This window comes from Chionomys nivalis, chromosome 15 (genome assembly GCF_950005125.1).
Source record: "Chionomys nivalis chromosome 15, mChiNiv1.1, whole genome shotgun sequence".
Classification (NCBI taxonomy): domain Eukaryota; kingdom Metazoa; phylum Chordata; class Mammalia; order Rodentia; family Cricetidae; genus Chionomys; species Chionomys nivalis.
This window is the reverse complement of record NC_080100.1, coordinates 21262306-21839021: the sequence shown is the minus strand read 5'-3', so window position 1 is coordinate 21839021 and position 576716 is coordinate 21262306. Positions and strand designations below refer to the sequence as shown.

At 41.7% G+C, this 576716-nt stretch overlaps 7 protein-coding genes and 1 long non-coding RNA gene across 9 annotated transcripts; 4 read left to right on the top strand and 4 right to left on the bottom strand.

The window, feature by feature from the left end:
* Nucleotides 1-38487: 38487 nt before the first annotated feature.
* C1qtnf3 (C1q and TNF related 3) lies at nucleotides 38488-60781 on the top strand. Of its 2 annotated transcripts, none has more exons than XM_057789821.1 (6): nucleotides 38488-38640; nucleotides 43578-43689; nucleotides 46174-46328; nucleotides 49996-50125; nucleotides 55920-56019; nucleotides 59302-60781. In XM_057789821.1, the coding sequence occupies exons 1-6, from the start codon at nucleotides 38557-38559 to the stop codon at nucleotides 59459-59461; spliced, it is 741 nt and encodes a 246-aa protein (XP_057645804.1). In that variant the 5' UTR covers nucleotides 38488-38556; the 3' UTR covers nucleotides 59462-60781. The 2 variants fall into 2 exon arrangements, with proteins under 2 accessions (XP_057645804.1, XP_057645803.1); XM_057789820.1 differs by having other exon boundaries at nucleotides 38488-38859.
* On the bottom strand, nucleotides 55810-58600 carry LOC130887396 (uncharacterized). The gene is made up of 3 exons (XR_009058373.1): nucleotides 58511-58600; nucleotides 56503-56552; nucleotides 55810-56112 (listed from the first exon to the last, which is right to left on the bottom strand). It is a non-coding gene; the product is annotated as an uncharacterized LOC130887396 (long non-coding RNA).
* Nucleotides 60782-64953: 4172 nt separating the features above from the next.
* LOC130887430 (vacuolar protein-sorting-associated protein 25) lies at nucleotides 64954-65995 on the bottom strand. The gene has a single exon (XM_057789884.1). It carries the CDS (start codon nucleotides 65967-65969, stop codon nucleotides 65439-65441), a length of 531 nt encoding a protein of 176 aa, XP_057645867.1. The 5' UTR covers nucleotides 65970-65995; the 3' UTR covers nucleotides 64954-65438.
* A 363-nt stretch (nucleotides 65996-66358) lies between these two features.
* Nucleotides 66359-77846, top strand: Amacr (alpha-methylacyl-CoA racemase). The gene is made up of 5 exons (XM_057790138.1): nucleotides 66359-66643; nucleotides 67521-67664; nucleotides 68953-69113; nucleotides 72442-72628; nucleotides 77108-77846. Exons 1-5 carry the CDS (start codon nucleotides 66397-66399, stop codon nucleotides 77515-77517), a joined length of 1149 nt encoding a protein of 382 aa, XP_057646121.1. The 5' UTR covers nucleotides 66359-66396; the 3' UTR covers nucleotides 77518-77846.
* A 3803-nt stretch (nucleotides 77847-81649) lies between these two features.
* Nucleotides 81650-111860, top strand: Slc45a2 (solute carrier family 45 member 2). The gene is made up of 7 exons (XM_057790164.1): nucleotides 81650-82034; nucleotides 83755-83931; nucleotides 95177-95499; nucleotides 105755-105898; nucleotides 106906-107029; nucleotides 109101-109312; nucleotides 111636-111860. The coding sequence occupies exons 1-7, from the start codon at nucleotides 81650-81652 to the stop codon at nucleotides 111858-111860; spliced, it is 1590 nt and encodes a 529-aa protein (XP_057646147.1).
* Nucleotides 111861-115632: 3772 nt separating this feature from the next.
* Nucleotides 115633-118490, bottom strand: Rxfp3 (relaxin family peptide receptor 3). Its single transcript, XM_057790011.1, has one exon. It carries the CDS (start codon nucleotides 118488-118490, stop codon nucleotides 117054-117056), a length of 1437 nt encoding a protein of 478 aa, XP_057645994.1. The 3' UTR covers nucleotides 115633-117053.
* A 23380-nt stretch (nucleotides 118491-141870) lies between these two features.
* On the top strand, nucleotides 141871-371613 carry Adamts12 (ADAM metallopeptidase with thrombospondin type 1 motif 12). The gene is made up of 24 exons (XM_057789662.1): nucleotides 141871-142178; nucleotides 149517-149878; nucleotides 223687-223822; nucleotides 265914-266110; nucleotides 266942-267025; nucleotides 278332-278456; nucleotides 281698-281847; nucleotides 290615-290758; nucleotides 291342-291486; nucleotides 292490-292582; nucleotides 293504-293649; nucleotides 295065-295234; nucleotides 302035-302168; nucleotides 310911-311031; nucleotides 313979-314223; nucleotides 316258-316396; nucleotides 322066-322192; nucleotides 327291-327501; nucleotides 340574-341677; nucleotides 348049-348201; nucleotides 356986-357165; nucleotides 360614-360757; nucleotides 365723-365879; nucleotides 371045-371613. Exons 1-24 carry the CDS (start codon nucleotides 142052-142054, stop codon nucleotides 371221-371223), a joined length of 4773 nt encoding a protein of 1590 aa, XP_057645645.1. The 5' UTR covers nucleotides 141871-142051; the 3' UTR covers nucleotides 371224-371613.
* A 31461-nt stretch (nucleotides 371614-403074) lies between these two features.
* Tars1 (threonyl-tRNA synthetase 1) lies at nucleotides 403075-419716 on the bottom strand. Its single transcript, XM_057790012.1, has 19 exons — nucleotides 419561-419716; nucleotides 417630-417710; nucleotides 416181-416371; nucleotides 414963-415086; nucleotides 414657-414778; nucleotides 414109-414226; nucleotides 413863-413927; nucleotides 413706-413784; nucleotides 412856-413002; nucleotides 411883-411981; nucleotides 410375-410541; nucleotides 408778-408940; nucleotides 408556-408693; nucleotides 408161-408238; nucleotides 407941-408041; nucleotides 407750-407854; nucleotides 406604-406676; nucleotides 404555-404669; nucleotides 403075-403674 (listed from the first exon to the last, which is right to left on the bottom strand). The coding sequence occupies exons 1-19, from the start codon at nucleotides 419612-419614 to the stop codon at nucleotides 403526-403528; spliced, it is 2169 nt and encodes a 722-aa protein (XP_057645995.1). The 5' UTR covers nucleotides 419615-419716; the 3' UTR covers nucleotides 403075-403525.
* Between the last annotated feature and the right edge of the window lie 157000 nt (nucleotides 419717-576716).

Genomic DNA, 576716 nt, shown 5'->3' with positions numbered 1-576716 from the left:
TGGGGGTACTGAGAAATTCCACCACACCCAGCTCTAAAATAGTGTCTCCCCCAGTCTAGCTCCCTGAGTTGTGCTCCCCAACAATCCTAGCACCAGAGGTACTGGTCACACTATTGTGTTCATTTGCAGAGAGAGTCTGGGCCAAGGCACAAGAGCGAACCTGGGGTAAGGAGCAGCCAAGTCATCTCACTGGCATGACAAGGAGTCCAAGAAGAAAACAGAGAGAGATGCCCGCCAGTCTGCAGGAACTTCAGGACCTAGGGGACTGAAAAGTGAGGGGTGGAGATGTCATTGGCAAGGCCAGAGCAGGGAGATGGGACATCATGCAAATGTGCCAAGACCCCGAATTAATCTTAATAAGGACAGAAGCTGACTGGGTGAGGGGCAAGGGAGGCCAGCTCTGCTCTGTCGTCAGCAATAGCACAGACACTTTTACCCAAGAATTCTACAACATCAGGCTTCTAACCCATACACAGGGGCCAGGGACTCATGACAGTGTGAGGCCCCATGAAGCCCGAGGCCAAGGTGCTGGTGCCCTTTCTCCTCCTCCTGTGATAAACTCAGGACATGGGAAAGGCCAGCTCTGCAGGACGAGTTCAGCAACGGCAGAGCCATGGGGAGCAGGTGGCTCAGGTCGGGAAACAGAGAAGGACAGAGATAGGCATTGAAGCCTTTGGTCCGAAGTCACTGAGGTGACTCTGCAGGAAGTCCTCTTGGGGGTTCCACTATTAAAAAATGTGTGTGTGTGTGTGTGTGTGGTGGGGCGGGGGGACTGGGAGGAAGGAAATCCTGTGTCTGGGATGGTTCAAGAAAATAAAACCTCCTTAGCCACAGAAGGGTGGCGGGCATGTCAACAGTGAAGAGCTGCGCAAGTGATCATGAAGTAAGACTTCTTAAAGCAATAGCAACTCTGTGTGTGTGTGAGCATGTGCGCATGTGCGTGTGTTTAAGTCAGAGGTCACAGTATCAGCTGTTCTTCTCTATTACCCTTCACCTTATTTTTTGAGATCGGGACTTTTGTTTAGCCTGGAGCTCAGCTTTCGGGAGGGGGCACAGTGAGCCCAGTACCCTCCCATCTCCCCAGCCCCCCATTCCCGAATGCTGAAGCTCACTGTCATGCCCAGCTCTTTTCCGAGAGTACTGGATGTAGAGCTCAGGTCCACACGCCTCGAGCACTGCACCAACTGGGTCAGCTGCTTACCTGCGTATATGGCTTTCTTATTCAAAAAGAAATATCTGGCAGTTAAAAAAGTAGGTCTTTCTTTCTGTCTGTCTTTCTTTCTTTCTTTCTTTCTTTCTTTCTTTCTTTCTTTCTTTTCTTAGCAAGAATAACATGTTCTGAGAAACACACCACTGTGCCATTTCTTGGTGTGACCATCAGAGTGTATTTATACAGGCTAAGATGATGTCCCTGGGAGTGCAGTCATAGGTACAATCATGCGGTCTCACATGCAGCCCCTGTTGAGGAAAGCATCACTTGTGTTGTGTGGTTGAACTTAAGGACGTCAATAACATCACCCAACTCAGTAAAAGAGAAGCTGCAGTTCTTAGCTTAGTGCTTGTCTTTTGGTTTGTCTTGTTAACAACAAACAGACCAAAAAAAAAAAAAAAAAAAAAAAAAAACTTCATTGAGAGTGCTTAAATGTTCACTAAACTAATATTACATAATATGTATTTTATCATATCTTGGAGGATTTTTGATTTTTATTGTTGTTTTGTTTTTTGAGAAATGGTTTCACACAGCTCGGGCTAACTTCAAACTGTTTACACAGCCAAGAATGACCCTGAACCTCAGATTCTCCTGCCACTACCTCTGGAGTGTTGGGATTACCGGTGGGTGCTGGGCCTTGTTAATTTTTTGTGATGTCCCTGCGTAGTAGGGAAATAACTATCATGCTCTCCTGAAAACTCCAGTTTACAAGCAAAATTAAACTTCACTAAATCAGTAAATTAAAAAAATATTGATCTATATTTCTGCTATAATGGGAAATGGAATCAAAATCCTTATGATTGAGGTCATGAGTGAGGAGACCATCTCGGTTTTTAGTCACCGGACCACACGGCTGAAGCGAAGATGAAAGATATGTAGCGAGAGCTTTCCCGACTCTTACGATGCTTATCTGAGTTCTCTGAGACATCTCAAAAGAGCAAGTCAGAGCCTGTTTCTGTAACTGGCAATGGCAAGAAAGAGTCACCGCCAGCACACTGCCAGGATCGCTGCAACCACCATGGTGTTTACTCTGGAGGGGCAAAGACAGAGCGCATGAGAGACAGGCGCAGATACCGGAAGAACCGGCTACGAAGAAGCCAGTTCAGACTTGCCCCAAGAGCCTTCAGAGGACAGAGTAATAAAGGCCCTGACTCCACTGAGTCTCCCCAAAGGTGGAAAGGGCTGATTTGAGAAAGGCAGAGTTCTGGATCACCTGGGAGTGCACACTACACACACTTGTGCAGGCTCAGGGTAGGAGTTCGGTAGAGTGGGCCAATCATTAACCGCTTCGATCTTCCATGTCCATCCCTCAATGGTAGGTCCTAGACACAGGCATCCGCAGTACATACTTTCTAAAGTTTCTCTATTTTAGACCTCAGTTTGAACGGAAGGTTATCAAAGAATTTCAACCATTTTTTATTCCTTTTGCTCTCAGTGCTTTGAGTATGAGCTTAGGGTCTGGTGTAAGACTAGACAAGTTTCTAACCCTGGAGATGCAGCCTGAGCTGAACTCACTCTGTAGACCAGGGTGGCCTCGAACTCACAGAGATCAACTTGTCTCTGCCTCCCAGATGCTGGAATTAAAGGCATGGACACCACCATCTGGCTAATGTCACTTATTTTTGCTTCCAGAAAATCAGTCAAATGGTTTTGTGACTTTTGGCACGGTGAAACAGCGCCACCTGCTGGGCTGGGCAAAGACTCTCAATCTTATTTATTTATTTGTTTGTTTGTTTGTTTGTTTTTCCAGTTCTTGGCGTTTCTTTTTTTCAGAAGGCAAATCACAGAAGGCAAAAGACATAATGTGAACCCCATTGGCATTTTTTAGCAATAAAAAGTATTAATTACAAGGTGGCTTCAAAGGGTTGTTTCTGAAAAGACAATAAGCTTAAAATAAGAAAGAAAGAAAGAAAGAGAGAGAGAGAGAGAGAGAGAGAGAGAGAGAGAGAGAGAGAGAGAGAGAGAGAGAAAGAAAGAAAGAAAACCAGGCCCCATCCAACAACATTTATAACACCCCCCCCCAACCCCCGCTGATGGTTCGATCTTTGGGGGCATTTGGGGAAGACTCCTGAATGGGCCATCGTAATTTTAAAAAATGTCCAACTTTATTTAAAGCCATACAAAATACTAATCAAAGACAAAGCAGACCAACTGTTAATGGCTAAAGTAATCTGTCTTCTGAAACTACCGGAAGTGGGACCTAGCAAAGCAGGGACTTTGCTTAACCAAAGGCTTCTCCTCTCAGCCAGCCAGGGAGAGCCCGCAGACTGACCAGCAGCACTTCTTAGCAGCTTCCTGCACTGTCTGCTCTTTCTGTCTTCTGTTTATGCCCAGCGACCAGCAGCTGAGGGGGAAACTCGGGATCCCAGAAAGAACTGGGCTGTATCCATACAGTCAACCATAACTAACCTCAGAGCTGTAAATTATACACTCTCAAGTCCTAGAACAAGGTGACTGTGTCCTGTGTGTGTTGCGGGGCGGGGGTGTGGGTAGGTAATGGGTGTGTGGGCATGCGCTTGGGGCTCACTGAAGTGTCTCAAGAGCCTAGCCAGACCTGGCTCACAGTAGGGTTTAATAAATATTTGTCTAGTTCAAGAGTGGGGATTGGGTCAGGGTGGCCCAGGCAGGGACCAAAGGCACTCAGACCATAAAGGTAGCCTTCTGGGAACTGTGCTAATCCCAGGGGTCTTCTGCAGGTGGGGGTTGAAATGTTTCTTCCTCTTTTTTTTGTCTGTTTGCATATTTGTTTTTTGAGGGTGTCAAAATTAAACCTGCTCTATTCTAGTTAATAAGTACCCCAAGTTCATAAAGCCATCATGGACCCAGTGGGAAAAAAAAGAAAGGCGATCAATATTTGCGAATGCTTTTTTATACTGATCAGGACTTTTTTTTGTGATACTAAGCAATCACATTGAGATACAAAAAAATAGGATTGTTTTATTGATTTGTAGTAATCTATATACATATGAAGTTGTTTATATATGCAAACTTATATTAGTTTTTTTAATATGAAAGTTTTGGGGAAGTTGTATGTGGCTAACAAATAAAATTATAAGCCTTTAGTATGCTTCTTTAAAAGTAGTTTTCTTTTATTTTTACTTTTTGGGGGTTGGGAGAGGTCATAGAACAATTTGTGGGAACTGGTTCTCTCCCTCCACCATGTGGATTCTGGGTGTGAACTTGGGTCCCCAAGTGGTATATAGCTTTACCTGCTAAGCCATCACTCTGGCCCTGCACCCTCACTCTCGTTTGTGAAGAGGAAATGCAGTCTAGGAGTAGCAACGCCCACCCCATCTCCTCCACAGGGTTAGTAGTAAAGTACAGACTATGAATACTGATTTCAGACCCACATCTCAATACAGAGTGTCACATCTCCATACAGAGTGTCCTGGCTCCTCCCTGCCTCTCCCCACTCCCAAGGTTTGGTGACATTTTCTTTGTGCTCTAACAAATAAAGCTTGCCTGAAGATCAGAGGGTGCAGCTAGCCACTAGTTAATCATAGAGGCCAGGTAGTGGGGGCACAAGCCCTTAATCCCAGCACTTGGGAGGAGGAAGCAGGAAGATCGGGAGTTCAAGGCCACTCTTGGCTAGTAAGACTGAACAAGTCTAAAAGAGAAACCGAGCAGGCATCATGGCTTACACCTTTGATCCCAGTACTTGGGAGGAGGAGATAGGACTCTAAAGTGGGTGGAGACAGAATCTTAGCCATGTAGTCTGAGGATCTGTAGAGCCAGGATCTTGCCCTTTCAGCTTTGCTTCTCCCATCTTCCAGCTTTCATCCCCTAATATCTGACTCTGGGTTTTTATTATTAAGACCTATTAGAATTCACGCTACACCTAGGTAGAAGCTCCCCACCCCCCATGAGACAGCAGGTGACTTTAAATAGGTAATGTGAATCTCCTCTTATTTGGAAGCAGGTTAAACGTTAGTGAACACCCTCCATGTAACATTAAATGTGTTCTGAATGAGCTTCTCAGCTCTCAAAGGACAATGACCGAAGCCCAAACCGCTGAGTCAGGCCTGCAGAGAAGGGGTCGGAGCTGCCTCGGGATCCCAGGTCTGTGGTCTTACCTCTGAGGCCCCGGGTTTGGCACCTTGGTGCTGTCAGTTCACTCATGTTAGTTTGTGTTTCTTATTGACAGTGTGATTTTCAAGATTGTCCAAAAATAAACAAACAAACAAAAGCCTGCCTACTCAGCATGTGTAATCTCTTCTCCATTTTTCGTTGGCAGTCACACTTTGCCTGCAAGGACAGATGTGGAAGCTGAGGGAGAGAGAACAGGTGATCTCAGCAGCTCATCCAAGCAGTGACTAAGTAGGAGAGCTCGGAGCTATTGAAGACTCCCAGTAGGCCTTCTATTCTAAGATGGAACCATAACAGGGCTAATGCGGTCTGAAAAAGCTTTTCAGAAATCAAATCAAGTGTCCTCAACAGCCTGCGGGAAGTCCTTGTAGAAACACAAAGCGTGCTCCTGATTAGAAGGTGGGCAAAAAGTGGACCTCCCTTGAATGCTGTCCCCACTTATTCAATAGCTTGTCGCTGCAGGTGGGAGCTAAGGGCTGAGCTTTGACACCCTCACCCAATCACGTGCTAAAATCCTAACAAGCAAGGTGATAACATTAGAGGCAGGGTGGGGCCCCTCCTTAATAGGATTAGTGCCCTGACTAAGGTTCTCCAGCTGGATGTAGTGGTTGCCTTTGGAAGACAGAGGTAGGTGAGTCTCTGTGAATGCCCAGTCATTTAAGGAAAGATTAACTAGAGAGGAATTTTATGAAGCAGCTTTGGGAGGGCGTTGCTCATGCTGGGGTGCAAGTTTTCAGTGATGAGATTGTTTGGGGTCATCCATGTTCCTGTAAGTGACCCCTTACCTGTGATGGTTGATGATGGCATCTAGTCCTCAGTGCTCTGCTCTTCACTGCTATTAACAGTGTAATTCCTGTGTCAAAAGTTGGGTTTCGGTATCAAATTATATATATATATATATATATTTGATATATAAAATCAGATACATATTTATATAATTTGATAATATATTTATATATTTATATATATAATATATTTATATAATATATCAAATTATATAAATATGTGTATATTTGTTATTATTAATTTTATATTTATTACATATGTTTATTTATAATTTTTTATATCTCATGTAAAGTAACTCTAATGCTCTCTCATGTAAAGCCAACCTGGAGATTAAGCCTAGTGTTGGCATAGGCAACTATCAGGTATGAAGGACCCAAGAAATTTCTGTCTCAATGTTCTGCAAGCTATGACAAAGTCTTCCACCCCCGAAGTAAGTTCTTGATCTCTAGCCACCATGGTCACATTCCAAATTGAGCTGCCCAAGAGGAAACCTCTGAGCCAGAGGAGTGTTATAAATCAACCCAATAAATTTACCGGTTCCTCAAGCTGGACTTGGATGGAATTATTAGCTGTGTCATTGGGACTCTCTCTGGAGTGAACAGACATTAATAGAACAGTAGACTGGCCCTCAAAGCCATGCCATGCCCACCCCCAGCTGTGCACCTGCCAGGAGGGAGGTGAGCTCTTTGGAGAAGATAGCATCAGCTGGGTCTAGAATACAGGGGGAGCTTGACAACAGGGATGAAACAGACAGGTTTTTAAACCAAAGGAATGGTCTGAAGTGAAGACCCGAAGGTGGGAAGAGCGTGGTTTGTTACAACCATGTTTAGTGGGGAACCCAGTGAGATGGAACACTAAGTGTAGAGAGTCAAATCTAGGTGGTGGCCACCTACACCTTTAATCCCAGTACTAGGGAGTCATAAGCCTTAAATCCCAGCACTAGAGGGAATATAAAATGGGAGGAGAGTGAGGCTTAGTCTGCTTAGTGCGGTTGCCCAGCCTTAGTAGAGGTAAGACTTCTCTAGAGTCTTGTTTCAATGTCCACCCGGCATGGTGTCCTCTGTTGAAGGACAGCTGCAAATCTAGCAAGGCAGGGCCTGAGGAATCTTCAAATCAAAGGGAAATTTACAAACAGGTGTTTAGTCTTAATGCTTCACTGTCAATTTAAAGAAAGTATTTCATTACCTTATCTGGAATTTAGCTGAGACACGAGTTGCAGAATGTTTTTCCTGAATGAATGGATGGAGGGAGACCAGGGATTTTTTGTTTTTGTTTTTTCTTTTTCAGTTCCTAAAGTGAAAACTGGGGTCATGGTAACATCTCTAACTTCAGTGACCTCTTCCAGAACAGTACTATGGATGTTTTACCCAAGAAAACTCTGACCCTTAATATACATCTTTCTCCTTTTCTCCCTAAAAGCATCCATGGTCTCTCCTGGTAAAGTAAGGCTTGCTACTCATTTGAATTGAAGGAAACATTCTTGAAGCTTTCCCCCTTTTTTGGTCTGAAATGTCTTATGGCCTCCCTTCTCTCCATATCCTCCAATTCTCCTCTTAAAAAAATTCATTCGTCTGTTTTGTGTGTATGTGGGAGTCTGTGTGTACTGCACGCTGCAGTTACTCACAGAGACCAGAAAACGACCTTTTAGTGGGAGTTATAGGTAGTTGGGAGCTGCCTGATGTAGGTGCTGGGAACTGAGTCCAGGTTCTCTGCAAGAGCAGCAAATGATCTGAGCCACGAAGTCATCTCTCCGGCTGTACAAACTCCCTTTTTATGTAGTCGGTTTAGCCAGGCGGCCAGAGCTAGGATACCATCTGACACCATTAACTTTCGTGGAGGGATGCTGAGATTTAAGGAAGGCTGCGTGTATCCATTATCCTCGGCAGAGAGTGCTGTCTTGTCACCGCCAGATCTCAAGGACTTAGGCCACAGTTTTGAAAGAATGAAGGGCAAGAAGGAAAGGGAAGTAATGTGGGCATGAGCAGGAGGGCATAGCTTCTGAAAGTTACCCTGCTGCGGGAGGGAGCGAAGCCAGTGGTTCAGAGCAGCATAAGGCTTTCAGGCTGGGGAAATCAGGCTCGGAGAGTCAGGGGAGCTAATGCCTCAAGCTTCGCTGATATTGACTCTCCTGACAGTATGGCTCTCCCATAGCCAGTTCTCATGTAAAAACTCTGTCGTTCCCACAGAGGGCGCTGTTGCCCCAACACAAGCTACACTCAAATCCAAAACCGGTTCTCATTCGGGTAAAAAATTTTCCCTTCGCATCCCAAGCTATGGAAATTCATCTTTTGAACAGATTGATTTTCCCAGCTTCCTGGTGAGCTGTGAATGAGAGGTCTGTTTACCACAGAATCTCTGCTGAGCACAGCCTGCTGCAGAGTGGATGTAGCTACTGGCTGAGACCAAAGACACCTAGGAGGACAGTTTGCACGGCACTATTTTACTGAACACAGGATGCACGTGAGACTCGTATACAGGATGCGCGTGAGTCTTGTGTACAGCATGAGCATGAGTCTGGTGTACAGGCTGTACCTGAGTCTTGTACACAGGCTGTACTTGAGTCTTGTTTTAGGAGACCCAATATGCAAACACCTCCACACATGTGAAAGAAATTTGAGAAGATGGACCGGAAATGAAAAGCAAAGGTTCTGCATCCCAGAATAACAGAGATTTCATGAAAGCGCAAGACACCTCTAAATAAAAAGTCCTAAGGGGGTCACCTTCACAGTGCCTGTTTCTTTGATTCTAACCAAAACCCTTCTGGATAAAAGTGGCTGCGCATGCCCCAACTGAGTTATCTACTGTCTTGTATATCACAGCTGGGTATGCTCATCAGTCTTTTATATCACAGCCGGGTATACGCATGAGTGTTCGCATTCTATTTTAACCTTCAAACATCTTCTCCATGAGTTTGGGCTCAGCGTGCCCAGGCACGTGTTTGGCACCTCTCCTCTGAGCCAGGGACCCACACCAAGCTTGTTCCGCACTGTGAACTCTAGACTGAGTATACGCTAGACTTTACCTGCTCCATGTGAGAAACCCCTCTCCATGCTCTTGTTCTCTGGTGATGCGTATTGCCTTTGCACTCACTGACACATTCCGTTATCCCCTGCCCAGGTCTTGATTGGGCAAACCTTGATTTATCCCAGATGATTCAGAAGATTCCACCAATCACTGGCACTTATGCTTGCCATATTCTAGGTATCTACAAATGTTGATTCATAACTACAGTATTTAACATCGAGATTTATTAAGAAATGATCGAGTTCTATAGCAGGTTATCCAGGCAGCACTAAATGAGATTTAACTGTTTTTACTTCTTAAACAGAAACTCACGCCAATGGGCTTTTTGTGGCAGAAGCTAAGTGATGGTGGAGGCAGTGTCACAGGAGGGGAGGCCATCTAGGCTGGGGCAAGGGGGCACAACAGGTGCCAACGTCCAGGGAGATGCTAACTCAGATTTCCCCCAGAGAGAGCAGCAGTGGCCACCCCCCTCCCCGCTCCTGCTGGTTCCAGACTGGATTAACAACGGAGCTGGAGAACAGCATGCTGTGCAGAAGTTTGAAGAAAGAGTTCAAACTCTAATAACCCAAAGGTAAAGACAGAGAAACTTGGGGGCTAGGCGGAACTTAACGGCTCTGCGCTGGTCACCGCTCTATTGCCATGAAGAGACAACGAGACAAGACCATGGCAACTCTCAGGAAAGGAAGCGTTTGACTGGGTGCTTGCTTGTGGTTTCAGAGGCTTGGTCCATCATCAGGATGGGGAACATGGCTGCATACATGATGCTGGAGGAGTAGCTGAGAACTACAGCCTGATCCCAAGGCAGGGGGCAAAAGAGAGGGAGACTGGGCCTGGCATGGGCTTTATAACCTTAAAGCTCACCCCCGGTGACACACTTCCTTAAACAAAACCATACTTCCTAATCCTCCTAATTCTAAACTGCAAGCCACCCCTATTACATGGTTTCCTTTATAAAAGTTCCCACAGTCATAGTTGCCTTCACAGCAACAGAAACTCTAGCACAAAGACCAATCAGAAATACACCCAATATTGACCTCTGGCCTCCACAGACATGTGTGTATACTTGCCAGGGCACCCTTGGGCAAAACCTCATACACATACAAACATGTCCTCATACACTACACATACATACACACAAGTAATTTTTTTTAATTGAAAAAGGAAAAAATAGGTGATTTATCAGTTTCTTTAGAGCTCCTAAAACAACTAATCACATGCTGGGTGGCTTGGAACAACAAAAATTATTCTATAACAGTGTAATTTTGGAGACTAGGAGTCCAAGGTCAGGATGGCAGCAATGCCATGCTCCATCTGAGGCCCTGGATGGAATTCTCACTTCTGCTGTGGCTTCCATGAGTCCGTCGACTTCTCAGCTTGGGGCTGCATCATTCCAATCATAGCTTCTGTCACCAGGTGAGTTTCTTTATGTGCGTATTGCGTCTAAATCTCTCCTCTTGCAAGGTCAACCCCAGACACTGTATTATCACCTCTCTTTCAGAAAGACTGCCTCAGTTATATCTTCAGTGATCATATCCAAATCAGGTTACACTCATAGCCACGGGGAGGAGAGACCTCATTGTGTTAGCTAAAGGTTACTGGAAGGCATTCTTCTGAATAAACACCGATGTGGGTCCCAACAGACCAATGCAGATGGAGTCACTGCTGTTATTAAGGAGTGTAATCAAGCAGCTTTGACTGTTCTCTAAAGCATTTGCAATGAGAATCTCGGATAGATTCTGCAAATACTACTAAACAGAGTGTTCTACTAAACAGGACTTATTTTACAAACAAGTGTATTTCTATTTAAATATACTAGAAATTAGTATAGCCAAAATATCATATTTCTTGGTTATCAACTACTAAAAATTTGATATGTTTCTGTTTTTGTTGTGTATTTATTTATTTTCCTCAAAACTCCATAAATATTGCCTCTCAAAATTCCTCAGGATTACAACTATTATTATTATTATTATTGAGCTATATATTTTTCTCCACTCCCCTCCCTTTCTCCCCCCTCCCCTTCTACCCTCTCCAATGATCCCCATGCTCCCAATTTACTCAGGAGATCTTGTCTTTTTCCACTTCCCATGTAGATTAGATCCATGTGTGTCTCTCTTAGAGTCCTCATTATTGTCTAGGTTCTCTAGGATTGTGGATTGTAGGCTGGTTTTTCTTTGTTTTATGTCTAAAAGCAACTTATGAGTGAGTACATATGATATTTACCTTTCTGGGTCTGGGTTACCTCACTCAATATGATGTTTTCTAGATTCATCCATTTGTCTGTAAATTTCAATATGTTATTATTTTCTGCGGTATAGCACTCCCTTGTTTAAATATTCCACATTTTCCTTATCCATTTTTCAGTTTAGTAGTATTTAGGTTGTTTCCAGATTCTGGCTATAACAAACAATGCTGCTTTGAACATTGTTGAGCACATGTCCTCGTGGTATGCTTGAGCACCCTTTGGGTATATACCCAAAAGTGGTATTACTGGGTCTTGAGGTAGGTTGCTTCCTAATTTTCTGAGAAGTCACCATACTGATATCCAAAGGTACTGTATCAGCTTGCAATCCCACCAGCAATGCAGAAGTGTTACCTTTCCCCACAACATCCCCAGCATAAGTTGTCATCAGTGTTTTTGATCTTGGCCATTCTTACAGGTGTAAGATGGAATCTCAGAGTTGTTTTAATTTGCATTTCTCTCATGGTTCAGGATGTTGAGCATTTCCTTAAGTGTCTTTCAGCCATTTTAGATTCCTCTGTTGAGAGTTCTCTGTTTAGGTATGTACCTCATTTTTTATTGGATTATTTTTTCTTTTGATTACCAATTTCTTGAATTATTTTTATATTTTGGAGATCAGCCCTCTGTCTGGTGTGGAGCTGATGAAGATCTTTTCTCATCCTTTAGGCCACCATTTTGTCTTGTTGACTGTGTCCTTTGCTTTACAGAAGCTCGTTAGTTTCAGGAGGTCCCATTTATTGTTTCTCTCAGTGTCTGTGCTACTGGAGTTATATTTAGAAAGTGGTTTCCTGTGCCAATGCATTCAAGTGTACTTCCCACTTTCTCTTCCATGAAATTCAGTGTGGTTGGTTTTATGTTGAGGTCTTTGATCCATTTGGACTTGAGTTTTATGCATGGTGATAGATATGGATCTATTTTCATTCTTCTAAATGTTGATATCCAGTTATGGCAGCACCATTTGTTGAGTATGTTTTCTTTTTTCCATTTTATATTTTTTCCTTTGTCAAAAATCAGGTGTTCATATGTGTTTGGATTGATATCTGGGTCTTTGATTTGGTTCCATTGGTCCTCCTGTCTGTTTTTATGCCAGTACCAGGCTGTTTTCAGTAATGTAGCTATGTAGTAGAGTTTGAAGTCAGGGATTGTGATGCCTCCAGAAGTTCTTTTATTGTATAGGATTGTTTTGGCTATCCTGAGATTTTTGCTTTTCCATATGAACTTGAGTATTTTTTTTTTTTGAGGTCTGTGAAGAATTTTGTTGGGCATTGCATTAAATCTATAGATTGCTTTTGGTAAGACTGCCATTTTTACTATGTTAATTCTACCTACCTAAGAGCATGGGAGATCTTCCCATTTTCTGGTGTCTTTTTCAATTTCTTTTTTCAAAGATTTAAAGTTCTTTTTATTCAGGTCTTTCACTTGTTTGGTTAGAGTTACTGCAAGATATTTTATGCTATTTGTGGGTATTGTGAAGGGTAATATTTCTCTGATTTATTTCTCAGTCCATTTATCATCTATGTAATGGAAGGATACTGATTTTTGAGTTAATCTTGTGTCCTGCTACATCACTAAAGGTGTTTATAAGTTGTAGAAGTTCCTTGGTAGAGTTTTTGAGGTCGTTTATGAAAACTATCATATCATCAGCAAATAGTGAGAGTTTGACTTCTTCTTTTCCAATTTGTTTCCCCTTGATCTTCTTTTGTTGTCTTATTGCTCTAGCTAGGACCTCAGGGACTATATTGCATAGATATGGAGAGAGTAGACAACCTTGTCTTGTTCCTGATTTCAGTGGGATCGTGTTGAGTTTCTCTTTGTTAAGTTTGATGTTGGCTGTTTGTTTGTTGTATATTGCCTTTATTATGTTTAAGTATGTTCCTTGTATCCCTGGTGCTCTCTCCAAGACATTACTAAGAAAGAGAATTACAGACCAATCTCACTCGTGAACACTGATGTAAAAGCACTCAGTAAAATACTAGCAAACGAAATCCAAGAACACATCAGAAAAATCATCCACTACGATCAAGTCAGCTTCATCCCAGAGATGCAGGGATGGTTCAACATATGAAATTCTGTTAATGTAATCCACCATATAAACAAAGTGAAAAAAAACACATGATCATCTCATTAGATGCTGAAAAAACCTTCAACAAAAAAAGCCTTCAGGATTACAATTCTTAACAAAGTAATTTGGCTCAGTACTCAAGGATGCTAGTCATTCTCTAGAAAAAATTAAACTAATGAAAGATAGGATTAAAACTAACAAAAGCTCCAAGGAAGCTCAGCCTAAGAACCACTTCTAAATCTCTTTGCTGCTGAAATGTGGCCAAAAGATTTTAACACTGACTCCTTGTCATATGTCACTTTCTCTTGGACCTGGGACCAGGACAGGTTCTGGTTCACTTCATCTGCAATGGTCATTCAAACCAAGCCACATGAACATTGATTGGGAATGTCTACAGAGGAAGTTATTCAAAGACAAGTCTGAAATGTTGTCAAAATCAAAATGGAGCCACATGTGTCAGCCCGCCAAGAAGGAAAGAAATTCAAATGGATTTAACTGAAATACTATTATGCATGATTTCCTGGTGAAAAGCTGACAACCCGAGACCCTAAAATGCTTTCAAATGAATACAGACTTGCCCCAAGACTTTTGCCGAGATTGACGTCATGAAAGAGCAGTATATCAGCTAGACTGTCAACATCCTAATCATTTCAAGATTAAGAAATGAACAAAAACTAGGGCAGAGCTGTGACAGGCACCTCAAGTCTGCTTTTGGCAAAAGTACTGTGTCTTCCTGTAGATGATCTCCTGATACCTAGAGTCAACAGAAAGTTTGGCACCTCTGCCTTCATATTACACATCTCTTTGGGAAAATCCTATTTAACTCTGGAGATAGGCATGAATATTGTTTAAGGAGTATCTGCCAGAGTGTGGTAGCACAAGGCCTGTAATGCCAGCTCTTGGGATTATACAATCAAGACCTGTCCTTTCTCAAAACAAACAAACAGTAGCAATAACAAAAAACCCAATTACCTAATTTCTCTCATTCACCTTCAGAAGACATTCAAGATATAGGCAAATAAAATATTTTCAACATTCACAGGGATATATATTATAACCAAGAGACTTTTAACCATCTTGTTGTTGTATGATGTCTGCTTCAGAGCACAAAAGCGCCTACATGTGTCTACTCATTGCCTATACCCACAAGAGGACCAGGCATAATTCCAAGTCCCTCTGCTGTGCTCATCTGACTCACGCTCTGAGCCATCTCTCCCCAGCGCTTCTCACGATTAGGAACACTAGGCCTTATAGGCAACTGTCTTCCCTGCTGCCAACAGGACACCACAGAGCCGAGGCAATGCTCAACCAAAGCGCATTGTGAAGAAGACAGCATGACTACACATGCCAGCACCTCAAAGCCAGTGCTCAAGTCGCTAGCCCTTCCAACATCACCAATGACCTCTTCTGCAACACTTGCTATCTAAGTTCCTAAAGCAGTGAGTGGAAGAATCTGATTTTGGGAGCCCCAGATTTGAGCATTTGTATTTGAACCATGGTAACAGAAGCCACCCCATCTCCCAACTGTAATCTGTACAAGCAAAGCGAGCTGTTGTTAATCAAGTTGCTTTGCACCCTATGTGGTTTTCCGTGGTTTTGCTCATCTATCTTACAAAACACCCAATGGAGAGTCTTCCGTTCTGATGATGGGATATGACTCCTTTTATGAACAGTTAAGAAGAGCTATTTAGATCTTTGCAATTTAGTGTTTTGAAATTTTGTTATTTCATATAACTACCCTTTAGAGAATCAGTCCACATGCATTTGTAATTAAATGTGAACACGATTCAGTTTTTACCTGGGGCTGCCTGTGATCTTTGATAATGCTTGTGTAGAACTGAATCCCTCACTAGAGTTCTCTCCACCTGATACATGAAAGGATTTTCCCATAAAAAATTCTCACTTTCTAAGCCTGGATTATTGTGGGCATCAGAGTTTTTCTGAAGACGGAATTTCAAAATACGTAACAATAAAATTCAGATTTCCAAAACAAAAAAATTCAGAGAAAGAGCAAAGAAGAAATCTCAGATGTAGAAATGAATGTCTTGGGTGGGCTGGTGTTACCTCTTCATGGATGGTGAAAACGGGGCCTTTGCTCCTGAAGGTAAACCGTGCAAAATCCCATTCCCCGAAGAGTGTCTCTTCATACTGAAGACTACACAGGACTGACTAACTGATTAGGACCACATTGTGGAGAATGGGGATGTTGCAAATCCAGAACCAAAATTATCTCTGGCTATATTTAGTCCCTTTAACAACCCTCTTTCTGTATAGGATCCAAAGTAAAAACTTTGGAATATATTAATATAACAGGCCTCTAGTTTCTACCAATCCAAAAGTTAAGAGTGTCACCAGCATTTGAGATCTACAGCAGAAATGTCCCCACATTTCTGTATCCTGTCTGTGTGATGTTCTCAGCCATGTGGTTGGTAAGTTCTCTAGCTTATAACTTCCTTTTTTTCCCTGTGATAATAAAACAGTTCATGTAACCACTTTCGCATTGGAACTTATCAGTGACAAGCGTGACCTGAATTTCTGATCCTGGGCCATGGTTGCTCATATTTGACTTAGAATAAAGTATTCTTTTATTTTGATTGTGTGGACAGTATTTTATGACAGTCTTCCTAACCCTATGCCTATTTCAGAGCAGTACAGTGTGTTCAGCCTAGGAGTATCCATAGTCCTGTCTGTCTTGCTTTCTTATGGCTGAGGGTCTTAGAGGAGACAACGACTCAGTATGCTCACCCTTAAATCTTCTACCCACCAAGATGAGACCTGACAGAGACAGCCCCATCTCTAAGCCCGAGGGTCTGTGAAGGCTGAGACCCCAACTGCAGAGTAACCCCATCCACATCGCTCTTCAGAAGCAAAGGGTCCAGCTCAATGGAAAATCTCTCATTTTTAACAAGTAAGCCAGCATGTGCATTTTCCTTCGCCTTATTCCAGGGGATAAAATGAATCTTGCAGATGTTTCTCTAATTCTAGGAGAGGAGGATTCACAGATGAGCTGCTGAGAGTGGCTTGGCGGCACTAGCCAGAGCAGAGCTATGCGGCTTGTGGTCAAGTTTGGCTTCACTAGCCAGAGCAGAGCTATGCGGCTTGTGGTCAAGTTAGAGCCAGAAGCTGTGAGTTGCATTTAGGAACTGAAGTCACAATGATGGCCAGCGTCCAGAAGGTCCGTTTGTGTGAAGCTATCCTTTTCAGACTGTAATGGCTGCCTTCCCTGGTAGAAAGTCCTGGAACAAAAGGGCCTAGGTCATCAGAACTGCCTTAACTTCATAAAGTTGCATATAATCCAGTTGTTCTGATCCTTGTGGGTGGTTTGGGGAAATACTAGTCAAAGGACAGCAATCTGTGAAAGAAGTCACTTCTGAGAGACCACAAAGCAGGGTCCCTCCCCTTAAGAACTCAACAGGGGGAACCGCACAAATCAAAAGACTTCATTTTCCTATATGTTTGGGCCCATCATGAGGCAGACTAACCCTTAATTACTATGTAAGCCAACATTTAGTCAGTGCGCAGTCTACATATTTGAGGGCAGTAGCTGCCACTTTCAAATGTTAGAAAGACTCTAAGAAAATCATTCTGCAGATAACCGTCATATCCCTGCTGTAGTAGTCAGGGTTTTGTAGAGGAACAGAACTGATATGCTGTCTATCCCTCCAACCGTCTGTCAGTCCGTCCATCCATCCATCCATCCATCCATCCATCCATCCATCCATCCATGCATCCATCCATGCATCCATCCATCCATCCATGCATCCATCCATGCATCCATGCATCCATCCATCCATCCATCCATCCATACATACATACATACATACATACATACATACATACATATATACACACACATTAAGTATATTAAAAGGGTATGTATTAGCTTGGCTTATAGGATATGGTCTGGCACTATAGTAATAACTGTCTCCACATTGAAAAGACTGAGAACCCACAGCTGGATGCCTCAGCCATCCCAATATGATGCAAAGCTTCTCAACATGTTGTTCGAGACCCCTTTGGGGGTCAAACAACTCTTTCACAGGGGTCACCTAAGACCATTGAAAACATTAGCTATTTTACATTTTGATTTATACCAGTAGGAAAATTACAGTTATGAAGTAGCAACAAAAATAATTTTATGGTTGGGGTCACCACAACCTGAGGAAGTGTATTAAAATTTGCAGCATTAGGGAGGATGAGAACTGCTGGTCTGGAGGGTTCTTGGAGAGCCACTGGTTTTCAGTCCAGGTTGGAGGGTCTGTGAAGGATATTAGATACAGCTGGAAGACAATTCAGTACTTGAAAAATCAAGAGACCTGGGCCAGCAAGATGACTCCGAGGGTAGAGGTGCTTTCTTTTAGACCTGATGAACCTACCCCTGAGGGTCTAACATAGAGAGTTCTGCCAGAAGGTGCTATCCATATTTAGAGTGTATCTTACCAGTTCAGTTAATATATAACAATAATAAATCCCTTACACGTGTGCTCAGAACTTGTCTCTTAGCTGATTCCACACCCAGTCAAGTTGAAAACCGAGACAAACCATCATGCCTATCAAGCAAAACTCTGTCTTCTTCTGGGTAATGGTAAGTTACTTGTTCATTAACTATTAATGCTTGTGGAGATGTGGTCTTTTGGAGACCTACCTTACCCTTAGTCCTTCCTCATTCTTGCTGATTTTTGCCAGCATGGGAGAGCTGCCCCCATTACTCATTTGTCTTGAAGCAGCATGGGCTGGGGAAAGACACCCTCCCCATCTCTGCCCATCAATGTCTGATGCGTGAGGACTCTTAGTTCCTTCTCTGTGTCTGCCTGCATGCTACCATGTCTCACCATGATGATAAGGGGCTAGACTACTCTGAAAATGTAAGCCACTATACCTAAATGTTTTTCCTTTATAAGAGTTGTCAAGGTCATGGTGTCTCTTTACAGCAAAAGAAACCCTAAGACACCCTCTAACTTCCATATCCTGTATTGTGGCATGTGTGTGTGTGCATGCATACACACACACACAAACAAACAAGCACACACACATAGCACTAAATATGTAAATAGTGATTTTAAAGTTTTTATATTTTTAAATATGTAACTTTTAAAAGAAAGTTAATGCCCCAGTCCCTTGTTTATCAGCAAACACAACTGTTTTTTTGCTCTCAAGAGAATGAAGCTACTTAGAAACTAGACATAGTTTAAAATAGGGAGGATGCGGACTCTCTGGTAATATGAGGGATCACAAAGGCCACAATAAATGAGGGCTAGCCTGAAAGCCAGACAGTGAAGACTTTTAAATGAGGAAATATTTATACAAGAGCCTCTGTAGGAAAACTAACATAGAGAATTAAGCTCTGTTCCAGATCTCTCTTTAGAACTATGGCCGCTTGCTGTCGTGTTATAAACCTCAGAGTCTGTCTTGTTCTAAGGGAGATAGAGGGTCCACACCCAGTGTCTGTGGTAGTTATAGTGGATGTAGCACATGTTGGAACTCAGGTTGTCTGGACTTTAGGAATGTTCTGTCTTGGCACAATCGGCCTTTGGGCAAGGAACTGCCCATACATCAAGCAGTGACAAAATGCATGGTATCCAGAAATGGATAAGCAGGACACAAGGAAAAAGACTGTCAAATCTTGCTGTGGAATGTGCTCCCACAGCAGTTCTGGGTTATTCATGGGTCATAATTATTGAGCCAAGTTGTGTCCCTTCAGAATAAATGTGTTGAAGTCCATTTGTCACCCCAGGACCTCAGGGTGACTGTATCCAGAGGTCGGTTCCTTACAGAGGAGGTATGGACTGAAGGCTTTTATGTTCCCAAAGCTTTTAAGTTTAGATCTTAGCCACCAAAGTGATGATACCAGGATATAGTTCCCTTTGGAGGGTATTATGCCGTGAGAGTGGAACTCTCATAAGACTCATGACCTCTTAAGAGTGAGCTTCCTGGACCCTTTGGATATATGGAGACACAGGGAAATGGCTGCTGTGAACTAGAAAGGGGGCCCTGACCATACATGAATCTGTTGGGACCTCGGCTGGCTCAACTTCAGAACATTAGAAATAAAACTACCTCATCTCTAGGATTTCTTACAATCTTCAAACAGACTAAAACATGAGGTAGTAGATTAGTGTGGACCTAATCCCATATGACTGTGTCCTTATAAGAAAGCCCTACAGCATCTTCAGCTGTTGGGAGCTTCGGATCCCTGGCCCCTTGACTTTCTTTGCTTGCTTTAGACCTTTTGCCTGCTGGAGTGAACTGAGCAAAACACCTGTGCCTGCAGCTGCTCTGAGCACGAAACCTTGCTTGCAGCTGCTCTGAGCCTGATGAATCTGTGGCTGAAAGATCCTGAGAGCTGGGTGTGGCTAAGGATCCCTATATCAGCTGCCCCTGAGCACAATAAAGTTTGGCATTCTTGTATCAAGGATGACCCGTGTCCGTGTCTCTCTATGTCTGTCTGTGTGTGCATGTATTTTTAAGGACTCACAGTTTCTGCCCCAGTATCATGTCTGCCTGCACGCCACCATGTTTCACCATGATAATAATGGACTAAACCTCTGAAAATATAAGCCACCCAATGAAATGTTTTTCCTCTCATGGTGTTTCTTCACAGCAACAGAAATCCTAATTAAGACACCACCATTCAGAGTTTATCCTGCAAAATCCAGTATTATGATATCTTCCAGGCAAACAAAATCATAGAATGAGCTTTAGGCCTAAAGGGATTTATGGATTCATATGTCTACACTTGCAGTATAATATACCAGTGTACAATATATACAATAAATGTACAATATAATATAATTGTATATACAAATATTGCAAATAGAACAAAGTATAGTTCCCACTAAGGGAAATAGAGTGGAACATGCCCACAGTCCAACCCAAGGACAAGAGAAGAGAAGAGGAGAGAAGAGAGGAGAGGAGAGGAGAGGAGAGGAGAGGAGAGGAGAGGAGAGGAGAGGAGAGGAGAGGAGAGACGAGACTAGGACCCAGCATATGCTTGAGATGACTTCCTCCCCACAGCTAACGCTAGCAATGGGCAGTTGACTACAGCACATGCCAACAGCATTTACTTGCAAGTCTATGTTCTGCAACTTAGCACATTGCCTAAGCTTTAAACCACCTCCTAAAGAGAGCAGGGAAACATAGTGCTTGCTTGCTGTTTGACATTTCTATCCTCTCCCTGCTCCAGCACACACCAAGAGTCAGCCAAACCCCACTCAACAGCGCATCATTTGTCTTACTCAGGCGTCCCTGTCTGGGCTTGAGGCTATCATATTCTGATGAGAATGACATTTCTCTGGGATCTTTTTGTATTCAAGTGTACTGAGTGGCAGCCCAGTGCACTGTGGAAACAAGGTGTGGTTAAACAATGTTAATCTTGGCAGGAACTTGAGTGGGAGGTCGCTAAGCGGCTCTCAGCTTGCCCCTTGCCCCTTTTGCTCCTTCCCGACACAGTTCTCTCCACATCCCTTTGTCTGATTTCCCATCTGTCCACAACCCTGAAATCAAAGGCTTTGAGATAACGAGGACAAAAATCCAAGTTTGAGAAGAGCACACGATTTTCAGAGAGCTTCAGAGAAGATGAACAAAGGTAATGGGTAAGAATCACACCTCCAATGAGAAGTAGCCTCAACCGGCATCTATAACAGAGAGAAAAAGGAAGAGATATGACAGAGAATCCCGCTGTGGCACTCAGAGCACTCGCCGATGCTATTCAGGCTGCAGCAGGGTCTGCTAACCTGCACACATGCCCTTGACCAGACTGAACACTCATTCATTGCCAGTGGGATCCTACCCCTCACATCGATACTGTCCAGTGGAGGGCTCAGGAAGCCAAGGAACTGTAGCATGAATAACTTCTGTCCACTGAGCCTAGGCACCCCTTCCAAATGCCTCTTTTCTGTGGCGCTGAGGTTTTAGAGTTGAAAGGGAAGTGCTTCATCTCTGTGAGGAGGTGCTAGATCTAGGGATTTGAGGTCCCTCCTGGCTCTGGTTATCTCTGAATAAAGCCGGGCACCTTTGTTTTCTCCTGGTGCTGTGGCTGGAACCCTGGGTCTGTGCATGACATTTCCTGCCGAACCATACCCCAGTCCAGGTTGGCTAACTTTTAGTGCATGCTCCTAACCTCCAGCCTTCCTGCTACTACAAGACCAGGTCTCATGGACTCTGAGAAACTTGCCCTAGTTATAAAAATGACTATCTAATAAAGGCACTTTTGTTTGTTTTTCCAAAAATACTTAGCAAACACATTTAGAGTCTAGAGTTGTTGAAGGGTATATCTTTTTGGAGTGTGGATTATAAATAAGGACTACAGGCTATGTGCTAGAAAGAATGAGCAGTGAAGAAATGCCTTGCGTTTATCCCAGGTAGACACACAGCAGGAAGGAGAAAGAATGTTCCTGAGTATCATTTGTCCCCATGCAAATTATTTCCTGGAAAACAAGATCCCACATCTTAAAATCCTAATTTACAAGCTCAGTCGCCTTTTTTCTTTGCTCACTGACTTACTCTCATCTGTCCTTCGCGACTCTGAGTCCCACTGCCAACAACTGTCAGTGTTGTTTTAGGTAATCCTTTAGTTCCTTTGACCGAACTGTCAATGATTCTAGCCCCAACCATCCCATGCCGCCTGTTCTACTGACTGTTTCACATGGCGTGGAGCCTGGCTATTTCGCGGCGTGTGATTCAGGGCCGCCATTTATCCCATGTGAATTGAATGGCTAGAAGGTGGCTTGGCAGTTTCAGAGGAAATATGTTAGTAGGTATAAAATTGAGAAGTTTTAAGTTTAAGATCAAGTGTATCCCCAGAAATTCCAGAATATTTCTGAAAGTTTTGTGCTTTAAAAGAAAATACCGTTTTTTATTATTAGTTATATGTAAGTATGTGTATCTGCTTGTGGGCTCTTGGAGACCAGGAGCATGGCATCCCCTGGATCTGCTGTTACATCCGTGAGTCATCCAGTGTGGGTGCTGGGAACAGAACTCAGTTCCTCTGCAGGAGCAGTAAATTCTCTTCCCCTCTGAGGCACCGCTCCAGCCTCATATAAGTTTTATACTTTTTAATGAACCAAAGGCCTACAATTGTCATCTTGACTCTATTAATGTTCACTAAAGGGAGAATTAAAGTATAACATTAATAGTTACTGTTGTTCTCATTAAACCTTCATTTCCATTGTTAATTTTTCTATCTGAATATCTCTAATATAAAAAATTATCTGGCCGGGCGGTGGTGGCACACCCCTTTAATCCCAGCACTCGGGAGACAGAGGCAGGCAGATCTCTGTGAGTTCAAGGCCAGCCTGGTCTACAAGAGCTAGTTCCGGGACAGGCACCAAAGCTACAGAGAAACCCTGTCTCGAAAAACCAAAAAAAAAAAAAAAAAAAAATTATCTGATAGCTGGAATACAAAAGTCATAATAAAATTAAGAAATTATATTGTACTGTCAATGGCATTATACAACTTCAAATAATGTTTTGAAATTATCCAAAAACCAAAAACTAAGACTCCAGTGCCCGTGTGATATTACCCAGAGGCTGTCCAAGCCAAGAATGAGAAACGAATACAAGCAAATATAAGCGGAAGTTCAACGACGGGGCCATGACGGCACTTGGTTTCTGTGCGTCCTCCTTTCCTCGATGTGAGTTCTGTTGTGAGCCCACACACAATGTCCTGCAATCCATCATAACTGCACAACTTTATATTAAAGTGGAGGAGCAAATCAAATTTTGATTTCTTGGAAACTTATCAAATTTTTCTGAACCATAGTAAAAAAAAAGAATCACACATTTCTCCCCATGGAGCATTGTGGAGGTGGAGGCTTGGGTGCCTACACAGTTTCGCTTCCTCCTAACTTACAGCCACGGCTGAGGATGACACTGCTGTTGGGTATGTAATGGATGCTAATACTGCTTTACAGAGGTGCCAAAGACGGCCCTCAGCCCTGATGGCCTGGCGCATGGAACTTACAAAGCTGTGAAAGGCTTGCACAAGCACTAGACCCATCTCTGTGATTGTTGCCAGTTGTGATGAGCCCGTGTAGGTCAAGTGGGTGGAAGCCCTTTGTGTTGAACACCAAACCGATCTAGTTAAGGATGCTGACAGTAAGACATTGGGAGAGTGGACAGGGGTCTGCAAAATGATTGACAAAGGGAACAGGGAAGGTGGTTGATTGCAGTTGTGAACTGGTTAAAGACTATGGCAAAGAGCCTTAAGCTAAGGATGTCATCGAAGAGTAAATCAATTGTAATAAATGAACAAATACTAAGAATTCAGCTTATCATAAAATGTAAAATCACATATTTAATGGTCAAGGTGATGGAGGCTGCTCCTGCAAAGTGAAGTTTTGAAATTCTAGTGACGGTGACTAAGTTAGGTGACACACACACCCTGTAGTAGCTTTCTCCTGTGAAAGCTGTCAGGATCAAAATAGAGTTTCTTATCTCAAGTCATAACCACAAATAAGTGAATGAACCTGGGATGTTGTGAAGGAGGGCATCTTGTGCTTATTGGTGTAGAATGTTATTTTAAGGTGAGTTACTTTTGTTTGTGCTGTGGAGCATTTGCTTAACGACGTAAAGATGTGCTGCTTTTGTTTATGCTGCATTTGTTTGACTCTGTGAAGTTGTGATTCTTTGCCTGTCTAGAACACCTGATGGCACTAATGAAGAGCTGAACGGCCAATAGCGAGGCAGGAGTAAGGATAGGTGGGGCTGGCAGGCAGAGAGAATAAATAAAAGGTGAAACCAGGAAGAAAAGAAGAGAACAAGGAGAAGAAGACATCAGGGGCCAGGTCCCCAGGACCCCCAGCTCCCCAGCCAGCCATGGAATAAGAATGAAAGTAACATATATAGAAGTAAGAAAAGGAAAAAGGCCAGAGGCGAAATGTAGACGGCTTAATTTCAGTTAGGAAAAACTGGCTAGAAACCAGCCAAACTAAGGCTGGGCATCCATTACTAAGAATAAGTTTCCATGTATGATTTATTTGGGAGCTGGGTGGTGGAAATCCAAAAAGTCTAAAGAGTGAAACAATCACACAACAGCTTATGTGTCATATAAACACCTGGCACTAAAGACTTAGATATAACCACAATTCCACCATCTCACAGTAGCCTTACACAGAAAACCTTTCCGTGAGGTCTGCTCAGCAATCATCTGCTTGGTTAGCTGCACCTGCCCGTGGTATTAACCCTTATAATGGCCATTCATTATTCCTCTGTATCAACCTCTGTAGTCCCCACCCCCTCTTTATAAATTTCCCATTGTCCCATCCTCCCTATGTTCTTAATTTACTATGACCCACAGATTCCCATTTTAATATTTTGAACAAATGTAGTAATCTTTGGAGAGTCTCTCTGCGTTTGAGTCTATAATGTCTGGAACTGTAGCGGTTTGAACAAAAGGACCAGATTTTGAGCGGTGTATACCCGGGGACAATAAACCTATCTTCCCAAGGCTGAACAGCTGCCCCACAGCTGCTGTGTGCTTCAGAGCTGAAGACAGATGTATGCAGATTTCCCACTGCATCTTGGAAAATATGAGACATTGATTTACATAACTGCCAGAGAATTGTATCTGTCTCTGGAGCTTTAACTTATTAGTAAAGCCTTAGGCTTAAACAACAGATGTGGGCTTCTTAGCACCAAGGGGTCACGGTCGGGAATCTATGTCAGTGATAAGTCAGAAGTCTCACAGTTTCCTTTGCATTTTGAAAATCCATGTACAGCAATGCGAATCTCCTTAGGGTGACAATATATACCTCTTACTCTTGTCCAAACTCATAGGCAAAACACAAGTAAAAAGACCATGGTCAGTTTATATTTTCCCTGGTATGCTGGCCTCAGATGTGAGTTGGGCGTTGTTCACAGACCCTGAATTCTTCGTATATGCTCATTGCCTTTTGTTACCATGTTGGTTATCAAATGTCGCATCCCTCCTATGTGAAAATTCCTCCTTATATGTATATAGCATGAGCAGAATACTCAAGCCTACCTTCTGTCATGGAGCATGGTGAGTTCTTACCATTAGCAATGATGGATTGGGCATGTTATTTAAAATTAGTCAACCAAGGCACATATTAGTCCTGACAGCCTTCCGAGTGTACAGGGAGATGCAGGCCTCACTCCATTGATATAACATTTCATGCTCCTGTGCAAAAAACCAACAAACAAAAACACACAAAAAAACCCCAGCTTCTTGTGTGGTACTCTTTAAACCATTTCTGACTTATGTTTTAAAGTCTGAGGTTTAGCTCCTGATCGTTCTGTGATCTCTACAACTTTCCAGGCAAGTCTTTTCTCCTGAAGACATGCTGTGAGGGTTTCAGTTGTTTATCTCGAAATCCCTAAATAATGCACATGACTTTGGTCAACATATGTTGACCAGCAGTGATGGTGGCAATCAAAACAGAAAAGAAAAAAAATAGGAAGAAGAAATAGAAAATGTGAAAAAAAAGATTAAAACAATAGAAGGTTAAAAACACAAGGGTTTTCTGCCACAAGACAGTGTAATAGCCATTAATATAGTATTTGCATTGTTTTAGAGATCATAAGTAATCTAGGTATGGTTTAAAACATTTGGGCAATAGTTACAAGTGATATTAAAACACTGTGCATTGTCTATAAAGCATTTGACTATCTGGGAGACAGCTGTATGAAAGAGCAATATTTCATTGTGCTATATACAGAACCCATCAAACATTATAAACCACAAAGACACTCATCTAGCCGTCAACAGATCTATGTTTTAGTGCTGGTGCTGCTACTGGAGAGCTGTATTATCCTTGGCATGCTTGTTCTCCTGTTTATGCCATTGTTTGTTCAAACCAATAAGGTGGCAGAATTCAATTAAGTGGGCTGCAGCTTTTCCTAAAATTCCCGAGTGCCCTGACTGCTTATAAAACACATGCCCTCTCAGCCAATACACTTTTCCACCAAGTGCATAAAAATCACCTGATTTTTGCATCAAAGTCCATCCTCAATGGGGCCAGCCAAGAAGGCTGCCTTGGAAGGTGGGTATTGACTGTGTCTGTGGAAAAGTAGGCAGACAAATGAGGCGAATGGCGGTGAGAGATGAGAGCACTGTGTCTGTCACACCAGCAGACAGGAACCAAGGGGACATGGTTGGAGATGCTCCAGGGTTGCCGTCCAAGAGCCGTTCCTTTATTGCTTAGTTTAAGGCTGGGAATAAAGAAATGTATCTGGGCCGCCAGCCCCAGATCTGCTCCCCTTGTGGTTCGGGTGGAGTGTCTAGCGTCAGCATTACTCATGTGGAAACATTCCACTCCTTAATGCTTGCAAAGTCCTGGAACAGACTGTGGCAAACCATGAAAGCAGGCAAGATGGAGCTGCGTCGCTATTGGCAGAATCAGATGATTAATTCTGAAGGCAGACTCAAAGTTTCGTCTGGATTTTTCATAAACTTAGCTTTATTTCTTCAGGATGTTTGTCTTTGTTTCTCTCCGGAGCTCTATCCTGATTTTTTTCAGATACACCTTTGGGGAATAAAATGGATACAGGCATACTTGCAAAATGCATTAGGCTCCCAAACGCAAAAGAACACCAACGCCCTGTAATACTTAAAACTGATTTTGACAAGCAGAAATTTCTCACTGTCAATTAAAATAAACAGGAAGAGGTTGTTTTAGTCTATAAACGAAGCACAATTTTTTTTTCTGTTTGGTTCATTGATTCACATTACATTTGCCGAATCATTTGCGTGAAGTAGAGTGAGCAGAGCATTGCCTTGACATTGTCTTCCTAATAAATTCTAATTATCAATGGCCAGTATTGACAGTGGATCTTAGGAGTGATGCTCTAGAGACTGTTAGGATGTCCGTCTAAATCTTCCTAGCAATTCTATAAGCTATACACTTTATTTTACTAACGAGGAAACCGAGGCTTCCAAAGGTTAAGATAACCAGTCTAGAACACTGAAAAAACTGGTATTTAAACTCAGGTGGATCTGAAACTAAAATCAATTCACATCTGTCCATAAGCCCATTTATTCATTAACAAATGCTAGATTTATCATATCCAACACTATGTTAGCCATTAAAAATACAGCAGTAAAAGTGTGATATCTAATGACTCTAGCAATAATGTGGTAGAACAGAAGGAGCAGGGGTTCAAGGGCAGCCTACGTTATATAACCAGTTTGGCATCAGGGTGGGCTATATGTGACCCTGTCTCAAAAAAAAGTAAAATAATGAGAACAAGTTTTCATTATGGTGTATACATGCCGGTAAGGAAAAAATGGCAAAAGAATACAGTAAATACATACAAATTTTGATTTGGAAATATCACAAAAAAAGTTTAGTACCCTGAAAGCATTCAAGAGAGAAAACAGTTAAGGGTGTAAATTAGCTGCTGCCTATAGTGATTAATTCTGAAGGCAACGGCTGAGCACAATGAAGTTCATTACCAGCTTAGAGCACACGTCTTGAGGGTCAGCAGACAGCCATCTCCACACACTTTCCCTGGAACCGAGGGTGGCAGAAGCCATGCCATCACACGAGGGTGGCAGAAGCCATGCCGCCACAGCTCCACCATGTGGAATATGCGGCTTCCGAAGTCAGTGTTTGAAGAAAGGGGCAGTCAGATGGTCTTCCTGTTTGTTGAAGGTCAAACTTAGAAGTGGCTTGTCTCTTATGTCTACTGGCCAGAACCCAGTCACGTGGCCCCAGTGTAACTGTAGAGGAGGCTGGGAGGGGTGCAGGAAGCACATTATTGACTAAATACAGAACTTTGTTTCTGTGGAGAGAGACTTTGGCAGGATTCCAGGAAGAAGGGGTGACTGGCCATATTGAGAAATTACTCAGCTTCTGCCAGAAATATATTTGGGGTATGAAAATGGGGGAAAGATTTCCCTCACCTCCATTGTATACATTTTACCTTAGACAGTCTTTAATTAATCAGTTCATTATGAATCTATGAGCTTACTTTCTATTTTCAATTTATTCTCTTGATGCGAAGTTAGGAAATGTTTCTGATGTGTCGGCTGGAGAACAAGGCTCTAAATCATGATAACTGGGGTATTTCTATTCCTATCAGCATCTCAGCTGAAAGACAGGTTCTCTATGTGGAGAACATCCAGGAGCATCATGCTGAAGACAGTGTTGAAACATCTCAAGTTATGAACACAGCACCCATAGGTCACACACAGAAGATGGCTGAGTGGGTTTGAGGCTGGCTAGATCAATGGTTAATAGAGGTTAAGAGAAAAAGCATCTTCCATCATTTTGTTCTGGAATCCTATAGGTTTCTGTAGTGCCCCACTTTACAAGTAAACACAATAGTATTTATGGAGAAAGAGACAGAAAAAGTACATTTCTTTCTCTATCTCCAATTTTAGACATGGAGTATCTCAGACCACAGCATGTCACACACATCATGACTTACTTCTGAAAGACAGAAGAACAAGAGTGAGATTTGTTTTTACATGAAAGTAAGAGAATAATAGTTGCCAGGCCAAAAATAAATTTCATCTATCATATAAATGATGCTAAGTGGTAAATGAACAGCTTGGAAATACATTTTAACATTAGGAAAATACATTGGAAAATGTGAAGGAACATGATTGAATGTGAAGTTTCTTGGCCAAAGAGACAATGGCCAAAACCAAGAGATAGGAATGTATTAGGATTGATGGAGCATAGAAGGAACAGCCAGACTGGGGTGGGAATGTATTTGCAACCCTGAGGATGTGTGAGCTTGTGCAGCTAAGCCATCTCCCAAGCCTCAGCAGCATAGACACTGAGAGAAATAAATAAATGGGACCTCCTGAAACTGAGAAGCTTCTGTAAAGAAAAAGACACAGTCAATAAGACAAAAAGGCAGCCTGCTGAATGGGAAAAGATCTTCACTAACCCCACATCAGACAGAGTATTGATCTCCAAAGCATATAAAGAACTCAAAAAATTAGACATCAAAATTCCAAACAATCCAGTTTAAAATTGGGGTACAGAACTAAGTAGAGAATTCTCAACAGAAAAATCTCAAATGGCCAAAAGACACTTAAGGAAATGTTCAACATCCTTAGCCATCAGGGAAATGCAAATCAAAATGACTCTCAGATATCATCTTACACCAGTCAGAATAACTAAACTCTAAAACACCAGTGATAACTTATGCTGGAGAGGATCTGGAATAAGGGGAACACTCCTCCATTGCTGGTGGGAATGCAAACTTGTACAACCACTCTGGAAATAAGTATTATGTTTTTTCAGAAAATTGAGAATCAATTTACCTCAGGACCCAATAATATCACTCGTGGGCATATACTCAAGAGATACCCAATCACACCACGAGGACATTTGTTCAACTATGTTCATGGCAGCATTATTTGTAATAGCCAGAACCTGGAAACAACCTAGATGCTCCTCAACTGAAGAATGGATAAAGAAAATGTGGTACATTTACACATTAGAGTACTACTTAGTGGTAAAAAACCAAGGACATCTTGAAATTTGCATGCAAATGGATGGAACTAGAAAAAAAACATCCTGAGTGAGGTAACCCAGACCCAGAAAGATGAACACAGTATGTACTCACTCATAAGGGGATACTATTGTAAAGCAAAGGATATTGAGCCTCTAGTTCGTGATCCTAGAGAAGCTAAGTAACAAGGTGAACCCTAAGAAAAACATACATAGATCCACATGGAAAGGAGAAATAGACAAGATGGCATAACAAAATTGGGAGCATGGGGGTGGGGGAGAAGGGAGGGTGGAAGGGGAAGAGGAGGAGAGAAAGGGATGGGAGAAGAGAACTTGAGGGAATAGGATAGTTGAGATGGAGGAAGGACAGAGATGAGAGCAAGGAAAGAGATGTCTTGATTGAGGGAGCCATTATATGGCTAGCAAGAAACCTGGCACTAGAAAAATTCCCTGGAATCCACAAGTACCTGAACTAGCTTTGCCCTGTAGTCAGACTGATGACTATCTTAAATGTTACCATAGAACCTTCATCCAACAACTGAGGGAAACAGAGGCAGAGACCCACGTCGGAGCACTGGACTGAGCTCCCAAAGTCCAGTTGAAGAGTGGAAGGAATGAGAATATGAGCAAAGAGGTCAAGACCATGATGGGGTCACCCACTGAAACAGTTTACCTGAGCTCACCAATTCCAGCTAGACAGAGAAGGAAACAGCATAGGTCCAAACTAGTCCCTCTGAATGTGGGTGAAAGTCGTATGGCTGGGGCAGAATGAGGGGCCACTAGCGTAGCACCAGAATTTATCCCTACTGCATACATTGGCTTTTAAGGAACCTATTTTCTTTGGATAGATACCTTGCTTAGCCTAGATATAGTAGGGAGGGTCATGTACCTTCCCCAAATCCTTACACTCTCTGAGGTTTGGATTGGGGGTGGGGTGGAGGTGTAAGTGAAGGGTAAGGGAGGAGGAGAGGGAGTAGGAACTGGGATTGGTATGTAAAATAAAAAAGATAGCTTTCTTTTTTAAAAAATTAATTGAAATTATTAAGAAATGTGAATTTTGAGCCAAATTGGCCCACTATAGTGCCGAGCTGTTCAGTCACACACCAATGTAAATGTTTTTGTGAAGGTATTTTTCAATGTGACTGATGTAAATTATTAGCCTTTGGATAAATTACAATATCCTTCTGTGATGGTATGATTGAGAATGGCTTCCATAGGCTCATAAGACATGAGCAGAATATTTGGTCCCCAGTTGGTGGTACTGTTTGGGAACGATTAGGAGGTATGGTCTTGTTCAAGGAGGTGTGTCACTAGGGATGGGCTTTGCGGATCTAAAATACTTGTGTTTTTCCTAGTGTGTTCTCTGCCTCCTGCTTGTAGAAGGTGTGAACTCTCAGCAGCTGCTCTAGCCACCAACTATCACACATTTGCTCTGCCACCATAAACTCTAATGTAATCATAAGCCCAGATAAACGTCCTTTGTAAGTTGCTGTGGTCACAGTGTTTACCATAAGATTAGAAAAGAAACTAAGTTATCTTCATAATGTAGTAAGCCTACAAGTCTACACGATGTTTCGTTTTGAAATTCCATTTTTCATGACCTAGAATAACTTAGAAAAAGAAATGGGAACTTGCCTAGATCGGATTGGCAAGTTTTACAGGTCTGTGGGAGATTGTTTTGACTGTTGATTGATGTAGAAGGACCCAGACCATTGTGGGAGGCATCATGTCTTGGTTTGGGGCCCTGGTCTATAAAGAATTGATATGGCCTCGCTGCAGAGCAGCTTGCTTGCAGCAGGGGAGCATTCGTTTGTCTTTACTCTTGACTCTGGGGCTTCCATCAGGACATTTTATCACGGGAACAAATGAAAGTAGGGCAGCTTCATTTAATCCATTTTAAACCTCAGGAAAAACGCAGAGGTCCCCAACCAGCAAGCAGTTCAGCTTGAAGACTCCAATGGACTCAAAACTACAACACCAATTCATGCTTTCCAGCCTTTTAGCTTGTCCCAAACCATCAGACTGACAGCCTTTTTGATCATGTTAGGCCTGTGGTCATTAGCATCATTAACTTAATGAACTCTGTAATCAACTAATACCTCTCGGCAGGTCCATGAGATCATTTCCAGCAAGGATTGACAGGGAGAGAAGACTCTTCTCCATAGCGGGTGTCACTCTCCAATGGGCAGGTCAGATACAAAGAGGTCTAAAGAAGCAATGTTGCTTGCCTGCCTAACTCTGGTTCTTGTTGGTGGATACCTATCCTTGTTGCTACTGCTGTTGCTGTCCTCTGCAACAGACCCCAGCTTATCAGCCTTTTAATGCTGACTGAAGAACAAAGACTTCCCAGAAATCTTCTCAGCTCCTGGTTGAGATTGCTGGGTGCGTTGTGGACTGAACAACTACAAAGTTCCAGTGTGTAGGTGCCAATTCAAATCAATATAGTGAATTCCCAAGTGTGTGTGTGTATGTGTGTATGTGTCCATGCATATTGTGTGTAAGTACATATAAACATATGTGTATTGCATAATGAAGCCAGAGGTCAAATTCTGGGGTCTATCCCTAGGGATCCACCTGTTTGTCTCCTCATTGCTGGGCTTATAAGCAAACACCACTACACTTGGGCTTTTTTTTTTTACATGGGTTTGGGGGCCTAAATTCAGGTCCTCATGCTTTATGGCAAGCATTGAGCCATTTCTCTAACTCATGAAACCATTTTTATAATACACAAACGCACGCGCGCACACACACACAGACACATACAGACACACACACACGCACACACACACACACATTTGTTTTCTAGTAGTTCTATCCCTCTATAGAAGCCTGCCCAAATCCTCAAAATTAGTCAATCTGTCTCTTTCTGTCTCTTTTTGTCTGTCTTTCTCTCTCTTTTTCTTTCCTCCTTTCCTTTCTCTTTCTTTCTTTCTTTCTTTCTTTCTTTCTTTCTTTCTTTCTTTCTTTCTTCCTTCCTTCCTTCCTTCCTTCCTTCCTTCCTTTCCTTCCTTCCTTTCCTTCCTTCCTTTCCTTCCTTCCTTCCCTTCCTTACTTCATTCTTTTCTTCTTTCTTTCTCTTTCTGTCTCTCTCTCTTGACACACACAGAGGAACAAATATATTTACACATGTATAGTGTATATATTGCATATATACATCTGTATGACATGTGTATGTATCTTATGTCTGTTTTTCTGGAGAATCCTGATTAATACAAGGGTTCTGATGACAGTAGTCTACCATTTTGAGGAATAAGCTTGAATCTTTCTGGATCTTGCCATAGAATAGGAAGATCTTTGAGAAAACTCTTGTCTCCTGTTTATTGTGAATACCGTTTGCTTTTCAATGACTAGGAAGCTGATGTAGCAGAGTCCTGCTGGGAAATAAGACCCTAAGTGTCAAAGGTCATAGAAACAGGTCCATTACTTGGATTCTGAAGCTGGGCTTCCTGCATGTGCCAGATGAGGGTCCCTCCCTGAACCATGTAATTCAGCCAAGGCAATGGCACCTTTGACTTGCTGACCACCATGCTTCCGTGCTCCTCTCCTGCTTTGGTCCCATAGTAGCAAACAGAGACATCTTGAGCAAGCAGGGATTACCTTTTCTGCAGGTGTAAATACATCCTATCTAGAGACAATGTCAACTCTTTGATCCCATTTGGTCTTTAAATTTTTCTCTAAATAAAACTTTCCCGAAAAGATTTGGAGAGGGCTTAAATGTTTAGATATAAATGACCACACAGTTAACTTAGCTCTTTTGCGGGGAATACTTTTAATTTCACTTGTAGTTTAACACATCTGTCTTTTAAACAAAGGGATAAAGCCTTGATTGTGGAATCTCTGAATTCACCCAAGTGCATATAAGGAGTATTTATTTTTACCCAAAAAGACTAGGGAAATGTGGGTTACTCATCAAGTATTTCTGAAAATTTCCCAGATAGTCTCCTTCATTAGCTTCTCTTTAAGTTGGCCCTGAAATAAAGAGACCTTGAATCCAGCATAACTCCTGACTGTCTACCGCCAGACCATAACTGATCTCTTTGGACCCAAGCCATGTTGAAGCATAGCAGGGGAGGCCACAGGACACCTACACACCTCACAACAGCCTCCTTTGTAAGGCTAAACAAATATTTGCCTCCAACATGCAAAGCTAAGCTAGGGGACTGGGTTTTTATGCATATATTCCTATGCACCTACATCTTTGCTGCTTGTACTACAAGCTGTGCCAACATCCCGGGCTGGGGCTGGAGGAAAAGCAGGAAGGATGTAGGGGGCAGTGCTGGATATTTTGGGAGCCCAATGTCCTCATACATCCTCTGGGAGCTTTCAGAGCCCAAGCCAGCTATACAGAACTGGAACTCTATCATCTCCAGGGAGGTGGAAAATTCCAGATGTTGATACTTAACCCATAGGCAATCATCATAGTTATGTCTTCACCTTTGAACACCAGGTAGAAGAGACATCCTGAAAGACGTATGGATGACAATCACATGTAACGTTTAACCATAAGCTAAGGTTTAAGCAATTGAATGGGAAATTCGTGTGTAAAGGAGAAAGAACCTGAGTTGAAATACCAGGGACTTGGCGAATCAGATTTGCCATCCGTCATCCTTGAACTTGTGCTGTTGGCTAAACATCAAACTACCGTCTCCTCAGGAATAAGATGGCAGTCTTCAGGGTTTTTTTTTTACACTGCTATTGAAAATAGATTTTTCTCACGTATCCTGATTATGGTTTCCTTTCTTCCTACTCCTTCCAGTTCCTCCCCACCTCCCCTCCCATTCAGGTCAGATAAAAGGCACAAGAAACAGAGAGAAACCCACTCATTTGCACACTCAGGATTCCCATAAAACATGAAATTGGAAGCCATAATATATACCCAAAAAACCTGCAGGATAAAAAGAGGGAAAAATAAATAAATAAAAACAAACAACCTGACAAGACATTATGAGATAAGGAACCTCCAAAGGCGTTGTTGAGTTCATTTCCTATTGGCCATCTACTTCTGGGCATACAGCCTCCCCTTAAGAGAAATTTGTTTCTCCATTGAGACTTCTGTGAGAAAACCAATTTTTTTCAGGAGGTTATCCGCTGGAGATAGCTTCTGCGTTAGGGATGGGGACATGCATCCACATCTCTGTCCTTCCTTCCTTCTTTTCTTCCCTCCTCCTTCTCCTCCTCCTCCTTCTTCTTCTTTCTCCTCCTCTTTCTCCTCCTCCTCTCTCTCTCCCCTTACCTTCTTCCCTCCCTTCCTACCTTACTTTCTTTTCTTTCTTTCTTTTTTGTGAGACAGGATCTTAGTAAATAGTCCTGGCTGTCCGAGATCTCACTCTGTAGACCATACTGACCTCGAACTCACAGAGATCTGCCTGCCTCTCCCTTCTGAATGCTGGGATTAAAGGAGTGTGCCACGGTACCCAGTAAAGCTCAAGGTCATTCAGGGCCTGCAGTTAGGTACAGCATCTTCTCAGGAGTCTGCAGGTTCTTGAAAGTAATTGCTAATTGACACATAGTAATTGTATATACTTAGGAATGGATAATAAAATGTAATACATGCACACTGTATATAAATACTCAGTCTGGATAACAGACATATCACCTCAAACATTTATAGTTACTTTATGCTAGAAACATTAGAATATTTTCTACTAACTATTCTAGAACAGACTATTAATTTTGTCAGCCATAGCTAGCCTGCTATGCCACACATCAGAGAACTGTTGTTCTGTCTGGAGCCTTATTTTTTCCCTTAACTTTCCACAGTGCCATCTTTATTCACTTGAAGATTGCCACAGAGAAAGAATCATCATGCCACATTCTGAAATTAGGAGTCAGAGATCAAGGTGTCAGTGAAGTTGCTTCTGCTGAGGGCTCTGAAGGGATGGAGGGCCTGTCCTGTGCCTCTTTCTCCACTCTGGATGGTTTGCTGGCAATCACGGGTGTCATCTGGCTTTTAAAGCATTGCCCTGATCCCCACCTTCCCTTTCACATGGCGCTCTGCCTATGTGCATGTCTGTCCCTGTGTCCGAATTTCTTCTTTTTAATTTGAACATCATCATATTTGATTAAGACCCACTCCAATGATCTTATTAAGATCATCTATGAAAATAAATTCATACTCAAAGTATAAAGGATTTTACAGCACCCCTTTATGTTTGGGATATATACAATTGACTCCTTACACTGTGGGGCCTCTGACTAGTGGCTTCCTGGAAGGTACAGGGTAGGTAGTCTATGCCCACCTCCCTGCTCTGCTGTGGAAGAAAGCAGAGGGTATAGGCTAGGAGGCTGATGGGGTGACTTCCCAATCACCCCTCTCCCACTGTGTGACAGCAAACAAGCCACTGTACCTCTGTGAGCATCTAAGGTTTGCTCTGCAAAATGGAGAAGTTTGCTGAGAGAAGTCAGTGAGCTAATCTAAAGAAGCATTTGGCTGGCATATGGTATCAACACATTACAATATTGTTATCTATTCTCCTTAAGTCCAGGAGAACATGGATCAGTCACTCCTAGCCCTCACTCATCCTGGGGGAAAACGGCTGGAATCGCCTGGTGTTCCTGTGTCCAGGAGATTCTGACGGGAAAGTCTGAAGCAGGACCACGGCGCTGGTATTTTTAGAAGTCCCTGGGTTTATGTTAATGTGCAGCTAGGATTGAGAACCACCAGGATGGACGGCAGGAATGAAACTCTAATGAGGGGTTTGCTGTGCCGAGAAGGCAAGAGAAGACGATTTGTTGTTATAGAGAGGAGAGCGCATGCCTGACGGAGAAAGCCCGGGCAGCTTTTGGAGCGCCAGTGAATCAGGTGACCTAGTTTTCACAGCTGTTTCTCACTTTGTCATTTTTTTCCAGGCCTCTCTGAAATTGAAGCACCCCACTGAGACACTGTCCTCACCCACAGTTGAGTCTGCACCACTGATGTGTGCTCACACAGGCTGTGATCCTGCCGGATTGCATCCAGGTCTGGGAGGGGGTTCCCTGAGAGAATCCAAGCTGGACTGTAGTCTGATGTGTTGCTTACATTTGCACCATGTTTGTGTGTGCTCAAAGAAGACAGAAGACATCTGAGACGCAGCTAGCACACTGGTAGACTGGGGTATCTCTGCCCAGAAGATGAGAACTGCCGGCCCTGACTAATCATGACACCCAACCCCCGTTGTGATCTAGGGAGCTTGATTTCATCAGAAACTCTATCACTGGCTCCCAGCACTTTCTTTGGATTCATGTGGGTTCTGGGAGATAGTTGGATAGGAGTGAGTGACAAGATTGACCATGGTAGCATTTGCCAGTTTGTCAGTTCAGAGGCAGCATTTATTTCTCAAGTCCCTTTGCTGAAACAGGGCAGCTGTGGCAGCTCCTTCCTCGCTTTCTCTGGCTGCTCAGTAAGTAACCCTGGTTTCTCTATAGAAAACTCTCTTGGCTAAGACCCAGACCAGACACTAGCCCATTCATCCCCTTTAAGAGTTCAGGATGGCAGCAAGCCTCAAGGGGGTGGGCCAACAACCTTCTGATCAGTGAGTAATAGATGGAATGATCTGTAAATAAAAGCACTTTTTAGCTGGGTGGTGGTGGTATCCGCCTTCCATCCCAGCACTCAGGAGGCAGAGGCAGACAGATCTCTGTGAGTTCAAGGCCAGCCTGGTCTACAGAGCAAGTTCCAGCACAGTCAGGACTACACAGAGAAACCCTGTCTCAACAAAACAGAAAACAAAAACAAAAGAAGAATCAATTTTTAAAGGCAATACTATCTATCAGTTCTCTAAATATATTATCACTAAAGAGGTTAGGCGTGTCCATTTGTTCTTTAGTTTAATCAATACAAGCACAGGAGCTTTAAGAGGTGGTAGTTCTCTTGATTTTGAGCCCTTAGAATCTTATGTTTAGTTGGGTGCTTTCCACCTTTCTTGGTACTGCTCGTCAGCATTCCATAGGTTCAGAGAAGCCAGAGAAGGATGTCTTTAACAAGGAAGTAGGTTGTGTTTCCACCTAGCAAGAACTTAGACCATCTGTTGCTTAAGGTTGGCTTTTAGAGATCCAAAGGAGAAGAAAATAATGTTTAGCATGGGGGAAACATCTCAGCCAAACTCAGCCTTTGCCCCTGGATTCTGATCAGTCTTTCCTAGTCCACAGGCTGCTGGCTCCTGCTGGTATCTGGGAGGGAGAACCCACGGTTTGCAGTGGCCCAAAGTGGAAACGAGCAAACTGTACTGCTCAGAGCGAGACCTCTCTCCGTTGACCTGAACCGGTTCCTGCTGTAATTGCAGGAACTGATACAGCTGAGCTGGATTCGCTGGCAAGCTCAGGGGGAGGTTTTTCCAAAAGTTGTTTTAGACCACAAAGGCTCAGCCTTTCCGTGTCTAATCACGAAAGCGAACCACTGGATATACAGTCTCTGTTTCCAGCTGGTTGTGTACATTTTCTTCGCTCTTACACAAAACAACATGCCAAGGTGTGACATTTATGAACCCCACCAACTGGACGCCGCGCGCACACACTGTCTTGCCTGTGGTGCAGGAATGTGATGAATGGGGGCTGTTCTGTCTGGGGGGAGGGCCGCCGTCACTCTGGCATGACTGCAGCCTTATTTATTACACACCGAAAGTATAAAACCACCCAGCAGGCTGCAGCTCTCATCTCCAGACCTGGCATTTGCCTGAGGCGACCACGGCACCTACAGCCCCCACCAGCTGCCCAGGAAGACTCCGTGACTCTGTTGTGAGCCATGCTCGGGAGGCAGATTGTCTGGTGGCACCTGCTGGCTTTGCTTTCCCTCCCATTTTGCCTGTGTCAAGATGAATACATGGAGGTGAGCGGAAGAGCTAATAAGGCGGTGGCCAGGATAGTGCAGAGCCACCAGCAGACTGGCCGTAGCGGCTCCAGGAGGGACAAAGTGAGAGAGCGGAGCCATCCTAAAACTGGGACTGTGGATAATAACACTTCTACAGACCTAAAACCCCTGAGACCAGATGAGCTTCCGCACCCTGAGGTAGAGGACCTAGCCCAGATCAACCCATTCTGGGGCCAGGTACTCGGAATTCTCTTCTAAGGATTTCTTTGCAGACGTAAATAACTATGCTGCTGTTGTTTTAACTATGATTCTTAGGGTCAGCGCTTGTGAGCAGTTTGCTGAGATGCTTATGGGTGTCTGTGGGGTGTTCTGGGATCTAACAGGGACTCCTAGTTGCTGGCATAATGTGCTGGGTGAGAACAGGGACTAGGAGGAGTCAGCTTCCTTTTGTGTTGGGACCTCATTATTATTGTTATTTTATTGCTCTGTTGATGCAGAAAGAAGGGCTGACCCATGTGGATAGATGCATTGCTGTAGATAATTATTTTGCTGATCCCAAAAGTAAATGGATTATTTTTAATCCTCCCCAGCAGGGAGAAGCTGCCCTTTGCCTCTGCCAAAAGCCAGTTTAGATTGCTTTACTTTGATTTGGGGATTTTCTGTAATGTTTTCCCTCTAATTTTGTTTATTTGTTTTGTAGCAGTCTAGGTTGCTAAGCCTTCTTGTTTAAACAATTTTTTTTAAAAAAATAAACAGATTAGCTCATTAAAAGAAAAAGAAATAAATAACAAAAAAGATTACATGTTTAAATTACAAGGTATTGAATTACTCAGTCTCCTAATGACAGAACTTGATTGATTTCTTGGGATAAAAACCCAGCATCTGAGGACATTTCTTTAAGTCGTTTAGGTAACATAGGAATGAGTAAAGGTTTCTGATGTAGTAAATTGCAAACTTCAATTTAATCAAAAGCAGCAAAAACGGGAAGAAACTTATTTGTACTTAGAATCTAACACACAAAATGCTAAAGTTAGATGGAGTGGAGAGAAGGGCACCTGGACTACACGATCTTTGAAGCAGGACATATGAGCACAGGAACCAGGGACTGGATACTTTGTAGAGACCCTGGAACTTCTTTTCTAGTGGCTGCAATCCAACCCCCAGCCCAGACTGAGAAGTCTTGGTTGATTATCCGATTCTGTGGTCAGCCTAGGATCCCACACAGACTCAGCAGCTGAACTGGAATAAGCCTGAGACATGTAACTGGACCACACGGTGCAGTTTCTTAGTCGCCCTGTGGGGTTTTGTCAAGGGTGTGTGTGCGCGTGTGTGTGTATGTGTGTGTGTGTGTGTGTGTATATGAACAGAATGACTCTTTCAGAGACTTCTATTTAAAGACATTTGCTTCAGTGATCTTCATCTAACTTTTTTACCTTCATTTACTTTGTGTCCTATCCCCGATCTGGCTTTCCATCTTGATGGATAGTGTGTTTCCTAGGTGTTCAATGGGGCGCTATAGGTTGTCTTAGGTTATTTCCCGATAACCAACACCAACTATAGTTTTGCTCCCCTCCACATTCTAGTTTTCTAGCCCTGCATTCCGGAAGCATCCTCAGATAAAGACCCTGTGGAGCTGCCCAGAAGATTCAGAGCCAGTAACATCCCGGAAGTTTTCGGTGCCATTTCTTTACAAGTGAATACCAAATTTAGGATCATGTGACGCTCTTCCCTCTCTCCTTACATCCCCCATCCTCTTCTTTATGCTATTCTCCTTTCCCCCATCAATTCCTCCACAAGCATTTCCCAGCTTTGACTTCTTCCATGCTATAGGATGGAAACTGAGACCATAAACACACCCAAGCCAGCCTCTATCTCCACCCACTCTAAAGTGCTCTATTAGGAACAAAATTTTGTCAGTATTTATTTGTTCATTCATTCATTCATTCATTCATTCATTCATGCATGTATTCACTCACTCATTTTTCAACCTTTTTATTTCTTTTGAATTTTTATTAAGTTTTAATATTAGCTCTAAAGGAATGGGTTTCATTACTCATATTCAACCAGTCTTTTTGTTAACTTATCAATTATGTTTGATTAAATTCTGTGTGGTAAACAAGGTCAATGCACAAAGAAAACTTGGGAAAAGGAATAGTGTTGGTCACTGGGCCTTACAAAATAGTAAAGAGAAGAAATGAACAGATGGCTGTTCAAAGCAGAGGTGTAAGGAGTACTAGACAGAGACCTGTGCCACACTGAGGACATGAGCAGCCATGTTCAGTGATTCTGTCTTGTAAAAGGATGGTGAGGAAGAATGTTCACACTCATCTCTGGTCCCCACCATGCCCACCCATGAGCACACACTTACACTAACAAATATGTACAGCAAGCATATCCTCTCTCTCTCTGTCTCTTCTCTCCCTGCCTCTCTCCTTGCTGCACTATCATTGTTCCTCTGAACTAGACCTTGAAAGACAAGGCCAGATGGAAGAGCACGTGATGAAGCATCGTAGGCGTGTTTCTGGGAGGCATCCAACTAGGAGAACCAGGAGCCTGCCTGTTGCACTGGTGGCAGCTCTGTGCTCCTGGCGTTACTCCAGAGAGCTCGCATGCGCACCACTCATCCTTGTTAGCTGGGATACTAAGAAACACCACCTCCCTGTATTCAGATACTAGACATTTACAAATGGGAGAGGAGCCAGGACTCTCTTGTATGTGAGCTGACTCTGCAGGCAGAGGTGCTTGTTGGCAAGCCTGACGACATAAACTTGATTCCCCAGGATCCACACTTTTGTCCTCTAACAGCCACATGCGTGTCACATCATGTGTCCTATGCATATAAGAAAGAAATACATGGCTCCAAAACCACAGAGAAACCCTGTCTCGAAAAACCAAAAAAAAAAAAAAAAAAAAAAAAGAAAGAAATACATGTAATAAAATTGTTAAAAAAATCAAAAAATTAAAGGTCTTTCAAAATTATTATCAAAAGTTAAACACAATAGTATCCTGGCTTGCATCTTAGCACTAGAAAAGAAATTCAGGGCCAACTCAGATTGATGTCTGGGAATGGTAACTTTCGAAGGCCACACAGAACTGAGCAGGGAGCCTGGTCCAGTGCAGTGATTACTCTAACAGTCCTAAGCATCTCAGAGTTTCCATTCTGTTCTTACAACGCCACCCCCCCACCCCTCTATCCATGAAACCTATCATTGGCCAAACTCTGGGTCCTGGGGTTTAGAAGCTGCATTTCACATTAACAAAGCATCCCAGGAGATGACGAACACACTTCTCAGATGTGTGGTAGGTGGGGTTGCCTGTGGAGTTTGATACCAAGTGTCTTCATCTCTAACCAGAGTTAGCTCACACACGAGAGTGTATTAGTTGATTTTTTTTCCTTAGCCAATATGAATTTATACTTGTCTGCGGTTAGGCTTGGGAGACTTAAGACTAAGAGTTATCTCCAGCATTTAGCTCTTGATTCCTCAACACTGGGTTCTGAGCTGTGGCAACAGAGACTTGGTCCAGGGCATGCTACTTCCTTAATGGTTTAATGGAAAACTTCAGGGAAAGGGAGGACAATGACCAAGTCTCTAAGACCAACCAATCAAAGGAAGGTGTAGTTGTGTGGTGATGTGAGGCCTTCTTCACCCAGTTTTCTCCTTGGAGGACATCTAGTGGCAAAGAAAAGCGGAATGGTAAATTCCTCCCTCCTCTTCTTTCCCTGCCTTGTGCCCCATCTTTGTCCTCTGTTCTATCCACGCATTTCGGATCCTTTTTTTTTTTTTCACAATGAATCCCTTAGCAACAACGTGCTGTTTTCAAAACTGTTGAATTGTAAATGGTATCTAGGAAGGTTTCCACAAGTATTTTGCATGACACAATTAAAAGGCAGGTTGCCAGTGCAGATGAGAATCCAGATTTTACACGTTCTGACTCTCCAGCCAGTCAGTCGACTAGGTCCTTGGTTCCTTCACAGCAAGAGTACACTTTAGAATTTTATCTTTGTATAAATAAGAATTTTTTATTCCTATATTTTTTTATATTCTTCTTGTATGGGAGTCACAGTTGAGCATATAGTGTCCATTTGTGCTTACTAAATATTAGTTTGCATAGTGAGATAATCACTTTAAATTTAGAAGAGGAATGTATAAAATATTAAATACTTATAATGAAGTTAGAGTTGCTCCAGGTGTACATAATAAGAATCAATTGGATGAGCGCAGTTAGCAGCAGTGTATTGAACTCCTGAAAACTGCCAAGAAGAAGGGTTTGAACGGACCCATCAGAGGAAAGCCAGCGAGGTAATGCATATGATCTGGTCACTCAGCAAGGGCATACATGCGTGTCTCAGAACAGCTGTTGTATATGATAACTATATTTCTACTTTTCAATCTAAAAATAAATAAGCTAATGTACAGACTAAGGAATATTTTGTTTCCTCAGCAGTTTGTGTGCTTTAGAGGTTTGGGAAGGTGGAGTCGCAGAGGTCCTAAGACCTCTAAGCCAATGTCAGGAGTGTGGTGTTTAGTAGCTACCTTGGAAGTTGTTGCTCGCTTGCTTTGAGGCTTACCATAGTCTAATTGTACCTGAGACTTCTGGGTATCGAGGGAGAAGGGGCTTCCATGGCCTCTTCCTCTTGGGAACAAGATTCTGCCTTTGCTGTCATGGGCTTGTCCAAGACCACCCCTGTTCACTGCACAACCCTGCCCTCACACCACCGCACGGCACATCTCCGTGGAATCCCTGTATCCTTAACCTCTGATCACCCATTCACCTTACCCACTCCCTAGCCCCCAGGTCACAGATATTCCCCATGTCCCACACCATCTATTCTGATGTGACCCTGAGTTGAACGAAGTGAAATTTATCTAAGGGTGAAGGCCAGAGGAAGTTAAAAAGCTCTTAAGTGCTTGCAAATATCTTTACCTGAAGTTTCTTTTCCCATTGTTTTCAAGTCTCCACAAACCGGAGGACTGCCCCCAGACTGCAGCAAGTGTTGTCATGGAGATTATGGATTCCGTGGTTACCAAGGCCCCCCTGGGCCTCCAGGCCCTCCTGGCATTCCAGGTAAGGACCCACAGTTTGAACAGCAATTTCAATGACAGTATTAGAAACAGAAGCCAAGAGCAAACGCAAACCCTTTGGGTTGACATACTGGGTATGCATGGGAATGGCAAAGATAAAGAACTGGCAAGGAGCTGGGTTCATTAGGTCAGGTCAAGTGGAACACTGCCCTGTGGTGTTTATTCTCCACACTACTTCCAGAATCCAAGAGGCTTCAGGCATGCAAGCTGAGACTCAAAAGAGAGAAGGTTTATCACCAGCCCATGGACAGAGCCACTTACTGAGAACCAAGACTCACCTTAGCACCAGGACCCAGCTTAGAACCCATACCCACCTTGGCACCGACACCCACCTTAGCACTGACACCCACCTTAGCACCTAGGTACCAGTCACCTTCCATTACTGTTGCCAATTCCTGAGCTAATCCACTTACGTAGAGAAGGAGTTTATTTTGCTCATGATTCTGGAGGCTTCTCCCATGGCTGGCTGAGACTACTTTGTAGTAAATGGGAGTTGTGGGGAGCAAAGGCACTCACATCATAAGTGAGGGAGCATAAAGGACTGTGTCCCTATAACCTCCTTCAAGCCACATGTCCTCAGTGACCTCTAACCTCCACCTAGACCACACCCTTGAACACATGGGCTTTGGGCAGCCATTTATCTAAACCCCAGCGGTCAGTATTTCTGCCATAGTGTACTTTGTACAACATGCCATAACTTTCTTAAAACATACCAAATGGAGGCCGGTAGAAAAGGTAGAAAGGAAAGCTTGCTGGATTTTGCTCTAACATTCTCTGAGGGGTATGACTTTCTGTGTCAGTTTAGGCTTTTTTTTTTTTTTTTTTTTTTTTTTTTTTTTTTTTTTTTTTTTTTTTTCAGATCCTTGTTGTTTCTAGTTGATTTCCAAGCCTCACTTGGACTCATGAGTATGTTTTTGGCTCTAGAAGCAGCAACAACAAAGGAAATGCTCTTGAGCTCATCAGACCACTTAGAACAGTGGTTCTCAGCCTTCTTAATACTGTGACCCTTTAATACAGTTCCTCATGCTGTAAATACCCCAGCCATCAAACTATTTTCATTGCTACGTCATAACTAATTTTGCTACTTTTATGAATTGCAATGTAAATATTTGATATCTTAGGTGACCCCTGTGGAAGGGCTGTTCAACCCACAGAGGGGTCACGGCCCACAAGTTGAGAGCCACTGCTCTAGATCCATGGTTAACTTGTGTTGTATTGTTCCAGCTGATTAAGCTCGGGTCATTCTGTTAGAGCGTTACCATGGTGAACAGAGTGAGCAAAGGACAGACCTTTATCCTTGCCCCACCCCAGAGGAGTTCCTTCTACAAGAAATTTACTTGTGTTCTCTGACTTTCCCCCACTGATGTTTATACTTATCAAAACTGGATTAACTCCTTGTACCTCTCATGTGAAACCAAACTTATAATGAAAGAAAAAAAAAACCTAACAATTCCCCCCCACCCCCATACCCTGTCCTATACTTAAGCCTCTGTCATTGTCAACCAAAGCCATTCATTCACAGGGTCAGTGATGTGAAGCAAGGCTCTTTGATCTCCTCTCAAGTGACAGGACAAGTTGGCTTTGGTTAAAGGTTTCCCATGGGAAACACCTTTGAGACAGAACACTGGGGTCCAACAAAGTTCATTAATCTGAGAGCATTGCAAGCCTGATTTACTGCATGACAAAGATAACACACAAAGTATAACACAAAAGAGACGGAAGGTCAGCAAACATGACAATAAGAAATAGGTGCAGAACTGGTCTGAGCAGCAGAGTGAACCTTTGGATTTACTGCCTGACTCTTGATTGGAAAAATTATTATGCTATTATATGAGTTTTTCCTCCCAATTATAAAATTGCTTTTGTATAAGACTTGAAGGAGATGGAAAAACATATAGAACAACACAAAAATCACCCTTGTTTCATCTATTCATGTAAAACTAAAATAACTGTGGATAATAACTAGAATTAGTTTTTATCTATGCATTATAATATATAAATATATAATGATTCAAACTGAAATAGTACCATGCCATCCCTACTTGTTACAACCTTAACTAAAATAATCACTTTTGTTTATTGTAACATTGATCATTTAAAATATTTTTATAAATATGTAATGTAATAAAATGCACCATTACTAAAATTGAGTCGTTCGAACACTGGTGGGTATTGTGTTTGTTAATCTTCACTGTTTCCAATGGCAATGTGATGGTCTTTACACAGTCTTCCACTCAATCCTTGCTTGTAGAAGAGCATGCTTTGTGGTCTAGGTCTCTAATGGCATCCCAGAGCCCAGTACAAGAGCACTCGTCTGGTGCCCTTTAAAGGGCTGTGGTCAGGGTTCTTTAGTGGTCTCCCTTTACAACTGAGTTTGACTAGTTCTGAAGGAAGAAACTGTGTTTGTCTAAAAGCACATGGTGGTCGGAGTGAATCAGTTTTCTCATATGATCTCTGACTTTTAAAGGAAACCATGGAAACAATGGAAATAATGGAGCCACTGGCCACGAAGGGGCTAAAGGCGAGAAAGGAGACAAAGGAGACCTGGGGCCTCGGGGGGAACGGGGGCAGCATGGCCCCAAAGGAGAGAAGGGCTACCCAGGAGTGCCACCAGAACTGCAGGTAAGCCGCCCTCCGCACATCCCCAGGTGACTTCCAACGCTGCGTGCATATTCGGAACCAGGGACCAAATGGCTCTAGTAAACAAATCGTCAGTCATCCTGAAAAAAATCTCAGTTTCAATTTGCTCAGCTACATGGCAGGCCTGTTCTCAAATACGGCTTTAAGAAAGGGTATTTATCAAGTGTGAGATCCAGCTCCCTCATAGGACCAAACAGCCATAAATATAAACGCATATCCTATTTTCCAGATGAGACAATGGGTTAAATAAGAGGGCTATAACCAAGTTGCACTAAAACATTTAAACATACAAATGGAATGGCTAAGCATCTAGTTATATTTTATTTGCTAATTTGCCACATTATGTAGTTAAATTTCATATTTGTATATAAACATTCTGTTAAATTAGATTTTATAGTTCAATTTTATATAAACGTTTCACATCAGAGTCTTCTTTTCAATAGGGACATTTTACTTTTTGAGTTATTCAATTTGGTAGGTCAGGCTATGTTCATCTCTACATGAAGTTTTAAAATCTGTTTATAGGGCCATAACCCCTTTATAGTTGGATGCATTCTTTAGCTCTCTTTGAACTCATCTTTATAATTCTTATTGCAACATCTAAAATTTGTAAATATTGAAGTTAGGTCACCAAGAAAAATGATTAACTCTATGTTAGTTTTTGTTAATATTTAAAAAAGGATTTTTTGTTGTTGTTGTTGTTCAGGTTGTGTCTGGCTAATTTGTCTTCCTCAAAGAGCAATTTGTGGTTAGAATTAAGTATTTGAGAGAAAATTCTGGAACAAGAGAGACTTTCTGAGAACAGGTATACAAAGCCGTTCTTGTTTGCAAGAGAGGAAATTGCTGCTCATTTGGGCAGCAGTCATGCTGTTTACTCTTGGGTACACTGCACCATTCTCTAAAATAAGATGTCCTTTGTGTTACCAGAACTGACTTTTGAGGGGCTTGGCGGCAACTTCTTAATTCTGTTTAATACTTTCAGTATGATGGGATTCACATGTCAATATAAATTAATGAGTGGGCTGGGAGGCCATCTAGCTAGGCTAAGGTAATTTCTATTATGGTCTAGAGATGTATGAAAACTAGCAAAAAAGAATTGAGAGATGGTCTTTTCATGGGACAGGTATTGTAATGGGGACATCTGAGCAACCACTAAATGTCATCTGTTTTCCCAACTGTTACAAATATGCTCATTTGGGATGACGCTTTCACACATTCATGGAAGACTTAAGTTTGTGGAAACAACTGCTCAAAATGCAGAGAGATTGTGAGGTGGCCAGCAGTAGTTGATACATCTACAACCCAACCCCACAGCTGAGCCTCAGGGAACATCAAAGCAGAGGAGGCAGAACGACATCATTAGAGCTGGAGGAACAGGAAGTCAGCTGTGAGATTGTGTCTCCTAGCAATAACAGGAATCATACATTCATGAAACGTCAACCACATGGCTCTCTGAACAATGACATTATCAACAGACATGCTAACATGGATGGAAGGAATCTCTTAGGCCCCATTTCTAAACAAAAAGATACAGGCAATTAAGCACTGAGAGAGGGCAGTTTAGTTTTCTTCAGGGATGAGTCTCCTAATGGTTACTCAACACCAAGTATTCAGTCCTGAAAATGTGTGTGTGTTTATATTTATATATGCACACATATATGCATATATGTGCAACACTAAATGGACTCAGGAGGTTATATCTATGTTTTTGTGCATTTATATATATATATAACAATACTAATTTTTTACAAAGAGGCCACAGGCTGGGCTTGGTGGTGTACATCTCTAATCCCAGAACTTAGAAGGAAAAATCAGGCTGATATCTGTGAGTTCAAAGCCAACTCATTACAAAGCTGAGTTCCAGAAAAGCTAGAACTGTTACATAGAGAAACCTTGTCTCAAAAATCAAACAAACAAACAAACAAAAATAATAAAATAATAGAAAAGATGCCATGAATTTTAAAGGGAAGTGGGAAGTTTTAAATTCATATTTTAATTTTAAAATTTTAAAATTAAAAAATTACAAAAACTTATGAAGAAGGGGAATTAACATCCATTACATGTTAAAGAATTTATTATTCTTACCTCTGCTTATTTTTAAGGGATTGTAATTGACTTTCAAATCTCCTCCAACAGTGTTATCAAGTGAAATCATTTCTTGATAGAGACAGTTGTCTTAATGCTTTTTTAATTATTTAAATTCTAGTTTAGAACACTAATAGCAGTAACAACGGCAGTATCCATAAAAGAGCAATAATGGTGCCTCATTCTCAACTTAAGGGACATGGATATTTGAGGTTCAGAATGAAGCTGATACTCAATCATGTATCTTCAGACCTGTGGTAGTTTGAATGTAACTAGCACCCATAAGCTCACAGGGTGTGGCACTATTAGAAAGTGTGGCTTTGTTGGAGTAGGTATGGCCTTGTGGGAGGAAGTGTGTCACTGTGGGGTGAACTCATATATGCCTGAGCCAAGCCCTGTGCAACAGTCCACTTCCTGTTGCCTTCTGATCATGATGTAGCCAGGACCATGTCTGTCAGCATCCTGCCAGGATGATAATGGACCGAACCTCTGAAACTGTTAGCCGCCCTAATCAAATATTTTCCTTTATAAGAGTTTCCATGGTCATGGCGTCTCTTCATAGCAGTAGAAACCCTAAGACAGGACCCAAAGAGACAGATTATTCCCCAATCCATAGGATCTCGTGGTTGGATCATGGAACCGGTTTCTCAGAGTAACTGTCACTACTCAGCTTCCATGAATTAAGCTGAGGCCCTCAAGGTTTCCTAAACATAAGGGATTAGTCTTAAGTTACAGGTGGGGCTGCTCACAATAACCAATTCTCTGGCCTCAATTTGCTTGATATTTATTTTATGCAGAATTATGCTCAGAAAATTTGCTTTTCCAATAGTCAAATAGATTTCTGATTTTCTTTAACCACTTTTGCTATGTTTTGGATAACTGCAAACCTCTCTTTTGCCTGTTAAAGGTAATTCATACAACACCCTTTCATTGTAAAATAAATAGGACAGGACAACTTTTGGGGAGTTGGTTCTCTTTGCCCACAGTGTAGGTCCTGGGGATCAAACTCAGGTCTCTGAACCCAACAGTAAGTACCTTTACCTGCTCAACCACCTTGCTATCAACTTATAGATATTCTTGAAGATTTTTTTTTCAGTTTGACTACAGAACAGCTCCACTTAAATAGAACACTTAATGAAGTCTGATATTAAGTCAAAATAATCTTGTTTTGTCTTTTTAATTAATGCATTTAAAGACAATTCCCTAGGGTTAACAAAAGTAAGAAGTTGTTCAATTGTAAGTTTCTCTCATCATTTAATATACAAATATGCATCTAATACTACAGCCTGAGAATTTATCCAAAATTTTCCAGTTTTACTTGATAACAGAATCTTAATGTTTAAAGGACTAGTAGTTTTTGAAATACATTCAGAATTGTTAATGTAGACTATATCTATATGGAATAAAATACATTAAATTATTATCATTTATTTACTTCTTTGTTTATTGTTTGGTACTTATTGTATTCAAGCTTTCCATTACAAATAACACTGCAAGAAAATTACCTGTACAAGGATGTTTTTCTTTAAGACAAATTTGCATTGACTACCAGCTTTCTCCTTAGATCGCATTCATGGCTTCTCTAGCAACTCACTTCAGCAATCAGAACAGTGGCATCATCTTCAGCAGTGTTGAGACCAACATCGGAAACTTCTTTGATGTTATGACTGGTAGATTTGGGGCTCCTGTATCAGGTGAGATTTACACATCCATGGATGAAGCCATTAAGGAAAGAGGGAGGAGGGAGGAGGAAGAGAAAGAAGAAATGATGGGAAGATGGAAGGGAAAGGAAAGGTTGGAAGGAAAAGAAGGAAGGAAGAAGAAGACACACGGGAAGGAAAAGGAAATGGATGAAAGGCAGAGAGAGGAAGGGAAGATGGAAGGAGAGGAGGATTGCTGAGAACAGAGAAGGAAGGGAGAGAGGGAAGCTGGAAGGGGAGGTGGGAAGGAGGATTGCTGAGAACAGAGAAGGAAGGAATGGAAGGAGGGAAGAACCGGAGTGGTCTGATGTCCCTGAGGTGGTACAGACACCTCCAATATTCAGAGTCCCTGGAACATTATTCTCACAGTTTCACTGTGTGATAACTGTGTTTCTTTGTCATTGCCCCCAAGATATACCTGTTCTATTTTTAATACTGAAAATTGAGTAAAAATACAATTGAAGTTAAGAAAACATATTTAATCTTATATAAAAGTTAGCTAGTCTATATTTTGAATATAGTTTGTGTTTTTAAAGAAAGACTTAGCATAATGTTTAAAAATATTTCCATGTAATGACTCTTTTTTATAAACAACATATGAAAATGTACCTACTGATTTCCTTGTTATTGGCCCTTTGGGCTGTTTCCACATTTTGTTATTAAAATAAGCCTGCTATCAGTAGTTTTCCTATGCCAATTTATAATTGATGCATACAGGTATATCTGTAGGCTCAACTACCAGAAACAGAATCACGGAAGCAAAGACAAACTCTTGCAGGCTGAGGCTGTTCGCTCGTTCCCGGCTGCTCAGACCCGGAATAATTACACAAAACTGTATTAATTAAAACACTGCATAGCCAATCACTTAAGCATATTTCTAAGTAGCTCTTACATCCTAAACTAACCTATCTCCATTAATCTGTGCATCACCACGAGGTCGTGGCCTACTGGCAAAGTTTCCAGTTTATGGCTTGTGTTTTTCTTCTCTGGTGGCTACATGACTTCTCCCTGACTTTGCCTACTCTCTCTCTATATCTCTTTCAGCCTGGCTTTACTTTGTTAAGCCATTGGCTGAAAGCAGCTTCTTCATTAACTAATAAAAGCAACACATAGACAGAAGGACTTCTTTATGAGTTTGACCAGCTCTGCAAGGTTGTAAGTCTTGTAGCCATCTCTTCCTCTTACTAGGATAGGGGAACAGTCATTTATCTATAATGCCATCAACAAAATCTTTGAAATGTCTGGACAGTTGGCCAACTAAAAACTAAACACAAAGCTCTATTGTTTTAATATTTTTTTAACTTTAAAGTGATTTAGACTGACAGAAGAGTTACAAAAATATTGTTAAATTTTGTGCTCACTTTAGTGTGTTTCCTCTAAAGTTTGCATTTACTAGAACTAAAATCTGATTACCAAAATGAAGAAATCCACTGGGCACAACACTGCCACTGATTTTGGAATTTATTCAGAATTCAATAGTGTTGTGGTTTGAATGTGAAATGTCCACCATAGGCTTGTATGTTTGAGCACTTGGCCCCCACTGGTGACCCTGTTTTGGAAGGTGGTGGGACCTTTAGAAGACGGGTCTTGATGAAGGAAGAGGGTCACTGAAGACAGGTCTTGAGCCTTTAGTCTGGCTTCACTTATCTGTGATGCATGCTTCCTGACTTCAGTGGTAATGGGATCTCTGCGTCACACTGCTGATGCCAAGCTTCCCCAGCAGTAATGGACAGTGTCCTTTCCTAACTTGCAAGACAAAGTAAATCCTCCTCCTTTAACTTGATTCTTTACAAGCAGTAGGTCAGAGCAATGAGAAAAGTGATACAGAAAACCGGTATGGGACAGTAGGGCCATTGTTGTCGTCTGCCTGACCATGTGGTTCTCAAATACTTGGAGTTGGTTTGCAGGAGGAATGTGGAAGTGTTTGGAACTTCAGACTAGAAAAGTCCTAGGATGCTGCGAGCCGATTTTAGTGGAAGCTTCTGATGGCAACTTGGAAGCCAGAGAGCTCACAGGAATGCAGAGTATACAGGGAGGTTAAAGGCCACCCAGGGAAGTGTTTTTCCAGGGTGGGGCAGGCACATAGAGGCTTTTGAAGCTTTGGTGCAAGGTGGGCCAGACTACATTTTGAGCTGGCATTAGAAGTTGGCAGCATCATTCTCATGGTATTGATTTTGGAGACATTAATGATGTAAGATGCACGGGGTTGTGGAGTCTTTTGCAGTCTGGTACCAAGGGTTCAGAGAGCCTCTGGGGCCATCTGATGGGTGCAGGGTCAGAGCCCCTGCAAAGAGGTCTTATGAGGCTGCTTCATGAAGCTATGAAGGTGAAGAAGTCAAGGTACAGCGGGGACCCTAGAATGCTGGAGATGCTCGACTTTGAAGGAAAGTTGGGATTTTCCAGGGAGGCAATCTGCAGTCATAGAGTGGATCTGCCCTGAGAGAGAAGCTATATATGCTACAGGTAGCTGACTTGGATGGGTAGGCCAGACAAAGTCCTTCAGAGCCAAATAATTCTGCCACAGACCCCAGATCCCAGACTGTAAGTTTTGGTTTTGCTCCCATTCCTTCCTCTTAGAATGGGAATATTTACTCTGCGTCACTATGGTGGAAGTATACAGTATGGTTTTGACCTGTGCAGAGACCCACAGTCAAGAGAATACCTTGATTCCAGAAGAGCCAGTCTTGCCCTTGTGATCACAGTTGCGGATATTAAGAACATTTCTTAATATTATCCTTTCTTCCATTGAATTGCTTCTTGTCAGGCATTTGGTCACAACTATTGGGAAAATAATTACTACAACCAGGTTTTCCCAGTGTCTCAGCTTTTAGTTCCTTCTCGTCTGGCTATTTTCTTGAATTCTGTTTTAGAACAGCGCCATTTGCTTTATTGGTATATTTACAACCAGAGGTGTACATATTCAGCAATATCATCCATCGGGTATATGACAACATGTCCTTTGAGACTAATCATCCATTGTATAATTTTTGCTGGTTTTTTTTTTTCTGCTTTTAAAAGGCAGCTGATGGCTGAATGACTGGCTCACCTTGACCAGCTGTTTGTTAAAGATTGCTGGGAATGGACCCAGGCAACCTTGATCATGTGGCATTTCAATGCCTCTCCTTGTTGCCAGGGATCTCATACAATACATTCCACCTGCAGTTTCCCTACCTCCACTCCTCCAAGTCCCACCTCCCCCACCTCCCCCAGTCCACTGCTCTTCTATTTCCCTGCAGAAAGAGCAGGCCTACCAGGGATGCCAACAGCACAAGGTTCTTAAGCAGAGCTTCTCCATGTTTTCATCCCATGTGGCCGCAATTCCTCCCCATACTTCCTGAGAAAGACTTCTGAAGCAACGTTGAAACTCCCTGATTTTCAGGAATTTTGTCATTGCTGGCAAATCCTGGTAATGGCTACTAAAGAAACATTTTTGCAGTCTGTGTTTTTTCCTAGCAAACTGCTGTCTTAGGCCTGATCCCAGAACTGTCTTTCAACACTTGAGAGTGGCCTTTCTTCATCAGGGAGAATATTTTTTTCCTGGCAGGGCTGAGATCTGCTGCTCCTAGAAGCCCTGTCCAGCTTCCTGCTGTGTTGGGCAGCACCTTTACATACTTGAAGTGTATCGATTTCCACCAGTGTCCTAGTTTTACATAGATCTGACAGTTTTTCAATTTCTGCTTTTCGGTTTTCTTTCCTTGTTCCCCTCCATGGTATATACAGGGAAAAAATATTCTAAGAATGTGCTGGCTGCGTTAAACTTGCACATATGCTTTTAATGTGTGTTTTGGCTTCTTTCACCCTGTTAAAGTAAGAATGGCCTAACTCATGCAACCACAGAGACAGTCTTTCCATCACACTTCACTCCATGTCAGTTTTGTGATCTTTTTGCTCTGAGGGCTTTAAGTTTTATGTAAAAAATTTTTTGCAAATCATGACCAGTGTCACAGATAAGAGTCTAGGTATCTTGGACCAATGGTCCCATTGAGTTCAATGACTCTATAATTAAATTTTTGTGCTCCCTTGGTTGGACACCATTCTAATAATAGTAATTTAAATCATTTACTTACTGCTTATCTTTTAACCTTCCCAGTGGTTTCAAACTAATGATCATCTTTCCCACCTTTAAAGTTGATAAGCCAGAGAACGTTGATGTTTGCAGTTACAGCTCAAAGACCTGAAAACCAGGGCACAAGTGTGTCATCACACGTTCTTGTAGAGAGAGCCCCGTGTGCGTATGATACAGGCTTGTTTCTGCAATTCTAATCCTAAGAGTTCCAGTATTTACCATCTGGTTTCGTAGCCTGCTCTTTCTAAAGTGTTTCTTTCTTTCTTTTATTTAAAGATTATTTATTTATTTATATCCTGCCTGTAGACCAGAAGAGGTCACCAGATCTCAAATATAGGCGGTTGTGAGCCACCACGTGGTTGCTGGGAATTGAACTCAGGACTTCTGGAAGAACAGTCGGTGCTCTTAACCACTGAGCCATCTCTCCAGCCCAAGTGTTTCTGCATCTATTTTTATTTATAGTACATTTTTTAAAAAAGGCTAAGGTACTTTCCTGCCATTTTGATTATAAATTTATTTTCTGCAGGCATTGATAATTATTATGTGTGTATAAAATGATATCCTATAAAATGTAAAATACTAGATACATACAAACTGCTTCTTGAAGAACTTTAATTTTCATCTGTCCTTACTTTTCCTCTCTGAACCAATCTCTTGGTATCTGAATGGGCATCACAGATTGCCATCAAATATGCATCCCTAACATTTAACAAAGCATAATTTTCCCCTGTAAGTTGGCTCAACATCAGAGGGATCCTTATAGCTGATATCCTCATAGGAAAGAAATAGGTGTTTGAAAAGAAATATGACTGGTCCATTGCTTTAGTTTTTTCTTGTAGATATTTCTGGACTTTTCTCTTGTATAGCTAGTAGATCAAAAATTGTAACAAATGGAAATCAGCAAGAATATACTTTCAGTAACAAGGTGTTGTGGCAGAGTTAAAGTTGAATGAAGACGGACGCTCAAAAGAAATCCCACACTAGCTCAGAATTGAAAATAATAGAGGGTTCTTTATTTAGGGGCAGACTCCCAGATCACAATCCTCTGCTGGAATAGGGAACAACAACCGAATCCTGCAGCAGGAAAAGAGGCCAGAAGCACTTTACATCGGCATAAATAGTAAAAGAGGCCACGCCCAAGTGCGCGAGTAACTTAAACACTACTGGCAGTAGGAATTCCTACAGCACTTGAGTATTTTTATTAAAACATTATTTTACTGATTTACAGTGGGTCACGAAAGAAATGACCCAAATCGTTTTTTTAGAACTAGGAAACATTTACTTGTGTTCTAATATTTCACTGCCTTGGCTACATTTGGGGAATGTAGCTGTACATTTAAATTTCGTGTTTGACTAATTTTATTAATTATTTTGTAATCTTACTAAGTATAAACATGAAGCACATTGAGTTAAAAAGAATCAAAGTATAAGGCAGTGTTGGTGTAATCCCAGCACTTGGGAGGCAGAGGCAGGTTGATCTCAATGAGTTAGAGAGGCCAGCCTGGTCTACAAAGTGGGTTCCATGACAACCGAGACTGTTACACAGAACCCTTCCCCCCCCCCCAAAAAAAAAACCTAAGTACTTTTTAGGTAGCAAGCAAAAGTATATTCATATGAACAGACCATGAAACTACACAATACACAAATACAACAAAATCATGTGTGCAATCGCTTGACTCATCTTCTACGGATGAGTAAATGAGTAAATCCTTGTCCTTACAGGTGTGTATTTCTTCACCTTCAGCATGATGAAGCACGAGGACGTGGAGGAAGTGTACGTGTACCTTATGCACAATGGCAATACTGTCTTCAGCATGTACAGGTACGTGCGGTCTTTGATCACAGGAAGAGCTTAGGCATTCACAGAGCCTACTATGGCAGGTTTGTTCTCCTCTATTTGGTCAGGTTATCACTCCTGTTTGGGAAGAGCAGTAATGAACTTATCAAGTAAAGGGACCTTGGGCAAATGGCCAGCAGCGCTCCTCACCATCACCACTCAGATCCTTTCTTTAACTCCTCACTTCCCTATGGTTTCTTCTGTTTCCCTACTCCCGCTTTGCCTGAAGCTGGGCACTATTAGTGGTCTTCACAGCCTTCACTGCTGATGAGGAAGGCAGAATAGGTCCTTATAGACAATGATGTGCATTACCTTGATACTTATCACCTTGGCCCTGGAGTTCCTTGGGGTATAATGCTTTAGAAAGCACCATATTGTGCTCTGCTGCTAGGACATACAGACAGCCAGCACGCACCAACCCCCACCCCGTAATTAAGTGAAACACTTTTGGTCTCTTATTTTTTTCACCTGTATTTTTTCCTCACTTGTGATTTCTGTGCTCTTCTACAGTCTGGCATCTGCAAGAAAGGGAAAGGAGGAGTTAAAACTGGTAACAGAGCTGTTAGCCATCCAGCACACACTGTCATATCAGAACCTTGAGCAACCAGGGCAGGGGTTCCAGAATGAATGTAGGCTGCTAGGTAGGGAAGAAGAGAGCATTGTAAAGCAGTGTGGGTGGGGGCTGTTCTTCCTGTTTTGCGTTTGTTTTTATTTTCAGGGATGTTGGCTGATGAAGCAACTTAGACATCTATAAAACTGACTCCTAAATTCTCACTGATCATGGTTCTTTCCAGAGTCAGAAGGAGGAAAGAACAGTCAGTGAACACATTTGTTTATCATTCTATTCAGAGAATTTAATCCCCCTGATCCCAGCTCTACTTAACCAACCCGAGGACAGCATGAACGAGTACAGTTCTTGTGTAGGAGGGCGTGCACTGTTTTCTCATCTCTGTGATCATCACCTAAAGAAGCAACTTAAGGAGGGTTTATTGAGGGGACTCAGCTCATCACAGCAAAGACAGCATGGGAGAGTTCTGCAGAAGCCTGGTGTGGCAGGGCCCCTCACACCTCAGTGGACAAGGAACAAGGAAAGCTCAGGGTTCTCATGTCTCAGACAGTGTGTTCTGAATGTCTTAACAATGCTGTTACCTGTTAACTCATCCTTCCCCTTTCTTACTGATGCCAGACTGTAGAAGAACACAGCAATCATACCAAGTGGCAAAAACACCTACTCAAGAAAGCATTGTTACAACCTACTTTCTCCAGCCAGCCTCCACCTTCCAAGGGTTCCACAACCTTCAAAAGCATTCTACTGGCTGGGGACCAAGTGTTCAAACACATGAGCTGGTGCGGGACATTTTCTATCAAATCCATAACAAGGAGACAATGAATTCTGGTAAAAAGCCAGCCCTTTTCAGGCTCCTCATTCCCAAACATCCACCCAGCTCTTCCTCCTTCTGTAGGACACACTTCTCTGGCTTGGTCTTCGTGGGAAATAGCCTAAACTAGTTCAAATGCAGAACTCAGAGATGAACAATGCTTTTCTTAAGAAAGTCCTCAGCTGATTTTCTCTTTGGCTTCTGATTCTACCCTTTGAAGGGTCTTCTTTGTCTACTTTTATCCAAGGTCACATCTAAAGGGTAAGTCATTATGTCTTAGAAATATTTCATGTTCCACTTCCTGCCAGTGGAAACCTGATAACTAAGCCAGATATCCCAAGTCTTTCTAACCCAGGCTGGGTCTTCAGCAAGGATTTCTATAGAACATCAGGTCTTTGCTCTGTTTGCTCACAGTCAGTTACGTGTTAGTGAATGATAGCCAATACACCTTCTAGACAGCCGGTTACTCTTGTGGCTCTTCATTGTTTTGCCCTTTTCTAAATGCAGTCACTATTGCCATGAGAAAACAAGTGGCATGTGACTCTGAGTGTAAGTTCCTAATGGGGAACATATCAGCTTTGTCCTGGCTCTTCAGGTATACAAGCACCTTGTTTTATTTGTTTGTTTTTTTCCAACCTTGTTAGAGCCTTGATTGTCTAGACTCTATTTATCTTTCAAGCATGTCTGCTCTTCTCCAAACTCATCTTTTTAAAGAAACATCATAAATATGCAAAGAATATTTACCTCTTTGGAATCCTTTATCTAAAGTGATGACTGTGCCGGGCGGTGGTGGCGCACGCCTTTAATCCCAGCACTCGGGAGGCAGAGGCAGGCGGATCTCTGTGAGTTCGAGACCAGCCTGGTCTACAAGAGCTAGTTCCAGGACAGGCTCCAAAGCCATAGAGAAAAACCAAAAAAAATAAAATAAAATAAATTAAAAAAAAAAAGTGATGACTGTATACCAGGTCTGTTACCCTTCTTTTTTCAAATATCTCCCAAGCATAACATGGTGTCTCAGTTATTGTTCTACTGCTGTGAAGAGACACCAGGACCAAGGCAACTTATAAAATAAAGTATTTAGCTGGGGGCTTGCTTACAGCTTCAGAGGCTGAATTCTTGAAGATCATGGTGGTGAGAACGGCAGTAGACATGGCCACTGGAGCAGTATCTGAGAGCTAACATCCTCATCCACACTTTGGCAGGAAAGAGAGAGAGAAACAGAGAAACACAGAGAGAATATATATGAATATGAGAATATAAGACTGACTGGGCATGCCATGAGCTTTAGAAACCTCAAAGACAGCCCCCCAAGGACACACCTCTTCCAACGAGGCCATACCCCCTAATCCTTCCTAGACAGTCCACCAACTGGGGACTAGGTATTCAGACACATAAACCTAAAGGGGCCATTCCCATTCAAACCACCACACACCTGCCTTTATCTTTTCAGTTCACAGAATTTATTTCTACATTGCCTCCTGTCTGGCTGTTAGCAAGTGCATTTTCATTTTGGTGGTTGAAAGTACCTTCCTTGAATACCAAATTCCAGATTGGCAAGAAAAATATAAATCATTGTAAAAAAAAGATTATATGTAAATATTCAAAGATAGTAGAACTGTTCTTTTTCCTCACCTAACAGTCCAGGGAGGTTTGGTAAGATAACGCTGGGTATAAGTTTCTAGTCTGATAGGGATAAGGAACTCTCTTCTATATAGTAATCCTACTGGACAGGTCTAGAAGTGATTTATGCTATTCCCTTTTGCATGCCACTTAGAGAACTTAACACACGACTCTACCTAAAGCGTAGGAGAAGGTAGAGACAGAATGGGCTCAAAAGCTGGGTTTGCATGGTGAAGACTAAGTAGTGTATCCCTCTCTTTCTTTCCAGCTATGAAACAAAGGGGAAGTCAGACACATCCAGCAACCACGCAGTGCTCAAACTGGCCAAAGGGGATGAAGTCTGGCTGAGAATGGGCAACGGTGCCCTCCATGGGGACCACCAGCGCTTCTCTACCTTTGCAGGCTTCCTGCTCTTTGAGACCAAGTGACGGGAAGGATAGGGTAGCTCCACTTTGGGGGAGACGTGCAGCTGAGCTTGGAGTGTTATGAGTGCAAAGGAGTTTAATTGGGGGATCTATATGGAATATTTAACCGTTGTATTGGTCACATTGCTACTTGTTCTACTGGTATACCAATAATGTTGGATGCTTCAGAGACTCAGAAGAATAGACCACAAGGTAACCTTCCCAGATGATCTTGGGAGACACTCAGCATCTTTATCACTCTTCCCCACACGTCTGAAGGAATTGTCACCTGATGCAGGTTGGGAATAAGTGTTCCCCTCAAAGAAAGCATCTGCAAAGAGTTTTGGTGCTCTGTTTAAATGTAGTATCAGCTTTGGAGCCAACCAAGTTCTAGTTCACTGTTCTTCACATTCCAGAGAACAGCCTGATTACAGCAGGGCTACGGCGAGAATTAGAGCCTATCTTACCAGAGCCTATCTGGAGAAATTCTTGCAAAGTCTACACTGCGAAATAGCATTTGGTTTTATGGATTTGTGTTCTTACGCTCATGAATAAATTATATGAAAGCTTTAGTTATTTCAGATAACTTTTAAATAGTAAAATTATTTCCAATGTCTACAAATAATTGGCTCCTTGTTAAGAACATAAACAAACATGCAAATTAATATTGAGTTATAATGGTTTAGATTTCCAGATATAAAATTTTCTTATAATCCAGAAGTGAGCTTATCACATCTGGCTAGCCAGATCTCCTCTTTGCTATGGCATTACTTGGACCACAGTAGAGCTCTCTGGACTCTGTACAACCAGCTGAGGTAAGATTAAGCTGATATAGTGCAGATCTTATCACATTTTTTAAATTTGAGAATTATCCCAAAATATTTATATTTTATGTATGCCATGTTATGTTGAAGGACTTATTAACTTAATTATATACAGGCAGACTAATGGATGCAAAATATAAGTGTATTCCATTTAAGAGACACAAAATAACACATCTTAAATGTTTGCAATAAAAGTAATATTTTCTTTATTATCATACTTGACTAACGTTCACAAAGCAGTAATATGTTACAGATGGTGCTTGTTGGCTTTTGACTAACTTTCACCACCCCAGAATCTATCAGAAAAGGGTTAAATTTGTCATCAAAACACCTTCGTAGAATGTGCCATAAGTTGGAACTCACACATAGTACCATATATACATAAATATACATACATACGTGTGTGTTTGTGTGTGTGTATTGTTGAGGCCTTGCACATGCTAGGCATGTGCTCTTCTACTGAGGTACATCTTCAGTACCCAAGTTTGTTTCCTTGAAGCATAGCACTTCAAAGTGTTTACCCTGGTGTTAAATCGTATATAAAATGCACTAATGAGATTCTTATATGAAAAATACCATATCATCAATTCTCTTTAAAGTAATGAACCATGAATTTATTTTCTACAATAATTTAAACTTATGCAAAGGCATTTAAACCACAGATTTCCTTCAAGTTATCACCCTACAGCTAGAGATAATGGAAGTCAAGTGAGGCTGTCCTATTGGCTAACTCATTGGTGGCCAGGTTCAGTCCAACCTTTGACCCTATACTTTTCACCCACAAACTTGTTTAAGCTCTTTGTGAATCTGCATATAACACTCTTTTAAAGTGAAAGGCTATTTGTCATTATTTGCCTTCTCAGACAGTATTTTTGTGATTTAGTGTGTAGTTCTATGCCCAGAGCACATAGGGTCACAAGGTTAAGCTTTACTGCGATTAAATGCCACAAACATTTCACAGAAGTGCATAAGATATTGGACTGTTACATAATGACCAAAGGAATTTCATATCTGAAGAGTATCCACTACCTACTACTTCCTGTCTTGCAGGAAGATTCGGGCATAGTTTTAGATGAAACTGTAGCAAGAAAAATTGCACAAGCATATATGGAAATAAACACACTTTTGGTGATCATGTTTGTTTTGTAATTGTTCTTAATAAGCACAGTTGTGATATAATTGTAACTCATGTGGCAAATATAAAGCAATATTTTCCTGTCATTGTTACCAGTCATGCAACTCAGAGATGTGCAAACGGCAAGGTCACTTGTCTCCACAAGACTCCACTTCCAGTTACTCCATATCGTTACCCCTTTAAGACATCTGTGGGTACCAGTTCCCTTTTAAGAACCGAGTATCTCTGAGTGGATGGGTCCTCATCATACACCTACAATCTTTTTATGCTCATGTCACAGTTTAATCTTAATTTTCATCCTAGCAGAGCTGTATATGGATTTGGTTGTGGAGGATGAAATGACCTCGCTTGCAAAAGAGTACCAGTGGGTAAATGAAAGGGATTAGTGAGGGAACCGGAAGATTAAAGTACTTATCAATAATGGTTCTACAGCTCATGGCCTAATTACACAGTAGTCACTTCCCTGAGGTGATGTCTTCTGCAAGTTTCAAATACATGTGGTTAACTGAGGTCTGAAGATTCTAAGTAGGACACCCTAGACATTCATAATAAATCTGTTTTGTAAGCCATTCCAAGTAGACTATTGGGATCTCATGTTCTCCTACTCCTTTACCACAAGATAGGAACATCTGCTGTGCATATCCACACTATGTATGTTGTCAGCCTGTTTGTCACTTAGTGTCTGCCGTGGTTATCATCTCACACCTCAGCACCTGGGTTCAAGAAACACCTGTTTTGCTCAACGATGGCAATAAACACAAAGCCGTGCTCTTGACAAGCTGAACACGCCACAGAGAAGCCATGAAGCGCTCCCCTTGAGTGAAAAGGGGAAAGCTCTGTGTTTAAAAAGGAAAGAGAACAAAATCACATAGCGAGGCTGCTAAGACGACAGTAACATCCGCCTGCGGCAGTGTGAAGGAGGAAGAAGCTGGGGTCAGTTTTGATGCTTGACTTCAAACTGCGTAAGTTAAAGCCACGACCGTATAATGGGGAAAAACACACTCATGAATGTGTTTATAAGAAAAATTCCATCAACATACATACTACTAAGTGTCTGAAGGAAGAAGAGTACCCACTAACCTAGTAAGTGTTTTGGAAGAAGATTTGAGCTATCCTTAGGTAAAACTGCTGCAAGAAAAACTTCATAAGCATATATGGAAATAAATATTCACACTCAATGCACACTTGTGCACACAGGCAGTCTTCTAGGATTTGAGCTTATGTATTAAGAACATTCTCAGATGCTATCTGCATTATTTGAAATACCAAAAAAAAAATAAGGGAGTGCATTATGAAAAAAAGTTGAAGTCTAAATAAAAAAGCAATACTGGATTGTGTAAGTCTGTAATCCCAGTTACATGTGAGCCTGAGGCAGGAGGATCACAAGTTCCATACTGCTTGGGCAACTTGGCAAGATCCTGAATCAATCTAGAAAAAAAACAGGGCTGGAGCCCTGGTAAAGTGCTTGCCTAGCATAGACAAGGCACTAGGCTCAATCCCATTACCGGAAAAAACAAAACAAAACAAACAAACAAAAAAAAAACCGTAAAGTTAAACCAAAATAAATGTGTATTCCAATGAGAATGTAAATCCCAAAGGACAAAGCTACAGTTGGTAAAGTCTGCCCATTGCAAGATACAAGCTACTCAGCCATTCAGTCTGCCTTCTCTGAGTTTTCAACAGAGGACGGTAGGCTAGAAGTAAGTGGGAACATGGTGTGAGGCAGATTCCAACAGCCACAGACCGCAAGGGGCCAGATCCTTTTCTGTATGATTTGTGGCTTTATTATTGCTTCGTTGCTTAGGGTTTCAAGCCCATCACCTTAAGCACGAACACTCTATGACTGACCGGCAACCGTAGACTTACACTTTTATTTTCAAACACAGTAATAAGACACATCATTTGGCAAGTTTTCTACATATTTCCCTATCTTGACCCAACAGAGAACTCCCATTTGCTATTGAGACCCAATTGTGAATATAAATTCTAGGGGTGGTCAGCACTTCCAGAACAATTCCAGAGATTGGTCAGCACTTCAAAACACTGGCTGATTTTTTTTAGAGGGTTTTTTTTAGAGGCTTGATACCTCGTGCTTACGTGACACCTTACAGCCACTAGTAACTCCAGTTCTCTCAGGGAACTGTTGTATCCTCAGATACAGCACCCTCTTCTGGTTCTGCAGGTACCAGGCTTGCCCATGGTGCACAGACATACATGCAGGCAAAACATCCATACCAATAAAAAAGTATAATATAATGCTTCTTAAATATTTAATATTTTTGATTTAGGAGGTTTTTTATTTGCATCTATATTTTATTTGTTTATTGTTGTTTTGGTTGATTTAAAACAGGGTCTCATGTAGCTCAGGCTGGCTTTGAACTTGCTATATATAATCAGGGATGACTTTGAATTTCTGATAGTTCTGCTTCTACTTCCCAAGTGCTGGGATGGCAGCTGTTTGACACCATACCAAAAATTTTAGATTATTGTTTCCTCTGATTAACTTTGTGGAGACAGTTTGTGCCAGAGGAAAGATCTGGAGTGTTGAGATTTCTTAGTACATTGTCTGGGCCTCTGGATAACTCAGTACTTTGAAATGATTTGTAAAGTATGGTACTGGTTAAGACCTTCAATTCATGTGACTATGATCCTGTATGTAAGCTCAAGTCACATCTGTACTAGGTTTTTCAGAGAAACAGAAAAGAAGCAATTCCAATAAAATGCTAATATCTCGGTGTGGAAGCCAGCCATACCAGGCTTTGCAATTTTCTCTTTCCTTTCCAGTTTTTCAAAATGCACAGAAAGTAAGAGGCGATAATAGGAAACTTTAGGCTGGAACAAGGGTGGACACGCGAAACAGCAACTGACCAGAGGGGAACATTGGAGATCATGCAGAGGATGCCTGCCCTAGGCAGGAGGCAGCTCACTCTGGGAGAGCACAGATTCCCCCTGCCCAGAAGTATCTTAAAATTCAGCAGCTGGCTAAAAGAGTTTTGGCTTCAACTATGTAGCATTTCGCCTTTGCTTTTCTTACCTGCCTCACTTGTTAAGAATAGGTGCCAGAGTTTTATAGAATTTGTGTCTCTCTCGCTTTATTCAGTTTCCTAGAACTCTTAAAAACTGCATTTGGCCACCTACACGCAGTCTCCACCACTACTGGTAATACGACCCGTAAATGTGGGTAGGGTATTTGATTGTTTGCCGTACTTTTTCAAAGGTTGAAAAAAGAGTTTCTAACTCGAACTTGTAGTTGTCCATAAAACCGACAGCTGACAAACCAAAACCATTTTTAAGGCTCTCTTACTCAACCCCGGTTGAACAATACTTCTGATATCCCAGACTCCTAAATGCTGGGGTTATAGGAGTCCACACCACGGTATTTTAAGCGGCGCTGGTCTTCATGCATGCTAGGCACTCAGTCTACCAACTGAGCTACATCCCCAGGCCTTCCCTTTAAATCTTAGGGTGTCTAGGAGGGGTTTTCAAACTGTTATTGGAAGGAAACAGTTTTTTTTTTTTTTGGGAGTTGAGATTTTAATATCTTAAATCAGAGTGGGCCCACCTTTCACTGCCAGGCCCCTTCTGGGGCTTCCTATCTTCATATTGCCTGGAAGGCTGCCTGCAGCCAGGGCTTCCCCCATTCCCTAAGAAGGATCCAGCACCAGCCTGAGAAAGGAGGCAATAGCAGCTAAAGGAGTGGGAGGGGGAGGAGAAAGAAGCGTGTGCAGGCGCATGTAGGTGTGTACTTATGTGTGAGAACACATGTAAAGTGTCAGGTTTATACACCCTGGCCCAGAGACAGTCTAGGATGGGAAAGGAGGTAGGGCAAGAAACATCCTTTCTCCCTGGCACCGTGGGCTCATCCTGTCCCAGGGGTAGGTAGAATGGATTATGTGGGAAGTATTCCTAAGTCCGAGCTTTCAGGACTTGAGCCCTTTGAGTCTGGTGGAGTGAGTGATCCAGTCTGTGGGACACTTGGTCTGTCTCCTTTTGAAAGCCCTGGAAAGGTGGGAGGTAAGAAGTGGAGGGAGACAGGTCTCTGCTAGAAGAACTTGACTCCTCGGCCATCACTGACAGTGATAATCTCAGCCTTGTGCTCCTGCTGTAGGGCCTGCAGAGCACGAAGTAGGGTCGCCTCATCCAGCCCATGGAACTCTTCGTCCTCTGTGTCTTCCCCACTGGTCAGTTCATACAGGGTAAACACAGAGTTGTTCTGGCCGCTCCTGGAAACCCATTGATAAATGAGTTTCCCCCATTCTTCTGGCCTCCGCCACATGATCAGGAAGCTAGACTTATTCTTATCCAACCATTCGAGGTTCCCTTTCTTTCTTAGCTCCTCTAATACAATCTGGATTGACTCCACAGGAAGTTTTCGCTGTAGCTTGACGTTGTTGAAGAGCGGGCTCTCCTGGGCTTCCATCACCGTCATGCTGGACTGTTTGTGCAAGCGGCAGAAGGACAGAACCAGAGAGCACCAGGCGGCCAGCTGCTTCTGCCGAGTGTCCACGTTCGGCTGTAACGTAAAGAAGGGCGGGAAGCGGTACTGCCACGGCCACTCGAAACTCATCGCCATCGTAGTAGCCCAGAAAACCCGGAACCGACGAGGGGCCAAGGAAACAGTTTTTAGGATGGCGAGGGAGACACCCTGTGGCGTACGGAAGGATATGTGCTTGCCTCCTTATATTGCTCTAAATAGTAAAGGGCTTAAAGTACCTTTAGTCACTTATGGGGGATGGGAGCAGGGACTCCAGAGAGGTTCGGCAGAAGCCAGAGTTCAAGGTCAAGGACTTAACGTTGGCACCCGAATTATACCATTAAGTGAAACAGGCTAAACTTTAGCCTAGGTCTACCGCAGGTAGGCGGGAAGTGCGCAAGCGCACAGCCTCCCGGGCGCTCTCGCGCAGGCGCGTGAGGGAGGTGGGGGTGCGGGGGTGGGGGGTCAGAGATGATGCAGGGCGGGTGGGACTCCGGGCCGCTCGGCTGTCGCCGCGGGACTGGCCATGGTGCTGCGTGGCGTCAGGGTTTTGGAGCTGGCGGGCCTGGCCCCCGGGCCGTTCTGCGGGATGATCCTGGCGGACTTCGGCGCTCAGGTGGTGCGCGTCGATCGGCCGGGCTCCTCGGGGGACGTGAGCTTCCTGGCCCGGGGCAAGCGCTCGCTCGTGCTGGACCTGAAGCAGCGGCGCGGAGCCGCCGTGTTGCGGCGCATGTGCGCAAGCGCGGACGTGCTGCTGGAGCCCTTCCGCTGCGGTGAGCCGCGCCGCGAGTTCGCCCTCCCCTCCTGGCTCCTTACTCTGAGCCTCTCTGGTTCCTTAGGCTTTTAATTTGCTTAAATTTTTTTTTTTTTTTTTGGACCCTAAAAGCTCTTCTACATCTGCCCTTATTCTTTGGGGGCCTTGCACCGTTTGAGACTCTAACTCGTTGGAATATTGCCACTGACCCTTTGACATGTTAGTATGCCTGTGTGCTCTAAAGCTATCCACAGTCCATGCTAACCTTTCCCTAAATGATGATATTCCTAAACTCCGGCTTCAAGATCACTTCATTTACTTTGGGCCTTGCAAAGACACTGTTTTAATGCTCGACAGACACCATTTTCAAGCTGTAGACTTGCATACTTGGTGACGTACACCCCCATCTGGCTGTCCACAGGCATTTGCAACTGTCACACACCCTGAGTCAAGTCTTTCTCCATCCGTTTAAAAATGGGTCTTTCCTCCTGTATTATTATCCAGAGTATCCCATGTACCTGTGTTTCCATCCATCCCTGATTTAGCCACTCTTGTTAAGCACTCTTACTGACACTGCCTGGTGGAAGATGGACAATAAACAGATTGGGGATGGGACACCAGGTGTATTTATATGTAACTTTTAGTCTTCACAGGCATATCTGAGGACAGTAACGGTAACATTTAGGATGATATCATAGCGTTAAAGTGCCCCATTTGAAGATGAGGGTGGTCCAAACGACTCTTAATTGTGACAGCTTTAATCAAAATCAAAGCAACTCTTGTTGGTGTTACTTGCATGAGCACACTTTTAGTTTGCCCTGTAGAAAGGATTATCCCCAATCTCGTGCTCTCTTTAAAAATAAAACCCCCAAACAATTGATGACTTTTCTCTAAAGGTGTCATGGAGAAGCTTCAGCTTGGGCCAGAAACCCTATTGAAGGACAATCCAAAGCTCATCTATGCCAGGCTGAGTGGATTTGGTCAGTCGGGAAGTTTCTCCAAGGCAGCTGGCCATGACATCAACTATTTGGCTTTGTCAGGTATGTGGGAACTGCTTTTTGAAAATCCTTGGGATTGACTTCAACATCAGGAAGTGCAGTTCCGTGGATTGACAAAGGTTTAAAAACTAGTAGTTATTTGTTCATTGTGTGTATGCATGTGGATATATGAGTGTGAGCGTACATGCCTCTGGACGCCAGAAGAGGGTCCTGGACCACCTGGACCTAGGTCACAGGTCTGTTGTGAGCCCTTCTGTGTGGGCGCTGGGAACTGAACTGGGGTCCTCTCCTAGAGCAGCACACACTCTGAATGACTGAGTCGTCTCTCTAGCCCCCAGCCCTAATTAGCAAGAACTTTAAAGTGTAAAGATAGAAATACTTGTTGGAACTGGCAAAGAGAACGTGGTTGTTGAAAACAGGTTGATTTGAGTTCCTAGAACTGTCATTTTAAAGCTCTACCTGTGCCCCTCCCCAACTCACTTGATGGGTGATAATCACTAGTAACACCTGTTTTCTACAATTGGGAGATCAGTTTTCAGAAAGGCCCCTACTAGGGGTGAGGAACAAGGTAATAAGATGGATGGTTATTCTACATTTTGAGAAAGATGGTTCAGCTTGATTCTTACATTCCCTCACCAAGAATCCTTTTGAGCCACCATTTCAGACTTCTGTGAAAAGCCCGCAGTTTTCAGGTCTCTGCATCACTCCGTTGGAATTCGTGCCTGTGAGAACATGTGTTAGAATGGCCCGACTCTATTACGTCTAAGGGTGGTATATTTGTGATGAAAATAAATTTGCTTTCTGTGAGAAGGTATTCAAAGGTTGAGAGGGAAGTGAGTATAATACTGGCTTTTCACATCTTTTCAAAACTTAATTCCTGTTCTTTTTGTGTGTGATTACTTTCTTACATCTCCTTTTGATAAAACGTGAAAGTGTATTGTACTGCTTTAAATCCAGGAAACAAACTGACAGTATTTTTTTCTCTTAAACTTAGTGAGAACTTTAATAAAATATTAAAAATGTCAGTTGGAATGATTTTCTTGTTTTTACCCTTTTATGTATTTTTCTGGGAGAGTTCACTCAATAGCCCCAGGCTAAAAATCTAGATCTGCTTGCCTTAGTCACCTGAGTGCGGGGATTACAGGGCTCTGCCACCCCGCCTGACTCTAGGAGAGTTTAGCGGAGGAAAAGTTAAACTAAATGGGTTCAGAGTTTGAAGAGCACCATGTACCATTTTCGCTTAGGTCAACGATTATAAAAATCGGTTATCCCTCGAAGATGCTCATGTGTTTATTTAAAGGAGGCATTCAATTTGTTGTTCATGGCGCAGGTGTTCTGTCAAAGATTGGCCAAAGTGGGGAGAACCCATACCCACCGTTGAATCTCCTGGCTGACTTTGGTGGTGGTGGCCTCATGTGCACACTGGGCATTGTGCTCGCTCTCTTGGAACGCACACGTTCTGGCCAGGGTCAGGTCATTGATGCGAACATGGTGAGTATTAACTGGGTGGTGGGCTGGGGATGGTAGGGCTGCCGTGTGATGTATGATTGCCTCAGAAACTCTCCGAGTAAGATAAGGAATAAATAAAGTTTAATATTCAAGGGACCAAAGTGGGTTTTTTTTTCCCCTTTTTGAGACATGATTTCTCTATATATCCCTGGCTGTCTTGGAACTCATGGGGTTCCACCTACCTCTGTCTTCTGCATGCAGGAATTAAAGGTGTGTGCCACCATGCTTAACAAGGTATCTTTTTCTTTCAAATAGCTCTCCCCCTCCCTGCCGTATGCTTTAGAGTGCCATCTCGAAGCCGCCTATGGTGCCAGCCCTTTAAACCTATTCGTTCATTTAATTGTTTTGTGTGAGTGTGTCAGAGTACATCTGGAGGTCAGAGGGCAGCTTGGGAGACCCTGTGCCCTCCTTTGTTGTGCCCTCTGATGGCACGAAGCAGCAGAGCCCAGGCTGGCAGCTGACTTCTTTCCTCCTAGCTCTGCAGACCTCTTGGATGGTCACTTTCCAACCGTGTCAAAGAATAACTTGTCAACTTGTCAGAGTTGCTAGGGGGGCTTAGTTCATCGCTGTGTGGTGTGTCAGCGGTGCCCCCAGTTGACTCTCTAAGGATCTGTGATTGTCTCTTCCCACCCCTACTGGAAAATGAATTTAGTTTTGTGCATTTAAAGCTTGAAGGAGCTTTTTGGTGTCCAGGGGAAATACCCAAGTAGGAACTAGTGACAGATTTGCAGTCATTTGGGAATGAAGTGGGAGAGTCCGTGGTCCCCGGGGGAGGGGACAAACTGCCGTTCTGTCTGCAGTGTGTAGGCAGAAGAGGCAATGGTGGAGGAAGCCTAGAACAAGAAGGGACCATCATCATGGAGACCAAAGTCAGACAGTGCCCAGAGAACACTAATGGCCTGAGAGTCAAAGGAAGGCCTGTGAGCACCTCAGGTTTTAATGATTGAACAATGTAAATTGGATTGGGTCACTGGGTGACCTTTACAGAGTCCATATCCACTGCACCTCCTCACCTTGAAGCCTCGGCGGACTGCTTTCTTCTCCCCGTGGGTGTATCATATCCAGCCCTGCATTATGCCTGTTTTCTGTGATTCTGTCATGGGCACAGCTCATCTTGTCCTTTTGGTCCCTCTGTTGTGTATTTTGGGAGGCACAATGTAGGGTTTACCATTTAACCCTGGCTCCTGGCCTCGTCATTACACAGCCTCAACATGAGCTAGCAACAGTGGCAAACAGTTCATATTGAATCACCAAGTGCCCTGTGGCTACCTCTCTGTGAGCCGCACAGCCCAAGGGTGATAGGCTCATTCCCATTGGCTACTGAAAATTTGAAGGCTCCAGATACTCTTCTTTGAAGGGTGGCTAGAGAGATTCAGAGACAGAACCATAGCACAATTTAACCCAAGCCAGGCTTTCAAAAGCTTTCCTCTACCGCCCGCCGCGGGCACAGTGTGTGCCATCCAAAAGGAATGGACCAAGAACAAACATGTGACCTTAGGTGTTATAGGGGATCCATAGTTTGTTGCATGTAATTGACTTTTTATAGTTAAATGTAAGTAGAAGATGCTTTCGCTTTTCATCAGAATGTATCTAATTAGACTTCCCTAATTATTAGACAATGGTGCGGTCCAAGTGTGTGTGAAAGTACGAACTTCCCTTGGGATTCGTACTTACATTAGGCAATCATAATTGTTGGTTAATGACTCAAGGCAACGGGTTGAGTAAACCTCATTTATCATGTCCTCAGCCCTGTAAGGCTTTGTAGACACTGACTAAGGTGAGCCAGATATCTTCTCCCGACAGGATACTTGCTTCCAGAAGACTTGAAGTGAAATGGGGCCTGTTTTCTTTCCACGGTACTTTGCCCTAAAACCCGTGGGGTTGAGATAACTGTGGCAAAGGTCTGTAGGGAGTGCACCTGACCTTGGCACTGTGCACTGCCTGTGGACTGGTGGTAGGCAGGTCTGCCCTTTTCCTTTGCCCTAGGCTCTTGTCTGAGCAGCTTGTGTGGCATGTGAGAAGGCGAGTAGGAGACACGTGCTGGGATAGCCACTGCTGGGCCTCGCCGTGTGATGAGGATCACTGGTCCTGGTTCTCTTCCTGCGGCTTCCTGTGATGCTAAGTATGTGCCACTTACAAGGAAGCCCAGTGGAAAGACTTTGTTACAAGGTTGGTTCAGTCCGGAACCTGAAAACTTTTCGTCCTCTTTGGCCTGAATATGAAAGTCAGATGATCAGTATTCTGAACTTCCCACGAGAGCTGCTAGTGCCACCGCTCGGACAGCCCAGCTTGTTCAGTATTTGCTCCACTAACCGTCTAAGGTGTGGGGCCTGAGGAGAAAGCCAGCCCTTTTTGTAGTGGGCACTAGCTTGTTGGGTTTGGAATGAGCAAGCCCAAATTAAGATCTGTGTAGAACAATAGTTTTCCTTTAGAGTGTTTTAATAACGAGCTCAAATTTATGCAAAAGGAGAGGGAAAAGCTTTCATAATGAGTGTGACTAGATCTCTGATTTCTTGGGATTAAAGCATTTAATATTAAATATAAAGTTCAGTTAAAGCAGTGGCATACTTATGTGCATGTGTATATCTATGTGTGATTCATTAATGTCCTCATACAAATATGAGAATGCTGACCTAACCCCACAGAAGCGTCACCTGTGGCTAGGCCAGTCACATGAGCATAAGTAGCCCTCATCATTTGGCTATAGGAGGACTGTGTTTGGCAATGACAAATGCCACTACCATGATTCGGTGCATCTGAGAGTTTAAGCTGGAAGGGAAAACTGGACTGTATCCAGAGACTGTTTTGCATTTGTTTCACGGCCAGCAGATGAGGAATTCCATGCTCACTATTGGAAAGGAACCCTCTGCGGGCAACCTCAGGGTAAGAGGTTCTTCCTGGGCCACTGGCGTCATGAGCACTCTAAAACTTTTAGACTATAGGGCCAGATAGCACAGGTAACCCAGCTGCTCAGGGAGGTGAGGCAGGAGAATAGCGGCTGTGACTGGGCTGCAATCATGTCAACCTGAGCAACTTAGTGAGACCTTGTCCAAAGTTAAAAATGAAAAGAGAGCTGAGGGCATAGGGTAGAGTAATTGCTGAGCTTGTGCAAGGCCCTAGGTCCACTCCAGAACTGCCCTCAAGCCCCAATAGCACAAAGAAACCTCCAGAAATATCAGTGAAATCGTATGGTTAGATATAATTGCCGTGCCTTGTAAAATAGGCAGATACAGAAATATTCAAAATTAAATCACCCTTCCTTTATACTAACCTAAGCATCTGCAACATAAAGTGCCTTGCTTCTTCAAAGGTGGAAGGAACGGCCTACTTAAGTTCTTTCCTGTGGAAGACTCAGCACACGATGCTGTGGGGACAGCCTCGAGGACAAAACCTGTTAGATGGTGGGTCCCCTTTCTACACAACGTACAGGACAGCAGACGGGGAGTTCATGGCTGTTGGTGCAATAGAGCCTCAGTTCTATCAGCTGCTGGTCAAAGGTAAGGAGCCTCCTGTTCCCCCTGTACTGTGAGTTCCTTAGTCTTGATTGTGAGACCTTTTGAATTCCATGATGTCTTTTTGTTGTTGTTTTTTACATCCAACTTTCTAGTTAATGTAACCATAGCCATCAATGTATTGTGGGGGCATTTTCCCTGTCAATTTCTTAAATTGATAGATAATTTTACTACTCTATAAAATAACTCAGGACTTAAGAAGCATTAACAATCCGTTTAATGGGAGAGCTGATGCCTCAGTTGCTCATGACACTGGATGGGTGTGTATCCTCCTCACGTACCCAGACCTTCCTTACCCTTCCTGGAAGAGGTATGTTGGCTCTCTTGGCTTCTGTTCCTTGATGGATATCTCGTACAGTACTAAGACATAGTAAAGTCACCTGAGCACAGAGAGATTTTGGTGAGTGAGATTCAGCTGAACAATGTCACTGTCCCTTGATATCTTGGAAATTTCCCTTTATTGTGAGTTCCTATCTTTGTGGCATGTCACCACTATTTGGGGGAATTTGGGATTGCTTCTTCCCCTGTGAAATAATTGAACTGGAATTATTCCGTTATGTGAACTGTTTCAGTTTAAAGTTCCAACTACAGCTCATTAAGTGGTTTTAGATAAACTCTGAAGTAAAACTGACCATGATGGCAGATGCCTGTGATCCCAGCAACTCAGGAAGTAGAGACAAGGCATGTGAAGGTATGGAAACAGGAGGCCAGACGTGGTACCATAGGTAAATGCATGCGGAGACTTAGAGGCTCGGATTCAGCACTTTCTTCATTTGCGCTCCCTTTATTTTGTATGTCTTTTTTATTACTTAAAAATTACTATTTAAAAATTTTTATACAGCATATTTATATTTTGATCATATTCTTTCCCCTCTCAAGTCTTCTCAGTTTCTCCCCACCATCTCTCCCAACGACCTTTTTGTTCTTTTTTTGTTTCAAAAACAAAACAAAACTAACAAAAATCAGCACACACACATGCTCACACACACAGACACACACACACAACACCGAGTTTGTTTTGTGTGGACAACTACCCACCTGGACATGGGACTTGCCCTGTAGTGCCCTTAATAAACCCAGTGCCACTTCATTAGAGAAAACTGCTTTTCCCTCTCCCGGCAGGTATCAGTCACAGGTTTACCTTCTTGGTTCAGGGCGGTGGGACCTGTGTTGGCTTCCCCTTCGCAGTGCTGGAATTTTGTCCAGTTCGAATTTTGCAGGTCCTGTGCCTGCTGTCACAGTCTCTGTGAGTTCACATGTGCGTCACCTTGTCATATCTGGAAGACGCCATCTTCGCTGGACCACCAGTCCCCTCCGGCTCTTACAGTCTTTCTGCCTCACCTTTAGCATTGCCCCCTGAGCTTTGAGGGGAGAAATTTGATAAGGACTTCCATCCCATGCAGGGCTGAGAGACAGTGAGGTCACTGTCTACTGTCTGTCCACCATCCAGTTGTGGGTCTCCATGTTAATTACCATCTACTGCAAGAAGGTGGCTCTCGGATGAGGGCTGAGTGACGCACCCCCCACAGTCCCATGTGTGGAGTTAGTCACAGAAAAGAATTTAAACATGCTGTTCTTTCCATCCTTGAAGAACAACACTTTATGGGTGCCAGTCCTTTAAAATCGGGATTAATGTCTGTTTGGGGATTTTTCAGTTGTGTAAAAAGCCGATGCAGTACCATTATTTCATTGTTAGTGACTTTCTAAATGCAGTACACTGCTACATATGATTTGTATATACCTGTCCTGATTGCTTTTATAGACATCCCAACGCATTTTATGATCATATGTATTAACTTACACTCAAGTATAGTCGATAAAACTATAGAGCAGAAATTGAAACTATGTTTAAAGGCTTACTTCAGAATTTCGGACTGAGTAATGCTAAATGAAGGGTCAGTGGTCAGTACATAATGTCTTGGCCACAGAGCCCTGAGAAAGCAGCAAGGATACAGCATAGAGGCCTTTACATCACATAACAGCCATGTGTACATATGTATTGTCTACAGAAAATACCTTTAAATGGTTAAGTAAATTTTAGTTTGTTGTTTCTCGTCAACATCCACATTTCAGAGTGAAAATATTTTCCGTGAAAAAGCTTACGACCTGAACTCTTAAACAATCACAGCTTCTCTTGAGCACCTAGTAACTTCACTGAAAGCCATCTTGGTACATTTCCCCTTATCCTCTGGTAAACATTGCACAGAAATTAGAACAGAAAACTCCCAATTATTCAGTCTCATCCAGTGGTTTCTTATGAAGGCTGCGTTGGTGGATGGTTCTCACATTTCACCTTTGTACATTTTGAATTAATGTCTACGGTCAAGGTGAGTTAGGATTTAACTCCTTTTTTTTTTTTTTTTTTATTGGGATCTCTAGTTTCCCCAGTAGTGTTGATTGAAAAGACAGTTCTTTCTGCATAGAATAATATTTGCATCCTTAAAGTCAGGTGACCATACATGTAAGGGTTTATTTCTCCTTCCCACGCGGTAGGAGAGCACTCTACTGCTAACTTCAGTTCTGTTGCATTGTCTTTATGTCACTGTGTCTTGATTATTGTAGTAAGTTCGCAACTGAGAGGTGTGTGTTCTTCAGCATTGTCTTGGCTGTTGGGATTTCCGTGTAAATTTTAGGATCAGTTTATCAATTTCAGCAAACAAGGTATTTGATTTTTTTTTTAATGTGCTTGTGTGTATGATATGTGTGTGCACGTGCATTTGTGTGGGGTAGTGTGGGCATTGGCACTTGTGAGGAGTTCAAAGGACAGCCTTGGGGGCCAATCTTGGCCTTAGACTTGCTTGAGACAGGGTCTCTCTCATTGTTCGCTGCTGCAAATGCCAGACTGGCTGACACAGCTAGGGATCCTCTGGCCTCTCATCTCACTGTAGGAGCTCTGGGATTGGCCAGATATCACTACTCCGTGCTTTTATGTGGGTCCCAGGGATTTGAAATCAGGTCTTCCTGCTTCTGTGCAACACTTGACCAGTGAGACATCTCTCCAACCCATAACTGAGATTTTGACTGGGGTTCTGTTGAGTGTAAGCCCTGATGTGAGGATATTACTGTCTTTAGCCACATTAAGCTTCCCAGTCTGTCTATCTGGGCTACTTGCCTTGTAATTTCAGTGATGCTCTGTAGTTTGAATTCCTTCTTTGATGAGTAGTTTCTTACACATGTGGGTTAGGGGTTTTCATCAAATTTTGAAACTTTTAAGATATTTATTCAATTGTTTTCTTCTGACCTTTCTCTCCTGTCTTTTTATGGCCCTATTAATGCCTTTGTAAATATATTTGGTGGCATCTTAGAAGTCTGTTCATTTCTCTTTATTAATATGGCATTCTGTTCCTCGGATTAGATATTTGAGTTCTCTGCAGGTTTGTTGTTTCTAAGGAATTTCATTAACTTAATCTCTGTTACTTGTATGTGTGACCACTGAAGTCTGCTCAGTTAGCTTAGTGCTCAGCTAAGCTAGGTAATATCTCACTTTTTTTTTTTTTATTGAGACAGGGCTTCTCTATATCTTTTTTGGTTCCTGTCCTAGAACTAGCTCTTGTAGACCAGGTTGGCCTTGAACTCACAGAGATCTGCCTGCCTCTGTTTCCCCGAGTGCTGGGATTAAAGGCGTGTGCCACCACTGCCCAGCCATAAAATCTCACTTTTAAGAGGGAAAGTGAGATTTATACCCATCCCCTGTAAAGTGACTCTTCCTTCACTTGGGACAGTGTTATAGACAAACTCATGAAGATGCATCGGATGCGTCTGCTGAACAGCGAAGCTTAATGGGCTCGGAACACTTACGTGAGACTATACAGTTGGGAAACTCCTCGAACCCATGGCTTTTTAAAAATAATAAGCTGTTGAATATCCCATAGAATTTATTGAACACTGACAATGAGAAATAATAGTTGTTTGGCAAATTTTCACACCAATGTGAGGTCTAAAAAATCTCCACCTAGACTTTGGCTACCTTAAAAACCTTTGAGCTTTTAGTTTAAGGTGAAGAGAAAGGAATATTACTTACAAAGCTACAGCCCTGTGCTTACCACTTATCCTGAGCCTCCTTTCTTGTTAGCAGTGATAGTCAGGTATAATATTTAAAATTTTATTTTTATATAAAGTATTGTGTTACCTTAATTCAACTAGACAGATAATGCTATCCTGAGGAAATTTCTTTAAAAAAATAAATCCACTCAGGAAAGATGTCAGTTTCTGGAAACTAGATCATTGAAAACAGACTGCCTTTCTGAAACTGTCAGTTAAAATCTCTTGACAATGACAGGCTTGTTCTGAGCTGTCACTGCTCCCATCCCTGCCTATTGCAGCCGATGGCTCCAGCTTCAAACTGGTTAGTTTTTTCCTTGCCACTCCTTTGAGAAACTCTGATTTAGGTTGTTATGGTGGACTCTTCGCTGATCATTGCTGCGCCCAGAGCCTAATAACCTAAGACGTTGCATTTCCCTTCAGGACTTGGACTGCGATCTGATGAACTCCCCACCCAGATGAGCATGGCTGATTGGCCGGAAATGAAGAAGAAATTTGCAGATGTGTTTGCAAAGAAGACCAGGGCCGAGTGGTGCCAGATCTTTGATGGGACAGACGCCTGTGTGACCCCGGTGCTGTCGGTTAAGGAGGCCGCCCACCACAGTCACAACAGGGAGCGCGCCTCTTTTGTCACAGATGAGGAGCAGCACACAAGCCCCCGCCCTGCACCTCTCCTGTCCAGAACCCCAGGTGTCCCTTCTGTTAAAAGAGACTCTTTTGTAGGAGAGCACACCGAAGAGGTTCTTAGAGAGTTTGGGTTCAGTCCAGATGAGATCAAGCAGCTGTGCTCAGATGGAGTCACTGGGAATACGAAGCCAAAAGCCCACCTCTGACTTGCATGGCTCCCGGGAATCTGAACGCTGTTACACTGGAGGATGACACCCATGGTGTATGTGGAAATGCGGATGAATAGCAGTGAAGTGATCCGAGTATTCCAATCAAGACACAGCTGAAGGCTGATTACAGAGTAATGATTGCACTCTGAAGCCGTGCTCCAGAGCCTCTGATTGAGGAATATTTTTGTGTGTGTACCAATATTAACTTGTCATGGCTTTCCTGCCTTTCAATTTACTTGATAACATGATTCACTGGTATTAATGCTCTTATAGAAATATAACTGGTATATTTTAAATGGATTAATATAATTTTAATAAATAAAGCTTTTTTTTCACCTGGAAGTGAACGTGTTTTTAAGTTGTAAAAGCGTTCTAGGAAGCCCTTTAAATGTCATTAAATAGAATTTTTTGATGCATTGAAATATTGGGACCCTATTGTTAAAAAAATACATACCCCTTAAAAGCCTTTTCATTCCCTCCTTGTCTTTAAACTCAGATGTTAGCAAATGATCTTAAGTTTTCTTCATAAAACCCTGCTTCAGATCAGTGTGCTGGATGCTGGGCTGTGTGGGGGTAGCCTGGTGACCTTCTCCATCACCTGGCTATTAACTGCCCTGTATCCAATGAAAGTCTGCTAAGCTCCTCCCACCAATGTCTGCCTCTGAACTGATCATGTCTCTGTCTGCCCCAGAAGTCCTTCTGCTTATCCTCCTGAAAATCACAATAAGCAGCTTTAATTAAGCAGGTACATCAGGAGGTATTCCACAGACAACATGGAAACCAATCAGTGTGAAGAAAGCATCCTAACGCTGACCAGCCCCTCAGTGAGAGCCATGACTAAGATAAACTTCAGGAGCAAAGTGGGCACCTCATCTTTGGACATCTCTATTACAATTGTAAAAGACGCTAATGGCTTTGTCAGCCGTGGTCTTGAGTCAGAGAGTCGTGGTTTTCCTTACTCAGTGCTAGAGTTCACATTTCTATAGTGGCTTAATGCCCCCCCCATCACTTAATGGCATCCCAACTCCTTTGAAATGCTCTTTTTCTTTAAAAAAAATGTATTTATCCTTTGAAATTTTCATTTGCATGAAGTGTATCTTGAGCATATCTACCCCTCATTCCCCCTGCAACCCCCACCTCAACAGAACTCCCTCCCGACAGGTGACTGCTATTTCTCTATTTGTCTCCACTTCCGATACCACTACTTGGCTTTTATTTCTGCCATATCACCTTATTGGTAATTTTTTTGATGCAAGACTAGCCTTTTAGGCATGCAAAATTTTGCAATAATGCATTTTTCTCCCATGGGGTAAAATATAATCTTAATAGCAAGAATAACAGTAATCAACAACAAGAGCTGCCTAGATCACCAACCCATCCTCAGCTCCTGCTCTGCAGCCCTTTATATGGACCAACTTAAATGTCTATATGCTATGGTATCTCTTGCTTCCATTGCTTCCATGCACTGCATCATATTCTGGGACAAACAATATACCTTTTGTTCCTGCCACTTGGTCATCAAACTCATGTTGACTCAGGTGCAGCCTTCTTTGTCAAACTTCCTGCCCTTCTCAACCCTAGGATGGTTTTGCACAATGAATATGAGCTATAATGTCAGAAAGGTCATGTGTTCAGATTTTACTCTCCCATGTGATGTCTGATTCAATACTTTGGAAGTACTTGACATATTGAAAAAGCTCAGAAGTTGTTCGTTCTTTCTGTTAAGGCCCTTTCTCTGTTCCCAATATACTCTGTTTATGTGTCCAAGCATAGAAATTACTTTTTATTATGGCTTACAAGTTGTTCACTAAGCCATGATCGCCTGGGGTAATGACTGTAGTATTTATATCTAGTTCAAAGACACCATTTATGGAATCTGCTAACACAGAATCTGAGCCCTGCTCCCAGAAAGTCGATACAGTGGGCCAAGGGTGATACCTACACATTTGCATTCCTATAAAGCATTCAAGCAATTGTATATAATGTACAACTCAAAGGCTTCACCTTGCTTAATTTCTGTTGCTTTTGCTTACTATTGTGACCACAATACTTGAGACAGGTAATACTGGAGAGGGTTTACTTTTGCTAAGTTTCAGACCATCAAGGCAAGGCAAGGATTATGGCATGCAGGGGCAGATGGAGCAACAATAGGAGGGGCCAAGGCATGAAGTAACCCCCCCCCCCCCCGCCAAGGAGTCCTTCCTACACCAGCAACCAAACATCTCCAATCAGGCTCCATTTCCACAGCTTCACTGCCTCCCAAGAGGCTATCCATATTATCAGTCCATTAGGGGGTTAAACCATTCAGGTGAAAGTCCTCATGATCTAATCCCGTATGCAAATGCACTCACCAGCATACCCAGAAATATGCTTCACTAGTCTCCTGGGGACTTCTAATCTCAGTCCTGTTGGCAGTCATGATTAACAATTGCTAGGCTGGAGAGATGGCTCAGAGGAACCAGCACCCACATGGCAGCTCTCAACAGTCTGTATTTCCAGTTCAAGAGGCTCCACCACCCTCTTTTGGCTTCCATCATTACCAGGCATGCATGGGGTGCGCAGACAGACATGCAGGAAAAACACCCACATACATAAAAAGACGGAGTAACCATTACAAGTGGCATTGTTCTAAGAGATATAAACCAAGCAAGTCTTTTTAAAACCATCGTTATTGTTAGAATATGTTCTCAGAAAAAAAAAATCTGTTCAGTGGAGTGGTTAGAAAAAAGATAAATGCAAATTGGTTAAGATCTATGGCTAATCAGATGAGCTGACTTTGACACTGATTTCTGAGTGTAGGTGATTACACAAAGTAAAAGAGAAGTTGTTTTTGGTAGGTTGTGAATTTAAAGAATAAATGTATATAAGTAATGTTAGTAGCATGTTAGTGATGTGTGCTTCCCTTTTTCTGGGGATCAGGGACTTCTAAGATACTTTTCCTACCAAGGATTTTTATTAGGGTCCAGTAAGGAAAATGTGACCTACTTGAAGTCAGTCTTTAAAACAGTAAATTTAATTAGAGGATTACATTGGCGATAAAGAGCAGAGATAGTGAGGCCACCCCAATATGAGCAGAATTAAGGAGCCAGGGTCACATCTAGGGCTGTGGGAACATGGCTTTGGGGAGTTAAGGAAATCCAGCAGTCCAATGTGGCTGATAGAAAGTAGGTTCACGGTGGGTGTACTGTCAATGCCAAAAATACCTTGGGATGAAGAAAACTGGATTGTACATGTTTTCCCTTCCTCCCTAGCTTTTCACCAAAGCTTGCTGTTGGGCAAATATACCCAGAAGCCAAAGAACAAAGGAACCTGGGAAATGTAGTCCCAAGATCTAAGCAAAGTAGGCAGTGAAGGGCACAAAACAGACTTATTATACTCTGTTCATTCAAATTCATTGTATTTATTAGCAAATATTTTGGGAGACCTAAGAGGTGCCAGGCTACATGCTGGGGATACTATAAATCAACCTGCTCTCTGTCCTGAAGATCAAGGCTAATCAAAGGATATATTAAGGAAATAACAAAGGATACAACACACTGTCTGAATTATCTCATTTGAAAATGTATTAAGTGCAGTGAGAAAACCGTTCAGGGACTTAGGTGACAATGAGCTGGGTGAAGGGTGACACCCCCACCCACCATTTTAAGCCTAGTTAATTTATCTTTTAAGCTGTCTGTAGAAAATGTGAATTCAGGGAAAGAGAATATCCAACTCGATAGAAAGAAGTTTATAGAAATTATTAGATTTATTTACATTTTATTAGTTTCTGTTTAGGAGCCTTTATGATTTGAAAACTATGGAAGCAATTGTGTACAATTGTGTGTGTGTGTGTGTGTGTTGTGTGTGGTATGTGTGTAGAGAGAGAGAGAGAGAGAGAGAGAGAGAGAGAGAGACTTTAGAGAAAAACCAGCATTCTAAGGAGCCAGAGGGCTCACAACAGCTAATCTTTGTCACGCTTCCAAGTGCCAGCACCCTCTTTGCTTCTCATCATAACTTGTGATCTTGGAGGAATGAAAGAATTCCAGCCCCTCCTCCAGCCTGCCCATCTCTGCTCAGACAGGCTCCATGTCAGAGCCAGTTTGGAGTCCAAACCTGAGGAGCACGCAGGAAAGTTATTATCTCTGCGGTCATGAGTGGCAGCCATGGACAGACTGACACCCACACCTATCAATCCCTTTCGGAGGACTGCCCGTTTGGATCTGTGGAGCAGCCCAAGAGATCCACAGGGAGACTCATCATGCACAGCATGGCCATGTTTGGCCGAGAATTTTGCTACGCCGTGGAAGCCGCTTATGTGACTCCCGTTCTGCTCAGCGTGGGCCTGCCTAAGAGTTTGTACAGCATGGTGTGGCTCCTCAGTCCCATCTTGGGATTCCTTCTGCAGCCTGTGGTGGGATCCATCAGTGATCACTGTAGGGCCAGGTGGGGCCGCCGGAGACCCTACATCCTGACCCTGGCCATCATGATGCTCTTGGGGATGGCCCTATACCTCAATGGAGATGCTGTTGTATCAGGTAAGTGGTGTGCATGGACCTAATAGTTAACTGTTAAGGTAAAATCCTTTTTAGTGCCTGCCAGAAACTGGTTACAATTAGTGGTCTCTCCTATCATGTGGTAAACTTCCTTCTACAGTTGAATGACTTCCAAACCTGTGGCTGAGGAGCCTTTACTTCTAGATACATTACAACAATGTTTTTTATTATTATAAGGTTTTCAAATGGATTGAAAATTTATCCATTTCTCCAAAATAAATATTCTTGCTTTTTTTCAGTTAATTATGATAGAAGATAAGTAGGTAATATTTACATATATTTATAGCAGTGGTTCCCAACCTTCCTAATGCTGTGATCCTTAAATACATTTCCTCATGTCGGGGTGAACCGCAACCATACAATTATTTCCTTGCTATTTTAGTAACTGTAATTTTGTTATGGTTATGAATTGTAAATATCCGACATGCAGGATATCTGATATGTGACCCTCCCCCCCCCCCAAGGAGTCGTGACCCACAGGTTGCGAACCACTGATTTAGAAGGCTGTATAGATAAGGAAACTTAGGATATAGCTAGGGAATTTGAGGTAAGAAACAGAAGGTTGACTCATTTTCACTTACTTTTCTACTGGAATGTTTCAAATACGTTTCTATATTGCACACTGTCTTTAGGTTAACAAACCATAAGCAAAGGACACAACAGTTTATGGCTCTCGGCAGATCTGGCGGATGAGCAGAATGTGTGGCATGGACTCTCCTCAAGTGCTAAAAGCATACAGTGGCTTTTTAAATATGGAAGGATGGGGGAGTTGGTTGAGGATAGACATGTTTATATTCCATGATCGCATTTGCCTGGGTTGCCCAAAATTGTGTATCAAGGGGCTGTAGAGTTACAAGCTGTCATACTCACCCCCTTACACCTGCCCAGTCAGAGCCTTGGGAAATGGCGCCAGCAATCTGTGCTTCTACAAAGTGGTTCCGATGGCAGTCAGGCTCTCCAGAGTCTGAGAAGTCCTGTGTTTGGCCCCTCTGTAGAACTGCGTGTCTGCATGTGCAAAAAGGGAAGCCCCATATTGTAGCTGTTACTGGACAGCTAGGATTTAAGAGATTTTCTTTGGGTTATTTCATATCATTATTATTTTTTGATGTAAAGAGATGCCATTAAAATCCCAGAGTATTGCCAGGCTGTGGTGGCGCACGCCTTTAATCCCAGCACTCGGGAGGCAGAGGCAGGCAGATCTCTGTGAGTTCGAGACCAGCCTGGTCTACAAGAGCTAGTTCCAGGACAGGCTCCAAAACCACAGAGAAACCCTGTCTCGAAAACCAAAAAAAAAAAAAAAAAAAAAAAAAAAAAAAAAAAAATCCCAGAGTATTCAGATAAAGGATATAACCCAGTGCTTTTTAGAATAGTCATGAGATTGAGCAGCCATCACCACTGTGCCCATATGGGATAGTTTCATATTCCTCCCCAAAGAAAGCCACTCCCCAGTGGCAGTCACTCTCTGTTTTCTTCCAGGCACCAGGGACCAGGCAATCACCAATTTACTTCCTGTCTATAGATCTGTCTTTCCTGGTCATTCAGTTGCACACTTTCTTAAACATGAAAAAAAAAAGTCATTTTTAGATGTAAAAATAAAACTACATAACTGAAAAGGGATGACTTGACGGCAGTTTAACTGAAATAAAAATATATGGGTTGTTATAGACATACTGTAGAAGACCGATGCTTGTTTCTGTTTTAGCTTTGGTTGCTAACCCAAGGAGGAAGCTGGTTTGGGCCGTAAGCATCACCATGACAGGTGTGGTTCTCTTCGATTTTTCTGCTGACTTCATTGACGGGCCTATCAAAGCCTACTTGTTCGACGTCTGCTCCCACCAGGACAAGGAGAAGGGTCTCCACTATCACGCCCTCTTTACAGGTAGGGACTTTTCCAGAAAGGTTCTCCTTCAGCTTTGCAGATGGGGAGAAACTTCAATGGAAGGCAGCCAGGGTCTCTGCACTTGGCATCTTTTAAATGAATGGATCAGTTGACAGGAAGCGCCTATCACGCGCTCCGCCCTGTCTCCGTTGGTTTCCCTGAACAAAGTAAGCTCATGACTGGGGCTTCAAAAGGATGTTCACGCAAGAGGTTTCTTCAGAATGCTGTGGAAACACGTGCAGCGGAAGTGAAAGGAAGCCCGTGTGCTGACCCCTCTCTTTAAAGCAGAGAGTCTCAGGGGTTCATCATGCTGCATCAGGCTTGCCTAGGGATGTGCTGAGACTGCAGGTTTCTGGGTTCTTTCTCCAGTTATGCTGATTCAATGCATTCCAGGTGGGGCTCAGGCATTTGCCTTTTATTTGAATAAGGACCCCAGAGAGTGTGGCGGGTGTCGTAAGAAATACATTGAAATCTCAAACTAGAATTGAGAAAGCAAGTGATCCCTCAACACCTTCAAGAATTCTTAATTATATAAACAAATTAACCTGCTCACTTTAAATGTCCGTGTTGGGTGGGCAGGGAGGGCTCTCGCCATTCCTAGGGTCCTGTTGCCGGCCTCCCTCCATTGCCACTGGGCCGTTTCCCAAACAGTTCTTGGTAGTACACCAGGCATCCTTGAGCCTGTCAAGTGAAGGCAGGATCCTGAGCCAGGGGGATTTCTATATTTATCAGGGAAACTATCAGGGCACTTTATTATATACTGTCTTCATAGTCAAGCCAAATGCACGTTAATTTTTGAAGCACGGTGTCTTCTTCCCTGGCCATGTAGTGTCCTACCTCCAGAGCCAAGACTAGTTCCTGCATGTGGAATCCTTGAAGTCTAGTTTTGTTGTTTTGGCAAATATTTGAGTAGTGAATCTATGGAGGGGTGAGGAGACCCCAGTACAGTCAGCTGTTCCTGCCACACTGGGTGAAAGTGCAAGGCCAGAGGTGCAGTCCTGGGTGTCAGTGGCGTCTGACCTCCACTTCTCTGGAGGTCTAAATGCTGCAGAACACAGCTGGAGTTTGGGAAAACTCCTGTGTCATCTTTCCTTTTATTGCTCAGCATCCTCACTCTCTCACCTGGATGTCCGATCCCATCAAATTTTCCCTTTGTTGTTAAGAGCAACAAGCACTCTTAGCTAAGTCATCCCTCCACCCTGCCACCGAGACCACATGCTATTTTCATTCTGCACCCCAAGCTTTATGTCTTACGGGTCCCTCCATATTCTCTGTGCACTGAATAATTCTCAGCATGTTTCCAGCACAGACATCAAGTCTGTTTCATTTGCACTTCCCCTGGCTCTTCGGCCACCAGCAGTCAAATTGCTGATGCTCAAAATAAATACCAACCTAACACTTCTTCCTTTTTTATTTTAATAATGCCTTTATGTATTCTTGAGAATTTCAAACAATATATTTTCATCATATTTATTTCCCTCCCCCAACTCCTCCCAGACCCTCTCTCTTTTCTTCTCTGGATTCAAGGTCTTGGCTCTCAGAAAATCCCTTTAGAAATCAAAAATGGTCTGGAATTCTCACCTCTTCCTCTCTTCTAAATTGTAATTAGACTTAATATCTGACTTGTTTTTAATCCAGTAAATAATCAAAGCACAGAGTTTATCGAGTGGATACAAAGGGGATCTGGTGGCTGGCTCCAGCGTGGAGAGAGGAGCCAACTTCAGCATTCAGGCATCCGTCAGTGCAGCACCCCAGGGGGGTTCTCTGGTCAGCCTGACTGCTGTGCCCCAGGACTGCTGCCTGACTGGTTTGAACAGCAGGAAGGCTATTCTCACAGTTTTATAGAGGCTGCAATCTAAGGTCATGTTGGCGGAGGTGGGTTCTGCCAAAGCCTCTTCCTGGCTTGCAGACATCTGTCTTCTTGTGACCTCGCTGCTGTTCATGTGCCTCCCACCTCACTCTCACTGCCCCCAGGGATGTTTCTTATACAGGAAAATCAGTCTGCTAGACTAGGGTGATTCCAGGTCTCTTTTAACTGTCGGTACCTCTTAAAGACCCCATGCAAACACAGTCACACTAGAGTTTAAGACATCAGCACATGAACTTGAGAACAGGTGCGCTCTAGGCCATTCAGTGGCTGTTGACCCTGAGCCCAGCTTCCCTTCTAAGAAAAGATGGCATATTGATTGAGCATACCCGTTTTTCTCACTCCCTTCCCCAATCCCTTTCATTTTCCTTTTCAGCATACTGGAGATAATCTCTCTCTCTCTCTCTTTTTTGTTTTTGAATAACCATAAGAGCACAAAAGTTCTTTATAAAGAGATTTTTTTTAATGTTCTACATTTTTATGCTCGTGGCCTAAAGACCACGACTACTAGGTCTCATCCCAGCAGTTCTCAGGTCCCTCCACACGATGCTTCTTTTAAAGTCTCCTAACGGACCTGCAGCCCCTGGTGCTGGTGAAAGAGCAGTTGTTGACAAGGGAAAGTTGGGTCCACCTGTGAGGAAACAGTCCAGTACTTCTCAGTGTAAAAGACCAGGCTGTCCTCAACGGGAGATGTTCATGCAATCCTCATGGCTGTTGCTATTGTTCTACCTTCTATTTTAGGACATTTCTAGTCACCCCAGTTGTACCACACATTTTGCCAAAGAAGGAACTATCCACAGAAGAAGTGTGTGTTAATGAGCGAGAAGGTGAGGAAGATGTGGCCTTCTGTGCAGATGAGTGAGCCACTTCCAGTCCTGCTGGAGTCACTATGCTTTACTGATGCCTCCCACCCTCCCATGGCAGGTGCATCGCTTAGCGAAGGACTTGATCTTTTTTTTTTTCTCATTTTTTGTATTCTTTTTTAATTAAAATTTCCAACTGCTCCCCGTTTCCCATTTCCCTCCCCCTCCTCCCACATATTACCCCCTCCCCCTGCTCCCCTCCCCCTATCCCCACTCCTCTTCTCCTCCCCCCAGTCCATTCCCCCTCCCTCTCGATACTGAAGAGCAGCCCAAATTCCCTGCCCTACAGGAAGACCAAGGTCCTCCCACTTCTATCTAGGTCCAGGAAGGTGAGCATCCAAACAGGCTAAGCTCCCACAAAGCCAGTTCATGTATTAGGATGGAAACCTAGTGCCATTGTCCTTGGCTTCTCATCAGCCTTCATTGTCCGCCATGTTCAGAGAGTCCAGTTTCAACCCATGCTTATTCAGTCCCAGTCCAGCTGGCCTTGGAGAGCTCCCAATAGATCAGTTCCACTGTCACAGTGGGTGGGTGCATGCCTCGTGGTCCTGATTTCCTTGCTCATGTTCTCCCTCCTTCTGCTCCTCATTTGGACCTTAAGAGCTCAGACCGTTGCTCCAAATTGGGTCTCTGTCTCTCTCTCGATCCATCGCCAGATGAAAGTTCCCGTGCCATTCTCCTTGGCCTCTCGTCAGCTCTCATTGTCCGCCACATTCAGAGAGACCGGTTTTATCCCATGTTTTTTCAATAGCAGTCCAGCTGGCCTTGGTGAGCTCCCAATAGATCGGCCCCACTGTCTCAGTGGTTGGGTGCACCCCTCATGGTCCTGACTTCCTTGTTCATGTTCTCTCTCCTTCTGCTCCTCATTATAACCTTGGGAGCTCAGTCCGGTGCTCCAGTGTGGGTCTCTGTCTCTATCTCCATCCATTGCTAGATGAAGGTTCTATGGCGATATGCAAGATATTCATCAGTATGATTATAGGATAGGTTCATTTCAGGTTCCCTATCCTCAGGTGCCCCAATGAACTAACTGGGGACATTGCCCTGGGCATCTGGTAGCCATTCCAAGTTCAAGTCTCTTGCCAACCCTTAGGTGGCTCCCTTAACTAAAGTATGAGTTTCCCTGCTCCCCTATCCAACCTTCCTTTATCCCCAATCACCCCGATTCCCCCAGTTCCCCTCATCCTCTCCTTCACACTTTTCTCTCCCCATCACCCCTCATCCCCATCCCACCCCACCCCCAAGATTCCAATTTTTTGCCCATCAATCTTGTCTATTTCCCATAGCTGGGAGGATATCTATATGTTTTTCCTTGGGTTTACCCTCTTGTTTAGCTTCTTTAGGATCACAAATTATAGACTCAGTGGCCCCTATCCATGGCTAGAAACCAATTATGAGTGAGTACATCCCATGATCTTCTTTTTGGGTCTGGGTTACCTCACTCAGGATCGTATTTTCTATTTCCATCCATTTGCATGCAAAATTCGAGAAGTCATTGTTTTTTACCGCAGAGTAGTACTCTAATGTGTATATATTCCACACTTTCTTCATCCATTCTTCCATTGAAGGGCATCTAGGTTGCTTCCAGGTTCTGGCTATTACAAATAATGCTGCTATGAACATAGTTGGACAAATGCTTTTGTCATATGATAGGGCATCTCTTGGGTATATTCCCAAGAGTGCTATTGCTGGGTCCAGGGGTAGGCTGATCCCAATTTTTCTGAGAAACCGCCACACTGATTTCCAAAGTGGTTGCACAAGTTTGCAGTCCCACCAGCAATGGATGAGGGTACCCCTTTCTCCACAACCTCTCCAGCAAAGGCTATCCTTGGTGTTTTTGATTTTAGCCATTCTGACAGGTGTAAGATGATATCTCAAAGTTGTTTTGATTTGCATTTCTCTGATCGCTAAGGAGGTTGAGCATGACCTTAAGTATCTTTTGGCCATTTTAACTTCTTCTGTTGAGAATTCTCTGTTCAGTTCAGTGCCCCATTTTTTAATTGGGTTAATTATCCTTTTAAAGTCTAGTTTCTTGAGTTCTTTATATATTTTGGAGATCAGACCTTTGTTTGTTGCGGGGTTGGTGAAGATCTTCTCCCAGTCAGTAGGCTGCCTTTTTGTCTTAATGACAGTGTCCTTTGCTTTACAGAAGCTTCTCAGTTTCAGGAGGTCCCATTTATTCAATGTTGCCCTTAATGTCTGTGCTGCTGGGGTTATACATAGGAAGCGATCTCCTGTGCCCATATGTTGTAGGGTACTTCCCATTTTCTCTTCTATCAGGTTCAGTGTGTTCAGATTGATATTGAGGTCTTTGATCCATTTGGACTTGAGTTTTGTGCATGGTGATAGATATGGGTCTATTTTCATTCTTCTACAGGTTGACATCCAATTGTGCCAGCACCATTTGTTGAAGATGCTTTCTTTCTTCCATTGTATACTTTTAGCTCCTTTATCGAAAATCAGTTGTTCATAGGTTTGTGGGTTAAAATCCGGGTCTTCTATATGATTCCATTGGTCGACTTCTCTGTTTTTATGCCAGTACCACGCTGTTTTCATTACTGTAGCTCTGTAATAGAGTTTGAAGTCAGGGATGGTAATGCCTCCAGAAGTTCCTTTATTGTATAAGATTGTTTTGGCTATCCTGGGTTTTTTGTTTCTCCATATAAAGTTGATTATTGTCCTTTCAAGATCTGTGAAGAATTTTGATGGGATTTTAATGGGGATTGCATTGAATCTATAAATTGCCCTTGGTAGAATTGCCATTTTTACTATGTTGATCCTCCCAATCCAAGAGCAAGGGAGATCCTTCCATTTTCTGGTAGAAGGACTTGATCTTAACAACACTCACACAACAGTGGCTTAAACGCCTATATTGGTGTACTTTTTTTTTTAAATAACAAGAAGCCCGGGAGTGAATACATAGTGGCTTTTGGTCAGCCGTCCACGTCAGCACCAACTGAACTTTCATTGGTGACTCTTGGATACAGATGGTTGCTATAGTGCCATCATGCTTCTCTCTAGACAGGACAGATGGAGAGCAGAGTCAGGGAGGAAGCTGAGGAAAGAACCTGCATCATCTGTTTAAACGAGGAAAGCAAGAGCTTTCTACTCCCCCAGACATTTATTTGTTTCTCACTGAACACAATTAGATCATTTACTAGGCACTTGAAGTTAAAAAGTGAAAGTTTGCTTAGCTTTTAATTTTTAGGGACAGTGGCATTACTTCCCTGGAGCAAACTGGGATCCATTACCACGGAAGAAGGGGCATATTTTACTAACTAGAAGAAATCCAATAGTTAAAAAAATATAGACCTAACTGCACTTATGAAACATTTGATTTCTAGGGTTTTCTTTGTTTGATCTCATGGTAAGCACCAAGCTGTAGATGACAGTTAGTGTCTCCAGGGCCTGTGGGAGGTCACTGTGTGTGGCAGCTTCTAGCAAGTCCATTCCTCAAGAGAAGAGCAGGATCAAGCTCCTCCCCTTCCAGAGTAGTAGTCTGGAGCCCCACCCAATTTAGAGCTTCGTTTCGAAGGTCTCGGACTACTTGATGATGGCACTCTGCATTATTATCCATGACAGTGACAGCTGGGTCATTCGTAAATTGCAGCATTCCTTGTTCTGTGTATGTAAACTGGCACATACAGTGTGTGTGCACGCATGCGTGCGTACGTGTGTGTATACATGAGTATGTGAATGTGTGGGGGATGTGTTAGAGGAATTTTTCTACTCTTCCCTAGAAAGCTATTTTATTTGACCTTTTGTCTCTCCCACTAAAAAGTAGCCATCATCTCTCCGGCCCCGGCTCAGCAGGAGCTGTGATGGGTTTGGTGGACCAACTCTCAGCCTCTCTGCATGCATATCAGTCACTGTGGAGATCAGCCCAGTGAGCCATCAAACCCATGCTTAGTGGGAGGAAGTGGCTTTGTGTTGAGAGTTCCTAACCCAGTGTATCTGTGTTAAACTGAACTGCAGACTGTGCTGTCCTGGGCAGTGAGATCTATCTGTGGGTGGCAAACTTGCAGCTGGAAAGGCTCAGGAGGTCTGAACTTTGTGTCCCCTGTCCCCAAGACTGTGAGCCTATGATGTTAGTTGCAAACAAACTGGCAAAAGGACCCATGCACAGAATAAAGAGACGTGCCAAGGGGCAAAGGCCAGAGCTGTTGCTCACTTGGCTTCTCTATGCTTCCATCTGAAAAAGTCGTATTTGTAAAGGAATCAATGCTGCAGGGGAAACTGACCCTGTGTGTTCCTGCAGAAGAAAAGGAGGAAACTCGGTGGGCTTGGCTTCTCCTAACCTCAAAAAAGTACTTCAAAGTGGGCACAAAATACTAACATGTAAAAATAAGATGCTCTGCTTAGAAAATAAAAGACCAAGAGGAGAGCTAAAAATAAATTTCAGATAGAGCCCCATTTAACCAAACTTTTGATTCGGTTTGGAAGAACTGTCTTTCATGTTTGGGGCTATCTTCACTTTTTCTCACTCGTGGATAATTGTGGGATGAGTGGTTTTGTTTAATCGACTGGATTGCTTTTGAAGTTCGTGCCTGTGGGGAACTTTCACATCTCCTTCCTCAGGCACCCTCGCAGGGATACAGCCATATCAGAAACCACAGACATCTCCCCACCTCGCTTTAATTAGTTTAGTTTCAAACTCAGCACGTGCCATCTCTATTTACAGGGTTCGGTGTGATAATGTCGTCAATGCCTGTGTACAGTGCACAGCGGTCAGGGCCATCACCATTCTTGTCCCTTTCACCGTTGTTGTTTCCATGAGCTGACTACTCTTTTATGTTCTACTGCTATGCTCTGCCTCTGTTCTGTCCCTGTGCTCTGTCCCTGTGCTCTGACCCTGTGCTCTGACCCTGTACTCTGCCTCTATTCTCTGACCCTGTGCTCTTCTTCTGTGCTCTGCCTCTGTGCTCTGCCCCTGTGCTCTGCCCCTGTGCTCTTCCTCTGTGCTCTGCCTCTGTGCTCTTCCTCTGTGCTCTGCCCCTGTGCTCTTCCTCTGTGCTCTGCCTCTGTGCTCTGCCTCTGTGCTCTTCCTCTGTGCTCTGCCCCTGTGCTCTGCCCCTGTGCTCTTCCTCTGTGCTCTGCCTCTATGCTCTTCCTCTGTGCTCTTCCTCTGTGCTCTGCCTCTGTGCTCTGCCTCTATGCTCTTCCTCTGTGCTCTGCCTCTGTGCTCTGCCTCTATGCTCTTCCTCTGTGCTCTTCCTCTGTGCTCTTCCTCTGTGCTCTGCCTCTGTGCTCTGCCACTATGCTCTTCCTCTGTGCTCTGCCTCTGTGCTCTGCCTCTATGCTCTTCCTCTGTGCTCTTCCTCTGTGCTCTGCCTCTGTGCTCTGCCTCTATGCTCTTCCTCTGTGCTCTTCCTCTGTGCTCTGCCTCTATGCTCTTCCTCTGTGCTCTGCCTCTGTGCTCTGCCTCTGTGCTCTGCCTCTATGCTCTGACCCTGTGCTCTGCCCCTGTGCTCTTCCTCTGTGCTCTGCCTCTATGCTCTTCCTCTGTGCTCTTCCTCTGTGCTCTTCCTCTGTGCTCTGCCTCTGTGCTCTGCCACTATGCTCTTCCTCTGTGCTCTGCCTCTGTGCTCTGCCTCTATGCTCTTTCTCTGTGCTCTTCCTCTGTGCTCTGCCTCTGTGCTCTGCCTCTATGCTCTTCCTCTGTGCTCTTCCTCTGTGCTCTTCCTCTGTGCTCTGCCTCTATGCTCTTCCTCTGTGCTCTGCCTCTGTGCTCTGCCTCTGTGCTCTGCCTCTGTGCTCTGCCTCTATGCTCTGACCCTGTGCTCTGCCCCTGTGCTCTTCCTCTGTGCTCTGCCTCTATGCTCTTCCTCTGTGCTCTGCCTCTGTGCTCTGCCTCTGTGCTCTGCCTCTGTGCTCTGCCTCTGTGCTCTGCCTCTGTGCTCTAACTCTGTGCTCTGCCCCTGTGCTCTGCCCCTGTGCTCTGACTCTATGCTCTTCTACCGCTCAAGCTCTTTCTGCTTCCACCCACTATGTACACTTTCCCGCTTGCCTTTGTCATTTAACACGATGTCCCTGGGAGAGCTTTGCCACTTAGCACAATGCCCCTTGATACCAACAGCCCTCTTTGCCTCCTTGTTCTCCTTCCAGATCCTGTGCTCACATGTGATCTCTTAGTATTCATTCATTCATTTGTGGTTTGTCTGCTTCCTCACCCCCCCTCCCACCACCAGGAACTGTCTTTTCATTGCTTTATGACCAGCGCTTTCAACAGTGCATAGAATACGGAAGGGCCTCAGAAACTGTTGGCGTGCTCACTGTTCTATTTTAACATCCTCAGTTTTCACAATGGTTGCGTTGTGTTGTTGGATGTTAAAGTGACTAACCCAAGCCACCTGGCTGGGTGTTGGGGGGGGGCTGTAAAATCCAGCAAGCCAACACCTAACTGAAGATGTAGTATCTGTTTTCATTTGGATTACAGTACAAGTCGAGCCCCGGGAATATGGACACACAGTTTATTTGGGGATTAATTCCATAGGGAAGGAGGGACTTGTTATCGAATGTGCCGACCAGGCATTATGGAGTTGGCTTCTACCTTCCATCTCTCCATGCTCCCTGACAAGCCTAGTAAAGTGTATCTCAGAACTCTTTATCTCGGAGGATGAAGGATGGAAGGATCACTCCGCTAACCCAAGGTGGTTCCAGGATGTGTGTGGTTTTGTCCAGATGCACCTGATTGGCTTTGCAAAACTCACCACAGCCGCTGCTAAAGCAAGAGGGATTTAGGCTGAGATTTACAGCGTGGTTCAAAAGGGTTTTTCCCTCTGCGCATTATCTCTAACATCTGTACTCCGTTCTTCTTAGTCACCACTAGATGGCGCTAGTGCATTTTCAAAGGCCTTCACCTCGTTGATGCATAAACACGCAAGAGTTATAAATACCAGTTCTGTAGACTTGAAAAATTAACTGTAGGTAGTGACAAATGGCTCAAGAACCAGATCAAATAACGAGCTGAAAATATACTCATTTCTAATCCTTAGTCACGAAAAGAAACAGAAGTCAGATTTTATGAGTCCAATCAGAAAATGGGAAGTTTCTGAACTAGGCTGGTGAGCCATTTTCTGTGCTGAAACTGAGAAATTCATTTCTAGAAAAATGGTGAGGTAATTACAGTTAATGTTTTTGCATGAACCATTATTGTATTAGGTACGTTAGCAAAAATTAGAAACTTCCAGTATGAAAAAAAAATTCTGATCTCAGAGAATACGCAATTTGGGGCAAATGCAGTTGGCACGCTATCAGCTTTTATTTGGTTGAATAAGAACATTGTGATTTTGACAATGGTTTGCTGAAATTTTTCTAGCCTGGGTATAGATATCATCCAGCAAAGGGTGACATTGAATGAAAACATGTCTAAAATGGTTGTGAATCTGCAAAGGCCAACAGTTCAGTTGCTTCTACAATAAGGGCATTGCCACAGGAAAGGGGAACGTGGCCTCAGTCAGATTGGAATGGTTTCCATTTCTTTCCTCAGAGGTTGCATCCAAGCTTTAGTGGTATAGAAAGCAAAGGTGTGGGAGGGGAAGCACTTAGGTTGAGCGACATCTGCCCCCAGCAGCATTTACAAAGGTGCTCACTGCCCCACCACGTCATAGTGGTCAGGTCGAACAGGCACCACTGAATCATCTGCCACTCCCCTTACTAGGCTCCCTCAGACCACGGACACAGATGCTCAGCTTCCCCCAGGCCATCTGCTCTTCTTCAGTGATGGTAGGATAAGCTCTGAGCCGCTAACTCTCCAAACCTGGGCTTCCTTGCATCCTAACCGAAAGATAAAATACAATCGAGACGCATATTATCGTTGCAGTCCACACACACACACACACACACACACACACACACACACACGTGCACGCGCGTTTGTTCACACCAGAATTTTATGTGTGATACCAAAGCCGGTATCTGCATGGAGGACCGCGACAGAGTTGAGGATATTTCAGTCAGGAAGTTCACACATTGCCATTTGAGTAATAAACAGAATGTAGTAAGAATAGTGTCTTTAAATAAGGTGAAATTCTGCATTCTTGTTTTGATTCTCATGTTTTATAAATAGACATCTTTGAATGGTATATCTGGCACCTTGTACGTCACACTTGTGTGCCCCCTATGGGAGAGTTTGTTATCTAAAGGGACCCAGAGTAGCTAAGCATGGTACTTCAGGTCTATGGTATCTGTAGTGGTAATTTACCAAGCACCTGCTGTATATCTGGTGCTGTGCCGAGCACCCCTCATTTTCAAATCATGACCTTCAGTTATTGCTGCATAACTGATGAGCAAGACCACATCACAGCAAGTAAATACCAAAGCTGGGGCTTAAACCCACACCACTCCACCATGGTTGTCTTAGCTTCTTGCTACATTGTCTCTTCATAATTACCAGGCTGTCTCTGGTCTCCTCAGGGAGTTTTTCCCCAGAAGCGGAGGGCCTGTGCATGGTGAGGAACCAGCATGATTAGCTGACTATGACAACTCATCTCTCGCTCTTTCCTTTGCTTTCCAGGTTTTGGTGGCGCTCTTGGCTACCTTTTGGGTGCCATAGACTGGATGCATCTGGAACTGGGAAGGCTGCTGGGCACCGAGTTCCAGGTCATGTTCTTCTTCTCTGGCCTGGTGCTCACTTTGTGCTTTCTCGTCCACCTGTGCAGTATCCCTGAAGCCCCACTCAGAGACACTGCCGAAGACCCTCTCTCTCGCCAGGTCCCTCAGGGCTCGTTGTTGTCAGCAAATGTGATTCACGAGTATGGTTCTATTGAGAAAGTTAAACCCGATGGTGCAGACGCAGAGCTGGTACAGGGAGGGACAAACAAAAAAGCCTCTGAACAGGTAGAGATGTGTAATCTTTTTTTCTTTTTCTTCAATGGGGGAAATAGTCTTCATGGTCTTCTTTGTGAGAACTTGTTTTGTTTGCTGGTCTGATGTGAAGATTTTTGTGAATGCTATTTGAATCAAAACCTCAATCAGCCATTAGACTTCACAATGAGAATTTTGTGCCTCTGTGTTTCTCTTGCCACTTACTCCTTCCAAAACATCAGACCAGGGAAGGTGATGGCACTGTCAAAGGTTAGAGCATATGAGAGCTCTCCAGCCATCCTCTGGCCTCAGAAAACAGTCTCTTCTATAAGAATTATCATCTATAACTTTGTTTCTCTGAGTGAGAATGTCATTGAGTTGATGATTGGATTGAACACACAAAATTTGCATAGGATGATTTGGTTGGGCAACAGGTTCATTAGCTTCAACTTTAAAACAAAAACAAGCAATAACAACAACAACCCCAACAACCACAACAGCAGCAGCAAACCCCTCAATTGCACGCCAGAGAACTGGATCAAGTTTCAGAGGAAATGGACAGATCAGAGAAGAAATTAGAATCATGTTGACCAATATAGAAGCCACTAACCCCACATAACTACTTAAATTACAATTAATTAATGCGTTAACCATGTTTTGAAGGCTCAACCGCTGACCCAAGCATGGCAAGTGTAGAGCTTCTTTATTATTATAAAGAGTCGGATTGGACAACATTGTGCAGGAACCACATTCTCCCATCAGCTGTCCTTAAATAGCCATTCCTTGGGGCTCTAGTACAAAGGATCTTCTTATTAGCACAGACATCAAAGCCTTATACATGACTGACCTGTATTATTTATTGGCAGGCAGGGTGGCCTTGAGGTTTAGTGCATGGCCAAATTCTGGCACTGCCAACTTTGAAAATGTGTGACCTTGGGCATTTCCATTTCTATGAAATGGGAAAGCAATTCTATCTACCAGCAAGGGCGTTGTGCAGCTCACATGGAATGATCTGTGTAGGTCACTCAGGATGGTCCCCACTGGAGAGCTAGGTGACAGCTTTAGGCACTGTTCTAATGAATCTGTGAGACTGCTGAGTGCTCTGAGCACAATCAGGGAATGTTATCTAAGTGAACGATATATAACCAGCCCAGTGAGTCACCGCTCTCTGTGAGGTTGGCTTCTGTTGACTTAGCCAATTTGCCAGAATTATTATATTTTGCAACTAATATAGAGATATAAAGGTGTTTCTTAGACTTGACGTTAAGTATATAAGCATATTGTTTATCATCATTATTCATTTAACAAACTGCTTTGGAAACTGAGCGTGTGCACAGCACTGTACTAGGTATTTGGAGACTATTACATTGACTGATGCCCAGACCCTGTGCTGAGGAATCTATAAGCCAGCCTCTATGCCTGGAAAATTATAAATGAGCATGAGCCATTTATGCCTTCACAATAAGGCACAAAGTGAAAAATGCTATAAAAGCAATGTATCCTCTAAGATTTTCTAAACAGCAGGTGTTTGGGTAGAATTACCTATTCAAGAGATTCTCAGGGGTGATGCCACAAAGACAAAGAGAAGAAGAAGCAGGAAGTGGTATCTTCCTGTCAAGATAAAAGGCAAACACCTGTGAAAGGGAAGGGACGTAGGCAGCAGCGCAGGACACGGGCGGAGCAGGAAGTCTCTCCCACGTGCTGTACTTCTGAGGGCTCCCCTCACCCCCAGCCAAACCCAAAAGAGGCTGGCACTAGAACCTTACATCTTGCTTGGCCATTGTCGAAAATGTGTGGTAAACCTAGAGAGACGGCACTTTGACTGTCACTCATCCATGCGTTCAAATATAATTGATTTTGTAAAATGTTGAAATTGTTGTTAAGTAAATAGAGTAAGGCATCATGGATGGAGAAAATAAGACCACCCCAGAGTGGTGCTTTGCATGATGGTCAGGATTTGAGGTAGAGATTTGGGGAGCATGCTCATGGTAGAGAAAAAAGGAGCTATAGAGTTCAAACAAATCAAAAAAAAAAAATCAAAAATCCCCTTAGTGCATACGGGGAAAGGAATGCAGTAAAAATTTCACACTGTCCAGTCTTAGATAAAACAGAGTTTCAGTCAAATCCATAAAACCAGAGCCAAGGGTAGGACTTCCTGGTAGAGAATGTGTCTAGCATGTGCAAGACTCGGGTTGGTCCCCAGCTCCACAAAAACGAATTTTAAAAGATGTCGAAGGGTATTAGTGATAAACAGATCAATTTACAGAAAAATAAACTTTATAAATATGCAGGACTCCATCAGCTTTAGCATCTATGACGGACAGATCTGGAGGGAGGTGCAATGCCGTAGAGATCACGGGCAACACCCACAGAGGTAGGTTGTAGGCAGGGTTTTCATGTCCTGACCTCCTGCTCCCAAATAACCAAACGGAGACTTAAGGTTACTTATTAGTGCTTGATCGATAGCTCAGGCTTGTTATTAAATGAACTGACTACTTAATCCATTTCTATTCATCTGTGTGCTGCCCCAAGGCTCATTGCTCTTCTTACCTCTATCCCACTTGGCGTGTCTCACTCATTCTCCGTCTGGCTGCTGACTCCAGAGTCCACCCTTCCTTCTCCCACTGTTCTAGTCTGACTGTCCTGCGTAACCTTATCCTGTCCAGCTATTGACCAGTCAGCTTCTTTATTAAACCATCCCAGCAACATCTAGCCACACAGTGTAAATTCCGCAGCAGTAGACAGATCATCCAGACAAAATCAGCCAGGACACATGGGCTTAGAACCACACTTTGTACCATGTGAACCTAACCAGTAGCATTAGAATATACGTTTTTCTCAATTGAACAGAACAGAGAATATTCCCTAGGAATTTAAGAAGATTAAAATTATACTGAGGGACGAGGGTGAGCCAGGTATGTGGGCCGAGCCCCACAGGCTGGTGGGAGTGCAAATTTGTCCAGCCACTTAGCCAATCAGTATGACAATTTCTCAGAAAATTAGGAATCGATATATCTCAAGACCCAGAAATACCACTTTTGGGCATATACTCAAAGGATGCTCAATCATATCACAAGGACATGTGCTCAACTATGTTCATAGCAGCATTATTCATAATAACCAGAATCTGGAAACAACTTAGATGCTCCTCAACCAAACAATAGATAAGGAAAATGTGGTACATTTACGCAATGGAATACTACTTAGTGGTAAAAAAAAAAAATGACATCTTGAAATAGACAAGTAAATGGACGGAACTAGAAAAAAAAAACATACTGAGTGAGGTAACCCAGACCCAGAAAGATAAATATAGTATGTACTCACTCAGAAGCGGATTTAAAGACCTAAAGCAAAGGATAACCAGCCTACAGTCTACAACAAAAAGGACCCTAAGAGAGACATACATGAATCCACTTAGGAAAGAGAGAAAGACAAGATCTCCTGGGTAAAGCATGGGGGGTGGGTGCAGAGGGAAGCTAGAATGGGAGATGGAAGGAAGGAGAGTAGGAAAAAAGTATAGCTCAATAAAAACAATAAAAAAAAGAAAGACAAAAAGAGGAAAATTAAAATTTTTATTACAAATTTAAATAAAACATATAATTAAAAAATAATTAGAAGTCCTCCCCCAGACTGAGGGCCTTTCACAACTATAGTAGTGTAAAACCAGGAGTGAATAACACAAGGAAGTTCAGATTATTCACAGACAAATGGAAATGAAACCATATGCTCGTAAGCACCCGTGGGTCCCAGGAGAGGTTACAAGAGAAATGTGACAGTATCCAGTGCTGTGTTTACAGCTGAATGAGCTCCTGCTGGAGTCTGCCAAGCATGTAAACAGCTAGTGCCAATTCTTCTCAGAGTCTTTTAAAGGAATCCAAAAGAGCAGACACTTCTGAACGCTTCTGTGAAATCATTACTATGCTGATACCAAAGACACTGGCAGGGAGAAAAGCGAGAGAAGATTCACAGGCCGATGTTCTTAATAAACTCAAATGTAGAGACCTCAACAAAATACTAGCACACCCAAATACAGCAACACACCCAAATGGTTATTTGCCATGATCAAGCAGAATTTTCTCCTTATAAATGTGGCATAGTGTATCACATTAATATAACAAAGGGCTAACACTGTGATTAGACAACATTTAACATCGTTTAATGATTAAAAACTCTTAATAAATTGTGCTAAGGATACCCACCATCAGTTCTATGTAATATAGTAGTGGGGCAAGCAGTAAAGAGAAGGAAATAGAAAGGGTCAAAAAAAGAAAGTGTCCACGTGGAAACAAAGAACATAAATTGTCTCTGTTTGTGGAGGATAGATTGTTATATTTATAAGACTCGTAACACAACTCAAAATCTGTTAGAACCAGACCGTGAATTAAGTAGAGGTGAGGATATAAAAAAGTCAGTACATTGGCAAATATTTTCAGTGGCTATCTGTGCGACTTCTCCCAAGCTAGGGTCATCTGGGAAGAGGAAGCAGAACTGAGGAAATGCTTCCATCACATTGGCCTGTGAGCAAGTCTGTGGGGGGGACATTTTCTGGAGTAACCGTTAATGTGGGACAGCCCAACCCACTTTGGGGGGTACCACCCCAAGTAGGCGGGCCTGGATTGTATAAGAAAGTAGGGGAACAAGCCAGTAAGAGGCCTTGTTCCATTGTTTCGACTTCATTCTTTCCTCTAGGTTTGGCCTTGAGTGCCTGCCCTGACTTCCCTTCTTGATGGTGACTGGAATGTGAAAGTCAAGTAAACCCTCTCCTCCACAAGTGTTTCTAGTGAGGGTACTATTGCCATGATGAAACACCATGACCAAAAGCAAGTTGGGCAAGAAAGGGTTTTTTTGACTTACACTTTCATTTCATAATCTATCACTGAAGGAAGTCAGGACCAGAACTCAAATAGGGCAGGAACCTGGAGGCAGGAGCTGATGCAGAGACCATGGAGGGGTGCTGCTTATTGACTTGCTCGTCATAGCTTACTCAGCCTCTTTTCTTATAGGACCCAGGCCCATACTAGCCCAAGGATAGCACCACCCATTACGGGTTGAGTCCTCCTGCATCAACCACTAATCAAGAAAATGTCCTATAGCTGGATCTTAAAGAGTCATTTTCTCACTGAGGTTACCTCCTTTTGGATGACTCAAGCTTGTGTCAACTTGACACAAAAGTCACCAACACACCTAGTAGCTTTTGGTCATGGTGTTTTATCACGACAATAGAAAGTCAACCAGGATACTATCTAGAACTAAAATCAATATACAGCAGCTACAGAAATACTTAGGAATATCTGTAAATAAAAACTATGAAGCAATGATGAAAAATATTGAAAACAATTAATTGGAAATGAGGATAATTAACATTATTAAATATCCATATTACTCAAAGCAATCTACATATTTAATATCCTCACTATCAAAATTCTAATAACTTTTTTCACAGAAATAGAAAAAAATCTCTAGTGCTATATAAAATCATGAAGACCACAGATAGCCAAAGCTTGAACAAAAAGAACAAAGCTAGCAGCATTAAGTACTTGACTGTGAAGTGAAGCATATAATTAACAAAGCATGGTAAGGCATGAAAACAATGCGTAGGTCAATGGAATAGAGCAGACAACCAAGAATTAATCCTCATATTTATCTATGACAAAAAATAGCCAAAATACCCAATAGAAAAAAAAGATAGTTTTCAATAAAAAGTGTTGGAAAATCTGTGTATGCACACATGAAAGAATGAAGTGAGATCACAATAACATCCTACATCGAAATCCAACGAGAATGGATCAAAGACTTAAACATAAGCCCCAAACTGTAAAACAATTAGAAGAAGGCAGCAGGGATAACTATGGGACCTTAATCTGGGAACAGAGACTCTTCATTAGTTATCATCCCAAAGTACAAAGTTAGGAGAGAACCATGGGCCTACATGATGCTAAAAGATCTCTGCGCAGCAAAGGATACAGTCAACAGCGTGAACAGGCAAGGTGCCAGATGAGAAAAAAATTGTAAACTATATACTCTGGCAATCGGTTACCATCCAAAAGGAACCCATCAAATGAGGGACTCCGTGGTTTTTGTTGTTGTTTTGGTTGGGGTTAGTGTGTGTGTGAGGTTTTTTTCATTTTGTTTTGCTATGTTATTTTTTTATCCTATTGTTTGATTTGTTGGTTTTGATTTTCATTTTTTGTTTTGTTTTCATTCTGAGACAGAGAGAGAGAGAGAGAGAGAGAGAGAGAGAGAGAGAGAGAGAGAGAGGCAGAAACATGGAAGGGGGAGGAAGCAAGAGGGAGAAAGAAAACAAAAGATAAATGCAATCAACGAGGCATGGTCACTTAATCCTCTCCAGTTATTCCATGGTGTATTCATATTTCCAATCATCGTGCAGCACACGTCAAACAGTGTTTTTCAGTTGAATAACAAGAAGAAAACTGAGGCAAACAACAGCAGTGTGTTTACATACAAGCTTCAGAATCTGAATGGTTTTTGTTGTTTGGCTTACAAGACAAGCTAGACCAGGTGTGGTGATCCACGCCTTTAACCCCAGCGCTCAGGAGGCAGAGGAAGCTGAATTGCTGTGAGATTGGATCTGCACAGGTCTATGTATCCATTCCAGGCTAGGCAGTGCTTCTGTAAATAAGATCCGTTCCAAGACAAATAAAAAAATACACCAAAGTGGGCAAAGCTAAAAAGGAGAGAGAGGAGAGAGGAGAGAGGAGAGAGGAGAGAGAGAGAGAGAGAGAGAGAGAGAGAGAGAGAGAGAGAGAGAGAGAGAGAGAGAGAGAGAGAGAGAAAGTATTGTCAAAGAAACTAACGAAGTAGTAGCAGAGAAGGCATCGTGGGCTCCTAGCGAAGCCTTCCTTCTCCATGCCCTTCCCTTCGCCATGCTCTTCTAGGGATGCTCTGGCTGTGCGCGTCAGGGCCTGGATCAAACCCAAGGTCAAAGTTAGCGAGCTTTCTCACAGTTCTTGATTCCAAATCGAGGGTGGCTGTGCAATTTAGAACTATAATTCTGAATAGAAAGAGTCCTGACCTGTTTTGGAGTTCAAACAAGATCCTATAAAAACCCATCTCCCATCCCTGCATGCCAAAACAGTTTATCTTCTCAACATTTGCGTTTCCTCCATCAGGGAAGGCTTTGGTGTGTCTTCCTCCTGAGGACCCTGAAGCGTGTTCACTCGCAAATCCACCACTCTCCAGTCACCAGCCAATGGATGGTGTAGAGTCTGCGCAATAAAACTGTTAGGATCCGCGAGAGGTTCCACAAAAGACCGCCAGTCACGTATACATTCAGCAAAAACATTTATTAATAATAATAACCTGCCAGCATGTTGGGGTGGCAAACAGCGACAGCTGGAGAGGCTTGCGGGGGGCCCCTTTTAAGATGGGTTGGGGTTTCCAGAGAGGAGAGATTCGTCTTGGGGTTGATTTTTGGGCGGCCCTGATGGTTAGGAACTTTGCAGCAGCAGGGAAGGGAAAGCTACCTTGAGCTAGCAGGAGGCTATAGTTCTCTGCTGAGCTAGCAGAAGGCTATGGGTTGCCTGCTGATTGGTTGCCCTGATGTGGTTTACCCAGAGAACTGCTTTCTTAGCTCCAGCTGGTTCCAGTAAACTGAAACTAAGGCCTGGCCTTGGAGGGCTACTAGCAGGGCCTGTCGTGGCCCTTGCCTGGCTCCCTGGCCCTCTCAAAGACAACGTCTAGGGCCTCCAAGCCATTGAAGGGCTTTTCTCGGGGAACCGATGGGTCAGGGGTAAGATGCCAGTTAGATTTTTTTTTTATTCTGAGTTAAATAACTGAATATTTATATTTCCAGCTTTAACAGAAATTTGAAGGCTCACATTTATTTTTGGAAAAAAGGAGAAATTAGGTTAACAATGGAGAAGGCTGAAAATTATGTGGAAAGAAGAAAGATCCATTAATATTTGGACTGAGGCAGAATGCTTGCTTGCCAGACTGATTTTCCCGAGCATGTGCTTTTTGGGTGAAAGGAGAAACAAAATGAAGAGAAAGTGCTTGGTTAAAAGCGCGACGGTCAGCTGCCATTCCCTGGACAATAGCCTCCTTTCCCTAGGAAGAAGAATAAGTAATTCTACACCTTTGTTACAGTAACTTTTTATTTTAGGTTCTATATTCTTGTGTGTAAGAGAGTGCTGTGTGTGTGTGTATGTGTGTGTGTGTGTGTGTGTGTATAAGAAAATTAGCATAGTCCCCACCAGTGGGTTAAATACTACAAGATTAGCGGAGTTAGCTGGGTGTGATGGTGCACATCTGTAATCCCAGCACTTAGGAGGGGAAGTTAAGACTGGGAGTTCAAGGTCATTCTCCCTCCCTCAGAAACCGGAAAATTCAAGGCCAGCCTGAGCTACACGAGATCCTGTCTCAACACACAAAATGCAAACAAGGGTGATGAAACTGAAAGTATCAACCATATGATGAGCCTAGAATTGTTAAATCTAATATTTTCAACATAGAAATAAAAAGAGATATCAGATAAGTTTAAAAGTTATAAAACAGGGGGGCTGAAGAGATGGCTCAGTGGTTAAGAGCACTGTCTGCTCTTCCAGAGGACATGGGTTCAATTCCCAGCACTGACTCAGCAGCTCACAACTCTCAGTAACTCCATTTCTCGGGAATCAGACAACTTCACATAGACATGCATACAGGCCGAATACCAATATTTATGCACATAAAATTAAAAATAATAAATTATTTTTTCAAAGTGTTCTAGAACATAACAAGGACAAGAAAGCAGTCTCATGTGCAGAAAATAACAAAGAATGTGACATTTAATATAACAGAGCGAATGGTTATCTTATCATAAATTGATACTTTCCTCACATTTCCAATTACGTAAAAAACATATTCCATAATACAGTACTATATGACAATAGATGATAAAAGGAGCTTTAGGACAATATGTTATTATAAAGAAAATAGACAATCTCAGGAGACTGATAACTGTACTAATTAGGTCTCAATTTCATTATGTCAAGACCCAGAATTTTAAAAAACTCAAGAAGAAAGAGCCACCAACCCACCTCACTTGACGTCCTCAGGGAGGCTGACAGCTGAATTCTTTCTTCTCTTATATGACAAGATGTTAAAGACAAATGGTGTCATCAATGGTGTCAATTCTAGCTCTCTCAAGCTTGTGGGAACCAAATAATAATAATAATTGCAGCCCCTGCTGTTAATGCATAAATCTAAAGTGAAGAATCTGGGGCATGAGTATCCATCTTTTATATACCGTTCACATTTTAAGGCACCGTAAAGTTCACTAACACCTGCCCATCATTGGCAAGAGGCAGAGAAGTGTCCTGAGAGCGGGAACCTACCTAGTGAAGGGAACTGACTGGCTCTCTGTTAATTTTCTAGAGCATCACTGCAAATGTAGCAGCTTAGAACAGCTTTCACCAATCATCTCACAGTTTCGTAGGTCAGAAGTGTTGGTGGGCTCCCGCGAGTTTCTGCTCAGTGTCCTGCCTCCCTGCAGTCATGATGTCAACAGTGCAGTATTCTCATCTGGAGCTTCAGCTGCACAGAACCTGTCTTTGGGCTAATTCAGGTCATTGGCAGAGCCCTGTTCCTTGTTGTGTGAGAGTAAGGCCCCTATTTTCTTCTGGATTATTGGCCAGGAACTTCTCTAAGCTTTGAAGGACTTCTCTCAAGCTCCTTTCCATGTGACCCTTTCTGTTTTCAACCCTCATGCTTGAAGTTGCTCAGAATTCTGCTTCTGTTCCCAACTGGGACAAAAACAACCCTCTGCTTTCTAAGGACTTGTATGGTCCAGCTAGTATTAACCAGGTAACCTTCTGTTAATACTCTCAGGGTCCACTAGCTAGTAACCTTAAGCGTATTTTCCAGATCTATTTTTACATTAACAAAACATAATTATGGCTACCATCCAAACAAGAGATCGTGAACTTCATCTTGAATTAGCCTACCATGCTCTAATAACAATAATTATCTAAGGGACGGTTTAGGCTCGTGGGCTTTGTCCTCTTGCAGGAATACCATTTAAAGACAGAGTGTCAGCTGTCACTTATGCCTTGCACTGAGTGTAGTTTCATCTTTGAACTCTCCAGCCATAGGTTATAAAAGTTATTTATGGACCTGGAACTGCTAAGCAGTCATTCATTTTTAAACAGCACATTATCAATAAGTTTCTTCTGTGGAAACCTACGTGTGATGTCATATGATAGACAAGTGACAGAGATGTCACATGGTTCTTGCTCTGACTCCTTCTGCTGCCTGGGCACCTGTGCTGAAGACCCATGCTTTTTTCCAGAGTCAGAGGGCAATGTCGATGAAGTCACTTCTGAGGACGTTAGTGAACATGCCTTCCCATTATCGCTGCCTTTGCATCAGCCATCTCATTGGATGGACGGCCTTCTTGTCAAACATGCTCTTCTTCACAGATTTCATGGGACAGGTAAACTTGTGCCTTATGTTCACACACTCATTGGGAGCTTCTTCTGTCAGGCCTTTGGAGTAGATACAGCCAAGGGTGCCTTCGAGGAACTGGTTTACAGATAGGTTCTAGAAGTAGGTTTCTACACTGTAACTAAATACCCTGAGATCTACCATTGTGTGATCAAATACAACAACTAGACAAGAGTAAGTATGATATTCAGAGTTCATGTCAAGCTTCATAAAAGAGATATATGGCATGATCCTGGCCTTGAGGGATGGCTCAGAGTTTTGGAGATAAAACAGGACAAGAAAGAATTCTAAGTGGGAATAGGAAAGGTGTGAGCAGATGTTGTGGGAGGTTCTTCTGTATATGTGTTGCTTTTATTGGTTAATGAATAAAGAATCTGGCTTGACCTGTGATAGGACAGAGGAGAGCTAGGTGGGGAAAACTAAAGTGAATGTTAGGAGAAAGAAGGCAGAGTCAGGAGATGCCATGTAGCCACCAGAGGGGAAAGATGCGAGCTGCTAGCTGGAAGCTTGCTGGTAGGCCTTGAGCCTTCTGGTAAAATATACAATAATAGAAATGGGTTAATTAAAGATATAAGAGTGAGTTATAAATATGCATAAGCTAATAGGCCAAGCAGTGATTTAACTGATACCGTTTCTGTGTGGTTATTTCGGGTCTGAGCAGCCGGGAACAAACAAGTGGCCTCCCTACTACAGGCAGAGGTGAGTAGGAAGTCTGTTAGCCATACTAGAGAATGGGATTAAATCAGGTGGGGCCAGGAGTTAGGATGAGAGGGAGGACCATTAAAGATCACCCCAGAGAAATATTATTTGTATTTGATGCATAGCTATATATCGTGAAGGTCCTTGGAGGAGGCATACTAGATGAATACAGTGACCTGGTGATGTCTGATTGGACTCTGCACCTGATGAAGGGCCCCTTTCCCCAAGGGTTGAGAAGCAAGAGAAGAGCTGGGCCACTCTGCACTCGATACTCAACCGCTGGCCCCTCTCTTTCAGATTGTGTACCATGGGGATCCCTACAGTTCCCACAACTCCACAGAGTTCCTCATCTATGAGAGAGGAGTTGAAGTTGGATGCTGGGGCTTGTGCATCAACTCCCTGTTCTCTTCACTTTATTCGTGTAAGTGTTCTTTTCCTAAGAAAGCCTTCCACAGGCTGGCAGCAGGACCCAGACTTTATACTTCAGAATCTATTTTCTTCTCTTTATTAGACTCTTGATAATGTTTAGGAAATGTGGAAAAGCTATTCCTGTAGAGGGGATCATATACAGTGTCATTTTCCATAGTCAGTTCTAGGAGTCATTGCCCTTGAATTGTGCTTGTAATTAGTGGGTTACTAGGGAATATTTTTTTAGAAAACAAAGGGAATTCTGTGAGTAAGATGGCGAGATATTGGATGGATGAGATGCGAATTCCAGCAGCTCCGTGTTCTGCTGGAGCAAGATCCCTCATGGTTAATAGGTTGTTTGTGGACTTCATAAGTAATTTAGCAATTCTGTAGCTCTCCAGCCTCTCCAGCTCCACAGAGCTTCACAGGTAAACCTGGATCCCTGGGTGGGGTGGTGACAGAGAACAGGACTTGTTCTCATCTCCATCCACACAGCCAAGAGACAGCCTTCTAGCAGTTACTGCAAGAACTGAGTGTAGAGACATAGCTGCCTGCCTTATCCTATACTAGTGCTCACAGCTAATGTTAAACTTAGTCATTTCTTCCCACTACAAACACAGTACTGTTGAGGATGTGGTGCACCCTGATATAATAGGCAGCAGAGGCAAGGGAATTTTGTTCCTGAGATGTATTGGCTTCTTTTCATGAATAAAGCACTTTAAGCCAGGCTTTCAACCTTTATGCTGTTATTATATGTTCAAGTATTTCTTTATCTTTCTTTGCTTTTCTTTGACTTGCTGTACATACCTAGAAAAGAGCCATGCATTGCTGATATCTTCTAAGCACCAAGGCACCTTAGACTACATTTTCTGCATAAATATAAACCATTAAGCAAACAGGCTTGTCAGGGGTTACTCTAAAATTGACCTAGCTTTGCACTGCTTCCAGTCTCAAGCCTTAGCAACAGTGCTTCAGACATGGAATGCATCTGATAGGGGAAGTGATGTTGTCTGCTTGCCATTTCTGCAGCTTGTCTTTCATTCAGTGACCCAAGACAGTGTTTTGTTTTGTAATTGATTCAAATATGATACAGATTTGTTTCCTGTCTATGAAGTGTAAGTTCAATAATAATTCCAGTGGCTGAGCAACATTTTATTTTTAATAGGCACATCTCAAGCATCTATGGCCAATGGGGATCAATAGACTAAAGTAGAAGAGGGATAGCCTAGCCTCTGTATTTTTTTATATTTGTATGTGCAAAGTGTATGCTAAGAGAAGAACCAAGTCCAAAGTTAGCTATCTTTGGTCCACCCTGCAGTTGGTCACATGAATTGAATATCTTCTATGTGTCCTATAGTGGACTGGGTGATTTTTTCATATATTTCACCTCATTTGATCCCAACTAACATTTTACTTCCATTGTTTAGGTAAGAAAGATGAGATGATGAGCAAATAAGAAACTTGTCTCCCTCATGGGGGAGCTGTAGGAACCCTTTCTCAGCCTTTGTGTGATTGACAAGGCGGGGGAAATGTCTGCAGAGCACCTCACAGCTTTCTTATCCATGCAGACTACCTTCAGGTTGGGATTAAGAAACTAAGAATGATTTGAATGGTTTTGCAAAACCTGATTGTTTTAATATTCCCAACCTGACTTTGGGCAGTAGGGTCAGAATAGGTACACATGGTCCATTGGATCCACTGGGGCCAGAACCCTCTCATCAGAATGGACATGACTCTTCCTCTGTCTTTCGTCTTCTGGGTCCCATCACCAAGGTCTGCTTTTGTGCCTCTTCTTTTTCATATTCTTTTGATATTTGGCTGACTGCTAAAAAGTACCTGGTTCTCCTCTATGAACAATAAACCAGCAAGGCAATTTTATGCTGCCTTTTATGCAAAGGCTTTAAAATTGATCCCCAAATTCAGCTGTTTCTTGCACACAGATAAGGAAGTGTTTTGTTCCTGACTTAGTATCAAAGGAAGCTGTCTTTAAAAAAATGCATCTTTAAAAGAAAGGATTATCTGAAATTATTAGATATTGTGAGGCACCTGCCAGCAGTAATTTTTCCTATTTATTCTCTCAACAGACTTTCATAAAGCTTTGGTTTCCTACATTGGATTAAAGGGCCTCTATTTCATTGGATATTTGCTCTTTGGGCTGGGAACAGGATTCATAGGACTCTTCCCGAATGTCTACTCTACCCTGGTCCTCTGTTCTATGTTTGGTGTGATGTCCAGCACATTGTACACTGTGCCCTTTAACCTCATTGCCGAGTACCACCGTGAGGAGGAGAAGGAGGTGGGTAGCAAAGGGAATTTACCTGAGGAATGGGGCGGGGGAGGGGAGAATTTGGAAGAAGACTGCATAAACTATTATCATCACGCAGACATGACGACCAGCTTAGGTGAGTTCTTCCTCCTCCTTGCTGTGAACTGTGGAGCACTTTTTGAGTTTTAGGACCATGATTGTGACTCCTAACTAACTATCTGATTAAAGACGGGAGTCTTAGCGATGCTGAGAAACCAGTCCATGATCAGACTAAGAAAGGAATGGGGACCAAACTCTTCTAAAACTACCCTATAGAGATTCCCTGTTCATTTTAGTATTTCTAGATGCCCACAATGATGTCTCCCCAGTTCCAAGCACTGCGGAAGAGCATGTTGGTATTTCTTGCAGTTATGGGTTGGAGCCATGACTTGGTCCTTACCATGCTTCCTGGAGAGATGCCATCCACCTAGGGTTTGGAATTTAGACTGCAAGGCAGTCTTAAGTTGTCCTCCTGATTGTATTCAAGGAGTGCAGTCAAGATACTACTGTAATGGCTGCTCCATCATCAAGGGGTTTCTTAATGAGGATGAGGGAGAGAAATATCCACAGGCATATGGAAGAGTTCAGACTAGAGAGGAAATAAAAGACAGGACATAAACAAGGACAGAGAGAGGGGGCTGAAATACCAGTGTAGCTGGCAGGAGGGAAGTCCATGACCTGGAGGAGTTTAGGGTGGGGGAGGAGGTGAGAAGAGCTAGCATGTTAGCATGTTAGCATGAACTCTGAAATGTGTAACAGGTTCTTGTGATCCCGAGGGAGCCCGGAGGTCAGCATTTTGGTGTGCCAATAGCGATCATAGCTGTTCATTGCTTTATTCTGCCAGTGAGAAGGAAAATGACTCCTTTTGGAAGAGGAGAACCGGCTTCACAAGTTATTTGGAAATGCTGACTTTGTTCTAACCACTAGAATCTGGGGGAAATGGAGTTTCCTTTGTATCTAACTCAAGGCAAAGAAAAAACAAGCTTTGGAGTCACAGAAAACTAAGTTGAAATTCTGTCCCCTTTGAAGCTGTGTGACACTGACTATATTTTTAATTTAGTTGTTAAGTCACACTTAAAATGACCTCAAAGGTTATAGTCTCACAAGGTTCAATAATAACAATATACAAAAGTATTTTAATGAAGTCACTCCCTCCCTAATTTTTCTCTCTGCACCCCCAACCCACACATACTATGTTACTCCTCTTGCTAGAGTTCTTAAAGTTTATCTTTTCAATACTTTTAAATGAAAATCAAGCAAACATGAATGTGTTTTCTTATTTACCCATTTTTATTGAAAAGATAATTTCCATTTTTTTTCTGTACCAAGGATTATTTTGCTCACAAGTAGAGGGAATGATCATTCAGACACCAGATACCTTTATCAGTCAAGAGAGATTAGTAACATTCACTAACTAAAGCGAGTGGGAAACTAAAGATGTGTGTGTGTGTGTACTGTGCTCAGCATAATACCTAGTTAATACCTCACAGAACTCCAAAAATGACAGCTAGAGTTATTGTTGTCCTGGAGACAGTAACAGCAACATCTGCCCTAGGTGAATGCTAATAACAAAATAAGGCCCCAACTGCAGGACAGCTCTTGCATGTAAGAGACACCAAATGGCAATGCGAATGGACAGGGGCCAAATATCAAATATCTACCAAGTGTTAACATATTAACCAAATAACCATGTTAAGAAGTGGTTGAAACTTGCTTCTCCTATGTTTAAAAGTAATTTAGCATTCTTTTGAAACCGTTTGCCTTTTCAACAGCAAGGGAGACAGAAAGATTTGAAGGGACACATTGTTGAGTTTCTGCAACATTGTATTCATGTGCTCCTCACAAAGAGAATCCTGACCATGTTCATGTTTAAGCCATATGCTCGTTAAAGTTGGAGGAAAAGGCTTCCTTGTAAATAAGGAAGACAGCAACAATGGAGTTCCCTGGAGTCCCTCAATCAGAAATTAGAAAACTATGGCCCCGGCTGGTCAAACGCAGCCTAATGTTCGTTTTCAAATAGTTTATAAGATGATAATCCCTTTTAAGTTTTTAAAAGATTGAAATAAATTCAAAGAAGGATGCTGTTTTGTGATGTATAAAAATGGCATGGAATCTAATAAGGTTGCATTGGAATGTAGTTTGTTCTTACGTGAACTTGTTCTTGATTTGTGAGCTCAGAGTCAGTTCCAACCAAGATCCCATGAAACACAAAGGTACTTACCACTGGACTCTTCCCAGGAAAAGTAAGCTGACCCTTGAGCCCCCTGTGACAGTGCCTTGTAGATCAACATCTGTCCCTGTGTTTCTCTTGCAGAAGCAGCGGGGAGCCCCAGGAGTCCCTGACAACAGTGGCAGAGGCAAAGGTGTGGACTGTGCTGCCCTCACCTCCATGGTGCAGCTGGCTCAGATCTTGGTTGGAGTTGGTCTGGGCTTCCTGGTCAACATGGCTGGGAGTGTCATCGTGGTGGTGATCACAGCCTCTGCAGTGGCACTGATAGGCTGTTGCTTTGTGGCACTCTTTGTTAGATATGTAGATTAGGTTTATAAAGAGAGATGGGCTCGTACCTCGGACAAATGAGGAGGTGAGGCTGGTGGCAAGAAACTAGTACGTTCTTGGACTCTTCGGCTTGGGGAACTGTATGTCCCATGCTGGAATCTCACTTTGCATGCACACGTGGGAAAGGTGAGTGTGGTAGCATTGCCTGCCTCACTGCATCTTCCTTACTACCTGCTCCTAGATGCAGGGATGGGGAAAGTCAGCTTGGGCTTCTCAAGGTCATTTCCGGCCTGGATAACATCTGAGGAGCAAATCAATCCCTACCTGTGGTGTTATAATCTGATTTTTAAAAAGCAGTCCATAGATCACTGGAAACCACATATTTCAACAAATTCAAAAATACTTAAATATTGCTGATGTTTTATGGTGTTGATTTATTTACATTTAATTTGCTCATAATTAGTTCCTGTTAATGTATGGCACTCTTAACAGATCTGCTTGGAGTGTTTCCTTCTGGAAGCTGTGCAACATAAGAGCGTTCATCTGTTTCATTGATGCAGTAAACATATTTTTCTTGAGTCTTTTATTGTCATTTCATCCTCTGGAATTGACACTTTCAAGAAATAATTTCTGGGCTGCTCCTAAGATATTCTGTCCCACCCCAACTAAGCACCTTTTCTTTAGTTAAATGCCTCAGTGGGCTCCCATGTGGGGAATTTTTAGCAGCCTGAAGAGATTGCATTGATACCATGCTGAGAGACCACATTATTTAATAGGGAAACTAATCATGAACTTTAGAGCCTGCCTAGTTTTGATCCTTTCTTTCATACTCAGTGGTAACGTAGTTAACATCCCCAAACCACACATGCTCATGCATGCATTTGGTATGATGAATTCCATTCTCAAAACCTTGTAACAATTGGCGCCTAAGACTTGGGGAGTCCTTCCCACGGTTGCAAAGATTTAAACTTTGTTGATCCAGCACTTTTGACCATGGGTACTATGGCTGTTCTTCACTTTTAGATGAGGAAACAGAGGCAAAAAGCCATGAGGTAGCTCATCTGAAGCCCCCCACCCCCCCTCCAACTCACAAGTGCCGGAGCTGGGCTTTGAATCCAGGGCCTTGACTCTCCTGTTTCCTGGGAAGAGCAAGTGCAGGCAAATGGCTGGCATGTGATCAGTGCTCAATGAATACCCTGGCCGTTGCTGGCAAGTCCTCGTCACCAAGCCCCTTCTCCTTAGGTTTCCTGTGGCCTTTGTTAGGTATCATCTGTACAACTCCAAATGTGCCTGGCCTGTGTAGAAATCATCTCATCTTCTTAGGGGGCATACATAAAGTCACCCCAACTGTCCTAGTTTTTATCCCAACCACCATGATCTATGCTGGAGGACTAAAAACCTCCTCTGAACTCTAGCGTGAGGCGGTGACGAGCAGCTTCTACGAGGTCCTGTGTCCGTTCCCCTGATAAAAGAAGCAGGCCAAGCTACTTCTACCACTCTTCCTACTTATACCTGCTGTGGAATAATCCTCCTGTACACCGTGTAAATATATGTCGCTGTGATTAGCTTAATAAACAAGCTGACTGGTCAATAGCTGAACAGGATAAAGTTAGGCAAGAAAGCCAAACTGAGAATGTTGGGATAAGGAAGTGCAGAGTCAGAGGGGACCCCAGACAGCCACCGAGGAAGCCAGATGTATAGAAAGTGAGGTAGTAAGCCATGAGCCACGTGGCAAAACATAGTTAAGAATTATTGGTTAATTTAAATATAGACGTTAGGTAGCAACTAGCATGAGTTATCAACCGAGCATTTATAAATTATATTAAGTCTCTGAGTCAGTTATTTGAAAAGTGGCTGCTGGTTGTTTGGGAACAGGGGGTTGAGACAGGAAAACTCAGTATACATATGCTCACCTATACAAGGTTTATATGGAAGCTGGAGAGTTCCATGTCATCCTTAAGTGTAATTTCAAGGACATGTTTTTGTCTTTGAAGGCTTGGGAATGAATGAATGGGTCAGCTGGGAATGTCCTTTATCTGAGGACATGCTACTTGGACCTTAAAGAAGTCAAACACGGTCACCACTGATCAGTCACAAGACATGGACTTTATTACAAGTGACCAAACATCAGTGGATCATTGTTTGGAGAAAAAAAGGCTAACACAAGAAGCAATAACTATTACTATATCAATGTACAATGTTGATTTTGCAACATTTGATAGAGTACTGAGCTGGAGTAAGGACTTAGAGCAATCAGCAATCTCTCTCTCTCTCTCTCTCTCTCTCTCCATACACACACACACACACACACACACCTATACATACATATAAATACTTTACCCGTCAAACTCAGTTCCATTAAGTTTGCATGAGTGGACATAATCCAGTTTTTAAAAGCCTTTAACCACCTCTGAAAACTCCGATTTTTATTTTCTTTGACAAATGAAATTCGTTCTGACCAAAAAGCATCTTAACTTTAGACAAAATTAATGTAGGAGTGTAACCATTTTCAGTAGTAATCCAGGGAACTCCTAACAGATAAAGGGAGGGTACACTGTTTGCTTCCTGCTTCCCCTTCCCCCACCACCCTCAGCATCTTTGTCAACATTGCATCCATCCTAGACCCAGCTCAAATATTATTTTGAGCAAAATCTGTCTTTTCTTCCTGGATTCTTGTACTCCTTTCTTTTATTGTAGCCTCAATGTAATGTCCAAATCATTGTTCTAAGCATTGTCTTGCTTGACTCTCTGGCTGTTTGTTCTAACTGTGAAGTCTGAACTGTGCTGGTTTTTGCCCTAACCACAGGCACACAGAGGGGCTGCCCAGCCACCTCCTGCTGTTCTGTCTTTGAGTGGAAGGAATTCATAGTCTTTCACTCTCCCTGTGGTGTTCTCTGAAGCCCTCCGCCTTGGGTTTGGACAGAGTGGCTCCTTTTACAGAGATTTACATAAAGTCCTAGCCCCAGCTCTGTATCTTCTCTTTCTGTAATGCCCACAGCAGAAACAAACACATCAGTACTTTTGCTTAAGAATTCTGAGCTATCCACAAACAATAGCACTCTCAAAATTAGAACAGCAAGTGACATTAACCTTCCAGGAACAGTCTAATACGGATGCTGTACATGGACGTGGTATTGTCTGTTTCCTCTTATGTTGGCCCTTTTATTTATTTTGCAAATTGGAACATGTGTTAGTTAGGGTTTCTATTGCCACAACGGAACACTCCAAAAAGCAAGTTGGAGAGAAAAGGGTTTATCTGCCATTGTAGTTCATCATTAAAGGAAGCCAAAGTAGGAACTCAAAGAGGGCAGAATCCTGGAGGCAGGGGCTGATGTAGAGGCCATGGAGTGGTGCAGTGTCCTGGCTGCTCCACATGGTTTCCTCAGCCTACTTTCTTAAAGAACCCAGGACCACCAGTATAGGGATAGCATCAGTCAACAATGGGCTGGGACCTCCCCTATCAATGACTAATTAAGAAGATGTCTTACAGCTGGATCTTACAGCATCATTTTTCTCAAGAGAAATCCTCCCCTTTCAGTTAGCTTTAATTTGTGTCAAACTGACATAAAATTAGCCAGCACAGAGCACTGGGGGCTTGCATTCCAACAGGTGCTAGCCTGGCTGCTAGTCAATGCCAGCATTAATAATGCCACCGAGCAAAGGAGGACTGGTGTGACTGCTTCAGGACAAGGCCTCAAGGCTTGCTTTGCTTTTGTTCTTTTTGTGGGAAGGTATCTGAGTGCCTGGAGCTGTGTTGCAGAAAATGTGGTTTTGATGGCAGGCACGTAGATCCCATAGACTAAGCTTTAAGTCTCACATATAAGAGTACAATGTTGACAAAATTATCAAGCAGTCCTGTGGTTCAGGAGGCCATTTAAGCAGCTGTGCTTTTCTAGTGAGACATCATAAAGTGACCACACCCCAGTGTGAGGTGCCTGCTCTACCAGCCCCTTAACCCCAGACCAAGGCAAATAGAAAAGGAGCCTCTCTATTGACCCTGGTTGAGGAAGGGCTTTATCTCAGTTCTCAGAGCAGACTCTTACCCTGTGACTAGAACTCACTCCTTCGAGACAGCCCTCTGGCTGGCCTGCATGCACAATGAAGAAACACAAGAGTACCTGGAACTTGGTTAGCCAGTCTTCTACTCAAATTCCAAGTCTTTCCTTCTTTCAGCTACATAGCTTTCACTTGTACATTTGGCTGTTGGAAATGGTCCCTCTTTCTCTTTAGGATAGATTTTACTTGAATCCTCCCTCCCCATTGGAAAGATCAAACCCCAACTTCTAGAAGACAACTGGACAGCATTTCCTGCTCTTCTAAGACCCAAACAGCACCGAGCCATCTCTCTATCTGCTACTTCAGTTTTGCATCTGTCAGTCCATTCCCAAAGAGTGAGGGGGTTGCTAAAGCACCCCGACTCTCAGGAGAGCTTTCAGGGTGCGTGCTGCCTCATCTGCAGCAATAGACCAAAGCGCCAGGTATCCATACTGTTCTCAACAGATTCTGGATACCCAGGCTTTCAGAGGAGACACTACACTTTCCACTCTGTATCTAGTCCCCCCTTTTCTTTAGGGGCTGCATCATTAAAAGGCTTCTCTATCATTCCTTCTAACCACAGCACTCTCTCTTGTACCTCATGTTCCTTCACAGGTGACATTTGTGCTCAGAGGCACAGCAGAGAGATCAGGGTCAGCTTTTGCATGTTAGTCCTGTCCAGGATGATAAAGGATAAAAGATTCTAATTCTCATTTTCCTTTTTCCAGACAGTCATGACAAGTTAGATCTTTGCTTGGGACAGTCTAGCAGATCAAAGGGCATTTAGGCGGGCTTTATGGGCAACTTATCCTGTGGGATTTTGCTTGAGGCCCCATAAAGTTCTTCATAAAAGTCTCTAGGCCAAATGATCCCTGGTCTGGACATAATTTAGCTAAGCCCAGCTCCTAAGCAACCCAGTTTCTCTGCTTCCCAGTGCTGTTCCCACTTCCCATGGCTCCTAGGTGTCCCACAGCGTTCAACAGGCCGAGTAGGGGAGTGGGGAGCCTGAGCCAAGGCTACCAGGTGAGGATGTTTCTCCCTTAACCTGATTTCTGCTGAGAACGCCCTCTGGCCTTTTCACAGTCTGCTCTTCCCAGCAACATTCCTTTCCTACTTTTTTCTTCAATCCCGCTCTTCCAGCCCCCAAACTGCTCTCCCCTCTCCTTGTCGGTGGAAGGCCCCCTTAAGCCTTGGCAGGTCTCAGTAGGCCGAACTGCTAGGCAGCAGGTCGTAGCGTCCCCCACTGTAGACCACTACACCGGGCGGATAGTAGAGCAGGTCAGGTTCTGCAGCGGCGTTAAGCGGCGCCAGGGCCTGCAGCCCGTGGTCCTCCGGCTCTGGCTTGGTGGTGGCGGTGAAGGGGCGCATGCTGGTAAGCGAAGGCGACGCGAGGCGCCACAGCAGGTTCTTGAGCGCCTTTCGGAACTCGCGGCGCACTAAGCAGTAGAGGATCGGGTTGAGGCAGCTGTTGGAGTGCGCTAGACACACGCTGACTGGGAACGCGTACACCTGGCACAGAAAGTACTCCTGGCTGAAGGGTACTGCGTTGAACTTGATGAGGATACTCCAGGTGGTGAGCGCCTGGTTGGGCAGCCAACACAGGAAAAAGGACAGGACTACAATGGTGACTGACTTGGTGACCTTGGACCGCCTCCGAGCGCTGGCTGCACTCAGGCCTCCCCCAGCCGCTGCGACTTCGGCTCCATCCGTTGTCCCCACTATGCGGCGGTCCGAGATGAAGCGCACTAGCAACAGGTAACACAGACTGATGATACTCAGCGGCAGCAGGAAGCCCAGCAACACCTTCTGCAGGTGGTACAAACCCAGCCAGAACTGCCTGTCCCAGCCTAGCAGCTTGTCCGGGAAATGCATGAGGCACAGCTCCTCACCCATCACCCTGATGGTGGTAGAAAAGATGACATTGGGCAGCGAGGCTAACATGGCAGAAGCCCATATCAATCCACACAACACCTTGGCTGAGAAACAGCAGCTGTCCCTTAAGCTCTGGCCGCAGCAGTCGCCACGGCCAAACCTTCGGGTCCGATGACTCTTCAGAGCAGAGGCCACAGAGTGGTAGCGCGCCACGCTCATAGCAGTGAGAAAGAAGACGCTAGCGTACATGTTCATGGACGTCACCATGGACACTATCTTACACATGGCCTTGCCGAAGGGCCACTTGAAGTCTAGAGCGTTCTCCACTGCCCAGAAGGGCAAAGTGAGCACGAATTGAAAGTCAGTGAGCGCCAGGTTAGTGACAAAGAGGTTGATGGAAGATTTGCGCCAGCCCTGCTTGCTCTTCATCAGGTAGAGAACCAGCAGGTTGCCGGCCAGTCCCAGAGCACAAACTACCCAGTAAACCGCACTGATGAGAATCCGTACCCGGGCCTCAGTGTCTGCGCTCTCTGCCCCGCCGCTGCCCGGAGGATGTCCGGGCGCCGCACCATCCGGTAACTCCAGCCCCAGCTCCCACCACAAGTCGGGAAGCTGCGGCGACGCGTTACTGCTCGTGTTGGCAACCTCCAGCGAGTCTGGGATGAGGCTGAAGAATTCTGAGAGCTCATCACCCTCAGCCGCCTTACTCATGGTGGCGGCTGTGGTTGCAGAAGGCACCTGCGCGCGCAGGTGCCTCTGGGTCATGTTCAACTATCCGAGAGGCACCGCTCGCTCCGGGTGTTGTACCCAAGGGGTCCAAGGAGTTTTCTAAGAAGCCACTGAAGACTACACCTGGAAAGAGGATGCTGAGCCGAATCCTCGCACCCAGAACCGCCTTTGACTCAAGGGTTGGCTGAGCTCAGGGTCAGGTCTTAACGGGTTTAGAGCAGAGGAGGGCAGTTCCAGCAAAGTGGCCCGGATCAAGGGTCCTTCTTTTCCCCTCCGTTGTCACTTAGACACACCCCCCTGCTAAAGAGCACAGGTCTCCTGCCGCTTCTCTTCCCAGTACCTTTGTTGGTTTCTGCTGTTGCCCGGACGAAATTCTCTCCTTTTAGAGGAAAACAGAGATCGGGAACATCCGTGTCTCACCCTGACTGCCTGGAGGTTGATTCACGCCGTCACTGCCTGGAGCTCCGTTGGTGTTTTCTATTTGTCCGATTTTGTCACCCCCAAGTGACTTAACAGAGTTACTGGAGTTGCGTTCGCACCCACAAAGCCTCTGCGGAGAGCCCCAAAGAGCATGCGTAATCCCCGTGTAGAAGGGGGTGCTTTCCGAGGTGCTGAACCCCGCGCGCCACCCAGGGGGGCGGCAGCTTCCAAGGGTAACTCCCTCTTTTCTTCTCCCTAGTTGCAGAAGGAGCGGTCTTGACCTTTTATTTTCTCTTATGGCTGGAGTGAGTATGCTTTCTTCCGTTCTTACTCTGGCTCCCCTGTCCCCCGCCCCCCGCCAATCTCCCTTTCACTTTGATATTGAACATATTCAGTCAACACAATAGTGACACCTTTTTTTCTTTAAACTAAATGACAATCAATCCTTTCCGAATACTCAAAGCTGAGCTCCATATCCCCTTAAATTAGCAGATTGGTAGAATTCCAAGGGTTGGCGTTTGCCTGTGACAGAATTTCAAGGGTTGGTGTTTGCCTGGAATTGGGTGTATTTTGAAAACCGAAACTGTGGGGGTACTGTGGGAGTTACATCTCAGAATTTCAGTATATTTAAATGCCAGACTAGCCGCTCTGGTGTAAACTACACTTTTAAAGAAGGACCTAATGAATTTGGAGTGGTTTTTTTTTTTTTTTTTTAACTGAAGAATTAAGCTGAAATCCGAGTATGCTAAGTATGCAGAAACTGGCCTAATTTCTGGGATAATAAAGGGTTCCTGACTTTAAAAACAGCAATTAAGGGATGGAATGGAAGAGGTAAAGACATTTAACCAAACAAAGAAACAACAAGAAAGGCAAGGGATACGCAACAGCCTTACGAAGTTTAACGTCTTAATTCCAAAGCGCATCTGAAAAGGGCACTTCGCTGCAGACACTGCAATTCTCTATTTTACCCATAGAGGCCGCCAGAGCTTTAGTAAAAATCAAATCGAACAGCAGTTGTTGCGTTCTCATTTGAAGAAGCTTTGGTAATTGTGTGCGACTGTGGACACTCGTGTCTCTTGGCATCCCTGCTTTATAGCCATCTTCAAGATCACTTTTTCATTTTCAAAAAGCTTTTCCCTTCTCTATCAATTTTTTTCTTTTGCTTTGTTCATATTCCAAAAGCTATTGAAAAACAAGAAAGCCTGTGGCAATACCATAAGCCCTCTGCAGTTAAGTTTTTAGTGTGTTCATATCAATACTCCCTAAGCCACACAAATACCTTCGTTGTCTTCATGCTTTCAGTCTCATCCATGAATTTTTGATATGCCCCAAGTACCATAAAGCGTTCACACGCCTGATGAAGCTTATGCAGGAGATTCCTGCCATGTCACATCCAATGACCAGTCACTTTCAGCCGGGCTCTGAGCTACCATGACGTAAGTCCTTTATTTTTGGTCTCCTCTGGAACTCAGTCTAAATGAATGTGTAGTTTGGGGGCACTGTGGCTGAAGTTTTTGTTTAGGCTTACGTGTGATTAAGTTATCCGGGATACAATTGACTTGCAACAGATGCCTGGACAATAATTTCAACTCTTTCCCGTACTTTAGGAAGTGGGTGGGTAATAAGTAGCTTACTGTACTATTATGGGTAGTTGCTTAGATTTCGGCTGGAGGTTATTTGGGGGTTTAAATTTGGATAAACCACATAAGGGAAAGCCTACAGAGAAACACGTTAGCATCAAGAAGCTCATTTTCCTCCAGAGAGGCTGGATATGGGATCTTGATACTTTTTTTTTATTGAGCTGGGTTGTATATCTGAACTTATGTGGGCCACGCAACATCCTGAGTGAGGACAGAGGCACCACACATGCTGGAGTATGTAGCTCTGCACACCTAGAATCGTGGAGTGTAGCCCTGACGCTGTGAAAGGGAGGCCTGAAGAGGTGAAGGGATTTACTACGAGCTCACTTTCACAAGTCGCTCTGCCAGGGTTAAGCTGTAACTCTCCTGACTTTCATGCGATGCACTTTTGTATCATTCTTTTCTTCCAAAGTTGAATCTAACTGTCCCAGACAAAGTAGATAATATCTTCTCCAAAATATACGCATCTTAAACTACTCTGGGCCCTCAGGATCACACGGATGTGACTGAAGGTCGTGAGATGAAAGAGATGTTCCTTGGCTATCAAGACAGACCTGAGACACTCACAAAAGCCCTTGTGAAGGGCATCACGAGATGTGGAGATCAGAGAAGTCAGCGTGACAGTGAAGCAGAAGCAAGATGCTCCACTTTGAGGTAGAAAAGGGGCACAAGCTGAGCCACTGAAAGGTGAAAAGAGGCAGGTGGTGGACCCTCTCCTGGGGCCTCCAGAATGCAGTAGCACCCCCAGTGCCTTGATTGTCTCTGGACCGATTTGGGAATTCTGAGTCCCAGGAGAGACTGGGTTTGCTTTGTTTTAAGGCACAACATTTGTGACAGTTTGTTGCAGCACAATTGCTAGGACAATTCTGGATTAAGCATATCATTTCCTTTCATTATTTTATTTTACTATTATTTTAATAATGTTCCATAATTAATATTTTTCACTCATTCAGCAAATACTTATTTAATATTGCTTTGTGTCAGGTATTAGTCCAGGGCTAGAAGACTTTGTGGTAAATACAGTCTGTTAGAGTGCATATTCAGAGAGCTGATACATATATTCAGAAGTTATGTGATTGCAATTTCAGGAAGGAAAACAAAGTAAAATGAATTGTAAACCATCTACAAGGAATTTTGAACTTTCTGAGCCTATTTAGCAACTCTTCAATTAGATGTTTTAAAATCAATAATAATTCCAATCACTGTATGATTATCTAATGAGATAAGGGTTTTCCTCTCTAGAAAACTATTAATAAATGGCATGCATTGGAAACTGTGTCTTAAGGAAAGAAAATTCAGATACTATGAAAAGGGCTGCTCCCTTTCCATAGGAAAAGAAAGATCATTTGTACAGAAGGGATGTTGTGGGTGAAGACAGCAGCAGGTGGTGAATAGGTGGCTTTTGTTGGCCAGAAGGGGGACTAAACTCCTGAGACACAAGCCCAGCAAGTGGGACTGGCAAGGCAGGATGAGTCAGATAATGTCTAGCCCAAGAACTGTGATTCTCAACAACAGAACAATGAGAGGAAAAATTCAGAAAAGTAAGCAGCAACATCAGCTTTGCATATCCAAACCATCCCTTTAGCTGTGTGGTGGGTTGGATGGAAGGAACATTTAACCAATCAAAAAGCTAAAGCAAGATGCCTGACAGAGGTGGCTGAGTTCAACCTGTGATGGAAAAGAACCAAATGAAGTTTACAGAGATTCTTTGAAAACTGACTTCTGGGCCCTTGATGGGCGGCCTGCAAGGGACAAGTGAGCAAGAAACAAAAGCCCGTGGGAATCTACTCTGTTCCTGGGTAGGGAGGGATACTGAGGAGAAGAATTGATGGGAAAATGACAAATTCACATTGGACAAATGAGACTGCAGATGCTTATAACACTATCAATGAGAAACTGGGAAATAGTTGGGGATATGAGTCCGTAACTCTGAACTCTAGATCTAAGATAAAACTTTGTGAGTTAATAGCAGAGTTGAAAATCACAGGTTTCACATTGTCTGCTGGAATCTTAAGAATCAAAATAAGCAGAAGACAGTAGGTCTGGATTTGATGGTAATGGGTGGAATAATGGGCAGGAGAAGGTTGAGACCACATGAGGTGGAAGGCAAGAAACATAAATGTAAGTTTCGAAAGAAGAGGCTGTGTCTAATGACGCAGATGCTGGCCAAAGGGGCTGCTAATATTACTAAGAAGAGAGTCTCATTGACTTCTGGCCACTAAAGAAGTGGAGCCAAGGGAACTAGAGAGAATTCAGAGATGCTGATTAGTATTTCGCTCTTTGGAGATCTATGGTATAGACTGAAAGATTCACCTAAACAACTGCCAAAAAGAAAGAATGAAGTCATGAGTTTGGGCTCCTGGGTCCTTAGTTTGTGTCACGCAATTACAGTGTCTCAACTCTGGTAAATGGGGACATTCTGAGACTGGTAATTCTTTGTTGTGGGAGGGTGACCAGTACTCCTGACCTGTCCCCACTAGATAGCAGTGACATCTCTTCCTCCTGAAATGCCTGTGTACATGGCCAGATGTTACCTGGAGCAAGCATCCCTTCTCCTCTATTTTTAAGAAACTGTGAATCTCAGGACAGATTATGGTAGAAGAGTGGTGTACAGGGTACAGAAAAGTCCTTGGGACCCCATTCCCATTGCTAGGAAAAAATTCACAAGGCCTTGCCTTCAGGTGAAAGTTAAGAGTGTATACAGAAAAATACCATGGTATACTCTCCTAGGCTACATACGTACCAATCTCAGTGTTGATGGAATATATCCTTTCCAATCAGAGCGCCTTGTCTCTCTTCTTAATGCTCCTCAATTTAACTAAATGGAGTTGATAATCCTATTAAAGGCATTCTATCAGATTGTTGATTAAACTGGGAGATTTTTTCCCAGGAAGCCAGAAGCTCTGGTTCATACATGATAGCTGAGACTCCGGGCCTTGTCTGAATACAAGAAAAGTTTGGGAAAACTGGGAGCCATCTGTAGTGAGGCAGTTGATTCTCCTGATTCTATTTCCATTATTGTTGAGCTGAGAGCTCTTTCAGGTCACCCAGGGGTTTAAACAAGGCCGGGGATACCCTGCTGCTAGATATGCACAGCCCATTTTGGAAGCAAAGGAAAGAACAAAAGGCAAGTGTTTGTCTCTGCAATCTTATTCTTAGATGCCTCCCAATGAAGTTTTAGATTAGACTCCTCCTTGGAACGGGCATTCCAAGTTAGTAGATATTTGAATATGGAAGAGAAGTCTACAGCTCTGCCGCTTTTGCTTGGAAATGAGTGATCTTGGGGCTGACCCCCAGCAATCAGCTAATGATTCTATTCTACAGTCAAGGGATGTTTCTAGTCTCAAACTCCCATGTAAGGAAGTAACTGGCACTCCGGAATAGCCTGAGGTGGATGCTGGGCATGCAACATGAAAGTTACTGGGGAGCTTGTTAAAAATTCAGATTACAGACCTTTCCACATCCCATGTCAACCTCAGAGATTCGGACTCTCAAAGGGGTTGGAAAAGAGCCCAGAGGTTTACAATTTGACATTCTGTCAGGCAACTCTAATTTTTCCCAAGTTTGAACCTCTCTACTAACTTGGAGGCAAGCTCTAAACCTCGAGGCAGATCATGCCACTTTATTGCACACTTGGCTTGGTGGAAGGTGACAGAGATATGGAAAAGGCTTTGTCACATTCTCTTAATGTCACAGTTAAGCCCCTGTCGGTCTGAAAGGGTCTTGTGCTGCAGAGTAGCTAGGAGAACTAGTTAACACAGGACTCAGCCTGAACCCTCAGAGATGGCTGTCCCCACGTGCACTTCCACAGAGTGTTGCCAAAGTGCCAGCATGCCTAGAAAGCTCTTCATTTCTTAGTCTATTTTCCCAAATGAATCACAGATAATGTGCACACACTTGCAGTTGTGTTTGACTAGGTTTGAATTAGGGAAGGGCAAATTCCCTTTTCAAAGAAATTCACGATCAGAGAAAAATAAACTTTCGACCATTTCTCTGAATAGTGCTGAGCTTATTTTGCTCAGCCAGCACATACAGACTTGGGTGAAAAAAGCCTGTCAGGGTGAAATGTCTTTAGGTGTGCTGCTAAAAACAACACCAATCATATGATTTGCCCTTTGAATCCCTCCCTTGAAAATGAAAACCTCCCAATGAACATTGAACAATATATAATTTGTTGATATTGTTCAAGAACATAAACCTTGCAGAAAAATGAAAAGAGGCTGCTTTTTTCAGCAGTTTGATTTTGAGCCAGCCATGGCCCCTTCTTCACTTCTAGTCCATTATTTTGATTATCAAGTTCTGCCACCGTGGGCGTTCACATGTCAAATTGTTTTCCTTGGCTGGCACTGCCTTTGTTAAAGAAGGCCTTGCAAATGTTTCTTCTCTTTTTCCAGGTCAAAATATTTCAGTCTCACATAAGCTTCAAGCGCAGACAAAAATGCTACCATTTTGAGAAAGGTTCCCTAACTCACTGAAAAGCAGGCATCTTTCCGACCTTGTCAGTACTTCTTTTCGGGCACACATCCCACATAACAGATTCTGTGGCTTTCTATACAGTTTTTTTTCCTGCAGGGAAGATGTATGTGACCATTCCTGAAGTTCATAAGCACAAAATGTGTTTTAAAAAGAATGGTTTAACATTAATGATCTAAGCTTCCAACTCAAGATAATGGAAGAAGATCAATAAATTATATTCAGAAGGTTGGACCAGAGAAACACAGGCAGAGCCTCAGTTGTATTAGGGATCAACTTCCTTACTTCTATGTCATAGATGTCTTCATAGAGAGGTCTCAGGAGGAGGCCAGAACATCTGGGAATAGAGTTGCTCGGGTCCTGGGAAAGAGGATAGTTGATAGGTAGGTAGGAATATGTGTGCTTCTTGGAAGCCTCTGATGTCCATCATGGCACACCTCAATTCGTCACAAACATGGATCTTCACAGTGTCGTGCATTATGTTGTCATTCGAGCTCCCAGGCCCTGGCCTACAGGAATGTCAGCTCAGCAGCCATTCACATGTCACAGTAACCTCGCTCCTTTGCTTTGTCTACCACATACATTCTCTTCACTCAGATGGGGATTTCTAGTTCGTTTCTGTTGTCCTAACCGTAAGTTCTCTTTCTTAGAGATATTGTTGTCACCGTCAGCTTTAAATTTCTTTTGAAAACGATATACACATGTATAAGGATTTTTTTTGTCTTTTCTATCCCCATTCCCTTCTTTCATCCCTGTCTCTCTCCTTCCCTTGCTCCTACTTCCAGCTCCCCCACCCCCCACTGAGTTTAGCTGCAGTTACTTGTGTGAGCATGACTTGGGTGCTATTTCCCAGAACACTGGCAACTTATCAGTGCCTCTTCTACTGAAGAGGGACTGTGAGACTAGTAACCATTAGCTGCCCAAAGTCCCTCAGTGGGTATTGGAGAATGTTTTGAATTCCTTCCCTATGCAAAATGAAATGGTGATTGGCCCAGTCTTACGCAGGTAACCACAGCTGAGACCACTACATCTGGTGTTTCCCAACACTATTACGCATATGATATGGCTTTTGCGTTCTTTCTGCCCATCTTCCTTGATGTTCCCCGAGCCAGGGTTGGGGGTGGGGAATTGATAGAGATGTCCCATGTAGGACTGAGCAATCCATAGTAGATATTCTCAACACTTTAACTTTGAACTTATAATTTGTCTTGAAGATTCAACTCCCACATTATTTCTTCTTTGGAGGATGTTGTAATTCTCAGTGCTCCCAAAAGAGAAGCGATCACTCTTTCTATGTTCCCATAGGACTTTTTGTGAACATCTGCTAGTGTGCTTATTCTCACTAAACCACAACAATACAGTCCTCTGATGTGAATGCATCTTGAGCACTGTAGTCATGTCTCATCCATTTTTGTATCCTCAGCTCTTGACAAGGGGTCTGGAAAGCTGTATGGAGCTTGAACCCAAGGATGAGTCATGAATTCCAGTTCTTTCCTTACCACCAACATCCATTTAACAATAAAAAAAAAAGGAAGGACTTATTAGAGTCTATTACAGAAGCATGTTTAAAACTGATGTAGTCGACACTTATGGCATCAGAATCTAACACATCCAAAAGCTTCCTCTCATCCCCTTTGTAAATGATCCCTTTTTTGAATTGCTCACTTTGTTGTGCCTCTGTCACTACAGAGTAGTTTCTTTTCCCTAGAAGTGTTTATCAGTGCGAGCTCATACTTCATCATAAGAAGGAGCGGGTCTGGCTTCTTAGCTCTGAATGGTTTTATTTGCACTTCCAAATGTAGTTTACTCTTTTTATTGCTGAGTATTATTCTACAAGATGTGTATAAAGTTTACTTATGACAGATTTGGATTATTGCCAGTTGGGGCTTTCATGGGAATCACTGCTGTAGATGATTGTGGTAGTTCAAATATAATGACTCCCATAAGCTCATAGGGAGTGACTCTATTGACTCATATTTCCTCACTATGAACCCTTCCCTATGTTTTGGGATGGTAATGTATATGCTGTGGCATTATCTGTTGGAAATATGTGATCTGTTTTTTGATTTTAATTTTATGGGAGATTATAGTTAAGAGATTGCATGAATCTCAAAAGAGTCTTTGAACTTTGTACTTTTAAAATTGTTGAGACTGTGATAGACTATGGGGATTGTTGAAGTTGGACTAAATACATTTTACATTATGATACTGTTACAAGCTTTTGGGGGCCAGGGAGTGGAATCTGGTGGTTTGAAAGAAAGTGGTCCCCAAAGGGAGTGGGACTATTAGGAGGTGTAGTCTTGTTGGAGGAAGTGTGTCACTGTGGAGGCGGACTTTGAAAGCTCATATATGCTCAAGCCATGCCTAATGTCTAAGATTACTTCCTGTTGCCCGTAGTCAAGACAAAGAATACTTGACTACTTCTCCAACACCATGTCTGCCTGCATGCCACCATGTCCCACCATGATGACACACCATGATGATATGGATTAAACCTCTGAAACTATAAGCCACCCCAATTAAAAGTTTTCCTTTCTAAAAGTTACTGCGATCATGGTGTCTCTTTACAGCATTTGAAATCCTAACTAAGACAATGATGGTGCTTATATCTTTGGGTGGATATGTAATTGCTTTCATTTTTATTGGGCTAGTGCCAAAGAATGGAATGGATTAAGTCTTGGTAGAGTAGTTATAATTTTAAGAAACTGGTAAGCTGTTTTCAAGATATTTAAATGTTTCTATCCTTCTACATTATAAATTGAAATTCTAAATGGATGTTGTCAGTAGATGAAGCCTTTGGAATCTCAATCTTCTCAAAGTGTATGGAGACCCTAGAGCCTGACTCACTATGTGAGGAAACAGAATAACACTGTTCAAATAGAGTAGAAAGCAGATACTCAGCAGACAGTGGATCTTCTGAGGCCCTGATTTCACACTCCTCAGCCTGCAGGATGCTGAGGGTGCTTTCTGTTGATTGGTAGTTTTCCCCTTGTCTTTCAGGATTTTAAAGATGTTGCTCAATGTCTTCTGTCTTGCTTTGCTTTGGATGAAAATTTGTCTCATTCTCCTTTGTGTTCACATGTGGAATGCCTTACCTTATTTTTCTACAAACTAGATTTCATATTTTGTATTTGTTTTCAGCATATGGGGCTTGATCTGCAGTGTCTAATTAACTAACAATACCATGTAATGTAAGTGGAAACTGCTCGTTCATTTCCCGACTGCCCATTCCCAAATAATCACACAGAAACTATATTAATTATAATACTGTTTGGCCAACAACTTAGATGTATTCCTAGCTAGCTCTTACATCTTAAATTAACCCATTTTTATTAATCTATATATCACCATGAGACTCTGACCTACCGGTGAGGTTCTGGTGTCTTTCTGCTTTGACAACTACATGGTGTCTTTCTGATTCTACCTTCTTTCTTCCTCTATCTCTGCTTGGATTTCCTGCCTTGCTATATTCTGCCCTTCCATAAAACATATCCACAGCATACAGATATACATCAATGTAATACAGACATTGTTTTCTTAATCTCTAGAAGTTTGACTTGCTCTTTTCATCTCTCAAGTCTTTATCATACCTATACTTTCTTTGCCTTTTTCCTAAATAATCTAGTCACTTAAAATTCAAAATTATCCTTCTTTACTAATAATTATCAACAATATCATTTCTGGGTCTGTTTCTCCTCATTTCTTTGAAGTAAATGCTGTTGTTATTGTTTTGTCTCTTTTTTTCAGAGCTGAGGACCGAACCCAGGTCCTTAATTGCTTCTCTGAAGTAATTTTTGGTGTTATTGTTTTGTCTGCTTTTTTTTTTTTTTTTTTTTTTTCCAGAGCTGAGGACCAAACCCAGCAAAGCTGAGGCCTTGTGCTTGCTAGGCAAGTGCTCTAGCACTGAACTTCTGAAATAATATTTTTAATTGAATAATACATAAAATAAACTTTACCTTATTGGATAATGGCTCCTTTGATATTCCTTTGAATATTCTTTTTTTATTCTTTGACACACACACACATACACACACATATATAATAAATTTTAGTCATTTCACTCCCATTATCCTCTCATCCTTCTCCCTCTCCTTCCCCTCAGGGCAGTAATACTTAGAATTCTCAGCTACATGAAATTGCTGGCACTGTTAGTGTGAACATTTTCTTTCTCGTCTTGCTTTAGGTAATTTTATTACATACATGAGATGATTAGAATTTGATAAAGGGGGTGAGGATGAATTTTCTATTAATTTCTAGAGCTTTCTATCTTACCTCTCTTTCCTCCTAGTAGGTCCTTCCTCTCCTGCAGCCTTTCCTCTAAACTCCTTGCCTTTTTGGCCAGCTCTGGTTCTTGACTCTCACCCCAGTAACACATCAGTGAACTGTCAGAAGCCCATCCAGTCATCTGCATGGTATCCAGAAAGTCTCTTGACCTTAAGATGACCACAGTATCTCTCCATTCATTTATTTTCTTAATGTCGCCATCTCCTTAAAAAAACACAGGGTTGTACTTCTGGTAACTCTGTCGGTGTTCAAGATGCACATCCCTTTTGCTAGATATTTATACTATGTCTGTATAAGGTTGGCGAGTGCCTTCACAATATCTTCATCAAGCCACGTGTCACCAGCCATCTAAATAAGAAACATCTGGTGTTGCCAGAGAGAAAGGTTGCTGAGGTACTTCAAGTTGCTGCCGCAGTGTGAGATTTTGACAGCGTGTTATCCAGTCTATTCAAGATTAGTGCTCACTTTTAAGAGTGTAAATAATATATACCACTACCTACAATTAAATATTGGGAAACATATAGTAAACACCACCCCAGCCCCCCAAGAAAACTTCGGTGGACATATGATGGGCCTCAGTTTCCAAACCTCACCAGCAAAATAACTCCTGGTTCCTCTTTCTTGCGTGTGCCCCAAGATTAGAGGTTAGACCATGTGTAGAAATGACACTATGGTGGCCCTTTGAACAGACCAATGCTCCATCTGCTGCTAGAGTACATACTATGTATCCTGTAGAAATGTACATGTATGTGTATGTGAACACGGAGGTAGCTACTTCCGCTTTCAGTGGATCTCCGAAGGAGAATACTTATTTCTGTGAGGAAAGGAAGGTGGGAAGAGTGGAATACTTAAGCCAGGGTTTGTCTTCCAAGGTCAGGTGGGAGTTTGGAGAAAAATCCAAATCTTTTCAGCAAGAGAGTGTGTCTATCAGTCTCAATAATTTCTCATACTGTTACTCACTAAGTTATTCATCCATATATCCATCCTCTGATCAAATATTTAGCAGGTTCATCTTTGAGAGCTCTGCAGAAATGAATAAAACATGGTCCCCACGCCCACTGCTCAGAATCAAGTGAGAAGCCAATCCAAACCACCCTATTAACACGAGTCTTTCTGCATGATTCGTGGTTCAGTTGCCCACATCCCAACTCACTACCAAGTGAGTCATCACCTCTCTGTGTTCGCAGACTTCCCCTGCTCTTCCATATCAGTCTGTGTGTTCAGTTCGCATAGCCTGCGTTTCTGATTTTCTCACACTCGGTTTCAAAGACACGCCCAGTCTAATCACAGGCAGATCAACGCTCTCACCTTTAAAGATGAATCACGGCACATTCATCTGATCACAGATACAGCTTTACTCTAGGAAACAGTGGCTGAATCAACACCATTCTTTGATCTGGAGGCCTCTCAGGTGGTCCGGTCGGGATTTTGTGTGACAGCCAAACAAACAACGGAGAGTGTGGGTCAGTGTTATCTGCCACGGACGGGGATTATAAAGCAACAATGGAGTCCCCCGCTGCCATGGAGGCCATTGGGTTTCAAGATGGATCTTAGCCTTCCACAGCTGTCTCATGGGCCTCAGGAAAGGATGCTGAAGAACACAGTCTGACTTTCCGTGCTGTGAAAAATCAGGGTGACACAATGCTTGTCTCATGGCCATGGAGATGACTCACATGTCCCTCCAGCAATGTGGGCGAGCAATGTCGAAATTCAGCAAAAATTATAAAGAAATCTTTAGTCTTAATCTAGAACTAATTTCAAGGTCAATTTTTTTTTTTTTTGCTATATTATTCTGAGAAGAAACATACTGTTTGTGGAAACTCATCATCTCAGTATGTGGGACAGTGGTCTCCTCAGTTCCAGAGAAAGATCTCTGACCTGCATCAGCAGCACGAATGTCTCCACCTGGTTTTGGGCCCCATTTTCTATCATTTCTATATTTAGTGATGAGGAGACTCATTTGACTAATCGTGATACAGCCATATAGTGGAATACAACTTGAGAATCAGAAAGAACAATCGAAACACACAACATTCACACCTCTCAAAAATAATGCCCAATGAGAAAAGACAAATGGAAATTAGAAAATCTGAGTAACCCATTTGTAGTGGCATTTCAATTGTATTTTAATAAATAAAGATGGCCTGAAGATCCGAGAGTAATACAGTCCTGCTGGTTAGCCTTACAGACCAGGTTATGGTAACATAACCATTTAATCCCTGTAGCCACACTAATTGCCATAGAAACTGGGCAGTGCATGCCTTTAATGACGGTGGTACACACCTTGAATCCCAGCCCTAGGGAGGATTATAAAATAGGAGAACACAGCTCTCAACACACAGTCTCATCCTGAGATTCCTGGAGGCAGGATTGCCATTTCATACTGAGGTTGAGGTAAGAGCCACTGGCTGGCTGTTTTGCTTTTTGAATCTTCAGGTTGAACCCCAATTTCTGACTCTGAGTTTTTATTAATTGTGCCTCACTCATTCATACAAAATTCTACAGATAGGCCCCAAACAATCCCCAAATATTAGTGTCAGGAAGCAGGGCAGTAGCTATGTGTAGTTAGGGATTATTTAAATCGACCTAAGAGGAGAAATCTTTCAAAGCAGTTATATAGGAAATAGCTGGTTTGATGCATATATGTTTATTGTTATGTGAATTAGATTAATGTTGTAGTGATGGTCTCACAGGTCTATACGTGTATTTTCAACGTATATAAAGTTGTGTACTTTAAGATTTAGTGTTTCTTATGCTGAAATTATACTCTAACCATAACTATTTACAAACTGCCTTAACTGATCTCATCTTTTCATTTCTGATTTTCTTGGGGACACCACGAACATTCTGTTTTCAGTAGTCCTGGGGGTGGAGGATACCCAAATCCTGTAATGCCAGGGAGTGTTTCTCCAGGACCAGAACAAGGTGTGCTGATGCTCAGCTGGTCCCTGTTCTGAGGATGAGAGCCCTCTGCACACTCGCATGCTACCGCTAGGCTTCTGGTTCAGTGTATTGTGTTAAGTGAGCGGAAATCATGCTGTAAATCAAGACTTAGACATTCTGTGGCATTTCCCTCTCTTCCGGATACCCCCTATGGTGGGGTTTCTTGTCTTTATGGATTTCAAGGACACTGAGTATACCACCTTTACTGGTCGGTGGACTTGCCATTTCTTAACTGGACAAAGATCTGTGTTGTCATCTCCATTTTTGTCTGCCTTGTTTCTGAGTCTGGAGGGGCAGGTTTCTTCTATACTGACCGACTGTTGGAGCCATTGAGGGGGTCGACATTCTCAGACTCTTCTCTTTTACTTTTGATGAGTACATTTTTTTGTAATTATCCCATGATCTCGTCAGCCAATCTGCAGTCTTGAGTGTTCTTCCATTTTTCTCAATACTTCAAACAAGAACAAATTGCAGGAAAATGGATGCTACTGGAAAGAATCACGTTAAGCAAACTAAACCAATTGCAGAATGACTACTGTATGCTTTTTCTCATTTGTGCTTCCTAGGTTGTATATAGATATGTGAAATTATATATAGAAAGTATGATGGGAAACATGTTCATCATATAGCATATACACATATAAAAGCTTGAAAAAAACAAATAATTTAAGAGTACGGGAGTACCTCAGGGTTCATGTATCTTTATTATCTGCTAACTCCACTCAGTTGGAAATTTCACTAATGTTCATGGATATCAATATAACCCATGTACCCATGATGGTTTTCAAGTATATTCCTCAAATCCAGAACTTACTGAAAAGTCTGTTATGAATATCCACCAGCCTACTGATGTTTCTTTTCAGATAGCTGAGACTCTTATTGAGCTTCCTCTGTTTCCCACTATATCAAACACCTCACATCTCCTGTCTTCCCTGCCGCTGTAACTGAGAACTCGAAACCTTACAATCACCCATGATTTCTTTGTTTCCCTTCTACCACACATGCCAATTTATTAAAAATCTTAATGGCTATGTCTTTAAACACAGTCTAGAATCTGTCCAGCTCTCACTATGCCTTTTCAAAAAACCCTTGTCTAACACAACATTGTTTCCTACCTAGGTTACTTTAATTATCTGTCAAATGTGTTGTTTGTTTTTAATGGCTTTGCTTCCCTCAGCCATTCCCAACCCAGCAGCCAAAGAGATTCCTCTACATTTGAAGTCAGTCCTTGTCAACCATCTGTTACAAATCCCCAGTGGTCTTCAGACTTGTTCAAGGTAAAACCTAAAGCCTCTGGAATCTCCTTGATGCCCTCTTCCCTTGCTTCCCTGCCCAGACTCTCCAGACACATCACCTTGCTTTACTTCCTTACACTATCCGGACTTTTTTTCTACTTGGATGTTACTGTTTCTTCAGCCTAGGAAATCTGCTTTACCCAGATTCTTATTTCCTCTAGGTTTTGGGTAATATCTTATTAGAGTGGACATTCTTGGCCCTCTTAAATGAAATAAGATCCTATGCTTCCAAACATTCTTTGTTCTATAATATTTAGCCTACTTATTGGTATCCATTGGCTGTTAACCAATGCATTACACAGTACATACTTTGATCTGCTTATTTTCTATCCTCAGTCTCCCACATCTCCAAACTAGAGCATATACAAGCATAATTAAAAAGTTTCTGTTTTGCCGGGCGGTGGTGGCGCACGCCTTTAATCCCAGCACTCGGGAGGCAGAGGCAGGCGGATCTCTGTGAGTTCGAGACCAGCCTGGTCTACAGAGCTAGTTCCAGGACAGGCTCCAAAGCCACAGAGAAACCCTGTCTCGAAAAACCAAAAAAAAAAAAAAAAAAAGTTTCTGTTTTATTTATTGCTGTATTCTTGATGTCTGGACACAGTAAGTAGTCAATACAGTGCATTGAATGAATAACTGATTGCTATGAAAATAACACTCAAAAGCTCTCTGACACATTTCATCCCTTATTTCTTTCTCTCTTTGCAATAGTGTGTGTGTGTGTGTGTGTATTCTTTTCTTAATGCTTAGTGCTTGTGACAGGATAAAAGACAGGGGATCATTTCTATTAGGTTCAAGACCAGCATAGGAGCAGTCTGGTAAGTTCATGGTTACCAGCCTTTCTCTTACTTGTCAAGAGACCACCATGCATTGACCTGCATTTGGCAACTGCCTTCCAGAACATACACATCACATTCATAGTTTTCTCTAATTTTGCTGTGCCATCCCTATCCAGTGTTAAATAGTTATAGAGAATGAGAAGTCTGGTGCCTTCTAGTTTAGAAACTGTTTCCAGATTGTAGGAAGTTGAAGATGGCATTGCTCAGTCACAAGTCAGTCCTAAGTGTAAGCTGTCAACTACACACTTCATCATTTCTCAAATGCCTTAGTGCAGGTTAGAAATGAACACGGCTATCCCCCCATGATCCCCATTGTCACAAACATGAAATTAATGGCAATAAAACCATCATGCAGACCTCGGCGCCTCAGTCCCCTTACGAGTTTCTCCAACTGTTCCAACAATAGTCTTTTTGACAGGAGCACATACTTCAGAGTTATGTGGGATATTAGGTTGTCGAATCTCTTCTATCTACTTCCACCTGGAAAATTCCCTTTGACTTTTCCATTTCTCTTTGACTTTTATGGCCTGTAAAGTAAAAGGCCAGTGATTTTGTGCAATCTCCTGCAATTTTGGCACATTTAGTGTTTCTGCCTTGTTAGATTTCGGTCATGTATCTTTGGCAGTGATGCTATGTAAGCAATGCTGATCACTGCAACCCAGCGGATAGCACATAGCTTCAGCTGCCTGCATTACCGCTTGTGTTATTAATATGCTTGAGGTGATGTCTGCTAGATTTACCTCACATTATGCTCTTGGCTTTTGTAAGTAATAAATGTCTGAGAGGATATGTTTAATATTATATGAAGTTTCTAATCTTCAACAGCTCTCCTATTTACTTATGTACTTGGATCAGTATAGACTGTGAGTTACCTTTTTATGATACGGTTAACTCTTAATTGCTGTGAGAAGTTTTTGGCTGGTACTTGACAAATGGCATCCCTTTCACACTGGTCCCTCTGCCCTAATGACATCATCACATCTTCAAGTTTCGTTGGGCTTTTTGAGCAGGCTTGTCCATTTCCTATGGTTTTGTGTTAGAAATCTCTCTAAAGAGCACAGGCCCTTTTTAATAAGAGAATGGTGGTTAGGATCTTTGGTCAGGAGTGCTCATTGTTTGTAGGGGTCGTTGGTCTAATGACCTTAAGTAGATGGACTTAGGAATTACACATAATCACACAAACATGCTTGCACTACTATGCATGCTCCTGACTTCTTGTCTGCATGCATCTATACCTACAAATACTTACCAGCCCATATCAGCACCTTAATTTCCGTTTCAGGGCTCGTTTTCCTTTTATCTTTCTTCATAGTCTACTTCTCTGAACGGTCAGTGAGGAAATTGCTTCCTGTTGTTCCTGTTATAGCTCCTTACCTCATCAGTCCCTCTCAGTTGCCACCATCACCCCATCTATCTCACCATACTCGGGGGACATTCCCTCAGATGGATGCACTCCTCATGCACCTTACCCTCTGCTAGCTTGCATTGAGCTGGAACAGCTTCCTCATATACATTGCCTAGACACTGACACCTTGCCACAGCCTTCTCCTTGTCTTCCTCTTGCCTCGCTTGACCTGCCTCTGGCTGATCTCTGTGCTGGCAGGTTTGGTGTCAGCTCGACACAAGCTCGAGCTGTTGGAGAAGAGGGAGCCCTAGTTGAGAAAACAGCTCCAAGAGATAGCGCTGTAGGCAAATCTGTAGGTCATTTTCTTAATTAGTGTTTGGTGGGGAAGGACCCTGCCCATTGTGCTTGAGTTGTGCCCCACTTGAGTTCCAGCCCTGACTTCCTTCAATGATGAACAGTGTTTTTGGGAGCATAATCCAAATAAGCGGTTCCCTCCCCAAGTTGCTGTGGGGCATGGTGTTTCATCACAGTAACAATAACCTTGATTAAATCAGTTTTCCCTGTGTGTTATCATCTGGCCAGCCTGGCTACATTTCCTTTTTTTAAGGCTTAACTAATGTGCAAGAAGACACAGGTTTCAGTATATGACAGCATTGTTACCTAGTGCTACACATTCCGCTTGAGGTATGCTGTTTCCCGAACCCAACAGTATGTTTTATTAATCGAGGTTCCAAAGACGTTTTAGCCGTGGATTTTGAAGGCATTGCTATGACATTGCTTCAGTAACTAAGCTGTTTAATTATAGTGTCAGAAGAATGATTGGCCAGAGTGACACCACTTAACTACAAATCCAGGAAGCTTTAAATAACCTGTAACAGATAGAAAACAGGCTCTTTAAGCTGGTTTGGGAAGAGAAAATCTTTGCGACTGGGAATGTGCAAAGGGGTTTCTGTTGGTTATTGACCCACCAACTCATTTAAAACAATTGGTTGGAAGAATGAAAGTGAATTGACATTCCTGAAGGCCACACAGATCAATCTCTATCTTGTTCCAAGGGCTATAGAGATGTTAAAAAGAAAATAGTTATTGAGATAGTGTTTGTGGTATTTAAACAGAGACGGCAAATGGGAAATGTCTTTTTGTGGCAGTAATCATTTTCAGTTCTTGGGGCTAAGTCATGGTGTGCGTGCGTGTGTGTATGTGTGTGTTTGTGTGTGTGCCTATGTCTGCATATCAGTTCCTTTATCTTACCAATGTCAAGGACAATAACAAATATGAAAGATACAGTGAGCTAATTTTTCTTGCCCTTCAGTCTTATCTTGTACTATTAGAAAATTGTGAACAGAGGGGATTTTTGAAAGGTATCCTAAATCTTTAGTCATAATTTATGTGTTTATGTGGAAACCGCTTTAATGTGATGACTTAAACTACTACACGTGTGGTTGGCTTTTGTCAACTTGACTCGGCTGGAGTCACCTGTGAAGAGTGACTCTCAATGGAGAGGATGGCCCGTTGATAAGCGTATGGGGCATTTTATTAGTTAATGATGCATGTGAGAGGGCCCAGATCACTGCAGGTGGTGCTGCTCCTCAGGACATAATCCTGGGTGTGTTAGAAAAAAAAAAAGTAAGCCACGAGATAAAGTCAGTAAGCATCCACTGGCTCTATTTTAGTTCTTCTTTCCAGGTTCCTCATTGTTGTATTCCTGCTCAACTGTGGTCAGGATGTGTAAGAGAGAGAGAGAGAGAGAGAGAGAGAGAGAGAGAGAGAGAGAGAGAGAGAGAGAGAGATTGAGTTTTTTTCCCCAGATTGATTTTATAATGGTCTTTGTCATAGCAACAGAAAGCAAGCTAGGACACCACCCAAGGCACTCTGACGATATCAAAGCATATCATTACTAGTCTTAACCTCTCTGCCTTTTGAGTGGGGACATTCCAAGAGGCCATTTCCCTTGGTAAAAATGGAGCTGCCTTTGGATCCATGTAGCGACATGATTAAGTCTCTAAATGTCTTGACTGCACTGTTTCAGCCTCCATATTCTTTTCCTGGTCATCGAGGCAAGGTGCTTAACGTTTCAGTGTCTGCTCCCCTGTGGCGTGAGGATACTAATAGTACCCACCTAGTAGGGCTTTTTGTTTCCCTGTGGCGTGAGGATACAAATAGTACCCACCTAGTAGGTCTTTTTGTTTCCCTGCAGCATGAGGATACCAATAGTACCCACCTAGTAGGGCTTCTTGTAGTGACTGAAGGAAGCGATGTATATAGAGTTGTCAGCACAATAATACCAAGTATGGTCAGCATCAGTGGGGGCTCTCCACTCTTAGCGGTCCTTTCATTCTGGGGCTATGCATGTTTTTGTAGTTTGCCCTCAAGGTCAAACACTTACATCATGTCAGTTATGCTTTAGAGATTATGCAGTGATCCACAGCTCTGTTCCCTCTAGTGGCTGTGAAAGACAGTTGGCTTCTGAAAGCATTGTATGGCAAAAAAAAAAAAAGTCTTTGTCATAGCAACAGAAACTTGAATACAACAGATAGTGGTGCACACCTTTGATCCCAGCACTTGGGAGGCAGAGGCAGGTGGATCTCTATGAATTTGAGACGAGCCTGGTTTGCAGTGTGAGTTCCAGGACAGTCAGAGCTACACAGAAAGATCCTGTCTGTAAAAACAAACAAATAAACACATAAAGAAACTTGAACACAAGTCACCACTGAGCAGAGGAGAAGTTGAGAAGGATTACGTTTTCTCTGAGAAAACTTGAAATGTCAGAGGAATTTTATAAATTCTGAAAGAGTGGAAGGAACTTGCTGATAGAAAACTAACAGAATCCATGCTTGTTCTGAGCCACGTCGAGAGGGCTGGAGGAATAAACTGCGGATTGCACCATGGCGGGCATTGATGAGGGTCTTTTCAACAAAGGGCAGAGGAAATCAGAGTTGGTGAAACAAGGGTGCATTTTGATTAAAAAAATGTGAACTCTTAAAGGTAATTGTTTAAAGAAATAGGTCATAGAGTTGTCAATGGGCAAAAGGGAAATGAGCCAGACATTGCTTACAAATGTTGGAAAACTTAGGATGGAGAGACCAAGATGAGTCTTATATGGTCTTAAGGACCAGGGCACCAACTACACAGGGTTGAATGGACTGACGGAATAAAAGGCTTTAGTGGGATTTTGTGTTTGAAGTTTTTAGTCTTGGATGGCTTCTAAATGTTCCTAGTTAGGGTCTGCATTTGTTGTCTTGCTTCAGTGAACTCCCTGGGGTAATTAAAATTATCAAGAGAAAGGTATATTTGAGATTTCAGTCCAAGCCTTCACGCTATGGACCACAGTTCGTGGCTCTAGACCTGTGGTGAGGTCGCCAGGTGACAGAGTAAAAAGCAGATGTCTGAACAAAGGCGTCATGTTACAAGTTAGGACACAGAGACTCAGAGAGTAGGAGGGTCACGTGATTTTCTTTGATACCCTACCCCCAGTGACTGAAGATCTTACACAAGGCTCCATCTCATGAATGTTCACAGTACCTTCCAAGACTACGACACTAGAAATTGAGGAGAAGGTTTATTTTAACCCATGGGCCTTTGGGAGGACACTGTCCACACTCAAACCTAGCATGAAAGTAGATGGGGAGAAGATCAAGAAGTTAGTATCAGAGTTGAGGAAATTATCAGCGCCTCATCCCTGACGAAAAAAAAAAAGCACCACAGAGTTCTTTGACTTCTTGTTTAAGAAACAGATCTCCTTCCAGGGCATGGGAGCCAGAGGAGATCTGGGTCTTCAAAAAACATCTGCTTGCTCTTAAAAGAAGGAGGAAGAGAAGGAGGAATACAAGGCCAGGGGTGGGGAGTAAAGAATTAAAAGAATATGCATAAAAGTTCAGCTCAAAGTATTTTTTTAGAGCTCTTGTAAATGCTTATCTGACAGGCCTGGGTGCCTTCTAAATTCCATCTATTTTGACTCAGGATGTGAACTTGTTGCCTCCTGCATACATGATAGGGGCAGAGACCCGGCCACACCGTTCCCTTGCTCCCTTATCATGCCATAGCATGCTATACTACATGGCAAGGGGAACCTGAGGTTGCAGGTGGAATTAGCACACTAGTCAGCTCAAGGAGATGATGATGAGGGTGATACCCAATGTATACTCAGAAAGGGTAATGAGTGGGAAAACAGAAGAGAGTCAGAGAAACACTGCATGGGTAAGACTCAGACTGCCATTGCGGATGAAGATGGGGGAGGAAAGCTAGGCGCTAGAGAATTCCAGAAGCTGGAAGCTGAAGGAGGTCAGAAAATAGACTCCCTCTAAGACTTCCAGACAGGAATGTTACACCTTGGTTTTAGCCCTGTGAATTCTGTTTCAGAGCTCCAGAAATGAAGACAAGAAATCTGTGTTGTTTTAAGACAATGCATTTAAAAATTTGCATGAGCGAAAAAGAGGAAGCTGACTTCCTCAGAAAGTCTCTGTAGCTCTACTTCCCAGAATGAGATCCTTTGGACCTCCCAGCTCAGGCCTTGCATTCTGGGCCCTTAAGGACCTCTTGGCTGTCCTGTCCCAGTGCAAGGCCAGGGGTGAACTGACATCCCAGACATCTTGCTGAAGGCATGTGATTGGCTGTCAGCCAAAGAGACCTCCATATAGGAGGCCAAATTCCTTCTGAATGGAGTAAGGAGGTCTGTTTTAACCCAGAGGTAAAGAATTTTGGCTGGGTTATCCTAGTAAATTCTCAAGATGCCTGGCAGCTCCTGCTTTGTGGCATTCTCTCACTGATGAGAAAGTCTGAGTATCTGAATGGACACCACCCCTACACACACACACACACACCACACCACACACATACACCACACCACACACACAGAGATACACATGTTACATATACCACACACACACACAACACAGCATTCACGCATGCACATCATATACATACCACACACACATACACCACACACAGCATACACACATGCACATCACACACACACACCACACACACAGAGAGACACAGATTCACCACACACACACCACACCACACACATATTACCACACCACAACACAGACACACATGCCACATACACCATACACGGACACCACACACACATGCACACCACACACATACCACACACACACACACCACACAGACCCCTCACATATCACACACACTTACCACACACAACACCACCACATGTACCCACAGACCATACACTCCACACCACACACACACCACATATCACACATTATACCACCACACGTACCCACAGACCGTATACTCCACACTACACCACACCACACACACACAGACACACACACATACACACACTGGGGAGCCTTTGTTGGTAAACTGCATAATCGCTCAAGGTCTGCTAGGGCTGCCTCCTCTTTCTGTGCATGGTTGTCTGCTGGTGCAGGTTATGAAGGAAGAGGGATGGGTTTTGGAAATGGAAAAGCAGGCACTGCCCTGAAGCCTCAGACCACCTCCCAGGAGTTTGCTCCAGTCACCCCATCCTGCAGATGAACAGAGTTGTCCAGGGTCAAGGTAGCAGATTTGCCTGGATCATTTCCTGTGTGACTTGGCAAAGAGAAAAATTGCCTATTAATTGTTAAGTGGAAAACTTAGCCTGTACTGGAAGAAAAATCCCATAGGGTTGGTAGTGGGTGGGAGTCTTGACAGAATGGGGTAAATTCAGGGTCTGGAAAGTGGGGTCCCCTCTGGCCCATAACTCATTATTTATGCATACATTCCACATTCTCTCTCTCCTCTCATCTCCTCTCCTCTCCTCTCCTCCCCTCCCCTCCCCTCCCCTCCCCTCCTCTTTCTCTCTCTTTCTCCCCCTCCCTCCCTCCCTCCCTCCCTCCCTCCCTCCCTCCCTCCCTCCCTCTCTCTGGGGGGTGTTTCCTAGGAGCCTCTGGCTGGCTCTTATTCTAGGGCCTTCCTGGCCAGCTGTCTGGGGTCTCCCCTATTTGGCCCGAGGGCCCAGGCTCTGAGCCTGGAGGGAGGAGCTTGAGGGAGGAGGGCGTCCCTAAGGAAGATGTGTGAGCTGGCTGAAGGCCGGGCGGGTGGGGAAAGCAGAGGGGTGGGGACCTGCGGTGGGCTGCGCCCCTTGGCTCTGACCCAGTCCACGCTCTGGCCTGCGGAAAGCAGAAGCTCCCAGCTCATTCACTGCCCTTCAGGAAAGGCAGAGAATAAAAACTCTCTGACCCCCTTCTGCTTCAAAAAAGCCCCTAGAGCTCGCGGGCAGCCTGCTGGCCGCTCCCTTCCCACGCCTGGACCATGCCCCGCTGCGTCCTCCGGCGCGGCCACAGGCGAGGACTCGCTATCTGCAGCTGAGAGCTAAAATTTTTTGACTTTTCTTCTCCCCAACAACTGAACCATGCCATGTGCTCAGAGGAGCTGGCTGGCAAAGCTCTCGATGGTGGCTCAGCTTCTTAACTTTGGGGCTTTTGGCCATGGGAGACAAGCTCTGCCAGGCCCGGTTCGCTTCCCAGACCCGAGGCAAGGTTAGTGGCTTTTCTTTATTTGCTTTTCAAGCTGATAGGACAGTGGAACTTGGTCTGTCCTCTACCCCTTCCCCTGCCAGGCAGAGCTGAACTCTGTCTAATGTCCCATCTAAGGAAAACTGGGCTGTAGATTCACTCTCCGACTTTCTTCTGACCTAGGACTTATGGATATTTGGATATTTCCCTACCCACTGAGGGGTGACAGACACCCTTGCTACGAAAGACCCGAGAGCAAGCGAGCTCCCCGACCAGACCCCCCCCCCACGCCCGACCCATCCCCTCTCCCACTTTCAGCTTCCCCCTTGCAGATTCTGACATGGAAATTTATTTTTATTAAAAAGATCCAGCTGGTCACAGGCAGTCATGGCAGTGTTTCCTCAATTTAAAACTCCGGATCTGGAAGGTAGAAATTTTATTCCGGTCCCCTGCTGAGCGAGCACACTTGGCTGTGTTTGGGTTTCCTGGAAAGATTTAGGGTTTTGTTTTTTTAAATGACACCTCTATTGGGGAAAAAATTATGTCCTGGGGCCTCGCGGTTCTCTGTCCTGCTTTGAAAGCTTTTCTCTTTCTAAATTTTGTGATCACTCTTAAGATAATTTGCAGATTATTGTTATTATTATTATTGTCGTTGCTGTTATTTTAAGCCTAATGCCCAGGGAAAAGTGGTGCTTTGCTTCTGTTTTTATTGAACTTAGAAGAGTTTGCTATCGAGAGAGGGCTTCTGCGGTGAGTTCTGCGGAACGGCAGGGAATTGGGGGGGGCGGGCAGTGTCCAAGCACAGAGATTGCCTGTAAGCCCCTCCTATTACTCAAGATGCTCTTCTGGAGTTCAGGTGCTACCATGCCTGGTTTACAAATGGGGAAACTGGAACTTGAAGACTTTATGAGCTTCGTAACAGTGGAACACGGTTTTGAAGCAGGTATCCTGACTTAAAGTCATGTAACCATGATGACGGCAATAGCAGGGATAACAGGCACACGCACGCACGCACGCACACACGCACGCATGCACGCACACGCGCACGCACTTGTCCGTGTTTAAGGAATTGCTAGCCAGTGTTTTCTGCCCACGTTGCAAAGTCAAATGCTGCTGGAGAATTCCTCTGTGGCGGCTTAGAGAGCGGCCAGATGCAAATCACTCCCTCCCTTTGCTTTACTTGGAAGCCGGAATGGGCAAACACTGGGGTTAGATGTCAATCAGCCCACACTTGCTTGTGTAAACCGTCCAGATACCATCTCAAGCCCCCAAGTTTAAAATAGCAGCTTTTGTTGTTCTTTGAAAACCAGGGCCTTTGTGAAAGGTCCCTGTTCTGGAGGAGCCCAAACACAGCCCGCCAAGGCATGCGGAGATGATTTTCTTCAAAGACATTCTCCTGGGTTAGCGGTCCAACTCTGCTTGTTTCGCATGTTAGTAAGGGAAAATTCATCTTGGTGTAGAGCAGACACTGCTGGGCCCGTCTTGTTCTCTGGCAAGTGGGATATGACTCTTTTGCTGGTGACCTTTGGGGTATGCTGAGAATATTTGATATTCGGAAGTAGCTCTAAAGTTCACTATGTGTATTAATGATGCAAATATATTTAGATTTTTAAGAATGCTTTCAGTTTTTAAGAGCGTTGATCTTTTCATCAGTCTTCATTAATGCACTGACAAGTAATTAATTCTTTGTGCTAAGAAGAAATTTCCTAGTGGATTTTTATTAGAACAGAGGGGGAGAGGGAGGAGAGCAAGAGAGAAGAGGAGAAAGAGGAGGGGAGAGGAGAGAGGGGAAGGGGAGGAGAGAGGAGAGCAATAAATAAGAGAAAAGGAGGGGAGGGGAAGGGAGGAGAGCAATAGAGGAGAGGAGAAAGAGGGAAGAGGAGAGGAGGTGAGAGCAGAGGGAAAGAGGAGGGGAGAGGAGAGAGAAATGGGGAGAAGAAAAGAGATGAGTGGAGAAAAGGGAGGAGAGATGAAGGGAGGGGAGGAGAGTAACATAGGAGGGCAAAAAGAGGAGAGGAGAGGAGGGGAAGGGAGAGGCAGGGAAGAGGAGAGAAAGGAGAAAAGAAGAGAAGAGAGAGAGGAGGGGTGAGAGCAAGAGAGGAGAGGAGTAAGGACAAGACATTCTAAAGCTTCCTGGGACTAGACCTATTTCTACTCTGACAGGATTTTTGAGTTGCACCCAAATTCCAAATATTCAAAGCTGCAAACTCAGAGATCATCCCACCCATCCTTATTTTTACAAACTGATTGTGTTTGCATGTAGGTATTGAACACTTATGAAATACTCTTTAGCCAGGGCGTTGAAGAGAGTCATGGAGCAGCTGGAAAGGGGTCTACACACTAGTTAACCTTGCTCGTTCTTTCTAGTTCTCAGGTTTGCACAGAATCACAGTTTAAGTTCTGGTTTGGGCTATAGTTGGGTCCCAGGGCACTTGCTTAGCGCCAGACCCTAAGTCGCATCTCCAGCATCACAAAGATGTAAATATATGAAGGTTTTGGTCCGCAGAAAAAGTATGGTGATGAATCTAATCCTTTCCAGGACAGATCTGGCTAATTCTGCAGAATCCCCTTCCTACATCAGGTAGTTGGTGAAAGGATGTGTTACACCTCTCCAGACTTTCTTGATTTACAACCAAATATCAAAAGAATAAGATTCCTGGCTTTGCATACAACATGCTTCCTCTCTTCTATATCCAGCATTGGTCTCTGGATTTAGTTTTCTCTGTATAGACGCTTCCTGACAAGTGATGTGGTCACTTACTAAAAGCCCATCAGCAGTTGCAAACACTGTTGTTGGAGATACCCACCACCACACTCAGCTTACACCACACCACATCTTAGTGCCCTGTTCTGCAGAGCCCGGTGGTCACTTTTGTGACTGTGTGGCTGAATGCCTTCTTCATCTCACTCCTGCTTCCCAGCATTGCAAGAGTAACACACCCAGCTTCTCTAACCCAAGAAAAGAGCAAAATGCAAAGTTAATTGCTGCTCTTGGGACATTATAAAGTGAGAAGACCAGAACTCAGGCCACCGTAGTTCCAAAGCCACCTATGCTGTCTACAAGGCACTGGTAACTTCTGCGTTCCATTTTGCACTTGGTGACTCTGTGACAGCGATGGGGCAAGTACTTTGTCTCATTTCACAGATAGGCTCTGGCTACACAGGCTCATAGAAGATCACGGGGGAAGTCTAATCTTTCATTTCTCTAATTGGAAACAAATCTATTAGAAGAAAATTATTCTAGCATTTTTTATTGTAGGAAGAGATTTCACAATTATGTCATTTTGTGGTATTTATAATAAATTATCTGGTCAGTAGATAATTATTATATGGTTAGGAAACAAAACCAAACTTTTTTTTTATTTTAAAAAGCCAATCAATTTTATTGACTTCTATAATAAAACAGTTGCACAGTGAGAACAACCTGTGGAAGATTATCATGGATAAACCTCTATGTTAGTAACAACTCTTTAAATAAAGAGTCTACGAAATTCAACTACTACTACTAGAAATAATTAATAACAAATATAGATGCTCCCTCTTTGGCAGAAGTCACACCAAAATTAGAGTTAGCCAGAAAAGGTGAGCATAGCCGCTGAGCAGAGTCAATGAACTGACTCATGGTTTAGTCCTGCAACCATAACATATAGATCTAACCCGAGCATGGGAACAGATCCTCAGTCTCTCATCCTCTGCTCTTCTTCTTAAGATGAAGGCCAATGATGGCCTGGTGTTTTGTCTTTTCAAACAAAAACCAACAGTTGCTCCTAGAACTTCTCATGAAGTTTCTTTTCTACAGGTTTCAAGTAATTAAAACCTGTGGTTTAGGTTTTCAAATATAGTTTCCATCCAGGCTGCTCATTTGTTTCCACAAATGCGGATGTAGCCTTTTGTATAGTTTTCCTGTCTCAGCCCCTTCTCCTTCTCCCAGGCTTAAAGATGCCAAGTGGACATTTGGTTGTCTGTAGTGGAATCTCCAGAGGCAGTCAGGACAGAACACAGAAGTGACTCTGAATTCAGCTTACACAGGTGTGACTCCAAACCTCTCTTTCTGTCTGAGATCAGAATAGAAGCCAAGAAAAATGCATTAGTTTATTTTCTGTTTCTACATGTGAGGCTGCTGACATATGCGGAAAAGAGTTTATCTAACTCTAGCAAAGTCACTTAAGGTTTCCAGAGAAACCAACAGGATGATCTTCAGGTCTCTTCCTCCCCAGTGTTAGGATTGGTAGGGGACACCCTCACCCCTGCGGTTTTACTCGATGATGGAGTCTTTTTTTTTATTATTCTTTTTTAATTAAAATTTCCACCTGCTCCCCGTTTCCCATTTCCCTCCCCTCCTCCCAAATATTGCCCCCTCCCCCCACTCCCCTCCCCCTATCCCCACTCCTCTTCTCCTCCCCCCACACCATTCCCCCTCCCTCTCGATACTGAAGAGCAGTCCAAATTCCCTGCCCTGCGGGAAGACAAAGGTCTTCTATCTAGGTCCAGGAAGGTGAGCGTCCAAACAGGCTAAGCTCCCACAAAGCCAGTTCATGTATTAGGATCGAAACCTAGTGCCATTGTCCTTGGCTTCTCATCAGCCTTCATTGTCCGCCATGCTCAGAGAGTCCAGTTTCAACCCTTGTTTATTCAGTCCCAGACCCGCTGGCCTTGGTCGGATCTTCACACACTTTACTGAGCTATCTCCCTAGTGCCCCTCCCCAAGAGAAATTCTCTCGAGAAAAGTGGTCAAAGTCTTTAGAGTAACCGTATCTGAACACTCACCCCGCAGAGTAAGACTTTTTTTTTTTTTTTTTTTTGCCCGTGTTGTTCCTCCGGTGCTCCAGCCTCTGTTGAAGTAACAATTAAGGTCAGGGAGGGAAGGCTGCAGAAGGAAACTATGTCTCCACTGCTGTAGCTGACTGCTCTGCTCTTAACTCGGGTCTGAGTGTGGAGGGGCAGGAAGTGCCCATCCTGGGGTTGGTCCAGACTTTTCTGGAGGAGTGAATGGGAAGTAAATGTGTGAGGGGCTAGTTGGTTATACTCCTCAGTTCACAGAACACCATTGTCTTCAGTTCATGGATAACTTTTGTTTTTTTAGTTATTGATGCTTTTTTTTGTCATAATTCCCCATGGAAACCCTTTCAAATGAGTTCCATATGTAGTATTTTGTTTGCATGTGTTTTGGAAAACTTTGTGTGTGTGTGTGTGTGTGTTTTCCAGTCTCAGCCAGTTTGGATTTTACCAGTTAAACATACCAGTAGCCCTGTTTGGATTTTTCTTGCTTCTTATTTTTTCATTAAACATTGCTTATTAGATTAGTATTAAATTCTTCTTATTAAACACTCTTTAAAAGATTTATCCCTATGTGGTTTGTGCATAAAAGTTGCAGTTATAACAGGCATGGATATTTTATGTTTAATAAGATTCTTTGTTAGTGCCTGAAAGTGGACACTGTCCTCTGCCCCATATTTCATTGAAGCCTGAGAAGAATGGGTCAAAAAAATTAGGATTGAAGGAATTTGCTTATGAGGAAAAGCACCTTCTTGTCTTCCCTTAAGTCCAGTTCCTTCAAAGACCATCATCATGAATTTTTACTGATTTATGACATATATATGACATACAGCCTGTGACTACATACAACCCATGACAACGTATAGCCTGTGATGACATACAGCCCATGACGACATACATCTTGTGACAACATAACTCCTATGATGACATACAGTCATGATGACATACAACGTATGAGAACATACAACCCAGGATGACATACAGCCCATGATGGCATACAGCCAATGATTATATACAGCCTGTAATGACATACAGCCTGTGATAACATACAACCCATGATGATATACAGCCAATGATGACATACATTCTGTGACAACATAAAGCCTATGAATGACATATAGTCACGATGACATACAGCCTGTAATGATACACAACCTATGAGAACATACAACCCAGGATGGCATACAGCCCATGATGGCATATAGCCCGTGATGACATACAGCCTGTGATGACATTCAGCCTGTGGTGATGACACACAGCCTGTGATGCTGAGATTCTGCCTCTGAAAGTATCAGGAATATGTAATATCGTACATAAAAGGCAGTGCGAAGTAAAGCCATTCTGGGAAGTACAAACATGAGCCCTCAGTAGAAAGAGCTAGAACTTCAGCTGTCTGGTGATGTTAGGAGAATGGAACCCTGGTTTTCTTCTGTCTTTTGAGGGGAGGTCTCACTGTTTAGTTCAGATTGGACTCAAATTCTTTATCTTCTATTTTAGCCTCTGCAGTGTCACTATGCCTAGTACTTTGAATTCCACCCTTTTATCTTAAAGCATAGATGAGATTCTGACACAATGCAAAGACTATAATTGTGAGAATTCTGTGAGCAATGTAGTGCATACTAGACAGTATTTGGTAGAATCTTCCCCCCCTTCTTTCCCCTTTCCCTCCCCTTCCTTTCTTTCCATGATTCCCTGGTTCCTATTTTCTTGCCCTCTCCATATCCTCTCTTTCTTATCCACCTTTTACAAAAGATCAAATTTGGGTGAGTCAAAATGAGTATTCTGGTGACTTGCAGGACCACCTGTTCCCATTAGAATCCCTGTACATCTTGGTACTTTATGTTCTTAACTAACAATGGATCTAATTAGTAACAAATTGTCCTTCTGGGTTTTAGAGTAAGTAAACCAAACCTCCAATGACTCAACAAAATGCATTTCCAGAACGGCAGTTTTCATCGTTTGAGCCAATGAAATAGATTCAAGGATGTGTCCTCATCATTTTTATTGGGTGTATTTCAAATCCTAAGTCCACTTAAGTACCCTGCTGCATCGTGGGTCACTCTGATGCTGTCATAGGTGTGAGGTTTTGTTGAGGTAAAAATGGACCATGTATGATGAGTTTGTCGTGTGGTTAGACTTTTTTCCCCTATAGTCTGATATAGAAAGAAATTCTTGAGGACTGAAGCACCATGCTGTAAACTGGAGATCTGTAGTTTATATTAGTGGATCCTAACCTGGCAATGTCCTCTTTGGCATACTGATCCTGCTTCTTTCCTTGCAGTATTCCTCATGAATTAAATCTCATCTTCAGTGTGATAGAATAGCTGGTACCCAGAGGTCTATTGTAGGTCAGCTTGGACGGACTGCTGAACACCATTGAAGACAGATGCTGTGCACATGTTAATTGCTCAGAGAGTTTCACGGGGACAGTGTTAATGTGGGGGAAACATTCTCTGAGCTTTAAGTCAGTGGTAGTTTTGCAATCAGCAGGCAACAGCAATCTCAGTCCCAAATGGGAGTGGGTTTGTCTTGCTTGTTGTACTCAGTTTGGATCTCTGAATTTTATTCTGTTTTCGTTTCCTACAGAACATTTTATCAAGGCCCTGCCAGAATACCATGTGGTGGGACCAGTTCAAGTCGACGCCAGCGGACATTTTCTGTCTTACGGATTGCATCATCCTGTCACCAGCGGCAGGAGAAAGAGAGCGGTGGGTAGCTCTGAGGACCAGGTGTACTATAGAATTTCACATGAAGAAAAGGATCTGTTTTTCAATTTGACAGTCAACAGGGAGTTTATGTCCAATGGCTACGTTGTGGAGAGGCGATACGGGAACCTTTCCCAGGTTACGATGGTGACTTCCTCAGGATCACCCTGCCATCTCAGGGGCACAGTTCTGCAGCAGGGCACCACAATCGGGACAGCAGCCCTCAGTGCCTGCCAAGGACTGGTAAGTATCCCCCCCCCCATTATGCCCCCTTTCTGCTCTATATCTTTGCTTGTAAACCCTATATTAACAGGTTCACAGGGGAATGGTCAAACGCCAATTGTGCCCTGTGGTCGGGGCAATCCTGACTTCCAAAGAAATTGAAAAAAAATATAGATACTAATTAAATTGCAATCGGTTTTGAGGAGCAAAGAATACGGATAGGAAGGATAGTGATTCCAAGAAGGCAGAGAGAGAACAGCTTGGAAGAAAGCTGGAAAAACTGCAGGGGAGTTTGAGTCTCTTTACTCCCTGGGGCAGCCCTAAGGGCCACCTGCTGATTGACTCTCTGTCTTGTCTTGAATTAGGAAACTCTGATTTGGACTGAGGAAGAATGTTGCCAATACTGACTGTGGCTGTTAGGTTGTAACAGTTGAGGATTTGCACTTGGTTCTCAGACTTCCTGGAGGACTGAACTGTCAGGAGATTTTGTTGGTCTTGTGTTTCTTTTGTTTCCTTTTCTTTTTCCATCTGTAAAACAGAGGCAATGAGAAAACAGGCTCAGAGAAGGGTTGAAAGCAATGTGGCCATCTGTTGTTTGAATAAAGTTTTACTGAAACACATTTGTATTCAGACATTTACATGGAACGTCCCAGCAGAACTGAGCAGCTCGGATGGAGTCTGCTTATGGCTCTGAAGGCTGGAAATGCTCTCAGGCTTCCATGGAAGTCCCCTGACTGTTGCTGTGATGTGTTCTAGGGATTAAGGGCATTAATCCACAGCTAAGCCTCAGGGGGTGTTTACTACATAACCATATTTAATGAAGGTCATCTCCGTCCCCTCTTCTTTTAACATTTCTAAAATGCATGGCCCTTGATGTGGCTTGTGTAAAGTCCCTCTCCCTCCCACCTTTCTTTTCTTTTCTTTTCTTTTCTTTTCTTTCTTTTCTTCTCTTCTCTTTTCTTTTCTCTCTTCTCTTCTCTTTTCTTTTTTCTTTTTCAGCGAACACATGAGGAAGCTTAGACGTGACTAGGTTTCTTGTACTGGTTAATGTCAGTGTACATTTCCACTACTATACACCGCCTCTCAAAGTGTAACAACATTTGTTTTTCAAAGTTTGCACCCATGTTTATGCATCGGTGAAGCTGTGGGTTACATAGTGGAATACTTGACTAGTGTCTTTGAAGCCCTGAATTCAGTCTATAACCGTAGTAGACAAATGCGAGAATGTAAAAGATTGATTCGTGCACCCTTTACTTCTAGCTGCCTCCACGGTGACAGCTCTCCAGCTACTGCATGGGGGAAACGGCTTAGGAGCTAGGCTGAGGTTTGCTGAGGTTCCCCTCAGTAGCCTGGCTGACTACCTGTGCTGGTGATCAGAACCTGGGCTGTCTGTAGATCCTCCTGCCCCTCCTCTACCCCCTCTTTCCCCCTCCTCTTGTTTTGGTGAGGATGATAAACCAGGTTCAGAGCAGAGAATGGCACACTGTGGTGACCTGCTATTTCCTGAAGCTTCTTCATAAAGGAAGATGTTTCAGAAACCTGAGGGTTACGGTTGCTCTGAGGTTTGCCAAACAAAGTCACTCGGACATCACCATTCTTGCAGAAAGCGTTTGTACTGTCTTTCCTCACTGTCCTTCCCTGAGAATTCCCAATCTGCATGGCTTCTCTATCTGCATGGTTTGGCCAAGCAACATGCCAACTAACCAATACACCACAGATGTGCTTGCTTGAAATGTATCACAAACCTGTTCTCTGGGACTCACGTTCATGGATGTCCCAGAAGCCTGGCCTGGAACATTTGTTCTGAGCTCTGGATCAGTATTAGGATCGCCCTAGAGGTCTTATGATCTGAATGAAAATGTCACAACACACCCCATTTCTTTGTGTGCTAACCAAATATTAATGAAATGTGTGTCCATTGCCTGGTATCTTATGTCTGAGGTGCAGAGATTTAATTGGTCTGAGAGTGGAGCCAGGCACCTGTCTTTCCTTAAACTTCCCAGGTGAGCAACCAATCAATGTTACCAGGAAGAGGGGTCTAATTAGCGACTGGCCAGCAACACAGCAGCTGTTCTCCCTGGGGATCCTAACAGGCAGCCGGGGGCAGGAAGTTCTCTTTTCAAGGAAAATTGCTTAGGAGCCTTACTTTTGCCTTAGGGATAGAATGCTAGGATCTCTTCACCTTCCAAGTGTTCAAGGAGCAGCGAATAAATACTACCACGCGGGCATTTTCAGAATCAGATTTCAGATTCATACTAAATACAGGAAGCCACAGGAGTAGTCAAGATAACAAAAATTTTAACTCTTAGAGCCAAATCATCTGGATAATTTTGTTAGAAATACTTCAATGGCATTGTGTGTGTGTGTGTTCTCACATATGATTTAGAAATTCCAGGTGACATAAAATGGTACCAGAAGCCAAATAAGTTTTTCAGTTTGGTAAGCTCATAGCTGACTGCTGTTAAGTTTGTTAGCTAATGTACCAAAATGGTCAATGCCCACTTAGAGTGGTCCTAGTCAGAAGTTGGTGGATGGACTTGCCTGTGACTTTGTTTGACCACATGCCTGGAATCTGACCTTTGGAACGTTCATGCTCTCTTTCACCCAGGCATGACCTAATCCCGAGAGCATTTTGGAGGAATGGCACACACACTTTCATGGTGTGCCAGTTAGTTTTCTTCAACTTGACACAAACTAAGGATCCAAAGGAAGGCAGAACCTCAATGACAGAATTGCTCCCATCAGACTGGCCTATGGGGATTTCTGTGAGGGCAGTTTTTTGATTGTTGATTACTGGGGGCCGGGCCCAGTTCACTGCTGGTGATGTCACCTCTGGATAGGAAGTCAGAGCAATCCTTTAAGCATTGTTTTACCATGGTCTCTGTGTCTGTTACTGAAGCATGCCTCTAGGATCCTGACTCCTGTCCTGGCTTCCCCTGATGACAGCCCGTGATGTGGGAAACCATATCTTCTCCAAGTTGATTTCCGTCATTGTTTTATCAGAAACTGAATGCAGGTACTGGAACATCTAATTCTCACTTCAGGGGCTTAGCAATCATGTATTCTTTGCTCAGGTGTGGCTTTTGTGGTCTTTTTCTTCTTCTTAAAGTTTTCTAATCTGCTCTGGAGCAGGGCTAAATTAGGGTTTCAAGGTGAAGATCTGTGGGAAATGGCTCCGACAAAGCTGTGGAACAGCTTTCTTCATTTAACACCCTCTCGCATAGCTCAGGTCCCCATCACCCTGGAAGCTCCTTCCTGACTGGGTAACCCCATCCTCGGCTGCGTAGTACATGTCTAGCATGTTCATCATCCCATCTCCCCAAAATGTTCATACATTTGAAATGGTGGAGTTTGTTTCGCTTGATAAGCCTCGTGGGTTTGTTCTCGTCTAAGCTGTTTGACAGAGACAGCGAAGCCTTCAATGAGTTATGTTCTGGTTGCAGCCTCAGAAAGAGTAAGAATCCCAGTGGGTATGGTCTGGGGTTTGCTGCTGGTAGGGGCCTCAAGGGATTGGTTCCAAGTGAGTCTGTTGTATTTCATTCATATTTATGCACTGGAGGGGTAGTGCAAATGTTAGACTCCGTACTCCCACCCCACACAGAGCCAGGCTTGTGATTTTATGGGTACTCTACTTCTACCAATACCTTTGTTTAGTCACCTTCCTTACTGGGTATCCTGGTCAGTAAACACTTTTTTTTCTTGGTCCCAGCCTTTCTTACACACTGTCTTTTTAAAATGAATGCTGTTCTTGGCTTGCAAACTCTTGCCTGGATTCCAGCCCTTGCTGAGGAGGAGATGATTGTGGGTCTTCTTAGGGCCACCCAGCCATGACTTTTGTTCAGTTCTGGCCTTCTGCTTTCTTTTCTCGTTAGGAACGCTGAGAGTTGCTTTCTCGTTTAGATTCAAATGTGTACTAAACTTGGAAGCCATTATTTTTTTTTTAAGTCAAAATTTTAATTTTGAGTTCATTGTGGATTCATATGTAGTTGCAAGAATCCAGAAAAAAAACGCCGTGGACCCTTTTTCCATTTTCCTCTAATGGCCATAGTCTTGCAAAATCACTGTATGATAACAGCCAGAATTTTGACATTGATGCAGTCAACATGTCAAGCATGCCCATCATATGAATTCCCTCAGTCCCTTGTAGCTGCAACCATTTTTCCTGCCTTATTAAGTCGGTCCCCTTAGCCCTCCTCCTCCCAACCCTCCCGTGTGCCCTTTTATGTTTACATTAAGTCCAGTATCCCCTCCAATTCCTTTTAGTGTGATATATGATACTTAAGCAGAGATTCCTTCCTCTTCCTTCTCTCTCCCTTCCTGTCCACCTCTCCTCCTTTTTCTTCCCCCTTTCCTCTCCCCCAGTCTTTCCCTTCCCCCACCACCTAACTCTTCCCTTCTTTATTTGCTTAATTTCTCCAGAGCCATTTATTGAAAGTCTGTATTTCCTCTCTTAAATTGCTTTCATGCTTTTATAAAAATGCCCCGGTCAAGTTTTTGAATCTAGTTCTAAGTTTCGGTTCAGCTCTAATAGCCTACACCTTTCATTACCCCGGCTGTGTAATTAGCTTTGAAGTCAGTAGACTGATCGCTCCGCTTTAGTCTCCTTTCTCTGAACTGTTTTAGCAATTCTAGTTCTCCCGACTTCCCATAGAAATTTTTAAATAATCTTGTCAACCAAAACTTGATGAAATCTTGATAGGAATTATTCTGAACCTATATATGAAATTATCTTGGGGAGAAATTATATCCAGGCTGTGTTGACTTTTTCTGGAATTGAATGGTATTTTCAAACCTATTAAGATTATCCATTTTTTCTAGCAGCTTTGTGTAGTTTTCGACATTTTAGTCATAGTTATGTATTTAGTTTATTTATTTATTTATTTATTTTTGGATTTTTCGAGACAGGGTTTCTCCGTACCTTTTGGTTCCTGTCCCGGAACTAGCTCTTGTAGACCAGGTTGGCCTCGAACTCACAGAGATCTGCCTGCCTCTGCCTCCCGAGTGCTGGGATTAAAGGCGTGCGCCACCACCGCCCAGCTTTAGTTTATATAGTAATTGTATGTAATAGAGCAGGGCATCATATTCTTGTGATCTCTGAGTGCCCGGAGGGGGTTCTTGTATACCAAGGGATGACTGATGTGTTACCCATGTTTGGGCATTTGGGTTGTCTCTTTATAGTGAATGTTCTGAATTGTGATTTCAATTCCTCAGTTACATACTCAGGTACAGGACTGGTGAATCACAGAGTAATTATACTTCAGTTTTTGAAAAATCTCCATACCATTCTCATGGCGACTGTTCAAAGTTACACTCCCATCAGCAGATTAACCAGGTACAAGGCTACTTTTTCCACATACTCACCACCACTTGGTGTCATCCTCCCAGCATGGTAGGGAATAGAGGACCAAAGATTGCAGAGTCTTTGGTTCAACTAGAAAATCTAGAAAGATTTCATGGACAGACAGAAGTAGAAGTCCTCGAGCCTCTGCGGATCAAACATATAAGAGAGAGAGGGAGGAGAAAACAACTCACTCAGTGTATTACCTCAGAGACTTCAAGTGGTAGCATTGAAACCCGACGTTCCTTTCGGGCATCGATCTGCATAGTAATGTTATTTGATTATTTATGTACAGCACTAAAATCACAGGCAACAAAAGAGCTACCAAGACTATAAAACCAAAAGGTTCCAACAAAAGAAAAAGACCAGCAGATTACAAAAGATATATATATATATTCATATTCATTATATATAAATATTCATATTCATTATATATAATATTCATATTCATTATATAAATAAATATTCAGTACTCTGGTTCATTCATTGGCTTATGAACAGTAGTTGGGTGTCTTTATCCAGATTATTGGCACACTACACTAAGTCTGCTTTTGAAAAGTTTCTAATGAGCTTTGTCTTGCTAGTGGGCTCTCCTTTGTTCTCGTCAAACAGGAGATCTCTCTGCTCCAATCACAGTTAATTATTGTTTATTGAAATAATTTTCCCTTTGTTTAAAAGTGCTGGCTCCTCATTATTTGTCTCCAGTTGTGTCTGTGTACTTTGCTTCTTTCCGTACACTTTGCTGAAGAAGCGCCCTCTCTGTTCCTCTGTTATTACTATTTTCTAGTCTTATATGCTCAGATGACCTCCATCTGTCATCCACATATGCATCATATTTATATATTTATCTATTTCTATATGAATGTATGCATAGTTTTGAAGTCTAGCATGCAACCCTGTTACCTCCTTGGAACTTCAACTGTTAATTTCCCTTGGTGCATAGAAGCCTTATAGGGACCCCAAACCCCACACACTCTTAGCTCCAGTTGATCTCCTCTCCTCCAGTTTTCTCATTCCTATGCTTGTCACCTCCACTCTTCAGTGGCCCAGCATCAAGCCCCCTGGGATATCTTATCACTAACATCTCTCTTTCTCTCATACTCCGCATCTGTTCTTGTCAGCGGATCCCATTGGCTATCTTTAAAATATGTTCAGAATCTGCATTCCTGTCACCAGTGTGGCTAACACATCAGGCCATTTCTTCTCAGCGGGGACAGTTTGACTCTCCAGGGTATGTTTGGGAATATCTGGAGAACTTTTTTGATTGCTGTGACTGGGGAGGAGGGAATGGTTTCTGCCATCTGGTGAGAAGAGGCCAAGTGTGATGCTTTCACACTAGGAAACCGGTGGTCCAAGATCTCAGTAATCTTGAGGCTGAGAAACCCTGCCTTGTCCTCATCGCCTTCTGCCATCTGGACGCTGTTTTGACCTTCCCAGTAGTTCCCCCACCTCTTCTCCTAATTCCTCGAAGCCATTGCTCATGGCGGCCAGCCTGGTCTTCATGTCTGCATACAGTAACACTCGTCTGTTAAAGTCCGCTGCTCGCTTTACATCAAAGAGGAGTGAAAGCTGAGTCTTTTGTTCGGGTTTCCAGGGTGTTCTCTAGCTTGGCACTGCCCACCGCTAGCTTTCTGTCCAATATACTCTCCTTCAGAACTATGCCTTTTCTCTGCTTCTCAAATGACTAGTCTCGTGACCTTTGGGTCTGCTCTTCTTTCTACCTAGAGCCCCCGCCACTCCCAAGCTCTGATTTCTATTTGGTTTATTTCCTTATCTTTAGATCTTTAGCTTAAAGCCTTTTTTTCTAACCCAAACTACAGAGGACTCTCCAGTATTCAAGCACACTGCTTATTCCATTTTTTCTATTCACTCTTTCTTTCTTACAAATTTGTCATTTTTACTTATTTATTTATTTACTTCATGTGTGTACATGTGTTTGTACTTGTGTGTGTGTGTGTATGTACATGGTGTTCTTAATGTCAGAGGAGAACTCTCAGAAATCCATTCTCTCCTACCTCTTTTTTGATCTAAACATTAAACCCAGAATATCATGAGTAAGACTATATCCATCAAGTCATCTCCCTGGCCCTAAAAACCCTTATGGAACCTGATATTTTATTTCATTCTACTTCACTTTTTCCTTTACCTTGTCTTGTTCACATTATGTTCCATGATAGATGTTCTGTAATTTATGGTTAGATGGATTAGCCTTTCTATGACAGACCTTCCCTGGCGTTGTTTCCAAATCAGATCACAGTACCTGCCTATGTAAATAGTGGCTTGGTGTCCACAGTTCACTCTCATAGTGCAGACTAGTCCCTGAGCCACATCTGGTAGCCATGGTAGCATCAGGCTGTTGCAGCTGCTCTCTGGTCTTAGTTCATGGCTCTAAGAGCACCGTGCATCCAGTCTACCATCGTGTTGGCCTTGATGACTTCAGGAAAGAATACTTAGTACCTTTGCAGTTCTGAGATCAGTCCAACCCTTACCTGCAAAGAGCCTCAGAGTCTTAACTACAAACTTCAGAAAGAATTTTAAAGAGGTTTTCACATAAACAGAAGGAAAATACAACACATACACCGCACACTCATCCTGCCTGTGCTGAGCTTTCAGGCTGTGCTTTGAGTCTAGCTCTGAGAGGGTTGCTGGCCAGATCTCTCCCTGTTAAAGGATGCATGCAGCGCACGTTTCTCTCTTGTGTCCTAAACCCAACCATGAAGCCTTTGAGAATGGAGGAAATATCAGTTTGTCTCCCATCTATTGACGTCAGGCCATCTTTGCTTTTAGTTCTTTCTGGTGTTATGTTTTTTCCCAAGGGACCTTTGCTTCAAGGGAACCCCCAAGATCAGGCTCCGGGTCTCGCTATGCAATGTGGACAATGTGTACCTGCAGAGATGCTTCCTCAGAGAGTAGAGGGGGCTGAACCCTAGCTCTAGGTCAGCTAACTGACACAAGCCATGCCTGCGCTTGAAATCAAGTTCTGCCTCTAATCAAACACCTTTGATTAAAGTGATTGTCATCCTAGATGTGGGGCTTTATAAAGTTCACTTGCTTGGAGGGGAATCTTTAAATTGTCCTCTACCTGTCCCCCACCCCCAATGCCTTCTTGTCAAATGAATCCTTACTGTCACACCCCCTGAGCCCTTTTGTCTACAGTGTTTGTCCCAGCTTTGTGGATCTGGGGTGATAATCACCTGATGACATAATAGTCCATTGTTATCATGTTGTCCAAAGCCTGAGTCATTCACTTTTAAATACCAGTGTGAGGAGGAAGAGGAGATGCGTATGTAGTGTGTGTGTGTGTATGTATGTGTGTGTGCATGCATGTGCGTGCATGTACATTAATCAAATAGACCTTTCCCCGTGTGCTGACAAAAAGTCCTCACCAGGTTGTCCTCCCAATAGCTCAATTACTTTGAGGTAAAGAGGAAGTCTGTTTATTTCCTGAAGTGTCGAGCTCTTTATTTCCTAGCCTTCTTAAATAACGACTTGGAGCAGTTACATAAAGGATCCCATTGTGTGAGCTTCTGGAGCAAAGTCCTTTGTGGATCGTCCCAAGCTTCTGAGGCAGTGACACATTCCTGCTGAAATACGTGCTCGAGAGTCACTTAGGAAAATAGCCCTTGTCTCCTGGTCTGCCAAGTCCATCTGAGATAAAGAAAGACTTCTGTTTTTGTCATGGAAACAAATGAAATGTGTGCTCTGAAAAGAAATGTAGCCCCCCTTTCCCTGTGACACCAGAGGCCCTGGAGCTGTGGAACAGTCTAGCAGGTTCTAATGGACAAGCTTTCAATTAGGGAGGCTATGCTGTTACATTTTGAACGCCTTAAACTTGTTAGATTCTAATTTCCCAGACAGCAAGGATTAAGTATTCTCTTGCTGTGCTCGTGATACGAGCGAGGATTAGTGGCATTTAAATGTGTCCTGTGATAGATGGCGTCGCTAGGGGAGGTATGTTTCAGGCTGCGAACAACCTCAGAGGCGGTCCAGTACCGGGCCAGTTGGAAAGCCCTGCTGGTTCCTTTACCACACACAGAAAGAATGCAACTGTTTCTGAGCTCTTACTCTGGAACTCCAGATGAAGTCTGCTGTTGTAGCTGAGAAATCCAACCCACTGGCCAGCTATGTGGGAAAACTCGCCTGCCCCTCGGGCTTCCTGCCTGCTTCCCAATCACGAATGTGGGGCTCATTTGTAGGAAGGACTCATCTGCATGGCGGTTGGTTGCCTGAGATCAGGGGTCATTCTTCCTTTCCAGGGGAAGGAAAACAAATGCTCTGTTTATCCCCTGCCTCTGTTTCAAGATGAGGAATTTCCCCTGACTTCTGACCTTTGGGGTGGCCTGTTCAAACCCACACTGACTCAGACATGAGACATTGGAGGGAACCTCTGACTGGTAGATAGACCTCTCGTCTCTGTGCATGCTTAACGGGGGGGGGCAGGCTCTTAAACACAGTAGGCCCCCACTTCCCTTTTGTCATTTTAATACCTTTCTTTAGGTTTTTCTTTTTTATTTAAAAGTTCTTTTTTTTTTCAATTTGCATGCCACCAACCACAATTTCTCCTCCTTCACCCCTTCTCCTGCCCTCTCTCCCAACCTTCCTTCCATCACCCCCCCCCATCATTTCTCAGAAAGAATAAGGCCTTCCAGGGGGAGTCAACAAAGTCTGCCATATCAAATTGATTGTTTCAATCTGATAGTTTCCCATAATGATGGATTGGAAGTGGCACGGAGAGACCCACAATACCTGTACTTGGAGATGCAGCGTTATTTTATCCACTGCCTGGGTCCTGGGGTCAGGAGCCCTCCCCGAACGGTATACTTTGCTGTGACCTGAGATGAACAGTCTAAGGAGGAATAGAAATTTCAATCTCTGATCATTTTTGTTGTTTTGGGCCTCTGGCTAAGCAGAATATCATGGTGGGGGAAAAAATTACTTATGCTATGCTAACTAACTGGGAAGCAGAGAGAGGAAGGGATATTTTCAAAAAGCTTCTGGGAGTATGATACTGGTAACCTAGCTTCCTCCACAAGGCTCTGTTTTCTAAATGTGCCTCCAGTGTGCCATTGCCCGAAAATCAAGCCTATTATTCTGGAAATGAAATGCACCCTCCCAGGAACACCTACCTCAGCAGGGGACTAGATCTTCAGCACATGGGCCTGTGGGAGGTATCAGACTAAGAGGGTCAGCACCTCAGCAGGGGACCAGATCTTCAGCACATGGGCTTGTGGGAGGTTTCGGACCATGAGGATCAGCACCTCGTTCATGGATGAATTCATTGACGGTTCCATACATGAGTGGGCTCTTAGAAGGTGGGGCCTAACTTCCTGGCCAGCGTGAACAGAGAAAGCTCTTCCACTTCGTGTTTCTACCACCTAGTCTACTTTGCCTCAGACCCAAAGCTGGCCTTGAACTGAAAGAGTAGCTAAAATGACAAGTCCTTCCTTTAAATGGATTGTCTCAGGTGTTTTTGTTGGGGTGAATGGACAGCAAAGGCTTTAGCACTTGAGTCTTCAAGAGAGATTTAAAATGCAAACCATAACAGAAGAATCTCAGTGATTTAGCGAGATTCAGATAAAGATCCAAGGGGCTGAGGAGACAGCTCAACTGATAAAGAACTTGCCGTGCAGGCAGGAGGACTGGAGTTTGGATCCCCGGCACCCATGTAGAATATGGATATGGGGTAGTATACCCTTTAATCGTGGCGCTGGGGAGGTAGAGACATAATGATCACGGGTCTTGATGGCAAGAGATGCTACCTGAATTGGAAAGCCACAGGCTCAATGAAAGACATAGTCCCCCCCAAAATAAGTTAGAGAGTAAACCATGAAGATACGCAGCATTGATCTCTGACTTCTATATGCATGTGCATGCGTTTGTACACACATGTGCACATGCACAGGAACACGATGAGCTCATGTGTGATATATATTCAGACTGAGAAGACCTATGGGACCTTGTACACCAAAATAGGAGTGGTTATAGTGACCAAATATATCTCATCACAGTCCTTTTCTGCTCACCATGCCGTTTTGTTATGTGCACAAACTTGAACAGAACAGCTGCTGGCCCTTCTTAGATTCTTTTATTCTCAACTATCTGGTGGGTGTGCCAAGCTATGATGCTGTTTTTGGTGTCTTCATCTAACTGTTAAGAAGAGACAGGCTTTCTGGGGCACACAATGACAGTTGGCACTGTTTCCATTTTCGTTCCCACCCCCACGGATGGTCTTGATGTTAAACTTGGGTTGAGGATGGGGAGATGCTGGTGCTGCAAATACCATCTTAAGAGTGCAAGTGTGGGGCTGTCCAAGGTGATAATCAAAGTCTGGGTATAATAGGGGTGACAAACCGAGAGTCAGACTTCCTTTTAGACAGACTCCCCTTGTAGACTGGACTACCAATCACAGCACAGCTGACAGGCACTGAGGGCCACGGTCACGCGCTCTGCTCCTGAGTGTGGCTGTCTCACGTCACTTTAGCTATATCCCTCACTAAATGGGTGGAGGATCAAGGGAAGGCAAGACTCTGTCTCCCTTTCCATGTCTCCATAAATCACGTGTTATTTCCACAGCTGTCTTGTCTGTCTTCTCTCAGTTAGCTTGTCTGGTTATTTTCTTTTAAGACTTTTCAGAAAGGCACAAAAAATTCCTGTGAAATAGCACAGAATAAGGCATGATTTTATCTGACTTTTCTGAATGGTATGTATTGCTGGGCTTTGTCATTTTCCATCCTTAGATATTCCAAGCATTTAATTAATATATTAACAGTTCCGGCCAGACTTAGTTCTCTCAGCTATCAGATTGTATATTCCCGTTTTTACATTCCTTCATAATTCTGTAGCTATATTGGCCAAGAAAACAATATTTTGAGAAACAATGTTATCAGTGATGAAAGGATTTAATACTGAATGGTCCCACTTAACAGTATTCATCATCTCTTCCTGGGTCATGAGGCATCCCTGTCTTTCTTCTAAGTAATCGCTCTTCCTTTCCTTTCTCCTAGAATGCTCTTTCAATTTGACTCTTCACTTGGCGTTTCCTCTTCTGAGCCCCCACTCCCACCATGATGTATCTTCTAGTCTTTAAGGACAGGATCACCCCTCTCTCCAGTTGTGATTTTCCTAGCTTTCTAGTTTCTTGTTCTCTTGCTTTCCTTTGCTTTAATTTTTACCCCTTTTCCTTCATCTTAAAGATTTGTAAAAGAAGCATAGGTGGTTGAGAGGTTACAAGAAATCTTAGAACTAGTCAGTCATTTCTCATTTTTTCCCTCCAGCCTCTGCATAGCTCGATTAGAAGGGGGTCATTTAAGGCAGACTGTCCACTCTAGCTGCGACTCAGTACAAGTCTTTCTCATGACTGTGGACACAGTGGTTATTTCCCATTGAGCTGCTTCTGTGATGTGTACTGGGAGCAGAGGGAGGGCTAAACTGGTCTAGACAAAGCCTACAGGAAGAGCTTTGCCTCGCTCTATGACACATCTATTTGTAATTGTTTTGGAGCAAAGTGTTCATCTGAACTTGAGGGATGGACAAAGGCGGAGGGGGAATGGGCAATGGTCCAGCTTCCTTTCTGGGATATTATCTCCTCTGTCTCTCATCTCCCTCCCTCTGTCCCTTCCTCTCTCCCTCCCTCCCTTCCTCCCTCCCTCCCTCCCTCCCTCCCTCCCTCCCTCCCTCCCTCCCTCCCTCTCTCCCTCCCTCCCCCCTCCCTCCCTCCCTTTCTCTGTAGACAGTCTTTTCTGTTTGAAAGGCTGTCATGACTGAATGATTGTAGCCTTGGTGGGGAAAACTTGAGATGTGTTGGTTCACGTTTGCATGTTTTCTCTGGCAAGGATTTTCTCTATTTTAAGTTAATTCTATTCATTAAATTGTTTTAATAAAAAATTCAATTTTAAAAGTAAACTTTTGTTCGTTATTTCTATATTGGCTTGCTGTGGTTTAGGTTTAGGATACAAATCCCTGGCTATTTTGCAATTTTCTTGGAATTGTGAATGTTCCCAGCTAGATGAGAGTTCTGAAGGAAATGTCTGAACACTCACGGTTCCAGCAGCCGTGTCTGTGAAGTCAAGGCTGAGTGATTTCTAAGATCTCATAGAACTCAGCAACTGGGATGCTGGCCTCTCTTCTCACGTGAGGATGAGTGTAAAAACGGCTACATGGTTGTCATGGTTTTATTGGTGTGTGGGGTAAAAGCTCTCTGAAAATTGAGAGTGCAGATGCATAGTGTGATGTAATAGCCCATCTCACACATAGGCATGGGTGCCTGCCTTCACTGTGACATTTCCTTCGTTGTGCACAGGAGTGGGTGGCAGGATGCTGATGTCAGCATGCAGATTTTTCCCGTGATGAAATGGCAGCTTTGATAGAAGGGACATACCGTGTAAAGAGTCTGCTGCATAGGCTTTAGTCATTAGCAATATGACCTTGGGCAAATTATCCTAGAATTGGAGAGTGAGCTAATAATGCCTGTCACATGTTCGTTGTGTGTGGGATTCGTGCGTGCCACAGCAAGGTACTGCACTAACTCTGATGAAAAACAACAGCACTGTTCCCAGGAGTCTTGGTAGGTAGCTCTTCCTTTGTAAGTAGCTCTTCCTGAGCTCTGATTACCCCTCCTCCCCATCCTGGTAAAACTCACAGCTTGGCACTGTCTGAAATTTTGAGGCATCTGTCAGGATGAGGCATCCTGGCTCAGGAAGTCTCCCTTCCCTGGCTCTTGCCAGTCTGCAGGTGGTTCCTGAGAGAGTGGGAACTGCTCTTTTCTTGGACACCTTGGCCTTCACGGTGACGATGAGTCACAGTTTTGTAGCAAACTCTGTGACAGACAAGAGTCAGAAGCAATCGTTTTGTCCAACAGCTAAAAGTGAGCACTGCTCTGGGACTGGACTGGAATTCAGTTTTCAGCACCCAGGTTGAGTGGCTCATGTGTACTTGTAAGAGCAGCTTAAGAAGATCTGATGTTCTTTCTGGGCCATGCAGGTATTGTACTCATGGGCGCGCACGCACACACACACACACACACACACACACAATTTAAATTAACATGTTAAAATACATAGAGAAAAGGAGAAGCACAGAAAGGAGATGTGATTATAGAGTTTAAAAACCTTAGTGTCAGTAGGCTGGAGAGATAACTCAGGGGGCAAGAGTACTAACTACTCTTCCAGAGGACCTGGGTTCGATTCCCAGCACCCACGTGACAGTTCACAGCTGTCTGTAACTCCAAGAGCTGACATTCTCACACAGACACACATCCAAGCAAAACACCAGTGCTCATAAAACAACAACAACAATACCTTAGTGTCTCTAGGAATTGTAGAAATTGCTTAAGAAACAAGGCACCTTGAAATCTGGTCACATTGTAGGGCCAGTCCGTGAACTTGGAACCAGAAGACTTACATTTTAAGTCCTCCTGTGACTATATCTTGCTTTAGGGGACTAATATCAACAGCCAGACACAATGAAAGAACCCTTGGGGCATCATTTACAGGTGCCCTGTGTGTTTCCTAAACGTCTGCTCCTCTGCACTCATGCCAACATGAAGTGCACCTTGGTGTTACCACTAACAAACATCTATGTTATAACGACGTCATTGTATCTAGCTGTTAGTATTACATCACCACAGACATACAGTTTGGGATAGTAGCGAGTGTAACGATTAGGACCTTGAGATTATTCCAGCCTAGCAGCTGTCTTGCCTTTGAGAACAGGTGTCACTACTAACCTAGAAAAGTCACCCACCATCTTAGATCTACAGTCGGGATGAAGGCTGGCCAGGCTTCTGAGTTCTTTGGGGGAACTTGCAAAAGGGTTTTCAGCTCTGCCTTTGGAGATTGTGACTGAAGGATTCTAGAGAGATGCTGGGAAGAATATGTGATGATCTAGTTTTTAGCACAAGCTTTTTTGTTTGCTGCTCCAAGACCTGCCCCTCCAGATCTATATTTCGGTCTGTAGCTTTGCAGGTACTCTGGGTGACAGATGTTGCAAACACTCCTAAGAGTAGAACCTGGGCTGACTCTCCCCTAGCATCTCATCAGCACATGGCTCGGAGCATATATTAACAAGCCCAACAGCTGCAGAAAGTCTATGAAATGTGGGATACCCAAGCTTTCAATTTTGCAATCAATCCCCATGAGGGGAAATACAAACTTGACTTTCTAAGATTTTAAAGCACTGTTACTCTGATATGAACATTCACCTCCTAATAAACTTCAGGCAGAAAATGTTCTCAAAGTCCATAGAATATATTCTTTTCTTAAATCCCATAGACCCTTTTGGAATCCCTTCACTTGGTGCCTCACATTGCGTCACCCTTTCTCGCCGTACGTGCATCCTACGTCCTCATTCTGACTGCTTGTGAGTGGCGGCCTCTACTCCAGCTACAGGTGTCGAGCTCAGTGGAGACACTCTAGGTGTATCTAAGTATTCTCTGCTCTATGCTTCATAGAAGAGGGGAGACAGCCTACCAAGAGACAGTGATTTTCTCTGGAAGGTCTAGGAAAACAGTTTTCTGTGCTGTTCATCTTGGACTCTACCTGTCCATTCCAGGCAACTGGTTTCCTTCTGACATCTCTCCTAGGTTATGAGTGAATCTCATCTCATACACCACTCGTATCTTCTCCTAGCTTCTGAGTCATCCGTAACTGGCTTTTGATTATAATCATGCTAATTTTGATCTAATCCTCAAAAGTTTCAGTTATTTTGTACAAGCTTAGAACATGTGGCTTTACCAGACTCCAAGAGAAGGCAGCCATGAATTCAGACGTAAGTGGAAAATCTTTATAGAAGTTTGAAGACCCACATCTGTATGAGATGAGCACTATGTAGTTTCCCTCTTCTTGGGTCTCTTTGTGTGGGATGAAGCCTCCACTACTAGTGACCCACAGAGCCAGGATGGAAGTCTAGTTGTGGAACAGAACTCCTCTGAAGAGATGTTTGTTTTCAGTCTCTGGAACATGATCAGACACAGCTGTTGGCTGGTATCCTTCCTGGGAGAGTAGCACATGGGGACAGAAAAGAGCAAGGCAACCCTGGTAGCCAAGAGAGGCTACTGTTGGTAATGAAGTTCCTCAGAATAAAAGAGGAATGTTGGCTCGGCTTTGCAAAGGGTAAGAGTGTGGCCTCTGGATTCCAAATGAGCAGAGTGGAGTAAATTTTATTTTATTATTTTTGTAGAACTCACCATTCCATGACTCTGTCCAAAAGCCTTTTAACTTCGGTATTCAGACAGTTCCTTAATCAGACTGTAGCTCTTGGAACCTGTCAAGAAGTAGTTATTGGGTTCTCCTGCATATTCTGAATGGCATTAGCTGCTATTAGAGGCACACAGAGATATCACTAACATGTAGCTTCCTAGCTTCCCTACCTCTGTCAAGATAACCTAGCTTTGTCCGCAAAGTCTTTCTGTGGCAATCTTCTGAATGGCTGGATTTAGTGATGTTACTAATTGTTCGTTTCTTTTTTCTTTCTTCTTTTCTTTATTTTGTTTTTTGAGACAGGATTTCTCTGTAATTTTGGAGCCTGTCCTGGAACTAGGTCTTGTAGACTAGGCACGCTGGCCTCGAATTTACAGAGATCCACCAGCATCTGCCTTTTGAGCGCTGGGATTAAAGGCGTGAGCCACCACCCAGCTCTAATTGTTCTTTAGATGTTGGGGGGGGGTGGTAAATGTGAGGTCTGGAGCATTAAGAAAGGGTATTTTTTTCTTAGCAGATATAATTTGAGCCATACTTAGAAAAATGAGCAGAAAGATGAAAGAAAACAACAGGCATTCAAACTCAATTGTTTTACTAGCTGTGGGGCTAGGACACATTTCAATGTTTGGTTTCATTTTGAGAATGGAGAGACAGAGGGAAGGATGAGTCATGGTTGAAGCTTGGTGTTTAGTGGTTGTTTATTTTAGGTCTCGATGAATCCAGTTCAACAAATCCACAGAACATCTTGTAAGCATTGGAAATTGTGCATGGTAACTGGGAATCAAAGTCAGTAATTGAGCATGTATTTCATACAAACAAGGGAAGTCTCCCATAAAAAAAAATGTCAACTGTCAGACCAGAAAGTTACAAGTGATGTGTTTCCAGTATCTAATATTTAGGTCCCATCAAAATTTGCTGTTTTATCATGTTATTTATAGAAAAAAAAGGAATCCAGACTTATTAGATGCAGTTGGTTGTCAGACCAGCAGGCTCTTAAATCTACCCCAAGTCCTCGGTATTTTGCTCCTACTTCTTTGATCCTTCTGAGGATTATGGGACAGTCTTTTAAACATGAAATTTGCTCTTTTGACAATTTCAAACACGTGTATAAAGCACGCTGGGTCCTCTTGCCTCCCTCCCACATCCCACATTTATACAAATAGGAAGTTCTGGGTTTACCTTTAATTCTAATCCACCAGAGGATCCCCTTCCTCTCTTTCCATAGGGATGAAAGTGTTTCCTCTGACACCAAGGACGCTCATTCATCCTAGATTTTGATTGGTTCTCCTGTTTAAAGCTAGTATCCCGTTACCGCCATTGCATCGCTGCCATGACCTCCTCGCAATATAGATGGGTTCCTGCGTTTAGTGCAGACCGTCCCAGGACCTCTTTCTGGTTCCCCTCCTTACCCAGTTTGGGCTCTATTCCAGTTCAAGACCATGGGAATTTGATTCCTCGGCTACACTGTTTCCTTGTGGGAGTTTTCAATCCCTCCCTAAACGCTCTGAAACTCAAGATGACACTACTTCCCCATGTGTGTCCCGAGGCGCTGCTGAATTCTGCCTTAGCTCCCCTCCCATTTCATTTCCCGATCCCAACTCAAACACCTGCGTTCTTCCTCTTGTTCTACTTAGGAAGACTGAGCTGTTTAGAATGGGAGGTTAGGGTCAGAGAGGACACCGTGTTTGTCCAGGCCATCACCAGAGGCTCCTCCAGTGCACACAGCCTATGACCCCTTCCTTCTATAACTAGATGCTTAGCTGGGTCTGGCTTACTGTAGCTACCACTGCATTAATTTTCTGTCTCTGTGCCTACAGGCTGCTGTGGCCCTGGCTTTGGTGTGATGCCCACTTTTCTGGTGTCCTGGGGCCTCCTTCTGTGAGTTACTTTTAGGGTCCTTTCTCTAACTGTTAGCAGGCAGAGATGGAAAGGCTGCCCGGGTACCTGGAGCAGTGCCTGCCTCCCCTTGACTTCCCTGTGTTTTACAGCTGCCCCTGGTATTTTCTCAACAGTGCTTTCTGCGGCACTATAGATATTAAATAAACGCTTGCTAATCTCGGCACAAAAAGTTGCAGCGTGGACAACTCTTGCTTAAAATTTCTTTGGTTTTAAAGAGCTTTGTGCCAGGGGGGATTTATGCTGTCGTTAATTCACCCTTGCTGGGTTGCTGTAACCTGGTAAGCTTGCTTCCAGCAGTGCCATCCCTATAGCAAGTTCTATCTTGTCACGTACTCAGCTGTAATTTGACTTGAAAGATGTCCCCACGCAAAGTTTCATTTTTGGATTTGTATAAAAGTTAGGAAGGAAAAATGGCTTTAGCTCCATCTATAGCATGATGCCTAAAAAGCTCAAGATCTTGTATGATCTCCACGTTTTCTTTCTCCTGTGAGCCACAGGTGAACGTTTTTCCGTCTCCTATTGTTCCTTTCTGCCTAGGTAGTCTCATAAAATATCATCGCAGTGCTTTTGTTCCAGAGGTCAGGGAAGAACTGGCAAGAGCTAGGTAAGGAGAACACTGACATATTACTGCCATTTGTCTGAGTCAGAATGGAAGGGTGCATGCAAGGGGACAACGAAGAGGCCCCAGAAGGAAGTGTCACGCTTAGCAGGGAGAACAAAGCGAGTAGGAGACAGCTCTGTAACATATACCTCACGTCATCCTGGCCCAGACAGCCAGGGAGAAGAGCATGCATCCCATTCTCACAGAGTCCTCTGCCCAACTAGCTTTAAATACCTTTTATTATGAATAGTTGAAGTTGACAATATGATGTTACAGGTATAACTGTAAATACATCTATGTCTGTCTACCTATCCAAATAGGAAGCAAATTAAAATATCCAGCGTCTCATGTAGCTACTTTTTATGTGCCTGACAGCAGCTAAAGTTTATGCATTTGAACAAAACTTCTAATACAACAGTTTTGTGTGTATGTGTGTGTGTGTGTAGGTCAGAGGTCAATCTTAATTGTCATTCCACAGGTGCTTTTTTTTTTGAGATAGGACCTTACACTAGATTTAAGACTTTGCCTTAGGAAGACTTAGGAACTCCACACGAAGAATAATGATGAAATGAACATGGTTTGTTGTAGAAAATCATGAACATGGCAGTAGAGAGGTAGATGAAGCTCCCGTCATGCTTTGCTTGTTTAGAATGTGGACATCGTGCCCTGACTGAGTAGACTAGAGCACAAAGAAAGAACTCAGCAGTGTTTTTATATGAACCCAGAGACTCTGCTGAGCTGGGGCTGAGGGTAGCTCAGGTGGGTAAGCATGGAAGGGTCTATATTCATATGTCAATGCCTTGGACACGACCACTACTGGAGAGGTTTGAGGGTGAGAGATTGACTGATTCCACACTGAATGGGAGCTGAGGTATATGCCGAAGATTATCCTGGCTCCTCCAGCTTGACCTTGGAAATCCAGGATCTCATACAGTGGCAAACAAGGCTGCAATAAGGTCTTGGACATAGCATTGTATACTTCCAGTCTTACACCTATCAGTGTTATTAGCATGAGTATTTGTCTTCATGCCCAAGGAAAGCATAGGTGTTCTTTTATTTTGTAAAACCTTCATGATAAGCCTGTGAGGGAGTGGTGCCTTGGAAGTCAGAAGAAGAAACAGGGCACAGAGAAACCAAGTGAACCGATGAAGGTTAGACTTATGCTGAGACTCAATGCAATCCAAGGTCATGGGCCTTGACTTGTTCTTCACCAAGATGCTAACTCTAGCCTTTGCTAGTTCAAGAGTGGGATGGAGGCGAGGGAGGTGCACAGGTCTCAGAACCTTGCTTGACTCTTGGCTGGTGAAGAGAAACTTTAGATATACACAGTGTAGTGGGTCCCGAAAAACACAGTTATGTCACTCCTTAGGCTGTTATAAAAGGGAGATGAAGGATTTTATAAAAGGAATAAAACACACCATCTAATCTTTGAGTCCTAGCCCTAGACTGGGTTGCATTTACAGAGTCAGAGGGGGGAAAGCATTTGATTGTGAACATGCCTCTAGAGCACTTACTTCTTCCTTGAAGTTTAGCATCTTTCTGCAGATTGAGCCCAGCTAGGCTTTGTCAAGGAATGGCAGGGAATGAAAATCAGAGGGTGTGCTTAGAATTACCTTTTCAGCCAAACACATTTGGGAGAATAGCCTTAGCTTCTTAAATGGCCTGAGCCATCTTCTTTGTGTCGTATCTTTTTCTTCCAGCTAGTCATTTGATTCCACTCCCTGAAAACACAGAACGGCCCTTTTTTATTTCATGAAATTATGAAGCAACACACTGTAATAAGACAGCTTAGATAAAAACAGGGGAAAGAGGCTGAGGTGTTTGAGTAAAGAAGTATGCTGTGTTTTTGTTTCAGTGGGCATGGGATGGGGAAGGTGGCAGACGGGACGCAAGGCTAGAGACAGCACAATGTTTTCCAAAGGAACTTTGAAGTGGCCAGTCAAACCTAGAAGGCAAGATACTTGAATTTGGTGGGGACAATGGCTTTGACACTTTAGTCTGCTTCCTTCGACTGGAGAGCAGACCTCCTTCTCTGTTCAGACTGCAGCCAGATCAGAGAGACCATCATACAGCCAACAGGAAGGGAGGTTAACTTGGAAGCCTGGATAAACACGTTGGCTCAGTGTGATTCAATAATATAGAGGTGAAGAAAAAGCACATGCATGCCAATTAGTATGATTACAAAATGCTGGGTGATAGCATACAGTAAAATTCTGATACCAAATGTGGTTATCCCATTATTCCATATGGCAGTTAACCTATGGAGTTGGGGACAAATATCTCTGCTGAGAATAGTTCAGGCTACTCCCATCACTTCGGTCTTCTGATTCACTCAGTCTCTGTTCAAACTCAATGGCAGATATTCTTACCTCCCTCCCACGTAGAGATCAGGGAGTTGAGGCACCACGTGGAATACAGTGTCTGGAGAGGAAAAGGGAGTGAAGGAAGATGCTACTCTGTGTTTCTAGACTCATAATCTCAATGCTGGTTTTTCTCGTTTTCAATTTCTACAGACTCCAACTAGATTTGCTCTAGGAGCTTTGCTTTACAGATGAGGAACTGTGGTAGAGGGAGGTTGGACACAGACGTGAGTGACATCTCAGATTAGTGCTGCAGGTGGAACATTCCTATCCAGTGGATTTTTACCCAAGGGATGTTTCTAAGTAATACAATACATTGCTTAGGCTAAGGCACATGCACTGTTATTAATGACAGGACTTATTCTCCAGGGAGACTGCTCGTCTCTCCGGCTCCCCATCCTACGTTCTCCTGCCTGGTCTCTCACCTTGCCAGGTTCTTTCCATCCACACTGGGTTTTCTTCCTCTTTTCTCCCTTCCTTTCTTCTCTTTCTCTTTCTCTTCATCTTCTCACTTGAAACTTTCTTGCCTTGGCCTTCCAAGGACTGGTGTTATGGACATGTGCCACCAACCTTGACCTACAGTTCCTTCATCTGGGCTCTTCTTTATTTCTCTCACACGATACTTTTTGACTGTGATTATTTCGGTGCTGTGGTTCTGAGAAACTAATTGAGTACTATGGTTCTTACAATTGAATATTTTTAAAAAATTTCCCCAGTGCTTCATGTTCACAAAGTTTGCATAGCATTGCTCTTTATGGAAGCTGGCTGTCCATATAGGTCTATATGAGGAAATATTAAAGTTCCTTGGTAAGGATTTTTGTGGGACTATGTGTCCCTACTTAGAAAAACTGTGAATTGCTAAGATGAACCACAAAAAAGATTTAATTTAATTATGACATTTTACTATCCCTAGGAAATGATAGTTTTCTATGTTGGGCTCTCTATTGTCCACATCTTTTAAATTCCTCACAATCAGGTATTCATTAAGGTTGGCCTTGCCTACTCTTTACAATACACTGCAGGACTCGAGAGGTGGCCAGCTGTTAAAGGCGAGGCTCACAATCAAAAATATAATATGCTACAAATAAGATTTTTTCACATAATTATTTTTCACCAGTATTCCAATTGTCAGAAATATTTACTAGTAACTAACGCAACCATTGGACTTGTCTCACTGATTTGATTCCTTGGTTTTGTTCAGGATTTAACCCACACAGACTTCCAAACATTCACACACAAGAAGTACCAGCCAGAAAAGCTGCTGCACATGCCAGGGAGGAATCAGGAAGTGAAAAGGGGAGCTAAGAAACCCAATTCAGTGGGAGGCCAAGGCATTCCTGCCCTAGGGGATCTGATTCCAATAAGACATGGATGCTTTTCTAGAATCTCTTTGTGGGCTTAAGTCACTGAATATCAAAGAAAATTATTTGTGCAGATGTGTCTAGCAGCAATTTGACAATGGCCTTCTTCTAATATGTGACGGAAACAGGCTATGGAAAGACATAATACACACAAGACGGGCCTAATGTAGGAGAAGCAATACATGCTTCTTTCTCTGTCAGAGCTTAGTCTATCTGTCCTCATACTGATTCTGTCTCCAAATTCCAAATTCTTTTCCACCTACCACCCCTATCTGTCCACTCCCCAGCTCTAGCCCATGACACTCTCTCTGACCTGGTCTCATTCTTCCTACTCAGAACAGGCAGAGAGAGACCTTTTTGAAGATGCATCAGTGGGCATAGCTGGTGTGCTTAGCCGTCCCATTCACTGTTTTCCTTTACAGCCTTCTTTCAGGAGGTAGACATCGTCCTCTCTATACACTTTGACATTCCTGTGCTGCAGGCTAGTTCTACTTCACAGCCCAGCATCTCCTGGCCAGGCTCGTTTCCACTCCAGCTTCATTGTCCAGAACATTCTTGTCCCTCAGTTCTTAGCTTACTCATTACCCTTTCTGAGCTTCTGAGGAAAGAAGCTCATACCCATAAGAAAAGACCCATAAGAAAAAGAAACTTGGGCACAGGCAAAGGGGAATATAATATAAGGCATAAGAAAGCTAATAATACACCAAGGGGCTTATATACACTCTGATCTCAGACTTGCAGCCTCCAGAACTATAAAAAATAAAAATAAATTTCTATCGGTGGCAATATGGTATGGCAGTACTAGCAGGCTAATATGCTCCCGTTTCTTCCCAGCTCATGTAACCATATCATTCTGTGTGTATGGTTTTGAAGTCTATTCTTATTTATTATTTTTTTCTAAGATTTTCCCATGCTGTCAATTTTATTTTTACAAATGAATTTTTCTGGTTTCCAAAAGCTTGACTAAATGGCTTTGTCACCATCTATGTGACTATTTATCTAAGCTTGACTCCCTGAAGGGGAGTCCTCACCCATGAGGAATATTGTAGAGAGATTTTTCTTTTGTCTTAGTTTATTCTCTGGTGCTTTTGACTGACACCATGATCAAGGAAACTTACAGACATAAAAGCTTATTGGGGGATGAAGGTTACAGAGGGTTAGTGACCATGGTCCTGTGACAGGGAGCATGACAACAAGAAGGTGGGCATGATGGTGGAGAAGTAGCTGAGAGCTTACATCATTGACTCCAAGTAAAAGAGAGAGAGAGAGAGAGAGCAAGAGAGGGAGGGAACAGAGAACTGGGATTGGTATAGGCCTTTTGAAAGCTCTAAGTCTATCCCAGTGAACCGCCTTCTCCAACAAGGCCACACCTACTAATCCTTCTCAAGCAGTTCTACTAACTGGGAACCAAGCATTCAAATACATGAGCCTATGGGGGCCATTCTCATCCAAACTGCCCATCTTCCTAGGTTGAATCTGCTTTCCACGCTAAGACACCCAGTTTCCACACAGAGTCAAATGCAATTTAAACATTTGAGCAATGAACCCTCTTTGTTTCTGAAAGAAAACAGAGATAAAGCAGATGGCAAGAATCCTGGAGCTCTTCTGTGGAGACTGAGAATTCACATTGCTGTGAGTGTGACCTTGACCTTGTGTGTTTTTGTGTGACCTTGTGTGGTCTTGCCTTGTGTGTTCTTGCCTTGTGGCTAGCTACAAATCAGAAATGCTTGTCAGATTATAATCTTTGATTTTAAATCCAAAGAAGTCAGTTTGTACAGAACTAAGAAAGCAAGTGATCTTATGCAGCCTGAAGTAGACTTGGAATTTACTGAAACCTGAATGCAAATTTTCTCTCTGCCTGTCTTCTACCATGCTAGTCATTCATTGCTGCTATCACATGCTAATTCCATGTGTCTTTATGAAAGGGTGAGGATGGCCAGTCACATCTTTTGCTTTTATTTCATGGTACTTACTCATTTGTTCTTCTGATCAATTGTTAGAGAGAGAGACAAGGGTCCTCTTAGAATGTGCACTGGTAAGAGGGACTGTGTTGACTGCACTATAAGAATTAAATTCAGAAGATGAAAGACAACCCAGTGTTTACTCTCCCCTTGTTTTATGACGTCAGGCCAATTTTTCAGTCTGATCTCTGTCTCCTGTGGTTGTCTGGTGTGCATGTATGAGAATTAGAATTAGCCTTCTATGTATATGATAGAGTGGAGGCCAAGTACAGGCTACAGTTAAAAAGCAGAAAAATCCATCTTTTTTTGTAAGCATCATTCCAATGTTGTGCTGTTGTCCTTAAACCAAACTATCACAAAGGAAAACCCTGCCACTCCTCCAAGGCTGAATGGGAATTTTTTCTGAGTGCGGGCCATAACAATGGCTGGAAATTGGACATATAAATTGCACTGCAGGGTTATAAGGCTCACCATATTGGCTCAAAGATCAAATTCTATTTTATATGCTTGAGGAAATTCTAGCTATATTAATTGTTTTGGGTTTAGTTTGGTCATGTTGAATGTATGTATGGCATCCATACTTGAAGTCATTATTGTTTGTCTCAGAAAATGTTCTTTGATTTACTGTGTTATCATCTTTCCAAGGCGAATAGTGAGATAGGAAATGCTCATATAGTGTAGCCAAGGTACTGAAACTGAGGCCTGGTAGGTAGGGAGACTTCAATAAAAACACACTGAGTCAGGACCACACTTGAAAATGGATATCTAAGTCTTCCACTAACTAACCTATATGTCCCTCCCACAAAGTCTCTGGGTTTGCCTTTGTATATCTAGTTTCAGATACGATTTTTATTTCCTCCATTTAAATCTTCTGAGTCGATTAAACAACTATCAGGAATGACAGTGATCCATGTGACGTTGAAACCTCAAGAAAATATCACTCCCTTCAAGATCTTAGCACCCATGGGTGGGTCCTAGTGGTAACTCCTGTTTCACCATTCCAAGCAAGATGCTCCACAGGGATCAGGAATGCCTGTGCACCTCTAGCTCCATGGCCTTGGCCACAGAGCAAGGCTTTCATGACTCCTGCTCCATTGGAGGAGTTTTAACAGCAGAGAGACAACTAGTTGCCTTGTCAATATATTTTCTTTTCTTTGAGATCAGGAAGGATAGTAAGTACAGAAGTATCTAGAAAAAGAAGAGAAAACTAAGAGGCCAGCTGAATTCAGTAATTAGCAGTACAGTCAATGTGGATTGCACCAAGTCTTTGCTTCGGAGGGTTGTGTGGTTGTGTGGCTTTCTGGTTTTCAGAGTAAGAATATTCTCGGATGGGACTCAACTGAAAGATAAAAGCAATGCCCTTCGATGGAAGCAGCATGTACCTCATGCTTTGTAGTTCTTGAAATACAGAAGGTGAAGCCAAGTTTTGCCTTTGGTAGCCACATTGATGTTTGAGTTAGTGAGGAACCTTTCACAGGAAAGCTAGACTTCAGGTTACTGTATCTTTTTTTTTTTTATTTTCCAGGCAGGTAATCACCATAACTTGTAAGGCAGCATTGCAGGGTTCTGTGTTGATGGACAACTTTTAAACACCAGACACTTTTAGACTTCATTATGAGTTTTGCCCTTTTTTTCATTGTGTGACTTTGGATGTGATCTTTAATCTGGACATGCCTCGGTGACTACATTTCTATGGATCCAAATGGTAGTAGCTATTTTATAGGGTATGGGCTCGGTGAGTACATTATATATTGTTCAGAAGAATGTCTGGTGCATAGTAATTATTTGCTATTATTCTTTCTTATTGTTACATTTTCCTATTTCTTCCTCAATGCGCCATATTGATTTAAATGTGTATTCATATGTGAGGATATACTTCATGAATTAAGAGTCTGTCTTTAACACAGGCACAATGAAAATCATTTCTAAAATTGAATTATTAAACCAGTCAACAGCTCTATAGCTATGGGGTCTCTTTTGCAGAAGCCAAAAAGAAAATCAGAGTCCTATAACAAGTGGTTTTCATGTGTTTAGGATTCTCTGCCCTGTTTTTAGGTTGCATAGCAACCAGACACTTTCTTGGAAAGGTCACTGTTTTCTCAACATCTCTGTTGACTATATGCCTAAGTATTCATTCAAATCTGCATCTCAGTTGTCTTTGTCCCTTTCTACAATTAATCCTTCATATCTTCATGTTTTCCTGGGGGATCTGGCTGCATGAATCTTAGGAGCTTTCGCTGGGTAATTTAACCACCCTTATATACACCACATATTCTTCCAAAGCCGTCCTGATCTTTGTTCTTTAATCAATGAGAGCCTCAATCCTGCAGGGTAACTGGACATGGTTATCCCATTTCTGACCTGGATTTGAGTAATGTCTAATGACTCTGCCCTGCCTTCTACTCTGACTTTTCTTGTGCCTCAGTTTGGGTTTCTACTGTTGCAATGAAACACCATGACCAGAAAGCAAGTTGAAGAGGAAAGGATTTATTTGACTTATGCTTCCACATCTTAATCCGCCACTGAAGGACTCAGGAGAGGAACTCAAACAGGGCCAGAACCTGTGTGTGGGAACAAATACAAATGCCATGGAAGGGTGCTGCTTACTGGCTTGCTTCTCTTGACTTTTTCAGCCTTCTTCCTGATAGAACCCAGGATCACCAGCCCAGGGATGGCACCACACACCATGGCCTGGACCTTCCCCCATCAATCACTAATTAAGAAAATGCCCTACAGACCTGCCTATAGCCCAATGTTATTGAGGCATTTTCTCTTTTAAGGCTCCCTCCTCTTCAGCGACTCTAGCTTGTGTCAAGCTGACATAAAACTATTCAGCACATCTTTCCCACTTCACTTTATACACTGAGGTTGTGTTGTGTACGTGTGTGTGTGCATGTGCATGTGTGTGCATGTACATGAACATGTCACTGGATGCCTGTCAAGAGAAGTTGGTTCTTTCCTTCTACCACATGGATCTAAAGGATCTGAGTATCAAACTCGTGTTGTCAGCCTTGGTGACAAGCATGCTCAGTAGTTGAGCTATCTCACTGGGACTGAATTCTAACATTTTTATAGAAGAAGACATATGTGTTGACTAAGACTATTTATCCTTGCTACAAGGGCTAGGGTTTTCCATCACTGATGCCAAAAGGATGAGCCTTAGTAATGAGAGCTTGAATGTTTTGAAAATTGAAAAAAAAAAGTAGATTGTCATTAGTAGAAGCAAGTCTTTGTTCTTTCTGACCACAGCTACTCAGTTCAGCAGAATCTATTCTTAGATGTAAAGGGAAATTACTTATAGTGAATGAGTTCAAGAGAATAGAGTCCAGTGAAGCAATGTTCCTCTAGTAGAATTATTTATTAAGACCCACAGGGGTTAAACTAGTCAGGGGCAGTGCCAAGGCTGGCAGCCTGATGCTCCTCTCATGCACTTCCTGGGAAACCATCTGGGGATCCTTAGAAGCTGAAGGGTGCAGTCATAGGAAGCAGATAGATTGTGCTGCTTTGGCGGGGGGTGGGGGGGGGGAGAAACATCCTGCCCTAGAGAAGACGACTGAAGAACCTACCCTCAAGCCTTCATAAAAGTAATGAGTTCAAGTATATACAGTTTCAGCCTCAAACCTAGGCCCTGGCTTGTGACTCAGTAATACTAACCCCTACTGAAGTCCCACTGTCTTTCCTCCTGTTCTGCTCCTGAAGGAGAAGGCACAGCTGATGAGTGAATCCTTTAGTAACTTCTTTCCCCATCCTTATAGCATGAGAGATAATGTGCTGTAATGTTTCTCTCATTAACGCAATCAAGTTTGAGATGGAAAAGAACTTAAAGAGATCATGTGGTACAGTGAAACTCACCCACAGCAGCGAGTTAACACCGGCGGCAGAAACCCCTCTCACTTGCCAGGTTTCCAGGGATTGTTGTCTTTGAGAGAACACACAGTTTAGGCTAATGATGGCAATAAAGGAGCCAAAGAAGACATTGATAACAGTATCGACCAAGACAGAGCCTTTCTTTTCCTCCTTTCGTTGAATGAGCTCTTGAGTCATTGTTGTTGGCAGTGTCTAGTCTCAATTCATACCTGCCATTCTCACAGTGGTTGGTTGAGACAGAAGTGTTTAGGCATTTACAACATGGAGAAGATTAAAACTGGGCAATTATACAAATGTGGCCCCAGACATATTTATGATGAAATGTGAAAGGTGCAAAAAAAAAAACCCACTGTAAGAAGATAGTTGTTAAAAACTGTATCTGTGTGTAAAAACATTCCATTTGTGGGACCACACTATTTATGAGACTTCATTCACACAAAGCAAGAGCAAACACACACATTTCCAAGGTCACATCCGAATTCAATGACAAGAACAGTTTGGTAAAGGTGTATGACAGGAGAGTGAAGATGAGAGAAAATTTGCTTTGATAATTGTTTTCCATTGCTGTGCAATAGATCATTGCCAACTTAAGCAACTTTGAACCTACAAAGTTGGTCATAGTTCTGGAGATTATAAATCTGGTAAAATATGAATAGCTCAGGAAAGGAAGCTCTAACTTAGCTGGACTGGGTCCTCTGGAAACTCTAGAGTTATATCTGCATCTGAGTTCAGATCCTTGAGGTTGTAGTAATGAGTTTCCTATTTCCTTGAAAAAGCAAGCCAAGAACAATATCGGCCTCCAGAAAGCGACCTGAAATCCAATCCTTGTTGCATGATTCCAGTCTACCTCCTGGTGTGCACTCATGTTTCAGACCTTGGCCTGCTTCTGACTGCTGATATCTTCCTCTGTGGCCAACGGTAGGAAGGGCACACAGGAATAGGTCATAACCTTTTTGATCACTTACTTTAAAGTCAGCTGATTTGGAACTTTAATTAGATTAAATCCCTGCATAGCACCACCTAGACTAGAGTTCCCATGACTAAGAAAGCAGATGTGCAAGTGTTAGGACTAAAATTTTGTGAACTTTATTGGAAGTCCTTGTACTCTATGACCTCATGGAAAAAATAATTGTCTGTCTCAGTTTCCATGAGCTATAGGCAAGAGTTTCAGATACATTTGTTTTGTTGTGCTCATGCCAAAACTCCAATCCTGCAGAGAACTCATACCCCTTTTCATCTTGACTTGGTCTGTGAGTAAATATAACATAGTATGAGTCATGACAAGCCTGACATTGGCACGGATGTAATGAGCAGCCAGCAATTCTTGCTAAAGAAGAAGCAATTTAGGCTTATCTAGCTGAAGCCAGTGTTCCAAACGCCACAAAAAAACACATCATGTTCTTGTGGATGTCTTGACTGTGTCGGGCTGTCTCATCCTTTCCCCATAGCCTGTCAAGTGTAGCAAGTGCATTTTTCTTTTCAGGATAGAGTTAATGTCCTTCACCACTGGCTTTAAGAATATCTGTTACTCTGTGTTTCCTTAGTCCTGTTGGCCGAGGGCTGTTTTCCTCAACTTCAGGGCACCCAGTGTTGTCCTGCATGGTATCATACTGGTGTTGTCCTTGGCTCACAATCAACAATGCATCTACCTAACTGTGTGGAAGATAGATCCTGCTGGAGATGCTGCAATTTTCTCTCCAAGTCCACCATCAAGAACTGTCAAACAAGTGTTCCATCTGCCCATCGCTGTTTCTGCAAAGCAGTCCCTTTAAACGTGAATGCAATCCATAAGGCAAGGAAAAGAAAAGACTACCAAGAAGTGAGACTTAACTTGAGGAGCCATCTGGGAATTTCTTTTTATGTACGAGGAAATATTAGGAATTTAGTTGCCTTATGCTATTGCTATCAGTTGCCTTTGTGTGTGAGCAACCAATCAAAAGTCATCTCTCATTTAGACTTTAGACCATTTTCTATTGATTTGTAAACAGCTTTAGGAGTAACTACAGGTTTGTATACACAAGGTAGTCTAGTGTTTCCCTAATTTTTTTGCCATGCATTCAATCAAAACAACTATATTTTTTATTACAAAGTGTGTGTGGTTTGTATGTATGTCTGGTATGATGCATGCCATACATGTGCACATGTGTGGAAAAGTATGCACACCTATGTGTACACGGGTAGAAGGCAGAGTTTGATGATGGGCATCCTTCTGTCTACCCTCTACCTCTTATTTTTGAGACAGGATCTCTTACTGAACTTGGAGCTCGCCATTCAGCTAGATTGGCTGGCCGACAAATGCCAGCTATCCGTCTTCCTGCATTCTCTTAGATCTGGGATGACGGATGCGTGCCACCATGCCTTGCTTCTGCATGAATGTTGGAGACCCGCACTGGGGTCCCCATGCTTTCACAATAAGCACTTTATCCATCAAGCGACCTTCCAGGTTCTTTTGTTTTTTTTTTTTATTGACAGGAATTCATGCCCACAAAGAGAACCCCATAGATAGAAACTATTATCGTCCCACTTTTAAAGATGAGTAATCTAATGTCTAATAGTCTTATGTAATTTATCCAAGCAGAAAACCTAGCATTAACTTTTCCAGTAGACCCTTAGAGCCCAGTTCTTACTGGCAGTTTGTAGCTCTAGTTTTGGAGCCATGGCATATTTCTTTCACTGGCCCTGGTTCCAGGGCTAAAGTCTGTTTCTTCGGCTCTGGTTTGAGAGTCGGGGTGTGTTTCTTAGGTTCTGGGTTCAGAGGTAAAGCTTTTCTTCCACTGACTCAAATTTAAAACACGGGGTGTGTTTCTTTCACTGACTCTGGGTTCAGGGCCCAGGTGGGTTTCTTTGGCTGTCCCTTTCACCCACACTGACATTTCTTCCTGTCCTATCTCCCCAAAACATCTGACCCTGCTCAATGATGCTCCAGATTGTGGTGTGATCAGGGCTGAATCTTAAAGTACTATTCCAGGTCCCCTTGTCAGCCTTAAGTAGTCCTGTCCTGGGCCAAGAAAGAGGCTAGGTCATTATGAGACAAATCCGGCAAATGATTCTATAAATTGTTCTTTCTGAATATGAATCAGAATTATTTGATAGCAACTTATGTGAGTTAAGGATCATTAATCCTTTCTGTCTCTAAACTACAATTAGTGCATTACTAGAACTTATTACAGATGCTAATTTGGTATTTTCCTTAGATGTTTAGATGCCCTGTAATGTCTGGCATCATCACTGAGGTTCCACCAGTCATCCAAACCCATGGTTGATGCCCTTCTACAATGTGTTCTCAAAAGCATCCCACTAATTTGTCCTCACTACTTTATGGTTTCAAGCTGTTCCTTTTTATCTGTTGCTATTACTATTTTATTAATTACAAATTACTTATGTAGACTCATTAATTTAGTTTGTCATTTATTGTATAGTTAATCACCTAATGTGTTGTGGTTCACCTTTTGATCAGGATAGTCTTAAATATATTTTCAAATAATTAGATTTTTATATATATGTACAAATATACTCATATGAACATATGAAGCATGAATGTATTTGTATATTAATTGAGGTACTCTTGTGTTATTGCTCAGAGCTTTGTGTACCACAAGTATATACTAAGTCTGATTCCAGTTTGGAGTCACTTTTTTTTCTGGCTACATGACAACAGTCATTCAAATCTGCCAGTACTATTGGTACCATGTTTCCCATGAAGATAAACAAAAGAAAATAGATTGGCAAGCTGTAAGCCTTTGGCTATTTTGCTTCATCATTAGTCTGCCTTAAAAAAAAATGCTTAAGCCGAGAATAGTGGTGCACACCTTTAATCCTAGCCCTCAGGAGGAAAAGGCAGGTAGATATCTATGAATTCAAGGGTAGCCTAGTCTACATGTTAAATTCCAGGGCAGCCAGGGCTACAAAGTGAGACCCTGTTTTGAAAAAAAAAACAACAACAAACAAACAAAAATACCCCAAATAAAAAGCTCTATGACTGAAGAGGGCAGTTCATTTATTTTTGTAAGCATACTGTTGTAGCTTCATCAAAAGACAGAAACTGAATATAAACTTTTAAAACAGAGAAGTAGAAAACCAATTTATTTCTTGACTTCCCTTGGAGATGGTTCCAACTCTTACCACCAACAAATCATGTAGGAGCGTCGAGGTGCGGACATGGTGCACTTTCATCTGCCTTGTTTACCCAACCTCTTCTGTTTTGATTTTTAGCACCTAGCTGCAGTTCAGACAACAGAGTCAAATGATATATATGTCTAGCCCATTCGACTATGTCAAGGGAGGGACCGTCCCAGTGTGTTTTCTAAATCCAATTTACTGAAGTGACCTGGCACTTCCTCAAGTCTATGCTAAGTCTGATTTTAGTTTGGAGTCACTTTTTTCTGGCTATGAAATTGAGCACCTACATGAGAACAGTGTTGCTGGCGAGATATCTGTGGAAGAAAGGAGAAAAGGCTTGTGCGGGAAGGAATGGCTTCCAGTTTGCTGGTAACTTTTCTACTTCCAAGAAATCTATACATAATTGAGCGTTATACCTTCCTCAGTAAGTAGAGCAAAACCCATCTGTGGTAGAATTATTCAAGGCAAATTATTTGATCCCTTCTTAGCAGAAAATAACTTCAAGTCTCTCATACCAATATAATTATTTTGTGTTTTAGCTTAGAGTCTTGAATGAGCTCAGAGTTCCTTTTGGGTTTGTGTGGCATCTGAAAGACAAATCCCACCTTTGCTCTAGGCAGGAGTTTTGGCAGCAGGTGTCCTTCTGGTTGTTCACGGCTTACAATATAAAGGTTTGACGGTTGCCCTAAGTTCTAGTCCAGTGAAATGATGTTTGCAGCTAATGAGGTTGAGTCCCCAGTGCACCCAGTGGTATCAACAGAATCCTGGATGCTTATTGGTTACATTCACTAGTCTGTAACTGTGTGGCCAGGAGTGCTTCTCTATTATTTCAGGAAGTGACCTGATTTGTTATACAGAGGGAATTTTCAGAAAGTTTTGTGGAGTCTAAGCTGGGGCTTCTTAGTAATAAGCTTGGTGACCATTTGGAGAACAGGAAAGAACAGGATGGCATGGAAGAAACCTCCAGTTTCCTGGGAAATTCACAACATTTGCCTATAAACTAGCATCTGTCTCTCTGTCTCTCCTTCTTCCCTCTCTCCCTCCTTCTCTCCTTCCCTCCCTCCCTCCCTCCTTCCCTTTCTTCATTCATCTCTCCCTCTCTCCCTTCCTGCCCTTCTGTCTTTCTGTCTTTATTTCCAATATATCCCCCTCTGGCCTCAATCCACCATCTTCTTCCCTCAGCCTCTTCAGTGTGAGCATTATAACGGTGAGCTACCGAGCCTAGGTTAGCTGACAAATCTTAGCAGCTAATCAATAGAATTTACTGTCCACTTACATCATGCCCAGATCTCTTGTTCACGTCCTAAAATTGGGTCTCTTCATTATGATCACTTAGACATCCAGGCTACTTCTTCATGTGTTTTCTTTTTCACGATCATTTCTTTACTCGTTCATTATTTTAAATGATGTATTTTAGTACTGTTTGAATTTATTTTATGTGTATGAGTATGTTTTTTTGCATGAGTATTTGCTTTCATGAATGTCTGAATGCTGTGTATGTGCCTGGTGTCCACAGAGTTCAGAAGAGAGCATCAGATCCCCTGGAACTGCACTTACAGATGGTTGTGATCCACACATGGGTGCTGGAAATTGAACCTGGGTCCTTTAGAAGAGCAGCAAATGCTGCTAAGAGACCTCTAAGCAGTCTTTCTAGCCTATATACTTTTCAAATTGTGTGTGTGTGTGTGTGTGTGTGTGTGTGTGTGTATTCAAATTTGTGGGTGTATGTGGAGGCCAGAAGAGAATGTTGCATTCCCTAGAGCTGAAGTTATAGGTGGTTGTGAGTCATTTATACTTGGGCCCTCTACAACAGCCCAAAGGTTCTTAATTGCTAAGCCATCCTCCAGCTCTCATAGTTATTTATTACTTCAGATGATACCAATAGTATATGTGCTGTGGGACAATGGTCTGTACCCTCCAATTGTATTTTAATAAAATGCTGATTGGCCGCAGGAAGTATAGGTGGAGTGACCATGCAAGAAGTGGAGGCAGGGCAATGAGAACAGGAGAATTCTGGGAAAAGGAAAGGTCAGTAGGTAATCTTTACCAGTAGCAGAGGAAGCAAGATGAGAATCCCTCTCTGACAAAGGTACCAAGCCATGTGGCTAACACAGACAAGAATAATGGATTCATGTAAGATGTAAGAATTAATTAATAAGAAGCATGAGCTACTAGGCCAACCAGTTTATGATTAATATAGACCTCTGTGTGTTTATTTGGGACTAAATGGCTGTGGGACAGAAACCTTTGTCAACCCTATAGTCATTCTCCATTTAGTATTTTTGTATAAATGTTAACCAAAACAGTTTCTAGACACCTGAAAGCCCCAGTATTAATATGAATTATGGTAATTAAAATGTTTAACTTATTCAATGTGTAATATTTTTGTCATGAAACCAATGCTACAATATACAGTGATAAAGTATAAAAACACAGTGATAAAGTATAAAAACAGTTTTAAAAGTCATGGTGTTATTGTTTTATGAAGGATATGCTAATTATCAAAACTGTATATAAAATTAAAATATAGCAGAGCTTTCTGTTACAAAAGAATAATCTGCATTGCAGTCATTACTTGCTTCTAATTTACATCAACATCTGCTAGGACTGATATCTGATCTTCTTTTTTTTCAAGAAATGGGTAGATAAACAATATTTCCGACATTAATTTACTGGTGGACAGAAAAAACAAAAACAAAACTGTACTTAAATTAATACTGTTCACAAGCCTTTTTCCTACAGAAAAATGTCCCACGAGCAGAGTACCATGAGGGACCCACTTCAGAAAGAGCCCAGGACAAACCATAAATCTTTCTCTCCTTCAACAAAGAGAAGTCTATTTTGCCACCATTAACAATGACAGAAGCAAATGAGAGACACCAGGTGAACAATCAAATTTTGCAAAGTCCTAAGACGAGGCAGAGGTGGCCGGAAGAAGGAACAATTCATATATAATTTGAACTATATGCAGCATATGTGGACTGCAGTTGATCCCAACCTGGCTTTGTGAACAACTGGACCTCTGTGAGGTTTCCTTGTGTTGGATTCTTCACCTTCTAGGCTGCTGAGATGTAGCACAAGTTCTAATTGGTCTTAATAATAAAACCTGGAGTCATATATCAGGGTCAATGCTGAAAGATCAAAGAGACAAAGGAGCAAGCCACAGCCACCTCTTCTCTCCCTGAGATCCTCAATTGAAAATAGCTTGAGCTCCTGCCTCCTGCCGCCTCGTATTCCTCTCTCCACCCAGCCGTATCACTTCTTTTCTGTCTGTACAAATCTCTAGATCTCTATGGTTAAGTAGTGGCTATCTCTGCCCTCTGATCTTTATAAAGGAAAGCTTTATTTGTTAGAGTACAGACAAGATATAACCACACTGACTGGCTTCGATTTTGCTAGCTGAGACTCTCCTAATAGATTTCAGGGACTGAGTCTGAAGGACAGTCCTAGTTATGTCTGTATCCTTTCACAGAGCAGGCGTGTTGGGACTGAACTTGTCCTCTGAGACTGGAGAGAGGAGATGGAACTCCGTAAACATCTAGGCAGTCTTAGCCACAGAGCCTTTGTTCTGCAGCAATGCTCATGAGTGGACTTCCTGTCCCAGTTGGCCATTCAAAGTTAATGACCAGCTCTTCTCTCTCTCCTGCTGTCTCATCCTTGCTTAACCTCTGATCTGATTTTTAAAGGCATTGTTACATTTGCTTATTTTGGTTTTGGTGGAATTGCCCCATTACAGCTTGCAAAGATGTAAAACCTGGGGACAGTTTCTTTGAAAAGTAAGTGGTCAAGCAGTCTGCCTTCAAGGACGATTTGGGGCTGCTATGTACCCACAAATCACTCCATTTTGCCACTTCCTTATCAAGTGACTTCATGGGAGTATAGCAATAATGTTTTGAGTTTAAGTCAGGATATGCTATGTGATTGTAGGTAAAGGGAAATAAACTACATTAACTTTATCTAATCTATGCGATACAATTCTTGGTCCCTACTGGTCCTTCTCCTTATCTGCAGTTGAGGAGAGACTATCCTCAGGGAGAGAACTGGCTTATAAATATGATGAGCCTAAAGATACCTAATAATTTCAAGCTATTTTCTTCAGTTTTATTAAAGTGTAACTGAAAAGAAAATTTGTGTGTATTTAAAATATACAGGATGATTTGATATATATGCACATGATAACCGCCATAATCAAATTATTCAGTGATATTCATTGCTTTGTTATTGTTAAGATCTTTATCCTCCTTCTCAATCCACTCTTACTTTTTGATTCTAAGATATGGCCACTGCCCCAGGCACATGAATCATTCTCATTCTTGACTTTATCTCAAGATTCTTTCCCCAAACTGTCCCATAAGAGCTCTAACATACCTTATCAGTATTGCATGAAAATAAGCCAGGTGGTAAAGAATCCAGACTATCAATCTAAAAGTGTTAGCATCTGTACTGGCCTGCCCTTGGGGGCCTTTACAGTACTGTCCTCAGCTGCAACCACTAAGAGCACCTCCTGTGCACATTTGCTATGTTTCCCTTCAAAAGGTGGGCCTTGCTCGCCTCCTCTCTCTCCCTCTCTCTCCCCCCCTCATTCTTCCCCTCTTCCCTCCTCCTCTCTCCTCTTCTATCCCCCTCCCTTCCTCTCTTCCCACCTTTGTCCTCCTCTCCCTCTTTTTCTCACCCCTCTCCCCACCTCCTGCTACTCATATCCCCAGGGACTGGTCTCTGCCCACCTGCCTCCCTGGCCCTTCTTTGTGCCCTTCTCTGTCCCCTTTTCTGCCCCTTCTCTCTCTTCTTCAAATAAACCTCCTATGTGAACCCTGCTGTATGGTGTGACTCTCTCTTTCAGTGTTTTTAAATTATAACATTGGTGCCGTGAGATTCAGCAGGCCCTCCCGAATCCCTGAAGCACGCTGTGACCCTGGAACCTGGTCCACGTGTGACAGCCTTGTTTCTCCAACGAATGGATCACTGGGTCCCTCCATCCCACACCTTTTTCATGATTGGTGAGCCCCCCTTCTTCACCTCTGTCCATTTTCCATGATTGAGGATTATCTCTTGAGCATGATTTCTTCCCCTTTACCTTGTTAAATCCTAGTACCAGGCAACCTTGGCTCTCTCGGGATCATAGCCGTTGGCCCCTGTTCTTTGTGTGATGATGTACAGGGTGATCTGTGCCTACTAATCTGATCCACTCTGAACTCCTGAGACACTATGAATTATAGACCCGTGGGTCTTACTTTTCTGCCTCACTCATGGGAACTGCGCCCACCTTTAAAATCAGACCTGGTCTCAGTACTCATTAGATATCAATCCAAATGGCTACTTCCTGGAGCTCTATATCCCAATATTTCAAAAGACTTTCGCAACATTCTGCCAGAGTTCCAATATATGGAAGAAGGTATCACCCTTTCGCTCTTCCCCTCTTCCTTTTCCCCCTTCCCCCAATAGACCTTTTACACTAACTCTGTTATGTGTGGCTTGTTTCATTAGTGGCAGAGCCCATTGAAAGGTAATCACTTTATGCTGGGACACTATCCTCCTGTTCTGCCCTCAACAGATCTGCTGTCTTCCACTTGCAACAAATCTGCTTTCTAGTTCTCTGGGCAGCTGGGTCTCTGGCGGGGCTACACCTCTGACCACTTCCCTGGATATGGTGCTTCATTTCTTGAGCACAGTTTTCTCCTTGTCTTATGACTTTCCTTGAAGACACAGCCTCTCTCAGCCTCAGAGCGCTTGGCCCCTGTTCTTGTATGACAACACACAGGACAGCCTTTGCCTACTTAATTTGATCCTCTTTGAATTCCTGGGACTCTAGGAATTGCAGACCCTTGGGTCTTATTTCTCTGACTCACTCATGGGAGTGAGTCTATATATATGTCTATATAGCTATAGACTATAACACTGGGATGTATTTTGGAAAACCTCAGACTTTTGTGCTCAGTGCCCATGGCCTTTACATTTAGATCTGGCCCAAATACCCATTAGGTATTGCTTTCTGATCTGCTGTCTTCCACATGCAACAAATCTGCTTTCTCGTTCACTGGTGGCTTTTATCTTCCATTCAATACTGGCAATTGAGTCTCTGGTGGGGCTGCCCACCTCTGACCCTTCCCCTGGGTGTGAGGCTTCTTTTTCTAGCGCAGCCCTTTTAAATTAAATCCAACCTCAATATTCTCTGGACCAGACAGTCGGGGAAATGAGAAAGAAATCCCCATTTTTCTTTCCTTTTTTGTGGCTACAATACATGTCTGTGCTTGTCTGCTCTCCCCCTCTAAGGGTCTCATCTCTTTGCTGCAATGTGCAGGTCAGGTGGAGGAGCCAGCTTCCTCTTGTTCAGCGCACACTGGTTCTTCCTTTCTTTTCACTTACTTGACTCCTGTTCCCATTTGGTTCTGGTGATCTTTCCCCTGTCACTTTTTTTTCTCTTCTCAGGAGACAGCCTTACCAGTTTGGTATAAATTTGTTCTGTTTCACCCTTTCCCATGACTGCACTTGGTAATCAAGCCCCTGTGTCTCCTGGTAAATAAGCGAGAGGTGTCCAGGTGCTGCCGTGGTGTTGGGCAAAGAACGGGTGTTTAAACTTCTCATGAGCTCCAGGCCGTCGACCTGGATCCACCTTGAACAGAGTTTTGCCAGGTCAGAGTGGCGCCTGACAGGTCTTGACTGTTTCACTTCACTGTCCAGTCTCTGTGGGTCCCCCAAAGATGGTTGACACCCTCAGGTCAGCAGGAAGTGGTCTTGAGAACATGACATCCTCATTCTTGCCTTATCTGCTGCCCCTTTCTAGCTCCTCACCTTTTTATGATAAGCAAAAAGAAAGAAGGTTAGTATTCAGGCATCTGTGCTGGCCTGCTCTTGGGTTTTTATAGGATACATCCTCAACTGCAGCCACTAAGAGCACCTCCTGTGCACATTTGCTATGTTCACTTTTAAAAGGTGGGCCTTGTCTCAAAACAAAACAAAACAAAACAGAAACAAAAACAAAAAAAAAAACAAGATAAAACAAAAAACAAGATAAAAGGTGGGCCTTTCCTACCTGTGTCTCTTCTTTTTTCTCTTTCCCACACTTTCTCTCTTTTTATCTCTCATTCTCTCTCTCTCTCCTGCTATTCTTATCCTCAAGGATCAGTCTCTGCCCCTCTTTCTGCCCCTCTTTCTGCTCCCTTCTCTGTCCCCTCTTCTGTCCCTTCTCTCTCCTCTTCCAATAAGCCTCTCCTGTGAGCCCTGTTTTATGGTGTGATTCTCTCCCCAGCTGTTTTCTTAAATAAACAACAACACTGATTATTCTTACCAGTAACAAACCAGAAATCTTCATTTCACAGACTTGCATGTCTATGAGGTCAACATCAATGTGGCCCAAATGTCCCCCAGTCGCAGTGCCAGCTCCTGTCCAGTGCGTGGCGCTCTTTGTCACTTCATGAACTGTATCTCTGATGGGTACTACATAGGCGGTCAGCACTTTCCACATTTGTACCTTTGGTTTCTAATCATTGGAGAATTTCTTTTGTACTGTAGCTCCTTCTATAAACAGGAGAGAGGACAAGAGGATTCACTCGTGGTGTTAAATATCTTGTGAAAATGGGAAGGGGTGAAATTCTTCGTGAAGGTGAAGAACATGCACATGTCTAAGTATAAAGAATGTTCCAGCTTTGAAAGAGTGTGAGTGAGCACGCTTCATTCATTTAGGCTTCCAGTTTTACTCTGAAGGCAATTGAACTTGACACCAGGCCAGCATATGTTTATAATCAAGAAAGACAGTTTGGTCAATAATTTGGACAGTCTGAAGGAGGACTTGGGCTTTTTCTCTGTTATATTTGGTGGTTGCACATTGGCATCTTTTTATTTTTGTTTTAAATCTCTGATTTATTGCTATTGATTTAAATATTACCAAGAAGACTCCTCCTTTCAAGGATCAGCTAATTTTGCAGGACCCTTGCATGATAACAGCAAGAGTTCCAATGTCTTGATTCATGGGCCAAGGAAATGTATATGTACACAAGAACTTGCAAAAAAAATTAAATTCAGCCACACAGGTTCAGTGACAAGCAGGAGAATACGTGATGTGTTGAAATTCCCTTCTCATGGGGAATTTGGAAGCTTCGGAAGAAGGCTATAGAGATGAAAGAGGTTTTGTAGAGAACATAATTCCATTTCCCCATTTGCAGCTGAGACTCATTTAAATAGTGAGTACAGAACTAGAGCTGGGACTCAGATTGCCCTCTGCGGCAGGGCCTGCGTGCTCTGACTACTCACCCAGACGATGTATTTCCCCAGGATGAGATCTGCCCCCTGCACCACTGTATGTCCAGGATGAGGTTTGCCAAATTACAGTGCTTTAGAAAGTGAATTTACCACCCAGGTAATAAACTCTATTGAGACATGTGCCTCTTCACTTTCCAAGTATTAGGGTGAGGACAGTTGCAGGGTACATCTCAAGCACATCATAGAAGAATCAGAAACTCATGGGAGACAGGGTATTCTACAATCAAAGGAAACCAAGGGAAGGGGCTATGAAGTAAAACCAATATTCTCCATAAAAATGTTGCAGAGAATAATTGTAAACTTATTATTTTACAATATAAAACAACATGACTTGCCGGGCGGTGGTGGCACACGCCTTTAATCCCAGCACTCGGGAGGCAGAGGCAGGAGGATCTCTGTGAGTTCGAGGCCAGCCTGGCCTACAAGAGCTACTTCCAGGACAGGCACCAAAATCTACAGAGAAACCCTGCCTTCAAAATCCAAAACAAAACAAAACAAACAAACAAACAAAAAAAACAACATGACTTAAGAACTCCTACATCAGCTGGACGGTAGTGGCGCATGCCTTTAATCTCAGCACTCGGGCAGAGGCAGGCGGATCTCTGTGAGTTCGAGGCCAGCCTGGTCTACAAGAGTTAGTTCCAGGACAAACTCCAAAGCTACAGGGAAACCCCCTCTTGAAAAGCAAAAAACAAACAAACAAACAAAAAAAAGGAACTTTTACATCTTGCCTACACAGTTTCAGAGAAGTGAGTTTTGCCATCTTAGCCTACATAGAGTGTGGACAGTTTCAGTAAATATATTATAATTCAACAATCCTTAAGAGCTCAGTGGCAGAGAAACGCTGTGATAGCTGAAGCTCCTCTTAAAGGGGTTGAAACAATATATGTGGGTGATGAGGATCTGCAAGTCAAGTTCAGATGAGGGGATGGAAGAAAGCACTTTCGTGCATTTGAGGAAGATGTGATTTTTGTGTTTAAAATGTTGCGTACCGTATGTCCTTTGTAGTCATATTTCATTAACATAAACTTGATGATGAACCTTGATAGTGGTGGGGACAGAACTTCCCCTACCCCTTCTTTCTCACACACACACATGCACACACACGCACACACATGCACACACACACACACTGGTCACAATGGATTGTGGTGCATATATGCAGAGGGATGCCTGTTAATATAGATCGAAACATAATATAAAAGTGTGTATGCCCCAAGGTGTAACAGCTCCATTCCTAGTGTTTGCTTTAAGATTCAGCTCTTGGCATGTTTACAACGTTGCTAATCATAAAGAAAAACATGAAGTGGAAACGACCTCTATGCAGTTTCCCTGTGTGGGGCATAATGATGTCGCCATTCTTAGTGTTTTGGAAGATTTTTTTTGTTGATAAAGGAAGGAATTAGTTTTGCTGTCAAAAGTGAAAAAATGTTATTATTCAAAATTTAAAAGCATTATAAGTATAAATGTACTATAATTTTAAGTATAAACTTCATAGGATTTCTATTAATGCTCATTACAAGCTGTGAACATGTATCATTGTTTGCTTAATCCATGTTTTCTGAATTTTCTTTATGCTTTACTATTAGAAATTTATAATCTAATACCTAAAAAAAACCCTGAAATTTCTCAGCCCCTCAATCAATCTGAAATTAACTTTCTGATTTGAAATTATCTTCACTTCAACTGTTTGTGGGTCACTTCGTCATGTATCTTACCAATTAAGGAATTTATTCTAAGATCTCAGAATAATAATTTAATAAACATATTTTTAAAAAACTACATATAAAGTCTTTAAGAAGCCAGACAGCCCTTATATGGAATAGTCTTAAGAGTAAACAACCCATGCATTCATGATTGGCATATTGTAATATAGCACGGCAGCTCAAGTATCACGAGCAATTTGCTTATTTTCAATTCAAATCCACTTCTCTTGGTTTTGAAGGTAATGAAATTCCCCAAAGCACTGAAACATCAGACACTCGCACGTAATTCTGTCCACTCCAGCTCTTTTTGGCAAAAGCATCAAAATATGTAAGTACCCTTAGAGTTTGAAGGATTATTTGAGAGTGTACATCCCAGACTTTATTTACAGATGTTACAATCAAAACCCAGAGAAATAAAGTGATTTCTCTAAGACCACAGTTAATCATGCCTGAAACTATTACTGATGAGATTCACATCTGGAGCACCTAGTAACTAGAAGGGAAGGGAATCGTACCTAGAGAATTACAAATATGGCACATATAGAAATACAAAATATGGCATATATAAAAACACAAAATATGGCATATATAGAAATACAAAAACGGCATCCAGGGAATGGTAATGCTGAATGCTGCCTTTCCTTCCAGCCTTGCTTCCAGCTGTAGGTGGGTACCGAGAGCAGCTACCTCCCCTGGTCTCTCTCCCTCGCCTTTCTCACTGCCCTTCCTGTCTGTGTTGAGCAGAAGACTTCCCTAGCAACTTTGGCATGAGAGGAGATAGTTCTTCTGTCTTTGGTGCGCCTAGGGCCTCTCTTTTTTGTTCATCGGAGTAGATTCTCTGTGGGGCAAATCAACTACACCTTGCTGTAACATGTGAAACCCTCAATAATTAACTTATATTAGAATGTTCTTTAAAATTTCTCCATATGCTATTATGAAATAATTTCCATGGCACAATGTGTCAAAAGCAAAGCAGAGAAGACATTATATATTTAGAACACAAAGAGACAACTCTACGGGTATCTGAACACTGAATATTTCTCATAATCCTTTAAAAATTTGGTCAGTTTTATAAGGTACGAAGATAATGTTGTAGTTGTATTTTAAAAATAATTTGCGTTTTTGGAGGTGCATTCCAAAATATTATCTGATGAAATTATTTGTGATTTGACACAAGTTCATCCCAGGACATGGCTTAAGGGATGTTGCAGAGCTTCTATTTATGTTGCTGGTCTGCAGTTCAATTGAAAAGAGGTGGCGTGTTCATTCATTTGACCAGAATGCACCAGAGTCTTGGAGAACTGAGAAGAGAAAGCGTGACCTGAGGGGAGAGGCAGCCAGAGAGGTCCCGTAGCTTTTCGAGCCAGGAAGCTGCTGTGGCGGGGTTTTTCTGTGGTAACTTGGGACTCACCTCAGGTTTTTATCTTATATTCTGTTCTTTAGTTTTATAATATATAATAAAATATTATATATACATATATAACATATATAAAATAATATCCAGTAACAGAGGGATGTGTTTGGGCTTAGTTTAAATGGAATTATCTAAGAATTGATAATCCTGGAAGGAAGGTATGCATAGAGAGTTCTAGATGCTGTTCTACTCTGTAACACTTGACATTTTTCAGAATAAAGGCTTCTATCAGAATACTTACTGGAAAAATAGGAACTCCAACTCCTCAGGAGTCTAGAGATTAGAGACGGAAGCCCCACCCAGCATAATATTTCTTGATTTGAGAGGTGGCTCAAAGGACAGTCATTGCTCTCATGGAGGACCTAAGTTTGGTTCCTGGCATATTCACTGGGCTCACAAATGCCTGTAACTCCAGCTCCACGGGCTCCAACACCTTCTGGTTTCCACAGGCACACATGTGCATATACAAAGATAAGTAAGAAAGTAAAAGTATGCTTCTCAACTGACTGATTGATAAATTGCTTATTTGCCTGAATTAACAATTCTGCCTACTTGTTTTGATTCTAGCAAAGAGCACGGGGAATCTGGAGGGGTGGGTACTTTCATCTGTGTCTCTTGCTTTAGTTAAGATGAAAAGGCTTGTTAGGATGAAGACATCAAGGCAGGACTAGGAGGGCTGGTAGCTGGGTGTTAAGTGGCAGCCAAGCTGACCAGGTAAGAGGCAAGACAGGAAAATCAGGCTACAACTGGCTCCCGTGAAGCCCCCACCTGCAACATATGCAAGGCATGTTGTCCTTACCACTCATTCTTGTATCTGACTACCACAGACCCTGCTGTGGGCAAGCATAACTTTTGAAAAGCCTCCATCTGTTCCAGAAGGAAACTACTGAGACCCGCCCCACTGACAAAGAGTGGGCAGGATATGAGGTAACCAAGGAAACGTGAGCGAAGTTCTCGCCATCCTACTTAAAAGCATCTTTCCCTTGTTCTCCTGTCATGCTTTGAAATTCAGTAACTGTTACTGCCTTGTGACAATCTACATCATTTTCTTGTTTTTTTTTATGATTATCAATCTTTCTCTTTTGCAGAGAGTTTCTGAAATTGTTTAAGGCTTGAGAAACTCAAGGTGGGCTGGTCTCAGATTCAACTTCCCATCTCTGAGCTCAGTTTAACCTCGGGAGTTATTGGAGTAGATGCTATGATGATGAGTGGCTAAAGTGTAGCAACAAGCTCAGGACAGCACCAAGAATCCTGCTTTGCAGTTTCAAGCTGATGGCTCCCAGTACTAAGAGGGGGAAATGCACACAGGTCCCACCCCTTGCCAAGAAGCTCTTGGCAATTGCTAACTGCTGGCAAAGGGGAAAAATCAGCTTTTCCAGTGGGTTTTCATTGAGTATACAAGCCACACTCCATGACAAGTCCCAGGCCCAAGAATAGTTGGCTAACATAAAACTAACTCCATGTTTGTGTGTAGATTTTTTGTTTCAGTTTGTTTTGCTTTGGCATTTTTTAATCTTACTGGTGTTTTGTTGTTTGTTTGTTTTGATTTTCATTTTGTGTGTGTCTGTGTTTGAGAAAGGGAAAGAGAGAACATAAAGTTGATTGAGTAGGAAGGTAGGGAAGATCTGGGAGGAGTTGGAGGAGGAAAAGCATAATTAAATATATTGTATGAAAACCCTATTTTTAATAACAAGAAAGAATTGTGCCTTGGTTTTTAAGAGTTGATTCTGAGGCCAACCAGTGCTGGTTTTGCTGCAATGTATCACCCCATTTGGCAGTTGATAAGATCTGGAAGGGGTTCAGCAAAGAAAGAGGCCAAAGAGCGAAAGGGGTGGCCGGAACTTAATTGAGTCAGGAAGGAAAATGGAGCAAGTGAGCAAACAGACATAGAATGTCAGAACTGGCTAGGAATAAGCAGCCTGCTGTCCCAAGGGACTGTGAGGAAGTCAAGCAAGGACAGCCCTGGTTTATCCATGTCCTAAGACCCAAAGTTAGGTCTGTTAGGTCTTCATGTTTGTGCATCAGACATTTGATGTTCCCAGCCTTATATGTAGATATTTTACCGAGTTAATTCTTAGGTCATGTTCGTGATAGAAGGTATATTAAGGTATGACATTGATCAGTTTGTTTTGTTGGAAATTAGGGAGGAATCACCTACTTATCAAGGTCAAGCCGTGTTAAGTGAAGTATCTGAAATTCAGAAGTGAGCCTGGTTTCCTGATGCTAGGCAGCTTTCCTTCCACCAATGACAAAGTCGCAAGATTCTGTCAGCTGCCATTGCTTGGGGGAAATGCAGAGTTTACACCGGGGTATGACTTGACCAAGGCCACACACCAGGGTATGACTTGACCAAGGTCACAACTCAGCTTCCGTATGTAGGTAGGATCCAGATTAGTACATAATGGAGGTGGGCAAGGTAAGAGTGTCAATTTAAAAAAAATGCATGGATTTCTTCTTTTTTAATTCTATGGCTATTAGCATATTCAGAAGCTATAAATCCAGATGTTACATATTTTAAAAAACTGAACTTTCTTCTTTACTTCCCTTTCCCCATCCTTCCTTCCATCTGCCCGTTCCTCTTTCTCTGCCTCTCTTCCTCTTTCCCATTCTCCTCTCCTCTCCCCCCCCATTTCTTTAGAGTTTCACGTAGCCCAGGTTGGCCTTTAGTTCACTATGTAGCTGAAGATGATCCAGAAGTCCTGATCTTCATTTTTCACCCTAAAGTGCTAGGATCATTGGTGTACACCACTGTTCCTGGTTTATAGCCTTCGGGGGATCAAATTCAGGTCTTCATCCTTGCCCTCTACAAACTGAGTTCTAGCCCAGCCCAAACTTTTCTTTCTGTTGTTTGATTTCAAGACAGTGTCTCACCATATAGCTCTGTCTGGCCTGGAACTCTCTATGTAGATCAGGCTGGCTTTGAACCCACAGAGATCTGTCTGTCTCTGCCTCCCAGGTACTGGAATTAAAGGCACACACCACCACACCCACCCTGAGTTTCTTTTTAAAAATAGTTAGAATGAACCCTGACTGCTCTTCAGACTGATAAGGGAGGGGGACTTGACTGGGGGAGGGGGAGGGAAATGGGAGGCAGTGGCGGGGAGGAGGCAGAAATCTTTAATAAATAAATAAATAAAATAGTTAGAATGTGAAAGTCCTGAACTTTTGCCAAAACATCTGTGATGTGCTCTTGGCAAGAAGGATGCAGAAAATAAACGTTTACATGTTACATCACTAGACCACATTTCCAAGACTTAGATTCCAGCAAACAAATCAGCTATAGTTGCTAACAGTATACCTGACAACCATTTCCGCTGTAACAGGCCAGCACCATCCCACTGTATAGAATAGTGTTAGTAGACCGCTAACTGAGCAGATGCCCCTTCTGGATGATGTTGCTATCCTTTGGGCTGTGCTTCCAGTGGTTGTGTACAGACTGAATGCTTCTCTAGGCTCATGAGGGATGTGTGCACATGGAAAACAAGAAGAGAAAGGATGGAAGGAAGGAAACTAATGTTTACTGAAAATACAGTGCTGAGCTGAAGAGATGGCTCAGTGGTTAAGAGCACTCTAGAGGACCAAAGTTCCATGCCCAGGACCCACACAGTGACTCACAACTGTTTGTAACTTCAGTTCCAGAGGATTGTTACCTTCTTCTGGCCTCTGTGAGCTCCAGGCTTAAACATAGTGTACAGACATAAATCCAGCTAAAACACTCGCAGCTGCAAATAATAATTTAAGAAAAAGAAATGGTAGAGATTTTTTTCCTGTTTTCATAAAATTTTGCATCCTCCTGTTGAGTAAGCTGAAATTCACAAAATGTCTCTAAATGGTGGATAGAAGGAATAGAATGTATGTAGTTCTAAAGCATGAGTTCTTTTAATATTAGTTAATCATATTTAAAATGATCAAAATTGCCCAATGCAGGGGCTTATACTTATTTACCTCCCAGTTTGCAGCAGACTACAATTCAAGTTACTTTTCCTCTTTACATTAGAAAAAGACTCTTAAGAGCTTGAGCACAGCCTCTTTTGTCTGCCACTCATGCGGTATTAGTACACAAGCATTCATTAGCAAGGCAGGCACCAAGCAGTGTATAGCTCGCTGCTCCAGTTAGCAAGGCAGGCACCAAGCAGTGCAGAGCTCGCCGCTCCGGGAGCCCCCGGTGAACCCTCTTCTGTCTCTCCTCCTTGGTGTTCTGACCCTGCTCTGTACAAAACTGCTTACTTGCTGCTGACAAAGCCACATCAGAAGGCAGGATGTAGTGCAGTCAATGTTCTTCCTAATCCAAACCACTATGAGCTATAGATCCAAAGGCGGATAGAGCCGCAGGTGCTCCGCACAGGTCTCGCTTTGCTACACTCTTAACTTTTGTTCTTGACATGTGGAGAGTTGTCCCATCAACTTGGCAGCCAATGTACCTTGAACATCCTTGATTTTGTCCGTGAGATAGAATTTCTGATATTCATTTGATTGACTAACAAGACCCTACTTGTTTTAATCCATTATGCTAATTGGCAAAGTGTGTGCTATTGCTATTGACTCCAATAGTTGTATAATTCACGGAAGCCATGCCCGAGTGTGGCTCTTTTTCATTTAGTGCTTGTGGTGCACCTAACATTGCGTCATCAGCTTGGCTGATGTTAGAATCCGAACTTACCCTGCTGTTGCATATATAATATCATACTGACTAGCCTGAAATATTTTACAGCGTAATTCCAATGTCCTTGATTGCCTGAGAGATCTGCTGATTATCATTCTTCCAGGCTTTAAGCAGCCCATGATTTGATCTCGAAACTCTCCAGCTCTGAGTTTGCTAACCTTAAAAGCTTTCTGTCCCCATCTTTACCAGCTATTTCTTGGGTGTTTCGTGTTCTCTACCTTGGTACATCTGATAGGGATACACTTTTTATTTTGCTCCTACTGTGATTGCTAGTAGACTCGATGGACTTTCATCTTCTGAGACATTTCCAGTAGATGACCTTGCTGGCCAGTGAGCTCCACCCATTTAGTGCCAAGGTGATGCCATGTGCAAGTAACCCAGGTGTGAGAGCAGATGTTTTCAGATTCCATCAACTGCACCCTTAGCCAGTTAGTCCTATGCTGGAGACCCTCAACTCTGTACGGAATTCTGTGCAATTTTAGATTCCAAATAAAATCCTAGCTTCGCTGCACACTCAAGTCTCTTCTCGTCACCAGCTGTTTGAAATTAAGCTTTTCTAGTGTCTTAAGAAGGCATTTATAACTTTGTAATTGTTTTTTTAAAAGATGTAAATTATCATGCCTCTTTAAAGAAAAGGACATGGCTAAATAGCAGCCCTTCGAAGATTTATGTCCAGCTGCTGATAGAGTATTTTTTTTTTCTTGAAATGTGACTCGGTGCTGGAAATTGCCTTGCTTCTTCCCTCTTCCCTTGAGAACTGAAGCCTGTCTCTCACCAGCCTGACTCTTGCAGATACAGAAGGAGGCAAATGCTCAGGTGTGTGCCCAGATGCCTGCCTACCCAGAGGCTACCAACACCGGCATACCAGTAATGATAGCTGTGTGGGGTTGGTTAACCATGTGCCCGGGGCAGGGTGGTGGTGGCAGCTGGTATATTTGTACAAGTTCTTTTGTTAACCCAGGACAGAAACATGGCTATCCTAAGTCAAAAAGGAAAGGAATTTATTGGAAGGACCAACTGGAGCATCCCAGGAGAGCAGAGACATAACAAATCATGATAGAGAAATTCTGGGGGCTAAGACAGTGGTGCTTGTGGACATTTTCTCCAGGTAATTTTCACTAAAGTGGCCCAGCTGCTCTGGGCTTAGTCATTGTGCACAGAAGTGCAGATGTCTAATTCCCAGAAGAAGAAAATCCAAGTTGCTGAGGTGGACATTCCTTGTGGTTGCTTCATTCAGAAGTACTTGTGGTTTTCTCTTCTGTTGGTTTGGAGTTTTGAAACATTTATTTTTAAGGTGTCTAGACATAACAAGGTTGTATGTATAAAGGCTTAGTATAAAGCTACATGGGGTTAGCACTGGAAGAAGTCAGAATGACTTTCTTATTTTAGAGTTGGAGATTAAAATCATTTGGTTACTTGGCTAAGGCTACTGGTGTGTGTGTGTGTGTGTGTGTGTTTTGGTTGTGTGTGTGGTGTGGTAGCATGTGTGTTGTGGTAGTGTGTTATGTGTATGTGTGGTGTGGTAGTGTGTGTATGGTGTGGTAGCATGTGTGTTGTGGTAGTCTGCGTACGTGTATGTGTGGTGTGGTGTGGTAGTGTATGTATGGTGTATGGTAGTGTGTGCATGTGTGTGCTTCTGTGTGTATTTATGCATGTATGTGTGTGTGTTGTCATAGTATATGTGTTGTGATAGTCTGTGTGGTGTATAGTATTGTATGCATGTGTGTATGTGCATGTGTGTGGTGTATGGTAGTGTGTATGTGGTGTATAGTGTTGTGTGCATGTGTGTGCACGTGTGTGTGTGGTGTGGTAGTGTGTGTGTGTGTGGTCTAGTGGTCTATAGTAGTGTACGTGTGTGTGTGTGTGTGCATGTGTGTGTGTATGTGTGTGGTACTGAGGTTTAGAATTTCTGACTTTGCAAGCTTTCCAATGTTGTTCATGTTGTCTTATTTGGATACTTTTTCACTCTGAGCCTGATCCTAATCTGTGGATTATTTTAATGCAATAACTACCAGAAACTGGTTCTTGCTGAGAGCTAGAAGTTAGGGTAGGTTGTGCCTGTGAGAAACTGTGACCCAGGTGTAAGAAATTAGGACAGAACCATCACAGTAGCACAATAAGTAAAGCTACTTGCTGCCAAGCCTGATGACCTGAGTTCAATCCTCAAGACCTCCATGGTGAAGCAGAAACCCTAATCCTACATACTGTCATTGTCCTGCCACTCATGTTGATTTACTAAGCCAGTGGTAGTGGAAGAAAGATGTCTGCTGCAGGAGAAAGGAAGCAGAAGAGAAAATATACCTAAAGACCATGTGAGGTTCTTGGTTTCATCTACTTCAAATAAACGAACATAAAGAGAAGTTTATGAAAAGGAAACCCTGAAACTCTATTATTTACTGTATTCTATAACCACTAGGTATAACAGTAACATTGTGGTTATGTTTTAAAACTGCTCACAATGTGAAGAGATCGTTTTGCAGTAGAGGGTACAATGACAATGGCATGATGGTTGGAATTTATTAAAGAGTCTGAGCCCACGGGAAGGCATGGCATGGGTGTTCGAACTAACTGTGGTATCTGGTGAGAAGGGAGAAGCCACACTCCAGTCGTCTTTCCCTCCGATGACAGACTAGACAGTCCTGTGGGTGAGACACCCTTTCATTTGTCTCTGTCTCGATCAACTGGGAAATCAAGTCATTTCTACATTAGGACACCAAGCCACAGAGAGCTCTGAAGTGACTGAGCAACCTGCCGTCAGCATTGTCTGTGCAGCTATGAAAACAGAGTTGCTGCTACTCAGCCCTCTGTTCTCCAATCTGCTGGGAGCACCACCAATAGACTCTTCTTAGCCGCCGGCAAATTCCCTCCTGCCTGGCCAGAGTTATTCATTTTCACTTTCTGCCTTTAGACTGCAGGGAGGGAGGCTCCCAACTCCTCCCCTGGTTTTTCCCTTATAAAATCAAGGCCCCAGGAGTGTGCTGCTTATGAATCTGTGGGGCAAAGGAGGTTAATACATTTCTATCCACTCCTTCATTAGGGCTGCTTCTGGGCTCTCAGGAACCAAATGTTTGAGCAGTGTTGCTGCATCCTGAACACTCCCCTCAAACAAGATAGATGAACAGCACATATTCAACGTAAATAGAAGAAAATTGCTCTGTAGACCAGGCTGGCCTCAAATTCAGAGATCCTCCTGCCTCTGCCTCCCAAGTGCTGGGATTAAAGGCCTGCACCACCACTGCCTGGTGATCCATCTCTCTCAGTGTATGTGCTAAAGCCAGCCACACTTAACCTCATAGAAGAGAAAGTGGGAAGTACACTTGAAAGCATTGGCACAGATGACCACTTCCTAAATATAACCTCAGTAGTGCAGACACTGAGAAAACAATTAATAAATGGGACCTCCTGAAACTGAAAGGCTTCTGTAAAGCAAAGGACATGGTCAACAAGACAAAACGGCAGTCTACAGCATGGGAAAATATCTTTAACAACCCCACATCAGACAGAGGACTGATCTCCAAAATATACAAAGAACTCAAGAAGCTGGCAATCAAAAAAACAAATAATCTAATAAAAAATGAGGTACAGACCTAAACAGAGAGCTCTCAACAAAGGAACCTAAAATGGTTGAAAGACACTTAAGGAAATGCTCACCATCCTTAACCACCAGAGAAATGCAAATCAAAACAACTCTGAGATTCCATCTTACACCTGTAAGAATGGCCAAGATCAAAAACACTAATGACAACTTGTGCTGGAGAGGTTGTGGGGAAAAGAGGACACTCCTGCAAGCTGGTACAGCCCCTTTGGATGTCAGTGTGGTGATTTCTTAGAAAATTAGGAAACAACCTTCTTCAAGACCCAGCAATACTACTTTTGGGTATATATCCAAAGGATACTCAATCGTACTACAAGGACATGTGCTCAACTATGTTCATAACAACACTGTCATAGCCATAACCTGGAAACAACCTAAATGCCTCTCAACCGAAGAATGGATAAGGAAAATGTGGTACATTTACACAATGGAGTACTACAGCAGAAAAAATAATGACATCTTGAAATTTCAGGCAAATGGATAGAGCTATAAAACATCCTATTAAGTGACGTAACCCAGACCCAGAAAGACAATTATTACATGTACTCACTCATAGGTGGTTTTTAGACATAAAGCAAAGAAAATCAATTTACAAATCACAATCCCGGAGAACCTAGACAACAATGAGGACCCTAAAAGAGACATACATATATCTAATCTACATGGGAAGTAGAAAAAGACAAGATCTCCTGAGTAAAATGGGAGCCTGGGGACCATTGGAGAGGGTTGGAGAAGAAGGGAGAGGGATGGGGAGCAGAGAAAAATGCATAGCTCAATTCAATCAATAAAAGAAGAAGAAAATTGCTCTTTTTTATCCTCTTTGCTTGACCTTTTTAAAATGCTGGGGGTTGGGGAGGTCACTTTTTTTTCCACTTGGGAACCTCGTCTGTAATGATGAACACCTGAGGTCCTCCAGGGTCTAAGATGTGATGGTGAGACATGGACAGCTAATGCGGAAACCAGAAATAGTTTCTGGACTACAGTGGTTTCAGAGTCTGCCCACTGGATGATCCTACAACATTTGTGCCTGCATGTGGCTCTCTTCCAGTCTTCTTCCCGCCCCTCAATGGTCCCTCCTTCTGCTTTAATACCATTTATATTCTGCCAATATTTTTCTTTCCCAGCTCCCTTAAGATCCATGTGTTCTTAATGTCTCATGTAGTTTTTGTTTCCCACCTATTTTTTATTATCTTATTTATTAAAATGTGTGTGGTGTGTGTGTGACCTGAGACCACAGGAGGACACTGGATATCCTACACTATGACTCCCTTCTTTTCTTTCTCAAGGGTGTATTTAACTGAACCAGCCTGGTGACCACCAAAGCCCAGGGACCCCCCTGTCCCCATCTACAACCCTGGAGTTATGGGTACAGCTATACCCAGTTTTTATGTAGGTGCTAGGGATTCGAATTCAGGGCTCAATGCTTGGATAGCAAGCACTTTTAACCCACGGAGTCTTCGCTCCCACACCAGAAACAATTCTTAATCTGTGACTTAATTTTCTGTGTTGATGTAAAGCCATATTTTCAAATTAGTTTTGCATATGACTGTTCAGTACATACCTTTGCCTCAGTGTGATTCCATTTCTTCTCTCCGCATCTGTACACCGGCTTCTTACATATGCTATGTGCGGCGTGTTTAAAAGCATTTGGAAGGCAGAAATGCAAACTATCTTTTCTGTTGATCAATTCACATTTTTATTTCTTGCTATGGATTCAAGCAGAGATAATCCAAACAAATTTAGCAGTATCGATTGGAAGCCTTTGTTTAGCAAGTCTCTGATCGTTGTGTAGGAGTTTACCAGCAGACAAGGGAGAAGGCGAAAGCAACCAGGATGGAGCTCTTGGGTTAGCCTCCTACTGCAGTCTCTGGCCCCCAGTGTCCCCTCAGAGTTTGTTCTCAGACACGTGGCTGCTGCAGCTGCCCTTGTTTTCACTGGAGGATTGGCAGCTAGTCCCCTTCCTCTACTCTGGGTCTTCCTTCAGCTTATACTGATTGTGCTACTCCGTGTGGTCCGAAGTTTGTCATGTGACATTCCCTGGGGGATTGCTGGAAATGCAGACTTCCAGGCCTACCCAGATATTTAGGATCAGTGAGTTTATTATGAGTGTGTGTATATTATGAGTATATATATATTTTGTGTAGATGTATAAATGTGTGTGTGTGTGTGTGTGTGTGCAATAAGACTTCCCTTCTGACCTCAGGGGTCAAATCCCCCAAATTCATACCTGTGGCTATTCATATAATCCAAGGAAACAATGCTATTCTTAATGCATTATTTCAGATGGAAATTTTAGCTAGAGACAAAGAGTAGATTTTTTGTTGTTGTTGTTGTTACGACATCTCTTTCCCTCCTCTCCAGTGTTTTTCACTGACAGAGAGTGTTTTCAAAAATTGGAAAACATGATTCTCTTGAAAAAAGAAAGGAAAATTAGCCAACCCATTAAAGAGTGAATGGCCAGCAAAGTGATGCCTGTTTAAAATAGAAGAACATCAGCGTAGTGAGTGCAGGACAACTAGAAAATGCCCGGAGAGCATGCCAAGGGCAAGCGTGTAACCCCGCGCAAAGCCAGTTTCCTTTGCTCTTGAACAGTAACCGTTTGCTTTTCTACTTAATTAGAAATATTTCACCTTCCATTTTCTGTTAATTATCTGTAACTCCACGGTCTGGTGTCTCCTTAAGAGTAAGTTGTAACTCAGACAGGAGAACCTAGGGAGTCCGACAGCCTCTCATTGGGTATGCTAGACACTGTTCTAGAGTGACATCCAAAGAGTGGGATTTCATTCTTCTGCCTTATCCCAACATTCTGGAACTGCTTTCACAGTGCTAGGTGTAACCATACTCAGAAAAGTGAGTATACTTTACATGCAGAAGAAAAGAAAAACCCCAATATGATTCTGATATCAAATTAGCTTAGATATCAGTTCCACTTGGGACCCTTCATAGCATCCCAGGACTTTGATAGAAAGAGTAATATTGATATTTTTATATTTTATTTATATTTATTTTTATATGAGTGTTCTGTCTGCATGTATGTTTATGTACTGTGTGCATGAAGCACCTTCAGAGGCCAAAAGATGTTGGATCCCCTGTGATTGTAGCTACAGGCAGCTATGAACTACCATGTGGGTGCTGGGAATTGAACTCAGGGCAGCCAGAGTTCTTAACCACTGAGCCATCTCTCCAGTCCCCAATGCTGATATGTTAATTTTTTGTTTAAGTCTCTGTTTCTGCTAAGACTGTAAGCCTCATGAGAGCAGAAGTGGTGGGACTTTTCACCTCTGTGTTTTCAGAGTGGTGGAGAGAACCTGGCACATGGGAAGCACCCATAGTTAGTATTTCTTTGTGAGTGAATGACAGAGATCTCAGAGCAGGTGAGTCTGCAGGGAAATACAAGTCCAAGTGGTAGATTGAGAGCAAGGGGCAGCTGCTGCTGGAAATGCTTGGTGCTCAGCTTGTCCATGCTTCTTGCAGTGAATGGCCAGCTCAGCTTTGCTCTTTGCAAAGCTGGGAGGATTGAAGGTCATTGTAATGCCATTGTTAGAGTAGGCATCTAGAGGGAAATCTTTGAGTATCATCAAGACCTGCTTGGGTATAGACAGGACAAAAAGGGAAGGGAAACAAAGGAGAGTGGCTCATGCCACTTCCCTTCTTCCAATTCTAGGCACACGTTTAGAACTATGCTGTCATGTGAGTCACTGTAATATTCTTTCTACTGACTATGAATCCATAAGGGCAGAAGAAACCTGACTGCCAGGATTTTGAAGCCGTAGTAAGCTGTGGAAGAGGCTCTAGAGAAAACTCATGTGCACCTAGAACACATGTCCGTCCATAGGCTGTTGGACAGTCGGTTTCCATTTCATAAAAACACTGTTTACCTACCAGGCAAGGTTATTTATTATTATTATTATTAAGTTAATCTTCTCACTTTAAATTTCTTGAGTGGGGAGAATGAAAATTAAAGAACCATGATTCTTAAAGCTGAAAATGAAAACCATGCTTTACTAAAATGTCAAAAATATAGTCTATGGTAGTGTCAAGTAGAGCAGTTACTGAGGAGTAGCCAAGGGTTCCTGTGCTGTATTCAGGAAGGGACAAGTGCTCAATCCTGAAAAGTTATCACGTAAAAATGCAAGTCGCAAACACTGCCCTTAGAAGAAAAAGGAAGACTAGTTGGTGAAGATTTAACCAAGACCAACTCTTGTGTCCAGGAATCTCAGATGTGCTTTCTCTTTAAACGTCTTTCAATCTATTCTATTGGAAGCTGTAGAGCATTTCCTTAATTGGTGATTGATGGGGGAGAGCCCCATCATTTGTGGGTGGTTCCATCCCTGTGCTGGTGGTCCTGGGTTCTAAAAGAAAACAGTCCCACCGAGTGATGGTGGTGCACGCCTTTAATCCCAGCACTCAGTAGGCAGAGGCAGATGGATCTCTGTGAGATAGAGGCCAGCCTGGTCTACAAAAGCGAGTTCTAGGACAAGCTCCAAAGCTATAGAGAAACCCTGTCTTGAAAAACAAAACAAAACAAAGAAAGAAAGAAAGCAGACTGAGCAAGCCAGTAGGTAACATACCTTTGTGGCTTATGCATTTCCTGCCTCCAGGTTTCTGTCCTGTGTGAGTTCTTTTCCTAACTTCCTTTAAAGATGAACGGCAATATGAAAGTGTAAGCCAAACAAACCCCATCTTCCCCAACTTGCCTTTTGGTTATGGTGTTTCATCGAAGCAATAGAAACTCTAGCTAGGACGCCTACCTGGATAGAACTGAAATCTGTCTCCTAGAATATCCTCAGCAAGGGCTCTACTCCTCAGTGTCCGTTTTGCTTTAGGGTTATTCATTAGTGCATGTAAAAAGCAGAACTCAAGCCTTTCATGTGGCGGGGCTTATCTTTAATGTGCTGTAAGTAGCTGGTGCTCAAAATGAATTAAATCCAATGAAAATTTTAACAGGTTGAGCTCTGTTCTTCGCAGTGGGGCAGACCTGACATTGACACAAAACTCATACTACCCCGAGGGCCTCCAGTCACAGTTTGGGGATTCCCAGAATAGAATGATCTCATTTTTCAGTCAGGAATGTGTTTTGTCGTGTGCACAAAAAGGCCCTTTTAATAAAACTGTCTCTATCTCTTTTTATCTCACCATTTGAAAAAGAAAATCTCAATTGTGTCGATGAATGAGACACAGTGTAATATATATATATATATATTACATATATACATACATATATGTATAGTCTGTGGTGATGAAATAAAGAGAACATTTTTGTCTCCTTAAGCATTGGAGACTGTTTTCACTAGCACACAGCTGGAGGTATTTGTGGACTCTGCTTCAGTGTTTTAATACACAAATACAGTATGTACTAGCCAAATTAGGATAATTAACATTTTTATCTCATTATTACTTTATGTTGAGAGCATTTGAGATCTCTCTTTTATTTTTTTTATAAAATGTATTACAGGTTAGTCTAAACTGTATACCCTAATGTTCTGTAGAATATTAGAACATTTTTGTTTTCTTTAATGAGGTTTGGGTATCAATGTATTTAACTCCCCTCTCTCCCAACCTTTCCCAGACTCTAGTAATTACTATTGTGTTCTCTTACAGACTTTACAAAACACCCTCATATGAGAGGGACCACATAACATTTCTCTTTCCGCAGCTGTCATTTCACTTAGTAATACTCCCACTGATTTTGCTGTAAGTCTCAGTGTTTTATGTTGAAGGCTGAATGGTATCCATATATTCATCACATTTTACTTTGGACCACCATGTGTTATTGTGAGTCCAGGTTGATTCTATAACTTATATTATTGCTCAGTCTTTGCACTCTGTACTGTCTGGTTTTGTCTGTCAACTTGACCCAAGCTAGAGTCAGCAGAGAGGAAGGAGCTTCAGATGAAGAAATGCCTCCATGAGATTCAGCTGTAAGGCATTTTCTCTATTAGTGATAAGTGGGGGAGGGCCCAGTCCCTGGTGGGTGGCGCCATCCCTGGACTAGAGGTCCTGGGTGCTGTAAGAAAGCAGGCTGAGCAAGTCACCTGAAGGAAGCCAGTAAGCAGCTCGCCTCTATAGTCTCTGCATCAACTCCTGCCTCCAGGATCCTGCCCTGTTGGAGTTCCTGTCCTGGCTTCCTTCAATGATGGGTTATGATGTGGGAGAGCCAATCAAATGAACAAACAAACAAACAAACAACCCCTTCCTTCCCCAACATGCTAAGGATAGGGAAACTTGAAACATGAGATCCCATTCAGGTCAAATCAGAGATACGGAAGTGTAAGCCAAACAAACCCATTCCTCTCCAGCTTGCTTTTTGGTCATGGTGCTTCCTCACAGCAATTCCTAAGACAGGCTCCCAGCTCATGTGTAGCTGACATGCTAAGAAGCTATGTCTGGATCGCACATGGCCAATTTGGGGGAAGTAGAGGAGGCTGCTCAGTCTTCTTGTAGAGATGGACTGTGAGGTGGGCAGAGATGTGGGGTGAACATGTGGAGTAAAAAATGTGGGGTGATGCCAGTAACGCATAACCTCACTTTCCACAATGCAGTAGGTGCGGTGGCAATGGGGCAGGTGGCTGTGAGGGCCACACCTTTTCCATCTTTGGTCTGTGTTAGCTGATCACTTGTCTGTGCTTCTGTGATCTCTACCCACCTCCATGCCCTTCATCTTTCACAACTGAAGCATTGTACCTGTTAAACCATGTCCCTGTTTTCACCAGGTGAATATTTCTTTTTTACACTAAATTCTTGGATAATGCAAACTAATTATTTTAGGATATTTAGAATTTTAAAGAAAATAAAAAAGAAGGAAATCTTTGGTCTGATTGGAGAGATTAATTTCCTTGGGGACCCTTCCCTACTTGGTCACTGAGGCCCCGATCTCCTTTTCCTCTGGTTCATCAAGGTGTGCCGGCAGGCAGTGGCCAGGATCTACCCATTCCCTCATATTGAATACCATAGTGTGATACTGTCCCAAGGCCTTAGTTTCAAATTCCTTATTTCCTTTAAGACCGGGGATTAAATTATAATCAGGATTTTAAGTGTCATTTAGTCAGCATCAGTGTGTACTGAGGACCTACAATGTGTTGGGACGGTTGCTAAGCAATGCAGAGATAACACTGAGCAAATAGATGAAAACATCCGCCATGGCACTGAAATTCTGCCCTGAGAGCAGCATCAACCGAGATTGTTCTGGCAAACACACGCACTCTATACACTGTAGTAAGTGCTCCGATGGAAAGGAAAAGAGGCCATGACAGAAGGGGTCCCCAGGTGGGACCACTGTCTCCTTTTTAAGGTAACATCAAATGTGTACACATGTGCAGGGAGACGATGGGAGAATGTGCGTAGGAACTTGAAATGCCATTTTCCTCACCATCTCCTGGCCCAGCAGAAGGAGGATTCTTTGCAGAGACCGGATAGTTTTGAAAAGGATGTTTTACACACATCTCTCTATATATGTCTAAAGCTCCAGAAAGCTGTGGGCACATAATCATGAGGGTTGGAGTTCTCTATGTGCCCTCAGACAAAGCAAATCACAGGTTCTGAGGAATCCTCCCTGCCCAGAGAGCAAAGAAGTTACTCCTAAATGTCTAGGAAAGATTGCGCACAGCTTCCCACCCCCACCCCATGGTCTCCTGGGAGGCTCAAGGAAGGCTCTGACTTGATCTGAATGGGATCTCATGTTTCCCAAAGGATTTCAAGTTTTCCTGTCCTTAGTTCAAACTTGGAAACAATCAAGGCAAGGCCTGTCACACAAGGCATTTCCTCTTAATGCCCTTGAGGCCAGCCAGAATGTTCTGGAAAGGTCCCTCTGGAATCTTTGGAATGATGATCATGCTGTCCATGATGAGAATTTGTCAGATGGTTGTCATTGTGTAAAAAAAGCGATTGTCTGCCACTCCCAGTAGATGCTATTATTTGAGGGGAAACTATTACTGGAGCATAATGTGACTTGTGGGAAATACATTGTTGTGACTGTCGAGCTGAAAGGAAGGGGGATACACAGATACATTACTTGTAGATGAATTGTCCAATGCATGTTTGTATTGCCTGATGCATGTATGTATTGCCTGATGCGTGTATGTATTACCCGATGCATATATGTATTGCCCAGACTGCTTGTTGTGACGGGGGGGGGATGACTGTGAGATGGGTAGATGTGGGTAAGGGTGTTAGATGTTGGTAAGAGAGTCCAGGATACATCGCAGAGAGTGCAATGCCCCAATATAGGGTCATGTGAGGAGAGCAAGGTAAATACCCTACAGTAAAAGAGGTTTTCCCATTTGCAGAGTTCAGTTACAAGCCTAGGACCCATGGGGACTGATAACATGTGTAAGGCCCATACTAGAACAGGCCTCTGCATACCCAGATTGCCCAACCTCTCTGTCCCTTCTTTCCATCCCTCAGGTCCACTAATGATACGGAATCAACTATCCCAGGGCTTCCTATCTTTACTCTGCTTCCCAGAAGATTAAGAACTGTTCTTCAGTATTGGCTATCTTGGTAATTTCCTCTTAGTTACTGTAATGATTTTGGCAAAAATCTTGGGTTTGACATGAATTCTGTGTTGGCTAGTTTTATGTCAACTTGACATTTTGGAAGAGGGAACCTCAACTGAGGAGAAAGCCCCAACCAGTTGTGGGTAAGTCTGTGGTTTATTTTCATAATTGATGATTGGTCTGGGAGGTCCCAGCTCACTGTATACAGTCCTACTTCTGGGACGCTGCTCTTCAGTGCTATAAGAAAGCAAATGGGCAGTCCATAAGGAAAATGTCAGTAAGCAGAACTCTCCATGGCCTCTGCACCGGTTCCTGCCTCCAGGGTCCTGCCCTAAGTTCCTGCTCAGACTTTCTTAGATGATGAACTACCATCTGTAAGATGGAACAAACCCTTTCCTCCCCGAGTTGCTTTTGGTCATGATTTAAGCCCAGCAATAGAAGCCCTTACTAAGACAAACTCAAAATGTCATTGTTCCTGGTTGTTATGGGGAAACACATGGCTTCATCTTCAGTTCTTTCAAACATTTGGACTAGTTCACGTAGCTAAAATTTTCAGGGGACAAAGTTGGCCTGTTCCATTAGTTCCAAGGCTGGATACTAGCTTTATCTAGGTTTAGGTAATCTAAAAAAATGTCTTCCATCAACAGTTTATTCATTTATATGACTTTTAGTCTTTTCTACTCCCATTCCCCTCTTACCCTGCTTCTCACAAGTCCCGTCTGCTTTCATGTCTTATTTTTGTATCGACCTCAGAGTTTAGTAAGGGTTTCTCGCTAGAACATGGATAGAAGGTTGTTTACTGGAATGAGGACAACATCAGTGGCTACAATACTGAAGAAAACATCCTTCCTCCAACAACCACTAACTCAACAGTACCTCAGGGAGGGGTGGTTCCTTATGGGCCTTCCCCTATCTATGATGTAGCCAATCTTGGGTAAGTCTCATGAAGAAAACCACAACTGATGATGCCCTAATTCTGGGTGGCCTCATTCCTCCTTTTGCATTCAGTGTATCTACCCATATTCATTAATGTCCTATCCCTCATTTAACTACTTAGACAGGTTGTACCACCCAAACAACCCAGGTTAAGTATGTTATAGTTCTTCAGTTCAGTAACTGGAAAAGGATCTCGGTGCACCAAAATCAAAGTGCTGCTTCTGGAGACACCTAGCAAGAATCCTGGCCTGTTCCAGCTCTGGGGGGTCATTTGCATTCCACGGCGTATGGCCTCAATTTACTTTCATAAAGCCAACACACTGGAGCAGCTTTTCTCAGTATAGCATTTGTTTTGGTCCCTCTGGTCTTCTGGTCACCTTCATTTGCAGTAATCCTAAGCATGAGCATCCTCAATAGACACGAGAGGAGGAAGGACATTTGACTGCACACATATTGTCTACATTTCAGCTGTCTCTTAATTATGTGAACTTTACTGAATAACAATTTGTACACCTGTTTATCGTGGCATTAAATGTTTCTGAGCACTGTTATGAATGGAATCTTATTTCCCCACAGAGATCATTTGTAGCCAATAAATTATGGTTAAAACTTAAATATACTATAAAAAGGTATGAACATGTAAAACTAAGTAACCAGGAATAATGAGCTTAAATGATGAGTCTTATAAAATGGGCATAACCGTGTTCTGTACAGCAAGTACAGCTTGTGTTTTAATGCATTTAAAATCATAAAGGATGTGAAATACAGTCCTGCAGCATGTTTGAAATGTGAATGAAAACCCTCATGCTTCCAAAAGCTTAATGCTATTATTACTTCCTCTGTAGCTAGCAATTGTATTTTAAAAAAAAAATCATCCTTCTTGCTTAGACATGGACTTAAAAAATGAAAAGTCTGGGCTTCCTCATCCTTCATGGATCAGAAGAGCGATGGTTAAAGGGAGGAAGGGAATTGGAGCAGGAAGCCTGGAGCAATGACAGTACGGTGCACACTGGCAGAGTACAGGCCACCAGCTCTGCCTTCCTGCAGGACACCTGCTTGCTCTTGAACAATTGTCCTGTGCATGGGGTAACTGCCTCCCAGGGCATTTATTTTACTGTGGCTGAAAAGATGGCTTTTTTTTTTTTGTTTTATAAGAAGCCCAATCTCTCTTTGCTCATTATCTATGGGTTAAGAACTTGTTTCTTGAACCTATCATTTTATGGAATTAATACACCATAATAAATCTCAAAAGAAAATCTGGTCCATCTTTACATCTCTTACCTTTCTCATTATTTGTGTTAACTTCCTTTTCCCTTCCTCTCTTTTCCAGAGGAATTTCTTCCTTCTCATCTATTATAATCCCCTCTCTCCTTGCTTGACCTCAGTTTCTTCATCTGGGAAACTCTAGTAAATGATATCATTGGACAAACTGGTGACTAGATATTAGAGATGAACTGAGTGTGTGTGTGTTAAAACTTGGTATTTAAGATAAGTTTTATAGTAAAATATGATTATATCGCTTTATCCCTTTCTTTTCCTCCCTCTAGCCCCTCTTAGCCCCTTTCCCTCAACTCCTTCCATGCCCCCTCAAATTGACATATGTGGCGCTCAGACCCTGCTTGCAGAGAGACGTAACTGCTGTGCTGTGGGCTATCCTGGGGTACTTGCTCATAATCCAAATGGTTCTGCTGTCACTGTTCACATGGTGTCCCCACTTCGACGCTGACAGGACACGAAGAATAGCGTGATTAACAATGGATGTTAATCAATTTGCAATCTTAAGGGAAAAAATCATTAAGCTTCAGGGAGTGTGAAACTTTTCACCCTGAATGCTGCCAGCGTCTCCTTTCTCCAATCCTGATGCTCATTTCCTGGATCCCAGGTTGTATGGTGAAGAAAACAGATGATAGATCAGTGTTGGTCGTTGTTAGGGTATGAAGTAAATCCTCCTGACTAAATCAAATTGTTTTTATCTCAGATTCTTCCCTGAAGAATTTTATTTCTGTGAAGGAAACACACACACACACACACACACACATACATTCTCCACAATTTAATTTACTGATGGCTTTGGTATGCCGGCCCCCCCATCTCCAAACCGGTGCTATTTTGAAAGAGTTATTGACAAGCTGTGATATGTTCTGTAGATGTTCTGCAGAGAAGAACAAGGCTGCTAAAGAATTAACACCATGACCAATGACAAAGTGTCAAAGGAAATGGAGGCCTTGAGACCAAAGAGAGAACACTCAGAGGCACACACAATGCATCAATGAATTTAAATTGATGTTACGGATAAAATAATGGGCACATTCTGGTGTCATTCCAGAGGGCAGGACTAAGATGATGAGTGGAAGTCACAGGGCAACAGAATCTCATACCATAATAGACAGAGGCAGCCAGGCCATGGTGGCGCACGCCTTTAATCCCAGCACTTGGGAGGCAGAGGCAGGCGGATCTCTGGGAGTTCGAGACCAGCCTGGTCTACAAGAGCTAGTTCCAGGACAGGCTCCAAAACCACAAAGAAACCCTGTCTCGAAAAAACAAACAAACAAACAAACAAAAACATAATAGACAGAGGCTTCTAGCAATTAGGACAATTTAGCAGGAATGGATGACTTCAGATTGTGTGGGTCTTCATTGGATGTGCCCTCAGGGGTGTGGGTGAATGGAGGTGAGGAGAGAGGTCCCTAACAGCCGGCAGATGGAGTCTTTGAAATTCAAGCAGTGCTAACTAAGCTTTCTGACTTCATAAGAACTAGGTATTGTTTCTGAATCTATGCTAAGTGTCAGGCACTGACATACGTGATTCTTTTTAATGCGCAATTCACTCTTAACAGTTGCTCCAGCTCGCTTCCACCCTGTCCCCTGGTGTGACCAAGGACATGCAGCAAGATTTCACAGCAGCACGATAAGAATGTAAATGTAATTTAATTCTAAAACACAAGCTCTCAGCACTCACTATATCGGCGATTTTGAATCTGTAGGTTGGAGTCCATTACTTGGTCATGGCAATAATTTAGTGTGTTGGAATCAGAATTTCAAATAGACGGGGTGTGGACTGAAATTGTAGCTCGGTGGTAGAGTTCTTAGCTAGCACAAGTAAGGCCCTGCCTTCTATCCTCAGTGCTGCTACAGAAAGAGAGGAGAGAGAGAGAGAGAGAGAGGAGAACAAGTGATGGAGAATAACATAGGAAAACTTTAATATATTACCCTAGAACACTTTCTTTATTTTATTTTATTCTTTTTAATTAAAATTTCCGCCTCCTCCCCGTTTCCCATTTCCCTCCCCCTCCTCCCACATATTGCCCCCTCCCCCCACTCCCCTCCCCCTCTCCCCACTCCTCCTCCCCCCACTCCATTCCCCCTCCCTCTCGATACTGAAGAGCAGTCCAAATTCCCTGCCCTGCGGGAAGACCAAGGTCCTCCCACTTCCATCTAGGTCCAGGAAGGTGAGCGTCCAAACAGGCTAAGCTCCCACAAAGCCAGTTCATGTATTAGGATGGAAACCTAGTGCCATTGTCCTTGGCTTCTCATCAGCCTTCATTGTCCGCCATGTTCAGAGAGTCCAGTTTCAACCCATGCTTATTCAGTCCCAGTCCAGCTGGCCTTGGTGGGCAATTTCTCTGTCGCGGATGGGTGCTTATTTAATTATACCAGCCAACTACTCCCTAATGCTGTGTAAAGTAATATTTGCAAGTTTGGGGGAATAGGATGTCACATCTTAGGGGAACTGCATTCATCCTAAACACCAGACTTGCGTTGCAAATTCTGTAAAGTTTGTAAACTTAGCACAGTGGATGGCATCATAGTCTAGATAGGGGAACTGTGAACCATGTAAGAGTGGATCTCAAGCATGCATGCATTAATTCACTGCTCTCTGCTTTTCACCACGGATTAAACACTGTTAGGATTTAATCTGAAATTCTCTCCACAGATTCATTTTTAGCATGTGTTCCCTACTGCTGAGGTTATTTTTGAAGGCTGTGGATCCTTTAAGAGGCTGGGCCTGTGAAGGCTATAAACTGGTCCTTGGTTCCCACTTCCTTGTGAGCATTATGTGAACGGCCTCTGTCATGTGATTCCACCACCGTGAACTGAGATTCTCAACAGTGTCTTCCCTGCAGTGATTACCTGAATTCCTCTGAGACAGTGGAGTAGAGGAAATCTTTCCTCCATTTCATTCGGGTCACTAATGTCAATCCTAATATTCCAATTCCCAACCACCACTTGCTCTGAATTTGCTCTTCATCCTCCCCATCGGCTTGCTTTGTCTTAGCTAAGCCTTTAGTCCAGCTCCATGAAAAGCTGGGCTCCTTCTTCCTGAGCTCAGGACACTCTTCCAGATGTGGTTAGCTTTAATTGATAATGACACAGTCTTGAAACACCTAGGAAGAGAATCTCAGTGCGGGATTATCTAGATCAGGTTGGAATTTCTGTGCACGCATGCGGGGGGGGGGGGGTATCTTCTTTGCTTAATTGAGGGGAGTAAACTTACCACTGTGGGTGGCGCCAATCTCTAGTCAGGATCTCAAGCATGTATGCAACAATTCACTGTTCTCTTTACCATGGATGTAATGTGACTTATTGTTTCATGTTCCTGCTGTCTGGATTTAACCTCAGTGGTGGATTGTAACATGGAAGTGTGAGCCAGTTAAAGCCTGTCTTCCTTCTGTTGCTTTTGCTGGGGTAATTTATCACAACAATGGGAAGCAAAAAGTTAAGACACAGAGGCGATTGTTAGATCAAGAAGATAATCGTACCTTCTCAAAGAGAGAAAGGTTCTTATTGTGTGACCTCTGTTTACTATCATTGTATTCTTGACTTAAGATCGGGTACCACCAACCCAGTATCAAGAAAGCAATATGCACTTCACTGAAGACTCTATGAGTGAACAAATAAAGGGTTTATACTGCACATCTTAAACCATCCCCCAAAGGAAAGATCTTGGGTCTTTTATTTTGGCCTTAGTGAGTGTCTTCTACCTTCTACCTTCTACCTCTTCTCCAATGTCTTTATCGCCAGCTGCTGGATTGACTGCACCTGGATTGGTTTGGAGCCCCTTAGCAATTCAAGATCTCCCCAGTTGCTGTTTACCTTACCTTCAGTACGTTAATCTTCTCTTCACGGGCTTACAAATATAAGACCCAAGTGGAATGAGTTCATTTGTGCTTATTGAGAAAAAAAGAGAACAGTATAATTACTTAAATCTATCTCTCCTTAAGGTCATGGAAGGTGGCGTCTACCTAGCCACACTTTTTCTTCCACAGCCATGAAGGAGCAGGCTCTGGAAACTGTATATGTGATTTTCCTCTAAACAAAGAACTCTTCAAAGGACTTTTCCTGTCTTTTGTTTTTTCAGCTATTATATGGATATACATATTTGTTAACGAGCGAATTCAGGACTTTAATATTGTACATTAGACTCCTTTATTATCGTCACTCTTCACCTCTGTGATGGTGAAGTTGAATGTGCCACCGGAGCCCCTCAGGGTTAGTTTGTGCCCATCACTAGGCCATCAGAGGCCATCCCCTTTGCCAGGGCCATCATTAAATCTCCTGGAATGCGGTGTCTCTGGTGTCACCGTGAGCGAGGGGGTGCCCCTCTGTCACAGTCACTGCCTTTCATGGCTGTTGTGTTCTTCTGGGCAGGGGTGGGAGCCTTCCACGCCGAGATAGGGGATGACAGAGCAGGGATATTTTCTTCATATCTCAGGGAGAACTTTGTGTTCTCACAAAAAGGGTGGCTTCTGGTTGGAAAATGATGACCTGCTGTGTCATGAGGCTGAAATCACCTAGTGGCTTTCTGATCCCCGCAGGAGAGAAAGTGCTTTTAGTTCGCGATTTCTTCTCATTGTTCTCTAATAACCCTTTCCCTCGCTTCCGGTGTGCCAGCAATTTTTCCGCTTTTGCTTTTGTTGAGCTCCTCATTTTTCTGGGGAGCTATGGCAAACAGATGACTAATTGAGATTGTTTAAAAATAAAATTTGACACGGAGAAATTCGTAGATGCAGAAGCCTTTTTGTTGGATTATTTATTGGGAGAAGAGGGTGTGTCTGGGTGACTCTAACTCTCTGACATCATCTTTTGTTCAGAACAAGGAAGATTGTTTGGTAAGGGGGGAGCCACCTGTGAGGGTCCCACCTCCGCCGGAGGACGGTGTTGGGAGCAGTTCTATAGAGATTTTAGCCATTTCTACAGTGACTTTTGGCTAATAATCCTTTTCTTGGCTTACCTAGGAATGCAGTTTGCAATCTAAAAAAAGTCCTTTAAAAAATGTAAGGGTGACTTCAGAGGGGCACTTCCGCATTTATGTGCAGGGTTCCTTCAGAATTCTTTTTCTTCTCTAAACAAAATGGTTTCATATTTCAAATCCACAATGCTTAGTTGGCTAGTACATCTATTTGCCAGAATATTTTCAGACTTTTGGGGAAGACCTTTGCACTATCTTCTGATATGGGATTTCCCTCTGTATGCTGTGAATATGTTTTATTATCATTGGTTAATAAACCAAGCTGTTTTAGTCAATGGCTTAGCAGAGCAAAGGCAGGTGGGAAATACAAAGAGAGATATAGAGAGAGGGTAGACAGAGTAAGGGGCTACCATGTAGCTGCCGAAGGAGATAGATGCCAGATCCTTACTGGTAGGTAGGCTGCAGCTCCATGCCAATACACAAATTAATAGAAATGGGTTAATATAAGATGTAAGAGTTATCTAGAAATATGCCTAAGTTATTGGCCAAACAGTGTTGTAATTAATATAGTTTCCATGTTATTATTCGCGTCTTGGTGGCCCGGAAACAAACAAGTGGTCTCCATCAACCGTCTTCACTTACAGAGACGCTGTGGCTCTCTGCTTTGTGGTCTTGCAGTCATGGAGTGATTTTTATAACTTGTATTTAACCACTGTCATACTTGACATTTCTTGCGATTGAGGTAAACAAAGGTTTTAATTGAGCTATTACTACGGCATTTGTTAATTTCATGTTACTGTGACAGAATGCCTAGTACAACCAGCTTAATGGAGGAAACACACACACAAATACATGAACACAGTCCTAGTTTTGTTTCTGTTGACTGTGCTAAGTATCATGAGCAAAGGCAACATAGTGCAGAAATAGGTTTATGGTTTTACCAAAGTCAACACAGAAACTGGAATACAGAAACTGATGGAGAATCCATGGAGGAATTCTGTTAATGTCCCTCTCCCAGACTCATGTTCAGCTACCTTCTTAGACCCATCTGCCTAGGGATCGTCCTGCCCCCAGTAGCATGGGCCAGTCTGATGGAGGCAATGCAGATCTTCAGTTGAGATTTCCTCTTCCCTTATGTGTGAAGTTGATAACCAAGGTTAGTCACCACACATACACACACACACACACACACACAGATTCCAGAGGTTTCTGTCTATCATGGCAGAGAAGTCATAGTGAGAAGTCAGTTTATCTTGGTGGAAGTTTGTACAGAGGCTATGCATACCATGATGGACCAACAAGCAAAGAGATAGTGACAGTAATCAAGGTTGGATATAGTCACCAAAGACCTACCCTAGTGATTTACGATTTACTTCCACTAGCTATGTCCCAACTCCCAAAGTTCCATGCCCTACCTAGGTAGTACCTCTAGCTGGGGAACAGGTATTCAAAAACACAAGCCTGGGGTTGAGGATGGATTTCAGGTATTTTTGATTGAAAGCACAAGAAACTAGATTTTACACACATCTTTGGTTTTTGTTTTTTGTTTGTTTGTTTGTTTTTTTTGTTTTTTGTTTTTTGTTTTTTCGAGACAGGGTTTCTCTGTAGCTTTGGTGCCTGTCCCGGAACTAGCTCTTGTAGACCAGGCTGGCCTCGAACTCCCAGAGATCTGCCTGCCTCTGCCTCCCGAGTGCTGGGATTAAAGGCGTGCGCCACCACCGCCCGGCACACATCTTTGGTTTTGTGCCAGATGGAAGTAAAGAAGATAAAAAGCAATAAAACACCACATAACGGAAGAGTGCAGTGTTTTCCAAACCGTGATACATGTTTTTTTTTGTTGTTGTTGTTGCTTTTGTTTTTTTTCGAGACAGGTTCTCACATATGCCAGGATGAGGACATGAATGACTTAGTCATGGAGGAGGTGCTATTGTGTGAGAAAATCTGCAGAGAGACATTTACTGAAGGCCAGACATTATTTAGAGAAACTTTTCCTGCATAACCTCATTAGTTCCCTAGTGTAACTGCTCAGCAGAAAGTATGCCACCATCCCAACTTGACAAATGAGGTCAGAGACTCAGAAGTACCCAAATTACTTGTAAAAAGATGTATTACTTCTTCCTGTTGGAGCTGAATGGTGAACTCAAATCTATTTGTCCCCAAAGTATGGCCTTTTTAAGTGGGGAAAAAACCCAGAATGTATATTTAATAGCAAAGAAGAGGAGGCTGTGGCTTGGTGGACCTGGAGCCTGGAAAGCTAACTGATAATGTCAGTCTTTTTTGAAGAAATCTCAGCTTAGAAACTGCTCTTGTTTGTTCCTAAAATATGGCCTAAAAGTCTGCCTCCTGCCCTGTGCTGAAGACTAGAGAGGAGCTCCTGTGGGAAGGCCCTAGCAGAGAGGAATACTCAGGCTTGTATCATTTCTGCTCCTCTGGGACTTTTCGGCCATTCTGTTGTGTGTCCAGTCTGCAGGGATGATCCACCAGTCAGTGTGGTGTCTCTGGTCCTGCCTTGTCTTAGTCTTCTGGGAAGGTTTTTTTGTTTTGTTTTGTTTTTTTGTTTTTTTTTTTTCATGGAGAACAAAGAAGATCAGAAAAATGTCGCTTCCAGATGTGTGGAGAGAGTTATTTAGATTTGACAATGCTGTACATTAGGTGTGTGGATTATAAGGGCCATTACATTATCCCTGTCTCGCCGATGTCTGATTCTGAGCTGTAGTTTGAAATTAAATGTAGACTTAAATCTGATTGATTAATTAGTGTCAGATATGATAATAGGGTCTTTTGAGGATTCTGTTGATGACAAAGGGGGACAGGGAACTTCTTGGCTGAGGATAATCATCTTTTCCTTCATGTGATTGCTCCCTTTAGGAAAGATATACGGTGCCTTGTCAGTTATGGTTTGTGCATATCTTTCCATATTTGCAATACTATAAAAATTATTTAAATCTTACTTTAAATTATTTTGAAAGGGTCTTGGTGTTTGGAAGCATCCACAGATATTTCTAAGTTAGCTAAAGCAGATGAGTTCATTTCCACAAGTGAGTTAGCAGTGTTCCAAGGCTGGTAGACAAAGAAGGAAGAGGAAAACATGACAGAGAAGGGAAGGAGAATTAATCTGCTGTGGGCTGCAGCCAGGACGTTGTTCTGCATAGATTCCTCTGAATAGTGATTCATGTGTCTTGTCACTTGTTCCCACAATCCCCTTGAAATGTAGGAGAAGGGAATGAACTGTAGGGGGACCGGGATGCAGGTGGCTTTGTTCATTCAGAGACAGCTGAAAATAGATGATTTTCAGAGATAGCCTGCTTCAGGCAGAGTGTGAAGCCAGCCCTCTCACTGGGAGAAAACTGTAGTTTCCTCCACTGTGGCCTGACTTCTACTAAGAAGAGACGAATACACTGGGGGCACTGGACTCCCTGGACATTACAGACACATGTGTGTATTTGTGATTTGAAAGACACAGTGCACAACCTAGCCTGAGAACATCCCCACTCTACTCCATGTACCACAGATGTGTCTTCGTACTCTCTCCTGCCTGTCCCTTCTCCACAACCCTGTTCAATGGGTCTTGTAGCTAGCAGCCCAACTTACACACTCACAAGTTCTTTACTCCCTTCCCCTGGGGAATTAGTGACTCTCCAGAGGCTCCTTCCAGCCTCTGTGAACTATTGAGACAGATGAGATGATGATGATGATGTGTGTATGCCTGTGTGTGTCTCTCTGTGTGTATGTGTATGCCTGTGTGTGTATCTGTGTGTATGTGTATGCCTGTGTGTGTATCTGTGTGTGTGTCTGTGTCTGTGTGTGTGTCTGTGTCTGTGTTTCTGTGTGTGTCTGTTTGTGTCTGTGTCTGTGTGTGTGTCTGTGTGCGTGTGTGTGTCTCTGTGTGTATGTGTATGCCTGTGTGTGTGTGTGTGTGTGTGTGTCTGCGTGCTTGCAGGGATGATCCCCTGGAGGGATGCAAATGTAAGGCCGCTTTTAGGAAAATATGTGCCCATCAGGCATTCTTGGTCCTATTGCTCTTAGAACAGTCAGGCTATCAGGTGGAGTTCTGTTTGTTTCTTCTCCACTATTTGATCTAAAGTCAGAGTCTGAAGAATTCTCGATTAGCCTTCCTTGGTGGTTCTGTAATTGTTTCCTTCAGGGACATTAGTATTAGGTTGATAACAGTGCACAAATGACCACAGGGTCCAGGCTCCCTGAAGAGCCCTGGATTCTGCTGTGTTTCTATGACACAAATGAGCCTCATTAGCAAGAGGCAGGCTCTCCTCTCTCTTGCTGGTCTCAGACTCACGGCAATAATGGAGCCAAATCTCCGTAATGCATGGAACCTGTTGCCACTATCTTATCACAATTACTTGCTGCTGTTCTCTGGGCCTTGTCAGTCATTTCTGTCACACAAGTTCTTCTCAGACAAAGCTACATAGAAAAAAAAATCGTCATATCTCTTAGAAGATGTCATACTGAAAACAAACCCGAGGTTAGAGGTAAATCATCTTGTAGGCTATTTCCGCAATGTCATTCTTCATACTAAGAATATTTTGAGGTTAGCATCAAAATAGAAAACCAATTGCAAGATTAGTGTTGAGGTCTGTCTATATTCCTGTCTACACTGATATGTAGTAGAAGAGAAAGAGGAACTTAGAGGGACACCCAAACGGAGAAGAGCCTACCTTGTCTCCTGTTTGCCTGGGCTGGTCAACTAACTAGTCTTGTCTGTCGAGTTGAGTGGCATGAGGCTGAGATGAGTGAGGAGCTGGAACCTGGAGGCCTTTCCCAGTGTCCCTAAGTCCCCAGGTTTTTAACCCTAATACTACAGTAAAAACACATTGTCAGAGTCTGGAAAGAGCACAACGCAAGGCAAGACCCTGCACGCCCCGCCCCCCCCCCCCAGAAGTCCTGTAGAGACAAACTCCTTTGCTTTTTACAATAATCTGTAATCATCCCCATGTTTCAGCTGAGATCTCAGAAACTGAGAATATCATTTACCTAAGATCATAAGTGGAGAACCAGTTCGGCTTGAGCCCAGCTTCACTCCATGGTCTACTGTCCTGATAATTTTGGTATAAAACTTTAAAACAGATCACTCAGGGGTGAACTCTTTGTTTCACGCATGATGGGATTGGAATCCTGAGTGTTTTGTAGCCCAGATGACAAACTCAGGCATATGAGTATATGCTAAGTATAACTGGCATGTTTCACCACACCTGACTGGCAAGGACTTTGCTAAGGACCTCAAATGGGTGCGAAGAAGTTTTCCTGAGGGAAAGTGACTAGAAAGAACTGCACTTCCAGATCAATTGAATTTCTCATGGGCCAGCATTCTGAGCTATAGAACTGAGCCCCATATCCATGAATAAGAACAGCCTCATTGCTTGGAACATGGCAGAGGGCTATCTGCTGGAGCAAACACTCAACAGTAAGTTTGTTTGCCTGAGTAAGGAATTAGACACATCCAGGAAAGCAACTGGGTGACTGTATGGTCATATTATCGCCCATGGAAAAATGTTCTGTTATCAAGGGGTTGAGGGCATGGGTATGGACTCTTTGGGGGCGTGCAGCAGCACTGGCTGGCTCATAGATGTCCAGCAGTTGTTCTAAGGAAGATCCAGGAGCCTGAACAACTGCATGTGACATTGTGGATTCATGTGGACACGTGGACATATTCATTAGCATCTCACAGGCATCCATGACCAACCATTTAACACTTATGATTAAAAAGACATTTGATCCAATTATTTGTGTGAATCGGAGTCTGAGAACACTGGTTTGGGGATTTCCAGAGATTACCAATGGCTACGTAATGTTTCATTTTAGTAATTTTCTTTGCTGAGTTGATTCAAATAATACCCTCTTATTGAATATATTTGCAGACTGGAGTTTTCCACCTACCACATGGAGACTTTTTCATTGAGCCTGTTAAAAAGCATCCGCTGACTGAGGAAGGGTACCACCCTCACGTCGTGTACAGGAGTCCAGAGACAAAGGAGCCCACCTGCGGATTAAAGGGTATTGTGACTTCAGCATCTTCACAGATAAAGAGTGTTCTGCTATGTTATTTTTTTTTTAAGCATGACCTCTTCAGCCAGCTCTGATAGGTATGACTGTAAAACCCAAAGATTTAGAAGGCTGAAGCATGAAGATCCCTAAAGTCAAAGTCAGCTTCGTATCAGACCTATCCTGCATTAAAAAACAAAACAAAAAAGTCTCTCCAGAATATCCTAGAAAGAAATAGCATGGAGAACTAATGCTTTTAAACATTAACAGTATGATATTACATCAGTGTTTGTGTAACCTATTAGCAAACAGCTGGCAGCTCTTCAAGCTTGCATATGGAAGGCAGATTCAAATGCTTGATAATGATGTGTGAAGATTAACCGAAAAGCTCATCAACACATTGTTAGATGATGAATTTAGCAATGTTTCTGGCTGCACTGTTTTGTGTCTGATGTTGGCTGAGCCATATTCTCTGCTCCCTAGGACTGCTCCCCTCTACCTGACACCTGTCCCCTTTATCCCCTGCTACCTGTTCCCCCGTCCTCCTGTACCCTGCCTTTCTGTCCTCTGTCCCTCTGCCCCCTGCCCTCGTGGCCCTTGTCCTCCTGCCCCCTGCCTCCCTGTCTCTCTGCTTTTTTTGCTCCTCTGCTCCCTTGTCCACTTCCCCCATTCTCAGGCATGATCTGAGCTGCTCCTTTCCTTCTTGCCTTGGGTAGTTAGGATCTTGGAGGAGTTAGGAGAAGAAAAAAACATGGTCAAAATATATTGCATGGAAAAAATTTAATGGAAAAGGATGAATTTATCCTTCCCACTTTCAAACAATAAACAATAAAATGTTTTTCACAGATAAACTGACCCAACTAATTTCACTGCAACCTCACATTTTCTCTAATGTGTAGGGAATAAAAACTATGTCTAAAGGGCTACTCAAAATCAGAATATTTCCTTAGATATTCTATTGTCCATTTCTTCAGAGAGAAGCTAACAGTGTCAGAAGGACCAAAAGAAACAGTATTATTTTGTGTCCTTAGCATCTGGCAGTCTCACAGAAGAAAGGAATGAGGAAGGAGTTAAAGCAGTGGCTTCTGGGCAGAACCACTGAGGACAGCTGCTTTGCAGTCAGAGTAGAAGGCTGAGGGGGCACGTGAGCATGCTCGATAGAAACATTCCCGGGACTTCACTCCATATAGTCTCAGCAGTGATTGTAAGCAATAGGAAACTCTCAAATGTGCAATGGTTTATGTGCATAAAATCAAACGACTGCTTTAATTCTTTAACCCTAGTAAGTGATTGCAACTGGGTTCTACATTATATAATTTGCTGTGTAAAGCTTGTAGCAAGCGTGACAAGAAAGGAAGACACCAATCATCTGGCTGATTGGATTGCCAAAAGAGCCAATCCACATAATCTCGATGAAAATCTAGGGTGCTGTTTGTCAGAAACCCAATCACTGGGTAATTACCCCGTTCCTATTATGCTTCGGGTAATGGAGACTGTGTGGTGTGTGTGACTTTGCGGCTTTAAGGTAGACTCCCAGGTTTAGGTTGCCAGCCTAGCTAGAACTACTAGGGCAATAAGTGAATGTGTCTGGATGGTTGTTTCATGGAAAGAGTTAAGACTGTTTCTCACCAACCCCCCTCGAACACTTGGACTCCCTGTTGAGAACTGGACTGATAACAAAGGCACAGAGGGGCTGGAGAGATGGCTCAGCATGTAGGGTATTTGATGCTCCTGTAGAGCTTCCAGATTCAACCCCCAGCACTCACATGGCAGCTTAGAACTGTCCAAACCTCTGACGCCAGGGATGCTATGTCCTCATCTGGCCTTTACATGTGATATACATATATACAGGCAAAACACTCATACACATAAAATAAAAAAGATAAATGAATCTTTTAAACAGTGAGTTGATTATAGCAAATGATTAGTCATGCAGGCAGAAGAAAAGATAGGAAAAATGGGGTTTACAATATCATAGTCACGATTATATCATACAATAGTATAATTATAATACTCGTCAAATGATTTTATATTGTGTTTCTAGAAAGACCTTAAAACTTGGCACTTATCAGTCCTCCCTTGGCTACTCCTTCATTAGAATGATCTTCCTAGTGCGGCTTTCTCTAAGGATATTCTAAAGGTCTATAAAGGATACTTTTGTTTCCGCCTTTGAACTCTAATCGATCAACCATGCGATCAACCATGCTCTTGGGGACGTCGACCGTGCCCAGCGAAGCTTCTTCCAGCAAGGCAGCAGCTGTGGCTTGGAGAAGGGAGGCAGTGCTCAAAAGCATGAGACTGGTGAGAATCGGCACACAGCCAAGTTCACAAGTCAGAATGTTATACACCCTGGGCTTGAGGCTACTTTGGTACTTCTTATGTCTTCTTTCAGTATTGATCATGTTTCATCAAATATTCCCCGCAGTCCTCTTAGAATGCATACAGGCAAGTGTGTATGAACTAATAGATCAGTCAATCACTGAAATGAAACTGATACAGACAGCACTTTGTAGCCAAGAAAAAGCCAGAGTGTATCAGTTTACGCTCTAAGTAACACTGATAGAAAGAAGAAAACAAGCGAGCCTTCCTAGATATTGAAGAAGTATCAGTTGTTTGAACCATCTCTTTCCCTGAAACCATACTGTTTAAATGATAGCTAAAGAGATTCGAGAATCTCTAATGAGCTCATGAATATTCTCAAACTATGGATACATGAGGACTTTTATGACCTTGGAAGAGTGAAACGTACTTGGTGTTGCTGAATAGTGTTCTTATTCTATGCCACCCTGAAAGAGTTAACTGTGGGCAGTGGTGTCCTCGGCTGATGTTAAAACACACTTTACACTTAGGTCAACAGATACGGCAAGGCTGAATTAGTGCTATGAGCACTGAGCACCCTGACCCTGTGCAGAGCCTTCTGGCTTTCTAATATGCATAATTAGAAAAATGAATGAATCCCTCTCCCCTAAAGTCTGAGCCTTCACTTATTCTTATTTCCCACACATAAAAGTATAGGGGATTTTGCAGCTGTCTCAATATTTTAATGTGACAGTGGCCTGCTTTGACTTAATCACTTTAACTGTTTCCTTAATCTGCTGTGCCAGAGTTGTCTGATATCCTGATTGCTTGCTGTGTCACTCTGGTTTCTTATTTTCTCTAAGATCAACTTTCTGGAATCAATGCTAAATTATGGGAAATATACAAGATTTATGCTTTTTTTTTCAGTCAGTCAAGATGAGCTTCTTTGTCTTCAAGTTATTGACGAGATGTGGTCACAATGAGTGCCTGTTGGGTGGAGATGTCTGGAAGCTGGAGAAGCTGTATTAGGCAGATGGGGCAGATGGCAGTGGCTACAGGGTTGCAAGCGGCAGGAAGGCATCCTAGCAGATAAGATCAGAGTCTGAGATTTCACTCATCAGGATTCCAGGCTGGCAACACCTAAGCTTGTCCCTGGCATGCAAGCTTGTTTTCCAGTTCATCCGCTCATCCAACAAATGTCTGCTGGGTATCTCCATTACGCCAAATGCTTCCCTGGGCTGTGTGGATACAGTTGTGAATAGTATATGGCTCCTGGTATAAAGCTGAAAACTTGGATAAAAGACATGAATTAGCAGGCATCCAGTCCTGGCCTTGATTTATAATGTATGGCAAGATCATGAAGAGATGTGGGATATTAGGATGTGGACTATCTATCTATCTATCTATCTATCTATCTATCTATCTATCATCTATCTATCTATCATCTATCTATCTATCTATTATCTATCTATCTATCATCTATCTATCTAGTTATTTATTTATTCTGCTGCTGAGTCCTCCATCTACACCTGATCTGGCCTTCAGTGTTTGCAAACTGCTTCCAGGTTCTGACATTCTATATCAATGTGTGGCACAGACCATTATTGTCCCTGTTTCCTAGTGTAGGTTTGTGGGGATTTCACCTCACCTACAGGTGTTCTGTGAGTTTATTATACTACTAAGGAGAATGAAATCGAACACACAGAATATCCAGATCTAAGGCTTCACCAGATGGTCCATAATTGTGTTCCATGGCTGATGCTTGAGAGCATGGCTGAGACAGTCTCTTGTCCTGCAGCCTGTCTGATTCATGGTACTATGTCTTTTGGATTTTGTCAGTCTGCTGGACAGGAAGTGCTTCAGTAGCTCATGAGTTTGCTCTGAAAGGCATCGCTATCATGGGTGAAGGAGAGTTGCTGTGTTATATTTATTTTTTATTTTTTATTATTTTTAGTCTGTACAATGGCAGGTGCATGTACATTCACACGATCTAGTTTTATGAACTAGTAGGAGTTTGCGGGAAAACACTTTGGGTTTGTATTAACAAAAGGAATGAGAACACTAAGAGAAATATTTAATTAATGGGCTCATAATAATAATATTATTGACTTTACTTCATAATAAGTAGATTGAATGGTAACTCTGGTGGTTTTGTTAGGATAATAAAGTCCAAGGTCATGACTTTAAAAACTCAGAAAGCCAGAGTCTACACCACACTTGCTCCAGGCCACGAAGATTTCTCAACTTCTAGCTTGAAAACAGTTCTTATCAAATAGAAAATGGACTGACTTGAGGACCTTATGGCTGAGCAGTTGATCACAATCTTATAGAATGGTAATGACCTCTGAACCTAGAATACTCACAGCCGTCGATTTCCCGTGAACCACAGAAGGACAAAGTCTCATCTCCATCTGCCACTGCGATTATCTTTGTGGCATGCTTCTAGTCCCGTTCAGATATTGTCCCCTGTGATTTCCCTTTACCCTAGATTACCTGGGGGGAACGCTGCTGGCCCTGCATCAACATCTTCTGCATTATGATGAGACCTCTGGTTGCCTTCTACCTTGGCTCCGTTTGCTTCCCCCTTTCCTTCCTTGCCCCCGTAGTGTTCATCGTGCAAGAGAACATTGGTTCTAAGGAAGTCATTTTGACCAGGATCATATCTGCAGAATTTTTCAGCATTTGGAGAATTTTCCTTTTTTATAGCTCAAATAATAGTTTGCCATACACCTAGAGAGTCAACCTGCTATGCCCCACTCATGCCTCCCCGTCGCTGTCCCAGGCCAGAGTCTCAAGCACTTTCTCCCTGACCCTTTTGCTCCTTGGTTCCTCCTGGCTTCTTCCTCTCTGCTTTGATCTGAATAGCTCTCTGGGACAATGGTAAGGTCTCACCGATAGGGCAGTCTGTCATGTATCATGGCTCTTCAGTGCTCCCAGGGCACATGTGTGCAGAGGGTCAATATTGAATACATGCCCTTCAGTGTCTTAGAGCATGGCATAGCAGGTATGTTCAGAGATCCCAGGCTTGATGTCTCAGATTATTAAGTACGCCTCTCTCCTATGTTCTGTTAAGATATGTTCCGGGTCAAAATAAGAATAAATCTCCTCTGTTGGCTGGAGAGTGGTGGCTTGTGGCAAGAAAGAATAGTTGACTTCTCAGTCATGGCCAGGCCTCATGCTTTTGTTTTGTACTGTTTTGAGTACTGTATGCTGGCTTTGGACCATAATGCTATTCTTGAAAAAAAAACACAAGTATATTTAATACATAGTAAAAATATGTCTGAGACGACTATGTAATTAGCTTTAGATAACAACTCTTATTATATAGTCATAGGTATAATCAGATATAGTCTTTTATCTCTAGAGAGACGCGCATTTAGATTTTCCTCTTTTAGACAAATGAACTGGAAATTGTGAGCACTAAGCCTGGTGCCACCTCTGCCATTCTCTGGGTAAGGCGAGTGATATAAAGCTTGGCCTCCATTTCCTCATCAATAGTATGAAAGGGTGGGTTGGAGAGATGGCTCAGTGGTTAAGAGCACTGCCTGCTCTTCCAAAGGTCCTGAGTTCAATTTCCAGCAACCACATGGAGGCCCACAACCATCTGTGATGAGATCTGGCACCCTTCTGAGGAAGAGACCTGGTCAGTCATCCTCATCAACTTAGACCATGAAACCTAAAATGGTCAAGTTCAACATACCTCCATATACGAGGTGTCCATACCTGCTTCAGCATTGCCTGGGCATAAATTTCATTTATCATTTTCAATATAAAAGGGTAGAAAGGTAGATCGTCTTGAGTGTGCTAAATCATGACTTTCTGGTTTTACTCTGCAGTGACTAGAAACAAAGTCTTGATATTCTTTGCTCATTCTAGCGCGACATGTGTGTTTGTGTATTTATATGTGGTGTGTACATCCATGCATGTTGTATGTATTTATATGTTTAAATTTAAATATCTGTGGTGTATGTGCATGCCTGTCTGCATTCTGATGTGGAGGGTGTGTCTGTGTTTAAAAGCATATCATATCCCGCACCAGTGGCTCCCGCAGGCCAAGGAGGCTTGCTCAGCTGTGATGATTCTGGGTTTTCTGGGATTTCTTTCCATTCTGTTTAAACGCATCATGTTGAGAGCCTCATGTGTTCTCCCAGTTGACACAGGAGTTCTTTGTTTAATCTCACAGGGCAGAGAGAGTCCAAATCTCTCAAAAAGAAAGGCTTTCCCTGGCTGAAGAATTGTGTTACAAGTGCCAATGTCAACCTACCCAGCAGCGTCAGGCCTGGCCTGCAGCTGTTGAAGATTCGCTGCTGCTGAACAGACAAGAGGAAGGAGCAGAGGCTCTATTGTCAGGGAGCTCCCTCCTCCCCACTCTGTTCCTTGTTGCCAGCTCCTCCTAAACCTTAACTCTTGCTTTTGAGTAACTCTTCCTAACTGGATCGGCAGCCTTTAGCTCCCCAGGATTTGGCTTCATGTTTCTTGATCCAGGTGCATGCCGTGAAGTAAAACTGACCGCCTAGCAGGTTTCCTTGATGCTAATTAGTGGGTGGGTGACAGGCAGCCACGAATGCAGGATTTTGATGGATACATCTGGAATCCAGGACCATCCAGAACTAAAAGGCAGGGCAGACCACCGAGGACTTGAGAGGTGAGAAGCAAAAGTTCTCTTCTGTGCTCTCGCAAGCTTTAGCTCTCTTTAGTCCCAAGTCCAGGTCATGTACAACAGGCACGCAAGTACCTTTTCAGTTACACACTGGGCTCTGTGGAAACAGCTCAAATGGAAAGCCACTATCTGCTTCAAAGAGAAGGGAGGCTAAAGCTTGCCCCAGCCCCTGGGCTGAAGAGATTTTCATCTTTAACTTTAGTACCAAAGACATCAAAGAATAGAGTCTGCTAGACACAGATCAGAAGTTTGTTTTTTTGTTTTGTTTTGTTTTGGTTTTTTGTTTTTCCTCATGATTCAGGCTTTGAGGACACTGCTTAAGGGTAGCACAACAGAATTTGCATCTTCCAAAGGGGAAAGACCATTTTCAAAACCAAAAGGGACCCATTCTACACAACTTCTGCTGGCTCTCAGACTGAGATATAACTTCTGGGATGCTCTCTTCAGATCTTAAAGGACCTCTAATTGCGTGAGTGTACCCAAGTCCACTGTAGCTTGACCCAATGGCTTAGCAGTGGAACCAAACAGCTTCAAATTCATACTAGCTTGATGACCTTGGAAAGAGACTACCTTCCTACTCCTGTTTCTGTGGTGCACATTTTATAATTTCATTTTTCTTTATAGCCAAGTTAAATTCTGTTGTATTTATGTGACATAGCTCCTTTACCCTTTCGTTAGTTGACTGACATCTACGCAGATTCTATTTCTACATCTATTGTGTATATAGGATGTTCCCTCCCTCTACCCTCTCCCATGCCAACTTCTCCCAACTCCTTCTCAAATTGGTGGACTCTTTTTCTTATATGTTTCTTCTCTGTGTTCAGATCTGTGAACCAGATTTTGATTGAGTTCCTGTTTTACTTGATGTATTGGTTTTTTAGAAGAATATTCTTTATGAATTTATGAATCTAGATATTAATCTTATACAAAGATTTTCTCTTATTCTGTGGGCTTCCTTTTCACTCAATTAACTGTTTAATTTAAAGAACAGGTGCTTTTTAGTTTTATGACATCTTATTTGTCACTTGTTGACCTTGTTACTTCATGATTTTTATTCTTTTATGATAATAATTGCTATGGATATGTGATATTTTGACTCTATTATATTGAGGTATATTCCCTTCAATCCCATTTTTGCTAGGACTTTTTCATGAAGGGATATTGTATTCTGTCAAAGGCCTTTTCTTGTATCTACAAGGTGACCATGTGATTTCTGTCTATATTCATATGATTTATTATACTGATGGATTTGCATATGTGAGCCATTCCTACATTTCTGAGATAATGCCAACTTGCATGGTGGGCTATGTGTTTTTTATGTTCCTGTATTTGGTTCGCTAGAAACTTGTTGAGAAATTTTGTATCTGTGTTCATCGGATGTTGGTCTACTGTTTTCTTTTCCTGTTGTACCTTCATCTGACTTTGGTATTGAAGTGAAGCTGGCTTGGTAGAAGGACTTTGAGCTAAGCTGATAACGTTTAATGTTCCTGAATGTAAAAAACCAACAGTTTCCAACATCACCAAACTGTGTGGAACACTTGAAATTCATAGTGGCAAAGATGCCGCTGGATTTCTGAAGTACAGGGTGTGCTTTTGAGGAGCTCCCCTTCTCCTGGCAGCATCCCCACCACTCTTCTTGTGTTCTACAGCCTGTACTTGATACAGGATGACCTCCTAATAGCAGGCAGCTCTGGTGAGTAGGCTGGTAGGTAAGTAAATCCTTCAGAGGAACAGAAAATAGGCTTTCGTTTGGGACCAAGACTGAAAGTATCTAGAGCCTGAATCAGGAGTCAGCTGAATTCTGCTGGGTATTTGTTTTATACTGTCTTATAGCTAAGAGTGAATTTTATATTTTTAAGTGGATCCTGTGGTGGTTTGAATAAGAATGGCACCCATAGGCTAGGAAATGTGACCTTATTGGAAGAACTGCATCACTGCGGGTTGATTTTGGAGTTTCAAATGCTCAAGTCAGGTCCAGTGTCTCACTCTGCCTGTGCCTGTGGATCCAGATGTAGAACTCTCAGCTCTCTCTCCTGCACCATGTCTGTCTGCATGCCACCATGCTTCCCACCATGATAATAATAGATTAAAGCTCTGAACATTTAAGCCATCCCTAATTAAACGTTTTCCTTTGTAAGAGTTGCTATGGTCATGGTGTTTCTTCACAGCACTAGAACGGTGACTAAGACAGCTTCCCTTTAACTTGTTGCATGAGGACATATATCATCAATTTTGCCACTCAGTCTGCAGAGCCTAAAGATAGAAAAAATAAATGTTTACTACTTATTAACAACAAGCTTTCTGAGCCCTAGACTAAACCATTGGTTGTTCAGATGTGGTCCCTTGTCCAAAGACGCCAGCAGCCACTTGAGAACAGATCCTCAAGACACATCCGTCCCCAGTACACCCAATCAAAAACCCTGGAAGTGGCTCCTAGAACTTTGTTTTAAGTAATTCTCTCAACATTTGCATTGCATGCTGAAGTTTTAAGAGCCAATGAACTAGACATAGTCTAATCATTTCATCCATTATTCATTAACAAAAATAGGCCTGGGGAAAGGCACTTCCCTCTCTGTGTTTGAGTTTCTTATCACTAAAGGTTTGTGAGAATTAAAGAACTAAAATAGTAAAAACACATTAAATAAATCTGCAATGTACAGGAGCTATTGTTATTTCGGATTTGTTATTGTTATTAAAAAGCAGTTTGGGAAGCCATATAAAAAGAACATTGGCTAGATGCTACAAAAATACAGTTAGGAAGGAAGAGTGCATTCTATATACTATGACTTTTATAGAACAGTAAGGGTCACTCTAGTTAGTATTTTGTATGTTTAAACCTAACTATCAGAGTGGATTGCAACTGTCCCACACAAGTGGAAGTATAGATTATGCTGATTTGTTAACTGCACACTGTATACATATGTTGAAATAGAACCTACAAATATTTAACATTACCATGTGTTAATTAAAAAATTTCAAGTGAAGTTTACAGTCAGCTAGAACTTAGAAAAACCACAAGAAATGGGTCTTAGGAGGAACAGAGACATTTTACAGCAAGGTTGCAAGCTCAGACATGCTGCTGTAGAAACTGGGCTTGGTTCACTAGGTAGCCCTGGGTCCTCCTTCAGCCAGACTCCTCCAGGATATTTCTCAAGCCTGGACTTACTCACAAGGATGCTAGCTGCCAATGGCAAAGCCAATTAGACTTCTACAGTGCACGGCCATGTTGGTTTTTGTCTGGAGTGTAAAGACCCAAGGGTGCCACAGCCATGCCCACTGGTTGAGTTGAGTCTATTCTAGGTCAATTGTAAGGGTTTTTTTTTTTTTGTTTGTTTGTTTTGTTTGTTTGTTTGTTTTTGTTTTGGTTTTGCTTTTTTTTGTCTAGGTACTTATCAGTCTTTGAATTTCTCCTCTCTCCTCTGTACCAGCTTGCTACATCCACTAAATCTCTTAATTAGGATGCATAGCTACCGTATGGGTAGACACTATTATTATCACCATATTACAGCTAAGAAAACCAAGGCTTAGAGAAGTTAAATAAATTGCCCAAATTTACACTATAAAAAAATGACAAAGGGCTGAGTCGCTACAAACTCTATGTTCCAGCCTACAGCATTCTAGTATTTTCTTTCCTGTGGTGGGCCGTCCTGCTTCAGTATCATGCATATCTTTCTGAGGCACTTGAGAAGGACCATGTCTAAACACATCTGGATGAAGGTCGGGATTGTGGGATGAGGCAGGGGAAGGACCATGTCTAAACACATCTGGATGAAGGTCGGGATTGTGGGATGAGGGAGGGGAAGGACCATGTCTAAACACATATGGCTGAAGATTGGGATTATGGGATAAAATAGGAGTAGCCTCTGTGCTTTGTACATGACCATGGCTTTTATCATCTACTTTACTGTGAAGGAAAAGGATGGCAGCAGGAACATTAGGCAGCTCGTCTCCTTGTGGCCACCATCAAGAAGCAGGGAACAATGAACACTTGAGTTTTGCCTACTTTCTCCTTCTTCAGTCTAGGATGTCCACCCATAGAATATTGTTACCCACTTTCAGAGTTAGTTTTCTCACCTCAAAGGAATCTAGAAACTCGCAGACTTGCCCAGAGGTTGGCCTCCCATGAGACACTGGGTCCTATGAAGATAACAATCAAAATTAACTAATACATTTGAATATTTAAATGTATTATCAAAGACCTACTTTCTTTCCCTGGGGCTCATAATCCATACACTCATATTGGCCTTGATCTTTATTGCTCTAAGGCCTGAAACATTACCAGTTTTTATTTTATTTTATTTTTTTAATTATTTTATTAAAGATTTCTGCCTTCTCCCCGCCACCACCTCCCATTTCCCTCCCCCTCCACCATCAAGTCCCCCTCCCTCATCATCCCTAAGAGTAATCCGGGTTCCCTGCCCTGTGGGAAGTCCAAGGACCACCCACCTCCATCCAGGTCTAGTAAGGTGAGCATCCAAACTACCTAGGCTCCCACAAAGCCAGTACGTGCAGTAGGATCAAAAACCCATTGCCATTGTTCTTGAGTTCTCAGTAGTCCTCATTGTCCATTATGTTCAGCAAGTCCGGTTTTATCCCATGCTTTTTCAGACCCAGGCCAGCTGGCCTTGGTGAGTTCCTGATAGAACATCCCCATTGTCTCAGTTTGCGGCTACCTCTCCATGCTCCAATAGGCACCATCTTCCTGTCTTGTTCCCTGATGCCCCAGACATTCCTACTTCTGAGTCTTCGCACCACACATGACTCTGATTCCCACTGGGCATTTTCTCTACCCTCTGTTGTCCATGGCTGAAAGTGATTTTTCTCTTCAACTCTTCTCCTGACTGTTATGATTTGAACGTGTTGACCCAAAAGCATAGGCTGGAAATCTAATCCCTAAGCAGCAGTTCCGGGAGGCGGAACTTATTGGAAGGAAGTGTTTAAAGTCAGCAGGGATCGACTCTCACGTGTGCACTGATTGGGATAGGGCACGAGGCTGCAAGCCTCACCTCTTTCTTGTTTGCCTTTTAATCTGGGGGTGTTGGGGTGGTGGTACAGCAGAGAGGACCTTTCCAGTGTTCCCCCCTTGTGCTCTAGTCTTGTAGATTCTAGAACAGTAAGAAATAAATATATAATTTTTACAAATTGCCAACTCTCAGGAGTCTGCTACATCGCGCAAACCAGATTAGGGCCTGTTCTAGTTAAAGCAAATAGAAAAAGCCAGATAGGCCTTGGAAAGAAAATCTATATTCCTTAGACTGAGTGCCAGGTGGTGGTGGTGCATGCCTTTAATCCCAGCACTCAAGAGGCAGAGGCAGGCAGATCACTGTGAATTCAAGGCAAACCTGGTCTACAAGAGCTAGTTCCAGGACAAGCTCCAAAAGCTACAGAGAAACCCTGTCTCGAAAAACCAAGAGAGAGAGAGAGAGAGAGAGAGAGAGAGAGAGAGAGAGAGAGAGAGAGAAAGTTACTTACATTGAAAACAGAAGTGAAATTTAATGGGAGTCACTTCTCATAGATACTTGTATTAGAGCAAAACAGAACCTAGGCTCAACCAACCAGATTTAAATAACAAAATATAACTATCAACTTTCTAGTAGGGCAGATCAAATAAGACAAGTAATTTCTCTGTGTGGCTTATTGGTTCACTTAATCAAAGCCGATTCCTGTGTTTCTCGAATAAAGTTCCCAAATCTCTCTGGCTAGGTCCTGCCTGGATCATGGTTTGCTGTCTGTGTAAACCAATGCTTTAACAATTGTACTGTTTGCATGACATAACATTTGGAAATGCCATACACGTACAAAGAATATGAATTACTCGTATAACCTTTCACACAGAACTGAGGCTGTCCGCATCTATACTCGGTGCTCACCTGTTTTCTGCATAACGTACACATAAGGTATGTTCACTTATGTATGTAAGTTTGTATGCATGCATAGAGGCATAGCATAATGCTACCTTGTAGTATAATATGTTATAAGTGATATCACCACGAAGGTCTTAAACAATATTTTCAGTCACAGCTGGTGCAAAAATCTTTCCAGTTCCTGTTCTGACTGGCCTTTTCCTCTTGTATCCTGTTGAAGCCCTCTACAGGGAAGAACTGGCCTTTTACAGCCTGGGGTGACAGCAGGTTTTATGAGAGACTTCAGAGCTGAATCTAACAGCGGGGGCACCATCTCCCTCTGTGGGAAGGCAGGACTTAAAGAGCAACCGGACTTGACAGAGAAATTCTCGGACACGTTTACTGGCCACACACTGTGACAAGAGAACTGACATGGAGGTGATAAAGACCGCCAGTCAGAAGCTTTGTGAACGTGTGAGAATCACGCAGACGGGTCAGGGCAGAAGTCAGGACTGACAGACAGAAGGGGTTCATAACTGTCCCTGAAGTCTAGGGTCTCCGGTCTTATCCCAAGGCACACAGTACAGCAGGGGCCTCTTTTCCAGGCTACTGCTAGGTGCCCTTTCTATAGCCAGCACTTTGCTCTGCTCTTGCTCTTCCCTGCCTTCTGCTTCTCTCGCAGCCTGTGGGTTTTCAGCTGGACTCTGCTGTGTAGGAAACATGTCTGTTCGGGGGTGGGGGGAGTAAGTTCTCCTGCCATAGAGGATCTGCAGCAGCGAAGACATCCAGTCATTTTGGGGGGATGGCACCATCTCAGGACTGTCCTGAGAGGGAAATGAAATGTCCGGGACTCATTTAATTGCCACCTGTGCACTTCAGGGACACACTAGAACTTGGAGCCATTTTTTGTTCGGCATAGTTTTCTTTCTATAGAAAGTATAAGGGAATCATCAGTTGTGAAGCTGTGTCTTTGTCTGCAGACATTTGTTGGGTAGCTTCACTCAAGGTCAAGGGTTGAGTGTGAACCTGATGGACACCATTCATTCAGAGACCCACTTGTCTCATCAGAAGACTGGAATAAACACAGATACTTGTTTTTGTTCATAGATATTCAGTTTACAAGACATTCTGTCTTTGACTCTGGATTATAGGGTAGTGGGTCAGCCTCGAAGGAGCCCATATCTTTAGTCCTCTGCCCTCGTCTCCCCCAGAATGTCTGTGATGTGAATGGAATGGCAAGCTCATGAAGTATGGGTGCCCGGAAGTTCCAGGCATACTTACTTCCCCTTCCTACCTACTCCTGCCCACAGGTGCTTGATTCTGGATGCTTCCCATTGACTCCTGTGCACTCCAGGCTGCTTCCCAGTCATGTCTTGGGTCACAGAATTGAACGTCACCTATATTATGACACAGGATTCATGTTCAAAGCTTCTCCCTGACACTTATGAGCTGTGTGGTCTAAGCAAGCGGACCAAGCTGTCTGTGCTTGTGTTGTTTCCTCATCTGCAGAATAAGAGAGTGAAGGGTGTGTTTTCTAAAGCAGCAGTGGTCCTTGAACTTGCGCCTGTATCAGCGTCCCGCAGAGAGCTTGTTAAAACATGCACTGCCAGGCATTCTCCCCCATCACCAGCACCGCAGTGTCTGGCTCAGTAGGTCTGGAGAGGAACACAGGAATTTGTATTTCTAATAAGGTCCCAGGGGAAGCTGCTGCCATTGCTCCTCAAGCCCACTCTCAGAAAGGCTGTTCCTAAGGGTGTGCTCAAAGTGAGCTGTAACAGTTTTGGCAAATTTGACAAAGCCGGGCTTGTTCAGAGACCCATCTGGCAAAATCATTCATAGCTGCAGCTGTGGGCCTTCTTCCTTGGGGACTCTAACTTGCACCTGTCCTTGACTCTGTTGTTTGGTTGATATGTGTACATTTAGATGCTTTTTAATGGCTCTCCTCAGCCCACCTCTTTTTCTTCCTCTCATTTGGCAAGCTTATAAAGCAAAGCTATATGCATTTCAGAGAGTTTCTCAGCTCTGGGGAGGCAGACATTTGACATTGTACATGACATTTCCATATAATGAGAGAATCTCTTTGGAGATAAGTCAGAGGAAAAAGGGATAAGTCTTGCATGAACAGCTTTTAATAAATATTTGGCCTTAAACCACCGGAGAACAAGAAACTGTGTCTAAAAGAGTCAGGCCACAGAGAGGATGAATTAGAAAGACCCGAGGGTGGATTTGAAGATTGAATGGTAAAGTGAACGAAGCTTTAGAGCCATGATTCTCAGTCTTCCCAGTGCTTTGACTTTTTATACAGTTCCTCGTGTTATTTTCGTTGCTACCTCATAACTGTAATTTTGCTACTGTTGTGAATCATAATGCAAATATCTGATGTGCAGGATCTCTGGTATGTGACCCCTGTGGAAGGGTCATAACCCACAGGTTGAGAGCCACTGCTTTAGAGGCTTCTGACTCTGGGTGTTAAAGGCAGGGTTTCCATAGGAACACAACCATAACTGTTTCTGGGGTACCAGTCATTAGCCCCTCTAAAGGATAGCAAGAATGCACACTGACCAAATAAAGTTGAGCTGATAAGATGTGCTGCAATGAGAGAGAATATGGCGGTCAGTGGATCTCAGAAGCATCCCATAATAGAGTTGGAAGGTAGTGATGGGGCTTTAGCCTGGGCTGGGTGATGTCAAGGTTGTAAGTGTGGAAACGGTTTGGGTCGCAAAGAGTTTTTGATACTATGGTGGCTCTGTTTTGGTGGGCTCAGCAAAGTGAAAAGTTAAAAATAAGTTTCGATAAACAAGTGCCCAGCTGTGATAACTAAACTCTTTATGAGGTCCCCAAGCATGGCGTCCAGTGACACATGGAAGAAAGTTCAGCTGTTGCACTCCTGCTTGGTCGAAATATTTAAATTAGCAATAGAAAAGCATACTTATTCCCAGTTTTATCTGGTATAAAGAAATTATGGAGGCTTATTGACTTCTGTTTGCAGCAGCTGAAGGGGAAAATTGGCCATGAGCCCCTGCCCTCCTCAGCCTCCCCAGTAGCTGGAGCGTCCTCAGGTTTCTCTACTTCCTACTTCAGGTTTTGTGGTATGAATGGGCCTCATATTTTAAAACAGTCTCGATGGCACTATGGTGAAATAGTGTTTCCTGCTCTGACAGGGCTGTTGGATGCGCAAACTTTCTAGGACTCCGTACAGAAGACCTGACAATAATCAAACCGGTCAAAATCCCAGGGTGAACGGGGAGGGGCTTGTGAGGGCTCAACCCTAAAGGAAGAGTTTCTGGCACCTGAGGACTCCTGGGAGAGGGAGAACACCAGCTTCTTCAGGGATACGGTCCTGATAGACTGCCCATGCCCCAGTGGCTCTCTCTGCAGATACTGGCAGCATTAAGTAGACCTTAATGGGTTTAAAAAGAGTATGTGAGGTTTGGAGGGAAAATGGTGTGTGTGGGGGCATATGGGATGTGTTGGAGGATTCAGGATAGGGGTGAACTTGATTAAAATTCTATATGTGCATTATGAAATTCCTAAATAGTATATTTAAGACATTGAAACCTTAACTCTGAGAAAGAATAGAGTAAAAACGATCTTAAAATCCATTAACTACAGGGAAATCCAGCCATCTGCTTATGCATTTAGTTGGGAGGGCTCGATCAGCTTAACATCAATAAGAGCTACACCTGCTTTAACTACCCTCATTATTTCAGTTCTCTTAGCCATTCTCGAACTTGTCGTAGCTTTAATTGAGGCATATGTACTTACACTGTGAGTCAGCCTCTACTTATGTGATAACATTGATTGTCCCACCAAACATACACATACCATAGCGTTAACATATGACACTGACAATTAATAGGAGAATTACCAGTTACACCCACAGCTCGGGCTTAGTAATGGGAGTTCCTGCAACTAGATAGCTTTGTGATGCTCAGGCCTAATATCTGATTCACCAACAAGGTACTTTCCAAAGTCTCTGTGCATTCATTGTTCAAAAAAGTTCATGTGTGGTAGAACGTTATTCGGTGTTGTAAGATTTCTTCTTTGCAAAGTTTGCCTGCATCTTATCACTCGCCTTTAGTCCCTACCTCTGAATTCAGAAGGCACTGATAACCTCCAGGCTTGCACACTGGAGTTCAACAAAGCAGCCCACACTCTGACTGTTGGTCATTAAAAAGGAAGGGTGTTTTAGGAATGCTGAATCCAGCTTCATGTCTCAGGCTCTGGGGGAGGCAGAGGAAAGACAGCCATAGATCACCACCAAAAATCCCAGCAACTCTGGCCAGTAAAGGTGTCTGTCTTTCTCATATCACATCTGAAGGAGCCAGGCAGTGTTCCTCTGTCTTTACCATTTAAAACGTAATCTTCATATGAGGGGGAAAGTAGGAAAGAAGGAGGTGGAGAGACTGATGAACACGCGGTTCCATCAGTCCCCTGGGCCTCACAAAGCTGTAGCTCATGAAACATTGGCAGGTGCTAATTATTTCCCCCCTGCCCCAGGATTCAGGGTCTCATGGATTTTACACTTCTTGTGCTACTTTGAACTCCCAGTCCAAGAGGAGAGAATTCCAGGCCAGGGATGAAGAGACCTACACAGTTCATAGGGGTTTAAACAGATAAGGCCAGTGTGAATACCAAAGATCAATTGACTTAAAAATAGCTGCTTTTATCTCTGTTCTGTCCTGTTAGGTTAAGAACAAAAGGGCCATAAAGCTAATATGGGTAATTATTGGATGTATCAGAGAGAGTTGCACACTCTTCTTGATTATAATAAAACTTCTTTAGGTTCATACATAAAAAAATGTGTTATCTAGGCCTGGTGGAAATCTGGTTGCAGGGTTAGCCATGTTACAGCTTTGTGTTCTTCCCCAGGGGAAGCACTGTGGCCAGGAAAAGGCTTTCATCTCATAAGGGAAAGTTTTACCGAAGCCAGGACACAGGAGAAATCTTGTCCTACTGCCAGCAGAATGAAAAGAACACTATTCACCCACTGATCCTGTCGCTTGTTTATGCAATGAAATCTCAGGCTCGGATCTCTGTGAACGGAGACCACAGCTCTTGGTTTTGGACCTTTGGAGACTCCAAAGACCACTGAGAGAAAACTAGTTTAATTTATGTCAGGGGCAGGCTGAGCTGCCAGAGTTTACTCTCAGGAGAAGCTATTCTTTTAAAATAAATAAAGGAAGAGGCAGGTGGTAAAGGGGAAGGCTGTGGAATGGAAGTGGAAGGCATCTTCTCAGGGAAGTGAGATGCACCCTGAACAGAATGCCCGGCAGCAATTCTCCACCTGCTTTGGACAGGAGTGACTGGGGGAAAGGTGTTCTTCCAACAGTACTGTCAAGTACTGTCACCTAGTCCTCTATGCTAAAAACCTGGGAAGTGACAACTTTTGTAATTTTGTTGGTGGTTATCCAGATGTAGGAAAAATGAACCTACTAAGTTAAAATACCTCCGAGTGCCTTTCTGTAGCCACATAGGAACAGCAGGGAAGGAAAAGGCAGGGTCCTCACCTATCATTTTTCCTGACTCTTCCTTTCATCGCACATTTCAGTTCATTGAGTTGATGTGGGTGTTTGCTTGGATGGGTAGTTGGGTAGCTAGTTGGCTGGCTGGTTGGTTAGTAGGTTGGTGGGTGTTTTAGTTACTTTTCCACAGCTGTGATAAAATACTTTGACTAACAGCAACTTGAAGAACTTCTTTTGGCTTGCAATTTCAGAGTGCTAGATATCCTTAATTGCAGGGAAGATGTGAGAAGAAAGACATCACATCTTGATCACACACGGGAGGCAGAGAGTGAACTGCACGTGGGGCAAGGTTGTAAATTCTCAAAGCCTACCCTCAGTGCCACACTTGTTCCAACAAGTCTCCACATCACAAAAGTCTCATAACCTTCCCAAACAGCTGCACCAACCAGAGGCCGTGTGTTCAAACACACGAGTCCATTTGGGGGCATTTCTTATTTAAACTACCAAAGTTGGTTTATTGTTTTTACTTTTCATTCAGCTTAAGCGCATAGTGTATAAATTTTGAAGACTGAACACACTCATATAGCTAATACCCATGGTACAGACTGTCTCACAAAACTCCTGCAACAGTCATAAGGAACTCCCTCTCAAATTGTTGGTCAGGGAAGTCTAAGGTGCTGTAGGAGGAGCTGCGGGCTGTGTTCCTGCCACCCCAGCTCCTGGTCGCCTGGCTAGCTTATGCCCCGAAATAGCAACACACAAACTGTATTCTTTTAAACACTGCTTGGCCCATTATATCTAGCCTCTTCTCGGCTAACTCTCGCACCTGGACTAGCCCATTTCTATTAATGAGTGTAGCACCCCAAGGTGCGCTTACCGGGAAGATTCTAGCCTATGTCCATCCTGGCTCGGAGCTTTATCGCATCTGCCCCAGAGAGGAGAGCTATCGAGTCTGAGCTCACTTCCTCTTCCTCCCAGCATTCTGTTCTGTTTACTCCACCCACCTATGGTCTAACCTATGAGGGCCAAGCAGTTTCTTTATTTTTTAACCAATGACCTTCCTCCATCATAAGGTGCCCTTGGTTGATTCCCAGAAATTGAAGGTAAATCCCTATTGCCAAAATCACCACATAATTTATAAGCAGGGCTCACAGGAATTGAGTGGGATCTGCCCAGAAAGACCTCCCCCCAAGGACTAGCTTTCATTATATCCAAAGTATCTATGCAGGTTGCCAAGCAAGAGAAGCAACCAATAGTCTTACCCAACTGTGATGCCCATGAACCACAAAAATGACAAGGATACCAAGACATTCTTGAAGGTGTAATAGTGATGCTTATATCCTGGAGGTAGCCAACAGTTGTACAATTAGACTTAAGATCTCTCACCAGGAGGGAAATCATACCTGGGACCATAAACCTAGCGAACACCTGGGGCTAGTGAGATCATGTATCTTAGAAGATAACCTACTGCAGGCACTTTACCAAACCAGTGTAATTACTAACTATTCTAACTGCATTCTAAACACTTATCTTTATACTCATAGATGGTGTAGCTCTCACTCCCCCCCATCAAAGAAACTTTTTTTTTTGATAGCAGACAGAGATCTTTGCAGAAAGCCACAACCAGTCAACATATGATGACAAACAACTGATGGTTGGGTGCTCAACACCAGTTGACATGTCTACACAAAACCCTACACTAAGGCTCAGGGAACATCAGAGAAGGTGGGCTGTAAGATTGCAAGAGCCAGAGGACCAAGAATATACCACAAGACTATGTCTTCTGTATATGTCAGGGAACCTACACTCATGAAATCTCAACAATATGACTGCCTAAACAAGACTTGAACTATAGCCCCACCAGTTGATATACTAATGTGCATAGGAAAAATTTTAAAGGACCACACCCCAAGACAAAGAATTACAACAGACAATGGTGGCTGAGAGAGAAAAAAATATGCTTCCTAGGAGATATACCCCTAAATGACTATCCAATACAAGTTGTCAACCCTAAACACACACCACACACACACACACACACACACACACACATATATATATGTAACACCGAACTAGATCATCATGTTTTGTTTAGTCATATGTATCTATAACAACTATAGTTAAAGAAAAAGAGGCCATGAATTTGAAAAGAAGTGGGGATTGGAGGGCTTTGGAGAGGAGGGGCCAGTGTAATTATATTTGGATTAAAAAAAGGAATAGAGCTTGACCAAATCAATCCTCAAGGTCTTCCAATGCATCTTTAATCTGGACATCCTCCTCCCTAAAGCTAACCACCATCCTGACTTTTAACAGAATAGATTAGCTTTATCCAAACTAAGTGGAATAATTCAAAACAAGTTTTCTGAATCTAAAAGTTTTATATCTGTATTGGGGACACAGTTTCATATTATTCTTTCTTACTGAAAATTTTACTGGATGAGTCCTCCATGTTTGACTTCTCTCTCCAAAGGATGGTGAACACTGAGTAGTTTGGGCAACGTGGCTAATGTTGTCTGTGTTCTATTATACGACTTTATGAGGACACACACACACATTTGGAAGATAAACACATGTATCTCTTGCAGTAGCGTATGTTCAGCTTTAATTGACTTTGGTTTGTCTGCAAAATGGTTGCATCTGTCTGCACTCTTACCAGCACTGCATTAGCGTTCTACTTGTTCTCCATGTAAACCTTTCTCCCTTGATTCTAGGACCAGCATGAGAGGACTACACATAGAATGTTCACACACAGTAAGACCATCCAAACGCACTGCAAAGACATGATATAAGATGATTTCAAAGCAGAGGTAATATTGTTATGGTCCATACCGCAACTGACCGATAAAACATACCTCAGTTTTCTTTTTCCTTGAGATATCCCATTTTCACTGATATAAACAGATGACTCCCGAGAAGCATGTTCACACTGTGCTGTTTCTGGCACTGAAAAAAGCTAATAACAAAAATCCTGTTCCACATGCTCTGTTGATAGTGGCCGATAAGAGCCAAATTATGATGACCTACTTTTCGATGAACTTGGAAGATATTTTGAAAACATAATTCTGATTCCAGAAGGAAACACTTAGTGGAGTTGGAAAGTAGTAAAATCTATTTAGAACTGAGAGTCTATTTGTTTATTTTTGATTATGGTAAGGAATAGAAGCTTCGAAGAGCCTGTTCAAAAGTCTCTATATATTGATGCCAGAAAAATCATTTCTGCTTTCATCTGCACATTAAAATCTCTTCAAATCTCACCTGTGAGGATTATTTATAATTGTAGAAGCCTCTGGCTAGCTTCCACTATGGATGTTTGTTTGCATATTTTTATAGGCAGCATATTTTATTGTGAAATGTTTGGTAACTGTGTTTAATGAAGGTATTGGGTTTGAGGTTACAGACACAGATGACCAAGGTCACTATATAAGCAGTGAACAAATAGTATTTTGACATTTAAAGTAGACACACATCAGGACTTAATTTGACCCTCCTTTTTTCAGCTCTCCACAAGTATTCCTTTGACTTTCAATTTTCAATGATTTTAGTAATTATTTTTATATGTTTATGAATAAAAGCCTTTAAAATACCCATTTTATGTGTGTAAGTGCTTCCCCTCCATGTAAATTTGTGTGCCACTTGAGTGTTTTGTGCCCTTAGAAATGAAAAGGACTTTAGATCCAGAAAGAATCATCACATGTGTTCTAGAAACTGAGCCCAAACTCTTTATAAGAACAGCAAGTGTTCTTACCTGCTAAGCCATCTCTCCAGCCCCTGTAGGAATTTCTTTTAAGTTAACTGGCAATATTTCCTCTTTTCATACTGTCTAAAAGATCATCTGGATCATCTGACTTTCAGTCAGTAAAAATAACATAACTCAGTTGAGGGAGGTTTATCTTATGCACACACAGATGGCTGACCAGTGGCTGTATTGTTGGTATCAAATGAAACTAATTATCTATACAGTGATTTTAAAAGCAAATTTCTAGAAAAGTAGTTACTATGCCAAAGGCCATGTCCATGTCAACATCTGCAAGACACTGAGTTCTGAAAAGGCTGTTCACTCTTCACTTTCTTCATGGTGAGAGTTCATGTGAATTCTCCTCTCCTTAGGGACAGGAAATTCTCTTCTTTATTGACTCTAACTCTGGAGTCCTGTAAGCCATGGACTAGATGCCTGTTTGCCATCATGGGTGTGCAAACATTGCTTCATAACCTTTGCCAACCTTTGTTCTTTAACAAATTTAATAACATCATACTGAATAAAAAGTGATTTAACTAAGTGATAATATTTCATGTTTGCCTAGGGCTTGAAATCAATTTATCTAATTGTAATTTCTTAAAAAAGTTGGAACTTTGAGCAAATGTAGGTTAGCTATTGTGCAATACAAAGTAAGAATAATATGCACGAAACTAGTTATTTTAGAATTCTGGCGGGGAGGAGGCAAAAATCTTTAATAAATAAATAAATAAAATAGAATTCTGAGCTATCGGAACAAATTGCCACTTAATAATGCATCATTTCAGTGTGCAAAAGCCTGGATTACCAACATGGATCAAGGAAAAAGATAAGAGGATTTTTAGAAGCTAATCACAAAATATAATATTTTAGTAAGCTTTATTCTCAAAGTATATACTTTCAAATAACCAGGTTCGTTTGATTTCCTGATTCCATTTGTTCCCACATAGTTCATTTCTGTCCTGCTGAAGTCTAAGTCAGTCAACTTTCTAAAACAGTTCTTCTTCTGATATAAGAATGGTCCATCTGGTCCTGGCCCAGTCTGAGTTCTGCCCAATCAATGCCATATGTGACCATTTGTCTAGCTAAAGTGGTCAAGTATACATAGTAGAGTTGTTGCTATTCAAACTCTTAGATCTTTCCTGTCTAAAGATGCAGTTTTGTGTCCCCATACATCTAGCAGAAGCTTTGACCAAGCCTGAAAGAAAATCAGAAACGACTGTAGAGGAAAATCAGAAACCAACCAGATATAATGTCCATCATTGTAAGAGTGGGAATAAAACACTCCCCTGGTATATTATAATAACTTCACAAAACTAAACTGGATAGTGGAGCCATAGCAAATCCCAGGGCCATGTATAATGCAGTGTGAACCATCGTCAAAGCATTTGTATTGATAACAATAACTAACATCCTACAGGATTACTAATGTTAATATATGACAATGACATCAACATATTGAGACTACTGTAACGTTTATGCTAAAATCACCTTTACAAATGTACTAGCAACTGCTATTACTAGGAACTTACTTGTGCAAAAGATGGGTGATTTCTTTCCACAGTTTGACCATTTGACCCATAATGAGAGAAACTCCAACAACACTGTTAGCTCAGTTAACTAACACAGAACATGCAGAACAGAGCCTAGACATCCCAGCATCTTTCCTGCATGACAGCATACAAAAACACCATCAAGATAAAGAAGTAATTTGACTTGTTGGTATTTTGGCTACATATAGTAAGTACCAAAGAAATGTTATACTTTTGAATGCCCTGTCAATGACATTTTTTTCTAAACTTAGGCTCTTATCTTGAAAAGGCAACATCATGAACATGAATAAACACTCATTTTAGATGCCATAACAGCTCTTTTCCACTCTTCAGACATAACATATAGTTGGCTGTAGGCTGTTATTTTGACCCCTGCCTGTGGTCTTCATTTGTGAAGCTGTTTGCAGGAAATCAAAACACCCAGGAGACTAATGATTTAATCATTTGAAATGTATATATAGCCATGCCATTTTGGCAACCCTTGTTCATGTTTTCTCTTCCTGGGGAACAGGTGGTTAGTAGAGCCTACCATATTCTCATCTGAAGGAGAGATAGTGACCAGACTAGATTATTCAGATACATACTTTAAATGCTAATTGCCCAAGATAGCTAACGCTTGTCTTCCCCACCCCCTGTCTTATGGGTGCATGGCCTAGCTCACATCCAGAAGACAGTGTTCTGCAGCTCTCCTTCCTGTCTGCTAGCCTCACATTCTTCCTGCCCCATACTCCAGAGGAGGTGGTAGAGATGCCATGTAGTACCGGGCACTCACGGGTCATATTTTATCAGCAGATTAATCAGGTATGAGTTTTCACACTCACAGTTTCTTCCCCCAAGAAGAGCAAGACAGAGTTGCAGCTGGGTCACATTCCTCACCTTAGGACGGAGTAGTGCTTCAGGAAACATATATCACTCTGAAGATATCTTAAGTTGAAAAGACTTTGAATGTACCAAACCTGTTGACGACCGTAGCTTAGCCTTTCTGCCATAAACATGGTCTACATATTTGTGCTAGCAAAGTTATCTAACAGGACACGGTGTTGACTTGCTCATTTAATTTATTGAATACTGTTCCAAACACAAAATGAAAGGGTCCTGTGGGTGTGCTTTTCAACAATGTGAATTGGAAACTTGTCATGGTGGGGATAGTGTGTATTTTTAAAATCTCTCGTTCAAACTTGAGAACTAATGAAGACCTCAGTGACTTTCTGTTTACTGAGTTCTGCTTTTGTTTCTCTGGAGTTTGAGTTCCCCAGCAAGCAGCTAATAGTGCTCACAGCTATTGCTGACTGGACACCTATATACAATCAATCTTGATAAGACAATATGCGCTAAAGGGTGTAATCATAGCTCATGATTGGCTCTTTTGGTATGCTGATTGTTCCCTTTGCTGCGATTCCCATTATGAAGCAAACTGAGGAAACGAGGAACCCGCTCCCTAGTTTGAGAAGCATCAGTTCGGAGCTTACAGCTTCAGATTCTGAGCCTTTGTCTACAGCTCCATTTTGGAGTTTGTTGGTTTGTTTGTTTGGTTAGTTTTTGCTAGAAGTTGTTTAAAACTAAGATACAAGTCATTACCAAGCCTTGAGTTTATATTAAAAGTGAGACTGAGCCCACTAGTAGAGGTGTATGCCTTTAATTCCAGCACCTGGGAGACCAGTCTGGGCTACAAAGCGAGTTCCAGGACAGCCAGGGCTACACAAAGAAACCCTGTCTTGAAACCCTCTTACTCACTCCCCACAAAAAGCTAGACTGAGCTGTGTGAAGTCTAGAAATCCCTCTCAGGCTCCATGCTCAAGGTAGCTGACAAACACAAAATGAACTTGATTACCTTTTAGTGTACTTTTTTGTTGTTATTGTTGTTTTTGTCTTATTGTGGTTTTGCTTGTTGCAGTTTTCTTTTTTGATGTTGTTGAGAGGGACAGAGAGAGCTAGTGACAGACACAGAGACAGAGAGATACACAAAGAGGAAATGAAGTTGGTTGGCTAAGATCTGGGAGGAGTTGGTAAAGGGGAAAATATGATTAAAATATATTGTTTGAAGAAATTTTAAATTAAAAAACTGAACTTGAAAAGATTCCAGAAAAATGAATCCTGATACATTGTCCAGATACATGAAGAGACTGAGACAGGGCAAAATAATAGTTCAAGAAAATATCCACAGCCAATTTAGTATTTACTAGGTAATGCTAATCAACAAAACAGAGATGAAGATTGCGGTCTCCCTGCTGCATGCATCCTTGTGGTCACTTTAGCCCTCTAGGACCCTTTGCATTCTCCGTATTGAGCAGCAATTGCATCTTTGAGGGTAATGATGATGGGGCAGCAAAGCTAAGGCTGCAGACATGTTCAGAAGAGATGCCGGACGAGGGAGGCCCTGGTTGTATTGCTGGCTTCTGTCGTACACTTTTCATGTGGAAGGGTGTGCTTTTGTATTTGTGGACACTGTCCTGTTCACACTGTCCTGTTCACACTGTCCTGTTCTTCAGGAGAGCAGCAGTAGGGAGTGGTGTTTGGAGCCTGCAGTGGACTTGGAAAGCTGATACACAGACCCTAGAGTCTAAGGTCCCGGATGGGCCAGCTGCAGCTCACCAAGGACTTTAATTTAGAGCATCCTGAGCCATCTGTAGCTTTAAAATAGTTCCCATGTGTTTGAAAAGGAAGCAAAACTGGCTAGTCAGCTATAAAAACGTCTATGCTATCTAGCAGCAGGGCCGGGTCACCGAAGGCTGTTACCCCTGGGAGAAGTCAGTAACATAATATCTTGGAAAGTTCCGTGTTCATTTGGACGGGGAAATTAGGGTGTGCTTGGAAAGGGGTCAATCTCAATGTTCTGGGGACACATTAAATGGAGCCAATCAGTTACTCTCCAGGCTAGGATGTGGGTGTGCAAGTTTCCATCTGGGTCCCATCACTGGGGGCAGGAGACAGCAGTTGAAAGTGGGGGAGATAACAGTTGTAGCTAGAAAGAAGAGGAAGAAATGGCTGCACCATTTCTAACATACTGTTCTCTTTTGTGTTTGCTCTAGCTGAGTCTTATGACTCTGCTCGTCGATTTTAGCTAGGCTCTTAGTCTACTTGCCTACATGCCCTACATGCAGGGCAATCTTCCCAATAGTTTCTAGGACAGACGAAGCTGTATTCTATGCTAGATGTTCTCCCTGCTGTAGGAGGATTCTCTGGTTTACACATGGGGCCATCATCTCGATCTCAGCTTAAATACCACTCACTCAACAGTGTTTTTCCTATCCACTGTTGAAGATGCATTTCCCCCTTATAGTTATTCATTCAAGCAATTAAATTTTTGTCTTTTATAGTGCATATACCAGCCTCTAATTTATTACTGACTGTTCTCAGTTGTTTTTAAATGACTATTCTGTGCATTTGTGTGTATGTGTGATATATGTGCACATGTGTATGCATACATGTGTAGGCCAGATGTCAATGTCAGGTACCTTTTCAGTCACCCCCTACCTTACTTTTTTGATATAAGGTCTCTCAATAAACATGTTTCTCACTGATTCAGCTATACTGGCTGACGAACATACTCCAGAGATCTTGTCTCTATACTTTTAGTGAAGGAATTTCAGGCATGCACTGGCAAGACTGACTTTTTATGTGATGGCTGGGGATAGGAATGCAGATCCTCAGGTTTGCAAAGCAAGCATTTTGCTAACTGAACCATCTCATTAACCTAAATCTTTCCATTTAGGGTCAAGGTCATGGTCAAAGGACCATGTCATTATTTGTTTGCTGCGGTCCTTCCATCACCAGCAGGATGACTAGCTCATAATGAAAACTTAATAAGATATTTGTGTTAATAAATATTGAATCTTATTCATAAGGTGTTTATAACTATCTTAAAGTTAATAAAAAGATTTATTTATTTGGGAATAGAAAATGGAGGCATGATGCTCTTCTAAAATGGCTTGTAAAAGAGGCCTTTTTATGACCTGGACCCCTTCATCAGCGACTCCAGTTACAGTAATGACATTTAGTGTCAACTGAACACACAGGACAGTACATATTTCTTTCGCTGTTAGAGAGACTTCATGTGAGCATTGACTCAACTGGCTGTTTGGGATATCAGTGGTTTCTATTCTCCCCCACAAACCATCAAGGATCCATCTGATTCTGTGTCTAAATTCTCCACGTGTACATGAAGCTTTTCATGATGTAGTCATATCTGTTAGAAAGAGAAGAGCACAAAATTTAACTCCATTTCGGAGTTAGAAACTGTCTTCAGAGAGGTTAGAGGATTTTCTCAGCATCAATGGCAAGGATTAGATTCTAAGTCTTGATTTGTGTGACTCTCTCACTCTATCCTTTCTTATCCTTCAGAAAAAAACTTGTCTTATATATTGTTTTCATGGTAGTTTAATTGCAATAGAGCTTAAGTTTCTACACAGACGTCTTGCTAAATTACTGTATAATCCTCTTCCTCTTTTGAGTATAATTCAATGTTTATGGATAAGTTTTAGTTCAATACCATACAGTTATTTTTTAAATTCTCAAGCAATTAAAACACATCAAGATACAGTTTGATTGAAAACAGGAGCAGATACATCTAATTGCACCGCAAATAAATCACATTAACACACAGCAGTAACAAATTCACCTAGGTTCATACGGCGGTTCTGACCACGTTGTGAAGCTAACAGGAAGGTTGTATAGAAATAGTGTTCTCCAGTTAGTGAACTTGATCTTGTTCAGAGGTGTCAGATGTCAGTAATTGTCAAACCTAATGTGCTGAAGGACTAAGGAAAAAAAGTAAATATATTGTAGGCTGCAGAAATAAGGTTTGCAAAAGCTGAGAAAAGAAATACAAAGAAATGAGGAAGTATTACATAAACTGTTTGGTGATGGATTAGAATCAGGGATGTCTAATTAGTATATTTGCACACACACTCATTTGAGGCAGGGCTGGGGAGTTGAAAAGGCAGGAGACAGAGATAGTTTAAAGAAGAATGTAGGCTTTGGAGTAGCAAGGAGTTGACATTTATTTAGTATTTATTATTATGTGCTGGGTTCTTCATGCACCAAGGTGTGTTTGCTAGATATACCATGTCAATATCACATGAAACTGCTGTTTCCAGATCGCTTTGTGGTACACACACACACACGCGCGCGCATGTATGTATTCATGTATGTATGTATGTATGTATGTATGTATGTATGTATATTACCTAGATTTCTACTGGAAGAGTAAAAAAGAATTGTCATCCAGTAATATGAGCATACCCACCACACAGATCTCAGTTTCTTATGCTCTTCTTGCCAATTGTGGTGGTGCAGAGCAGTGGGATATGTTGAAGGGGCAGAGACAGGAGAATAACAATTCCTTTCTCTAGGAAAGGAAACAGACTCTGTGAGATAAGTGTATGAATTCATGGATGGCTCAGGAAATACAAAATGAACTTGGAACCAGGCAGTAAAAGTGTTGTCCATGTTGACAGATTTTAGGGCCAAATTAAGTAAGTCCTCAGTAGCCAAACCTCAGCCACTTGAACCATGAAATACAGAGTGATAACACAGGGTTATAATCTATCCAATAAAATTAATATAGAAATAAATATCCATATTTTACAAACTCATCATTTAAAGAATGATGACGAAGACACAATTATTCCTCCCAGTGGGATTCCTATTAAAATTTGAATAAAATAATAGAAATAAAAAAATCACTATTTGGCAAAGCTGTAATTTTGAAAGCAAGAACCAACCATGTTTACTGAGATAAATGTATAAGATAAATAATGAGAAACAAGAGCTTCCAATAATTTAATAATGTCAGTGTCTTCCCATGAAGTGTCTACTAATTATAATTTGACTATGGCAACTTCACAGGAGAGAAATCTGCCAAGCATTGATCAGGCAAGTGATAAGAGACCAGAAATTAATAAAATGAATGGGAAGGAGGGGAATTTCATGCAGAATGAACAGCATATAGAAATAGTCAAGAAATAAAAATAGATAGACAAGGGACTGAGGAAGAGAGAGAGGAGGTAGGGCTGGGACATTGGGTAGGTAGAAGGCAGGGTTAGTTTAAAGGAGCATTAGGCTTTGGGGATGTTATAGATTGACATTTATTTGGTATTTATTCTATACAGGGCTCTATTTTAGACATAGACATATCTTACTAACCTCAGTTTACAGACAGAAAACTTAAGTCACATTTTAACATCATCTGAAATGGCTGATTCCAGCTCTCTTTGTGCTAGATGGATACTGATGTCATGGCTTACTAACTGTAGAGTTCCATGAGATAGTCCTTGATGAACTCTGTGCTTAAAAATACATGATATTCAGACTCTGCATCCTCTCCAGCATAAGCTGTCCTTCGTAATTTTGATCTTAGTCATCCTGACAGGTGTAAGATGGTATCTCAGTATCTCAGTGTCATTTTGATTTGCATTTCCCTTATGATTAAGGATGCTAAGCAATTCCTTAAATGTCTTTCGACCATTTGAGTTTCTTCTGTTGAGAATTCTCTGCTTAGTTCTCCACCCCATTCTTAATTAGATTATTTGTTATTTTGTTGTCTAATTTCATGTGCGTGTGTGTGTATGTGTGTGTGCATGTATATTGGAGATTAGCTTTCTGCCAGATGTGAGGTTGGTGAAGCTCTTTTCCCATTCTGTAGGCTGTCATTTTATGTTATTTTCCATGTCTTTTGCCTTACAGAAGCTTCTCAGTTTCGGGAGGTTCCATTTATTGATGGCTGTTCTCAGTGTCTGTGCTACTGGTGTTCTGTTTAGGAAGTAGTCTCCTGTGCTGATTTGTTCAAGGCTACTTCCCACTTTCTCTCCTATCAGGTTCAGTGTAACTGGCTTTATGTTGAGGACCTTGATCCACTTGGACTTGAGTTTTGTGCAAGGCAATAATAGTTATGGATCTATTTGCAGTCTTCTACATGTTAACATCCAGTTATATCAGGATCATTTGTTGAAGATGTTTTTCTTTTTCCATTGTACCTTTTTGACTTATTTGTCAAGAAACAGGTGTCCATATGTACATAGATTAATGTCAAGATCTTCAATTTTATTCCATTGATCTACGTGTCTGTTTTAATGCCAATATCAAGCTGTTTTTATTGCTATAGCTCTATAGTAGAGCTTGAGGTAAGGGATGGTGATGCCTCCAGTAGTTTCTTTGTTGTACAGGATTGTTTTAGCTATTCTGGATTTTTTGTTTTCCATATGAAGTTGAGTAATGTTTTTTTAAGGTCTGTGAAACATTGTGTTGGGATTTTGATGGGGATTGCTTTGAAACTATAGATTGTTTTTGGTAAGGTTACCACTTTTATTATGTTAATCCTACCTATTCAAGAGCATGAGAGATCTTTCCATTTTCTGATGTCTTCTTCAGTTTCTTTCTTTGGAGACTTAAAGTTCTTGTCATAGAGGTCTTTCCCTTGTTTGGTTACCCCAAGATATTTTATATATGTGGTCATTGTAAAGGGTGATGTTTCTCTGATTTATTTCTAAGTCCATTTATCATTTGTGTATAGGAGGACTACTAATTTTTTCAGTTAATTTTTTTATCCTGCCACATTACTGAAGGTGTTTATCAGTTGTAGGAGTTCCCGGATAGAGGTTTGGGGGTTACTTACGTATACTATCACATCACCTGCACAAAGTGATAGTTTAATTTACACTCATGTTTAATTTACACTCTTCCTTGTCCATGCCATCCTATATCCTCGGCATTTAAAACCCAGACGATGATGGGAAATATCCCATATGACAGCTTAGAAAGATGTACAGGTTTCTTTGGTGGTTGAGATGACATTTGTCAGTCTTTGCATCCTTAGAACCATGATCAACACCAGAAAATCCTATGGCAAACTGTAGAAGCTGGACTGATTCTAGAAGCTCAACATTGTTTCATGTAAATAAATACCTTTCCCATTTGGTCAGTTTTCTTTCTCTCCTAAGAAGTAAAGGGACAGATGCTTCTGGTTGTGTCCTGCTAGAACGGCATGCTTTTTAAGGCTCTACTTGTTGTCATCTAGTGTCCTGTTAACAGTGCTTCCTCTGTGAAATAGGTAGAGGAGACTTGAGGTTTTTAGCCATCTGTGAGGGCTCAGAAAATCCACTGGAGCCGATGCAGGCATGAGAGTTCCTGAAGGTTGCTGTCAGTTGTTTTCTTCAAGTTGACATTTATCGGAAACCTGGGAAAGGCAAGGTGACAGGGATTTTTAGGATTTGTGGCTGAGGAGATTTCTCCATCTTTATTTCAGATGGCTTAAGGTAGGTGGCAGGGAACTGTGCTGCCAGTTACATGTGCTTTGTGTCTTCCACCTGAGTCCCCACAAGTTCATTTCTAGTTTGCAAAGGGCCTGCGTGAGGAGGTCCACCTCTGACTGTGGTTATCTGAAACGTCTTGTCATGTATGGTATATGGCAATCTTAACATGCCTTTACCTTGGCCTGGGTGAGCTTTATTTTCTTTGGTTTTAAGTTATATTTTCAATATTTAAGGTCCAAGGAGAGCCTTCCAGTAACTCTAAATATTAAGAATTGAATGGCGTATCAGAACTGATCCTGGAATTAGGCTAGACTGTGGGGGTCAGTTGTCAGTGCCCAGAGGACGTGACCTGTGATCTACTCTTTATGTAGAGATGTGGAGGTCATCAAATCGCATTTACTGAAAAAAAGTTGCAGTCAGCCACAGCTCAAACTGGATGGAAGGAAGACAGAGATTTTGGAAAGGAGTTGTAGCCTCCTCCCACTGTAGTATTCAGAAGAGGATGTAAGTTCTAAGACCCAGATGTTGGGAAATAGATCCTGGGGAAAATTGCCTCACAGATGAAAATACAGCCAGGACATGTTGTAACCAAACAGTATTAGTTAAACTTATCTTGTTTCAAATGATCAGTGCATTATATAAATGTTTTTCCAGACCTGGGATTATATTTTGTATGGTGATCCTATCATGCTACTTGGTGCACCACATCTTCAGTCCTGAGGCTGATGTTCTTGGTTCTCAGCCTACTCAAATAAGAAAGACAAATCCATGGTCAGGACTCTGCAGGTCTCAGCGGTAGTGCTGAGAGCCATTAGGACAGTTAGATATAGTGTTTATATGAGCTTGGACATTGCTTAATGAAAATGCTATTTAACTAATTATAGATTCATAAACAGTAGTAAATATAATAAAGAAATCTCATGAATCTTCCACTCAGTTTATCCCACTGCAGGCATCTTATGAAACGATAGTACAGTCTCAAGTCATCGGGACACTGACCCTAACAGAAGCCACCAAGAACATGTGCAGTCTTCTAGTTTGGTCCTATAGTGTTTGTCAACTAGCCTTCTGTAGTTTGGTCCAATGAGTAGTTTTGTGCATACAACAGTCCATATTCTGAACTCTACCCTGATGAGGCTGCTATTGAAAGTCATATGAGCCTTCTTGCTATGGCTTTCTATTTCTATGTCCTAACTTCTGGGAACCACTCATTTTAATGTAACCCTTCAAGGAGTGACTTGCTTCAGTAATAATAATTTTCTGAAGGGTAGTTCTACTTTCTGTTGCTGAGTCTTCCTTGCACTGTAATGGTTTAAACCACACCACAGGTTGTGATTGTCATGCTGGAAGCTGCTATAGTCACCAACTATATTCTTTTACATTAATGCACATGCCTATTTCTCTGGGAGAAATGCCCACTAGTCTCTGGCCCATATGGCAATTGAATGTGGAGTTTTATAAGGTGTTGTCAAATTGTTTTCCAGAATAACTGTGCCGTTTTGTAGTTGAAGCATGTGAGAGACCCCAGCTCCCACATCCTCAACAGTACTGATGTTGGGTCTTTCTCTTTGTCTCTAGCCTTTCTGGTAAATGTGTAGTAATACCTCATTGTGTTTTTTCCCCTTGTATATGCTTTAGTTGAATACAGTTACTTCATCTTCCCTTCTCTTTCTTTCCTCCAATCTCTCCCATGGTCCTTTTCCCACTCTCAAGTTGATAGCCTGTGTTTCTTTGATATTAATGTTCCCTGTGCACATGCACAACACACACACACACACACACACTCACTCTCTCCTGATAGCTAATAATGACAAAATATCTTTCTGCATGCTTTTCTGGTGTGTCATATGTCCTCTTCATATCTTTTGATTATTTTCCTCTGGAGAGTTCCTTGTTTGTTTTTTGGAGATTCTTTACATAGTTTTGATACCAGTTTGCTCATCTAGTTCTAATTACTTCCAAAGTTACTCTTGTCCAGAAACATATCTTATGGAATATCATCTGCTTTAGGACACAGAATTTGCCTGACTTTGACCTGGGGTTTTGTGGACTTTTAATGTTTATTATCAGCACTCTCTTGTGGAACTGGGGCTTGGAGGGAGTAGATGGTCATGTAAAACCTAGTTTGAGGAAGGAGCAACAGATGAATCACTATGAGAACACTTAGAGCATCAAATTCATATGTTGAATTAATTAATATTTCTGAGTGAGCGAGGCATCTTCCAGGACAGTTGAAGATGGGTCAGTTCAGTGTCTGTGGGATCCAGATTCCCATCATAGCCAACCCCTGACTGTTAGCTTGAGACAGTGTGGTGATTTCTCAGAAAATTAGGAAACAACCTTCCTCAAGACCCAATAATATCACTTTTAGGTATATAGCCAAAGGATGCTCAATCGTGTCACAAGGACATGTGCTCAACTATGTTCATAGCAGCTTTGTTTGTCATAGCCAGAACCTGGAAACAACCTAAATGCCCTTCGAACAAAGAATGAATTTTAAAAAAAAAAAAGTGGTACATTTACACAATGAAGTACTACACAGCAGAAAAAATAATGACAGCTTGAATTTTGCAGGAAAATGGATGGAACTAGAAAACATTATTTTGAGTAAGGTAACCCAGGTACAGAAAGACAATTATCACATGTACTCACTCATAGGTGGTTTTTAAACATAAAGCAAAGAAAGCCAGCCTACAAACCACAATCCCAGAGAATTTAGACAACAATACAGACACTAAGAGAGACTTACATAGATATAATGTACATGGGAAGTAGAAAGTAGAAAGAGACAAGATCTCCTGAGTAAATTGGGAACATGGGGACCTTGGGAGGGGGTTGAAGGAGGGAGGGGAGAAGCAGGGAGGGGAGCAGAGAAAAATGTAGAGTTCAATAAATATCATGGGAAAAAAAAGTGCCCATGAGCTCAAAACTCTTCTGGAAACAATTCTAAGATATCATTTAGGGGTGACTTTGTTATATCTTTTAATAAATTTGATCAATGAAACAAAAAAAGGAAATTACCCATATAGTAGATTAAAAACTTACCATCTTTAAAAAAAAAGAAGACATTTAGGGAGGATTGCCCAGATTACTGCTTCTCTTCTGCTCATTGACAGGGAGATATGCTCTCTTATCTTGGCAGTAACTCCTCCACAGACAGAGGTGGAGAGACAAGGAGAAGGAAGTCTCAGGGCATGCCCAGTGCTGACATGTATCATGTGACACTATTCCTGGGGCCACATGAACAATTATTCACCCCAATAGGGAACGGATGACAGGACAAAGTAAGGATGCCATCAAAGTCCTGCTTGGTGAGCCAATGAGTTTCTTTGGATTACTTAGAGAACAAGAATTAATTCAAAGGCTGCTGCATTTCCAAAAGTTCACGCCTGCGTGGATGACAGCTCATGAAAGCTGCAAAGCCAGAGGTCACTGCATAGCTGTCAGGCTGCTAGACACGTTGCAGAGCACCTCTTCGGGTATCTCAGATGCTCTGAGAGTATCTTCCTGCTGTCCTTACTGTTACATAACCTTGGGCACAGAAAGGCCTCAGGAACATCTTGAAGCTTTTGAGTTGCTTACTTCCTGAGGTTTTTGTTTTTTGAGACAGTTTGTCTGTAGCTTTGGAGCCTGTTCTGAACTAGCTCTTGTAGACCAGGCTGGCCTCGAACTCACCGAGATCCTCCTGCCTCTGCCTCTGGAGTGCTGGGATTCAAGGCATGTGCCACCACTGCTCAGCCTACTTCCTGAGTTTTAAGGAACTTTGCTGAGGGATGGAGCACTTCTCCTCCCTTCTGAACACCATGAGTCGTGAGTGTCTTCCCTCTAAGGTGGAATGTTTTCACTCAGAGGAAATTGCTAGGCAACAGCCATAGCTCTGCATCAGCCTCTGGTCCCCAGGCTGATCTGGTCTTTGTGAGGGATACTTGGTGTCTCTTTGAAACCAGCCATGAGAACTCTGCTGGGTCTAATGTCCTGTCACCCCCGATGTTATTGTCTGAGCACAGCTGTTTAACTGACTTGGGATTTACAAATTAATGAGTGTGCTGTGGCACTCAAAAGCGTCCAGGTTCTGTGCTGAGTCTTGAGTTGCACAAGTCCCTGAGACACGATCTAGTTCTTGGGTGAAGTCTTTCCTCAAAGGAGGTTGCTGAATCTACACCAGTAGGCTGATCCAAGCCGAAGAGCAATATGTGAACCACAGAGTATTGAAGTAAAGAAGTTAACAGTGGCAAAGCAACCATATTTACTGTGTTTAGTAGTAGAGAAAAGCCTGCCTTTGCTTTGTAAAAAGAGTCGTATAGTTTTGGGTTATAGCATCATTTTGACCTTTACTTCATGGAAACCAACTGCAGAATTTCTTTTCTTCTGAGGGACAAAGAGGCTCTTATATTCCCAAATAAAAATAACCCATAAATGCTGAGAACATAAAGTCCCTGAGTATTATTATTTGAACCCTCTCTGTTCCCCTTGCTCTGACTTCCCTTGTCAGGTCTGTGGTATTCCAGAGGGCTTAAACAGCTATGCTCAGGACCTCTAGACTGCTTAGAAAATATGCCAACAAATTATATTGTACTCTCTACCCTTTCTTTCTTTCTTTCTTTCTTTCTTTCTTTCTTTCTTTCTTTTTTCTTTTCTTTTTTTTGTTTTTTTTTGTTTTTTTTTTTTGTTTTTTTGAGACAGGGTTTCTCTTTGTAGCATTGGAACCTGTCCTGGAACAAGCTCTTGTAGATCAGGCTGGCCTTTAACTCACAGAGATCCGCCTGCCTTTGCCTTCTGAGTCCTGGGATTAAAGGCATGCAACCACCACCACCTGGCTCTCTCTCTCATATCTGATGTCACAAAAGTGTTTTGTAAAGTAAACATACAATTTTGTAAACATAGTAAAACATTGTGAAAAATGACACAAAATATTGCAGACTAAATATTTTGTAGTATCTAACAACTACTTTAGTATGGGAAATGTAAGAATTCTGGGCAAAGAACATTTTAAAAAATGAAGTACTTGATTATGATGAGGTAGCCGAGCAGGTAAAGGTGCTTTTTGACAAGACTATCAACCTGAGTTTGATAATTAGTCCACATGGAAAGAGAGACCCTTTCTCTGATCTCCATATGATTACCATGTCATACACAGACATATGCAAAATACTTAAGTCAATAATATAAAATATTAAAATAAACCTCTTATGATACAGATAGTAAAATAGTGATGAGGTGCTGAGGAAGGGGGGAGGAGGAAGGGAAGAGAGAGAGGGATAGATAAGGTCAAATGCTCTAACAAAGTTGAAGGCAGCCTGGCCTCATAGGCTTCTGGATGGTACTCACGACATAGAAAATAAGTCACAGAGCTGACACTTCAGCTGATCCGTAGTGAGTTCCATTTTCTTTCTGGCCTGGAGATGAGAATGGAATTAACAGTGCATCACCTCTCCTCAAATTACAGTGTAAAGAGTTAAAATAATTGGTTCACAATTGCCCAAGGAAGGAACGGGAGTAAGAAACAACCATGTCTCAGCCCGCTTGATCCACGCCAGCCCACGCATGCTTGTAGGTCATCTGGCTGGGGCAGCTCAATAAGTAACTAATGTTCCTTTAATGGTAAATCTGTAGGGAGAACATCCTGGTCTTCTTGTAGAGCCAAGACAAGTACTACTCAAGAAGTTGCCCTGGTCCCATGTTTGGGAGTGAGCTCTTGGGAGAAGAGGGCTCTATATTCTTAGGGGAAAAGAATAAAAGAAGGGTGTCTAGGGTTGGTGGGAGCTGATGTCACATTTCTATCCCTGCTATTAATCACTCTCCATTCCTGTAGGCATAGCCTGCAGCATTGGTGAATCCTGACCCCTAGAAGACTCTCAACCTTGGTTGTTTTCTCATTGCTTTCTCTGTGTAATAAGGACATGAGATTTAATTTCTCCTTTAAATGTTTGCTTTAGCCCTCCCTTTAAAAGGAAGGATCATCAAAAGATCTCCAAAGCTGTCATGATCAGGAGATGGTGGATAGAATCCAAGGGGACTCCACAGACGAGCATAGGGATGATTAACTACATGACAGCATCCATGGTCATGAGATGGTGGGTAGCATCAGGGGGACTCCACAGAGGAGCACAGTTTTAAATCACTACATAACACCATTCTTGAGGCTGCTACCAGCTCTAGTCTTCTCTGAGCTGAGCAAAGGTTTCCTCTGCCTATGTGCAATTGTCAGTTTTATGCTGTGGCACACGCCTGCCAACCATCTTCCTGGCAGGAAGTAGACCATGGCCTTTTGTAGCAGAGTTCCAGTGGTGCTAGTGTGTGCATCCGCTACCCAGCCAGTGGTATTGATCTCTTCAAACTGGCTCGGGCCATACTTTCAGGTGCCTCCTCTAGGATGCTCATTTTCATTCCAGAGAAAGTTTGCTTCCCTCGCTATGGCTCAAAAATGTTTTTAGCCTTAGGTAATTTGCTCTCTGGCCCTCTGAACCGCTCATCTTTGAAGTGAACACAGCTGTCTGAAGATAAACAAGAGAGGCAGCCTAAGCCTAAACATTGGTAGTTCATAGACATCCTAAATAAATACCCTCCCTCCAGGCTGAGGTGGGAGCAGAACGTAAAAGCACTAGAAAAAAATCCAATGAAATATCCATCTCCAGAGTCCAGATTGCCACTGTCCTTCACTGAGAATACATCAGAGAAGGAGATCATGAACATTATAAAGTTTCATAAATACCATCTTTAAATAGAACACAAACAAAGGAGACATTTTAAGATCCCTTCAGATAGTCAATGATCAGAATGAGATGAGAATATGGGACAATTGGATACATTATTGTTTGATAAATTGCCCATCTCATTCATTGCCAACTCTGGTCAGGAAAAGCAATCCAAATGATGTGATATCTAGCACCAAATGTGTTTTCCCCTCTTCTACCCTCTCCCTCTTATAGAAATGTGCTGACGCATTTCTTGCAATGAAGACCAGATGCGGAGAAGGCAGCTGGGGGCAGCAGAAAGACAAAAAGCTAAATAGTCAACAGAGTGGGTAATGAATCCCACATGCTTTACCATGGACCGAACACTGTTGACAGTCTGCCTGTAGCTCCATCACTGGAGAATTGTTGAGTAATGAAGACATTCACACCTCACCCAAAACAATATGAGAAGCTTCCTATGGTCTCTTGGTTCTCACCAGTGAGTTTCTTCTGCTGAACGTGTTCACAGAAAGGGCTTAATTCTGCAAATTACCTTTCATATGGAATGCAGAGTTGTCAGTATGTGAAAGACACCCATGTTGGTACCTGAGTGCACTGTTCTCTTGACACTGAGACTTGCTTTGGTTTTAGAGCAATCAACACTGTGCTGCATGGTGCTTCATTAGGGGAAATGCAACTTTCCCGACATAACAGCCCAAGAAGGGGAGTGTTCTAAGTCACTGCTGCTGTCTCTTCAGATTACAGATGCCTGGTCTCAATGAGAGAGCTATTTGGAAATGGAGGTGATGCCTTATTTATGGACAGGAAAGAGACATCTATGACCTGTTTCTCAAGGAGCTCGTGCTTTCTCCTCAGGGATTTTTCTTCTCTTTGTGGAGTTTCCTATTGGGGAAAAAAAAAAAAAAAAACCTGTTATTAAGGAAATCCATCAAGGAAGTGGAAGAGCGAAAATAGACTCCCAGAGTTTAGAGGTGGCATAGTCCCCAGAAGACCATGTGTTAATTCTTATTCCCTAGAAGGATGAGAATAATGAAAGGAGGGGGGGGGTCTGATAAAGAAAAAAGAAGAAAAGAAAAAAAAGAGGATGAGGGACCAGTTAGGAAGCAGAAGTGGACCAGTAGGGGTGATAGAAACAAGACATTTTGAGGGTAAATGGGATCAAAATAATTATATACATGCATGAAAAGTTCCTAATTAAGCTCACTGTATATAACTAATTAATTCCAATAAAAATGCTAACTAAAAGAATCTCCTGTATTGGTCACCCAATACTTGAACTCGGTGGAAAGCACTGTGCATTCTTGCAATTTTGAGGAGCACAGCTTCAAGGCGGAGAATCAAGAGAACGGGGGGGGGGGGCTACATCTAATAAAGTGGGTAAGATTCCTGTACTTAACCGAGTCCCCTAAAGCCTCTTCCAAAACCTGGGAGCTTGTGTGGCGGACTGCCTGGCTTCCACAGACTTGACAACAGCAGTTTGAACAGTCCCATGAGAAGGGGCAAGAAGGTTAGGAGTCATGATTATACAGAGGTTTCTTTGGAAATTCATACTTCACCATGTAAAGTAATTGGAGAAGGAAAGTAGAAAATTATTCTACCACAGATGAGAATTTACCCATCTCCCTGTTTCTAAATTCCCACAGGACTTCCTTCAATGTTTACATAACCAGAGATTGTTTTTCCAAGAGTACAACTTCAGTATTTTTAATCAAAACCCAAAATTACAGAATTTGACTTGACCCAGACCTATGTGGTCTTCATTTCTTTCGTCACTATTGTTTAATATTTGCCACTTTCACATAGACAGTAAAACCAAGGGGTTTACTCCAGCGTCCTGGGCACTGGCAAGAAAACAGAGGAGTAAGGTTGAAGTGGCTAAAGCTGTCTCTATTAAAGGTCTTAGGCAGAGCCTCAGGGGACGGCTTATGCTAGATGCTTTTAAGTACCAATGAGTAGAAATTTAAGAGAAGAAGCTTTTAGTTCAGGACAGGACAGAATCTTCTAGAAGAACAGGATACCCTGAGCCTGTGAGCACCTTCTCATACTCTGAGAGTGCTCCAGTCAAGGCTGAATGGATAAGATGAAGTTTGCCTCTTAACCCTCATGTTCAGCTACTTCAAGGGCTGTAGGGTATTGGTAAGGGACAGGCAAGAGATGGATAATACTGGATTCCTCAAAGGAATCACCCAAGGCTGGTGTGCTAGATAGCTTTATATCAACGTGATATCTAAGTCATCTAAGAGGAGGGAACCTCTATAAGATTAGTCTGTATACAAGCCTGTAGGGCAATTTTTAATTAGTGATTGATAGGGAAGGGCCCAGCCCATTGTAGGCGATGGTGTCCCTGATGTGGTGGTCTTGAGTTCTATAAGAAAGCAGGCTGAGCAAGCCATGTTGATCAATCCAGTGAGCAGCACTCCTCCATGGCCTCGGCATCAGCTCCTACCTCCAGGCCCCTGTCCAGTTTGAGTTCCTGCCCTCACTTCCTCCATGATGGACTACAGTGTGGAAGTATAAACCCTTTTCCTTCCCAGGTTGCTTTGGACGTGGTGCTTCATCACAACAGAAGCCCTGACTAAGACACCCGGATGTTAGCTCTCCTTTGGCCCAGTCCCTTTTGCTCACTTCCTCTATCAAGCCCTCTCCTCAATTGCCTCCACAAGCTGGAGTCCACTGCAGCTCTTAGACTTGACTGTCTCGGGCTGAGCATCCACTTCCTAGTGGGTGAAGCAGTGATTTTATTCCATTCTGATTTTCTGTAGACCTCTCTCAAGTTATGTGATCCTTGGTTATGTTACAGAATCCTGGCATTCAAGAGTGAGTGCACACAGCTTCTTTCCAATTAACCTTGTTACTCTACAGCGTCATTCCTCAAGTACCAAATGTTTCTCATATGGAGGCCAATCACCTTGATAACTTGACTGTCATCCTTTGGGTCATTTCCAGTTTCTTGAGTCAGGATGCCCTGAGCCTTCTGCATTTTTTTCTAGTTTGCATCTTCTCTAATCTTATGTGTTTTTCAATGTTCACAGGATTTGCCTATGGTAGGCGATGAATAATTTAGAGAAAAAGAACACAAAAGAGAAAGCTCCCGAGAGAGAGAGAGAGGGGGGGGGGGATATTCACACACCCAACTCAGAGCATCACACATTAGGACAGTATTGATCACTGAGTATACGCCTGGCCTTTTAACACTTTATATTGAAATAGGTACTCCCTTTGATAGCCCAAGATATCCTTGAATTTGCCATTCTTCTACTTTAACTTCTGTGTTTAACTTTAACTTTACAGATGTGCCCACCACAAATCCCTGTAATATGTTTTTATTAGTGAAAGACATATTCACTGAAATGAACCATGACATTTTAAAAGAAGCACTTCTTGAATATCCCTATAAGATTCCAATTTGAATAATTTTGTTCGAGTTCATTTAAATTGATCTTCTTTTCACACATACATAAGAACATTGCACTCACATGTCATTAGGCAGACATTAAACACACAGCTTTGTGTTCTGGCAAATATAAGTGAATAATGTTTTTACATACAATACACATTAGATTTACATAATTTGGTTCCTAACTATGCCTTCTGTTTTAATGTTCAGACAGTCTAGGTAACTCTGAGAAGCTAGAGCTACAGCGAGAGAAGTGGGAGAGAAAAAACTGGCCAAGAAGAAGCCTCTCCCGGCGCTCCATAAGCAAGGACAGATGGGTGGAGACACTCGTGGTGGCTGACACGAAGATGATTGAGTACCATGGAAGTGAGAACGTGGAGTCCTACATCCTCACCATCATGAATATGGTATGTCAGCCTGCACGAGGGGACAGTGCCTGACAAAGGAGATGTCCTTAGAAATGCTCTTTCGTCATCAAGGAATAATATTGTCAGGCATGGTGATACAAACCTGCAGTCTCCAAATCTGGTAGGCCAAGGTTGGAGGATTGCAAGTCTGAGGGTAACTTAGGCTAGGTAGTGATAAACTGTCTCAAAATGATATAAAAAAGAAGAGCTTTTGTTGTTGCTTCTTATAATATACCACTCACACAAACACATACATACACACGCACATGCACACACACACGTGTTGGCGTGCATACACTTGAACAAAGCTATTCCTTGCCCCATTATATAGTAATGGACTTTCATACAATTAGTCTGATCCTTAAAAATGTGCTTGGGAAAATTTCCCTGGGAAAACTTATAATTCATCACTTGCATATATATGATTACTGGTATTTGCCAAGTGACTTGATATTTTTAGGATGGCTTTGCATCATCCATTTCTGCTAGTCTTAGTCTATGAGAAAACTCGGGCAAAGAAACTGACCATGGCTTCCTCAAGGTAGTGAGAGCTAGAACCGGAATAAGTTTCTACTGCAGCCCCAAGTGCCACGCTCCCTTTTTTCATTACTGCTGTGCTTTACTTCCTGGGCAGGTGGCCTGTCCTTCTGAGACACTTGTGGTAGGGAGGTTTTAAGTATCAGCCATGAAGAGCAATAGACAAATTACAGTTGCTGAAAGAGGGAAATTAATCTTACCAAGGATTAGACCCCCACCTTAGCTATCAGACACCAATGACCAGCCCTGGAAACATACATGCAGGCGACACTAAATGGCTGTTTCTGACTCCAGGTGACGGGGTTGTTTCATAACCCAAGCATTGGCAATGCAGTTCACATTGTCGTGGTTCGTCTCATTCTGCTCGAAGAAGAGGAGGTAAGGATTGACTTCTTTCTACTCTTCTTCCTGGAGCCATCTCATTTCCACCCTCTCTTTTAGGACAGTTCTTGGTAAGCACATAGTAGTTTTGCAATCTGAAGGGAAGGAAAACAGTATTTCTGAGTTCTTTTCCTGGGACTTTAGCAATCCTGAACGGGAGGTTTAAGTTCTTCTCATCTGTGGGGTAGTTATCATTACTGCTAATGGGTTTTTCTTGTCTTTTTTTTTATTTTCTGTCTTACAATTTAAGATATAATTACATTATTTCTCTCCTCCTCATCTCTCTTCCCTCCTGCCTTTCCATTCCCCACTTCCTACCCCCATATTCATAATCCCCTATCTTTTAACTGTTGTTGCTATATGTACATATAAACATACACGTACATAGAAACCTGTGTGTCTGACTCTTAAGTGTGTGTGCCTCGTTTCTGACCTTGCTATCTATCTATCTATCTATCTATCTATCTATCTATCTATCTATCTATCTATCTATCTATCTATTTGTTTATTGTATTATTGAAATCCAACAACAAAGCCCACAGTGGTCCCACCTCCAAAGCAGAATTCAAAAAAATATCCAGTGCTCACCATTTCTGCAATCATTAAGTTGATTCAAGTCTTATTTTATGTTGCCTGGATCACTACTGTGAATTCTCAAATGGTTTTCCTATTTCCAACATTGCCCATAATATATTCTCTGGGAAGATCGTTTTGTATATAACTATAATGGATGATTTTAAATACAAGTTCAAACAATAACTTCAACCCCCAAGACTTCATTTTTTAAAAGCATCAATTCTGATTTCTTTGGTCTATGGAGTTCTTTTATGGTCTTAATCCATCCATCTTTTCAGTTTTTCCAGTTTTTCCAGTTTTTCCTTATGCCATTCACTCTCTTGTTTCCATGCCTTCAATCCTAATACTTATGGAGGAAGAAGGATTGCCATGGGTTCAAAGCCTAGGCAAGATCTTGTCTCAGCAAGCAAACAGAATTCTGCTTTTAACTCCTTGAAATTTATGGTTTGATATTTTGGAGTACCAGTGTTCACTCCTTCACAGTGGTTGAGTTGTTGGGCATACTTGGATACAGTTGTACAGGGTGGCCAAGGATTTTCAAATCAATACGAGGAAGGTTTGTCTAGGTGTGAGAAGGGAAAATGTTAACCTCCATAGTGCCAACAACACTGCAGGCAGCACTTTAAAATATGACGACGAGGATCAAGGATCCAGGCACAGGCAGGAAAGAGCATCATCAGAACAGCCGAATGCTGGCTGCTTGACGCCAGTGACATTGTTCAGGGGAATCTTATTGATCATTACATCGTTGTATTAGTTACAATTGCATTGTTTTCCCTTTCTAATTCTGATTTTGTGAATGTACAACAAATGGTTTGCTGCAGACAGCGTGGCCCTCTACCCTTGTCACTGCCAAGTGTCCTTATGCAAGCTTTTGTTGTTGTTGTTAATCTAATCATTTTAATACAATGCATCGATCATATTTATTCCCCTCCCTCAGCTCCTCCCAGATCATCTCCATGTTCTCTTTCTCTAGCTCTCCCTCTCTCTCAAAAGAAGAAGCTCAAGAAAACAACAAAAAGTGAAAATTGGAAATCTAAATAGACAAACATACTAAAAAGAAAGAAAACCAAGAATACAAAAATAATAACAACACACACACACACACCATGAAGTCTGTTTTATATTGACCAACTCCTCCTGGCCATGGGGCCTGCCACTGGAATATGGTTGATATACCAGTGACATTCCATTGAAGAAAACTGATTTTCCTTTCCCTGATATGTATCAATTGCAAATAGCTTCTTGGTTCAGTATGAAACTTGGTTAGGAATGTTGACTTCCTTTACCCCCGCTGGGATTTTGTCTGGTTTGAACCTGTACAGGTTCCCTATATACTGTCAATAATCTCTGTGAGTTCATATATGTTTCAGTTCTGTGGTGTGTGTAAGAAACCATTTCTTTGGAGTCATCCACCATCTCTGGCTCCTGCAATCTTCCTGCCTCCTCTTCCACATAGATGTGTTGGCCTTGAGAGGAGGTGGTTGATGCAGACATCCCATTTAGGACTGAGTCTTCCAGTGTCTCTTACTCTATGCCCATGGTCCAGTTATGGATCTGTTGGTTACTGGCTGTCTATTACAACAATTCTCTCTGGTGATACCTGTGCAAGGTTTTATAAAATCTCTAAGTGGTACAAAGTTCAAAACTTAACACCAAATTTCAATTCACTAGTCTCATTTTTCCCGATTCACAGAAAATTGTTCAAATTATTCTTCACATCTTTGACTAAGAAGCAACCTAAAAAGCATTGACAGTCATGGATTTCAATACCTACCTAAAATCAGGGTGGCAGGCAGACTTGGGAGAAAAGACAGAGTGAGTGACTGGGCTGTGCTAGCTTTCAGCACACAGTCCTTAAAACGTCACATCATTTTGCCATGCTCCATCAGCCATATGAAAAGTGCTGTGTTACTCACTGATGAGATAAATATGAATACAAATTCCATTTCCTGATCCCGAGGAATTCAGAGTCTCCTGTCAAAAGAACAAACATAAAAATTTCCAATTGAAATTACCAAAAGGTTAAATATGTATGGATCAGTGGTGTGGCGGGGATATTTGGATTTCTAAATGGGGTTTTAGAGGGCACAAAGGGATTAGGCATTCGGAGAGGATATTCCACATGAAAGGACCCAGATGAGCACTTCCTTTAGTGTTTAACCTGTTACTATACATATGAGAGTAATGAACACATCCCTGATACTGGACCACAAATGAAGAAGATCAAACATCTTACTGTAATGGAACACAAACCATTATAATGAAGGTGAGAAAGAAGGTAGCAAATGAAAACCTGCTCATAGGAGACCTCTATTCTCTAAAACTTGTACATATACGCATATACTCAAACATATATATCACACTAAATCAAACAACAAATCAATTAACAAAAGAAAACCCACCCACTTCCACTCACATGGGCTTGCTCTACTGCTGCCGATCTCTGTCGATGACATCATGGCTCTCCAGGTAAAAAAGTTAGAGATGAAGAAGCCACCATGACACATGCATCTCTCCCTCCCATAGCCAGTTAGCCCACCATCAGGTGATGCTGTCTTAGCTTGGCTGCCACCATCTCTGCCTGGCTCTCTGCTCCTGGGTTTAAGGTTGTAGGAATGTACTTATGGCCCACTTAGAAGCAGTGGCATTCCTTTTAATTCTGTTTTCTTATTGCAGCTCAGATGGCTTTGGCGCAGGTATCCATCTGCTGAGAGAACCTTCCATTAATGACTCTCACAGCACTGCAGTTTTTCTCAGCAGAAACTACCATAGCTGTAATCTTGTGTGTTTATTTAATGCAAATTCTTCTACAAGTACATAAGACTTTCATTAGTACCTAAGGGTATCTGCTAGACTTCTCCAGGAAAGAGAATTTTCTCTTGATCTCCTGGGTGACTTAGTGTTGGGCTCAGTGTGGCACTAACAGCTTGTTGACTCTTAAAATTTTCAGTTAGTGGTTGTGTGGATTTATAATAATCTATAATGTTTTCATTTTAAATGTCAGTGATATTGGCAAATAATTTTAGAGCCGTTTCTTTTAGAGCAGTAGTTTTTCTCTGATAGTAATGTGATTTATTTCTTACGCACATGAGGTATTCCAGTTTTACTTTCTATCCACTTGTCTCTTCTTTTTCTGTTATCTGTTTGCTCAGCCTAAGTGTCATTAGCAGAGTGTGACCTGACTGCAGCACATAAAAAGCTGCTACCAGGCATCCCCAGGGAGATTAATGGAAGATTGTTTAGCTCAGAAAGGAAGAGAACAATTGGTAACAAAAGCCATGCTCTTGCAAAACAATTTCCTGTCTCCCACTTGGAGCCATCTTTGTGAGCTGTGACTGACTTCTTCCAGGTGGAGAGTGATCCAGGGCAAGCATCAAGTCTTCACACAGATGCACACATATGTGCACACATCCTGACATACATGTGGACATTCATAAACATGTACACACATGACCAGGCAAAATGCCCCAATGAAATCAGAACAGCACAGCTTCATGTAATCTCCTTGAGAAGAACAAAGCTTTTATTGCCCTTGCTCAAATGATTGATGGAAACATGAAATGGCCACAGAGAATCATATCCCAGTAATTCCTAGTCCCTGAGAGAAGTTGTTGTTACAGATTTTCTGCTTTGTTTTCAAATGCCAGCGCCTTGCTCCTTCCTCTCCCCTCCTCAGCGGAGCTAGTCTCTCCCTTGCTTTACCACAACCCTCTAGCCAACAAGTTGCTTGCCTTACCACAAACCTTTCACCAATAAGCCTGCATTTGCCTCTGACTCTACCTTTTCTTCATTACTTAATAGAGATGATACATATTCCTGGTTTTTACAATCCAGCTGATGTGTATTAGGGTACACAAAATAGCCGAGAAATGCGAGGCGCAAATCCCCAATCCCAGACACATGCGGAGGAAAACAGGCGCAGAATCTGCTGCGCTTCACCTGACACAGCAGGTAAATGGCACCATGGGTAACTGAGTCCTATGGCCAGGAACCGCTTCTCAAAAGGGGAACGGAAGACCTTCTGGAAATGTCCTATTAAAGGATGATTGGAGATAGGATAGGTTCAAGCACAGGAAAAGAGCAGCGAAAAGCATCTTAGGAAGAGGAAACATTTTAAAGAAAGGGAAATGTAACATTTAAAAGTGTGTGTTGTGAGAACGCTGAAGCAAGCCACTTAATGTTACTGGAATGTAAGCTTCCAGGTCACAGATATAAAGGAACAGCTTCCTGCAGGCCTCCAAGATTTTCTCCTGCCATTTTGTTCTGTGTTTTGTTTGAGATAGGATCTCACTGGGTAGACATGGCTGGCCTCAAACTAACAGTAATAAAACCCCCTGCTTTTGTCTCCTCGGTGCTGAGGTTAAAGGTATATGTTACCATGCCTGATCCTGTTCACCAAGTTTAATAATTTCAAATTTTCCATTTAACTGTAGGATTTTTGCAATAGATTGAAGTTAAAAGAGAAAGGTACTTTTTGCCCTTGGGTTTTGTGTTTTGTTTTGCTTATGTCTATACAGCTGTTTCTGTACTCTTTCTTTACCATTTCCTAAGTACAAATATTGGTCTAACAATGAGTTATAAATTTTTACTATTTCTTTTAAGTTACTATTCTTATTCATTCCTTGAGAATTAAACACAATATGTTTTGATCACACTTAGCTCCACAACTCCTTCCAGATTCATCCTTTCTGCCCTCACTTTCCTACCCAGACAGCTTTGAATTTTCCCCTTTTTAAAAAGAAGGACCTATCAAGTCAGTTTTTATGGCTCAGCTACTCCTGAAAGTGGGGCCAGCTCCTGGATAGTGCTTGATCTATCAGGGGCCACAAAATTATCTGCCACTTTTTGTTCTTAACAGTCTTTTCACCCCTTCTTCAGTGAAAATCCCGAGCTTTGTGGTGAGGGGTGTGATATGTAGATTCCATCTGGAGCTGAATAGTCCACAACCTCTCGTTCTCTGCACAGAACCAGGTGAAGGTCTACGTATCAGTTGCCATCTACAGCAAGAAGGAGCATCTCTGATGAGAGTTGAGAAATGCATCATCTACAAATATAGCAATAAGTCATTTGGAGTCATTTTAATACTATGTCCATCTGGCAAACTAATAGTAACATGTTCTCCCCTAGGGCCCATAATCTACCTGGTCACAGGTTCTAGGCACCATTAACAGTGCAAAGTATGCATTCCATCTCATGGAGAAGGCCTTAGATCCAATCAGAAGATGATTACTCCCGTTATAATTATGTCACTATCGCACCCATGGGCATATTTTGTCAGGTTGTAGCTCACAGGGCTCCATATTGGGTGATATTGGTGGTTGCTTTTCTCCCTCAGTAGCTTGGAAAACACCTTTCAGCATTAGGAAAGCTAAGCAGTAGAAATTAAGCTTCTAGGTCAGTAGTTAGTATCAGCTTGGCATTCCATGTTCTATGATTCAAGTTATGTGGTGTCTTCAGAAGGAAGGTCTTAGGATCAAGTTCTGGATGGTGACTGAGAAAGCTAGCAATAGCTTGCAATGCTTGGTGGACTATGGGGCCCCACTGGCAAACCACTCACAAAGAAAGAAGCACTGCTCCTTCCTTCCTTCCTTCCTTCCTTCCTTCCTTCCTTCCTTCCTTCCTTCTTTCCTTTCTTCCTTCTTTCCTTTCTTCCTTCTCTCTCTCTTTCTTTCTTTTGCTAGCATGCAGTGTCTAATTGGGGTATCATTCCTCCATTGTAGGATAATTTCATTAAAACTATATATGTGTGTGTGTATGTATATATATGGATTCTTATTTCATATGTGTTTTTGTGTGTGTGTGTGTATATATGCTTCCACAGTAACAGGCTTCCATCTATATATCTTCTTCAAAAGAGCTTTACTATTAGTTTTCCATCCCCATATTCCATCATCAATTCCACTGTCTTACCTTCTGACCTTCAGTTGTTTGTTTAATAAATGTAACATTATTTTGACCAGCAAAGCTCAAACGCTCTATGATGACAAGGACAAAGCAGAGCACTACACAAATGGAATGTCTCCTCACATTGAGGCATTGACCATAGCGTATATAATAGAGTTGCATATCCCTAGTGATGCTGGGACTTGACCCTGTGGCACATGGCTGACCAGAAAGTGTCCCTGGTTGAATTTGGCTGGGTGAGAGCTGTCCGTTGGCAATGCCAAATGTTGTCAGAAGATTTCTTGAAATTAGATAATGTGGTTTCTACGACTAATAAAGAAAATGTTGTAGATGGATGGAACCAAGTGTGGTGACACACACCTATAATCCTAGCATTCTAGAGGCTAAGGCAAGAGGATCATGGATCAGGCCACCCTGGGCTACAAAATGTGAACTAATGTCAAATGAGCAAGAACTGAACAGTAGAGATGGGAAGAGGAAAGATTTTTGAGTTAGCTGAGTCTCTATCTCTTAAAATAACAACAAAAAAGAAACCTGGAGAACTTGGATTATTGCTGAATTGAACTATTTAGCCTTGGGCTCCCTTGCGTAATCAATGGCAAAGTCACAAGTCTGATGACTAGAGATTGATCTATGGGGCAAGAAAGCTGAGCAAACCTTATAGTTACTTTGTTAGAACCCTCCAGGGCTCCTATAACTGTGAAACAAATCATGGTCACCATGACAAAAAGCTCTAAGCTGAAACAGATGTCAGGCCTCTTCCAGACATCACGACACAGCTCACTAAATCTCCAAACACATGTTTTGTTTATCTCATGGTCCCGCAATTGAGAATTTGTCATTCTGGCTTCACTTCCAAGCATCCCAAGTGCAATAGAACAAATGCTAGCAGGGAAAGATATTTGAGACCGGAGCAACAGTATAGTGTTGCTATGTTGAGAACTTCTGCAAAGGCCTTCTGCGAACTTAAAAGCTATCTGAAGACTTCCATTTGAACCCCCTCTCTTGCCCTAACTGATTGAGTTTGACTTTTCTACAATTGTTGACTGCCACTCCTATTTAAATGACAGCTGCTAGGAGAATATGGTCTTGAGCTGGTGAGACTTTTAGTCCTCTGTCTTTAGAAGATAATGCCAAGGTTTAGCGTGAGCTCTGGTTCTTAGGGAGCACAGGAGTTCACACCTAAGCATCCTTGGACAGTCAAAGAGACCTTGGTAAGTTTTCAATCTGTTTACTCAGTAGCAAGGTTTGGCTATTTATCTGCCCACTAAGGCAAACAAGGAGTTACTGAGAAAATAGAGTTCTCAATGGGATTATAAACTACTGGAAGCTCCATGAGAAGCCAAAGCATCCAAAACAAAACTGTACCTACAACCACTATTGTAATCAGTTATAATCAGTAACACAGAATTATTGGATTCACCTAGAAAAAAATATTAGAGTGAGGTAACCCAGACCCAGAAAGACAAATATAATATACACTCATTCACAAGTAGCTTTTAGACATAAAACAAAGAAAAAACAGCCTACTGTCCACAACCCCAGAGAACCTATAAAACAAAGAGGACCTTAAGAGAGACATACATGGATCTAAGTAGGAAGGAGAAAAAGACAAGATCTCCTGAGAAAATTGAGAGCATGTGGATCACAGGAGAGGGTAGAAGGGGAAAGGGAGGAAGGAGGGGGAGAAGAGAAAAATGTATAGCACAATAAAAACAAGAAAAAAGAAATATTCACAATAATATCATTTGAATGCTATTTCTAGTGTGAGCATTGGGAAGCAAGGAAATCTTCAGATCAATCTGTGGCTTTGCCATTTGAAAACTACTGCTACCAACTCCAATTGCTACAGTGAAATTCTTTTCAGTTGTAGATGAGTCATTGAACTCCTAACTACCTCACATTAGTTTACAAAAGCAAGTTGAGTGAAGTATCGAGATGTAATATATGATCCTGAATATGCTCTAATGTGGCTGGATTGTCTTATTTTATTTTTAATTAGGAATGCGTGTCTCTGTGTGAGCATGTATGTGCACAGAAGTGCTGGTGCAGCAGAGACTAGAGTGGGTGTTAGTTTCACCTGGAGTTACAGTTACAGACAGTTGTGGGCTGTCTGACCCAGGAGCTGGTAACCATCTCTGAACACTCTTAAGAGAAGTATGAGCTTTTGGCCACTGAACCATCTCTCCAGCCCAAGGATGGATTTTTAAAATTCAGTATCTCAGTGGAACTCAGAGAAAGCTGGAAACTCTGGATCTAGCACCTGGAATATGCCTCTCGAATTTGGTGTGCTTTCTTATTGGTTTTTGACTATACGTTTTCTTTCTCTCCCCTTCCTCCTTCCCTCCCTCCCTCCTTTCACCCCACAGTCTCCCCCTCACTCCCTCTCTCTCCCATGCAATTTTACTTATTAAGCTGACAACCATTGTATATATGCATTATGCACAATATAATATTTTAAAACATATAAGCACATGGAATGGATAAATCAGGCGAATTAAGATGCGCTTCACCTCATATTTTACCCATCGTGAGGACACTTAACATCTATCTGTTCTTCTTGTGATTCTCACATATAATAAATAATGTATTATTATTGACCATGGTCACCATGTCATTCAGTAGAGCTCTAGAACTTATTCCTCTTACCTAAATTGAGATATGACTCCTTTCACCAACCTATTCATATACCCCTACCTATGTCCCTTTTTGTCTATTTCTAAGTTCTATGTTTTCAGAGTCCTCATGTAAATGAGATCATGTGTTTTTTGTCTTTCTGTGCCTGGCTTAGTCCACTTGACATGATGTCTTTCAGGTTTTTCCATGCTCTCAAAAATAGCAGAATATCCTTCATTTGTTAGTCTGAAAAGTATTTCATTATTTTCAGAAAGCAAAAAAATATTCAAAATTATTGTATCCGTACATATTAAGTTGATTTCGTATCTTGGCTGTTTTGAAAAATCCAGCAGTGTGAATGGGGATGTGTATCTCCTGAGCATACAGAATTCATAACTTTGTATATATCCTCACTAGATCAATGGTACTTTTATTTTTATTTATTGAGAAACTTACATGCTGTTTTTAGTGGAGATTATACTAGCTTGCATTTCTACAAACTGTTCAGGAGTTTCTGCCTTACATTTTGACCAATGCCTGTTTTCATTTGTCTTTTTGTCAGTAACTGTTCTAACTGGTACATGGCAATAGGGTGTTATAGTTTTAATTAGATTCCACTTTCTCCTTTTGAAATTCTTCTTTCCCTATCTCAGTATGTAGCCCAGGTTGGTCTGAAACTCACCTATGTAGCACAGGTTGGCCTCATTTCAAGACCTTCTTTCTGCCTCAGTTGCCCAACTCTGAAATTATAACTGTGTGTCAATATACCCAACCTTGAGTATTTTTAGTATGCTTATTGGCCATTGTGTGTCATTTTTTGAGAAATGCCTATTCATGGTTTCTTCTTTCCCATTTTTAATTGAGTTCTCTTTTTGCTATCTAGCACGGCTAATTGAAAAGTTTATCTTCCCTTCAATGAATTGCATTTTTACCTTTGCCTCCTCCCCCAAAAAAACCACTCAAGCGTGTTTTTGTGGGTCTACTTTCGGATCTCTATCTATTGACCCACACAAGCACCCCATCACACTGCCATGGCTGTGAACCGACGTAGTAAACCTTAGAATTGGATTCAATTAATTGTCAGATTTTATGTTTCTTTTCTGAGACTTATTTTAACCAATATATGGGCCGTGATTAAGCATGCATATTTTATGATGAGCTTGAATATGTCTAGAAAAGTTCCAGCCAAGCATTTAACATGAATTACAATAGAGCTACAAATCAATTTGAGGGGTAGAATCCTCACTAGGTTGAACCTTTGAACCCATAAATGTAGTGTCAGTTCTCTTCTTTACGTCCCTAATTTCTTTTATCAGCACTTGGACATTTCCAAAATACAGATTCTGTACATGGCTGTTAGTTTTATTTCTGAACACTTGACTATTTTTAAATAATCATAAATTTTAATGTGAATTTTTTAAATGTAATAGGTATTCTCTTAGAGATACCCTCCCCCCCAAGAAATAGAAGCATATAGTTAAAACTAGGCCTGAAAGCAACCTGGTCACAGTTGGTATTTTGTCTGATAATCAGGCTTTCTGTATAAAGGAAGCAGAGACAAGTTGACTTCCCAGTTAGGGTGATGACTAATATCTAGCACATCTTTACCAGGAACCTCGAAGCTTCTGAGCTGAGACACCTTCATCTAGTTCTTCCCATCTCTCAGATTTAATTTCCTTTAATTATAAAATGAACATAATGATGTTTCGTTGCCAGCAATGCTGAGTAGATGCGAGGAAATTAGATGACGCAATGTGCAAGGACCCAGCAGCCAACATCACAGCTACCTTCTCAGCAAAGGAAGCTTCTTGTGGAAGATGTATTCGTTTCTCATGAGAAATGAAAAAAATAAAACAAAACACTGCTTGGAACTGTACTGTCTTAGAATGCATCAGCCCACTAGAAATAAAACTTCAAGTAATGTGAGTCTTTGTTATAGTTCCAATTTATTTTTAAGGGCTACTTGATGTGGTGACAGTTTCTATCCTGAGGTTCCTCCTTTAGGTCTTTTTAATAATGTCACGGCATGGCTGGGTGACTCTCGGAGCAGAGAGTCAGTCCAAAGGGAGTACATTTGCCTCTGCCAAATATCTTCTAAACGCCTGGAACACCATCTCTGAAGTGCTCCTGAGGACTACTGTCTAATACAGTAAACTGGATCACAGAGAGCCTACTCATGCATATCTTTTCTCTCCTTTTTCCAGCAAGGATTGAAGATAGTTCATCATGCAGAGAAGACACTGTCCAGCTTCTGCAAGTGGCAGAAAAGCATCAATCCCAAGAGCGACCTCAACCCTGTCCATCACGATGTGGCTGTTCTTATTACCAGGTACCTCAAGTGGATGTGCAAAGGAGGGTACCCAGCCGAGAAAGGCTAGTGGCTGAAAGTCTTGTCATATGCACACCCCCCTGGGATTCTCACTGCCCTTTTCATTTCTTGGTCATTTGTGACAGCAAGAGCTGTGATCTGTGAGCCCCTTGCTGGCTCATACCACGGGCAGGGCGTGTTAGCAAATTTGTTGATATGGTAAAACTCTCCTTTCTTATAAACTACGTCTGTTGGCAAACAAGTCTCTTTTCCTATAATAACAAAGATTTTGCCTTTAAAGTTGTCTTTTTTGCTCCAAGAAATACATTTTCAAACCCTTGATTGAAGACTTCTATAACCCTCAGCTGGTGGACTTTCTGAACTTTTTATTTCTAATTAGTCTCCCCTTTTCAATTTATAAGACACAATTATCTAGAGACTTAGCTGTTCTAACCCACTCTAGGCTGATGCCTAGGATACAGTGCACACATCCTTCCCTGAGTAAACAAGGTGATGTAAATGTACCTTCCTCCTTTTCACCTTCATGTTTAACATGAGGTATAGTGTAGATGTAGGTCACTTGCCTAGAATTGGTTAGGTTCTGGGTTCAGTTCACATCATTGCAAAGATATGATTTTGGGGGGCTGGAGAGATGGCTCAGAGGCTAAGAGCACTGACTGCTTTTCCAGAGGTCCCGAGTTCAATTTCCAGCAACCACATGGTGGCTCACAACCATCTGTAATGAGATCTGGTGCCCTCTTCTGGTTTGGAGTCATACATGCAGACAGAACACTGTATACATAATAAATAAATAAATAAATAAACAAATAAATCTTTTTTTTTAAAAAAAAAGATATGATTTTGTTGTAAGAACAGATGAATCCTATGGTGCTATTTTAAAAAAAACACATCAAAACTTTCAGGATCTAGACTATGAAAAGATAATGAGCTTTCCTAATCAATCCAAGGCTCTTTGAAATCTGATTTTTTCCCACTGGCTGAGTAAATATGTATTAACTTCCTACTATGTTCTTTATAATAAGGGCTCATATAATAAAAGGGTGGGGTTAGTTGATACAAAGTTACAGATATCCAGACATCGAAGGATGTGTATGAAAAGAGGCCTCTTCTGTTAGGGAGAACCAGAGCCTTTGTGCTTAATGTTCCACATCTGTACAAACCTACTCCACGGGGACTCCTGGTCTACCTAAGGTATGGTACATCCTAGGAACCCACTCCGTTAGGGTTATACCAGAAGCTTCTCTTGGAACAGATTTCCATATAACCAGGTCTTAGTACTTTCACTCAAAAGCAGACTCTGATGACTGAAATTTCAGATGCAGGTAGGACAGACGTATGCATCACATGGGATTCATTATCATCCTTTACATTAGGTTAATGCTATCAAAATGATACGGCTGCTCTGGTTTTAATGGCCTGTTTTTTCACAGGACAACATGTACCCAGGACCTTAAGTTTTTGACCTTAGGACTCGTCATTTAGGGCTTGATAATTCTTTGTTTCGGAAGCTGTTCCTATAGATAGAGGTAGCTACCTACCTTCTAATCTTCACTTATGAGACCAGTACCCCACACGACTTGTAAAACCCCAAACTATTTCCAGACATTATTAAAAGTCCCTTAGGAAAGAAGTAAGGTCAAGATCAATTTCCACTCCTCACCCTCCTCCAACCCATCCTGGAAAATGTTGGTGTGAAATAAAGAAGAGATGAAGAGGAAATGAATGTAAAACTAAACACTGCTACTGAGGAACTTTTCCCAGACCCACACTGGCGGTGCCCGATGGAATTGCTCTTGTGGGGCACAGATGTGTGAGATGGAATTGCTCTTGTGGGGCACAGATGTGTGAAAACAAACTAACACTCGTGTCCCCTTATGCGGTCTCCTGAGGCATAGTTTCTTGTGTGTGTCTTCAGTATCTGAGAGAGATAAAGCCAGCCTCCTTTTGAAATTCAAAATTCCTTGTCTCAGAGAATTATATTCCTACGATTCCTTTGCTGTCTCCCCTTTCCTGCTCTTTGATGCTAAGCTGTTAGTAGGTACCTTCTTGTGTATCTGACCATTTGTTAATAAAGAAATCAGATACATGTAAATGCTATAATCAAACTGAAAGGGTTAATAAATTAGCAATGGGTGTCATACCTTTTCCCCAGCAAGTCCCTGAAGAACTGTACTTTTAGATTAAGTATTAAAACATGCATCCTGCAGTCAAGGCTGGGATGTATCTGGCTCGAGACTGTATGATCTAACTATCAGCCCTCCAACAGCTGCCAACAGTCAACATATGATTCATGTCTACATTGCTTATGGAAGGGGGCTGTTTCTCTCACTCCCCAGCCCTACCCACTGCCTCTAAGAGAACTGAAAGCTCTCACAGTTTCTCCACGTGTGGTTCCTTTCCATTTCCCAAAGGATACAGAAAGCAAGCAACCATTTGTTGCTGCAGATGAGGCCCACACAAACCTTTGCAGCTGAAGTCTGGAAACATCACCAGCGCTTGCACTAACCAAAAGTGCTTCTTGTGCTTGAAGAAAGTCTAGGGACTAATTAACGACTCTGAAAACTCTTGTCAACGATTGAAATAATCTCTCAGGATATGAAGGCATGCTTTTGTTTGAAAAGCTGCAGTGTTTCCTGAGATTCTCTGAGGCTTTCCTTCCCTTTTTTCTAGCTAATTTCTGATGAAAAGGGGAGATGAGGTGTCACAGTGTGCATGGGTTATGCACACACACAGTGTAAGTTTTATTATTGTAGTCTGACTAGATAGATAATTGATTTCTTCTCTTTGTGGGATAGTGAGAGAAACTGCATTTTTTATAAAACAAAACAAACAAGCCTCAGCTGAGTTTTGAAAATAGACCTCAGAAAACCCAAAAGGGGGTTTCATGTCTGAAAAGAAAATTGCTAATCACCTCTTCCTTATTCAATGTTCAGAATAACTTTTATTTCCAGTGCACTATTTTGTTAGCCTAATCATACTCGTCCCCTGAGATGATGTGCAAAAATCACTCAAAATAAAATGCTTTAAATTCTACCAACATTGTAAAGTTTGGGAAATTCAATTAATTAAGAGATAAGATCAGAATGGGTCCAATGGATTCAAAGTCCTGTTCTCATGTGAGCTTTATTGTAAAACATGCTTTGAAGATACCAACCATAGTAGTGTATACTGATGTAGTTTTGCAGGAAGCTTGCTCAAGCATTTCTTTGGGTGTTTAAGCGTCTCTGGTCTCTCCTTTCAGAAAGGACATCTGTGCTGGTGTCAATCGCCCTTGTGAGACTCTGGGGCTGTCTCAACTGTCAGGAATGTGCCAGCCTCACAGGAGCTGCAACATCAATGAAGATTCTGGCCTACCCCTGGCTTTCACCATTGCCCACGAGCTCGGGCACAGGTAAAGAGTTCAAGCAGCAGAGATGCGCTTGCCATGGTCATGTATCCCTAACACTGAAGGGCATGGAAAGCAGTTCAAACTGAGTAGCACAAGATTCGGTTTGCACGTGGTACAGGTTCACTCCCTGACCTCTGTAACTTCTTCTGAGAAGCAGAGAGAATACTGTATTTCCCAACCTTCATCTACTCTGTCCTCACCACTTATAACAATTATATATTAGAGTCAGTGAGACTTGCTTCAAAAGGCAATGTTTGTTTGTTTCTTTGTTTGGGTTTTGTTTAAGACACAATCTCCCATGCTGGCCTGAAACTCATAATGTAGCTCAGGCCAGCCTTTAATTGACTACAATTCTCCCACCTCAGCCTCCCAACTGCTAGAATTATAGGCATGAGTGTCTATGTTCATCTCGAAATAGCAATATTTTTTAAGTTTAGTAATATCACTTCCCTTTATTGGTTAAAGACCCTTTGACAACAAATGAAGATCCAAATTATCTCCAGTCCCTCTATAATTCCACACTAACAGCCACATCCAATTACAAAGGATTAAACAATATTCCGGGATGATATGCTGTGATGTTAATCTTCATTGGCAACATGACTGGATTTAGAATCGCCATGGTAACATATCTCTGGGTGTGTCAGTGAGATGTTTCCAGAAGTTTCATTCAAGAGGGAAGACCACTTAGTCTTACAATCCCATAGTCTTTGTGACTGAATGAGAAGGATAAAGTGAGATGAGTCCCAACATCCATTTATCTCCATGTCGTGGATGCGGATGTAAGTGACCAGATGCCTGATCCTCCAGCGACCATGTCTTGCCCACCATGATAGTCAAGCTATGACTCAAAGTAAACCCCTTGCCTTCCAAGTCTTCCTCTCAGGTATCTTGCCATGGTAATGATGCACAAACTTTCCTAATCACCTTACCCACAATGGAGCGGGGGAGGGTAATCATACAATGATGCCCCTGCCTCAGACTCCTGTCACGTTGATCTCCCTGGCAAGATGAACTGTACCCTCATGAACCAAGGTAAATCCCCTTTTCTTTTGCTTGTTTCTGTCAGGGCATTTTATTACAGCAACAGAAAAGAAAGTAAGACAGGCAGGCAGGTCCTAAGGAGGGTTTATTGGTAATGTTTTCTTCCAGGTACGATGAAACATTTTAATGGACAACTTCAGAATCTGATCTGTAGTAGGCTTTCTTTTAGGCCACTAACTGGCTCCCAAATCGTGACACAGAGACTTATTATTAGTTATGAGTGCTTGGCCTTACCTTATGCTTATTTCTTGCTAGCTCTTACCACTTAACCTGTCTTTCTCCATCTATGTTTTTCCTCAGGACTTTTTATCTTTCTTTCCTTCTGTGTGTCCTACTCCTGGCTGGCCCAGAGCATTTCCCTGTATTTCTCCCTTGTTCTCTTCTCCTTCTTCTTCCTCAAGCCTGGATTTCTCCTCCCACTTGTTCTCTCTGCCTGCCAGCCCTGCTTATCCCTCTCCCGCCAGTCAGCTTTTTATTAGACCAATCAGGTGCCTTAGGCAGGCAAGGTAAAACAAATGTAACACATCTTTACTTCTTTAACAAAGAGAGCAATAAGAAATGTAACACATCTTTACTTTCTTAACAAAGAGAGCAATAAGAATAACACATCTTTACATCTTTAACAAAGTTAACAAAGGCAGCAGAAACAAACATAACACACTTTCACATAGCTAAAGTAATATTCTGCAGCATAAACAAATGTAATGCATTTTTGCATAGTTAAAATAATATTTCACAACACTGATCAACACACCCCATCTTTCCAGAGGGTGGAGGTCTGAAAGCAATGAGTAAAATAAATGATTTCCAGAGATTTAGCTCCAGTATTATCTGAAAAATAAATGGCTACTGTAGTTGTGAAGAGGTCTTGGGAGATCATTTTGAGGACTAACTTTAGTGGCCAGTAGTAGGATCTATTACAGGGTAACTGGCAGGAAGCTTTAAGGCCTCTACTAAGCAGTTTACTGACTAGAGACTGAATTTCTGCCTGGACTTTAAGCCAGAGAAAATATTGCTCCTGGTTAGGAAAAGCATGAAAGTCTTTTAATCTGATTTTAGTTGGTATGGCTGTGGAATGACAAAATTAAGGTCACTAAAGATATACAAAATTAACACTCCTGACCTTCTACTTATGCCATTAGACTTTTCATTGTGTAATGACTGATCTCAACAGTCTATGTTAAACAACAACATTAAGAAAGAAATCGAAAACTTCTATGAGCTTTCAGAAACCATTTACACACCAATTAGTAGAGCATTCAAGTTATTTAAATATATACTTTAGCTAGATGTATTACTTGAAGTCAGATGTCAGAATGTTTGAGTGAAGGTTTGATAAAGATTCTGGATTTGCCAGACATCAAAGGTTCCCCTCGGTAAAGATCTTAGCCTATTGTGGCTTTGCTTGTCAGTGTAACCACAAATGAAAGAACTTTTTCTAACAGGAGATTCAGAGTGAGGAGTCCATGAACAATTAAACTACCCATACTGCATCACGGTAGCCTGCCCCCACCACTGTTTCTACAGGGATCTCCTCTCTATAAAGAACAAACCCCAGGCACACTCAGTAAAGCACTAGAGAAAAGAAAGAGTTGAGAAGAACCCTGGAGACTATTGTGTGAGAACCTCTTCAGTCCGGCTCACTCACCATAAAGCTTGCAACTGTGCAAGGTGATTTTACCTATATGACAAGGCTGGAACATTGCCCCGTGACTGGGTAAAGTAAACACTTGCTCTGACTTTTCCATCAGTCAGTAGTATGTTCCTAGATGGTTCTGTTGATCTTGCTATACTTAATTTCATCTGTTAAATGAGTGGGCGGCACCAAGCACATTCTTAGATGCTGTGATTTATTGAATCCTCACAACACAGCCCCGATGACAAGTGTAATATCTTTTAATATCTTTGGTTGTCAAAAATTCAGAGATAGAGAACATAGGTGACTTTTTGTAATTAAACCATGATTGGCAATCTGGATGAGCTACACCAAAATGTTAGTCTTGGCAAAAAACAAGCAGTAATTGTTAGTCTTAGCAAAATGAAAGTTATTCTCATGTACAAACATATAGACCTCCTCAGTTCTGCTATGTAGGGGGATGAGGCTCATAAAGTCTCCCACTGAACCAGTGGTGTCAAGAGCACCTTCTAACAAGTCAAGCTAAACTACTGTTGCTTAAAACCTCTTTCGCAACCATATGTGAAGAGAAGTTGAGAAGAAATATCTTGATAATAGGCATGTGTAAATGTTATTTATGCTTAGCAAATAGATCCTTCGTATTCCCAAGTTCACTCTGGCGTGTGCATAGAAGTGTAAATCAGTCTCCCAACAGCAACTGGTTCTGAGGCAACTATTAGTATGACCATCTGGGCATATTCTATCATCTTGGTGGCAAAGGTTGCACTTGTTTACTGCTTACCGGAATGGGCAGACTGTTTAGCAGACTGGCTGTGTGTACTCTCTGAATGAGCTTGTTATTGGACTGCCTAGGGTTAAACTAATCACTAAGTTCGGAGCTAGTCAGTGTAGATGGAAATTCTGTATCAGGTGTTTGTATTGTTGATGATGCTCCATTTCATATTCTACAGAGAAATTAAGGATCCGTCTCTACAAACAAATCTTTGTAAATAAAAATCCCATTCTGATATAAAAGAACACTTGGGTAAACCAGGTAGTGTTTCAGTTCAGTTGGAAGCTGACTAAAGATGTGGATTTGAAAGCAAGTGTTTAGAAAGCAAATACCAATAGGGAAAAGGGTGAAGAGGGAGGAGGGCAGAAAAGATCAATCTCCTTAGTATTTTCTGCGCCTTAATTTCCCTGGGACACTCTCAGAAATTATGCGCCAGAGTTATTTCTCACAAAGAGGATAAACCTGAGTTATTTTACATAAAATATCCTCAAATCATTTGTCGAAGATTGTTCCCAGGGACCTGTATTCCACCCACATTCTCATGCAGCCCTGAGGAAAGCGCCCAGGCAAAAGATAAAAATCCAGCCATTTGGAAGTCAGCTGACAGCAAATGTGCTGGCGGTTACCAATAGCATCTGCTTACTCGGGAGGCAAATGCTGGCCCTCACGTAATTCAGAGTCAAGGAAAATGGATTCAATGTCTTTTCCCCATTCCTCCTTTTATGTACGGTATAAAACCTTGAGCATTATATGAAAACCCCATGAAGATTCTGAGAGACAGAGACTAAAACAAAGCGAGGATTGGAACCGTGTAAACCAAAGGATGACACAGTAAATTCCCTTTCCTTTTTTCTCACATTTCAGACTTGAGGATGAAGAACAGATATAAAAATCCTCTGAAAAAAAAAAAAGAAAAAAAACCTCTTTTCCCAAAGGACCACAAAAGGCCTGTTACAGTGAAACAGAAAAAGCGTTAGGTAGTAATTCTTTTGCGGCAGTCACATACCATGGGGGAGGGGAACTGCTGCCATGGCCTCCTGTGCTAGCAGAGTTTACCCAGGAAGCCCGACTCCCACTCACTTGATAGCATGAAGAAGCAGTTAGTACCCAGCACGTGGGTGGTGCCGCAAAGGCCTCATGGACTCCTGGAGATTTTGATCCGTGAAAGTTTACTGTTAGGAATAAAGCTTCCAGGTTAGGACCAGGTTGAGTTCTTTATGTCCCATGATTCCAGTGTGTGGTGTCTTCAGCAGGAGGGTTTTACCATCCCGTTCTGGAGGGTATTCAAGAACAGGGGTAACAGCCCATAATTTAGGGTGATCTAAGAGACTCCACTGACCAATGACTTGTCAAGAGGTAGCCCATACTCAGCACTGGGCTTTTTATTTGATGGTTATAACTGTCTGAGAGAGGTGTTGTTCCTCTGTTATAGAATAACCATGTCTCATTTCTTTTTATATATGTGCATATTTCTGAAAGGTCCTACAATAATACATTTCCACATAGAATTTTCAAAGGTGTTTGGTGTTCCTCATCCCTCTTCATACTCCCGCCTCATCCCTGCCCTCCCACCTTGCCCCATTAAAGCTTTCCTGTTTCTTCATTCCTCTTTTTGCCCCCATTACACTGGTATTCTCTCTACCTTCCCTTGAAATCAACCATAACTTCTTACTAGTTCATTGACTTCTATGGGTATTCAAACTAAATATTCATGAACTACTGAATAGTAATGAAAATATATATGCACACAACATAATATTATTTAGCTGCAAAGAAGAAATGAAATTTAGAGGTAAATAGATGAAGCTAGTAATACTAACTCAGAGTGAGGCCACCCAGACACAGACAGAGAAATGCAGACTGCTCGCTCTCACCTGTAGATACAAGATTTGAAACTTGGCTATGTATATGTAAATTAGAATATATAAAATTACTTTGCTCTTAGTAATGAAGCACCATGGTTATATTGAGTATATATACTGGCTCAGTATCATCACCCCAGCTTCCAGATTGTGCTGCTTCATTTATTGAGCTTTTCTCTCTGTGTGTTCAAACCTGGTATTTTCTGAAAGACTTGGAAAAGCTCATATTCCCATTTTCATGGTTCTTGTTCTCTGCAAGTTTCACGGAACCATAAGATGAATAAACACTATGAAATAAAGAGCAGATAAACCTCCACAAAGTATTACTGAAGGCAAGGTATTTACTTAAGCTACTACTTCAGCTTGTAATTTAGTAAACCCACTTTAAAGGAATTGAAACAACGAAGACCCAGAAAACCGGCTGGCCAAGAAACCCCTGGAATTGTTACAGCAATACAAGGTGCCTACTCCAAACTACTGCTTGGATTCTCCCCAAGGGGTAGAAGACATCTTTTGGAGACAGACCCTTTGCCACTCCGGCCCCATGTGTTCTCATCCCTCACTGTTATTGACTCCTCCTCCCATGTGACTCCTCCAACAGCTTAGAGCAAGCAGAAGTGCCTTGTTTCATAGCACCTTTTCCTTCTTAAAACAAGAGTAGAGTTTGCTGGGCGGTGGTGGCGCACACCTTTAATCCCAGCACTCGGGAGGCAGAGGCAGGCGGATCTCTGTGAGTTCGAGGCCAGCCTGGTCTACAAGAGACAAGAGCTAGTTCCAGGACAGGAACCAAAAGCTACGGAGAAACCCTGTCTCGAAAATAAAAAATAAAAAAAAAATAGAGCTTGAGGAAACGATTCTGTAATGCACTAAAAATGTAGGAAAACAAAAATGAGATCTTGGTGAGCTTCTATATTTTGAGTATAGAATGACCTGTAACTAGGAGCATCGTGATACACACGGTTGTCTCACGGGGATAGAAGCAGGTGGATCATACATTCCAGTTACACCGGGCTGCAATAGCAAGATTCTATTTCAAAAGACTAAAGACTTAAGATGTAGTTTCATGGTTGAGTGCTTTCCTACCAAGCACAAGAACCTAGATTCAGTTCTCGATACTAAGAAAACATGAAAAAGTCAACCTCAAGCACACAGATGTGTATATTAGAATACCCTCCATTGAAAAGATCATCGTTTGGGACTGGGGTTGTTGCTCACTTGATAGAATGCTTCATCAGCATGCACGAAGCCTGGAATTTGACCCTAGTACTTTATGAACCAAACATGGGACACACACCTGGAATTCCAGCACCTGGGTGTACATGAATCACAATTTCAAGGTTATCCTCAGCTACATAACAAGTTAGGGGTCAACCTGAGCTTCATAAGACCCTGTCTCAGAAATATCTTCTTTGTGAATTTTTTTGAGACTTGCTCCCAGTGCAAGACCTTTTTCTAGCTACTGAATATATGACATTGTGCAGAAAACACTTAATGAACTGGGTGGAACTGATCAGCAGCAGCCTGGGGAAGCCTTACAAGAGGTTTCTACTCTATCGCTTTCTTTGTAAGTAGATGATTAAATCTGCAGACTTATTCTTGATGTTTCTTTGTGAGTTTTATATTCATGGACTGTGATTAAAGTTTGCAAGTAAGTTGCTAATACTGTGATACATAAAACACAAGAAAATCTCTAAATTCCAGTCTATTCTGTGCATGAGCTGCTAACACTGACCAGATTCCATTAAAGTGAAATGTGAGTTTCTTACTCAGAGGAGTGGGAAAAAAATTAAAAAAAAAATCATACTTTACTGTATTCTGACCTGGAAAACTAAGCCAACATCTCTAGGATCTAAGTGACCCAGATCGCCATGGGAACAGATTTTTGTAGGAACCTCAGTATCTTTGGAGAATCCTAAGGATATTAGTTGTAGAACGACAACTCTGGGTCAGTTTATTTCCTAAGCACCTCTGGCTTGACAGGCAGTTAAATATTATAGTCCTTCAGAAATGCCTTCTTGACCTGCCATAACAGAGAAAGACCAGGGGACAGACACACAAATGTTCAAAACACAAGATCTCTGCTGAAAACCACATTTGCCTACAACAGGATGGATGGCTTTTGACCTGTAAAATTATTTTCTAAAAGAAGGAAATTAATCTTGACAATTAATATCTGTTGTGTATGCACATGTGTACACATATGTATGCAAATGTGTATAAATGTATGTGGGTACTTGTATGCACACATGCACAGAAGCTAGAGGGCAGCATTGGGTTTACGGTGTCTTCCTCGTCTGTTCTGCACTGTATTATCTGGGACAGGGTCTCTCACTGGTCTTGAACTCACCCAGAAGGCCAGGCTTGTCAGTCGGCAGGCACCAACCGTCTTCTCCACACTGCAATCATAGATGCTGGCTTTTTACATGGCTTCTAGAGGACAGAACTCATGTCTTCATGCTTGAGCTTGCTGAATTTGATTTGCTGAGTCATCATCCAAGGGAAATTTTATTTTGATTTTATTTTTTGTTTTTTGAGGCAGAATTTCTCTGTAGCTTTGGAGCCTGTCCTGGAACTAGCTCTTGTAGACCAGGTTGTCCTCGAACTCATAGAGATTCGCTTGCCTCTACCTCCTGAGTGCTGGGATTAAAGGCGCTCACCGCCACTGCCCGGTTAAATTTCTGTTGTTTATAATACTTTTGATCTAGACCGGGCCTTGCTCAGTGGCTTTCGGGTCTTTCTTCCTTCAGATCTCTTTCTAGCACTATGGTGGCTGCCCATTTTCTAGAAGAGAAAGAAAATGAGGCAACTTGCAGTAACTCAAATTTCATCAAACCACAGAGCTCAAATTCAACTTGATTGTCTATCTTCATAACCTCTGCTCTCAGCCACTGAACCGTGAGGCCTTCCCACTGTGTGGGCATTGAAGATCTGTTGAACTGTGAGGTCTCCCCACCGTGTGGGCATTGAAGATCTGTTGGAATAGGGTAAAGAAATCCGTTTGTCAGTGCCTGGGCCTCTACGAGAGACTCCCTTAGACTGCTTTCTTGGTTCTCTTGGATTTGCTTATACTGGACTTGCTTCAAAGAGAAGGCAGGTGTACTGGGACATGGTTTGCTCTTCTGACTTTAGAATACAGGAAGCCAGGTTGAGCACTCTTGGCTTTCTGCCAAACAGGGAACCAGGCTGAGCACACTTGGCTTTCTGCCAAGCAGAGGTTTGTTTAAATTCTCCATATGGCTGCCGTGGTTATGTAGCTGAGGTTAAGGGCATGTCTATAGTCGTCCCTGAACTTCTGAGTCCAAAATTAGCTATGTCCTTCCAACTTCAAAGTCTCACTTCATAAATAGCACCCTTTGGAGCAAAAGTGGCTTCCTGTCGGTTTAAATCACGGTGGCGAACCTGTGAGTCTCTCCCGTTTAATGCCTGTCTGCTTTCTGTTCTTGTGTTTTGTGTCAGCTTTGGCATCCAGCATGATGGAAAAGAAAATGACTGTGAGCCTGTGGGCAGGCACCCATACATCATGTCCCAGCAAATTCAGTACGATCCCACCCCACTGACATGGTCAAAATGCAGCAAAGACTACATCACCCGCTTCCTGGAGTAAGTGCAGCTCCGTTCTGGGCAGCCTCACCGGGCTCTCTTAAGTTGGAAGTCGTAATGAGTCTTCCATAGAGGAGTTAATGCCTGGGAAAGACTTGGTTTCATTTTCCAGTCCTCCATATCACAGTGGCACCACAGGAGTGGATGTCCCATCTGCTTTCTGACTAAGTCCCCAATCTACAGGCAAGTGAGCAACCTGCTTCTTCCTTGTTGATACTTTTCCAAGCTCTCTGTGTGTGTGTGTGTGTGTGTGTGTGTGTGTGTGTGTGTGTGTGTGTGTGGTGTATACGTATAAAGAAGGAAAGGGCCAAAAGGAAGAAGGAGGTTGCTTTCGGTCATAGTCTTTAGCCCCTAACTAGGACAAATACAATTTGTATTTCTTAGATAACAACTAAAAATATTTTGTCAGATGGGATGTGCACTTCCTTTGATTAACTTTCTTCTAAGGCCCACGGGGTGCTCTTGCTTATAAGAATAAGGCTGTCAGGAAGGACAAGGGATGAATCATTGTGATGAAAATGTCTATTGGATGACTGGAAAGAGTTGCAAGCAGTTGCTCTGGTGTTTACTGACTTGTTTGCAGCCGGGGCAGGGGATTCTGTCTTGATGATGTTCCCAAGAAAAAAGGCTTGAAGTCCAACATCATCGCTCCTGGAGTGATCTATGATGTCCACCACCAGTGCCAGCTCCAATATGGCCCAAATGCTACATTCTGCCAGGAAGTGGAAGTAAGTGCTCTGGTGGGAGGGGGCAGAATTTGAGATCCGCAGCTTTGTGAAGGAGGTACCAGAAAAACCTTGGAAACGTCAGGCCTGAGCCCAGAAATGAAAGCTTGCTTTTAAATATACTCATGTGTATATAAACCAGACACTTAGAATGTGGGTCACTGACCTTCTCAGACCCAACTTTCTTGGAGTTCTGTGGAACCCAGAGTCCTATGCAACTTGAAGGCAGTTCCATGATGATTTCCAGAGTTCACAGCATTTAACCCAATACTCTATAGCTGTCAGCCTAATCCTTAAAATGGCTCCTTTCTTAAATGTCACCTTGGTTGAAGAATGTCATAAGGTCACAGCATAGGAAGAAGACACATCACCTGCCACTCTGCTTTTTCGTTATTTTCAAGTCTTGATGTTGTGCTCTTAAATAATTAACATCTCAGTCCTGCCTTCTCCATTACCACTGCTGTCTCAATTCTGCTGCTCTCCTCTTGATACTGTAACTACCTACCCGTCTATCTACTATTCAAAGTGCTATTGCCATTATTTTAAAAGCACAAATCTAACCATGCATCTATTTTGTTCTTAGAGTCACCACTAACCACTGGGTACAATCCCAACTCCTTGTGTAACAATCTTTTATAATTTGGACTCAGCCAACCCTACAGTTTTGAAATACTTTATTTATATTAAATAGATGATAGATAGATAGATAGATAGATAGATAGATAGATAGATAGATAGATAATAGATAGATGACAGACAGACAGACAGACAGACAGATAGATAAATAGGAACCTCCTGTCTGAAGTATAGCTGGCAAAAATTTTCTCCCGTTCTGCATGTTTCTTCTTCACTTTGCTCATAGCTTCGTTTTCCATAGAGAAACTTTTTAACTTCATGTAATCCTATTTGTCAATCCTTGATACCTGTTAGTTTCTTACCTTCTAAGTTAGTCGCCCCCCCCCCCCAGATATGCTTCCATGCAGTAATTTTCACATTTGTTTTCCAGAATGTTTGCCAGACACTGTGGTGCTCTGTGAAAGGCTTCTGCCGCTCGAAGCTGGATGCGGCTGCAGACGGGACGCGCTGTGGTGAAAAGAAGGTGATGTGTCATTGGCCTGAGAAAGAAAGGTGGGAGGGGAACTGTCCTGGAGTTCTTGGAAAGAGGTGGAAAGAAGGCCCTGGAGGGCGTTGAGGGGCACCCAGTGTCTCTCACAGAGTCAGAACAGACACAGAAGCCTCTAGAGGGCGTGAGGTGCACCCAGTGTCTCTCACAGAGTCAGAACAGACACAGAAGGCTCTAGAAGGCGTGAGGGCACCCAGAGTCTCTCATAGAGACAGAACAGACATGGGAAAGGATTCCACTTCTGCTGCTCTTTCCAGCCTTTGCTGGGACCCAGTGGTCTGTGAGAAAGGGCTGAGCACAGTTCTAAAATTGACTTTCAGAGCATTGGCCCCATCTTCCCCTGATGAACATCTGTGGAGTTTCTGGTCTCTTCTGAGCTTGCTACTAACTTTAATTTTTGAGATTTTTCCCTCAGTATTGAAGACTGGAACACATAGGGGAGTTGCTTCTTCTTTTCATAAACATCAGAGTGGGGCCATTAACAATCTTGCTTCTCATTGTCTGGCATGACTGATTGTCCTAGAGTTCTGGCCCCTTTCTGAAGCAGAAAGGTCTTACAGCCACAACTCAGACAGTAGACTCCTCCAGACTGCCCAAGGGGATGGTGAACTACTAAGCAAGTTGGGTTATTGTGGATCTATGGCTTAGGAGTTTAGTGGGTGTCTTGATATAACTTGAGTTTGATATCCTCCATCTCTGAGTTTATAGATACAGTACTATCTATAACTGATACTAGAAGTGAAGCTTATTTGAGGAAGCTCTGTGAGCCCTTTTCTGTGTGACTCCTGATGTCTTTTGGCATGGAAAGAATTGGGTTTAGACTTACAAATGCTTTAGCCTGCTTGCTATGGAATCTTCCTGACATATGTGTCCCCACCCCCTCACATCTCTTTGCAGTGGTGTATGGCTGGAAAGTGTATCACGGTGGGGAAGAAACCAGAGAGCATCCCTGGAGGCTGGGGACGCTGGTCATCCTGGTCCCACTGCTCCAGGACCTGCGGGGCAGGAGCACAGAGTGCAGAGAGGCTCTGCAACAACCCCGAGTAAGGCCTGATGTGAACACTTGCTCTCCTCACTTCTGGATGGTGCTGGGAGGCTATTCTCGAATGGCACGACACCATTCTTGAAGGTGTCTGGAGAATACCAAAGACAGAAAGACCCAGATAATTCCCAAAGACAGAAAGACCCAGAGATTCACACACGTAAAACAAAGCACTTCTGCTTTGCAGAATAAGAGCCATGTATTTTTTAAAGCAAGTGATAAAAGTGGTTACAAAACCTCTCAGTATCTAATTTCCAAATCTTAATCTTCCCCTTTTCTTAATTAACACAATACTGTTTATAAACTGTATATGCACATGTGCTACATAAACATACAATTTGTTATATATAAAGTGTGGGTTTTTTGCAAATGACAAATAAGTATTTTATTTTTCCATTCAAAAATTTACATTTCCTCCACTCCTCCCATTCCCCTCCTGTTTCCCCATTCCCTCCTCCCTCCCCCTCCCTCCTTACGAGAGGGCAGGGAACCCTCTGAGATTTGTATGGATTCAGCCACCACATCTTCCTTGGGAAGATGTTTAGCAACACATCTCTTCAGAGAAGGTATATGGCCTAGCTGAGGCACCGCAAAATGATCCCCAGCCCAGAGTTAGAGGTCAGTGTTTTCTCACGCCCATCACCAAGGCTGCAATTTTGAAGACATCTGACCCTATAACTCATTTTCTTGATTTTCTTGAGACCTCTGTCAATGGGAACAGGTTGTATTGTATAAAGGCCTCTGCGATTCCTGTCACAGAGTGTATGAGCCAACTAGACCCACTTATGCTGTAAGGCTGTAGCTGTCTTTGATCACAAATGATATGCAATGGTCTAAAAACTTTATTTTTCCCTGGGTTCTTTTCCTGACCTTATCTTCATCACTGGTCAAGTGAGACCATTACAGGGACAGTGAAATACTGGCACAGTTTGGCTCCTAAGGGGTTCTTCTTGGTAATACCTGTCAGTTGGAAATGAGAAAGGCAGATGCCAAGTCACAGAGTCCCTGTTAATAAATGGAGACTTGCATGACCTCAGAACTTAAGGACAATTCGTGTTACCTCCTCAAGGAAGAGAAGAAGGAAGAGTCTGCCTTGTGAGCTACCTGAGCTCAGCTTGCACTAAGAAAGATGGGGAAGGGGAGTAGACTGAGTCTCATGGCTGTCACAGAGAACAAGAACACAACTAGACTTGCGGGATTGTTTCTCGGGGCTGAAAATCGGCTGAGAGAGCAGATGGCTAAGAACTCGGGCTGCAGCTCATAACACATGTAATTGGAAGGCTTTATCTGTTTCTTCAAGTCAGAAACTGACATGGCTTGAAAAGGAACAGTCATGGCTAGGTGGCAAAGGATTTTAACAGGAAATTGTGGGCTTCTCAGGAAACTTAAAGAACAGCTTGTCTGTTTTATCTGTAGACCAAAGTTTGGCGGGAAATACTGCACTGGAGAAAGAAAACGCTATCGTTTATGCAACATCCGTCCCTGCCGCTCAGATACTCCGACTTTCCGGCAGATGCAGTGCAGTGAATTTGACACTGTTCCCTACAAAAACGCATTCTATCGCTGGTTCCCAGTGTTTAATCAAGGTAAGGGGCCTTCAACATGAATCTCAGGTCTGGAGTTTCTCAGAAGCTCTACAACGGTCATCTGGGGTTCTCAATTGTAGAAGACAATTATACTAACTGGCTCAAGCTGACCTCTAAGTGTTGAAGGCTGAATATGCCCTATTCTTCCCGTAGGAGATGAAAGTGATGTCCTTCAAACATGGGGCCTTGCTTGCAATAAATGAGACATGAAACAATTAAGATACTCATTGCTTGTTGGTGGTCCCTTGGAACGGAATGTGATTTCGGTAGATATTCAGGACAGATGGGGCAGGAATAATTTAAATGCAGTTGATGATTTTAGGTATAATAGGTCTTTCTGTGAAGGAAAGAAAAAGTAAGGCATTGAAAAAAGTCATTTCATATGGAGAACAGTTCAAAAAAGTCAAGATAGTAAAAATGACTTCATCAGAAATGAATGCTGGGCCTGAGATCAACATTCCATGTGTGAAGCATAGCACAAGAAGATTCAAAAGTAAAATCAAAGATCTCAAGGATGAAGGTCAAGGGATGGAAAATTGGCTAAGATGAAGAATGTAACTACCGGTTGACCACACTGTCAGATATAGCTCTACATTCTTTCCTGAGCATGAAGTTAGCAATCCATTGTCTATGTTAATCATTATTACTTGAACAAGGAATAAAACGAGAAAGATCTCCCTAACTTAAGGCTATTTGAGGCAAGGGAGTAAAAAGAATAGCTAATCTAACTTTCATATGATGATTAGATTCCTGAAATTCCAATGTGCTGAGAGTCATGAGGAGCCACAGATGCAAGAATCTCCCAGTTGGCTTCTAACACAATTCTACTCAACAGCTCTAGTCAAAAGCTCTTCAGAGATTTGCCCATATTGAGCCTCCAAAGCATCTTGTTAGCTATCATTTTTCCTTGTCCCCAGTTCTTGCTTTATGGGAGTGAAGCAATCAGGTATTGGTGCAATCAAAACATTCGCTTTTAGGGAAACAAATGTGTATCCTCACGGGCTCCCAAAAAAGTAATGAGAAAGGAACATTTAGTCAGTTCCATCTGTGTCTATGTCCTGCATATTTTGTTGAAAGTGTTGGGGCCACTGAATTTATGCACTGAATGAGTAGCCTTCTAGGACTAACAAACGAAAACAGGTCCCTTGGTCTTATGGGTGCTCAATTTGTATCCCATACCCTTCCCAAGGGTGCAGAATTGGACTTGAGTGTATTGAATGCTGATAGTTCAAATAGCTTGAGTTGACATAAAAAGGGTTGATTCAATTTGGCTTTTCATTGATTTATAAGCAATTATTATGTACCTACTTTTTGCTTAGTATGGCTGTGGGTACTAAAGAAATAAGGGTCATAAGAGTGGGCAAAGCTTTTGTAGGCTTTGGAGTGACTGGTTTGCATTTATCACTGGAATTGAATATGATGGCTGAGCTGTTTATCTGTGATGGAAGCATCAATCCTCCAGCCTAGTGTTTTCTCCACATCGGAACAGCTGCTCTTTCCCCCAAGCCACACAAAATGCATCAAAACTTTTTCTCGTCTTAAATATTTTTATCCTTCATTTCAAATTTGATGTTTCTACTTCTAATGGTCACTTCTTAAGATTATTAACCCCGAAGGCCGAACCATCCTGTTTTAGCAGGATCAAAACCGCAACCTTTCATTCAGTAATTACATCCAGTTACATGAGCTTTCTTGGGAGAGCAGATGAATCACACAGTGCGAGGGTAAGATTCATCTATTAAAAACAAGTTTTATTTAATTTTTGTATTTTTGTACCTAACGCTCACTTTTAGGGTCACTGACAAAAAGTATTTAGTGACTGCATTTCTGCAGAACTGAAAGCGCAAACTCTGACTTGGTAAATTCCCTCAGCCACACAAGCTTGCTGGAAAGGTTAATCAGGCAGTTTGAGGGCAAGAGTTCACCTGCAAATTGATTTTAGTGTTTTTGCTTAGCCAAATTACAAACGCTATTGAAAGCTAGAGGGAAAACATCACATGACCGAGACGAAAGGATACAGCAGGGCAGGGGAATAGATGTGAGACAATGAATTCAGCACGAGAGGTTTTAGACTCCGTGGCCCACATCTGAGTCAGTGAATCTCTGGTCCACATGAGGACGGGAGAGAATGAAAACCATCTACTGCCACCCTTGCCTCCTTATGTAGAACCCCTTGTGACAAGATCGATACCTACAGACTCACTCACAGTACCATGAAAGAGAGGCTGGAGAAGTGGGGCTAGGACACATGCAAGACTTTTGACTCAGCATTATAAACTGTTTAAGGGACACTAACCTTCCGTTTTCATTGCCTTCTTCAATCAGGGTTCTCCCTGGTCTAAAGCAAAGATAAACTCTGAAGGGATAAAAGCAGTTGGTCTAGTGGACGTAGAAGTGGGCGGTTACAGTCGGGGTATAGTAGGGGTAAGAGGGTAGTTGAGGCAAGAGGAGAGGGCAATCTACTAAGATAAGACACACTTTGAAATGACTTCAAAAATGTCATAATGTTATGTAATGTATTATATGCTAATTTTATAGATAAATTAAAAACAGTGGTTGATCTACATACTGCCTGCTATTGTTTTTGCCATAGTTATCTAAGGATATTTGAAGCATTTATCTAATTGTTCTTTACCAATAAAATAATCAGGAGTCAGATATTGAGATAAGAACCTGAAAGATCAGAGAAGCAGGAGAGTAGCCACCAGTGACTTCCTACCTCTTCTGATCTCCCTTCAAAAAGGCTGAGATTCTCTCTCAGACCCGCCTTATTCCTTTCTGTCTCCTATCTGTCCACAGTCCTCCATACCCCTAAGTCAATTTTGCTCAACTAGTGGCTAGCTCCACCCTCTGACTCAAAGCAAGCTTTATTTTCAGAATAAACTCAAACTATCACTCAACAGATATTTCTGAGGCTAGCAAACCACACACTTACATTCAACAGATATTTGTGTTTTGTGTGTGCAGCATACTTCATGTATGTTTGCATGCTCTAACATTAAAGGGTGTGTCAATCCTATACTGGGAAGACAGAGCGGAGGGGAGTTTTGAAATAAAGACGTCTCATCATGGAAATATATTGTGATAACCATGAAATAAAGGAGAGTATTCAATTTCTATTGTTTCAGAGCCAAGGCATTGCTGTGGAAAGGATTATATGTGTTTTATAAACTGTAAACGTTCCCAATCGAATGGAAGAAAAATGCACTCTTTGCATTCAATCTGTTCCCAGGAAGTAATCATGGTTAATAGCACATTCTTTGTTTGCACAAGAATAGATTGTCCTTGTCGATTTTGAAGCTTTCTTGATTCCCTAAGTGTAGATCGTGGAATGAAAAAAGTTCACATATTCCTCTCAGTTAATTGCACAGCTTCCCATTACAGAAATTGAACTTAGTTGATGTATGTGTTTGTCTCTGGATAAGCATTCCACTGCTGTGCAAATCCTCTTTACTTCTCTCACTAAGGATAATAGTTATTTTTATAACAGCCTGAGCTAATATTGTCTCATGATTAAAATGACATTCCATGTTGATCCAAAAAGAATATTTTCACTAATAATATTGATAATGCCACAGCATTTATTTGGCAAAGATAAATCAGAAGTCCTTTGCAATAGTCATGTTCAATAGTAATCACTCTGAGAGAGGTTAATGTGTCAATGCTTACAACACTGTCTTTGAAAGAATCCCCTCTGTGCAGCCTAAACTCTTAAAACTTTGATCTGAGAATAAAATTTGGGCCCCAATATCTCAAACTCGGTGCTGGGTGAAGGAGAATCTTCAATCCTGAACTTCTTTCTGCATCTTATTGAGTGTATATTCCTTCCCAGCCTCTACTGGCTGTCAGTAGCTAATCAACATATACTAGACCTGAATGTCCCTAAGAACATGGCTGTTGAGCACACTTCAAATCCACAGCCTTAGAACTGTAGTCAGGAAGGCCTCTGTAGAATAGCACTGATGATGTCCACAGTTACAGTAAAGAAAGTCTGGAGATACCCGTCTGTCTGAACAAGATTTATATTCTTTACACTAAATGGGCAAGTCACCAGTCATTTAGAAAATATGCAAATGAAGTATGAACTTAATGCAAGCTTGGTTAATAATTAATAATCTGCAGAGATAATTTGTGTTTGTTTTGTTGTTGTTCGTCATGAGAACTGAGCAGCAGTTACTAATCTCTTCACTAGTTGAAGAAATTGGAAGGAAGTCACAAGATGTCAATGCCACTTTTAATGAGCTTTTGAAAACCTTAAGTTAATAGTGAGGATATAGAAATAATGACCATCATTAGCTGAGCCCTTATTGTGTGTCTATAGCACAGGACCGAGTACTTAGCATACAGCTGAAGCACAGAAAGAATAAGTCATTTTCTCATGATGATATTAGGTTTTCATGAACTGAAACTATTTCAGCTGTTCTCTGTAGAAATTATTATTCCAGGATCTAGCACTTTCTCCATATATGTGCACTATGAGATAATGTATATTAAATTAAAATGGAGTCCAGTTGGTGTGTCACTGAGTTTGTGTAATGGTGCAAAATGTGGACTCATTAAAGATCTCATCAAAGACATTCTTGTGGGGTTGAGACATTTAAATGACACATCGTAGGGGGTAGTACTTTGGACCCTGAACTCAATCGATTTGGTGGATTAGCTTTGCCATTCATACTGGAAGACCACAGTATTTATGTCTCTTATATCTACATTTACTAAATCTTGATATAGGTGATAAAAGTACTAACTGCATAGGAATTATGAAAGGAGATAACCTGTATAAATGAAAACGAAGTCCAGAAATAATGTTTAATAAAGTATTACCTGCTAATTTCAGCAAGTCAACTTTCTTTTAATTTACTGTGTAAACAAGACTAACAAAAATCTCTTTGTGTAGTTTTATCGTTCAGGAGGGAAGTCACACAGCGCAGACCCACAAACAGATAACAAGCGTCAGGACTAGCATCGGGACTTCACCACTCAGAACTTGGTGTAATGCTTAACATGGATGGGGGCTTATTCACTATAAAAACACAGTTATGTGATGGAAGACTAAGTACCTCCTTTAATATCCGCCCTACTTCATACCTGACTCTTCTTAACAGCTTTGAAGTACTTAAGCATCTTATTTTGTTTGAGATAGAGTCTCACCAGGTAGCCTTTTCTGCCCTGGAATTCCTTATGTAGACTAGGCTGGCCTCTAACTCACAGAGACCCATCTGCTTTTGCTTCCTGGGTGTTGTGGTTAAAGGTGTATACCAGCACACCTGGCCACTGTGTAATTGTTTTTAAAGGAAATCTCTGTAATTTTTTGAGGAATACTTTCCTTTCTCTACCTGTGTCCAAATACAAAATTATGAGTCTGTTTTCTCAAACTCAGATCAATGTCTTAGGAAGTGGTTCCCTAGCTTGAACAGACAAATGGATGTTCTCATCCCTGAGAAAGCATGATCACTCCTGGGTGGCTGCCCCTAAGCGCTTCTACTCCAGGTTGGTCAGCTGTAGTGTTAATCTGACTGCCAGGAGAGGAAGTTGGCAGTAATCCCAGTTTCTGTTTCACCCTCCGTTCTATGGTCCTGTCCATGGCCCTTTGCAGAAAAATCTCTTTGACATATTCTGACTTTGTCTGACTTCTCAGGCAACTATGAAATCATTTCGCATTCTCTATTTCCATATTCCCTTCCTTTGGGTTTATAATGATGTAACTGACCTCTGTCTCCAGTTTGTCCAGAAAACTTAGTATTTAGTGGGCAGACTCTTAGCTTTTGGCTGTGCTTGCTCGAGTTTTAGACTTTCACTTTTGTGACATGGATCATCACATCCTTACACCAACATAGTGCTGGCACCTTAGTTTTGCCTCTGATGTTTATCCATGCAGGGTAAGGCTTGTCTCCGCATCAAGAGGCCACCAGCTCTGCCCATAACACACAGATCTAGGGGAGCTTCCCATAGGGATTTCTGAAGAAGACATCCTCAAATTCTCACCCAAAGTAAAGTGTGGGCTTGGGGTATAGCTCCATGGTAGAGTGTTTACCTAGTGTGTGGGTGGCATCAAATTCAATTTTTAGCACTGCAATGAAACATAACACCCAAAATATAGCATTCAAAAGAAAAATACTACTTCACATATTATCCATTAAAAAATTTGAGGAACTTATGCTTTAAGTCTTCTATTTTTCTGAGTATTGTGTGTGCAGATATAGGTAGGTGTGTTTCATTTGATGTTCCTGTCTTCATTCCCAAGGCAGTGAAAAGCTGAATCTTAGAATGAATTCCAAGTGGGATCCACAGTAAAGTGATGGGCTTCTGTGATAATTATATTGGGTTCCAGTTTGCAGGATATCATATTCTTTGCTTCTATATTTTTGTGAAATATGACTACTCATTGGAGGTGTTAAGATGGTGGTGCTGATGTTGGTGCTACAGGAAGGGACTGCCTTCCCCCTAGAACTTCGCTCGCCTTGCTACAAGTGTCAGACTTGTCTAGATCCTGCATTACCTGTTATGATTACTGATCTCCTAGGTTAACACTAAATGCCCCAGGCTTTCTTATTTTTAGGTATACAGTTCAGTGTAGGATTGATCATTTACAAAAAAAAAAGGCATACAGAATTTCCAACTAGTCCTACAAATACAATTCATTATAAGGTTTTTATTGACAAAAAGAGGAACAAAAGTGCCTACGTTTTAGTATGTGTCTTAGGAAGGCAAAAGATGGGTTCTTAAATGGTACACAGGCATCTCGGGGAAGGGTCTGAGCTGCAGAGTTACCTCACAGGTTTGTCTTTTTCTCACTTCAGCACATCCTTGTGAGCTGTACTGCAGACCCATAGATGAGCAGTTTTCCGAGAAAATGCTGGATGCTGTCATCGACGGCACCCCTTGCTTTGAAGGTGGCAGCAGCAGAGATGTCTGTATTAATGGCATGTGTAAGGTATTGGGTATGTTTCCTTCATCTACAACTTTACAAAATGGTGGCTTTTAAATTTATGAAGTCAGAAGTTGTAAGCTTATTCTTTTATGACATTTGCATGTATCTTATTTCTTTATTAATAAATGGTCAGCTACACAAGAAGGTAAGACCTCTCAACACTCATTGAAGACAGTTTTGTTTTGGATAATTTTTTTAAGCTGATATTTTATGTCTTGATTTTCTATTGGCCACAAGGATATTATTTCAGACTTCAAGCAGAACCAAATTGAAGAGCCCAATTAAAGGCACATTATAGGAAAAGGCAACCTTGACTCTTTCAAGAATATTAAATTTGAAAAACAAACTCATCTCTAAAGCGTCTCCGTTGTCAACATAAGTGTCTCAGAAGGAGGGCGCATGATGGGAAGCAATAACACAGGCTTTTGATTTTTAAGTGTTTTCTAGACTCATCCTGGTAATCAATCCAAACTTTGCCTGCTTACACCTGTTTGTTAATGCTAAGAGTAAACTCATTAAAAATTACTTCTTTTTGCCTGTATTTAACTTTTCAAGAAATGGAAGAATACTCCTTGTGATCCAAAGTCTAGCCATAAATCTGTTTAAAGAGAAGGCACTTTTAGTTAGTGAAAGGGAAAAGGCACCATGACACCTAATGTACTGTTAATAAAGCAAATTTTAGCTGTCATGCTCAAGACTGGGAACTCATTCCACACCATCATTTACCGACTATACCATCTTGGACATCTTTCTGCAAAAATCAGTTTTCTGTCATAATATGAGTATATTATTTTTTCTCGTTTTTATTTGCAATTTTCATACAATGTATTTTAGTCAACTCATCTTTCTCCCCAATCCAACTCCCAGTTCCTACATGCCCAGCTGTGTATCTCTTTTTCTTCCCATCAAGTATAATTTCTGTTGCCCTTGTACTCTTAAATAAGTGGCTTTCCTCCAAAGTGTGCCAGCCTGCCAGAGGCCCTTAAGAAAATCTGATTCTCCTTCTTCTACCAGCTATCAGTTGCCAATAGCTCTATGATGAGATAATTTTTTTTGTTTGGCTTGAATTGTTCAGGTCTTCTGTGTGCTATCACAACTTCTGCCTGGTCATGGATGCAATGGCCTTGCTGTGTCTGGAAATTACCTTTTCCTTGAAGTCATCTGCTGCCTCAGGCTCTTACAACCTTTATGCCCCCTCTTCTGCAGTGATTCCTGAATCCCGGGAGGACAGACTATGATATAGATGGCCCATGTAAGGCTTAGCACCCTGCAATCTCTTATTCTCTGCATGATAACCAGCTGTGAGCATCTCCGTTATTAATCTTCTTTAAAAATAAGTTTCTCTGATAAGGGTTGGAAGATACACCACTCCATGGGTATAATTAGGAGGATTTTCAATACTATGGTAGCAGCTTCTCCCCCAGGGTCTATGGCCTGTCTAGCCACGCATTCTTGACCCTAATAACAGTGTTAGGAATGAAGTTAAACTTGTGGAGCAAGCCTCATATCCAATCAGAAAGTGGTTACTTTCAAGACATCCATGTCACTATTGCCCCCAGTGCCCCAGTCTTTCAGGTCAGTCAAACCTCACAGCTTTCACATCTGGGTAAGAGTGATGTTCACTTTTCTCCTCTAGAGGTGTGGTTGCACCTTTAAACACTCTGAAAGCTAGCCATTAGAGATGAAGCTTTTGAGTGAGCACCAGCTTTACTTCTCTAAACTCTACGATCCAAGTATGTGGTATCTTCAGCAACGTGAGGTTGCCAAGAGAACTGATAATAGTTTGTAATGTTTGCAGGATCTATGGGAATTTCCTGACCAACAACTCTAAGAGAGATAAGCCATTGCTGGTACGGGGCTTTTATTTGTTGGCCTCTGGTAACTAGTAGAGGCATCGTTGCCCTGTTATAGGGTAGCTTCCTTTTAACTCTTTTTATATAAGTATACATTTATGTTTGGAGGAATATATAGTAGTAGTTTCCATATGATTTATTCAAAAATGTCTTTAAGGTTAGTTATTGCTCCTTCTGTTCCCTACTTTACCCTTCTGTTTCCCCCACCCACTTAACCCTCTTGTATTCATTAGTACACTTTAGCTTCACACCACTGCCGTCTGTCCTCTGTTTCCCTTCTTTTGAACTTCTCATGGCTTCTTACCAATTTTCTGATATCTATGGGGATTCCAAACAGAATACACATATCCAAACGAGAGGAAACCAGGCACTGTTTGCCGTTCTGAGTCTGTGTTGCCTGTAATGATTATTTCCTGTTCCATCCATTTACTGGAAAATTTTATAATTTTGTTTTCCTTCACAGTTCAATAATATTCCATTGCATAAACGTACTACACTTTAGAGAATTCTCAAAGGATGAAATACAAAAGTCAAGAACCATTTTTAAAATGTCAACATCCTTAGCTATCAGAGACATACACATGAAAAGCACTTTGATACTTCATCTTATCCCAGTCAGGTCTAAGATCAAAAACAAGTGAACAAGTTTGTTTAAAGAAATAAAAGTGAAATACAGTGGTGCTAAATGCTGGCTGGCTGGCATGGGTGTGGTAAAAGGGAAGGCTTGCTCACTGTTGGTGGGGATGCGAACTGATGCATCCCCTATGGAAATCACTGCAGAGGGTCCTCAAAAAGCTAGAAGTAGATCTACCACATGATGCAGCTAATAGACATAATTGATCATTGATGTTCATTATTGCTCTATGGGCAATAAGCAGGAAATGGCAACAGCCTGGGTATTGAACGACTAATAATAAAACTGAGGCTGTTATATTGTATGCATGTAGGAACTTCTCAAAGAATAAATAAAAATGTGATTTTAAAATTAGGATTTTAATAGGTCTACTTAATGGGGATTGTCAAATATTTTTATAAGATCATATTCCCTAAGCTGTTACAAAACTAGTGCAGATTGAAATACACAATAAGCTCAATGCATTTTGCTTTGTAAAAATTTATGGCAATGTTTTCAACTGAGAAAATTGAAAAATTATTGCATAAATGTTTAGTGTCCCTGGATGGTGTATTTTCCCTCTTGAAACTGCTTTTGTCTTTATCTGAATGGAGACCAAAACACAAGAAGCAAGATAGTTATTTCCAGGTTCCAGGGAGCTAATAACAAGCCATGATTAGATTTTAATTTTAAAATCATTCAACCAAAATTTTCTGTTAAGTCAATTAATTCTTATGGCAGCTACAAAAAGCCCGAAACATGAATTTTGGATTAGGTGAGTTTACATATTTCAGGACCAAACAGCTCCAGCTTACTCTAAAGAAGTAATTCTGGCTAACGTGGATATCCTAGCTATATTTTAGAGCATGAGGACAGCTTTTAAAAATCACTGATTTCTGGGCCATGTCTCAAACTTGTTAATTCCGAATCCTGTGACAGGGACACTGATATTTTACAAGCTCCCAACACGATTAGTATGCAGTCAGAGCTGAGAACTGAAGTTACCAGAAAGGTAATGCTAAAATTGACTTTTAGACCTGAGTAAATTTGCATGTATAAAGATACTATTTTATTTTGCATATGAAAACCAGTGTTTTGAGCAAAATTTGAGGAATCCTAGTTGTCTACTGAAATCCATTAAACGAACTTAATAGAATAAACCAATTTCTCTAGGTTGGCTTTCTCCTCTTTTCTAGTTGTCAGTTAAGATCTTTTTTTAGGAGCGACAACTGGCTACTTTCTATAGATCCACACTAATTTTTTAAGTTCAAAAACTTATGTCAAAAAATATACGCAATAGCCTAGATATAAGTTATCCTCCCAAGATCTAGGTTGTAGGAATTTTCTAGCATCTCTAGCCTCCTTATTTTATTGCTATATTCTCTTAATTAGTTATCAACCAAGTTTCAGATACAAAAAATAAGCCCTGACTCCTCCTTAGCAGGAAACAACAAACCACCATTTCAAAACAAGTTCTGCCACCAAAAAGTCTGTCTTCAAATTTAAGCTCTGGGAACACAGATAATGTTAGCCACTCAGTAACAGGTGGTTACAATGTAGCTGGAGACTCTGGCAAAGAGCCAGAGAGATTGTTCTGGAAGCTTTCAATCCAGGTGGTCTGAGAATGCCTTTCCCAGTGACAGTTTGGTGCAAGTTCCCTAGAAGTACCCCTCAGAGTGTCTTCAGTGAGAGGATAAAGTAACCGGAGGAGAGGGTGTTGGAGGCAGTGTGAGGAGCAGAAGGGAGAGACGCGCAGTGAGCCTGGAGGAACAGCCATGCGTGTGGTGGGGTCATGGACCCCACAGTAAGGGTTTGGGCTCCACATTTACAGCAATGGTGAGCTATCAAAGAGTCAAGATGCAAGGTGCCGTAAGAGCTTCAAATGTGACTGGGGAAACGACTTAGCCACAATGAACAAGTTTCTACAGCTTAAATAGGAAAAATAAAACTATAGCAGGGCCATCATAAGCTGCTTCCTATAAGCCTGGTGACTTAAAACCAAAGAAACATATTGTCTTAGAATTCTTCAAGCTAGAACTCTGAAATGAAGTGTGGGAGTAGCCACATTCCCTCTGAAGGCTTAGTGAAGACTTTGACACCCCATGTCAGTTCTAACCTTTAGCTACCTCACATTCTGTCTCCATCTGTCTTTATTAGGGCTGTCTTCACTCCATGTGTCTGTGTCTGCAGAACTGTTCATCTGGGCACCGGTTATTGAGTTTAGAGCCACTGTAATCCTGTGTGACCTCTTCCTCTTTTGATTATATCTGCAATGATCCTCTCTCCTCCATAAGATCACATCCACAGCAGCACAGCCGCCTCTCATCCCACTGACGGCAGAAAGGCCATACGAAAGGTCCCTGTAGCCAAAGCACATGCTGTCAGATTCAAATGCATTTCTTTCTTTTCAGAGTCCTCCCATCCCCTCACCCTTGCCTTATCCACAGCAGGGAGGATTGACCTATTAGTTACTTTGTTTAGTTTTTAACTCTTGGAGGAGCGTTCTTGTTTGCTTTCTGTTCCTATGATAAACACCACGACTAAACACAACCTGGGGAGGAAATTATTTCAACTTACAGGTTACAGTCCAACATTTTTCTACACCTCAGTAGCACAAAAACTAATGGGTGCAGTCCCCAACTGAGACTACCTCAAATGACTCTGGGCTGTGTCAAGTTGATATCTGTAACTAACTAAGAAAGGAAGGTCTCCTCAGTAATCTAGAGTACCATGACAAAATATGCTAGGAAAATATTCGGGTCTCTTGTCTCCAACTCTTGCCCCTAGATAGGTGTGCTGGTGTTCCTGGAGAAACACGATCACCCACTCGGGTAGAAAGGCATGGACTTGAGAGATTTGTGTTTAACTTTTGGTTTGTCTTACTGTCCACATTAAAAGCATTCCTCTGCTGGTAGAGATTAAGGAAAATACTTTAAAATCAACAAGTCTCAGAATATGCTTCTCTGCCTTATTCCAAGTCAGTGGACAATTGAAGGTCACTGAGAATATGATTTATAAAGGACAGCCTATTAGAGAGTGCTCAAGGTTGGCATACGCGGGGCACTTGTGTGAGGGCTGGCATTTTATTTCTAGCTAGTGCAGACATCTATTTCACACATTCTTCTTTCCATTGTAACTTGTATAATTGAGTTTTGATTTTCAGAAAAATCTCTTAGTGTTTTTTGTTCACCAACGAAATCAGGTAGCAGATAGTTTTTGCACCTACAAGGTAACTGGAAATGACTAACCTGAGAATTTGATGTCAGTGGGTTTTCATAAGGCTCTGCTGGCCAAGAGGATAAAGCTTCAAACCTTTTTCCCCTCCTATGGTAAGATTTGAGGTGGATTTAAAATTTGAAGAAAACTGTCCGTGAGAAGAAGAATAATCTATCTGGACACAATTCTTTTTTTTTTTTTTTTTTTTTTTTTGGACACAATTCTTATACCCAACATGAAAGGAAATTAAGGACTATGGTGGTTTCCCACACATTCTCATGCAGCCTGAACCAGAGAAGCTTATTTGAAATTCATCTGTTTCATAAATTTTCAGATTGATAGCCTGATTTCAGGGGTTTTGAGCTATGGAAAACTTGAAGTTTCATCATATCCTCTTTCCATTCTGGGGATTTTAGAATGAAAAAGATTTGTTAACAAATATTTTGTTAACCATGTTAACAAAAATAAATTAGAAGTAAAGCAAAGTTGATTCAGAAGGACCACTGTGCAGAACACAGAATGGACTGGATCCAGAACACAGAATGGACTGAATCCAGAGCATGGAATGGCCTGCATCTAGAACACAAGATGGACTAGATCTAGAACGTGGAATGGACTGCATCCAGAACATGGGAGTGGGCTGGATCCAGAACATGGCATGGACTGCATCCAGAACAAAGAATGGACTGGCTCCAGAACACAGAATAGACTGGATCCAGAACACAGAGTAGACTATATCTAGAACACAGAATGGACTTGATCCAGAACACAGAATGAACTGAATCCAGAACATGGGATGGGCTGCATCCAGAACACAGAATGAGCTAGATCCAGAGCACAGGAACAAACTTGGGTTTAGTAAAGAGGGGGAACAGCTAATTCTCTCTCCAAAGGTTGGGGAGGGAAGGACACAGGATAGGTGGATACTGCCAAGGATGATGTGCACTGGAACAGTGGTCATGGGGGGCTCTGAAGGGCCTGATGATGGTGCCCAAGATTAAAGATTTTATCGATTCTTGCTCTGGTATCATCTCAGCAACAGCCTAGAGTCCTCCAACATTTGCTGGTTTGCCTGCTACCCCCAGTCAAGAACCAAAAAGACTAACTCTAGTGAGAAAATTAAGGGATTGAGCAGCTGCATCATCCCTGGGGTGAGAAGGAGGACTACACAGGTGTCTATCTACACAGACTTGCTGCTCCACCAACTCCAGTTCCAAATGGTTGTTGCAGTTGGGTGTTTCATACTGTGTTCAGTTCTAACTCTGACAAGGGGAACTTGAAGCTGAAGTAACTGTCTGTTTGTCCCCTTCCTTAGCAAAGTCAGTCACCCTTTGTCTCCATGGTGCTTTAGTCAAGGAGTCAAGGACTCTTAGATCAAAAACATTTGAGGAAAAATGCCTGAAATAATCATGTAGAGACCTTTTTTCTTGTTCCTTGGAAAATATAGCTTACAGTATAGCACATATATGTTATAACATATATAACGTAGTAGAACAACTGACTATATGGTACTTACATTGTATTGGGTATTTTTAATTGTCTGTTATTGAAAATAGATTCTTTTCTCAAACAAAATATCCTGATTATAGTTCCCCCCCCCCCTTTTTTTGGTTTTTCGAGACAGGGTTTCTCTGTAGCTTTGGAGCCTGCCCTGGAACTTCCTTTGTAGACCAGGCTGGCCTTGAACTCACAGAGATCCGCCTGCCTCTGCCTCCCGAGTGCTGGGATTAAAGGCGTGCGCCACCACCGCCCAGCTAGTTTCCCCTTTCTTGACTGATCCCAGCTTCTCTTCTCTTCCCCTCCCCTCATTTCCAGAATTTCCTCACTTTGGGTTTTCTTTACTGATTCTATTTTCAATTTCAGGTCTTGAACATTTTTATTTCTTCCTTACTGTTTATTTATTCCTCACTGTTTGTGTTTTCTTGTATTCCTTCAGGGGATCTATTCATTTCTTCTTTAAGAACCTCGATCATATTCATAAAGGCTGTTTTAAGGTCTTTGTATTATGCTTCATCCATGTTAGAATATTCAGGGCCTTCTGTGCTAGGATAGCTGGGCTCTGGTGGAGATATACTGCCCTGACTGGTTTTGATTGTGTTGTGACACTGGCATCTCAGCATCTAGATTTGAGATGATTATAGGTCTAGTTGCTGATTTCTAGATTTGTCTCTGTTGGGTGAGTGTTTTGCTCCTTGGTTTCTGTTTCGTCTCTGGATTTTTGGAGATCAGAATGGCTGTGTGTTACCTGCTCTCCTGGCATGTTCTGCTGGTGTATTCACAGGGATTGCTTGCTACTGTTGGGGGCTGAGTAACTGGGATGAGTTTGGGGAAGGAAGATTGGAGGAGAATGCCTTTGTGATTTTTAGGGGATGGGGTCATAGAGAAAAGGGAGACCCCAGCAGTTTCCTACTCAGAACTAGAGACGAGACTTGGAGGATTGGATTTCAGGAACAGTAGGAGAGGTGTGGATCTGCCTTCAGGCTACGTATTGTCCTGGGAGAAGCTGTGCTTGGGTTAACAGATGTTGCCTGCTCGAGTTGGGATCTAGAAAGTGGGGAGAGATAGGTTAGGAGGGGATGGCTTGTGGGATCTACAGGATATGTGGGCAGGGGTAAGGGAAGGCTATAGTTGGTGTTCTGTTGCAGCACTAGGAACTAGACTTGGAGATTTGATCTGAGGGAACAGAGAGAGAGAAGGTCTGCAGTCTACTTGGTTTTCTGGTAGGTGTGGCCTCTGTATTGACTGTTATGATTAGTCTACAGATGATTTAAAGAATATGTTATATGCAAACATCATGCCCTTTGTATAAGGGATTCGAGCATCTGAAATGTTGATTGTCTTGAAGCCAATCCCCCCCATGACTGTTAAGGGATAATTCTTTTGCTTTTTTTTTTTTTTTTTTGTCAATAGTAGGGCACTTTGGATATTCCTGTGCCTGCCACCAGGAAAAGAAAACAAGCACCCCAGTTTATGATTAATAATGTGGGAGATGAGAAGTTAAGGTAGAGTTAGGTATAACGTCTCCTAGTCACGTCATTCATGCCAACCTTTTCTTCCCCACAGAGGGTCGGCTGTGACTATGAGATTGATTCTAATGCTACTGAAGATCGCTGTGGTGTGTGCCTTGGAGACGGATCTGCCTGCCAGACTGTGAAGAAGCTGTTTAGACAGAAGGAAGGATCAGGTAATACACAAACCCAGCCAACTGAAGTATCAAGGGACTTTGGAAAACCAAAAAGAAGAAAATTAATTTCCTTGTTTTTATTTTAAAGATAGCTTGTAAAAACTTCAACATAGAATATATTTCTCACCACTAAGGAATCAGCTCCCTTCGGCAGTCACAGGAAAAACATTGGTTGCTAAGAAAATACAGGAAGTGTCACACTGACCTGAAAGGGCTCGTGGCTGCTCAAGGGAATAGATAACAGTGTGGTCTCTAGGAGGGCATCCTTCTTCAAAATATGCATCATTAAGAGTAGCAGGATAAAGACAATGACATTGGATTAAACCAAAAACCAGGGGAGAGATGAGGTCAAAAGCTGTCCGTGAAGAACATACTCAGAAGATGGGTTTTATATTTGAGGATGGGGAAGCCAGGATGGAACAGGTGGGAAGGCAGCAGTACTGAAATGTAGCTTCATGGTCAAAGGGGAGGAAAGACAGCAATACTTCGGATCCCCAGCCTGTGAATAGTTGTACCTTATGAGTCTCAGGGGAGCTCTCCTACCTAATATAACTGTTAACATAGACTGCTCATTTGTTTTTTTTTTATTTTTTTATTGACCTCTACATTTTTCTCTGCTCCCCTCCCTGCCTCTCCCCTCCCCTCTTTTTAGAACATTAATTTTTATATAGTTCTTCCTCATTCTGTGACTTGTGTTAAACACAGAGCTGTATCTGAGCCAGACACCTACAGGCCACTGCGCTCCTGTGAGAAACCAGAAGATGGATTTAATAAATTGAACGTTTTCTCAGGAAGTTCCTCACATACATTGTGAGCATTAGGCCACTAGTGAACATTGTTTGGGTTGCCACTAGCAGACATCATTGGAGGAAATTTATGCAGACTTAGTCATGTGACTGCTTTCTGAGCACCTGCTTCTTAGAAGTGACAATGACCAGGAACCCAGTAACCCAGTGTGCCAGTGAATCAAATACTTCTTTTTCCCACTGCGGACAAAAAAAAAAAAAAAAAAAAAAAAAAAAAAAAAAAAACAGTTTCATAAGGTGACGTGTGAGATAGCCATGTCTTCGGAAGTCAGACTGACTTTTTTTGCCCTATCCTCAAGGACCTCGAGTGTTGTAGACTTGGATGTGATAGGCAGGTTCTCCGGGTGGTCTCCATGGACCCAGAGACTTCTTTTTTGAGGTCAGATTGTAATTTCCATTTTTCTCTAAGTGGAGGTTGTTAACTATGGGGAAAATTTCACTCCTACCAGTACCTTTTCTCTTTCCAAGCATTCAGAAGAGGTACAGATAATCACTAAGAATTTCTATTTTACATTTAGTATTTTTCCATTTTTAGTCTGTCTGAAATTAAATGGCTTTAATGAGCTAAAGCAGACAAGTTCAGGAAAGCTAAATGGAGTTGAACAGACTCTTGCAAGACTCACCTGAAATTTGACTAGCAAGATAAAGCGGCCCAGGCATGTTCAGGTCCCGGAGAAAAGAGTTGTGTTAGTCACACCTTTGCGTCGTCATTACATTTTGCCTATGAGGAAACCACTTAAGGGAGGAGAACATGGTTTTGACACAAGGTTTTAGGAATTTCGATCCATTCTTGGCAGACTCCACTGTTTCTGGGTCCCAAATGGCAGAATGCCATGGCAACAGAAGCATGTGGGAAAAACTATCAATCACATGACAATCAAATTTCCAGAGGACACCCACTGTGGTCTCCTGGCTCTAGCTAGCCCCTACCTCCTACTTTTTACTGCAGCCTGACAATGCCATCAGATTAGGTTAGAGCTCTTAGGATCCAAACGCTTCCCTGACCCTATCAGCTAGTACATCAACCTATACACACACACACACACACACACACACACACACACACACGCACGCACACAAGCTCTCACGGAGAATTAACAGGATGACTAGTGCCTTAAAACCATTTAAAGAAAACGTAATCTTTGAATGGTAAATCTGAGAGAATCCTTACCCATCATCCTTCAGTTCCTATTGTTTGTACAGATGAATTCAAAAGAGTTAAATGAACTGAAAAGAGGTAGATGAACTGATTCAATTCATAGAGATAATGTATAAACTGGACCACAAGGCCATCTTAAAACCCATGCACCTTCCGTCCTGTGAAGTTAGGGCTCCTGGGAAGCACAAACATGGGAGTGTAGCGAGCAAGTGAACAGAGGCAACCACTACGTGTCCATTTCTTCTCTCCCCAGTGTGCCTCCTACCATGGCAACCATTGAACAGAGGATTGCCACTGGAGTTGACCTATGCTTTAAAATAGATATGTGGCTTTTTTCCCAGAAACCCAGATGAGAGCACCGGAAATAAGTTATAAATCTGTAATTTTGCAGAACATAGGAGGAAATGAGAAGGAAAGGCTTCCTGATGAACAGGATTGTACAATGGCATAGAAAGCAAGGCTCAGAACTTAGGTATTCATCATGGGCTGATTGAAGCAAACCAGATGGCAATCAATTCAAGGTTCCTTCCGGAAGTTCTTAATGAATGGCAGCTTGGGTTAAATTATATCTAAGAATCTATTTTTGACATGATGGTGATGGTGAAGAAGGAAAGTATGTAGCCAGTAAATTGCTTGTGGGAGCTGATCTGATGGCAACAATAAAAGGGGGAGGGAGGGATGCCAGTAGGAAACTAACATGGAGCTCAGACATTTTGAAACATTCATATAAAGTCACAGAAAAATAAATGTTGGGTCAACCATAAATTCTCAGAGTCCCATCTGTCTTGCTCACCTACGGTTACTGAGTTGTTGACTTGCTAAGTCATGAAGCGCCTGAGAATTCTGCTCCTGCGAAGTTTCTTTCCAATTCAACACAGTCGGTGCTTCTGCCCATCTCAGTGGCCATGCAGCATGGACACCGAAGGCTGGAGCTGCTGAGAAGCCAGTACGCCTCCTTCATTATTGTCTCCTTTGTCCTTAGGTTATGTCGACATCGGACTAATTCCCAAAGGGGCGAGGGATATAAGGGTAATGGAAATCAAAGCAGCTGGAAATTTCCTGGCCATTAGGAGTGAAGACCCAGAAAAGTATTATCTCAATGGAGGGTTTATTATCCAGTGGAATGGGAACTATAAACTGGCAGGGACCGTCTTCCAGTATGACAGGAAAGGTGATCTGGAGAAGCTGATGGCTCCAGGCCCCACCAACGAGTCAGTGTGGATCCAGGTAACTCTGAAGAAAAAGGGGCTACTGACCAGTGTGTTTGCTGGTATCCTTCTCATTTCCTTCCCAAGCTGTTTAATAGAGGACATTAGCAGTGAATCATTAGTTTCCTTACCAAAGAACAGGGAGGAAGAAAGATATTTGTGCTGTTTCTTCTTTGTTCTTTTTTTTAAAAAAAAAAAAAGATTTATTTATTATGTATACAATGTTCCTCCTGCATGTACACCTCTATATGCTAGAAGAGGGCACCAGACCTCTTGGTTATGAGCCATCATGTGGTTGCTGGGAATTGAACTCAGGACCTCTGGAAGAACAGCCAGTGTTCTTAAACTTTGAGCTATCTCTCCAGCCCCAAGTGTAGCTCAGGCTGGCCTCGAACTTGTGATCCTGCCTCTGCCTTCTTCAGCAAATCCTACTGGTGTGCTCCACCACAACTGGCTTCTTTGTTCTTTAGAACTGCTGAAACCTCAGGAACAAAATTCAAGATCTTAAAACCATCCATTGGGAGGTTTGAACTTAGTTCTCAGGCTGATCTCTTCCTCATGTGTCTAAAGTGTCGCAGGATGGCTTCCCATCAGTGGTGATGAACTGAGGTGCCACAAGGAGGGCTTGCATTATAGTATTGCATCAAAGGTTTTGTCTTTGTTAGGCAGAGAGCTGTAGAAAATGGGATCGCTGTGTTGGGTAGGTGAAGGTAGCTCAGGACTGAAAGATGGTCCAACTGAGTCAGATTTAGTCACATCCTAAAACCAGAAGGAGGTCAATTCAGAGCCAGAAGGCAGAAGACTCTTGGAAGATGGAGGACATCTATCATGTCAAAAAATATGTTTCTATCAACATATTTTGCCCTAAAACTACTATACATTAAAGTTAGTCCTCCACCAAGAGCTAGAGAAGGAACTTCATTAAAGACAACAACTGTAATACAAGTTAATATCTGAGTGCTAACTTCATGTCATATAATAATCTGTTTGCACAGATGGGTTTGCTTTAACCCTTATGAAAACTCCATCACAGATACTTTGTAGGTTTGTTTTGAAGATAGTTAGTACATGGGGCATAGGGTGACATATTGGCTGAATCCCACAGTGAAATGTCCATATGATTAAAATGCCCTATTTACATGGATAGAAGTTTCTATATTTCAGTCAATAAACAATTGCATAAATATAGACGACAGCAAAAGTAGATTGATAGACAAATACAGAGAGACATAGGGGGAAAACCACCCACAGTAACACATACTTCTATAGTTACTTCTAAATGAGAGACAGTCTGTAAGGTTTTATGTGAATGTATTCATGCATGTATATGTGTTATCATTCATGACGCGGGTGATCCGAGGCAGGTCCTGTGAGGGGCAGTGATGGGTGACCCGAGGCTGCAGGGGTCCCTTGGCAGGTTGGAGGCAGATGGATATGCCATGCCAAGAGAGCTTGGGTATAGAGTTTATTTAGTGGGTATTTGGGAACTGCATAAGAGTAAGGGTTATTGTGTGGGGAGAAGGGGGGTCAGAAGAGAAGAAAGTGGAAGGGACGGGAGAGAGGCAGATGCTGCCTCTTCAGACAGAAAGAGTACAAGAGCTAGACAGGAGACTGGAGATCCCCCTTGCCTTGGCGGGAAGGAAGAGATTGGGAGTGGGTGGGGCTTGTCTCTTAAAGGGACAGTGTACCCAGGTGACAGGCCAGGTAAGCAGATTTACAACAATATGTATGTGCAGGGGTGCAAATATCCCAGAGATCAGTGTCAGTTTGGCTATGCTTCTCAATGATCTGCCTCATTGTATTTGACTTTTTTGAGACAAGTCTCTTACTAAACCTGGAACTTGCTGATTCAATTAGACTGGCTGGCCTACAAACCCTAAAGTCTGCTCCTGTGGTGCTGGGATTATTGGTGCATGCCTGGATTTTTACATGGGTACACAATAAGCACTTTACCTGCGTCTCCATCTCCCTAACTTCTGGGTAGCATTTTAAAATGACCTCTTTACAGTCTGTACTCATGACGGTTTAACATGACTCTTCTCTTGCATTTTAGCTCCTCTTCCAGGTGACTAACCCCGGTATCAAGTATGAGTACACAGTCCGGAAAGATGGCCTTGACAATGACGTGGAGAAGTTTCTGTACTTTTGGCAGTTTGGCCGCTGGACAGAATGCAGTGTGACGTGTGGGACAGGTGAGGAACAACTGCTGTCTCTTGCAAACCCCACCAGCTTCCGAGTAGGCCAAAGAGATGATCTGAGTCTGTGGTTTCCGTTCTTTGCCTGCCCATCTTCAGACTCTCGCAGACGCATCCCAGAGATCCCTTTGAGCAGTGACTGTGAGAGGTGTGGCTTAAAGAAATGGGTATTCTGCTTACATCTCATTGGTCTGCTTCCGTCACGTGGGTACCACCCCACCACAAAGTGGGACTCGGAAATATGAAGACGCAGGAGGATACGTGCAAAGCCTAGACATGATGTGAATGATAGATGAACTTTGCTCAGGCCCGTGAAGGCAGAGCCAGGCCTGTTGGTGTGTGGGCTCTCACTCATTTCAGGAACTTTAAAATAATGTCCTATGTGGGAGCTTCATTTCCGTGACTGTCTTTGACCAAACTGGAGTCTGTTGGGGAACTTCTTACTTCCTTTTGGATCTAATGCCTATAAGACCAGAGCACCTGTGTAGCAGACATTCAGGGTGTGCGATGTAGCAGGAGAAATCCAAGTGAGGGACAGAATGCTCCAGGAAGCTGTTCTTCTCTCCTCCCTAGTCTCCCTCACGACTCTACTTGGCCTCTTTCCTTGCTTCCCTACCCTGAAGAAGCAGTCACAGAATAAGGTCCAGACTCAGAAAACTGGGTCATGCTTAATCTAGCTCATAAGCAATTCTTCCTTTCCCCAATTTAGTGTGGTAAACTAGGTATAGCTTTTAGAGTCATAAGAATAAAATGTCTACTTTAAAAATATCTTTGTTTTTAATTGTGTATGTGTGTAAATGGTATGTATGCATTTTTGTGCAAGCGCCTACAGAAGCCACAGGTGTTGGATCTCAGAGACTGGAGTCGTAGGGCAGTTGTGAGCCACCTGATGCAGGTGCAGAAAGCTGAACTTGGCTTGTCTGCAAGAGCCGTACACGCAGGGCTGAGCCATCTCTCTAGCCTCTGAAACATTCATTTTTACTATATTTTATTTACTCCTTGAGAACTCCATGCATGTATATGATGTATTTTGATCATGCATGTATACATATATAAGGTTTGGAAACTGTTAAACTAGAAATCAGTTTAGGCCAATGGCAGAACCTAGCAACTGTTACATGGGCGTTCGTAGACAATCCATCCTTGATTCCCGAGGCTGCCTCTAGCATCGCCCTGGCCTGTGGCCCAGGATGGGCCAGGCTCCCAAAGAAACAAAGGCAATTTTATTTTATTTTTTAATTTTTTTTAATTTTTTATTTTTTTTTTTTGGTTTTTCGAGACAGGGTTTCTCTGTGGCTTTGGAGGCAAAGGCAATTTTAGCAGGAAATAAATGGGGGTAGAAAACTCATTCCCGGAGGATCATTCATGAGAAAAATGAAGTCACTGTGAATATAGTTCCAAGTATGTGTTGAACCTGTGATTCTACCTTATTCTCAGCTCTCAGGGAAGCTCATGTTCAAACTTTACACAGAGAAGCAGAGCCTCCACCACTCTCTTCTGTTTCAAGATATAACCAGCTCAGGCACAGGATTTCAGAGCATCAGGGACAAAGAACTAAGTGGCTGGATTTTACTGTGAACATAAAACTACATGTGAAGTTAGGTAGGGACTAGAATGGGCTTCGCCAATGTCCCTGAGTCATTTGGTCTCGTTCATCCTTCATCACCACCCCTTCCTGAATGGGTAAACGTCATTCTGATTATAAAATCTCAGTGGGATTTTCACAGTGACCGTGTAGATTCACCATATGGCCTATTGCAGTTCCAGAGCTCTCTACTGTAGTGTCTGAGAGATGCAGAGGATGAGACACTGACATTCACACATTTCACACATTGTAAAATACAAAGACAGGAGACAGGACTCTGAATCATCCAGTGGCCGCTTGTTATTATCTTTAAGTTCAAACTTTCCACGTTATAAAAATAGAGAATGAAACAGGAAGAGAACGGAACGCACAAGGGACCAAAAGGTGACAGTGGAGCCGCCAAGACAGGGTGGCGTGGGTACCACACTAACAATGTAATCTAGCAGCCTCTCCGAGGTCTCTTAGGGTGGCGTCTCCCAAGTAGAACCAGTGGTTAGTTAAAATTGGAGAATGTGTTGTTGCATCCTGTTCAAACAAAACCTTTAAGACACTTTTTAATGTAAGACTTCATACAAATAATAAAACTATTCATCAGGGCGGGTTTAGCATATGCTAGCCAGTGATGATGAGCTATGGTTTACCACACGCATAAAGTGTGTGGAAAGTGCAGACCTAGTAGCTTTCAGCTGTACATCACCGCCCCGGTGGCTAAGCTACTGGTCTCTTATCCTCCTAAGAGCCATTTTAACCCTCTGTAACCTGCAGTGATTAGGCCCTCTCTTATTTGCAAGTCTCCGGTTTTCTTCTCTAATATTACAGCTGTGTGCAGTTTCTCAGGTGGTGCCATGCTTGGTCAGTGCGTTCTGTGAGATGCTGAAGGGCTGCTCTACCTGGTGGTTGTTAAGAGTTGTGAGACTTTTTTTTTTTTTTTTTTTTTTGAGACAAGGTTTCTCTGTAGCTTTGGTGCCTGTCCCGGAACTAGCTCTTGTAGACCAGGCTGGCCTTGAACTCCCAGAGATCTGCCTGCCTCTGCCTCCCAAGTTCTGGGATTAAAGGCGTGTGCCACCACCACCCGGCGAGTTGTGGGACCTTTTAGGCGTTTCTGGTTTTCTTTGACTGTGCGCTTCACCTGACTTACACGTACTGGCTACAGGAAGGGAGCCACAGTTGAGTTAGAAAAACGACTTTGCTAATTTTGTGAATGGTTCCTCACAGGGCAAAAACACCCGTTTCTATTATTCAACACTATTATTAAACATTCTTCAAGCATAGTCAATTCTTTCACTTGAACAAATTTTCACACTTTTTCCCCCAAAGCTTCCTCTAACATAACAATTAGTTTATAATATTGTGTAACCATGTTCCTGGATTCCAGTGGGGAAAGTGGTATTGGCTTTGAGACTCACTGATGGAATATGTAAGTGTGTTAGCAATAACTAAGGATAAAATCAAGCATATTCATTTATGTCTAATCAATAGTTGAAGTCAGTAATAAGTCAGTGAAGTTTCTGAGCTGGAAAAGATGAATTGTGGAATTGAGGCTTCAATCATCTAAAGGAAGAAAATTGAATTATGGGGGATGGAAGCAGGTTTGAGCGGACTGGATAAATTAAAACCTCTCTTTATCCCCAATCTCAGAGTGTGTGTTCAACCTTGGTCTTAAAACCTGCAGTAAGCAGAGTGTCTTCACAGGGAATTGATACCCCATGAATATATGTTATATATAGCACATATAATATATAGTTATATATAGCACATATAATGAATACTGTCATATGTATATACATACATATATATTATAATAGAGAGTGCTGTGGGAATAATCACACACACACATACACACATACACACACACTATTAGTAGTGGCATACAATTTTTCTTTGACTGAGTTTAGTAAAACATTGGTCAAAGAAACAGAACCAAAGGAGCTAAGGGAGTCAAGAAAATAAATGAGACCAATATTCCATGGGAATTGAAGTTGAAGGTTGGCAGACTAAATTGTACTTATGAATAATATAAATGGTTATCCAATCTTCACCTATTCCTTCTTCCTGTGGAGTTAGTATTATTTCTGTGTGCTGATATTTATGAAGTACTTTTTAGTGATAAATCTATTGATTCTCAAAATTGTTAGAATTTCACCTCATTAACATTATTTTATATAGTCCTAGGATTATAATTTATGTGACAATGTGAACTTTACCTTATACTGATATTATCATCACCAGTTGGTGTGAATAAAGAGATCATATTTAGTACTTCAAAGGCTGAGTTGGTACAACTTCGAGTCACTCAGATGATGTTCTGAGTCACTGTCTGAAGCCTCTTTGATCATTTAAGTTTTGACACTTTGGAAATATTGCACTCTTGTTTGCAAAGCTAAGTTGTTCAGTTGCAGAATTCAGTTGTTTTATCTCAGTCATCCTAGACTGAATTTTGGACTGAAAACATCGTGAATAAACTAACTGAATCACAGACTCTATTTTAAAAATCCCAATGTCACGTCGAGACTGTAACAAACTGTGCTGCCTTTTTGTTCATGAGTCACTTCACATTTCCTGCTTTCGGGGTACATTTCCTTCCAAGAGAATCAGTTGTAAAATGTGGGTTACAGGTTTAAAGTCAAGGCACAAGACACTTAATTGGCATTATACCACTAATATCCAGTATGATTAGGATTTGCGAAGGGATTTGCAGTCTTCTGGAAACAGCAGTGTGTGTGTGTGTGTGTGTGTGTGTGTGTGTGTGTGTGTGTGTGTGTGTGCAGGCACACAGATGCCATTGTGGATAATTGGTGGTCAGAGAACACCCGACAGGAGTCAGTTCTCTCGTTACTTGCTCTGGGCTCAGAAATCAGGCTCAAGTTGTCGGACTTAGCTGTAAGCGCCCCCAGCCTGGTGAACCATCACACAGAGCTGAATTCCACCTTAGAAGTTTCAAGTAAAGTCTTCAGATTAGAAATAATGTAGCATTATGGCATCACACAGGTTAATTGGCATCCTTACTTAGTAAAATTTCTTTGGGGGCAGTGTCCAGTTTAAAAAAAAAAAAAGAATAAACGACAAGCCATGGATTTTATTTTCATAGAAAAAATCACGGTCATTTAGCTACAGTCTAAGCTCATGCTCTCTGAATTTACAATGTTACATAATAGTAATTACTTTTAAAAGCATGACCCGATTCTAACCTCTTCACTAGAGCTTTTACAATCCCCATGTTAAAGAGAGCCGCCGCTGTTCCAAAATTGGATTCCAGACTGATGAGCACATCACTGAAGAGTAACAGTCTAAGGGTTTAGTTTTCTCTAAACTGCCAAGTTCATTATTGGAGAGAAGATAATGTCACTCAGAGACCGTTGTCACACTGGAGCTCAGTGCCGTGGCTACTTTCACAGGTCTGGGTTGGGTTTAGAGAAATCAAAGAAGGTAAATGATGCCCATGAACACTTGGAAGGGGAGGGGAGCAAGGCTACTATCTCTAGACCAGAAGAATTAGGAGGAGCAGTTAGACAAAAGATAACACCCCAATTTCTAGACCTCCAATAAAAATTACAGTCGTCCATAGGACCACTTCCACCAGTTCAGCGCAGGGACCTTGGAGGAACAGCGCAGGTCCAGAAGGAAGAAAGGAGTGCAAGACAGAAAGATGAAAGAAATCAGCAGAGCCCGTGCTCTGTAAACTCAGGAAGCTAAGCTGAATTGCTCTTGATGGGAGAAGGGAAGAGAGCTGGCACTCATTCAGTCCGTATAGATATCACTTTAATATGAGAAGCTACTCTCCATTTAATGTAGTGAGCCCCAGTACTTCATCATGGTAACAGATTGGTGAGACAGACATTTGTACAAGGCACACAAAGGATGGAAAACTCTGTGTGGCCTCTCCGCTAGGAAGACTCAAGTGATTGCAGTGATTCAGTAGAGGCCAGTTCAAATGTCTGGAAGCTGGAACCATCTGGAAGCTCAATTTGGGCTGGAAGTATCAAGGTTATTCTCTCTCCAGGGCCTCTCCAAAGGACATGGGCTTCTTGTACAATAACATTAGCATGGGTTCAGAATTCAACATGTGTGCTTCTTTCTCCAGGTATCCGCCGCCAGACTGCCCACTGTGTTAAGAAGGGCCATGGGATAGTAAAAGTGACTTTCTGTAACCCAGAAACACAGCCCAGTGGCAGACAGAAGAAGTGCTATGAGAAGGATTGTCCACCCAGGTAACCCTTGATACCAGGCAGCTGAACCTCTGTGCGTCACCTGCCCAGACAGCTGATTTAACAGGGCTCCCACGCTCCGTGGTAATTGTGGGCTGTGTTGCTAAAGCAAAGCTGTGAACGGTTTTGTGACTGTGCTGTCAGCCTGTGGCAAGCTGTGGAAATGTTTTCTTTCCAGCGAGCAATTCTTCTTACAAAGTTGATGCATTGTATGTTTTTCTTTGCTAAGATTTAATCTCAAACTGTTGAAAATAATGTACACAGCATTCACCCAGAAGTTGATTAACTATCGGGCTTAGTTTCCAAAGGGCATGTCCCCATTGAATCTAGAATGTTCTCATACATGAACTGACCATGTCCACTCTTCAGGCTTCCCCAAAGAGGGGACTTAGAAAACAGGCTGTTGTCTGGGCTGGGGCTATGGTCAAGCGCTTTGTCCAGGCCTTGTTCTCCCAGCTACCGTCCACAAATCCCCTCCTATTCCTGAGGCTTTATCATGGACTAGTATTTCATCATCTTGGATCTGAGACAAGCATGCCAGAATACAGTAAAGGATATTCTTTTCTCCTGCTGTGCTTCTTAAGCTGAGATTACAGGTGGAACTTTTGATCCTCAGCAAAAGTTAGAAATGGTCCAGCTGCACAGCTTCCTCTCATGCAGACGGTCATGCAGCCATGACAGTTAGAGGGGCAAGGATGATGTACTCACATGGTCGCCGGGTGCCAGACAGCTACTGTGCAATCCCAGCCAGAGAAAATGTGCCCTCCAGAGTCAGGTTTTCTCGGGACATGAAGTGCTCGTGCATCTTCCTCCGTCATCTGATTGCCATGATGTTTGAGAAGCTCATATTCATCACCCAGAACTTCCCTTTCTCTCTCCAAAGGGGTTTCACTCTCTTTTTCTTGAGACAGTTTTTCTTCAGCAATGTCTCAGGCTTTAAATCCAAATTCAGCATTTGTTGATCTTCCCCCCAAGGAGTGTCCAAGACAGACGTTTTAAGAAAGATCTGATAAAAGTGTCAAATTATCCAAACCTTAGAATAAATACATGATGCAGCCAACGATTCAAGACCAGAGCTGCCAAGAAAGCAATTCTTTGGAAGATCTGACTGCAGGGAGAGGTCATTTGTGTTCCTTCTGCCCAGCTGACTTCTCTTGATTCTGTTTTGTTGGCAAAGCAAAGTTCTGCAAGGTTATGGCTATGACCATGCCTATCCAGAGTATTCAATAAACATCACAGCTACTCATTCAACTCAGGCAGCTGTGTGGTTTTGCTGCATGAAAGAGCAGCGTGGGACTTTCATCCCAGTTTCCCTCCATCAGCGCTTTTGAGTTTTCAGGCTGGGTTACTCTGTTGTGTAGAATTTTCGCTTGCGTGGTTATAGGTAATTTCCTGGAAGTTCTGATCTCAGTTGTCTGAGTGCTGGTGAGGTAACCTAGCTCATAGCAGTGAGAGCTACCCTAGTGAGCACTGGAAATAGGTTGAATAAATAATTAATTAAATAAATAAGCTCCAGGTAAGAGAGGGGCTCAGAGGTACCCTATCAAAGTGGGACCCCATCCAAACCATAGATAAGTATTCCAGGAAAACTAAAGGCTCTTTAAGTCACACACAGCCTCTCTGTGTCTGTCTGTGGCTTTGTCTATCTCTATCTTTTTCTATCTCTCTCGTACACACTTTGACATAAACGTCTACATTATTTGTAACTCATACAAAAACAATAGAGTCCATTATTTCAGGCAAAATTTACAGATGAGAATTTATATCTATTTATTTGGCATCAAGAACACCAGTCGTTTCTAGTCCTGATGAGATAATTCACTGGGTATTTACTACAAGGCCTTGATTTCTTGGTCCTCCTTACAAGTGATTCAGACAGGGATAGTAACACTTTCCTAATGCTCCCCAAATGTTGATAGAGTAATAATTTGTGATATAGACCCAGTCCTTAGAATTTTTGCATCATAAAGGTAAGGGATCAACTAACATTTTGTGATTAAAGAACACTATATACAATGCTTGTTCATTGACCAGTTGTGAGTCAGTTATTATTAAAAAATCAGTCAATAGTACTTGTTAAAGGAAAGTAACACACCCTTTCTTTATTCAACAACGTGACAAGCATGGGGACCACTATAATAGGAATTTACTAAGGAGAAGATATTTGTCTCAGCACCAAACGTAATATTGACAAGTGGGAGTCTGTATCCGAGTATCAGGGTGAGGTCAATGGACGGGGAGATACTAACAGAAAAAAGTAGGAGTAAAAAACTCTGGGGCTAAGCTGACCTGGCAGTATTCTTTCTCAAGAAATGTCGGGATGAACAGACAACACCTGGGGGACCATGGAGGCCCCAGAACCCAATCAGATATCAACAATAATTGCTAATTTGGGTGGACTTTCTTAAACAGACTTTACAGACTTCTCTGTTAAAAACGGATGGCACAAGGAGGTGCCCAGCATTGAGTCAAGCAGAGTCTTGTCCTTGTCGGTGCCATTGAGAAGGAAGGATTTATTTCCTTTTACATTTTCATGTCATGGTGCATCATTCAAGAAGCCAAGGCAGGAAACTGGAGGCAGGAACTGAAGCAGAGACCACGGAGGAGGGATTCTTACTGGATTCCACACCATGGTTCACTTGATCATCTTGCTTTATCATATGGCTTGGGACCCCTTGCCCGAGGATGGGGAACACTATATTTGGGACCCTCCCACAGCAATTGTCAATCAAGAAAATTCCCCCCACACTTGCCCACAGGCCAATATGATGGAGGTCCCTCTCCCAGGTGACTATAGTTTATGTCATGCTAACAAGAACTAACCATCATCAGGGGATTAAGATCCAGGGGGAAAGCTTGAGCCTGGAAGACCTTGGCAGGAAAACCAAAACGTAGACAGTTCTCATTTCAAGCTGACAAGATACGTTAGTCTCGCTTGCCCTGCTGCCACAGAATACCACAGGCCTGGCAACTTATAAAGAACAGAATCGCATTTCTAGTTATTTTAGAAACTGAAATTCAGGATCAAGGCATCAGCACTTGTTGCAGCTTCCCACACCAGCTGAGAGGATAAGAGAGAGGCCATGTACCCCACACAGTAGAACAGTGAGGGAGAGCAAGCCTCCTCCCACAGGCACAGTGTGTAGTAGCGTTCATCCATGCATGAGCACTCTCCTGTCCACGTGACCCGAACACTCCCATTAGGCCTGACCTCCCAATACTGGTGCACTGGAGACTTAGTTTCTAACTCGTGAACTTTAGGCAACAGATTTTATTCAGAGCACCAGCCCACGGTCACTCCTTGAAGACTATGGAGGATGCTCCAGAAAAGGAGTACACAAAGGGCCATTATCACTCTGTTATAATACAACTGAAAGCCCTGTAGCGAGTAATTAAATAAATTAGGCTTTCAGTCAGCTCAGATTAGGGCCTTTCCAGAATGACATTTTATATATTCAGCAATCTGCCTTGCCTCCCTTGGCAATGTCAGAGGTAGGGTAAAGTAATTAGATTAATACAGTGAGCATTAATTTGCTTTCACATCACACTGTCAAGTATTAGCTCTGTATTCATACGAGGCAACCAGAAGTAAAGCCCAAAGAATAAATCGGTGATCTTAATTACATGCTAAGTGAAGAAACTAATAGAATAGAGAAAGAGCTTTCTTCTCCAAATCTTAACTGGAGATAAAAATGTATGAAAACCAATACCCATACAAAAATTAAGAACGGTAAATAAAAATAACAGAACAGAACTTCATCATCTTCATGATTACCAAAATTGAATACTATCTCAAGGCCAGAAGGCCTCCTCCAGGTCAATATTGCAGGGCTTTCCCATAATGTGCTGTTTTCCTGTGAAAGATAGAAGTGTCTCCTTTAATTGCTGCACGGGACCTTATATGGAAGCGTTGTGTGTCCACAGGCCAATGGTGGACCCCAGCTCCACCAGAAGAGACTAGTTCTCTTTTCTGTGCATCGTGATGGAGAAGGTTTGCATCGTGATGGAGATGGAAGAAGTGAGGGGGTTCCAATAGGGACCCCTGCTGTTTTCCACAGGACTTCATTGTAGCCATTGGTTCCATTCTGGAACTTTCAATTAATCACTCTAAACAAAGAACTTCCCCATTAACTTGTCCTCAGAGAACCCAAAACATTGATTTACCTGACCACTCAACTTCATAGGAACTGCCGAGATGGAAGGAATGATCTGATTTACGTTATTTTTCTCCTTTGTCAAGTGAGTGAGACTATGAAGAAGCAGCTTACAGAAGATCGGGGGCAACATGAAGGCCATGGTTAGATTCCACATCATCTAAATCATAAATGGGGTGTGCTTACATCTGTCTCGTAGTGGCATAGAAAAACATTCAACTCAGAGCCACGAGAGAAAGATTGGATATGATAACTCCATGTCTACAGTCAAAATACCAATGCATCATCAGTGATGGTAGGGAGTGGGCGGCTCTCTGCGCTCTTCACTTTGCATGAAGTGGTATTTCATTCAATCCATTGTACTGATGAGATCGCTATGGTAACCTCACTGAACAGATGACAAAGTCAAGCTTAAAGTTGGTCGAAGCTGCACAGCAGAACCGTGGACCTCAATTTCCTTGACTTAAAATACAAGCATTTATTCCCAATAAAAGACAGCATTCTTTTAAAGTAAAATTTAAATTTTATGTGCATAAATGATTTTCATGCTAGGATGTATGTACAGCACTTCTGTGACTTGTGTCCTTGGAGGTTAGAATATGGCATTAGGTCCTCTGGAACCAAAGTTACAGATAATTGTGAATTAGCATATGGGTGCTGACAATTGAACCCAGGTTCTCTGAAAGAGCAGCAAGTGCTCTGAAATACTGAGGCATCTTCCAACCAACTCAAATATAACTTCCCATTCCAGGGACTCTGCGGGGCTCTGGGACTTATAATTGAACAAGTCACAGTGACCCTGTCTGCAGAAAACACCCACAGAGCCTGCATCATCTCCAGGGATCTCCCAGCTTTGTAACATATGTCTGCCTAGTTTCTCTCCCAGTGGTTGAACGAATGTACATCTACTTTTGGTGATCTCCTTCCATGTCCATGTCTGCCTGCAGGTGGTGGGCAGGGGAGTGGGAAGCCTGCTCGACAACATGTGGGCCCTATGGGGAGAAAAAGAGACCAGTGCTCTGCATCCAGACCATGGGCTCTGATGAGCAGGCTCTCCCAGCTACAGACTGCAAGCACCTGTTGAAGCCCAAGGCCCTGGTTTCTTGCAACAGAGACATTCTGTGTCCATCAGACTGGACGGTGGGCAACTGGAGTGAGGTAAGCTCTGAGGCTGAAGGGACGGTGGTGTTATCCCTGCTTCATCAGCCTCTTAGTCATTCCTTCACAATGACTTGGCATAAAATTGCCTACTGTATAGTATCCATTACATCTGACTTGCTTACCGCATTTCCTGTTTCCAGCCTTACAAGAGCATAGTCTCCCTTGCTGAGTGGGTGGCTATCTACCAGGGATCAGGTAAATCTCACTGATACAGGCTCATGGCAGCTAATGGATTCTTATTGTGATATCCACTGACCCATTGTTAGGCTACTGTAGCAAACCAAAGCCACACACACATACTACAGCCCCCACAGCCAGTCTGTAAAAGCACTTGGCAGTTCACTGCTGAAGTTAACTAAACCCAAAGGAGGGTTACTCTGGCGGCAAAATGGGAAATGCACTTGACGCAGAAACTGTTCAAAGTATCCATCTACTCGGCATGCATTTCGGGTATCTGTTAGCAGATCATAAACTCAAATTAGCATTGCATTTTCCACAAATTAATTCATCTAATTCTGTGGGAATAATTAGAAATCAGAGGGCTTAAAGGTTATGTGTCACTGTGGAATCTGGGTCCCTAAGGCCTTGCTGTGCCCCGAGGTGACTGGGGAGAGGCAAGTTCTTTTTTCTTTGGAGACACCAAGTGTCTCTAAAGCCTTATTTCTGTTTCCCTGTGTGCATTTCTGTTATGACCTAAGAAACATCCAGACCATCAATAACCTTTAGAAATGAACACACCAGAATTTTAAGAATAATACTGATCTCACTGTATGTGCTTTAAGCAAACCTTTTTGCACTTATTTATTGTATATGTATACACATGTGCCATGACATGCTTGTGCAGGATACAGAGCAACTGTGAGCAGCATCAGTTCTATTTTTCCATCATGTAGGTTCCAGGGATCAAACTCAGGTCATTAGGTTTGGTAGCAAGCACCTTGACAGCCCAAGGGCCCCTGTGCAATTTCTAGAGATGCTGCAAGCTTCCTGTAACAATGTTCAGAAATTTTCAGAAGTTTTCCAGAGGAAAATATCTTGGGAAGTGGAAAATATTTGGCACGGGAGACATTATAGAAAAATAACTAGGCCGGGCAGTGGTGGCGCACACCTTTAATCCCAGCACTTGGGAGGCAAAGGCAGGTGAATCCCTGTGAGTTTGAGGCCAGCCTGGTCTACAAGAGCTAGTTCCAGGACAGCTAGGACTGTTACGCAGGGAAACCCTGTCTCAAAAAACAAAAAAAGAAAGATAATTAGAATGAACATTGATGATTAAATAAGCAATGTACTCAACTGAGATAATTGTGTTTAAAATGTGTTTTATTATGAATAAAGATTTCTTGTATAGTTTATAAAGATGTTCTAAAAACATTATCTAAAGAAGGAGTCTTGATTTTGCATCAATAAAATTACCATTTCTGAAGATGCTTATTTGAAAGCAGAGTGTTCTTGTGAACCTAACATCTTTGATAACCTTCCCAAGACAGTTTCTTTAACATACAATCATAATTGGGATCATTTAACTTCTAGTTCTGTGCAAGATGTTCTAGTAGGTGTGTGGGCTAAAGTAAAGAGCCAGAATTCATGGTCCTCAGAGTGTGAAAACTTCCTATCAAATGGGAGACAAAGGAAAGTTGGGGCAATAGAGGGGAGGTGAACAGTAGAGAATGGCCACGGAGGGTGTATGTAATGATAATATGTCTAACAGTTAATGAAGATGTGTTATGGATTTGTACACTGGTACATCTGCACACATAAATGGCAAGTCAGAATATCCTCCCTGCTATTCTTGGAAAGGAGCAATCGTAGCATGTGTTTGGCCTGACCTGTTCACCACCAACCTAGACTGCTATAAATTACAGTGTTGTCAAATAAGGCTGAATGGGGTATTGTGATGGACCCATTAAATTTGTTTACCAAAAAAATGTATTGGCTGCATCCAAAACACTTAATAATTCTTGTCATGTAGAATTTGCTAATTGCCAGAATCCCAGGGCTTTCTCAAAAGACTGTAATTACAGATTTGGCTGAGGAGACCTTCCTGCACCCATGTGTGTAGCACATAATAACCTGACTTAGCTGGAGAGCAAGAGACCAAAGGAGTTGGCATGAGATGACAAGCGCACTAGTGTCTGTGATTCCCAAAACAGGTCATTGTGTAGCTGATTGACAGCGCATGTGGAATCCAGTTTCTAGCTTCCTCTTGCAGCGCTGAGCAGGAGTCAAGCTGGCACTTTCATTAGAAGATGTAGGCAACGTGCCTGTAGGCAAATCAGCATCCGCAGATTCATTGGGTAGGTTTTTTTTCCTCCTTTGGTTGTCTGGATAACAATCCTCAATGAGCTTTGCTGAGATAGATAAAAAAAAAAATAAGCCTTTCACATTCTAACTATGCCAAGATACCTTTGTGCAATTTTATGTGTATATATTTTTATTAAAATTTTACTTACACATCTCATCTAACTTTCTTGCTCATTAGAAATAGAATCTTTTCCCATACCATATACTCTGATCACAGTTTCCTCTTCCTCAATTTCCCCCACATCCTTCTCACCTCCCCTCTCCCCAAATCTATACCCTTTCTCCTTAAAAGATGAACAGAGGCACCTAAAAATAAAGTAAAATAAAAACAATCCAGAATAGGACACAACAAACAGAACCATATATTTTGATCATATTTTCCCCTCCCCCAACTCCCAGATCCTCCTCACCTCCCTACCCAACCAACTCATGTTCTTGCTCTCTTTCTCTCCCCCAAATAATCTTAAAACAAACAGCAAAGCTCAAAAACAAACAAACAAAAATTCAGTAAGGCAAAAAAATACCAAAAGAAATCAGACAGCACACATAGAAAAAATGTGGAGTGTGCTTTGGGTTAACTCCTGGGCATAAGGGAGTGTGCTTGATATACCCAGATGCCCCATTGGGTCGAACTGATTTCCCTTTCCCAGCAGGGATCAACTGCAAACAACTTCTTGAGTAACTGTGGGTCTTGTGTCTGCTTCCCCTTCTCAGTTCTGAGATTTTTTCTGGTTTCAACCTAGGCAGATCTTGTGTGTGCTGCCAGTCTCTGGCAGTTCATACAGTTATCACTCCCATTATGCCTAGAAGACCCTGTCTTGCTGGAGCTCTCTGCCACCTCTGGCAATTACTACCTCCTTTTTGCCGTATATCCTTGAACTTTTAGAGGAAGGATTTGATAAATATATTCCATTTAGGGCTAAGTGCTCTCACTCCGCACACTGCCCAGCTGTGGGTCTCTGTGTTAATTATTATCTACTGTAAGAAGACACTTCCCTGATGAGGGCTGAGTGATGCACTTATCTAGAGCATAGCCACATATATCCATTAAGAATATTTTATATAGAGTATATTTTGATAATATTCTTTCCCATCTCCCCCATAAAAGTGATGAAAATTGTATTTCTTGGCACACAGTATTTGTCCCTTAGAACTTCACCTTGCTGCCGACATTGTGTGAAGCAGAGAAGTGCTCTAGATTTATGTTGGTCTGCACTGAGCTGTGGATTTGCTTAAGTATGAGATGACTTGGCCAAAAGATCCCAGAACTGAGAACCCCTAGTTTTCTGTTGAATGGTCCTCCCTGCAAAATCCGTTTCTGTCTGTTTTGCTGTGAAACAAGGCCTCTCCTGCTAAGCAAACAAAACTCCAAAACTTTTAAATTTATTTGAAAATTAATTCTTGCTAGGTTACCCAAGCTAGATTCTGATTTTTGATCTTCTTACACCACCCTCTTGAGTATCTGGGAATAAGGTGTACCTCACCACACTCATCTTTTGTCAAGATTTTAGTCTTGGATCCAAGATACAGAGAATGGTTCATTCATAGACTCTGTGGAAAGTTGTGGCATCATTTTGTATGTATGTATGTATGTATGTATGTATGGATGGATGGATGGATGGATGGATGGGCAGATGGGTGTATGAATGGGTGGATGGATAGATAGATAGGTGGATGGATGGATGGATGGATGGATGGATGGATGGATGGATGGATGGATAGATGAGTGTATGAATGGGTGGATGGATAGGTGGATAAGTGGATGGATGGATGGATGGATGGATGGATATATGTATGGGTAGATGTATGTATGGATAGATGGATGGATGTATGTATGGATGGATGGGAAGATGAGTATATGAATGGGTGGATGGATAGGTGGATGGGTAGATGGATGGATAGATAGGAAACCCCTTGAAACATCATGTAATTAATAACTGTGTCTGTCTTTATGAATCTCAAACAAGAAAGGAAGCAGAAAAGCCCCCAAAGAACCACTCAGACTCTGTACTGCATAAAGTCACAGTATGATCTTAGGTAATTCTTTCACTTCATAGGCCTCAGTTTCAATAACTATAACCCAGTATATTTATTCTCCTGTTAGAAAGACTTCATAGGACTCCTAAAAGATATTATCTTTTTCCTCTATTGAGAAAGACCTTTTTCATAGGATGGTGATTTTCTAGTTTTTTCCTACCCTAGCAATCTCTTAATTGTGTGATCTTGACCTAATATTAACTCTTTCCTCATTTCTATTATTGTAAGGACTGAATAAAATAAATCATGTAAATATTATATTGCCTAAAAAATAGTGTGTGCCACTAAAGGATGTGCCACTGTCTAACAGGACAAGGCTGGCTTTCTGGATGACGCAGTTTTCCAACCTTTGTCCATCAGAGGTTCCAGAGCCCCAAAGGAACTGACCTATGGTCATCTTAAACTACCCCATCCCTTAGCTCAGATCCACCTTTATTCATAAAGCATTATAAACATGCTTACATAGCCCCTTCCAGTGTTTCAAAACTCCACACAAGTGCTTGAGATTTAAAAACAAATAAATGTGTTACTTTCAAAAACTCAAAAGAATATTGGAAGTCAACCATATGTATGTTAGTAACAAAACAGCCTCATTTTTCAGGTGAAGAAACTGCAGCATACAGATGCTTACCAACATGTTCAAGTCACCCCGCTGCCAAGTGATGAGGCAGTCTGTGAATGCAGGCAGCTACAGCTGATTCCACTTTGAGCAGTGCCACACATTCAGGAGTCTGTGAAATGAAGCAATATGGCAGTTTCTCGAAATCATAAGAAACATATTCTGTTTGGAAACAATTTGAGAGTCATCTTTCTCACTTTGCTGGAATTCACGATATACATAACGATTATGAGATCTGAGTCTCTCCGAATGAAATGGCTTTGTCTCACCAAATAATTGTAAAATCAAAAGGAAAAGTGTAAGTTTCCTAGAAATCTTTGAGCTCCCTTGACTTGTAAATGAACCAGAATATCCTACCTTCATCTTCTCACGGTAGTCTTCCTACAAGATGCTCCTCTGTTGAAAATTTCCCCTTGTATAAGAACACTGATTATAAAGGGTTAGCACCCACTCTAAAAACCTCATTTTAAGTTTATTTCAATTTAAAAAAAAAACTGTCTCTAAATTAGATCACATTCTGAGATAGAAGCCAATTAGACTCTGATGTGTCTACTTTTAGAGAGGAGAAGGAACACATGTTAAATCCTTACATGTAATGTTTTAGTTTATGCTCAAACATAATTTTGATATGCAGCCCACTCATTCACTTATTAAGACATGGAGAAATGTTTTATGTACAAAATATTAGCTGTTTCTCACTAAGCCCCTTTGGCACACAGCCTCTGATAAGTTCCTGCTGTGTCCTTGAATGGATTCTCTCAGTGCCAGACCTCTGTGCCACCACTGAGCTCCCCTGACCCCTGTGTACCTCGGGTGGGTGTACTTGGTCAGTTTAGCAGCAGACCTCTTTCTCACGGGCTTTCTCAAGGCTTTAGTCCAGGAGTGGTAACTAGGAAGGGCAGGATAACTCCCAGAGAGGACACAAATAGAATGAACAGCAAGCTACTTGCCTGGTACAGGGTTCAAAATTATAAGGTTGGGGCATATGATAATCATAGCTGAGATTTGTTGTGAGAATTCCAAAAGTACCAATTGAGATGCAGTTTAAGTATGTACCGCGCAGTTGCATTTATCTCATCTGAAGGGCTTGACATCTCCTGAGGAGATAAACACTGTTAGAAGGAGCTCCAGGCTGAATACAAAGAGGCACTGTTTGTTCTGGCGGCTGAGAGAAAAGACAACTCCCTGTTTGGACTCAGTGTACTTTGTAGATAGCATCCTGTTGGCTACAACATGCCCTGTGCTAAGGCTGGCTAAGGAAGAACCACTGCAGGGCACTTGGAAGAGTAGGTATCTCCTGGGTAAGGAAGGTACATGTAGGTATGCCAGAGAACACGTATCCATCACAGGCCCGGGTTTCCATGACTGAATTTTTGAGCTCATTGGGAATGAAACCAATGGATGATGATCATCTGGCTTTTCGAGCATAATCAAAAATCTGGAATCAAATTTCTAGCTTTTAAAATGTTTAGCACGAACCTCCAGCAGAGCAGGCCCAAGCCAGTGACCTCTGTGGGAACAGGCCACAGACAGAGACAGCCATGGGAACAGTCCCAAGCCAGCGACCTCCAACACAGCAGGCTCAATTCAGCAGCCTCCACAGGACCAGGCCCAAGTCAGCAATCTCCTCTGAAGCAGGCCCGAGCCAGAGACTTCCACGGGAGCAGACCTGAGCAAACTACCTTGGCAGGTCCAGGCCTGAGCCAGCGACCTTTACAGAAGCTGGCCCAAGCAAGCATCTTCCATGGGAACAGGTTCAAACAACTTCTGGGAGTACAGAGTGACCTCCAGGAGCACCAAGGGACCTCTGGGAATGCCAGGTGACCTCCAGAGTAACTGGAACCATGGCCCTGACTCCAACATGAGGAACAATCATCTAAACCTTGGATCCACTGGCACCTGGAAAAGTGATTACCAGAGAAATCGATGCAACTACATCAATCAGAGGAATAGATGGGTATACACACTCAGTACCACAAAGAGCAACACAACACCAACAGAAACTAGTGACTCTAAAACAGAAAGACTTGAAAACCTCAATACAGATGAAGCAGAAGTAAGTGACCTAAAAAACAACTTTAGGGGAATGTTTGAGGCCCTTAAGGAGGAAATGAAAAATTCTCTCAAGGAAATGGAGGAAAAGACAAACAAAAAATTAGTATAAATCAACAAATCCCTTAAAGGAAACCAAGAAAAAGGCAACCAAACAGGTGAAAGAAATGATTCAAGGCTTGATAACTAAAATAAAGACAATAAAGAAAAGACAAACCAAGGGAATTCTGGAAACAGAAAATATGGGAACCACAAATGCAGGCAAAAATACCAGAATAAAAGAGACGGAAGAGAGAAGCTGAAGCTTTGAAGATATAATAGAGAAAATAGACTCATTGGTCAAAGAAAATGTTAAATCCACAAAAAAGCTTAACACAAAATATCCAGGAAATATGGGGCACCATGAAAAGATCAAATCCAAGAATAATAAAAAACAGAAGAAGGAAACGAAGTCCAACTTAAAAGAACAGAAAATATATTCAACAAAATCATAGAAGAAAATTTTTCCAACCTAAAGAAAAATATGCATATGAAGACACAAGAATCTTACAGAAAACCAAATAGACTGGACCAAAAAAAAAGATCCACTTGCCACATAATAATCAAATTGCTAAACATAAATAATTTACAAAGAGTATTAAGAACTACAAAGGAAAATGCCAAGTAACATATAAAGGAAGACCTCTCAGAATTACACCTGATTTCTCAATGGAAACAATAATAACCAGAAGTCCTGGTAAAGCATTATGCAAACATTAAGAGACCACAGATGCCAGCCCAGACTACCAGCATAATTTACAATCACCATAGATGAACAATGCATGATATTTCATGACAGAACCAGATTCAACCAATACCTAGTCCCAAATTCAGCCATACACAAATTATTAGAAGGAAAACTCCAACCCATGGAATTTAGCTATATCCACAACAACATGGATAGTAGATGATTCTCACAGAAGCAAATCCCAAAGAAGGGGAAAACATACACAATAACATCACCAACAGCAAAAACTAAAATAACAGGAACTAGCAATCACTGATCTTTAATATCTCTTAATATAAATGGACTCAACTCACCTATAAAAAGACACAGGCTAACAGATTGGATAAGAAAATATAATTCATTTTTCTGCTACATACAAGAAACACATCTCAACCTGAAAGACAGACATCACCTCAGGGTGAAGGGTTGGGAAAAAATTTCCAATCAAATGGACCTAAGAAACAGTGGGCATAGCTATCCTAGTATCTAACAAAATAGCCTTCAAACTAAAATCAATCAAAAGAGACAAAGAAGGACATTTCACACGTGTCACAGGAAAAATCCATCAAGAGGAAATCTCAATACTGAACATCTAAGCCCTGGATACAAGGGCAAACTCAGATGTAAGGTTTAAGCTGTTAATGCTTTAAATCACATATTAAATCCCATACACTAATAGTGGGAGACTTCAACACTCCACTCTCACCACTGGACAGGTCAGTCAGACAGAAATTTAATATAGAAATAAAGGAACTAACAGATGTTATAATTCAAATGGACTTAACAGACATCTATAGAATATTCCATCCAAACATAAAAGAATATACCTTCTTCTCAGCACCTCATGGAACCTTCTCAAAAAATTGACCACATACTAGGCAGCAAAGCAAACCTCAACAGATACAAAAAAAAAAAATTGGAATAGCCCCATGTATCTTATCAGATCACTATGATTTGAAACTAGAAGTCAACAGCAATACTAATTACAGAAAGCCCACAAACACATGGAAATTAATCAATGCTCACCTGAGTCACCAATAGGTCAAGGAGAAATAAAGAAAGAAATTAAAGACTTGCTAAAATTCAATGAAAACAGCCACACAACATACCTAAATTTATGGGACACAATGAAAACAGTGTTAAGAGGAAAGTTCATAGCCCTAAATGCCTACATAAAGAAGCTGGAAAAATCCCACACTAGTGAATTAATAGAACATTTGAAAACTGTAGAACAAAAAGAAGCAAACTCATCTAGGAGAACTAGATGGCAGGAAATAATCAAATAGAGAGCTGAAATCAACAATGTAGACAAAACTTTATTCCAGCAAAATTCTTCACAGACCTCGAAAGAACAGTACTCAACTTCATATGGAAAAGCAAAAATCCCAGGATAGCCGAAACAATCCTGTACAATAAAAGAACTTCTGGAGGTATCACAATTCCTGACTTCAAACTCTAGTACAAAACAATACTGAAAACAGCCTGGTATTGGCATAAAAACATACAGGAGGATCAACTGAATTGAAGACCTGGATATTAGTCCACAAATCTTCGAACACCTGATTTTTGACAAAGACGAAAAAAATCAAATGAAAAAAAGAAAGCATATTTAACAAATGGTGCGGGCATAACTGGATATCAACATGTAGAAGAATGCAAATAGATCTATATCTATCACCATGTACAAAACTCAAGTCCAAATGGATCAAAGACCTCAACATAAAACTGACCACACTGAACCTCATAGAAGAGAAAGAGGGAAGTACACTTGAACGCAGTGGCACAAGAGATCACTTCCTAAATATAACCCCATTAGCACAGACACTGAGAGAAACAATTTTTAAATGGGACTTCCTGAAACTGGGAAGCTTCTGTAAAGCAAATAACACAGTCAACAAGACAAAATGACAGCCTATAGAATGGAAAAATATCTTCACCAACCCCACATCAAACAGAGGGCTGATCTCCACAGTATACAAAGAACTCAAGAAACTGGTCATCAAAAATAATAATAATAATAATAATAATAATAATAATAATAATTCAATAAAAAATGGGGTACAGACCTAAACATAGAACTCTCGACAGATGGATCTAAAATGGCTAAAAGACACTTAAGGAAATGCTCAACATCCTTAGCCATCAGAGAAATGCAAATCAAAACAACTCTGAGATTCCATGTATACCTGTCAGAATGGCCCAAATCAAAAACACTTATAACAGCCTATGCTGGAAAGGATTTGGGATAAAGGGAACACTTCTGCATTGCTGGTGGAAATGCAAACTGGTACAACCCCTTTGGATGTCAGTATGGTGATTTCTCAGAAAATTAGGAAACAGCCTTCCTCAAGACCCAGTAATATATACCCAAAGGATGCTCAATCGTACCACAGAAACATGTCTTCAACTCTGTTCATAGCAGCATTATTTGTCATAGCCAGAACCTGGAAACAACCTAAACGCCCCTCGATCAACAAATGGATAAAGAAAATGCGGTACACAATGGAGTACTACACCGTGGGAAAAAAAATGACATCTTGAAATTTGCAGGCAAATGGATGGATCTAGAAAGCATCATATTGAGTGAGGTAATCCAGACTCAGAAAGACAAATATGTACTCACTCATAAATGGCTATTAGTCATAAAGCAAAGAAAACCAGCCAACAATTCACAATCCCAGAGAACCTAAACAACAAAGAAGACCCTAAGAGAGACATACATGGATCTAATCTACATGGGAAGTAGAAAAAGACAAGATCTCCTGAGTAAATTGGGAGCATGGGGATCATGGGAGAACATAGAAGGGGATTTGGAAGGAAGGGAATGAAGTAGAGAAAATATATAGCTCAATAAAAGCAATAAAAAATGTTCACCACTATTCTATTTTTTTACATATTGATTTTGATATTTTAAGATGGAGTAGACCAAAAATGCATGTGCTTGTGTTTGATTGAAACAAAATAGAGTAAGATATTTTTTTACCCCAATAGTACTTAAGGAAGCAAGGATCTTAAGCTAAAAAAATATGCTTAAGCTTATAGGTAACAATTTTTTTGCTGTTATTTCTTTTTCCCATAATTCAATATGGTGAAAACAGCGCACACACACTTCAACTGGTTTTTTTTTTCAGTTAAAAAAAATGAAGTGCATTTTGCATTTTCAAACCCCCACACACATTAGAACTCTTCTTACAAGCCAAAATAACCCATAAGCTTAGGGACGACACAGAAGGATCCCCTTATGTTGTTAGATATTCTAATGGTTGTTGGAGAGAAAAAATGCAAGAGAGACCACATGCACTTTAGACCACTTGGCATTAGCTTTGTTTGTGAATCCACGCTAGAAGCAACGTCAGCCTGTGGGGGAATGTACTCAGGAAACTTACTTTGTTGTAGTTATAAATGTTTACTAAATGAAGATTTAAAAATCCAAGGTGATGAGAGATGACTAAATTGAATGGCCCATGGAGTGTCTTCATATTCAAAAATGGCAGAAATCCGAGATAAAGCAGAAAAATCAATACCTCCAACTTGCTCTTTTCAGACTCCCTGTGAAGAATAGAAGGAGCCACAGAGGCTGCAGAAGAAGACAATATTCCCTAAGTGGCAGCCTCCCCATGGGTGGGAAACAGCATGTGTTTCCTGGCGTGTAAAAAGCAGATCCCACCATAGAGTAGCACTGTAGCTGCTGACCAGTCCCGGGTCTTTTGAGTCCCTTACTAACAGCACCCTGAACCCCAGTCTGTTCCTGGCACTGCCTGGGCTCTGCAGTCTCCTGCATCCAAAGGTGCTTCTTGCCTCCAAACAAGCTGACTCCCCAGAGCTATTATGCATCCTGAGGGATTGAAACAAAACAAGGAGGAGACTTTTACACCTATGGGCCTTGAGGAAGCAAGGAACTTAAGCTTTAAAGAATGCATAAGCCTATAGGTAACAATTTCCCCATTCCTGTTCCCCTCCACCAAATAAAACAAACACTTAGCAAATACATACAGTGATCAAATATCTTAATAATTCTCCGGGCATGAAAGTATGAAAAAGAAACACCCAGCCTTTCGGTTATTCTTCTAACATCAAAAGTGGGCAGGCCACTAAGCAAAATCTATGTCTGTGTTGCCCTGGGCTTTGGTGCAAAAAAGAAAGCATGCTAAATACACCAGACTTTTACAGGGACTGACCTGCAGCCTTCCAAGTGAGCTCTGGAGCCTTTGGATCCTCTCTTGCAGAAGGAGAAAGAATCACCCTCTGCCTTGTAAATCTTGCAGAGATGTTGCAAATATCACACAGAATAATGGCTATGAGGCTCTGTGAAATCCGTGGAGTAGTGTGCAGGCATACCCTGAAGAAATCTGCTTTGACTTCAAGGACACAAAATAGAGAATATCAATCAGTGTGAAATGGACAGCAAAGGAACTTGAGTAGCCCATGTTCCTGTACTAGCGACTTGGTTGAAAAAAAAAATGTGTGGTTAGGAAAAGTAAAAATGAAGCAGTTTGGTAAAAGTATAGACCTTTCAAAGTACATCATTTTCCTATGTTACACAGCAACTATGTATGCTTAACAGCTATAGAGCTGGATGAAACAGGTTTTACACTAAACTCTGAGCATGGAGCGTTCTGTCCAAATCCCCACAAAGGCAATATAAATACCCGTGCTTCAGTAATGTAAAATGAAACTGGGGTGGGAGGTATGCCACATTCTCAGTGTGCGAATTAATGTCACACTGATGGAAGGACCTAATTCTTTGAGAAAGAATATTTTATACCTTTGATTAACTTCTCATTTTTCAAGTTACAAAAAAAAACTTAGAACATAAGTATTTGAGTATGGTGGTTATCTATCCTTTCATGTAATTCTATCTGCCATGGATAAATGATTGTGACACTTGGGAGACACTACATGAATTCCAATCATTATTTTCTAAGTATAAAAGCTTTGATATAACTCGTTTAGTACAACCCTGCGAATCCGAGAACATTTTGTTTTTATTTAATAGCATCGTAGCCCTGAGAAAGAAGTAATAATCTCCACTGCTCTTAAAGAGACCCTGTGAATGATGTAGCTCATTGCACTCTTTGTAGATTAAGACCCAAAGTGGCAAGTGCCTCAGTTTGCCAGTATCATGGTTTTTGTTCAGGTTGGTTATGGGATGGCTGATCTCCAGGAGACGTTGTAAACCTAAAACGAAAGAAGCCAAATGGAGATAGAACATTAGTTGCACAATTCATCACCACTGGGCATTACCATAGAAGAAAGGCATCTTCTCCACTAAACTAACGCCTGTCTCTCTTCTCTAGTGCTCTGTTTCCTGTGGTGGTGGAGTGCGGACGCGCAGCGTCACGTGTGCTAAGAACCATAATGAACCTTGTGACAAGACACGGAAGCCCAACAGCAGAGCTCTGTGTGGCCTCCAACAGTGCCCATCCAGCCGCAGAGTTCTGAAACTCAAGAAAGATGTAGGTCCCGGTGGGAAAAACCAACCAATATCAGAGGACGACCCCTTCAGGCCCATTCCGGCACCTACGCCCAGGCCCACGCCACTGTCCACATCCACAGTGCCTGAGTCTGTCAGCAGAAACACCACAGCAATCAGCAGCCACAGCCCCACTGTAGCACCTGAAGAACCAGATGAGACAGCATGGCAGAAGAGTTCAACCCAAACTAAAGACGACTCCTACTTCCCTACTTCCTCTGGAAGCCCTTCCCAGGTTCCCCTCACGTCCTGGTCTATGAGTATCCCGCCAGATGACGAAAACGTTTCTAGTTCAGCTATAGGTCCTACTTCAGAGGGTGACCTTGGGACAACCACGAGTGATTCTGGTTTGTCATCTAGCCATGCTGTGACTTGGCAAGTAACTCCATTTTATGATACCTTGACCCCAGATCCAGAACTGGAGATACACAGCGGCTCAGGGGAAGACAGTGACCAGACTATGAACAAGGATGAAAACCACTCTGTGATACGGAACAAGGTCAGAGCACCTGAACATGAGTTGCCCGTGGAGAGGAAGGCAGAAATACCACTTGAACCTCCACCAACATCTTATGTCGGCGAAGAGACCTCATGGCCTCCCTTCAGTACAATGACGGAAGGCTTGCTACCTGACTGGTCCCTTAAAAGTGAGACACCTAGAGCTGAGGAGGTAATCACCGAAAAACCAAGAAACATTTCACTCCCTCTTGGAGGAGGCCACCAGCCAACACCCTCAGAAAAGTTAGAAAACCATGACCACTTGGCATTGCCAAATGATACAAATCCAGCCCAAGGCTCTGGGCCTGTCCTGACTGAGGAAGATGCATCTAGTCTGATTGCTGAGGGATTTCTGCTAAATGCTTCCAACTACAAGCAGCTGATGAAGGACCACAGCCCTGCATACTGGATTGTCGGAAACTGGAGTAAAGTAAGAGATCCGGTTTCCTTTTCCAGGCCTGATTCTATGTGGAAAATATCTAGAAATGGTATATTGTGCACACTCTGAAATGAACTTACATAAAAATGTTGTCTAATTGGGCATAGAGGCATGCTTTATAGTTCTAGCTCTTGAGAGGCTGAGACATGCAGATTGTGAGTTGAATGCCAACCTGGGCGGCAGGGCAGATTTGAAAGCCAGCTTAGTTACATAAGATCTGATGAAAGAAAAGAGAAAGAAAAAGAAAGAATGCAAAGGAATAGAGGAGGAGGGGGGAGGATGGGTGTGAGCATGGAGAATCCAGTCTCTTCCCGTACCTGGTGCTGAAGTTGCAGACCGATAAGCCTAGGATGGAGATTTCTGGTGTCCCTTCCAGCTGTGCACTCCAGAGGTCTCTGATGAGGGACAGCTGTAAGGACCTGTCCTCACATTCCACCAGAGAGCTAATGCTCAGACTTTGTTTGAACTTATGACGTAATCATAATTGGAATGGAAACCTGAGACAAACTTTCTAAAAGAATTATATAGCTTACAATGTCAATAATTATTTATATTCAAGTACAAGTATCCTATTCTAGTATCAAGGGATCAATATCTTTTGATTTTAGATGAATACTTAGTATCTTTTATTTGTGCGGTCAAAACAAGCTTGAGAGGAAATATCTACCAAAAGGTCCCTTTTCTACCTGTGATACACCTAAACTGCTTTATTAATATATAATTACATATCACAAACATTACCTGACTATTGACAGAGCTAGGCACCCACTTCATTATCTAATTATCTTTCTTTGAGTGGCCTCTTTAAAACATTCACAATATCTAAGAATAAATAAACATTGTAGTAAAATTTTGGACGTTATTTTCATGCTTTAGATATTTGACTAAATATTTGTTTGAATTTTTGTTTTATTTCTACAACTAGGAACATCCTTCTGAGGCACCAAAGTAATTTTTTAGCTATTTTAATTTGGAAATTCAATTAAAGTTTAGTATGTGAACTTATAAAATTATGTAATCACAAATTCAAATAATTCAGTTTTTTCTGCAATTTATGTCTTATTTTCTTTTCTAGAGGGAGTGAAGCTAGAGCAGTTAATTATGAATATCTAGTATATAATAGCTGTTCCTATAAGAACAAAAATATAGTAACAGCAATTTACAAGGCATGCTAATTTCTAGAACACTCTCATGTACGGTCTCTTATTGTTTTCCCTTTGGCCTTCCTAGATAGTGGATGCTGTCTATTCAGCATACACTGATTTACAAATAGGAAACATAGATACTAATAGCTAAAGACCTCGCATTTCAATGTGATGATGAACTTTTTCACTCTAACCTCCTGTCTCTATGCCGAATTCTAGCACCAACACACAAACTAAGGGCATAGTGTCCTTTTGTGTAAATTATAGAGCCTCTGTGGGTCACGGTGCTGACTTTACCAGCAGCATATGGGTAAATTCAAAACTCCCGAAGTTTCTGTACCAAATTTGTAATTCTTGGCATTTGAACTGTGTTTTCCCTTGGATGTGTGTTTGTTTCTAAAGCGAGTTATCACATTTTTCCTTGATGATTCAACCGCTTATCTCTATTCACAAAAGCCAAGCTTCAGAGATAAAAAGGTGTTTGTGCTCCTAGTAATCTAATTTATTGAAGGGAGAAAGATGCGTCTCCTAAGCCAAGTGTTTTACTCACAGTCCTGCCTGATAAGTTCTTGAGGACTGTAAGCACAAGAGCTGACTGTGAAAACAAAGGGTGAAGGCGGGTTAGAAGTATAATTTTAAGCTAATTAACATGAGTTATCTACTACAATACTTCCTGAGGCCCGAAAAGATTAATGACAAACTAGAGGCGAGGCTGAGGGAGGTGAAGTAACTAAAATCATACCCACTAAGTGAAGGAACAGGGATTTGAACTCAGATAGATGGTTGAGAACCGGAAATCCCTCCCGTTGCAAATGAGAAAACATTAGCATCCTCTGTGCCCTTGGTTTTATTTGTTGTGCCTTTGCTCGTATTACATATACAAGCAATGTCACTTATGTAATAACCTTAAGTTGACAGATGATAAAATAATATATTCCACAAGAATTTTGTAATAACATAGAGGGCACCTTTTGGTTACTTTTGGAGTAAAAAACAAACAACAGCATCAACAACAAAACCGCAAATGGCCCCTACAATATCACTACCATTGATCCAGTGTGGAAATTTTCAAGTAAGTTTGACATTCTCAGGGTTTCTTAGAATCATCTCTTTCCAAATAGCCTTCTCAAAATGTGTCTTTCTTTCTAAAATCATGCCATACCCCAAGTAACAAAGACAGAGGCTGCCATCTTCCTGTGCCAAAGCAATTCAGTGGGTGTGGCTTGAGCTGATGGAATTTCATTAGGGGTGCCTCTGAGATGTCCAAGTATAACTAGGGTGCTTTTGTGTATATGGGTTTGGGGTTCTTGAAGAAGGTAATAGCTAGAGAGATAATTTGGCAGCCATGATCAATGGGTTGATAGAGCCTTGAAAATGAGTGAGGCTATCCCCAAACTACCTATACACTTAAAGACCTGTGGCCCAGCAGTGACACCCTAGAGAACAGTCATGTTTTAAAGACCTGAGTCTGATAAGGAATAATCTGTTATGTAAGACTTACTCGAAGACTTGTGGCACTGTTTATAGTTAAGAGTGAGTCTACTTGGTCATTGGCAGGTCATGGATGACATTGGGGAGGACAGGCTTAGTACTTACATGGAAGCTGTGTTATGAGGGATGACCCCTTAGAAGGATAGCCCAGTAACTGGGGAGAGCCCTACACTAGGATTATTAGTAAGGATGGACAGCCCTCCTCATCCAGAAACAATAAGAAAGTTTTATTTAAAAGATGCCTGTGACCAGGCGGTGGTGGCTCATGCCTTTAGTCCCAGCACTTGGGAGACAGGGACAGGCAGATTTCTAAGTCTGAGGCCAGCCTGGCCTACAGAGCACATTCCAGGACAGGCAGGACTACACAGAGAAACTCTGTCTTGAGAAACAAGCACAAACAAAGGTGCCTGTGATTCTAGCACTCATGAGGCAGAGGCAGGAAGATTGTGAATTCAAAGCCCTCTTGGGCTTCATAGCAAGTTCTGGGTCATCCTGGGCTGTATAATGATATCATGTGACTAAGAAAAAAAATACTACAGTCAAGTACTTGTTTCAGGATGACCAATCTTCTTATGTTTTTATCCATCCTCAAATTGCAAGGCAGCTGTGTAATTGCTAAATTGAAATGTGTTGCAGTGATTTGTCGTGTTGGTATTAGAAGTCAATAGATGCTATTCGGCTGATGAACGTTAATTAATTCAATAAGAAATGACTATATCTAAGAAAACTAAAAAATAATGGAGTAGACATAAACTATAATGACTTTTGATCCTACAGGTTAAGACATTTTGATTATAGTAAATCAAGGCACAATGTATTTAGACTCAAATGTTATTAGACTTTGACAAAAATAATTATCATCTTGAATTTATCAGAGTTAACCAACAGATTGATAACAGTGTTACCGTCACCAGAGCTGCTGATTGTAAGTAGTTTGTCTACAGAAGAGGAACTGAATCGTGATAGCAACAAGAATATAAGTGAAAATTAGAGTTCTCTACTTGGCAGGGGTCCCTTACATGGCAGGGCGTAGGGACTACTCCTTTTATGTATTTTTCAGATAAAATGTTTCATGTATTTGTTTGCCAGAGAAAGTCAGACTTCAGAATGGAAGCCTTGGGTTTTGAGCATCCGATGGTCCCTGAGCCCACCACTTCTGAAACTGTTTCTTTTGGTTGTCCCTCAGGACAATAGACCACTTCTCTCTTGATTACGTTATCTCAGAAACCAGAGAATCACCACTGAAACTAATCTTCCTCTCCCCCATGAAAACAAGCTCTAATACTGTTTGAAGTCGGATAAACTCATCAATTTTGTCATTCCCTTTTTCTTTCCTGCTAATTGAAGGCCTCGAAGTTTCTAGTCTTTGGATAGAAGGGATTTGAAAGTTAATGGGCCTGGTTCTGTTTGTTATTAAGTAATGATCATATTTAATATCTGAGAACCAGCAATTACAAAAATGCTTACAGTGATCAGGGAAGTCCTTAATAAGGAAGGATCCCCCAGCCCAAAGTAGTTCAGTAGTTAGGGATGCAGGTCCCTCAGTGCGTAGCTTTGCCAGAACACCTGACTCTGCCTCACCACTGGTCCGAGGGCCTCCATTCTTTCCCTTTTCCAAACTTCTTCTTTTTTTTTTTTTTTTTTTTTTTGCTTTTTCTACAAACTGTGGATTTCCTCTTGTCAGCTTTACTTTGGACTGTTGCAGGAGGCCCAAATAGAAACTGTCAAAGAGAATTAAGCCAATTCTGGCGAGAAGGACCAAACTCCAAGCTCCAGAAATAATATATATAATTTGTAGCATAAATATGGCCCAAGGAACTATGGCATCTCTGGAGATTTAATGAGATCATTACTAGCCTGGCAATGTGATCTCATTAGCAACTTTCCCAGGCTTGCCTAACTTTTATTTTTCCTTTTATGTCACAATATTAAGTTAATAACACAGCGTACTTACTGTCTGTGTGACCTTTGCAAGGTAGTATGTGTGAGTAATTTCCGTTCCTCAGAGCAACCCAACATGGGGGGGACCCTATTGTTGTCGCCAGTTCTCTGGGCTTGACGAACGGCAAAGGCTCCCACAGCCGGCAAACAGCAGAACTGTGATTGTTCACCACAAAGTTATACCCTCGCCAGGAGGTTCTTTCCACCTCAGCTTGTCCTCTTGAGTTCCTGCTGGAGGTCAGTTGAAAGCCAGCCTGGGGTAGCTTCAGCTGTGTCGTCTAGTTCTCTTTCCTGTCAGCTCTCTTCCTCTGATGTGCAACCCAGGCACATGTTCACGGCAAAAGCAGAGTCTGCAGCAGGAGCGGGAAGCAAACACGGTAACTAGCATGTCATTAGCCTCCATATTAGCCAAAAGAAGTCACAAGAATGGCCTTCACTTAATGGCTGAAAAAAGCGATTCCATCTCTTGGTGAGAGAAACTAAGAGAGTGTGAGTGTGAACGACGGAGAATGTTAGTGGACTTCATGCATGAGATGGTAATTACACATCAGATGCCATTGTCTCTACTGTAGAGATGTGCAATGATGTTCAAAGAGAAACAGGAAAGATAGAGATCAAGCCCTAAAGAATTTTAAAGATGGGAGAGTTCCTCTATAAATACATTGAAATAAGATTATGACATTTGGTATGTTCAACTTTTCCCTTTCTGTGATTCTACATTTCATCTAAGATTTAAATGTGAATATATGTGTATGAGTGTGTGTGTGTGTGTGTGCACTATATAATACCAAAATGTGCACCAGATGAAGCACAAAATTATATGGAGGGCAAATGTGTAGCCAAGGAAGCATAAGGCTGCTCTTGATTTATATAATTTATCAAAAGAAACTCTCTTATAAATATGCTCAGAGCTGTGTTTTATGGATTCAGAAACAACCCCTTCCCAAGGGTAAGCAAGAAGGAGGATGCAAGGAGAGAAAAAGACCAACGGGGAGAAACTGTGTAATCTTCAAGGTGAACACGAGCTAAACTTGTGATACTGAATCCCTATCAGTGACTGGGAACAGCTTGAGACAAAGGCGCTCTACCTATGGAAAAGGTTCCCTGCCGGCGGAGCAAGAAGTGACAGGCAGCATTTTGTCACTTCTCTCCAGCTCCAGCTGTGGTCTGAGAGGCAACAGCATCAGCATCTTCTGGGAACTTGGTAAAAATGCAGCATCGCAGTGCTAGCACGGATACTGACTGATGAGAATCCACATTTAGCAGGGTTCCTGGATTCTACCTAGAGATGCTGGAGTTTGAGAGGCGCCACCAGAATGTACAGTGTAAGGTCTGGAGGAAGAACGCCCCATAGTCCTCCATGGACAAGGCAGCATTAAGCTTCGGTGTCTTTGTCTATCCCATAATAATACTAATTGACACCTCTGAAAGAAAGTGGATAAAAGTCACTGCTCACATCTGACATCCATGCTGGACTGGAGTGGTATGAAATATAGCAATATGCTTACCGCCCAGGTGTTTGTGTCAGTCACCTGATCAAGCAAAAGCATGTTTTCATTTGCACGGGGCTTTCCTTCCATATACAGCTGGGTGATCCCCAACTGCAGCTGTACATTAAAGCTGTGCATTTTAAACCACTCAGCCAGACATTCAGATTGTGTGTGTAACCCATATCCAGGACAACCTTAGCTCCTGGGGACAGGAAACCTTTGACTCCAGGGTCCGGGTGATGAGTACACATGAACAAAGTTTTCCATTTACCTTCTTGCTTCCTTCCTGCTGCAGTGCTCCACCACCTGCGGGCTGGGGGCCTACTGGAGGAGCGTGGAGTGTAGCACCGGAATGAAGGCTGACTGCGCAGCCATTCAGAGGCCAGACCCTGCTAAGAAGTGCCACCTCCGCCCCTGTGCTGGCTGGCGAGTGGGCAACTGGAGCAAGGTAACCTATGAGGCTGTTTCCAGGGGAAGGGCTGGGTCTTGCATAAACACTTGCTAAAGGTGTTTCCTTGGTCAAGGTCTCCTCCCTTCTGCCTCTTTTAAGAAGCACAGATGCTACCAGACATCAGCTTACTCTAAGTTATACAGTGCCTTGAAGTCAGACTTGTATTAACCCACAGATTTTTACCTGTGTGTCCTTACTGTCATGAGATAAGCTGGGACAAAACATTAAGTTTTCAAAATTAGTTGCTTTCTCCAACATGCAGCACAATATTTCTCTATTATCTTAATTTTGCATTGTATGAAAATTATAATTGTACGATGAAAAATTACCCCTCGCCACTTATATAATTAATTCATGGCTCGATGGCTCCTCACAAAACAGTTTCATTTGGCTAAAATGAAAAGAAAGCATTAAAAATAATCTAGAGAGAGGTGAGAGATATGGTTCAACAGTTAAGAGTGATTTCCATTCATACGGAGGAATTGAGTCTAACTCCCGGCACCCACATGGGATGGATCACCACTATCTGTAGCTCCAGCTCCTGGGGAGCTGATGTCTTCACATGTGCACACACATACACATAGCAAATACTACTACTACTCATCATGATGACGATGGTTTAAAAAATAATCTGTAATATAGATTCCCCTCTGTATGCTGTGAATATGTCTTATTACCATTGGTTAATAAATAATCTGTTTTGGCCTTTGGCAGAGCAGAATATAGGTGGTGGAAAAACTAAATTTATGCAAGGAGAAAGAAGGCAGAATCAGGCAGATGCCATGTAGCTGCTGAAGGAGAAAGACACCGGAACCTTACCAGTAAGCCACAGCCTTGTGGCATTACACAGATTGATAGAGATGGGCTAATTTGAACCATTGACTAAGCAGTGTTATAATTAATATAGTTTTGTATGATTGCTCTGGTCTGGGTGGCCAGGAAACAAAGCACAGTCTCCATTTACAAATCTGAACATTAAAAAATATTTCCCAAGACTAGACATGATAGTACATATCTGTAATCTCAGCATATGTGGAACCAAGAAGATAGAATCATGAGTTAAGAGTCATTGTGAGCTATAGCATAAATTGTGGGCCAGCCTGAGCTACATGAAACCCTGCCTCAAAAGCATATTTCCCATACTGATGGTGTTTTATAACCATTTCTAATCTGCTGTTACTCAAGTCAGTGTTTGCTCTACCTGATCTCTAGTGAAAGGGATGCGTCAAGTCTTCAGGTTAATCCAGGTGCTTCAAAGGTACCCAGTCAGGCCACCTGCCCATCATCCTGAACCAGAGTTGAGCCAGCCCTTGGGAGACACAGTACTCAATGGCAGAGTTGAGGGTCAGGCAGGTAGCAAAAGCAGGTGTGAGCTATGGATACCCCTTTCTTGTTCCACTAAGACCCAGCTCTAGGCTTCCGTGGATTCTTGTTCTTTCTTCAATACACCAGATTCCCAAGACTCTAAGACTTGGGGGGCTACCTAGAAAGTCTGCAGAAGCTTGTGAACCTCTAGATGTTAGTTCCTTCATCTGGCAGACAGCTCATATCCCAAAAGAAGACCATAAGGTGTCTCATTGGATAGACTTACCCATTAGGTAGACTTACTTTCAGACAGGGGCATAAATGTCATTGATATACCTTATGACCTGTTCCCCAAAGGAGGATGGGGCTCATTCCTGGAGAAAATCACTGTGCATTCTAGTGACTCCTCCCAACCTCCCTTTCTCTGCATTGGTACTATATGTCTTTAAGGATAAATTCACACTCGTTTGTTGTTGTTTTTTCCTTCCAACCAATAACAGACCCAGGATAAAAATATAAACTACTTGCCTATGAATTATCTTTCATACCCAAAAGTATCTAAAGAAATGTCTCATTTCTCAGACTTTGCCAAGTGTTGCCCTTGTCCCCAAATTCCATTCACCTGCCCCTGAGAATAATCATTTCCATGGGAATTTAATGACAGGAGAAGATGGAGAAGTGAAAGGGCTTCTCCCTCAAAAAGGTCAAGTCTGAGGCATTCTAGCCATTGGAACATCCCAAATGAAGGATTCGGGAGCTCTATCTGGGGTTTGGCCAGAATCCTCTCTCCTCTATCCACCAGGAGTTTAGACTTTCCCAGTTGATAGTTTGATGTTTTTCAGAGACTTTCTCAGAATTAAGAATTCAACTTTACACCAACCCTTCTACATTAGTTTATAGATCTCTACCCAAACACAGGGCACTTCAGTTCCTTAGACCCCAGGCTGTGGTGCCATCTTCCCTGTGCCCACAGGCGTCATACCAGTTACTCTCTGGGGGTCACCGAACACATGATTCCTGTCCAGATCGATGTGGCTTTGCTGACTTATGCCTCTCCCGGCACCCTTCTCATGACCAAGCCTGTTACATGTCTATATCCATTTGTCACATGTCCAACAGGAAACAAGGTTGCAGGTTTAGATTTCTGTCTTCCCAGTATCTAGAGATAGCTTCCTGAAGTGACTTTCTTCCTCTCTCTGCATTAACCTGATTGAAACAAAGTCAAGATTCTAGTCCTAAGCTTGCCACGCACATGAGCTAGGGAAGGCATATCGCCACAGAACTGAGTCCTGGAGGCAAGCTGGGTATGGTGGTGCATAGCTGTTATCCCCAGCTGGAGATGCTGGAGCAGGATTGTCCTAAATTTGAGTCCAGCCTGAACCTCATAGTGAGTTCAAAGGCAGCAAGGACTGCATAGCAAGACTCCAAGAAAATGAAACCATCCTAGAGGCAGTGGTGCGCTGGGAATTGTGCACACTAATTAGTTTGTATACTGATCGTAGCCTCTTTGGAAGGTTAATGTTCCCACTTCAGTAATAAATTAGATTATATTGCTCTACTTAACTTAGGAGATAGTATAAGGATCGAAAGGTTTATTTGTTTGCTTTTACCACTACAATAAATACCTGAGATAATCAATTTCTAAAAATAGAAGATTTATTTTTAACCCACGATTTTATAGGATTTGATCCATGACCAGCTGATCTCGTTGCTTTGGGCTATGGCAGCCATGGTAGGAAGCATGTGGTGAAGCAATGCCGCCCCCTGGTGTTGGGAAGGCAAAATACAGAAAAGACAAGCGGCATCCCTTTCAAGGGCAACTGCCCAGCAACCAGGAGACCTCCCACTCCTTAAAATTTCTGCCACCTCCAAACAGCACCATACTGGGGAACGAGGTTTTCCCACATGTACCTTTGAGAAACATCCTGAATTCAAACAGTGAGCAAAACAACAATAAATGCCAAAGAGCCTATTCAAAATTGAAAAGCTCTAGGCAAGACTGAGGTAAATAGTGAAGGTCCGGAAGTGGCTGTTCGGTGTTTGTTCCTGGACTTGGAGCAAGAGGCCGATGGACAGGTGAATCCTGTCAGAGGAGTACTGCCTAGAGAAGCTGTTTGCCCAGTGCTAAGCCAAGTGCTCAACTTTCCATGAACTTCCATGAACTTTCGGTCACCAGCAGCTGCCAGCACTCACCAAGACCCTCAGGTGTCTGGTGCTGGAGCTTTCAAAAACCATTGTGTTACTAACTTAACAAAGAATTTATAATCTCCGTTGAGGTTTTGGAGGAAACTGAGATTTGGAGTCTTTCCTCTCCTAACCCACTTGGTTATGAAGCTCATTCTGCATAGTCTCAGTTCCGAGAAACTATCCATGCATTGCAGACGGGAAGAAACACCGCATAATAAATACATTCAGCAGCAGCGTAACACACACGGATTTCAGAATGAATTCTGGGGGACATGGAAATGATGAGAGAAATGCAATGTGTTCCAAAGATGCTCCCGAAGACCCCTCCGGTGGGGCTGACACCCAGTGCACCTGTGGTTTGCAATCCCACACACTTCCTGACAGTGTTGCTTCCTTTCTGCCAACCGCTGACTTGACAGTCACCCTGCTGTGTTTCTTGAATTAAGCATTGTCCTCTTTGGAATTAAATCAAACAGTTTACCATCTTCCCCCCCCCCGCCCCCGCCCTCTTGGGGCAATTTTCTTTTAGCAATAGTTGACTTCATCATCCTGAGTTTTGCTAAAAACGAGAGGCAACTGCAGCCTAACCTGGAAGCATCCGGCCTCATAGATTGTTAATGACTTGGTCTTATTCTGGTTCAGGTTCGCACATCTTTTGAGTTGCAGGGTTTCTATGGTATTTGCTACATTTTATAGAGCTGAATGCTTTACAAATGCATAAGATGGGCTATAGCCTTTGCCTTACTAAATACAAATAGACCCCTTTTTCCATCCAAACCACTTTCCTAGAAACTTATATTAAAATTTAATGCATAAAAGCCGACACGTAGAATTATATATCAGAGAGGTATTTTCATCCCCAGGAAGCAAAACTGAGTGGCAAGAAAGTGGATGATACACTGAAAATATATGCATTTATTTGACCCTGGATATATTAATAATTTATTCTGTTTTTAAAGCATGACGTCTTTTACACCAGTACGCATATTAAATTTAGAGATGACTAAGGAAAAAAATAGCTGGAAGCAACAGAATACAAATCTAGTCATCTCGTGCAATTAGGGCCACAGAAAGCTTCAGCCCAGGACTACTGATGTACAGACCACAAGACCCTCCACGGTGGCCTCTGACTATCTCTCTGCCCTCCCTTACCCTCGTCTCACACTCTGACCAGCCTGCTGCTGGCAGAGAGTCATGCTGCACGGCAGTGTGGGCCTCTGTGCCTGTCATGCTCTTCACTTCTGTGCCCCCACTCTACTTTGCCTTCAGCACCTACTTTGAAGATTTAGCCTAAGCTCCCCTCCTTTATTAAAGCCTTTCCTCCGTTTGTGGGGTGACGCTAACCACCCCTTCTTTGTAACATCATGAGGTCTTGGATACTTACGGAATATGATCTGTTCTTTATTGATGTAAATCTCTTCAGCACACCATTACAAAGCACTTGCATTACAGATGCAGAGCTTGGAACATGCTAACTGTTTAATAAAAGGAAAGAAAGGAAGTGGGGGACCAGAGGGATGATGAAAATTTTAGGAATGGTTTTATTAATTATTTGAGAAACTCATACATTTTATTCTGATCATATTCACCACCTGACTCCTCCCAGATACATGTTCCTCTTCTCTACCAACCCAGCTGTGTGTCTTCATGTTTGTAGAATCTATCAAGTTCAATGTATGTCATTCAATCACTACTTGATCTTAAAGGTCTTGTGAATGTGTTTAGCAAAGGAAAAAAAATAAAAAGGAAGACGTTCTTTTAAAGTCTATAGTCTGGCTTAGTATTTGGCCAGAAACTTTGGGTTCTCAAATTCAACTGTAGTGATCCATGCTTCTTTCTGACGCTTGGGAATGTTAGTACCATTTAACCACCAGCTTATCCTTATTTTGACATCCGTGGAAAAACAGTGTCTTAGAGAAGTTATTCATCCACACTCATGCAGCCACTTGGTGCCAGGGTCATAATGAAATGCTCTGTGGTGACCTCCTGACCCTGTACTCCCTAACTTCCTTATTATATGTCTCTGAAGATGATACAAATCCAATGTGAAGAAGATGGCACAAATCAAAACTGTAATGCTAAAGCTGCGAAATGGGTTCCTCTGGCAGGCCCTGCCAAGGTTGCCACTGAGATGACATGCCACACGCCAGGGGTCTGGGGCAAGGGATTTATTGGGAGTGGGACAAAAGAGCAAAAGGTCATGTTGGAGAGGGGACATAAGAGAGGCAGACAGACAGAACAGGCAAGAGAACAAGAGAAAGAATTATGACAGCTGAACACTTTTGAGAAGTGCATGTGTCGTTCAGGGAAGCACACAGGCTGTAGTGACAGTGGAGAGGCTTTATACCCGGAAGCAGGTTATGATGTAAGCTGCAGCTGCTCCGCACCCCCACCCCACTGCCTGGTTGGCTAGCGGGACGTAACAAAAACTACCCCCAAAAAGAAGAGGTGGACATTCCATTTTATTTCTATCAATGAGTCCAATAATAAAGATATTTTTATTCTCTTTAATTTTGTAAACTCATTACAAGAAATGCAAATAAATAAAAACATCACACACTAAAATTAGCCAGACCCAAAGTCTATACAGCTCAATGAACTTCTATAGTTAGGACAGGCATTTGAACAGAAGCTCTGGAGCCTTAGATTAAATTTCATGTTTTCTGTACCCAATGTGCTTTTTGCACTTATCCACCACCAAACCAAAAAATCCATGCAAAAAGAGAATAGTTTTGATGATATTCTTGTTGTTTGTTTGTTTGTTTTGTTGTTGGTTGCTTGATTGTAACTTGATTTGGTTTGGAAAACACTTCAGTTAATGCACCTGACATTGTAACTGGAAAACTATCAGGCTTACTTGATTTTGACAGAGCATTAGCCAGTTTTCCTGTTCGGTTGAGCCTGACTCCTGTCCTCAGTTGTCCCACAGGCTCCTTATTAGGAATGCAGCAATTGACCTTCTGCACACAAAAGCACAGTGGCTTGAGGAGTGAAGTGACGTCAATACACTGCCACTTCTGCCTTGCTGATAAAAAGTGATGCCCCTTAAAAACTAAACAGAGGCATAGAGTCCGTGAGGGTCTTCCTTGTGACTGCCTATAGCTTGTTAGTAAATTTCATTTCCCATTAACTGTGTGAATATGCTTTCTACAACAGAAGCATGCTATTTTGGAAACTGTATTTGGTAACAGTGATTTGTAGCAACAAATAGACCATAAGAAAATAAAATCCCGGCCGGGCGGTGGTGGCGCACGCCTTTAATCCCAGCACTCGGGAGGCCGAGGCAGGCGGATCTCTGTGAGTTCGAGACCAGCCTGGTCTACAAGAGCTAGTTCCAGGACAGGCTCCAAAACCACAGAGAAACCCTGTCTCGAAAAAAAAAAAAAGAAAGAAAATAAAATCCCATTTTATACTTGTTTCTTGTGAAATTTCCTTTTCTTAATAAAGCTAATTTTAGCCAGTCAGTGATGGCACACACCTTTAATCCCAGCACTTAGGCAGGCAGAAGCAGGCAGATCTCTGTGAGTTCAAAGCCTGCCTGGTCTACAGAGCAAGTTTCAGGACAGGCTCCAAAGCTACAGAGAAATCCTGTCTCGAAAAATCAAAAATAGATAAATAAATAAACAACAAACAAACTAATTAACTTTAAAGTAGCAACTACTTTTTTTTACTTTTATTTATTTATTTTGGATAAATAAAAAATATTTATGTATTTGCTTTTATATAAACAAACAAGCAGATATTTTTATTCATTTACTTTTATTTTTGCTTAATGTATGAAAAAAGATAAAGTTTTAAATGTGTGTTTTGTTGAAGGTTTCTGGCTAGTGTTGACCATACTTGATTTCTGGAGGCATGAGACCATCCATCTGCCCCTTTGTCATGAGGGTCCATGTCTTCCTGGGTTACAGGCTGTGGTGTTTAGTGGTGATGGCTTGAGAGAGTCTAGAATCACCTGGGAGAGAGCCTCTTAGGCATGCCTGTGAGGTTATCACAATTAACTGAGTCGGGAAGACCCTTCTGTTGTGGGTGGCACCATTCCCTAGGGTGGCTTCTAGACTGCAGAACAAGAGAAAGTTAACTGAGCACACCATTCCTCCCTGCTTCTCGAGCATGGGATGCGACCAGCTCCCTCGGAATCCTGCAACTGTGAATCCTGTTACGTGGCCTGGAATCTACAACTATAGCCAAAAGAAACTCTCTCTTGATTCAGTTGCTTTTCGCAGGACATTTTTATTATAGCAACAGAAAGCACACTACGATGCAGGCCAAGGTTTTCCCAGGTACCTTGGTGAATCTTCCTGGACAGTGGGGGAAGATTGAGCAGTATTTTTGGAATCTTCTACTGAAAGGGTTTGAGCGACAATTTTCTGCTCAGTCATAGTCCTCCACTGATAATTTCCGTGAAAGCCAGGAGAGCATGATGTTTCCTGATTAGAGAGGAGAATCAAAGGGTAATGTATAGCCATCCTCCAGGAATACATTCCTTTCTCAGCGGCACGTTTTCTCAGTCAAGATTGTCAATGAAATCTCAGTAAAGAATTGAGAGAATAACAACACACTATTGCTGGGCACAGAGACACATATCTGCCGTCCTAGCACTCAGGGGAGATAGGGTCCCTCCACCATGGCAGTGATGGTGAAGAACCCATGGGCAAAATAAATGAGAGCTTTTGCATTTTAAGTGCTGTGCTACAGAGAGAGAAGGAATGGAAATCAATAAAGGAGACGGTTTATTTAAGGAAAACCTCTTTTCTAAAAAGTAATGAGACGGCTCGGTGGGAAGGGAAGATCACCTCACAAGCCTGATGACCTGAGTTCTATCCCCAGAGCCCATCTGAGCTGGAGGGAGAGAATCAACTCCACAGTTGTGTCACAGGCTGTACCCTGTGCTGGCAGGGCAGGTTCTCCACTGCCACAAGTTCACAATTCTTCTAGAAGCCTGTGAGGTGGCAGTTACACATCCCAGTTTATAAATACGTCATCTTAGGCTCAACGACAAAGTCAACAGAGGCTCATAAACAGTGAGAAACGAAACTGGGATGCTCACCCACTATTGACAGATTCCAAACTCTCATGCATCTAAACATGGTTTTTTTTGACACCAGGATACCCTAAGCAGAAGATCTGCTTATGTTATTGCCTCTCTATGAATATGAAAGAAAACAGAGTCCGTGCAGACTAGTCATGACTTGTCCACTCCAGGAGCCTGGAACTTGCACCACAATGGGGTATGGAGCCCTAATGCCAAGGACTCAGGTTCTGTCTTTGCTTCTGTTCTCCATTCAGTGCTCCCGAAACTGCAGTGGAGGCTTCAAGATCCGTGAGATCCAGTGCATGGACAACCAGGACCACCACCGGAGCCTGAGGCCATTTCACTGCCAGTTCCTGGCGGGCCTTCCTCCTCCGCTGAGTATGAGCTGTAACCTGAAGCCTTGTGAAGAATGGCGCGTGGAGCCCTGGAGTCAGGTAATGCACCCAAAAGGGTGCCTTATACAGCGTATTATACAGAGTCCCAGAGTTTGAGTCTAATAGATCGTGAGTTGCCATACTAACACAAGTCTAGAAGTGGGAGAGGACCACACTGGAATCATGCCAGAGATTCAGTTCCGTTTAGTGACCCAACACAGTATGGGAGAAACAGCAGGTCAAACCCTCGCAGGAGCTGAAAGAAATCCACTGGGAAATGATAGGTATGGTTTCAGCTGTGACAGTGCAGAGTTTTGTAAGAACTCAGTCTCACAATGGATATATTGGATAATTGGGGACCCTGCTGGGTATAGGAACACAATAAAATGATTCAAAACAGACTACTTTGACGAGCTGTTTATAATAGCCTCGCACACGGGTCTGAGCCTTCTTCAGTCAACCTGAGAGTGACGGTGAGGTCCTTCCCTCACCACATAGTTTTAGATTCCTGTCTCAATTAAATACCCAGATGATTGTTTGCATCAAGAAAAGAGACTGTGTGTGCCTCTTTAATGAGAGGATTGTCTCTGCTGGATTCTGGTGTCTAGACTATGGGGGGAAAAGGTTATTTTTTCATTTCCCAGTAGATAAATAAATCAATAGCTAAGATAATACTTCTAAGTATACCCATGCACAGGACAAAGATGAGAAGCCAAGATTATAATGTCATGTGAGTGTGTCCATAGTGTATTTTATCTGTTACCTCACAGAGATGTGGGCAGTACCCTTTATTCATTCCATTTTATAGATAAAGAAATTTTAACTAAGCAAGGTTGAAAAATATACTTGAGGTTACACAACTAGAAAATAAATGATACACTATTTATTTAAATGTTAGGCAGACTCTAGCTAGTATCTGTGCCTACCTCTCCATAGAACTTGGCTCAGTGAGAGCTGAGTGAACCAGGGACAAAGACTGAATCTTTAACTTTCTTTAGGAATACCCGCTATGTACTGAGAAAGAGAACAGGGAGCTTCACAACCTGAAGACACAGACTTAGCCCAGAAAGTTGACTCCCCTGGGACTTCCTACTTCATGCTTGTCCACTAATTCAAATTGACTCCTAGGTCTCAGAACCACTGTGTGGTGTTTCCTGGGGCAGTTTAGGACAGTTGGACATGGTCCTCTATTTTCCTTCCTTCCCTTCGTTACTCAACTCTAGAGTACATGGAGCACCTGCGGCTGCCATGCATAGAGCTAGGCCTCCAAGTTCCTCCCATATGCTAAGTATAGCCTAAATCTTTCAAATGCTGGGGAAAAAAAAAATTACAGAGAAGTTGAGATTTCCAAGTCAAGAGAAATAGCATTTTCAGGCAATCAGAAATGAGTACTCGGAGGTCAGAAGTAGTAACACATGCCTTTAATGAGTGCTCAGGGGTCAGGAGTGGTGGCACATGCTTTTAATGAGTACTCAGAGGTCAAGAGTGGTGGCACATGTCTTTAATGAGTGCTCAGAGGTCAGGAGCAGTGGCGCATGCCTTTAAGTTCAGCACCTGGGAGGCAGAGGAAGGCAGATCTCTATGAATTGGAGGCCAGTCTGGTTTACATACTGAACTAATGGAGCCACTAGCCTGCCAAGGCTATATAGCGAGACCTTGACTCAACACTTCTACAATGATGATCTACCAGTCAGGTCTGGTCTATTATGTAAAAGATTATCTCTGTATTTCCTCAGTAGCTGGGGAGCCCCAATATCAACCTGTTCCCCAAAACCTCCTACCACCAACCTTTCTAAATGTGTTTATTCTGAGAAAAGCATGAAGTTGGAAGATTTCTCTTTGAAGATACGACAACTCACAGAGCAGTTTAGAGATTATACAACTTTAGATGCTTACACTCACCGGTCTTCATGTTGCTCTATTGAATGGCTTGCCGTCATGAGAATATTTGGGGCCCATTTGGGAAATGTCAGCCATCGCAGACTAATTAAAGGGCTGATGTGTAACGACATCTCTACATCCATGCTAGTCAATTGTTAGCATGCTTCAAAATCCTCCGGTCAGGATGATGCCCACGGGGTCCAATTAGGGCTCTTGGGTGGGACACTTTGAATCTATAATATAATCTCCTCTAGGAGAGATGCTGATACTGCTAATCTGAGAGCCACAGAGCTACGGTAATATTTATCTTCTTTTCCTTCTACGTGGTCAAGTGGCCCTGAATCCATCTGTATACATGCAGAGCCACAAGAATCCAAAGATTGAATTCTACTTTGCTCCTCACATAGGGTTACAAATGGATTGAATAAATCCGGGACAGGAATATAGGTTGATTCTCAAAGCTGGAATTTTCTGAAGACCACCTGTTAAGTCTTTGGGGGGGGGGGGCATATGTGGCTAATTGTATACAATTTTCCTGTTTTCTGTGATACCACCATACACATAGTGTCTCAAGAGATGTACTTGACATTGATAAGACAACCACCATTTGTTATTGTTGTAACTGTGTAATAGCCAGGCATCTTCAAGGTGGTTTTGCACTACTTTTCAAAGATTATTAGTGAATTAGTTTCCTCTTGGAAGTATCATGCAATCAAGACTATGTATCATGTAAAAACATTCTGATAAGCAACAACCTGACATTTTTAGACATGTGTCCCTCCAGAAATCCATCTTGTTCTCTTGAATTTATCTTCTGAGTATTACTATCCATGTATCACAGTCTTCACCAAGCCCATCAATTTTACTAACTAAAAGAAGCTTCTATTCTAAAACTTTATATAGTGGGAAAGGAAGACTGTCCCATTTTTCTGTCACCCTTGCAGGGTGGCAGAGATAATAATCATATATGTTTAAAAATTTCTGCAACTTGATATACCATGACTGACTGATATACATGAGAGGCCTGCCCTTCTCTAAAGAAAAAAGAGGAGCAGTGAATGGGGGTGGGGTTGAGGAGGGAGGGGGAGGGGAAGAAGGGGGGAGAGAGGAAAGGGGAAACTATGACTGAGCAGGGAAAATTAATTAATAAAAATAAATATAAAAATTTTGCATTTATGTGGATAGGTATTTTGTCTGCAGCCATATCTCTATACCATGGGTTGCAGAGGTCAGAAGAGGCATTATATTCCCTGGAACTTGAGACACAGACAGTTTGAGCCACTGTGTGGGTGCTGAGAATCGAACCTGATTCCTCTGGAAAGAATAGTCAGTGCTCTTAACTGCTCTACCGTCTCTCCAGTCCCATCATCACAAATTTGAAATTCTAAAATTTACACTTTTGTTACCAAAAGCTTGCGCCAGATAACATCCAGTCTGTTCTGTGCTGGGGAGATAGCCCTGCATCTGTTCCGAAAGACCAGTCCTTTAAGGGGCATGTGAGGAGGCTCCAGGTTCTAACGCCATTAGTAAGTTCTCTAGCATGCAGCCAAAATGACACCAAAAAGTTTGCTCTTATGGTTGACTTTTCCACCGCCTCAGTTCTCTGCCTCTCCGTGTTGTGTGCCAGTGCTCTAGGTCCTGTGGAGGTGGTGTTCAGGAGAGAGAAGTATCTTGCCCAGGAGACCTCTGTGACTGGACAAAAAGACCTGATTCCACTATGCCCTGCAACAGCCACCTTTGCTGCCAGTGGTCCACAGGGACCTGGGACCTGGTAAGAGTTGGTTATAGGTGCCTTGTTCTGCCTTGACTATACTATTATTGTTATCACTACAAAGAAACTTTATAGCACATTTTAAAAAATTTCTAAATTTACAGATCCCTTTACATAAAAATTTGCTGATAAGATTGGAGATTGAGCCAGGCAGTGGTGGTGCACGCCTTTAATCCCAGCACTTGGGAGGCAGAGGCAGGCGGCGGATCTCTGGGAGTTCGAGGCCAGCCTGGTTTACAAGAGCTAGTTCCAGGACAGGCTTGAAAGCTACAGAGAAACCCTGTCTCGAAAAAAAACAAACAAACAAAACAAAACAAACAACAAAAAAAAGATTGGAGATTGGAGAACTGAATGAAAAGGGGGCATGTTTAATATTTTATGGAGATTTTAAATGTTTTTAGTTCTGTATTAATTCTTTGAGATTTTTATACAATGTATCAGGATTATATTTGCTCTTGACACTTCCCCAGCTCCTCTTGGATTCAAACCTTCTTCCCTACTCTGCCATACTTCGTGCTCTCTGTACTTTCCTGGGAGAGACTGTCTCACAGCAGAATTCCTGGTCCTCTGGCTCTTACGATCTTACCACCCCCTCTCTACAATGTTCCCTGAGCCTTAGGCAGAGGGGTTATAATTGCATTAATTGGGGGCAGGCATGCTACTACCAGCTGAGCTCTGCATTTTGTTCAGTTGCAGCTTTCTGTAATGACCTCCTTCTACTGCTTCTTTGTTGAGGGATGAGAGCTACACTCGTGTGTAGTGAGTGAGTCATGATATTGCTTAGGAAAGTGGCAACAGTGAGTTATCACCTAGAGTCTAATGCCTTGTCAGCCAATGCTTGATTACATTTACAGTGCCAAGCATAAATCCCCTCCTATCAATCCGGTCTTAAGTCCAACTGCACAGCTGTTGGCTACCCTCAGAATATCAGAACCACTATTGTCCTTTCAGAATCTCTGCCATGCTGGTCATTGCTGTGGTCCATAGGCTTTACATCCTAATAGGACTACTGACCACTTTTTCTCTTGTCAGCTTGAAGAGCTCCTCTGATATGGGGGCTAGTCCTCAGCCAGGAGGCTTCCAGGTCAAGTCCAGACATATTCTTCCAAGTCCTCTGTCCAAAGTATGTGATGTCTTCAGCGATAGGATCTTACCTTCTTTTTCTGGAAGGCACCCAGAGCAACAGCAATAATGTATATTGTTTGAGAGGATCCCTTGCGCTCCCCTGACTTGTCTGGAACTGAGGTTTTTGTTAGACGGTGTAGTTTTGAAGGGATCACTGTTACCCCAAGTGGCAATTTCAATTATATTATATAGATATATATGTGTATTTATTTATTATGTAAACATAAAATACTATGATTCTCTATGTCACTTCCAAACATTTTTAGTGTTATTTATCCCCACCTCTTCCCTAACCTTCTGAGTTGTCCTCCCTCCCTGATCCCCAGGTAACTCTCTCCCTACCATTTTTCCCATTTTCCCCTTCATAGCAACTGTGCCTTATTTTTTATTTATGCATCTACATGAGTGTCTACATACAGGTGGGTGTACATGCCTGAGTGCAATGCCCTTGGAGGGTAGAGATATGGAATACCCCAGAGCTGGAGTTACAGGGGGTTGTAAGCACCTCATGTGAATGGTGGGTCCTGAACTTGAGTCTTTTGGAAGAGCAGAAAGTATCCATAACCTCTAAGTCACCTTTTGGCCACTCTACCTTAGATTCAACATTAATTTCCCTTTGGATTTATGGATATTCACCATACTTACTGGTCTGTAATGTGTTTCCGTGCGCTCCACATTCATTGCTCATCCCCTAAGTACCACTTCCAGGTCTGCTGAAAGTTGTTTCATAGCTGCTGTGAGCCCGTGTTCATTATCTGAAGTTTAGAAGAGACAAGAATGTCAAATACTTTTTAAAGAGACAAGATCAAATAACAAATGTTCCAGAGGCACAAGACCCAAGGAGAGGTTATTTTGGGTCCCAAGTCTTTGGGTTCACTCATTTTTTTTTAGACATAAATACAGTCTCTTATGTCTTGAAGCTTTAGGTTTAGTCTGACTTTGTAAGTTTGGACCTTTCTTCTGCCCCACAAAGCAGTTTGCCAGATGGCCAGCCTATTTGATAGAGAAGTAAACAAAATAATTAAACTGTAACTGAGAGCAAGATTTATTATCTTCCCAAGGTTTATTGGTTGCATAAATAACACTGTCTCATTAATGATGTGGAGGAACGAAAGTTCCCTATCCCAGCCTACCTGACTGAGTTCTATAGTAAATAGATTCATGATTAAAGTGAGAGAGCTCAGCCTACTGTGGATGGTGCCACTCCTGGGCAGGCAGTCCTTGGTTGTGTAAGAAAGCAAACTGAGCAAGCTTCAGAGAAATCCAGTAAGCATCATTCCTCCATGGCTTCTGCTTCGGTTTCTGCCTCCAGGTTTCTGCCCTGGCTTCCCTGGATGATGGATTTGGTCAGTGTTTATCATGGGAATAGGAAACCAAATGACTACACTTGGTCTCTATGAAACAATCTGATCATATAAATGAAGAAAAAGAAAGGAGGATTAAATTATCCAGGATGATAAACAGCCAGAAATCCCAATTCCCCAAAGCCCTAGTCCAGGACTCTTCCAGAATCTGGCTTAATTATTTTTCATCTTTCTTCCTTCTGACCTTTGTTACAGACTTTTATTGATCCTGCATGTTTTATCTGAGTAGTTATTTCATTCTTTCTTGCCAATACCTGTGGGAGATTTGAGGTGAACTGACTGACTAAAATTAACTTTAGATTTAGTCACAGAAAACTCTATCTAATTCAACCATGAGATCCCATGCTGATCGCTATTATGTTTCATGCTTTATATACAGTAAAATAAAATAGAGGTGTAGACATTAAGAAAAGTCCCATTTGTCATCTGTCACCTATCTAAGAGGTCTCAGCGAGAAATGAGATTTTGTGAGCCGCCTTCAGAGCTGATTGGTGGTGTCTCAGTCGGGAAATTGCCTTATCTAGTATTCTGGGCCTCCAATAATATCTCAAGTGGCAAATAGACTCTTCTCAGTGTAATAACTTTTCTCTTCAGCCACCTTTTGAGCCACGTAGACAGTGAATATTCATTGAAAATCATACTGATTGCTGTAAAACGTGGAGAATGGGGAACTTGATTCTGTTCTGGGAAGTTTTGCTCGTATAAAAAAGATAAGTCTAAAAAATAACAAATCGTAGTATAAAATAAAAAACCATGTGTATGCGCATCAGAGAAGCCAAAATATGGAACTGGCACAGATGTCCCTTGATGAATGAATGTAAAAGTAATGTGGGACAGACAGAAATGGGGCATTATGTCACCTTAGAAGGGAAATCCACACACTGTGGCATAGATGAACTAGAAGTAATTATGCTAATTGAAATAAGTTGGTCACAAACAGGCAACTGTCTTATTCTACTCAGTGAGATTCCTACAGTGATCAAAGGAGATTAAAAAGATAGAAAAGGTGTTCTCCAGGAGCTGGGGTAGAGATGAAAGATGATAAGATGTTTTAAAATGCAGTTTCAGTTTGATAAGATGAAAAAGTTCAGTAGATGCTTGGTGTACACCGAGAATGTTCTCAAGGCTGCTGCACTGTGTACTGAACAAGACTTAAAGTGGAGGGGGTGCAGTGGCGTGCACCTGGAACACCAGCACTTGGAAGCCGGATGACCATGAATTGAAGGCCAGCTGAGCTATGCAAGACGGTATCTCAAAAACAAAACAGAAAAGGGTGTGTGTGTGTGCGTGCGTGTGCAAGCTTAAAATAGAAAATTTTATGGGTCCTCTATATATTTTACCACAAATAAAATAAGAAAATAGTCACAATTTATTACATTCTTAGGAATTGCCTCAAAAAAGTTGCTTCCATAAGCCAGAGACTCAGCCACTGCTGCGGGAGCCCAATCCTGCCATTGCAGCGGTTTCTATATCAGTGGGGCTGGAGAGCAATCATGGCCCAGCAAGACTGAGATTCAAAGACCTGTAGACCCATGTCTGCCCTATATGCGCTACAGTCTTTATTCAGCGCAGTGTCCGTTGCCCATTGTTTCTCTCCGGCTCCCCCTTTTCACACACAACTCTCATCTTCCTAACAGCGGCACCCCTTCTTCCCGTGCTTGACCTCTAGCCCCAAATCAGTACTCGACCCGAGAAACTGGAAAACACCATGACCTAAACAGTGAGATTCCCTTCTATTTTCTTCCAGTTCAGCCTTTCTCCTTAGGTTTCCCATCACGTATTGATAATATCGAGATGAATGAATGTTTGTCATATATCAATGTCAAAATGACCGTTGGTGTTGAGAGTTTTAGTCAGAGTCAAGACTGTACCCTGAAAACCATCTTTCATTTTCATTCCTCCTCAAAGGTGTGCTCCATCCCACTCACAGGTTCTGACTTCTGGTTTCTTATCCTCCTGCTTCTTGGCAGGAAGTGTAGCCACCAACCACACTCACTTTTGCACCACTCACGCTAAAATTGAATTTCTTTCCATGTCTGTTGCAAATTGCCAACAAAGTGACCAACTGACCCACAGTGATCCAAGTACTTTCCCCTGGGTGAGTCAAATATGGTAGAGTTGGCATGGTCCCATGGTACTAGCATGGGTAACTGGACCCAATATTGTAGCTGTGTGATAGGACTGGCAGGGCATTCTCAAATGTGGGAAAAAGAAACTCATTCTACAGAGAACCCACTAGCACATTGAGTTAAAGTCATGTCAACCGCCTCTAGGACGGGGCTCTTCCCAAACTCACATCGTGGATTGATTTGGATTTCAACTATGGTGGCGCAGTGTTTATTACAACTTGATCTCACAGTGGGCCTATCTCCAAAGAGCTGAACTTAGACATTCTCTCAGTTGACTGTGATGGGGTTAGAGATGCTCCCTTGGTAGTGTTTGGGAGGAACTGTGACTCTTTCTGTGTCTCTTTCAGTGTACCGCTTCCTGTGGCGGTGGCTCTCAGAAGAGGACCGTTCGCTGTATCCCCTCAGAAAACAGTACAACTGAAGATCACCAGTGCCACTGTGACCATGAACTCAGACCCCCAGAATTCCAAAAATGTAACCAGCAAGCCTGCAGAACGAGCGCTGGTAAGTGACTGGTTGCTCAGGTGGGGCAGGGCCGCGGTGGTGGAGACCTCTTTGCATGAGTAAGTCATCCTTCGTGATTCAGCTTGTGGAAAGTTTTCTGACTCCTTTGCTGAAGAGGCAAGGCAGGAACTCAGGCAGGTATACCCTCATACACATTATGAGAGCAGGGGATGTGATTTAATAACTTCTGAGTGATTCCTTGAGGAATTACCACATCTGATTTCCTGTCTCAGAGCATATTTACACTGATGTCTTATCACACAGATAAGAATTACTTTGTTTTTTCAAAGACTGAGAGGTTTTCTAGCCTTTCTCAAGAACCCATCCAGGTACAGAATGATCTATAAATCTAAGTATACTGTCTTAGGTCAGGTTGCCCAGAAACAGCTCAGCTCTGAAGTGAAGCGTTGCATATATGTTCATGCAAGGGATTCATAAAAGTCATGCTCTCAGGGAAGACAATTAGGGAGCGAGAGAAGCATGACGTAAAATGAAACAGGCACAGCTAGGATGGTCCAGGTACAGAGTGCAGCTTGGCCTACAAGAGACCTCCAGTATTATGAGGTATATATCCCTAAATGCCATCTTCTCCTGAGCCCAGGAAGAATGCTCACATTCCTGGACTTTCTACTCACTGACCAAAGGCTACCTCAGAAGAATAGATTTTGCTAGCATTTAAAACTTATACTAGAGACAAAGGAGTTCTTCTGGCAGTCTGTGAGCATTCTTTCTTAGAGTCCGAGTGTCTTGGAATTAAAGGAGAGAAGCTTGGAATTGTGTAGGGGAGGAGGGAGAGACGGAGGAGTCATGAACAATCAGCACTTTGGCTACGTTCAATTCACTTTCAAAAGCATCCGGTTTAGGGTGGGGCTGGGTCAGAGGCAGAGCACTTACCCACCGTGTTCATGGTGCTGGGTCCAATCTCCAGCATCCCCTACCACATAGCTGAAAACGTAACATCTGACAGAACCGCTTTAATCATTTTAGGTGTACCGCAGAGTGGCCTGGGGAGGTTACCCGTGGTATGTTTGTGACACACGCTGAGTTGATAGCAGAACCTGGGTGTCTTTTTCATATATGGCATGCCACATGTCTTCAGAAGAGAGACCCCAGCTTTGAAAATGGGCAGCAGTCATTTCCCATTCCAGAGCAGTAACTTTCCATCTACGTAACTTTAGAAAGTTTTTTTTAAACTCTGAGTTGTGTGTTCTTTTAGGGTATAAGGAGGAAAATAACCCAAACCTTACAGACTTCTTGTAAAGACTTTAAACATGTATTCAATATACTTAAAAAGACAAATCCTGAGCGTATAGAGACAGCTCAGAGCACTTGCTGCTCTTACAGAGGACCCAGATTTGGTTTCTAGCACCCACATCAGAGGCTCACAGCTACCGGTAACTAGTTTCAGGTGGCTCAATGTCCTTCTCCAGGCTCCTACATGTACATGATACACATAAACGCAGGCAGGTAACATGCATATACATCAAAATAATAAATATGGTTTGAAAAAATGCCTAATCTGGTTTGGCAACATATACCAGTAATCCAGCACTCAAGTAGGGAGACTGGGCGCTAAAGGCCAGAATAAGCTAAATAATGAGACCTTGTCTCAGAAGACAAGTACTTCATCCTGAAACAGCTGTTACTTCCTTCAGACAAGTTATTTTATGCCAGTAGACTGAAATTTCTTTATCTATAAATGAGTAGATTCAAACACAAGCTTTTATGTCCATTTTTGTGATATCTTTTCTCCATTGGCTATAGAATCTCTAAATTAACGAGCTGGAGAAGGACAGAGAGCTAGCTCAGGGGACAAAAGCACTTGCTGTGTAGACATGAGAGTTTGGGTCTAACCTCATCTGGGAGAGCCTGGAGACATTTCAAGTTCTGGAACACTCAGGAGAAAGGCTGGGTGAAGCTAAGTCAAGGACACAAACACAAGGAAAGGGAATGACAGAGTTGAGAAGCAGCCCCAAGCTCCACTAGTAATGAACACACGGAACCCACTGGTACGAGTTGTGCTTTTTCCTCTCTGAGGCAGAAAGGAGCTGCTGAAGTGCCCAAAGGAGGGCAGAAAAGGAAAGAATTTGCTTCTGGCACGACCAATGGTGTCATCCTCGTTCAGCTCCAGTTTAGGAAGTCATGTTGGTGAGACTTTCTGTGTGTAGCTTCTGACATTACTATATGACACAATCTCACAGCAAACTCCCTGGTCTTGCTTTTACAGTGTTGCTGTCCCCTCTTCCGCAATGTTCCCTGGGCCTTAGGTGTTTGCCAGCATTGATGGAAAAGCCCTAGAAGCCTTAACCATGTACAAAGAACACAGGCAACTGAGAAATGCTGGGAGTGGGAGGAAGTGTCTTATCCAGGGAAGAACACACATACTGGCTATCCAAAATCAAGTGGTCAGAATAAAAACATACATTGCAAGTAACATTATACATAGTAAGCAAGTTATATTTAGGAATCTATCTGTATTTATATATACATGTGTGCATGTAATAACAATTAATGCAAAAAGGAACCATGAGTTTGAAAGAGAGAACGGAGGGGTATATAGGAGGGTATAGAGGAAAGAAAGGGAAGGGAGAAAAGCTGTGACTATAAAGTCAAATATTTTTAAGTTAATGGTAATAAGGGAGGGAGGGAGAAAGGGAGGGAGGGAGGGAGGGAGGAAGGAAGGGAGGGAAGGAGATTCCAGTTAGGAGACTGCAGTTTACTCCATGTAAAGGGTACATGGGGAATGAACAAGAGAAATGCAGAGAGAAAGAAATGAGAGATAACTGCTATTTGCAAGAGCTGGAGTTTGTGGCACGAGGAAGGAGAGAAAAAGCCAGTGCCTGCATTTCTTAACTGGGTGATAGAGATGGCGAAGTTGCTGTGTCAGGCCGAGATTGGGAATGGCTGAAAGTCATGAGTTTGGGGTAGGATATGTTTGTTACAGGCATTGTGAATCCCTTAAGTGATCATGGCCTGTGCCTTGTTTGCTGTGTAGGTGAGGAGGCCAAGAGAAATCTGGCTTGGAAATCCTGATCCCGAAATCCTGGGGGATAAATACTGTAAATAAGATTTATCACCCATTGTTTCTTTGTGATCATTGCACCTGAAGGTGGCTTCCATTGTCATCCCTGGAAATACAAAAAGAAACCAGTTAGGGCTCGTATCCAGAGCTGCCAAGCTCTTACTGCTCAAAGTGTGGTGCCTGGACAAGCTGATTGGTGTCTGCCAGAAGTTTGCTACAAAGAGTGGATCTCAGACCATAATCACCACAGCCCTACTGAGTCAGACCATGTGCTGAAACACTTCATGGATGATCCAGTGCCAGTTAGAATCCGAAGAGCATTATGCCATAGATTAAAGAGCCAATTTGAAGATCTTTTTATTTCATCCTATCACTTTCTTATTAAACCATTTTTAAAATGCTGACATTATTGAACCCCTCCTATGATGTGGCTTTTATAAAATGGAAGGCACCATCTGGTCTACTTCAATCATGCCTGTTATAATGGGTCATCTTTAGCTATATGTAGATTACCTTTAACTGTCCTATTGCTGGACAATAAAATAGTAATCAAAACTGAATTAAATGTAAACATACTCTTCATCTTGAACTCTCACGCTGACTAGATTGTGACTCACAGTTAGCTGGCAGCTGGTGTAAATAACAACGAATTGCACTCACCAGCAATGGTAAGCACAGCACAAGTTAATCACTCGCTTCACGCTTACTCATAGAGAGGCAACGGGGAAGAACGGTTGCAAGACATTCTTTGACTTAAGGGGCCAACCATTTTTCTTGACCCCATATATACCAAGAAACTTTGAAAGCAAATTATTCAATACCAAGATTCTTGCCAGATAGGTATCACAATGAACACCCTATATCTGTCATGTAAGATCTAGTATGAGTTCACACAAAATTCATTGCTTTCTTATAGACCATTTTACTTCTTAATACAAACACTCTACAATGTCTGATACTTGCTAGTTTTTTAAATATCTACTAGGACGAGTTGCTATGATCCTTTCTTGGTAGATATGGAACATATTACATTAATAGAAGTTGTGCTTTTCAACTACAAAGGCTAGCCTTTGGATGTTTTAAAACATTTTTACTATTTCTTTGAGGATTTCATAAATGTATTTTGAATATTTTACCCCCTCTCCCCCAACTCTTCTTCCCTAATCAACTTCTCCACACTCCCATCCCTTCCCACTCCAAATTTGAGTCTTCTTATTTCTTCACTGTTGAGTTCAATTTGTTTTACCCAACTATCAGTGCCAGTGCAGCAAAAGCTAAACCTTAGAGTCCCTGGAAGAGGAAAAAAGAGGAAGAAAGGGGAGGGGAGGGAAGAGGGGAAGAGGAAAGAAGAGAGGAGAGGAGAAGAGAAGAGAGGAGAAGAGAAGAGAAGAGAAGAGAAGAGAAGAGAAGAGAAGAGAAGAGAAGAGAAGAGATGTGCACAGATTCTCTGGTTCCTTTTATTGAGAAAGAGACCAATTTTGCTTTCTAGTTTGTGTATTTAAAGGACAGAGTGGGAATGGTCAGGCCTTATCTAGAACTTTTGAGGTCACAAGGGATCAGAGCTACCCTGAAAACGTACTTCCCCCAAAAGCTGCACCTACAGGCATGTTTCTTCTAGCTATAAGGTTGCCCACAAATTGCCCTTGAATTAAATTTTATTCTTGATGAACCCTTCAGAGGCCAGTTGTTTATCTAGTCTTGGATGTGGGAACCTGCCCCATGGTGTGGACAAACCAACAGGGGTCACATCATTAATGAAAATTGACTCTTTCCTAGCAGCTATTAGGGTTAATCACCCTCAGCTGGTGGTGGGATTTCATGCCCATTTCCTTTTTCTAGTGTGGGTTTTTTGCTCTGGCTGGAGCTTGCTCAGATCTTGTGATGCTGTTACAATGCTGTGAGTTCAAATGTGCCATGGCCCTGCTGCGTCTAGAAAGCACTGTTTCCTTCATGTTTTGCACCCCCTCTGGCTACTACAACCTTCCTTCTCTTCCTCAGACATCCCTGAGCCTTGTGGGGAGGGCTGTGAGGTGTAGGACCTGTTTAGGGCTGAGCACTTCGCAGCCTCTCATTCCCTGTGCGATGACCAGGGGAGGGTCTCTGTGCTAGCTGATTTGTCTCTTATTGTTTTCATCTCCTACAGATTTAACGTGCACGAAGGACAGGCTTTCCACCAGCTTCTGCCAGACGCTGAAATCCATGGGGAAATGCTCTGTGCCCTCAGTGAGAGCCCAGTGCTGCCTCTCATGTCCGCAGACACAGAGCGTCCATACCCAGAGGCAGAGAAAACAGCAGTTGCTCCAAACTCATGGCCCCCTCTAGAACGATGCTACCATCATCAACCTCCCCAGCCCGCTGCCCAAGAACATGGTCCAGAAGGTCACTTCATTAATACTTCACTTTACACATTCTAGGTTCAACTTTGGGTCACAACAAAATGTGGTGTGCTTGTCTAGCCACAAAATGTTCTTCACAGAAAGCTTGGTGCTAGCTGCTCCCTGATAGGAAGACAAGGTATTTGAGAGAATTCTGCAGCAACTGAGATGAGTTCCTGGGAAAGTACCAGATTAGGCAAGTCTGTGAAAAAGATGTCTTCTCCCCTTTAAAGATAAAAGTAGAGAACAGGTTTTTCCCAAACTACCTCAAGAGTATCAAGAAGCAGAGCCACACTTACCCAGGGAAGAGATAATCCTTTTAATTTGTCTTCATGTATATATCCTCCTTGGGTAGCGGCCAGGGCAATTTTTTGGAACAGTCACTCAGTAGTTACTAAGGACAGGAAGAAGTGCCAGCTGGCCCTCAGTCTCCCCTCCATCCCAGCAGGACTTCACAACTGGAAGCCTCAAATCTTGGGAGAGACCGTGGAGATTTGAGACTGAGAAAGATGCACAGATGTCCATGCAGCCCAAAGCGATCAGAGCAGTGCTCCAGAAGTCACCTCTGACTTCAGCCCAGTTTCTATTGAAAGTCCTAAAACTGCAAATGAACGCAAATCAACTTCTTGCTAGCATAAGAGAGAAAATGCAACCTTTTTTTTTTTTCTCTGAATTTTCCTGGCTTCCACAGAACAGATGACTGCCCTTCTCTCTCCTGTCCTGCTTCATTCTGTCTGGGTCATGACCTCAGGTCCTACCATCCTCCCAGTGCAAACGGATCATGCACCCAAACTCCTATAACTAGAGTGATGGCTGTCAATCAACCAATCTCTCCAGAGAGGAAAAGTGAGGTTACAGGTTAAATCACTTCAAAGATTCAGATAAATTTTATTAAGTGTAGGAATTTAGTAGAAATTTGTAGTTTAGGTAGAAGAATCTAAAAAGTAGGAGAGATGATCTATTTAGTGTACCCATTAGCAACTTTTAAAACTCTCTTGCCTCTAGAGAAAGAGAGCTGGGGTAGAATTCATATTTAGCATGTGCAAGTATGTAGGTTTGATCTCTAGCAACACACATGCATGCTTATACGCATACACACAGAAACAAAGGCTAAGCTACCTTGTGGTGGCCAGGCAAGTCAAGAGGGTCCAGAACACTGACATAGAAGTTAAAATGCTTATTCCAGACACTGCCTCCTACTGAAGGCAGGGTAGGCCGTGATTAGAAACTCAGAGTGAATTTCCAGGTGAGCCAATGGACCGAAGCCAGACAGATGGGTGTGTACAGACAGATAAGCCCCAGAGAAAGAGCTCAGAATCAGCCCTTGACAGGGTTTGAAGCAATGTATGCCTTCGTGTGATGGATCACATAGTGGTAGGCTTACGCACCAATATGATTCATCTTCATTCTGGAGTAGTCGCCCACATCTCCCTGGAGCCAGCTGCTCACTCAGCAGAGTGGTGCTATTGAATCTGGTGCTACTACCTAGACAGTAGCGGAGCTAACAGAGACATTAGCTAGTAGTCATATGAATGGCTAAGTGTATACGAACTTCCAGATAGACATCTTCTGTTTTGTGTGAGATGGTGCTGCAGGCTAAAGCCAGTTTTACTTGCTCTGAGACCATGAACACAACATTATATATTATGTGTTTTTAAACTCTTTTTTTTTTTTTTGGCTTTTTGAGAAAGGGTTTCTCTGAGTAGCCCTAGCCGTCCTAGAACTCACTCTGTAGACAGGCTGACCTCCAACCCACAAAGCTCTGCCTGTCGCTGCCTCCCGAATACCAGGATTAAAGGCATGCACTGCTACCACCCAGCACTTTCAAACTCCTTTCCAAGTCACTGGTATGTATTATTGTAGTCAGTTCCTGTGGAAAACAAAACACTGGGCTTTGGATAAGGTTCAAAGGAATACCAGAAATAGGAGAAAGTACATATTTGCCAGGGAATTTATGTGTAGGTAAGCATACTTTCTTATACTTTGTCTGTAAATATAAACATTGCTGGTCAATGACACACTCTGGTGAAATGGAAATTTCAGAGACATACTTGCATTATTTTATCAGTGGCATGAATGGAGAAGCAGAGGAGAACCTGACTTTTTCTAATGAGAAAATTTGCAAAGACTAGTAGTCCAGGCTTTCGGATGGGTTAATTTAGTAAACCGTGTGGATTTAACTTAACCTGGTACTGTTCTAGCACAGGGTAAAATCCAATCCGTCAGAGTCCTGGGTGTGACCAGGCTTGCAGAACTCAGGAACAAACCTGGATTCCTACTGACCTCAGCAAGTTAAACTAGGCCAGATTGCCCAATACAGAAAATAAGCCATGTCATTTGGTGCCCATGTGGTGGAGAACATCACAAGCCCGTGGAGAGGGTCTGGCCAGGTGCTCTGTTCTAGATCTTTCTCCAGGTTCTCAAATACAATCCTGGCTGTCCCTTTCTTCTAGCATAGTGGGACTTTATAGCATGTGTCATTTGTGCTTGCTGTTCAGTTGTCACCTGCTCAACCACGGGCTATCGGTGTTTCTGTAGAACCTTGGTGCTTGAGATGCTAGAAGAACCTTGGATGTTAGCATGACTCTGACAACAAGAACTGGTAGTGTCTTCACAGGGTCAAATATGAAGCCTTGGTTTATTTCATCCATGTCCTTCTTCAGTAACCTCTTGAAGGTGTGAGCAAGAAGTTGAACAAAAGACACTGGATCCACACTTACCATGAGCCAGAGAGATCCACCTCAGGACCTTGTGCTTAAATACATCACGTCGGGTTTACATTGCTTTTCAGAGTGGTAGACTTAGTTCTTCTCCAAAAAGTTATAGGCTATTTAATTCTTGAACATCAAAGCAGTATTGTGTCATAAGAGAACAATATTTCCTGGAAACTTCATTGTGAATACTTTGTTCAAGTCATGAATCATGTCCTGTAACAAAGGATTGCTTTCTTGTGTAGGAATAACTGTTCAGTCATATGTTTTCTAAAACAAGAGCACATACACACCTCCTCCTGTTCTCCGGAGACAACTATATCTCCACTGGCATTCCAATGCAATGCTTTCAGGGAGTCTGTTTTGAACAACCTCCAAGAATCTGAAACACAATTTGAGGCTTATAGTATTTTAGACCCTAACTTTCCATCTAGCTAGCTGAAGTTCTCTGAAAGCTATGTGTTGCAAGCCTAGAGAGTACAAGTCTTGGCTTTCTCCTTTCTCACTTCAAGATGAAGCTCTGGGACAGGCTATCTGGTGCTCAGTCCACAGTGATCTGCTTTCCCAGGGAAAGGCCACATGTCATGAGCTTCCTGGTGCTATAACCTATCCAATATATTTGATATACTCGTGTTGCTAAATAAAATATGTTTTTAATTCAAGTATTTTTTATTTTAAATTGTGTCAGTAAAAGTAATGTGGTAGGGAAATATCTTTCTACCTATCATTGCCCTCCCAAACGGTGGTATGACATACATGACTAATTCATTGTCTTCTCTGTTCCTATGCTTCCCCTCTCCTTATGTACCGGATGAGTACCTCGGTATTAAAATCAGATTGTAATTATAGCTTGTCTTTGTGTGGCATCAATAAATAATGGTCAAACTCATTGAGGTTCCCTTGTGATTCATTGACTCCTATTGTGAGGCTCTCACCACCCACTGTGGTGTTACCATGGAGTTTAGCAATGGAAGAAATTGCTGTAAATTTTTTCCTCCTACGTTCGCCCTAGACTCCCTGCTTCCCCACCCCTAGACAAGTACATTACCCAATGAATCATACCCTAGGTGAGTCGAACTTAACTCATGAATGTGCAGTGTCTTAGTGAGGGGTTCTCTTGCTGTGAAGAGACACCATGATCTGGCAACTCTTATAAAAGAAAGCATTTAATTGGGGATGGGTTACAGTCCAGAGGTTTAGTCCATTATCATCATGGTGGGAAGCTCGGGGACATGCAGGCAGAAATGGTCTTGGGGAGGTCGCTGAGAGATCTACATCTGGAGCAACAGGCAGGAGAGAGAGAGAGAGAGAGAGAGAGAGAGAGAGAGAGAGACAGACAGACAGACAGACAGACAGAGACAGAGAGAGACTTGGCCTAGCATGAGCATTTGGAACCTCATAGCCCATCCTTGGTGACACACTCCTCCAACAAAGTCACACCTACTCCAAAAAGCTCATAGCACCTAATAATGCCACTCTCTATGGGGCTATGGGAGCTATTTTCATTCATACAACCACATACAACAACTAAAAAAAATAGGATCATCTGAAGTGATGCCTAAAATACCTCACAATCCTGAATCTGGCGGAGTCAGACCCTCAGCTTACATCACGACTTCCTCTCTTGATATCTTAAGTGACAGAATGCTTAAAAGAAAGAATGTCACATTTAGCAGAGTGTGCACAAAGAAGCCAATCCTTTCTCAAAGACAATGCAGAGCCAAGTTCAGGCAGCAAAAAAGTTGCTATGGAGAAGGAGCCCACTAATCATATAAGCATTGATTGTTTTCAAAAGCATTGAAAAGGAGCCAGCTGGACTGGGTAGGTGACCCCTAGAAGTTTTGAGGATGCACTTGGTAGGAAATATGAGTTTAGTCAATGCCAAATCACAGGGACACCTCCCTGTTTGTACCTTTAAAACTATTCTATGACCACCAGAGAACTCTTTCTTACCCTTCAAAATTCTGGTCGAATGTCTCTGACCTAAGGAAGCCTACCCTGGTCCTGTTAGGAAGAGTAAGGCCTGCTTCCACTCTGGCTGTGTCCTGCACATTTTACACATTTTGCACTCTTAAAAATCTCAGGAGAGATTTTGTTCCCCAGGAGACACATGTCAACGTCTGGAATGTCCTGGGTTTTGACAAGTGGGAGTAGAGGAATACTGGTCACTGCCATCTAATCAGTGGGGGCCAGCGCTGCTGCTGGGAACTCCACACTATGGCTACCTCCCTTTTTGTTTGGTTCAAAATATCATTTGTTTTGAGGTTGGAAAAGACCTGTGCTGAAGCAATTATCACCTTGGGATGGTAACAGGGCATGGAGTTAAATAAAAATGAGCTTACTCTAAGGTTTAAAATCCCGGGAAAGGATTGCTAAAATAGATCAAAAGACCTCAAAAGAAACTGCATATGGATTTAAAGTACATTGGGCTGATGGAAAGCATATGGGAAGTGCAAATTAGAATCGGGTTTATATGCAAAAAAAAGGACATAAAGTTGAGAAGGTCCAGAAGCATGAAGTGGAGTTAAGGGGGAGGAGTTGGGCATAACTATAACCAAAATACATTGGGTGTATGTTTTGTTTTAAATTCTCAAAAAAAATAGTAAAAACACTATTTTTTCAAAAGAAACTGGCATTGGAAGGGAACCGTGATCATAAGCTAACCCCGGACCCCATGGGCTAGCCTAGGAACTGCGGTATCTCAATTTTAAACTCAGAGCAATAAGCTAAAAGCAAAATCGTGGAACAATGATATGCTAAAGGGTTTGAATTAATCATCCTCTTCCAACTGAGGTCTCTAATCACCAGAAAGTACACATAATTAGTCAGATCAAAATACCAGCTTTCCTAATAGGGACATTGGCTTGTGTATGTGTGGGTTGCTGATGCAAAAGGTTTCCCACCTTCCACATCTCCACCCTCCATACCAAGCAGCAGGGTAGCTGAAGCAAAAGTTTCCCTGTAGAGGGGCACTGAGTTGGGAAAGAGGAGTGGGGGGGAAGGGAAAAGTGGAGGACATGGCCCATTAACCTCAGCCAGCAGACATAGTTCTTATTTCCTAGCCTAGTCACCTGACTGACACATAGTAATACTTTATAAGAATATAGGCCTGCATTAAATGAGATAAGATGTAGATTATAAGTCAAAAAAAACCAGAGAGCTAAGGTACTGGAGAAAGAGGTTTAAACAGGGAGTGTTGTGGGAGTAAGGGAGAAATGGGGGAATGGGTGGGGCTAATTTAAAGGAAGAGTATATAGAAGCAATACGGAAGGCTACTACTTCACAACTCAATTAAAAAGTATATAATAGACTCTAGTAAAGAGTAGCTACAGGGATAGTGGAATATGTATTATATGAAAGAAGAGTGTATTGAACAGGGTCAGGGTAGAGAAGGGAGTAGCGGGTAGGCTAACTAAAACCAAGCATGTATAGAAAAGCCTTGTTGAAATCTTCCAGTTAGTAATCTAATTCCAAAATATGCCTTTAAACAAACATTCAAACAGAATTACCCTGCACAGATGGAGAAGCCCTCTCCCAGAAGACCAGGGTTATTAAATGAAAATCTCCGTGCTAAGATCAGAATACCTCCCTACAAGTTGTTAGTCAGGGCATCTCCAGAGGTCTCCAAAACAACACAGGCTATTGCCATTTCCCCAGGTTTTCCACCATAACTAGATGATAAGTCCTTGTTGCTGAAGACACCACATATTTTGACTACAGGATGTAGAGAAATCAGTCTCTAATTGACTCCTCCCTGCTGGATGGCTTTCATAGGATAGTAAGGTTCTCTACAAGCTGTTGGATTCGTTACTTTAGTGCTGTGATGTGGCACAGCGACCAAGCTTACGGTTCCAGTCCACAGTCGTGGCGGCAGCACGGCAGTGGACTTCAGGCATACTGGCAGAAACGGGCAGCTGAGAGTTCACATCCTAAATGTCAAGCACAAAACAGAGAGGGCAAACCGGAAGTAGACATGATATTTTTATCTCAAAGCCCACCCCCACCCTGTGTCATACTTCCCCCAACAAGTTGGCAATACCCAAGTCTCCCCAAACAGCGCCACCTGCTGAGGACTAAGTGTTGAAATGCCCAAGACTGTAAAAGAACATTTTCTATTCAAACCACCAAACCAATCTAAATTTCCATGTTATGTGGCGGAGGCGCTCTCCAGGTCTCACACGTCTTACTGAAGAGCTGCTGGCATATGATAGCTACCGGGGGAGGGAGAACCATTCTTCTTGAGAGTGTTCCAACTGGTGTGTTTCCTATGTTCTAGTAGATGACCTCTCACAGCTCATGCACATATGGGCAGCACTAAATGGGACTTCACAAATTTCCTTTTTTTTTTTTAATTTTATTTTTAGGAAAAAGAAGACAGGAAGTTGGGAGGGGGACATGTTGGAGAGAAATATAGGGAGACTTGGGAGAAAAGAGTGGGGGGATTGTATGATCTTACTACATGGTAAACATATATGAAAATTTCAAAAGTAAAAAATGTTATAATAAAACATATTAATTAAATAGTAAATGCCAAGCTAAGGAGCAAGAACAGGTGACCTTGTTTTAACGTATGAGAGATAGTATTTTGGAAGCTAAACTTTATGAGTCACTCGGACCCAAGACATAGAGCTAGACTCCCATTGTAGCTAGCACAATTTATTGCAGGTTCCAGAAACAGGCACACAAATTTCAGGAGCCAGTATTATTTAGGAACAAAATGATCCTGGAGGTGCCCACTCACATAGGATCCATCAGATGAGCCGGAGGAGCCCTGTGTTCTCTCAGCTAATGTCTGATACTAATAATTTCCCTGAGTTCTTTCCGGTGCTTGAAGGAGACATCGAGTGCTAGGGAAGGAAATGGCCTATTTTGTCTGAACCAGAAGCAGAGAAATGAGCAGTGGTCTCAGCTCTACCCCAGAAAACTATGGAATGGACTTTGGGAAAATCTGCAGCAGAGATTTGCTCCTTTGTTTTTAATGCCACAGCAGGCCAGTGGAGGATGCCTAGTGACCTTGAGGAAATGCAGGTAGGATGACTCTACTCACATACAAGCGATGTGGAAAACAAGGAGAAAAGAGAACAGAAAGCAGTTCTGATTCATTAATGGGATTCAATGTTGAGAGAAATGGTTTTAAGCCATTGGAGTTTGGAGCATGCATTTTAAAATACAAAACTTTACAGCATTTCCTCAATCATGGAGACTATCCACATCAAAACCCTAAGTGTCTCCTCTGCCTTAGGCTTCTTGGTTGGAAATTATTAAGGCTGAATTCAGGGATCTCTGAGGTTTGGTCTGCTGACATTCTGTGGCATGACTTCTTAGAGTCTAGCCAGTGGGAGAAGCCCACTGCTGACTGCTGCTAAACCCTTCTCTACTGTATTGTTTCCTACCACAACCCCCTCAGGAAGTTGTTAGCTAATTGAGTTTTTCCCGGTATAGTTGATACAGCTTTGATGGGTCATGATTTGCTTTTCCTGCTGGAAGACCCCTGTTCGCACTACCCAGCACCATCTTAGGGCTAAGCCATAGGCAGAGTTTCAAGCATAAAAGATGGAATCTTCCTGTTTGAACCCATGTTGCTGAATATTCTTCAGGCCAGGCTCCAGAGATGTAACATCCCAGCTCCTTGACAGGTTGATTTGTACTCAGAAAACATCTAGGACAACTAAAACTATCACCCAACATAATGCAGGAACTACTACTTTATGTGGATGTATATTCAGTCAGGGAGGACTCGAGAGCGGCAGCTTATTTCTCCTTCACGATACTGAAAATGGTAAAGGGTCTTGATGAAAGATCACTCCACCAAAGTTAGGGATGTTGGCACACATCTGCAGTGCCAGCTCTAAGGAGCCTAAGGCAGGAAAATTCCCAAGGGTTCCAATCAAACCAGTGTGAAAAGACCAAACAAATAACTTCATACAAACCTCCGCATTGCCCATTATAATCAAAATCCAGAGTGGTTTCTAGAAGCCAAAGACTGTATAGTGACACAACCCTTTGCACCCAAATTACTGTTTGGTAAAGTTCAAGGTTGCTAGAGAATTTATTACTTGTTCTAAAGAACAGTTAGCATAGGCTTGTGACCCTTTTCTTAAAGCATGTACTAAAAACTTACAACTATAAATTCTTCCATGTTGTCTTTGGAAAGAATATCTCTTACAGCCCAGGAGTCCCAGGGGCCTGAAGGTCATTCCTTTTAAATGTAATTACCTAGAGGGATAGGGCTCAAGTCCTTCAGTTCCTGGAAGAGAACACAATTCATAATTTGATAAATGCCAGCCAGCAAGTACACACAGCAGTTACTAGGGACCATTCCTCCACCTGTTCCTTATAATTTTTATTGCTTTCTTAATTCTTCCAAGTCCTCACATATCCCCCCTCCCTAATACTTCACTTTCCCTCCTTAAAATATCCAGTAAGTCATACACAAAGCACAGTTGAATGCAGATTACAATGGGGTCTCTCGCCTTTTGCAACAGCCTTGAAAATCCATTTCTACATTCTTTGGGACCAACTTTGCTTGTCTTTAATAATGTCTGACTTTTTTTTGGTAAGCTCCAGTGGTTTGAGCTCCTGCCAGCTGGAATCCTCTGCAGGTCCTCTGATATACTGGTACCTGAGCTGGGACCAGCAAGTGAAACACCCACGGCTTCTACATGGGACCTCTTCCGGTTTAGCGTCATGTAGACCTTCAGCAGATTACCTAGTGACACATGGCACCCATCATAGTCCTAGTCTTGGCTGCAAACTTGAACCTGACTATCACGAGTCGCCTGCAACCAGGTGGCCACCTTGAAGAGATAACCTGCTCCCCTGCCAACCAAAGCTGGCATTTCTCATTTCAAATCAACGTCAAGTCTCAAGAGGAAAAGAAGCCCCCGTGAGAAAGAATTAGAGTGGTGAACAATGCCAGCACTGATCACCTAATGAGCAGGAACACCTCTCTACAGCTTGGTGGGGATAGCTAAGAATCAAAGCAACAGATGGAGCCGTGGGGCTCCATAGAGAGGCTGCATAGCACGGCAGCTTGTCCTCTGCTGATTGTCTTCATCTGTTTTAGATTACAGACAATAGGTGAACTAATGAATCAGGAGATTAGCTTCCCTTAACCCATGTGGATTGGGAAACCGATGTGTTACACAGCCCCAGAAATCAGCTCTTTTATTGCAATATTTTGAGAACCACTGAGGAGCATAACCTGTGCTTGCATGTGTCTGGTGGTTGCTTCAATGGGCACTGAGCCTCAGAAAAGAAGGCTGGTTAAAATAAGATGACAAACATATTAATACATCTCTCTGCAGATTTGTGTGTGTGTTTTAATAGTACTGAGAATCAAACATAGGATCTTATTCTAAGCACATATTCCAATTCTATGTTTAAGTCCCATAGTACAACCATTGCCTCCTCTCCTACTTCAGGGAGATCTAACTCTGGAATAAAGAAGGGTTACCTTTAAACTAAATCCTCAGATTCCTGAGAGGGGAGAAATCTGAAATGAACCTGTTATAACTGTATGCCTCCCTCATGAGGATTTTATTTCTTTAGACAAATATCAAATTAAAAGCCAGCTATTAATTCATACAATTGCAGTCGTATGCTTATATTTATGTATTCTCATAGCACAACTCCAAGGTCCACCTTCACCAGAAGATCATTTGGTAGGTTATTCCTTGGGCAGATGATGTATTAAAAATAGGCAGAGTTATTAATTGCAGTCAAGTACACCGAGATGGAACACGAAGGAGGGAGAGACAACGTTCATAATGGACTAGGGAAGACAAGAGGAAAAGGTAAAAGAGAGAATGCAGAGGTCGTCTTTTGCAATGAGAGAGCAATCCATCTGTGATGGAGGATGCGGTTGTAGGCATGGTAGTAGGGGTTCATCCTTAGCAATGAGAAAACAACCCATCCGTGATGGAGGATGTGGCTGCAGGAACGGTAGTAGGGGTTTGTACTTAGCAATGAGAGAGCAGCCCATCTGTGATGTTGTAGGAATGGTAGTAGGGGTATGTGTTAAGTCTGAGATTGGGGGACAAAGTACCAGAGACACGAAAGAGCACTGGCCCAGAGTACTGCTGTGTCCAGCCACCAGCACCAGAGATTGAGGACACAACAGCTTCTCAGCTGAGTGGACTAGAATGGGTTCATCTGCCCTGGGCCTGCAATAGCTTGAGCCCTGCTCTTTGCAAATCCCAGCCTTGTGTGGCCTAGGGAGTCCAGAAAGGAAAGTTCCAACCTTTTCTAAAGGTGCTTACTATGCCTCCAAGAGGTTGATATCTGGTCCTTCTGTATATGTGTTGTTTTCATTGGTTAATAAGGAAGCTGCTTTCAGCCAATGGCTTATCAGAATATAGCCAGGCTGGAAGAGATATATATAGAGAGAGAGACAATAGGCAGAGTCAGGGAGAAGCCATGTAGCCACCTGTAGGAGACAGATGCCTCTGATGGAGCCCAGTGAAACTTTGCCGGTAGGCCACGACCTCATGATGATGCACAGATTAATGGAGATGGGTTAGTTTAGGCTATAAGAGCTAGTTAGAGATAAGCTATTGGCCAAACAGTATTACAATTAATACAGGTTTCTGTGTGATTTTTTTCTGAAGTCTGGGCGGCCGGGAAATAAACAAGCAGCCTCCCCTACAGCTATCCCTCTGCCTATTCTGATGTTTGAACAATACTTGCTCCACACTGCTCTGGCAGTTGTGAGGTTCAGGGTAAGAGGATACAGAAGGTCCATATATGCTGAGGATTTCAGTCATAAAACAGCCTAGGTCCCAGGCCTTCTCCCTATTCCTGTCCAGCATCACCTACATCTTTCTTAAAGCATGGCCCTTGTGATTGACAGGCTGAACAAGCCAGGCCTGCTCATGAGAACCTGGTGGACAGGCTCGGGATTCCTGCGCAGTGACTAGATCCAGATGCATGATGGAAGTTCACCTAGCTGAGCTTTTAATGGAGCTCAACAAGTTATCTCATTAGCTCTGTGCTTCCCCTTTCTAATTCATAATTTACTACAGTTCTCAGAACTTTCCAGAACCATGTCACATGGTGTGTTAGACTCTGTAGAGGACTGGAACCATACCACAGAATTAATATAAACTAAAAGGAATTTGTTAGATTATCTTACACAGTATGGTTTGGAGAGTCCAGCAATGCCTGTCTCCACCTGGGTTGGCTGGGACCCAGTAGCGGTTTGGTCCAGGAGGCTCTCAGCAATCCCATTCTGATGGTGAAGGCTTGGCAGAGTCCTAGAGAGCCATAGGTCTTCACTCCACATTGGAAACCTGAAAAATCTGAATTTTGGGGGGTCAGTGAAGGATGACAGTGGCGGGAGTGGTGGCAACCGCAGAGGGGTAGATGAACTAATGAAAGAACATGCTAGAACTCATCATTGAGTCACCAAGTCAGTCAGGGAAAAGGCAAATGTTTCCCCCTGGACCACATCATGCTAGGTGCCACTCACATTTTGATGTGAGCTCACATTATCATGTTTTCATACTTCAATCAACCTAATCAAGAAAATCCCTCCCAGAGCAGATGTGACCAGACTTTTATCTCTTGGATGATTCCAGTTCCAGTCAAAGAGACAATGGAAATCATCCACCACACTGGGGCAGAATGAGGTGAGCACACAGTTGTACAGGCATCTGATGTGACCGGCCCCTCAAGGACCATTAAGCAACACTTTCTTTGATTTTTTTTTAGGTCCCAATTCTCCGCACTGTACTTAAAGGCTCCCTGCCACACCCTTCTCTAGCCTGAGGAGCCAAGTGTGTATACCCCACTTCAATCATTCGTGTTTATTCCGTTGATTACGAAGCTCCCACTAAACCACAGATGTTTGTATTTCCATGTTTCTAAAATAAGTGCAGAACAGAGGCCTCTGTTGCTTCGCTCTGGTTTCAGGACCAGTGCAGATCATGAGAACTTCTAACCATGAGCAGAGATTCTTATGGGAGTCAAAACCCGTAGTCAAATAGGATCCAGGCTCACTTTGAATACAGACTAGATCAGCGGTTCTCAACCTCCCTAATGCTACAACCCTTTCATGTAATTCTTCATGTTGTATACTGCGACCTTTTAATACAGTTCCTCATGTTGTGGTGACCCCCCCAATCATAAAATTTTTTTCATTGCTATTTCATAACTGTAATTTAGCTACTGTTATGAATCATAATGTAAATATCTGACATGCATCTATCTGCTATGCAACCCCTGTGAAAGGGTCATTTAACCCCTCCAAAAAAAGTTTGATCCACAGTTTAAGAACCACTGGACTATAAAAACATCGGGAAAACTGGTGCCTCAGTAAACATGGCAGCCCAGGGGTTCAAAAGGTCGTCCAAGGAGTCAGGCTGTAAAACCATGGCTGTGCCTGGCTATAATGAGATCAGTGAATGAGAAAAAAATGTGTCTTAAACTCAAATTTTGACATATGCTCTCAACCTACATCATGGCCCTCGGCCTTCATTCCTGCCTATCAGCTCTGCTCACTGCCAAGAATGTGACTCATCAAAATCCCAGAAGCAAAGGATGCAGGCCAAGGCCATATGTGGGAAAAACCTAACTCCAGTACCAATTAGCTTACCTCTGTACTTAAACAAAGAAGCTCGTTCTCATCCCAATTATAGGTTATCAGTAATCATTTCCTCACAAATACCTTTCATATTTCACCGTAGGAAGCCAAACTCAATCAGTATCTCCATATCAAATCACCAAACATGATGTGCAGATTTGAGGATTGAAATATCAGCAAAATCAAGTGTGTGGGAATTTGCCGTTTCCTTTCATCTGAACGGTTACCAGAAATGGGATGCCAAGGAGGTTACTCAGACCCAGGAGCCCAGGGCATCTATTATCTATGTCTCAGCTGGTAAGATGGTCCTGACAGTATTTGACCTCCAGGAGAGCCTCTTCAATTCTATCCAAACCGATGTATGTGGAAGGGTCTGGTAAAGATGCTTGGCCCAAAGTGCACGACCTGCCAGTCAGCTGTCACAGGAGGCTGGCTCCTCCAGAGTTGTGCTGTCTCGTCAACTATTTCTGTCATCTTGAGTAACAAGAGCTAAACTCTCTATTGTTACTCCCATGTTAATCCAGACCTTTAGTTTCTGATCCAGTTTTGTTCTACGGACATAAACAGAAACCACCAACTAAATGAAAAAAACAAATAGTCTATTTATTTTGATGTTGGCTTCCTACAATTTTGACTTACAGAAAGATGATTTTCTGGGTTGTTTGTTTATTCTAGGCTTGGTCTTCTGTTCATGTTGGAGACGGTGGGTCAAAGTCACAGCGTCTGGCCATTGCCCTTTTGTCTACTTAAACTCTTTTTCATTATCGCTTGCAATTTTCCTAAGGGGAGGTTTAACGACGCAAACTTCCAGTCCTTGGCTCTCAGCACTGATTTTGAATAAATTACATGGGGAGACTTGCATAAATTGCAGTGTATTTTGCCCAAGTGCCAGTGATTGGCTCAGGTCTGGAGAACACCTCAAACTTTGTAAGAAATATTTCTACCAATGCTCTAAGGATGAAGAGAGGCTCTCGACTCCCAAATCCTTGACCCAGTAAGTCAATTGGCCCAGAACCTCTCAGCAGTCTGGAAGAAGACAAGAGTATTTGTAGTTGGAGAAAAATGAAATCTGAATGTTACTGGTCATATTTGCATTCCTATCACTGGGAGGCTAAGCCGGGAGGGGGTTAAGCCAATTTCAGCTACATGGTGAGTTTGAGGTCAGCTGGGTTTATTTGGAATCCTGTCTCACAAAAGGGGAGGACGGTGAGGTGGCTCACTGTGTAAGGTCACTTGCCACCAAGCCTGCTGAGCTTATCACTGAAGCCCATAGGGGCGAGAAAAAAAAAAACCTAATTCCTGCAAATTGTCCTCTGAGCACCGCACATGTGCCATGGCACATGCATGCACCTTTACATATATGTGTCAATATTAGTTAGTAATAGAGATATTATTATCAACTCACATCGGAATAAAAGAACCTGTGTATGATTTGGCCAGGATTATGAAGCAAAGTGGGAGTATCTGACAAATTACTACCATTGTGAATTAATTATTTGGTAAATTCTGACATTGGAAAAGACACACATACACGTGTTTGTGTTTCTGACACAGCAAAAACAAACATGCAGTCCAACCGACAGCTTTGGCAAGGTTAACATCTGATAGCAACAGCTATTCACAGTTCATATGAATGATCTTGGCTGTAGCGCCACAGTGACATAGAATTGAGACATTAGATATAGCTTCCCTGTGACTTCAGTATCACTGTTCCCGTTTGGGTCCCACTCTTTGAGTCAGTTATATTAAACTGATAGTTGACCTGTAAGTGAAAACCCCACTCCCATCAGTAGGTGTGTACTCAGCACCCATACACCAACACGAGGGAGGAAAAGTATCCAACACCACGTTTAGGGCAACAGCAGAAAATGATTCCACCTGGAGGTACTACTCCAGCCCTTTGAGAAGTTTCAAGACTGCCCTGCCTTCTTACTCCAGCCCTTTGAGAAGTTTCAAGACTGCCCTGCCTTCTTACTCCAGCCCTTTGAGAAGGTTCAAGACTGCCCTGCCTTCTTACTCCAGCCCTTTGAGAAGTCTCAAGACTGCCCTGCTTTCTTACTCAAGTCCTTTGAGAAGGCTTAAGATTTTCCTGCCTTCTTTGTCCCCAGAGAGTGCTTTCCCTTCAGTTCATGATAAGCTGACCATCATCAAAGACCACTTACTGAGAAGGGTCAAATATGAGTTCCCTACATCGTGTGGGAAAGGTTCAGCTGCTAAAATTCGGGAGTGAGAGGAAAAAGAGAGAGCTAACATGTAACAAATCCTTTCACCAAGGTTTGCGTGGTACCGGCATGATAAGCAGTTTTTTGGTCATGTCCTATAGCTATGCCACACAAGGTCCATTTTTTGAACCATATGAAATGGCTACTTTTAAAAGAAAAAAAAACATGCTGCATATTAATAATTTTATACGGCAGAGTTTAATGTTCCGGGCACTAACAAATGGATGGATATCTGATATTGGGGACATACACTGAACTGTTTTTCATTACCACCCTCAAATACTGGAGGCCACACAGCTGATGACAAGATGTTTATTTTGGCTTATGGTTCTGCAGATCCGATGTCTAGGAGCTTCAAGTGACGGCCTTTTGCCTGGCAAAGACAGATGGCCCAGGACAGCACATGGCGAATAGCTGAGCCGTGTGTGGATGACTCTAGTGATTTTCTTTCTTTAGTCCACTGGGGGTAACATATGCTGATAACTATATTCCTTATCAGCATCCAAACCCTTCTAAACTCCACAGGTGGGTTAAATTCCCACCCTCCTCCTACATCGCAGCAGGGATGATTTGAACACATAAACCCTTGCGGACCATATTTTAGCAATATTCAAACTGCAACAGGAACTAAGGGGCAGAAATGGTAGACTAAGTCTCCGAGTCAGTTATTTGGGGAGCTGCTGCTAGTTATTTCGGAGCAGGAGGACGAGGCAGGAAAACGTTGCCTACGTGGTCCAAACTCCAAAAGAAAAGATGCTTTCAAAGAGTAGCCCTGTGCATAGAGAGCAGGCTAGGAAGTGATGTAAACAATCCTTAGTTGGTGACAAATGGATCATTGAAAGCTCTGTTCCCTCCCCCAGGAAGACATTTTACCTAGACATGCACACAGCATCTCCTCTTGGCTCCCTCTATCATTCCCTCTGATTTTATTGGCATCTCAGTCACTACCTTACTTAAAAATGTCAGCTTGACCATCCCCCAAGGATGCTGTAACCCTTCCTGTCGTGTTTTTTTCATAGCGTGTATTCTTCTCTACTTATCAGTTCTCCCTACTGGAACGGGGACTAAGCGTGCCAATGGCACTATTCTCTCTCATTTCCTCGGGGCATAGACGGCTTCCTGGCATATAATAAAAATCTCTTGAATTAATTAACGAATGAACAGCTGGTGGGAACCTGAGCTCTTCCTCTCAGTTGGTATTAAATCAGTCAGATCTGATGTGAACAGAGAAGCAGTGACAACAGTGACCAGCTTCTCAATGAAGCGATCGTTATCATCACTCCAGATGAATAGAAGCCAGCCCTGTGCGGTTGCTTCCCGAGTGCCAAGGATAGCTATCATCCTGGACTCCCCGTGAGGAGGTCATCGCTTCCCAGCATCCTTCAGAGCAGGGAAGACGTAGCTGCAGAGGAGTGGTGACCACATAGCTATCTAAGAAAAGAAAGCTCCGAGGGGCCAACTGGAACCATGATGTTGATTGATGACAGTGGGAGGCTCGTCTCTGCTGGGACGTCAGTGTGAAGGGGATGAAAAGCCTTTGCCACTGATACTCTCTGGCCTTGTCATTATGTTGAAGTCCTATTTCTGTTGCTGGTGATGAAAGACTGTGCACAGCCTATTGTCAAAACATATGCTTACTGCTTTTGTGTGAGCATTTTCCGCTGGTTTGCTTAATTAACACCAGTCGACAGTTAACCGAGATGTTTCATTTCAAGCCAGGGCCCCAGGACCCACATCCATGTCGTACAATTCCAAAGGAAAACAGTAAGTCAGTGCAGATGGATGCAACTCCCCGTTGCCTACGAGTCTGCTGAGCTATAAAACAGATATGCTGAAATGAGTCCCTTTATGTGTGTAGTTCCTGAGTATTTCTCATGGTAACTCTCCCACTCTGTACTAGGAAGAAGAGGCAACACAATGATTGTGGCACCCGGCCACATGCCGCACAAGCTAACAGCTGGTGTTGGAGCTACAAAACAAAAAAGAGGGAAAGTGAAAAGAAAAAAGTCTTGCTGGCTTTCCTTTCTGGAAGATTGTCTTAGATTGTTTTTGTGTATGCACATTTGTGTGTGTGTGTGTCTGTGTGTGTGTGTGTGTGTGTGTAAAACAGCACATTTGTTTTCTTATGGCGCTATAGGCTGTTCTAGATTAGAATCATTGCAGCAGTAGGCCCGTGTTTCTCTTGGCTCTGAGTGAGTCTCTACCCCCTTTAATGCTGCCCCCTTCGAGACTGCTTCCATTCCTTGGCTCTGGATCCCCTTCTCACATCATCATTCTGATTCCCTTTTGCCTCTTTCTTGGACCTTTAATACAGCTATCATTTTTAGTGAGCTCACCTGGATAAACTGGGGTAATCCCCTTGACTTAATGTCAGCGGTTCAACAGCTGGCTATGTAATCTAACATATTCCCAGGCTGCTGAAAGTCCTAAATCATGGATGTACTTAAGAGGCCAATATTCTGGTTAGCATAAAGGTGACATTACAAAGACCCTTGCCATGCTGTTTTAAAGAGACTTTACTTAAGCTGGGACAAGTGAATGGCATAAGCATGTTGTACTTGGGCTATAGACTTTTTCCCCTGTAGTTTGGTGCGTGACCTAAGCACTGCCCAGTGGGGCTAATTTCAGAGCTGAGCTGGAAGTTCCCTGATACTAGCTCCTGAAGGAAGACCCTGTCTAGAAAACAGAGAAGTGGGTACTCTAGGTGCAATGCCTGTAGCTCAGTTCTCGGAACTTTTTATCAAAACCTAGACATAACATGTCAAGAGTCAAGAGTGTCAATCCCCCACCTTCAGCCAGCTCCCAGTCACCTCTACATCAGCATGGAGCCAAGGTGACCCCAAGAGTGTGAGAGAAGGTCTGAGAGCTACCTTCCTGGGCTAGTAGGTCTTCTGTATTGTAACAAACATCTGAGATCATTAAGCTAATAAAGAAAATGGTCTATTTGGGTTCATAGCTCTGGAGGCTCCAGCATCAGTTAGCCCTCTTGTTTTAGAGACTGTAGTTTGGCAGTAGGTACCTCATGGTAGGAGTTCGTGATGGAGGAAGCTGTTTACTTCAGTGGCGGATAAGAAGTAAAAAGGAGAGAGCCAAAGAGACTACTAATGATATTCCCTAACCTCTTCCTAAGGCATGTCCTTAGTGACCTAAGATTTCTACTTGATGTGATCATTTAAAGGCTCCAACATTGAACCACACTGGAGACAAGCATTTAACCCATAGGCTATAGGTCATAATCCAGATCCAGGAGCGTATCACAGTGGGGCTATGCATGCTTAGCCAGGATCCCATCTGTCTCCTTGCTTTTGCAGAAGCAGCTTTGGTAACTTTCTATTTCTAGCCCAGGATCCATTTGATGAGATGCTTAATGAAGTATACCCATCTCTCTCTTTATCTGCTTCATCACTGAGAGACAATATTCTGATCCTTAAAGTCCTGTCTATTTAAGTCACAAGAGTAAGCTAAAGTATTAAAGGGACCTGTTATTCTCTTCTCACTGAGCACATCACTTTAAGGAGGAACTTTCTAGAAATAAAGGCTAATTACAAGCCAAGCCTGTCTTCTAAATGACAAATTCAGGAAGCTGAAAGCATCTTTTTCTACTGTTTTTCTGTTAATTAGCCTCATTGTTTTTCTAGCTACAATTAACTGACCATATCACAGATACGTTACTGTGTCTTTGTCTTTGTAGAACAAATGGCAATCTTTTGAAAATTTTCCTTCTACCTCTGGGCTAAAGGTTATAAGATTCCTACTTCTATTAATCAGCACAGCGAGTGAGTGCGATGGCTGTCCTTGGTTGTCAACTTTACTACATCTGGAATTAACTAAAATCCAAACATGGAGGGTACACGCCTTTAATCTGGGCCTTGAGGTGGAAAGACACACTTTTAATCTGGGCCACACCTTCTGCTGGAAGCCTATATAAGGACATGGAAGAAGCAGCTCATTGCCAGCTTGCCCTCACCTTGCTAGCAAGCCCATTTTTTCCACTGGCATTAGAGCCTACTTCTTTGAAATTCCAGCACAGACTGAAGACCAGCTGAGACATTCAGCCTCAGGGACTGAGCAACTCCTGGATTCTTGAACGTGTCATTCACAGCCAGCCATTGGTGGATTAGCAGGACCACAGCCTATAAATCACTCTAATAAATCTCTTTTCTATGCACATATAAATTAATTCATTCTTAAGCTCTGTCACTTTAGAGAGCCCTGGCTAACAGTGAGCAAGTAGGCATTCGGAAAGAAGAGCAGTCGTTGCACCATCTCCCCAGCTCAGCCAGTGCAGCTGCACACCCTGGAATTTCTGTCCATCTGGATGCAGTATCTTGATTACCCGAAAAGTCTGCATTCTTCATGGCCTGGCTAATTCAACCCAATCTTTCTTACTCAATCAAATTGTCCTCACCATGATTATGGTAGAAAGATAATCACACTTTGAAGAGCTAGGACGGTCCAGGTGAGTTTGAAGGGTGGGTGGGTCCTGCCACTCTACCCACTGGGAAAGTAAGCAAAGTCAAGATGTCCACCCCACATCAAAGCTCTAGATTAGCAGCCTTTGCAAGAGCCTTGTGCTAAAAAAACTTAAAGCAAGGGTATTTTTAAAGACTGCCTAGTGAAAAAAAGTTGAAGGAATAATTTCTTGAAGGAGGGCGACTTATAAGTTTCAAGGAAAAAATGTAATAGATAGGATAAGTGACCCTGAGGCTCCACCCCATACTGAGGAACTGTTCGCTGTAGGTAGTTTCTGGGGGAGGGCAAATCATTCCTTATTGAGGGCGTGGCCACTGGTAGGTTTTCCTGCTTCGCTGGCTGGCCCATATGTGCAGCACTGACTTGGTGGGCTATTAAATAAATAAGTGAAAACACATGAAGTTGGGAGAGCTGTGACAGGGATATGGGGAGAACTGAAGGGGAAAGCAAGGGATAGGGTCATAGATATTATTATATTTCATTGTGTTTAGTATGCTATTTTTAAAAATAAAAAAAATAAAAAGAAATTAATTCCAAATTAGAGGCTAAAGTCCAGAAGTTGGGAAGCAATCTCCGTTTTCAGTTCTAGAAAGACATTGATTTAATAGCTTAAAGAAGAGGCTGGGTTCTGACTGCAGTCATTTGCCTAGAAAAAAAAAAAAGAGCCTAAATGACTACGAGGAAATGCTAGGCATGAAATTCAAATGTCCTCATCAAAGAAAAATGTTTCATTGTAGAATTTGTGAGCCATGGCATTTGTATTCCAAAGTCAATAGTGGAAACAGGTTTTTTTCCCCGCTTCAGTGGATAGGAGAAATCATTTAAGGATCTTGTTAAAATATACTGTTCAGTATTCTCTTCCAGTTGCTAATCTGCTATGTCAAAGATCAGCCTAGAATTTGAACAAGAGTATAAGGCGATCTGGATATGGTGATTCAAAGGGCCAACACTTGAAAAACATTTCAGAAGCTTTTCGTAGTCGTCTCCCTTTTCCATTCCAAGAAAATCCCAACTGAATTCATAGTCAGCGACCAGTTTGATACTATGCTCATCCTCACAGCCATGGCCAAAGCAGCAATTTTCCTTTCCAGGTTATAGTTTTGGAAAGATATCATTAAGAGATCTTTGATGACAAATTAATTAGGATGGCCCTCTGACCGGTGGTGACCAACAGCACAGGTCATTCAGTGGTGCATTGAATTTCAGTGTCCTGGAAGATGAGCAAAATATCAGATGCTTGTAATTCCTGCTACTTGAGAGACTAAGGTGGGAAGATGCAAAGCCAGCCTTGAGAACATGGTGAGACCTTGTCAAAACTTCATCTGCCAGATGTTTGAGTGATGAAGAGTAGAGTAAAAGTGGCTATGGGCATGCGTTGTGCCCACTATTCATCAGGACTTAGTAACTATTGACATCGAGAGATGCTAGGTTCGGTGGGCACCTCTGCAGGAGTCCAGATTCTTCTGTCCCTGAACAAAGAATTGGACTAAGACCTTGGGCAGAAACAGAAGTCAAAGACTGGGCTAGGGAAAGATGCACTTGCAAAGGAGGAAGTGAGTTGTTTAGCAGCTCAAACAGCACACGCTGCACGACAGGTGAGGAGGGTTTGTACATCATGCAAGGTGAGCTTCCTGACTCACGTGTACCACGGGCTTTCTTGGGCATGCTCTGTTACAGGTTTCCCATTGCAGGTCTCATTAGCACTGACATCTTCACCCAGAAGAGTGTGTGCTACAATGAACCAGAGTGCCTCTGTACCAGTGACCTCAACAGAAAGAAGTGGGAGCTACTGTGTCATCAGGTGGTAACCCTCTCCCAACTTCCCTCAAAGCCATAACATATATGGGTGAGATTTTCACGGATGAGGAAAGACCATGAGAACCCAGGCAGCAAACAGAACGGGAGATGCTGATGGAGAGGTGCCTGCTTCCACAGGCAGCGTTAGCAGGGCCAAGGGTCTGCCATTTGGAAGCTGCTGCTGCTGCTGCTTTCAAAACTTCTCTGTCTGGCTTCAAACACCTCCTACAGATTGTAATCTTCCCCTTTTTTGAAAAATTATGTATATATTTATCCTGCCAAAGCAGGACTGGTGGCTTCAAAGTTGAAAAGAACGTCGGGACTATCCAGTATAGGGAAGCAGGGACTGGAAATTTTATTAACAATATTTTAATGTAGGTTTAAGCATGAAAGTTATGAGGAAGAGAGACTCTCAGAAGGTAAGATATGTCTGAGAACATCAGTTTGGGCTTCCAAGTGGATGGGAGAAAGTAAGGTGTGCCCCAGTGTGAGTACAGGCTTTGCAAACTTGACACAAACTCTAGTCACCTGGGAAAGGTGAGTCTCAACAGAAGAATTGTCTCACCAGGTTGACCCGTACCCATGCCTGTGGGGTGTTAATTAATGACTAATGTGGGAAAGCCTAGCCCACCATGGGTGTTGCCATCCCTAGGCAGATGATCTTGAGGTGTATAGAAAAGAAGGCTAAGCCAGGCAGTAAGCAATGCTCCTCAAGGCTCCTGCCTTGCTAGCGCTAGAGTTCATGCTGTGAGCTCCCTTGGTGATGGACGGATTTATAAATCCCTTCCTCCCCAGGTTCCTTTTGGCAGTAGTATTTTTCATACCAATAGGAAACAAGCTAAGAAGGCCTTTCCAAAAGAGAATAATGGTTTAGTTGCTTTAGCATTGGCCTCATGTGCCCCTTTGGTGCCTCTCATGATAAGAGAAACATAAGGTAGCTCCAAATATTTTGAATGGAATTAAAATTTACTGAAGTAAAACCGAAAGTTATTGGGGTTAGACAATCTTTTCTTTGTAAATGGAGTTTCTGTGAGATTCTTAGAAAATGGCAGGTTCATGACCAGGAAGGAAAAGGTCCTCAAACAGTTGCTAATTTTGTTGGAATCCCTGTTATGTCAATGGCAAAGGTTTTGGTTAGATTCATAATTGGGGGGGGGGCTGTCTGCCTTTTTATGTCCCCCCAAATTTCTTCCTTTTCTCTACTGCTTCACCCACAGTTAGATCCTTCATTTTGTACAGGAAATGGAACTGAAGCCCAAGCAGGAAGGGGATCCAACTGCTTTTACTTGGGACAGAGTGGGAATTGGGAGACCATATCAACAGCCCTCAGCACTATGCCTTGTCCACATGACATTGACAGACTATGGCCTAAGTGGAGATTTAACCATACAAGTTTCTGTGTCAGTGCATACCAACATATGAATTGATGCACTCCAGACTGTGTAAGAATAGGCCTTGGGCCACTGCTGACAGGGCCAGTTAGTTGTGAGTGGTTAGAGTTTCAAATGGAGACGCTTCTGGAAATAGTTGGCTTCTAGAAAACATTCAGTCTTCATCTGTACATCACAAGTAACCAAGGTGATGTTTTGAGCCAGTAAGCTGCATCCTCACCAGCAGAAGCACCCTTAAAATCATCTGAAACCTATATGAAGAGCTAAAGGCAACAGGAAGAATGGGAGCGGGAGAAGTAGCGCTCCCCAGGGAAGAGCACATCAACTGTTTATCCAAATAGTCAGCCCTGAAGACACACATACAGGCAGCATTATACAGCTGAGCAGGTTGTGTATATGTGTGTGTGTGTGTGTATATATATATATATATATATAGTATGTGTGTGCATATGTATACAGAAATGCATATCTATGCATGTAACAACAATTAGTAAAACAGAGATCATGAATTTGAAAGAGAGCAAGGAATAGTGTATTAGTATAATATATAATAGTATATATTAGAGGGATGAAAGGGAATGGGCAGATGGTGTAACTATCGTAACCTCAAAAATAAAAGAAATAAAAAAAAAACAAAAAAAAAACAAAAAAATAAAAGAAATAATTATTTTAAAAAATGGGAGCATATTCATTAGTTATATCCTTAAGGATGGTAGATGCTTTGTCCTCTACTCTGATCTGTACCTTGACCTTCTGGGCCTGTGTCTTCATTTTCTTTTTATACAAACTAATTCATGTGAACATGAGGAGAAAACCAGAGGTGAAAGGGTGGAGCTTTAAAAGACCAGAAGAGGGAGGCAGGGAGTGGATAACTTGGAAGGTGAGGAAAAATTAAAGGCCTCATTCATCACCTCCCATCCCAATTCTCTTCCTCCAAAATTACCAGCCCCAAACACACATCATTCTGGACATTTTCTATGCATTTACAGTTATAGAATAGGTGTGTATGATTTCTGCCTGTGTTATTTTATTACCCATACTCATTTTTTGCCATCTTCATGGGGTATGAGGTGATAGCTCTGTTGATTTGACTAACTCGTACCAAGTGAGGGCAGAACTGCACTGAGCTTTGTTTAAACAGGAGGTGCTGACATAATGACATATGGGCAGGGTTAGGAAAGACGCTAAGAGGGACCAGAATGTCTTCCTTTGCCAGGAACTGAAATTTGAGGGATATTTTTCTTCAGTAAAAAGGATTAGGGAGGGTTAGAAGGCTAGGGGTGGTAGTTTCAGGTGAACACCTGTTATAATTACACACCAACTTAAGAAAATATTTTCGATCTGTGGTTGGATCCACAGGAGGCTAAGTGAATGTGTGTGTGTGTGTGTGTGTGTGTGTGTGTGTGTGTGTGTGTGTGTCCTGGTTTCACAGCTAGGAAAGGAAGAAAAAACAGAAGTGGTTTACTAAATCAGAGTCACTGCATCTGTGGTGGTTTGAAAGAAAATGGCCCTCAAATGAGGTGGCACTATTAGGAGGTGTGGCTTGTTAGAGGACGTGTGTCACTGTGGGGGTGGGCATTGAGGTCTCTTTTGCTCAAGCTTCCCTCAGTATGACTATCAACTGGCTTCCTGTTACTGTAGCACTCTGAGCTCCAGCACCACGTCTGCCTTCCCACTGCATGCTCCCCATCATGATGTTCAAGGACTGAGCCTCTGAAACTGTAAACCACCCCAGTTAAATGTGCTCTTTATAAGAATTGCTGTGGTCGTGGTGTGTCTTCACAGCAATAAAAACCTAATTAAGAGAGGATCTTTATGTAACTTTCTCTGTAGTCCCATCTCTATCTAGGTTGTCCCCAAACCCTGATCCTATTAGCCACTTGATTTAACCAAAGTGAATACATTAAAATTTCCTTGCAAGTTCTCCTAGCAACAGGGCTTTGTGACTCCTCTTTAGGGAATGAAGACTTTAAATAAAATCAATGTTTACTTCCAGTTAGTTATTATTGTACAAGTAATGCCATACAAGTATCACAAAAAATTTTGTGACATGCTATATTTTCTGATCACAATGGCAACCAGCTGGCACTGTTCCTCCTCCAGGTGTGTGCCCATGAGGTGTGGGAGCTTCAATGGGTTGAGCCTGGTACCCAGAGTGAATGGATGAAAATATGCCAGGCAGGGAGGCTGGGGACACAGTGTACATCACTCTCTGCTGCCACCCTCCCTGACAGTAATCCATCATCATAAATATCAGACGACAGGAACTGCCATGTTCCTGTCGTCTCTTGTCTTCCAATTGGAATTGAGTAAAAAATGACAGGAGATTATTGAGACTAAACTGTCTTAGACCCCAACAGATAAGACTGAAATAAAAAGAGGCACTTAGGCTAAATATTTGCTTCTTGAAACTTTTACCTGACTGTGGTGGTTTGAAAGAAGATGTCTCCTAAAGGGAGTGGCACTATCAGGAAGTGTTTTTGTTGGAGTAAATGTGTCACTGTGGAGGCGGGCTTTGAGGTCTCTTATATGCTCAAGGTATCATTCAGCGTCTCAGTTTATTTCCTGTTGCCTGCAAGATGTGGAACTCTCAACTACTTCTCCAGCACCATATCTGTCTGTGTGCAACCATGATAATGGACTAATCCTCTGAAACTGTAAGCCACCCCATTAAATGTTTCCCTTTATAAGAGTTGCCTTGGTCATAGTGTCTCTTCACAGCGATAGAAACCCTAACTAGGACACTGATCATGGGGAAAGTCAGGATTATGAGGTAGCAGCTAGATCTCCTAAACAGACCAGAGATAGATGTCAGAATAACCGAGTTCCCCTCGCCATCTGAATCCTTCCCAGAAAGGATAACTATCAGTGCTTTCTTCTGTTCTGTCTCCTATGCTGGCCTCATGAGGAACAGAACTTCAAAATGAGCGTTGTTTTCTGTTTCAGCTTTTGTCTGTCTACTCAAACATTTTTCCTTGTCTTAGTTATAATTTTTTTTTGGAATGAACTGTTGCCAATTCTAGATGGAAAACAAAGCTAGAATCTTTAAGCAAAATTATTGTGATTTTTCTCCTTTGAATGGAGTAATGTGTACATTTCTGCCACCCAACAGATTTGTTTTATGTCACAGAATTAGAAAAATTAATAAAATAATTTGTTTTTTGGTACCTTTTAGTCCTGCTTGGGAAAGTAGTTTTTGTTTGAGAAATGATCCATTACTAGTGTTTGTGAGAAAGAGGAACAAAGGCAGTCTGGCATGGATTTATTAGACCATCTGTTTGAGTCACTAAGAGACAACATGATCAAGGCAACTCTTAGAATGTAACTGTGGGCTTGCTTACAGTTTCAGTGAGTTAGTCCATTATCAGTGTGGTGGGGGCATGGTGGGGGCAGAGTGTACTCCCAATGCTGGAATAGTAGCTGAGAGCCACATCCTGATTTGCAGGCAGAGAGAGCCCCACCAAGCTTAGTGTGGGCTTTTTCTGAAAGCTCAAAGTCCACCCCTACTGGCCCACTTCTGGTGTGGGAAGTCCTTCTGTGTATGTGTTGCTTTTATTGTTTAATGAATAAATCTGTTTCAGTCAGTGGCTCAACAGAAATAGAACTAGGCAGGAAAGCTAGACTGAATGCTGGGGAAAAGAAGGCAGAGTCAGAGAGAAGCCATGGAGCTGCCAGAGGAGGAAGATGCAAGCTGGCAGGCGGAACCTTGCCAGTCAGCCACGAACCTCATGGTAAAATATAAAATAATGGAAATGGGTTAATTCTAGATGTAAGAGCCAGCTAGCAATATGTTTAAGTGATTGGCCAAGCAGTGATTTAAATAATATAGTTTCTGTGTGATTATTTTGGAAATCTGGGCAGCCGGGAAATGAAGAAGTGGCCTCATACTACACACTTCCTCCAACAAGGCCATACCTCCTGATCTCAAACAGTGGCCCTCCTGATGACTAAGCCTTCAAATCATCTAAGACACTGATTACAAAACTAAAGAGATAGGAAGACTTTCTGACCTTGAATTCCCACTTCTGAGAAACTCTTCTTTATTAGTGAGGAAGGAGCATTACATAGCAATGTCATTTTTGAAGCATAGTTTGTATAGCAACAAAAATAAAATAAAAAAAAGCAAAAAAGTGACAACTTGAAGTTCCTAATAGTTTCTGAATTAAACTAAATAAAGCCACAGAATAGAATTTTATGCAGCTATTTTAAAAAACCCAGACCTATTTACATTAACCAAGAGTTCTGCCCTCCTGCTAGCCTATAGTAACCTGTTGTGAGCAAGTGTCCAACCTCAGTCAATCACCTACAGCTTACAGGGATTCTGAAAACAGTGTTTTTTTTTTTTTTTTTTTTTTTTTTAGTTTAGTCTGAAACATAAGCATGCATTCCCAGCTACTTGGGAGGAGGCTGAGGCAGGAAGATCACAAGTTCAAGACCTGCCTGGAGTATACAGTGAGTTCAAGGCCAGCCTCCACAAATTAATAAAAGCCTAACTCAGAGTGAAATGTAAAAAGAGGGCTGGAGAGTGGCTCACTGGTGTACATGTAGTTTGCGAGAGACGCTGGCTTCCATCTAATCCTGCTCCCAAATGGCGTGAGGAGGGCGGAAGAATTACTAGGCTGTTTATTCCGGTGGAGAACGGAGACCTCTGGGCTTCTCACCAGACTGGTTCATAGCAACCTGCCCCGCAAGTGATCTGAAGGATGGGATCCTGAAAACACTGTTAGACTCCACAGACCTCCGAGAATACACCTCTGCTGAACTATTTCCAAGAGGAATGACAGAGTCCTTCCTCTCCTTGGGATCCTTTCTCTTGACAGGCCTCACTGTTAACTGTTACAGCTTCACATTCTGCGGAAGCTTTGTTCTGATGCACTGAGCACAGGGGTTTATTCTGCATAAGCATTTGCTTCTCTGTTTACAAAACACACATCACTCCACTGTCTCTCCGGAACCGACACTTCTTCTTCCTCCCCGCATCAGAGGCCACAGGGATGGTCCCAATGCCCTTACCAGTCCCTTTGTTGCCTCTTGTGTACTTTCCATTAGTGGTTGTTTCCCCTAGTGCTGTTCCCCCAGAGGCTACTGAAAATGGTCAGGGAAAGCCCCGTTTCAAGTTATAAGTATGATTCACTGATGTTGCTGGAGTCCATTACTCCTCTCTGGGCAGGGGACAATGCAATTCAAGTTAGTTCAAGCTAACCTTAAGGTAATTTAACTGATTGCTCCAACCTTGTTTTGTGCCTGCATCTATCTGGATAAAGAGGGTAAGGCTGCCCTCTGCTGTCTGAAAGAAAACTTTACATTTATTTATCTATTTGTATTTTTCATACCTAGTTATGCCCAGAGTTCAGGGTTGACCAGATGGATGTCAGTAGCCTTACATTAAACTAAAACTTAGTGTTACCTCAGATACATAATGCACTTGGAGAAGCTGAAATCATCCCTTGGGAAGCTTTCAGGAAGCCTCAGGTAAACTACTTCCTGTTTCCATAACAACACACATTCAGGCCGTTGTGAAGCAGGTCTAAACAGCATCTTTTCTTTTATTAAACTCTCCATTCTTTTGCTCAGTCTAAGCATCCATCATTACCCCGTTGCTGCTTTTCTCTTCCACTGGTCCAGGCCCCTCACCTTAGGAAACCTTTTCTGTCAGTCCATCCCTTCCATTCTCCACAGCCCTTCCTCCAGGGTTCTGCTGCCACAGCGCTCCTAACACACCCTCAACTAGGCCTCGAGACTGCAAGTGTTTTGAATCCTTTTTTCTCTTGCCAGATGAGCAAGGATCATATCCCATTCATTCACTACCCAGACTAATTCTATCATTAAAATCTGAGTTCTCAAAGCAACCAAGAGCACGTTGGTTCTGTGGAAGCCGAAGTCAGCACTGAGGAGCACAGAATACACACAGGACAAGAGAAAAGACAATGACACTTTTAGTTTGAGAGGTCCGAGGCCATTGAGAAGTTGACATAGCAAGGGTAACTATTGGGGCAGGAGCAGATGAGAATATCAATACTTTCTTATATGAAACGAAACTCATAGATTCGTCATAACAGTTGCACACAAGATAAAGCACACACATCTGACAAGCAGCAAGAGGCTCAGAGAAGTTACATTTGCCCAAGGTGGTTCAACTGGAAGTTGCAGTTAGAATATCAACCCACCTTTTTGACCCCATGGATCATACCAGTGAGTCCATATCATAAGTCCAGGAGCTTTAGAATGGTTGGCTTTAAGTGGAAGACATCATTCACGAAGAAATGGCACCGGTGTGAGCTACATTTAAGAAAGTAGGAGCTCACAGTCAGGTGGCTGGCACATAGAGTGTGAAGGGGCAGCTGGAAATACTCTAAGTCCTGCGCTTTCCAGAAGCCCAAACACGAGCTAAGACTTGAAAGACATACTCCTTTTGGAGGGCCTTGAGCTACACCTGTGCAGACAAATTAGGAGCAGTTGGGAGTAGAACTCACCAACAGGGACTGGATCTAACTCTTTCTACTTCTTTTTTTTTTTTTTTTTTTTGGAGGCATGAAGATGTTAAGGTTTTTATTTTTTATTTTTATTTTTTTTATTAATTAATTTATTTAATTATTAAAGATTTCTGCCTCTTCCCCGCCACCACCTCCCATTCCCTCCCCCTCCCCCAATCAAGTCTTCCTTCCTCCTCAGCCCAAAGAGCAAGCAGGTTTCTCTGCCCTGTGGGAGGTCCAAGGACCACCCACCTCCATCCAGGTCTATTAAGGTGAGCATCCAAACTACCTGGGCTCCCACAAAGCCATTACGTGCAATAGGATCAAGAACCCATTGCCATTGTTCTTCAGTTCTCAGTAGTCCTCATTGTCCATTATGTTCAGTGAGACCGGTTTTGTCCCATGCTTTTTCAGACCCCGGCCAGCTGGCCTTGGTGAGTTCCCGATAGAACATCCCCATTGCCTCAGTGTGTGGGTGCACCCCTCGCAGTCCTGAGTTCCTTGCTCGTGCTCACTCTCCTTCTGCTCCTCCTTTGGACCTTGAGATTTCAGTCTGGTGCTCCAATGTTGGTCTCTGTCTCTGTCTTCTTTCATCGCCTGATGAAGGTTAATATTCAGGGGGATGTTTATATGTTTTTCTTTGGGTTCACCTTCTTATTTAGCTTTTCTACTTCTATAGTACTTTTCTCACACAGGACTGACCTCTTAACTCTAGGTCTGGAGGAGAGGCTAGGTGTTTATCCAATAGGTTAAGAAGGACTTGCAAGCAAAAGTGAGTGTTGGGCGAAAGGTCTGTAAATGATTGGCTGGCATTGGATATCATGAGATGAGCCAGAGGCAGGAGATGCTCAGAGATGGAATTAAAAGACTAAACTTGTGTGAGATCCAACAGCACATAAAAATAGGAGGATGGTCAATCCTGGTAATTCAAAACAATCTCAAAAAGAAGACAGAAAAAGTTGTCACCTTTGATGAAACTGAGTATGTAAACTAGGGACCACGATCAGAAATCTGGCCACAGTAATTTAATCAAATGATGATTTCTCTTACGCCCCTCTACCCCTGTCCAGAGTTAGGTGCTAGGCAGCCCAGACAAGTTCATCAGGTCCACTGCATGATGTAAGTGCCTTGTGTTCAGGATCTCACTGCTGCCCACATGGGCCTCAAGCTTGTGGGGTCCTTCTGTCCTCCCCGATATCTGGGACCACACCTGCGCATGTGCCACTGCACACAGCTGACTCCCGCTCCTCCATTTGTTCACCATATTAATCAATACATGCTTTTGGTTCTCGCAGCCACTTCAAGACCGCAAAAAGCCAGACTGCTTTCTAAGCAAAACGTAAGGCAGCAAGACCAGCAGGGAAAGGACAAATTCCTTCCTTTCACCACATCCCCCACATCAGATAGTAAACACGCAGACTTGACACATCCAGTCTGTCAGACTTAGACAAGTGGGTAAGCGGCCACAAGCAGTAATCAAATGGATGGGATTATGCTATGGAGTCACATGTGGATCTAAACTAATAAACACAAGTGTCCTTACTATATATTAGAATCCTAGACATTGGTGGTTGCTTCTGGTTGAGTTCAGGTCTATGAATAATCATTTCAAGTAAGTGTATTTAAAACCTGAGAACACAGAAGAAATTAAATGTCAACGGTTCCATTAGTAAATCTGTATTCTCTTGGCAGAGCTAAAACTGTACCAACAAAGCATACTTAGAACATACAAAAATAAGAAATAAAAATTTTAAAATGTCTACATAGGGGCTTCTACTTTTATCTCACTGGTCAGATCTATCTCCAGAGTGCTCCTGGGCACACCAGCTCTCTAGTTATTTCTCAGCTACGTCAAAGCTCTCTACCCAGAAAGAAATAAGTGTCATCGCAAACAGAACTGCTCACTTCATCCCGGCTGGGATCAAGTGACCTGTGACCTGCCCTCCCACACGTCCTCAGAGTCACTCCAGCACTGCCTGCTGGACACCGAGATACACAATCTGACCCAGGTGCTTCCACAGAAACACGAGGATTGCCAGGTCTTGATATCTGTAGTAGGAAATTTTAACTCCATAATTAAATCCTGGCTGTTCTTTAAGCATATTTTTTTTTTTTAAGATTTATTTATTATGTATACAACATTCTGCCTCGATGTATGCCCGCACGCCAGAGGAGGGCGCCAGATCTCAGTACAGATGGTTGTGAGCCACCATGTGGTTGCTGGGAATTGAACTCAGGACCTCTGGAAGAGCAGCCAGTGCTCTTAACCTCTGAGCCATCTCTCCAGCTCCCTTTAAGCATATTTTTAAAATTTTTATTTTTTAATTGATTCAATTCATACAAATAAGCCTGTTAAATTGAAACATGTCCCCCCCATTTTTCCATTGCTGAGACATTTAATGAATAAAATAGTTTTAATGATTCTTTTATTGATGCCCATCTAACACATTCTCTAAGACTTGTCCAGATCAAAATGACTGATTCATGCAGACTGCAGAACTATTCCATGTTCATGATAAACCCACGTTTCCTAGTGTACAAGGTTACGAGACGGAGCATTGGTCCTCCTTGAGGCTGAGCCAGTGCCGGCCATGTTCCTGTTAAAATTCCTCCTCTGCCTGCTTGCTGCGGGACCGCTTGAGCTGCTGCAGCCGCTCCACGGTCTCCTCGACAGTGCGCTCCCCGTGGACCTTGTTGTCTCTGGTGCGGATGTTCACCGTGCCACTGGCTTTCTCCTTTTCACCAACAACTAGAACATAAGACACAAGACTCTGGGATTTGTCCTGGACAGCAGAAATCATCTTGTAACTGAAGATAGACTCAGATGGGCAGGTGACCATGTCCATTAGGGCTATAAAATACACTCAGATGGGCAGGTGACAATGTACATTACCATGTACATTAGGGTTATAAAAATTTGTAGTTAAAAAAGGACCTACAAATGTTTAAGTTCCTAAAACTTTCATCTTGAGTCACTAATCCAGAGAACTTAATAAAAAAAGGATATAACGGCAATTCCATGAAGGCAGACATTCTGTAAACAACCCTTTGGCAGTTTTCTAATCCTTAAACTTCCTTGCTAGCGAACAGAGCACACTGAACATTGAGAATCATGCTTACAGGAGCCTAGCACATGCTGGGTCCAATTCCCAGAACCACAAAAAAGTAAGAAAAACCAAAGAGGGAAGTGTGGGGTTTGAATGAGAATGTGTTTGAATGCATGCTTCCCAGTTAGTGAAACTTTGGGAAGGCTTAGGAGGTGTGGACTTGGAGGTGTATCACCAGGGGTTGCCTCTGAGCTTTGAAAAGTCCACCCCAGGCCCAGTCTCTCTCCCTCCTTCCCTCCCTCCCCCTGGGCCTGTGGGTCAGGCGCAGACTCTGAGCTGTCGCCCCAGCCTTGCCTGCCTAACTGCTGCTCCTTGCCATGATGGTCATGGACCCACCCTCTGAACTGTAAGCCCCCAATTAACGGCTTTCTTTTCTGAGTTGCCCTGGTCATGGCACCTCCTCACACTAACAGAACAGTGACTACGGCAGGAAGTGAAGTCATGCATAACCAAGATTCACTGAGTTCAAGTCTCGAGATCTCAGTGGCTTTCCCTGCACGATGGGGAACCTTCGCTTCTTACCCAGGATGAAGTTATACTGTGCCAGCTGGGCATTTCTGATCTTCTTATTCAAGGTGCAGCCTGGATCCAGGTCCGTGTCCGCCATGAACTTGGCATCATGGAATTGTTGCCGTACCTAGTAACAATTCGGAGTCAAAATGAGAATCAGTTTATTTTGTTACAGAATTTAACATATTTCATGAATTTAATTATGCAAGGAAATGCTAATATAAATACTGAAGTTGATAATACAAAACTATGACTTGATTTGCATTTTGGAGCTGGGGGTGTAACACAGCTGTAGTGCTCAACACGCATGAGTTTGATCCCCAGCACTCAAACAAAAAGGGACATTTCCTCTTATAAAATAAATATTTTAGAAAACCTGCAAAGGTCAGCACTCACAAAAGTCAAATTAATCAGCTTTTTAAAGAAATAAAACATAAAGAACCCCCTTACGATCACACCAAGTTTCTGATATAAGTGCAAGGAAATCAGCTGTGCACACAAAACCACCATGTACAAGAAAAGCGCTGCTGAACGGCTGATCTAATGTCCACTTGCTTCTTAAACAGACTTATGATCCGAATACACAGCCTCGTGCAGTGGTGCACACCTTTAATCCCAGCACTCAGGAGGCAGAGGCAGGTGAGTCTCTGAGTTCGAGGCCAGCCTGGTCTACAAAGCTAGTCCCTGGACAGTCAGAGCTACCTAACAGTGAGAATTTATCTAAAACAAACAAACAAAGAAAAGAGCTCAGAGTATAATTTTGATACTCTAGGTAGAATAAACATCATTGTTTTGCGGGGAGAGGTTTCAAGACAGGGTTTCTCTGTGTACACCCCTGGCTGTCCTGAACTCACTCTGTAGACTAAGCTGGTCTCAAACTCAGAGATCTGCCTGCTCTGCCCTAGGATTAAAGGTGTGTGCCACCACTGCCCAGCTCAACACCTAATTCAATGTCAACAATGCTGCTCACTGCCCAAACTTTTTATGTAAACATTTCACTATTATTATTCTATGTCTAGTCATGCACACACATGGAGACCACAGGGCAATTGCAGGAGTCAGTGAGGGGTTCCAGGGACTGAACTCAGGTCATCAGGCTAGGTGGCAAGTGTCTTTATCTGCTGAGCCACCTTGCTGGCTGCTTCCACCTTGTCTTGAGACAGGGTCTGTCTTGTTTCTGACAGGCTGTGTCCTCTAGACTACGCCGTCTCTACTTTCCATCTCACTATGGGAGTGCTGGGATTACATATGTATGCATCTGGCTTTTTCACGTGGGTTCCAAGGATCAAGTTCGTATTGTTAAGCTTGTTCAGCAAGTACTTTAACCCATTGAGTCTTCCTGCCACGGCTTACCCACCCCTACTGTTTTTAAGACAGTTTCCTTCTATCATCCAGGCTGACCTCAAACCTCTGCACTCCTGTTTCACCCACCCAGCTACTGGGATGCAGGCTCACCACCACACCCAGCCTTCTTCCTGACTGACTGCTAAGCATGTACAGTCTTTAGCATGGAGAAATCACTACAGCAGAACAGACTGTTCTTTCAGGTGCAAAGTTCACAGGACTGATCACATGTTTGCTAGAGGGGCAGACACTGCCTTGCCACCGTGAGATGAAAAGAATTTCAAGCCACTGAGGAAAGTTGCATCAGCAAATGAACAAATCAGCAAGTATCAGGCACCTCAGTGGGACACGCAATTCTAATGTAATAATACAGCTTACGCTGTGTTTGCTAATTCATTCTTTATAACATCACACTAAAATACAGCTGAAACACTAAGTGAATACACATGGTAACGGAGCCATTAAGAGAAAGCTCTAAAGGACAACCTCTCTGATGTAGCGAGCCCTCGATCCGACAAGAATATACAGCCACCAACCTGAAAGCTTAAAGGCACAGTCACCGGGATGGGTGTGCTGGCGCATGCTGGCAACCCAACCACTCAGGGACTAGGGCAGGAAGCTGAGACCCAGGCCATCGGGGACTATACAATAAGATTCCCAAGGCAAAAATCTTACAAACAGCCTTAGAGGTAAAGCAAACCCCTACTTAAGGATTACCTTCTGGGCATATTCATCACATGTTGGCCCCACGGGAACAACCATGACCTGGCGAGGAGAGAGCCAGAAAGGCCTGCAGAAGAAACGACAGCAGTGAGTGTAGACTTGGGCACTACAAGTGCAAGAAGGAAAGAGCGCTCAGCCTGCAGCATCTTTTCCCGAAGCATGCAAACGTGACTTTCAGGCCTTTAAAACTTGGCTTTTGAAAGCAAACTATTAAAGATGAGGGAAGATGGCCTGGAAGGAGATCCAGCCTTCAGCGTAGATCTGTAACAGGGTTCGTGCTGGTAAAGTAGACAGTAAAACAGACTGGTAACAGGAACAGCCTCATCCCCCGAATCGGGAACCACACTCCTGAGAGCCCAGCAGCTGGTTTGCTTCCTCAGGGATTAAGGCTGGAGCGGGCAATGATTCACATAAAATGTGGGCTTTTCCCAATTTAGCCTGAGTTTGTCTTAAAAAATACGCATACAGAGAATGTGTACAAGAGACCTATTTGATTTTATGTACTTTAAAACATGAGAAGCATGAAAAACTTACTTACTTAAATGACAGTAACGCATAACATAACTTTACCAAAGTTTTAACCCTATACTGTTCACATGGAAGACGCTACCATGGGTGCTGCTAACCCTGGCCGCCTTTTAGCGGCTCTCCGGGTTTAGATGAAGCCACTGGGCACTGTCATGTGGTTCAGCATGTTTTATTTACTTCTTTTTCAATAAAAAAACTGCTTGGCTTCTTAAATATGGCAAAATACTTGCTTACTCTGATCAGAAGAACTGAACAAGATAATTCAAAAACCTACCCATTCATTCAGGTAAACACCACAAAGCGAGGAGAAGCAATCAAAAACAAATCATGTATGGATCTTACTGAGTCCTCTGTAAGAACAGCCAGTGCTCTTAACTGCTAAGCCATCTCTCCACCCCTTATGTAATATTCAACAAATCGAGTTTTGAAACAAAAAGATAATTCTAATGACAAGTATTGCAGGGAACGTGTATGCTGAGGATTAACGTGGGTCCCAATCAGAACTTCCACCCTTCTAGCCCCACAAGTACTCATCCTAAAACCCGGGGGCTCCCTCTAGTGCGCTCTCGTCACTGGCCTCCTTCCCCATGGGAACAAACAGAAGGGCCTCACCATTTGCCCCCGTAGTTTTCTGTCAGGATGGCGATCATCCTTTCTACCGACCCCAGGATGGCTCGGTGAACGATCACGGGCCTTGTCTTGTCATCACCGTCGTGGCTACGGAAAAGAGGGATTTGCTGTATCTTATTATTTATGTTGTCCTCTGTACAGCCTGAAGCTCAGAGCAGATACCAGAAGCTCACCTTACGTAAGTAAGATTAAATCTGATGGGCAACTGAAAATCCAGCTGGATGGTCGCACACTGGTGATAGCGGCCGATCGCATCTTTGATCTGTATGTCAATCTGAAAAGCAAACATTGAGTTATAATAGAGGCTTTTAATTTTCTTTGTTTCCCATTTAAAGGGATGCTTCTTTACCCACAACTAAAATTCACACTACCTGAATATTCTAGGGGACTGACCTTTGGACCATAGAAAGCTCCGTCACCAGGATTCAGCTCCCACTTCTCGCCAAACTCATTCAAACTGTTTTCAAGTTGCTACAAAGCAGAAACAATCTGACATTTTATTCATCCGCAATGTTCCTTCCACTCAATTTAGATGTAAAAGTCTCCAGGCTGCTTTCCTGACCCTGCTGTCTGCTGTGTAACTGTATCGGCTAAGGGCATCCTCCTAATGAACCAAAGGCCCCTTTAAAGCTACGCCGTAGTAACTGACTGAGTATGAAAACATCCAGCAACTCTGAAGCACCTGAAGACCATCCAGAAAAAAAATCAGCCCACTTAAACACCAGAAACACTGCCATTTTCTTTTGCTTATAGCCACTTAAGACTTGCTGGGGGGAAAAATCACTTACTTTCTCGGCTTGGTTCCATATTTCAATATCTCCAAGGAATTTTTCTGGGCGAGTAGAAAGATTCAATTTAAATGAAAATCCAAAGACATTATATACTGTGCGAAGAAAATCCAAACAACCTTTGATTTCATCCTCAATCTTAAGGAAGAAAAAAAAGCAGTTATTTTTCTCACTGTTAAATTTTTGTCTGTCAAGAGGATTTTGCCCCACAGGGCATTATACCTGGTCCATGGCACAGAATATGTGCGCATCATCCTGCTGGAATCTTCGGACCCGTGTGAGTCCCGTGAGAGCCCCAGAGAGCTCATTTCTATGAAGCACGCCAAAATCAGCCAACCGCAGAGGCAGCTCTCGCCAGGACCTTGGCCGGTGATCGAACATAAGGCTGAAGGAGAAAGCAAAGCAAAAGCCATGGATAACTGCACACGGTGAAGGACGCAGTCCTGCAGCAGAGGGGGACTAGCACTTGTGAGGCCTCGGGAGAATCACAAGCAACAACAAAGAGAACAACTTAAAATATTCACAAGAAAAAAAACTTGCTCAAATATCATTTAGTAACATGAAAGGCTATCAAAAAGTCGCTGATTCTAGTTTGCCTCAACCAATATTTTTTCAAGGCTCAAGCTTCACACGGCAACAGAAGCGCTCGCGTGGATATAAAATGACAAGTGGCTTACAGTGCAATTAACTGTGGCTAAGAGAGAATAAAGCGAAAAGTCCCAGGGCTTTAGGCCAAATCCTCGTGCTCAGCATTTCCATTAATATGAACACTACATTCAAATAATGCAAAGGTTTAATGAAAGGCTCATGATGAAGAAATATTTTTAGTCGCATACAAATTACTTCTACACTGGAAATCAGGACCAGACCTGCTCTAGTCAAACAAAGTGCTTCAGAAACTGAACACTGCATCTCTGATGTGTAAGGCCCCGTTTCTGAAAGGTGTCACCCTCAGCGGCTCTGCCTGAACCCCTTCCTCCGGAGCTGCACACATGGACTATCTACATGTGTGCCACTCTCTTGGGCCTCCCAGGAGTCATTCTTCATCCCCCTTTCACAATTCGAGGCAGAGGCACAGAGAAGGATTTCCCAAGGATACTCATCGGCAATGTGTTCTGCTAAAATGCATTTCTTTCCACAGGAGGAAGAAAAGGTAGGGATACTGGTCTCTCGCTCTGCCCCACATTCAGCCCCCTCTGCAGTCTTCTCTGCCTGTTTGCTGCTATAACCCCAGGACCACCCCTGAATGTCTATAAAGGGTGGGATCTAATCGGCGTGAAATGTTGTATTCCAGTCTTCTTCCAATCACTGATTTTCCTGTTGTTGTTAGCAGATGCACTGGGCTTCCTCTGACACTTTCAAACTGGGAGAGTCTCATGTTTTGTTCTTGGTCACATCCCCTCCACCCTCACCCGCCTCCCTCTGAGCAGCAGCTTTCCTCTCTGCTTCCACGGCACAGATATTCTATGATCCGTATGTTCTCCCCTGGCTCCCCTCAGACCTCTTTCCTCTCTCAGTCTCCTTTGTACACTGGCATCTGCCAAAGGCGCCACAGGAATCTGGAACAAGGACCTCTAAACAGCAATGCCATGCACAGCTGCAGGCTGGAGACGGCTCGAGGGTTAAGAGCCATGCTGCTCTTCAGAGCACTCAGATGCAGTTCCTGCACCCACAGGGGGCAGCTCATAACCACTAACCCCAGTAGCTCCAACACCTTCATCCGGGCTCTCAGGAACCCACAGACATGTGGCATAGACTCAGTGCAGACACACAGAGGTAAATTCACTAAAAAGAAAGAAAATACAAAGCTGCTCGATACCAGTGTCCGGGACAGTTCATGGGCTTCAGGGCGAACTGCTCCTTCTCCACCTCAAAGGAGAACATGTTCTCGCTATAGTGCTGCCAGTGGCCAGAGGTCATCCAGAGGCGGCTATTGAAGATGTTGGGGGTCACGACCTCCTGGAATCCTCTTCTCCTGTATTCGCTCTGTTAGAGCAGAACACACATACAGGGAAGTCAATGCTCACCTTGGTGAAGGGAGAAAAGAACTACAGAGCAACTTAACACTACTGAGTGAAACCGCAGGCACGTATATCGAGACTCAGAAGTTCCACCTGGAGGTGGTGAACCAAAACTCAGAAATACAACTGCCACGGCATGGCTAGCAGGACAGGGACACAGAACGTGTGTCACTGGGCATTGGTAAGTGCACCAGGTACTGTGGGAGGAAGAAGCTCTCCACAGCAGGCATGGACGACTACAGCACAGGACAAGTGGACACAAACTAGCCGGGAGTATGTTATCTAATACACATACACAAGACCTACATGTGAGCTGAGGGATACACAAGACCTACATGTGAGCCGAGGGACACACAAGCACAAAATACGGCAGATACATATATATGGAGGTGTAAAACACATGGGTGAGGAGCCACACCAACCACACAACAGTTTAAAGGGGTCTTTCTTAAAAATAAAACAGCATGTACTCTTTTTACAAAAACTGTGGACAAATATAGCCCAATGCAAATATGTTAAATCTGGTGGCAAGCAAACCTAACTCTTTTCTTTAAATGTATGCTTGAAATAGTTTATAATTTAAAAAGAAAACACAAATGATCCAAGAGACACAACACACTCCCCGGTGAAAGGCCACCGACCCTTCAAGCTCAGCAGCTGTTCTCTGCTTAGTGCTGAGCGGGGCTCATCTGCGTGTTTCCATGACCAAAACCAAACATTAGAATGACTCTAAATAATTTATGAGACTGTCAACATAAAAAAAGATACATTCCTGTGCATGTGTGCATGTCTATGTGAATGTGTGCCACCTGAGTGTGGGTACCTAAGGTGACCAGAAGAGGGCATCAGATCCTCTGGAGCTGGAGCTGTACATGGTTGGGAGTGGCAAGACCGGAAGCTGCTATCCAAACTCAAGTCTTCAGGTCTTCTGAAGAGCAGTAATTACCACTGAGACATCTCTCCAGACGTAACTTCTTAAAAAATTATGTTTATATGTGTTTGTGTTTATTGAGTGAATCCTATGTATATGCAGGTGCCTGCAGAGGCAGAGGCAGAGGCCAGCAGAGGGCTTCAGATCCTTTAGAGCTTAAGTGAGGCACTTGATATGGGTACTGGGGAAATGAATTTGGGTCCTTTAGAAGGGCAGCAATCACTCTAACCACTAAACATCTTTGAAGTCAGACTTCAACTTAAAAAAATAATGGATTTTTTCCCCTCCAATACAGATTTATCTTTCTTTTAGCAGACCCTAGCTAATAAAATTATCTTATATCCTAACTCTTCAGAAGAGAGTAACAAAGCTTACCCTGATAAATTCCATAAGCGTATTATAAATGTAGGCTCCTTTGGGTAGGAAAAAGCAACTTCCAGGGCTGAGTTCATGGAAGAAATATAGTTCTTGGTCCTGGGTAAAAAAGCAGAAAATTGTTTATAAATGTATAAATGATTTGGTGTTCCTCAGTTCAGAAACCTGCCACTGTGTTCCCAGCTTTAACTATGCCAATATGAAAGAAAAGAAAACGTCATTGTTTCTTGGGCACAATTTAACGGTATAGAATTGCATATGATTAACAGCTTAGCGCCAATCTGTCACCTCCCTGACAGTCGTCAGTCCAGTCAATGCTAGGAAACAGTGACATGGGATGGAAGTCCCCAGAGCGCTGAGATTTTGCTCTTTGCTTTTATATGAACAGCAAGAAAGAAAAAAGAAAAACACCCGATGATGAAAGACAGGAAAGTGGCTAAAAGCCCTTGGGGAGGAACCCGCCCATCACTGCCAGCTTCCTCATTGCAAGTCATTTATTTCCAGGAGTCAGAGGGCAGACCTAGCAGCCAAGCCAAGTAAACGTCATTCTATAGAGGAAAAAGTTTTAAAGAATCAAATGTGATTCCGACAAGAGGAGAGTCTGAGGCAGCTGGGCAGTAAGGAAAAGACAGCACAGAATCCACTGGTGACCTGCCATATCCCTGGGGAAACAGCCAAACTGATCTCTCGGACTCAGACTCTACAGTGTCACAAGGAACCCATGAGATGGGTTCCCAGTCTACTTCTGCCAGCTCTGAAGTAAGTGCTGTTTACAGGAAGCTGTGGGTCCCCAGCACTGTCCTCAGTCACAGTAACGGACTCTGAATGTTTCCAAAGGGCACTGTGGACACGACTGGCTCCCAGATCAATGAACCTGAAATCTAAGACCCTCTTCAAAACCAAACTTAGTGCTGGGCAGGCACAACTCAAATGAACTGGAGGAAAGCTCAAAACAGACAGCACTGTAACGTACCCTTCCAATTTTCCTATGATCTCGGTTCTTGGCTTCCTCTTGGAACTTCTCCCACTCTTTCAGCAGCTTGGGGTCGGGGAATGAAATGCCGTAAATCCTCTGCAGGGTTTCCATGTCTGCCTTGCCTTCCCAGTATGTGGAGGAATTCTAAAAGCAAGGACAACGATGACACAACACTTAAATCTGTAAACATTCTTCATTAATCGTGTATTATTTCTCACAGTGACCTTAAAAAGTAAATCCACACTAATTTCTTTGACAAGGAGATTCCAGACAACACAGTCCTAGTAACATCCCTACCCCAGGTGGGTGGACTCATTCATTCCACAGCAGAGTCCTCTGCTTGCTTTTCTTAAGAAGGCTCTTTCCCCGGAACACAGCCCCATGAACACTACTCCAGCACAGGGCTCCTCCCCCAAAACCACTGTCAAAGCAAAGAGGAAGCCGTGCAAGTGATGGAAGGCACCTGCAACTGACATGATTATTCCCAGGACTCGGGGACTCAATCATTCCAGCTATTTAGGCCGGGCTAAAACTGACAAGATGAGCTGTATGAAAAAGAGCCACTTGGGTGCTCATTAGCCAAACCCCAACACCGAGTCTCAAAGCTTTGGAAGCCACGGTGGCCTGTGACTGCTGGATTCTGTGACTCCTTCAAACCCCGTCCCCATATGGTAGCCCTGGTAAGGAGTACTGGGGACAAACGATACAAACAATACCCCAGTGAGTACACAGCATTGAAAACAAAAGTTGTGACCCTCCGTAGACTGATGAGAAACAAACCGTTAGGAAGGAGGCAGCGACGGAAAGGGAGGCGTAAGTACCCTCGACAATCCGCAGCAGGCTTTACCTTGTGTATTTTTAAAGTCTTGATCTTGCCAGTGTGTCTGACATGAGGACCCCGGCAGAGATCTATCAGAGGTCCACATCTAAAGACGAAGGAAAATGTAGTTTAGCAAAGGCAGAGTAACACAGCAGCTACGTTCAACAGCATTCAATATTCTCACCTATAGACAGTCGTGGTCGGAGTATTCACCTTCTCGTTCAATATCCGGCACTTGAACTTGTTGTACTGAAAATGAGAAATGAGGCGTCACCACGGCCTCTCATGTTTATCTCTAAATATGTAGCTGGAATGTGAGTCAAATCACACTTTTTAGAGCACACCAGCACTTCATGTTTTTCCAGAGGAAACTTAGGTGCACTACTTCAAGGATTGGCTGATAAAATAGAAGTGGTTAAGGCTCAGTTACCTTAAACATTTCTAGTAACGTCTCCTTTTTCACTTCCAATCTTTCGAAAGTTTGCTTCTCTTTGATGATTTTCTTACACAAAGCTTCCAGAGAAGAGAAGTCATTGCTGGACACTCCCCTGCAGGAGAAAAGAAGCCATCTTTCCATATTCCATTTGAATCAATACAGGGATTTTTTTCTCTACTACTATAAAATAGAGCCTTGCATCATATACTAGAATTTAATTTGTATTTCCATAAATTATGCTTGTAGTTTCACGGGCTTCTAACTCTGCCATTGTGGAGAGTTGTGGAGAGCTTTCTCACAAGTGACATCTCTCCAAGCTCCATCATAAGGAAAACGAGAGCCCATTTCATCTCCCAACAAGCATACTTCCACCAATCCCAGAGATTTCCCTACATGTAACTCTCATTACTTCAACTTCTGTCAGTAACTGGAACTAGCAGCGTTATACTCTGTGCTATAAATTTGTCGCCTTCATTGACAATGCTTTAAAAGTTACACCTATGTGTATACTGATTTCCCCTTCATCCAGGGTCTTAACTTACCCTTCTTCAAGGTACATATCATAATAGAACCCATTTTCTATTGGTGGGCCATAACATAAGCATCCACCATAGACTCTTTCCATGGCTTCACCCATTATGTGGGCACTGGAGTGCCAATACACCTGAAAATGTAAAGAAAAAGGGGATGGCGTTAGTCTGGGTAATCGTGAGATGTCCACAACCAGCTGTGGCCTCCAGATCACCCCTGAGAACCCTTGATCCACACAAGGACACACAGACACCCCCCTTCTGCAGCTTGTGGTCAGGCTTTACTGTAAATCCGATAAACGCTAGATGGAAACTTACTGCCTGCGCTTCCTCATCCTCAAACTTGAGAAGCTCCAGAGTGCAGTCTGTCTCCAGCGGGCGGTCCAGGTCCCAGACAACTTTGTTCACTTTCGCGACAACAGTGTTGTCGGCCAGGCCTTGACTTCAAACAGAAAACAACCCAGGTGGTTATCTGGCAAGACTAGCTATTAAAAACTACTGTTTTTTCAGAGAGAATTAAACAATGATGCAGAACAGAGGTGTCCACATTAAACACTTGCTTCTCAAGCTACCCAGGTGATGTATTAAATACAGCACAGCACCCCAAGCCATGGCTCTACAAATAGAAAATTAGCCAGTAGTATTGTTTACATATTTCAAGTCAGTCTGTGTCAAATTCAACCCTATTTTGTGAGGGCACATGAGCTTTATATTATACATTCTTCTTAGCTGTCTTCCTTTATTCCAACCATTTAAATGTAAGGCTTCTGGCTGCCATCAGAGTTTGCTGACAACTGGTCAAAGGTGTGTGACATTTGACCCTATCCAGATAAAGTGACCACCTATCAATCCGATCAAGAATAAGAAAGTTGGGACTGGAGAGATGGCAGCCAGTGCTCTTCCAGAGGACCGGGGTTCAATTCCCAGCACCCACATGGCGGCTCATAACCGCCTGTAACTCCAATTTCGGGGAATCTGACACCTTCACATAGACATGCATGCAGGCAAAACATGAGTAAAATAAATAAATACATAAATCATTAAAAAATAAGATTAATAAGATTAAGAAAGCTTTTCCTGTCACAAAGTATGTGAAAAAAATTGTTATTCATAATTTCTTCTATTCCAATAGGCTTTAAGACTATATACAGTTTTCTTGTTGAATTTATAAACACAGAATATATTTTTTCATACATAATGTACCTTTTTTTTTTTTCAATTTTCCCTGTTATGTGACCTACCTTCATAAATCAGCTCAAAACGGAGACACTTAAGTAAAAGCTGAACTCTGTCCTGGCCCTGGAGCTTTACGATCCTAACAGGAAAACAAATATGAGGCTTCCTAAGCCTTCAGACACTAACACTGAGTCTTGACTACAAAGCTCACATCCCATTGATTTTCAAAGATCGCAATAAGTAAATTAAACGACTTGAGCAAAAACGTAAGAATATTATCAGGATACACCTGGCGAGACAACAAATGAACATTTAGTTACATTATAAACCGTGGAAGGTCAAAGGAGGTGTACTGCTTACCTAATTCCACACGCAATCTGGTACGGTGTGGTTTTCCAGGACTCTGCGTCCACCTGCTTGCCATCAGGCAGAGTGACTTTAATTGGCTTGCTATCGTTTGCTGCCTTTTCAGCCAGAAGAGAATCATGCTCTGCTTTTAACTTATTATACATATCAAGGCGCGTGTTGATATATTCTGGCCAAGGATTCAACTGTAAACAAAGAAACGAAGTGGTAAGTAATCATTAATACTTGCCACACAATTCCATCCAAAGTATAAAAAGGAAAAGAGACACGCACGTAACTCTTTCCCTGAAAAATCTTAAGGTTCACTATCAGCGATTCCTCCCACAATGACACTGGCATAAAATGAGCAGGGACAGGATGAACACAGCTAACACCATCCCACATCACCTGCAAAACCTTTATGAACAGAAATGGTTCTAAGCTTAATCAGCATTATAGAAGCAGGGTCTGTGTTTTGTTTTTCTAAGACAGGTCTCACTATGTATCCTAGGTTGGTCTAGAATTCAATTCTCCTCCTCTAGCTCCGAAATGCCAGGACTAAGAAAGTGTGTTCATGGCTATTCCAGCTTTATACCCAGCTCTTTAAAGTCCATTTATTGAGTTACTTCAAAAAAGCTTAGTCTTGTGTTCCTACATTCCAGCAGCTTTCCAAGGTCTCCAATAAAACTGCAGTGACTAAATGCAAAAAAGCAAAGCACAGTTTACAGGAGTTCAAACTCAAAACCAGCAGAACAACACGCAGAACTGCCTTAAGCATCAGGAACCAAGTGCATTCTGGGATGGCTTTGAACCACCAGTTCTGTGTCACTGAGCCTAGGAACTGAATAATTCTCCAGATGTAAGTAAACCAGACCCCAGAAGCAGATCCAAGCAACAAGAAAGAAATCAAGGAACTGGATTCTGTTTGGTTCCTTATGTGCTTACGGAAACCCAGCACAGGGCCCCCACCCCTTAACACCTTGTTAAAAGAAAGAGAAGTCAGTGTCCAGTCTCGGCAGCCCAGTGACAACCGCAGCCCTTCCTCCACACTTCTATCTCTGTGATTCTGTGTAAATCCACCGCGAGGTCATCTTACAATAATACACTTGGCCCTTTGCACTGTCAACTGCCTGAAAACCCTTCTTCCCCCACGGGCTCCTTCTTAATCTTCTCCCTAGGTTTTCCAATCCATGCTACCACATCACCTGCAGTGACCATCAGAATCTTTACATAGGGGCCACCAGGCCTAACATCTGAACTCCATCCCCAGGAGGAAAAGTGGAGAAGGAATGCCTGTAAGTTGTTCTCTGGCTTCCACATGTGTGACATGCTATGGATACCCATACACACACACACACACACACACACACACACACCCTCTCCTCATCGAGGGTAAGTCTGGGACAGTTCCCTGTTCCCCATCAGCCTTTGAAACCCAAGCAATGGTGGGGTCACTTATATTACCTCTGCTCGACCTCCGTCTCCACCTCCATCTTTGTTCTTCTTCTTGCCTCCTTCCTTTCGCTTCTCCTCACTGGCATCCACCTAAAGAAGCAGAACAGAAGAGAGGTTCTCATCTTTCAGTCCTATTTGACATCTTTTCCAAAATTACAGCTAAGAAAGCTATACCTGAAAAGAATTTTTTTTTAAAGGACAATCTTATTTTGAAAGATTGGAAATTCATTCTCTGGTAAAGACAAGTTAGACAAGTTGCAATGAAAACAAGCCCTAAAAAAGTAGAAGGCCATTTATCAATGTACACGTCCTCAAAGCTCCTATAACTTTCCCTTTAGACTCGGAGCTGTATGAAACACAGAGCAACAAGAAAGAATGCAATCTATTCAATAAGAGTCACTCCGGTTTGAGTGTGTGTGAGTGTGTGGGGGGTAATTATCTCCCTACCTATCCAACGGCCCAAGGGCTACCTCCAAGGAAACTAAGTGGACTGGGTGACCACGCACTTACATTCACTTCTTCTAGACTGTTTTCCATCTTGTGAACTGGGTGTAATTATGTCCTTCACAACAACCTTGTTGTGAAGACGAAATGTAAAAGGAATAAAGGTTTGAGCCTGTGGGGCTGGGGAAAAAGGGACTTGTGGGTTAGGTCTGTATCCCAGTGAGTCAGCTTTCCACAATTTACAATACCTGATTATTACAGAGGCAACAATATCACATTTTACACTCCAAGTCGTTCATTCACCAAATCTCTATCTAATGTTTTACTAGACACCTGCTCAGGGGCTACTATCTTGGCTAACATCTAGCCTTACACAAATCTTAAGAACCCAGGAGGCCCTGACCTAACAGGGATTGGTCTAAGAGCAGGATGGAAGGACAGCCGGGAAAGAAGCAGAGGGGTAACCAAGCTGAAACGGTAAAACACAATTTTTTAAAGGAAACAACACGGAAATAAAAAGAAAATCTATGTGCAGTCAATACTCAATACCTTAAATTTGTAGTTTAGAATGTATACATAAATATTTTAGTGATCTGTCCAATCAGGATGGACACTCCTCTTGAGGAGGACCTTCGCTCCCCTGGACTATTGAAACAGCCTCCCCTCTCCTCAAACCCCAATGCCAGGTCAGTTTTGACACTACAACCCTTGCTTAAAATCCTGCATGTGGAGAACACTGATATCTTCGATTGCTGTATTTCCTGTCTCTTCCAAAACAGCTGAGACACAACTCACCCTCTCTGTACCTAGGCAGCCGTGCCCTGCCTGTGTTACCTGACCTCATTTTTTCAAAACCAATAAAACAGTCTGACAGTACCACGTTCGGTGCTTCATCTGTAACTCAACTGAGCTGATCACACAAAACTTCGATTTTCCAGTCTTGTACTCAAGGCTTTTGCCCCCCCCCCCCCCCCAGTCTTACTCCTGTTGCCATCTGTGCTGTCTGGCTAAGTGCCAAAACAAATAAATACACGGAACATTTGCTGGCTTTAAGGGGGGACCTGTGTGAAGTTACCTAGGTCGCTTCCTGCCCCAGACTAATTTCCAAGCAGTCTGTCAAATGGAGTCATCCAGCCTTCACCATTTGCTTATCATAAAGCACCCATCTTTGGCAAATTGAATCTGATCTCGGGGACTGGCTTTTCCTTCCTAAACCAGAGTTTTCTGCTCCACAAAGATTTACGATCTTCAAAGTTCTGCCATGTTCTTTCCGCCTATTTAAAAGCATAAAAATACAAGCGTGGGAGTCCAAGCCCCGCATGGTCACTGTCTAGCTCTGGGCAAGTCACTCAGTCTGAGTTCACAGATCTTTGGGACGAGGATGACCCCCGGACCCCTCCTGCCTGCTGGGACTCCCCAATACCGGCAGGTCCTTTCTACTTTCCCGCCGGGCAGAGTCGGCTCCCAGGACACGCCCAGCCACCGCGCCTGCTCACCGGCTTCTCGCCGTCCATCTTCCCCGAAGGGTTGCTGGCCTTCTCCTCCGACATGGACGGACCGCCGAGAGACAAAACCCGAGAGCTAGACCCCAGAGAAGAGCCTAATCTGGCGGAGAGCACCAGCAATTCCACACTGCGCGTGCGCCACGTGGCCTAGCCGGAACCAGCTGATGCAATGGGGCGCCAGGCCCCGTCCTGCTGCCTTGGGCGCGTGGCCAATGGGACACTCACAGAGGCGGGCTCTCCCTTTTCCCAGCCAATAGGATAGCTGGAGGAGTGACGAGCCTTTCTAGGAAATCCCTTTACTCAGTTCTAGACTTTGAAGCGAAGCGCGCAAGCGCCCTCCTGCCCGTCTGACTTTCTGTCACCTCTAGAGCCTTAGCGGCCACCGTAGCGAATACGAGCGGCTTGGACTGAGTTTCCCTGAAGTAATGGGCAAACTGGATGTGGTCTCTGGCGCTTGACTTATTTCAGATGCACTATTCGTGGCCTGTTGGGTGACAAGGACAGTCTGAAGCGGTGACTCAAGTCTTCCTCATGGGAACGGGACCGATTTGGTTTGGGGGACAAACACCATTCTTCAGTCATCCCTCAGTGCATCACGGAGCTTTTCCAAAGAAGGCACACAAATAACAGTCAACATTTTATTTCAGGAAATAACTTCTGATCCACATGAAAGTCATTTGTATCTCGGGGGGCTCGAGATTAGCTTCCCCTTATTTAAGCATCTGTACTTTATAGTTAGACCGCTTGTCCTAATAGCAACCACTACTTGGTTTGTTGTTTGTCTCGCTGTTTAATCAGGGATAGCCTCGAACTTGCAATGTAGAACTGACTGATCTGGGAGCCTACTGCGATAGCCACCCTAATTAAAGGTGTTTGCCACCATGTCCACCTTAAACCATCACCACTACATTTGGCGGAGGAGGGTACGGGGAGGCAGGGACTCACTATGTAGCCTAGCTGTCCTGGAGCTATGTAGACAAGGCTGACCTCAAACTCACAGAGATCCACTTGCCTATGACAAATACTTCCTGAATAAGTTTTCAATGAATAGCTTCTCCTTTCCAAGGAACATACTATCCTTCGTTTGTTGTAAATTTGTAAAATCCTGCATTTGTCCCTCTTCTCATTTTTCAGAAGGCTACCTTTGCCTTTTCTGAAGGTACCGGCATGCCCTGATTCTTCTCCACCTACTGGTCTCTATGAAAACCAGCTTTCAGGAAAGCCTCAGAATTTATTTTCACTAAATGAGTGACAACTAGACTTAAATATGCTGTTTCACCTAAGTCCCCAAAGCCTATGGTTAGAGTTTTCCCAATTCAGCACTATTGATATTTAGATAGTAACAAAATATGCCAATAGCCATTACCTAATGTCTCACTGGGCCAAAAGTGGCCCACAGCTGAGAATATAGTGTAAAGGACCAACTTCCAGATGTCCAGGCTTCAGGCATCATCAAAGGAAGACTGTACTAGAAATGCCCTGAGTGATTGCCAGTAAAGAAGGACCCAGTTTTCTCTGCATGGTCAGATCATTTTCTCTCCTAGCAAATGGGCCTGCACCCACTGATTCTGAGTACTTACTCGTGTACTTAGAATCACTCATAGTTATCAATGAAAATGTAAATGTTGTCCTAATCCACATACAAATACATGAGTGATTTTTTTAAAGTCTTTAATTTTTTTCTTAATTTTATGTACATTGCTGTTTTGCTGGGGACCAAAAGAGAGTGTTGGATCCCCAGGAATTAGAGTTATAGACAGTTTTGAGCTGTCGCGTAAGTGCTGGGCTTCAAACCCAGTTCCTCTCGAAGAGTAGCCAGTACTCTTAACTGCTGAACCATTGCTCCAACCACCAAATAAGTGAGTTATTAATGTTGAACTAAAACAACTACTTTAAGGAAATGAGATACTTCATTTTGCATCAAGTAGGAATGACAATGCCCCAAGAAAGGAGATGCAAGTTACACCTAATGAAATGTCCTACCATGGGAAAGTTACATGAATTTTATTTTTATTTCATGTTGGGGATCAAGCCTGGGGACCTATGTGTGTTAGGTAAGCAAAGGAAGTCATGAACAATCTCTATTCCTAGCTGCTCAGGGGAATCACCAGGTAGACAGGCTGCAGCAAGGTAGGGGATTGGTAGGGTTTACACGATTCCTTTTAGGGTTTGTGAGCGATAATTATCAAACTTAGAGACAGATTCCAACAATGTTATCCAAAAGTCATAAAAATGTCAGGTCAGATGCAAAACTGGCTGCTAAAAAGGGACTAAATATACCCCAAGATAACTTTAGCTTTGACCTATAAAATTGTGACATTCTACTTAGGTCACAACAGTCTGGCAGGTCTTTATTAAGAGGTACTCTCTTCAGAGAGCTCATTTCATTTCTATATTTGAAAATCCTATATTCATGTGTTTTTATTTTAAATTGAAAACAGTTTTTTCATATGATATATTCTAATTATGGTTTCCACTTCCCCAATTCTACTCAGGGCCTTTCTCACTTACCCAAATCCACATCCTTTTCTTGTTCTCTCTCATTAGAAAATAGATCTGTTAAAAAAAGAAAGAAATAGAAAAAAAACCCAATAAGCTAAAAGAAAACAAGCCAGGTAGTGGTGGCACATGCCTTTAATCCCAGCTCTCGGGAGGCAGAGGAAAGAGGATCTCTGTGAGTTTGAGGTCAGCCTGGTCTATAAGAGCTAGCTCCAGGACAGTCTTCAAAGCTACACAGAAAAACCCTGTCTTGAAAAATCACAAAAAAAAGAAAGAAAGAAAAGAAAACAAACCCAAATAGACAAAACAAAAAAAAGAAGAGCCAATTAAAAGCTCAAGGAACACACATAGATGCAGAGACACACACACTGGCATGGATGGCAAGCACAGACATAAATCCCCTAAAAATCCAAAATTAAAATCATAAAATACAAGCAAATGACTGTAAGGGTAAGAAAAGGGGGCATGAGGTGGGAAATGCCCAGTCAAAGAACTATGAAACAAAACAAACAATCAAAAACCAACCAAAGAAACCCAACAATGTCATTGAGCTCATTTTGTGTTGGCCATCTACTGCTGGGCATGGGACTTAAGGGTGGATTGCATACACGGCGAGACTTCATTGGAGAAAACTAGTTTCTCATTTGTGAGTGGGGATCAATTGGAGATAGCTTCTGGGTTAGGAATGGGGACTTGTGTCCACTTTTCCTTTCAGCTCTAGGACCACATCTGGCACAGACCCGTACAGGCCCTGTGCACATTGCTGCAGATTCTGTGAGTTCACGTGTGCACCAATCCTGCTGTGTTTAGAAATGCCTCGTTTCCTTGATGTTCTCCTTCTGCTCTAGCCCTTATATTCTTTCTGTCTTGTTGACAGGGGTTTCTATCCCACAGGTCCTATAGCCGTTCCATCCCAAGGAAACACACAGAGTTCTACATGAATCATAAATTGGTTTGCCTATTAGCTCAGGCTTCTGATTAACTAATTCCTATATCTTAAATTAGCCCATAATTCTTGTCTGTGTTAGCTATGTATCTTGGTACCTTTTATCAGTGAGGCCTTCTCATCTTGCTTCCTCTGTGTCTGGGTGATTATTCCAGACTGACCCTTTCCTCTTCCCAGAATTCTTTTGTTCTTGTTGCCTTGCCTATACTTCCTGCCTGGTCGCCCACCTGGCTACTGGCCAATCAGCATTTTATTAAAACAATATAAGAGACAAATCTTTGCAAAGTACAAGACCATTGTCCCACAGCACTGTCTCCACTTCTATGGGGCTCCCTGAGCCACGAAGGGAGGGAACTGATGCAGACATCCCATTTAGGAATGAGTGTTCCAAGGTCTCTCACCCTCTGCACCTCATCCAGTTGTGAGTCTCTGAATTTGCTCTCCTCTGCTGCAGGAGAAAGTTTCTCTGAAGATGGCTGAGCAAGACATTGATTTATGAGTATAACAGAATGTTGCAAGGAGTCACTCTGTAGGTACATTCCGTTAGTAGAACAGCAGGATTTGGTTTGGCCCTAGGTCCCTGGCCTATCTAGTCTCAGGTGCTTGGTCACCGGAACAATGTCAGGGATGGGTTCTATCTCATAGAGTGGGCCTTATATCCTATCAGATATTGATTAATCCCCAAAGCTTTGTGCCACTATTGCACTGGAACACCTTGCATGCAGGTCACCATTGTAAATCTGTGTTCTGTTCAGAAAGTCCTTTCTTGTACCAGTAAGTTCAAGATTACTGCCCACTTTCTCTTCTATCATATTTAGTGTATCTGGCCTTTTTTGAGGCCTTTGATCACTTGGAATGAGTTTTGTGCATGGTGATAAATATGGAACTATTTGCATTTTTCTACATAGAGTTATCCAATTTGACTAGCACCATTTGTTGAAGATGCTATCTTTCTTCTAGTGTGTACATCTGATTTCTTTATTTAAAAAAATCTGGTGTACATTGTTGTGTAGATTTATGTCTGGTGTCTAGGCATCTGAGTTTGGGGTGATTGTAACTCTTGGTGTTGATATCTGGTCTTTTCTTTGCAGGGTGGGTTCTCCAGTCCTTGGTTTCTGTTGTCCTCGCTGGATCTTAGGAGAGTGTGGTGGTTGCGGGTTACCTGGTAGGGATTGCCTCTGAGTCCTCGCCAAGTGTGACCACTGGAGATCCCAGGTAGAACTTGTTTCTAGTTATCGGGAGCTGATGCTTAGGAATAGAGATTGAGCTAGAAAGCAGGAGGGTTAGAGGTTACATGAGGGCAGAAAACTGAGTCTTCCAGGAGTACCTGATTCCCTGGCTAGCGTGACCTGAGGGTTTTGTTGAGACAGTGTCTGGCCTGTAGGAAGTTGAGATAAAGGGTGAGAAAGAAGGCTCTGGAAGAGGAACTGCTTAGATCCCTGGGAGTGGGCACAGAGAGTAAGGAGAGGAGGCCGCAGGTGGTCTGCTACAAAAATAGGCTTAAGGGAGAGTTCCTACAAGGCTGGATGATTGACGCAAACTTTGGTGATATCAGAACACTGGAATGCTGCAAGACCAGAGCTGAATTTTCTTGGGCTATCTTTAGCTTCTGGATAACCATTTGTTGAGCAATTATCTGTTTGTCCTGTATGTCCTTGTGACTTTCGGGTAAAATGGTTTGTTTGTTTGTCTGTCTATCTGTTTTTGCAATGTACAAACAGACTCAGCCCAAAACTGAAGAATGCCATTAGATGCCATCTGGGTCTGCAATAGAGATTTAAGCAGTTTGGCAGTGTCCAGTCTAACTGATGCTTCCACCAACACATATTAAAGTATTTTGATTTATGAGTTTCTTTGTTCTTTTATAAAAATCTTCATGAAACTGTCCTCTTAAGAACTTCAAAACATGATATTTAGGGTATCCTTCATCTTTGTTTCTGAGCCACAGTCACACATTCAGAATAAATTTTATTCCTTTTGAGATAGGAGCTGTGTTTGTGAACATATAATGCATATATCAGACATATATAATCATGTGCACTTATATATTATGTATGCATATATAGTTAGAAGTTTACACTAATGTAATATATCATGTATTACATGCAATATATGACATACATGGAGAGAGATTAATATAAGGAATTGGTGTAGCAAACATTCTTGTCAGACTCACTTTGGACCACCAGCCTGAAGTAATGCCCCAGAGACATTATTAATTATGAAAGTTTGGCCTTAGTTTAGGCTTTTCCCCAGCTAGATTTTATAATTTAATTAATTCATAATTTTTTAATCAGTGTTCTGCCATGTGGCTTGGTTTCATCTGACTTGCTCTGAGTCTGCTGGAGAAATTGTGTGCATGGATTCCTCCTTCAAGTTTCTCTCTCTCTGCCTGGAAGTCATGCCTATACCTCCCGCCTAGCGATTGGCCATTCAGCTTTTTATTACACCAATCACAGCAATACATCTTCACAAATATCCTACAACAAATTGGCTCACGTAACTATGTAGTTGAATAAGTTGGAGGCATGGGAACTCATGCTATAAGTGCAAATACAGAAGCCAGGAGGCTGAAGACCCAAGAAACACTTCACTTGTGGTTCAAAACTGGAGGTTGGGAAAGGCAGATGTCAAGGCTCACTCAGACAGAAGTTCCTTCTCATTCAGCCTTTTTTTCCACTAGGGATCTTCCATTGATTGGATGAAGCCCATCCACACTAGGGGAGGCAATTTCCATTCCTGCTGTCATCTAGAATCAAGCACACCCTGAAAAATGGTTGATAAAATTTCGGAGAATTTATGGCACAGTTGAAGGCTCCCAGGCCTGAATATGGCAAATAGACCTAAGCGTGGCAAACATGGCACCAAGAGGTTTTGCCTTTTGCCCTTCTGCCCCTTGAATTCCTAAAACTAACCCCCAAGGTCTATTCCCTTATTTGGCCACTTCCTGAGACTGATCACAAAGGTCCAACTATCAAAACATCAAGATCCAGCAATCAAAATTAATTATTTTGAATAACCTAATTGAAATACCCAATCATAACTTTCCAACATGTCCTGGCTCACTTTAATACAGACTTCCCCCTTTTCCCTCTTTCTTTTGCAAAAACTATTTGCAGCTGTTTCTGCCTGGGTTCGATTCACCCACCTTGTCTCTCTGCCTTAACAAAGGATCTTTTTGCATTAAGTTTGCACTTGGAATCTGTGTTTGGGTGTGGTCTGTGCCTAATCTGGGGTCCAGAGAGGAGCACCCCCATAGTACGGGGGGGGGGTCCCTTCCCTAGTCAAACGGACACATGAATTAACCTTCACCCCACCCCTCTCAGCTATGCTGACTTTGGATTACCTTTAATTATTGTATCCTTGAGAACTAATCTTGGCAGAGTTGACCGTGGGACTACGGTGGAGACAATGATGATGATCCAGGATGCCGGTTGTTGGTGAAATTTGTTAATGGAGGCAAATTAAAGGTCAAGTGGAGCCCTCTGCTGGTGAAATTTACCCTGACCCCAACAACACTAGTGGGTTGCTGCTTTCTCCCCCTTCCCTGCCTCGCCCCCCCACCAATTAACGCCTAGGCAAAGAGTTAAACGGCACACAGAAATCCAATTCATAAAATATAACAGGCAAAGCCTTACTTGGCATAGGAAAGGGGTTTCTAAATAAAATATATTAAGGTAGATGTCTAGGCTTTTTTTTTTCTTATCATTAATGAAAATGATCACTTTAGCAACCTGATTTCCTCTTTCTTCCTGTGCTACCTTCTATGTAGTTCAGGGTGAAGGGGTTGACAAGTCCTTTCTGGAAGGGATAAATATTGTAAAGTTCCAGGATAGCACAGACTACTGTAAGTACTCAGCTGCTGCAGTGCACAGGCAGCTATAACCAGGAAAGTACAATGACTATAATAATACTCCAGTAATACTTCATTTAAAAAAAAAAACAAGTAGTTGGTCTCTGTGTGTCTTCTCTCCCCCCCCCCCCCAAGTGTGGGGTTATGGGTCGTTCTCGACCCACAAAGAGCGTAGTCACCTGAGCGACTATACTTCGGTAGCTGGCACTTTGTGTTTTGCCTTGCAAAGAAAGAGAAAGTCACAGTAGAATTTCACATCCCAAACATTTGAAGTCCCAGACTCAGAAGTGGCACTTACTCACTGTGTGCCTCCTTTGTCAACTTTGGTTGCTAATGGGACTTAGGAACATAATCTTTACCCAGAGGTCACATAACTTCCCTGATTGCTGCCATTTTAGTGGATCAAATTTGGGGGAAACTATGAGCTACTGGCTGAAGGGGAGCGATCATGGCAGGGACTCTGCCGGTTGTTTGATTCTCCATTTAATCGAGACACTCCTTGTCTTTATTCTGGATAGTTAGGTAGAGCTGTGGCTTTAAATCAACAAATATTTGCTAATACTTTGTCCCAGGCTTCTCTGTAATTTCTGCTTTAAGGGAGCTCACAGTATACTTACAGTAAAAATATCACAACACAGAATGTAGCAAAACACATTCAGTTACTGAGCAAGGAACTGTATTTTATAAGCTATCAGAAGAATTCAAGAATAACTCAGGGATCACATTTGTGCTTTTGAAAATTATGTGTATTGTGTTGTGTGTGCATCCGTGCACACATACATGCACAAGTGTGTGTGTCTTTTATGAGGAGCTAGAAAATATAAACATCAAATGTGCTTGATTTTGAGTCAATCAACGGAGTAACTTTTAGGAACATGACATTAAGCCAGAGTATTTGCCACATCAGTTCTCACTTTTCTCAAGTGCAAACCAAGAAGGTGTGCTGGCTCTTGTTGGCTGGTTTGTTTGTTTTATCTTGGGGTCAAATGGACAGAAGCACGGATCAGACGGGAACCTTCACTGCCCCAATCCGATTGGCCCGCGAGTAAGCTTTTGGGCTATTTTCTTGATTAATGATGAATGTGGAAGAATCCAGATCACCGTGTGCAGTACTACCACTAGGCAGGTGGTCCTTGGGTGTATAAGAAAGCAGACTAAGCAAGCCTTGGAGAGAAAGCCAGAAAAACGGCATTCCTCCATGGTTCCTGCTTCCACCTGAGTTTTTTCTGAACTTCCCTCATCCACGGCCTGCGATTGTGAGCCAAATCAAACCCTTTCTTCCACAAGTTTTTGTCTTTGGTTTGGGTTTATCACAGCCAAAGGAAGAAAACTAATACAGAAGTTTAGACTAGCTACCCAAGATACCTCTTAGTGTAAAACCCTAAGTGTGTGCCTATAGTAGCAGAAACTAACCATACAATGGATTTAGAGATGGTCGTCGGTCAGGCCGTTGGTTAATAGAGTGACCACTAGATGGCACCCTTGTCACAGATTATTTTGCTGTCTTCCAGTAAAGGGTAAAATACCTGATGAATTTTTTCCCCCCAGTGCTATGAATTAATTGTTAGAAAATGTGGTAGTTGGATTAGGTAAATCAAATGACTTTAAGTGCCCATAGCTAGTTAGTGTCAACACAAACTTTGGTATTTATCACCTGGGTTGATCTCTCTTTAAAGGAATGATGCTTGGAAAAGATTTTTCTGTGTGTAAGTTTTGAAATGTGAAAATTTTACCTTTCTCCCCTCAGTAATTTGGGAAGGTATTATTCAAAATATCTGTGACTTAAGAGACTAGACAGGTAGGCATGGTGGCACACGTTTCTAATCCCAACACTCCAAAGGCGGAGGTAGGAGAATTGCCAATTCGAAAGCAGTGTGGGATACATGACAAAATCTCACACAAACAAAAGCATCACTCAAATGAGTGAAACAATGAATGAATGAAATAATGGATGAATGAAATAAAATAATATCAACAGTAAAAATTCTGGTTACAAAAATAATATTACTCATGGGTTACGGCTTTTCCTTACAATTGAAGCTGTTAGAAACTGGACAACAGATGTTGAAATTCACAGACCCCCTGGCTAATCTGAACTCCAGACTTCAGCCACTTTCAGTTTTCCTAGAACACGATCATGGAGAGAAAATTGAAAGGGGCTTTCTTTGAGAAAGGAAATAACTTTTGTAGGATTTCTGTATCAAACTACTTAACATTAGTTTTTATGTCCTCTCAGCAGCCTTATTTAGCAACTATTTCTTAATAAATATGAGTGCATAACTTTTTGGTTGATAGTAATTTAGTGGTATGAAAGAATCCAAGATAGTAATAGGATCAAGAGACAGAAGTGATCACAGGTAAGACCAGGGGGAGGATTTCCTAGACTCAAAACAACAGAACTATACTATATCATTTAAAGATAACAGATATCATTACAACCTTGTTAGCGCAGGCACGTTTAAGAATAAATGCATCTATACTCTCTGTCTTTTGTGATATGCAAGTTCTTATTGAGAAGGATTTTGTACAAAATGGTTAAAATGAAGCTTTGGTGTCTAAAGCAGGAAGCTCTGCTTATATGAGAGAGTCATTTAGACAAGGCATACAAGTGAAAATTGACCATAATTCTTTTCCCACATTGGACCTGAGGATGGATCATGCAATAGAAATGATGAGTGTTAACACTGGCTTTGTTATCTTAGGAGACGGAGAAGAACAATGATGTTTGCAGGTGCTATGTGACAAGTGAGTTGCAGGAACTGCACCGTGCTGTATAACTGAAGCAGTCAAAGAGATGGTGGAGAAAGGGGGTGCACCCATCCTCCGGGAAATTCCACCCTGTGAAGATGAGCTGAGAAAACCAAAGGGCTCAAAGCTGAAGAGGTGAGAGAATACAAGAACGTCATGGGAATCCATGAGCCAGCCTTCCTTCCTTCCTTCCTTCCTTCCTTCCTTCCTTCCTTCCTTCCTTCCTTCCTTCCTTCCTTCCTTCCTTCCTCCCTCCCTCCCTCCCTCCCTCCCTCCCTCTTTCTTTCTTTCTTTCTTTCTTTCTTTCTTTCTTTCTTTCTTTCTTTCCTTCCTCCTCCCTCTCTCTTCCTCCCTCCCTCTTTTCCTTTCTTCCGTCCTTTCTTCTCTTGGCTGAGAAATGGTCCCAATCTGTGGCCTGGACTGACCCGGAACTTACTACATAACTTAGGGTGACCTTGAACTCTCATAATGATCCTCTTGCCTTCACTTCCTGTGTTTTGAGATCACAGACATGACCCCCCAGACGTGGTGGTTTCCATCTAGTCAACTTCTTCATGGATAGTGAAACTGTAACAGTCCCCAGACCTTAGTAGGCCCCCAGGCCTTCATCCAACTTACTTTGTGGTAGGAGTGCCATTCAGGGTGTAAAACTCAGGGTGTAGATAGCACCTCCAGTCACAAGGAAACAATCTCCATCAAAGTCATTCTCCAAGTGTACTAACCTTGCTTTTGGGCTTCTGTAGTTCAGCTTCCGACTATCTGTTCTTGTGAACCAAAGTATGTCAACTCTTGACACGGTTTTTAGTCTTAAAAGCTCATCTCGAGAAAAACTTGGGGGAACTCTGGGGTCCTGAACACACAGTGTAGTTGCCAGACAGCTGGCAAAGACTTTCTATTGACTTAGGCCTGTGGCCAAGCCATCTTCTCTGGTGGATACCCCACAACAGAAATCAGACATTTTCCCACAGGTGATAAAATGGGAGCCACCTCTGAAACAACACTGAAACGCAGCCATGATTGTTCATTAGCCCATCTAAGAACGCTGCTCTCCAGCTACGTGGGGCTTTATGAATCTGAGGGACTAGCTTTTGTGTTCCATCCCCTGTCTCGCTTGCCCTACTCAGTTGCAGCACGAGGGAGGCCAGGACCTGAAAGGAGACTACACTGGGGTACAGTTTAATTGTCAATCCGCTCAACTGTTTTCCTATTTTATGTCATCTGGCATTGAAACTTTCTCCCTCTTTCTTTAATCCTCTCCGTGACCAGATTCTTCACACAATGTAAGTTGCTCAGTACAGAAAACTCCCAGTTGGTTTCAGAGAGGGAGCACGGCAAGTTCACGATCATGTGTGTGCACACGTGTACTCTGATTGAATTTCTATATCCCCTTAAGTCAACCATGTGCTTTGCAAAATAGTTAATGGAATTGGAGTCAATAAATAAGCAGAAAGTGTGCATTCTTTTAGTGTAGGAATTTCGTCTTTACCTACCCGTTACTGGAAAACACGATCCTTGTGCCCCAATTACTTTGATTACCTTATTGGATCGTTGGTCCTGTTTATTGTGTTCAGGTGATGTATTTTCATTGTAAGTTTTGTCAGGCTTCTCTAATGCAGTTGTAAATCTGTGTCTCAAATCTTACATTTCCTCTCAATCCCAGAGGCATTCAGGAAAGAAATGAAATGTTAACGAATCAAGACAGCAAGGAGCTCTAAACCTTCTGACTCCTCGTTCTGACTCTAACTCACAACCTAGCATTCTGTCTCTGAAGTTCAATGACTGGATGGAAAAGTTGTACATTTGTAAAAGTTTCCTGTTTGAATGAAATAGTTTCTAAGGTGACTCGGTCAAAGGGAACAAAGGACAGCCGAGGTCTCTGGAAGAAATGTCTAATGTTTATTCTCACGTTGCTTGTTTCCTTCTCAGAAATAAGCAGCCAGGTGTCTGTACCATTTGCTTTCACCTTTTCGTTTTACTATAAAGTGTGTTCAGGTAGGAGACGCCAACAGAACACAGTGACACCTTGAAGTCAGCTTGTACAGGTTTCTCCAGTTTAACAGGAAGCAGGTCAGGGCGTAGTGGAGGAGACGTGCTTTCTCATTTTAAGCTCCTTTCTGGAAAACTTTAATTTTTAGAGTCTAGTTTGTCCACACTCTTCCACTTTTAACAGATTCCTTCAGTGATAATTTGGGTGAACCCAGAGGCTGTGGGTGAACTTTGAGTCAGGTGCAGAACCCCTCTGGGGAGGTCCTCTATTTTTCTATTTTCAATAACTTCAAAGAAAACTGAGCTCAGACAGAACAAGACGTGTTGAGGATAATCGGGCCATGATTTTGTTTGGTTTTCAGGATAATTTTTGAGATACTATTTTTGTGATGAGTCAGTGATAATGTATGATTTTTAGTAAATTCATTTTGAACCTAAAGACAATGCATATGTGAAAAATATTATATATGGGAGTCCCACTCTCCCTGCAAACATTCTTCCTGAAAGTTGTTGCTACTCATTGTTCTCTCAGCATAGTTAAGAATTTGGGAAGAAATTTGAAATGGAGAATGAAAGTCCCCCCTCATCAGTTTACATGGTGATTCTAAGTCACTGTTCATAAAAATGAGAATAATCATAATATCAATACTTTAAAAAAAATTCTTTACTGCGGAAATTGGCAAACTTACTTCATTCTTTGTTTCTTTGAGACAGAGTTTTACTGTACAGCCCATGACGGTCTGAAACCCATGACCCTCCTGTCTCAGCCTCTTTGGGGGTCGAATGACGCTTTCACAAGAGTAGTTTATCAGATATCCTACACATCAGATATTTACATTACGATCTGTAAGAGTAGCAAAATTACAGTTATGAAGTAGCAATGAAAATAATTCTACGGTTGGGAGTCACCACAGCATAAGGAAATGTTTTAAGGGGTCACAGCCTTAGAAAGATTTGATTAGTGGTGATGAAGACAAAGCTCAGAGAGATGAATTAACCCACTTAAAGATACACAGTACACACAGAGCTGTGCTTTGGCGTCCATTCTGTCTGCCTCAGGCTGTGTTCTTTATGTGTTAAACTTGACTTTCTATCTAAGGACTTCCAGAAGAACACTAGGAAATGTGATGATAATTTTATCACCCTATTGGCAAGTGCTATAAATTAAAAGTGAAAATATTTTCTCAAGGAACAAATTTTACAAATGTTTCTTTGATTATCTTGATAATATAGGTCAAAATCACTTTGAAAACAATGTACTATTTTACTTTAACTCATTTTACCTTAAAGTAGGATTTGGATTTTCCTACTTTCCAAATGTATTTAGTAACCTTTTCACTTTATTTTCTTCCTTTGAAAGCAAAACTGTTCAGGGTTCTCTCTCTCTCTCTCTCTCTCTCTCTCTCTCTCTCTCTCTGTGTGTGTGTGTGTGTGCTTGCCTCTCTCTATGTCACTTGACTCTCTCTGTTTCTCTCCTTCTCTCCCTCCCTATCTCTTTCTTAGAAAACAAAACAAATCAAAACCTCAAGGCACTTACTTTCTGTTGCCACTATCCTTCCAAGCAATGAAATTAAAGAGCAGTGTTTTGCAAATGGAAACAGTGAGAAAGCCTGGGGAGGTAGCAATGATGGAGAATCTTAGTGATTCATGACTGCCGTTCCCATCCTCCTTTGAGATTTGACAAACTCTGACGGGCTTTTTATCTTTGGTTGGATAATGTTTATAATGGGGAAAGTGAATTAATTTTTACAAGATTGCTGGGTCATTACTCAGGCAGAACCATTAATTTGATGAGACAAGTATCTTCACAATCTCAGTTGGTTTTTCTCCACCAAGGAGGAGACACTCGCTGCTCTGTTCTGTCTTCCAGCTGGCTTTGCCTGTTTCCCTGGGCAGACTGAGATCAAGCAGGAGCATAATTGACTAGAGAGTTAGTTGTCCATATTTTTGGTGTCGAGATTTTCTATGGTGTAGGGGCTTTTGCAAAAATTTCCTCTTAGATTTCGCCGGCCACCTGGACAGAGGGCATCAGAAAGAAAAACATGGACCTAAAGCAAGGATGTAGTTAATTTTTTTAAGTTTCCGAGATTCCCAATGAACTTGACCTAAGAAATTTGAACTTCTTCAGTTCAGTGGTTACCTCTTAATCAATCATATCTGAATGGTATACATACTTGCCAAGTACTGGGTTTCCAGTTTAAAACCATGCACGCCTATATACGAATGTCTATGATGGAGACTTGTATGGCATCTTCATGATGAAATCATTCGACTTCTAAAGCCTTCCCTGAGTTTTAGATTGGGGTCACTTTGGCAGGGGATTGGGTGGGTAAGAAAACTTCTCAAAATTCTGAATGTCCTTTGAGTGAACTGTTGTTATGATTCCATGAAACCCATATCTGTAATTTATTCTGTGGGAGTAGTGATACAAAGCACCATTGCTGCTAACATCACACTCATCAAGACATATTCGGCTTAGTGATGCCCTGGGGGCAGCACTTTCCTAGGTATCCATCTTCCTTCCTAGCATCACACATTTGCAGACTCTTATTTCTAGGAGTGCTTGCATCTGACACCTCTACCATGCTTTTGTTTTTCCCTACCTCTAAGCCCGGCCCCTCAGAGTTTGTGTGTCTCCATGCCTTAGTCATTTGTCTGACCCTGAGGCCCACATGCCTCTGGTGTTTGAATATCATCTTCCTGTATTGTTTCTAGAAAAATGAATCATTTTCTTGCTGTAATTGGGTCCAACTGAGGGGAAACTAGATTACATTTCAGACACTAGGTTGAGTTATAGTGCTCTAGGACAGTCAGTTAAATATATGTGATTAAGGTGCAGGATTACATGGGGATTAAATTAAATCTTTGAAGGCCAGCTGTCTCAAGGGGGACCTCTTGCAGTTGAAGTAGAGAGTGCACATGAGTGACAGCAAGATACACAGCATGCTATACATGGAAACCATTCCATTCCTCTCTAGAGACACCAGCGCAAAATATGTGACATTTGAAAACCCCCAAATTGTCTGGAGAGCTGATCAATTATCTACTTATTGAGTTAGAATTGATATTCTAGGAAAATACCGCACCAATTTTAATGATTAGTCCCAGAGAGTGATAATTATGGTCTTGTTTGTCATTTCTGAGAAAACTGACTTTTTTGGAAAGAACAAAAGATAAAAGTTGTAATTGTATACCAGTAACAGAAAAACTTGTAAACTCATCTTCTCTTCTGCTTTTAAAACTCATTTGTTCTATTTTTAGTTATTTAGATATGTATGCACACATGTGTGTGCATGCATGTTGATTGTGTGTGTGTTGCATGCATGTGTGTGTGTCACCCACAGAAGCATGCTTGGGTGTATGTATGGTACAGTGAAGAGCCGAGATCAGTTTTGTTCATCCACACTGTAGGTCCCAGAGATGTAACTCTGGTCCTCAGGCTTGGCAACAAGAAACAAGACCCTTTAGTTGCTAATTAAAACAGGTTTCGTTTCGGTGTATCATTTCGGCCTGGTGATCATCAAGTGCACTTGGAGATCTAGTACAGAGTCAACATTTCCACGGAGGATCCACGCCGTCCAGAGCAAATCAGTGACAGGGTGACTACAAACTCCTTGTCTCTGAGAAAAAAAAAGTTTTCATGTTTCTAAATGTCATACGTATTCACTCTACAACACTTGGAAAATAGATAACATCCCATGAAATCACATAAAACACAGTTCATCTTACTGCCATAAATAATCACTGTTCCCACTTTGGTGTTTCCCTTCCAGCCGTCACCCCTGCATATTTGCATCACTATGAGTATACCTTTGAGGTCACAGAATAATAACCAAAATCAATCTGTTCTCTTTGTCTGGAATTCTGTTTGTCTATGGAGGGGCCCCCTCCCCGCACTCTTCCTAACATTCTCACAGGGATGGAGGGGTGCCTCACGCAGAGGGGAGAGGGCCCCACTTCCATGCTTTGTGCCGTATTTTCTCACCCAAACTGTCAGTCACTCTGTCTCATAGAGTCCCTCTTTCCTCCCTTGACTCAGATATGAGTCTCTGGAGTCCCTAGGGTTAGGGACCAGATCTTATCACCTCCAGGTTTGTGACCTTCTTCTTCTCTCTCTAAATGATTTCATACAAATAAAGTTTGGCTACAGTGGAGAAAGTTAAACAGTTGGCATTCGGAGAACATTTTAGAACATATTCACAGTATATTTAACATTGTGGCATCATGGAAAAGGCTGAGAAAGTGGGAGACGCCAAGTTTGTCTGACTTGCAGTGGAAATGATTGTGTGGACAGTGCTAGTAACTGGTGGGTTAAGTCTGACTGTGTAGATTTGGGGGATTTTTATAAACCTCATCCAGAGCATCTAACAACTTCTTCAGTTTTCATTTATTTTCTACTAGAATCCATGTTTGTTCTCTACCACAAAAATCCTAGCAATGCCACAACCCAGGTATAGTCATATATATATATAGAGAGAGAGACCAGGCAGATTCCACCCCAACTGCTCTCTCTCTCCTAGGCAATCTTCCTGAGAAGCTAACAATATCTTTGAACTTCCTGCTCTCTGCTCCTTCCTAAGAAAATCTGTCAATGGATTTCTTTCAGGCTTTTAAAGAAATTTGAGTGTTTCAAGTTTACTTACTTGTTGTTTCATATGACTTATCTACACAAATATATCACTGATATCAAATTTATCTCTGATAGAAAGAGAATGTTTAGATGACTGGATAAGAAGAACCAGGTCCATTTTTATATTTAAGGTCAAAGGCAAAGGGAGGCACTGTGGTTAAAAACTTGAATTCCATTCATTTGTCAATCATTGTTTCTGTTCCTAGGACTTTTACGTGGGAGTTCATAATTACATCATAAATATGATTCTTTTCGAGACTAGACAGTTTCATGGTGGCTAAAGACTTGGGCATGTCTTTTGTCTCTAGCAAGATCTCTCCCAAGTGTCTTCTCTGGGTCAGAGGAGAATTCTGTAGTTTAAGAATGATGAGCAAAGTCAGAATGGTACCCCTGGAAGAGGTCTGGGATTTCTCAGGTTGACTTTAAAAATGGTCTCAAATCCAATGTGTATTCTTTCCGTGCAGGGATTTCATTGCTGTTTTTTATCAGGCACATCTCTGGGTTGGTCTCTTCTCATGTCAACTCCCAGCTGGCGCCATGCCCTAGGAAAGATACAAGCATGGCCCTCCAGACCCTTCCCTGAGGCCATCTGTGTTCGTTTATGGGCGGTTTCACTTCCTCCTTTTCCATGTTCGCTCGTAACTCTTCTACCAGGTTCCCTTTCGCTTTGAATAGTAACAGTATTTGACAGTTAGTGAATATTTCATATTGGACAAAGCCTGGGAGTCAGGTCACATGCTTTGTCTCAGGCTTTATTTAAAAGGTAGAAGCCTTTGGTTCTGTCACTTGGATGACTTTTATAGGCTTTATGTTTCTAATGGGGAAAATATACGGAATTAGCTGTGATGTACCTATGTGTAATCCCAGTCCTTCACGGGGCAGAGCAGAAGGACCTTGAATTGAAGGCTAGCTTGGGCTACATAGTGAGTTCAAGGTTAGCCTGGACTAGAGAGAGAAACTATTGCAGGAACTGTGGGGATGTGGGTAGAACAAAGGTAGCTTTAAACTTTACTGCTCTGATTCTACTGCTAACTACATTTGTAATTTACATATGCTTCCACTTGACTTATTATCTTCTTCATGGCCGGGAACTGGATGCAGAGACCAATACATGAATATTTACTGGTTGATTCAAATCCTTACTGGTAACAAATACTTCAATTTTTTTCCTCTTCTATGCCCAGAGGACTTAAAATTGAACATTTATTGTTATACTTGTTTGTCCTGGCTTTCAAAACCAGACCTAACTTCCTCCAGCACTGTAATGTTAATATTAGTTACGTTTACATTTTTAAAAGAGAATTTCACCTGAATACTGTATTCACATTATTTCTATCCCTCTTTACCCCCAACTCCTCCCATGTTCCCCCTCAAATAAATCACCTCTTCTTCTGTAGTTGTACACTCACACACATATACACAAATTACCTACTGAGTCCATTTGACGTGGCTAATATGTACATATGTTTAGAGATAACCATGTTGGATTGGATAACCTATCTGGGAACTTGTCCCTGAAGAAAACTGATATTAGTGACATTTAATGGGCTTAAAATACTTTGAAAAGTAATAATCTGTTTATAACTCTTATTTTGTAAGCTTAAAACATAATTAGAATATTCAATGAACAGAGTAATCATTTTAGGTAATAAATTTTTAGCATCAGATGCTATAACACCACATTGGGCCTACAAATGCTATTCATCATAGCCATATGATCACACTATAGCAACCTCCTTGAAACTGATATTTTCCAATGAAGTCAAATTTAATTGCAGTAAATGAGTGGCATGAATGTCTGAAACCCAGTTCCAGATGTGAGGAAGAGAGGGTGATGCTATGCAGTTTCTCTGGAATTGTCTAGTTAGCAAAGACAAGTGCAGAGACAAATGATGTGCCCGCGCCTCCTGTTTTTATTTTCTAGACTCTAGCTTCCAGTAATGTACTGAAAAAACATGACTGAAGATTCTGTTGTTTTTGCATATGATGGTGCAGACATTTGAAAGCTGCTAGTTCTTAAAATGACTGGCCTGTTTGAATAATACATCAAACACCCATAGGTTACTCTCATGTAACAGGTCTGTGTTAGATGAAGACTGGGGAACCGGGATTTTATTCATAGCGGTATACATTAAATTAAAACACAAGATTCAAAATAAGAATAAAACACACCTGTATGCTTCTCTAACATTAAAGTGGAATTGCAAGTTAGAAGTGAATACAATAAAGAGCTATTGTTTGTTCTTCAGAGGAGGAGAACTAATGGTTAACTCGTGGTTGTGATGGAGGGCAAAAGAAATCAGGAAGGATGTCTGAGACTAGGGAACATGAAGATGGCATCAGATGAACCTTGGGTTCCAAAAGTTTTGCTGCTTCTGGCTGTATTAATCTATTTTCTGGGTGCTATAGATGGCTTGCTGTGGGATATGCTTTTGCACCCTGTAAAGATTTCTCACTCATCTGACTGGCAAGTAGTCAGGCAGAAAATATAGGCAGGAAAACCAGACTAAGAGAATTCTGGGAAGAGGAAAGGCAGAAAGTCAGTCACCAGCCAGACACAGAGGAAGCAAGATGAGAATGCCTTACTGAGAAAAGGTACCAAGTCATATGGCTAAACAAAGGCAACAATTATGGGTTAATTTAAATTGTAAGAGTTAATTAATAATAAGCCTGAGCAATGTCAAACAGTTTATAATAAATATCAGCCTCTGTGTGTTTCTTTGGTACTGAATGGCTGCAGGACTAAGTGGGACAGAAACTTCCATCTACAATGGCTCAGCAGTCAACAGAATTGGCTGCTCTTCCTTAGGACCCAGGTTTGACTCTCAGCACCCACATGGTGGCTCAAAATCATTTGTAATTCTATTATCATGGAATCTGACACCCTCTTCTGGCCTCTGTGGGCAGCAGGCACATATATGTACTAACATACATGCAGGGAAAACACACACATAAAATAATAAAAGAAAATAAAAACAATTCATTTTCTGTTGTTACAGCAAAATAGCAGACTCTGCATACAGCTAAATAGGCTGACTTAACTCACAGTTTTTGAGGCTGGAGTCCCAGATGAAATAGCCCCATCTGTTCAGCCTCTGATGAGTCCTGCTGGCTACATCACAGTCAGAGGATAGGTTTATGATTGCATGAGAGAGAGAGGGGAGAGGGAGAGGGAGAAGGAGAGGGAGGGGAAGAGGGAGAGAGAGAGAGAGAGAGAGAGAGAGAGAGAGAGAGAGAGAGAGAGAGAGATCAAATAGTGAGACAGGAAAGAGAGGGTTTGTGGAACTCAGCTGATCTCATTTAACCAAACTACTCTTGTGGAAAGTAATCAGGGTTCTAAGAGGACTATACTAATTTCTTCTGAGAATGATGACCCAGGTTGAATTTCCTTCTATGAAGAGACTTCTTTTAGAAGTTCTACAATTCTAACCTTTCTTTTTGAAATTTTCACATATTCTGTTCTTCTCTTTTTGCTTTGTTTTTGTTTTTTTCAGGGTCTCACACTGTTGCTCAGATTGGCCTGGAACTCACTGTGTAGCCCAGGTTGGCCCTGAACTTAAGGCAGTTTTCTTATCCTAGCCTCCCAATTACTGGGATTATAGGTATGTGCCACCATGCCAATGGTCTTGAACCCTTGGAAGATAAATCACATCTAGGGTCTGGCAGTGCGAACCCTTACCCTGAGCAGGACCTTGCAAAGCCTTTGTTATGCTGAGTGAACTGACTGAAGAAATATTCTGTAGCATATCCCAATTCTTTAGCGTAGAGGGAGTCTTGATGCCAAAGAATAGAGCCTGAGAATTTGCAAGGAAACGATGTATTTGTCAAGATTAGAGTTGCAGAAAACATGTTGAAAACTGCTAGTCTTCTCTGAAGGAGTAAGGAGGAAGTGGGAGAAGGCAGACCTATGGAAATCATTGACATAGTATTAGAGAAGAAAAGTAATAAATCTCATGGGACAAAGATTATTCTGTGTCCTGTAGGCATCCACTCTCATGGGCCACCATAAAGCTCTTACCCAGGGATGGTTGGGGTCTTGGTTTGAGCAGGCTGCTGAGTACTGTGTGAGTGTTCTTAGTCTGGCATCGGCTTCCTCCATGTGCTAACAAGGGTCCATTTAGCTCCACATTAACCTGTAAATCAGCTCACTCAGCATGTTCCTTTCCTGTCTTTAAACATCATCTGTATATAAAGAATAGGTCCCATTACAGCCCCTTCTCCCCCTTCTATGTTTCAGGATTAGAAAAGGAATATGTGCGCTTACACTTCCTCCTTTAAAAAAAAAAAAAGCAATCGTGGCAGTTTTGAAAGAGGTATGGAATGCCTCTTTAATTGTAAATAATTGTTTCATATACTTGGCAAGGGTGTCTACGTGGAATTGGGAGGTCCCTAGGTCAAAACATGGAACTCATTCAGACATCAAAGCCTTCTCTGTCCTCTCTGGGGGCCAGAGAGCAGACACATCAGCTTGATCCAACACATGCTTCTCTTGCAACCAACCAGTTATTTATTGTTGTACAACTGACAGGCCATGAGACAAGGCAGGGACAGAGGAGGCTGGATGCCAAAGAATAGAGCTTGAGAATCTATAAGGAAACTTGTAAAACCACAGAACGCTGAAGTCTAAAGGAACTTAACGGTCCAAATTAAAGAGCCAGCTCACCTAGACCAGAAACAGGGTCCCTCATCCCAGACAGATGAAGTGACATGTCTCAAATAATAAAGAAATAGAGATAGATGGGTCGGGAGTGTGGGGGCTACAATGTCTTATTCATTTTCCTGGACCATCCATGAGGATTCCTGTTCTGACATTGTCATCTATGTAGTCTCAATCCAGGCTGGTTTTGCACCTTGAGTATGTGTAAGGGTGGATTGGAATTCTCTGCTATGATTTTATTACACAAAACCTTTGCAAACATTAGATGGTACTGACATTTGTAGGAAGTGAAATAACAGCAGACCTGCAGCAAGAATTCAACTTCGCTGTATATTCATTTGCAGCTTTCTCTTCCATACATCTCTTCCATACTGAGTCCTTCTTTAGCTAATACACGTTTTGCTGATTTTTACTTTAAAAAAATGTATTCTTTGAAAATTCCAGATATGCATACAATGCCCTTATCATAACTGCTCTTCACTCCCCATTCCAATTCCCCGGGACCAGGTCACCACATCTCCTTCCCAACTTCGTGTCTCTTAATACATTTAACCTGCTGAGAGCAAGCAGTACTGTTCTATGCTTATGGGTGTGGGATCACCCACTGGGGCCTGGGGAAACTTTGTCCACACAGGCAAAGAAAAGTGACTGTATTTTTCCCAGCTGCCTTCAGCTACCTCAGCTAGGGGTATAACCTCAGCAAGCCCGCCCTCCTCCATGCTGGCATGTTTCACGGGCTTGATTTTCTGCAGGTAACCCCAGATACTGTGAGTTCATGTTTGAAGCTGTCACATCACAGTCAGAGGACAGCGTTTCAGAGCTCTTCTTGCCGCCTCCCCCAGCTCTTACATTCTTTCTGCCCCCTCTGCTGTGATGCTGCCTGCGCCTTGGGGTGGCAGTAGTAGTTAATACAGGTGTGTTATCTGTGACTTGAGTCCTCACGGTTGATTGCATCAGCACCCTGGATATTAATAACAAGCATCACTGCATTAGCCACTACTCACCACCGTAAGACCTTCTCTGATGAGGCTGGAAACAGCACAACTCTGTGGACATAGACATAAATGACAATATGGTCATTTAGAAAAACACCACCAACAGGTTCTCACCTCGGGCCTAATAGTTCCCTAGTCACACATTTGGCCATGTTTGCAGCAACAGACAGAATTCCCTCCTGTGGGTTGGGGCTCAAGTACAATCAAGAGAGGTTGGTTACCTCAATAGGGGCATAAACAGTCTTGCCCCTATTGTACCAGTGGGCACACTACTGTGTGTGTGTTGCTATATACAAAGGTCCACAGACTGAGCTAATTACAAAATACAGAAGGTGGGAAACCCATGATCAAGGTGCTAGCAGGTGATGAGGGCTTCAGGCTCTGACTCCAAAATGGTACTGTGAATAGGATGTTGCTCCTCTCCTGGTGGTCACTGCATCACCTAGATCTACTTGCAATAGGAGATGGAGGAGGGCAAAATAACCCAATCTTGGTCCCTCTTGCCTTGGTGTGAGAAAATCAGTTCATGAAGGAGCAATCTGTGGTGTAATCATTTTATCAAAAGACTTAAAAAATTAATTACATAAATTTTACCCCTTCTCTTTCTTCGCTTCAAGACTTGCCATATACCCTGCCTTGCTCTCAAATTCATGGACTCTATTTTTTTAGCTGTTGGTGTGTGTGTGTGTGTGTGTGTGTGTTCCTAAGTATATACATAAACCTGCCTAGTCTATAGAAAGCTATTTATATGCATATGATTTCAGGGCTGACCACTTTTGAAGCTTTTTTTTTTTTCCCCGAGGAAAACTATTTCTCCTGTTCTCAGCATTCTTTAGTTTCCTATAGCTCTTTGTCTGGGGTTGAGGCCATTTCCCATGTTTGCATGTCTTTTCCATTGGTGTTGTTCAGAGAAGCTATACACATAAGGTCTCATCAGCATGGTGGCCTCGCTTCTTGATACCACAGTAGGGAAGGGAAATGTTGAATTTCACTGTGAACTCTGGTGGTGAAACAACCACTTAGATCATAGCACGCTGGTATTGGACACCTGTCTCTTGAACTACTCCATCTTTGTGTAGCACTCTCTTCCCACCCCCCACAACTCCTCGGGGTGTTTATTTTTAATGACCATAGATACTGACCTCCACGTAGAGGGTCTGTCTGCCTTACCCATCTAAACTCGTGTGTGACAGCTGTTGAGAAATCAGAGCAAGCATGCTTTCATTTCCATGCCTAATTACTGTAGTTTTAAAAACTGGGGCAAGTCCATATAAATTGCCACCATTCCCGACTCTTGTTTGTCATGGTATTCAAGAGCTTTCTGTTGTTCTGTTGGCCTAGCAAAAATCAACAACATGTGATTGTATACACAGTCCTAGGTTGCAGCACTGAACAATGGTCAGCTTATCTCTCTGCACAGTGGAGATGGAAAGCGGTTTGGTGCACAATTCTGACTTGAGTTCAGCTACTCATTTGGTATTCTAGTTTCATTAGCTGCTTAACAGGAGAAGAGATTGACAAAAACTCCTCGCTTGGCCAAAATCTAGTGAGATGTCTGAACCGCTTACTAGGCTTATCTATGTGCGTCTTTGTAATAGGTTTACCAAAGAGCCTTATGCCTTATTTAGCTTAGGAAAACCTGTTAGCTCTGATTACTGATCTCCTTGAATGCTGATCAGGTTCCTCACCTGCTTTTACCCCCTGGGGATATGTGTGCTTGTCTATCTTCAGTAAGAATCTTATTAGCTCACTTTAGCTGAAATCCTCATCTTCCTTGAAGTCTTCTTTAGTACCTTTGCATCCATTGATCCTGCTTTGAGATATCCATTTCCACTTTCTCTAGCTGTATCTGGGGTAAGCACAGTCTTTACCTAATTCTGAGCACACACAACGTGCACCAGTCAACCAATGTGTCTTTGGTCAAATGGCTTCCTCTCCTTGGAATGGCTCCCTCTCCTTGGATTTTAGTTTGGTTGTGCTTTTTGCTGGTTTTGCTTGTTTCTTTGTTTTCTTTTCTTTTTTTGAGACAGCCTTAGCTTCCTGGAACTAGATCTGTAGACCAGGCTAGCCTTGAACTCACAGAGATCCACCTGCCTCTGCCTCCTGAGTGCTGGGATTAAAGTTGTACACCACAACTTGGCTTGTTTTTCTGTTTGCGTGTGTTTTGTTTTGAGATAAGGTCTCTCTACATAGTCCTGGCTGTTCTAGAACTCACTATGTAGACCTGACTGTCCTGAAACTCACCAAAATTTGCCTGGAAGAAAGATACCACCAGGTCTGGCCCAAATTTGAGATTTTTTTAACCTCTAAAATATAGGTAAGAGTTGCCTATACAACTGCACATATTTTTTTGAGATTTGACTCTTGTTCTTATCACTACAGAAAGATGTAAGACTAAAAGGTGATACTTTTTGCCTTTCTCTGACTCATCCTCTCACTCTCGTTATGCAGGACTAGTTTTCTCTGCTCCAGGTCCACACAGGAATGGCATTTCTTTGCACATCAGTGTTCCTATACAAGAAGCCACCACATAGAACTTTGTATGGAAGTTGGACATTGGGAAGGGGAAGGAATTAAGTAGTGGTTGACTTTCATTTGAAGTGAGGCTAAGACAAATTTCATTTCAATAAAGCCTACACATACAGTAACATTTGCATGTCTTTGTTGTGAGGAGCTCTTATATGCGTCCTTTGTCTTGGAATTATTGTCGGGACTGAAGTCAGGCCGTATGAGAGTGTGCCTAGCCAAATGCCTGCACAGCCTAGGCTCCAGCAACTGCTTATTTCTCTCTTTGTCTGCTTCCTTGTACATGGCATTCAGGAAATTCAAAAAACCATTTGAAGCTCTTGTTTAGACCAGCTGTCAATAAATCTTTATTAACTTTAATAAGTTAGGAGTTATTTTCTTTTCATGGTTACTGAGATGCTCTATGTGCACATATTATACAGTCAATAAATATTATCACTCTTACTGTACAGCCCAATAAATTTTGGAAAAATGTCTATGTTGGGGAGCAGTCACAATTATAAAGTGTGTAATGTGTCTGCTATGTCAAAGTGCTTTCTCTTTTTTGCCCTTTGCAGTCAAGCCTCTTTCTCTTAATCCCTGCCAACCACTGACTGGATTTCTGTTCCTGTAGATTTTGCCTTATTTCTTTCTTTCTGTGACTTTTGTGAACTAGAACAATAAACTCTGAGGCTAGAGCTGAGTTTTTGGACCCATTTGAAATGATTTACTTCTAATTATGTGGCCACGTGGGTGGGAGGAACAGTCTTACCATTCTTCTCTCGGCACAATTAAGTGAGAGCAAAGCACTGAGGGGGAGACACAAGGAAATATTCATCTAAATGATGAACACGTTACCATTTAACCCACAGTTAAGTTCTGCAGCCCACAGTCATTTTACTCCATTTTGTATTATCAACTCCTCCCCCATTCTGTGTCCTTTTTATCACTTTTTGTTGTTTTTATTGAGCTATATATTTTTCTCTGCTTCTCTCTCTTCCTCTCCCCTCCCGTTCTACCCTCTCCCATGGTCACCATGCTTCCAATTTACTCAGGAGATCTTTTCTTTTTCTACATCTCGTGTAGTTTAGATCCATGTATGTTTCTCTTGGGATCCTCTCTTTTGTCTAGGTTCTCTCCTTCTATCACTTTTAAATAGCAGTCGAGATCTCCACTGCTGCTAACTCTGCTTTTCCTTCTACGCTGTGCTTATATCAAACTGGCTAACACGGTAGGAAAAGACACACTCTTGCTTAGAGGAATCACTGTTAATTCAAGCCCTGAGTTTCTAGCGTTGCCTTTAGACTTCTTGACACACAGTTCACATTTTCCTAGTCCCTTCAAAATCTCACTCTCCCAAGTGACTGCTTCGTCCATTCACTTGGTCTTCAAACCAGACGTGTCTTCCATGTTCCCACAGAGAAACACTGATGGGATTGGTAAGCGACTTTTCATAACCTTTCTCTATTTCACCATGGAGATATCTACTGACATTGGTTTTCTGTATGTTTCACCACCCTATCACCACTATTAAGTTCTCTACACCCAGATGAAGAGCCAGAGTTTCCATTTCTGTGCTAGATTCCACTGTTCAGTCTATGCAAAGATTATATTCTCAAAGACAGAATTTGCTCTTTTGTCCAGGATATCCAGTTTTCAACTCCTGCTCAACTCTTCCCAAGTTTGTTTGTAACCAAACTTCTATTTCTGATACCACAAACACTAAAACACGCTTCTCTGAATTCCTCGTTTCTTACTGGGCTCCACCCCGTTCTTCCATTCCCTTATAACAAGACTTCTTGGGGAATTGTCTTCACTTATTGTCTCCAGTTATTTTTTTCTCTCCTTCTCTTAAATCTACTCTAGTGAATTTTTCACTGTATGAGGGAGAAAAAAATGTAGAATATTTGATTGGTCATGCCATGATCCCTATAGTAAAGAATGTACTAATATAAATACTATTTTCAAAGATTTATAGGTCTTAGGAATGAAGGCCTAAAGTAACAGGGACAGATGTATATTTTTGGACAGCAACACAGAATCATGGTTAGAGGATGAATATCTGTTCCAGGCTGGTAAACTGGGGATGACTTAGAATAGATGATGGAAATTCCTCTTAGGACTCTGCATCTTCAAGGACAAGGACATCATCACTTCTTTCCAGGTTCAGCAAGGGCACCCTGGGATGGAAGCTCTGTTACTTTTAGAGGAAAATCAGTCAGCTATGTTATACTTCAGAGCAGATGTGAGAAGTAAAGCCAAGAAACTTTCTAGTTTCTGTTGGTTCCTAAAATGCCCAGATGTCGTAGGTGGGGATAGAAAACTCTGAACCAATCCCATTCATCATCTGAAGTTACTCTTGTCAAAGCCTCTCTGATCCTCTATTGATTTAATGCAACAATGACATCGACCATTGTCTACTCGAACTTGAAATCTATAGCATAAGTGGAAACCACCACTATCTGGAAACTTCCCATCTAGTTATCATTATCATGTGTTTTCTTTTAACTCACTCACCACACTTCATTAGTCTCTTAGTCTTTCCTGTGTATATTCATCCCTTGATTCCATCCAAAACAATTTCCATATCTCCAAATCAACACTGAGTTTTTTCTGAGACTCTAGACTTCAGTTGGGTATTGTTTGATTCCCTTGAATATCTAAAAGATATCTCAAAAATTATCCAAAATATAATTCACTTTTCTTCCTAAACCTGCCTTACCTATAATCTCTGTCTTAGTTACTGTTCTATTGTGTAAAGAGACACTATTACCAACGTAACTCTTACCATGGAATGCATCAAATTGGGGCTCACAGTTTTAGAGAATTAGTTCATGATCATCATGGTGGGAAACAGATAGGCATGCCACTAGAGCAGTAGCTGAGAGATTTCCATCTTGATTTGCAGGTGGTGGGTGGGTGGGCAGGGGACGGGATAGTGTGGACTTTTGACACCCCTCCACACACTCTCTGTGGCTTACCTCCTCCAACAAGATTATACCTCCTAATCCTTCCCAAACTCCTTGGTGCCTAAGCATTCAGATAGATGAGCCTGTAGGGGCCATTCTCATTCAAACCACCAAAATTTTCATCTCTTTTGAAATACTTCCTATCAAGGACCTGCTTTAGGTGTTTCTATATTCAGAAGCTAGACTCTGGTACTTAGTACTCTGGTACTGCCCAGGGCCTACCCTCTGAATGGGTAAATGTTAAAGATGATAGTAGCCATAGTAAAGATTTTTTTCTTCTTTAATCCCCTCTCCTCTCTTCCTTTTTCCTTCTTACATTTAGAGTATATAAGTGATAATATTAACAACTTAAATAAAAAACAGTCTCACTCAGTTGACTTAATTGGATAAGGTAAAGCTTTGCCAAGTTGCTTATGACAGATCTTTTCCACTAATTAATGAAACGGAATCTACACCTGCATTTAAAAACTAAAGGTATATAAAATCTACTTAAGTGATATATAGAAAAAATGGTTTTGAGTCAGCATTATTTTGATTTCCTAAAATTAGGAGAAGAATATCAGTCATTTGCTTGCTTTGAATAATATTTTTTGTTGTGCTGCCCAGATTTGAGAATGTAGATGAATATGACAGATTAAAAAAATCGTTACTTCAAATGGTCTGTTGCCAATTACTTCCTTTCAGCAAAAATAGTCAGTGGATAAATTATTGATCATCATAAAACCCCAAAATTCAGATAATTTGATTTTATTAGTATAACAGAATTTCTTCCATACATATTTACACAGTTGCTTTTTCAATGACTACATTTATGAAAATGAAAAAAATACAGGACTAAAATTATTGCCAATTTTACTAAAATGATGACTATTATTTAATAAGCTCCTCTTATTAACAACTACATGGTACCCTTCCACCTGGGCAGCTAGCTTTCATAGCTCCAGAAAGTGCTTTGCAGGCTGCTTGGGGAGAAGAGACATGGGTGATCTCATCCAGTTGCGAACGCTATGAACTACAGCATCAGCCTGCCAGGCACAATGTGCCCACTTGGGCAATAGGAGCAAAACTGTACTGGGGTAAGCAACTGCCCTCTGGTTGAACTGGAGGACCCCTCCCCAGGAGAGAATCCATGCCTGGTACTTTAAGCTTCATCAAGAGTTTGTGGTGAGAGAGTTCTCAGGTTCTAGGAGAGAACTTCTTTCTGTCATTTAGCTAAATCAGCACATCCAAGTGCCTTCTAAATCTTTGTGTTTACCCCCTAGACAATAGCCACTCGGCCTCAATCAGAGAGACTTCTCTCCAGTGAACTGCGGTGAATGCAATTCATTGGTCACAAAGATGACTCTAGTGAAACTAAATGGGTCATAAAATAACCCAAAAGTAATAGTCCTGGAGAATGATAAGGCAGATGGATAGGAGGGAGGTTGAAAAAATAGGAGGGAGAAAAGAGAAAATTAGGGGAAAAGTAACTAGGCTGCATTATATACATGCATGAAATTGTCAGATAACTAATTAAGCAAAAATGTATGTTCAATAAAATGTTACCCTCATATTTACTAATTACTTACTAAATGGCAATATATATATATATTGTTTAATACATTTATGTACTGTTCACATTTGCAATGACTTTTTTATTCTAAGATAAATTATATAAAAAAAATAATTATGGATGTAAGAACTTAGAAACAAATACTTATCATAAATATTTTTTGTAGAAAACTTTTATAGGGTGATTAAAAAACCATGAAGACATATTTAATTTGGGCACATTTGTTGAGGATATTTTTTTTTTTAAAAAAGCTTTGTTTTATATAAGTTAAGGAAGTGATTTTTACTTATTTTCAAATGCATGGGAGTAAAATCATCATGGTTCTAGTCAATAATATATGAAGAGATGAATTACTTTTAAGTGTTATTTATAATATAAAGTAATTTTATTCTTTGGAATTGTTTCATAAAAATTTAGAGGATGGCTAACAATGTAATGGATCTTAGCTTTCACATTTTTGAAGCATAAGTAAGAGAAAACATTTGAGAATCCCTGTGACAGAGAACAGGCAAAATGTCACTTCGTGCTCTGTGTAGAGCAGGTACAAGGAGTGGTTGGGGAGAATCTGAAAGCAGAGGGGAAATTAGCTTGCGATACAAGTAATGGTCACACACCATAGAGGGCAGCTGACGACCGAGGGACAGAGAGACTCTGGGAGGGTCCAACAGGGGCCAAGTGTCTCACCGGGGCAAGCACAGAGAGAAAACAAATGGTGGCTATTTCTCTAGGAGACTCTGGTATACAGAGAGCTGTCTGAATTCACTGACATCACATTGGCTTAGGCCAGCAGATTTCTAGGCAGGTGGAACATGGAGGTGGCCGCCAAGCTCAGTCTGTGAGTTGGAGTCAGGACTGCTCAGAAAGGGCTGTGATCTCATTTTGAAGATCCTTAAAGTTGTTCCTGGCCCTTGTGGTTCAGCCCCCACAGAAGAGTCTACACCTCGCAGACCATGTTGAGAACCCCTCCAAATTTCACATTCCACTTGGGAAAAGGATGCTGTTAGTGGGTGTAATGAATATTGGCTTTGCTAACCAATGAGACCCAGAGTCTCTTGGCTACGGAAAGGAGAGCTGAAGTAAAACTCAGATTCCAGTATGCATTTGATCAAAAACACTTCTCTGTGGGAAGAGGACGACATATTGCAGAGTATTTTTATTTTACAGGAGCAGAGGGTTTATCTTCCATGAATGTAAGAACTTAGAAGAATTTCTGAAGGATTTTGTAGGTACTGATACTGCAAAGATGATTTCATGTGGGCAGAGAGAGTGCAGCTTGATTTGGAGGTTTGAAGTAAATCTAACTAGTCAACTGAGAAGCTAAAATTATCTGCCAGAAAGAAAAAAGTAGCAGATCAGATTACCTGCCATTTCACATTGTCAAGCACGTGATTTTAGTCTACATTTTCTTTTCTTTTGGTAACTCACCTGATGACGTGACTGTATTTTATTCTGTAAATTCTCTTAAGTTTTCCAGTAGCCACACTTGGCTACAGAGCAAAAGTCAAATTTTGCTCTGGCATTTTGGCTTCTCCATGGTTTACCTCAGCCTATATTTCTCTTTCATGTCTTATCTTTTCACAGGCTGGGGCTTCCATGCTGTGTGAGTAAGACTTCAGGTTACGGGATATAGCAAATTAATAGACAAACAGGAGACAGAAGGAGGTCACTTTTAACAGGCCATCCGAAGATGTTTTCACAAAAGAAAGACTTTTGAACTGGTTCTTATCGTTGAACTTTAAGAGGTGGGCTTAGACAGTAAGACTGGATGGCAAAGAGGTAGATATGGTCCCGCTTTCTAGGAGACTCACTCCAATAGATTCCTAGACAGCCAGCTACGACCTGATGGGTCTTTTCCTATCATATACTGTGTCCGGATAATCAGATGCCATATTACTCGTGTTTACAAGTCTCTGCGCACATCGAATTACAGAGCAGGGACGTCGGAGTAGTGTTGGGGCAGCTCTGTCTAGTGTCCTGCCCGTCCCCTTCATTGTGTGGCATTTCCACAGCAGACTTACCCAGGTAAAATGGTGACTCGGGTCTTTTTTTTTTTTTTTTCCAAATGGAGGTTAGGGGAAACAAAATCTCAAAGTCTGAAAACCCGGCACTGTGAAAAAGAATGTCTGAGTGCAGATTCTGGGTCTGTCGATGCCACCAAGTAGCTGAATGCTAATAAAATAAAAAAGAACTTTTCCCAGTCCTGAGTTTCCTACCTATGACTATAAACAGGAACAACAATCCCTCTTTCGCAAGAGAACATTAGGAATTAAGTATTTTAGTGTACGCACAAACTTTCCCAGGGAGTGACCAGAGCTAAAACAGGTTGTGCCAGTCAAAGCTCCTTATCTCTTTATTCTCTGTGAGGGTGCAGTTAAAGAACCCGAAGACTGTCGCCAATCAAACGTGTTAGGTGAGTCTGAAGGATTGTTGTGAATTTCCAGTGTTCGAATAGTGCCCCGCAGTGGGTGCGCTTCTGACTGTGGGAAGGGGGAGCGAGTGTGTGACCGAAGGTAGATACGGCCGGCTTTCATCCTCTTGCCTGTGGGCCCAGGTGACTGGCTGAATAGAGTCTGCACATTGTTTATTTGGTTAAGGATATCCTGCTTCCCTCGGCCCTTTTTTCTTGTTTTAATGAGATTGCTTGAGGACCAAATATGCGCGAAGAACGGAAGAACAACAGAGTGGTTTACTGAGATTGTCGGAAATTCTTACCACCCTGGGAAAAGAAAGAGTACATCCCTATTGTAAATGTGAGGAACTCACCCATAGAGGTCAAGTACTTGCTGAAAACAATAAAGCAAATCTTCCTATTTGATAGGCGGCATTGTGTAGCGGTTATACACACACGCAGAGATGAATACACAGCTTTGTTTCTTGCTGTATCACACCTTCATGCTGAGTCAGGGAAGGGGACCGGCTGCTGCAATTAGGATCCAGGCTGCGGGACAAGTGTCACTGTCCCAGGGGAAACAACATCCCTGATGTCGTTCCACCAGTGCATGGTTGACTTGAAATAACATGCAGCTGTTCCCACGATGCATTGAGAAGAGCTAGTCCGAGACACCTTTGAACCTTCAGAGGACAAGGAAGCCTTGCCCTAATGTGGGACTGGAGAGCAGAGCCAGGCTGTGCAAAGAGCTGCCAGTGCTAGTGAGAGGAAGCCTTAGATTCTGAATCCACAACGTCTGACTTCAAAGCCAGGCTTGTTTCACCAGCCACATTGCTTTCTTTACTCGGCTTTTCCAGAGCTCTGAGAGTAGGGACTATGCATGTCATTTGCCTTTCTGTAATTTTTTCAGTGAGGGTTGTCTTCAGGGTAAGGAACCAGTATTAAAGGTCACAGCATTAGGAAGGCTGAGAGCTGCTGCTCCAGAGCCACCTCTTTGCATGGTCCCCTTGCTCCTATCATAGTATCTGATTCACCTGCCACTTCTCCTCACACATGGAGTTAATCACCTTGACCTTGGCAAGGGCTTGAAATGGAGCAAAGAAACCCTATGGTGTGTGTGGTTCTTCTTCCACACAGGTCTAAAGATGAACTTGGCTTCTTCATGAGCTGCCTTGGAACTGTGAAAGAACCATGGAGTTTTCTTCCTATCTCTCTCTCTATTCCTTCCAGATCTATCTCATCTCTATCTCAATCTCAACTGTCTGTCTCTCTGTATCTATCTATCATCTATCTATCTCTATCTATCATCTCTATCTATCTATCTATCTATCTATCTATCTATCTATCTATCATCTATCTATGTGCTGAGGATTGACCTTAGAGTCTCCACAATCTAACCATGTGCCCTACAGCTGAACTATACACACAGATCCTTAAATGGAGAAATTTGATATACTTTGTTAAATCTCTCTCTATAATATACAGCAATATATGACCCTTGTCTTGGTTGAATTTAAGCAATTACGTACAGCAAAGAGGTTTGATTATTCTAATATAGGGTTACTCAGAGGACACAAAGAAAGGAATAATACTGAATAGTTAAAAGCTCCAGCTTATCAAATAGTGTCTCTGAGTTTTACTTTTGGTGCTCTAATTAGCCATTCATTTAACCCCTTTGGGAAATGGGCTATGCTGTCTCAGTTTTAGCAACGAAGGGCTGGAGTTCACTTATGTTATATGTCTTTCCCAAGGTCACACCTACATATCTACTCAATCACAGAATTAGCACTTAATTTAGAGGAAGGGGGTCTGCTTTATTCTAAGACACATGCTCTAAAGTTACTTCTTGGAAGTTAAAAATGGAGACCAGAACATAAGGTAATTGAATAATACATTCATCAACACATCCGTCAGTTATTCAGTCTTCCAGCCATATATTTCAGAAAGAGCTTTAGATAGCTTTTGAAGATGTAGCATGTGTGCTGAGTTTTGGAAGACCTTGTGTTAAGTGAGTAGGGCTGGAAAGAGCTTTTGAGATAGAGGTGAAAATACAAGCAGTCATACAAAAGGATTCCTTGATAAGTAGTCTTCTGTGTCTACAGAATGAGATAACAACCCAAGGCTAGACATGTAGGTTTATGTGAATGTCTTGTATGCAGTACATTATATTTCCAAAACTGAAAATTCAGTCTGCGGACAAAGGCAGAGAGCAAGGAAAATGAGTGATACAAGAAAACTGGTCCCATTAACACAGAACCATAACTCATGTGATCTCCAGTGAAGATGCTCTGCACGGTCATTCGCCCTCATTTATTTTTACATTCCTGGCAGTTTTCCAGGAATGTCATCAAATCTACAAGTTTGAATACTTAACCCTACAGACACTAGGGGAAGGAATATTCTTCATCCTTTGAATCCATTCTCAAGGGGAGCCTTTAAAAGTGGTTTTGGTAAGTAGTACTCTAATATGTATATATTCCATACTTTCTTCATCCATTCTTCCATTGAAGGGCATCTAGGTTGTTTCCAGGTTCTGGCTATTACAAACACTGCTGCTATGAATATAGTTGAGCATATACTTTTGTTGTATGATAGGGCATCTCTTGGGTATATTCCCAAGAATGGTATTGCTGGGTCCAGAGGTAGGTTGATCCCGAATTTCCTGAGAAACCGCCACACTGCTTTCCAAAGTGGTTGCACAAGTTTGCATTCCCACCAGCAATGGATGAGTGTACCCCTTTCTCCACAACCTCTCCAGCAAAGGCTATCATTGGTGTTTTTTATTTTAGCCATTCTGACAGGTGTAAGATGGTATCTCAAAGTTGTCTTGACAATGACTTCTTGAATTTTGCATGCAAATGGATGGAAATAGAAAACACTATCCTGAGTGAGGTAAGCCAGACCCAAAAAGAGGAACATGGGATGTACTCATTCATATTTGGTTTCTAACCATAAATAAAGGACATTGAGCCTTTAATTCGTGATCCTAGAGAAGCTAAATAAGAAGGTGAACCCAAGGAAAAACATATAGGCATCCTCCTGAATTTTAACCTTCATCAGGCGATGAAAGGAGACAGAGACAGAGACCCACATTGGAGCACCGGACTGAAATCTCAAGGTCCAAATCAGAAGCAGAAGGAAAGAGAGTACGAGCAAGGAACTCAGGACCTCAAGGGGGGCACCCACACACTGAGACAATGGGGATATTCTATCGGGAACTCACCAAGGCCAGCTGGCCTGGGTCTGAAAAAGCATGGGACAAAACCGGACTCGCTGAACATAGCGGACAATGAGGACTACTGAGAACTCGAGAACAATGGCAATGGGTTTTTGATCCTCCTGCACGTACTGGCTTTGTGGGAGCCTAGGCAGTTTGGATGCTCACCTTACTAGACCGGGATGGAGGTGGGTGGTCCTTGGACTTCCCACAGGGCAGGGAACCCTGATTGCTCTTAGGGCTGACGAGGGAGGGGGACTTGTTTGGGGGAGGGGGAGGGAAATGGGAGGTGGTGGTGGGGAGGAGGCATAAATCTTTAATAAATAAATTAATTAATTAATAAAAAAAGAGAAAAAAAATAAAAGTGGTTTTGGTCTGAGTAGTATGGCTGATTACAATGCCAAGAGCAGGACTTCCAGACTGAAGGAATTAGATACAGGATGCGCAATTAAATTCTAATTGCAGATACATGCCAAATGCTTCTACTTGGAACATACTTGTATTCAAAATATTTGTTGTTTGTCGGAAATGCAGATTTATCTGAAATTAAGAAAGATACTGTGTTTCTTTTCATCTGGTGACTTTGTTGAACTGGCTACTCTATCTGATATTTAAAGCCCCAGATTTATTAATTTATAGGGACACCTCAGATTGCAGAGGCGCTGCAGAGCTCAAAGCCAGGAGAACCCTGGGCTGTGACCAGTACCTGCTGCCACTTCCCACACATGATGATCTGAGAGAGACTGACCTCAAGCCACAGAGAAACAAAAGAGGCAAATCAAGGCACCAGTTCATGTGAATTTCCTTTAGGGTTGACCTTGGATGTTGTGGCTACCTTCCTGTGACCGACCTGGTTTGAGTGATTGAGTTCTGAAATTCTCTTAAGTGATTGTGTTAGTTTCCTTTTCACAAACCTTATCTCTTCCTTGGAGTGTGATTTAGTTTGTCTGGATAAAGTTGAGTAGTCCCTGGATTCCCTAAGGCCCCACGTTGTTCTTAGTTTCTGTGGGATTTCTTTCTTTGCTTATTTGCTTTAGGAAAAGACTCACTGATAAAAGAAGGCCGCCATCTGGGAGCCAGGGGATCTACCATGGCAGCTGCCTACTTAGGGCCCAGCATTCTCCTCAGGGAGATATATTTGTAATGTTGAAACCCAGAAGCACCTTAACATGACACATGGTAGTAGAAATGTGTAGAGCAGCTTTGCTTTTTGTGTGGGGTGCATTACAGGCTTCCCTGAATGATGAAATTTGATGAAAGGAGGCAGATACTAGCAGTAAGTTAAAGGACCAACTCACTATTATATCTTTGACCCACTTTCAAACAATCTTAGACTCAAAAAATAACCATAGGGATATCTGCCTGCAGTCCCAAATGTGATCAAGAGAACAAGATCGTCCAAAATCTTATCTCAATAAAATAAAAGAGACTACAAAACAGAAGGGAAACTCTGGTTCCCTTTTTACCTTCTCACTAAAATATTCACCGTTCTATATCATTATTTTTTTCTCTTTTTTCTCTTGATTTATACATCATTTATATCAAATGATCAAGGGATAAATTTCTAAGTTTTTGCCCCAAAGGTGATCTTCTCTCCCCATTATGAAATCCTCTTAGTTGTTTTTGTGGTTGCTGTGACAAAAATCCCTGTCAGAAACCACTTAAAGTTGAAAGTTCAGTTCTTGACTCAAACTTTGAGAAGTTTAATTTATTATGACGGGGAAATCATGGGTTGCTCTGGGGAGCACTCCACCCACAGTGGTTGGAATAGGTGACAGGGCAGTGGACTAGGAAGCTGAGTGCGATCTCAGAACCAGGGCTGGGTATAAGGTTCATAGGACACCCCTGCTGATATCTGCCAGCCAGCTCTACGTCCTAATGAAGATCAACTGTTTGCATCTCTGGAGTGCCTTTCATACTTAAGCCATAAGAAAAACTATTGATAACATGCTTTAAAGAATGGATATATATATCAGTTGTTTAAGTACTTGTCATAAGCTTGATCCCCAGAACCTATTAACAACAGTCAAAGGAGGAGGCAAGTGCTTGTCATTCCATGTTGGGTAGACAGAGACAGGAGGATCTCTCAGATTTACTGGCTACCCAGTCAAAGTATTACCTACTTGGCTAGTTCCAGTCCAGGGAGAAATCCTGTCTTTCAGTTTATTTATATGGTAGATTACATTGATAGATTTTTTTCATGTATTGAACCATCCCTGCATCACTGTGATGAAACTAACTTTATAATGGTGAATGATTTTTTTTTTCTGGTGTGTTCTTGGATTTGGTTTGCCAGAATTTTATTGAGCATTTTTGAGGGAGATTGGTCTGTAATTCTCTTTCTTAGTTGCATTCTTGTGTGGTTTTGGTACCAGAGCAACTGCTGCCTCATAAAAAAAAGTTTGGCAATGTCCCTTCTGTTTTTATTGAGTTGAACCATTTGAGTAGTATTGGTATTAACTCTTCTTTGAAATTCTGGTAGAATTCTGTGTTGAAACCATCTAGTCCTTGGCTCTTTTGGTTGGGAAACTTATGATGACTACTTCTACTTTCTCAGGGGTTATAAGTCTATTGAAATTGTTTATCTGTTCTTGATTTAATTTTGGTAAGTGGTACCTATCGAGAAAACTGGTTATTTCCTTTAAGTTTTCCAATTTTGTGGAGTACAGGTTTTTGAAGTATAACCTGATGATTCTCTGGATTTCCTCTGTGTCTATTGTTCTGTCCACCTTTTCATTTCTGATTTTGTTAATTTAAATATTCCCTCTCTGCCCTTTGGTTAGTTTGGATGAGAATTTGTCTATCTTGTTGATTTTCTCAAAGAACCAACTCTTTGTCTCTTTTATTCTTTATATTGCTTTCTTTCCAATTTTTTTTTTGTGTATTTCAGCCTCATTTTGACTCTTTTCAGTCATCTGCTCCTCCTGGGAGAGTTTGCTTCTTTTTGTTCTAGAGCTTTCAGATGTGCTGTTAAGTCATTTATGTGAGATTTCTCCAGGTTACTTATGGAGGCACTTAGTGCTATGAACTTCCTCTTATCACTGCTTTCACAGTGTCCCATATGTTTGGGTATGTTATGCATTCATTTTCATTGAATTCTAGGAAGTCTTTAATTTCTTATTTCTTCCTTGACTCGAGGGTGATTCAGTTGAACATTGTTCAATTTCCATGAATTTGTAGGCTTTCAGAAATTAGTGTTGCTGTTGAATCTAACTTTAAACCATGGTGATCTGATAAGATACCGGTTGTTATTCAAATTTTTTTTGTATTTATAGAGGTTTTTTTGTGACCAAGCATGTGGTCAGTTTTAGAGAAGATTCCATGAGGTGCGGAGAAGAATTTGTATTCTTTTGTGTATGGGTGAAATGTTCTATAGATGTCTGTTAAGTCCATTTGAGTCATGACTTCTGTTAGTTCTCTTATTTCTCTAAGTTTCTGTCTGACAGACCTGTCCATTGGTGAGAGTGGGGTGTTGAAGTCTCCTACTGTTAGTGTGTGTAGTTTGATATGCAACCTCTCTGGGGGCAGTCGGGGCCAAGGCTCCAGTGGTGACAGATACAGTGAAGGATGTTAGCTGGTGTGTCTTTGATATTTTTAAAAGTTATTTCTAGCTAGATAGTTGGGAAAAGGAAAATAATGATTCAGGTGATATTAGAATACAAAGGGAAATAACATTTCTCTTAGAGCCCATGAATAAAAATGCCAGATATTGTAATTTTGATGGCATCTAAAATATTTTTGAATAGTCTCTGGACACATGTAAAGTTGATTTAAATGTATCAAAACTTTCATTTTTCCCAATATTAGAGAATAATGCACTAATTTCAATATGTGACATGATTGTTCTCATAAAGGAAGCTGAAGTAAACAATAATAATAAAAACAAGCACTACTGAGAGCTACTTTGAAAAGTTACAGGTATGAACATATAACAATCTTTAGGGCTTTTTAAAAGTTTGGTTTCATTAACATTTTCTTTAGATGTGGTGGCATTTTAGTTAATTATGTTGTAAATTAGTTGATGTTGACAAAATTCTTTTTAAAATGTGCTTTAAAAGACATCAGTTGAGTACATTCCATATAGACTAAGTGTTGCCAGGAGAGGTAGTTGGCTTCAATGAAACTTAAGAAAGTTTTGCTTCTTAATTACTATCCTCTTATGAAAAATTATAGAAATATGCATGAAGCTAGAAGTCAATAAACAATGGCTAATGATACGCTGTTCCATGCAATCATTATATGGGCAAAGAACTGAGTTTTAAGAGCTGGAGAAGTCCATCCTGTGCTCTTAATACAGTTGTTAAATTAAATCACTATTCTGGTATGTTTCTGGACTTGCTACTTGACCATAAGCCAAATTCATCCTACCTCATATTAGAAATTCCAACTGTAATTTTTATTTGAACGTTCTCCTTCTTTTTCCAATACTGTGATCCCACCCTAGTCACCCACAAGAGAGCACAACACAGGATTCTTTTGTGTAGTGATGGCCTTTTGAGAACAAAATAACATAACTTCCAACTAAATTGAACATCTGGATGCTTACGTGGTGCTGTAATAGGTTCTTTTGAGGACAACTGTGTACCTCTATCTTTAAAGCTTGATCTTTGGCTTTAAAACCAGTCCTTTGGAGTGGAAGTGGTAGGTTAAAGCAAGTGCCTGAAGTGTTTGTTCCAACAAACTATGGGACTAGGGGAGAAAAAAAAAATAAACCATGATGTTCTAATCCCATTCTCACAGAGACTCATGGCCAAAGGCATTTAGTTAAACTTCAAGATTCACCCAAATGTTAACATTGCCAAGAGTGGTTAAAAGTTTACAGTCTCTACTGAAACTCAAAGCAATCTGTTATCAATGAGCCTGTAAAATAAAAAAGTTACATACTTCCAATATCAATAGCACAAAATAAACATTTTTGTTCTGAAAGGGAATGGACCAAACCAATGCAAAAACCTAGTAGGACAAACAGCAAGCCTCAAAGCCTTTTCCCTTTTTAGGGGAAGGGCTGCTATCATATGAACTCCAACAATGACTAGGCACCATCTTGTCCTTAGTCCTATAATTTTCAGTACATGAGGCATGTTACTTGAGTTGGTTTAACTAAGGACCCATAGATTACTTCAGCGGTTGTCCCATTGTTCTTGCTTACCCAGCATCTTGGGATCTCCACAGCAATATTACCTCCCATCACCACACAGAGCCTATTCACGGACTCCCTGTCTTTGTCAGTGTTCTATTGCTGTGAAGAGACACCATGACCCTGGTGTCTCTTATAAAAGAAAGCATTTAATTGGGGCTTGCTTACCACTTCAGGGGTTTAATCTATTATCCTCATAGTGGGGAGTGTGGTGGCCCACAGGAAGACTTAGTAACTGAGAGTTCTACAGCCAGATCTGAAGACAGCAAGAAAAGAGATAGAGACATTGGGCCTGGCTTGGACTTGAAACCTCAGAGTGCACCCACAGCGATATGCTTCCTCCAACAGGGTCACACCTACTAATACTTTCAAATAGTGCCTCTCCCCAAGCATCAAAATGTGTGAGCCTATGGGGGCCATTCTTATTCAAACCATCACATTCCACTCCCAGGCCCCCATATGCTTGTAGCCATATCATAATGAAAAAAATGCATTCAGTCCAACTTTAAAAGTCCCCGTAGTCCCAGCACTTGGGAGGCAGAGGCAGGCGGATCTCTGTGAATTCGAGACCAGCCTGGTCTACAAGAGCTACATCCAGGACAGGCTCCAAAACCACAGAGAAACCCTGTCTCAAAAAACCAAAATAAATAAATAAAAGTCCCCATAGTCTATAACAGTCTCAACACTGTTTAAAAGTCCAGAATTCAATGTCCCTTTTGAGTCTCAAGGCAATCTCTTAACTGCATCCCTTGTAAAATTAAAATAAAAAAAAAACCAGATCAAATACTCCCAACATGCAATGGCACAGACTCTTCATTACTATTCCAAAAAGGAGGAGAGAGAGAATAGCAAGCAAATACTGGACCACAGCAAGTTCAAAACCATGTGGACAAGCTTCAGACTCTGCATGCCTGATTCTGTTTCTAACTGATAATTTGAATATATTTTGCTGCTGGTATTCTCACCGGCATTCTGATCTCATCTCAGACATTCACACATGCATCTGCAGAGCAGTTCCATATGTTTGTGAAGTACATAGTTAGATGAATCATCTATTGCTGTGATAAAAACACCATGACCAAGGAAACTTACAAAAGAAAGTGTTTAATTGGGCTTCCGGTTTCAGAGGGTTAGCATCAGTGATAGCGAAACAAAGATGTGGTGTCAAGGGAGAGCTGAGAGATCACATCTTGATCTGCGAGAACAGGAGACAGGTGTGCTGCGAAGGGTATGAATCTTTTGAAACCCCAAAGCCTGCCACCTAGTTGATGGGGAACCTCCTTCAGCCAATGGCCTTTGAGAGGCTGGACCAGGTTGAGTGTGGCTTTGGGTACCAAAAAGCCTGCGGAACCACCCACTTGCTCTTTTGCTCCCCACTCACCACACCTGGATGTTGAACTCCATTCCTGTTCCTCATTGTGATCTGTGAGTTCTTTTAATAAAGAGCCCCTTATTACACCATATTAGGAGCTAGTGTGGGTTCCCTTTATTTTCATCCCCTCACCTGACACATTCCTCTTTGCCCAGTGTCACATCTTCCCCAACAAGGCCATACTTCTTAATCCTTCCCAAACTGTTCCACCAATTGGAGACTGGGTATTCAAACACATGAGCCTTTGGGGGACATTCTCTTCAAACCACCACACCCTACTTCTCTGATACCAGTTTTCTGTGTTCATTTTTTCTAAAGCTTGCAAAGAATTAATTCTCTTTCTTTAGGGTCCTTTGAAATCTAATTGCACCATGGTAGCAATAAGGATTAGGCCTTTGGAATTTGTGACTCGTAGCAATTAAATTTGGGACTAGTCATTCAGTCCTTTTTTTTTTTTTTTTTTTTATTTGTGGTTCCAGCTCTTGCCTAAAATCGGCATTAGTTAAAGAAAACATGTTCACAAAGCCATTGTATAAGGCAAGATAGGGCTACAAGCAGAGGAATACCTGACATAACTTAAGAAGGGAGAATTTTATTTTAGCTTGTGGTTTCAGAGAGGCACAGTCACCATAGTGGACAAGGGTGGCTGAGTACATCTGTCCATAGTGCCAGGAGCAGCTGTTGAGCAGGGGTTCACATGGTAACAGATGGGGAAGCCATGTAAACTGACATGAGACCTCCTTGCCTCTAGCAGCTAGACCCCACCTCTTGTAAGACTCCACATCCCTCAGAAGAACACTACAACCAGGGATGCAGGTTTCAACACTTGAGATTGTGCTGGACATTTTAAAATAAGCGAGTGCGATCAGGTTTTGAGACACGCTCTGAGACTGTCACTGGTCACAGCCTAGTAAAGCCCGCCATACTACAGCGTCCAGCTGCTCGACTGGCCTTTCTATATTTGCTCCTCTTGTTCTAACCATGCTTCAGGCTCGAAGGCTGTAGTCTGCTCACATGGACATGCCTTTCCTTAACTTTATTTTTCCTTAAGAATTTTCTTTGACCGTTCTTTGGGGTGTGAGGTATGAGTAAGTCCCTTTAACTTGTCCCTTTCCATACGAAATTTTTTTAAAAAAAAATCACCTAAACCTCTCTTGAGGAAAAGTTTAGAAACAATGACACACGTCGGCATCAAAACCTATGCTTTTAATTGGTTCACCTTTTCCCTTGGCGTCCACCAAAAGAATTATTATACTGTGAAGTCTATTGGAAGCAGTTTGCTTTAAAAATTCCATCTTAGGTGAAAATATGAATTGTCAGAGTAGTGCTTTTTCTCTTTTGCAAGACTGTCCTTCAGAATTCCTGTCAGATTTATTTGTGAATGTGGATGGCAGATTTGCATGCAGCTTTTTCTTGTTTTTCTGTTCAGGTACCAAACTTGTCTTCACGTCTTACTAGCCTAAGCAGATGGCTTTATTTCTAAAGTTTGCAAAGAATTGATTCTCTATCTCTCTTCAGGGACCTGTGAAGTCTAACTGCACTGTGGTAGGGATAAGGATTAAGCCTCTGGAATTTGTGACTCATAGCAATCAACTCTGGAAATGTTCATGAAGTCCTGTGTAAGAATATTACTGCGTGTTCATCTTGTGGTTCCAGATCTTCCACAGCACCAGTTTGTTCTTTCGTTTAACAAACGTTCACAAAGCAATTCTGTAAGGAAAGCTATGCTGGCAAACACTCAGTGCTGTATACATTTATTACCAAACCAAGGGAAACATTTTCATAAGTGCTTGGGGCTCTTTCCCCCTTAGAACAGTCCTCTCAGGATGCGCTGCACGCGGCCTTCCCAGTCCCTTGCACGTTTGCTAGTGCTCCCTTGACTAAATGGTATGAAAGCGATGACGGAAACAGGTTTTAGATCTTTATGGATTCACTTTTTTTTTTAAAAAAAAAAATAGGTTCCTTAATTTTTCTTAGCATTCTGTAGGCTGAGTATTGCAAACATTCATAACTGGATTGTCTTCATTTTAGAATGAAGAAATTAGTATTTTAGTTTCTCACTGTATGCCATCATACTTTTCTGATAGAGTTATTAGAGAGAAATTTGAGTAGCTTAAATTTTAAATTAAGGAGTTTAATTTTCTTACGCAGTGTGTGGATGAATTCAGAACTCCCTTCATTTAGATACTCGGGCTGATTAAAATCCTACTGTCTAGAGTTGTGAAATTCTAAGCAGGTGGCATGCTAAGCATTTCACTCAGTTTCTCTGGCATGGTAAATGACTGCTTCGTCCATGCAAGCTTGTGATGAAGGAGGTATGTTGTTACATAATATTGTTACATGAATTTTACAAAGAGGGAAACAAAACCCCACTCAGGATCCCCGGGAACTTGCTCATGTCATATGGAGAACATGTGGCTGAGAACTGGCCGCAGTCTCAGATTTCTAACCTGGACTTCAGTGCTATTTCATAACAGCCAAGGCTATGGGGACTTAAATCCATAGAAGCCTACATGGTCTTAGTGGTCTTCCTTCCTTCCTTCCTTCCTTCCTTCCTTCCTTCCTTCCTTCCTTCCTTCCTTCCTTCCTTCCTCCCTCCCTCCCTCCCTCCCTCCCTCCCTCCCTCCCTCCCTCCCTCCCCCCCCTCTCTTTCTCCCTTTCTAATTCTTATTTACTCTTTTGTTTGTTTCTGAAACAGGGTCTTTATATGTAGCCCATTCTAGATTTAAATTTGTGATTTTTCCTGTCTCAGTTTTCCAAGTGCTGGGATTACAGGTGTCTACCATGGTGTCCACCCAGTGGTATTTCAAAAGGATGCTTTGCAAAGCTTTAGAAACATATGTATACTTTGATGTAAACAGTTTAGACTCAAACTCAGCAGTTTGGGCAGGGAAGCCTGGGAAGATGTTGACGCTGTCCTTGGACTACCTCTCTTTCGTAATCTGTTTTTCTTTTCACACACTGGCCGTCCTGTTAGGCATATATTAGAGTTTTCTCCCTACCTTCCATCTCTACACACACCTCCATTATTTCCTGCTGACGTCTCTGTGCAGTGGGGCTGGAGAGATGGTAAACCTGTTAAGAACATCGGCTTTGCTCTTCAAGAAGACACAGATTCAACTGCCAGGACCCACATGATGGCTCAGAAATGCCTGTAACTCCAGTGTCAGGGATCTAACACCCTGTGCTGGCCTCCCTGGGCACCAAGCACACAGCTGTTCTACAGGCATGATGAATGCCAAACATCCATACATAGAGAAATAATTATGTCTCTCTCTATGCAGCATTTCAAGAAATGTATCTTCTTCTTTTCAATTGCACATTGCCAGCTAATTAGCTCTTACAGCAACTGTTTTTAATACGGTAATTGTGGTTTCCTAACGCGTTTGTCTGTCTTGTTTCATGGTGGCTAAACTTTCAAGGCATGTTCTTAAAATTGTGTTTTATTAAAAGCATTGTGAAATAAAAACCTAAAGAAACACCGTGAGGATGACATAATTCTACAAGGCTTATAAGGAAAAGAAATTGCCTTCATGTTGCGTTCCGTTTCCACCTTGGGTTCCCACTCCTCAATTGGTGATTCTTTTTCAATATTCTAGGTGTTTCTGTCATTCCATATTTTTAAATGCAAAGTTTCTATTGGTATAATTCTGTATAGCATCTGTGTTGCGGAGTAAACTGAACTGGGAAGTTTTCTTTCTTGTGCTTTCCATCCTGCCAATAGTATGACATTTAGTGTTTCTGTAACTATGTAAAGATTGCTCATCCACAAGTTCTTCAATCTATATGTCTTTTCCCTTTGTTTTAGAGCTTTTGTTTTCTTCAGTGTTAATTGCCCTTTGGGGAGGGGTTTGGTGGTTTCCCCACCCTTTCTCACTGACTTATCCTAGATTAATACCTGACACAATCAGCCCAAGAGAAAATGCAAGGCAAGAAAATGAAAATTTATGGTTCTTGACACCTCTGTCACCTCTAGGGGCACTGAAGAGGACAGGAAAAGAGTTTATGATGTTACTCACTCAAAAATGAGAAAAAATTCCTCATTTATATTGTTCTTTTGGGTCTGTTTCATTTATATATTTTATGTGACAACTTAAAACTGCAATTTTCTCCTAAAAAAAAAAATTCACCTTCCTTTTCCACTTGACTTCATGGCATCTGGAGTGTATCCACCTCCTTTCAGGGTCCTTTGGCTTTCCCAAGAAAGCAGCATATGCCTATCACCTGTGTGGTTTATCTGCTTCTGCACCTTCTTCCTGTGTTAAACTAGCCTCCAGGTGCTCTCTGTCCTTGGAGGTGCCCCAAACTGCCATGCCAACACGATCGTTCCTGAGGCCAGTAATTCTCAGGAGGCATAAATTCATATCCTGTTCTCGCTCTGCATTTTATTAACTGCGAGAATTACTCTGTTGCCAGGCCCTGGCTAGAAACCGACTTGGTGCCCAGTGCTAACAACTGCTTTAAAAGCTTATAAATAGGGTCATAAACACTATTTGCATTAGGAGAAACACGCACTTTCAGTATTTCCAACGCCTCTTCTCCCCTAATCACCATTAACATGCACGAGCTATTCAAAGTAAGTCCTCTGTACATTTCCCGATTGTGGTTATCTATGGATACTTTTTTTTGTTGCTATTTAAACTTCTTTTATCATCAAGTTATACTTGCTTTTTTTCTCTTCCTCAATCACTCTTCAATTTTTTAAATCTTTTGTTGTTTTTATTGAGCTATATATTTTTTCTCCGCTTCCCTCCCTTTCTTTCCCTTCCCCTTCTACCTTCTCCAATGATCCCCACACTCCCAATTTTGCTCAGGAAATCTTGTCTTTTTCTACTTCCTATGTACATTTGATCCATGTATGTCTCTTTTAGGGTCCTCATTGTTTGTCTAGGTTCTCTGGGATTGTGATTTATAGGCTGGTTCTTCTTTGCTTTGTGTTTAAAAACCACTTATGAGTGGGTACATATGATAATTGTCTTTTGGGGTCATCATCACTCAATATGATGTTTTCTAGATCTATTCATTTGCCTGCAAATTTCAAGATGTCATTATTTTTTTCTGCTGTGTAGTATTCCATTGTGTAAATGTACTGCATCTTCTTTATCCATTCCTTAATCAAGGAGCATTGAGTTTGTTTCCAGGTTCTGGCTATGACAAACAATGCTATGAGCATACTTGAGCACCTGTTCTTGTGGTATGGTTGAGCATCCTTTGGGCATGTACCCAAAAGTGATATAACTGGGCCTTGAGGTAGGTTGTTTCCTAATTTTCTGAGAAATCACCATACTGATATCCAAAGCAGCTGTACCAATTTGCACTCCCACCAGCAATGCAGGAGTGTCCCCTTTACCCCACATTCTCTCCAGCATAAGTTGTCACCAGTGTTTTTAATCTTGGTCATTTTTAGAGGTGTAAGATGGAATCTCAAAGTTTTGATTTACATTTCTCTGATGGCTAAGGATGTTGAGCATTTCTTTAAGTGTCTTTCAGTCATTTTAGATTCCTTTATTAAGAGTTCTCCATTTAGGTCTGTATCCCATTTTTTTATTGGATTATGTGTTCTTTTGATGACCAATTTCTTGAGTTCTTTGTATATTTTGGAGATTAGTTCTCTGTCCAATGTGGAGTTGGTGAAGATCTTTTCCCATGCTGTAGGCTGCTCTTATCAAGTTACACTTGTATATCGGCCTCCAACCTTCAAATGGCACACATCTTTCCAGATTACATACTCTAAAGATTTTGCCTTCATCTTAACTATAGTCGAAAATAATAAACCTGGTCAATTTTTACTTATTTTATGTGAATGAGTATTTCATGATGACACCTCATTTGTATCTGTGCACATCATGCATTCGATGTCTGAAGAGGCCAGGAGAGCTCAGATTCCCCAGAACTGGAGTTACAGGCCATGGAGATGCTGGAAATAGAACCTGGGTCTTCTGGAAGAGCAGCAAGTGCTCTTAAACACCGAGCTTTTCTTCCAACGCATACACCTGTGTTTGATGCGAGGAATCATCAAGCAAAACTGTTGTTTAGTGTACATTACAAAAGCTGAACTGCAGCGGAGTCCAGGCTAGGACTAGCAAAGCCCCAAGCTCATTCTTCAAGGGCATGCTTGATGCTCACGTCCCAGGTTGCTGGGATATTGCATAGCAGCAAAATAGCAGTGAAATATACAAGTAAAGGCCACAGAGGACTTTCCCTCATTCCTCAAGATAACTCCTGCCGCTTGAAGACGTGAAACTCATCTTCTTAAAGCATATTAGTTGAAAAGACTGGGAAAAGAAACAATTGCACACAGGGATTACTTAGATGGTGACAGTCTGTACCCTGAGAAGTTATGCCAATATGTGTTAACTATTGTCCCGAAAGTGTCCAAATTCCTCTAGCTCAGGATTGGAATTCAATTCTAATGAGCGTTCACTAATGCCTCATGCCAGATGCCCTGCAGGTGATGACGGTGGAATAATGATATGGGAATTATAGCCGGCAGAATCTGTCCTAGAAAACACATGGCAGAGAAATAGAAAAGCTTGTTTTGTTGGTATCCATGAAGAGATAAACAAAACTAATGGAAAAGTATTGATTATGTAACAACATTTTATTCCTAGTCTCCTTTTCTCATTCCCTTCATCTGTGCATTTTATATCCCATTTCCTTAAGATTGATTACAGGGCATTCACGCTCTGTCTGCTTCTTGGACTGCCATGCTAAAAGCTTCTCATGTCTACTTGTCCTGGTCTCAAAAATTACAGAAAAGCCACTTAAATGGCGCATCTGCCACAGAGTGTATGCCCCAAAAACTATACATAGGAGCTTCCTTTCTATGAGTAAAGTCAGAGCCATCTTACACTACGGCAATTCAGCCTCTCCTTCCATGTCCATACCACACTGTGGGACTTACTGAAGTCTCAGAGGAACAGTAAAAAAAAAAAAAAAAAAAAAATCACCAATTGAACTGCCTGTCAACTATGTCAGATAAACTGGAGATAAGAATTTGAATGTTTGTAAAAACTCTTGACAGATGTTTCTTGCATTTAATTACTGACCCAATTTTATTGAGCTTATTATAGCTTTCAAAAATATATCATTTTTGATGGATTTGGAGGGCTTAAATAAAACAGAGCTGAGTTAAATAAAATCATAACTCAAAAATTTGTGTTTCACAACTTTTCATAAGTAGATATGACCATTTTGTCTTTTATATGAAAAATAGAATTTTTCTCACCATGGTAGTCTCAATAAAGTTATAGACTGAAGTAACTGAGGTATGACTTTTTTATTACCACAAATAATCATATAGATACTTAATAGTAATCAGTTCACTAAGTGCAAAGCGCACTAAATTAAGACACCTGCTAGAACTAGATATGGTTTGTATAAGTAAGGCATGCTTTTATTAGATCAACAGAAGACAACCGTTTCTATCCTGGTGACTGAGCTCAGCTCAATAAACAGGAAAAAAAAAACCAAGGCATTAACTATAACCCCATTTTTTTCTGAACTGTTTTCCTTTATTCAACTTTGTTTCAAAGCTCAGTTCTCATGCAACTCTGGCGAGCTCTCTCTCTCCTCTCTATTTCTGTCTCTCTGTTTCTCTCTCTCCCTCTCATTGTTTCTTTATAAAAAACAAAAACAAATAAATAAAAATGAGTGTGCTGAGGTCTGAGTGGCCCGGCAAACAACTGTTGTGCACACGGAGTGTCTGCAATCTACCGGCATGTCCTTACACCCAGCCCTCATGCTTCTTCACCCTCCATTTGGTCTTGTACACAGACAAACTATCTGTCAAATTCTACTGTGTGATTAGCTATCTTTGGGCCAGATTTCAGTGTGTCCTGGAAGGGACGAGGAATGTGGAGAGACCAAAAACTTTTTGTTCAGACACAGATTACATTCTCTGTGTCCACAGAGACACAGTCTATGTCCTTACAGGTGTTAACAATAATGCAAAATTTTCCTTCTGACCTGCTTCAGAAGGAAGAATTTGTGTTTGTATGAGCATGTAACAAAGTAAAACAAACAAGCAACAACAGACCAAGCCCATTCACTTTCCCTGACAGTTTAAACACTCCGTAACATATCATTCATTGCTAATGCTGAGGAGGGTGGAGGGGAGGTAAATATAAGACTAAGCCTGTCCTTCAGTTCCACAGAACTTCTCACTTGATCCTGTACTTGCAAGTTTTAAAATACACCCGCCATTACCTCCTTGTCATAGTTACATATTAAGGATTTGAAATTTCCCATTTTTCTATCCATCTAAATGCCCGATGTGCTTTTCTTTTTCATATTCTGCCTTCATTCCATTTATCCAAGTTCTCCACAACATCTCATTGTCTTTTTTCACCAAGCCCTTTCCTTTGCTAAACTTGAATGGTACACATTTATAGCTATGGTGTCTATGAAGCTAGTCCTGGTGTATATGGTCTGCGCCTGTGATTCTTGGGGAAGTATGCATTTTTAGGGTGGGACAAATAAGAACAGTGCCTTTCTGTTTCTGGGAACTTATTGCTATGAGCTTGATTTTTGGGAGCTTCAGGCCTGTTCTGTGGAGGTCACCTGAATGTCCGGGAGATTTATGTTGGGAAGGTCTGTTAATGCAGATAGCAGCATTAGGAGGCAGTACAGAATGATGCTTCAAGCCAGGCAAAATATGATGATCATAGAAAGAATTTCAAAAGTCTTATGACTTTCAAATTGCATCCATTGAATAGTTTAAGAAAATTTACTGGGTTTAGATGTGCCTCTATCTTTGTGTCTCTTGGTTTCTGTCTCTTTGTCCCCTACCCCCAAACACACACTCACCTCCTACCCATCTTACAGAGAGCATATTAGATAGATGGCAAATATTATATGTTGTACAGTTTCCTTGTTCCCAGTGGATGAAAGGAAATGATCATTTTTCCAAGGTCAGTCTTGGATATAAGGTGTGATCACTTTTATGCATAATTTACTTACGTGAACCTATGAACAGCTCAATCGAACCCACTCTACCAGTCCAGTTTCTTTCCTTTATACTCGGAAAAACTTTCCATGTTCATAAAGAGCAACAAAATGAGATACAACCATTCCTTGGGAACTGTATCCGCTTGACTTTACTTGAAAGAATGACGGAAAGAAAGAAGATGCCAACTGTTAGAGGTGACCACAGAATGCTGGCAGAGAGAAATCAGGATGGATGCTTATATTCTTCTAGGAGGACAGCTAAAGCAGGGGATGCCGCTCCTCGCCAAAGAGGCTGGGGAGAAGTGTCAGGACAAATTCAGCCCTAAGTCGTGTAGAAGTCTGGCCCAGGCCCTCTCTTCTGTGTCATGGGGTTCACTCTGTCAAACAAATACTTGGACAGTCTCTAAGGGAGGCAGAGAAATAACTTTCCTTCCAAGTTAACAGCCAGAACCTTCACACACCTAAATAAACAGCCGTCCATGCCAAACATCACATCCATTTGTAAGGAGATGTCAGGAGTGGAGCTAAAACATTGCCTTAAAGATTTCCTGTTGGACGGTCTGACTGAGGAGCTGGAGGACAGTTTTGCATGGCTGGACCAATAAATGCTCTTCAACGTTTTCCCCAAGGGCTCTGCTGCAGTCATAGTTATTCACATACCAGCAATTTAACGTGTGTCTTTGAAAGTTAGATGACTGGAACATAACTCAGAACGCCAAAACCTGCCTGTGTCTCTTTGACGAGATGGCGACTGGATTAGTGGCAAGTCTTTCACTGCTTCTTTTGATCTCAATTTGGGTCTTATTTTTAGCCTTTCATGATGACTTGATTTCTTTTGTTCATAGAGTTTGTCAGTGACACTTATGTCTCCACAGTGAGTTGCAAGAGCCAGTCCAGCTCTTCCTCTTGTGCAGTCTCATTTTATACTTGTTTTCCAATGCTTTCTGGGGTCCCGATGTTTTCCAGGTACATATTTCCCTGGAAGAATATTAAAAGTTTGTTTGTAACAGCATTAAAGCTGGAGTAATCAGAGGCAAAAAGCAGTGAAGACGGGAGTAAATACATATCATGTCTCAAGGACCATGCAGATGTTTACACATTTTTCTAAAGAAATGTTTCACACATAGATGATTTTCATAGCTATTTATACATTTATGCATTGCACCTCGGGCATTTAACCTAAATATTCTTGAGTCTAAACTCCGCCTTGAATCCTGCTGGCTACCTAATGTCTTCCGGTTTCCAACATCCCACGTATAAGCATGTGTGGAAATAACGTACTTTTCATATGCCCAGCCCTGGTTGTTTCCATGCCATAGACATGAAAACAAGCTAAACTATTTAAAATGGGTGTTTACCGTGTATCCCATGGACTCATGACCTAAAATTAAAACAAATATGAGGAACAGTTTTTAAATGACAACTACTGGATGATTTTGGTATCTAGGGCCACTCAGGGCAGGAGTTCACAGAGTTTGACTAGAAAGGCTCTGAGTTATTTTCTTAATAGCTGTATTGCTTTGCATATCAAGGGAGCAGTTTTCTTTATATATTTTATTCTATATTATATTCATATATTATATACCATCTTCATATAATTACATTATGTTTATTCAATGTATTTTAATATATATATCTCAACCAAACTATCCATTGCATACAAAACCATGGTTTTAAGTCTTGATTTACTATAAGATTGGGGAAGCAGAGGGATTTGGGATGTCAATGTTAGAATACAGGGTTACCTAAGTTTCCTGGCACTTCTGGGAAGACAGGAATTAAGTTTGTTTACAGTTACCATTATCTTGTTCAGGAAAGGAAAGGGAGGTAGGGATGAAGGGAAAGAAGGCAGAGCAGGCAGAAGAAGACAAAGGCGGAAGCATTTTCCCTGGCATCAGTTGCAGGAGAGATTTAACACATTTCTTGCATAAGGGACGCAATGGTTTCAATCATAGCTTATCTAAGATATCATTTGATGAAACTTAAGGCTATAACATTAAGTTGAAAAGCACTGTAAGCGAGGGCAAAACAGAGTGTGTAAAATAGGTGTAGCAAGCTACCTGGTGTTTCTCCGGTTGTTGCTTAAGTCTCAAAAGAGCTGATATGTGATATGTGTAAAGGAATTGAGCAGCTTTTGTACAATTATATCACACACTAAATCACCCATGTGCAGTTCCTGCTGCTTGCCTGGTGCTGTTCTATGTACTGGGTGTGTTGAGTGCCGGTCAGTTTATGCTGGATTTTTGCTTACACATATTTTAGCAGACTTTATATTTAATAATCTTGCTACTGTGAGTGGGAAAGTTGATCACATAAATAAAGTTTGATCAATACATCATGGCCTGTTCTCAGAAGATGAACCCATTGATTCTTCAAAGCTCAAGGATTTGCTGAGGCTGCCTAATTGACCTCACCAATGTAAATCTCTTTCAAAGTTCCTGAGGAGGATGGCAGCTGATCTCTTTTGATTGCTGTTTAGTTCCCAAATAGCCTGGTCTCTCATTCAATAGTTTCTTTGCTTAGGGATTTTTCTTTATGTTGAACAGCCTAGAAAGGCTGAGAATGTGGGAGAGGTGGGAATTAGAAGGTTCTCTGTGACCTTCTGCTGGTTATTTCTATCTTCAGTACGTTTTACAGGCTCTGCTCTCACAACACCGCAGTGTCACCGACTGCCACTTTTACACTTGACAGATGGCGGCACACTGGACATGTCCTCTTTCACAGACTCAGCATTCGTGTTGTCTCATTTGTCGTTTAGAAGACTTCTAGACCTCATCCCTGTCACCTTTGTCTGGACACAGTGTCTTGAACAATACCATATATTAAAATTTTACAGCACGGTTTCAGAAATAAACAGTGCCCTTGGCTAGTACACAGGATTCTGTTCTGGAGATTTTTATTTTACAATTTTAGTTTATTTCTGTTTTGAAACTTCTGATCAATTTCCATTTGAAACATGTGTTTCTGGGTGACCTCTGACCATAGGCTGTCTTTTATAACGCTTATCGTGTCATTTCATGATTTTGTTATACCTTAAAAGATGACACTGAATGAGGAATTTTCAGATGAGGTAATAGACACAGGCTGTTTGTGAGTCACAAAACACTAAAAATATGAGGTGTTATAATCAAAGTCTGAAATCATTGGTGAAGTGCCTTTACATCCACAGTACCTATTTCTGGGTCATTTTGCTGAGATGAACTACCCAGATGTCTTTCAATTAAACAAATGTGTTTTCCTGACCGTTTTTCTTAAAGTAAATTAACTTAACCTTTTATTTTGGTAAATTAATTAGAAAGTAGTTGTTACTCATTCACAAATGTACTATTAAGCAGTTTGGTGGATACAAAACTCTTGGATTTTTTTTTTTTTTGGTAAAATTATGAATTTGTCTTTGTAGTTTCTACTAAACTTTTCAAAGGGAGCTGGCGCATTGGTAAAGTCCCATCCTCAGAGGCTGCAGATGAACTGTGGGCGTCAGTGAAAACAGCCGTTGTGGATGTGTGGTCTTAGGTGTGATTTGCACCAGGGCGTCACTGAGGACTCACCAAGAACTCTTGGTTCCTGGAGTTAAGGCAAAAACAAAGCAGGACAAACTCCTGTCTGGAGGAATAAAAGACAAGGGAAGTGGGGACCACACCTGGCTCTTCAGCAAATCATCTGTTTGTATTCAGCCGTTTCACCTCTGCCTATTGCAATGCCACCATCTCTTCCCTTGGAGGTATTGAATTCCGTCACCATTGCCTACCAAAATGTATCTTTCTGAGGGGTGTATTGGTATATGAGAGCTGGGAATTTCAATCAGTTAAGTTTGGAAATACAGGGTTAAATAAAGAATACCATGTGTCTAAGTCACGTTTCTGTGTTTTACTTTGCATAGGGTTATCACTATTTACTTTGTAATCACTATATAGTCCAGCCTGGCATCAAATTTATTATCTTCCTGCCTTGGTCTCTTCAGAACTGTGATTTCAGACATGTGTCACCATTTCTGGAGTCACTGCAGGATGCCTGGCACCTCAGCATATAACTCTGGAAGAAAAGGACAAAGAATGTATAAGTTTTTCTAAGTCTATTGATGAGGGTCCCTATTTTGGTTTGATTTATTTAGTTTTTTTGGGTTCTTTGTTTTTGTTTTTGTTTTTTTTTTTGAAACAAGGATGTTGGAGGGAGACTACTTGTTCGTTTCGGCCACCCAGAACTAAAATAATCACACAGAAACTATATTATTTAAATCACTGCTTGGCCCATTAGCTCTAACTTTTATTGGCTAACTCTTATATCTTAATTTAACCCGTTTCTATTAATCTATGTATTGCCACATGGCTGTGGCTTACCGGCTAAAGTTCAAGCATCCGTCTCTGGCAGGAATACATGGCTTCTCTCTGACTCCACCTCCTTTCTCCCAGCATTCAGTTTAGTTTTCCCCACCTAGCTCTGTTTCCCTATAGCTCTGCTATATGCCCAAAGCAGTTCCTTTATTAACCAATGATATTCACAGTATACAGAGGGGAATCCCACATCACAAGGAAGCATTTTCCTCCAATGAAGAGTATCTAAAACTTCACCCAAATTGTATTTGATTCTGAAGTTATGAAGAAAAGATGTTTTCCTTGATCTCAGAGTCTTTCTCTGGTGATAACAAACTTGTGGGTCTCAATCTGACACGTTGAAGGAAACAAATTAGAACCAGAATCTTAGGGTGGGTACAGCTTTCATTGCTGAAACTGAGTAGAGACATTTGTGCATAAAACCAATTGTATAGATAAAGACAGAAACAGAAGGCTTGGGGAAAGCACTCAACATATTCACTTGTAACTTCAACATTTTGCTGGCTAAAGCATGCAAGGATAGGTTAATGTCGATGCATACTAGAGTAAGTGAATTTCTCAATACAGTAAATATATGTGTAGACCTTCAGGAAATGCTTTCCTTGTGACCTACAACAATAAGAGATGTTCAGAAAGGACACGTGTTCTGAATGTGTTCACATATATGCATGTGTACTCATTTTATACAGCTGATGCCATATTTTAAACTTGCTAGTGTTTTATGAGACAGACAAAGCCTTATTGTATATTCCATAGTGGCCTGGAAAGTTTATGTTGCCCACATGTCTAGAAAAATTTTGGAGTCAATGAAAAGCATGTATTTTCAATACTTATTAGAATCTGTAGTAGTTATGGTGGTTTGAATAAGAATGGCCCATATAGTCTCCTAGATCTGAATACTTGGCCCCCAGTTGGTAGAATTGTTTGGGAACGATTAGGAAGTATGGCCTTGATGGAGAAGGTATGTAATTGGGGTAGAATATGGTGTTTTAAAAGACTCAAGTATTTCAAGTCTGAGTCTTTCTCTCTGCCTTTTGGTTGTGACTCAAAATGTGAGCTCTCAGCTACTGTTGTAGCATGATACCTGCCTGCCAGCTGCCATGTTCCCTACCATGATAGTCATGGATTCTGATCTCATGAAACTGTAAATCCCTTATAATCTCTTTCTGTTACACATGGCCTTTGTCATGGTGTCCTTCCACAAAAATAGAAAATTAACTAAGACAACAATTATTATACTTTGTTGTAAGAGGCTGCTTGTTTGTTCGCAGCTGCTCAGCTCCAAAATAAACATACAGAAACCATATTATTTGCAATACTGTTTGGCCAATAGCTTAAGCACATTTCTGACTAACTCATATCTTAAATTAACCCATCTCCATTAATCTGTATATCACCATGAAGCTGTGGCTTACCAGGAAAAGTTCCAGTGTCTGTCTTTAGCAGGGCTATATGGCTTCTCTCTGACTCCACCATCTTTCTCCCAGCATTCAGTTTAGTTTTCCCCACCTAGCTAAGTTCTGCCTTGTTATAGGCCAAAGCAGTTTCTTTATTCATTAACCAATAAAATCAACACATACAGAAAGACTTCCTACATCAATACTTAGCAGAGAGAAACCGAAATTTCACACTGGAAATTTCCTATGTCAGTCTCCCAAGTGCTGGGACTTCAGGCCTGCACCACCACACCCATCTTCTAAGATGCTTTATATATTTCCAGTCATTTCATTTTATCTTCATCACTCTTTGCTTCTTTTCCCTTAAAACCTTGAGATTTTTCTTATTTTGAGGAGCGATAAGACTGTACCTGAGCACTGTTGTCTCTCCTGTCTCTTCATGCTTCATCACCTGGCAGCTTTTGGCTTCTATAGCAGAAATTTTGGAGCCATAATCCTTAAAGGTTAGAGTACATTTCCAGGAAAATTTAGAGTCAATGAAAACCATGTATCCTCACCTCTGCTTAGACCCTGATAGTTGTCATACTTGGAGTCAGAAAAACCGAAATTTTATGATTCTTGCCACAGAATTTTCCATTCAGCTTTAATGTTCATTAAATTGTTCCTTTGTCTCCTTAAGTTCTCATTCAGCCCAGAAGTTTGCTATCAGAACTGCCTAAGAGACTGTGTAATAAGTGTGATTTATCATATTCAATGATGGTGTTGAAGATTTCTCTCTCTCTCTCTCTCTCTCTCTCTCTCTCTCTCTCTCTCTCTCTTCCCTTCTTTCCTTCTTTCCTTTTTTTAATACAGAGTCTCACCATGTAGCTCCAATTATCCTGAAATTCACTATATAAACCAGGCTGGTCTTGAACTCACAGAGCTCTACCTGTCTCTGCCTCTCCTGAGTACTTAACACTTGGGTTAATTGTATCTGCCAGTATATCCCACTTTGGAAATTTCTTTATTGAACAGAGAACAAAAGTGAAGCAAATAGGAAAAGCATAGATCATCAAAGTTGAATAAAACCTGAGCACCAGGATTGTGAGAGATGGGGGAAGAAGAGGTTTGGCTCATCATCCAGTAGAACTGCATATAAATGTGCTGTTCCTTCTCTGAGTCTCCGGTTTCTTCCACTTTGGCATCCTCTTTGGAACAAAAGCCTTATAAATGTGGTTATTAACAAACATTTTGTAAAAATGTTCTCATTCAACATATTGTACTTATTGAGCAGAGCTGCTTGTTTAGGCTTTCTTTTTTAAAAAAAAAATTATTTTAATTTAATTTATTTAATTGACATTTTTTGTTTATTTTATATACTGACCACAGTTTCACTTGCCTCCTCTCCTCATTGTGTGGGGCCTTCTAGGTCACAGCGAGCTCGGGAATTCATTGTGTCGCACACGGACCCTCGGAGGGCTTTGAGTGGAAGAATTATATGGCATCTTTATGTTTTAACAGAAATATGGTTACTGTTAAGAAAATCACTGAACAGGGTAAAATACAGAAGCAGGTGAACACACGAGCAAGCTTTCTGGGAACCTGAAAGCATCTTCTGTTTCTCCCAGGGACCTCTTTTGGCTTGCGTCTGAATTTTTGGTCCTCACTTAGACGTGCCCAACATCGAGTTCGTGAGTACTCATATCTCATCTTTTGCTTCAGTCAGTGCAGGGAAAGGAAATTCAACATCAGCTTCTTCTCTCTGAGCAGCCGTGATGAAGATAGCCTCACTCATTAGTGTCTAGGTAGTAGTTAGGACGCTGGCTGCCTGAGCACAGGGCTAACAGGAGATGACTGTCACTTTCTCTGAATGCTTACATTGCGCTCTGATTGTTCTTGACTAGAGTTGAGATGGAGGCAATTACTTCACCCCTGGAAAGAGATAGACACACAGCACCACGAAAACTGTTCTTTACCAAATCCCCCATGGAGATCTCCCACAATGTTCTCAAATTTTCCCATTAGACTGTTTTAGAAACTACTAACTGAATATCTCTTGTTGAAGGAAAGAGGAGAGAACTTACAGGGTGTTTTTTTCTTCTATCATTTTTAGTGCCTGGGGTGGTAATGAGGGATTTCAGAATGATAAACAAACTGTAAATATTTACTTTGAAAATTTGTAGTTTGGTCTGGGCCTTCACCTTGCAATGTTGAAGCTAGCAATTCTACCTAGTAATTTTTCTTGTAACCTTCTATTTCAAAGGGAAGGATTTTTTTTATATTAATTAATGAGTTACATACTTCTATCCTCCGAATGGTTCTTATAACTGAGAATATGCTTGGCAAGGAGGAAAATGAATATTCAGGGTGACCTATTAAGTCATGGCAATGGCATGGCAACATGTTTGTGGTAGGCTCTAACAATACTTGCTGAAATAATAATTGAATCTTGTGGCTTAAATGGAAGCTGCAAAAAATAATTTATAATAGGAAATTAATTTCTTTTCAGAATTAAGTCCATTTCTCACAAGGAAGTGAAAATAAATAATTGTGTTTTACAAGTGTTTGACGCTCAGAACTGGACTGAAAAAGGGTGTTTGAAAACGATGGTTCAGTATGGCTGGAGATACACATGGCTGTGGTAGAGCACTTGCCTAACATACACGTTCAGGTTTGATTCTAGTACCACCTAAAAAGAAACTGCCTATGCCCACCCAGGAAACATAATAGTAAATACTGGAGCATTGCTTTAACATGTTTTAATGTGGATTTACATAAAACCCTATATGATTTCTTATGAATAAATATGAAGAAAGGGCTGGTGTGTGCCAGGCCATGAGCTGGAAGACAAAACACAGACATGAAAGGCTAAAAACCAGCAGATGAATGGTGTGAGGCTATTGACAGCTGCCAAGGAGAAGTGTAGACATGGACTTCCCTGAGAGCAAAGGAGGAAGCAGTGATTTCCTGGATGACAGTCACGTGAGAGCTCTTTGGAGGATTAGTGAACTTGGTTGTATTCCAAGGTTCTAGGCTCTTCTGTTTTGCACCCCAATAACAAGGTTTATATGATAGGAAAAATACAAACCATCAATCCATAACTCAGAGTTTCATCTGCCATTTGCTTTATCACCTTAACTGGTCAGAATAGCAAGCGTAAGTAATGATAGAGTATTCTGTCGCCCACTCCAAGGCTCAGAGAACATCCTAGGATGGAAGAGGAATGAATGAAAAAGCAGAGGTTATGGAGATGTTACTGCTGCACTCATGGGCTCTCTGCAGCTGTGATTTTCCACGTAATAACCACACGAGATCGGGTACTTTATCATTTCAACAAGGAAGGAGGAAGAGCCCCTGAAGCGCCATCCTTCCCAAAGAGACTATTGACAATTAGCTGCAGCTGAAGGAGGGAATGCTATTTTCTTCAGAGGTGTGGTCATAGCTAAGTCCTCCTTGCTCCATAGCCTCCCACCCATGCATGGTGGGATTTAATAACTCTTATTAAACTCAGTGTGTGTCATGCAGAAGGAGACATAAAAGTAGGAAGAAGACCTACTTTTATGAAGGGTTCCAGGAGGATAGAAAATGGGATGAGGGAGAGAAATAGGGGTGAAAGCTACAAAAATCCATTGTATAAATATGTAAAGCTGCCAAACAAAAAAAATGATTTCAAGAAATAAATAGAATGTATATGATATACCAGACGCCAGATGCTGTGGTATTATCTCCTGTGATCCTACTACTTAAGAAGCTGAGACAGGAGGATTGCAAATTGGAAGCTGGTCCCAACTAATTAAGAGACCTTGTTAAAAGTAAGCCAAGAGCCTCGGAAACAAATGTACAGTTTAAACAATAGGAGAAAGTCACCATGTGGTTCTGATTACATGTGACAACATGGGCAGGTATGTCTCTTTGAACTCTGTCTCCTCCCAAGCACTACCCTCCTTTTGTCTGCCAGCTAATCCCTGTCTGTTTAAATGGTAGTTAAGTTCTCTCCCCTGCTGTTATTTTTAGTTTTATGCACTGTGTACTGCAAAAAAGAAAAAGAAAGAAAGTTTGGTTTGGAATAGAACCTGTCTATGTGGTAAAATGTGTAACTACTCTCAGAGACAATCATCTTTTTATTTTTTTGTATGCTTTCTTTTTCTTGTGGAGAGTATAATAGAATTATGACATTTCTCCATTTCCTTACTCCCTCTAAACCCTTTCAGTATTCCACCTTGTTCTCTTTCAAATTCATGGCCTCTTTTTTCATTACTTTCATTATTTACTGTTACACGAGTTTATCTGACATACATACATATTCATCACTATAGCCTGCTTAGTCTGTATAATGGTATTTGTATGTGTGTTTTCATACTCACTTCTCAGGTAACTCTACACTGTTGGCAGCAAAAGCTGACTAGGGCAGTGGGAACTCAAGAGTGTGAGAAGACAATTCACAGATGGCTCTACGGAATGGGAAACTGGGAATTGGAGCTGAGTGTTTTAAGGCTCCTAGAAGTCACTGTCAATGAAACATTTGCTGAAAGGACAGAATGAATGATCAGCAACTCTTTATACCTAACCCCAACTCCAAATGCAAATACTTCTGGCTGACACCACTATTGAACAGAAAGATTCAGTTTCCCCAATGTACTTACTGGCATTATTGTCCAATGCTAATATTTCTAACAATCAGACACCCCAAAATCCTCAAATGGAAAGTATGTACACACTCCTCTTATCCAGATATTCTCTCCCCAAATGATGAGATATTATCAGATTCCTTGAGGCTTTTTTAGTTGGATAACATTCAAGTAAACGATACAAGTAAAAAACATGAGCCCCACCTTCCTCCCAGTTAGTCATTACATATCGTTCATTGTTTGAGGATGGGTCTTGACAGAGATTTCTGTTTCATGAGGTCCCACAGCCGTTTAGTCCCAAATAAACACACAGAGGTCCATCTACATTAATCATAAAATGGTTGGTCTAGTAGCTCGGGCTTCTTATTAATTAATTCTTACATCCTACATTAACCCATTATTCTTGTCTGTGTTAGCCACGTGGCTTGGTACCTTTTTTGGTGAGGCAGTCACATCTTGCTTCCTCTGTGTCTGAGTGACATCTGCAGACTGAAACTTCCTTCTTCCCAATTCTCATTGCCCCACCTCTACTTCTTGCCTGGTCCCCCCCCCCCACTTCCCGCCTGGCTACTGGCCAATCAGCGTTTATTTAAAATATAAGTGACAGGGTACAGACCATTGTCCCACAGCAGTTGGGCTTGGACTCTAGTAAAACGCTTTAGATTTAGCTCTTTATTGTTTCCCATGATGCAATTTTTCAGGCCCCTGCTGCCTGATATTCTCTCAGATGCACAAGACATCTCCATAAATTTTGTCTAAAAATTTTTTGTTTCCTTATTTTTCAAATTCTTCATCCTATTAGTTGGTTGGAGTACAGAATTTTCTTTCAATGGAAATCTTTATAATAGGATTATAATGAATCACGTATTTTATGGATCCAGTTAAAAATAAAAATGGGATGCCTCCTTGTTGAAAAATGAGAATAATTTTAAGGTAGGAACAGCAGAACATTAAACCAAGAGCAAGACTGTCTTAAAGGAGCTGGTCTTCTGAGATCTCATAGGTCACATGCTTGTGAAGCTGGCCCTGGGAAAATAGCACAGGAGAGAGGACTGGGGTTTTAGGTGTGGTTTTGGCACATAGCTCTGTTGTATGATCACTTCTTGGACCATTTCTTTTTTATGTCTGAAACAAAGAGTTCAATTAAGTGCTCTTTAAGAGCCCGTGTGGTGCCAAGTTTATATAAAACGCCTTAAAGACAAATAGAAAGGGCCTTATCTTTTAAAGTCTTCTACTTTGACCCCAAGAACAAAACCATACACATGCAAACATATACATATACATTCAAGGCCCAGACATGCGTTAGTGATGGACTTCACAGCACCAGCTGTTTAGGTGGCTTTCCCCCTCCCCATACATGTTCTCAGTGATGAGAGCTAGAGAAAGACCTTCAGGCGACCCTCCCTACCACGGGAAATATGAAAGCAAAAGACACCAACTTAGCTGTCAGAAAAACGCAGGAATGATTTTCAAGTGGCCAATTCTTTGGCTAGGGGCCTGATTTAGTCCTGGCACTCAAGGTGTCCGCGCCATCTGACTGTGCATTTTTATCCAACTATTTGTCTAGATGTTGAATAAAAAAATGTCATTGCCATGGAAACCGTTATGTTTCATCAGCTTTTGTTTAAGATAAAGCAGAAGAACACAGGCTTTTCACGGTGCCATGTCAACCGCTTTAATTTCATGGGGAAAATGAAAACCAGAGCTATAGCCTTGTTGCTAACTAGTGTTCTTAGGCAACATAACAACCACGGCAATCTGACTTGAAGGGCTGCATAGGTCAGTGGACTCGAGAAGACACCCAGAGCCGCTAATAATCCCCTTAGTGCTTCTACAGTTCCAGAGAGAAATGTTCATAAATCCCCCTGACTGTCCCATATACAGCACAATCCTCTCTCTGTCTATGCATGTCTCTCTGTCTCTGTATCTCCCTCTCCATGTGTGCGCATGTGTGCATGTATGTGTACTTCTGCGAGGTTTGGCAAACACATCAACTCTCAATTGTAAAATACAGAATGCTATCCATGTTATCCTGTCACCTATCTTCCTCCTCAAACTCCGTTTTGCTCACTCTCCACAGCAAATTCCTAGCAACCACTGATCTACTCACAGAGATCCGCCTGCGTCTGCCTCCCAAGTGCTGGGATTAAAGGCGTGTGCCATCACTGCCCGGTCTCAGCTCTTCATTCTTATGTTTGTGCCTTCACCAGACTGTAATATAAAAGAAATCAAAGAATATAATACGAGTTGTAAACTTTTTTAAGTTTTTCTTTTTCATTTAGTATACTGCATTAGAGATACAAATAACCCATTGTGATTGTGTATATCTATGCTTTGTTGATTTTTACTGTTAGGCAATGCTCAGCTGCATGGTTGTACCACATTTATTTATCAGTTTTCCTTTTCCTTTCTGTTTCTGGTGTGTGTGTGTGTGTGTTTTTTTTTTCATTTACTGCATGTGTGTGCTGTTGTAGGAAGGCACTGTAACCTCTGTGCAGAAACAATTTGGGATAGTCAATTCTCTCCTTTCACGTTGGCATGGTCTCTTTTGTTTCTACTATTACATGTGCTCTAGGATAGCTAGTACAGACTTCTAGAGGGTTCTCTTGCCTCCATTTCCCATTTTGCTGTAGAAGTTCTGGAAGCACAGATGCCAGCCACTTCATTCAGCTTTCAAACCTGGGTTCCAGACAGACCTCGGGTTATTAGCTTGAATATAAAGTGATTTCACCTGCTTAGGCATTTTGCCGTCTCTGATGCTATTTTAAAGTTTTTTAAAATTATTTTTATTTATTTTTTAAATTGAAATGAAAATACCTCTCACTTCCTCTAGCTCGTCCCTATTACCTTTCCTTGAGCCCCTCCCATGCCCCCATACTCTCAAGTTGATAATCTCTTCCTTTAATTATAGTTGTTACATAAACACACACACATGTACTTGTGTACATATATATATATGTATATATATATATATATATCACTGAGTTTATCTTTGTTGGTAGTATATATGGTTTCAAGGCTAATACTCTGAATTGGAGAACTAACAAGGGGGCTCATTCATGGGAGAGGCTAATTCTCCATTTCCCATCTGCCAGTAGCTGCCTATAGTTCATTGTCTAGGTGTGGGATCCCTCAAAAATTTCCCTCTCCCATGGTACCATACCCATTGACACTGTTAGTGTTCTGGTCTTATTTCTGCAGCTGCATCTGGGAAAGGCTGCTTCACAGAAGACTTCCTGGTATTATGGCTCTTAGAATCTTTCTTGCCCTTTCTTTCATAATTATTCCTGAGCCGCAGGGTCAAAAGCAACACTATAAATGTGTCTGCACTCTAAATGTGTCTGTAATATAAATACTGCACTCACCATGATCCACTGATCTTCACATTGTGCCCAGCTGCAGTTTTTCATGATGGTCTCTATTTTTGTAAAGAGAAGTTTCTTTATAAAAGAAGATGGGTTTTACTTACCTTTTGGTATAAGGATTAAAGTTAGTTGTAGTAAGGAATTACGCTCGTCTAGCAAAGTGTTGGTAACAGATCCTTTTCTAAGGTCCATGACCTCACAGCCCTGGGAATCTGGCTTAGGTTTTCACTACCAGGTAAAATACCAACCCCCACTACTGTCCAATTAGTCGGTTATTAGTTGCATCCAATATGTGAGTACCACTCTTTGCACCTTTAATGCATATCTTTCCATGCTGGTAATTGCTGCGGTTCATAGGTATTGAGCTTGGAATGATCAATTGTTTCCCTGACTTGTAATATCTTTCAGATCCACGAAAGCTAGACTTCAGGAAAGGGGGTTTCAGGTTAGACATAGCTCAAGTCAATTGAGTCGTGTGCCCTAAATGTGTGGTGTTTTCAGCAATAGGAGGCCATCTTAAACCCCTGAGATACAAAAAAAAAAAAAAAAAAAAAAAAAAAAAAAAGACTACATTGATAATCCATATCATTTGGGGTATCATTGTTCTAATCTGTCCAGCCCTTAGGAAGAGGTTTGTTGTGTCTGGTACTGGAGTTTTTGTTAATCTATGATTCTTGTAGGGGACACTGTCAGCCCTAGTGGGTTAACTTCCTTTAATATTCACCAAGGTTATTTGATAAAGCCTTAGGAAAGCTATTAATTTCTATTTACCCAAGGATTACACACAAGAAACATAGGTTGTGTGTTTGGGACTGAACATTTCTTAATGTTGAGTATTAAAGTTTGGTGAAATCTAATTTATCACAGATTTTAAAGCAGATTCTACTGTTCTAAGAACTTCTGTCTAACTCATTAACACAAACATTTTCTCTTAAGTATTTTTTTTTAAATTTTGGTAGCTTTGTGTTTTACATTTACAGATATGATGCCTTTACAGTCAATTTTTGTATAAGAAATAAGGCTTAAGTCAATGTTTGCTTTGTTTTTATTTACAGCATCCAGTTGTTTCAGATCCATTTGTGGGAAGAAAATTGATGATTCTTTTATGCACTGAAGAGCTTTTGCACCTTGTCGGCATTCAATCAGCTACATTTGTGCAGAAACATTTCCAGGTTCTCAATCCCTGCGGTTTCATTTGCTTGTTTGTTTTTTGTTTCTCCTTTTAGAAGAGCTGCAACATTTTGACTACTTTAGCATTAAGACTTTGAAATAAAGTACTGTAAATTCCTCAATTTAAGGTTTTGGGGGATCTTTTTTCTAGGACTTTTGAGATTCTAAAGCCACTGCCCTTTTAGATTTATGGAAAATTGTTGTGGTATATTTATTAGGGTTGCACTGAAACAATAGTTCAGTCTGGTACGAAATGTCAGGTTAACAACCTTGTCTTTCAGTCTTTATCTCTACATTCCTCTAGACTTTCTTTTACTTTTTTCCATCTGTGTTTTGTGATTTCTCAGCAAACAGCTCCTGAATGTATGTAGCTGCTATATTTTAGTTTTACTGTTCAGCACTTTCTCTCATGCTGAGCTCATACCCTCTAACGTTCCTACACCTCTTCTCCAAATGCTGACCGCATTCCCTAAATCGATGGAGAAGCCAAGAGACAGCAGCTCCCGGGACCTTCACACACACCCTTATTAGCTGTCTTCTGCTTAGAAGTAGTTTTGTTTCCTTTTCAGACTTGTCAGGTAGTTCCTTTTTGTCTTTTGTTGAGAGTTTTGTCACAACTTTTGGGAAAGATGGGTTTTTGTAGTAAAACCCATCAAAAGCAAACAAACTCTCTGGTGTTCGTTACTTTGTGTTATAATAAAGCACAATAGCCCAGGAAACTTACAGGAGGAAGTGTTTGCTTGACCTTACTGCTCCACAGAGGCAAGTTCATCTGTGAGGCACTGTAGCCAACATTTTACCCTGGTCACCCTTCCGTCACTGTGCTAAGACACCATCATGGGCTACATGGTAAGACCCTGTGCAAACAAAGAGAACTGTAAAGTAGAGCTGCCTAAGAATAAAGATTGTGGCGCACTGGAGAGAGGCTAACAGGGCTGCACTCTGTCCAAAGGTCTATTCCTTGATATTCTGTCTTCAGCGTCAGTGTCTGAAGACTGTCAGGGACCCTTCCATGGCTCACAGTTGTGATTCTCCAGTCTTCTCTGCTTCCAAAATCACTTTCCTCACAAATCTCCTTCTCTTCATTCTTCCAATGATACACATGCTTTTCTTGAGAGCACAAAAGATAACCTTTCATTCTTAAAATCTTTAACACAATCACATATGTAAAGATACTGTCTCCTAATTTTAAAACAAAGTCTTTATGTCTGATTAACAGTTTATCTGTGCTGTGACGATTCCTGAATGCAGCAGCACCCAGAACCAGCAAGCCTTCAGAAAGTTACTTGCCTTGCAGGTCTGCATGTCTTCTGATCAGCAGATTGAATGCAGTTGACGGAAGTTTGTGTTTGGCCGGAGCTCAGCTGACGGTTAGAAAATAGATGCCTAATTTAAGTTTTGTTTGTGTAGGGCTGAGTTTGGTTGCAGCCTGTTAGCCTATGAACTAGAAGGGCATTCTCACTGCAATGGCCTTGTGCTTCTTTAACCCAATACTTATAAAGCAGTATTTACAAGTCCCAGGGATTAGCACCCGCTATCTGGGAACATTACAAAGTTTACCACAAACCCCAAAAGACCAATTTTCAAAAGTATCCTCTTTACAGGAAACTTTTACAGGCCAAATCCTTCATAAATTGTTTGTATTTGGTGGTGAAATTTGAGGCAAAGGGACCAAGTGACATCTTAATATCACGTGTTTGCCATTTGGAAGCATTAATAGTATTATTTGCTGGGCCTCATAAACCAAGAAGTGTAGATGTCATCTCCAGGGGGTTTCCTCACACCAAAGGCCAGCCATGTCATCGTTTAAACTTTTGAGACCCACACAGGGTGTATTTGTGACCAGCTGAGTTGTCTCATTTGACTTTTCTTTAACTCAAGTTCTGATATTTCCCAGAAACATAGAGAGCCAGGAAACATCTCCTTTAGTTCATTTTATAAGTCTCTGTGCAAACTGTGAATTGCTATAAACAAAGGGGAACATTTTATTGGACACGTTCTCTTCTAACCGGTTCCCATTGCAGTACCTAGTCACGAGTCCCCTGACAAAGCTTTGGGATTCTACGGAAAAGGAAAAGGAGCCATGTCTGGTGAACTGAGCACATGGGGTGAGGAAGTACTCTTTAAAACACTAAGAGCTCAAAGGGTACGAAATTCAATGAACTTATTTTGGACTTTCTCTGACCCTTTACAGAAGAAAATCTGTACATCCGAAATGGAGGCAATAAACTCAGTATAAGTTAGTGTCTGCAGTAAATGGCAGTTTTCCCTCCGAGTGGTTTCTAGAAGATGGCACATTTGTCAGGGGATGTGTTCACTGTGCACAAACACTTCCAGGGTGATAGCATTTGGAGCCAGATTCTGAAGCACTGAGTTCTTTCCTTGTGCTCATCTTGGGATTTGATCAGAACTGGATTCACTCAACCTGCACATCCGCTTCATCTGCCATCACTTTCTCTACGTGATTCTTTTGAGGTACTGAAGATCAAATTCGAATTCAGAAGGTGATCACTTGGCACTCTTGAAACAATTTGAAATAATTTCTTCCGGCATAGATAATAAAATAGTGTTCTGAAAAATTGAAGACTTCCTGAGAATCAGTAGATGCATACCTAAGTTGGGGACCTTAAAGAAAGCAAATATGTATTTGGAGGCATGCTAGCATATGTGTATAAAATTAAACTAAATCCTGAATCTGCACATCATACGTTGCACAAGAATTCTAAAAGTAACTCCTCATCTTTAGTATACTTTGCCTATTTTGGTCAAGACCAAGCTATTTTTGAATATTCAATATCTATTGAGACTTATGTAGGCTCTTAGGAACAAAAATCCCACAAATTCTAATTTGAGTGATTAAAACCTGTTAAGATAAATAATACGTTATAATTAAATGCCTTGGAAAGGAACTAAAGAGCGAGGGTGAAGGGGTGGAGCTACTGTTGACAGGTGGTCAGGAAAGACTAATGCAAAAGTCATGCTTGAGCAGACACTTTAAAGCGGTTGAAAGAAACTGCTAGGGTTAGAGCTTCACTGCAAATGTGGAAATATGCTTTAGAAGATAGGAATGAAGTATTGGTGTCATAGCTCATTGTTAGACATTTGCCTAGGGCAGTAGCTTTCAACATTCCTAATCCTGCAACCCTTTAATACAGTTCCTTATGTTGGGGTGACCCCCAATCACAAAATTATCTTCCTTTCTCCTACATAGCTGTAATTTTTACTGTTATGAATCATAATGTAAGTATCTGTGTTTTTCAATGGTCTTAGGAACCCTTGTGAACCAGTTGTTTGATTACCCCAGAGTGGTCATGACCCACAGGTTGAAAACCGCTAGCGTATAGTGTCTGAGGACCTACATTCAGTCCCTAGTACTGAAGGAAAATAAAAAAGATAGTGGTGGCCTTTACTTTAGTGGAGTTGAGAAGGAGAGACTGAAATACCAACTGAATAGTCATGCAGATAAAGACAAAAGTACAGTTAGGACTGATAATTGCTGGACAGGAGAGTTTCTGTAAGATGAGAATTGAAGTATGAAGCATTTAACGTAGCTGTGAAGGACGAGGAACACTCTCTTTTAAGAGTGTGTTTAATTCTTCAGCCAAGATGCAAAGACTGAGGAGCATATGCTTTTCCCCCAAAGGGAGTGAAAGTGAATTCATGAGTAATACTACCAAGTTCCCAGAATTCCAAAGATTTTGGTTTTTAGTGGTGGGCTAGTTGGCACCATTGTTTTTATTTTGTTTGTTTGGGATGACACACTATGTCTCTAACAGAGATTGCTTGAGATGGTTTCTAACTCTGCCATAAAATGAGTGAAGTCCAGAGCCCCACCAACCTTGGGTTTGGACATAAAAAACCCTGAGAACACAGTATCACTGGCTGCTACTCACAGGAACCTTAGTATCACCCTAATTCACACTAAGCATTCAACACTGAAGAGAGCCAGGGAAGTATCACCTAATTTGGGACATTAGGGAAAGCACGGCCTCCCAAAGCTTCATGTGCTTTCAGATTGGAGAATAAACTACGTCCATCTTGGAGGGAAAAGGAGATTCCTGATCATGGAAATATTAATCCGAATGTAATTTATGGAAACGGGGGCATTTTCCTGGGGAACCCAGCTCTTTGTCGTCATGATCGCTCTGGTTCTGCCTGGTAAGGTTGCTCTAAACCACTACATATATTCCTATAACACATTTTACTATGCCGTATTTTTAACACATCAAGGGGTTATTGAGTAATATTTGCTCACAATAATAGATTGTTACTAAGTCTTTCACAGTGAAGGTTTTACAGCTCTTCTTCAAGACTGGATATCTTGATGTCAAAGCAATTTTAAAAAAGCAACTTCTCGTTATAGTTTAATAATAGTGGACCAATATGTGATCAATATTTTTCAATTCAATATATTTTTTATTTTGGAATAATTTTTAAGCTTACAGAAAACCTGTGAAGATGGCACATCATGTTCTTATTTACCCCTCATCCATTATTAACATTCCAAGCACTTTTAACATGAATAAACTTGCCTTTAATTCAGTTTGGGGTACTAGACAGAAAGATGGTCCAAAAAATGATTTTTTCCCCAGAGAAAATATCTGAAAAGTTTATATCTTAAATTGGGAACCACAAAGAGGACATTCAAACATAATTTCTTCATAGAAGAGATTTATTTGATCAGGGTCAGTCTTCACAGTGATGGATGGACAAAGTATACAGAACAGGAGGAAGCAGAATGGTGAATTCGGATTATAACTGTTAAGTGTTTCTCTCCTATTTCAGGGGCATTTTGTATTCTCCATTCTTCAAGAATGATACAGAATTTCAGTTCTGTCTTCATAAGATAACATTTGTTTGATAAGTGGAAAATCCTCTGATGTTTTTCAGCTTATATCCACTTATTTTTAGCTTTGGCTTAGTGGGAGTCTGTAATTTACATATTTGATACAGTCTGTCATAAAGACTTTCCCTTTTGTCTTGATGAACCATGTAAAATGTAGCTTTTGCCTATGAGATGTCTTAAAATATATTTGACATTAAAGTATATTTTGAATTTGAATTCTAATTAAAATATAGTTATATCACTTCCCTCCTTTCTCTTTCCTTCCTCCAACTCCTCCTTGATATCCCCCCTCCATTTTACTTTTTCCGTGTCACTTTCCCACTTACTCTTAAGTTTATGGCCTCTTTTTCTTTAATTATAATTTTTACATTCTCATATAAATGAATAAATGTTTAAATACAACCTGATGAATATGTTTAGTGTTGCATTGCATATATGTTGTCATGCCTGACCATTTGGTACTGGATAACCAACTATGGTGCTAATCTCTGGGAAAGACTGATTTTTTTTCACTCTCTTAGCAGTCACGAGTTTTCTCTAGGGATGGGACCTGTGACATTTCCCCTTCCAAGTAATTTCACATCTATTGACACTGATATATATTTTTTTATATATTACTGTTATATATCATTGATATCTATGGCAAGTTGAGACCCCCAGTACAAACATATGAAATATGAAATCTAACCAATTTTAAAATCTGAGATACATTTCAAGGATCAACATGATGTCATGTTGGAGAATTCTGCAACTAAACAAATGTGATTGGTTGCAATGTGACAAATTTCCTCCAAGCTGTGCATGCACGGTATACCTGTAACAAATTATTTTCCCATTTATACTGTGTCGTCACCCCCAATGTATATCATTACGTATGCTCAATATACTGCACAATCCAAAACACTTCTGGTTCAAAGCATTTTCACAAGGGAAACTCAATACGCATTAATATCTGTTATCTGTGCATCTACTTACCTGCAATGTCTCAGACATCTGAAGTGTGATATTCCTCTTGTATTTCATAAATACGTCATAGTTTCTGACTGTATGGGGTTATAGCTCTGCATGTAAGGGGAAGGGAAACAAAATTTGAATTATTTTATAATGTGGTTCTTTGCAGTTTTGAAGGAAGAAGCCAGAAAGAACTGTAAAGGATGTTAAGTGCATGTCACCACGCTGCTTTTGTCGGCCCCCACTGTCTGTCCTTTTTCTTTCACCTGGAGTCGTTTTGCATTCTTCAGTGCGCAGCTCTTTCCAGTAGACTGGCTTTACACTGCTTTGCAGCCTGGACTCGGCCCCCAAAGAGATATTAGAGCAGTTTAATGGCTTGCTGGCTATACTGAAAGCTGAGGTTACTGAGGCAGAACAGGATACAGTTGTCCAGGCTTGTCGCTCGGGGAATGGGGTTGTCGAGAGGCTGTAAGTTTAACTTAACAGCTTTGGCAGTGGCCAAAGGCAATGGGTAAAGCCCATCTTGGAGTGAGAGAGTGAAGGAGCTGCCACTCTAGAGTTCAGATGGAGTTCATTCGCTTGTAGTTTCCATCTTAGGCTTAACTGTCTTGGGATCTTAATTTAGTTTGGGGGCCTATAGAGTTCTGAAAAAGGCACGATAGGTCACTGGTTAACGAACTGCGCATGGAGAGTTGGATGTCCCTGAGCAGCAACACTAGTTGGCTGTGAATGTGATACAGAGCTAGCCTATGTATTCCTAGATATTTTAATGATGTATTTCAGGCCCTTACTCCTTTCCTTACCATAAAAAAACCCACTTGCAATAAATAAATAAGCCTGGAATGTCCGGGAGGAGTTTGCCAGTAAAACTATATGGCCTTTCTTTTCTTTACTATAAATATTTTTATTTTAAGGCACACTCCAAACTCCATAACAAAAGATTTAAAAAGCAACCAAGCCCTAAAAGAAATGTGTGTCACAATAATGGGAAGCATGCGTGTTTTGCCAAACTTACCCTTATTTTCTTCATGGTTTTCTGCAAGATCATTAGATCTGTGTGACTGGAATAGCAGAGGCAGGAGACTTAGTATTGAAGAGACTCTTTTATCCAATGATAACACTGCCACTGCAAGAAAAGTTAGGATTTGAAAAATTGACTCATATAATTGAGTATGAGGTATCCTAGAGGTTAGCTATATTGATTGGAGGGGAAAGACCATTTTTGACCCAAATTAAAACTTTTTCTGGGGCCGGTTATCTTACAGATATATACTGTCAATGCTAAAGAGAGCCCAGACTAGGAGAAATATTTGGATGAGTTGGGAAAGTTTGTCATTTCAACAGTGGGGAAATGAATTGCCAAAGCATGTGTGCTCTAACTCACGAGTATTACTTTTGATTACGGAGAACTTGTTAAGAAGTTGAGACCAACTTTTGTAACAAAATCCAGAAACAATCTTAAGAAGAGGAAGCTTTGTGTTTGAAAAGTTTTTATTTCGAAGGATTTCAGAAGTAATTTTTAAAAATGTTAATGGCAATACTCCAAGCCTATATCATGATTGTGGTGTGCTTGGGGACACCAACTGGGAATCCCAGAATGTTTTTAGGTAAATGATTCTCCAGGGAAGAGCAGTGAGGTCTGACTATGGCCTTGCATCTCAGATGGAGCCTCTCATTTACTCTCTCCACTGTGATGGGGAGGAGATATTGACTGAGCTTTGGAATAGGCAGTTCTGGGAGAAGGACAGACATGCAAGTGTACAGACATACAGACCTTCTCAGGTGGTATGGGGACTTCTGACATTTAGAGACACCTTGAGACTTGATAACAAGGCCATACCACTGAAGACAGAGACAAACTCTCAAAGAGAGCCCGAGGCTCATGCAAAAGCTCCAGATAAAAGTTCCACCGACTTTTAAAGATGTTTCCAAATTTACGTTTTGAAAATGTCTGTTTTGAGTTTTAGCTCCTCCATTATTTGCCAGGAATGTCCTTTTATGTCTGTGTAAAATGTAAAAATTCACACATAGCTCAGCAACATGTGAACTGTGCAACATTCGGTATAAGAGTGTTTTGAGCTCCGTGTCTTTTACTTCTCATGTATATATCCTATTCGTGTATCTGGTTTGTCTCTTGCCTCAGTGTGTCCAGTGTTTAGACACATTTAGTTATGGGTTTAAGCGCAGATGGAAACTATGTGAGTTTTTAAACATTCAAGGCCTTTGCTGTGGTTTTTAATGTGCCTTTCCCAAGTTGCTAATAATAACTCTTTCTGATCTTTCTGGTAGCAGTGAGGAGCTTCGTGGGTGATTCAGTTGCTTTTTCTAAAAGTGATTTATTGAGTTTTCCTTCATGGGAGTGATGGCTATTCTTGGTCAGTAAAAGGACTGTAATATACTTGATCCAGGTTGGTATTCTAGTCCTCTTAAGTTGTTCTGCCTTTGTGTCAGGGCTTAGAATAGGAAGGTATCATTGTTTTCTGTTGTCTGTTGCTTTAAGGTTTTTATCAGATTTTTGTAACTTTGATGACATCTTGAAATAGCAGTGAGCTTTTTTTCTAGTTATGTTTATGCACTTTGGCACCAGTCTGTAGTGTTGTTTCCTATGGTTAATATCTGGGGCTTAGCCTGCATTCCTCTTGTACATTAGTTAACACCTAACTAAGTGATTCTTGGAATCAGTTGAATTGTTTGCTAAATGTTCATTATAAAATGAAAGTCAGTTAGAATGGTGATGGAATGTTAGAATTTTTTTTTTAATCTAATCAAATATACCCAACAAATATATTCAAACTGCCCTTGGACAGCTTGCTCAAAGCCAACATTCTCCTCCATGGGAAGCATTCCATTTGTAAAAGTTCTAGTCAAACCCTGGGCAGAAACCAACCTCCTGCGGTGTCTACTCATTCATACTAAATGATCTTCTGAAACTGGGTAGAATTTCTCACTTTTGCACGTTTGAAGGTAGTTAGCATGATCCACAAAGTTTTCTTTCTCCTAAAACAAACGCACATGGTCAGTTCATACAAAATGGGCTGGGGATCTACTATTAATTTTTTTTCAGTCAACAAGTGTTTTTTTTCTGAGGACTATTTGTGTCATAAAATAAGTTTGTAATTAGTTACTCTAATTCTCTTTCTCCTAAGAAACATGTTAAATTAGACTTTTGTCTAGTTTCCATATTTCCAGTGGATGCTTTAAGCCTAAATACAGACCTTTGTATTCAGCCATATTTCTTAGATTCAGCATATGAGTTATCAAATCTTGATCATTCAAACTTTCCTTTTTCATTCATAGCTTTAGATGTGCTATGTGTGTTTTAAGCCAGTTTATTCATAGACTATATTAAAGAGAACTGGGCAGTAATTAAGTTATAAGAGTATCACACTCTCTGCTGAACTTTAAAGTAGTACAGGATGGAGATGGGTGTTTCTCTCTCTCTCTTTCTTTTTTTTTTTTTTTTTGGTTTTTCGAGACAAGATTTCTCTGCAGCTTTGGAGCCTGTCCTGGAACTAGCTCTTGTAGATCAGGCTGGTCTCGAACTCACAGAGATCCACCTGTCTCTGCCTCCCAAGTGCTGGGATTAAAGGCGTGCGCCACCACCGCCCAGCTTGAGATGGGTGTTTCAAAGACATATTGTTCCAGCTTAAATCTTGTAAGCAATTTGTTTAGGTGAAATACCTTATCCAGTGATTTTAGAAGGTCTGCTTGCATGCATTTTCGTATGTTAGCGCCAGGTCCAGGTCATTTCCAGGAAGTGACATTCTCTTTAGAACAATCCGGTATAGTTTCGGCACCTAACGATCACTAGAGACGCCACGAGAGTCCTTAGGCTTTTGGTTTCCAAATAGGCCCCCTGATAAGGGTTCAAAAGAAGAACCCATTGAACAGGGTCTGGTCAAGAGGTCTTCTGCCTGCAGTAGGTTAAAATGTTAATGACAGGGTTAGAAAGGATAGCAAATATCTTTTGCTTTGGAGAAAAAATGCTAGTTAAGCCTCAGGATGAGTTGAATAGAGCTGTTCTGTTTAAAAATTTGACTTCAACCTCAGGGGTCTGAAGATGTCAGAGGTCGAGACACCATCCAACAATACAGCCTTGTTGAATTGACACGGGGACATGAATGCTGCTCTCTGAAAACTGAAGAGAGGCCTCAGATAAGCTGTGAAACTTGCTGCACCTACTGGGTTGAGTCTGGAAGAACAGTAGCAGACAGAGGTCCTTGACCTCTGAGCTTTCATCGAGGACTTTCCTCACAAAGTGAGTATTTTCTGAGCTATAGCTGACAGCAAAAGGGCATTTGTTCTATAAAACCCAACGACATTTCTAACTATAGCAGGATTTCACTGTGAGCAAAGATGGCTTGTGGGGATTCCTTTGGAAACAATTTTTAATTATTTTTTTAAAAGAATGTCCTATGTGATTGCTGTGTTTACATCATGTTCACTCTTCCCTCTCTAGCCCCTTCCGTAGTCACCCTCTCTGTCTCAAAATATCCACCTCTTATCCTTTAATTAATTATTATACACACACACACTCACATGCACCCATACACACGCACACGCACACACACCCCATGCTGAATCCCTGTAGTGTTGCTTAATGTATATTGAGAGATGGGACCTTGTGACATTTCCCCTATCTTCATTGGTTACCCAAAGAAGGCTGGCACAGCAGAAAGCAATTGTTACAGTTATTCAGAACTTGAGGAGACATAGACATTGCAAGTCACACAGAACTGAAGTGTGTGACTGAACACTGATCCCCCAGGAAGTGACACAGAGATTAATGAGTGGGTGAAGTTTGAGTTTCTCATAGCATTTTGGGTTTTTAAATTGTGAGCAATGATAGTCACAAGCATGCAAAGGGCTCTTTTATCAACATCTAAATAAACAAAAAGATAGAAGCAACGCAACTATAAATAGATGAAAGGATTTTTATTTTAGGTCCAAGATAAAGAACGTAGAAGGGCAGAGTCTTTATTTATAAAGATTGCAGAGTTTAGTTTGGGTTCATAGCCCTTGAGGAGTCTAAGCCAATCTCTGTATTTTCGGATGTCTTCCATAGTACATTTAATTTTCAGTGAAATGCGGTGGGTCAAATCAAATAGATGCCATATTCTAATCTATGTATATTTTTGACATGAAAACTTTGGTGACCAGGAACATTATTTCACAGTTTTCTTAATGGAATCAAATTTCATTGAAAAATATAAAGTGTTCTTAAGACCTCTGTAAAAAGAGGTGCGCATAACATCCTAAGAAAATTTTAACACAGCAAGTTGTAGCCATCATGACAGATCTTTGAGTCAATCACCAATATATTTCTCTAATCCCAAGAGTTGTCAACATATTTTATGTGTTAGATCCACAGCAGACATGAGATAGAATGAAGCTTTGCATTAGCCAGAGTCTTCTAGAGTCTTCTAGCCAACTCCTCAACTAAGGTCAGTAACACATAGACTATAAAACTTCTGCAAACAAAGAAACAGAGAGAATCTTCTCTACGTTTCCTCAAAAAGATCTACAAGTCTAAAACATTTTTACTATGTATTGTGACTTGATTCCAAAACTGACTGCCAATCCAAGGCTTTCCCCACTGTTCTGTTTTTCCTTCTGGTTGGCCACTTGCCATTATGTATAGACATTAGCAGGTACCAAGATGGAGTCGAGCCACGAAAGGCCTTCCATTTGTCATACAACAGATTCTTCCAGAAGGAAATTGCCTTTAAATCTTGCATCAAAGTACAATCTCTTTACTTAATTGGGGCTCCCTGCTAATATACTACTAACTGTAAGTTTAAAATGCATCGAACACACCTACCCTTTTGACTATCATAATTTAGGGTACTCTAACTTAAATGTGCTGACTGTGTTTATGTTAGCATGCAGCTGTGCAAAATCTCCTAACATAAATCCTATTTGGTAACAAAGTGTTGAATGTCTCATATAATTCCTTGAATCCTGCAATTAAAATTAAAAAATGGTTGTATGGATAAACTTCCCTACCTCAGAAACTGAACTAGTGCAAGTCAAAGATTTTCTGTAAAGTTTTGAGATGTTTCAAAATGTATGTTCTTCACGTGACTTGTCTGAGAATTGGAATGTTTGTTAGAAAGTAACATCAGCCATCATTAACCTTAAAATTTAACTACAGTGAACAACAACAACAAAAATTCTGGGGTTAGGATGGTATTCATAAGCAGGATAGAGACACACAGCTCCAAGTGAGCTGAAGTCATTTGTTCTGAATGTTCCTAAGTTTGAAGTCTCCATTTGTAACAGATTTTCTTGGACCACCAGGCTCCAAATCATGACATGAGGTCTTATTACTAATTATGAATGCTCAACCTTAGCTTAGGCTTGTTTCTAGCTCACTTACCTCATCTATGGACTGTTCATCCAGCTTTCCTGCCTCCTCTCTGTCTGACTGGCTGGCCCCTGCTGGTTGGCTCTTGGCCCCTGGATGACTGGCTCTGCTTTTCTTTCTGCTTGTCAGTCCTGCATATGCCTTTCCTGCCTAGGTATTGGCCATCTGGCTTTTTACTAGATCGAACAGGTGCCTTAGGCAGGCAAGGTGAAACAGCAACACATCTTACATAGTTAAACAAATTCATCATAAACAAAAGCACCACACCCTTACATAATTAAGCAAATGTCACATAAACAAATGCAGCACATCTTTACATGGTTAAACAAATATTCTATTCCACAGCATGCATTTAAATCAAGATTTACACTGACTGAAGTCTGAGTGGCAATTCGGGAGCTCTGTATGCTTAATTGGTTCTTGCTATTCACAGCTGCCACTTAGAACATTGTTGGGCTTATGCAAAATACCTGTTAGAAACCACTGAGGTAGTATGCTGACTTGTAAAGGAATCTTTAATTCAAAGGTATGGAGATATCTATAGACATACCAACCTGCATGTGCCTGATTTCATCTGAAAGTATAGAAATAATTTATTCTTTCCTTAAGTTAATAAGCATTTAAATGATTAAAGTCTTAGGCAAAATAAATGTTATTTTTGCTTTAATGTTTCAAAATATAGTTCTTCAATAATTCTAATAGCTTATTTTTACATAATGGTATTGGGTATAGTAGACCACACTTTATCTACTGCTTTCATATACATAATTCTAAGTCTCCATATCAGCCCTTTAAAACATGTCTGAAATATTTATTAAAGAGAGGGGAAAGAAATTACTTCACATAAAAAATAACTTGTCTACAGATGCATAGTTTTAACCTAAAACTTGTAACCATAAGTCTCAAATTTCAAATTACTTTCTGTTCTGGTAAATTAACCTATTGTCTTTGGTCCAATCCATGAACATTTACTTTGCACATTGTTATGACCAGATGGATGCCTGAGAAAACAACCTAAGGGGAGATTTATTTTGGCTTACAGTCTGAGAGCACACAGTCAGTATTTGGTGGGTTGGGCTGTGTGGCGGGATTCTGAGATGGCAGCCACAATCAGGGAATACAGAAAGGTAAGTGCTGGTGCTCAGCTCACTTTCTCTTTTTTCCTTATGCTCAGTCTGCTATCCACACCATGGGACAATGCCACCTGCATCCAGGTGGGTCTTCCCTCCTCAGTTATACCATCTCCCACCTTTAGCTCCTCCTCTCCAGCTTCCTCTATGGTTACTACTTGAATAAATTTGGTAAGTCAGGCCTTGGTGATGTTTTTAGTGTGATTTTGTGATTAACTCTGAACTGATCAGGTGGTATCCAGAACATCTCGATAACGTAGCTGCTTACACAAGACCTCAACAAGTACAACAGCAACAGACAAGTTAACGTGTAAGGAAGAACTCTGGGTCCTACCCAGAGATAAAAACATCCAGGCAATTGCTGAGAGTGGGAGAAAAATGTCTTCCCCAGGGATGAGACCCCTAATTGAGTATCCAATACCAAGCGGTCAACCCTGAACTCACATACATGAAAGTAACATTAAATAGATTGACCATGTTCTATTTTCAGATTTAGGCACCTTCCATTTTTGGCCTTCCCATTATTTCTCAGTCCATTGCTTTCACAGGTGTCAATATCAGTAAAATTAAGATTTTATTTGCAATTCCAAAAATTAGAGCGTCAGCCTTTTATTTCTCTAATTGGACTCTCCTTTCTACTTTGAAGAATACCTTTCAGATATGTATAATTACACCAGTTATAGTCTCTCTGCCAAACGAAATCTTGACAAAGCAAATTATGTCTTTGTCTTGGCAAATGGCCCTTGTTATCAGTGTTATTAAAACGTCAATAAGTCACAGCCACTCAGGGATTCCTGTGACAACTTTGTAGCAACTATCCTGTTTCTCACACTTGCTCTTGGCGAGGTGCATGGTGACACTTTTGCTTTGGTGATCTTCATTTTTCTATCTCCATGGATGAAATGAAAAGAACTCATGGCTTTTCTGGAAGGAAAAATGAAAGGCTATTTGCTGCTGCTCTGATGGGAACCGAGGACAGGGCTGGATGCAAGCAGCCAAATCCTCCCCACTTTCCAGACTTTGAACTGGGCTGACACGCACAGCACTCATGTGAGGCCAATTTCGTGTCATGAAAACTCATTTTTAAAAAATGCGCAGAGATAAATCCATGGAAATAATTATATGGCTCTGATGGCTCATCTTCCCAACAGGGACCAGTCCTCAAGGACAGGCTGCACCAGTCATCGCTGCTTTGCTCTGCCCTGTGCTGGAGTGGCCCCTGTAGCAAGCGTTCCTGATGAGGAATCCACCATTTTTCTTGGCAGTCTTTCCCATTCCCTGTCCATCACGAATTTTTCCAGACAGCACAACTTGTTTTTTGCAGCTGTGTTTGGCTAGATGGCCCCGTGGGGTTATCCCCACAGACCCACCCTCATCATACTTGATTATGTGTAGACTATGAAACTCTGATCAGAATCAGACTGGGGAGAAAGTAAGAATGTTGTCGGTTCACTTAACCATCCCTGGGGCAGGGCTATCGGTTTACTCTTAGGTAAGTCTCAGTGATAACTGTCACCTGCTTCTTACAAAAGAGAAACAGTGACAGCTAGCTTCACGTTTTGTCAACACTTAATCCCACAATGACAAGCCAGTACTTCCACGACCCAGTCCTAATTCCTTACTAGTGAGATTACATCATTGCAGGGTCTTAATGTCATATGTGACATGGCACATTGATTTGATTGCTACACTGAATGTTCTTGGCCTCACTTCCAAGCAGTGATCATTGGAAAACCATTCATAATTTTCTGGCTCCTGTCATTCTCGGGTCTCTGATTTCCAGAGCATCTCATTCCTGTTGAACAGACAGGCTTCTGATTAGTTTTCTCTAGAGGTATTAACTTTTCAGCACTCTGCACAAGGAAACTTTTGAAGTAATGGGAAGAATGGGCCCATCCTTGCTTTGTTCCAGCCAGTTAGTCTTCTTGTACTTTGAAAAGAAGTCTTGGAAGGGATGCAGGAAAATAAACAAAAAAGAATTCTCTTACATATTGCTTAAAGCAGACTAAACGCGAGCCTTGGCACCATAGGGATATCATGATCCGTTCTCAGAAGGTAATGATAATCTGGTGTTTTCTTGCACTTATTTTTATGGTCTGTTTTTTCCATATATTTTGAGAAACAGATATTTAATTGTAGTAGCACATGCCAGTTCTCTAAGACTGGGTGGATGAGCCCAGGTTCTAAGTTAACTATAGATAACAGCTTTCTATTCATTTAGCTCTTGCGCGTTCAGCTCGTGTAAATCTGTTGCTAGACTCTTGTCTTTGAAAGAGATTTTCTACAGTACACTTGTCACTCATCTTATGGAAATAAAAGTTGTCTCACAAATCTCTTCAAAAGCTAAGGACATCATAACTACTGACAAGTGAGATTATTTTGATTTCAAAAAATACTGTTTTCTTTTTCACCCTGGGAAAGTACTTGAGAGACTCTACATATACATGGACACATGTAATGCAGAAAGTAAACCACTCTGAGAAGCGTTGAACTGTGACTATACAAAACTTCAGGAGTATATAGTACAATCTTTTCCCTGAAGATTTATACTGGGGTTTGAGGTTTGGCTTTTCCATCAATGTTCAACGCAATGTCAAGTTGTGAGAGAGGTCACACTGACTCCGTAAGGAAGGCAACCCCACACTAGCAGAAATCCAGGGAAGAAAAAAAGCTTTAGGAAAGAGCCTGGTTTCTGACACTACAGAGAATCTTTATAAGCGGCAGAGGGAGGTTAGAGCAGGCAGGGAGTGGGAGAAGATGATCAGAATGTGAGAAGTTTCAACTTCTGATGTGGGAGCTTGCCTATATCCAGTAGGAGATGAAGTGTACAGAGTAAGAAAATAGTAATAGTGTACACTTTATAAAAAATACAAACTGCAGGAAATGAGAACCAGAAAATCAGGAAACTACAGTAGTCAGTGTCTCAAGAGAGGCAGTGAGTGGACGAAAGAAGCAGCGATGAGCGCCAGGCACTGGCTTCTCATTCCCTGATGCCACAAACATGGTGATTCCTGGTGTCATTTATTCATCATGGATTGAACTCCATCCACGATATTCTTCTCACTACCATAGGGAATGCAAAAAAAAAAAAAACACAACAAGACTTTTTTAATAGAGGAGTTGGCCCCATAGCAGATAAGAAATGAGTCTTCCGTGGATTTTCCTGTTTAGTACTGGTATATTATAAATATCTGTGGATTCTTTTGCAATACTATCTTATCTGTGAATGACACTGGCAATGGTACTCATTTCTCGTTTCTGTACTTGCTGTATGTGTGTGTGCATGCACGCTATTTGTGTGTGCATGTGTGTGTGCATGTGTGTATGTGTATGTTATTTGTGTGTGCACGTGTGTGTGTGCATGCACATGCACGTATGCATATTATTCTATTGCATATTATTGAGGCTCAAATGTGAAATGCTGTGTTTGAACATTCGATCCCCAAATGATAGTGCTACTTTGGAAAGCTGTGGAGTCATGGAGGAATGTATAGGGAACCAGCATCACCAGAGGCATGTCTTGAGGTTTTCCAGGCTCACTCCGCTTCCTGTCCAGCTCTGCACCTTTACTACAGGTATGACAGGAGCCCCATCCTTTCATGACTGCAGGTTCTGCCTCGCATTCCCACTGCCATGACCGCCTCACTTGATTCTACAATGAAAATTATATTAAATTATATTTTAAATTGTAAATCAATTTTGCCTTCCTGAGATAAAGTTAATTTAGTCCCAATCTATTTTTCTGTTTATAAATTGTTGAATTACATTGTTAGACCACTTATTAGAATTTTTGTGTGTGTTTATGACTTAGAGTAGCCTACAGTCTCCTTTCCTGTAATGTTCTTCAGAAACTTGTGACTAATTTTGCAGACTAATGTTGTGTTGAATTTATAAAATTAAATTATTGAAATGGTCTCTGCTTTTTTTAAAAAAATGTAATATTTTCTGTAAAATAGATAATCAAGATTTCCTTGGCTTTTGGTTCAATTTTCTGGTGAAGTCTAGAATTTATTTGCGGTAAATATGGAGAAGATTATTTTTTATGAATTCAGTTTATTTAAATGTCTTAGTATCCAACTTTTCTTGTTTTGATTCAGTTTTGTAAGAGTTTGTAGTTCTTGGAGTTTACTTACTTGGCGTGAGTTTTCTAAGCCCTTGGCACAGTTAGTTCAGAATGTGTCCGCTGTAGGCTTTCAGTGACTGTAAGGTACACGGCTACAGGCTTATTCTCACCACTGACATTATTTCCATCTCTCTACTTACTTTTTTTTTTTTTTTTTTTTTTTTAGTTAGACACAGTAGTGCTAAATATGCAACAGACTCTAACTTGCTGTATTCCTGTCTCAGTTTCCCAGTTGCTGGGCTTCCAGGTGAGAGCCACCTGCAATCACATTCACCAGTATTCTAGGGGCTTCCTTAGAGATGGAGCTTGAAACCCTTGCTTCTTGCACCTAGTATTAATCAACACTGCTAGCCTCAAACCATAAAAGGCCTTCAGAAGTAGTCAAGCCCCATCTTCTGACCTCCAACCTACCTGCTATTATTTTAATTTTTTGTCTAAAAAAAAAAAGTATTTTCCCTTTTATTGTGATCATCCATTTGTTGAGTAGATCCTAGACTGAATTATTTTTATTAAGAACCTGGACAGTCTCTTACCGTGGATTATTTATTTTCTGCTTTTGCATGAAGAAGTAAGCTGTCAGTTAGGTTTTTTCTTCCTTTAAAAGCAATCTTTCAGGAACTGTCTTATTTTTCTTTATTTTGTGTACCTTTTCTGTAATATATACATACATACATACATACATACATATATATATATATATATATATATATATATATATATATTTGTCTATATTTTTAAAACTACTTGGGACTTGGGAGAATTTTGGTCCTAGAGATGGTCTATCAGTTTTGGAGATGTCTATCTTTGTCTTTTCAGATAATCTTCTGTATGTTTCTGTCTTCTTGTAGGACTCCGACTTCATATAGCCATAGTCTAGTTACTGTTCTCTTCAAATCACTGATCATATTTCCTTTTTATCCTCTGTCTTTAGTTCTAGGTACTTCCATTTGACTTTTCATGTCCCTGCCATTCTCTCCAAATATATCTACTATTCCATCATGCTGATCCTTCAATTGTCTGCAGGAGTTACTACCTGGATAAGAAATGTTAGCCATCATTTGGATGATATATCCTGGTAAGGAATGGCAGATCATCAACCTCACCTTTTGCATCCATTACTAAAGATTTTATTGTAGCTTGTACATCAAAGGCTCTCTCCCTGTCTTTCCTCAACACCTTCACTTGGAAACTCTAGACCCAGGGCTCTAGCAAACAAAATTTTCCTGAACTCATATCTGTAATTCCTCCCAGACATCTTAAACTTCAAAGACCAGATATTGAATTTAATGTCTCGCTCAAATTTTTGGTTCCCATATTTTCTCATCAGTAAATAACAACCCTGTCGATGTCTATATCATACCAAAATCTCTGGTTGCTCTTTCTGTTCCTCATGCTTAATATTAGCATCTTCCTGTCCCTAAATATAATCTGTTCCACTTTCAAAACTGCCATCAATCATTTTACTTGTGAACCTCTAAGCTACTCTAGCCCTGTTGGACTAAGCTAATCTTTGTCTCCTACTTCTTCTTAGCTTTCTCTACCTCCCTCTTCTCTTGTTCTTTCTTCAGTTGTGTCTCTACTCAGAATCCAAAGGCATCTTTTAAAAATCCGATCACTCTGACCTCTGCAGACTAATCTGAGTATTTTGTTTTCTCATGACGTAAAGACAAAGGACTGTATCGCCTGTGTCTCTTGAGTCTTAACCCTTTCTCCTTCCTTCATACTATTGACTCACTACGCTAGGTCCCTCAAGACAAGTGTACTTCATGAGCTTGGCCTTGTTGTCTACTAATTCTTTCATTATCATTCTTGAGATCTCAGTTTATAAAGTTCCCATCGAGTACTTTCTCAGAACCCAACCTAAAGTAGCGATCTCCAGTAATGTTTTTCTTTATCTCTTCTTTTTCTTTACACTATTCCATAAAATTTGTAAATTGTCTTCTCTGCTACACTTTCAGTGCCAAGAGCTAGGTAACTGGCCTTTATTAATTGTAAATCCCATCATTGTAAAACTGCACCCTGGTCTGGTGTATGGAGCGCAGAAGGAGTTCATTTGTTCTCGAATGAGTGAAGGAGCTCCAAATGGCAAATTCCTCTCTTCCAAAACTCAAGCTTTCATCCTCTGCTCCCTGCTACACATGATTTTGTACAATCATACCCTTTCCTCATCAAGACTGCATATGTATGGGGATCTGTTCATTAGCATTTCTTGTCAGGTCACAGTTTTTAACAGATTGAATGACTTTGTTTATCCCTTACAAATGAATTCTAGGACATTAGCATCTTCATAATGCTACCTCAGAAACAGCTGCATTTTAGTGAGTTCAAGTCACAAGTCCTGGAACCTTCACTTTGACATGAATTCTATGAAGTAATGGTTTAATTAATTGACTAATTAAGATGAACTAGATTTTCAGACCACGGCCTTACACAACCCTATGCATTGCTTAAAGATTTCGCAGTTCTTTTTTTGGTTTTTTCAAGACAGGGTTTCTCTGTAACTTTGGTGCCTGTTCCGGAACTAGCTCTTGTAGACCAGGCTGGCCTCGAATGCCCAGAGATCTGCCTGTCTCTGCCTCCCAAGTGCTGGGATTAAAGGCGTGTGCCACCACCGCCCAGCCAGATTTTGCAGTTCTTACATTTACTTTTCATAGTATACTTTTCTCTTTCTTTGTCAAAACACAAGGTTTTCCCTCCTCGCCTCTTTCTTACAAGAAGCCAGAAAGAAAGAATCATGAGTCATAGGAAATGAAAAGGCAGTGCCTCCACTATTGGGATGAGATGGCCGCTCTTCTCGTCTAACAGAATTCTCATTTCCTGTCCTGAATCATGTCTTACCGTTGAAATAAAAAACAACTGCGCTACTAGCCAAGGGTGTGTTGAGTGTGTGTGCATGTGGGAAAGAGGTGTTGGAAAGGATTAGAAAAATAGCCAGGATGAGCCTCCTGGATATTCCTTTCATAAATGTATTTTTTAGGTAAGGTTGTAGGAGGGGTGAGGATCCTGGATTCCTGTGGTACTTGTGGTGTTTATGGGGAGCATTAATGGATGTTGTGCCAGTGAACATCCTTCTGCAGTGGGAATCACATTATTAAGAACTAGAGGCAACTAGACATTGGAAACAAGTAGAAGAACCTTGGGCTTTCCCTTCTCATCTCAGATGATTCTTCTTTATAACTACAATTCTCAGTTTGATCTTTTGGGCTTTCATGTGAAGATGCTAGTTAATTTTGTGAACTTTTTATCTGTTCAAACAGAAAGGTAGCAGACAGATGGAAAGAAAGAGAAAAATTATAGCTAATGAAAGTATCAAAAATACTAAATGTACATTTTTAGAATACTTGCCAAATTTAATTCAAAATGTTAACTTATCATTATTCGTTAATCATTATCATTGTTTGAAAAAGAAATCTCTCAAGATAACATTTAAGCAAATGCAAACTGAGACCTAGAGAGTCCTCTCTGTTGGTAAAGTGCTTGCTTTGCAAGCCTAAGAACTTGAGTTCAACACCCAGCATTCACATAAACAGCCAAGGGTGTTATAATTCCAGTACTGAGGGAGCAGAAGCAGGAGGATCCCTGTGGTTCACTGGCTGGCCAGCCTAGCCTCACCGCTGTGATCTAGCGAGAGACCCTGTCTGGAGAAAAGCAAGGAGAATGATTCCTGAGGAATTGACTTCCGGTCTGTACATATGCACACTCACACAGCCCCACTGATCCATCGCGAGATAGTGATCTCTTTATAAGGGAACCAGGCCTGGTTTTGCTATAGCAATGAAAATTTGAGAATTTACACTTGTGTAATCTCATCTTTCATATTTGATGAAAAAGATTCAGTAAAACCTTAGCTCCTAATAATTCCTAACTACTTCCCTTTCTCCTGAGGGAGCCTAAAGTGTCAGTGAGATTCAGACCTAAATGACCAGCCCACATCATATTCCTTTACTTTAAGATGACCCTGTTAGAAGTAGAATTCTTCATTTTAAGAGGTCATGTTAGAGCATCTTCCCATTAAATATTAAAATATAATGTAACTAAATCTCCATTTTCTGTAGGAAAAAGAATTTTATTCTTGATCAAAAAAAGTGAAAAATGGATGGCTTGAGAATCAATGTTTTACCCAGCAGGGTCTAATAATCAATGTCTTCCCATTATAGGTCTGGGGAAAAGAACTGAAGGGGGATAGGTTAACAAAGGAAAGATGCTCATGTCTTTTCTAGGAATGGGCTATGATTTTATGGGAAATGGGTGATGCCTTTTTATCATTCCTTTTAAGGTTCTTTCTGGCCATTGTTGCAATTATGTGTTGCTATGGCACTGGGGGAGGACAATCAGAAAGTAGTCAAAGTTGCAATGAAGTTAGAGATTATCTGCCTGTCCCTACAGTAACTATCTTAATCCTGGCTTAACATAGTTCACTAATAGAAGGGCGTCTGGCCTTCAGGCATTCTATGTATTGGACTATATTCTGAGATGTTATTATTTTCCATAAAATCTAGCTACAATTCTAGCCCTCCTTGACTTGGTAGAAAAGTATTGTGGTCAGAACTGTACATAGAGTATCACTCAAATCACTTGACTGGGTATTGGAACTGTCATTTCAAACACACATATTTACAGAGATCTTTCAGCCTAACTAATTTACATCTCTTGTGCATCTGTTCAAATTGTACAGCACTCTCCTGTATAGATGCACTGGATGATTCAATTTAATAATGTCCCAGCATGCTGGATAACTAGGTTATTATCTACCACATAAACATAAAGGATTCTGAGGTTCTTGACACTTCTTATTCACATACTCGAAACAAGTATTGGGAATACTCATGTGAAAAACTTATGTCAGGACTACTTGGTTAACATAGATGGACTCCTTGTCAACCCCATTTCCCTATCTACTCAGTCTGAGTTACTTTTGTTCATGGACTTGCTGGCTTAGGAGTTCCGTTAGTCAGAGTTCCATTATTTTGATAAAAGTATTGAGGTAATTAACTTTAAATAAGGGAAGGTTGAAGGTGGCTCATGGTTTCAGATGTTTTACAATGATTTCTTGTATCTATTGCTTTGGAACCCTAGCCTAGTAACACAAAATATCATCACTAAAGCATATGACAGAAAGGTCTCTATATTTCTTGACAGCTGAGAAGCAAAGAGGGTGACAAGAAGGGGCTGAAGTTCCAAACAGATTAAAAGGTATGCTTCAAATGACTGAATTTCCTCCTTCCAGCAGCGAACTCCTAAGGGTTATCAAAGTAGCCTTGCATGAGAGTGAGCACTCCTTCAGAATTGGTGTCTGGTGTGGGAGGCACTTAAGACCCAAATTACACCTCAAATGTTTATCATGTCACTACTCACAACAGCAAAGTTATAAAATCAGCTTAGGTGCCACCAGTGCGTGACCAGATAAAGAAAAAGGGGTATGAATATACACAGTGGGATAACCAGCCACAAATAAGAACAAGATGCTGTTGTTTGACAGAAATGGGTGAAACTCAAGGTCATTATGCTAAGCAAAACAAACCAGCCTCAAAGAAACAAGTACCGAATGTTTTCTTATGGAGTTTGTACCGTAGCTAAATGGCATGGCGAACTGTAGAGCATGGGTAAGAGCTGAGGGAGCAGCCCGAAGGGGAATCAGGGGAGATTCTTTCATGCCATCTGCAGTAATGGATTTCTAAGCAGCATCTAAGCCGATTATCATTCTGATTAATCAATGATGATGTGTATTATATGAATTCTCCACTTTGTCATTTTGTATTGGTCATGTTGAAAACATTCCGTCAACTGTTCTCTTACATCTCTCTTTTGCATGATGTTAACCATAGAGTCTTTTGTTTTAGGAAACAAATTTTAAAATTATCTCTTAGAAAACAACAAAGCTTTCCTTATATATGATATTACAATGCTTTCTTTTTTCATCATTTGTTCCTTTCTGTGTTTATTTTGCCAAAAATAAATCAACTCAGATGCTACTCAAATTTTGCTAAAATATGACCGTCCCTGAAGAAACATTTCTCCCAAAATACTGTGAATCCTGAAATCATTATAAATTCAAACCAAGTGCAGAAACAGTGAATAAGCCCCTGTTATCACCATCTGAAATTGAGTAACACCAGACCTCTGTTTTATTTATTGTCTCCATCTAGTTCATATCGCGTTCTATGAGAGAAAGGATCTTGCTTTATTTACACTTGGTATATAGTATCTGTAATAGTTCATTGCACATATCAAGCTGTTGATAAATGTTCACTAAATACATTCTCTAATTCAAAAAAAGGTTTTGAATGAGTGTCTGTGATATGACAAAAAATCTAGCCAGAGGCTAGAAAAATGAATGGGCCAAAGTTTATGTGTCTTTGGGATTTAAGTACTTTAAAGTCAGAAGAAAGATAATATACTCTAAAATATGTATATATGTAAGTAAATGTGTTGCATGTTTGATGTTGATAAATGCTAAGAGGAAAAATAAAGCTGCTGGGGAGGTCAGAATGGGGCATGAGGAAAGAGCCCCTCTCTTAGGGAGGGGAGTCAGCGAAAACCTCTCTGAGTGGGTGGATCTGACCACATTCCCACCCCTGTGCAGTCACTGGGAACATGGAACAGTGGAAAAGCCTCCAGGTGGTAATAATGACATGTGAAATCTGTTACATTTCACACACTAAACAGGCAGGGATAATGGGATGCCTGCAGTGGTGCAGAAGCAGTGCTTGGGGAATAGAATATGGCCAAGTTGATCTTTTTGTCTTGTTTTGTTTCCAAATGAGGTGTCCAATGGTGGACTGTAGGGAAGTAGATATCTAAGTTTGGGTTTAGGCCAGAAAGACGCGGCCAGATTAGGGACAACATTTGGCTTTGGTCAATAGATGGTGGGAAAATATTTCACTTTTTAAGCAGAAAAGGGAACACCCTTGTCTGTGTTGAAAAATAGTATTGGAACCAAAATAGGGAGGAGTTACAGGACAGACTAGTGTATGACACAAGGTTTTGATGTAGATTATGATCAGATATTAGTTGAAGCAACAGACCTTAGTTGGGTAAAATGTTCATTCCCCAGGTCAAAAATTCTTCCAAATTTGTTAATTTATTTCTGGGCATGATGCATTATTTCTTTAATGCAAAATGTGCCTTAAAACATCACACTAAGTTAAGCATTAATTCTGAACAAAAGGTACAATGTCGTAGGCAATTTTCTTTTAAAACTATTTTTAATTGAAAATACTTTTAGATCACTAAATCAAGCCACAAGCAAACGGAGTAAATAAATACCATAGAGCAGTAAAATCAACCAGTCTGAAGGCGCAAGTCATAAACAATCCCACACCAGTTTGGAATTGTGATTAATAGGGTGGTATTTATTTAAAGGGGAATAAACTTACAGATCACGGTCCCAGACAACAGCCCTCTGCGCACGCAATTGGGAAGAAGTCTAGTCGCCGGAACCGGAGCAGGAAGTAAAGAGAGCGAGGAGGGAAGTGGCCGCTTTTTTTAAAGGGAAAGATACCACGCCCCAATGGGCTGGTATCTTGGTGGCTATTGGCTGGAGGAGCGGAAGGACCTCCCGCAACACCTCCCCCTTTTATTTAAGTAAGAGAGTTCTAAACCTACTATGAAATTATATACAATAAGTACAAATATCCTATTCTAACTAGCTTAGGTCTTATATAATAAATAGCTTGGCTAAGTCATGAGTCGAAAGTAACTACATTTATATAGTCTTCAACCCCATCGAAGATCTGAGAAGGGAAATAATGTTACCTGAGTAATTAGTAAGTGCAATCAAACAACTTCTAAAACATGCAACAAATCACAGAGACAACTAGCTACCTGGGCAATCACCCAAGGTCACGTTTGCAGCGTTGAAGCAACCAACTTTGGCTAAGGCCTAACATAACTGACACACCATTTTCAAAGGCAAGAAACTTGTCAAAACTATCTTACCCTGTCTTGGCAGGATATGACAGTCCTGTTTTTTCCATTCACAGATACTCTGTATTTCTGTCAGTGGTTGAGGTATGGGCATTTCTTTACCCAAAGGCCAGTTCAGCCAAGAAGAAAGGCTCCGGGTGGAGTGTCTTTGGTGCTCAACATTCTCTCGGGAATAGAGCGGTGTTGCCAGGAGCAATTGTGTCTCACTACCACAAAACTCTGAGTTAGATTAAAGGCCATTTTCTACAGCTCTTTGAAGAGGTTGAAGATTATCTATCTATACTGAGTATAATCTCTATGTATCTAAAGAACCTGATTAGTCTAATTATAAATGACAAACTTAGAATACTATTGATCTATATAATTCTCAATACCTATCTAACTTAAAGACTAAGACAATAAATAACTGTGAAACAAATGAGGACAATGACCTCCAAATATAAGCAATGTACAAATATACATTGCAGTATGGTAAATATATATCAATACACAAGCAATATGTAAGTATCTTAATCAGAGGTAGAAATGTACACTGCAATATGGTAAATATATACAATATATATCAATACAATATATGTCAATACATAAAAATGTTTTTAAACAGAGGTAGAAACATGCATGCATACAATAGTCAATATAATTTCACTTTGTATCAATATATAAGAATCGATACCAATACATTTGTCTCAAAACAATAACTCACAAGTACCAACAAGTACCAATCTATTATCCCTCTTTTTTTTTTTTTTTCAAATGATCCCTGAGCTTATTATAAAATTCCTTCCCCAACCCTCAACCATATACCAATTTATAATCAACCCCTAAATGATGTCCCTAAACCCAAGGGCAAACTTTACTGGGAGAGGGGACGTCGTCCTCTAGAGTTACTTCCAGCTGTCATGGGGGCGACGTTCTTTCTGGGGGATCCTGTGAAAGTAAAATGATGGTTAAATTTCAAGATCGATGTCTTTTAAAATTGCAAATAGTCTCTGAGTATTTTGTGCAGGTCTGGCCAGAATGTTGTATAAGAGGTGCACCATTTCAGCTAACCAAGTTGGGATCGTCTTGTGCAGCTGGTACCCAAAACAGGTCTTGTAGTAGCGCTATCAGTATCATGACGTCATATCAACCAGGTGGAGTCGTTGTTATGGGGCCCCATCTTCTTCCTGGAAACTTTAAATGTCACTTCAGGAAAAAACTCATTGTTCATTGTGAAAAACTTAAACATTAATCATATAGACATACACACACACACACACACACATATGTATATTCAATGAAAGGAATGATAGATATATTCAATGAAAGGTATGATAGATATGAAGAAAAGCAAAGATGTTTTCTAAACTCATATTTCTTTCTGTCCCCTATCATGGCTCTTGACATGAGACAGAAACTCCAGAAACTCTGGGTTTTTCTCTTACCAACAGGCTTGGAATTGGAGAGGGACTGAGCCAGAGTCCAACTTCAAAACCAGCTCTATAAATTTAGAAATATGGTTTAGTATATTTTACTTACACAACTTATTCAGTTTTCTTGATAGTTCCTATTGGGCAGGTATTTTTCCATCTGTCAGTATTCAAACCTCCAGGATCCCTTGAATTTTTCAAAGATGAGTGTTTTCCTGTGGAGATAAGAACAGAACCCTGCCCCCATTCTATATGTTTTTCTTACCACCTGTAGGAATATCATCATTGTGGATGAGTTGTCATTTCTCCTTTCCAAGAGGTTTCTCCTCTTCAAATCGAACCTTTATTAATTTTGATGGTATCCACAATTTTTCTTCTCCTGTGGAAACAAGAGCAAAACCCCTTCCCCAACGTAGCACATCTCCTGGCTTCCATTGAGAGGTCAGCACATCTTTGAAATAAATTGGTTGATTTAGTTCAGCAGACTTTTCCATTATCCAATGTCTTTCTGCTGCTGTCGTTCCTTTCTCATTAGCGTTAAGAAAATTCAGGGTCAATAAAGCATTATGTAATCTATTTCTGGGGGTATTTTTGGTCCCTTTCTGTTTGTTCAGCATATCCTTTATAGTACGATTTGATCTTTCTATAACTGCCTGACCTGTGGGATTATGTGGTATACCTGTAATGTGTTTTATATTATAATAAGCAAAAAAGCATTTCATTTTCTTAGATACATATGCTGGACCATTGTCTGTCTTTATTTGTGCAGGTATTCCCATGATGGCCATAACTTCCAATAGATGTGTGATTACTGAATCAGCCTTTTCTGAGCTCAGGGCAGTAGCCCATTGAAAACCTGAATACGTGTCTATGGTGTGGTGTACATATTTTAATTTACCAAATTCCATAAAGTGGAACACATCCATCTGCCAGATTTCATTTCTCTTAGTACCCTTTGGGTTACTCCCTGCAGGCAACGGTGTTTGATTATAGAAGGAACAAGTAGGACATCTCTTTATAATGTCCTTAGCTTGTTGCCATGTAATGGAAAATTCTTTCTTTAGGCCTTTACTATTGACATGATGCTTCTTATGAAATTCTGAGGCCTGCAACACGCTTCCAATCAATAATTGATCAATCTCAGCGTTGCCTTGTGCTAGAGGACCAGGCAGACCTGTATGGGACCGGATGTGTGTTATGTACATCGGACAAAGCCTGTTCCTGATTATGTCTTGTACCTGGATAAACAATGAAGTCAACTCTGTGTCATCTGGTATAAATTCAGCAGTTTCAATATGCAAGATAACTCTTTCTGCATATTGTGAATCTGTAACTATATTAAGAGGTTCTTTAAAATCCCTTAGCACCATAAGAATGGCATATAATTCTGCCTTCTGGACAGAATTATAAGGGCTTTGTTCCACCTTACTCAATTCATCTGACTTATAACCTGCTTTCCCTGATTTATTTGCATCAGTATAGAACGTACGGGCTCCAGTTATTGGAGCATCACGTACAATTCTAGGAAGAATCCAAGAAGTTCTCTTTATGAGGTTAAGTCTACCACTTTTGGGATAGTTGCTATTAATTTCTCCCAAAAAATTAGCACAAGCTCTTTGCCATGGTTCATTGTCTTCCCATAACTTTTTTATTTCTTCAGTAGTAAAAGGCACTATAATTTCTGCTGGGTCTATACCTGCTAGTTGACGAAGTCTCAGTTTACCCTTTATAATTAATTCAGAGACTTTTTCCACATAAGTTTTTAATTTTTTACTTGGTTTATTAGGTATAAATATCCACTCTAAAATAATATCTTCCCTCTGCATTAGAATCCCTGTAGGAGAAATTCTGGAAGGCAATATGACTAGGATGCAGCTAAGATTTGGGTTCACCCTATCCACATGTGCCTCCTGTAATTTTTCCTCAATCATTGTCAGTTCCTTTTCTGCTTCAGCTGTCAGTTTTCTTGGACTATTCAAATCTTTATCACCATCTAAGGTTTTGTTTAAATGAACTATTAGATCAGGTGTTATCCCAACAGCTGGTCGTAGACTGGAAATGTCTCCTAACAATCTTTGGAAATCATTAAGAGTCTTTAACCTGTCTCGCCTAATTTGTGCCTTTTGCGTTTTAATTTTCTCTAACCCTATTCTGTAACCTAGGTAATTAATAGAATTTCCTCTTTGAATCTTTTCAGGGGCAATTTGTAATCCCCACCTAGGCAAGACTTTCTTTACTTCTTCAAACATCCTTTCTAAAGTATCTTTATTTGAATCAGATAACAAGATGTCATCCATGTAATGGTAAATTATGGACTTGGGGAATTGTTTACGAATTATTTCCAATGGCTTACTTACAAAATATTGGCACAATGTAGGACTATTGAGCATACCCTGTGGGAGGACAGTCCATTGATATCTCCTATTAGGCTGAGAATTATTATAAGTAGGCACTGTGAAGGCAAATTTTTCTCTATCCTTTTCTTGTAACGGTATGGTGAAAAAACAATCTTTCAAATCAATAACTATAAGAGGCCATCCTTTTGGTAATAGAGAAGGCAAAGGAATTCCAGATTGTAGTGGGCCCATAGGTTGAATTACCTTGTTGACAGCTCTTAAATCTGTCACCATTCTCCATTTACCGGATTTCTTTTTTACAACAAACACAGGAGAATTCCAAGGGCTGGTTGATTCTTCAATATGGTGAGCATCTAGTTGCTCTTGCACCAGCTGTTCCAATGCCTGTAATTTATCTTCAGCTAGAGGCCACTGTTTGATCCATATTGGCTTCTCAGTTAGCCATTTTAAAGGTAGGGCTGTTGGTACCTCTAAAGGTTTGGTATTTGCTGTATGTTCTTGTACAGCCTGAATGGCTGGTGACCTTTTCCCATAATATCTCATCATGTCCTTCCCAGAATTATGAGTTCCTGGAACTACAGGAATGTTAATCTGGGTATTCCATTGCTGTAGCAGGTCGCGGCCCCATAAATTTATTGCGATATTGGCAATATATGGCCTTAGTCTTCCTATTTGCCCTTCAGGCCCTATGCATTCAACCCATCTTGTGCTTTGTTTTACACGAGATAGGGTTCCAATTCCCAGGAACTGAACATCTACCTCTTGAAGAGGCCAATTCGGATGCCAAGATTCTGGAGTAATAATACTTACATCCGCACCTGTGTCCAATAAGCCTTCAATAAAAGTGCCATTTATACAGACTCTTAGCTTTGGTCTTTGATCATTAATAGAAGTCTGCCAAAATATACGTTTACTCTGTCCTACTGGGTTTTTTGACTCATCCTCCATGCGTAATTCATCATTTAGACCAGTAATATTTTTTACAGCAGAAATTGGAGCTTTTAATTTTCTTGGTGAGGCACGTTCTCTACTGTGACTGGGAATGACTGGGCCACTGTTGGCTTGGGGGCCTGCGAGAGGCCCCTCAAGGAGTTTCCCGACTGTATCGGGTTGCCTTGTCTGTCTGTTGTTGACCTGCATTCGTTGGACCAGTGTCGGCCTTTACCGCATCTCCTACATATACCTGAAGGCCGAGGTCTCCTATTTTTGTCATTCCCAGACGGGATATTATTCCTAGAAATCCTTTGCCTGCAATCCCTTTTCAGATGTCCTAATTTACCACAATTAAAACACCTGGCAGTTTGATGTCTCCTCATTGCTTTGGAAATCGCTTCTCCTACCCAAGATTCATCATTATAGCTAAACGTCTCGACATTCATTGTATGCTGAATCCATTCATCCATAGGTGCTGATCTAAACTTTAAAGGCCCAATTATCTTTTTGCATTCTATGTTTGCATTCTCAAAAGCTAGAGATTCAAGAAGTAGTCGTCTAGCTTCTGGGTCTGTTACCCCTATGTCCAGAGCCTTAATTAATCTTTGCAAAAAGTCAATAAAGGGTTCTCTCTGTCCCTGCCTAATTCTGGTATATGATTCAACCCTTTTTGCTGGATCTTGTAGCCTATTCCAAGCATTTAAAGCTGCTTGGTGACATAAACACAGTACTTCATCATCATAAAGAGCTTGGACCTGTGGGTCAGCATATTCTCCTACACCAAGAATTTGATCTTGGGAAACCTCCACACCTTTTGCTCTTCCTTGCTGTTCCATATGTTTGGATTCTTCTCTGAAATAGATTCCAAACATCAAGGAAGGTCCATTATCTAAAACTGCAGACACTAACTGATGGAAATCGTGGGGGGTAGCTCTAGCATTAGAAGCCCAAGTCCTTATCATTTCCTTAACATATGCAGAGTGCAAGCCAAAGGTAACTATAGCTTGCTTAATTTCTTTTAGATCATTCATTGCTATTGGCATCCATCTAGCTTCTCTGACTCCCTTTGAGCCTTTAGAAGTTGACGCTTTGTCAGAATGAATTACAGGGTATGTCGCTAAAACCCTGGGTAAGCCAGATCTAATAGCTGGTGGTGGCATTGTATCCTGTCCTTGTGCCTTCTTACTCTGTTCACCAGCTCCAATAATTTCTTCAATCATTTCAAGTCTTTTTATCATTGTCTCTCTTAAATCCTGAATCTCCTGAGCTACATGTGTTTCTAGTGATTTCACTGAGGTATCAATTTTTTGGTCCCCATTCTGCACCTGTGATTTCAAAGCTTTTGAATCCTGAATCTCCTGACCTGTATTAGTTTCTGGTAAAGATTGTATGGTTCTTAGGACCATATTTTTCCTAAATAATAGAATATTCAAAAGAATACTGAAACCTAGTAACCAGTAAATTAAGTTATCTCCATAGTCGTATAAACCTTGCATGAAAAAACCCATTGTTTTGGTAGTTAAAATAGTAAAATTCATGTTGGAAACAAAAACTGCCATATTACCTATTATCCAGCAGGTGGCGCTGTTCCCAAGTCGCGACGAAAACGGGGTCCTGTTTCAGTGTCCGCCTAGTATTTGTTAAAAACTGGGAAATGCAAGTTGCTCAACAAAGTAAATGTAATTAAATCAATTCCGTACACGGAACCATAAACCCAGAATCCAGGGGTAGAGAAGAGTAACCCGGAAGCTGTGTATGCCTCCACGTGACAGAGTCGTCCCAAGGGGTTGCAGCTTTCCGCAACCGGTAACCGCGTGCTCTGGTTCGCTCCGCTTAAGAGCTGTGCTTGCAAGGGAGATTTGAAAACGATTCAGAAAAGAGCAAACCACGTGGGCAGAGACTACGCGGGCCTGTGGAATTTAAATCCACGTAGCGAGGCAAACGATAGGCTGCGTGGGGACTTGAAGTCAATCTGAGGTGTCTAAAGGGAAAATATAAAGAACTGCAGCAAGAAAAGCCACTGCGTGATGATTTATATTAAACTGCTGGCTCCACGCACAAGGCACAGGCCGCAAGGCACAGGCCGCGGCCGGCCGAACTGGCGGCCGGCAGCCGAGCGGGGGAAGGAGGGGTTCTAAAACCAAACGTTGGGCGCCAGATGAAGGCGCAAGTCATAAACAATCCCACACCAGTTTGGAATTGTGATTAATAGGGTGGTATTTATTTAAAGGGGAATAAACTTACAGATCACGGTCCCAGACAACAGCCCTCTGCGCACGCAATTGGGAAGAAGTCTAGTCGCCGGAACCGGAGCAGGAAGTAAAGAGAGCGAGGAGGGAAGTGGCCGCTTTTTTTAAAGGGAAAGATACCACGCCCCAATGGGCTGGTATCTTGGTGGCTATTGGCTGGAGGAGCGGAAGGACCTCCCGCAACACCAGTCCATATGTTCAGATAAAGAAAAAGGCAAAAGTAGAGATTTCTATTCTGGGGTTTACAGAACAGCTGTCCTTGGCACCTGTGCCTCCCTGCTTGGTCCACACGGTGTCATTTGGTGCACGTGTTTTCTCCGAGTAGTTTTTGTTTTTTTTTTTTTCCATTCGCAGGACATGGTGATGATTCACTTTATCCCTTTTGGGCTATTGAAATCTCTGATTTCATTCAGGATATTTTCTGATTTACCAGACAGTGTTAGACATTATTGTTTAGTTGGAATTTGTCTGGGAGAAAGTCCTTGAGTAAATATTTTGGAGCTGCTCACACCACACTCACACACACATTTGACTTAGAATCATCTGAGCTAGATGAGGCATCTGTTCTACGAGTTCAGTAACAGGTTATCATGAGCTAAATTATTTAAACAAAAGAAATCTATTTAGTAGAAACTAAAGGTCAAACATAGGCAGAATTGACTCATTCTTTTTTAAATTTTTTTTTTTTTAGGATTTCGTGCATGAGCGCTATGATTGCATCATTTCCACTCTCCAGCTCCTCCAGTGTCTCTCAACTCTCTCTCAAACTGATGGTCACAACTTTTTATTATTATTACTTCTCCTTTAAAAACTATTATATATAATGTACACATATATGTGTGTATATAAGTATTGTGTATGTGTATGAAGGTGTGTGTGTGTGTGTGTCAAAACCTACTGAGTCCACTTAATGTTGCCCATATCTCTGAACGTGCTGATAACTGACTACTTAGGACAGGTTATCTAATCTATCAGGGGCTCATCCCTAGGTATGGTTCATTCTCCATAAGACTGCGTAAGATTTCCCCCATTCCTGTTGGCATTGTGTATATCTTGTTTAGACAACCATATTTTTGAGATATCATAGGCATAGAATCCCTGTTGTATAAAGAAGACACTGTCTCACAGGAGATAGCTGGGTCCTCTAGCTCTTAAAATCTTTCTGCCTTCTCTTTCGCACTATTGCCTGAGTTTGAGATATAGGAGTCATATACAGATGTTTCAGCTAGGGTTTGATACCCCACCTTTTTCTTTTCTTTACCTCTTGAGCAGCTGTGAATTTCTGTAATAGTTGTTACTTGCTATGAAAAGAAACTCATTTGACTTGGGGGTGAGAACTCCACTTATCCATGGGCATAAAAACAAGTATTTAGAATGCAGTTGGAAACTTTACCAGTGAAAGAAACTTTCTAGCTGAGATGGTACATTTCTTGAAATATAGTATATTTCTATCATTTTTTTTCTCTATCTTTTAAAATGTTTAACCCAGCTCTAGGTCTTCAGTTAGTATTTAAGGGATGTTTATCAAGATATAGTAAAGGTAATACCTTTAGAGATAACAGGTTTGGAATATGAACTATAAAACTCCTATTAAGTAAAGTTCACAATGGATTTCACATCTTTCTTTTTGCCTATTACATCATCTTACAAAAGGCACCGTACAAAAGCCTGAGTTTTCTCATCAGTAAAATGTGATATTAGTAAAGTTACCATTATTATAGGGCTGGAGAGATGACCCAGTGGTTAAGAGTTCTCTCTGTTTCTGCAGTTCAGTCCCAGAGCCTACATTAGGTGGGTCACAACTGCGTATAATTCCACACCTAGAGGATTCAATCCCCTTTTCTGAACTCCAAAGTACCCCCCCACACACACACAAAATTAAAATTAGAATAAATCTTTTAAAATGTCATAAAGTATCCATAAAGGCTAAGTAAAGTGAAATAATAAAGCATATATATATGACCACCACATGACTCAATCATAGGCGACTTAGCGTTGACTCCACCTCTCAATATTCTCAAAGTCAGAGTGTGTCTTTTATTACTGTCAAATGGAAGTTGGTGAACTTCAGAGAATGAGCCAAGAAGATAAGTATTCATTTAGTTCATGTCTCCGCTAAGTGCTTTTCAGTGATGGCACCACCTTACATTTAGGTAACAAATTATTGCTTTATATATCCTCAAAAGGATCCCATCGTGCTTCTGCAATTTACTCCATCATTTCTAATTATTATGGAGGAGATTGCTTATCATATGCCAAGCAATTCAATTAAAGATGACAAAACCTTTCAGACCTTTTAGAATTAGTTGTAAAAGTTCCAGGATTAGGGCAGTATTGCTGAACTCGTGACTCACGAGGAAGCAATGTTAGCTTTAACTCTGCGGAAAGACAGATTCACATTGGAGGCCATTCTACAGAATAATTCATCCATGTCCTTAAAAAACGCCCATGTCAAGAAAACCAATATAGAAAATCCATTTAGAATAAACTGGCTTGACAAGTGAATACAATATATTGTTTTGGAATTAGAAATTTAATTATAAAACAAGGGAAATAAATTTGCTGCAGCAAATAATATTAGGACAATAGACAGCATCTGGCATGGGACTTCGGTTGATAATGCTACATCAATGTCAGAGCTTTGGAATTTTCATTTCTATTACATTTCTCATTTATGAAATGTTCATATATTAAACTTAGTTCCTCTATTAAACTTTAAACAGCAGAGAATTGTCACAGGTGAAACTCTTGGGGAAGAAGTGAATAGTCAACCCCTTAAGAGAAGTGAGGAAGCAGTATTGAGTATTGGCATAGTTCTGTCATGCCCAGAAAATGATCTCCTGGCAACAGGATCTTTGGAGCTGGGATGACCTGAATTTTGGGCAAGTGGGGCACCAGCTAGTCACATGGTATGTGCTGAGCCAGGAGAGAAGCATGACTTTCCATCAAGGTGTTTTTCCTTAGCCAATGACCATGTCCAGAAAGAGAGGCAGTCACAGGATGAAAACTGCACAGATGGGGACAATTGGTGGGCCTGTCCTGAAGGGAAAGAGAGCATAGATACTGTACCATAGCCTGCACTTCAGTTACAGTGTCTGTTGTTTACTGTTAAACCATGACAGGAGATTTAAATTGAATCAAGAATGCAAATAAGGAAGAAAGAAATTGCTTAGATGGGCAAACCAATTAACATCTGCTTCATCTGATGGAAGATGAAGTGGTTCTCAATCTTCCTATAACTGACTTTTTAAACTAAAAAGTGAAATGATTAACATAGTAAAAAATGGCAGTTTAACCAAAGCAATCTACAGATTGAAAGCAATGTCCATCAAAATCCCAAGAAAATTCTTCACAGACCTCAAAACAAAAATACTCAGCTTCATATAGAAAAACAAAAAACCCAGGATAGCCAAAACAATTCTGTACAACAAAGGAAGTTCTGGAGGCATCACAATCCCTGACTTCAAACTCTACTACAGAGCTACTTACTGAAAACAGCCTGGTATTGGCATAAAAACCGACAGGAGGACCAATGGAATCTAATTGAAGACACGGCTATTAACCCACACACCTATGAACGATTTTTGACAAAGAAGCAAAAAATGTAAAATGGAAAAAAGAAAGTATATTCAACAAATGGTGTTGGCATAACTGGATATCAACACGTAGAAGAATGCAGGTAAATCCATATCTATCACCATGCACAAAACTAAAGTCCAGATAGAACAAAAACCTCAAAAGAAAAACCTCACTGAACCTCATAGAAGAGAAAGTGGTAAGTACACTTGAACACATTGGACAGGAGATCACTTCCTAAATATAACCCCAGTAGCACAGACACTGAGAGAATCAGTTAAAAACTGAGAAGCTTCTGTAAAGCAAAGGACATGGTCAACGAGACAAAATGGCAACCTACAGAATGGGAAAAGATCTTCACCAATCCCACATTGAACAGAGGGCTGATCTCCAAAATATACAAAGAACTTAAGAAATTGGTCATCAAAAGAACAAATAATCCAATAAAAATGGGTACAAACCTAAACAGAGAACACTCAATAGATAAATATCAAATGGCTGGAAGACACTTAAGGAAATGTTCATCATTCTTAGCCATCAGAGAAATGCAAATCAAAACAACTCTGAGATTCCATCTTATACCTGTAAGAATGGCCAAGATCAAAAACACTGATTACAACTTATGCTGGAGAAGTTGTGGGGAAAAAGGAACACTCCTCCATTGCTGGTGGGAATGCAAGCTGGTACAGCCCCTTTGGATGTCAGAAAATTAGGAAACAACCTTCCTCAAGACCCAGTAATACCTACAACCTCCAACCCCAAACAACCTAGACAACAAAGAGGACACTTAGAGAGACATACATGAATCTACATAAGAAGGAGAAAAAGACAAGACCTCCCGAGTAGATTGGGAGTATGGGGGTCACAGGAGAGGGTAGAACTGGAGGAGAAGGAAGGGAGGAGAGAGGAGAAAAATGTATAGCTCAAAAAAATTAAAAATTTGAGTTCTAAAAAAAAAAGTGAAACATTGCCTCCTCTCTAAAGTACTTACCACACAAATGTAAAACCTGATTTTGAGCTCCAGCATCTGCATAAAAAGCCAGAGATGATGGCATATACCTGCAATCTCAGTGTTATAGAAGCACTGAGAGGCAGGGGGAAGACAGAGAAGCTGAGAAGGCAGCGTCTCAGTTTCAGGAGGTTGCCGGGTTCTCCAGCAGACAGGGCTGAGGCAGAGCTGGTCCCACTGGTCTCTCCTAGGCCTGAGTGGGATGGTGAGTGTCAAGAACCCAGATCTCCCCCCTGGCCACCGGGGAGAAACACACACTGAGTCGGGAGTCTGTCAAAGCAGGATCTCACTTTATTGCATCAGGGCAGGAACTTATATAGGGCTGAGGTATGGGGCAGGAGTCTTGGGATGAGGTGAGGTGGAGTAAGGAATAAGTGCCGATAATATCCTGCCACTTCAGTGGTGGCTGGGCAGAGGCAGGCCTAGGTCAAGCTGTGCTAAATCACTCCTCACCAAACTCAATTTAGGCTCAGGAAGTTACATTGAACTTCAGGAGGCCCGGGCATAAGAACCAATCGGAGTTCCCATTTATTAATTGTTTCTCTCAGTGTCTGTGCTACTGGGGTTCTATTTAGGAAATAATCTACATAAAATACCTTGGAGTAACTCTAACCAAACAAGTGGAAGACCTGTATGACAAGAACTTTAAATATTTGAAGAAAGAAATTGAAGACACCAGAAAATGGAAAAATCTCCCATGCTCTTGGGTAGGTAGAACTAACATAGTAAAAATGACAATCTCACTAAAAGCAATCTACAGATTCAATGCAATGCCCCTCAAAATCCCAGCAAAATTCTTCATAGACCTCAAAAGAATGGTACTCAACTTCATATGGAAAATCAAAAACCCAGGATAGCCAAAACAATCCTGTACAATAAAGAAGCTTATGAAGACATCACAGTCCCTGACTTCAAACTCTACTATAGAGTATAATACTGAAAACAGCTTGGTATTGGCATAAAAAGAAACAGGAGGACCAATAGAATCTAATTGAATACCTGGGTAGCAATCCACACAACTAGGAACACCTGATTTTTGACAAAGAAGCAAACAATGGAAAATGGAAAAAAACATATTCAACAAATGGTGTTGGCATAACTGGATATCAACATGTAGAAGAATGAAAAAGATTCATATCTATTGCTATCCACAAAACTCAAGTCCAAACTGATCAAAGACCTCAACATAAAGCCAGACACACTGAACCTCATAGAAGAGAACGTGGGAAATACATTTGAATACTTTGGCACAGGAAACCTGCAATTCTTAATGCTACTTTGTTCTCTGCAAGTTTCTGTATTAAAAGTCATTTATTTCACATGTGTTGCAAGACAAGAATGTTCTATATCAAGTTAGTATAAGAATTGTGGGCCTGGCTGTGGTGGTGCATGCCTTTTATCCCAGCACTCACGGAGGCAGAGGCAAGTGGATCTCTTTGAGTTCAAGGTTAGTATGGTCTATAGAGCAAGTTTCAGGACAGCCAGAGCTACACAGAGAAACACTGTCTGGAAAAAAAAAAGTATTTTGGTCCTTTCAGTTCCAATATTTAACAAATAAAATAGTGTTGTGGGTCTGGAGAGATGGCTCAATGATGAAGACCACTGGCTGCTCTTCCAGAGGAACCAGGTACAATTCCCAGCATGCCCATGGGGAATCACCTGTAACTCTAGTTCCAAGAACCCTATGCCCTTTTTAGGCTTCTGCAGGCATTACACACACATAGTACATATATTTTTATGTCAGCCAAACACTCATACATATAAAAACAAATAAATAGACATTAAATAGTGTTGTGATAGATAGGTAAAAAGCAAACCTTTTACCCATGTTAAAAACTAAAGGAAAGCCAGGTGGTGGTGGTGCATGCCTTTAATCCCAGCACTTGGGAGGCAGAGGCAGGTGGATCTCTGTGAGTTCGAGGCCAGCCTGGTCTAGAAGAGCTAGTTCCAGGACAGGAACCAAAAGCTACGGAGAAACGCTGTCTTGAAAAAATAAATAAATAAATAAAACCTAAAGGAAAATGCAAGAGGCTTAGATCTATTGATCTTTAATTGTGAAATCTTCTCTGGTATATTTGTTTATTATGAAAGACTTTTACAATCTTGCTTAACTCTAAAAGAGCGTTAAAAGTGATCAATATTTAGCCAGGTAGTGGTGGCACACATGTTTAATCTCAGCATTTGAAAGGCAGAGATCTCTGTGAGTTTGAGGCCAACCTGGTCCGCAAGAGCTAGTTTCAGGACAGGCTTCAAAGCTACAGAGAAACCTGTCTTAAAAAAAAAAAAAAAAAAAAAAAATCTGCCTGTCATTTCATACTCACCCTCTTACCTAATTGAAGCACAATACTGATCCCAAAGCCCTCCTGACTTGGACTTGATGGTGTACATGCCTTCCCACTCCGTTTCCAAGGTTAAATTGAAATGTCCCCACTCAAGGATGGAGAAAGAGTTATTTACTTATGAAACCTTTAATTCCTTTCTAACAGTGATCTTGCTGAGATGAACATATGCATCTCTTTGGTGGCTCTGATGTCAGAGGTGTGAATCTGAACACTAGTTGTTACACATGGGTGTTTCCTTTGTAAGCCACTTACTTGACGCTTATCTTGATTTTCCCATCTACATAAGGCACTGTTGATAGTTCCCACATTATTAAATATGCCGAGGGTCTTAGACAGTGAATGTATTACAGTATGGAGAACAAACACCTCTTGTTAAATGCTAAGCACGATTGCTGCCACATATGTAGGGTTCCACACCTTACGTTAGAGCCTCCTATTTCAAATTATTGTTTTATAGACTCCGTAGCGATTAAGAGGAAGGTTAAGTAAATTTTAAGGTGAATTCCCAAAACCAACCTGCTAGTAAGAAGGAATGTTGGAGTTCAAACTTCAAGACTTATCCTAACTCCACTGCTGTCACTGAATTCCCTGTGTCAGTGAATTCTACAGTTTTCATTGTTCTACTGTCCACAGACGAACAAAAGATTAATGTTTAGAAAGTGCTAACTGGCCCAGCTACCTCCAGGGTGCTTCACCATGTAGCCCTGGGTGTTGCAGGTAATAACACGAGTATTGGCTTCCTATCAGATTATAAAGCATTGAGAGAACAGTCTACCCATTATTCCTACTGTTTTTTTTTTTATACAATATCGAGTCAATGCCTTAAAGGTAGCAGTTGTTCTGGGATTTATTGTCAAAAATGTTTCTGAATGAAAGTACTGATTTTGTGTGTATGAGTGCGTACCTGAGCTGGAGTACATGTGTGTTCGTGTGCATATGTGCCTCTGTGCTTATCTGAAGGCCAGAGGCCAACCTCAGGTAGTGTTCCTCAGGATTGCCATCTACCTTGTTTTTGAGACAAGCTCTCTCTCTCTCTCTCTCTTCTCTCTCTCTCTCTCTCTCTCTCTCTCTCTTCTCTCTCTCTCTCTCTCTCTCTCTCTCTTTCTCTCTCTTTCTCTCAAACCAAGGGCTTGCCAATTAATCTAGATTGACTATTAGTGAGTGAGTCCCAAGCCTTCTCCAGTCTTTGTCTCTCCAGTCCTAGGATTAGGCGTGCCTCCTGCCATGGTGCCTTATTTGGGCATGGGGAAGTTGAATTCAAGTTATGCTTAGGGACAGTGATAGAAATTATCTGGTTTGATCAATTAAAAGACAATTTAAAAACCATTAAAGAAAAAAGCATAAACTTTTAAGGGCTATTATGAAACATCTTTCTGGGCACACTATGTATCCTTTGCCATGAGCTATGTTGTGTTCAGTTGGCAGGGTCATTACACGAACTCTGTTAGAAGTGATGATTTACATACTGAATCTAACCACTTTTATTTACAATTGGCTCTTGATTAAAACTACGCTGTTACACAGAGGAAAGATAGAGAAAGCAAATAAGGAAGCAAATAAAGTAACTAAAGGAACCCCACAGAGAAGCAGCAGCCATGAACAACCCAATCCTGGAGGAGAAAAAAGAGGCCAAAGTTCTCAGAGCAATGCTTGGTCTTTCTTCTTCAAAAGGCATCTACGACCAGTGTGACTTTGTTGTGATTCGTGTCCAGGGAGAAACGCAGGCTTCCCAGACATTGTTTCTGAGAATCACGAAGAAGGAGCCTTTTTTATTTCCTGTCATAATAATTTTTCACTCTGCAGTATTTGGCATACATGTTAATTTGTTGTGATAATATTCTGTATTTGAACTCACATGAGTTTAAAGTAAAATCTAGGTCTGTGAGCCCAGGAAGTATTTTTTTTCCCTAAATAACTTAGAGACTTTAAGATTTTACTTACGAATTTTGTGCTATAGTTGAGAAAGAACAATAAAATGGGTTGATTCTGTCTTCAATCTTCATAATAGTATTAAAAACCAAAATAAGGCAAAGTCCATATGGAATCATCAAAAAATTAAAACATCATGCAATCTAAGATGGTAGTTGTAATATTCAGCCAGTGATTCTAGTAATTTGCTATAACTACAGCATTTATATCTTTAGTCCTAAATGTATTTGTTAGGATTATGGAGACAGAGACATAATCGTGTTGGCAAACGAACTATAGCTGCTTCTAGAACTGCATCTCTAAAGACAACTGTTTCTGGGAGGAATACACGATGTCACTCAGCTGGGTTTGTCTGTAAAAAGTAACATTCTTATTGGGTCTGTAGCAATATGGTCTGATTAAAGCTAATCTACCCGCTTTTTCAAAAAAAAAAAAAGCAGCAACAGCTACTTTGAGATTTTGCAGTTTGTGCTGTAGTGGAGAAAGAACAATAGACTATGTTGACACAGTCTTGCCATTTATCTACTGAGCATTGGATTTTCCTGTGCTGTGCTTTGTAGAGAAACACAACAAAGTTGGGAGGTGTGCTACTTAAATTGGCAGTTTACAACCTTGTCATATAAAGTCCATTTGTTGAACCTTGTTTGAACCCTTTCCTTTATTTCTAGGTAGTTTTCATATGCACTAAAATTTCTTACCCAGGCTAAGCATCCAGCCCATTAAAATCCCTTAGTTGGTACCCGACAGGCTCTTCAACACAAATGATATTTCTTTGGTCTTTATTGATCAGTAGTTTCTGATGATTAGCACTCCATTGTTTTAAATTTGAAGTAGTTGTTTTAAATATTTGTTATAGGGTAAGCACATTCAGGGTGCCAGTCAAATGATATTCTAGGAATATCACTATATTTATTGGATATTATTTCAAAGTTAAACTTATTTTCTAAACTCCTATAGGCAGAACTATATGTTTCATTTTATTCTATGCCAAGAGCACCATGTTTTATATATAAAATACAACTATTTACCCAAAACATCTAAAGGATTTATTAGAAATCATTACATACTTATATAAATCTAATAATAGTTACATGAAATACAGTGAAAGTTATTTAATTATACAAAGAAAAAATTAAAATATGTATCTTGAGCTTGTGATGGCTAAATGGAGTAAATAATTTTAAATACTTGCCTAGCAGAATGAGATCTAATTAGATTAAAGTCCTCTGAAATATTATTAGATTTTGTTTCTTTCCATATATATGAATGAATTCTGCTTATTCTCAAAGATGCTGAAAGAATAAATAAATATGTATGCAAGAATATACATTTTCTCCTCTCGTATTTAAAAATTGCTATTTTTTCATATTGTCAAAGAGTTTCTAGTATCTAATATGATAGAAGACCCAGAATATATAGTAGGTACTTTTTAAGTGTTTTTATTAGCCAGTCTGAAAATTTAAGTTACTAGGATAATAGATGGAGCAAACGAGAGGAAAGCAACGCTACAAATAGCGACCACAAAAGCCGGAGTAGGAGCCTGGCGATGGTGGCGCACGCCTTTAATCCCAGCACTTGGGAGGCAGAGGCAGGCAGATCTCTGGGAGTTCGAGGCCAGCCTCGTCTACAAGAGCTAGTTCCAGGACAGGAACCAAAAAGCTACGGAAAAACCCTGTCTCCAAAATAAAAAAAAAAAAAAAAAAAAAAAAAAAAAAAGCCGGAGTAGGAGAAAAACTTGCCCTGACTTTCTTTCCTTCCTTGCTCCTATTCCCAACTCTCCGTGTCTCCCATACATCACAGTCTCACCACCGGGGTGCCCTGCTGAGCTCTTTTATTTAAACCTTAGATTGCTTAGTTCATGAACTTAAAGTCCAAGCGAGTGTAAATGAATGCTTGTGAGTTAAATGTCATGGAAAGGATTGTGGTGTTGATTAAAATCTGTCCTGTCCTCCACTTGGCCTATTTTCCCATTATGTTTTAAAGTCCGGTGAAACCTTGGTTTCAATGAACTTTCACCCGAATGCTTCGGAAGGAAATGAGGTATGATGTATTGAACGACAGCCAGCTCAGAATTATGTCATTTCTCTGGCACATTATTTGAGGGGGGGGGGGCTTAATCTTAGTGTGACCTTAGTCATAATTATAATGACTCCATTCACCATGTGTAATTAAGTGCATAATTGCATGAATGCGAACATTGCTTTGGCCAGCCTTTGCCCCACATAGTTTGGTAGGGGATATCCTCTTCAACAGCAGTATATTCTTCTGGGACCTAATTGTGATGTCTCTTGGAATCTGGCATGACTACAAGAATTCAGGTTAGTTTCTGAGGATAGAAAACACAGAAGTCCCGCTTGGATTCTCTGGCATCCAGTTGTAAACCTTATGTTGGTGGATGACATTGTATTAAGATTCAAATGTACACATTAAATTGGAAAGTTAAGATGTCTTGACTATCCAACTTCCGGCTTAGCAGTTTTGACTGATGGCAAATGTATTGAGTGCTGACCGATATGTCTGTGAGGTTGAAGCCCTATTGTGCAGTTAATGAGGCAAGGTAATTAATCTTAGCATAATGGGGTTACAGCAAATTGAAAGACAGAGTCAAGAATGGAAGGGACAATATTGTTACTTTAGAGACTGATACATATTACATCTCTTCAAGTTCAAAGGAACTTGTAACCATGGTCTGAAATTTTAGAGAAGTTTTAAGAAGAATTGAAAAACCCATTCATACTCTGTATTTTGAGTTCATAGAAATAAGTAAAAACCCTTGTCTGGGGCTGGACTTGTAACTGTGTGGTAGAGGGATATCCTACAATGTCTAAGGCGCTGAATTTGAGTCTTAGCACTAACTACAAATAATATGAATAAATAAGTAAAAACTGCATGTCACTTTTCATATTTCTTTACTTTGGTTTATTAAAGCTCCCAAAAGAGACCATTGTTGTTAGCAACCACGGTGTCCTCCTGGGGGAGCATGGACTCATAGATGCCAGTTGTCTAATTCATTTAGGGGAACATCTATCACCTCATAAATCATTCTACCCAACTCTTTCAACAATGAACTACTATCCAGAAAAGAATGTGAAGACATGATATGCAAAGTGAGTAAATATCACCATGTTGGCTCCATTATCTAACAAGATAGTTATTAATGAGTCAATTTAGATATGAACTGTAAACTATGGACTTGATCTTCTAGTGCAGAATGGAGGCAGCTGCTCAATTTTGTTAATCCCTGGATCACATTACAGTCCAGTGTTTTGCTTCTCTTCTTCATATCTAACAAAGTGAATATGACATTGTTCCCTTTTTTTGTTGTTAGATTCTGAGTCACAGGAACAACTTTATCTCACTGATGGGAGGAAAGAGCAGGAAAGAGCTGGATAAGAGAAACTTGGAGATCTGGCAGTGACAGGCTTGGCACTGGCCTATGAGTCTCTGTATCTTCCTTCTTGCTGTGTCCCTAAGCCGCTGCTCACTCAGAGTAGGTTAGAAGACCTGAGCTAACATCTCTACTGGCCAAGCCTCCATAGTGGTTCTCACAGAGACCCTTACGTCTCTTCAGATTATGGGTCCACTCAGTTCAGTTGTCCTGGAAGAGGATGGTGGATTTTTCTGCAGAAAAGCTCTTGTATTTTCCTGTTAAATAAATACGTGGAAAAGAAGGAATTGATGCTCAATAGGACGATATAGGAGGGTAAATAGTCTTCCCAGATGAATTCTTTCATTCCACCCTAGCAAAACTTTTATAAAACTTAATCTTACTTAGCACATGTTTTCATTTCTCCAACCAAAGCATAATACTAATAATTTTCTGCATATATTTTGCTTAAATTTTCTCCATAAAGCTTTTACTGAAATGATTTTGTTAATATAATAAATACTAGATGCAGTTAGTTCACTGTGCATAGAAACCTAATATTTATTTGATTAACACTAAAATGGCAATACCTCAGGTACTATCAGATCACATGGTTCTCTATAGAGCAATATAAATACTCTTCCAATCTTAGTGAAAGAAAAAAGCAACTTACAGAGAAATCATGATGGATTTAGTTTATGGTAAAGTTGGATATTTTTAGCAAATTGTAATGAAAGAACAGTTTTCTAGATTAGTAAAGAAAATTTAAAAATAGATACGGTATCCTGTAATTTGTCTTCTTTGTGTTAACCCCCCTCCCCACACCAGAAACCTAAATTTTTCTGTCTTTTTAAAGCACATTTAGTTTTAAACCATCCAGTTATCTGAAAGATAACTGTGAAGATGTTGGAAAACTGAGGGCCAAGCCATGAACCAAGGTGAATTTGGTACCTAACAGAATGAGTTAGACCTTTCCTGAATTGCTGTCATCTTAAAACATTCGTGTTTCAAATTAAAACACTCAGGTTAAATGAAATCAGATGACCTAGGAATTTTAACTTTCAGAGCACCTTTACATGAATTGGAAACAGAATATGCAAAGCCAAGCAGAGGCAACAGGGTGAATACATGAGCTTTCTTTGGCTTATAGCAGGATGTGGACAGCCAGGTGCCTGGATGTTCTGCAGGTATACATTCATGAAAAGCCTTGTGTAAATGTCAGGTGCCAGGCCGGTGATGATGTCATATTAAAAATCAAAAGTAGGTGGTAACACAAACCCAGCTCCTTGTAAAATAAGCTTACATGTTATTCTTGGTAGGCACTTGCACTAAGTTGAATAGCTAATGAGACTCAGAGCTGTTTATTGGTTAGTGCTGAGGGCCCGGATGAAGTAGCTCAGTCATGCTGAGATGCTGCTTGGGTGGTAAGACAAACTGATCAAGCGGTAGTGGTGTCCATTCTGTCCCACAATGTGTGGGGTACATCCGTGAGCAAGAATTGATCTTTTTGTTTGTCTGCATAAGAGATGCATTCATGGAAATCAGTGAGGGTTGTGCCTTCCCTTCCCTTATCACATTTTGTTGGCTAGGGAGGAAGGGGAACATCCTGGGGTAGCTGGATGACTTTCGGTCAGTGGCAGATAGGAAAAGGAGGTGTTTGTGGAACGGTCTCAGCCAGAGTGCAGAGGGCTGTACTGGAGCTGGAAAGATAAGCAAACTGAACAAGTGCAGGGAGAGGAAACAGCACTTCCTCAATTCTCAGGGCAGTTTGAAAGCTTTTTGTTTCCTATTTTGATACCTAGAGCAACATGAAACAAGGTTTTCACCAGCGTTCCCGCGGCCTTGTCCTGAGTTTGTTACCCGCTCTCTCTGTCAGGAAGCAATTGTGATAAGACTCCGGGCTCTGCTCTGAAATTCCCATTTCCTGTGTAGCTTTTGATTGATCATGCTTTGCAGAGGGCTCGTATCCACGGAGTGATTTATTAACAAGGTTCAAAGAACTTCCACTCTTTATGAGACTCTCTTTCCATTTTCTTAAGGAGAAAGACATCATTTGCATCTTAAGCTGAGGACATTTTCAGGGTCTCAATAACTAAAAGGGATGGAGTGGCTTCATGTCTAGACATCAGCGCTCCCACAGCTAGATGTAACATGTATGTGCACACTTGACATCTAGTTTGTTGTCCTGGAGTGGATCTGTTTTCTCCCCAGGGAAAGCAGAAGTCCTTAAAGAAAAGCCTGGGTTGGAGAAGTAAATCTTAAGGATCCAGATTTATTCCACGAGTTTCTATTACTCTGTCTCACTTTAAGGGGATCCCTTCTTTCTTCACTCGGAAACCACTTCCCCTTCTACAGCCCTCACTCTGCAAGGGCCTCTGAGCGATACCATGTTTATTTTGAGTCATTGGTTTGGTGTTGGACTCGGTCTGCATTTGGGCTCTGCCTACTTTGGACTGGGAATTTGATTTATTTGGCCCTGTTTCAAAAATTGTCAACACCCTGTGCATTTAGGTGGTGATTATTTCTATAAAAATATGAAATAATAACCACAACTTTATGAGATGAAAACAGCACCTTAACCACACTCCTTCTCCGTGGGCAGCAGCAACTTTCACACGGAAGAGATAGTCAATATTAAACAGTTTTGGATCTCCATGCCGCTTCTCCTGAAACTGACAGAATGAGAAAACGGAGTCATCCTATTTCTTTGTGTTTTGAGACACTGCAAACAAAACAAGCACTTTTCCAAATAGAAATAAATGGGATATATATATTTTTGCTCTGCTTACATTCTTAGGATCAAGCTATACAGCGTTTGAAAGTATCACTCATCATGGTTGTTTGCTTTTTGTTTTTTTAACCCTTTATGTACTTGACAAATAACTGGGGAATTGGGAGAGCAGAATACTAAGGTGTTGGCTTCTCAAAAAGGAAAAGAAATTTGACCATCCCAAAATCCAGAGCTGCAGCGGTTTCTGGGAAGTGCCGTCTCAGATTCTGAGGACTCCCTGGATAAAGCAGAGGTGATTACACAAACAAATTGTGTGTTTGGGACTGTCGTTCAAGAGTAATGAGGCCATTATCATTCAACAAAAGTATATGCTCAAGTATGTTCATAGCAGCATTGTTTGTAATAGCCAGAACCTGGAAACAACCTAGATGCCCTTCAATGGAAGAATGGATGAAGAAAGTATCGAATATATACATATTAGAGTACTACTCAGCAGTAAAAAACAATGACTTCTTGAATTTTGCATGCAAATGGACGGAAATAGAGAACACTATCCTGAGTGAGGTAAGCCAGACCCAAAAAGAGGAACATGGGATGTACTCACTCATATTTGGTTTCTAGCCATAAATAAAGGACATTGAGCCTATAATTCGTGATCCTAGAGAAGCTAAATAAAAAGGTGAACCCAAACATATAGGCATCCTCCTGAATATTAAACTTCATCAGGCGATGAAAGGAGACAGAGACAGAGTCCCACATTGGAGCCCCGGACTGAAATCTCAAGGTCCAAATCAGGAGCAGAAGGAGAGAGAGCACGAGCAAGAAACTCAGGACTGTGAGGGGTGCACCCACACACTGAGACAATGGGGATGTTCTATAGGGAACTCACCAAGGCCAGCTGGCCTGGGTCTGAAAAAGCATGGGATAAAACTGGACTTGCTGAACATAGCAGACAATGAGGACTACTGAGAACTCAAGAACAATGGCAATGAGTTTTTGATCCTACTGCACGTACTGGCTTTGTGGGAGCCTAGGCAGTTTTGGATGCTCACCTTACTAGACCTGGATGGAGGTGGGTGGTCCTTGGACTTCCCACAGGGCAGGGAACCCTGATTGCTCTTAGGGATGATGAGGGAGGGAGACTTGATGGGGGAGGGGGAGGGAAATGGGAGGTGGTGGTGGGGAGGAGGCAGAAATCTTTAATAAATAAATTTTTAAAAAAAAAAGAGTAATGAGGCCAAATTCTGTGAGCTCTGTTTATGAAATTAAGTAGTTAGTGGCTAAATGAAGCCATAAATCTAAGTCACAAACATCACTACTGTATTATATACTTAATTCCCTACTGTCTATAGTAAAGTGGGACACAGGAATATGTTTTTTTCCGAAAACTATTTTTGAAATGCGATTGTTTTCTGTTAATAAAGTTAAGTATCTTTTATTAAATGCTTGTTAGAATAATTAGTCATGTATCTCGCGTCATCACCTGACCAAAGAAAAGAAAAACAGAGAATTCTAGTGTTGTTGCCACAATTTCTTCAGTCGTGGTTCTGACCTGCTGGCGTAGTTTTCCCTTGTTAGGAACATGACAAAGCTGGACTAGGCCAGCATGACGCTCAGCTGGCATCTACTCAGCGCCAGACTCACAGATGAAGAAGCAGGGTTAAAATACAGATTCTTAGGTCGACATGGGCTTCCTTTGAATTCTAATTTTGAGTTAAGGCTTAGAACGGGTATCTGTAGTCCTGAAAGTGACCCTTACATAAGCAGCAGTTTAAGAGTTACACCGTAGGACCAATGGCTCTCTCGGGGCCCCTTTCTGTCCTTCAGTCTTTTGATCTCATTGATGTTTCCTGGAATACACAAGGTCTCTCTCCTTGAATAAATGAAGACAGTTCAAGGGTATTTTGTTAGCTTTACTTCTTCCACCTCCCCGCCTTTTGGCGATAAAATGCTTTGGAACCAGAGTTCTTTTCAATTGACAGCATCGCCTCTACTAAGCAGATAAAGGAAATCCAGTGGCCTTGGGAGAACTTCTAAGGTTTGATCACACCAATGTCTTTGCACTACACTTTCTCACAGTCACTTCTGATCCATTGTCCTTTCTTTCTCTCCATGGGCGAAGGTCCAGCCTGTACTGAGCCTCACGAAGCCAAGTGACTCAGCTCTTTGCCAGGCTTCCGTTCAAGGAGAACTCACTTGTTCCTTGACTCCTACAGACTAAACATTCAAATTACAAGCCACATAAAACCATTTGGTGGGGATCGCAGCTAGGGAAAGTCAGTTCACGATCTGACACCTCATAAAGTCCTATTTTAGAATTTGTGGGGCTTGGTGTATATAATTTATTCCTTTGGTCTTAGGCAAGCACCTGGATGTGGATTTTTCTCTTTCTGGCTGACAAAACAAAATAGGGTCCAATTAATTTCTCCCCTTTAAAGACTTTATGATCCTTGCCTCATTTTTTTTTTAACTGGGTGAATTAGGATCATCGCAAACATAAAGTCACAGGAGGAGCCGGGCACTTGAGTTTCTGTTCTCTAACATTTACAGGGGTTGTTCTCGAACAAGGAGAGTTGGCTACTATATGGGTCATTTGACAGAGAGTGGAGTCAGTCTCGCTCCTCAGGACGGAGGCTGAGCTGCTGGTGCTGCTGAGGGTGGCTCCTGCTGCCTGTGCTCCATCCCTTCACAGTAGCCCATGTTAAAGTAGCTAACATTTTAAAAAAGAAAATATTCCATTCATATGGAACTAAAAGATGGAAGACTTGAATTCTTGTTCTAGTTCTTCTATTCTATTAAATAATTCTAATTCCTTATGAAAACACTTTATGCCTTAGCCCCCCATCTACTAAATAAGGATAAGAAAAATGCCCTGGACCAGCAAGATGGTTCAGTGAGCGAGGGCTGCCAAGTTGGACTATTTGAGTTTGATCTTCAGAACCCACGTGGTGGAAGGAGACGACCGATTTCCACAAGTTATTCTCTGCCCTCCACACATATTCCATGGCATGTGCACACCTTCATACATACGTGTGCACCATAAATAAATAAATATAAAAAAATATAAACATGTCCTGCCTCCCTTGCCTAGAATTTGTGAGAGTGGCATTACACGCACTTTGAAAACGTTATAGTGTTGAAAACTGAGAGTCACTTGGTATGTTGGAAATGAACCAGAAATAATGTATTTTCATTTTAATTATGCAGCACTCTGGTTTTGTCTTTATGTTTACATTCTCTGGAATTCCTTTTGCCTCCTTTCCTGATTTAAGTAGAGGATCTTTGTTTCTCCGAACTTTAAAAGAAATCCAGTTCTATTATCTTCTGCTCTCATTATTCTAGATTTTTTGACACTCTGACCTGTAAAAACTAATAAGAAAGACATGGTTCATGAAATGATAGAAACCCAGATAGAAAGCCTATACAAAAACGATCATTTGGAATATTCAAAATCTAGACAGTTATAGAATGAATTTAATTGTTGTAATATTTACAATGGTCATAACCACCACCAGCCCTAGGAAGCCATTCAAGGAGGAAGCTGCTGCACCCACTGAGTGAAAAGTCTTTCAGATAAACTCATTCAGTCATGGAAGCTTTAGTTTGCAGGTCAGTGGCTTCCACATACTTATAATTATTCAAAAAGATACGTAAATCTGGTCAAAAATCTGGGGAGGTCCCAGGCCCAAAGAGGGATAATACCGATGTTTTTCTAAATGGAACTGATGTCCAGCTGCCTCCTAAATATTTATAACTATAGATGGGTGTTGCTCTCAGCCTGAGCCAAAGAAGCTGCTTTTTGCAATGAGCAATGGAGACTTACCATGGGTCAAAATGCCGAGAACAAGCAACGGCCTTGGTGCCTCTATGTTACCTCTCCAAGACCCAGGGAACGTGGCAGAAGAGGTGGTAGAAAGATGATAGGATCCAGGGGATGGAGTGGAGGACCAGGGAGCACTGTCTCCTGGATATGACACAGCCACTACAATCATAAGCGCACAGTAGCTGTGGCTACCTGCACAAGAGCTACACACACAAAAGACATGAAAGGGGTAAAGGGACAAGTTGGAAAGAAGGAAGTCATCAGGAGAGAGTGGAGGAGGGCAGGTAATAGGGAGAGAGATCATAATACTTTGTACGAAATTATAAAAAGTAAAATGTATAACAAATATACATCCATTCTAATTTAAGTATATTCAAATATATATTTGCTTATCAGAATGGGGTAATGAATTTTAATTTTAATTGTGCTTTGATATGAGGGTGGAGGTTACTGTTAAGTGTGCACATGGCTTAACAAAGTAGTGTTAGGCAAGTCACAGATAGATGTAGATGACTTGTTCAGGAGCACCGTAGAATGGTGATTACTTTAAAGAAAACGGCAGCAGAAAAGACTCTAAAACCATCCATGTGTAATCATTATTCTGCCATGAGGTCTTCCTGCCTGCAGAAAAACAAAGATACAGTAGAAAGAACTATTTCTTTAAGCCGAAGGAAAACTATCCATTGTCAATGTAACTGAGCAATCCCTCTGCAGAAAGACAGCCAGTTCATGCTATAGGTTTTAAATAAACCCTCATGATGCAACAAACATTGTGAAGAGACCAAATGGTTCTTGGTTTTTTTAAGATGTGCCAATCTGAGAGAGGAAGAAAGATACATAGCAAAGAACTAGTAATTCATGATTAGCCTGCTCGGCAAACAGAAACCTTCATTGGAAAAAAAAAAAAAAGTGAGGCTTTGACAGCATTTCATTCCAAAAAATAAAAAATAAAAATAAATAAATAAATAAAACGAAACAAAAAACAAAAGACAAAGCCAACCACAAAAAGAAAACACAAAATCTTGTTTCCCTAACTCATTTTAAACCACCCTTCCTTCAATTTACAAATAGCTATTAAACATTTCCTCAGTACAGATACTGTTCAAAGTTATGTGGATATATCAGTGAGTAAAAATGATACAAGGAACAGTGAAATGGAGCTACCTGCCCTCTGCCATATGCATCCAAACACTGTTGCCTCTGGTTCTCACAGTTGCTTGTTCATGGGGTAGAGAACATTTCGGTTCTGGACAAGGTCTAGGCATCAACAGTTAATAAGCTACCAACGTTTATATACCTACATCTCAATAATAAAATTTGAGCTTGAGAGTCTTCATAAGGATATTGTGTTTGGTGTTACAGACTGAATTATGACCCCTTAAAATTCATGTGTCTAAGTATTAATCTCCTAGAACCTCAAGTTAATGACTCTCTATAGAGACAGGGCATGCAAAAAAAATACATAAAATGAAGTCATATGGATTGGCTGCCATCCAGTGTGACTGGTGTCCTTCTAAGAGGAGGGGATACACTGGGAAAGGGCATACACAGAGGAAAGACCTCATGAGAACATAGGGAGAAAATGAAATCCACAAGTCAAGGAGATCCCGGGCTTAGGGAGAAACCATTGTGCTTGCCTTGACCTTGTCCTTCTAAGCTCTACACAGCAGGGAGAAAGCAAGCTTCTGCTATTGACAGGCCTGGTTTGTGATAGCAATTCTAGCAAGCACAAGTCACAGTAAAGATTACCACTGAGCAGTACATGCTTTCAAAAATCCCTCATCATGTAGATTTCAGACTCAAAGGCCCCAGCATGCTTTTGCCTTCACCCAGGCTTTACTACCACTAACATTAGGACAAACTCCCAGGAGATCTATGCCCATCAGTTTCCACCTCCAGGGGCTGGCCCTACATGTCTACATAGCATATTCTTTCAAGAGAGAAGAGCTAGGCAAAAAATAACTGATTCTTCTTCTTAACCTTCTGTTGAGAGGCACGCCACTGAGGAGGGCACAAAGGAGACCACGGTAAGTGTGCCTCAGTCTGTAGAACATAAAACCTGCTCCTGGATCTAATCAGATACGAAGCCAAAGTAAAGACTTTCCTTCCCCAGATTGAGTGTGGGAGTTCTATTGACTTGTCTGAGTGACGCAGGCTAGCTGATGGAGTCAGGCTCGCCTACAGCATCAGAGTGTGAGCTGTGATGTAGGGTGGGGAAGTGGCTTTGGAAAGATCAGCCTCTTATAGACATTATCCGTGTCTGGCTGTAGCTGGCTGTACATCTGCAGTGATTCAGACAGAAAACCCAGCATCCTTGTCTTGCGTAAGCCCCAGGACCACCAGCCCTCACCTTGGGAGCCTGCTGGAGGGGACATAGCTACTGCACCGGCTGGGAAGGACTCTTCCAAGTCTATTCTAGATAAAAGGAGCAGATTTTTTGTCCAAATAGCTGTACTTAGGAAGCATTTTTAGGCTGGCTGTGCTATGCCAAAGTTTCTTGTGAATGAGGCACGACAAGGCAACCCTTGAACAAATTAAGAGCCAATTGGACAGACCACAACGAGTTCACAGATCTACCCTGTTTGCCTAAACGATCTACCCTATAAAAAAATAATAATGGTAAAATTTACATACTGCTGGCCCAGACCGAGGCTCTAGATGATTCACATAACTAAAGGATTAATCTCAAGGAGTCTTCTGAGATTATTGACTTATGCAGAACTCTAAAATATCCCTAAAACTGTTGTCACTGCTACTCTTTGAGTTTATAAAGCTTATGGCTGTGAAGATCATTCCTGTGTTATTGTTTTTCTATAAGATGAAAAAGAAAAGGGAGGAAATGTCTATACAAGGTCCATAAATAGATAGCTCTGAGTTAATCAATACCTCCTATGTGGGCCCAATCTAAACAAGTACACCATTAAAAGGGACCGGGACGATCTTGAAAGAAGAGACTTGGAGAACACTAAGGACTCTCTTGCTGGCCTTGATGTGGCAAGTCGGTACGCTGTGATGAACACCTGCCAAGGAGAGCCCTTAGCACCTAAGGGTTCAAAATGAAACCTTCATTTGCAACCTACAGGAAAGCAAACCCCACAGTTACTCAAGGACAAGGAAATGAACCAGGCGCTCAGAAGCAGATCTATGTGCCAAGTCTCCTCCCGATCAGAACGCACCTGCTCAGCACCTTGGTATCTGCCTGTGAAAACCTAACTGGTTCCCGATTCGAGGAAACTGCAAGACAATGGTGTTATTTAAAGCCACAAAACATCCATCCGAACCACCGCTGCTCCATTTCTGTCGCAGACATAGAAAACTAACAGGCAGAGGCTGTCATTACTTCTATTATTTTATAATGGGGAAACCAGGTGGAAAAAGTTCACTTACATTTGGTTATAAAGTTAGCACTGATTTGAACTTCATCTCTTGAGCATAATGGTGCTATTTAACCACTGTATCACTCTAAGCTCCTACCAGTTGCCTTGTGTTTCCCTCTCTTCGCAAGTGTCCACAGATAGACAGTTGCAAGAACACTTCCTCTGGGATAGTTGGTCTGAAAATCCATTTTGGAAGCTGTTAACTCTAAATCTTTTGTCTCCCAGCAGTCCCCTATACCACAGTAACTCTATTTTTTTTTTCATAGATGCGGGAGGGAAGAACCCTGCAGTATTTGAATTCTAGCTCTGTGGTTAAGGGAAAATGACATTTACTGGGGAAGCAACTTGTTATGGTCTTAGGTACTCTGCCAACTGCCATGAAAGGGGGGCTTTTAAATGTCTTTTATACATTAAGAAAGATGTAAAGAGATACTACAAAATACACCTAGCTGGCATTGCCAACATCTGCAGGTCTTTTATCCACAGGTATGTGAGGCTAAAAATTGAGTCATTGTTTTGATGAATTAACAGAGTATATTCTAAACAGCACCAAGCCTGAATCAAAATGTTTTTAAAAATCATACTTCATTTCAGAAGATTCACTGAGACCCACCAGATCTGAAAAGACAAAAAATATCCATCTAAAGAAAAGATGAAGACTCTGTTGCCTAGAAAGTCTCTTTTGGAAACACATACACAAAATAGAGAGAGCTTAACTTGATGGATTTTGTTAAACTTTCTGAAGAAAAATTTTCTAAAACTCAAACAGAACCTTTATTGACTTAAAGAACAGAGGCCTGAGACCCAACTCATAATAATGGCTTGGATCAGATGGGGCCCAGGCAAGTCACACATTGTCTATACTCAGGAACTCTGTTGAGTTATACCGAGCATCCACTGTGGTTAGCTTGGTCTCATTCATGTAAAGGACATTTGAAATAAGCTTGTTAATTTTTCCAAATAATGCTGACAGAGATACAGCTGTAATGCATTTAGCCCTACCAATTTATTTCTCCGATGGCCATGAACACTTCTTTGTTAGCTCATTTCTGTCCCTCACTCTTCCTCTGTGGCATGCTCCTCAGCACTCCTCCCCCATTAACCTTCAAATATCCCAGACTCTGCTTCCGCTCCGCTCATTGTGCTCTTTACATTTGCCTTGGCAGGTGTCAAAAGTCAGACACACTTTGCTTTCCGAAGTTGCTGGACCACAACAAGGCATTAAACTGAAACGTGGTCCTGATAAAAAGGGGCATGAGAGTCTCGGTACCACCATGCCATTTACATCGAGTTATTTTTCTTTCCAGTGATGAATTTGGAGCAGATTGTTTAATGCATTTTAATCTTATGATACAGAGCATGTATGGTAAGCCGTTTAGCAGAGTCAGCATGCTCGGAAATAGATTCACTTCAAGTCATATTTTTTTTAAGAAAAGGATAAAAGACATTTCACAAAGGTGACTGTTGGATTAATAAGCTTTCAAAGAAAATTTTAAATAATTTTAAGATCTGTATATTATTTGAAATCATTGGTATAGAATGGAGTTGGCATCATATACTATACCTAGTACCATAGTATGCTCTCTTGAGGGTAGCTTCTTCTATTCAGAATTGGTGATATGCTTAAGGGAAAATGTGAGATTGTACCCAATATAATGCCTGGCAACTGGGAGTTATTCAAATAATAATAAGCACTAGCATAAAACTCAAATGAAAGATTATTGTGAGTGCCTGCCGAATGACTAAGAGTAGATATAAAATATTCACCTTTTAGTGAATAAGCATGGATCTTCTTGCTGGGATTATATTTCTTTTTATTCAGTTTAATTGCTTAAGACAAATCTTTCCATCAATATTTAGGGTCTTGTGGTGACCAAATTTCCTACAATAGAAAGAAAATTGCAGAGATAACTTGTTTAAGGCCATTTGAAGGATCATTGGAAACTTAATTCAGTAGACGCTTCCTAAAATATATTCATATATGAAGGTGATCTAAATAAAATTGCCAACTGGACAACTCTTGTCAACAAATGATGCTTTCAGTACCAGGAACGGGTTACATATAATCAAGTTCTTGGCCAAAGAGGTCTCATGGAGAATCCCAAAACAACATGGCTCTCCAAAAAACTGATGGCAAGGGCCTATTACTGAAAACACCCACACAACTCATTGAACATGGAGAAGTCAAGCTGGTGCCTAAACAGAGCCTTCACCCCTATGCACTAGTGTTCATGGTACTGGAAGGTATCCTGCAGGCTACCAAAGGAGAAAAGAAAATATGACTCCAGCTACAAACCCTTTGATCTACAGTGGTCACCTGCCTGCAAAATCCACTGGTACAATCGTGGCACAAATCTTGTGAGAGCATCTTGACTTATCTGAGTCAAGACTCATGTCATGACGTGGGACCCAAAACCAATGCTGCTTTAAGATGGCCAAGAACCTGAGACTAGGTAGGCCCAGGAAACTAGACAAAAACCAAGTACTACTATTCTGCTAAAGGAACATGGGGATAAAATGACTCCTGAAATTTTCTGCTGTGCTCAGATCTGTGCCTTGCTCAGACATCATCAGAAGTTTCAGAGACCCACAACCAGACAATGTGTGCAGGGTCAACCAGACAATGGGCAGAAGGTGGGAGACCTCAGAACCCTTAGTCCTCAAAAGGCATGTTTTCATCAAACCTCTACCCTCAGCTGCAAAAGATGGGGAAAGATTATAAGAGCCTGAGTTGGTGGAGGATGCCAAGGAATAAAGGTCTTTAGACACAATAGAACCAGTGCACAAAGGAGCTTCCAGAGACTTAGGCAGCATACAAACAGCCTTCATGGGTCTGCAACAGAAGCATGTCCTAGAGCTGAAAGGAGAAGTGGACGAACACACCTATCCCTAACCCAGAAGCTATCTCCAATTGATAACAAAAATTGGTTTTCTTCAAGGGAGTGTCCCTGGGGAAGCAAACCACTCTTAAGGGTAAGCACCATGCCCAACAGTAGATAGCAAACATAAAATGAACTCAATGGCACCTTTGGAGGTTCTTTGTCTCATAATGTTAAGACAGGACATTTTTTTCTTTTCTTTTTGCACATTACAGGTCCTTTGCATACATATTCAGTTTTATGTTTTTATGAGATTCTTATATGTGAGAACATGTGTGTCTCTGTGTCTCTATGAATTCCTTGTACTTTAGTTTTGTGACTCTTCGTTCTGTTTGGCTGTTTTGTCTGTCCTATTTCAATTTGTTTGTTTTTGTTTTATCTTATTTTATTATTATTTCTTGGATGCCTGTTTGTTTTCTAAGAAGACAGAAAGGATGTAGATCCAGATGGAAGAGAAGGTGGGGAGGAACTGAGACGATTAGGGAGAAGGAGAACCATAATCAGAGTATTTTATATGAAAAGAATCTATTTCCAATAAAAGAGATAAAAAAGCTCATACCAGGAAAAAATATTAAACCAAATGACACATAGTCTATGTAATTCTCATAGAGAATTCAATCTCTCTATCCAAGCATGGCTTATTATTACAAGAATTATTCATTCTTTTCAGAAATTCACTGATAAAGAACTGTCAGACACTATAAATTTAAGACAATATGAACAATAAAGTGTTCTGCCTTTAAATATGTCATATTTATTGCTATAAATTCTACAACCAGTTTTTCGCAGCCTTATAAACCACAGTATAAGGCTGTAGTCCTTCTGGAACTGTGAAACCTCTGTTACTCTGTGATTTCATTCAGAGCTAATAAAGCTTGGATACGTTGGTTTGAGTAAATGGAAGAACTCACACTATAGATATCTGTGTGTGTGTGCATGTGTGTGTGTATGCATGTGTGAGTGTGTTTATATGGGACCCCCCTCCCCCAACTACCAGCATGTCAAGATATCCATAAAGGCACTGGTGGCACACACGTCAGTATCAACTAACAACCAGCCAATTGGATTGAAAGACCATTCAACTCAACGGGAAGGAAATCATGCCTGGTACTGGGGGCCTAACCAGCTTCCCAGGACTAGTGAAGTCACGGACCTTAGAGAAGAATCTACTAGTCCTACTCTGCTAGACTAACATAATCCTTACTACTTTCTAACTCTCATCCTTGTACCACAGATGAGTGTAACTACTAGTCCTCATTAGAGAAGCTCGCTACAGCTGATGGAGACCAGCACAGAAAGCACTGGAAACAAGGCAGAGATCAACAGATTGTTGGGAGTCTAGCCACAGTGGATACATCTACAGCACAAGTCCTGCATTTATAACTCAGCGAACATCACAGAAGAGAGGAGTGGGAAGATTATAGGAGAATTGCAGAATACCAGGAAGTCTGCTGTGAAGCCCTTTCTTCTAGAAATGGCTGCATAAACAAGATTGGAACAAAGGCAAAATCAATCGGTATGTTAACGTGGAAGGGGGTAAATTTCACAGGGTTCCACGCCTAAACCAGGAAGTACAGGTAATTAATAACTGCTAGGAGAAAGTATTAGCCTCTCTCTCTCTCTCTCTCTCTCTCTCTCTCTCTCTGGGATGAACACCCTTATTGGCTGTTCAGTCAAGTGTGGCCAGCCTTGGAATTCCACCAAACTACAATAACAACCAAAGAAAAAGAGGCTATCCACTTCAGAGTCAGGGACATGAGATGGGTTTAAAGGAGGCAGCTGGGATGAAAGTAAAGGAGGAGACAGAGTGGGGAAAGTGATATAATTCTATTTCAATTAAAAATAGACCTATACATCTTTTTAAGATTGCATTTGTGCATGTGTTTCTGTACATATATAGCCTGAGGGGAGTTGGTCCTATGCTGCAAGTATTTCTACACACTGATTCATCTCACTGGCACTCTACCACTTTAGACCAACTTTCCCTGTCTTGTTCTTATCATTTATCTACCATTACTTTTATCTCTGTTTGCCTCATGTGTTCTAAGAATTAAGGCCCATCACAAGGCTATGGACTTGTAAGTCATATCTCTGGAACACATAACTTGAATAAAATCTAAACCCTGTCAGCCAAAAACTGAAGCAATCCCAGAATTCAGTGTTTCTGCCAATGTCTGTTACTTGAGAAAAGATGGATCGGTTTCTGATGTGATCATTCTCTATTGGCAAGAAGGACCTGTTGTGAGACTCAGTTCTAGGAAACAAACAATATGTTTAGTTTCAAGTCAGAAATTCCAGAACTCCTGTATCAGGAGTGACTAGGTTTTGAATTTAAAATGAAAACCATATTGAAATGGACACGGGGTTTTTATAGTCGTCTTTGGCTAAAGCATCTTGGCCATCCTATCGAAAGAATGATCCCAAGATACAGAGTGGACCAAATCAAAGGAAAGCCAGAAGCAAGTGAAGGCAGGCTAGTCATTCCTGTTCCGCTGGGCAGGCTCAGGGTTCACCGCATCTTTGCCTTGGAAAGTAATGCATGTGAGCCCTGAGGAGTCTGAAAGAACAGAATACATTTAGCTATGCTAGGTGAGGCAAGTGTGTAAAGAGGATTCTTGGCCACCATTGATTAAAAATGTATAGGGGTGTTGGCAGGGGCTGCTCGTTCATTTCCTGGACACCCAGACCCAAAATAGTCATACAGAAAACTATATTAATTAAATCACTGCTTGGCCTCTAGGCGTCTTTCTAGCTAGCTCTTACATCTTAATCCATTTCTATTAATATGTGCATCACCACAAGTTCATGGAAAGATTCCAGTGTGTCTCCTCTGGTGGCTACATGGCATCTCACTGACTCCACCTACTTTCTCCAGCATTCAGTTTGGTTTTCCCGCCTAGCTCTATTCTGCCCTATCACAAGCCAAAGCAGATTCTTTATTCATTAACCAATAAAAGCAACACATATACAGAAGGGAATCCCACATCACAGGGGTGAGGCATGTATGGGGGTGAAGCATGTATGGGTGTGAAGTATGTATGGGGATGAAATATATATGGGGTGAAGCATGAATGGGGGTGAAGCATGCATGGGGGTGAAATATGTATGGGGTGAAGCATGTTTGGGGTGAGGCATGTATGGGGTGAGGCATGTATGGGGTGATGCACGTATGTGGGTGAAGTATGTATATGGGTGAAGTATGTATGGGGATGAAGTATGTATGGGAGTGAAGCATGTATGGGGTGAAGCATGTATGGGGGTAAAGCATGTATGGGGTGAGGCATGTATGGGGTGAAGCATGTATGGGGTGAGGCATGTATGGGGTGAAGCATGTATGGAGTGAGGCATGTATGGGGCTGCTATCTTTGTTGTTCTGTAGATGGCAGAGAGCTGGTAACTTTGTTCAGAACCAAAGGCTGTGTCTGTGTATATTGAAACTTTCAGTGGAAAATTAGTGTAATTTTTGTTTTTAATAAAACCCTGGCATTTCCATGCTATTTCCTTATGAAACCATGTCATTTGTGATTTTACAGATTATCATTTATAAACTACAATCAGCAGCCAGTGGTGCCTATCCCTGGTGGATAAAGTATGAATGGCAATGGTAAAGGATGCTTTTCTACTCAATTTCTTTCTTATTAAAGCCTAAACTTGAAGTGTGAAAGCAAGACTATTACTGAGTACATGCCTAAGCTTTTATATTCACCACATCTACCAAGGGTTGCCTACTTGTCCCTTTCTGAATATTAACACCACCAACCAGGGCCCTAATGTCTCTTGTTGACTTGGAACATCATTGGAGCCAGCCAGCTGTCTACTGCAGAGAAATGAGAGAGATGAGAAGAATGATAACGAGAAAAGGTATAGAGGGGTACAGAGAGTTGGCTCTAATTACATAGAAGAGTGTTTTAAGAACTTGGTTTCTGGAACGCCTTATTTGACCATAAATTCTTCAGGATAGAAGGTGACACCATATCCCTGGAAGACTGGGAAGAAAATCATTTCCAAGGGGTTCCATTGATGCCTTGGAAGTTTTTAAATGACTTCTTGAGAGGAAGCCAAACCTAAAAAGAAGACACCACATTGTAATGTGGAAAGAGCTCTGAGGAAAATACTGCCCTGCTAATCCAAGACATCAACTACCTAAATCACCTCTCCAAGCATGGTTCCCACCACTTCTGCAGAAGCTTGCCGTTCCTAAGTCGTACACAGCTCCTCAAAGTTCCCTAAACCTCACATCCATCACCTTTGTGCTTGATGCTTTCTCTGCTTAGAAGTGCCTCCTCCTTTGAAGCTCTGTCAACCTCCTACTTATTTCCCAAGTAGCACGTCGAGCATCTTCTCTGCCAGGAAACTCTCCCCACGTTTTGCAAAGTTTTGCTTTTTGTGTGGCACGAATTGCATTGCCAAAAGTGAGGCATTGCTCTCCATGTCTGTTCAAGGGTCTTTGTTTACAGACTATTTAAAAACAGGCTCAAATTGTCATAGTCATCTTTGAAATATGCTTCATTCACAGTAAGGGTTCGATATAATCTTGTTAAATGAATGAATGGATATTGTGTCTTGCTGTTTCAGAAAGACTCGACTCTTTCTCATAAGACTAAGAACAGGATAAAGAGCTACAGTTTCAGTTAAATACCAGGGAATTTGTAGTTAGTTGTAGCCTTCGCCAATCTCGAATGACAGCAGCAATCTAAGAAAACAACCAACACACTACTAAAAAACTTCATATTAAATTTAACTCTATACTACATAGTCAGTGACTTAAAAATTCATAAAAAATAAAGTTGATTAATTGCATTTGTTGAACCCTGGATAGCTTTTAAAGTCCAACAGTTCCCAAGTAATTCCACAGTCCTGATTCGTCAGTCAATAAGTTCATTTTGTGGATTACTACTGTTTTTGAAAGTTGAGTTATTAGCCTTTGATTCTAAAGGTTAGAAATGCCTAGTTCAATAAAGGAGAAAGAGGGGAAGAAGAAAGAAAGAGAGGGAGGGAGGAGAAGAGAGAGGGAGGGAGAAGAGAGGGGGTGGAAAAGAAAGCAAGTGAGTGAGCTTGACTTGGCACATCGCTCGCCTCTTTTGTTTTCTCCTTAACTATCTAAGCAACAGAAATTTGTTGAAAATTCCAGGTCTCAATGTTCAGATTTTATTTAGTGTATTTTTGTTAAGTGAGACACAAGACAGAATTTCTTCATTTTTTAGATGCCTCGCAGAGCCCAACAGGAAATGTTAGCAGATGAAAATAATAATCGACCCTTACATTGTTGAGAACAGTCAGACTCTCGGAAAATATGCAAGTTCTTTCATTTGAGAAGCTACCATTGGAAAACAAAGAAAAGGAAACCGGGCTCTCATGTGGTCCTGTTGGCCTAAAATGTAGACGAAGCCATTAATTCTGAGGTCTGGTAGACTCACCATCTCAATTTTGTTTACTCTGTGCCACTCAGAGGAACCCAGTGTCTGGATCTACAGACTGGTTTATCCAAATGGCAATGAGTACAATAAAAGAAGTGTGATTTATTCAGACTTTTAGAGTCAATGGGAACCTTACATACTATCTGACTGGTCATCAGAAGAACTTTGAAATCACAGATTTTGCATCCTTATCCTCTGACCTGAAAGAACCCACACACTTGTTGAAGAAGAAAGTCATAGGAAAAGAACAACACAGTGGAATAGAACTATGCTTCTGGTACATGCAAAGTTTCCTAAACAGTGGGAGGCAAAGATGAATCTCCTCGAGGGGATAATCTAGGCATGAGAATTGCAGAGTAGATGGATTAGCACTGGACATATACAGCAAGTAAGACTTACTGCAGAAAGCAACAAGGAAAGGATGGGAAAAGGTATGAAGGTGCCAACAAGTTCTGAGAACAACCATGAAAGTGATGATGGTGTCAGAGTCTGATGTAGACCAAGAGGTGCTAGTGTTAGGGAAGGAAAACCCAAAGGAGGAGTGGAATCAAAAGGATCATGATAAGATCTGAATGGCAATGTTGCTATGTTGAAGGGAAATAGAATGGAGAAGAAACCAAGTCAGGATGGCTTATAAGTAATTATAGTCAATATTGAAGAGAATCAGAAGACAGTAAAGGTTTAGAATGTGGCCCAGTGGTGGAGCACATAGTCATCATATACAAGGCCCTGGGTTTAATTTTTATCACATAAACACACAAAAAAGTTTGACTGGTTAGCAGTGGAGAGGAAGAAACATGTAAGAGAAATGCTTGCTAAGGGGTGGGACTTGTATAATACTTTGACCATCTACAGTGATTATGCGAGAAGATCACTTTAAGGTTTCTAGATGGAACAGTAATAGAATATAAAATACCTTTTGGGGGATGGGTATGATAATGCATGTGAGTTGTTCAACTGGAATACCCAGTGAGCACTCTAAAGTACATGTTTGTCATATAGGAAGTTGTAGAAAGGCTAGGGAGAATGTTGAGCTAAAGAAGACCCTCCAGGACAAGACCCTAGTCAATGTCTACGAGCAGGCAGAGGGAATAGGGGCAGGGCAAGAGGATGAGTGGGAGTAGGGGACAGAGGCAAACAGAGCAAAGCAGAACAGTGCTATAGCTCAAGAGAAGGACATCCCAGCAATGCTGTTCATGTGGCTGGACGGAAATCAAAATTGACCCATTGACTTGACTATGGATACTTTTTGGGATTAGTGCTGCTGGTCTACAGTTAGAACTTGGGCTTTTTTAGATTGAAAAATGGGGGGGGGGGATGAGGGCATGGAAGCCACAAGTAGATATCACTGAGGTAGGAGCAAGAGAAAGTATGGTTGACTGAGAGATTGGAAGAATGAACTCCTAGATGAGCTGGCTAGTTTCTTCTGAAAACTAAAAATAGCACCTCCACTACATATACGCATGTAATAACTGCTAGTTAAAAAAAAGAAGGCATGATCTTGAAGGAGAGTGGGGAGGGATACATGGGAGGGCCTGGATGAAGGAAAGGGAAATGAGAAATGTTGTGATTAAATTATAATCTCAAAAATGATTTTTAAAAAGGGGAAAGAAAAAAAACAGCATATGCTCTACCTACAAAGACACAAATTGCCCTGGAGCCTTGAGACTTTCTCTCCCCTCCCTCCCTTTCCTTGCCTCCTTCCCTCTCTCTATCTCTCCATCTCCCTCTATTTTTGAGCTGCCTTTATCTTAAGGGGATAATATTAATGACCACTTCTATTTCCAAGGTCCATTGACTACACAAGATTCTAAACACCCAGGTCCCTCTATGTCTCTGTCCCTTTCATGGCACCTTCTATACACACTGTCTCTTTGTCTCTGGTGTTGTTTAATGTTCTAAATGTCTAAAATTTCTAAACATACCCTCTTCCCAGGAACTTTGATTTTGCTATTTATTTTTGGTATTTATTTTTCTTAAAGTACCCCTACCCACCCATACCTTTGCTTTAAGTTCATCTTGGTCACATGAGATCTGTTCCTCTTTATATCCCCCTTACCCACCTTTACCCACGTTCACCATCACCTCTTGCATGCACATACTTGTTTGCTATCCCTTTCTACATATAAAGAATGAAAACCTCTTCAGTACAAAGTGATTGTTTTCTTTACTAGTACTCCCTAATATCTAAAATGAGAGGCCCATAGCAATAGTTCATCTGTGCCTCACAAAATATCAGACACTGGGTCATTTACAAAGCACTGAACTTTATTTCTTACAGTTATGGAGGCTGGAGAACCCAACATCAAGTATGTTTAGTGTTTAGTGAAGACAAGTGTAATTTTCTGTCCTACCATCCAGTTCTCAAATAACCACACACTTACTATTAATAATTATAAATACTTGGTCGATAGCTTAGGCCAGCTACTAACTTGCTCTTACAACTTAAATTAACCCACTTCTCTTATCCGTGTTCTACCAAATGGCAGGGCATAGTCACCTTGCTTCTCCCTGAATCTGCTGGCAACTCTGCCCTTCTTCATGCCCACACTGTTCCCTTATCCACAAGTCCCGCCTAACCTCTTCCATTGAGCTATTGGCCATTTAGCTCTTTATTAAACCAATGATAGCAACACATCTTCACAGTGTATCAAAAGACTCTTCCATTATAGGTAAGTTCCTCACTGTTGATGTTGACTAAGTGTCCTCACGTGGCTGAAGAGATAAAAGAACAAAACCCAGAAACCAACCCTGTCTTCCCACAACAAAGAAGTAGAGATGCAAGAGCATGCTCTCTTCGACTCCAATCAAAGTTTCTTACAGGAGCACTGATCCCAGCCGGTAGGAAGAACTCCCAGAGATTTCCTGCAGGCAGCACATCTCAACTTGCTGGATGGGGGCAGCATGTCAGTGAGATTACAGAGGTAATCAATATCTAGTAAGAATAGATTTAACCAAGGACCTGGATGGAGTGTTATGTATACTTCCGTTCTTATAAGGAAGTTTACTGAATTACTTCTTGGAAGCCCTGAAATAGGTGGTTTCCATTCTCAAATATTTGACTTGTTCTGTTTATTTGCTTGCTTTTCTCCTCTTCATTTTTTTTGTGTATAAACAACAGAAGGATATATTAATTCATGAGTAGGAAACTTGAGGTGTCACTGAACAGATCTCAGGGCATTTTTAACATATTGTTGGTCACTAATTTTGCTTAATTATGTATGTGTGTATATGTGTGTGTATGTGTGTGTGTGAGAGAGAGACAGAGAGAGAGAGAGAGAGAGACAGAGACAGAGAGACAGAGAGACAGAGAGAGAGTGTGTGACTATGGGGGTATGTATGCATGTGTTTGGTGTGCATCTGTCTCTGAGTGTCTGATTGTGGTATGTATGTGTGTGCAGTACATATGTGTGTAGTGTGTGAGGTATGCATATGTGTATATGTTTGTGAGTGCATGTGTTAAGTGTGTATGTGTGTACAGTATATATGTGTGTGGTGTGTGTGAGGTATGAATATGTGTGTATATATATTTGTGAGCACTTGTGTTTAGTGTGTATGTGTAGATGTGTGGGTATGTGTCTGTGAGTGTGTGACTATGTGTGATGTGCATGTGCTATGTATGAGTGTGAGGTATGTATATGTGTATGTATGTTTGTGAATGTGTGTTTGTTTATGAATTCTGAGTTTTCAAGAGTTTATGAACATGCTAGTTGTAAAGCTTATAAAATCTCTTATAGATTTTGGTTTGGTAAGCACTTCTGAAGTAAATACATTGTAGGGTGGGGTTAAAAGGATTCAGAATCCCCCATATTAAAAGATTTACAGTCTAGTGAGAATACATGGTTTGTATGGTCTCCCTATGTTCTGTAGTGCACCATGTACTGCAACAGAAAAGCCAGTGTTCTCAAAGAAAGCAAGCACAATGGAGAAGACAAGGTCCCTGGTCAGCTAAGGGAGAAAGGGAAGAAGATCTGATTCCCAGTTAGTGAAGATGGGAGCAGTAATATGCACTACTTCCCGGCAGGAAGCTACATGCTTCTGCACCTGAAGTTGCAGCTGTCAATTGAGGAATATCTCCAGGAGATGCACAAATAACATTCTCAGTCTCCTAAACTCTCCATAGGTTTTCTTGTAGTTGGATACAGGTGAAAAGAGGCTGAAGGTTATAAATTAAGAGAGTCTATAGCTGCTGCTGGGTAATTTTAGCTTTATGGGGCAGTGGTGCCTGGGAAGGAATTCCTATGAGCCCCAAAGCCCTTTGAAGACAGGAAAACTGACAAAGGACACGGGTTGGTTTGCCAGTCTGCCACTCCCCCACCCCTACTCTGTAGTGTGAGAAAAGGTTATGGGTCCTGGGCTCAAGGATTTTTCTCAGGGAAATCTTTCCCTTTGTTCTCTTTATGCCACAAGCACAGAGGAAGAAAAGCACTTGATACCCCAGGTCCAGAGCAGCGAATCCACAGCTGCAGCCCACGGGCCGTGCAGTGAGCCAGCCTGGTGTCAGGACCTAGTTATAGGAAAAGGGGAAGGCTTTAAATGTTTAAACCTGGAAGTCTTTGTTGCTGTTGAAGAGAAAAAATGCATACCTTCCCATAGACTGTGCTCGCTTCCTAACATGAAGTCAGCCAGGGAGGGAGCGGAACTAGGAGCTTCCCTGGGAGGAGGAAATCCTGTTCTGCTCTGTGACTTTCTGTGGCAATGAACCGGAGGAATGAGTGGCAACGAGGGTGTGAAAAGAAGGCCCGCCGTGATGGCGCTGCCTGCTGACTGGATTTCCCCTGAAGAGAACGCTGTTGCTCTCACTGTATGTCAGAGGACAAATCATGGTAATGAACACAAGCAAGTTAAAATATTATTTCTTGTGCATGCATTTTCTAATAAAGAGTGGGTTCGAGTCACAGAATAGAAGGGTTGGCAAGGTTCAATGCATTATTAGTGTTGCCTATCTCAGGTTTCTATGACTATTTTCAGACAAAAATAAATGGTTAGAAGGCTGCCCCAGACTATAAAGGGTTATAAAGAGACACAAGCTTGAGGACCCAAATTCAGACTTAATCCCCAGGACCAGCGTAAAGGGCGAGGCCTGGTTTTACACTTGTAATCTCAGCACAGGGAAGATGGGAACAGGAGAGTCCCCAGGGTTCACTGGCCAATCAGCATAGTCTCTCTCTCTCCGTGTCTCTCTCTCTCTCTCTGTATGTGTGTCTCTCTCTCTGTCTGTGTCTCTCTGTGTGTGTATCTCTCTCTGTCTCTCTCTGTGTGTGTCTCTCTCTGTTTCTCTCTGTCTGTCTGTCTCTCTCTCTCTGTTTTGTCTCTCTCTGTCTGTCTCTCTCTCTTCTCTCTCTCAGCCAGGATTAAAGACATGTGACAACAAAACCCAGCTCATTTATCTTTTTATCCCCCACATTTCTCTTTTAAAATTCCAGTTACATTTATTCATTTATTGTAAATGTGTGCATGGAGAGGTATCATTACACACGTACAGCAGTCAGAGATCAGCTTCCGGGAGTCAGCTCTCTCCTTCCATCTAATAGGTCCCTTGGGTGACTAGACTTCATGGCGAGCTCCTTTACCTGCCCCGACATCTCTCTGGCCTTTCTATTTTTTAAAAGTTCAATTTCTTTGTGAATGTTCCCTCTGACCCTTTTCCTCTGTGTTGCTGACTTTCCTCTGTAAGTCCTGGATTTAACTCATCTGTTTGCACCCTCTCTGATGTCATCGATCATTTTTACCAATAAGCTTTTTTCTGCCTCCATCTGGCATTTTACCTTTAAGTAAAATTGCCTTTGAGTTCGGTCGTTGAGGAATTCCCCAGCATCTGGCCTGTGTCCTGCACTCTGAGGAGGGGCGGGTTCCCCCTCTGCAGGGGCTGCCACAGGCTAAACTGAGACTGCCTGACCTTGGCTGTTCCCTGTTCTCAGTACCCTAGTCTTGGTCAATGTTCAAAGATAGTTCCTTTCTCAACTTGGCACCTGGTCACTTCCTCCATACATTAAGCATGCGATTCTGTTCCCCTGTGACCAGTCCGCTGGAGGCACCACTTTACGTCAACACCTGCAACTAAATTTGAAGTTTGTGAAGGCTGTGAACCTGTTCCTGAGGGTAGTCCTGTCAGGCTCCGCACCACAGCCGTCAGAGCTGCGTTGTTAGTGCTGTGTGCGTTTCCCTGTTCCTTGCCGGGGGTCATATAGCAGGAGTTGTGGCCGGGCGGTGGTGGTGCACGCCTTTAATCCCAGCACTCGGGAGGCAGAGGCAGACGGATCTCTGTGAGTTCGGGACCAGCCAGGTCTACAAAAGCTAGTTCCAAAGCTACAGAGAAACCTGGGCTCAGAAAAATAAAAACCATAGCCGGAGCTGTGTTCTGCTTGCCTAATTTCGGTACTTTTCATCTTTGTGTTTCTGCTCTTCTATCACCGTCGTTCAAAATTGCCAAACCACTTCCACTTCTTCTCTTTGAACTGGACTCTGCGCCGACCCTCCTTAACTACATCAAAAATGCTGTCCGTGCTGCTCTTCTTATACTTTACAATACACACGTTCTTGAGGAAACAGGTTGTGCAGCGCATCATGTGTGAGACTCAGTTCTTAGAATTATATCCCTCAGTGAGAGAAAGCCAGGTTGGAAGGAGAAATAGTGAAAGGAGGCATCGAAGGGAAGGAAAATGAGAGTGGACACTTAGGAGATGCTTGGCTACACATGTTTACAGTCTAGAGAAAGCCGTAGCTCACACATGGTCCATATTCTTCAGTGGACAATAGCGGGAAGAAAAGCCGGGAGGCACACACGTGAATTAGACTGAATACCGCTGACTCTTAGTAAACTCGACTAGGTCAGGAAGAAAAGCAGATCTAGCTCTAAGTGAAATAAGGACAAAAATAAACAAATCAGCAAATTAGAACTCTTCTTCGAATATTATCACCAAATTCAAAATCTTGTAGCAGAGATCTTGAGAGTAAATGTCAAGAAGGACTGAGTGAAGAAAGGGGGCAATCCTGAGAGAGGCCAGTCCTCTGGAGAGCTCAGATCAGCATAGGTCAGAGGAGGTGTTGCTTAGGAAACAGGAAGTGTGTGGGCTGCTTGTTTTGTTTTCGTAGGTGCTGCAGTCTGAATGAACCTCGGAGATAATTTAACTCGGCCCCCTTCTGTTGGAATCTAAGTCAATGTGCTGAGAATATCAGATTTCTCTAGCAGATGGCCCTTCTGCTGCAAGTAAAGATAGGGAACGCCTTAAAGTTATTTCATTTTTCCGTAGTTAAAACTAATACCAGGATATTGCATAAAAAAGGATAACAGCTTGCATTGGTATGGAACCATGCTTATAAAATTCTGGGATTTCGCATTATCAGCGAGTGCATGCCGTTTTTGCCTCTGTGACGTGGAACACACGGAGGTCATGTAATTTATTAACTGAACTGTGGCACTTGGGAAGAGAAAGGGGAAGGCTATTAATAACCACTTGGGAACAATAGGCACCCACTGGCAGCGTTCCCGTCACCCCAGGCTTCATGACCATTCCCTTTTTACCCAATTACAAACTTCCCAAGGCTGAAATCCGGGTGAGGTTTCGGTGTGAAAGTTTCTGAGTTACAGCGCGGGTCAATGGGATGAAGGTTGCAGGCAACAGTGCTCAGAATGTGAGACCTGGGCTTTGTCTTCCACCTTCGCAGTTCACACCTGTTTCCATCCATGTGCAATGCCTGGTGTTGACCCGTTCTGATAAATTAGTTCCTCATGGAACTAATCTACCACCCCACCCCAGCTAGGCCTGACCCACTGTAGAGAAATAAAGTTAATCCCTTGGTGAAGGCAGAGTGCACATTACCTGCTTAGCCTTCATGAAGGCCCTCCTCTTAAAGGCGATAGTAACTATATAATTTCAGGTGTGATCTCTGGATGTGACAATGTCTTTTTCATGTCCCCAGCTCCTACAGAAAGCCAAAGCTACCAGACATTATTAAAATGACTTCTTTTGTTTTCCTTTCCTATAGAAAGATAAAGGTTCCCTGTTCCTACCACCCTGGGGATTCCTTCATGGCCCTTTCTTCAAACCTTCCAATACTTACAATGGATCTAAAAATAGTTCCCTAAAGTTTGATACCTCTGCCTCTATCCTGCTTCTTCTAAGCACTCGACATATATTAACTCTCTAATCCATGTAACAATTCTGAAAGGAAGACACTATTTTTTCCTCTATTTATTTTAGAAATAAAGAAACCAAAATAGATAGAGAATAACTAACTTGCCCAAAAGTCCAAGCAGATATGGTGGCCTGTAAACAGGGCAGCCACGTTCCAGGGCCTAAACTCTTCACCCCTAAATCATATAATCTCTCATCAGAATCATGTCATTCACCCTTGAGTCTAAACATGTCTAACTGGAGAATTCTTCCCTCAACTTTGAGCTCAGGGTCACCGGTGCCCTGCCAAGTGTCTCTGGTGATGTTTCTATTTTTAGTAGGGCAAATGGCCGAGGGAATGCTCACATTACCCTCCATGAACTCCAAGGTCCTTTTTTCTTTCCCTTGTTCATGTTCTGCCCTCTCTGTTGCCTCTCCAGGCCTTCTAGCATATTCTCCTGCACTGAGTTTTCTTGGTTCTGTTTGGTGTACTCAGTGTTACTAGAGGTACCCCCCCCACTTTTTTAGTTTTGTTCTCTGGCTCTTTTCTCATCAGGGTAGATGAGAGGCACCAAGCATTGGTTTTTCTAGTGATGAATTGCCAGAAGAGATCTGCTATCTTTTCCAATATAACATTTTTATAAATGCACACTGGATTTCACTTGAGATTCTGTGAGTACAATTATATGTTTAGCTCTGTATTTTTAATCTACTGTCTTCAATTTTATTTTAAATATATTTCCTTTCCTTTCGTCTTGGTAAAAAACCTTTTCATTTCTGAAAGGCAAGATAAAGCTTAGATGCTATCTTTTCTAGGGATTTTTCCTTGACCCCTCTCCCTATGTCTGTATTCCAAATGGAATAAACCTCCCCCGACCTTTTGCTACCATATAAACTCATTTATACCACTGATTTCTTTCTCGGTGTGCACCTAGCTGTCTATTAGTAGGATTCCTAGTCATGGAGGATGTGGACTCTGAACTGGCCATCTTTTGTAGCCAGGTAAGACTTCCAGTGGTGGAACTGGGTTACACTCTTTTAATCTGTTGGCTGAGGAGGTCCTGGAGATTCCTAAACAACCCAGGCTGATGCTAGGACTGAAGGTTTCTTTCTGAAAACTGACAGTGGAACTTCATTGCCAAGGACAACTTACATACATTCACTGAATGCAGAGAGGTCAAGCTGGTGCTGGCATGGATCCTTCGCTCTGACATTCCAGTTTCTGTCCTGAGAAGGTACTCTGCAGGCCACGGAAAGAGAGACTTGGACACCAACTCAGCCACAAATCCGTCAACCTACAAATTGTCCTGCCTGCAAGATGGGCTGGAGCAAAGGTGGTACAGAACTTGGGGGAATGGCCAACCAATATTTGGTTTAACTGGAGGCCCATACCACAAGAGGGAGCCCAGGTCCTTCATTGCTTGCACGGTCAGAAACGGGAGACTGGATAACCCAGGGACCTAGGATAGAACCAAACATGACTGCCCCCACCCACAACAAAAGTCAATGAAATGATTCTTAATGATGATCTGCTACACTTACAGACTGATTCGGTCATCATCTGAGAAGCAGATGGGAGCAGCTGCTGAGACCCACAACAGGCACTATACTGGGAAAATGTCTAAACTGGAGGTCTCCTTCAGGTCTCTCACCTTGGAGACAGGGGAACTCCGAGGAACAAGATAAGGACAGACTATAGGAGAGGATGGAGGATGCCAGGAAAACATGCCCCCACCAAATCAACTAAGCAGGGTTCACGTGGGCTCAGGGCTATTGAAGCAACAAGCACCGAACCTGCACAGGTCTGCCTCGGGTCTTCTGCGTATTGGTTATGGCTGTTAGCTTGGTGTTTGGGAGCGGGGGGCTCCTAACAGAGGGAGCAGGCGTAGCTCTCTGATTCTTTTGCCTTCTCTTAGGACTCGTTGCCTCCCATTGGGTTTCTTGCCCCACCTCGATAGAAGGTTGTCTGCCCTTGCCCTATTGTATCTTGTTTCGTGCTTGTGTGGCTGCTGTTTTTCACAGACCTGCCTTTTTCATGAAGAAGAAATTGAGGAGGAATGTATCTGGGGAGAGGGGGATGGAAGGGGAACTAGGAGGGGTGGAGGAAAGAGAGACCATGCTTGAGATATAGTGTATGAGAGAAGAATCTATTTTCAATAAATATTTTTAAAACAGTGTCACACATTTTTTTTCAATGTATTTTGGTCATGTCTTCGTTACATTACTTCATTACCCTCCTTCTATAACACCTTAACCCTGTTTCCCTTCTAACCCCATGTCCTGCTATTGTTTTATATTGTTCTTTACAATACCCTGAGGCCAATTAGTGCTGCCCTCATGCACATGGGTGTATAAATGAACAGCCACTTCAATGTCTCACAGGAGTACTCGGGGCAAAGTCCGCAGGTCAATGACACTTGGTTTAGCTGTGGCTTCGCTTCTAGATTTCTGTAGGTCTTAGTTTGTGAGGGTGTAGGATGAAGAAACCTGATTTCTTTTTTCCCAACCAAGACAGCCTATTTTTAGGTCGAATTTATCTTTCTTATTCTAAAATTTGAATTTTGACTCTAAGTGTTTTAATTACTTAAATGTGAGTTATCATCTTGAAGATTACTATTTAAAAACACAGGCAGTTTTCCCCTTACTTCATTCCCTGGAACTGCAATGTACTTAGTTATGTAACAACCCTGCATGTACTTTGTGCCTTGCTTTCTGAGACACATATGTTATAAACATGGCAAGACAAAACAGCCAACTTCTATTAGGAAGACCCATGTCTTCAAACAATTAATTAGAGTAGCAAAGCTATCTTCCACATCCCTGTTCTTTGGGGTTGTGATTGGACTGCCCTTCCTTTACTAACTGCTGGTTATTTAACACGAAATTGTAAAAAATAATTTCTTATCGCATTTTCTTCAGATGATTTACACAATAGGTCTGGTTTTTGTTGTTTTCTTTTTATCTTCATGCTATAACTGAAGCCATTTGAGGCATTTCCATTCTCTGGGCACCTTTCCTCCCATTACAAATACTTAATAAGGCAGGAAGTCCTATTTAACAAACAGGGGAAAAGAACCTAAGATTGAAGCAAATGTATAATATGAAAGAAATTTTTTTTCTAATGATTGTTCAATAGAAAATCATCAGCCATAAATGTGCTTATTAAAACACTGGTTTAAACTAGCTTCAGGGATCTGAGGAGGTGGCTTGGCTGGTAAAATGCTTGCCACACAAGCATGAGGATCTGAGTTCGGATCACCAGCATCTGTCCCCGCACTAGAATACAGAGGCTGGCAGCTTCTTCAACTTCACAGTCTAACTGAATCCGTGACCTCCAGATTCAGGGAGAGACCCTGTCTTAAAAATAAATTGGGCATAGCCAGTTGCTGGTGGCACACAATCCAATCACAGCACACATGAGGCAGAGGCAGGTGGAGCTCTGTGAGTTCAAGGCCAGGCTGACCTACAGAGCAAGTTTCAGGACAGCCGGTCTGTTACACAGAGAAACCCTGTACCAATAAATGAGAAAAACAAACAAAGTGCCCTAAGGATGTCTAGTTTGGACATTTTCTCCCTCATTTTATGGTAACTCCATTTAAGTTCTTTTCACATATGCAAATATCAGTAATGGGTTTCCATATGGCTTTTCAAACGGTCTTTAGTGTTTGCTGTCACCCCCATATTTTCTCCTTTGCCATGCCCCTCATCCCTTTCCCCATTTAGTCCTCCCATTCCAGTTTCTCCTTTATAGCACCATCTTCTACTTCCCTTTCTTAGAAGATTCCCTCCTCCCCGCTGGTCCCCTACTATCTATCTAACCTAAGTAGTTATTCAAATTGGAGTTAACATGAATAAGAGAAAACATACCATATTTATTCTTTGGGTTCTGGGTTACCTTACTCGGGATAATTGTTTCTGGCGCTAACCAAATTTCATAATTTCATTTTTCTTAGCAGATGAGTGATACATACACCATTGTATAAGAGTGTATACCACATTTTCATCATCCATTCGTCAGTTGGTGGGCTTAGTGAGATTTTCATTTTGTTTTGATAATTTTTGTCTTTTTGTTGTTGCTTGTTTTCGTTTTCATCTTTTGTTGTTTTGGAGAGAGAGAAGGAACACGTATGAAGTTGGGTGGGTAGGTAGAAGGGTCTGGAAGTTGAGGGAGAGGAATATATGATAATGACACATTGTATGGAAAAGATTTAAGGATAAAATATTAAAATGTAAAACAACCCTGTCATTGATCTTTGGCTCTCTCTCTCTCTTTCTCTCTCTCCCTCTCTCGCATGCACACACACAGATACACGCGCTCTTACACACATAACTTTAAAAGTCTAGTAATATAGCTGAATGGTTGAATTCTTGCCATGGGTGTGACCCTATCTTCAATTTCCAGCACTAACAAGCAACAACAAAAGAATGTGTTTTTATTTGTCTATGCATTTTAAGAAATCATGCTACAGAGTAGAAACAAAACATTTTCCCACAGTTTCTCTGTGTGTTACTGCTTTCTGACATGGATGTGTTAACACAGACATTTAACATGAGCGCTAAAATTAAGCATGCAATATTGATAGCATGTGGCTTCAAGCCTGACTGGTCAGAAATTCAGCTGCCTTGGATGCTTTTACTTAGTTAATTAGGTGTCCAGCTGCAAAGCACTTACTGATAGCAGAGAGACGCTGACTGTTCGGTTCTCCTCAGTCTGGGGGTTTCTTTCTGAGAAATGGTGATAACATCTTGGGATGGAATAAAGTCTGACAAAGCATTAGCAGAAAGAGTCCATTTAGGGAAAACTACCTGTGGCTGGCCATGTCAGAGGAGCAGCAGACGGCAACTGAAGTTCAAGGTGTCAGTCTACCAGGAGGAATCCCTCTGATGGGTCAATCTCGGGTAGGCAAATCTCTCCCCTGGACTAAGACTACAGACGCCGAGATGTCTTTTGCTTCTGCTGTGCCTTCACATGTTTGCTGCCGCTATCTTTCTCTGGCATGATGTGAATGTCATGTAGCGTGTTTATATCATGGAGATAGCCCCTTCAACTGGGCATTTTTATCTGTGAATTGAAGGCGATTCTTCCCTAAACTGTACTGTCTGCTGATGATAATAATAATGTTAGCTTTTACAGAGTTTTGATGAACAAAAATAAACACAAGGAAATACCACACAACCAGGGCCTATGAAATTTATCTAAGGAGCTGCATAGCCCATAGCAAGGCTTAACGATTAAGAAAAACAGTTGAGTCCCAGGAGCCAGGGTAGCTCAGATTCCTTTAATCTTAATGCTGAAAGATGCTGAAAGTCACAGGTTTCAGTGTGCGTCATTAGCTGAAACAAAGCTTTGAAATAACCTCAAGGCACATCAGATGCTTTGATAATAGCTTGAAGATGAATAACCCCAGAAAACAATCTAAAGTTTACAAGGATACACAGCTGAGGTCAAAAATACAAAGCAGCCCAATTGTTGCTAGCTGACGTACTTTCCTTGCTAGGGTTGGTTTGTAATCAAAGCTGATTAATTCCTTCTGTACATTTTCCCCTCAATCTCCTGATATAAGAAACTATTGATGAGTGGGTATGTACCCCAAAGATTTAAAGTACAGCTGACTGATTCTTTTTTATATATAAAAGTTTAGGTTTTTTATTCCTTTAAGAGATAAGCAATAAAGTAATCGGCCCTTTCTTTGTCACTGCAAAATGAAACCTGACAGTAAAAGACCTAAGGAAAATATCTCCCTTGCCCACATGGTTAACCTAAAACAAGTTGCTTGGGTATGAATGTATGTGGGCTCTTGTACACCTGTAATATGTAAAATGTTTAATCATGAAAGGGATATGAAAATCATGCTGTTTTATACTGTTTGCTTTGTATTTATTGTAATCATTCCCTTGAAAAACAGAATGGAACCACATTGTAATTCCTATATCGCCTGAAAAAAATTTATTGAGGTATATAAGCTGTAGGAAAAAAGTATATAGTAGAAAGAATGCAGAAAAATAGAGAATAAATAAAAGGATGCCATCAAGACAGAGTGTGAGTGTCTTTTTCCCTAACCCTCTCATATAGAAAAGTCCAGTATTTGCTGGCACTGTGGACTCCTTTTGAGCCCTGTGTTGTCTGAAGGGCTGCACACACACACACACAAACACACACACACACACCTTAGGCAGTGACAGAAAACACTGCTAGCCAAAGGGAATTAGGAACACTAATGCATTAGTGAACATTATGTCAGTGTGACAAAGAAACTTCCCTAATTCATTCACCTTCTAAAAGGAAAGATGGATTCTGACTCAGTTTTGCAGAATGTGACTCACGATTCCTTGATCCTGTTGCCTTCAAGAGCGTAACCAGGAGAAGCATCAGCACTGTAAGCAAGGAGTGACTGATGGAGAAGGGCTGCTTGCTTTTTGGCAGCCAGGAAAGAGAAGTGGGAGAAGACAAATAAGGAAGGAGGCATGAATCACGGTCTAAAGATCTCTTTCAATGGCATCCCCAATGTCCTGACTTCCTCCACCTCAGTGCTACCTGTGAAAGTTTTCACTACCACCCCTCGATGGTATAATGGGCTGGGGACTATACATAAAACACAGAATCATCTCAGATCCAAACTATAGCAATTAGTTTCCTAAACACTCAGTACATACCGAAGACTATGAATCATTGTGTGGTGCTATTGTTTTGTTGCTGTATTTTCCTATAAAGCTGAAAAAGTGTGTATATATATATATATATATATATATTACATTTAATTTTAGTCAATGTATAAAGGCAGCTTAATGTTTTTTCCTGCATGAACATGTTGCCTAATATTAAATAGTTCTTTCCCTTGGTTATAAAAATAATTCCCATCTCATTAGAGTTGATTTTGTAAAACCACCAGTTGGTTTTTAACTACTGCATTGCTTTCTTACATATACACCTCATTCATTGGGTCATTTATGAGTATCTAAAACATATTAAAATGTTCATGCATGAATTTATTTATCCCCTTGAAAATTATGAAGTTCTTGCCACTAAAAACACCAAATTATTATTTTATATTATTTGTTTAAGAGCTTTCTCAACTATTGCATATGTTAATATAACTCACCAATCATCTCTTACATCCTTGCAAAAGGTTACTATATTGATTTTGAGCACCAAACTTGCCCGTTTTAATGGATATATAATTACTTTCATGAAAATGATTTTTAAGTTTAGAAATGCTACTATTTCAATGTTTATCATTCAAGCAGAACAGTGCTGAATGCTTTACTATCTTACAACACACATAATCTAAATACAAGTATAAAAATTAGGACATTCACTTATGGGTAGTGAATAAAGGTAGAAAGAAATATTCTGTCCATTCTTTTATTTTTCATAGGATTAAATAGACTGGGTACAATCAGAGATTCTTTAGAGCTGTAAGGTAAATAAGTCAGTGTTGAACTGTTCACACTCGTAAAATAATGGCGCTATTGAATGTTAATGCACTGCAGCTCTCTGACACACCTTGCAATGTAAGCCTAGTTTTCTCCAACAGCAACAGCTACAGAGGGACATACGTTAGGCGAGTGTAATGTGACACCTTGTATAAGACAAAATCTAAACTTTAGGAATCTTCAACTAGAGTCAAGTGAATGTTTTTGAATCAACGCTGTGCAGGAAGAGCTCAGAGCTAAAATGCTGTCTGCACTTCTGAGACTAACCTTGGTTTATGAAAGGCATGAACTGATGCTCTCTAGGGGCTGATGAGCTGTGAAAGTAAAGGGGCAGAGATGATAGAGGCATTTGGGAGCACACATTTTCCACCATAAAGACAATAGAGGCATTCCGGAGCACACATTTTCCATCATAAAGACAACAGAGGCATTATGGAGCACTTATTTTCCATGAGAAAGATGATAGAGACATTCCGGAGCACATATTTTCCATCAGAAAGTCAAAGTTTCCTGCATTGAACTCTGTAGAAAGCACAGTCTTTTTGGGGATTACTTTTTAATACCCTAGATACTGGGTTTAATAGTAGAATTGCATATAATTTCAGTTTCAACATTCTTTCCTACGTGTTGACAAAAAGAACCCTCTTGGATACTAAACAGATGTTGCGTTTCTTCAGCATACTTAATTTCTTATTTTGAAACCATCTCTTGGTTTGTACACAACTTAATTGTGATAGTGCATCATTTTGAATTGGCAATCAAGGATCCCTTGAGTTGGACCTTGGCTTCTGCTTCCTTTGCAAAGGCAGTCAAAGCATACTATACTTTGGATCTAATTCTTTTAAGACTTAATGTCTTCATTTTTCACATTAGTTCTTAATCCTGTTGACTTTTCAATGGTGTACCTGTTACAGTGGTATCTCAAGTGTTCATCAAGTAGGTCATCACTACCAGCTCTTGCAAGAACTGGTCTCATCTGACTGGCCTTTTAATACGCACTCACTTGAGGACGATGTTTATATGCTTTCCTTTCTTCTCCCCACTTACTATCTAACTCTTGTTCGGTGAAACTAGTATATGTGTATCCTTGTGGTAACATTCAGATCATGTGGGACTGGGGACTGTTGTGGATTCAGATCTATAAAATTAGAGTGGGATTCAAAGAAGTCTCTGGAGATGATTTGTTCATATCTTGAAGATGTCATACCTTACGAAGGAAGAAGCTACTGCAAAGCTCACTCCAATAATTCTTGTTGTTATTTAAAATCTTTAAAATCTCTGTGGTATACTACAATGAAATCTTACTTCAAGTTCACATATATCAGTGCTGATTTCAAGGGCTTTGGGTTACACCTTCCAGAAGCCAGGCTTTCTCCACCTTGAAGCTGTCTCTCTCTCATTCTTTGGGGCATTATCCAGTTAGCATTAGAGTTCATGTGATGCTCTGTGCTGAACCAAGAAGTTTACACAGCTCTTCCTTTGAATTTATCTTGTTTGTAACTCTGCCATGTGGTTGTTTTGAACTTCAGAGGAGAGTGGGAAGTATATTCCAGTTGTGTGACTAGGAACAAGGTACGAATATAGATAATGTTGCCAAAGTACATTGTGAGCATGTTACTTATAATACTCCAGACCTAAGCTCTAAAATTGTTGAGCATGTCCAAGCATAATACATCATTCTTTGGCACAGATGGATAATTAATGAATAACAATCAGTGTTCTGCTGGTTAAATCTTCACTTACCATATCTGAGGGGAAATAGCAACATGATCTTGTTCAATATGCAAAACCGTTTGAGAACAAAAGTGATTTAAAAATTGATTTAATAAAAGGGTATTTTTCATGTTTCTTTAAAAATATTTTATTAGTTCTTTGAGAATTTCATACAATGCATTTTTATTATAGTCGCCCTCCACTATTTCCCCAACTTCCCCCAAAGTACCTCAATTCCTTACCCCCCATTTCATCTCCTCCTAATAAAAATGTCTTTTAAAAATTAACTTTCATTGTCCAGTGCTTTGCTACCTAGTTGGGAGGTACACAATTTTTGTTAGAACTTTTCTAGCATCTCCAGCAGCTACTTTCTGAGTCGCAAATGCCTCTCCCGAAGACGCCTGTGCTGGCAGACTAGGAGGGTCGCTGCATTCCAGGAACAGCTGCTGAGAGTAATCATGCACATGGACCCATGCCTGTAAAACTCTAAGAGCCCGAAACTTCAGAAAAATGCTGTTAAAAGCTGGATAGAACATGTGGATAATTTACAAAGAAGGAAGATTCCTGTTAATTAGGCCTCTCATCTGAAGGCTGGGAGTCACATAGAAGCAACACTTTCCACAAGGGCCTAGGAGGAAAGAACAACCCAAGAGTCTTTACTCTAATGTTTCTCATAAACAAGTGAAGGGGCATATATTTCAGCAAAGAAATGACATGAGAAAAGTCCTACGAAGAGCAACAAGACAAGACAGTCATCAAGATAAGCGCAAGCCAAGAAAGAGTAAACAGTGTTGAACAAAGTGTTTTAAAGGCAAGCAACGAAATATGGCATGTCAGCTCAGCAAAACGCAGAGGGACAGAGGAAAGTAAAGTAATATCTGTCATAATTTCTCATCAGAGAAAAATACAAATCACCAGCAAATGCATAGGCTATATTCAGAAATGACAAATGGACTGAGAAAGAAATCAAAGGATAATACCTTTCACAAAAGCCTCGAAACAGACAAATGAAAGACTTGCATGATAAAACTTTAATACACTGAAAAAGAAATGAAAGAAAGTATTGGAAGATGGAAAGATTTCCCATGCTCATGGATTAGTAGGATTTATACAGTGAAAAGAGCTAGCCTGCCGAAAGCAACCCACAGATTCAATACAATTTCCACCAAAATTTCAACGCAATTCTTTATAGACCTTAAAAGACAATTTTCAGCCTCATGTGGAAACACACATATACACAACACAGAGAAAGAGAGAGAGAGAGAGAGAGAGAGAGAGAGAGAGAGAGAGCGCGCCTCACAGGGTAGCTTAGAAAATCCCAAACAATAAAAGCGGCATGAAAGTTGTAGGAATAACCAACTACTCTTCATTGGATTTAAGGCCAAGTCCACGAGGTAGAACCCGTGACTGACACTGCTCTGGTAACTCCAAACCTGAGATGAGATAGGCCATTACCTTAGGGGAAAACCAAAAGCTACTGTTCCATTGAAGGAATGCAGTGATTAAATGACTTGTAATGACGTTCTTCTGTACTCATAGATCAGTGTCTTGCTCGGCGATTGTCAGAGCAGCTTCCTTCTGCAGTAGATGGAAACAAATACACAGACCCTCAGTTGGGCAACATGCAGTGCAGAGTGATAGATCTTGAAGCACTCTTTCCTAAATGAGATATCTCCATCAAATCCCTCTCCACAGGGCACAGGGAACTCTGCAGAAGAAGAGGTATAAACATTGTAATAGCCAGTAGAGATGGGAGACATCAAGGAACAAGACCTAAATACCAACAGGGCTGATGCACATGTGAAATCACAGAGACCGTGGCAGCATGCACAGGGCCTGCACAGGTCTAAGTCAGGCTGGGCTCTAGTGCTGAGGAGGCAAGTTGACACAAGCTTCTATCCCTAACACACAAACTATTTCCAATTAATACCCACTCTCAATGGAAAGATTAGTTAGCTCCAAGGGAGCCTCACTGAGTATCCAAACCAAACTCAAGGACAGGCCCTGTGTCCAACAGTAGGTGGCCAACACAAAACAATGCAGGTGGTTTTGGAGGGTTTTTTGTTTGTTTGTTTTGTTTTATTTCTTGTCTCATAATAATTTGTCTGGACATTTTTTTTACCCATATCACATGGTTTTTAATTTTGTGTTTTATGTGTGTGCAAATGGGTGTGTCTCTGCATCTGTATATTTTCCTTATGGTTTTTTGGCTCCTTTTTTTTCCTGTTTTATTCTGGCCTTGTTTGTTTGTTTCCATTTTATCTTATTTTTATTTTATTTATTTATTTTTTAGATCTCTGCTTGTTTTCTAATAAGAAAGAGAGCACAGAAGGATGTGGATTTGGGTGGGTAGGGAGGTAGGAGGATCTGGGAGGTAATGGAGGAGGGTATTTACGACCAGAATATATAGTATGGAAAAAGTATTTTCCAATAAAAGGGAATAAATAAAAATATTCCACATCTTTAGCCATAAGGAAAATGCTATACTTATTCCAGGTATGTACATGAGGGACTCCATGACAGCCTACTACCAAGAAACTTAGATACCCCTGTTTATTGTGACACTATTCATAATAGCCAAGATATGGAACCACTCCTAAGGACAGAGCTAGAATGGGAAGAGAAAGGAGCCGAAAAATTCAATGAAATAGTAACTGGTTATTTTGAAAGATAGTGATCTACATATCTGAAAAGTCCCAACTAACTTCAATACAGAGGAATCCATTCTATCTTAGGTGACAATACTAGAGACCCTTTTGCCTTCACTCCATATTTAGTTAATTTTCTTGTTACTGTGATGGATACCTGAAAGAATTAACTTGAGGGAAGAAATATTTATGGAGGAGTATGGTATAGGGAGTATAGTCTATCTTGGTGGGAAAGGTTGACAAATAGGACTCAGTAGGTGATGACGGGAGCTCTCAGAGATTAACCCCATCACTGTACCATTAGGTCAGAGGTGGGGCTGGCCTACAGTCCTAAAGGCTTATCTAGAATGACCTATGTCATCTCACAAGGTCCCAAGTCTAAAGGATTCATAATCTCACAAAACGGTATCACACCAGAATACACGCCAGTCATGGTCTGAGATTTTCATACTGAGATGGATAGATCCATGAGACCTTTAAAATGCTATGCTCCATCAGCTGAGCTTCCAAGAGGTGGCATCACATAGAAAACTCATTTCCCTTATTTCCAGTGCCAGAGTCATGGATCAAGGATTTTCTCCCAGGAGAGGGAAAGATAAAGCAGATAAGGCAAGTGGCTCCAAATATTACCCAATAGCATGTAACTGACACACTACAGTAAATATCCTGAAAACCAAGGGACAGAGATATCAGCAAAAGAAAGAGCCCACAAGACCGATAACTCACTTCTCTTCGGAGAGAGCTATTGAGCAGAAGGTTGGTATAGTGGCATTTTCAAAGTGCTGAATGGGAAAGGGTGGAATAGCTAGCTGTCTACTAAGAATTCTATTTACAGCAAAACTATCTATTACTAACAATGAAAGCATAAACACTTTCTCAGATAAACAAAAATTGAGGAAACAAATGAATCTGGGGGCAGGCATTCAAATATAGACAAAAAACGAAGAACATATGGCACAAGTATAATCATGTGAAACTGTATGTTAGGGTTTTATTGCTATGAAGAGAACCCATGACCATAACAACTCTTATCTAATAAAACATTTAATCGAGGCTGGTTTACAGTTCTGAAGCTTAGTTCATTGTTGTCATGGCAGGAAACATGGCAGCACGCAGGTAGACACGGTGCTGGAGAGTTAGCTGAGAGTTCTACATCTGATCCACAGGCGGGGAGTGACAATGACACACTGGCCAGGTTTGAGCTTCTGAGAACTCAGAGCCCACCCCCTAGTGACACACCGCCTCCAACAAATCCAAACCCACTCCTACAAAGCCACACCTCCTAATAGTGCCACTCCCTTTGGGCCTATAGGGGCCAATTTTATTTAAACCACCACAGTGTATAAAGGCATATTTATTCTCATAAAACTGATGAGAACAAAATACATAAAAGATATAAATATACATATAAAGCTACATTGATTGGTGATCGAGAAATGCAGTACATTTGCTAATAACTCCACAGAGGACGCTCCTGGGGCAAAGTCGTACTGGGCTAAGAAAGAATTCCCAGTGGTGAGAGCAACCCATAAAAACACACAGATATGCATGAAAATAAGAATAGTAATAGCTACAAACCCATAAATGTGCATTTTCTACCATTAGTTTTCTAAAATGATTTAAACGATAATATTACAAGGTTTAAAAAGACAAGATTTTGTAAAGTAATAATAATGACTTGTTTAGGGCATTTGGGGGGGGACACACATACATAACAAAAGCAGCAGATACACCACAGAACAGAGTCTAGGAATAGGATTTCACATTCTCATGTACTAGAGTTACATGAATTAAGTTAGTATAAATATGATGCTGGTTCTGGTTAGTTAAAATTCATTATTATGAGCCATAGAGCAAATAGCAACAAAGCAATGATAATGTGGACAAACATATGAAAGTGAACTACTGAACTGCTACACGGGAAATACCGCTTTGACACAAAAGGAGAGTCTGAACAAGAACACAGGACCAAAGGAGACAGGAGCCATGGAAGCAGAAGCAAAATGACAGAAACACAACCACATCACTTACAACAAAATATGGAGGATTTTATAATGTCAATCAAAAGACAGTCTGTCAAGCTAAATTTCTAAAAACATCTGATCATATGCAGCCTACTGGAAAAAATCTACTTTATATAGAAGAATGAAAATGTATCATAATGCAACAGTCACAAGAAGAAAGCAACACACGCCCTAGACATTTATCCTTGAATCAGTCACATTCATTGTGTAGCTGCGCAGCCTGTAAGTTAGTCACTAATCTTTTAACCTATTCCTTCAGCCAAATGTAACTGCTATCACTCAGTCAGCTCGTGAGGATCTCTAGACCAGTTCTAGTACATGAGATGGCATGAGATTCTGAAACACATTCAGTCATATTAGCCACTTCTTTATCAGCCTGCTGTGCCAGCACACCTGGAGCTCAGAGCTCAAAGGATCAAGGAAAGAGGACACACAGTTCAAAGATGGCCTGGTTAGCTAGCAAGACCTGCTCTGAGAAAACCAGAACAGCAAAAATCAGTCTTCTCGGTGCTCTTTAGATTAATTTTTAGTAGCTCCCTTGTCAGTCACAGTATTATCTTCAGTGTTAGACAACGTCTTGAAGGCGAGGAACTATGGAAGCTGGAAGAGAAGCTTGTCAATGGTGATGGTAAAACCAGAGTGGCATTGAAACATATCCAGCACCGATGCCAAAGTACGAGGGTTGTGTGCTTGTTGCTACCCCAACGCCATGGTGATGGGAATAGAGAAGCCTGAAGAATCCCATGAGACTGATGGCAGGTGACAAATTGCCATGACCTCTCTTTGCTCTTTAGTTAGCCCTCCAGAAGAGTAAGAACAATTGAATCTGAAGCAGAAATATTTGTTCTTTAAGGCACTCACACTTTCTCTTAGTTGTCAAAATATATTGTGCAAAATTGGATTTCCTTGGGAAAACAATAACACAACAAAAAGGGCAAAGAGAGGCACCCTGAGGCTCTCATAGTGAGTGAATAAAGAGCAGAAATAGTATCTGAAGCTAAAAGGCAGGGTCAATTTTTGTGGTAGAGTGATTTGGAAGAAACATCTCTCCTGCCATCATCCTTAGAAGTGGAGAATCACGAGCGATGGGGGAAAACACATCACTTTAAAACTCTTCAGTAATATCTAGCCTCAGAATTCAGTAGACATAATTTTGGAAGAGGGCCGAAGGAAAAGTCAATATCTCAGCTGATCTCATCAACTCAAGGAGAAAGCCGGGATTTATCAAACAAGTTGCTTGTCAGCTGATTTTAATCTCCTCGGCTCGTTATATTGGTTTTATACATTTAGGCTCTCAAATGCATACAGCCATGAGTAATTTGTTGTCTTATCCCCTTTAAGCAACCCATCATTGATTGATTGAATTGGAAAATGAGTATAAATTAGTTGCAGATTGTGAAAAGGCATTTTATGAATGCTAATCGATCAGGCAGGTCTGCAAATCAAGAAGAAAGCCCTCATAGGAAACTCACCATGTTGTACTATGACCTCAGACTTCCTGCGTGAGCTGCAAGAAATACATTTCTGTTGTCTATACCATCTACTGTATAGAATTTTTTGAGGACAGCTTAAGTCGACTTAACAAAATTGTCAGAATGAAACCACGATAGCATTTGAGCTTTGACTGGGAGGTTTAAAGTAATATCCAAGAGAGCAGAAATTTTTTGAAAAGTGGATATTTTTAGAAAGAGGGGATGGTTTTGTGTTTCAGCAAATAGAGGAAAAGAGGATGAGAGGTAACTCATTCATAAGAAGCAGCAGTCAAGAGCAGCCCAGAGATATCAATGGTTGGTATTTTGTAGTGACAGGCTTTGTAAAATTATGAAGTAGCTTTGATTCTTTTCTCTTGGTTGTTTGTATATCTCATCTGATGTTTGTATCATATGAGATTGTTTATGTCCAACAGTAGACAGGTATAAGTACATGGCCAAGTTTTTAGTCACAGCAAAGTGCAGCTAAGCATGTCTCTATGTAGCTGGAGGTTTCTCTCCCACCCATCAGCTCCAGAAAATCCACTCTGAGGCTTAATATTAAGTCACTCAGGCTTATTACTAACTAGCTTCTACAATTTAAATTAACCCATAATTTTTATCTATGTTTAGCCATGTGTCTTGGTACCGTTTCTCAGTAAGGCATTCTCATCTTGCTTCCTCTGGTTCTGGCTTGCAACTGTGTCTCTGCCTTTCCTCTTCCTAGAATTTTCTTAGTCTGGTCACCCCACCTATATTTTTTGCCAGAATACTGGCCAATCAGCATTTTTATTAAACCAATAAAAGTGGCAAATTTTTACAATGTACAAGAGCATTATCTCACAGTGTCTCTCCCCTTGCCCCTCCTTACTCCTCTTCCTACTTCTCCTCTTTTCTAACTAACTAGGAAATTTTCTAGATAATTTGGTATAATTCTAGATAAGTTTTTCTAGATAACTTGGAAGAATAGTATTGGGAGGAAATGTATTAGAAGAACCATCTATAATGTCTATTTTTGTTATAATTAAAGTATTTTCAAGTTCAATTCATCTACAAGCAAGTGATGAATGCTTAAGACCCCAGAAAGGAAATCTTAAATTTTTACCATAAAAATTTGAACATCTAAATTCCCCATTTATTTGGTGTTTGTACCTTGCTAAGGAGGTGCCAAGTCTGTGCTGAATTAACTGCAATTTTTTTAAAAGCCACCCGCCTACATCAGAATGTTTATTCTTTAAGTTACCGAGAACTGTGTATTTCCTTGGGTCTTTCCTACCTTGGGTCTTTCCTACCTTGGCTCTATTCGCACATATGGGATAATAAAGAGCACAATTGCCCGGCGGTGGTGGCGCACGCCTTTAATCTCAGCACTTGGGAGGCAGAGGCAGGCAGATCTCTGTGAGTTCGAGACCAGCCTGGTCTACAAGAGCTAGTTCCAGGACAGGAACCAAAAGCTACGGAGAAACCCTGTCTCGAAAAATCCCCCCCCAAAAAAATAAAAATAAAAAAATAAAGAGCACAATTTACTGCTTTTAACAGGGAAAGTATTATAATTAAATAAAAGAAAGCCACAGCTAATGCAAAGTGAAATTTATCTCCAAAAGCTACAAATAGACAATCTCAAAAACATTTATTAAAAAATTTATATAACACTGGAACAAAATAAACATTCACAACCTACATAGAACTGAAGCTTCCATTATTTCTGTTAGTTACTCGGTGTCTTTCCTCTTTCCTTTTTGCAATTAGCTTTCTTCGGTTTCCATTTTACTTGTAACTGTCAAACTGGATGAGCATTTTAGCATATCACAATACTAGTTTCAACAGAAACTAATATTGCAGTTTCACAGGACATTTTATCGTAAGACCATATGAATATCTATCTCAGATACTCAGCCTTGTGCCAGTTCTAATTTGAGGGTGGATGAACTTGATTAGATTAGGTCAGCCTGTAAAATTTTCCCTTAGAATGAATGTTCAGTCTACTCTAATTGTCCTGTTTTTTGTGTATTTGTAGGCAAAGGATAGAACTAAATTCATAACAAGCCCTAATTCCACGTTCAAATAAGTACTTAAATATGTGCCCACATTAAAGCAAAAGTTGTAATGGCTTCCAATATTAAAAAGAAAAAAGAATAAATAAAATAAAAATAATCATAAGAAATCACTAAACACAAGAAAACTTCTCAGCTAATTTATAGGTCGCTAGATAACATGATCATATTAATAAGTCTGGTAGTAAATGTTGGTAAAGCTGTAAGGAAATAGCCTAGTGAATATACTGCTGTGGGAAGTGTGTTTCAGTATAGGTTTTATGCAGATCAATTTGTCAATATATGTAAAATTGAAATTCTCATAAAGAGAAACTAAATAAATTAAAATAGACTCTTAGGGTGAAAAATATATTTAAAAAGTAAGAAAATGCTTCATGTACTGAAAAATGGAAACTTACAAAACTTACTCGTAAGTAAAAATCCATTTCCTCAGCCCCCTCCCTCATAAAAACCAGCTTTTGCTACACCGACAGAAGAGGGCACCATTTAACTAAAAATTTTGTAAGCTACTATGAATAAACAAGTTGGAGAATAGAAAAGTGAGTATAACTATGTGAAAGATATAAAATAACAAAACCAGAATCAAAATACTTCACCTAATAGAAAGTTCTCCCTAGAACGCATCACAAAAACAGAAGAAAAGGCATACGAAATTCCCCATACCTGATTTAGAATTCTTGAACAAGTGTTTGCAGAGGTGAAAACATGAGAGACAAAATAAACAGAGAGCAGTGACTCTCAGTCGGGATTTACTCAGCTCAGAAAAGAGACAAGAAAAGTGGGACAGTATCAGGACAAGAAGACTAGATTACCAAATCCCCAGGAGGCAACAAACTCAAATGATAATATTATGGCATATCAAACAGAAAAGATTAGGAAAAGCAACAAAGAACTGTGTCAAAATAAACAGAAAGAAAATGGTTAAAATGGAGGATAAGCAATTAAGAAAAACAAATCCCACATCAGAGTCTAAGGACACAGCTAATATTTAAATAATAAAGAACACTTGAAAAATAAAAAGGCCTGAATCTATAGACATAAAAGTTAGTGTACCCGGAAAAATGGACCTGCAACAGCTAGGGTAGAGAAGTATCCAATGAGAAGGTTGTAGGTTTCGAAGTCTGCAAAGTAATTCTTCTCAAAAATATTCAATGATTTACAAGTTAAAAAAATAGATTGTCTTGAAACATATAAAATACAAAAGAAAGAACATCTATGTAAATATTAAGAAACAAATTAAGAACAACAGATTTTTGTATCCAGATCTTAAAACAATGAAAAACTAATTTACTCAAGGATTGGCTTTGTTTAAATAATACAGGGCTTGAAAAATCTTACCAATGGGACTGGTGATAAACATTCAACGTAGATTATTATATACATGAGATTAAAACAAATATGAGCACAAGGATGGAAAACTAGAAACGTTTGCATGTTCTGACAATGTAGAGATTATGTAAAACAAGCCAATAAATGAGAATCAAAATGCCTAACCAACTCCATAAGGAGCCTCTTTGATGCCCACCTTCCTCTTGAAGTAATTGGTGCTGCCAGGAGCAGATGTGTCTCACTGTCATGAAAAGTCCTAAGTAATTAAAACATTTTTAGTGCCATATTCTGTAGTCTTTGAAAGGTTTGAAGAATGCCTAGCCATCTGAAATACATTTGTACATCTAGAAAATCTAACTAACATGACTATAAGACTGACTATTATAAATGATTATCTATTAACTGTATTTTTAATTATACATGACATTTTTAAATGAGCTGCACACAGTATCTTAATCAAGAGCAGAAATATACAAAGAGCAAAATTGACCTTAAATTTGTATCAATAAAACAAGATCCATACCAATGTAAATTTCTATAGTATATCCCCCTTTGAATAAAAACAAACATTCATAAACAATATTAGGGAATTGGGGCATAGTTCTCTAGATTACTTCCTGCTGGTTGGGGTCACTGTTAATCAGGTCTTTCATGATGTACCCTGTGTGCTAGGTTCATCTCAGTCAGCAGTTGGGTGAAGTAATTTTTGGGTGGGTGTTCAGTGATCTTTCAGGGGATCGTGGTCTATCAAACTACATTAGTCTGGAATGAATCCCACTGGTTCCCATCCTCTGTGGAAACAAAAGCAGAACCTCTTTTCCAAAGCAACAAATCCTTAGACCCAAATTTTGGAATCAAGAATATATATATATATATATACACACATATATATAGCTTAACAGCCCATACAATAAAATTGAAATGTCTCTCTGTACTTAGCTCCTTCACAGTCAAAAAATACAAAGAAAACACAATAATATACATAGTCCAGACTCTCTATGTATATTGTATCTTTATGTGGCTTAATCTTTCTTTACTCCTTTTAATCTATGACTGTCTGTACTGTCTCTTTAAAGACTACTTCTTTTTTCATAAACTATTTACTTCTTTTTATAACTCTCTATACTCCTTTTCTTCTCTCTTCCAAGCCTACATACATTTATCCAACACTATGATTCATTTAGAGGTCTTTTATGTCCGAATCTGTCTTATTGTGTATATGAGCAAGGAAGCATCAAGATCATGATGGGGAAATCTACAGAGACAGCTAAAACAAGTGTGTGGGAACTCACAAACTCTAGACCAACAGTTGTAGAGCCTGCATGAGAATGAACTAGGACCTCTGCGTGTAGGAGACAGTTGTGTAGCTTGGTCTATTTGAAGAGCCACTAGCAGTGGAACCAGGATCTATCCCTAGTACATGAGCTATGTCTTTGGAGTCCATTCCCTGGGATAGGAGGCCTTGCTCAGTCTTGATGCACAGGGCAGAGGCTTGGTCCTGCCTCAACTTAATGTACCAGGTTTTGTTGATTCCCCATGGGAGGCCTTACTCTTTGGGAGGAGTGGATGGGGTGGGGTGGGGAAGAGGCAAGCAGGGGTAGAAGAAGGGTGGGACAAAGAACTGTAGTTGGAATGTAAAATGGATAAAAAATAAATAAAATAAAAATAATCATAATAAAAGTGCACCTTGGCCCAAAGACTTCAGCAGAAGCTGGAATTTCTAATAGATGTCAAGATAAAAGAGATCTTTTGGTGCCAGTTGGTCCTCAAGACAACTTGATGCCAACTAGAAAGTTGTAAGTTAATGAAACACAACAGGCCTGGAGTATAAGAGGAGCTCTGATATTTGCTACAGTGTAACTAGGCTTCAAATTATTCAAAGCAATGAAATTCTCTGACTCATTTTAATCACCATAAAAAGTTATACTATACTTATATTCTAATAATTATCAAATAAAAATATTTATGGTTTTATAATTACAGAAATGTTAGAATAAATATTCCCTTGTAATAAGCCATTGAAGGCTACAAGCACTTTCTGTACTAAACCTTGCCTTGATTTTTTAAAAAAAAATAAGACTATTTCCAATAAATGGATTGAGAAAGAAATAAGAGAAACATCACTCTTTACAATAGCCACAAAAAACATAAAAGTTTTGGGATAACTCTAACCAAGAAAGTGAAGGACCTGTATGACAAGCACTTTAAATCTTTAAGGAAAGAAATTGAAGAAGACATAAAAAAAATGGAAAGATCTATGCTCTTGGATAGGTAAGATCAGCCAAGTAAAAATGGCAATCCTATCAAAAGCAATCTATACATTCAATGCAATACCCATTAAAAT

Excerpts from the sequence above, each read along its gene's own strand:
- C1qtnf3 (XM_057789820.1), top strand. The coding sequence starts at position 38,557 with ATGCTCGGGAGGCAGATTGTCTGGTGGCACCTGCTGGCTTTGCTTTCC. Across the intron at positions 50,126-55,919 it reads ATTTGGGGCTCCTGTATCAG|GTGTGTATTTCTTCACCTTC; the intron begins GTGAGATTTACA and ends TTGTCCTTACAG. Across the intron at positions 56,020-59,301 it reads ACTGTCTTCAGCATGTACAG|CTATGAAACAAAGGGGAAGT; the intron begins GTACGTGCGGTC and ends CTTTCTTTCCAG.
- LOC130887430 (XM_057789884.1), bottom strand. The coding sequence starts at position 65,969 with ATGGCGATGAGTTTCGAGTGGCCGTGGCAGTACCGCTTCCCGCCCTTC.
- Amacr (XM_057790138.1), top strand. The coding sequence starts at position 66,397 with ATGGTGCTGCGTGGCGTCAGGGTTTTGGAGCTGGCGGGCCTGGCCCCC. Across the intron at positions 67,665-68,952 it reads CAACTATTTGGCTTTGTCAG|GTGTTCTGTCAAAGATTGGC; the intron begins GTATGTGGGAAC and ends TTCATGGCGCAG. Across the intron at positions 72,629-77,107 it reads CTATCAGCTGCTGGTCAAAG|GACTTGGACTGCGATCTGAT; the intron begins GTAAGGAGCCTC and ends ATTTCCCTTCAG.
- Slc45a2 (XM_057790164.1), top strand. The coding sequence starts at position 81,650 with ATGAGTGGCAGCCATGGACAGACTGACACCCACACCTATCAATCCCTT. Across the intron at positions 82,035-83,754 it reads TGGAGATGCTGTTGTATCAG|CTTTGGTTGCTAACCCAAGG; the intron begins GTAAGTGGTGTG and ends TTTCTGTTTTAG. Across the intron at positions 109,313-111,635 it reads ACCGTGAGGAGGAGAAGGAG|AAGCAGCGGGGAGCCCCAGG; the intron begins GTGGGTAGCAAA and ends TTTCTCTTGCAG.
- Rxfp3 (XM_057790011.1), bottom strand. The coding sequence starts at position 118,490 with ATGACCCAGAGGCACCTGCGCGCGCAGGTGCCTTCTGCAACCACAGCC.
- Adamts12 (XM_057789662.1), top strand. The coding sequence starts at position 142,052 with ATGCCATGTGCTCAGAGGAGCTGGCTGGCAAAGCTCTCGATGGTGGCT. Across the intron at positions 266,111-266,941 it reads TCCTCACCATCATGAATATG|GTGACGGGGTTGTTTCATAA; the intron begins GTATGTCAGCCT and ends TTCTGACTCCAG. Across the intron at positions 267,026-278,331 it reads TTCTGCTCGAAGAAGAGGAG|CAAGGATTGAAGATAGTTCA; the intron begins GTAAGGATTGAC and ends TCCTTTTTCCAG.
- Tars1 (XM_057790012.1), bottom strand. The coding sequence starts at position 419,614 with ATGTCGGAGGAGAAGGCCAGCAACCCTTCGGGGAAGATGGACGGCGAG. Across the intron at positions 408,941-410,374 it reads ATGAACTGTCCCGGACACTG|CCTTATGTTCGATCACCGGC; the intron begins GTATCGAGCAGC and ends TTTCTCCTTCAG. Across the intron at positions 407,855-407,940 it reads TTTAATCTTACTTACGTAAG|CCACGACGGTGATGACAAGA; the intron begins GTGAGCTTCTGG and ends TCTTTTCCGTAG.